This window comes from Chelon labrosus (genome assembly GCF_963514085.1).
Source record: "Chelon labrosus genome assembly, chromosome: 15".
NCBI classification, from domain to species: domain Eukaryota; kingdom Metazoa; phylum Chordata; class Actinopteri; order Mugiliformes; family Mugilidae; genus Chelon; species Chelon labrosus.
Window position 1 is genome coordinate 9,195,110 of NC_140348.1, and position 576,716 is coordinate 9,771,825.

Genomic DNA, 576,716 nt, shown 5'->3' on the forward strand with positions numbered 1-576,716 from the left:
AAAAATGAGACCAACAAAACTACAGCTTCCTCGTTTCCTCTCTCTGTTTTCTATCCCCCATCCTCCTCCCCTTCCCCCATATGTCTTATTCTTCCTGATAACTTACACTAGACTGGTTCCCAAGCTGTGGACTCCTCTTGTTGTCATATTTTTTCTCACCCACAGCAGTGGCAGCTGCTTGAAGTCTCTTTTGCTTTGTTGCCGTTAACTTGCTGCTTGATTAGCTTCTCGGCTGCACTTCAAACGCTCCTGGGTTTCAGCCAAAGCAATTTTGTAGTGAGAAATGCAGAAAACATGCCACGGGTATAATTTCACTACGCCATAAGAGGTAGGCATAGAGGGAAGGGGCTATGTGTCAGTGACCTTAAAGCTTCTGTATACACCATTTGTAATTTATTGTACACTTGACTTGACACACACACGTGTAACTACTGGAATGGATCTGGAAGCCATGAATGGCATTAGCAGCTTGAATGGACAACGGGAAATGTTATCTGTGCTGCAGAGAGAACGTATGAAAGCATACTCGAATAGTTTCACATGTAATGCATTCTTAGTGGGAGCATGCAAATGCTGTCACTCTATTGTTTTCATTCCTCTGCTCAGTCACTCTGAAAGTTGTCATGTCATTTATAAAACAGTGATCTCATGATGACCCCTTGTGGTTAAGGTGTTCTTTGCATGTCATTGTTTAGAAAAAAAAAAAATTCATATTAATGCTTCAATGAATTATTATTATTATTATTATTTTCAGTTTTAAAGCAGTAAATATCATTTCCAAAATTTAAAGGCACAGTGGTGATGAAGAGTGGTGACCCATTATGATAACTGCACAAATAACCAAGGTTGTCATGGTGATAATGGTGTTAAATTAACTTAGTTATTAGTAACGGGCAGTCTGACCCAATCCCACAGGTGCATTTAAAGGCCACTTCAGGGAATAGTGTTATCATGATGTAGATTATCATATCACTATGTGATGGCATAATATATAAGGGTTTAAATTATCACATATTGAGTCTAATATTGTTATTAGCAAAATAACAATAACAAAACTTTACAATTACAATTTACAATTTAACAGAATACATACATCTTCATAATAAAATGATGATGACTTGTTTTGTAGCAATTTAATTTTTGCAATTAATAACTTTAATAACGCCAAAAGTTGCACTTCCTACGCACCGGCCTGAATGAGAGGCTAATTCATGTTTCTGTATTTAATATAAACTTTTTTTTTTTTAAATATCATGACAATAATTTTATTGCAGTCTGATGCCGAATTCTGCAAAGAATGTGGAAATGTTTACATGCTGAATAGAAACACCAAAGCAGAATGGAAGATATCCTCAGCCAAACAATCCTTCCTTAGCCTTTCCATGTGCTGGTGTAGTTTTAGCGTGAGCACTTGCAGTGTGGACAGAGTTTGCTCTGGTGAATGGATCACTAGATGGCAGTGTAACATAATGAGACAGCTACATAGCCTCCAATGACATGGAGAGGGTCTATAGCCGCACAAGGAGTGTGTGCGGGAATATGTCCCTGTGTGTGTATTTATACACATACATATGGTTGTACTCTGCGTGCATGTGACATTTAAATGAATGTGAGGAAGTGTTATCTTAATCCCAGAACAAACACAATCTGGGGTCTCACTCATCTCTCCTCCTTGGGGCTTTATAGGCTACCAGTACGCTGCAGAGGATTACATCAGGCAAATCAAAAGAGTGCACATTTGCACATTGCCCACTGACATTGTCACACCAAGAACAGACACCACTGAGTTAAGCCAATTGACCATTTACACAGCTCTCAGCCGCTCCCTTTGCCCTCTCTCAATTCCTTCCAACAGTTCGCATTCAATTTTGATTGTGTGTGAGTGTGTGCGTGCATGTGTATGAGGAGATACTGATAAAAAAAAACAAGATATGATGAAACAAAGTATTTTTTAGCTCAGCATTCAATTATTTATGTAGTTTAAAATATTGTTTTAACTTCTCTGTCTTTGTTCAAATACTTGATATGTATAATTCTCCTGGAAAACATGTGTGATATATATAATCCTTACTTTATGTTGGCTGGTGTTCCTGTGTAATTTATTTATGTACATATAGTATAAACCCCGTCACTGAATAGCTTGGCAACATTCTTGAGCTGAACTGAAACATCTGAACTTCAGTAACATTGTGAACTTGTGAGGCTGCTTTGACCTGCAACTGGTCCTCCGTCATCCACCTCCACAGACATACATTTAGTTCTCTGAGCTCTGAATGCTCGGCTGTGTTTTAGTCCCCCTCTCTGGCTCTTATGGGAGCTATGCAGCTGCTGCTGCTTGCTGAACTGGACGAGGCTGGTGTATGCGTCAATAATGCATGGTTTTGGAGGCCACCTCGGGACAGAGGCCGTTTTTAAATAGGGTGCTATAAAGATGCTCCACGACTGACTCATGTACAGGAACCTATTAAAAATAGAAAAAGTGGTCAGACAAAACTGCCAGGTTCATTTGAGAGCCCCCGGAGCCCTGAGCCAGTTATTAACTAGCAAAGTACATGTTATATGCACCTCTTAAGTAGACGCTCTCGTAGAGAGTGGATTGTGAAGACTGAATTTGAAACAGGAATTTCATTAAAGTTTCTTTCTTTTTTCCAGATGGTTAATCTCCATCCAAGAGTAGCTGTGACAAGTAAAACCTTTCAGTTGGATAAAAGGAGCAGAATATGTGGAGGGAGGTTATAAATGGGAAATTTAAAATGAGGAACTTCTCATATAGTATTGAGGTATAATCGTTTGGTACAGAGTGCTTGTTTGTTTGCTTGTGTTTGTGTATTCTATTAATGTAGTCATCCTGAAATTAATATTATATGGACTTTTCTACGTGCATGCTTTTCAATTTTGAATTTAAACTTCTACAGATCCAAAGTGCATTTTTTACCTGCAGGCTCTATTAGCTAATGTGTCTATGAATGTTAGATGTATCTCCATCTTACTGGTTGAATTGTAAACTGACTCTGCGTACTGACCCCAGACAAAAGTTGCTTATATACTCACGTGAACATGAAATCAGGCTGAAACCGCTTCAGGACATATGAGTGAGTACAAAATGGGCAAATAAAAAAGTTATTACTTATGGCATGTAACACGCCGGCATGCCCTTCTCCTTCTGCAATGATTTAATGGTGGATTGAGGCCTAGTTGCCGTAAGCATTTTACTGTCCATTTACAGTGAAACCTTCTCTGTTGCATGTTCTCTGTCCTCTTCCTCCCCCTGCCCCTGCTCTCCACAATAAGGGAGTTAAACTCTAAAAGGCCGCGCTTCAGCGGACACCATTATCCTCCCCTCCTCACCGCCGCCGCCACCAGTCAGTTTCACTAGCTCTCAAACACACTAGTCAGTCACTTGGCTCCTGGGCGGCCTCCGTAAAACTCTGGGTATCAGTTTTGAAAAATTAAGCAGGGATCAGGGGTTCCATTACACTCTCTGGCGTCTGAATCCCTGATCTAGCACTAAATGGAGGAGCTGGTTCAGTGTTCCAACATCAATTTGACTTTCACGCAATAAAACTTTAATGAAAGCTCCTTGTGCAGTATATGTGGAGGTAGCATGACTTCACGGCCTGCAGTTGTCCCTGTAGTGCAGGCATGTCTGTGTACATCCGTGCGTACGCTGACATTAACTAGAGCACAAGGAAGATTTAACAGAGGAGCAAGAAGTCAGAACTCACACTGAAGAATTGCTTAATCTGGAGAGCACTGGTGGGACAGTTTGTCTTTCTGATGTCGATTGCAGGCAAATGATGCTGTCACTAGTGGGGTTAAACCACTCAAAATACCCTGAGAACATTGGTGGCTCCATTAGCACAGGCTCATGTTGAGCAGTCGACCATTATTCAAACAGAAACACACGAAAGAAGCAACTTGGAAAGACACTATTTGGTCATTTTGATATCACATGACTCCTCTAGATGGCAGTCAAGGAACACGTTTGGCTCCTGCCGGGCTGACCGCTGTCGTCTCACTGTGTGGACTTTCCTTAGGACTTTCTCGGGTCGGTTGGGATCCAGGCTGAACTGCCCTGCAGCTTTGTAAATGGAGGTTAAATTGATAAGAGCACCCAGGCCTCAGTCAGTCTCCGACCTTTTGTCAGTGCATGGCTTCAAACAGAGGTGTGTGTGTTAATGTCACATATTTAAGCATCACTGTGATATATGTGTGCGTGTGTGTGCGTGCGCACGCCAATGTTTATATTAGATCTGGAATAATTTGCTCACATATTATGTAATGAACATAATGATGTTTTCCTTTGGTGTTTTTTATTCAGGAACACCCAATACAGACGGGTAACGTCAATATTCTACGAATTCATGATTAAACAATTGGGGAAATAGGACAAAAGCAGCTGCCAAATTGTGAGACAGGCCGTCCATCAGAAAGAAGACCGAGTGTAGCATTTCGTCTGTGTTTCAGTGTACATAGTGTGATGCAAAGGGCCCTTGGGTGGCTTAAGGCCGATATGTGTTGCAGACCCAGACCCTCGTTTCCGGCCTAAACGCACGGATTTGTCCTGTATTGTCGTCCACTGTATCGTAGTTGGTTAAAGAAAAGGTGGGGCGTATTTGTGAGGTGTCTGGCCACAGCGGGACCGGGTGTCCGTGTCCAGGTTCATTCAGTGCTTTCAGAACCACAGCAAGGCAGGAGCTCCAGCTGACAGACAATAGCCTTCAGCATCAGACCGGGGAACAATCACCAATTCATGGAAGGAAAGGGGGGAGTGAGGAGTGTCGTGTCACCAAAATGTACCAAGTCCGAGGCGGAATCTGTTTTTATTTACAAAACGAGGGAGCACAGAGCTATTTTGAAGGCTGCCAAGAGGAGGCTATGGTGTATTTTATTTACCTTTTTTAAGAATATACAATTACCACAGAGATTTTATACTCTGAGTTAAAGTCATGGCCATTTGTAACCAAACATGACTGAACAAATGGACTGCAGTATGTTACCGCATAATGTGGCGGACCTAATCATTTAGTCTGCTGAAAAACCTCACCCTCCTCTTTTATTTGTGACACATGGTGTGTGTAATGTCTGCATGTTAGCGGCGCGCTTCTCAGTCCGTGCTGTACGGTGCCGTGCCATGCCAAGGAGGCCTGAGAACGGCGGTAGAAAACACAGGTGCTGGGGCTCTATTTAAGCTGCTCAGCCCTCTGTCCACTCGGTGTGCACAAGGCGAGAGATCACAGCCTGCACCCAGCGCCCCACACCCCAACACACACACACACACACTCCATATGTGCTGTGCGTGCAAGGCTATACGCGTGCACCCCGTGCGCGCGCGCGCGCGATGGAGAGGGGGGTGGTCATGTTCGCTTGAGTAAGCGAGATTTGGGTTGCTTTCATGTTATGCTTGTTTTAAAAAGATGAGGCTTGTGCAATGGCCGTCCACACTAATAAGCATTACACTGAGTATTTCTTGACACCCCCCACCACACACACACACACACACACACACCAACACCAACCTGACCGTGGAAGAGAGTATGATCTGCCTCTGTACCTTCATGAAAGCATATACACTGCTGATCCTTGTGTCTTGTGTGACCTCCGAATTATAATTTAATTTAAGGACATTTTCAAACGCACAGCTGTTCTTGGTGTGTATGTGATAAATGGTGCGGGGGTCTGTGTGTGTATTGTGACTGGGTCTGGGGATGATCGGTTGACGTTAAGCAGCAGGTGCATGGCACCTGGCATTGGTTGAATCGCGCTCAACTCACGCACCTAGTTAAACGACACATGTAATCGAAATTAGACATCATTCCAACTGAATTACTTCTTGTTGCATGTTACTGAAATGGTGTAACAGCTTCCTCTGAAATGTGCTCCGGGATAGTTGAGATTTAAAGGTTATGAAAGGTAAACATATGATGTGTCATTCATGGAGACTTTTGGCCTCAACTGCTGCTAATATTCCACATAATAGCCAAACTAGGCAGCTATTCATCTGAAATACAGGATGACCGGTCATATTTATAGAACTATTAAATCACTCTAAATTAGTACTCAGTCAATGTGAATGGCCCTGACTGAGCCTTACCTACTGAAGAAAGGAGAGCAGAGAGTTTAGTCCAAAGGGCCCCGATCATTCCTGCACTGACAGCCGCGCTGGTGAAGCTGTAGGGCAACGGGTGCTGCATGAATACACACCAATAGAAAAGTTGTGTTCAGTTAACCGGTGAAATCCGAGGAAAAACAGGGCAGGGCAAGTATTTCTCACCGCCAAACTGCGGCCTAATAACCCCCCTCCTTCCTCTTGTTCGCTATAGCCAGGTCGACAGCGCCTGCATTAACTCCGGCGTAGAAGATTTTGCAGTCAGGAATGAAGAGAATTGTAAACTCTGACCTCGAAGCGGATCGCGACGCAACCACACGCGAATCAGTGATATTACATTTTCAGAAGAGCATTTGCTTGCGCTTTTCTCCCCTTTAAGACACTTTAAATCACTCCAAATCTGTAAGCCATCAAAGTAGTAATCATCTTTATGTTGTTGACTTCCAGCTTGATGTTCATGATTGCAAATCTTGTTTGACAGGCGCACAGTTTTTTTGCGCAGATAAACGCAGAACAACTTGAGGGTGCGAATAGAGGAAAAAAAACATGGGAGTCTCCCTTGTTGCCTCACATTCTCGTTTACTCTCATGTAAGTATCACACACAGAGATTACTCCTCGCTAAGTTCCTTTGTCTTGTGATCCATATTTGAGTTGACAGATCACGAACAAGAGCTCCCCCACTGTTAATGACCCCAGCCAGCAACAGATAGACTCACACTTCCAGGACTTTTTACCGCTGCTCCTCTGGCCTACATATGTTTTCGGCGAGAACAATCATGTACCTGTTTACACGCGTCTCAATTACTTTGTTAAACATGCTCTAATGGAAAAATCACTATGAAATTTAATTAGTATAGACTCTTGGTGTTTCTCTGGTACCACATAGCGTCCAATTCCTGTAATATTTCTGTAACATATAATTTGCTGGTGCATTTAATGAAATCCATTATGTTTGTAAGTGCAAGAGCTACGGACCGTGAAGGGGTGTTAAAGGCGACTGCAAAGTTTGTGTCTTGAGCTGACTTTTTACAAGCAATTTAAAACTAAAACATCGCTTTTCTTTTTCTTTTTTTTCTTTTTAAAGTTTATGTGCATATTTAAACTGTGTTTTCCAGAGCCGTGAGTTTAATGAACGTAATGTTGCGCAAATGAAACCCATTCATGGCTTGTTTTGTATTCATGAGTCCCTATCTGTCCTTCCATCTCTCAGATATAGCTCTAATCCTCGTGTCCTCCTTTGCCGATAGAAAAAAAAAAATGCTCTTCAGTTTACGATTAATTTAATCTCAATCATAGCCGGGATTTGTCGCAGCCAATAAACTTGTGGAGTGCGTAAATGGAGAGGTGGGGGGCGTATGATAAGGGTCTGGTGGTGCGGCGGTGCCATGGCCCCTCGGTGCTCTTGATAGGGCCTATCGGTCTCCGGCAGGCCGATTTAAGACCCGGAATGGGTTTAAAATATGATACAGATTTACTTGATCGGCGATCGACTGGCAATGAGTGCGGCGGGAGATGGTTTGTTTCAGACAAGCGGGGAGCTGAGCTTTGCGTTTGTCTGCATTATGGCCTCGGTTAATTCAGGATCACAGGCCCATTGAGTCGTATGGCTGAAGCTTTTGACACGCTTGCCTTTGTGTTTTGATTGGTATCCGACTAGGGGAAACTTATGCATGCAGATTGCTTATGCGTATATTTCAGCCGGTGGACTGATAACATTTACGCAGGGGAAAACATAATTCACTGTCACAAGTTCACTAATTATCAACTTTTGTCAAACCGAATCTCAGATTTAGCAGAGTTTTAAAACTGCAACAACACAAATAGTTCCACTTTTTAAATGAGATATGTTGTTGTTTTTTCTAACACCCGTGTCCACAGCTTCGTTTGTAAATAACATAAATTAATTAAATTAACAAATGAAACTAGTCTGCATAGGAACGGTTTTGCAAGGGAATTCGTTTTTGATCTCTAATCTGAATGTTAAATGCCTTCCTCCAGCTTATTTTCGTGCGTATTTACGCACACACACATCGCCCGTGGTAATTCGTATGGAGGGTTTCAGAATTTGCACGAAAGTGCCAAACATCCTGGAAAATATACAAACATCTCTGACACCACAGTTGGCCTAAAGAACCTGTGTTACACTTGTTGGAAAAAGTAAAGTTTGGAAAGGCTGTCTTATTAAAAAAAACTGTTCTGGTTAAAGAACAGGAGGTTTACACTGCTGGTGTCCCCTGCGCAGCTCTTTATGCCAGTCTTCAATTTGTAAAAGTCCTGCGGTCTCGCTGAGCCAAGCTGCAGCCTCTGTCCTACTTTCTGTTGCTAAAGACATGACTGCAGCACTAACAGACTCGACGCGTATCACAGGCTTGCCTGCAGTGTATTTACACGGGGAGATCCTCAACGACTGCTTCTAGGAAACAAATCTTAGTGAAAGTGTTTCTACTAAAACTGTAGTTCACGCAACAGTGTCCTGTAGCAAATCTGCCCTAGTCTGCTGCATAATTGGTTGGGGATTTGGATGGAAAGGGACTGCAGGAGAGAAAGCCTTTTTTTTTGGAGGGGGAAATGGTTCTCGTCCGAGGAAGAAAAGCTCTTTTCAGGGGCCACAATGGGAGATTGGGACAGGGGAGGAGTCCCATCGTGATTAGCCCATTTAATGGCGCGTTTACTTAATTTCTGTATTCACTAGCAACGGTAAACAAAAGGGGAAATAGCACTCACATTTTTAAGTGCTGCATGACGTTGACGTTTGCCAGAATTTGTATACAGTCATATAGTGCGATTTTACCTACACCACATAGGTTTGAAGCAGAGGTGAAATAAGAAAATAAGAATGTATGTTTTGTTCTGGAAAATAGACTCAGCGTAACAGCCAACAGCGTAAGGTGGAGGCACAGTAAAAGACAGCAATTTAACAGCAGTTGGATAAAATAAGCCTTGAGTTCCTTAGTGGTCTGGAAATAAAACCGAAATCATTTTAAGTTAGGTCAGCCCCCTGACTGCATAACCTGCTCCGGGGAAACGCATAAGCCACGATGAGCACTAATGCTTCCACAATCCAATAATAACCCAATATGAACATGTGTTTAGCCACTTATCACTGTCCTTATCCGTAATCGGATGGAAAGACAGACATCATGCAAAGAGTTATAGCAAATTGAACAGTGCGTTTCATTTAGAGACGCATGGTACACAATAACCACGCAAGAGAAAAACATTGATAGTGCAATGTAAATAAGCGTTCTGAGCGACCCTGGGGCGGCAGAGAAGAGAGGGAAGAGAGGGGACCCGGTACTCTTGACTGAATGTTGTAATCAACTGTTTAGGTTTTCAGATCGTTTTTGGGTCCGTATGCCAATAGCAACCCACCACAAAACAGTCAAAAGCAACAAAAACGCCTGCAGCACTTCAGTTGTAAGTTTTGACAAATATTTTATGTAGGAACACCAAGTCAAGAAAAGTGAGGAAGGGATAGAAAAGAGGATGACACGGGGGGAGAGCAATAATTATGTACAAGCATATTTCTACACGTATAATACAGAAAGGGAGAATGATCGCATTATTTGAGATATACATAATTCAATATAAAATTTTGAAAATAAAAATAAAAATCTGATACAGTCATAAACGGTTCCGTTCGACAATTTTTTTTTTTTTTTTTGACCATGTACCCCACACAGGCAGTGACAGAAGTGTATTAAAAAAGGTGCTTACGACTTAAAATGATTGTCTGATGAACACAAAGTAAAAACAGGATTGCATCTTGTCTGCGTGGCGGCTGCTTCACCGTCATCATCATCATCATCATCATCACTTGGACTAAAACCGGAGATGGGGGCGAAAAGTGCGACGAAGACGCCAAGACGATCTGTTTTTATTCCCTCTGATCGATGTTCCTGATGGAAAATCTTGCACTCAGGTTATTTTTCCCTGATTACAAAATGAAAAAAGAAAAAAAAAAAAAAAAAAAAAAAAAAACATCATGCAAGTAGTCTAGTAGTGGTGGTGGTGGTGTGGGGGTATGAAGAGGAGGGGGAGGCGTGGGTCCTTTGAAAGCGCTTTTTAATAAAAAAAAAAAAGACGTGCTTTTATCTCTTTTTTATTTTAATATTTATATCAATCGGTCCTTTTTTCATCCGCGATATTTCATAAGTCTTTTTTTCTTCCTCTCAGGTCCATTTTCCCTGTAAATATTTCTCTTTTTGTTTGTTTTGTGTGTGTTTTTTTCCTCCGTATCATACATCGCACTCCGAGTCACTGGATGTGACGGACAGGATGGACGTCCCAGTATCAACTCTCTCTGTCATACTGGAAACGCTGGTGGTGGGACTGGCCGCGGTCGAAGGCGACTCTGCCGAGCTGTGAGGGGTGAGACCGGCCTCTGAGAGGGACCTCATACCGCTCGGTCCTATTGCTTGGTGCTGGAGCCTGGAGAAGAAAAGAGGCGAGGAGGGGAGGGGGGAAAAGGAAAAAAAAATTGAGAGAAATGGCAATTAGACCTGAGAATGTCCCCCTTCCCCTCCTCCTCCTGCAAAATAGGGGTTCAAACTCGCCTTTCTTTCCCCCTGCCGGCCCCAGCCATGCATGCATGCTTTTATCAAATAGCCAGCTTTCAGGGGACAAAACACAGCACTATTTAGACTACCAAATGTTGGAAGAAACGTAATGAGTTTTTTTTTTTTTTATTTAGTTTTTGTTGCAAAAGTAGACTGATGAACGCGCAAGTCAGCAATCTGGGAATTATCTGTTATGTGAGCACAGAATAGATGTGACTTGGTGCCACTGAAAAAGCAGTTTAATGACATTTTACATCTGTGATTATTTTGTATTTTTTATTCTTATTTTAGTCACTACATTTGCTCAGCTTTTAGTACTATTAGTATATTTTTAGTTCTGCACACACTCATTTATCCAAAGTCCAGAGACTGCTCCCACTAAACCAGATTATTATTGTTTTTTTAAAAATAAAATATAGCCCTCAGTACAAATGCAAATATCGTGAGGGTTTTCCACAGATGTGTTTCAGGGTGAAGTGCATGAATGAGTGACGTCGAGATCCAGGTTACTCCAATCATCCTAAATGTTTATCTCCAATCCACTCATGATAATAACTCCATCACGGCGGGATAATGTCAGTCTGGAAATATATCTATTCATTTAGCAAAAAGATTAGAATAGTGTTCATATGGCTTAGTAGTCTCCGAGGTATTTTCTAATCAATTATAGCATTTTGAACGGAATGATACCACACTTAATGTTATGAATACAGCCGATGTCTCCAAATGCCCTTTTAATACGCGTGCCCATTTTGGTCAAGTAATATCAATAATATCTCTGTTATCCTTTCAGATCATCGTTCTTTTCAACACTACTAAGCAACATTTGACGTTAAAACGATAAATGCACCATAGCACTCGACAAATGTAGCCACCATACTCTCTGTGTAACTTAAATAAGTCATTGGGAGCAAACACAAAAATATTTAAAATTATTTGCAAAACATGGCAATTCCAAATATATTTAAAGGCACAGATGAAACTATTTAACTCTTGGATAAATGTAGCATATTTGTTAGAATATATTTTATTGACTAAAAATAAATCATAAGATTGTTTACCTTATTCTAACACATATAATTTTTGTAATATAAATAAGTGAAGTCTAAATAGCTAGTGTTAATATATAATATAAACTCTTTTACTGCATTTAATACAGTACTTTCACTCTTACGGAGAACATAAACAAGAGGTTTCAGTTAAAAAACAACAGTGCGCACTGATCGCCTCTACAGTCCCCTACAGCTTAATAGCAAGTCTAGTTTGTGATTGTATTTTATTATTGTTGTGAATTATTAGGACACAAGTCTACTACATTTGTAGTGTTTCCTTTTTTTTATTTTTTATTTTTTTATCTGATAATTGCCCAATCTGTTTAAAATACAGCCAAATTATTAATCCGCTAAAACTGTTTTTAAAGTTCTTCTATTTAATAAAAATAAATATATTTTCTATATTTAAGATAGCTGGGTACATTAACAAGAGCACAGCTCATGATGTTTATCCGCGTTTCACTTCATAACAAACATGTCGCCGCAGAGTACTCCCTCCACCTGACAGACACACTTGTCTTTTTCCTAGATACTCTCTATCCGCTTGTGTAACTACGCGTTTATTGAAATTGTGTCTTTTCTTTTTAAGTGTATACATTTTAGACAAGCGTTAGTACATATTTTAGTTTTGACAGTATGCTTAAAAATCACCAACCTGTTTTTGGCCGCTGCAGCTCTGTCTCGTTGCCTCCGGTTTTTAAACCAGTTTCCGACCTGTGTAGGAGTGAGTCCTGTGGCTTGAGCCAGTTCCCTTTTCTTGCTGGGATTTGGATATGGGTCCTGAAGGTACCACTCCCTCAGCAGGCTCCGTGTCCGCTCTTTGAAACAGTGCGTCTTCTGCTCGCCGTCCCAGATGGTCCGAGGCAGCGGAAACTTCTTCCGCACCCGGTACTTATCGACAGGTCCGAGGGGACGACCGCGGAGCTTCTCGGCCTCCTGGTAGTGAGCTTCCAGCCACATAGCTTGCAGTTTGCCGTGCGAATCCTTGGTGAACTTGTGGTTCTCCAGGATGTGGTAGAGGTCTCTGAAATTCCCCGTGTGGAACGCCACCACGGCGCGGGCGCGCAGGATGGACTCGTGCTTGTTGATCGCTTCACAAGCTCCCGGAGCCACAGGCAAGGACCAGAGGAAGCGGCCCAGCCGTTCGATGTCCCCGGTCTCCTCCAGCGTCTCGCAGACGCTTGCCACCTGCTCCGGGGAGAAGTTGAGGGTCGGTAGCTGAAACATGGACAAGTCTTCTGGAGACCTGGTGGTGGGAGCGCTGTTCGCCAGGAGCAGAGGGCGATCAGCGAAGTTTGGCAGGAAGAAATGGGAGGGATAAAGCTCTAAAGGGGATCTGAAAACCATGGAAATGACCTGAGAGAGAAAGAAAATTATCGAGAAAAAGGAAAAACCGAAAAATACGGCCAGTAAAAAAGATTGAATGATTCAATGGCTATCGCCTAATGACACCAGCCTCATAATATCTCCCCCCTAAATCCGCCGTTGAGTGTAGCATTGAAACATTTTGTTTCCCTTTTCTATTGGTCTTCTTGGTGTCGTTGTAGCGTTGTCATGGCAGCCCTGCCAATCACTGTCAAGCGTGCCAATCATTAGCCAGTACGTAGCGCGAGGCTTTCACCACTCGTGCAGCACGCACAGGGGGTTATCAGAGTCTCCGATCTCCACAGCAACCCTCCCACCGCACCGCGCGCATCAGGCACAAGCCAATGCTCGCCTATCTGCTGAATGGAATGAGCAATTAGAGGGTGGAATATTATTGCGATCTTAACGAGGCTCGTTAAAGCTAAAGAAGATATGTGGACTGGAGATGCTTAGCAGAGACGGGAAGGGAGGGAGGGAGGCAGAGGGAGCTTTAAATGGGTGACAAATGGACAACCAATGACTGCAACTCGGGAATACACGTTTTGAAAAGAAGCGAGTCAATTTGTACATTATTTCCGTATAGCTTTTTTCCCCTGTAGCAGCTACTTTTTATCTTTTTATCTGCCCATTCATTTTGTGCGAGGGAACTGAAGATGTTAGTCTTTTACATTTTTCTTTCATACTATCGCTTTACATTTTCTTGTTTTCTAAAACATCAAACTATGACACATCCATGAAGTCTTCTGGCTTTGGCCCCGTCGATTATTTATTTAAGAGGCTGCATGTTGGCAAATTTTATGACTTCCTCTGAGAGTGGCTTCACTCGGGCTCGCTAGTGTGCGTGGTCACTTGGTGTAGATGGGTGCTGGTCCGGTTGTATGCTGCAGTGTGATGCCGCTCCCCTCCCGCTGTCCCCGGCCCTGCGTCTGGGACGCATGGGTGCAGTTCTGGCCCGCTGCCTCCGCTCCAAACAACAATATTTATTGTTCCAAATGAGTATCGATGCGCAGCCTTATGTTGATTAAACAAAGATCATGGCATTGTAGTTCGAAAACTAATTTGTCAGTGGCATCGCCCTTTTTAACAGTTTATCACCGTTTTTAATAGACCAGCCCTCTAATTAAATCCATTAGTACTGGAATTACAATCAAATGGCAGCATAAAAGCTTCTTGGGGACATAAAAGCACTTTTCATGTATTTGATCTAGTGGTAAGGGCATGATCAATGTCCACATCCAGTCACAGGACTCGGCTTATAGCGGTAGCCACGGCGGTGTGATTTTCATGTTTATGGCTAAAACGGCTTCATATTTAGACAGGGCTTATAGGGTGTTAAAATAGTGTGAGTTCGCTCTAACACGAACAGTGCTCACATTGTGAAAGAGCCGCGTACAAGGCGTAGCATCTAGACTCCGCTTAATCCGCCCTCAATAAAGCTGACATAATGATCCTAAGCCGCCTTTCTACAAAATCATTCAGGAATTCAAAACTTTTCCTTCCCTCTCTCCGATTTGCACATTCTCCGGGGCTGACCGGATAGACCACCGACTTCAAGCTCGGAGGGACAGTGAGTAGATCAGCTCCAGATGCATGCATAGTCAGTGCTACCTGTTTGTATTCATCATTTAACCTTCACTGACATACTAAACAACGATGGGTCCGAGCGTGTAATCAGCCTGCGCATATTTGACACTTTTACGCATGGGCGTTTTGGGGCAATAGGGTACTTTAATTCGTGCGTGCAGGTGCGTGCACGCATGTCGTGCAAGTGTCTGTGTCTGGAGGTGTATGTGTTGCAGACTAAGAGTTGTGATGATCTTGTCGCAGGGCCAGACGTTTGGTTGGTGCGCTACTTTTGTGTGATGGGGGTAGGGTAGTGTATGGGATCAAACCTGTCCACGGCGCTGCAATACGAACCTCAGGAGCACTAATTCCAAGTGGCACTTGAATTGGTCCTGTTGGAAAGCTCTGTGGACTGGAAGTAAAGGCTGGTATTTTCATGCTGGTGTTAAAACTAACCTCCTAGCCTATACCCCCCCTACTCTCTCTGTCTCTCTGTCCCACACACCCACATGCATGCGCGCACGACCCCAGCATTAAGTTGAGAGTGCAGGCTTAGCAGCACTTCTCCGAATATGTAAAACCTCCTACCTGACTGGGTTCCTGGTGCACCAATTTAGGTGATCACCATTCAAGCCAAGGCTGCAGGTATTATCCAGCATTATGTTTTGGAGGGAGCCTTGTTTGGGAGTAGCCCTCGCAGGCAATTCGGAAATCACTCCTAGAAGAGACTAGAGGTGAAATGCAAAACCTGAATGGGGATTGAGGGAGGAAAGCCAGTGGTAATTCACATTCTTTTACATGGCTTTTGTTTACGTTAAGCATGTAATTAACACCCCCCAAACAAGTTTATTCACCTGCCGTAATTGTGTGTTTATCCGAGAGCTTGTTGAATGTTCTAGCAGCGGGGGATGAGAGCTCTGAATGCACATCGAGCATTTAGCGTCTTCTCCGTTTACTTACAGCCTAAACCTCCAGACACGACAACACAAACAGCATTTTGCAGGCTAAAAAAAATGAGGTATCTTGGTCAAGCAGAGTCAGACGCATTGTCATCTGCTTTGCAGCCGCATCTCTCTTCCTGTTTGACTTTATTCCTGTTGAGTGTGAAATGCATTGTCAAACTTTTTTTTATTAATTTTTTTTTTTTTTTTTTTTTTTTTTTTTTTAGAAGTTTTGTTTAAATATGATTTCTTTAATGAAAGAAGCAGAGTACTCTTCCCTGACTCCACCAGTTGATCTGCCACACATGGTATCCATAAACATTAGTCACCGTGCTGATCAATAGCCAGTAAGCAACTTATTTTCATTATCGGTCTGTTCCAATAAGGGGAGCAAATAAACAAAGCTGATGTTACGTCATGTACGGGAGTGAGGGTGAGAGAGAAGGGGACCGGGTGGGAGAAAGAAAGAAAGAAAAAAGATGTTGACTGTAAAAGGTATGAGGGGAAAGAGAAAGAAGGCAAGAATGAAAGGGTTCTTGTTTTATTTTTTGCTCCCTCGTTGACCCCAGTTTGGCAGAGGCTGGCCAGAAAAGGCAGCACACCCCTCCCTGGCAAACACAGGAGAGGCTCATGTGCTTGCTGCTCCATCCTGGATTTATCTCACACAGGACGAGACTTAGGTGGAAAGATGGGGTACGTACCAAAAAAAAAAATATGTTTGTTATTCTTTTAAACAGAGTTGTCTGTTTTTTTGTTTGTTTGTTTTTTATTTTTGAAAGCGCGATAACCTTTAGTCATCACCGTCCTGTCAAGAGATTATTAATTTTCCATTTAGTTTAACACTGGCCAATCATAGGGATTACCTTTTCTTGTTTTTTCTCCTTTCTTTCTCCGCTCCTTGCAGAGCTGCGAACACTGTCCAGTCCTCGGACTGTCGCCATTTGAGCTTGAAACTGGAGGTGGCACCGGTCCACTGCTGTTTCACTGACCGGTTTGTCCGACATCGTGGTGGAAATTCAACCGCGGCTCCAGTAAGTTCTGTCTACCGTAACCAGTCTCGCCCCCGTTTATAATGTTGTCGTAAGGTTCGGCACACTACGACCGATTTATGCGGACATTCATTCATTCGAATATTTATAATATTAAATAAAAAAGCTCACCGAGCGTTTAATTCGAACTGGAAGACGTCTCTTTTTTTGATCGCAAAAATCCGCTTTTAATTATTATCATTACTATTATTTATTTTTTTATCCACCGAGCACCGGGGAGAGCTCTGCCTTTGCGGAGCAGATGTATGATGCTGTCGGGACGGGGCGCACAATCCCCTCCGTCCCATGCTGGCCATTCTAGGGTACGGAGACTCTACACTGTAAAAAGTGTCAAGCTAAACAAAGTTATTTAGTGTATCACAGGGTTTTGAAAATAGACTCTTCTCTATTGAAAAGGTATTTTTCTGTCATTTCAACGTTTTCATTACAACAGTGCATATTGCATGTACTAGTAGAGAAATATTAGATTAATTATGATTTGCTATAATATATTTGCTATATATTTTTCTGTAAAATAAAATAAAACATTTCCAATGCATAAAATTTATGGAACCATCGTGCTGCCACTGGAGCAATTTCACAGCACCTGGGAATAAATATGATAAAATTAAAACTGAAATATTTTTTGCAGTGCATTCTCCCTTCTAGATAAAGCCCATCTGCTGGAACTATTTTATTTTATCTTTCTCTTTCAAACCCTATCCAAACCACAATTGCGCATTTTGTCATTTTGCATATGATTTAAGCTCCTTGACCCCAAGTGCCAAAACAATTTAAATCGTTTGGAGCACCTTTACAAGTGTAAACAACTGTTAAATTAATCACAGGTGCAATGGGTCAGCCTTCTGTGCACGCTGGTAGAAGCATGCACTGAAATTAATTTTAAGAACTAGGACGACGTAGCGCCTGAATAAGTCATTTTTTTAGTGCAAGTGTTGACACGACGATTTGCAAATGTGGCGCCAACTTTAATAAGAAAGCTTGCACAGAAGTTTTAACATCTCTCTCCCTCTCTGTCTCCCTCTCTCTCTCTCTTTCCCTCTCCCTCCCTCCTTTCTTTTATTGTTTTTATTGTGTGGTCTCATTAGGGGGACTTCCTGGCAGGGCTGGGAGCTTGTATCGGAGCTGTCCAATCAGTGTATTTACACGGGTTGTTAGCGACAGTTAATGAGGGCTCCTCCCCGGGCCGGTAGAGAAAGGCGCCTCAACATTAAGATTTACCTTGTGTCAACTCGTTACTTCTAATGAACCTCCATGCAAAAACCTCCTCGTACTCAATGGAGCCGTGCGCCCGGATCTTGTGTGTGAGACCCTGGAAGAGTGGAGCTGCAAGCCGGCCTCCCTCTCCCCCATCCCCTTTTCTTCCGCTCACTCAGGGAGAGTTGCTTTTTCTCTGCAGGTCCGGCTCTATGATGCATGCATGCTGTGCGTGTGCGTGAGCATGTGTGTCGAATGAAGGTGGGTGGTGCTCATATCTTACTCGTGTCCCAAAATGTCCACGATTTTTTAAAGTAGCACATAACACATGATGCCACTGCGCTTTGGATGGACGCGTCGTAGCCTTCAGACTATAGAGTCACATGTGTTGAAATTGATAACACGTTGGGGACATTGCGTGTAATTGGTGCCTAATCACCACAAAAAGTGTGGTCAGAGACAGAAGAGCAGGATGTGTTTGCATGTTCGAATCACAAACCTGATACGTCTTCTATTGTTGGGTGAATGAGGCTTGACGTGTCAGCTTATTGCCTCCGCAGAATAAGTTCATTTATAATCACCCTCCATCCCCCACGAGAGCGCCGAACACGGTTCGGGCTCTGGCCTCTGTGTCCACCCCTCGTCTGGCCCCCAGTGTGGCTTGTTGAGCCGCATCAGCAACACATCACTGCCCCTCAATTCAGGTACAAACTGGAGGAGTTTGGCAGGTCCCTGAAGTGGACTCCCCTCTTACTCTTCTAAACCACAGAGGCACCACTTAAAAATCAATTAGGCTCGTCTAGTCTCTCCCTCCAGTCATCATTTCAAAAAGAGGTGGCTTCCATATCCTAAATTTTGGGAGGCATTTCTAAAAACACAACTTCTTTGGGGTTACCACTCTCTCTTCCTTTATGGGGTATTTTACACATTTTAATATCTTGTTATTTGGCAAAATGTGTATCACACTTCGCCTCTTCTGAAGTTGCGCTGAATAAAACACTTCCCCCTTATTATTTAATTTCATAGCTTCGAAATTGTATCCTTCATCTGGCAGAACTATTATGTGATGTGTTTGCAAACGATAATAGGATTTACCATTTCTTACACAAATCTACATCCAGCAGCAGCCAGCAGGTGACAAAGTGTCCACAACTGTATACTCATGTCTGTACTTTGTCACCTGCTGCTGATGCAGTTTGGTTTCGGTTTCCAAATATCCTTTGATCGCTGATACGGCCACTTACCTTAGATGACTCCACATCAAATACGCATTTTCACGTGTTGTCTTTTTGAACATCAGTTTAAGCGCTCCGCGCTGCAGAGACGCAGCAATGTGACACGAGCAGCAGCAGCGCTGGAGGAGGCCGAGTGTTCACTCTTCCAGGTAGATGGGCTGATTTGGAGACAGAGACTCGGAAATAAATAAATATAATGGGTGCATATGAGATGCATTGCCCCAAGCTTTACATATGATGCTCACCTTCCTTTCCATAATGACTTATTTAAAGAGCAAACCGTTTTAGAGAGCAAAACAAAACCTTTACTTTCTCACCTCAGCTCCAGCCGTAAGGCGCATGCTCAGACCTAACAGTGCACTCAGGCCAGAGCTAACAAGATGACCGGAGTCACATCAGCACAAATATTGACATAATTTATCTTTTGGGAAAAAAAATAAGACTGTTTTGGATTTGGCTGTCGAGTCTGATTAAGCACACCGGCTCTTAAAGATGGAGATAGGAGCTGTGGAGATGGCCCTTTAACCCGGTGTCACAGGAGCCGACAAGCTGTAATTACTGTGGCTGACATATCGCTCTAGAGCTTACTAATGTGAGAGATGTGGATACCACAGACAGCATGCATACACACGAGGCTACTCAACTCTTTGGCCACCGAGTCCCTTCTAACCCCCGTTCAGATGCTGCAGGGCAGGCCACAAGCTCCACACCTGACCTCTACCATTTTAATATTTCAGTGGTGGGAATAGCCTCTTATTTATGAGCTAGTGATATGATAGAGGAGATCTGTGAATGAAAAGACAACACTCTGTCACACACATAAAAAAGTAAACACCGGCAGAATGTATTGAGTACATTCACTTAGGCACTTATGTACAATCCTGGTGCATTTGTTGAAGGGCATTAGAGCAGGTAACGTGGTAGAATATAGCTGCAAACTGAAGCCTGCTTTGTTTACATGGAGGTCATAGTCAGATATTTTGAATAGGCATCTAGTCTACCATTCATTCTCTGTAGCCACTATATAGAGTTATAGAGAGATAAAGATGCTTTGAGGAGATTTTGTGAAACCAATCTTGGGGCGCCGTATGCTCTTCCACCTGGACAGGCCTTCAAGGATTTGTGCAATATTCATATTTACCTCAAAAACCAGCTCAGTCCCAGGTGACCGTGGCATCTTATTGTATCTGAGTGTTTTTAATCTGTGATGTGTCAGATTACAGTTTTACACCCAAATATATGCAATAATTTTAATAATATTATGCACAAATGTAGCTTAAGCTAAAACTGAAATGCAATTTTAAATCAAACTCCAATCAGCATTAATATTTCTATACAGATGTGGCAGATATAAACTCTCTAGTAGTACTGTGCAAATATGTCTTACTGTCTTACTTTTAAACTTCGTAGTCTCCATTACAAAATCTTGACCATTTATAGCACTGAAAATAATATTTAACAGTATAAAATATAACAAAAAACAGTACAAGGGCTACTCTGAGTACTCTAGTTTTAATCAATTTCACCTGAAAACACTACTAAATTTAGGAGTAATAGCATCTTAAGGCTTCAAAGTTCTTCCACTAAAGAGGATAAATATATTTAACACCATAAAGGCATTCAAATTCCATCAAGAATAAGACACAGAAGCATCTAAATACTCACATCAGCTGGTTGTCAGTTTTATTTTATTCCTCACAACATCCACAACGTCAGTTTCTCAATGGGTAAATGCTTTCATTAACGCTCTGTTGTGTAATGGACTAATGTGAGTGATCTATAGATCCCTATCGTGTAAGTGTGCACATGCGTGTTTGTGTGAAGGCTACAGTCACTGTGTCACCAACGATCCCATCATTGTCTCACATTTTGATTGTTGTGTTGTTTGCATGGCACGCAATCAACAAACCTGACCTCTCTCTCTTTCCCCCTCTCTCTCTCTCTCTCTGTCTGCCTGTCTCTCTCCCTCTCTCTCCTCCTTGACTGCAGCTTTTGACATTACTCCACTCGATTGCCCGTTTACCCCCAAGTCAAGATTGAGGCAGGCAAGAAGTGTAAAAGAGGTGGGCCATGTCATATCCGCTCAGTGTGCATGGGATTGTTGGCCTGCACGGCTGTGATCATTGTTCAAGAGAACAATTCCTGCACAGAGAGTCTGAGCAGGCAGGAAGGCAGAAACCGTTGCACACTGAGGCCAAACAGCATTGGCACTGTGGGTTTCAAACCTGCTGTGTTTACATGTTGGCCACAATCACATATTTTTAGTTTATCATTCATTCTCTGTAGCCACTATAGGCTCACCTGGACCAGCTTTCAGGACTTAATGCATTTAATTAATGCTCATTTGAATGAAGAACTCTTAAACAACAAAAAGTCCCATAGCACCAGTCCTAAATGTTCAAGTGTATATTTGAGTCATACTTGTCAACATTTTAGGACACAAATCCTTGACTGAGGAAATAAAAATCACCTAAAAAGTATTTCTAGAAATACTTTGAATATTTATCATGTTTTTAAGCTATATATTTGCATATCCCATGGCCAGCACTGTTATGTCCTTAGGGTGCCTACCCAAAATAGGCTATTCTTTCAGTGTTAGGTTGATGTAGTCTTTAGGATTAAACCAACCTCCTTATATGCAACCTATGACGCTGGGATGACGCTTGATCCATTCAATAATATAAAATTAAATGAAATAAACACAGGGTACCTACTTACTTTAGTACTGTTTATTGCCAGTCCTCGGTACAGTCCAGTTCAATGTCTTTTCAAAGTGCTGCTGAAGTGTGTGTCTGTGTCCAGCAGTGTTCTAAAACAAATCACTGATTAAGTATATTTCTCTAATTGTTCTGGTAAATTAGCTACTTAAAGTGGTTGCTAGGCAACATATTAGTGCCGGCGCGGTGACCTTGTGTCTCAGGTGTGTGCGTTTATCGAGCACATCGCAGCGGCTTCGACTCGGCAGCCAATCAGAGGCGAGGACCGTCCTGCGACTGGATATTATCTTACAGGATAATAACGGAGGGATGCGGCGGCAGAGGAGCCGGTTTCCTCACGGGTGAGCAGCGCCCGTCCAATCGGATTTGTGTACGTTTGGCTCTGGAGATCAATAGCTGGCGTCTGGGCGAGCTGCGGGGACAGAGGAAAGGAAATGAAGGGAAATGTGCAAATTATGCCTAGACTGCTGCTTTGTTAAATCAGTCTATTAATCAATTCTATTATTATTATTATTATTATTATTATTATTATTATTATTATTATTATTATTATTATGTACTGTCTCTCAGCATTATAGCCGGTCAATATGTGGAAATATCTAATCATTTATTATTCATTTTTTAAACCTTACAAAGTTAAACATTAAGAGCATAACTTAGTCTTTCCCATGCCTTTATATGGGGACTAATTCCACTTCATTATTTAAAAATAATAAATAAAGTAAAATGTATATATGCATGTATTATTCAGGAGATCGTGAGTGTAAGAACAAAAATTTAAATCTTCTATTATTGTCACGGTAGTAATAATAATAATAATAATAGTATTATCATTTATTTCTGTCGGTTTGTGTTACTAGACTTGAATGCTGCCATCCTGTTATCTCGTCGGGGTGTTTTAGCCTCGACGCTGTGCTGATTGGCTTGTACAGTATCAGTGGTTTGTATCAGGTCAGTACGCTCACCACGCACACCCGCTCCCTGCCACTGAAACCATAATGTTTTCATACGCGTGGGGCTCATACACGCACACTGCTGAAAAAATCACTGGAGCCACTGAGCAACCTGCAATCTCTCCATGCGCAGCATCCACACGCAAACAAATATATATGGGCTATATGTAAAACGAAAACCCAGAGCAACAAGCGACAGTCACCACAAGACCTGTAATATTCTAACACTGCGGACTTGACCTATATCCGTCTTGCAGTGTGACACATAGCGTTATTTCAGCTTTATTATTGTTGTCCATTCATTATTCAGGCTCAGATTATTAGTTCAGGATGGCAGATGTCAGAGCGCGATGGAGATGTTTATGTTTGACTGATTTAAGGAGCCATTATCCCGCCCGCTTATCAAACATTCATGTGTGGCAGCTGTAGTTGTGGATCTGCCCTCCGCCGTGTCTCCTGTGGCCGCTTCGTTTTCCCTTCTTAAGCAACCGCGACCTTTCCACCCAGTTAACCTATTATCTTTTAACATTTAAGAGAAGCTTAGAGGCCGTTGAAAAAAGAAATAATCTAAAAGCCTATATCACAGAAAAATATAGGCTGTAGGTACATGAAAAACATCAAGCCTCCGTGGCATATGGCAGCAGAAAATACTGTAGATCACCGTGAATTTAAAAAGGACCATATAATGCCACATGGCTGCAAGAACGCAGGAAGTTTAATTCACCACAAGTGAACGAATGTTAAGACAATATTGTCTAGAATAACTCATGGATAACAATGCGTGATAACGCCTAGAATGAGTGCTACAAAATGTCACCATAAGCTCTTAAAGGACACGGGTTGCTGTAATTAGACGAATATTACATTGACCTTTGCTTGAAAGTATTGATTCAGTTAGTCTTTACAGCTAATGGCACATTTTATAAAGTTCATAACAAAATGGTCTGGCAGTATAGCAATTAATTCTGGTGTGAGCCATCAAAGGAATCAGCCTTTTAATGATTTAATATGATATTAGTTGCATTTGCAGCATTTTTGTGGCTTTATTTTGATGAGACAAAAGGGAGTTTTGTTTCAGAAATACTTTAGTTAATCATTTGACACAATTCTTTGAAATATGTGAAGAAGTTTTCCACCTTTTTTGTTGTGAAATATGTGAATTCTATCATTTCTATCTCCGTTAATCCCCCATCAAAGGAGATAATAATAATAATAATAATAATAATACAAAGAAATGCAAGTTTTCCACTTTAATACCGAGCAACATGGCTGTTTTTCACAGCCTAAAAAATCTCCTTCTACATAATATTTTCTCTGCAGTTAACTGGGGCTGCACAGACCATCCAGCGTCCATGTCTTTTTGTAATTGCCCTGTGAAACACGGTGGTTTTCATTCTTTTGACCCCTCCATGAACAGCACGCCGCCGCCCTCGCTGCTCCCCTCCACCCCATCCAAACAGACCCACACAATGCTGCGTGTGCGTGTGCAGCTCTGCGGTATGCGGGCTAAATGTCGTGCAGAGGTAATGGGAAGTAGTCGGAAGGTAAGGTCGCGGGTTCACGGCGGGGTTAAAGAGACCCGTCCACGGCTCCTGTTTGCTTTTTTTTTTTTTTTTCTCCACAACTCCGCTTCCTTCCTACAGGAGGATGTGTCCAGTGTGCCACCGCGCTCACCCCGCCGCAACCCCGTCACTGCACAGACCGTGTTTGTTTTTCTGAGTTTATTAAATCTTCCCCCGACAGGAAAGAGACCAATATCACCACGTCACTGTGTGCTGCCGGTGAGTTTAGCACTTTGCATCCCTCTACGGCTCCCTGAGAAACCTTTTGTGTTTGGACTTGTGAAGTCTTCTGTCTATTTATATCCCCATATGCAGCCTGGGTGTTCAAGGCTGAACCAGATTTTATTTTTCTTTAGCTACAAAAAAAAAAAAAAAAAAAGGCTTTAAATCCAAGTGACCAAAAAAGAAAAATTCACATTAATAATTATAAACCATCATAGGCATTTGTAACCCTTTTGCACCTGTTAGGGAGTTTCCCATATTCTTTACACTTTATTTAAAATGCGTTTGATCATCAGTTATTTTTCTCATCACAAAGATGATGAATAAAACACCACTTCTGCCCCTTGGCATCATTTATTTTTCATCAGTCCAGATTTTAAACCAAGTTTAAGGCAGTATGACAGTGATGTAAGTTGATGAAAGGAAATGGTTATTTTTTTTTTCAGTGCAGAGATTATTATTATCTCATTAGGGATAACTGCCTGCAGGTCAGGTGGGTTATCCCATTTTAATTGCCACTGCATCATTGTTCAGGCCTTTAACCATCCTATAGGTTTTTTCCTTTAATGTAATGAGATTGTGTGCATTATGGAAATTGCGTCTCTATAATGTGTAGATTATTCTTTTAAGAAACCAAAATGAAAAACTAATCATTAAAGCCTGAACTTCTTATATGATTAAACACGTTTTCTTTGTTATAGTAGCCACAGTAGACTATAGTAGTCTTCTATGTTGTCCAGACAGATGTTGTTTAAGTTTACACCTCGTTTTTGCACAAATAAGTTCCTGTATGGATGAAAAGAAAAATATAAAAAAATTCAACATGAAAGATTCTTCTGCAGTTTTTTTAAAAAAATTAATAAAATAAAATAAAAACAATAATAAATCCTGTTTTGAAAGTAATCTGGTGTCATATTTATTTTTAAAATAACACATTTATGCATATTTCAAAAAACCAGGGCTGTAACTGAAAACATACATGGAAGACAGACACATGTCGTATGTGACCTAATATTACATATTTTTCTTATATGTTCTGTAATGTCAGATACCGCTTGTCCTGTGAAGGGTCGCGGGGATGCTGGAGCTTATCCCAGCTGTCATCGGGCGAGAGGCGGGGTACACCTTGGACAGGTCATGTCAGATACCGTCTATGATTTTTTGTATAACTTAAGCACCTATTAGGACACAGTCTAATGAATTATAACAAATTGTGCATTCAAAGCAGTATGCAATATATTTATGCTGGCATGCATCAAATTTAAAATAACATTTAAATGACTTTCAAAGTCTTCCCCAACGCAAATGTTGTTAATTTTGCTACACATTTTGCAGCAAATATGTTATGAAAGAAACACAAATGTATTTTCTGGAGGATGGTGATTTCTGGAGGAGTTCTGGAATAAACAACTGAAGTAACCCAGACGGGACTACCACTGCAGTCCTTTTAGTTGTGGAAGAAAGAGTGAAAGGGAGCATAACAGGATGGAAAACATAAGGTAAAGTGAGAAAAGGTGTAAAGAAAAAATACTAAGAAATAGAGAGAGAGATCAGAAAAAGAAGTCACATATCCCCAAAGCAAGTGATTGAGATTCATCTGACAGAAACAAGACAAAAGCAGAAAGAGACAGTAACAGTGGGGCTTTGGATTGGCACAGAGGCCTGTTTTGTTGTTACCCTCCTTCTGATTCTGTCTTTGTCTGTGTCTCTCATCCTCTCTCTTTCGCTTTGTGTCCGTATGGAGACATCTATACTGGAGACAGGAGAGTGAGAGAGAGGGAGATTTTGGTCGTCTGCCTATCTCCTCCTCACCATGGCGCCCCCGAGACCGAGCAAGCAAGGAGAGTACACATACACACACACACACACACACACACACTTTCCGCTGCCACAGAGGAGAACAGCTTGGCTCTGTGTTGCACCGAAAACCCCACTTTCCCTCAATCAGAAAGACAGGTAGACAGCTGGATGTTACGCTAAATCCCTTCCCCCATGTGTCCCTCCTAACAAGGGCTCCGCTCTTACTGTCACTTCTCTCTGTATGCTGCTCTCTTTATCTCATGCCTCATGCTTGAAAGCAGGAGAAGAGAGTCATCCTCGGAAAATATACAACTATGATACGATTGTAGAAGTTCATGAATAGTTTAGAGGAGATATTAGGGTTTAAAAATTGCAGGATTAGCCAACAGAAACCGGCTATTTAAGATGGCGAAAATAAAGCATAGTGTCTCCAACAGCGGCGTTATCTGTCCCTCTCTTGTCTCTCTCCACCCTGACCCCAAGTTCACTCCTTCTAAGCACCACTTCACCCCCAAGCCCACATTTTGTCCTGTGTGTGTGTGTGCTGGGAGCTTTTTGATTTCTCGTGTGTGTGTGTGTGTGTGTGTGTGTGGGTGTGTGTGTGTGTGTGTGTATGTGTGTGCGCAATAGAGAGAGATGAGAGAGGATGATGGTCAGGCTTGGCCTACTGACTCATCCACAGAGAGAACTGTGTTGATACAGGAATGAAGCCATCACACACTTACGCACACACACCCACACACGTACACACACAGAGAGAGCCTCTTCCCATCAGTCTTTTGTTGAGCTTGCCAGTGATGATGATCTCACCACATAGCAGGACTAAGCCTCAATACTCAGCCAGTCTGTCAGTTTGGCAGGCCAACAGGCAGCCGGTCAATATGCCCATCAGTCATGCAGCCAGGCAGCCAGTCAGTTAGCAGCAGCTAATTATCCAAGTAAGTTATTCAGCCAGTTAACCAAGTAGTTCGATATCAAAGATGATGCCGTCCCGGTCAGACAGTTCCTCCTTGTACTTGCGGACTGGATTCAACCGTTAACACCTCAGTCCTGTCACCTTTCCTCATCTTCTATTAGGAAGAAACCTGGATCAGACAATGGGTTTTGGTGGTTTTCACGTCTGTGCTTGAAGCTGGTCACTCAGGCCACACGTTAATACCAGGTCTTTATAGAGCCAGACACAAGAAAGAATGAAGAGGGAGAAAACTAGAAGAACCATAATATTCCTCAGAGCTCACCTCGTCTCTTTATCCTTGAAAAACCTCCTGTTTATGCTCAGATACAAATTCTAAAGTCCATGTCAGGCCGATAGCAAATTCTGCCTTACAGCATCTGAGCCTTCAAGTCCAGACAAGATTTTGAAAAAAACCTGTCCACCTTTTTACTTCCAGCAGGTTGAGCTTTGACAGTGTTTTCTCAACTCTCCCCCAAAAAGACGGCGAAGATGCTGCTGACAGGATCCTGACAAAGATGGAGAAAACTTAACACGTTGAGTTTTTTTATTTATTTTTTTTTTTTTTAAATGTTAAAGATCAAAACACACTTTTTTTGAAGCTTTTATGATATGCACCATGTTGGTTTCTAAGGCCGTTTGGTAAAAACATGCAGAAGCAGCGCTGTTATTACTGACTATGACTATAACTGATGAACACTTCCAGTTGAAAGATTTAAGCTGACTCAGCTTCAAACCCCAGATAAAAAGCAGTCTTATTTCCTACTGAATCTTAAGAAGCATGAGCTCATTCTGAACTTGCTGCTTTTTTTATTTTTTGTCATTTAATCCCATTTATCCATTTGTTTGAAATAAGTTATTTAAATGTGTTGTGATCTATTTCTGAACTACCTCGCCATTGTGTGAAAACTGCGCTACATGAATGAGCTTTCTTTGCATTGCATTGCATAGACACGCAGTTCAGAATGAGATGTGTTTTTATCAATAACCAAACCCTCTCACACGTTTCTCTAGTCTTAGTGGGACAAGCAGAGCATGTCACTTGATAGTTTAGCCTCTGACTCAGATCCGATTGTCATTTTCAACAGGTGAAATTTAGTTCCCAAAAACATAATGGTTCCTTTCTACTTTTTCTTTTTTTAATTCAAAGTTGTCACTTAAATGCGTATCACCTGTTGGGAGAGAATAAAAGAAAGGAACAGTCTCTGTTGTTGGCATCTGTAAAAGACACTCTCAACACACCACAGAAATCAGAAAAGGAGAATAATGTTGTCTAATCGATTGTTTACCAGATAATAGCCTTGTCGTTACTTATCTAACAGTACCTGTCTGATTGAGTTTCACTTCCCTCAGGCTTTCCCACAACTCTACTTTGAGCCAAAGAGAGAGCAGGCTGAAACAAAAAAAAAAAAAAGTATTAATTTATTTAGTTATTTTAAATGAGTGTCAGAGCTGATATTGCGAGTGGTGTGCCTGATGAGCGTGAACAAAACAGAGAGGTGGAGTTGGAATATTCTAAGAACAACTGTATCCGTTGTGGTGCTAATCCTAAATGAAATATGTATTCAGTAAAAGGATTAGGGCGTCCAGTGTCATAAAAGAAACCACTTACCAGCACCAAAGGTAATTTGTAACCTTAGCAACTGCTTGTGGAAATGAATGGGGGATTAGGATTGGCTGCAGCCGGCGTTGTCCTCATGCAGTCAAAACAACCTACACACACTCATGGTATTAGTTCATAGTAAATTCAAGCACACTGAGCACATATTAAAGCAATGGAAAAGTTGTGCAAAGACAATAAACGAGGTTTCATGCATAATATAAAAGTAAAAGAAGTCTAAGGAAAACAGCAGGATTAAATATTCTACAAGTGAGAGAGAAGCTGAAAACCCAACCTTCTATTTCTCAAGCAACAGGTCAAATAGTTTTTCAGCAGGTTGATGCCTTGGGATGAACCAGTTATTTTCAACCGTCACCTTAACAGTAATTAGTGTGCCTTGCCTTTATTTGTCTAACCGGTCCATTTAAGATAACTGTGTTTATGTCTTCGTTTTCATGTGTGTGTGTGTTTTTAACCCAGGCCTTGTGTGTCAGCTCTCAGGCCTCGACTGTACCTGCCGGTTCTCACATTACACTTAATGATGTCGACTCTCGCTTGAACAGACAGGGACGAGTGCGTCTGTGTGAATGCATGCGTATACATGGACAGGGGGAGGCAAACATGCATAGAGAAACATACTGTAAATACATTCATGGGTTGAAGGGCACGCAGGTGCAGAGACGCATATGCAGATGTGGTGAGAAGTTCAACAAGGTGAGCTAAAGAGAAGTAAAAGCAAAAGAGGGATTATGTTCTAAATAGCCACTTCTATCTGGTTGCACCACCTTGTTGGAGACATCTCAAATAGCTAATTGCTTAATCATGTGGAATTGACAATGGCCCAACCTTGTTCTCATCTGTTCTCTTTCTCTCCGCTTTAATCCTGCTCTCGATCTGCGCGGTGCCTTGCCGTACATGTGTGCATTAGTTTGTTCCCGTCACTTTGCCTGCCTCTCAATCCATGTGACTCATCATCTTCCTTCTCTCACCTCGTCCCTTCTTACTTTCTGTCACTCCCTCCGTAAGTCTAGGGAAGCTATTAAAACGGTGGCAAATGGCTTCTCGGGTGACATTTGCTGACATTCAAGGAAGTGCATTTATCAGTGTACTACAGTTCACCTTGGTGAATGAAATCCATTTGTGCTGCTGTGATGGCCCGGTGGCCTCTCTCTCTCTCTCTCCCTCTCTCTCTCTCTTTCTCTCTCTCTCTCTCTCTCCCTCTCTCCACCCCTGTCCCTAAATGGATGCCCAGTGTACAGGAAAATGGCAAGGTGGCGCACGGCTTCACAGCTGCTCTCAAATGTCATGCTGAAGAAAAAATCTTTAATGGGCTAAGTGTAGCCTTTCCAGCCCTAACTTGTCAGGTAATCAGAAATCTCTCTCTCTCACTCTCCCTGTCTCTCTCCTCTCACCCACCTTTTCCTCGTTCCTCAGCTCCCCAGGGCCATGACACACCACTAATTACCTGTTATACCAATCGGAGAGTGGGATGGCATGAAAGCGGAAGGCTGCTTTTAAGACGAGAGGATATCACATCCTCCTTCTCATCGTCTTCAGTCAGACAGGCTGCATATTTTTAGCTTGGTTATTTGTGTGTGAGCAAGTGTGTGTGTGTGTGTGCGTGTGTGTTTTTATGAAGTAAAGGTGTGACTCGGTGGCATTGGAGTCACCTAGAACATGACACCTCTTTTTATAAGTGGCCGGTTTTCATGTAAGTCAGGGGATTTCATTCACCTCACCAGCAGGAACCAGTGTTAACCTGTTGCCGATTGTCAGTGTTTCTCCCAGACAGGTTTACATTGTGACATAGGAAGACCCAGCTGGAGTGTAAACATATCCTCAGCTATTTTGTGTGTGTTTGAATAAAGACCAAATGCTTGAAAAACATTGTGTATAAAATGATTTAAACATAATGTTCACATTTAAAGAGGTATGGAATGGAAATTTAAAGCATGCTTAAAGCTAATTCATATTAACATTGGGTCAAATAACTTTGTTAAACTGAGATAATTGACAGCCCTACAGGAAATCCTTACTCAGCTCAGAAGACTGCTCCATTCCGAGGAGCATTTTAGCCTCCTTCAGCGTGTTTTGGTTTGGCAGGCATTCGCCCTCACTGCTCTCATCAAATGCAAAACTTGCTTGAATCATCCTATCAAATAATTATGCTGCAATAAACTACACAAAAGTTACTGGCTTCCCAGTGAACATAGAGGAACATATAGCTGATAAAGAGATTCATTTAGGAAATTCTGGAGACCAGAACACAGAGTGAATATTGCACTTATTGAACTGAACTGAATTCTTAATGTCTTCACACAAAATCAGTATCAGTACGGTGGGTGGATTATGCACAATTACTAAAAAAGAAAAAAACAAGTGTAATAATTTCACAGCATACAAAATACAAAAAATACAGTGTATAAAAAAATGCAATAAAGAAAAATACAATGTAAGGGTGCATTGTTGCAAGTGTGCAGTAGAGCTATTGTATCATGCAGTGGATGTTTTGCAAAGTTATGCAGAAGTGCAAGATAGTCATTTGTTATTGACATACATTTGAGCTCATATTTGTCCCTTAGCCAGAAAGACAACTCCCAATGAATGCTAACACTGGTCCACATCTGGCATGTCTCTCCGTCCGTATTGTCTCTCCTTCTGGGTGTCAAGTGATTGACACTTACCAGTTCGTGTGAAAACACACGACAAAGTAAAAGCAGTAGGACACAAGCAACGATAGCCGTGCAGTGCATAAATGAACGGCTCCAAATGGCTTCTTCTGAAAGAACAGGGCTTGTGTTAACTTATCTTTAATCACTCCTTCATGTCATGTAAAAGCTTTTAAATGCAGTTAGCTCAGTAAGAAGTGTTACTGCATCGTCCCAGGAAAAAAATAGTAACGATTAAGAAGGATGATCATGCTCCTTTGGACAAGTGTGGATAAGCCATTATTATGTTTAAACACCCGCGGATCAGCAGGAACTGGAGAGGTAATCAAAGTATTGTGTGAAAAATGAGGTAGACAAGCTGTAGCAGAAAGTGAATTACTCACAGGAGCGTTTATTAACTGAGAAAAAAAATACATTGTTGTTTTGTCCTGATGGACTTTCTCTGGTTTTTGTCCCCGTTGTGTTTGAGATTATTTTTTCTGGAATAAAATCACTTTTTACTGACATGTTCTTTCTGTGTTGACAGGCCACAGTGTTTACGTGTGTGTTGTGATTAAAATGCTAATTCACGGTGAGGTGCTGCTCTCCAAAGTGTTTTGTCGCCGGACAATAGCCCAGGTCAGTGTGGTGAGGCAGGCAGAGGAAGGCTGATTGTGGAAGAGGTGTGTGGACGCCAGGGGTGACCGTGAAGGTAACACACCCAATCCGCCAAACCTATACACACACAATCACATATACACAATCATATATACACACATGGGCCGGTTCACTTATGAAAGTAAAAGAACACAGCATGAATGAAAACAGGTACAGGCACACACACCCAAACCACCGCTTGCCCCGCCGGCATCTGAGCACATGCACACACACACACATATGCATGATGTTCGTTCAGTAGCATGGTGTAATGTTATTTTCCCGGAGGCAGAATGTTAAGAACAGGCAGTTGATGGAACAGATGAGACAGAAGTGACGCAAAAGGAGACATGAGGAAATAAAAGGAACCGTGAGTGACAGGAAGAGGGGTGGGCAGTGAGAGACGAGCAAGAAGGATTGATTGATGGATTTGACCTTTTTGTGGCGTTCCATCCTAAAGAATACTTCCATAATTCGTTTTTTTAGATAAATAAAATGGAAAGCTGAGCCACAGATTTCTTTTTTCTCCTTTTCAAAATACAAGGCAAGACACAAGTATGTAATCTGAGTGACATTTTGGCAATCCAATAACATCCTGTTGAAATGAAAGCTAAATAACTCAAAGTCATTCCCATTTCTACAACAATATGTGTATTTGTTTATTTATTTGGATGTAGTTTAAATTATATCTGCCTAAAAGATGATCGCATTCCTCAGAATTAGTACAATGCAATATCAAAGTGATACAACGGAGTTGGACAGACTCAGTAGTAACTTGTAGTAACAAGCTTAATGTGAACACTGGAAAACAGTGTGTCAGTGAACTGTCTACATGGGGAAAAAGGGGTAATCCTAAAGTAATCCCATGAAAGAGGCAACTCTTTTAATAGTTTTTATAATGTCGAATTCTGAATATACGGGATTTACAACTTGTATATCTTGTAGCAAACAAACTAAAGTAATCTTAAATCATTTTCTGCAGTTAAAAGTTATAAAGTGTTATTTTGGATATCTTTGTTGCACATTTGATTGACCAAACAAATGCTTGGATCATCTTTCAACTGTAACTCTGATTAAAGCAACAGACCCTGAAAACATTCATTCATTCATTCATTCATCTTCTGTAGCTGCTTGTCCTGTGGAGGGTTGCTTGGGGGGCTGGAGCCTATCTCAGCTGTCATTGGGCGAGAGGCGGGCTACACTCTGGACAGGTCACCAGTCTATCGCAGGGCGACCTGAAAACACATTTATACAAAATACATCCACATATTCATAATCATACACAACTGCATCATCTCTGTGGTCGCGCACATCTAAAATATGCCCACAAATACTCACTCCAAAGTCATGTTTTTTCTGTTTATTGTTGTCGTCAGTTCAGCCGTTGAGCCGTCTAAGTGAGGGTTTATTCTTTTATTCTGTCAGCCCCGTGTGCTGCCTTTCCAAAAGACCAGACCCTTTAAAAGTCAGCCTCGTCTTCCCCTCCACAGTCTGGCCTTTCACAGCGCTTGCCCTCTTTATTGATAAGCAGGTTTTCCATTCAGGGAAACATGGACTGCAATACAAAGACTTGAGAACAGGGAACGACCTTTGGGGTTGCACATCATTTGAGAGAAATAATTCAATTTTTCACAGCCTCGCTGTATAAAGATGCAGGTCTCACACTGTTGGCGCATTGTACCATAGCAAGATGAGGCAAAAACATAGGGACAACTTTATCTTTTTTCCCTGCTTCACTCTCACTGCTTTCTGTCTCTCTTGCCCTCCCTGTGGGTGGCAGAAATAGGGGTCTCTTACTGTGCAACACGGGTGCTGTCAGGGATTCATCCCCACATAGCAGAGTGAGACCTGTCTCTCAGGGCCTTGTATGTGTGTTTGCGTGTGTGTGTGTGTATTTGCAGGCAGAACTATTAGCGTAGCTCAGCTGCACCAAGAAAAAGGCCACAAAATATCTTGTTCGCACCTTTCCCAAGGCAGCCTGTCCATGAAGTGCTTTTCTGTGTTAGAATCTGTGACATGCGTGTGTGTGCGTGTGTTTGTGAGCATGCCCCCTGCAGACTTTGCTATTCTACCGACAGTGAGTTGACGTGAACATGACTGAGTGCGTGTCTCAGTTATGATAGGGGAGGTTTGCCTAAAACCACCTCCAAGACCACTCAGGACGAACAGTCGTACTCATTTCAGTGGACAGTTTTTATTCTTACACGGCTTCTTCCTGCACTTCTGTTTATCGGAAATGCCAAACACATACAAACACATACCCGTAGGCAGTAAAATCCCCACAGCTAAAAAAAAAAAAAAACTAAAAAACACCTGAACTTACAAATAATTTATCTTATTTTATGTACCTGTTCTGCCATAGTTCTGTGATGCTAATAATTTGCTATTCATATATTCACTTGACTCTACTAACCTGTTTAATGTCGGATCGTGTTGAAGAATGCAGTAGATTGTTCTTTTTCATCTTCTACGCACATAGATGTACACACACAAGAAAAAAAAATATCAAGTATATCCTTCTAATGAGAAAAGACATATCTGCAGTTAGATTTGGTAATTGTTAATTATTAGATGGTACTCGTCGACTCAGTTCTCAGGCAGCTGATGAGGCCATGGTGATAAGAGGCGGTGCCATACTATTAGTACCATCCACCAGAAAAACACTTCAAAGATGCTGGGAGTGGCAGCCATGACACTTTGAGGCTCGGCTGAACCGGCCGTGCTGTAATCATAATTGTTTCTAGATCAAGAAGTCCCTAATTAATTTGCCTGTCTTGAAGTTCAGCAAAGTGGAATAATGGGCACTAGTAAAGAGGAGTGATGAGTAAGTGTATATGTATGCGCGGTGTGTGTGTGTATGCGGGACAGTTAATCTTAGATAGTCTGAGTTATAATCAAAGCTGCGCAATAACAATAAGGACAAAAAAACAATGTGTGGACTGAGGTTTAGATGCTTAGCTACATGCCGTCTGTCCACAACAGAGGCCAAGGTGGTGTGTGTGTGTGCGCGTTTCTGTGTGTCTTAACGCCATCCCACGGCGACGGAATTGAAATGCCATAACAGCGACAGTTTGTCTGGCTGCTTCTCTCCACTTAATAGTTCTACTGCGGTGGTATTTAATGCAAGAGGCCCTGGCTTTTTAAAAACTATTTAAAAGAACGCACACAAATCACAGTGTGCAGAAAATGACCGTCTTAATGAAAACAGTGTTCCCTCAACACTGCCCTGCAGGAGGCCCAGGACCTGGGGGAGTACTTGGGAATGCAGGGACCACAGGGTGCAGAATAATGACCATGGAACCTGGACTGCAGAGAGCACGCTTGTTATGCAAAAAGGCAAGACTGGTAGCCTAAGGGCTGAGATGGGAGGGCAGAAACATACATACATAAACACAGGGAGGGGACAGCTGTTCCTTAATAACCTCTGGTAAATAGTGGCCGAGGTAATTAAGGTGCCCAGTAGGAACACTTTTAGCACGCTTAGGCTTTATGAAGTTGCTTTGACGAATAAGTTTGGAAATTCAGAAGAAAAACACCGTTAACAGTTGTGTCTTATATATTTGTTTTGTTAAAATGACTTGTTTACATTTTCTGGCAGAGCTGTCAACAATGACTGACATCTCTCTTCTAGGAAAAGCACAAGTAGATAGATGTTAGTGTGTAAGTTGAGACCCGTGCCACCTGGATAATGGTCACCTGTAGAGATTCTTTGCAGTAAATATTATACATGTACAAAAATATGCAAATTTATTTTGGATTTGGATTGAATCTCTTTTTGCTTGTGACGTTCTCCTCAAATGTGACCTCAACGTGAACTTGAACATGGTGCTGCAGTTTATGAATATCCAGCACAACGATCCAAAGTGTTGTGTGTGTGTGTGTGCACGCACAAATGTATTATGTTTTACAAGCTCTTTAATATACAAAGATTGCTGCCGACTACGTGCAATGATGAAGGTGATGATGATAGTGATGATGGTGACAGATTTGATGATAAGACAACAGCTGTCACTGATGATGACCATGATGACAGTGATGCCTCCTTTGTGTGTCACTGTGTGTGACTGTGTATGTGTGTGTACCTGACTTATTTTCTTCATCCTCAGAATGGATTCCAGAGCAAAGAGGTGTGTTGCTAATCTTTGCAAGAATGTCAGGTGTGTGCGCGCCCGCGTGCGTGCGTGTGAGCGTTGATTACACCCTCCTCTCCAACACCGAGAGCCGACATTTCTCAAGTGTGTGTAATTATAGTGAGCACACAGCCTCCTAAGCATCCTGTCAATCTGAATCAGAAAGTACACGCACACGTACACACACACACACAAATACAAAAAAGCTATTGTGTTTTGAGTGTGTGTAATTAGCCACTCTGTGTGTGTGTGTGTGTGTGTGTGTGTGTGTGTATATGTGCGTGCCTGTGCTCATGTGCGTGCCTGATGTGAGCCTTGCAACCCTCTGTCCTGTGTGAGAATTTGGCTCCAGAGATCGTGTGCATGTCTGCACAGAGCCCGCTCTTCACTGCTCCTATCACACAATGACAAGATTTGAGTTTCAGACACACACACTCACACCCACAGACTGACAGTCAGGTGCTAAACAGAGGGTATACCGATTACGCTTTTAGCTTATAGCTCAATTATGGTTTCAATGAGTATCTAGGCCCAAGGCCAAACCTGTCAAGATGTCCTGTTGCCTCAGAAGTTGTGGAAAGTGAGGTGTGTTCATAAACCACCTGTCAACAGCGTCATAGGAGGAGGACTCTGCAAACCCTGGATTAGTTTCAAAAACTAACTTCATCGTCAGCACTTTTTGACCGTGTAGCATTTATAGTGGGGAATAAAATACACCAAAGATTTTGTACAAAGCGTTGATATTACTGTTATACCACTTGCTCATCTAAAGTGGGTCATGTAAATTGCTGCAGCTTTATGGTTAAATATTAACATAATCACTGAACTAGTTCTGACCTGGATGTGCGTAATGCTATAGTGTTTGTGAAGTGTAGTGTAAAATGACAGCAAAATCATATGAAAATGAAACAAAAGTCATGCATTATTTATTTAAACGTGTCTTTCAGATTATATCACAGACCACAGGACATGTCACTTTTCTTCTTTTAGGGTAAAGGCACGTGTGTTGCCATGAATGCAAAAACACCAATCAGGTGTAACGTAATGGCCACCTTCCTAATATTGTGTAGGTCTCCCTTGTGCCTCCAAAACAGTTGTGACTCATCAGAGAATGGACATGGGTCTTCTGAGGGTGTACTGTAGTGTCTGGCAACAGAATGTTGTTGTTGTTACTTTGGGTCCTATGGGTTGAGGGGAGGCGCCTCTGTGGATCATCCCGCAGATACTTGATCAGTTTGCGATCTAGTGTTTTTTGTGTGTGTGTCTGTGTCATGCTGCATCCTGCTGGGGATGGCTGCTGCCATCAAGAGTGTCATTGCTATGGGGTGGGGGTGCCTGCTCTGGTCTAGGTGGGTGATACAGGTCTAAGTAACATCCACATAAATGCCAAGTCCAGAAGTTTCCCAGCGGAACATTTTTTTGTCACAAAATGGTTAATGTGATATACTTGTCCTGTCAGTGGTCATAATGTATTGCATGATCAGTTTATATTATCAAGGGAGTGCAATTCAGTACACTTGGTAAACGTTTTTTTAAAGCACGGCAAGAGTGTTCCATTCTGAATTACTGGTTAAAACTGATTTATTTGTCTCATGGAGATTTAAAATGATTTGATGCAAGACGACAAGGGCTGCTTGTTGGTCAGCGCCTGTTGTTCAATCACTACCGCTCTCTTCTACGATGTTTCACGTGTTAAACATATTCATGATGGAAACCCCGGCGGCTGCTTGAGTTTCCTCACCTCACTTTCTCCCTCTTGCAATGAATTAAACAGAGAGATAGCGAGAAGAGGGTGGCGCAGACAGATAGAGAGCGAGAGAGTTAGCGGAGGAGAGTGAGAGAGATGTGGTAAATTACATTGTCAATTCAAATCCTGCCACTAATGCATCTCATTGAGTCTGTGTCGCTGTCATCCCGGATGCTCAGTTATCTGTGTCAGTGCAGCCAGCAGAGGAAGGCTGCCATGTTAACAGCCCAGCGAAAAGCAGCGCAAACTTTAGCTGGCCAACATGCCCTGAGCCGGGAAGAGAGAGGAGAGGTAGCAGAGATGAAGTAGACGTGCAAGCCATGAAAAATTCATCTTTCCTACACGAGTGTGTGTGTGTGAGCCTGCAGAGCTGTATCAGTTTAATTACAGCAACTGCCCCGGCCTCCATTCCGACACGGCCTCTTTCCTACGCAAATTAAAACATCCCTGTAACTTCTCTCTCACACCGCACACACACATAATTGACATGCACACACTCCAAAGTGCCAGTGCTACACACATGCACACTACCCTGTTCTAGTTGTCATCCCCTGTTCGCTCACCAACCCCTCCTTCTTTCCCTCCGCCAGCCCCCATCCCCATTCCTCGTCCTCAAAACTATTTGAAAATCAATTATCTCAACAAACCAGCTGTAAGGAGTGGGTGCCAGCCACTTACTCCTGAAGTGAATAACTTATTTGAAATTCATTATTGTGTTGAGCGGTGCGACAGGGCCCTCCAAGACTCTGCATTTCCCATTCTTTTCTCTCTCCCCTTCTCTCAGTGTCTCTCTTTCTTTACATAAACTAACTACTATGCTGGACTGATCTTTTTCTTTTTTTTTTCTCTCCTTCTAACGGGCCCTCCCCCTCCTCCTGTCATGCAATTTTAACCAGCTGAGCTCCACAGACATAAGAACACACACACACACACACACACATACACACGTATATAAATATATATATAGATATATAAATACACAGAGCTCCCTTGATTGGTTCACCTCATTTATTTATCACATGCAAATCATAGGATGCCTGGAGATGTCTTGTCTCTTGCCTGCATTTTCAAGAATGATTATGGATGGATGGCGGGGGCGAAGTAAGGTTGAAAAGGCGAGGTTACATTTAATAAGAATATACTGTCTATTTAGATTTCAACATATCAACATTTACCTTAGCGAAATTAAAGACAATATGATTCTGCCAGTGTTTGCTGGAGCTGCTTTTTATGATTTAGTTGGTTTGTTCTAAATCTAAATGCACATATTTCAGACAATGTCATGCCAAGCTTGACAATAACAATGCACAAGACAAGTGCTCAAACTGAGGCCCATAATAAATTTTGAATTTGTCAAGCCGACAGTGTCCTCGTCTACATCCAACGCATGTGGATGGCTAATATTTTTGGACATCCTTTCATTGTTAAGTGAGACATGATATGGTAAACTGGTAAAAATCCATCCATCTATTGTGTACATTCACTTATCCTGTAGCACAGGATTGGACCGTAACCCAGCTGGTATTGGACAAGAGGCAGGGTGTACCAGGTCGGCAGTCCACCACAGGGCTTACACAGAAAGACAAACTAAAATTCACATGCACACCTATGATCAGTTTATAATGGCCAGTATATAAACACCATGTTAACCAAACATGCATGTCTTTGGACTGTGGGAGAAAAATATGCATGCAAAAAAAGTGCAGTCCCCACAGTCTCCAGGCCTGGAACCTTATCGCCTTATAATGATTTCAGACCTTCATTAGCAATAAAAAAAATCATGTGTTAGAATCACGTGTTAACAAAGTGGTGTTGCAAAGGCGTGCTTGTGTCTGGTAAAACAGTTGAACTTGGCAAAATTTTAGCCACACTGCAACTCACAGCACAGTTACAAACACCTGCCACCAAATATTCCTGGTACAATAGTCACAGCTCCACCAAATTGTATCATGTTTCTCACTGTTCTTCTACAGTTATGTATTATTTATTTATTTTTTTACGTACCTCAGTTTTTAGATTGATCATCAGTAGCTCTCTGGTGAATAGGAGCAAATTCCTGCAGCCATGTTCCCAGGCAAAATATCTTCTTCCCCAATATGTGCGTGCAGTTTAATGTGAAACTACAACTGCTTCTACAACTAGTTTAAATAATAAAACTATAGCCCATATTTCTTCATATTATGGCTGCTTGGGAGACACAGAGGTACTTACTGAGAGGCTTTTGAAAAGGAGATATGTGCGCAATCAGAGTAAAGTATTAGTATGAGTGTGGCTCAGAGCATTTGCTCTTTTGTTAATTAAAATTTTGTTGAATGTAAAAGATTAATTTGAGACAGATGCTCATTCTGTCACACTTTCATTCGATATGAACAAGCAGTAGAGAGCTTCCAATTATTAAATGACACTTTTTTTTTGCTTATGTGGAGGAGAACCAGACGTTCACATACACACTGACAGACTGGTGGTCTGTCAAGGACATTAGTACTGTGGCGGACTCAGAGAGTGTGGAAGCAATGAGAAAGTGAGTTAATGTGGTGCCACTGCTGCTTTTAATCTCTTTCTCTTTCGCTCTTATCCCTCTCTTCTGTCTCTTGCCCGTCCTTCTTTGGCCCACTGTGTATGACCCTCTTCCTCGCTGCATATATCTCTTGATGGAGAGGTGGAGAGTAAATGAGTGTGACAGGGCTGTCATGTATGTTCCCGCAAAGGCCAGCAAGGGCCAGGCAGAGACAGGAGGTGTCATATCCTTACATCTCTCTCTGTTTCTGCCACCAGCTGGCCTCTCCTTCTCTCTCCTTTTCTGTCACACTCTATCTCTCTCCCATCCTGTCCTCTGCGTCTCTCCTCCCTCACTGTGTTGCATTTCAACTGTCACACTTCACAGCTCTCTACCTTTATGGATCTCATTCAGTGCTCCAACTCTTTTTAAGAATACCTTCAGTCAGTCAGTCTTGTTTTTTTTTTTACCAGTCTCTGTCCACACTGAATACTTTCTTCTTCCAGTCCCTTTGGTTAGCAAACAGCAATATTTTACATCACATCCAACATCAAGTGTTTCATCTGAGTCTTAAACATGCATTGAGTCTTCTAATTTTCATAATCACATACATTCTGTTTGAATACACCAAATGCACAGTTTAGGTGCTCTTTCAAACATATTTTACATTTTTGTTTAAGACAAGCTTTGGTGATTTGATCACAACTGGTCAAAGGTTCCACAGAACATCTTCTTCATTTTTCTACCAAACAAGCGTATGACATAGTTTTCAAAAGCTCAAATTTCACTCTACACACAAAAATGAAAATTTGGCATAGCTTACACCACGTCCCTAAAGGCTCGGTGATGAAAACAGGAGCTTAAGTCCTCCATCAGTGTCTGCACTATATGTCACCATGTTTGTATTTGGTCATTCACATTTACCAACCCACAAAGCGGAACCTAAAAACATCCTTCTGATCACCATTATGCTGAAAAGTGTAGATAAGATATGAGCAGTTATAAGGTCTGTGTAGACCTGTGTAGTTGCATTAATTGGGACAGAAAGGTGTTATTCCATCAGGTGTTCAAGATGGACAGCTAACAAAGTATTTCTGTGTGTTTGCTACATCTCTGTTTTAAAAGCACTTTCACTCTGCCGCACAAAGTTTTTAACCTTTTTTAACCTCTACTAACAACAACTTACAAATGTGGATGTGCAGCCATGTGTACAGGCATGCGTCTGCTCGCAGTATTACGCACATGCACACAAGCACTTGTCCTGAACACATCAACTAACACACCTACCGTACATGTGTGTGACTGTAGCCTCCGGGCGACTCAGCAGCAGGAAATCGGTCAGCTGAGCCATCAAAGTAAAAATGGGGTCAAGTTGGCCTTTCAACTGCCCCTGATCTACCAATCATTTGTAAAACCTGCCTTCCACTACACAACGAAGCTTTACTCTGAAACACACTTCAATAAGTTCATTTCATAATCTGATGAACACACAAATATCCAACAAGACACAGGTTGGAAAGCTCGTCTGTGCGTCTATTGTATGTTGAAGTGTCAGCCAGTCCATGTTGAGTTTGCCTCTAAGCTGTCTGCGAGTGTGAGCATGTGTGATTTGTGCGATCGCTTTGACCATATTCACATTCTTGCTCTCGGCTCCTGCCGCTGAATGGGGTTTGTTTGCATTGGGAGTGAGTGAGGCAGAGCCACGATCAATGCCAAAACCATTATGGGACACACTTTAAGTAGAGCAGTCCCATTTCAGCAATTTGGCAGTAGCTGAGGCTCACATATGGAATTATTTGATCAATAGCCTTGTAGCTTGATAGAGAGGAGTAAATTATATGATCAATGCTGTGTACAATGTCGCTACCCGCTTCTGTTTGTATGTGCAATACTTTCTGTGTGTGAGCCAAGTGTTTGTGTGCAGACATACCAGTACATGTGTAGGTGTGGATATGTAATGCCTAAATGCTTTTGTCCATACATTGTTGGCGTGCAGCTGCACCATTTACTTTCCTACTTATTGGGATAAAGGGCTTGTTTCCTGAGGCTCTTTGTATATTTCTTTCATTGCTTTGTGGGCATAATACACTCTGTGTGAGAGTGGAAACAGAGAGGGATATCAAATGGCAGAGATGAAAATAGAATGAATAGGGAGTAGGGGAGACTAGCTAAATTATTGATGTGTATTATAGTGCCTGAACACACAACATACTGAGCCATCTTCTTGGCTATTCACCCCCAATAACACACTCTTATTGCTCCACCAACAAGTACGACTCTCATACCCATGTATAACATGTATAATACATTTGTGTATAATACTTGTATATTCAAAATGATACATGCGAGTGTGGCACGCATAGAAAAGACCATTGGTGTGTTTTGTTTGCAGTGAGAGTCTTTTCAAAGGGAGCTCATGAGCTGAAGTGGCTCAGGTACAGGAGGTGACATCTCATATAAATACACACAAAGACATACACACACCTCTATTCTGAGTCAATGTCTGTCTCTGCGGATGAGATCACTACCCTTCCTGTCACTCTGAAACACTGCCTGTGTGCGTCTAGGCCTGAGCATGAGCGGCGTACATCGGGGCGAAGCGATACCTCTCCTCATTGTAGGTTCATGGTCGTGTACGTGTCAGGGAACTCACAGGAAGACAGAGAGACAGCCTGATAGCCTGGCAAAGCGGCCTCGGTTTGAGCCTGATTTGTTTTTGTTTTTTTCCATCTCCCCTTCTCTTTCTCCCTCTCCTGTCACATGGTAAAAGTTGAACCGTCGGGGGGAAACGATGAGCAAACGACACGAGGAGGTTGGGGCAGGGAGAGAGAGGGGTGGATGGATGGCGGTAGGGACAGAGGAGGGGGCGACACAAAGGAGAGCCTGTCACACTCACTTAGATGCTGAAATATTAAAGTGAGCAGTCAGGTTGTAATTTTCCTGAGAAAGCCGAGGGAAGAGGGGGATAAGTGAAGCGAGAGAAGGAGGGAGGCGGGGGGCGAGTGATAGAGATGCAGAGAGAGGAAAAGGTATCACCGCTGATCTCTCTTTCCTCTCTTCTTGGAAGAGACACGGGCACACATTTAATACTGCTACTTTAATTAGCTTGGCTTTATACGGTCTGTCTCTCCCTGCTCCTCTTCTCCGCAAGATGTGAATAATTCAGCAGGAATGGTGTACCGCTGCCTTAAAAAGACAGCAAGCCCACTGATCTGCAATGTATCTGTGGGAAAAACAGGGAGAGTGAGAGAGGCCAGAAGAGCGGGTTCTCCGGAGTCACACTGCTGACTGTGCTTGCCACAAGCCTCATTACTTTTTATTCCAATCCAACAGATCACGCTTCTAAATAATTAGAGATGGTTTTGCTTTTCTAGATTGCAGTTGACCGTACATGTACATTAATGCAGTTTTTTAGCTGTGTCAAATATGTGGACAGAGAAAGCACAACACAACGTTTTTTGGTCACAATATTGTATTTAAATCTGCATTGTTTCAGATTACACTAAACTGGCAAATTAGGACATGTAAAAATGAATGGACTGCACAAATACAGTGCTGTTCTGTGGTAATTATTTAAAATTAGTCTCTCATTTTCCAGTTCACACACTGGCACAACAATGGCAGCAGGGCTTCAAAGCCAGATCTCATACTAAATGAATAGGAGCGCATCACCGGCACGTGTTTTTGAATCTGTATGCATATGAGCTGGAGACCTACAAGAAATCCTACCCCCATGAAGCTTCAGCTACTGCTGAAACTATTTTTAGGCGTCATGGATTTCTGAGGTTTTGGCTTGTATTGTATTAGACTGAAGTATTGCTGAGGCCACTCAGTGTACCTAATAAACTGGCAACTAAATTGAGTGTTATGTAGAATTTCATATAAATTATGCATTGAATAGCAACAGAAGGTTTTATCCTAATAAAGGTCTTTTTTCCTCAGCTCCATTGTAACAGCATTTCCTTTTAGAAAGTTGACAGGAGACAGCTTGTGTGACCTCATGTGAATGTTTTTACATGCATTGCGGATTTTTGTTTCCCTTCTTTGTGTAAGTTACCCCGTGTCTGTATGAGTGTGTGTAATGGAGCGTTCGTGTGTCTTGGTATATTTGAATATCTGTGCGTGAATGTCAGACTCTGCTTAGCTCGCCAGTTTGGGTCGTTGAGGATGATACGTCAGGACACTGCAGGTTGTTGGTGGGTGGGGTGAAACAGTGTAATGGGATATATTGTGATGTATTTTCTCTCACTTTTCATCATATTGATATTGTATGCTGTGTGTGAGTGCGTGTGTGTGTGCGGATTTGCCATGACAGCCTGTCAACCTGCACCTTAACTCCCAAAACCGCTCCTGTCTCAGACTCCCCAGCTACGGAGCATCACTGTCTGGTTGGGTACACTCGCTGACTGAGGGGGCCACTGTTGTGTGCTTAGAGGCCTAGACAAGGTGAGGGTTTCTGTGCCAGGCTGAGGTATGCCGTCCCTTGTGTCAGCCCTGGAGGTCTCACTGTCACTGCTGTAGGGGAGATAAGAGGGGACTGAGACACTCACACGCACATTCATAAACGCTGCAATGCCTCTAGTCATCTTTCAGCTTTTGAAGAAGTTTTAATGAGTTGACAGTAAATTTAGTTCCTCCTCCCCCCCATCTCTGTTGCTCTCTTTCCATCTTTACCCCTGTCTCCCCTTAGTGTGACTTGTCTCCATTCCAATCAGAGCTCGCTTCAGCGATTGCTGAGTCACGTCTGAAATAGAATCGACATGGCAGCCTGAGTCGGCCAGGACAGCGAGCCGAGCACAGATTAGTCATCCTGGCGAGGTGCTTTTGTCCAGGGACGATGACAGATCTATGAAATGAACGGGAGAGTGATGCGTCGAGGGTGTCTGCCTGTCTCAACCAGGCTTACAGATACTCCTGAGTGTGTGTGACCATGGCTGTGTGTGTGTTTGCTCTATAAAAAGACATGACGCTACAACTCAATCTCAAACTTAAAGGTAGAATTACTTCAGCGTGTGATTTGTTGTCTGCTTTTCAGAGCAAACTGAATGGATCGCAGTGAAAACAGTGGGACATATAGAGGTAGGTTGCTCAGACAGAGTGAGGTAAAGAGCACATATTGTCCTCTTATGCTGATTTATGTGTTTTTCTTGACGTCCACCCTGCTGACTACAAGCAGGGCAACAACTTGTCTCACAGTTGCGAGAGCTGTTTTGTCTTCCCAATCAAACATGATCCGCTGCCGCTAATCTTGTTTGCGTGTAGATCGGTCACCATAATCCTTTCCACAACAAATAGGCTTCTACAGCACACAGTGAAATCCACCCCCAACCAGGATGAGTTGGGCTCTCACAGCATCACCCATTGAAAATCTGTCAACAAGAGAGGCCTTCTTCTTTATCTGACTCCTTATAACTGTCACAAAATCAACTTTGTTATGTATCATCCACTGTTACCTTTCATTATCGGACGTTTGGGACATACTGCCTGACGTTTGCCGTCACCATATTTACATTGGGACAGGCTGCAAAAATGCATTCATCCCTCAAGGGAATGGGTAATAAGCTGTTGCTGTGAGCTTTTTGTTATTCTTTACCTCAGAATAATAAATAGTAGTACATGCTAGACTTATAAGTTTCATTTTGGACTGATGTGAAAATGGGATCTTCATTTTTCAGCATAAAGATCCCATTTTCACAAAATGTTAAATTGAAAAACCTCAAATTGCTAAAAGACTCCTGCTGTAGTTTTAAGATTTAATATTTTACATTTTTTAACTTTTAAGATTTTTTATTTATTTTATTTTAATTATTTAAAATGAATTATATTCATTTGGAGTTTTTGGTATGCTTTAAATCAGAAGTTTTTGAAGTAGTCTCTTTCTAGCGAGGTGTAAGATGTCCATATTTTCATGTTTTATGAAGAAAACAATAGTTTTAGCTACTAACGCTGCACCAGGTACACGTTTAATATCATCATCAGGACACTCATAAGATCCTTGACACAAAATAACTTAAACTAAAACCCCAAAGACTCCCCCAATAGAAAAGAAAAAGTTCTTTTGCTCATAATAATGTACAGTAGAAGTAACAACATGTTTATGTGAATGAAAAGGTTGTAAAGCTGCTTGTTGGACAGTTTCCCATGGAAACAGATGGCCTCAGCATTGCTGTTAGTGTTGACAATAGAAATGTCCTGGCTGATTTAGGGACTGAGCTGCTGTGTTTTGATGACACACTCACACAGAGGGACGCTCACACACACACACACACTCGCACAACCTTGTCCCCCTCTAACCTGGGCCGAGGTGTATGTGAGTGGACGACTGATTAAATCAACTTTCATCTCTAATTCTCCTCAGACCCCCGGGGTTATCCTCCACCATCAATGCTGAGGGGGGAGGAGAGGGAGGGAGGCGATGATAGGATGACAAGGAGAGGAAGAGATTCGACTACTTAGACTGGAAGCTGCTTTTGTAGTTTAATGGAGACAGAAATAACAAGATATACATGCAAAGTATCAGACACAAAACATGATGGGGGCTTTAGTCATAACAGAGGTTGTCCTTTATTTCCTCGATGTTTCACTCGCACTCTCCCACAGAAAGGTCGTGCTGCTCGAGTGTGTGTTCCTTTGGTTGTGGCTTCAGGCTGAGTGTGGGAGCTAAATTATAAATCTAAATATATACATAAACCTTGGCGTGTTGTCAGTTTGTGCTGCTCCGCGGTAGAGTCGGCCATCCTCTTAAAAGCCTCAACGTTCAGATCGCTTCAATCTTATGGACTCACAGGTCAGCTAAAACTATTTAAATGCCAAGACACTTTGGAGGATCCGCACTGTTTTACATTGAAGCAGAGACTGAGGTCACTAAAAGCAGACAATACTGTTTTCACAACAGGAGCCTCTGTTGAAGCTTGTTGAGTGGGATGCCAATCAAAGCTGATGTAGGTGTATGACGGGATTTGGTCCCTGAGTGCACTTAAAACAGTGCAATAGTGAGGTTCCTGCTACATTAAGGAAATACTCAGACTAAAGTTAAACTTTTAATTGTATTTGACTTACACTGGGGAAGCTGGTGCTGCTTACAAATACTTGCACCCCTCAGAATTGTTCTAGATTTCTGCATAAAAATGAAAAAATCAGCAGAATATCACACACGTCCTGAAAATAGACAAAGATCCCCCAAATAAACAAATGAAGCAGACATATTATGCTTTGGTCTTTGTTCATTCAGAAAAGTGAGCCAATATTACATATCAGCGAGATGCATAAGTAAGTGCACCTCTAGGATTACAAGTTCATTACAAGGGTAAATTAGAGTCCATCTGTTCAAAGGTGTTTCCAATCAATGTAATGAGACTCAGGTGTCATTGAGTGACCTGTTTTGTCAGGGATTTGTCTCAGTCTGATCTTCACAACACATGTTTATGGAGGTGTATGATGACACGGACAAAGGAGCTTCCTGAGGACCTCAGAAAAAGAGTTGCTGTTGCTCATCAGGCTGGAAAGAGTCAGGAAACCATCTCTACAGAGTTTGGAATCCACAAATCCACAGTCAGACAGATTGGGAACAAATGGAGGAGATTTAAGATAATTGTTACCCCCCACAGGAGTGGTCGACCAACAAATATCACTCTAAAAGCAAAATAGTCATAATAAAGAGGTCACAAAGTAACCCAGAGTAAATTATCAGTATCAGAAGTTATTTGATGCTGCAAACATGTGTATGGATCACAAAGGGTGGATCGGACTTATAAAACAGCCCATGAGGGACAAAATATATTGTTTTTCTTGTTGTTATTTATTTATTTGTTTTAGGATTAATAAACTAGAGGGATTTTGTAACGTTAAGTGCAATTCCTACTCACTAATATGCTATGAATTGAAAACTCTGAAAATTAAACTGTACTTTAATTCTGGTGTATGGTAACTTCCTCAGCTTTACTGGATTAAGACAGTAGTGAGAGCACATAGAATGTTTGCTGTAATTTCCCATTGTACGATATTTCTATACACACCATTCAGACATAACATTATGACCACTGACAGTTGAAGTAAAAAACATCTTGTGACAATCCAATGTTCTGCTGGAAGTCTTTTGGACCTGGCATTCATGTGGATGTTACTTAGACATGTACCACCCACCTAGACCAGACCAGGCACCCCCACCCTATAGCAATGACACTCCTTGATGGCAGCAGCCATAACCCAGCAGGATGCAGACTAACACAGGCACACACAAAAAAACACTTTAGGAACAACACAAAAAACATGAAGAACACCTGACCTCCAAATTCACTAGATCCCAAACTGATCAAGTATCTGTGGGATGATCCACAGAGGCCCCTCCCCTCAACCCATAGGACCCAAAGGCCCCCACTAACAACATTCTGTTTCCAGACACCACAGGACACCTTCAGAAGGACCATGTCCATTCTCTGATGAGTCACAACTGTTTTGGAGGCACAAGGGAGACCTACACAATATTAGGAAGGTGGTCATAATGTTACACCTGATCAGTGTAGGTTTGGCTAACTTGATAAAACCTGTCTGAATGCTCATGTTTCTTTCTCCATCTAATTGTTTTTTAGCTATAATGTTATGCTCCTAGATCTTAAGGCCCGGACACACAAAACTGACATCAAGGAACTACTGGCAATAAAGGTCGACTGTGTCATTACTTCACTTTGTTTGGGCCTGGACCAGACAGTTTCACTAGAACACATTTGAAAGACTGAAGCCAGCGGTCAACTGGCACATATGTTCTACACCAGCATACGGGGAAATAACTAATGCCAGCAGATGGAAGTATACTGTAATCACTGTAACACTTTAAATAAACTATTACCTAACGACACTTGGAAGAGTTAACGAGTACTTGTGAGCTTTAAAATGTTCTGAGAGCTTTTTTTTTTTTTTTTTTTCAAAATGTCGAAATCCATGTGAAGATGACATTAAAATAAATTTACCAATCATCCGCCAAGATATACTTTAAATTCTAGGTCTGAAATGCCATCTGGTAAAGTCACTGCATAAACAGGATACCAGTGGCTCAACTGCAAAAATAGCAAGAGCTCTAAGAGTGATATGTGCGTCTGAGGCAGCTTACATGAACTCACATAGGGTATGCTATGGTATTCATTTGTACGGCTGAATTAACACATAGACTTGCACAAATAGATGTGGACTAGCCAAACCGAGGCTGAATCAGGAAAAGGGGAGGTGAGATTTTATCAGTCTCACACCCCTCTCCTCCATCTATCCTGCCTTGGCCCCTTTTCTCCTTCCCCTTCCTCCCCTCTGTCCTTCTCCTCCCCTTCTCCTCCCTCCTCCTTTCATTGTGGACGGTGGTGAAATATCAGTATTGTTTACGGAGAAGATTAGAGCAGAATTGGGCAGAAGGCGGTTGTTCTGTGACGATGGAGATAAGATAGGGAATGGTGGCGTGCGCGTGTGTGGATGCAATTGGGCGTGTATGCTGCGCTACCACACCTTATCTCGGCAGCAGGCAGAGCAGCCATATGAAGTTGTTCATTGTAATTACCTGTGGCAAGAGTAGATTTCATAGGAAGATTTAGCAAAGAGTGTGACAGAATAAAAGAAAGGGAGGGAAAATTGAAAGAAAACATGATAAAGGAAGAGAAAGAGGAAAGTTTCTAGATTAAAGTCATAAAATGCCATTTTATATACACATCTCACTTCTATATGCTCTACTGTCGGCCCGTCAGTCTTACTGAGTATTTTACTGTTCTCATCTGCCATATCTTAATGCTGCCATATCTTAATGACCTTTTGTAAGTCTAACATCTTAGCCAGTGTTCTAATAATCAGCTTCTCGTGACTCATCCCCATCTTTCCTCTGTTATTCAATCAGTGATCTTTTCTCTCACTACCCGTCTATTGCTCTCCACTGTAATTATCACACTGGATGAGAATGTCAGGTGCAGTCAGCCAGATATTCATCTTCAAACAGAAAATCAAAAGTTATTTTATTTTTAAGCTTTCTGGAAACTTTACATGAACATACGCCAAGAAATATAACTGTGCGGTCGTGCAGAAACTTCATTTAAGGGTAAAAATTTTTTACTGATATGTCGATCTTTAAACATATCAGTACATAACCTGAACCCATGTAATTTGTGGATTTATATTGAATCAAATAAAAGGTCAGCATAGAACATACAATATTGTATAATGTACAGTCAGTGTGTCACAAGGCAGTTAACATTTGCATTCAGAATAAAACGCTATTTGGACTGATTCAGTTTTTATTTTTATTTATTTATTTTTTGTAGCCTTTTTACGAGAATGCGGCGTGAGCCTGGATGCGTCCTTCCTACATGTTTCACTGGGGTTTGTCAAGTTGTGCAAGAGGTGAGGTAAAACAGCAGCTGACCTCCCCGTACTACTGACACACAACCCATGTGAGAAGAAACTGCAGTTACAACCAGCTTTGAGTTAAATAATTACAAGCTACAAGAAGTAATCAAAAAATTGACTTCCTTTTTTCGTCCATGAAATCTTCCAGACTGATTCAGCTTTTTCTATGAAATGCTCTTTTCTTGTAACTTCCACGTGTTTTTCAAAGATTCGACACATCTTCTCGCTGTAATTAGTTTCCTGCATTTGTCTTTTTTATTCCTGAAGTTGAAGACAACACTGACAGTCTCGGTCTGTCTGCCTCCTGCCGTAAATGTCACACTGAAAAATAATGGCGGCTGATTGTATGCGGTGGTAAACGTCATGGGATTTTGCGAAGTTATTATGGATATTTCTTTCCAATCAACTATTGTATAATTCTGTTTCAGATGATACATATTGTCTGAATTGATGCTTTCCACATTGAGCAGGAGATGAAATGGACAGAAATGGCTATTAGATTTCTGAATTCTGGCAGTGGTCATTATGACTAAACCGTGGTTTAGTTATAGCGTATTTGAACATTTCTTTGAAGAGTCCTCAGTGCAACTTTGAAACAATTGTACAGCCTTCTTGTCAGAGAATAATAAAAGTCATGAAAATTTAAAGAAAATGACAGGTGTTCAGCTAGACATTGATTTTCACTAGATATTTGTTAGTCAAGATGAAATCACTGATTTGATTTGTCAACACAAACGACATTCCTTGACTGTCATTGTACAGAAGCATACATTTCATAGAATCTAGTTTCTCAAACACTCGGCTCATCATACTCAAACCATCATCATTTACCAACACTACAATTAAATATGACCCATGAAAGTCTCCTTTAATTACAGATACATTACCTTGAACATTATTAACTGCCGCTGTTCCTCTTCCTTTTAATATGCTTTTAAGTGAAAAATAAAAATGGTCTTGGTTAAGCTGCTCAGCCTCAGCTATATATTATTTATTGTATAACTGGACTGAAAAAAACACTCACACGTGTAACTGCAAGCACTTGACATTTTTGCTGTTTACACTAGAGTCAAGTGCCACATTTTTCATAAAGGGATTTCATAAATGCTAAAGGTGTGCCTGCATTACCTTGATTGCTGGATGGTGATATTGCATATTTAATAATGAAGAAATGTTGTTGACCTTCATTTAATCCACTTCACCGAATCTTATTGAAGGACCATATTAAGACGAATATGATGGAAATCAAGAGAGCGTAACTTTCAGCCGTTCACGGTTTTGTTCCTTTGGAAAGAGCATCATGGGCTGCAGGTCGTTTGCTCTTGACCATCAAGAGGTGCGTGGAGAAAAGGGGTTTTTAATTATGGAACTTAAATGATAAAAATTATGAAAATACTTAAACTATATAAATATGTCATAAACAAAAAAAAAAAGAAAGAAATCTCCTGCACTGGTGGAAGCAGCTGTTTATTTTGCTCCATATCTGTAACAGTTGACAAATTGGCCATTTAGCCTGCAGTTGCTAATCTGTTAGCTTGTCTTATCTGAGGCCTTATCTACACAGTGTCAACACTGTTTACCGACACACTCACTTTACAACACACTTCACCATTCAGCTCCTCATTAGCTCAGCCTAAAGAGATGCTAATGTTAAGCTAACGTAACAAAGGCATTTCTGGCCTCAGCGCTGCACTGCAGGTGTGTTTAGTTGTGTGTGTGTGTCTGAGTGTGTAGATTAAGGGATCCTTGGAGACATCCTTACCTGAGGGAGAATTTAAGCTTTTCCTCAGCTGAACGAGCAGCGCAGGAAATTTGCCGTGGGCAGCGCAGACTGTTTAGAGGTGAGTGAAGGGGAGAGCGGGAGGACATTATTTCATTGCTTGAATTCTGCTCATTCAGTGTAACATCACATGTGTTCTAGCTGCTTTCGGTGCTGTAGGTCAGTGGGGGAACGTTCCCCATTATTTTGTCAGCACTATCTCAATATCAGTGTTCCTAGCGCTCCATAAATAATTGCTATTAAGGCTCAATGTACTTTTTGGACTGCTCTGGAGAAGTAGCAAGCCTCACCCGAAGGTCAAATTCCTTTGTGAATTCATTGGCGGCAGTATAGCTTCAGTGGCTGTGTGCCAGCATACAAGGCCTGAGAAAATGCTTGCGGTGGAATTTAAAGTTTTAGCTGAAGAGAACAGAAAAGTAACAAGACACTGTAGCAGCTTAAAAGTTTGACCAAAATGCACGGCGACAGACGAAGGTGTTTTTTTTTTTTTGTTGGGTAACCATGTGGAAAGTGGAAAGCCATGATCCTTCCTCTATGCAGCAGTATTTCTTGCAAACTGAAACATTTGCCTTGTGGACGATGCACTCTCATCATACGACCTAAACATTTTTAGGATTCTTTGCAATATAGTGTACATGCCTGCAACTCAACTGCAAACAAAAGTTATTGTGCCTGACTTAAAATTAACTGAAAAACTTTTAGCAAACTAAAATAAAAATAAGACTAAAACAGAAAGAATATTAAACAATATTGTGCACTTAATGGTATGCATGGTGCATATGTTCATTGAGACTATCATCTCTGCATGACCATGGGTAAACTGCCATCAGAAAGTGCTGTCTTCGTAATGTAATGCATATTATAAATATGACCAATAATCCAATATTTTTTTCATTAAAAAAATCCTGAAACAAACAATTTAAACAGTAAAAACTAAACTGAGAAAATTTGTTCTGGAAGCTAACTTAAACTAAACCGAGTTGAAAACAGAAATTATGAATGAACCCAATCAAAAAAGTAATAACAGTAAAGCTAGAAAAACTCTGATACAAACTTTCCAAAGCCCACAATGAAAGCCTTTAATCGTGCCATTAGATAAGGTTGTTGGTATGGACACTGAAAACTTCTCCAGAAGCAATGCATCAAAGTAATTCCAGCTCCTCCAATACAGAATTAGGGGGCTTCAAAGAAGACTTTTTGTTCCTTGTATAATGATTAACGATGCATTATAACAGCTGCAGTTTTCAAGGTTGGAAAGTTACGGTCATACGACAGAATTGCAAAGAAAAGCAATGGCTGCTGAAAATCTAGTAGGGAACTATTCCTTTCATTGCATGATGTGGCATTATTACTGTAAAGTGCTGCTTCCAAAGCACTTTGATGTCACCACAGGAATGTCATCATTTCTTCACCCCGAGAGGTGCATCCGTGCCATTGTGATCGTTTAATAGAAAGAAGTGGAGGTCCACAATCTTGTTAAGAATTGATAATATTTTGCTAAGAAGTGGAAAATGAAAGTTATTGTGTACAGGCTATCAGTGAATAGGGCTTTGTGTTGTCCTCTCTCATCCTTTCACCTTGGCGCTGGAGCGCACTGTATGTGTTTTTGTGGCGGCTCGCCTAAAGCAACCTTGCCATACTAAAAAAAAGAAAAAAACCAAAAAGAAGATATTCAGTCAAAGAGTTTTGCTCATTCTCTTTCTGTGTTTCAACCACACTCACTTATACCTACTTTCAGTGTCACTATAGTGTAAATTTCTGTGAATGTTGAGTAGTGTAGTAACATAAAACGTGGCTCGGAAAGAAGGAATATGAGATGAAAGGAGATGAAGTGACAAATTGTGAGAAGACAACAACAGTGAAGGGAATGACGAAGGTATAAAAGTCGGTGAAGAACAAGAAAAGGTGTCACAAGGTCAGAAAATTAAAAAAATATATATTTAAAGAATGTAGGAGAGAGAGACAGGAACATGAAGAAAATATGACCATTATTTTTTAAATCTTCTCTGATTATTACCTGAAAGCTGAATAAATAAGTCACAGTAAGTAAATAAGTGCTTTCTTCTTCATTACGTTAAAAGTGGAGCAACAGGAAACACCATAACCTGTACCATTAGTCACTGTGTGAACACAGCTGCGTTCACTGTGTGACTAATGGTATGTATAAGATTTTCTTGGTTGGGATTTTTATTTGCATTTCTGTCTTCTGATCTGCCACTGCTAGATACGACTTTATCTAGTTTGAATTTTGGCTGATAGGGAAAAAAAATAGTCTCCCATGTTAAGGTAGTTTTTATGACCATCTTATTCACCCAGCATCCTCTTATTGCCCTTGTTTCACACAGCCGCAAGAGCTCCTCATCAAGAAGACATAACAAATGACAAATTCTCTCATTCTGCACTAACCAGGACAAAAAGAAGTCTAAAGAGAGAGAAGCAGAAATGTAAAGCGAGAACTGCCCCAGTTATGTTTGGGTCAACTGCGGGGCATGGGTTTCCAGGAGGGAGCGTCATTGTTGTTGTGCTGTTTTTTTTTTTTGCCTGCTTCCCCTCTTCTCCGCCGTTTGAGGAGGGGTTTTAATGTTGTGTTCATCTATGATTCATCAGTGCTGACTATATGATCCGGATCAGACGATCCACATTTAGCTCCACTCTTGCTCCTTCTTTCCCTCAGCCCCTCACTCCTGGCTTGTCTGTTTTACCTTTTTCTGTGTCTCTGTGTTTCTCAGTTGGGGTTATACATAACTCTGTCTGATTTTGCTCCTATTTCTGCTGTTAAAATTTTGATGATGTTTCCTCTTCTTTTTCAACAGTAAAACAGTTTTCCTTGATTGTCCTTGTCCTTTTTACTCCTCTTTCTGCCTTTCTGTCTCTCTCACATTCAAACTGTCAAACACTCATTCACCCTCAGGTCTTTTTTTCTTCCAGTGACTTTGAATAAAGAAGAGTGAACTCGATGGGCTCAAAGACTAACTATTGACACTCCACCAGGGACATTCCCAAAGGCAGTGGTTTATTTGACACTCAGCCAATCAGCTCTTTGCTTCTGCATGACTGACAGCGGCGGTGTCTAATTACACAGGAATGTTTGGAAGCACCCAGATAATCCTCTAAATGCCTGTCCAAAACTAAAACTCCCCACTTTGGATAAACAACAAGAACAAGTCATTGTGTTTCTAGTAGCGTGGGGTCGAGAACCGGAGGGGATTCCCCACTCAGCTTGGACAAATTAAGTGTATTTTCAGATGTGAAGAAGAATCGGTCTGAGAGCGCTGTGGTTGTCCAGACATGTTCTGAACAAAATCAGAGGTGTGACATTCAAAATGGGCCTCTTGTTCCCATCTTTAATGAAAGCTGACTCTGAATAGTAGAGATAAGTAATTGGAGATGTTCCCAATAGGCCATTAATGTGTGATCTTTGAGGCTTTGCATCAAAACAACACTCACACTGTACCCTTCAAACACCTCTCTTGAAAGTTGACTACAGGGCCATCCACAGCAGACATATTTTTGAGAGGTTTAAATGTCTGTCACCTTTCTGTATCAAGGAGCTGATGTGGTCCTATTTAGATAAATGTGTTAATCCGCAGCAGCTCAGGGAGACACTCGAGTGACATGCCATAAACATATCATTAAATGAGATGGTTCATCCAAAGAGCTTATTTTGAAGTTTTGAAATAATAATGAATATAATGGCATTATGATCTTACCAGTTTCACTATTACTGTAGGTTTCTTCCAATCTGAATACCAGAAGGAGTCAACTTCTAGGTATTAGTCAGCACGGCAGACTCAACAGTGACTGAAGTTGCTTTTGACAGACCGAATAAACATTTACACATCGCCAGCAGCTCGCTTACATGCAGTGTGAATTTCAGGTCAGACTGCCAAGCTGAGAAGAATTAAGGCCTGCAAATTATTTAGGTGCAAATATCAACAACAACACAATCAAGCTCCAAATGCGGCAATCTACAGAGTGGCAAATGTGGGGATGAAAACCGCAAGCACGATTATTTTTCCACTGAGCAAACACAGTGGTCAGTCTCCTTGACAACAGTGCAGTAACTGGAACCAGTGAATTATTTTAAGGCTATAGTGGCTTCTTGCTGGTAGCTGGTTTTACATGCCAGCTAATGGGTTGCTTACATCTGCTATTCATGGACCAACCGTGTATTATTGAATCCTAGATTAAATAAACAGTCCCCAGAGTGCAGGGTCTGTCATCGCTTTATGTTGTCTTGGAAATAGTCAGGCTAGAGAGAGTAAGGGAGCAGAATAGTGGGTTGTGCGGTTTTAGAGATAAAGCAGCCCAAGTGTATTGTGTAGTTGTCAAAACCAGAGTTGAGCTAGATGTGACCTGATTTGCCTATGTTAATATCACATGACATTTCAAAATTAGCAAGGTGGGCGCAAGGGACTTCAGCCACTGTTTGCTTGGCTTAATGGTACTGCGCCATTAGGCCTACTTCTGTCTGGGTGCATGTACGTGCAGTGTGTGTTTGTACTGTATGGCTAAATGTGTGTGGTTGTGTGTGTGTGCAAGAGTACACTATCTGCCATACCCATACTCGCATTTCCTTTCACGATGTAGTTTATCATATTGTGTTACACAGTGCACTTAAAACCTTCCTGCCCAGAAAGCTAGAACATGGGAGGATCAGATTGAACCTTTTTATCAACATCTGTCTGAATGACAGCAAGGAAATTCAGGAGGAACGCTAGAAGAGATGGAAGAAAAGAGGAAGGAGAAGCTTTAGAGGTGAAGAGAGGAAAAAAAGGGGAAATAGGATGTGCAAAGAAAACTAAAGTTAAAGAAAGAGGAGGAGAATGACAGCGAAATAGGACCTGTATCCTGACCTCATCGCTCCAGCTTTAATGGAAGATTCATGTTCGCAGAGTCATCGATCACCTGTGGGAGACGAGCAGGAGAGAAGGATCCAGGGCTGTTTTGGGAATGAAAAGGTGTGGAAGAGTGAGGTTAAAGAGGAAAGGACAGAGAGAAGCAGAAGAGAGAGAAGGAATTTTCAAATGTTGGAGGAGATGTGCAGTAACAAGAGTTACTGAAGTCTGTTTGGTGCAGTCTGCTCAACTATTCATTATAATTAATAAGTTGATATACAGAATGAAACTTAACTTCGATGACTTCAAAACATCTCACACTGATGTGACTGATCTCAAACACTCAAAACTGTCAATGCCATAACACACCATTGTTGAAATATTTGAGAAAACTCAAGGAAAATGGACGTTCCAGTGTGTTATATATAAAGTAAATTTGTGAGGAGATACATAACAGATCAGGCCATGCATTCAGTTCTTTGGGGGAGAAAATTGAACTATTTCTAGCTATTGTGTGGTCACAAAAAAAGAAAAAAGTTTGCGAGCATAAAGAAATCATATGTTTATTGTCACATCAAGGTCAGAGAGTGAGATTTCTGTAAGTTGTTAAAGGGACCACAAAGGTAAACTGGACACACAATAGTTTTGTTCACGCACACAACACAATTAAACTCTAACAGGCCTTTAGTGAGTAACATTTGCTCCTTGATAGTAGATGAATGACACACAGTGACAGCAGCCAGACACACACACTCCCTCCTCTTTTGCAGCCTTCCTACTGATCATCACACACTCGGTTGGGTCAGGAGAAAGCCGGTGTGTGCGCGTGCTTGAGTGTGTCCATATTATGACACGAGTGCTTATCTTAGCATGTGTGATTTAATGTATTATAGGCCCACTCTGTTGTTGGTGTGTGTGGGTGTGTGTGTGGTGTGTGTGTGTGTGTGCATGAATGTTTGTTTTACTTGCACTTGACTAGCCATCTATGTGAAATGAGTGTAAATGTGGCGCTGAGGTGTGTGTGTGTGTGTGTCTGCATGCATTCTGCCTGTATGCTCTGCCAGTCTCTGTGCTTGTGTGTGTGTGCGTGTTTCCTTGGTTGGTCGTACAAGTGCCGGGGCAGTAAGCTTGTGTACACTGGCGAAGGAGCGAGAGAAAGAGAAAGAAACAGTGAGAAAGCAAGAAAGACAGAGAGTGGGGGGTCTCTGGGGGTTAATGGTGCTACATGATTACGGTCCGTTGTAGGTCAACCTGTTGTTCTCTTCCTCTCTCTCTCTCTTTCTCTTCCTCTCTGCCTTTCCCTCCTTTCCTCCCTCTCCCTGGCTTGCACCTGCCTACTCCGCCCCGGCATTGTGCCGCTGTGAAAACGTTTAACCGATGCTGAATGAGGCAGCCAACCCCCTCCCTCCCTCCCTTGCCATTCCCTTCAGTGTTAGAGAACTAGCAGGGGTGGGAGTAGGTGGGAGGCAGGATATGGAGAGATAGAGAGAATAGGCCAGGGGGGCAACAAAGGGCACATTCTCCCCTCCCCTACATACTTTGCCCCACTTCATTCTGGCCCAGCCCTGAGCAGAGGGCTTTGTTTCCGGGACATGGCAGAAATATGGCTGATCGCTCTGCTCTTCCAAAGTGAGCATCACAAGATGGAAAGAGGGGCGGAAGGGCGGAGAGGAGAGGAGCAGATCTGGAATGCACAAATAGTGTAGGGCTGAAAGCTATGAACGTGATGTTTCCTGCTTGGCAGGTCACAAACCCCCCAAAACCTAAAACGTCTGCTATGACCCTTCACTGGTGTCTGAGAGAAGAATGGGTCCAACTCATGATGGAGCCAAGCTAGCCTCCCACTTCAGTTGAGTTTATGGTGCTTAAACATGACCTCTGCCCTGACATCATCAGGGACATGACTCTAGAGCCTCTTCAGACTCTCAAAGCAGATATAAGATTTGTATCAACTACAATATCTATATATTAATTATGCAGTCAGTGAATTTTTCTACTCTTTCTGATTTCTTAATAAGCACCTGGTGTAATCTAGATTTATAATCTGTACCCCTCAGTTAACTGTATCAGCTGTGTGTAAAAATCTCACAATCTCAACTGTTGATAAGCTTGCTATCCTCTAGTTCTTTTTCTGTGCAGGTGGTTGGAGCAATCAGTATGGGTTACTAGTGGTGACAAGGACACGGTGCCTCATTTGTTACGTTTACATGGACAATGTTTAATCAATCTCATTAAAATCATTTGGATTCCAACTTAACTGAGGTGTATTCATGAATGCTAAAACACACACAAAAAAAAACCCCTAAAAGTTCAAACTAACGTTCTGATTAGATATTCATGTTTGCATGCGCCAAAGCATCATTCAGAATATGACTTGAATTGCACAAAGTGGTTCAAAGCATCAAATATAACAGAAGAAGAAGAGGAAGAAGCTTGTTTCCCAACTTTATTAACAACATTGAATCCATTCACTAGAAGACAATAATCACCTTTTCCATGGCATTGGGTTCCCAGCTTTGTTGATCTTTTCAAACTATTGTTTGAACACCTTGTTGTTTTGTCTTGTCTGTTTCTGTCCATTGTGGAAGCTCAGCACATCCCCTGATGTTTACCTCACATGGGGCAAACATGTGCAGATAGAATCTTTTTATTCTATCCAGAAAGAAATGATTGCATCAAGAGTTTACTTGAATATCTTCCTACTAAACAAATTATCAAAGGTTTACACCACCCCTCTCAATCGGTTGTAGAATGCTTCAGCCTTCGGTACAGACTTTTCCAGCTGAGGCGCTCGGATGAGGCATTTTTATTGTCATATGGGCTGTTTTTTCTGATTATTAGTGGAACACTATGTTATAGTTTCCACCAATTTCTCATTTAAGCAACACCTTTGTAGGAATGTACAGCCTGTCACATCTACCAGGAATCAAACCTCAACTCTTTGCAGTGAGAGGCAAGAACCATTAGCTGGTATGTAAATATATATGAATATTTAGACTATAGTCATTGCTGTTAACTGCAAGGGTAACAGTCGAGCTGCAAATATCCATTTCAAGGTTATTTGCATAACTGTAAGTGTGTGTTTTGACAGGCCAAGCCAAAGTTGTCAATTATCACAGTCACATAACTGAGCTGAACTGATCCCTCGCTGTGCCCAAAATCACTCCCTCGTTCAGTCATTCGCTGCAGCTTAAACTCAATAGTTTAGTCTAAATCGGGATTCCAGACACATATGAATTATCAAAGTTTTCCAACAGGTGCAGTGTCTGTGCAAAGCTGATTTTTGCATCTGTAAAATAAAGAAATAGAGACTTGATATAATGCAATGTATCTGAAATATAGAGCGGATTTCAACAGATACATTTTATTTGTCTCAAACTGGAGACCAGTATGATCTTTTCAAAATTATTTTTAAGAAAGAAAAAGAGTTTTTCCTACCACCGAAATCCACCAATGATCACAGCTAAATAAGAATTACACATTGGTTAGATCAGGATGTCATTTTAAGTCCCAAATGTTTACATACAATATAGTACGCAGGGTATTATCCCATTAAGAAATCCCCATCCTGTTAATAAAGTCTAATATTGTACTGACTTGAAGAGCCTGTTTAGTTGTAATGAATGATTATTCCCTTGCTGAACAAACATCCCACACACACACACTCACACACACACACTCAAGCAAGAAAATTTGCAGCACTGCTCTCTTCTTAGTGGTTTGCTAAAATGCATTCTGGGAAATGTAGGAAATCCCTGACATAGACATAAGACATAGTCATAAATCAGACAAAGCATCATCAGTAAAAAAAAGAAATTACAACGACTATTTTCCTAATAAACGTCTGGATTGTACAAAAAGTGCGATTTATTTTTTTCATTATTATTATTTTTTCCAATCATTTAACCCAGATGATATTTATTAAATACATACTATACATATTTAGGCTGGGCATAATATATTCAGTACATCATGTTGCGTTTTTGTATTTTTGTGAGGAACATTTAATTTTTACAACATTTAAAAGAAGTTTGTTCTTTAAAGCAAATCATCTTATGAACACCAACTAATGGAAAAATGATAGATAGTTGGTTCTGTCCATGTATGGTGTATTGTGGCACTTGGTGTTAGTGGTGTTTATGCCTTATCGAGATTCTGTAGAATAGCTTTTTGTAGTTTTGTAAAACTGAAAAAAAAAAAAAGATATTAATAATTTGGAATCTGAGACAAACTGATGTCAAGGCTGGTTGTGTTGCCATTGTTCAGTATCAGTTCTCAACTACTGTGGGGAAGTGTATTTCATAACATAGTTTTCTCCCAGACCTTCCTAGCTTTCATGCCAATAGTTCTCTGATATAGAAGAGGAAAAAAAAAACATATTATTTCAATACAGTATTCATTTTGCGTGGCACATTCATTCAAGACATATTTTCAGGCCGTCTCTCTCACACAAATATCCACAGAGATACACACATGCGAACATATCCATAGAGCGAGGCTGAAAAAACAATTACAGTTTCTCATTAAGGCACTCCTAATCCCTTTATGCAAAACACAGTTACACAAGTACACACAATGAGGGGAAAGAGAGAATGAGGAATGGGAGAAAAGAGGAGGGAGAGTGAAGAAAAAAATGCAGCGCAAATGCGAGGAGAATAATTACATATATCATGAAGTCGTCCCTTTTATTTCGGATGTCACTTCTGATGTCACTGGCCGGCTTTGGCGCTAATTTGAATTCAGACCTTTATCAGTAGCCGGCAGCAGATTTTGAGTGACAGCGCCACCAAACGCCTCTCGCCAGCCGTCCTATTGATTTCTCTAAATCCCCAACAATAGCATTTGCATGCTTGTTTCTGTTATAATACAGATATGCCGTTTCGGAAATTAAAGAGCGGCAGGCAGACCAGAGGTAACTAATTGTGTGCCTGTGTAATGAGTGCAGTTTCAATTTGATATAACCCACAGCTTTTCCCCTCGCAGGCCCGCGCTAAGTACTTTCAAGTCTTTGTGGGGAAATAATTGATTTTTTGTGCTTTGGGCACAGGGAAAACTATTATGATCTTTTTGAATAATGGCAGCAGGAGAAAAGGCACGTTGAACGATTTAAATTGGTATTAGAGGAGAGGAAGGAAGGAAGGAGGGCTTGGTAACGGGCGGAGGACTGATAGCGTAGCGAAGTCCTGGATTTGACTGACAGTTTGCAAATGGCTACCAGTATGTTGATTACTCATTCTCTTAAGGTGGAAGTGGGGTAATGTGAGGTGTCGTTACGGCAGTAAATAAAGCCACATTGAGCCTTACTGGTTGGATTGCAGGCTTGAGGAAAAGGATGAGATGGCGGAACGGTGAGAGGAGGGTGTCCGGGGTGGTCTGGCCAGGGGCCTGTTGGCGAGCCAAAATAGTGGGTGAATGAACAGGCGCACAGGGTGGAGTTGGAATTTTGTCATATAGCTTCAGGGTCCTGTGTGTGTGTCCTTGGTTGGTCTGACAAGTGCCAGGGCAAAAAGTCAGCATGCAAAGTCATAGAAAAAGTAGCACTCTCTTGAGAATGATTGTGTGTGTGCGCGCCACATGCGAACCAGTCTGATTTATTCAAGGGAAATGTGATTATTCTGGATATCAGTGAGCCAAGCTGTCTTTCTCTCTCATGACTTAGAAATCCTTTTTTTTTTTTTTGTCCTCTGTCCCTTCTCTCCCTCTCTTCTCTCCTGAGGCTTTGTTTCTTTTGTAACAAAAGCAGGGTTTCTTAGTTAATTCCGCATGTTCTAATTTCACACCCGTAATTGTAAGCAGAGATAAACAGGTTTTTCCATTGTGGACGAAGGTGGTGGGGAGAGAGGGAGCGGGGGGGCTACCAGCTTTGCACTCGTGTCGTCGTTTTTACACGGCAGAGGGCAACAACCATGCCATGTTCTGTTATCCTTTGAAGCGCACTGGTTTCCCATTAAAATTACAGCGACCATTTTCAATGGCATTATCCAATACTCGAGGCTTCTGAGTGAAGGGAGAAGGAGAGGACGGGTTTGAGAAGACATACTGTCACAGATGAATCTTGTGAAGCAGACACACCACTGTACCACCAACATCAGACACCAGGAGAGCATGTGCACAACTCTTGACCTGTGTTAAGCATGTGTTAACCTGTGACACAACATGGACATTGTTAAGTTCCAGCTTAGTGGCAATATAGGGTGCATTGCAGAGAAATTGTCACTGATGTTTTGTACAAAAATGTAGAGATTCCTGCAATAACCATGTTGCTTGAGTTTTATAAAAACTAAAACAAGAAGCTAAATTTGCTTCTTAATGAAAACAGCCTTTAGACAATTTGTGTTATAGTTTTAGAAAGTCGTATTCTACATTTACAGTAAAATTTTTGGATCGGCCACATTTAACACTATCAGTGTGAAAAGCGTACAGGAGGTTGCATTTAGAGGAAATCTCTAATTAATACTGCAGTTAGCTCTTTGAACGCATAAACCTGCTGAGTATTGATTTTTGGATCTGTGAGGTTGTCTGCGGGCGTATGCTGTGTCTTTTTCCGGGCTGTATGAATACCAATATCATATCCGCTCATGGTTAAATGGGAGAAAAGGCAGCGGGGTGTGTGTGTGTGTGTGTGTGTGTGTGTGGGGGGGGGGGGGGGGGGGGGGGGGGGGGTTTAGAGGGACACTCCAACTACAGACAGGAGGAAGCAGGAGGAAGCAACAGTCGTGCTTTGCCCTGTCGCATCTCCTGTCAATACAGCCCAGATGTGATGGCTTAATACTGTTAGTGCAGGCTTAGCGGGGTGTGGTGTGACACTGTTAGCGTCTTTGGGGTGTATGTTTGAGTGTGAGGTCGACTAATGCAAACAGAGTGGCAGTGTGTGTGCTGAATGGCCCCCAGCCGCCACATCTATCTCTCAAGTCAACATACACATTCAGACACACCAAGGCAAGGCCCTATTGTGGCGCTCACATTGTTTCTTGTGACCCTGCGTCAAGCTATGGCAGACTGGTCTGAGGACCTACACAAACCCCAGAGCAAAGATGGATCTCTTACTTATATCAAAATGACAATTATTAGACATAAATATGCAATGCACATGTACTCATCATTCCTAAAATACTGTAGAGTCTTTTTGTTATTGCTTTAATAACTTGCCTCAAAATTTTTGTTTAAAATGTTTATTTTAGAAATGCAAGTGCCGGTGTGTGTGCTGTGTTTATTCGGTGTGTCTGTTGTTAAATTTTCTTGATATTTTCCAGCAATGTGCTCCATGCAATTAATTTGATTTTAAATGACCAAGAATATTTCTTTCTAGAAACCCCAAGGCTCATAAACCGAAGACACACTGTCAGCGTGTGTGTGTGCGTGTGACAGTTAGCAGTGTCGGAAAAATTGTGTTTATTTTCACTTGAAGGTCTTTCAGCTTCACTGACAGTGCTGAAAAGGAGACCACTTTACTCAAATGCAAAGTTATTGTGGTGATTAGATCAGTTCACTGAGACAATAGATCATCTGAGATAGTCAAGTAAAATGACACCAAGGAAATAAATGCAATAGCAGAACATGAGTTCATTCACATGTACATTTATGATGTCCATTTACTTTTGTGAATATGATAAAATAATGACATGTTTTGTCAAGGACTCTAGTTATTTCTGATTTTAGGTTTCCAGTGTGTCCGTGTCAGTGTGCTGTATCATCTCAGCGTTATATCAGCGCAAAGAGTGTGTGTACGTATGTGTAGACACACAGCTCAGAGCACTTGGCCTCTTTCTATCCCTCTCTTTTTCTCTATCACTCACTTCTCACCCTCTTTCCATCAGTCTCCCCGTTTGTCCCCCTTTTTCCAAATGAGCCTCCTTGTGCTCATCCCATCCTCCATCTTCCTCCTTCTCTCTCTGTCCTTCTCTCTCTCTCTCTCTCTCTCTCGCAGGGAAGCAGCAGTGGTTAATTTAGTTGGTCATAACTAATAGCAGCTAATCTGCAGGCGGGAGTCTGCCGAGGATATTGGACAGTGTCGAGGTTAATCGCAGCCTGCCCGGTTAGCCAAGGCAGACAAGGGGAGGAGGGTGGAAGAGGAAGAGGTGGAGGAGGAGGAGGAGGAGGAGGGCTTAATTCCACCGAAGGCAAATGGCATGCCGGTTTTTATCTGGGCCCCTGATAAGGGAGCGCTAATACACCGAGGAGAATGGATGCTCAAGGGCCGGGTTCCCCTTATCAGCAAACTTTACAACAGGAGCCCCGGACTAACGGCGCAACCCCCACGCCGTGCACAATAAGCACCTCATTTCACCTCTCAAGCAGAACTATCGCCACACCACCACCCACTACCCACCCGCCTCGCTCGTACGCCTGCATGCACGTACACACTTACACACACGTATGCCGCATCCTCGCCACTTCACTTTTCCTGGTTGCCAACCCCGCCCACCACCCCCACCTCCTGCCGCCGCCACCGCCACCATCCCATCAAGCCGCAGAACACACACATTTACGTGGACACACACAATTGCGCACGCACTTACATACGCGCTGCTTCTCTCCCCGTCTCTCCGCAGCCCAGAGCAGGCAGCCACCAGGAATGGGGGAGTATTATGAGCGCAGGCTAATTGGAAGATCACTCTAATGCATTAAGAGATAAAATAGTTTGGCTGCGGGCCTAGAGGCAGGATCAGAACAACATTGGAGGAAGCTATCTGGCCCTGTCACACATTCGCAGATTTCCATACTAACGCAGAGAGAGCAATTACCCCAAACACAGAGCTCTGTTGGCGCTACAACACACTCCCTGCCAGTACCACGGCCCCAGGAAATTAGAGGAGGTGTATGTGTGAGTGTGAGTGTGTCTGTGAATAAGCTTCGGCAAGGGAGGAAATTGGCTTAGTGTTGTTTGATTGTGTATTTGTTTTCTGGGTAAAAGAGGCAGGAATTGGCTGCAGGATGAGTTGGGGTTTTACAGGGTGGCCTTGGGTGTGTCACAGAGGGGGAGAGAAAGAGTGGGAAAGAGCGAGAGAGACACACATCCCACCAAAACAAAGATATTAAGACAGTAGGCTAATCAACATGGCTAATAGGGAAACAGGCGTCTGCTTGCTTACACCCCGTCTGTGTTGTTTTTCACATGCTAATCACTGTTTGTTATCACCGTCAGTGGGAGGTGTGCGTATTTGTGTGTGAGCGTGTGTTTGTGTGTATTTAGCTGATTTCTCTGTTTACTGCTCCTTGACAATATCATCCTCTGTATTCTTTGCTTCTTAAAATTAGGCCCATCCTGTTCAAATTGTTCTTTTGACGCTTTCTTGCGACAGTTTCATTAATATTTCAAGGATCATTCATTTTGTTAACTGCCATTAAAATGAGGAGTGCACAGAATACTGAAACTAAATTTGTAGATACTCTGCACCAAAGAATCAGTAAAGACATAACTATATGCAAATAGTTTGTTTGCACATCATTTTTCTTACTCAGGCTGAAACTATGTTAACTTGGCTAGCGCGGAGCCTCGGAACTATTCTACCAAACAGGCAAACTGTTTTGGATCACATCTCGCTGACTCTTGCAGCACTTAACACAGTTTTTCTATATCTCAGTGGCACCTGTAGACCTGATGGCACATGTAACAGGTAGGTGCTCCCTGTAGCTCAAAGTCAGACTGGCTACAGGCTCATTCGGCTTGAGTCTGTGCTGGCATCCGCCTGCGGGCAGAAACAAGGACTCCCCTGACTCTCTTCAACTAAATGGATAACAGGTCACGGGTGGAAGGAGAAGGTGCTTACGGTCAGAGCGATTTCATACCTTAACCGAGACAAGACCGCTTACACACAAAATACGCACAGAGGTCTTCGCAGATCCCCGCTGTAGGGTGGGACAGACATCAGCCCTTAGCGTCCTCAACCATTGTTGCCTATGATTTGCCGTTAAATCCAATTTATCGCTGTTATGGAAATGCATCTCTACCCTAGGGCACATAAGGCTGGGTTTATTCCACAGACCCCCTCCATTTTATCCATTCTTCATCCCCTTGCTGATTTGCTACGGTGGCACAGCTTAGATTAATGTAACAGCAGCCTGAGGATACACCACTTACACATTACTGTATACCGTATTTTGGAGTTATTGATCAGTGGTGGTATGTAGCAGTCAGATAATTACATAACTTAAATTACATGACACTAAATTTAACAGGCTAAATCTAATATTGCATTGTTGTTTCTATAAACATGCACTTATTTTTTTTTAAGTCAGTGCCATCCTATCGTATCTAGATACTGTTGCTTTTACTCAGGTATGGGTTTTGAGCTTTTGGCCTTCACTCCAGTGAAAAGGAGGTGAACGGGATTTCATATTTTTAAAAATAAAAATCAACATTTCTCAACAGAATCAGTGTCCTTTTTCGATAATCTGCACAGCCCAATGGAACGGCCTTCAACAAAAGGAATCTGAAAGGGACACTTATTCAGTTAAGAAATGCTGAATTCTTTAAATTCCATTTGCACACCACAAAGGGAATTCAGTTCACATCCATTGTACTAAGGTGGCAGCAGAAAGATGAATCTCAAAACTAGGGCAAAAAAAGAAAATAACGGAACTGTTTGCATGGAGGGATCAAGTATGATAAGTGAGAACATTTGCTCATTATAACATGGCTTAATCAACACTTTAAATACAAATGAGTTTAAGTGGGCCTGGGTTAAAAGGTCCCCGCATTCCATTTACTTCTATGTCCTTTCGCAACTAATTAAATCAAATAAAAAATAAAGGTAAAATGCACCCACAAGAGAAACACACTTACACTTTCCAGAAATCAGACACATAGGCGGTGTCATGTGGCATGGCGCACGTTTTTCCCTCCACCCCCTGTGTAGTTTGCTAATTGCTCACAGGGTGATATGCAACAACTGGAGCAACTCCCGTCGCAGTTCTCATTTCACTGGGGGTAAACAAAGGCTCACTCTGTGGATGTGGGGTGGTGCTGTGTGTGTGTGTGTGTGTGCGAGTGTGTTAATGTGCGTCTGCGTTGTTGGACGTCCACACATGCGTGGTGGGTGTGGGTTGATAGCCCAAATGTGGGTGGGTGTGTGTGTCACTGGATGCTGAGGTGTATGATGAGATGCATCGCAAGACAATAAATATTAATTATCACACGCACACAGAGGCCGCCGGCACTGTGGTTGTTTTTCCACGATGCAGGAAGGCTCCAGGTGTCAGTGAGAGGAAGCGAATGGCAGCGAGGCCAAGATATCCAAGATAGCTGTCGTCTGAGCAGAGGATTTCAAAGTGTTAGGATGCGCTGTTACACTTCTAACACTCCATACGTCTGTCTGGTAGAGACACACTTTCACATGGATACGTACACACATCCACGCACGCACATCAGATCAATATAAACTGGGACAGTGACACTGAGATGCTCAATATGAGGCCAAGAGCTTTTTTTGTCTGTCTGATTTTAGTCCACATCTCCTCTCCTCTCCTCTCCTCTCTTCTCCTCTCCTCTCCTCTCCTCTCCTCTCCTCGTATTACCTGTCTACTCCCCGGCCTCTGCAATCTTCTCTTCAAACCGTCCACCATGGAGTATTGTCTCACCTCCACTTGTCTCCTCCTCCCCCGTCCTCTCTTCCTTTGCTCTCCAGCCGTACCCTCCCTCCTCATTGTCCCAGTGAAACAATTGGCAGATGTAACATTTAATTACGGCTGTATCTCCTCAGGCGCTGTCGAGGCAGAGCGAACCTAACGCCACTCAGAGCAAAGGAGGAGTTGCATTACAATTTGCTGTGAAGTGATTTATCCGCCGAACACGGTGGGAAGGAGTGGGGGGGGGGGGACCAAATAGGAAAAGTAATTTCTCGATACTCGCTACAAAAAGGTCAAATGCTTTTTAATGACTGTGTTTTCTGATAATGCAGAATGGAGCATGGTGGTGGCTACAGTGCTGATGTGTGCGGGTGGGCGGGGGGCAGTGGGCCTGGCAATAATAAAGTTGCAGATTGATATCACATTGCGACGTTTTAATGGAGTCTTGTGGATGAGGACTTCATTTGCTACAGGGTTCGGCCCTCGCCTCGCCACGACTGTCACCGTGTGTGATTTCTCTATTCCAGGCGGCTCCCGCCGTTGTTGTTTGCCGTCGACGCGAGCCAATTTTAAAAGAGCAAATGAAGTGTGGCCTATTAAATGTTGCCGTTCACACAGTCATCGGGGGTTATTGAATGGTGATTAAAACAAGGGAGAGAGAAGATATGATTGTGTGAGCAAACTGAAAAAGCCGCATAGTTCTGATACCTGCTCTGCATGTAGGGCAGGGAGGAGGCAGAACAGGGAAGTGAATAAAAAGAAAACTGATAAGGACTGAAGGGGTGGAATTAATTAAAGAAGACGACAGCCATACAGTAGCCACAGAGACGACGTCCAGGCTGTTACAATAGTCAAACTAATTTATATTCTGAGGCGTTTAACGCGAAAGGTCAGAAAAAAAAAATTGTCTAGCCCTTTTTGTAGCTTTTTAAAGTAAGAGTGTATTCTTCTAACAGTAATATCTAATACTAGCTCATTTTTATTTGTTGGAAAACAGCTACCACCACATGCAACAACTAGCATATATGCACACAGGTAGAAAACATTATCAGATGAGTCTCAAAAAAAAATGTTGCAGCTCCTTTATATTCAGTTCACAGCTCTTTTTTATATCACACGTGGATGCTGCTATAACCTTCAAAGCTTCCACAGAAGAACATTTTGGGCCATTTTCCGATACAAAGCACTGGGGACGCAAGCGCCTCATTTATCAGGATAAAAAATATGTCGTTTCCAGAATGAGCTGTTTAGGTGCCACCATTATTCAGAGCCAGCTAGTCCTTTAACTTCCTCTAACAAGAATATAGTATGTGCCTCCATATTGTTTCTGTGATGTGATTTGACAGATTCAAATGCAGCGCAGATCACCATGAGTGCAGCCCCCATTTTAAAAGACAGCTATTTTGAAATTGACTTCAAAAGCTTAAATACAGTATGTATGCACGGACTGTATGGGCAGCTGGAGTTTCGCCAACAGCAATGCCATGCACGCACAAAACAGCCCTTTCAAAACTGATGTGCTTTTAATTATAGCTTTGCCCATATGCTGCAGCACTTGCCACGCAGCGTATTTGCACTGAATGTGGCTCCAAGTCCAGAGGAATTATCAGCGTATTGCTCAACATCCACCCCCATCATCCGCATCCAAGTCCTGTTTTGAAAATTACATAATTCTCCTTATTAATGAGCGTGAATTGTACTCGACAATTAGAGATGGGTGGAAAATGTTAAGATGGGTGTAGAGAGAAATGCTTCCAATTACACGGCGACACGGGGCCCTGTACCTTCCCAGCCTCCACCGCCGGTAATTAAATCCACAAGCTTCTTAACGAGGCAGCCATGAAATAAGAGTTGAAGGGTTAATGCGACTATCATTTCTCCCCGCAGAACGACTCCATGAGGCGCGCACACACGCATTAGCATAAATGTCTACAGCAAAAACACGGGGCACACTCACTCTTTACCTTTTGCTTTTCTTGTGAGGAGAACATGGAATAGTTAAAGGAAGAAGTCATGATTCGAGAAAATGCTTCCAAATCGCGCATTTTACGCGTAAATGCGCACCTAAAAGCAACACGTGTGTTAGTCTACAGTGCGGAGCCAGCTAAATATTTACCCCCAGCGGTATGAGGTTGTCTTTTTATTCCTTTTTTTTTTTTTTTTTTTTTTTTTCTGTTTCCTCAAAAGTGATGCGCAAGAGCTGGAGCTTTCCTGGTTTCCTCCCTTCCCGAGCGATCCTGTCATTGTTCACCAGGTTTTCCCTTCTGTCTAAGTAGCTCAGCCTAACTCTGACAATTGCTGAGCAAAATTATGCCACCGAGGAACAATACAAGCCAGGGAGTCTGTTGAGATGATTAGGGAGCTGCTGCTGCCCCTCTGTGTCTGCCGCGGAGAGAATAGACCGTCGCTGCAAGGCCACCCTTTTAATTTCGACATGTGGTTAAAAATAAACACGCTGACAAAAGGGTTGTGGACATAAATGTGAAAGGACTGAAAATTAGTTTGTAACGTGAGACCCTTTGCCCGCACTATTCACTACCTTGCCCTTGACAAACGGCAACACACATACCACTGTACCTAAAGCTGCGATATTTACAATAATGGGGAGCGCAGGTAAAGTGAAAGTCAGGGTGTAATACAGACTCGAAGGCCTTTGTTCATATTTTTTTTCTTCTTCTTGTGTTATGATTATCATATTTCGCGGCCAAATGACATGCGAGGGAGCGCGGTCTTGGCTATTTGACAATTTTGTTAACTTTTCACCTTCGCTCAATATCCTGACAGGGCGCCTGAAGGCTGTGCTTGCCTTGTGCCATTATCAGCAGCAGCCCGTGACTTATTGTAATGGTTCCCTTCAATCACGGGAGGATGTATTTGAATTCATAATAGCGGCAGAATCTGCGTTTAATCTGCAGCCCGTGCGGGGGGCGCGCACAGAGCCGCAGTGTGCGGTCACCCGCACTAATGGAGGGAGCGTCTCACTCCGAGCAGCCACTGACAACAGCACTTCACCGTGTCCGCACTGCGCTTCTGTATGTTAAACGATCAGTCTTAATGCGTAATTTATTTTTTATTATAAAGTATGCTGTTTCCTTAAATTATCTGATATGTGTAAGATTGTTTTTGGGACATTTCACTGAATGAATGAAAAAGAAATTAATTTTAATAAAGAGTCTTTTAAGAAAGTGTCAAATCCGCTGTGGGGTTAAAAAACATAAAGAAACATGAGATATTTAAGATAACTGTGCAATATATTTTGTAATATGTGCCATTGTGCGCGATGTATATTTCCTTTTAGGAACAATTGCCTATTTTTTTTTCTGACACGTTTAAAACGTACACATTTTCTGTCCTCCATATAAAATTCCACGCTGGCACCTAAAGATAGTTGCATAATCCGTTGACACAATGACTTTCCCATTATAATGTTTGGCCCCTAATCCCCAGCTTCAGAAGAGGTCATATCTGCCGAATTCTCCGGTCGCGGCCCCTCTTTTACGCTGCGCCGCCAATTATTGATACCTTATTCCAATAGGCGATGGGTTTCATTTGTATTTCATTCAACGCAGAATGACCTGAAAATGTGTCAAAGAGCTGACATTGTTGAAAACCAACGATGTGGGGAAACCTCATCACGGCGCGGGCCCCGCGGCTTCTCTCGCCCAATAATTAAAACACTGTTAAAATATCAATGTCCCGCGAGAAATGAGCGCACTTCTCCTCAAAAAATGGGCCACGGACATAAAAGATATATGAGGCTGTTCACGCCTTTATAATTCAGTGAAAGAAATCGAGTCTGTTCAAGGTAATGTAATTTAAGGTATTGGTGCTTTCTAATTTATGTGCTCCTGAATATATCCCCTGTATTCGCCCTGCATTGAAAATGACCTTCTGAGGCCAACTCTGGCACAGTCGCTGCATTTTTTATTTTAATGTTGCTGACAGTAACAGTTCATTCGCTTTAACATAATGGCATAAACAGGAAATGTTATAGTCCATAGCCTTGCTGGATACCACGGAAGGCCCAAGGTACCCCGCTACACACACTAACACCCGCACACACACACACACACACACACACGCGGTATTACACGTATGGATTCATTACCTCTGTTTGTTTTGTCGACCTGTAAACAGTGAAGGCTGATCTGGTATCTGTAGCTCGCAGCTTTGCCCGGGCCAGACACAAACACATTCCTTTTAATGAGGCTGCAGAATTGCCGGCACAGTCCTCCACTCCAGATCATTAATATTGTATTGTTCATATCATGAACTCCTAGGTTACACCGAGCATGCATTTTTCATTGCGATAATCCTTAATTATTTTTATGCACCCTTAATCTTTCATATAGTTTCAGTGTTTTGGTTAAATATTTAATGGCATGATGATGCGGCTTGTCTTTCAGGACTCGGCTTTCTCAGACGAGGAGGGAGATGGAGAAGAGGTGGTGCAGAGAGAGAGAGAGAGAGGGAGAGGGACAGAGAGAGAGAGAGAGATGAGAAAATGGATTTTAACGCCTCTCCCAATATAAGCCTCCTCGGCACTGTCTGGTTGAGTGACTAGGCCTCCAGTGGAGACGCTGTTTTAATTCACATCAACACTGACCTCATTCAAAATAATCCTCTCTCCCTTAATCGCTTTTATTCTGGAGCTGCAACTCGTTTCTTCATATTTAACATTTAACTGCCAGCACAAAAAAAAAAAAAAAGTGGCATAACTTAAAGTAACTTGACTATGTTAATTTATAATTATTATAATTACTGTTCACTTATTATTACTGTTATTATTATTATTTTAAAATATGCATCTTTGTGTATTCAGGTATCGCATTCTTATATAATTGTAAATGTATTTATTCGCTATTTGTGAATGAGGTTGCAGAGGACTGAAAAAGATACAGGACAGTCTACTCAAAATTGACTCAAACATAAATCTTTTTATAGTCTTAAATCTTTAATTTCTTTTTGGTTTAATCAGCTGCAGGAATTTTCCTTTCCTTGAGATTCAAACAAATGGAAACGTGGTGACATGACTATCAAGGAATATGATAAACAGTGACCTGTCCCTCAGTAACCAGTGAAAGGCTGCTCTTATGTAGCAGGTCAGTCACTATATGTGTCTGTAGAATCTGAGGGATGACACTAAATGTTTAAAAAAAAAGGCCATTAAACAAAACAAGAAGTGAAGTGGCAGTAGTTTTGCGCATATATAATACAAAGAAAACAGTGATAAACTGTTCCAAAGACAGCATTGTTTTAGGTCAAAGGTCAACCTGTAAAGTAGATCACTGGTTTACGGGTTTCAGGGTGCTGATACAGTTATAGTGAGTGAGCTATCATTGTCCCCTTGGCTTAAACTCCTGCAGCTGAGTGGCAGATGGGCAGAGTTGTTTCTGGTTCAAAGGTCCATACTTGGATGTGTTTATCTCCACACCTTGCACAGAGGGAGTGTAGTTTAATTCAAGCACCACGCTCTGGGATCCATTAATCCCATCTACTGATATGATAGGAACCGAGATGGGATAAATCTCCACCAACACCATTAGTGGTAATGTTACTGTAATAATACCTATAGTTCTGTGGTTGTGTGTGTGTGTGTATGTGTCGTTATCTAGGGTAGTTGTGAGTAATCTGGTTATAGATCTAGCCTATGATGATTGATCAGGAATGAAGATGGAACGGAAATGATAACGGATGGAGGGAAAGGAAAGGAGAGGTTTCCCTGAGCTTTGATTGATGATTAAAACACATCCTACACTAGAAGTATCGTCACCGAAGAGAAAACTAGTGGTTGATTTATACGTATAGCCAGAAATTCTGCATAAACACAATACAAAATGTATACATTTTCCAAATGCTGCCATATTTAGTTCAGTTTTAAGCTATCAGAAGGATTTAAAACACACTAGGAGAAATTCTGTATTTTTCTTAATGTCAACCAATTTTAAAAATACTAAATTAATACAACTTTATGTGCTGTAGATGCTCATTATTGTCCAAAAAGTATTAAAAACACATCTATGCATTTCCCACTGGTTTATTTTGAGCGCTTGTCACATACACTGTCCTGCCACTGTAAATACTCACAGCAGCTGCTTGATGGCAAGAAATAAAAATACAAAAGTTGCTAAAACAAAAACACAGAAAAAAAAAAAAAAACTGGCAGCAGGAATAAATGGTCTGAGGAGGCGAGTGACAAGCGATGAAGGAGGAATGTGTTCCTTAATTCTTGTACGTTGTTTTAGATTTTTCATGCTATTTTTGACAATGACAGAAACATTTAGCCTCAAACTAAGTCAGGCAAAACAGGCAAAACAGACAAAACGTACTGCGTTTCAAAGAGTGACATTCAGGAGGGACCAATTACATGTGACCCTGCTGTATCATTAGTTTATGTAAATAATAAAATAATAATTAAAAACCACGTTGTTACACATCTAGACGTAATAACAAAATCCAGGTGTATATAAAAGAAAAATAACCACAGCTCTGTTAAAGTAGGTTTTTAAAGTACAGTGATGGCCGTCAGTTCCCGCTGCATTTTGCCAAGTGAAATATAAGTCCATGTTTGTGGTCAGTGAATGCATCTGTCCTCTGTCCCCTCCTCCATCCCCGAAGGCCCTTCCTCTCCACACCTGTCGTATTGTACTGAGGAGACGCTCTTATCCCTTCTTCCTGATTCACTTATGCTCTGCTTTCGCTGCACTTAACTCTCATGCTGATTTTAAGACCACCCAGGTGTTCACTGTACAGGTCATACAGTGTTTTTGCCCGGAGACGCCCACTGTAAAAACAAAATCACAGTCCAACGCACAAGTTGATAGTTTTTCAAAAATTTAAATGTTTCACCATTGTTTCAGTGGAGGATTTTTATAGATTATTTTTGATTGTAAAGCATTCTGGATTAAACACTTATTGGTACACATGTGAAATAATGAGACATGCACTGTATAAACATCTTAAGCCTTTTACTGCCTTCAAAAATGTCACCTTTTGTATCTATAGAGAATTGCTCAACCCTCTTGTTAACAAAGTCTATATAAAGGCTATGGGGCTGTTTAACAAGGCGGCCACAGCATCAGGGAGGAGGACCACCATTCATCCAGGGATCCAGCACCCCTGATCTGCACATAGCATCCCCTGCCATGAAGAGCCCTTCTCAGGTCCCCCCTGAGCATCGAGGGTAGACCCCTGGAAGCGCTGCTGGTATAGTGTGTAGTGTGAAGGCAGGAGCATAAGAGGAAGCCGGGTTCATCATCTTGGAGAAAGAATGAAGGTAAATAAAACGCACTCATAGGAAGCAAGAAGAGGAGGAGCAGAACAGCACAAGGATGAGAGGAAGAAAAGGAGGAGGAGAGTGTCTTCACTGCTAATTAGCCTCCTAGCACGGGCCCTTCCTCGAAGAATACCATGATGGTGAGGACTAAGACACTCACGTACACACACGCTGAAGCACTGGGTTGCGTAGTGTGGGGGGTATAGCATCCTCTGAGTGTTAGGTAATTGGAGCGTTGTACCTCTAGAGAAAACTGCTGATTTCATAGGAAGTGCTAACAGGACCTTTGTGTGCCATGTTTCCCTTTTCCAGGGAGCCAGAGGGGCCAGACACAGAGAGAGCTATGGGTCTATAGTGGGAACAGACCCAGCCATACCTGAGTAGAGCCAGCCACAGCGGTAATGAACCTCTTCACATGGCCGTTCACCCAAAAGAAAAAGAGGTGGATAAAGAAAGGAGGAATGAGAGAGAGGAGGGGGTGCAGCCTAATTTCACAGCCGCAGAATAGCAGGTGGGACAAAAGGTCTTGCTTGAGGAGCAGAGGTGGGGGTGTGTGTGGGGGGGCTTTATTAGTGGTATTCTCCTGCCCCATTTACACCATCTCTCTCCTCGGCAATGGAGCACTTATCACAAGTGTACCCATCCAGCTCACCAATAGAAACAAGCAAACGCTATCCGTCAATGTTTACCATTAAGGATCCGTCATTTGCAGATCCACCATATGTGGCAGATTAATGGGACACAGGCCTCTCTCTGCCTCTCTCCTTCTCCCTCTCTCTCTAGTGTACACCTAACTCACCGTGTGGCCAAACTCAATGTTATTCTGGGAAACAGAGAATGAAAACAAGCGGCGGAGAATGGAAACAAGTATTAGAAACAGAAGCAAAATGACGGTGTCAGCTGGAAGGTACAGTAACACAAGCAGATTTAGGTGAGATCTACATCATTGCACACCGTTTGTTTGGCTATTTGGAAAAAATTGCAGTTCAACCAAGGTTTCAACAAACGTGATCGGTGTAATTTCAGAGTTTGCACTTGATCGAAAAGTGAAATGGACAACTAATTCTCTGCCATTACTTCGTGAAACCTTAGACATTAATATATTCTTCCAAACTTCACAGTTACTTCACAAAAGCGTAATATATGGTTTCAACACAGGCTTTGTCTGGTTTGTGTTACAATATAACTGGGGTTCACTCAAAGAAATTGTATTTACACACAGCATTATGATATATTTATGATGTGATGGTAAAAAAATGCAACAGATTTTTTAAATAAACTGTGTTTTTGTACAAATTGAAAAAAGACTGCCTTCTCTGACTTTAACCATGAGCTGCAAGCGCCTAAACAATGAAATGTTGAATTATGCTTCAGTTGCTACAAGAGGTTATTGAAACTGTACATTGTCAGCGAAGGGAAATGCGAATCAACAACGAAGAGTAGATAAAACAACCCCTCCTCTTTGATAAATGCTCATCTAATCGTATAGGTTAGCAGACGTTAAAATGAACCTACAGTCGGCTTACAAAAACACACGGATGTCTAGAAATATTAAACAGTTCGGAAAGGACTTCCCCTTAGTCAAACAGAGAAGCCAGAGTGAGAACGAGAATTTCATGAAAGACTGAATTTCTCATTGTTCATCTTGTAGCGAATTGGGAGAAAGTACAAGAAGTGAATTAACGAAACGGCACAAGAACAAACAGGTTCATTATAACTTTGTGTTCAGCATTTGTGCTTCAAGCTACAAATGCTTAAAGAGAACTTGAAGCAAAGTAAAAAAAACAACTTCACTTTAAGTTCATACAGATCACTGCTTGATCATGTTAATGCAGTTTGTGATTTCTCATTTTAGTTTATATTTTACGCTAAACAAGTAAATGCATTCAGACGTTTTAGCCCTACGTGTTCTGTCTTAACGTCACCTTCTTTAATTTTGTGTGGTCCGCACCCAAACGCACCATAACCCCATTCATCCCCTGCACACTGTACTTAGAGCAAGGCAGTCAAGCTGTCTCAGAGACACTGACTTCTTTTCTCCAAACTACACACTGGACATCTTTGTCACTGCCTTGCGCTGAATGGTGACCTACTGCCAAAGAAGAGGAAGGGGAAGACCGGGGAGACGGGAGGAGAGTGACACTCAGGTGGTCCTGACTCCCCATTTCTTTCTCTCACTCTTTCTCCTTCTCTGTTGGACAAACATCTACACGCTGTGGTCCGTCTGTCTGTGTGGCTCTCTTCACCCTCGAGGCCATTTCTGCCCATTCAACAGGGTCCTATAAGTAAGTGAGTGAACAAGGGGGGAGGTGAAGGTGGGGGACGGAAGGAGGGAAGGGCAGACAAATAACTTGTGTTCTCCCCTTTTTGTTGTGCTCTTCCTCCAAGCAACACAAGAGAACACAAAACCAACACAAAAGAGAAAGTTCTGTTCCTTTTCCTGACCCCCTTCTTCTCACTTGTAACCCCCCCAAAACACACACATGCAGACACACACACACACCATACAGGAGACTTAGCTAACCCATGTCACCCACAAAGGCCCCTTCTCATTGGCCCTGTGTGGGTCTGAGGAAATACAAGATCTTCTTTTTCTACACACGTAAGAGGCGACACCTCCCCACAAATTAGTCAACATTGAGAGGGACAAGGACAGATAGAGATAGAGTCCAAAAGATAAGATGAGGTGTCCGAAAGAGGCTGAAGTGGCAAAGGAGTAGCCAACCTACTCCAGAAGTTATCACTCATTTCCAAACAAGAGGTAGAGAGAAATGAAGAGAGAGATATTGGAAGGAGGGCAGGAGGGACCAGAGGGAGGTAATGAGTAGGAGAGGCCAGACTTCCCAGAAGTTATCCCTTATTTCCGTTGAGCTTTTGTGCCCCAATGGCCTCCCTTGGAGGGGCCCTGATGGCTATTGTTGGACTAGACTGGCTCGGCGGAGAGGAGAGGAGGAAAAACATGGTTTTACACATTAGAGAGTTTGAAAGTCTAAAAGTTTAAATGAGGCAAAACATTAACAGTGAAAACAGAAGAATAAGAAGACGACAAGGCCCAATTTACTTTTTATAAAAGTGTCTCCTTTAATTGTTCAGACTGAGGCCTAATATGTGCAATTTGACAATTTTCTGATTCAGTATATAATGAAGCCCAGTGTCTGCATACATAGTTGACTTTAAAATGGAACTAAGAAATCTATCGAGTCTATATTTCTCAATGGAAACAGTGAGAGTGGAAACTCTCAAATGCTGTCTTCATGTTAGATTGAGTACATACATCCTCTTCAGGTGCTCATATTTTCCTCATCTGACCAAATGATTTAACCGATTTGAAAATCACATTAATCTATATTTTAACACATGTCAAACCATTAATGAATTGTGGTGAATGATGACATCTAGAGTTTTTTTTTTTCTCCTCTTTGGATTTCAATTAAACTCCTTTCATATGATCTGTTGTGGTGTCTTGGCAGCCTCTCAACTTCACACAAATTCAGCTCCTCATCTCTGTCACACACCATTATGACTTCCTTCGTTGTCATTTTACATTGATACTAATTTCACAAGAAAATAAAGCCATAAAACGACCTCAAACAACGGCAGTCTTTAAAAGAAACTGAAGCATAAACAAACGCTCCAGCTGTCCTTCCATGGCCTGATGCAGTTAAATCAGTATGTCTGTATCTCATGCCATTTGCAGTCCAAAACCATTCCGTGCACTTTCAACAACAGCATTTAGCGACCTGGGAAAAGTGCACTGTTTCCAGGAACAAGAGGTAGCTATGTGCCTCTTATTGTTGCACTATATATAAGTCACATACAGTAGGGTGGTATGGAAATGGTGATATATACTGAAATGTCATGGCAATCAACGGGCAGTCAAAGGGGTAATTTGACAGCTTATTTGGTGTCTGGATTGTCAGATACATACTGTTAAGGGTAGCAATGTGGGATGTAATAGGGATATACGTTGTAAATGAGGGCTCAGTGAGAAAAAGCTCTAAAGAAGATCATGAATCACAGATCTACTGAGGACACGGTGCAACGACCAGCCAAATACAAGTGGACTGCAGTATTTCCAGTCAAGTAAATATTAAGACAGATCCAGAAAACACAAAGGAAGATACAGACTGTATTACTTATGGAGTTTCTCATAGGCCGAGAGCAAGACAGAAAAAAAAAGCCAGACAGCTGTACGTTGCAGACAGAAAGACAGGTTTGCGTCACAGGGAGCTGATGGACAGCTTTGACTGACAGGCAGACAGACAGGTCTGTGGCAGCCCAGTCAGTCCCATTATGGCGCAGGGGTGTTCCCTCTACAGTGGAAGCTGTCACTCCTCTATCGCTCAAATGACAAGCCACTCTAGCCGGGGACGCGCTGCAACGGGCTGAGAAAGCATGTCATCTTTTTCTTTTCTTCCCCCCTCTCGGCGATGTCTCGCTCGATAAAGGAGCAGCCACAAGAACAATAGGAACGACGGACTAGAAAAGGACAGAGAAAGACAGAGAGATGGGGGAGAGGGCGAGAGGGAGAGAGCGAGATGGGGCGTTTTGACATCTGAATTACATTTCTATCGCCTCAGACATGAGAGAAGAATGGAGGAAAAAAGAAAGATAGGAGGAGGGAGGGAGGCGGGACGGCAAACCATCACTTAGATGTTTATTTTAACTTCACTGTATTTGGCTGGCATCTAAAAAACTCAAACCTCTGTGCCTGTGACATGAGCTCTTTGAATAAGGCTGCAGGGAAGGAGCTAACAGAAAAGTGATATTCGTGTTATTTGACAAGTGCAACAAATGTTGGGGAATTTGGGTTGGAAGCAGTTCTTCAAGAATCACCAACTTCTAGAGTTTCTCACACATACCACACATGAGGCCTGACAAAAGGACACCACGATCTGACAAAGATGACAGCAGACACTAAAGACTGTCGCTCAGAGACAACTGAGAGGAGATAACTGACACTACCTGTACATGTGCAGCAAGATTCTTCCTTTAGCAGCGCTGCTTAGCAGGCCCCCTTCACAAAACTAGTCCTTCTTCATATCACGTACTGCGTTAATGTCAACTGTGGTTCATGTGGTGCAAGTGAACAACAAAAGCCAAGGGGGTAAAGTGTGAGCGTTCATCTATTCACTAATTTGGAAGACATTTTTACTCTTTCTTCCATCTTATTATCCCATTTCAAGCTCTGCTCTTTATACTTTTAACTTGTCATACATCTACACTTGTGTGCGGAGGATAGGGTGTGCATATGTAAATGTGTGTGCGAGCGTGCGTTCGTGTGTGTACGTGACACCCAGCCCTCTATAACCTCATTAGAATCTTTCAGGTCCCGCTGTGCATCCATCCACACACACTCACACTGCTTTGATTTCTCAAAGTCTAAAGATGTCAATCACCTGCCTCCCCAAGTCAGAGCAGGGGAATTCATACACACAGGCGCACACGAATGCCCGTGCACTCCCGTGAGCACGCATGTACACACGCATAAACTATCCATCAACGTCCTCCTCCCACTCCCCTCCATCTCTATCTTGCTCTCCCTCGTCACTCCCCCTCAGCCATTCCACTATTTGAGAGTAATTTCATGTGCCAGCGTGGTGCATAATACACTTTTAATGGACAACTAATTCTCTGCCATTACTTCGTCAACATGATTACGGGATCTGCCGCTCGCAATCCTGAGGAGTTGGGCCCAGGCTTTTTAAATATACACAAGACATTAATGTGTCTCTATTCAGCTTTACATCAGGGGATGTCAGCCATTTACATAATGCTGCCATTGAGGTCTGTGACAGCCTCTCTCTCTCTCTCTCTCTCACTGCCTCGCTCTCTCCCTCTCTCTCTCTTGCCCCAGCTCTATTTTTCGACATGATTTCTTTCCACAAAGGGCCTCAGAGCACTGCCTTTTCCCTCCTGCCCCTCTCTCTCTCCCTCTCCCTCTTCGATTCTATGAATGCTTGCACTTTCCACCAATGTCATGGAACAGAGCGTAGAGAGATGGAGAGAGAATAAAAAAAAAAGAGGGAGAGTACGGATTAGCCGAGGTTGGTTTTTCTAAAGGGGTGTGAATGGGGAAAGTTGCCTTTCCATCACCTGTACAAAGACGGGATATCAGAGGATAAAAAGGGATGAGTGTATAATTTGACCACTTAAACGGCTAGTTCATTAGGCCTGTCAGGATAGCACTTCTCTGCCTGTCAGGAGGCATGGCAGATATGCAAATCTGTTCCCTGCAGAAGACATTCTGCTTTTGGTTTCTGTTTTTTTTTTTTAAGGGGAAAAACACGACACAGGCTGCTGTGTATTAGAACCTTTGCTGTGCAGGTTTTTTTTGACGCTTTTTACAACGAAATTAATCAGATTTGAAATGAAATAATAGTCAAGGGAATATCAGCTCTGTTCAACAAAAGGTTAAAACTCAGATTCCTCTTCCCCTATAAATGAAAGCAATGTCAGTTCATCGTCTTAGCTAATGGCCTTATGAGTTAGTCAGATATTTCAAGGTGTTCCTCTTAATCACATTCCAAACGTAAGGCTGCATTTATGGAACTAACACTTACATAAAATGCCTGGAAAGCAAGCTAGAAAATACATATTGCAAACCTGAAACTAAACTGTAAGCACTTAAAAGGTTTAGGAAATGAAAAGGTGTGGTGCTAATAATACAATGCATGCACACACAAACACATTGGCCTGGAGACATAGGAAACATATTCTGTCTGCTTGCAGGAAGTTGGGCAGTGTCTGAAGTTCAACAGTGAACATAATAAAAGCCTCCATCCGGTTTTGGTTGGTTTGGGTACCTTTTGGCCTCGGTACACAGCCTTGCGTGCAGTGTTTGTACAGTGGGGTCTCCAGCAAAATCAAAGCCACCAAGGTTGTTATTGTCTGCACAGGGACATTTCCTATTGAGCTGCGTTTGATGTATGAGAGCAGACCACTATTGGCTGCTAGGGCCAAATACAGGAAGTTGTCTTTCATGTCGTTCGACGCCATTTTGTCAGGTCACGGCTGGTTTATGAGTCTCTCAGGGGCAATAGGGTTTAACAGAAACGTATTCATGTGTGGTGTTGGCAGAGGTTGATTTAAACTCGGGGCAAGTGTCGGAAACCGAGGGATCTGACGTTTTGCAAATGTTTTCCACATTTTCGAAGACAGCCAAATAATTTTTTGTGTTTGCTGTTCTTGACAGAATAGATTAATAAAAAAAATGTATAAATAATTTGTATAAAGGGCTTGCATAAATATAAGCACATCTTTTTGTTCATTTAAAAGACACAACATATATAATTACATAATATTTTAAGTGTATACGTATGTAGCTTTACATTGATTGAAAAAAAAAAAGAAGATACTAAGCTTATACTAAGCTTATATATTCCATTATTGACTGAAGTATCATGTAACTTGTTTTCCGCAGGGTACAATGCATACTTGACATGAACAAGCTAGCTCTTTGACCAAAAGTGATAAAACCCCATGAGAATGTTGGAGGTAGCACTGTAGCCTGAACAGTAATTGCCTCTAATGGAAAGACATATAATAGCAAGAGAGTAGGAAGGCCGTATATCAGCTTAAGAGTGAGAGTACTTTTCTTTGGAAAATGGAAAGAAAAGCCTCAGAAAAAGAGCCTGTGTGTGCATATGTGCATGTACTGTATGGGTGTGTGTGTGGGTGTATGTGTGTCTGCACAGCTGGGGGTGCTGTGTTGCCTACCACAAGGCGAGGAACAGGTGTGTGTCCAGATGTCCAAAGAGGTGTGTGTGCTAGTAACAGTCTGGTCTGTAATTTGCCACTACTGTCACCATTAAAGGCAGTGTGGTACTGAGCATGCGTGCATGCACTTGGATATGCACCACACACTTGTAGTGAGACAGATAAAGAGAACATAAGTAGGCAACAAAAGAGAAACAAGACTTTTGAGTCTACAGCCATGCCATCAGCTCTGCGGAGCTGTGATTAGTGGCGATTTAAGCTATATGCTTTGATAAGCCGTCATGTATTAACCAGTAAAATGACAATTCTAAAAGCGATTGAAACAACTGGTGCTTACGTAGCTACATGCCCTCCTGTCGTTCTGACTAAGTGCATGTAAATGTCTTATGAGCAGGATTATCTTGTCGAGGTGGAAGCCAAGAATGTGTTGGAGAAGCATGTTGCAGATCTTATGATCTTATGATCTTATAACATGGATTTAACATTGTGAAAGCATCTCCAAATAATGATATCATTCTAAACATAGCACAAGAGTGACTGGAAATTAAAGTAATAATCCAAAAAGGAAGCGATAAGTGAAGGAGTAATGGCCGGTGTCATTTTCTTATCCTACGTTGCACATCCACAAATTTTAACATGTCATTTGGGGAGAAAGCCCGTTAAATAATTTATGTATGAGGACATGTTGCATTTACCAAATGCCATTCACCATACTCAACCTCTTATATTTAGTTATTAGTGAGCCTGACTGCATAGTCAGTGAAAGGTGGTTCTGACTATTTTCATCTCATACCATGATGACGCCACCAATTTAAAAGTCAAGCAATCAGTAAATATCATGTAGAGAACATGGATGTTTAAACCAGATTTCATAGTAAATAATTGAATAATTATCAAACTATTTCACTCAAAACCAACAGAAATCTATGTGTAGATTCAGATTCTGATATTTTGACAGAGATTGGACAAGATGACAAAGATCCAACTGTCTGTACCTATTCTATAACGTGGTTTTAATAAATAGTCTATATGAATTAAATGGACATTTAGATCCACCTGGAAGAGTTCAGCATTCAGTCAGGCACCTGGCGGTAAAAGTAAAGCTTCTGAAAAATAAAAACTTTACTCACAAAAAGTGACAATTACAGAAAATTTCTGAGGCACCCGTGTGAAATACTAATTGATGAAATCCCCTTCTGAGAAATGAATTTCACTGTTTGACTGCTCGTATAATATTGTTTTGACTTCCAAAGCTCGGCGTTGGCATCTCAGGGTCCGAGATAGTGACAGGTAAAAACACATGCTATATATGATAACAGACATTTCAATGAATAGCTGAACAGTGCCATTAGAGAGGTGAGGGGTGTGGAGCTATGCAGATCACAGAGCAATAGAAAAATGATATTGCTATTACCAGGCGTTGACACATGAGATTGCATTTACATTTTCATCCAATGGAAACCTAAACACAGACTGTTGTTTGTGAGAGTTAGCCGCAAATCGTGAATGCCAAAACAGTAATCAATATGTAGAATAACTTTGGGAAATTGCATTGTAAAACATGAAAAATCTCCGTCCGTCTTCCCCTCCTGTCTCGTCCCTCTTTGTCTCTCTTTTCTCTTCTCCCCTAGCCCTTTTCTGCTGCCGACTCTCATCCTTCACTTCCTCCCGCTTTTCAACCCAAACCACTCTCACTCTCTGGAGCTTGAATAGGTTGTCGGCGAGAGACTTCTCTGTGTTTGTGTTTCGTGTTGTCAATGGCAATGGCGTTATCAATTAGTGCAGCAGTGGGAGCCCAATTAACAGCATCAAACAGCTAATTAATAGAGCCGTGTGAGTTAGTAGCGCACAACAGAAAGCTGCATGACTCTAAGCTAGCTCAGCCATGTTATAGCATGAGCACGCAGCGGGGGAGACGGGGCTATACAGTAGCACAGGCATGTTCACACACTTTCAGACGTACAAAAGTGCATACATGTAAACATTTACTGCGAATGCATATGTGCAAAGGTCAGTATGCACACTTACCCATAAAGGTACAGTAAACCGTAATTAACACCAATTAATCAGAGATGCAGACACCCCAAAATGACAGTGAGTAATACATTAGAGACACAACTAGACAGTGTAATTTCCATCTCTAAGCCCAACTAGACTCTTCATTAATTTATCATTAACTTCATGAAGAAATCATCAGAATTGTATCGATAACAAGGAAATTCCATTTTATGACACTCAATTGTTCCAGCAGAGTCTAATAAGTTTCTCCCAGGAACTTCTATAAAGCTTCGCTACATCGTGACCTGCGGTAGAGGTGGTTTGCTGTCTGTCCAAGCTGTCATAGCAATGATCTCCCCATCTTCTCACTGACTGTCCATTTACCAGTATGTGCAATATTTCTACCTGATTCTGTTCCACTATTTATCTTTTATAGCTACCCTTTTTGCTCTTGCTATTTTTCTATTCTGCATCTTTCTGTAAGCTGTCGCGAACTGCAATTTCCCCATTGCGGGACTAATAAAGGTTTTTCTTATTCTTATTCTTATTCTTATGTAGCTGTATGCAGACAACAGGATGATGGTGACAGAGGGAATCCTACTTGAGTTAACCATTTAAGCCCTATAGGCTATGCTCAGGGTAATCATGGTCATTATAAGGGGTGGTCAGCCCTGTGGTATCTTTTTTTTTTGTTACTGTCTCAGCTGTCCAGATCTTCCATCATTTAAACTTAAAGTTTTACATCAACAAAATGACTGCAAAGGAGGAAATGCCTTCATAAAAAAATTCATAATTGTGTAGGGAAGATTGAGATCGCTCAATTTCAGCATATGGTGGGATACTCTATAACAATTTGAATAAATATGCACTTTGACATAGGCATAGTTGTAACTACAACATAGCACTGGTGAATACTGGTGGATAATGAGCTGTGCTATCTACACAACAAAAAGACGACTGATCAATAAAGTGTTAGTTGCAGTCTTACAAATGATGTCCACTGAGAATGAGAACAGCATGGTGAGGACAAATCTTCAGTGTTCAGACCACGCATATTTGCCACATTTCGCATTAGAGGAGCTTTTGAATTTTATCAGTAGCCTATCAGGAGCTCATACACAGACCCAGCTGACTAAAGGCATAAAGTGGGCAAAAGTTGGCAATGTGTCCTATCCAGACTCGCTGGCACCGCAAAGCTGCAGGGTAATCAGGCCAGCGACTGCAACAAGTAAAGTGCTCAATTTTTGTCTCGATAGCTGGGCACTCGTTTGAATCAGCTGGCACCAAAGGGCACAAACTGCACTACAGACAAATGGCTCACTAGTCCTGAATGGCTGGGATCCAGGTGAGAATGGGATTAGCATTCAGTGAAGAGCAGCCCAGGTAATCACAGATATACTATATGTACCAGTAAATGGAGCAAATGCAATGGAAAAACCTAAAAACAAAACAAATTTAATATATGCGCACACACACACGCAGGCCAACAGTAAGCTGGCTCTTCTGAATCATGCCAATTTTTCGGGGGGTTCCAATATTTTTAGCACATACTTGAGAACATAGCTAAATCCATTGCAGCCAATAAGAGAAAAGAGAACTCGAGGCTAGTAGACTCTTGACTGATGACAGCCTGCCAGGGCCACAGGCTAGACTGAAGCTGAAGCAGAGGATTCTCCTTCTGCAGGATGAACCCAGGCCATAGCAGCTCAGTCTAAACTCATTGGCTGGAGAAGTGGATGCACTTATGGCAGGTCGGAGGCAAACACACACAAACACACTTTATTTTACAGGCAGAGACATGAGGATGTTTGTAAAGTGGGGCATTTCCCCTGGTCTCTTAACTTAAAGCTCAACATTTTATGAATACGCGTGCTCTCCCTCTCTTCCACGCACTCTCTCAATCACTCACAGGAGGTTGTGGTTATGGCTTAGGGAACACTCCAGCTCTATTCAATCAGAGTACTAGGGCTAAATCAGCTAAAGGTTAATTGCACCAATGTCCTTGTGCACATATGGATGGGAATTGTGTGTGTTTGCAAGAGCGAGTGTATCTGTTGAAACCCTTACCCTGCTGCAGTACTGAAGCAAAATGCCTTTTTGTCGCAGAAGGATTAGTGTGGACATAATCTATGTACATTTCCCCCTAAGGAGGCAGACAAGTGGCTACTGGAGTATTTACCTCCCCCAAACAGAATGGCTGGAAAATTGTTTGGAACAGGTGCATACCACCCTGTAAGCCGATGCAGAGGAAGACTGTGGGAAAGATGACTTGATTCGATAGTTTTGAAGAAAAAAATAGATTTCTGATGACAGTTGTTTAATTCAGCCTTGTGGTTATTTGTATTCTTATGCTCCACACGTGGCGTTTTTAATACAGCAAGTAAAATAAATGACAGTATAATATTTTTACAGTCAATAGTTTCCAATCTCAAAAGGGTTGCAAAATAAATGAACGTGGTCACAATTTATAGAACGGTTTGTTTGTTTTATTTATACTGTTCAAGCCTCAAATAATGATTGAAATTAAACTGTTTTAGGAAAAAACTTACATCAGTGGTCTAAATAAAGTTTATAGTAATAATCTGCCTTTTATTATAAAACAGCTGCAACTGTTTTTCCTTCAGTACAGTTAGTTCCAAACCCAAACTTGTCATACTACACTTTTCTGACCTTTTCAGACATTAACTGATTTCATCGCTGGACTGGGGCAACAGTGTAGCAGTAATTTGCTGGTACATCCAGGATATGCACTCCAACCTGGGACTCGTAACAATGGTTATATCTGCGTGGACCTTGGTTTCAAAGCTAAATTTTGCAGTGCTGGTCCGGGGAGGGGGCCTAAGAGTCAATGGCAGAGTGCCGGGCTGCGGCCTCATTGACCTTCAAAGCACAGACGAGGGCCCTCTCCATCCCGCCAGCACCACTTGTGGCAGGAAGAGAGGCTCGTTGACTGGCCCCTAATGGCCCCCTGGCCCACGGGAACATGGGTCGGCATGTTTCCCTGGCGACCACGGGCACACAGGCCGATGGGGGGGAGGGATGCGGAGTGGGGAGTAAAATGATGGAAACAACAAGGTGAGGAGGCAGAGACAGAAAGTATGACAGGCTGATGATGCCGTTCATACCGGAACAGGGCAAAAAAAAAAAGTCTGTAAATTATTACAAGGTTGAGAACAAATTAAATCGTAACATACTGTTGTACCATGGACTTAAAATCCCAAACGTAATAACTGTTAACAAAAGTTTACCTTTACAGCTGTTATTAGCACATAAATTGTAACTAAGCATATGAATATAAAATAGTTTTTTCCCTACTTTGTCTCTTTTATTCCACTGATGACATTTATTATGACATTTATTATGACTATATTCTGAATTTTGCAGGTGAGTCCTTTTAGGATTATGACTTAAAGTTAAAATTCTCCTAGAGTCAAAAATGTCAAATTTCTGATCGCATGAAATTTCATGAAGATGCAATTTAGATAGATTTCTTTAAGAACTGAAGCGAATTCTCCATGACGCTTGAAACAACCAGGTACCTTATAAAAATTTTCCCAGGGCAAAATTGTTGGTAATTTAAGAGAGACCGGGTCATTACTGTTATTATTGACTGTGCTTTGTATGAAGTCAACAGCAGGATGAATGAATCCTGTTTTGTACAGACCTACACTGAATAAACATTTTTCAGTTTGTAAGGAATAATACAGTAATGCGATTTTAAGATCTTTTTGTAAATATATTTTTTTGTGGAAAATCAAAATTGGACACAAACTCATATTTAATTATCCTATTAAATATGTCTGGAGAAGGTCGTTAATGAATCAAAGGGACACATAATTCGCTTTTACTTAGTCTTGAATACTTTAAATAAATAGGATAATTTTATATGAACACCAATTTATGTTTAATATTAATGTACAAATGCATATCTATATGAAAAGAAAATAATATCCATGCAGTACAGCTGGTTTCTTGTTTACTTCATTTACTAAGTAGTGATCTCATTAAATGCAGAGATCTGGTGGCTCACCGACGACCTAGCTGCTTCACAGACTGATTGATGGCCTCGCTGATTAACTGACTGACAAAGTCACAAGCGGACAATGGCGCAGAAAGGAGCTGCTTGTACGCAGGGAGGCAGGTGTTAATTCACCACGGTTCCTGCGCTGGCTAATGCCGGCCCTCACCCATTAAAAGTAGGGTAAACACTGCCACCAGAGACTGTCAACATTTATAGGAAGGACTCTCCACCAACACAAACCACTTGTGTCGTCCTATATGTCTTGCCGCCTGTTTTCTTCTTTCTCGTGTGTGTGCGTCTCTCGCCTCCACCCGGGCCTGACCTAATCAGTGATAAGTTGAGTGCTTTTGTCAACAGCGCAGCCCCCTCAATTAGCAGCCCGTTGCCATAAGCTCATGTGTAAGCATCACTGTACTGTGAGAAATCGCACGTGTGTATGTGTGTATATATTGTCGGCCTTCAGAGTGACCTCAGCTTCCTGCAGTCAGTCAGCTAATAAGTCAGACGGTGAACTTCGCCTCCTGCATATCCAGATGGAGAGGTTTAATGGGTATTAAAGATGGAGAGGCTGGACAGGTAAATGAGGATAACTCCGAGCAGCCTATAGAGACAGGCCGGCAACAGATGGGAGTCGCACAATTGGTGCTGTTCGCTGATGTGTGTGAAGCGCATCCACAAGCAACAAAATCTTCAAATGATACACAATAATAAACACACTAAAACCCACATGTTATGTCCTACTTTTTATACACGGTATCCTGTTCCACTCTGCTCCAGGTGACTACATTAATACCACAGAATTCCACCTCCACATATTTCTCAATTCTTTCTCCCGTACTGAAAAACATCATTGTCGTCAAGGCCAGCATCAGGTGTGTGTGTGTGTGTGTGTGAGAGAGTGTGCGCATGTGTGTGTGTATGTGGGGGGGGTAGATCCCACTCAGTCACGTCAACTCGTACTCGATGGCTTTCTAAATTAAAAAAAAAAAAAAAAAAGGAAAAATGCTCTCAGGGACTTTGCTGCATTCCACTTCATGAGCACAAACAAACGGACCAAAAAGCCATTCTGGAGGGAGGAGTGGGAGGTTGTGAGGGTGGGTGGGGGTGCAAGCAGAAAAAGCCCCTTAAAAAACAGAGAGGTAAAGAGGAGAGAGGAGAGAGGAGGGTGGGGTGGGGGTGGTGGGGGCGTAGGAAGCAGGAAGCAGACGGAGCTGAAAAACCAAAGTGACTCCACTACCGATAATGAGCGGATCATTTAAAAAGCCCTCCTTAAATTGCCTTGAGGAGGAGAAGAGAGAGGGAAGAGGCTTGAAAGGTTTTGAGAGATTTTGGACGATGGACAGAGTGGTGGTGGGGGGGGGTTACAAAATAGAGCGGGGTACGTGTAAACATGATGGGCCGTGAAACACACACATTGTGCGCTCACACGTACTGTATATGCCCGGAAACGTATGGACGGCTTTAGGTCACGTTTGCGCGCGGAAGTGTACAGGTCAGAGGTGTAGTCATCCACTTGAGCCCACCTGGTCCTGAACGTCTGAATCTAAACACAGAGTCTTGGTAGAAAAGAAATCAAACGTGTGCCTGTATGTACAGAATCTGAACATTTTCTGGTACAAGTCTAATTAACTGTAAACTAAAATGTATTAAAATTAAACAAAAAGGCTTTTTATCAGCCATTTCTATATCTTACAATCAAAATCAAAAATGTCTTTGGTTAATCTGCAGGTTGTTGCTAAACAAGGCATCCATCTATAAAATGTATTCTGCACCACTTAACATAAAAACCATAAAACAATGGAATGGAAATTGTCAGTGCTGGGAAATGAAGGTAAATTCAATAAAACACAAAGGCTGAACAAAATCAATACACCAGATTAAATTAAATGCCTCTTTGACCTTGTACTTCAAAAACAAAAATTAAGACATTTTTTGGAGAGCTGTCGAAAAACTGTGGCACCCAATAACACGCAAGCAGCAGTGAGTCCTGCGCTGATATGCGGTAGGTGTGTACGTGTGCCACGCTGCGGTGGCAACCAGCAAGGCCCCGGGGATGCCAGCTAGCTGGCAGCAGAGTATCAACAAAGCCCCGCGTGACACAACGTGGCCGGACCGCAGCTGAGACCACAGGGAGGGAGCGTGGTGAGGAACATTTGTGTGTGTATATGTATGTATGCATACGTCTGCGTGCTAGCTCTGTTTTCACACGTGTGAGAGGGGCAGGTGTACCGTATCACGTTAGATGTTGTGCTTGTGTGGATGTAGGGCGCGGACAGACGATATTATCAAGGGTGACGACTGTTTTTTGGGTGAGAGCTTCTGATTTTCAAATGATGAGTGAAAGTTTCGCTGTATTCACATGGCATCTACTACAAGACAGCTTAGGGTACTTTAAAAGTGACATGACGATTTTATTTTTTTTTTTAAATCAGCAGTGGATTAAATGTGAAATGAGTTGCTTGTAGTGACAAGTCCACAATTAACTATTACCCATCACTAAGCTCCACTGACTGAACACAGGGGAGCATAGATGAGAGTTTACCGGAGACCAAAACCAACGTAAAAGAAGAGTCCTTGGTCACAAGGCCAGAAACACAATGCTGCTCTCTTTCTCCTAGACGTGTAAATGGGCAACTTTTTTTCCCTACAAGCGCATGAAGCTTGAGATATGTCAGATTATTCTGCTGCCCCAAAGTGGCCAAAAAATGAATTTGTGAACGACCTACACAAACGGGCAAACGCATGAGCAACCGAAGAAGATGTTTCCCTCACTTTGACAGCACATGCTTTTAAAAAAAAATCCTAAAATCAAATCAAAATAAAAGCCAGCCGACTCAGGGCACACACGACACCCAGAGATGAAACACACAATAAATACAGAAAGAATCATCGTAGCGTCTGTTTCCACTGTGTGCTGAGCTCTGACTCATTCGCATGAAGGGTGCTCCATCAAATGTCCAAATACATTCAGTGTTAACAGCAGTTTTGTTGCCCTTCATCAGGCACCCCTCACTTCCTTCCAGCCCTTACTCTCTTTCCTTTACTTTCCCTGTCCCCTTCTTCCTCCTCCTCCCCCCCTCCCGCTCGCCTTTCTCCCCTCTCCTCTTCCCTTTCCCTCTCCATCTTGACACAGTGCACTGAGCCTAATCGTGGATAATTGGGTAGGAGGGGCAGTGGGCCGGCCTTGCCTTTGTGTGCAAAGGGCAAGTGGTCAAGTTAATGGGGCCCTTGTGTCGAGCTGGGAGCACTCTGTCTCTCTTTTTCTGTGTTCGATCACTCACTCGGCCAGTCAATCTCAGTCTCTCAGTCAGCTTCTCTTTTCTTTCACGGCCGAAGCTTTTCCCCGCTGTTTCGATCTAGTTTCACCTCATTTCCAGCTGTCTCATTTTGCCTTTCCTTCCAGCCATTCAGTGTGTCTTGTCCCATTTCTGCTTCCCTCCTCCTCCTCTGCCTTCTTGTCTTTTTCCAGCCTTTGTCTTCCTTTCTCTGCTTCTGTCTGTAGCGTTTTCTATCTCTTCTCTCTGCCTCTCCAGCAGAACATTGGGGAGGAGAAAACAGACCTCTTTAAAATATCAAAAGACAGATCAGGAGGCCTCACTGGTTCCCCCTTTCTACTAACTCTCCCTCCCTTCTTCTGACAGATAAACAGAAGAGTGAGCCTGCAGGATTAGCTGCTGTGTACTGCCTTCCCTCCCTCCTTTATCCCTCTCTCTTTTCTTCATGTGGAGGGGTAGACTGCCGCCTGGGCTTGATATATGTGTATGTGTGTGAGCGCATGTGTGTGTTACCTTGTCTGGAACCAGCTTAGCCTGCAGGAGACCATTGTGTTTGAAACCCGGGCCACAGACGATCTGGGCCTGAAGAAAACTTTATTACATCTGTGAGCGTTTGACACGCGATTTACAATAATGGAACACCCACAATTTTCATAGCAGCTTTGTCAACCAGATCCCAAAAAATAGCATTTATTGGGGAATCATATATCCATTACAGACATCGAATTGATTTTGTGAAATTTCAAACGAATTAAATATTTGCATTTGCACTAATAAAATCATTTTGGACAAGGTTTTGTTAATTAAATAATGGCACATTTTCAAATTGACAAAAAAAAAGTCAACACTTCCTCAAGAAAACTTTTTTTATTTTTATTCATTCCACTCCAAAAAACATCCACCCACAGACTAAAAAGTACATTCAATCCACTTTCATTACAGTAAAGCAGAGGGAATTTAACACACTGAATGCGAAATCTCACTAGACGAGGCCATGTCCACACTAAAGTGGATCATTTGAAATATTTCTCTGAAGTGCCCACAGTTTTGTGTTTCTTATGTCGTGCCGAATAGAAAAAAATGTGTTAAAGGTACTCTACGACACCATGAACAGAGTCAACAGTTCTACACTAGACTACATAAGAGTTTTATTTGTGACACAGTGAAATGCAACAGAATCAGATTCAGTTTCTGATAAATATTGCAGAATTTTCTCCTACGAAGGCCAACTGAGAACACTGAAACTGATCTAAATCAGTATGAACATGGCCTGCAAATTAATTTTTTTTAAGAATTTAGTTTGATGATCAAAACTATAACACAGTAGCAGTTGAGACATCCGTTCAACTGCGACACAGATTCTCCTCTGTGGTTTGAGGCCAACCCTGGATTTCTCCTTATTAACGACATTAGTCAACAAATCCAGATAAAGACGACTGTCTGAGTAACACTGATTGTCAGTGGCTTCATGACTGTCTTTTGTCACAGTGAGACATGGTCATATCATAATGACACTAGTGAAGGCCTCACTGTGTAAAAGTGGGACCAGGCAAAGGTGTTGCTGCTAACAGAGGCAGCGATGCTGCAGGATGCAGCAACAAAGTAGTGAACAGTGAAGCCTGATGCCAGATTACTGTTAACGTCTGTGATGCCAAACAAGACAGTGATAAAGTCAGATTTTAGAGGATATTTATGTGTTAGCCCACGCATATACAGAAAACCACACTCCAAATAAACATGGAATAAAACACTCTTCTAAATGTGTGCAGTGGCAACAACGCAATTTAAATCCTCAAAGGTAAGTCTGCTGATAAAACTGGCTTGATTTTCTTTATACTTTAGGACTTATATTGGATTTTTACTTTTTTTTTTTAACGTGAGGAATGTAAACAGCAGCCACTTTGAGATTCTGCATAGCGTCTTGGCTGTGTACAGAAATGGATCACAGTGAACTATGGAAACACCTTTAACACCTCGAGCGTGCCACGGCCGCTTTTGTAACACCACAGGGAAAAGGAAACAGGTGAATGCGCGAGAAAAGACCTGAGTAAGAGAGGATAGTTTGATAGAAAAAAAAATGCCAGAAGAAGATGCAGAAGCAGTTGGTCTGATACGTTTAAACATGTCTGCTCTTGAAGGTCTTAGGAGACTGAGGGACATTCAAGAACTATGTTGGCACTAAACGTATCCGTAAAATTATATTCTAACTTGGGATGTGCACTGGATGGGACTGCATCATATTCCTCTTTCCTATATAGTTTGGAGAGATGAGATATTTCTTATGTTTTCCATGCATACAGAAAACATGTTGGCATCTCATTTAAGATCAGTGTGGTATAAAATACTTCATGGCTGTATTTTACTAATTTTATTTGCCATTTTTGTGTCTACTTCCTCTATTTCATAAATTAGCAGGAACAAAAAATTAACACTCCTTCACACCTGAGAGAGGTGACAAACAAACGTATATACAACTAAAAGTAAGGCTAAATTAATCAATACATGAACGCAGTGTTTAATATAATCTGTCAAAGCAGCTTTAAATGTGAGCAGCAAAAATAGATCCGGCTGGCATGAACTCTGAGCACTCAGTGTGGTGGACATTCACACATTAAGCTAGAACTGCAGCAACGATCTGCACCCAGTGGACGGGAGTAAGAAACAATTAAAATATCTACTTTACAAAAAAGGACATTCCACAGTATTGGGGTCACTTATCAATAAATGCAAATAGTACTGTATGAGTCAATTGAACTTACAGTTACGATGCGCATGTATTGCCTCACTCTTTAAACGCACACACACACACTTCCTGAATGTTCAGACTAGGAGCTTTTAGCAGCGCTCGGCAGATGCCACAGGATCTGATTGTTGAAAGTCAGACTGTTCACTTTTATGCTGTCAGCGCCAATTTAGTCTGATATCCTGCACTGTCAGTACAACCTGTAGGACTCATGACAGGAGACACAGTGGATGTTAGTCACACATATCTGTTGAGGAATTTCGTCAGCTGCAGCTTTGTCACAAACTAAGATTAAAGCAGGAGTTTGAGGTTATGGAAGTGTATGATCAGAGCACATGTCTGCTGAACAGATTATAACACCAACTGAGTGATTCAGTGGGGACTACTTGTTCCCATGGCAATATCACCCTGTACTATGCAATCTGTAGCTCATGTGCAGCAACAATCGGTCCTTAGTCTGAACGCGCCTTAATATGTTAATGTACTGTTGTAAGTAATGGACAAAATAAGTTCTTAATGTTGACCTCTGACTGGGATGATTGAGTTGCATTATAAGAAATTAAAGCGGGAAACACTGAGGAAACTGCGAGCTGTTCCACAGCCTGTGACAGTTAATGAATTAAAGCTGGCCTCCACGCTGAGGCCAGAAACACAGTGGCAAAGGTTAATACTGTCTGACTGAATAACTAACACCTGTAGCAGGACTGCAGGAAAGGTCCATGTTAACTGATTAAACAATGAACTGGCCTGTTTGATTGATTGAATGAATGAATGAATGAATGAATGAATGAATGAATGGATAACTGGTCATTTAGGAGCCAAGTTAGGCCACTGAACGCCAGACAGTACTGTTTGGTTACCTGGCAGGTCTGACTGTTTGACAGTGTTGTTCCTGGATGGATGATTAACACAAAGTGATGAGTGACTGGCTGTCAACAGCTTATGTGTTTGGCCAAGGACCACAATGACAGGCCAGCTGATTAAATGGCTGCCTGGATGAGCGAGTGTTTTCAAGACTGACAGCCAATTGTTTTGTTTTTTTTGGCATAATGGCATATGGTTAAAACACTTAAAGTCAGATTGTTTCAAACTCTCCTTAAACATGTCAAAATGTAGAGTGGCATTGTGTTCAGCTGAGGGCTCACTGTTACAGAGTGAGGCTGACAGGTTGAGGTCCTTTGGTCAAGGTGAGCAGGAGAGGATAGTGGATGTTCTCGTCGTACGCTTCTTTTCCTTCTCTCAGCATCTGAAAGGCACAAATGTAACAGTGTTTTAGTTGGCGCAATATTTTTCAAAGTCAGTCAAGATCTGCAGTATCTCATCCTGATTTCCTTCAGATTCAAGATGCTGAATAAGTTATGAAAGTGTTGTTTAAAGACAACAGGGTCATGATATCTAGATTTCTAATATATTTTTAGGCACTATGGTCACCTCAAACTGAACGCTGTGTAGTTGGACTACATTAACAGTAATCTGGCATCAGGCCTCACTTTTTACTACTTTTTTGCTGGTTCTTGCAACATCACTGCCTCTGTCAGCGGCAACACCTTCGCCTGGTGCAGCTTCGGTCTGCTGTGACCATTGCATTTTTACACAGTGAGGCCTTCACTAGTGTCATTATGATACTGCCATGTCTACCTGTGACAAAAGACAGTCATGAAGCCACTGACAATCAGTGTTACTCAGACAGTCATGTGGTCTTTATCTGGATTTGTTGACTAATCTGATCATTAATCAGGGAAATCCAAGGGCTGGCCTCAAACACAGAGGAGAAAGATCTGGGTTGCAGACTACTACTGTGTTATAATTTTAGATCTTCACACAAAATTCTGATCTGATCAAAAAGGGAATCTGATTCTGTTGCCCTGTCCATGGTGTCATAAAGTACCTGTAACATTATTTTTATATATTTGGCATGACACAGGAAACACAAAACTGTAGATACTTCAGAGAAATATTTAAGCTTCCACTTTAGACTAGTCCTCTAATTGAAGAATAAATAGTAAAATAAAATCAAATTTTTATTTTGGTGTTTTATTTTGGTCTCTTTAGGTCCTTTGTTAAATCTTATCCTTCCTCATTTTCCTTTGTTTTCTGACACCACACAACTACTAAAACCAAGCAAAAAACATCATCAATTATTTTATATTTAATTATTTTTTTATCATTTCGCTCAGATGACTTTTGATTTGAAAACCCAGTCAAGTAAAACAACAAACTGACAAATTAGATAAGCGCATGTGTTAAACTGAGAGCTGATCATCACCTCCATATATTTGAAAGTAAAAACAAGAGTTCAACAGTAAATCAGAGAAACCTTAATGTTTACTTGAACTTTAGTCCGAATACGAAACATATGCAGAACTCATTAGTTGGTTACATGCTGTACTTTTGCAGAGGAACTTATCCAATCCATATCCAAACACAATGCTACTTATAATTTGCTAACTACCACAAAGAGTTTATGTGATACGCTTAATAAGCCGTATCACATTGCACTAATCTGAGCATTAGGGCTGAAACAAACTCTCAATTAATCAGTTTTTGGTTTGTAAACCTTCGGAAAATAGTGAAAAATACACTTTTTTTGTCCAACCAACCGGACAGAACTCAAAGATTTTTACTTTAATGTCATGTGAGATGAGAGAAAGCTGCAAATTCTGACATCTGTACTTTAAAAACTATTTAAATGATTAATCTATCATCGGCATCATTGTCAAATAATTATCAGTCAGTCAATTGAATAATTTTAGTTTCAGCTCTAACGGGAATATCCCTGCACACACAAAATACTCTCAGTTCCAAACACACATGAATCATTGCGGGGCGCCCATGTGGTGCCCACTCGGTGCCCCTTTAAGCAGACTTGGCAGTTTGGGCATGCACCAGCTAATCAGCTCGCTCAGCGTCTGGCCAAATGATCAGAGACTTATGAAAGTGAGTTCAGTGGGTCTGCTCATGTGAGAGTGTGATTGTCTGTCTGTGTGTGTGTGGGTGTGTGTGTGTGTGTACGGTGAGAACAGGATAGCAGAGAACTGTGTGAAAAGGACTCACAACAAACAGAAACTGAGACTGACCCCAAATTCTCTTCTGTCAGTGCCACATAAGTGCTACACATGTGACCCAAACCTACTTACAGTACACTGCAAACTGTGAAAATCACGACTTCATGGGTTGCCGATAATTAGTTTTCCAGTATCTAAAGATGAAGTTTTATAAGTGTGCCAGAGGATTATGGCAAAAGTCCACTTCATGTGTAGTGGACATTCATAAACAAAAGTGAACTTTAAGTTGTAAATGTAAAATAAAGTTAAGAGATACAATTACAACTAGTTCTCACATTCTCACAGAAAAAGTGTAATGACTGAATGGTGTATTAACACTACATGTAGCAACACATACCGTGTACATTAGTGCAGAGTGAAGTAGTTACATGTACTTGTCAGGTGTATACAGGTGTAAAATCAGAGAAAGGTGGTGTTCTTGAACATGCCTTACACCTGCAGCCCGCAATGTCCCAACCCCCAGAAAACAGGACGTTTGTGTGATTTAAATGGCGACCTGAGGTTCTGCTTCACATTGACACACCTCTCTCACGTCCCATCGCACGTCTTTCCCACACCTTGTCCTGTGAAAGTGTGAAGTCTACACTCCTCTCCACCTCTCTTCATTCTCCCCTTTTCTGTTTTCTTCTCTGCTTTTTGTTGATTTTGAACAACCTGCTCATGTTTGCCTCCCCCTGCTCCCCTTTAGTCCCTCCCTTTCTCCCTTGGTGCCCTTTATGTGCGTTATCTTCCTGTAGCCATCCCTCCAGGCACCGGCCGGTGGTTGAACCTGTGACCCCCAGAGAGGGACGGGAGATAGAGGGTGGCAGAGAGAGCAAGAGCAGACGACCCAGGGGGTGGTTGGGCGTGGAGGGGCAGCTGCCTGCCCCCGGTGCTAAGCCTGCTATGGGGACCATGGCCAGCATTCACATTCAAATTCTACCAGGCAGAAGGAGCAAGGAAGCGATAGATGAAGGGACGGAGGGATCGGGAGGGAGGGATGGAGGGATAGAGAAGGAAGGAAGGAAGGAGGGAGGGAGGGTTTTAACACGGTGAGGGCTGAGAGCTGCAGAGGTGAAAAGTTTAACAAGCAAAGCTGTTCCTCCTGATCGCAGGCTGCCTAATCAGCTTCATGGGTGGCTGGCTAAATCGGCTCTCAACCCGACCCCCCACCCCACCGCCCCCACAATCTTTTCTCTTTTTTTTTTCTTTTCCAAGGTGCAAGTCATTTATTTTATTGCCACTTTTGCACCAGCTTCTGTCTCCCTCTCTGGAAGCTCTCATTTTTTCCTCACCATTTCTCTGCCTGCTTCTTTTTTTTTTTTTTTCTTTTCGTTTATTCTCGCCCTGCTGGTGTACACCAAAAAAAGAAAGTGAACAAGGTGGAAAAAAGAGGGAGGAGGGGGGGGGGGCTCTGAGACAAGGGAGGGACGGATGAACCGGATGTCTGGGGTCTCTCTCGGCAGGATTAGGAAACAGAGAATGAGGGATTGCGTGGATGGAGAGATGAGTAGAGGAAGGGATAGAAGGACAGGCTTGAATAAATAGAGAAGTGGGTCGTGATGTAGGAAATGGGAAGATAGAGGGGAGCAGAGGGAGGGAGAGCGGAGAAGGGTGAAGGAAGATATGTCAGAGAAAAGGAGGAGGGGGAAAGGGCAGGCAGCTGAGGGGGGAGAGATGAGGAAGAGAGAAACAGGGAGACAGAAAAAAAAAGGAGGCAGGGAAAAGAGTGTGAGTGCATGGACACAGTGGGGATACTATTTATGCATGTGAGAGAGACGGGGGAAGTACACATGTGCACACACCCTTTCTTGCACGTGTGTGTGTGTGTGTGTGTGTGTGTTTGAGAGAAATTAAAATTCATGACTCTCTCTTCACAACCATTTGAGTAACAAGATTAAGATGGCGGGTTAGAAAATAGTGCTGGCATTATCAGGCTGCTTGCAGTCCCTCCAGCTGCTTGCCTCTCTATTCCACAACAGTGGGGATAAGAGGATAACGCGCTGGCCCTGTCTGCCCGTCCCAGCACACGCCTTAAACTCACACTCTAACACACACACACAAACCACTGCACACCGGGCCTGCCTTCCTGCCTCTGCCTGCCTGCCTGCTGTCGGCAGTCCCTTGAGTGTATTTGTGTCAGAGGGTGAAAGTGTGCGCATGTTTGGAAAACTGCAGAGCAGAGAGCCGGGGGTCTGCGGAAGGTTTGTAAAGACCGGCTGAAAACGCTCCCCGCTCTTCACACAAACACATGCAAAAGCAAACATTACGGCTGGCAGTATATTCCAAACAAAATCAAATCTGACGTGTGTCAGACCTGCCACAGCGAGGGAGGCCGGAATATTCACAGCTACTGGGAGTACATGTTTAACAGCATCTGTGCCAGATGGAGGAGCTTATGAGTCGCCGCGAGACGACAAGAGGAACTCCAAACACAACACCTCAGTGATACACAAGCTTAGATTTTGATTGGAGGGTGTTGCCAGCCTGATTTAGTCATTATTCAACATCATTATTCTGTGGCTTTCAGTGGTATCATATCAGCTTCATCATACAGGTTAATAAAGATCTGTTTTCCATTCTCATAATTGCAACCAGGAAGTACCAGAAAACCAACAGAATAAGTCAGTTTAGTTTTCAAATTATAAGTTTTGTTTCAGTGCTTAAATTTTATTATCTTACATGTGACTTTCACATTTCGCAGAATCTTCACTCCTTACTAAATCCTGAAACACAACATGATTACATATAATAAAACAAATAAAAGATGCAATGATTGACTTGTTTTTATTATTTTCTTTTACCTATAATATATATTACTGGCGACGATAACACATTTATGACAACATTTTAAATATTTACTCAGACATGTGCTCACTCAACTAAACATAATCTAAAGATTGAGGCAGCAAAAGTTAATTTAGCGTAACCGCAACTGAGTATTTGCTTACAAGCTGGAGATGTTTCAGCAGCTGGTTTCCTAAATATATAGATTCATATATGGTTTTTCAGCACTAGTTTCCTATCACAATGTACACACATGCTTCTGGTGGAGATGTGTTTGATTGTTTTAAGCCACGGTGACAGAAAATCCATAGTGTGTGGTCCGCTGTCGATCCAGATATGCGTTTCTCTTCTGTTCTGGTCCACTCGCTGCAAGTAAATATGGCTGAAGAAAGCTAATCTGAAGTGCAAATGAGTAGCAGCTGCTCATTTGGGTGCGTGCGTGTGTGTGTGTGCAGAGGTAGTGTATGTTTCACTGTGATATCATCATGCAGTGTGTGCGTTTGTGTGTAATGTCTAGCCAATATGCTGTCTGAGTGATGTCTGGTCTGTGCGGGATTGTGATATAGCTTGTTTCTTAGCGGCGCTCACAGCGTGTGCGTGTGTTTGTGTCGAGAATGGTCAGTCGGACATCTACACACACACAAACACACACACACAAAAAAACCACACACACACAGGGGTTGTTCAGAGTGTTCATCAGAAGATAAGCAGAGGAGACTTAATCACCTTCAGATGTGAGGGGGGCACTTCAAGTTGTCCTGATATCCACATATAGCACCTGACCCTGTGGTGTGCGTGTGTGTGTGTGTGTGTGTGTGTGCGTCACACAGAGGCAAGTGTGAATTTCAAGAGCGAGCCCAATGTTCTGACAGTCCCCTCACATTCCAAAGAAAAGAAAGCATCACTTCAGGTTGATGTTTTTGGTTGTGTTTTTAATATCACACGTCAATTTTAGTCTGAATTTCACTATTCACAGCCACACACGCTGTTGTCAAGCGACTCTCGTTACTAAAAAAGAAAAGTCTAAGTGGCAATTTCCCCAAGCAGTTGAGGTGCTGAACCATTAGAATTATTCAATGACTGTGGACCATGGCCTTGAGGCCCGATCAATTCTCTTTTTTTTTCCTAAACAAATGTGCACCTCTTTTAAATTTAAGACAATGGTGGCGTCCACTTTAATCCCACTGAAGCTAATTTTTATTTTAGTCTATCCCTTTTAACTTGCTTCTTTCTGACTCGTCTGCCTACTCCACCTCAGACCAAAAACACTGACTAGTTTTCATTTGATGCCATGCTACTTGGATGTGTCAGATAAGAAGGGAAACTGAACAGATGATTAATCTGTGTTTCGTTCTCAATCTGTCGGGTTGTTGGATCACTGGCAAAATGTTCTCCCAGTTCAGCAAAGGTGAAGATCTGCATAAAGGCAGTTGATACAAACTCGACCAAAAAAAAATTAACAAGCAGAACACTAAACGGAAAGCAAAATGTTTTTTTTTTTCTGTTCATACAAAACATAATCTGGCCTCTAAATTCACTAGATCCCAAACTGATCAAGTATCTGTGGGATGATCCACAGAGGCCCCTCCCCTCAACCAAAGGCCCCCACTAACAACATTCTGTATCCAGACACCACAGGACACCCTCAGAAGGCCCATGTCCATTCTCTGACGAGTCACAACTGTTTTGGAGACACAAGGGAGACCTACACAATATTAGGAAGGTGGTCATAATATTATGCCTGATCTGTGTATTTCTTCCAACATGTTGTTGCTAATGCTAACTGCTTGTTGTCCATTGACCAGAGGGTTAGTAGTTCGAGCCCCGGTGCATGGACCACAGGTCAAAGTGTCCTTAAGCAAAGCACAAGTTGCTCTCAGTGCTTTAGGAAGAAAGGTGGTACAATATGACTGACTGACATAATAACAAGCTTGTGACAAAAGCTAGGCCAAAACTGGAAAAGCATTCTGGTTCATGTTCAACATTCGCTTGACTTTTTCAAATAACACAAGCTTGGCCTGTCTGGAGCCGGCCCCCTCTGCAAATAAATGCCTATGTGGCTAAAAGGGCTCAATTAGAAACATAAGAGTGATTGTGCATGTTAAAGTTGGTGAGGGACCAAGAAGAAAAGAAGGGAGTGAGATTTTCCTCGCTGAGGTTCAGGCCACTTTAACAGGCACTTTAATGGCCAGTCTGTCCAATTCTCCCACCAGTGTAGGTGAACGTGTGCGCACCAATTTAGCCCACTCCTCGCTGTCCTGTTCTTCTGTAGCTGTGTGTGTAATGGAGTTAACAGCTGGACACCACTTCTTTTAACACAGCCTACTCATGTGCTTTCTGTCGCTCCTTTCTCTTTTTCAGTCGCCCTTTCTCTCCTTCCCTCTCTCATTCTGGCAGTGCCAAGTTAAGGCAGCTTGTTTTTGCTGCGGCGTGTATCGCAAAGTGTCTCTAAACATCGAACAAGCTAATCTGCTAGTCTCTATTAAGTGCATATTACACAACCTGGATTGTTTCTGGTTTCTTTGTTGAGTGGCAAAAGAGTCAGCTTTATTTATTTTTTTTAATAAATGGCATTCATTTTAATCCGTTTATTTTAATATACCAAACCAAATTCACTTTTGCACAGTGGGTGTTTTTGCACTACGATGTAGTCACTTTAGAAAGGAACAGCTTTAAAGTTGGTAAGCATGAATATGCAATGAAACTAAAGTAATAAAAAGATCGAAAAAACTTTATCTATTGAATAAAACAGTTTTCAGACGTATGTATCACAACGATCAGACATAACAGATATACTTCTATTTTAAGCAGTCCAGTGTATTCCACTCTTTCTGCAGCACTTTACTCTCTTTACTCTCAGCGTGTTTAAAAACACTTGGTAATCTTATACAATGGTACTGGATTATTATCACTGCAGTTAGAATCTTCAGGGGCTTTCAGACCAAACAGTTCTAGGGACTTCTTGGTCCCTACTTGGGGGCTGCATCATAAACTATATACCTTTAAGGGTTTTTTTCTGTTTGCAATCACGCCACCAAAGGGATTGCAGGATTGGTCTAAGCATTACTTAGTGTATAAAACTCTATACTATTATTATTCTAGCCTCCATTTCTCAGGGTTAACATTAAGAATTGTTGCTTTACTAAATTTATGGATTTTCTTTAGCATGGCGATGGCTGTGGTGCAGTCATGTGACTGACCAATCAAAAAAGACCATACAAAGTTATGAGAACTGCGATCGTTCTCAGTTCCTAAAGTGCCAACTGCACAAAAACAGTCCAAACGTCTTCCAGCCGTTCCAGAAACTTTGTGTTACGTGTGAAAAAGGTCCATATGTGCCTTTTGATAAATGTCTTTTTCATTCTTGGACATGGTTCTTACCTTCAAGTGAACATCCCAGACCTGAGCATCATACTGCTGGTGTTGAGAGACGGAGAGTCCAGCCTGCTGGGCCAGTTGACAAAACACATTAAGGGTTTCACCTCGCAGTGGAGCGAACACCAACGCCATGCCCTGCATGGGAAAGACAAGGGGAGGGCAAATTCTTTTATGGACAGTGGACATGGTACAGAGCACATTTCTAGCATACTTCACACCTCAGTTCTCAGAGCTTTTACACACACAGAGTTAGCTGCTAGTGTGTCTGCTTCTAGGAACACATTAGATGATAAGCTAAAAAACTGAAAGGTAAAGCTCCACTAATCCAATCAACCCTGGAAATGTGAACACACATGCATAGGTGTGAATGTGTCTACTTGAGTATGTGATGCTGTTTTTGTTTCTGTGTGAGAAAGACAGGGAAGGAAAGTGCGTGTGTGCGTGTGCATCACAGACATCCTGCAAATACTAAGAGGATTACCAACAGGTTCAAAGTTTCTTTGAAATCCTGCAGCTTTCAGTTTTATTTCATGTTGATCATGTTATTATTGTTTTAATTAAATGGAGCAAAGAGGGATGCTCACACAATCGCACACATACAGCTAACACACACAATGAAATGCACAATGACACAAGACAAGCTAAAAGAACAACAAAGGCAGCGAAGACAGCGAGATCTCTGCGTGCAACGGATGATTTTTCATCTGTATATCCAGTTGCTTTTTCCCCCAAAGTCCCGCTCTCCGTCTAAAAACACAGCAAAAGCAAACAAACAGACAAAATTCCTCCCAGCGCTAATCAGCTGATTAAGGGGATCCAGCCCGCTGGATGGACCACCTTTGTCAGAAACAACAAATTAGTGCCATTAGATGAGAGAATTAATTGCTCTGTTAATTGTTTAATCAGCTTAGCAAATTATTAAATATTTGGCAAAGCTTGTTGTGGCAGCGACAGTCTGATGGACGACACTCAAATCATATTAGCCCCTGAATTATCTCCTCTGGATTAAAGAGAGAGCCATGAAAAGAGACTTAACACACAGATGTACAACAACGGCCAGATGTCACATCTGATATTTGGCAGCATTCGATCACAGCAGCTTCAACCTGAAATGTCAGCTGAAGAAATGTGAGAGTCAATGCTGCTGCAATATTAATTAATTCAATAATTTAATTCTTTTTTTGTCTAGTTACTTCTGTTGTTTGCAACACAGGGAAGAAGAAACTGAATTTTAAACAGCAAACCAAAACTACATCGTTTTGTACTTAACTCTGATGGTACTCAGTCTTTGTATCTGTTGCTGAGATTTCTGCATGAACCCGAGTAAAATGGAAGTAAATGGAATCTCATTTGAGGTGTTGACAGCATTTACTGACTTATCAATGACATTTAAAAATTACAAATGGAACATCTCACTTGTGCTGGGTGAACACGCGGTGATCACTTTTCATACTGATGACTATTTCTTTTGCAAAACACAGTTCATGAAAGCAGTTCATGATGGATTATCACGAGAAATTAAGACAACGTTTCTCTTGAATTTTGTTAATTTTATTTTTTATTTTTTTCCACAAAAGCCACATCATAACTCGAATGTGTGGCATGACAGATTTTCCATCTCCATATTTCTTTATAGTTCATCATTTATTCTCCTTCCTCCTGTCCTTCCATCTTTCCCATCCACCTCATCCCTTTCTACATTCTCTCCTCCTTCTTCTTCTCCCTATCGCCTCCTTTTCTGTGCCATTGTCGCTTCTTTTTCATAAACAGATATTCTCAGGACCGGTCTGGCCTCTGTACTTAAAACACACCCCTCTTCCCTCAGATGAATAGAAATCTCAACCCTATCTCTTCCAGCCTTTCGCTTTTTTCCCCCCATTTGCTTTGGCTGTCACAGCATGGGGTCTTATCGCGAGGCCAAAAGGGAGAAGTTCCCTCGGATTTATGATTAAGGGAAGGGAAGGAAAGAGAGAGAAGAGAGAGAAGGAGATCAGAGCGATGCATTCAAGTTGCTTATAATAAGCATTAAAGCATTACATGATATTAATCCTGTCAGGCGATTAATGTGTATTGCGTTTTGGGCAAAGCCTAATTATGATTGAGAAGAGTGGGAGGTGATTTAGAGGAAGGGGATAAGCAGAGATATGTACAGTAGACACACAGAGGCAACACAAACACATGCAGACACACTTACGCCGGGTTGCAGTAATCTCCTTATAGCATCAACCAGGCTGGCTCGGTACTGGTCGAGGAACAAACTGAGAGGGAGAGGGAGAGTCAGGTTAGAATGCATTCGTACGATAGCAGCTCCAGATAAAGGCGCAGGCTATTTATTATCTTTTGTTTACGAATAAACCCACCAACAGGAAGAGGGGAAAAACAATTTGCATGAGTAAGATGCTCTCCCTTTTTGTTTACGTCTGAGTTTCCATGGGTATTCACCTCGGCCCGCTGTCGAGGCACTGAGTGGAATGCAGAAAACCCAGCGTGCACAGATACCATCACCCACGGTAAACATGCACACTTTTACTGAGGTACCCGCACTCTGAAGTTAATTAATATGAGTATATAAGACTCCTACAATTAATGGAAACAAAACCTAATTAAACTGGCAACATTGTACATGGAGAGCTGACATTTTTTATATGTGAAATAATGCATCTGTGCTCCATGTGTACAACATCACACCCAATACGATTAGCACTACATTAAAATAATCCTAGTGCCATATTTAAAGCCATTACAGTGCTAATGTATGATGGACAGTAGGTCAGACCTTACTGTGTAGGTGCATTCATGTTTGTATTTGAGCTTGTTTTAGTCACTCTGTGTGAGTGTATAGAATTAAGTGCAAACACACATACACAAAGTGACCTAAATAACTGAAAGGTGAGAGGATGATGTGAAGAGGAATGGCTCGGATTGATTTAACAAGGCCTTTTTATGGAAGGCCAATAGACATTTTGACTTGCGACAGTGGTACCAGTGTATTAATGATGTGGCATTAAGCGTGTCAGTAAGTCGTGACAGTGAACCAGCGTGCACTGAAGCCACAATGCAGCTATCTTTAATACTGTACTCTGTGCTTTCCCAGCTGTGACAAGTCAAAATGTCTGCTGTGAAAAAAAGGTCTATTAATATGAATTGGAGGACAATTTGTTAAAGGTATAATAATGCACTCTAAATCCTTGCTTGTGAAGGCTTTAAAACAGAAACTGACATCAAAGAACTACCGGCCTACTGCGTCTGGGCCACACAGTTGGACTTGAACACACTGCAAAGACTACATCCATTTGCCAGCTAGCGCCTTCGTTATGCACCTGCATGAAAGGAAATAACACTCTATAGCAGCAGGTGACAGTAATCTATAGTTGTCACTGAGAAACCTAAGGAGTCTTGGAAGCTAGGAGGAACAACAAACTGTTGCACAGAGCTGGCCTCTGTTGATCAGTTGGGCAACAGTTTATTCATTCATGTTGCTGTGAAAATATCCACGTAATGCTGAAACGTGTAGGCCACCAACGGTGGAGCATCGGCTCAGTGTGTCACAGCTCTAAGAGTATTGACTAAATTAAATTCCAGAGTAATCTATAATACATATAATCTTGCCTTCCTCAAACGGTTCAAATTTACCAATAATGTATCACTGCAAGAAAGAGATTCATACCATGTTCAGCATGAGTCCTGGAGGCTAATAAATTACATTATTAAAATGTAAAAAAACACACACCCACTCTCTCTCTCAGACACACACACACAGGCCCAAATCCTTCTAAACAAAGTAACACCTGTCTATCTACTCACAATGACAAATTTCAATCCATTATGCAAGTAAGTACACTACGAGTATGAGTGTGTGTGTACCTATTATCACAGATGAGAGAGGAGTAATTTGACTAAAACGCAACAATACAGCGCAGATTTGACATAATCCTGCACATCCGTCCAACTGGCTAGTGGAGTGGCAATCTGGTCTCCACCTTCCAATCACAGTCTCTGACCTTTCCTCGTTCAAAATCCTCTGACCGCTGTGAGGAATGAGGGGGGCATGTAACAGAATCTCCTCTGTGCATCTATACCCATGCTGATGTGTTTGTTTTCATTGTTGTGTATTTACCTGTTAAAATTAATGAATGCAGCTTGACAGCCTAATTTGTCTCTAGAGCATTTGTGGTAGAAATTTATTAGAAAAGGAAAATAGAAGCTCAGAAATTGCCTCTTCAAACTGTTACCAGAACCAGGACACGTGTACATGTGTGTAAAGTTTATTTTTCTTTCAAGGCTAGACAGACGTCTGAAGTTCATGTGACTTGAAAGGTGAGAGGTTTCTGTTTGGTTTATTTTGCCACAGATATCAGTTCACAGGAAAAGTGAGTGGCAGTGAAAACAAGGAAGTGAGCCCACTGGGTGGAGGCAGGAGCTGAGACACACGCAAACCCCCACACACACTGGGGCGAAGGGAAGGACAGAGTGCCATTAAGAGGGCAACAGTTACAAGAATAAATAAGTCATTACTTATAAAAATGTTTGCTTTATAAATGTCTACAACTACTGTTACAACATTGTGCCTTGATAAACAACACCACCTAAGTAAGCCTGTAATTAACTTGAAAAATGACTCTACTCATGTTTCTAGGAGAAATTATGAAGCCTTTAGTTTTAGATTATTTTAGCAAAAATATGAAGTCTTAGTTATAACAGAAACAGAATGAATAAAAGTTTACGGTGCACAGAAATAAACTGTAAAGAACAAAAGACCAATGCTGCTGTGATGCCTATTCACATGGGTTTTTATGTCATTAGTTAGTCTACTCAACTATAAACTGTGTTTGTCCATACCTGTCATGCGATTCCTATTTCAACTTGTGATCACAGTTCCAGTTAGTTTAAGGAGATGTGACATTCAGCCAAATGTTGTCCTTGTTATCTAGTTTAATGTTACATTAAATTATTTTGTATTTTTAGTACTTCACTTCTGTTAGTCTTGGACGAAAGCCATCATGACACCTTGTAATACCAAATAAATGCTGCTATTCATCACTTCAATTCATTTAAGCCACCTTTGCTTCTGGGTTTGTAATTATGGTTAGATTATTTAAATGATCTTCTTTTCAACAGAAAAGTTGAAGAAATTTAAAACTATTGTATTGCGAGATTGAGGTGAGCACCTCACAGTCTATTAAGCCGTTTGACTTGGATTCACCGTTTTATAGTGTCAAGCTAATATTAATGGACTCCCACAATGAGGGGTCTTCCCCTTTAAGGTCACCTCCGATGCACCCAGACTGTCAGAGGCCTATTGTCTCACACTGACCCCTCCCACCCAACATGGCCCAGCGAACTAGCTGCAGGTCAAAGGGTAATACGGGCGTGTAAGACTGTTGTTGCTATATTTGGCTATATTTGTCTGCACGTATGTGAACATATGGGATGTCGTCAAGGCTGGAAGGGCGAGACTGTGGAAACAAATGACATCATCTACGAAGTCGAATTTCCCAAGGGGGAATTTAAGGTTATGGTGCAAGGGTATATATTTATATGCATTACCACACCAGTTAACTGGGACTATCACCCTTTTGTTTGACAAGTCACTACTCTTCAGCATGATTCCTCTTTTCTCTAAATGTAAGTAATTAACATTGACCATCTTGTGACAATTCAATGTTCTGCCAAGAAACTTTTGGACCTGGCATTCATTCATGTGGATGTTACTTAGACAAGTACCATCCACCTAGACCAGACCAGGCACCCCCACCCTATAGCAATGACACTCCTTGATGGCAGCAGCCATCCCCAGCAGGATGCAGCCTGACACACACAAAAAAACAGTTTAGGAACAATTAAAATAAACATGAAGAACAGCGCAAGGTGTTGACCTGGCCTCCAAATTCACTAGATCCTAAACTGATCAAGTATCTGAGGGATGATCCACAGAGGCCCCTCCCCTCAACCCATAGGACCCAAAGGCCCCCACTAACAACATTCTGTTGCCAGACACCACAGGACACCCTCAGAAGGCCCATGTCCATTCTCTGATGAGTCATAACTATTTTCGAGGCACAAGGGAGACCTACACAATACTTGGAAGGTGGTCATTATGTTATGAATGATCGTGTATAGATCCAACTAATTAGTTTGAGATTATTCAGTTCCAGGCTTTCCAGGAAATGTCACTCTTACTGCATACTAAGCCACTTAAGATTAGACCAACACAAACTTGTAATCATGTACAAAAAGAAAACAGCATGCGCAAACACTAAAAATAGAAGACTAAAGCATAATCCAGACCATCATAGAAACTGCAACAAAGCACTGCACGGTTTTAGTCTTTCACGGTATTAAGGAGAATACAAGGATGTGTGTGCAGTTGAATGTGTCGTTCTCAGGAAGTGAAGTTAGTAAAGACACTGAGTACGCCTCTAAAGAATCATTCTGTTGAAGCAAATGGACACCTGTTGGGTTTTTGCTGAGGATGTTGTTGAGTTAGTTTGCTAAAAATACAGACTACATTTCTGAACAGTTATAAACTATGAACACTATAGTATCGTTTCTACGACCTTGATGAAACGTGAAACGTTGTGGCATGTCGATCACATTTCTACTGAAATAATTAATCTCTGATGTCAATAAATAGACCGTTATTTGGATCTTACCAACTACAACAAAGGAAAGACTTCTTTTCATTACTTCAGAACGATTTGGAGTCATATGTAACTATGCAACTATTTTAAGAGCTAAAATGGTGTTGTCGAAGAGTGTTACAATACTGGAAAAAATAAATTGACAGAGAAAAGATTCAAACAAAAGAAAAGAAAGAAAACGCTGAAAAAGCAGTCTTCTATGTGCGTGTTGGAAAGATTCAAGGTTTGTACACCAAAATAATTGCTGATTTGTCTTCATGGAGTAGCTGACTGCCACAGTATGTAATGAAGAATGTGTGAAGTAAGATAAAGCCCACAGAAGATGCAGAGGTTGTATAATAGATCAAACATGTTCTTTCTTGATCCATTACAGTCTTCAACCACCCAGCAGCACTCTACATGTTTACTATTTCAACATCATTAATAGTGCAACAGACTGCCGGTACTTATTTTTGAACTTCTGCTCAGAGTGACACTGTCAAGTCCCCACACTGAGATATTACCACACATGTGCTTGTGTGTGTTCCAGTAACAGTCAGCGCTAAAGTTAACCACTAAGGAGGTGTCTTACGCCCAAAATGTGCACATGCGAATGTGAGAATGGCGCAAATATGGTGAAAAAACAGAACCATGCATGCACGCGTACCAGCTCACACAGACATAAACAGGGCTTTATCTCACTGCCCACACATGGACAGATTTTGGAGAAAGCAGACATGCCAAGATCCGTGCCAAAGATGCTCTGCCACCCACATGCCCACTGCAGGAATCCCTCTCTCTCTCTTTCTCTGTCTGCCAGACAAACACAAAAGTGCGGTGGCACACAACCCTATTTCTGCACAAGATGTCTCAGACTTCACTGATATGTCCATTCTCACAGTATGTCCATGGACATACTTTCCACGCATCACAATGATCAACACTGGATCACAGCTGCCAAAAAAAAAAAAAAGAAGTGATTCCATGTCTGCAAGTTAAATACACTTCTGTGACCTCCGCTGTTTACTTGTTCCTTTCAACCGTACACTATCATCCTTCACAGGTCTACCGTATAGTCTACACATCCTCCTGTTTGTTTGAAATATGATCTTGAAACGCGTCTTTATTTACTTAATTTCTTTGTATTGTTCAGCAACTCTGTTTTACAGGGCGTTGGTCAATATTTGTGAAACAAATTGGTGTTTAGATATGTTAAAGAGGCAGAGCAGGAAGAACAAAATGCCGACCAGTTTATTTTAACGCCAGGCTATAAAGAGTAAATAGATAGCTATATGTACAGCTGCAAATTAAGACAAACAGACACTTTGATATGTTACTAGCCTAGAATCACCCGATCAACAGGTTTCTGCAATAGTCGGGTGAAAACCAGTTTTTTTTTTCCCATCACACCATCCCATTGGTGAACTGAGGGCTAAGCCCTCAATGATTTTTTCGAGTTTAAATAAATCAATTCAATTCAATTCAATTCAACTAAGGTAGTAATTCTGAAACCTTTTAAAGCCAATGACCCGAGTTAGGATCCTTAAAGGTAACGGAAACATCACATATATAGTGTAAAACTGTCTAACACTATGGTTATTAAGATTCATCTGTAATGACAATAATCTATTTGAACAACTGAGATGCGTCTGTTGCTGTCTGAAATATCACATGTTCATGAGTCAGTTTGATGAGTCACACAGGTGAGTTTGAGGGAAGGCAAGCATCGTGGCCAAACGAGTTCAGGAAAGTAAACCTTTTTCAGATAAGAAAAACTTTGGTCTACTTTCACAATACTGCTGCAATAGTTCAAACATCCTCTCTATAACATACCCTTGACCACTCTTCAGAGTGATAGAGCAAACATTACTTCACTGCTACTGACTTTACAAAATTTGTGGTGGTCACAAAAAAGCTGAGTCTTTGGGAAGCAGGCATTCAGTCATTACTATTATTCAGGTTGTTGTTAACATTTAATGAATGTTAACAATCACAACTCCTATTTTTTTTTTCTTTTAAATCAATCTGCTCAGATATAGAGGATAAAACCCTGATTTAAGTAACCTTCTTATAAATGACACACAACCTTCTCTGGTCTTGTCGAACTGATAATGTGATAAAACCTTTGCTGATGACTAAACTGGACTGGTCAGGGTTATTTCTATCAACATCTATTGTATCTATTGGCTGTGACTGCTCTGACTTCATAACGTCTTATTCAGGTGCAGTTTCCAAGTCTCAGATGTGATAAGTGGCGACAGATTCATACTTCACAGCACTTAAATAACATCTTTAACTGCGACATCCACTCCAACGCTGGACAAATCTACTTTCGCATAATACCCCCTCATCAAGCATATGCAGGATATCAGAGGAAGTTGGCACATAATAGGTTACTGATGGACACCAGACTCTTCTTCTTTCCGTACTCTCCTCCGCTCTTCTGCTCTCCTCTCTTCTCAGCAGTGGTTCCACTGCAGCCGGTAGGAGCTATAATTAATCGGAGTGGAAGTCGCGTTGTTGACCTTTTCGCAGGTGATCATCACAATGACGGGGCCCGTTAATCGGTCAGCCATCACTCTTCAACCACCACCACTGCAATTATCACACAATCACTCACTCGCATACACACGCAGAAAAGACGGCACCACACAGAAAAAAACATCTTGCAGCACATGCACACACGCAGACCCATGACTGCAGCTCGGATCTCTACAATGAGAAAAGAACCTGCAATATCAAAACTTCACATCCAATTTACTCTGTTCTCACACTGGCTGTGCTTCTGTCTGCCATACACACGTGTGCATATACACTTGTCTACTGTAAAATATCCTCTATTAGCTGCCTGCTCTCTTTTTCTCTCTGGATGTTGTACCTGACTATTACTTATAATGACTATGACATTAAAATAATGATAACGGCGTTTGCTAATGCTGCACTTAGCACACATGCACACACTCGTGCAGACAGATCCACACTTACTGTACACAAGCTGGTTTTGTTCCGTGTTTGTGAAGCTGGAAAGAAGTCAAGTGGTTTCACTTAAACCAACAGCATCTGCCTCTTTTTAGAGTATGTGAGTGTGCAGGTATTTTGAAAGGTAAACGCTGTTTACAGTTCCAAAAAGAAGCTGGAGCACAGTTCTTTGACCAGACTGACCAGATCTAACTTCCCAACATCTTGATTTAAACTTTCTTAGGGAGGCTGAGGCGTTTAATGTAACTGGACTCACATACCCAGGTATCCATAGTATAACTGTGGGTAACCGAACACAGACGTTCCACATACGCACACTATAAAAAATTATGATGACCTGCAAAAAGCAACACAAGCTCCTACATTTACTGTCAGCAGTTAAGTGTGTGGAACCACTTCAATGTGATGATGGTGAGGATGATTAAATGTCACACAGACGTGGATGAACAAAGTCTTCTGAACTCCTTCGAAAATTGCAAAACAATATGCTGCCTCTCCCCTCCGAGGCATCTGTTAGTTTGCACGACTCTCCATTAGACCGAAGACCATCTTCAGTGCCTCCACAACCCCCTCCCACACATGCACTTGGGGACCTCCTGGCCTCTTGGTACCAGTCTGCTGATTTGGATTTTTTCTGGGACAACCGGACCATCAAGTCCTTTATCTTCAGCTTGATGGCTGAAAACTTGGGTAGCTGCTTGTTTTACAGTTTCTACATCACTACATCCCACATGTGCGCTGAAGGCACGAGATGAACCATCATAACTCTCTAACTTATATGCAAATTTGTAATCATGAGGCTAGTTTGGCTGGCACAATACTTCTGTGTGTAATTAAAATGCTAATAATTTAAAAAATATGTATATATTTTCTGTCATAGAATATAAATTTGGATTTTTACAGTGAATGCACATAAACAAAAACCTTCTGTCAATCACTCCTGTTATATCCTACGATCGAGGGATATATAATGAATTGTTTCTGTCTAGTAGTTACTGCGTAATTCTGTACTGACTGGGCCCAGGATGAACGAGCTGCAATGAGCAAGGTTTAAATACCATTTTATTCACTGTGCCACTGTAGCTGTGTGTGTGTGAGTGTGTGTATGAAGTCAAGGTTGCACAGTCCATCCCTTTTGAAAGCACATATAACTTCAAGTCCCGCTACAAAGAAAAGGAGAAAAAGGAGTAATTTCTTTCTTTCCAGGATGTCATTGTGCATAGTATGCTAAAAAGATCCATTTTACTTCACACACTACAGTTGAGCAATACAAAAACTTGTAATTCTTGATTGGTCACAAGAGCTACATTTCAATGGCTTTCAATGGGCTAATTGTTATGTTTATGTTGCACTATCTCTCCATTTCCATCTCCATTTCTACTCCTCCCTCCATCCACCCTCAGCTCTTCCTTTATCTTACAGACTCTCCTTCCTTGTCAAGGCGCAATTATTTGCAATTTGCCTAAGTCATCCATTTGCTGGGACACCAAGCATGAAAACGAGGCAATTTGGTGTAAAATGGAGGCAGGCGAGCGTCTCAGCATATGTATGTACGTGTGTGTGAGTGCGTGGACAAGGCAGGGGAAGGTCCAGGCGCTGGTGGGGGGCCATGTAAGGACTGTCACGCAAAAGTGAAAATTAAAGTGACCAGCGCACACACAGATAAATCTGTGTGTCTGTGTGTGTGGGGTGTGGGTGTGGGTGTACCTACCAGTCTGCACACATGACGATATCAAAGTGACCCTCCAGTGCTGAAATGTCCATCTCACAGTCCCATCTCACCACCCTGTAACACAATGAAATAGTGTTACAAGATTAGCACCGGCATGGAAGACAGAAGAAGACTGCTGCTGATATAACATATGAGCACTGGTTCAGTTTGATGTTTGTTCTTTTTTTCTTTTTCTTCCATCACTGCTTCTTTTCTTTTTTTCCAATACTTTGCGCTTCTTGCTCTCTGAAACGTCTCTCTCTGACCCCCACTGTTTTTCTGCTTCAGTAGAGACTTCGAGAAAGCGTCAGGGAGGGAAGACATGTCATCTGTGAGGTAAAGAGAGGGAGCTTCTGACATGACACTTGACATTTATACCATCTGAACACACACACACACAGCGAAAGGCCACCTATGTACAAGCTGCTAGCCAACATCCACACTGTCCTCTGTCTCGCTTTCTGGATATTATAACGAATTAAAAATCGATACATATAATAGTATGAGCTATAATTTAGATTAACAGCATGAGCAGCTTTCTGTCTGATCAGAGCTGAGTCCTGTTGCCATGTCTGGTTGGGCTCTGGGTTGGCAGGTCTCAATGTGCCCACCAGTCTCAATAGTCAGTATCTGGTCAAAATGTCTGCCTCAGTGGCTGTACCTCCATGGACAATAGTATTCCACTAATGATCAGAATTAAAAATGCCTCATGTAACTGCTTCAATCAGAACAGACCGGCATGATCCGAAAGAATTTCAACCACAATGAGAAGAATGTAAACCTTAATCTGTTCCCAAGACCATGACTGGAAAGAATCTATTCTTTCTGTGCATGTTTGTCTCGTGGGGTTAACATTAGGTGCCTCCAAAACAGTTGTGACTTATCAGAGAATGAACATGGGTCTTCTGAGGGTGTCCTGTGGTGTCTGGAAACAGAATGTTGTTAGTGGGGGCCTTTGGGTCCTATGGGTTGAGGGGAGGGGCCTCTGTGCAGATACTTGAACAGTTTGGGATCTAGTGAATTTGGAGGCCAGGTCAACACCTTGTGCTGTCTTTCATGTTTTTTGAGTTGTTCCTAAACTGTTCTTGTGTGTGTGTCTGTGTCAGGCTGCATCCTGCTGGGGGTGGCTGCTGCCATCAAGAAAGTTTCCCACAAGATGGTCAATGTTATTTACTTCTCCTGTCAGTTGTTTTAATGTTGTGGGTAATCGGTGAATAAGTGTTTGTTCAGATCATCAAAGCCGTAAATGTGATGTGGGGCAGCTATATTGGAAACTTTGGTCTGTCTCAGTCCATCTTGGTTTTCATAAAGTTGCAAAAAACAATTCCTCCTCCTCTTTGTGCACGTACATTCTGACATAAACACTTATATCTTATCAGTTCATTTTATTTAGCGTATAAGTAAACAGCTAAATTGGAATCCTTTATCAGAGCTACATCGGTGGTTGAAGAGATATTATCCACGTAAACGCAGCCATTTACTGGTCAATCATGGTAATCACAAAATCTTTAACATGCACTGAAGCTTACTATACGTTTTTTAGTAAGTTATCCACGCTTGAGATTTCTTTCTTGCCACCATTTTGTTCTCGATTGTGTAAGAGCTGTGCCACTGTTAGAGGAGCTGAGCCTTCCTCTCCATCTCTTTTTCCACACCATTTTCCCTTCCTCTCTTTCACACTGTCAGGCAGATTGGGGGATTATTAATTAGGCATTATTAACACTCAGTAAACAAAACATTAGGCCCCGCTAGAAACACAATCTCAATACGCAGCAGGAGGCCGCGATACACGCACACACACACGCATGAATGTGCACACATCATCACACGACATGCCCCTCCCTATCCATCCCCTTGTACAATCGCATCGTGCCCTTCGCCCTCTCTCGCAGCGCAGAGATGACAGCAGGCATAATCTGAAAAGAAAACAATCAAAGTAATGTAGCCTAATTATACGTTTACTTTTTCACTCCATCTTCCACTCGTGTAAATACGTGCAGGAGCGAGAGACACAGACAGAGAGAGAGAGAGATGGAGACGAGAGGAGAGGTAGGGGAGCGAAACAGCCAGTCAATGGAAAACTGCTTTTTTGAGACAGGGACAACAATTAACTGCGTTTTAGTCCATCCTTGCATGTGAGGTGTGAGTGTGTGTGGTGGAAAGTCCTCTCGATGATTTCTGGATGAGAAATCCCAATCAGAGGGGGTCATTTTTCTTTAATGATCCCGTGCACATGTACCTGCTTTATACTTGAAGAATGGGTATTACCAAATGTAACAGTGTGTATTTGCCATTGAAATTAAAGACATAAAAATGTAAAAAACCATCGTGCAATATTCATTTAAGATATAAAATATGACAGACGTGTTTTGGATTGGATTTGTGCAAGTAATTCATACAATATGAGATATGAAGACATGCTGTCTATATATCATTTACACATTTATCTGACAATTTGGCATTTGATTGGAGATTACAGTAAGTTCTTAAGGGTTATGCATCACATTATATCCCTGTAATTCACCACAATCTTCCTGTCTACTGCAGTATTTCACTCTAACATTAAAGAGGTAGGCAAAATGTTCTCCAACATATTGTGCGTGAGGCAGTGTAACATCACTTTGGATAACAACGTTCTCTACTCTACACTGTTATCCCTACTTGTTGTCCTTACAGAATGATGTGGACTCCAATCAAAGGAGCACTGAAGGGAAAGAAGTTGATGGCATATATTTCTGTGAAGAGCCGAAAACAACGGTCTCACCTGGAAGATACACGTGTCGACCCGAACCTCCCAGCTTGCCTGTTTCTCTCGACGAGCCTCCGAACATCTGGCGTGCCGCGGTCAAGGACTCGACACAAAGACGCATTTTACATCTTCACCCTTCATTTATACAGGAGGTGAGACCCAAGATGTTCACAGCAGACAGGCAATGAGACCTCTAAATGGACATTAATTCAAACTAAAGCCATCATGTGAACAATGTGGTTGTTTCCATGTTTGAAATTGAATTAACTGCACTTGTGAACAATGTTTAAAACACTTTATCTAAGCAGGCAGGATTTATTGAAGCTCAGGTTTTTTTTAGTGTCAAAAGTGCAACATCAATGACACAAAATTTAAGACCGATTTTAGGTAAAAACACACACATTAGACACCCACATGGAGAAAGCATGAGCGCGCAAAGATGATCTCTAGGGAAAGAGAGCCAGTCTGCAGGAGCAGATCACAGCAGCCTCTAGCTAGATCAATGGGAAGGCTTTTAACCACACATGCAAAAACTCACACTGTCCCTCACTCGCACGCACACACGCACAGATGAATACACACAAAGGCAGGGTGATTGATGTCAAGTTGTCTATTAATACACTGGCTTGTGGAGTTGCAAAGCAATTCAATTAGGATTTCCTTGTCTTTAAAGCCCGCAAAGAGCTGAGACAAATCCAATCGACAAAGACAGAGAGCGAGAGAGAGCAAGAGAGAGCGAGAGAGCAAGAGAGAGAGACAGAGAGAGAGAGAGGGCAGGAATGGGTGATAAGTTGATAGATGGATTGATAACTGGAGAGCCAATCCAAAATCAAAGGTGCCTCCAAGACACAGATACATAATAATATGTGTATTAGCACACATTTATGTATAAGACACACACAAGCGTAAACACACACACACACACACACACACACACTGGACACCTGTGCAGGAGTGTGTTATGCATAGGGATGATGGGGCGAAGACCGGAGCAGCTTACTGTAATCTCATCACCGGCACACCACTGGGGGAGAGGTCAACGCACGAACACACAAGCACATACACACACCATTTAAACACACACACGCACACCATGTACAAACATACACACAGAAGTAAGGAGGGAAAAGAGAAGGACTGAGAGTTTTGAGTATTATTGAACATTAAAGTGGAGGAATATTTGCTGCCATCACTGGAAGTAGACAAGCAGCAGCCAATGACATGCATCAATCATTCTTAATGGAACATTTCAATTGATTTTCAACATGAGTATTCAAGGTCAGAGCAACAAAGTCTCTCCTCTTGCTCTATGGTGTGTGTCCGTGTGTGTTTCTGCACTACATTAAATGAGGTCAAGAACTTCCAAGGAAAGGGAAAAATCTATTCTCTCCTTATATCTAAATGTCATCTATTCATAACCTCTTTCTTGCATATCTTCTCATCTATTTCACTGTATAAAACTGAGCCCTATCACAGCTCACTATCTCTTTCCATTCTGGCACTAGACGCACAATAAGGCCATGAGAGATAAACAGTGGCCATTAGCACAAGGCTAAGACCAGCAGCTTCCTCGACAAGAGGAAATACCACACAGTGGCTGCTGTATGTGAATGGGCCAATTTGGCTGAGCCCAGAACAAATTATGTGTCTTTCTCAACCCTCCCTTTTCTTTCTGTGTGTGTTCGATCCATTCTCGCTATGATTTCACTTACAATTCCCTCTATGTGTTTGTTCTGCGAAACAAAGCAGCCGGTCAATGGCGTATTGTTCATGTGCCCAAGTGTGTGTGTGTGTGTTTTACAGACTCCATAATGTTATTGTTCGGTCTTATTGTGATCAGTAAAACAGTATTGTAGCCGGCCGAGACAGAGATATTGTGAGCAGAGCTAAATATGGAAATGCTGTATCGGTCAATGGGGAAGAAATGTGTATTTATATTTCCTGCTTTTGTGGAACAACTATAGCAAAGTCTTCTTTTTCTGGCCTGTGTAGCTGCGCGACGAATAAAGCGCGATCTAAGAGGATGGGAGAAAAATGACAGGAATGACGAAAGGAGATGGGAGAAAAGAGAGGGAAAACAAGAAGCTACAGGCAGGGAGAAGTGTAAAATGGGTAGAAAAGAAGAGGTTTGCGACCTTTCAAGATATATGGAGCCCCTTTTATATATCTCCAGCCCTGGAGGAGGACTAACCTTCTCTGTATATGCTTTATTTTCCTTTAGCAACAGCTGGAGTGTCGCCTTTTTATTAATTTACCATGATCCTAGTTATTGTTTATTTTATTTTTTTCTTACTTCTTTTATCTATTTATTTCCTTGTTTATCTTCATTGTTTGAGTGTATATGTTTGCCATGTGTCTGTTTGGCTCTGACCCCGGTTTGCGGCGTGGGAAGGGACAAGAGGATAATCGTTGTGTAGCTGTAAAATTGTAAGAATGTACAATTATTTTGATAACTGTTTGCTACCGTTGCTTGTCTGTATGGGGGGAAAAAAACAAAACCCTGTTCAATAAACAAAGTTGGGAAAAAAAGATGAGGTTTGCAAACTGACAGAGTTGATCAATAACCCACTCTAAGAACAAATGCTAGCCAAAAAAAATCTCACCTAAAGATTTGTCCTAAAAACTTAATTATAGGCCCAAACCTTAAGAACACACACACACACTCACAAAAAACATTTTAAACAAACCTTGATTGTTCCTGCTTCTAAAACACTCACCAAAGCCTTAACCCCAGCCTTAGCATTATATAAAGTCTCAAACAAAATCTGACAGGATGGCAATTACTGTGCTCTTAACTTGGCATTGTGGGCAGTTCGGATTGGTAGATGCCATGTTGAGCGCTAGTGCCGAGTATTTGTCACTGTGGGTGCCCCATTTGACTAAAGATAAAAGATGTGGACGGCTATTCTCCCACACTCCAATCCAGGCTCTGATTTAAGGGCTGAAATACCAAAGTTATAAGACGCTGTCTGTTTCCAGTGTGCGATAAAGCCTCAGAAAGTCACTTTATATCTATAGACAGGCCACTGGAAAAAAACAGATCACATAAGACACAAATCTGACAGCATGAAGTATATTACAATACCAGTGTGTTTTATTAGATTTAATAATAGTTTAGATTGCAGTGTCCTAATTAAGATGAGACTAGGATATTACTGTAATGAATTATTTTACTGGTGCATTTATATTGTACATTCAGTTTCCAGAGTACCAATACACACAGCTTAAAGCTATGCATTTTGATTGAATCATCTTGCAATAAATCCTACATGAATGTTTTTGTTGAAACTTCCTACGTTTACACGGACAATAGCTGTTCAACCAGACTGAAAGCATTTAGATTCAAACTTAACCACTAACACGGCTACTAAATAAAAGGATCTGATAAGATATTTGTGTTTACGTGCCCTGAAACATCAGTCGTAGAAAGGATTCTTCATAAAGTGGGTTTGACAAATCTGCCAGCAATGTAACATAAAAATAAGTTTCTTCCCCCAACTTTATTGACAAAACTGGATTCATTCAACAGAAGGAGACGATCAAGACGAGTTAAGATGGACACGGTCTTGGAAACTCGTCACATCACTTGATGTTCAGTTTGCGCAGAAGGAATGTATTTATTCCAGCTAGTGAGTAACGATAAGATCATAGTTATTAGGCGCTAATATTTTCATATTGAACCCCACTCAATCTGTTAAAAAACGTCCTTAGATCGGGCCAGTTTGTTATGATTGAGGTGCTTCCATGAAGTACTTTTATTCTAATGGATCATTATTCTGATTACCGGTGGTATAGCAGTGTCCATGTAAACGTAGCAACAGTTTCAAAGAGGTGTTGATTCAGATTTATAATTATTCTGTAGGACGTAGTGTGTGGTGAGGTTTAACATTAAGGATTTAAACAGAAAAATGTTTCTGTTATTTACTCCAGCCTATTAAAATGTTAAATTAAATGAGAATTGAAAAAAATAAAAAATAAAACTGTGATTTTGAACTTACTTTGTTTCAAGTTTGATGCTCATGCTTTAATTATTATTATTATTACTACTGTTACAAAGATCAGTTACTGTATGCTACTACTAATATTAATAAAGCAGTAAAATCAGCATCTCCACATAAAACAATTGGTATTGGCCCCCAAAAACTGTCATAACATCACAAGACATCACATGTCTTGCATAACATATGTGAAAACCCTTGAATATGAATATTTTGTAACGTGTATCAGGTGAATTTATCACATGACCTTAATGAATTCACATGTCATTTTTATCCAAAGGAACGCACAATCAAACAACAAATTATCTGCTTGAAACCCCGACAGATAAAATTATTCATAGACACGCATCCATATGAATGCTGGGAAATGAATGTGAGCTGGAGGAATGAGGCAGAGATGAAGAGATAGTCAGAAAGAGAAGGAGAGAGGACGATGAAAGGATACTCTGAATGGACTTCTCATTCCCATCTGATAGCAGAACTTCCTTCACGTCAGCACAAATGGCAACCTGAGAGACAGGGAGACAGGACAGAGGAATGAATCAACACAGAACAAAAGAACAACACCAAAAGCACTCTTAGATGAAGCAAACATCTGAGCACACACACAATAATGACATAACCATATCTACAAAGCTTCACTCTCAGCAGCCCAGCCCGCCCCACCCTCTCTCTCTCCATTGCTCCCTCTCCTCTCTGCCATTTCCCTCTCTATCTTCACCCCATTTTTATGTCTGCATTATTTTAATCATTCAATCAAATCAGTCAATACTTTTATCATTGTGGCTAGCGGTGGGGGCTGCTATCTTGCTATCACTCTGTTCAGTAATTGCATTGTGACAGGGGATGATGGCAAGCGCAGAGCCTTTTCATTTGACGCTGGGTGTTTATCAGGCCGAGCCATCACTCCGTTCGCCGCTGTCACTCTGCACTCGGCTCGCCAGGCCTGCCTGATGCCCTTCATATAACTTTGCAGCGCGGAGAGACGAAGAGAAAAGAGAGGGAGGGAAACGGGAGAATAGAAAGAAAGCTTTTGCGCAGCATGTCTCTGTGTGAGATATAGATAGAGACGTGTGTGCTTTACTATAACCTCATCTTTTCACATTCTCTTTTCTTTGCAGATGCCTTTTTATATCAGCGAGTGTGTGTCAGACTGTCAATTTCTACTAAGGAGTGTGTGTGTGCGCTTATACACAAGGATAAGTGAAAGTGCAAGTAGTTATTGTGTTGGTATGCACACAAATGCAATGTTGACTCGAATGGCATACCGAAAAAAAATAACATAATGTAGCATATCATGTGTACAAATACGCACAGAAGGCATACACAAGCATGTGTTTCCCCACGCAGACAAACACACACACACATGTTCAGACTCTGCAGGGTTTGTGAGGGGGTCACCGGGTGCTGGATGTCCCACCATCTGTTCGAACGGTGGATGGGACCTCCAGGCTGAACCAGAGCATCCAGCCGAAAGATTGAGAGCCCAACCTGGCTATCCATGCTGTCACCCGCCTCCATCGGTACCACACATACACATGCAGAGTGGGTGAAGGCATATCAAATAATTACAAGAATCATGATCTAAAAAGTAAAAAGATTATAAAAACATCATTCATTCATTCATTCATTCATTCATTCTGTGGGCCTTTGGGAAGATATATATCCAGTAATAACTCCAATTCATATACACTATATTTTAGCAATAATACAATATGTTTTTGTACTGTCAAGAACCCAAGAACTCAAAATCTCTGTTAACTGTCACTTCACGAGAAATAACAATATATTTTCACTTGGAGAATCCTCTCTTTCTGCTGTAGAAGGGTAAAGCTGCCAAGTATTTGACCATACACCCAACTGAAAGTTTGGCCCGATGACAGAACACGAGTGTCCATACCAAATTTTATAATAATTCATTAAATAGTTGCTGTTGTGTTTCAAAAAGCACAATAAAAATCTGGTGAAAATCCATCCATCACGTATCTCAATGTAGAGAATAAACTGGACATTAAAGAAAAGATGGGTACGCATGATTAAGAAAGGACAACAAGATGTGCTATCAGTACTGTCAAATTTAAACTGGCATCGCATTATGGTGTTAGCATTGTTAGCATTGTCGCCTCACAGCAAGAAGGTGGTTTTCGAACCTGCCGGCCAGTTGGGGCCTTTCGATTGGAGAGTTTGTATGTTCTCCCTGCGCCTCCGTGGGCTCTGAGTGCCCGGCTTCCTCTCACAGTCCAAAGACATGCTTGTTAGGTTAATCGGTGGCAGTAGCTGTGACTGGTTGTTTGTCGTTTTGTGTTAGCTGTGTGAGGTAACCCTGTCCAGGGTGTACGCTGGTTCTTGCTCAATCTCAGCTGATCTTCTAAGGTTTAAGTGGTAATAGATAATAGATGGATGGATGGATGGATAGTATTTAGGGTTCAAGGTACATTTAATGGCAATGTACTGTAGACAGAATTATCACGATTCTCAGGCATATTTTTCTGAATTCTATGGCAGAATTATGGTTGTTTATTTGCAAACAGCTTTACAGACGCAGTAATGATATCCTTGGATAGAATACTAAAATCTAAAAATATATGTATCCATATCCATGCCTTCAGATGTGAATAAGTTATGGCACAGAGAAGGAATACACTGTAATTTTTTATTCCATCTGGGCACTTTGGGTTTGAAAGTACCTTAACTACCACCATGAACTGTGTGTAGTTCCGACTGCTCACTGTGTGGAAAAGCCACACCTAAAACAGTGTTAAGCAACATCACATTGATATAAAACTTTTATGTGTCTCCCTATACATCCCACTTTAACTTTCCCATGTGCAGAGGCATGCATCACAGAAAACATCTGGTTGAGATCATCACTGTTAAAAATTCAAACCTAATATTATTCTAAACTGAACAGGACACTACTTGAGTATGTATAAGAGATAAAAGATTGTAAATTATATAAAATGTAAAATAAAGAATTAAGGAGTGGGACATAAAGCAAGGTGGAAGAGAATAAGGAAACCCAACAACTACACAAATATTTAATAAGCTGCTCACACGGACAGCAGAGAAAATGTGGTGAATGTGGTGTCAGTGACGGATGAAGGAGGGAGGAGGAGAAGGAGAGGTGTGAAGGAAGGATTCCATCTCAAGCCACCAATGTCAAAACATGGTGTATTGACTGCCAAGAGATAAAACCCAGCTTTCCCTCTCACACACACACATGCACACACACACACACACACACACACACACACACACACACACAGAATGGCATCTAACAGATCGATGGGACACTGACGCCTGCTATGTGGAGGGGCCCTTAAGACCCTGGCTAATAAACCCTATGGCTGACAGACTGCAGTATATCTGAGAGAGTGAGTGCATGTATGTGTGTAAGGAACACGGCAGTGCTGGGCAGCTTTTAAGCTTGTTGTAAGCTAGGTGTCGCTATTTGATTTGTTTAGCATGTGTGTGAGCTGATAAACATAATAAAAGCGAATATTATAAATATCATATTTTAATTTGCCTTACGCAAACCCCTTCTTTAGTACAATACTGAATAAAGGTTTGGAGCACATTAGCAAAGTAGTCTTTCTAAACATCAAAAGGATGGTCTGCCGGACATTGGTTGTCTGTGTCTGTGGCTCTAGTTTTGGTGGTGTATCCTGCAGTGTTGGGACTCAGATCTTGGATGTGAAATGTGGAGGTCGGATGGCAGGTGAAGGCTTAGCAAACCAGAAGGAAAACGAATTACACACAAGTGAGCAAAAAAGGTAAAAGTATATTGTGTGAGAAAAATGGATGCCATGGCAGCTTCTCAAAAGTGAAGCCAAAGCTCAGGCCAAACTAAAACACTAAAGTACGCGTCACACAAATTTTTTAATTTTTCGGAGAAGTTTTGTTTTAGTTAGTTATTTGACGCTGTAGAAACAGGATGTGAGATCATAATCATTAACAGTTGCCATTGACAACTGGTCTGTGGAGCGGTCCTGTACGACCATGAGAGACGGAGGAAGTGTTCATGTTTTTTACAGTCTATGCTGTAGACCAACTGATCAGCATGATTCAGGAGAAGACAGCTCCTCCTAGCTTCCTAGCCTCCAGCTAATAGTAGCTCTTGCACAAAACATATATGCTACTCGGCCTTTGGTTGTGGTCTTTGTGGTGCGTTCAAGTGAAACTTTTTGGTCCTGAGATGGGAGACATGAGGAAACATCACAGTCACCCATCATTGCAGATAGTTCTTCCAGGATGCTTTGGGGAATGTCGGCTGTTAAAGACTTTTCTTTGTCTTAACACATATAGCAATGCTGCTAAAGGCACTTTTTTACCAAGTCTAGAACTCTAAAGTATTTTACTTTAGTTTTGTATTTTATGAATTAACCAGAGACTTGAAATGTTCTGTGAATTTTGCATGTATTGAGAAGGTTCGCAAGTACACACACACACACGCCCAGGCACACAAGAAGCAAATGATTGAGTTGTTTGAATAGGTATGGATACTGCACGCTCATGCTGTGTGTATATTGATTGGTGAGTGTTAGTTTCATTAGAGAAGCCAAGCAATTTCTCCCGCAGAACTGTTTGTGTGTGTGTTTTTATATGTGGGTGTGTGTGTGTGTCGCTTACCATGAGTCCACCAAGACAAGTCATGCCTCCTCCTAACTCACACACTGCACCCCTGGGAGGAAGAGAGGAAGAGAGAGGCAAGTGGGAGTGAGATTCACTTTGCTGAGCCAAACATAACAGTTTAGCTCTAACTCTCTCTCTCTCACACACACACACACACACGCACACACACACTTGGGCACATACTGTACAGTAGAGGTGCACAGATGTAGATACACACACTATCATACACACACGCGGTAAACACAGCAGGGTAAGAAATATCAATTCAGCCATCAACCTGAAAGCTGAATACTGAACATTGAGAAGCACAAGCTCAATCAGCAGGAAATCTGAGGAACACACACACAGACACACCCGCGCGCACACACACAGTCCTGCAGCTTAGATGCTCATTCAACCCCTCTCTCCATCCTCTTCCTTCTTTCATCTCCCCTTCCCCTCCATCTCTACCCCTGTCCTCTTTCATCCCTCCCTGCCTCCCTCCCTCTCTTGCTGACCTTCACTACGCTGCTCTGATCAATACCCCTCTCTACCTCGCCTCCCGCCTCTTGAATGTTAAAACAGGAAATCAAAGGGTGACGTTCCACCTTGAGTGGAAATCAAAAGTGCCTGGGTGCTTTTTAAGCCCCGTGCCACAGGGCAGGCCAGCGCTCCGCCGACAAGAGCAGGGGAAAGAGCAGCACAGAACGACACAGCGTGCCATCAAAATGTACAGACTGACACGAGTGCTTAGCATTTACTGCAAGCTCCTGAGTGATTCTCTGGAAAGCTACGTGCTGACACATTTTCTTCAAACTAAATCCATAAACTTAAAATACTGTGCTGTCAGAAATGTTAATTAAATGTTAATTTCCAACAAATGACTCATTTAGGTGTAATGAATTGGTTACCAATTCCATGGATATTGCTGATTTACCTTCCTCCACCTTCTGCCTGCACGTTTTCAATTTTGTCCTTGATTTTACTAAAGAAATCATTCTCAAGTGAAATGTTTTGTAGCCTCTCTTAGCTGTGGTTTCATGATCTGCCACTGCAACAAACGTCTCAATATGCTTGCAGAAAAATAATTCTCGTTTTGTGTCATAGGGCAATTTTCTATCATGCAGTGGGTTGCTCTGCCAAAGATTTTTTCAGAAGATCTCTTTTGTTTGACAGAAAGTTCTCAGACTGTAAGTGGTAAATGTCTTATTGCAACTGAAAATGAAAAACTAAAAGCTAAACTAAAGAACATTAAAACCATCTTCGTAGCTCTTTCTTTTTTTGTAAAGGAGCCGAGTCTGATGGTGGACAGAGCAGGTTTAAAGAGAGGAACAACTCACTTGAACATGTGACGTTTCTGGAGACAGTAATGCGCCATCACCTCCTCAGAAGGCCACACACCTGAGTCAGAGAGGGATTAGGGAAGAGTCAGTCACACTGCAGCGACAGATCTTTATTCAAAACGTATGCAGCATCTCTTGTGCGCCAAAGTGACTTGATCCCAGTATCTAAACATCACTTTAACATTGACATAAAACCAGAAGAAGAACAATGCGTTCAGTGAAACACAATTTGATGCATTGTATTTTCCAGCCTGTGTCGGTTCTCTTGTGGTTTCCACCTTGCCTCTGATCCAAGGCTTCTCTGCCTCTGTCTGTCCGTCTGCCTATCCTAAATCCTTGCAACACACTCTCTCATTGAGCACAGTGTATGCAAGTGTGTGTGGGAGTGTGTGTGTGTGTGTGTGTGTGTGTGTGACAGGGGGTCCGGTGGGTGATAATCACAGCGTGCAGGCCTGTCTGGCTTATCACCTACTGTCAGCCCTTCTCCTTCTGCCGTGCATGTAACACACACTAGAACGTGCACACTTGCATGCTCTGTGCTATTTCCCTCCTCTCTCAGCACACACACACACACACACAGAGAGAAAGAGTGAGAGAGACAAACACACATCTTGGCAGTAGAAGAAGTAAACATTCATTTGAATAAAACTTCAGCTTTCTGCTCCTGGCTTTGAACAAGAAGGCTCGTCTTGGCGCTGTCTGTGTGTGTTTGTGTGCACATATGCATCTGTGCGTGTTTTTTTTTTTTTTTTTTTATGCAGGAGTTGTTAAAAAAAAAGAGAATGGGGGGATATAGAATGAGTTGGAGAAAGCAAGCGAGCGAGGGGGACAGAGATAGAAAATGAGCGAGGTAACGAGAGAAAACCAGCGTAGGGAGGGAGGGAGGGAGGGAGGGTAAGAGGAGGAGAGAGAAAAGGTGGTAGTCGATATAATAAGCGGCTTACAGGCGGTCTCTCTTCACCTCGTGGGGCAGACATCACTGCTCTCTCACTCGCCCTCTCAGCGCCGAGCTCTCTCGCTCCCTCTCTCTCTCTGCCCTCGCTCCGGTCCGCAAAGATTAGCTCAAGCAAGCAGGATTTAATAATGCCTATTGATAAAATGTCCAAATATTCCTTTTCCCCATTAGAAAAAAACACGCTTTCTACATCTTGGCAGTGTGCACACACACACACGCGTGGATACAATGACAGCCAGAGTAGCTGTGTCTAGAGAGTGTCAAGACATGTAAGCCTGAAAACACGGTGACATTTTAAATTTCATCTGTTATTCCCTTTCAGCCAGGAGCTAGTCACGCAGTATGGAAACCTTAACGCTGTTCAGTGTAGCAATGGCACAAGTGAGTTTGTTTCTTGTGCATTAAAGTGTTTTGTTGTGATATTTTCTGGATTTAAAGGTGCTATTCTATTTTATTCTGTTTTCAACAAACATGTTTAAAAGTTCATATCCAACAAACGTTAGTCTTGTTGCTCCAAGGCCTATTGGTTCTGGTTGAAGACATAAAATGCTCAAGTAACATTTTTATTTATTTATTTTTTTGAAAAACAGGAGTGAACAGTGCATTTATAAAGAACATTTTTTTTTTTCAATCAATAAACATTTTGGTGTCCTAGTCTGTATTGTTGGCTGCAGACGTTATATGGGAACAGAACTACACCACCGTACAGTGCATCAGTGCAGCTCATTGTGGTTTGATCTTTGCAAGTGATTTGGTGACAACAAGAAGGCTATAGAAAAACACCAGCTGTCTCCTTTAAATGATGAAAAAACACACTATTTGTTGGGTATTGTGTGTCTTTAGCTGCATCCCAAGTCCTCCGTGAACTTTGACCCCTCCTCTCCTGATTGTGTGTTCACATGAAATGAAGGTCGCAGTCATAATAGCATCAGGACAAACCTCTGCCCTGGGAGATGACAGTTTAGCCCCTCCCCTCTGTGTCAACAGATGACACTTGACATGAAGGGTCACCCAGAACGTCTTGGGAGGATGAACAGTAGAGGGTGGTAATGTAACATTAAACTGGGTGTGATCCGCAGCACAGGCAGAAGAAAAATGATGGCCCTCACATTCTCATCTTCCTTTGGTTTTTATTCTGCTGTTGACTTCTGATGATGTGCACAAGCCATGAGTGGCATCTAATCTCCCCACACTGACACTGAAGGGGAGGAATTTAGACAAATCCATCAGGTATCTCCACATCTACAAGGGATTTCAACATCTGTGCATGTTAAATGAAAATGCAGCCACCTTCTTCCACCTCCTGTCATGTGATTTAAAAAAAAAAAAAAACTGTTAATGCTGCACTCCAGTGTTAAGCTCGGTCACAATAATTTGAAACATTTATGTTTTCATACCTCGTGCTAAGGGCCTGTTTCTGTCCCCTAACTGGTGCCCACACTCGCAGATTAACTTTGCTTCATACAAAGCTATGTGTGCAGGAGTGCGTGTGAACACATGTATGCGTGTGAGAGAGAGCAAGACAGCACTAAGTAATAAAGCTTTGTAAAGCATATGTGAATCTGATGGTTAATCCGCAACTCCAATAACATTAATAGCCCAGGGTGGTGATAAGAACTGTGTGTGTGTGATGTGTATGGGTGTGCTTGCATGTGTGATAAGTATGTGGTACCTATTTTTGTGTGTGTGCGTGTGTGTCTCCCAGGTTGCGGTGCACTGTAGGAAATGAAGGGATCAGGAGTAGAGAGCAGATTACTCTTCCTGAGGATAATGAAATTATTTCTCACCTTCAATTACTAGATGAGGAGAGGAAGTAGTGCAGTGGTTTGTGTGTGTGTGTGTGTGTGTGTGGGTGTGCACATGTGTGTGTATCAGCGTAATATTGTTATCGGTCCCGGGAACTAAACCTTGTCAATAGTGTTATCCTGAAAACCATATGTGTGGCTCTGGGATTGTGTGTTTTCTGATCTAAAAAGGTTGTTTTTGAAAATGTAAATGTGTATCATGTGTGGAGGCTTTGGATTGTGCATGTGTTCATTTTACATATGAGGAGGTTTGCCACTTCTACTTTTGTGAACTCATTTGTCCCTGCGTAGTTTCTTATTCAGACTGCAGAGGTTCCCATATTCCCAAGAAAATATACAGTATATCAACATTCAGTGTTTTGCAGTCTCACCAATCACTCATTTATTTATTTTTTAATAATAATACTGGCTCTGAAACAACTTTGTGTCCAAAGATAGATCAATCTAATAATGAAGTAAATTAGTTTATTTTCATTATTGTTTGAAGTGCATTGTATCTACATTTGCAATGATTAAAGATTTAATTCTTAAAGTTATTTCTTTTTTTATCCACCCATCTTGCTAAGGCTTACTAAGAGGGCTTAAAGACATTCCTCAGTACCTAACCCTGTGTTTTATAAACTAAGACTTAACAGTGTTAACAGTACTGTAAATGTCAGAGGTACCACTACATAATGCCAATGTCCTAAACCCTCACCCTTCTACATCTTGGTGACCTGAGGCTGACTCCACGACTTATTGCAGCACTAATCTGGCCTCAGTAGCTGTCAGTAATCACATGCACAGGGATGGAATTATCCATCGATCCCTCTGTTTTCTTTCTGCTACTTATCCAGGTCTGGGTCGTGGGGACAGTGTGCTAAGAAAAGTAACCTGGTAACCCAGGTACACTTAGCCTCACCCACGTCCTCCGGGCCCTCCCGAGGAAATCCAAGGCTAGACCCAAAAGCACGTCTGGATTTAGCTACAGGGCTATTTCTGATCTAGGTACCATTATCCTATCTCACTAGCTAAGCCAAACTAAGCTAACAGCACTTGAGACGGGGTTGTTACTTTGTTCTCAGTACCAAGAATTAATTAAACAGAGCCCGAACACATTCATTTAAAAGATAACAAGATCTGCTGCCGTACTGATTGATGCCTTTCAGACTATTTAAATGTCGACAAAGTTCAGACACTCTTCGTCTAGTCCAAATGTTAAAGAAACGTCTGACAGCTCTGCTTTTACCGTCACAGCGGTCAGTTCACATATAACGGCAGTTGGCGACCAGATATTTTAAGATATGCTGGAGGGTTTTAAGAATGAGGAATCGGTCTACATATTTAATAAGCATACGTTTTAATAAAATGTCTGTTTTCATCCTTCGTTCGTTGACTGAGGAGAGAAAGCTGCTGTACAGGGCTGAGGATGAGTAAAAGAAGAGATAAAGGGGGAGGAGCAGGAGGAGGAGTAGAAGGGGATGATCAGAGGGGACACAAACAGCGGTGTGGAAGAACAGAAACGCTTTAATTAAGTGTAAAAGAGCGGCGAGAAGGGAAGGGGAGAAAGTGAAGCAATATGGAGGGAAGACGATCAGGTGGAGATGAAAGCACAATAAGAGATAAGGCATATCGCATTAGTTGAGGTAGCGAGAACAAAGAGGCAGAGACGAAGAAGTGGAGGAGGAGGAGCCAGGATGTGGCAGGGAGAGGAGTGACAAGGAGAACGAAGAGTAATGGAATGAGAGGAGCAATAGGAGGGAGGGAGGTGAGGACGAGATGGCAAAAAATAGAGCAAGGAAAGGAAGAGAAGTGTCAAGATGGGGTTAAGTGGGCCGTGATGCTGATTTGTGGACACACACACAAACACACACACTCAATTGCTCCTACGTGATACACACAAACACACAAGTCACTGTTCTTTCTCACACAGAAACACGCACACACACACACCTACACACACGGTGTCTTTCTGCCTTCTTCCCCCTCTGGCCCAGCGTGTCTTCAGGCTCTGTGGCTCTCTGGTGGTGATCCGTCTCCACATTAAGCGAGGCCTCAGATAATTCCTAAGCCTCCTCCATGGCCGATCCAATAAGGGATAAGGCTCTCGGCTGGCCATGATCAACTGACAATCTGTCCTCTCACACGGCTACTTTAGTGGAAGCCGGGATTACCCCAGCCAGCCCAGACAGGGTACACACGGTTCATAAGACCACGCATCTGTGTGCAGGTCTGCTGTATGTGTTAGTGTATGAAACAGGGGTGAAGGTGAAGAGTATGGGTATACCTGTGTGTACATGGCACAACAGTGAGTGCTGACTGCTACATCTGGATGTGTTAATAGTAGTAGTTGTGGGCTCCGTAAAAAACAAAAAAAATGACCATATGTACAGTGTAACACTTGAGTGTATATTTATACTGAATAATAAACTACAGCAAAATATTTGAGTAGTACTTCACATAAGAGTTAAACCATTTTTTTTTTTTTATAGTATATTATACTGGCTGTTACTGTTGTCGCCTGATCACCCGATCATTTTAATTAACTGTTAGAAAAGTTTCCATTCCATAAAAACAGATGGACAGCTATTTCCACGTTGTTTTAGTTTTCTGGTTTGATTGGTGCTCTTTTAATGACATCACGTGGTTGCGTCCCCTTCTTCTTCTATGGTTTAATGGCACCCGAGGGGAAAATAAGAGCCACCAACAGTTTATTGTGAGTCGCTTGGTTTCTAACAAAGTGGCAGTAAAATGCTAAATAAAATACGACTGAAAATCGAGTGTTTAAAGAAATGTTTGACAAAGACTATTATTAATTGCCATCATTTGTGAGAAAATTCATTGATTTAATGTCAGAAAAAATGTAATACAACAAAAATGATTAAACAAGGAGTGAAATCTTTCATGCAAAAGAAGATTGTTTGTCAGAATATGTACAGAATAGTCAGAGTAGATAGGAGTGAATGTCTATTCAATCCTCATAAGCAATATGGCGATCAGGACAAGTCTATCTGGTGAAAGGATTCCAGTTCAGTTTAAGTAGATCTAATACAATGTTTTCTGTGGAGAAATCTCAATTTATTTTAGTACAGAATGAAGAAACTGAACAGTGTAGAATATGTTAACAATGAAATATGTACAGCTCTAAGGTCAAAGATCAAATAATGAATTTCCTACTGACAAACAAAGGTATACTCAACTCAGCAGGAAACTGAATGCCACCATGACAAAACCAGGCAAAACACAAAGTATTATAGAGTTTTTTCAGCCTCATATGAGCCATCATGCAAACTATGAAGTGGTTGCCCTCGGTAGTCAAGTGTTTGTCAGGAGAAAAGCTGCTGAAGCTGAAGTCAGCAGGGATAAACAAGAAAAGGAACAAATATTACTTGTTTTATTTTCAAGCATTTCAAAATAATAATAAAAAAAAAAGATTTTTGGCCTTTAAGGACCTTCATACTCTGATCAGATTAGGTGAGGCTTTATAAAAGCTTGAACTAATAATAGATGTATGTTAATATTAATGGCAATTATGAAATGATCATTCTGCCTAGCTGGTATGGTAAATACACATGCTGTGAATAGGCAGTTTAGATAGCCTATTCACCTTTCACCAGAGGAGCGAGGCAGCGTGTGATAAGCATCGACATTCTAGCCAACAGAGTCCGCCTTGGAGACACTCCTGATCCCTTTTTCCATTGGAATAGGCTCATTTTAGCTCGCACTCACAAACACACACCCGCACATGCACAGAAACATGCACTCGCACAAACGCTTGGAGGACTGTGCAGGGCTTCGATAAGCGTGGCCCTTCTCTCTCTCTCCCTCTCTGAGTAAACATCGTTTTGGATTAGGCAGAGTATAATGAGAGCAGGGGGCTATCTGCCCACCACGCCTGCATTGTGGCCCCCCGCTCCTCTCTGAGGGGGCCGGGACCAATCTTTACTCTGCTATTTATCCCCCTCCTCTGATAGCTTACTTATCTGCTGCAAAATGCCAGGGCTGACTGCCTGTCTAACTGCCCCTATAACTGTCTGCTTGGTTCTCCTCCTGCATGTCTGTCTGTCTGTCTGTCTGTCTGTCATCTTGTCTTAAAGCAAAAGCACTAAGACAAATGCATGTCTACATCTCATTTTATCTCTCCTCTACCTGTCATCATGTCTGTCTACATGACAGAATCTCTTCCTAAATCTGATCTGGTGCTGTTACAGAGGACAGTACTGCAGTAGAAGTGATATCTTAGAGAACAACCTTCGGATAGAGTATTTCAGACAAGCAAGCCCAATTTATACTGCTGGGATGTATCAGAACCGAGGGTATTTTGTATGTTTGAAATCCTTTACATACTGGGATTTGTCATTTTAGTGCTTTTATTTTGTACAAATAAAATTACATAATAAGTGTTCGGTATGCAGAGCTTTGAGGGGATAGAAAAGACACCAAGCCAACACAATCTGTAATGTAAAGTAGTAAAGCCTAAAGGAAGAGCAAAAGAACTATATTTTTTAAATACATTACACATTTTCATCACAGTATGGATAATGGAGGAAGTGATGATGAAGACTGGTGGACATAATGTCGAACCGATTATGGAGACCTTAAGCTGTAACCCAACAGCAAATTAGCAACATGCTAAGCTTAGCACAAGCTAAGTGGCTTCCGGATCAGTCAGTCTCACTGTGGCAACTGTATATGAGTATAATCATCCTTCTTTCAGCTCACAGCGTAATCACTCAGCCACCATGTAGACATCTCAGTGAACACAACAACCAAGGGCCCAGGTCACCTTTCTCAAGTGGCAGTTCCAATATAGTTTATTCAGACAGCATGGCCGAGTCCATGGCGTCGACATAAAGAGAAAAAAATGCAGTGTTATTTGTATTATGAATGTATCATACATTAGTTATGAATATGTCCTCATGGATTTGATATGGAGTATATATGGAATTCATTCATTAATTCATCTTCTGTAACCACTTGTCCTCTGGAGGGTTGCGGGGCGGGGGGGCTGGCTCTAGATCAGTGCAGAGGGGTACACAGGTCGCGAGTCTATCACAGGGCTAACACAGAGAGACAGACAACCATTCACACTCACACCTACGGCCAATTTAGAATCACAGATTAACCTAACCAGCATGTCTTTGGACGGTGGGAGGAAGCCGGAGTACCCGGAGAGAACCCATGCTGACACAGGGAGAGCTGGCCGATGGATTCGAACTCAGAACCTTCTTGCTGTGAGGCATCAGTGCTAACCGGCTGCATCTTGGCAGCTGTGGCTCAGTAGGTAGAGTGGGTTGTCCACGAACCAGAGGGTAAGCGGTTTGATCCCCGGAATGTGCCACATACTGAAGTGTCCTTGAGCAAGACACTTTGCTCCCAGTGCGTGGCACTGGTGTGTGAATGTGTGTGAGCGAATGGGTAGATGTGTCTATTACTGTAAAGCGCTTTGAGTACCAATAGGTAGAAAAGCGCTATATAAAAGCAAGGCCATTTACCATTACCATTTAACCACCACACCACTGTATTTTATCATGTTGAAAACCCCTATTCAGCATTTAGTATGTAAATGTTTAAATAAAAATAAGCATTTATTCCAAGTCCAAGGTTTTCCAGAGGGTGTGTTCGTGGAGTATTGTTGCGTTTGGTGAGAAAATAGACGGTTCGTAGAAAAGCTGAGCTGAAGTGTGGAGTGTTTTTTCTTTTCTGATTCAATTGTTCAGTGAATGTAGCAACGCGCTATAGTTGGAGTCAAGGCGAGCTTGACAACAACGTCATGAACTAGCTTCCTCCACCGCCTATCCCGTCATGCCCTGCACTTCTCGTGGACAATGAATAGATGTAGAGAGAGCGCACTTGATGAAATTACATCTGGTGCGCAAACCATTGTCGGTACGGAGTGAGCATTCAGAGCACAGGAACACAAGGGAAGTGAGGGTTACAGGAGACTAGAATGAAGTGTGGAGAAAGAAATGGAAGGAGGAGTGAGCGGAATTAGAGAGTGGAGGAACAATCGAATGAGAGGAGAGGGAATGAGATGTTGGGAGAGACAGGAAGGGACATAAACAAAGGAGGGGTCTGACATGTGGCTAATAGACATATCAGCACTGAGGTATGGGGTTTAGCTTTGCAGAGCTTCGTTCATTGATTAGCATATGGAGAGTGGCATGGGGACACGTGACAACCCCAGATTGCACCACGCACACACACACACACACACACACACACACACAGATTGCATCTCTCTTCTTCTTTGGAGAAAGGCAAGGACGTCAAATTATAGGGTGTCACCTGCTCCCAGCTATCTAGTTTCTCGAATGTTAATGTATATAAACAATTAGGGCGAGGAAAAGAGAAAGAGAGGTGGAGATTGGAGAAAAAAAAAAGAACATGGAGTGCAATGAAAGAAAGAAAGGAAACAAGAAAGAAGAACAGAGGAGTTAGTGAAGAGGAGTGGCAAAGGTAGACATTTGAAAAATGTTTCAGGGAGGAGAGGAATAGGACAGTTGGGATTGGCATGACCTAGTCAAAAGGTTCTTGTTTCTTGGATTATGGTAAAAAGACAAAAAAAAAAAAAAACAATACAAGAATACATGTCAGCTGCACTGAGCCCCTCCCTGCCTTCACTTTGTAGTATTATCTGGTGAACCAGTGTGACACAGACTTGTCGTCCCTATTGAAATGTCCAGAAACAAGATGCTTGAACATAATGACTTGATAAATACCAGTGTTACTTTATCTCACATCCATTTAACTATCCATAACTACTAATTTCCAAAAAGAATATACAAACAGCATTAGCGTTCCCTGGGGTTCGAAGTTAGTAAGGATGTTTTTAACCAACTGGTGATTTAAATGGGTGTCGCCCCGTTTGACACCAAAAACACAAGTTGTTTCCAAAAAATTGGTGCCCTGCAGGCTTTGCTTTAAAAAGAAATGCTTTTCAAACAAGACTCATCTCCAAATAAATGCAACTGTGGAAGAGAAGTGTAAACTAGAACCTGAAGCTGTGTCAACTGGTGTGTTTTCCTAATTTGTCCGACTAAAACGAATCCTTGCACTGATTAATGTTGTAATGTGTGACAAAACAGGAAACAATGCCCGTTATACAGTGATCAGGCACAACATTATGACCACCTTCCTAATATTGTGTAGGTCTCCCTTGTGCCTCCAAAGCAGTTGTGACTCATCAGAGAATGGACATGGTCCTTCTGAGGGTGTCCTGTGGTGTCTGGCAACAGAATGTTATTAGTGGGGGCCTTTGGGTCCTATGGGTTGTGGGGAGGGGCCTCTGTGGATCATCCCACAGACACTTGATCGGTTTGGGATCTAGTGAATTTGGAGGCCAGGTCAACACCTTGTGCTGTTCTTCATGTTTTTTGAGTTGTTCCTAAAGTGTTTTTGTGTGTGTGTCTGTGTCAGGCTGCATCCTGCTGGGGATGGCTGCTGTGTCATTGCTGTGGGGTGGGGGTGTCTGGTCTGGTCCAAGTGGGTGGTGCATGTCTAAGTAACATCCACATGAATGCCAGGTCCAAATGTTTCTCAGCAGAACATTGTATCGTCACAAGATGGTCAATGTTATGTACTTCTCCTGTCAGTGGTCATAATGTTGTAGCTGATCGTTGTAACTTACCAGCCAAAGGAGACATCGTCAAATGTCATGTTTTCTCTGACCAACAAAATGCTCAGAAAGAAAGTGGAACGAAGTTTAAAAGCTCCAAAACACCTGGATAATGTGTCTATTAGACTAGTAGCAGTCAGTATAGTACTACAATTTAAAGACAGCAGACTTGGGATTTTGGTATGTGACCCTCTGATTCTGTCATCCAATATAAAAGACTGACAGGAAATTTTAGCATGAGCTTTACATGCTGGTACTGACTCATGGTAGAGTTTGGAGTGAAAACCTTTCTGCAGCTAAGTGTGTTTGTACCTCTGTGAGTTCATCAGTGTCGGGGAGAGCAGGCGATGAACGAGCTTTAAACTACTAAGTAATCAAAATTCACAGAGGGATGTGACTGACAGGGTGAGAAAGGGATATATTCAGGAGGACTGACAGAGAGGGGCTGAGGGAGTAGGCAGGCTGAAATCAAATCCACTACTAGAGCATCCAGCAGTCTGCCCAATGACTGCACTGATGCCTTAAACATGAGACCTGGATTTTCTATCTCGGTGAAGAGGTGCAGAAAGAGAAGAGGGCAGGGGGAGATGCAGGAAGAGGCACAAAAAGAGAAGGGTGAAGGAGGTAAACATGAGAGGGCAGGTCTGTTTGTGGTTGAAACACGGTGCTGCTGAGGGGCAGTTTGTCAAATTGTAGGTGGACAGTTAATGCTATGCCAAAAGGGAACTCGGACATGACTGATGAGAAATGTCTGTGATGCACACATGTCTTATTTTAAGCTGCAACTCATGCTTATTGTCATTGTAACTGTTTTTAATTATCAGTTGGTCTCCATAAAGGACTTTCAATCACCTCACTAATAACCTCCTGAATCTGGTCTCAGCCCAGCTGTAGAAATGTCTGATGCAGCGTTTGGTAAAAATGACAAGAGTCAAGAACTTAACAGCAAGCAAATAAAAATGTTCAGACACAAAAAGATGAGACTGAACTTCTGAGCTTACTCCGCTGCTGAAGGCAGGATGCAGGCAGTTCATGAGAGGTGAGAGTAGGATGGGGAGAAGGTTAATGCGGTGGATGGGGTGAGTTTGTGAGCTAAAGGTACAGATGAACTGGTGTGAGCAGCAGTGATTGGGAGGAGGAGTGGTGGTGGCATGGTGTTAATTTGGGAGGAGAAGAGGAAGGAGACCCCTGGGCTCAACTGAAATAAACAAACAACAAACAAACTTGCCATGGGAAGCGAGCGTGTGCGCAAGTAATACAGCAGAGCTATTTCCAACGGAGTTAGTGTATCTGCATCTGTGTGTATGTGTGTGTGACGGGCTGCCTGAAGGCTCCCTGTGTGCAGGCGTTTCATTGGAGAGGCAGATGAGCAGGGAAGATATCCTGAGGCGGCCTGGCAGTGGCCAGAGCTTTATCTGAGCTGAAATGATTTTAGCACTCCGTTTTGGAGCACTAACCCAGGAGCAATGTCAAGCCTCCTCCTCCTCCACTTTCTTCACTCTGTCCTCTTCCTCTTTTTTTTTTTTTCTTCTTTTTTTTCGGTCACTTTGTCATTTTCTCCTCTCTTCTCTACTTATTCTCTATTTCTACTAGATTAAGGAGAAAGGGCAAGAAAGAATAACAAGAAAATGACTTTTTCATCTGCAAAGCCAGTTATTTTGGGATGTTCTTTTAGTTTCTTCTGCCTTTCAATGTTCTATTGATACAATGTGGTTTTATGACTAATTTATTAGAGAGAGAGGGAAAGAAAGAACATTAATAAGACTGCATGGAAATTAAAACTGTGCAGTCAAGTCCAAGGTCTTCAACTAACAATTCATTTTTACTTTGTCAATTACAATCTTATGAAGTTAATGAACTACAGGATATTTAACACCAGAGAAAATAGCTAATATAGCTCAGTAATCATGTTTAATTGTCAACTAACTAATATATCATAGTTTTTTTCAATTCTACAGAAATTATCCATCTGAGTAAAACATTAAACACTTAAAGGTATTACACAGATTTTCTAGCAAAAGAAACAACGAATGGCATTTAACAATTAATAGATACTGGTACTAGTCCTGAAATAAACTCTATATAAATCTATAGGATCCTTAGTGTATCCGTGGGCGACATAATGTCACACGGCTGCCTGTCAGTAAGGTAAGGTAGGATTCTGAAGCCCACCTGAACCTGGTAGTTGGAAACACATTAAGTGGCGTTCCACTGCATTTTCCCAGCAGGACGTTGGACATTCAGACATCCCTAGATGACCGGAATGCCACGACTAATCCGAGCGGAGCCTCCCTCACCCTCAACCTCCTGCTCCGAGCCTCACGTATTTATTGCCTTCGTGAAGTGTCCCATATTTTACATGAGACACTCAGGAAGAGGCACGCTGGTCTTTTGCAATCAGAGCCATTACCATACTGGGTTGATGGCTAGGGCCCATAAAGCAGCGGTGGCGTAGATGGTACCTTTCCTACTCCTCCTCTCTCATCTCATCTCCCCACTCTCATTCTCCTGGTCTCACCCCACCGCCACTGGTCACCACTCTCTCCATCTCCTTCTCCCCCTGCATTTACCATGGCTGCCACATGGGGAATTAAGTGGTATTACGAGGAAAGGCTTCTAGCTGAGCTTAACTGCATTACGTGAACAGGTAATATACCCTGAGAGTGTGTGTGTGGGAGACAGCTAAGGGATAATGGGTGGAGGGACAAGGTGGTCTAGTGGGTGTGAGAGAAACACAGAGTGTGAGAAAGAAAGAGAGAGAGCAAGAGAGAGAGAGAATGGGGTCTTAAGTGAATTGTCAACTCAAACGCTCTAATCGCAGTGAAAGCTCTGGACAAAGAGCACCCACAGACACCAACGGCGCACACCCTGGGGGCAACGAAAGGCCACTTAGGCCTCTCTGACTCCCCCTCCAGCTCCCTCTACCTTCCTCTCTCCCTTCCTCTCACTCTATATGGAGGCAAGACTCTTCAAAATAATACCTTCCACAACACCTGAGAGAGAACGGGTGCGAGGGAGACAGGGGAATGGAAGACTGTGAGTGAAAAATAAATATATTCATTATTACAAATACATACAATATGCAGGAAGGCAGGCAGACACGAGTCAGCCTGTAAATCAATAACATGTGGAAGAGAGAGACTGGTAAAATCAGAGCTCGGCCGATATGTCAACAGGCCAATCACAGGTTATTACAGATGACTCAGTTGCAGCATGGCTGCAGTAATACTTTTATTTTACTCTCTTTGCTTGACCTTTTCTTTACTTAGGTGTAACACGAAGATTTTTGACTTTTTTGATTTTCTTTAATCTCAAAATAGTGTTTCTGTAAGTTATTGAAAACAGTTTCTTAAATATAGTTTAAAAATGGTTTGCAGTTTAAGAAGTTCATACTGTTAACTGAAAATCAGTACTTTTTAATGTATTACTACCTTTTTAACTTGTAAATAGTGGAGGAAACTGAACAAAAATAACCTAAATTAAATCAAAATGAGTGGACGTTCTTTGCCTTTAATAGATAGATAGATAGAAAACAGCAAGAATTAGGTATCCCTGAAAACTTACGTAGATTTAGACTGCCTGAATTGATAATGTTGAGGTTGTGTGACTATTTCAGGACACTATAGATGGTTCTTTCCTGATGTATGTTTTCTACCGAATGAATTTAGGACCAGAGGATCAGATGCCTCTCAGCTGGAACGGGGGGTACTATGTGCATCCCAGGTCTGAAGTCATACAGTAATGATAGGAATGGAAAGGAAAGAAGCATACCACAAAGACACCAGCTCCCGCTCCGGCTTGGAGGAGTTTCTAAGACAGCCCACACTGGCCTCCCCTCTGGCCCTCGCCAGCTCTGCAGGACCCCCACTTTCCATAAAGCCCATAGGCAGATCACTGGCTCCCCAGGGTTAGGCAGCCATGATGGCTCTATTCAGCAGTCCTACTAATGCTATGCTGATTGTCTGAACACAGCTAGCATGTTGTGTGGCTAAGCACGGGTCATTTCCTCGTTTCCCCAATGTCTCTTTTCAAAAGTCCAGGCGGGGAGGGCCTTTATGGGGGCGATGGGGAGCCACTGACGGCGGCTGAGGACGGACATTTTTGCATGCAAGAAGTCAAACTGAAAAATCACAATGGCGCGCATGTACACAATCAGAGGAGTGAGAATCAAGTAAAACACAAAACAAAGTTGTTCACACCTCATTCAGAGGGTGTCTATTGTGCAAAGCGATAATGGATGTGGCCCCTTGGTCCGCTATTGTACCACGGAAGACCTTCTCCAAGACATGTACGTACAGTGTGCGTGTGTGTGTAGACGAGTGCTCACTTGGAGCAAAATGTTCACCTTTTCACTTTAAAAGCAGCCGGATGACCCTGTTTCCACCATTCATCTTGCTTTAAAGACAGCCCATGTTCTTCTTGGCGTTTGAAGTACAAAATGTGATATACACTATACACGCCTCTATCCTTTATTGAACAAATAGGACAGACAGATCTTTAAAATATTTTCACTTTTGGGCTGTTTTGAAACAGTACTTCAGTGAGCACACACTTGTTGCTTTTAAAATTGCAGTAAATACCAGTTTCCATAAAAGATTAATCATGGTATACCTGTATATATATGGTATATGTAGTTGATTTATTAATTGCTGTTGCCTTTCAGCACCACTCAATCAAAAAGCAACCACTGAAGCCACAGAATTAGCTGTCATTTAGTTACTGACCGTATCTGTTCCTAGGGATTCCCTTCACTTGTTGAATATTTATCATACTGAACTCTCAAGGAGGTGGACAATTAAATTAGCAAAATAAAATGATAAAGATTCCCACCAAGAAAAACACAGCTGGCAATTTCTAATTTATTTGTCCAATCAGCCAACTCTAGTCTGGAGGGTGGATTAGACCCACACAAGAGATGCAGTTACCTTTAACCATCAGCTGGATTACTGAGAACTGAATGAGAGGACATGCTTTATTTTTAAAACGTTATCAGGTGTAGAGAAATATACCTTAATTTCTGTTCTAAGTACTTTTTGTTTTCTAAAAAACATGAGAGAAGTTTGAGAGTAGGCTGAGTTATTTGACGAAAGACGGTGAAGGACAAAGAAAACTTATTTGGACAAAATAACATTTATTTCTCAGAGGCATGAAGGCACACGAGACAAATTGAAAAACAAAATAGAAGGAGGGGAAGAAAGCATGAAAATGAGAGGAAGACTGACTGAGAGTGGCAGAGCAGCGCAGAGTGAAATGGAGAAATTGAGAAGGGCAAAAAGGGAGGTAGAACAAGGAGAAAAGAATACTTTAACACCAAGTGTGAGTAAGATTGCTTGTGTGCGCGTGTGTAACACGAGTCACCAAACCCATGCACCACACAGAGAGCATGGAACTGTAACAGGGCATAAAAGGTTGGGATGAATATTTCATATCAGAGATTGGAATTTATTGAAATGGCTCCCATGCGGCGTGTCTGTGCATGTGTATATATGTGTATTTATCTATTTGTGCTTGTGTTATATATTATATTGTTTAGGGCTGCAACACATGTACACATGTACATTGAATTGCGGAGAATATGTTAAGGCATCGCACTGTTTACGTTCATCTACAGTTATGCCGCCTCCTGCTGCCTGTCAGAGAAGATCCAATCCTATCACAGCGAGTTTTGTCTGATTGTTGGTTGGTTGTCATTGCCTAGGAGCCGCCACTGTGTCCTCATCTGTTGTGATAAAGACAAGAAAAACCACCCCGAGCAAATGACTAGTAAGGGAACACTCTTCCAGTGCATCTGTAAGTTGTAGGCAGGTTGTTTCTGCACATGTAGAGATATAAAACTAAACGACGTAGATTTGACATTACCGTTACGCTCTAAGTGGGTGTAAGCAGCGTACTGCACGTTAAAAATACAGCTGCATTTTGAAATTTCAATAAGCACAAGTCAGGTGAAGTGAAATCTTACTCAACACTGTCATACTAAATGACAAAATATACTAAACAACACAATTCCTAATCAGATGTTAAATATTTTGCTGAATAATATCATATGGTAACAGTACAAATTTGAGGTGTTTCTTCATTCATAGATATTATTTTAAAATATCTGAAAATGTCTGAAAACTTAATCATGTTTATTATTTAGAGCCAAGTTAACCAGAACTTAATGGAACAATGAATTATTAATGTTCCCATTAATTCAGTTCAGTTTAATTTCAGTTCAGTTTTTTTATGCGGGGTTAATAATAATCCAAATTGTTTTTAAGATGCTTTACAGGACCCAGAGCGAGAAAACAGAGCAGAGCAGAACCCAGATCATATGGGAGGACCCATAAGCTAAACTAAAGAGAAGAGAGAAGATAAATTCATACACATATCTGGATAAAGTACACATGCAGTGTATAAACATGATACAAACAAGAGTATATGAGACTAAGTGATACATGGGAGATTGATAATGGACAAAATGAATGGAAAGAGCCAACATTCAAAGCATGAAATGTGAAAATGTACTTTTACAAACTGAAGCAAAGAAGCAGAAAACGATTGGTATTACAGGTGAGTCTTCAGTCATTTTTATGCTTCCATCCAGCTCTCGTGAAAACTTTGAGAGTTCGAGGATGCTTTCCTGCACAGTAACAAAATCAGCAAGTGCGTGGCAAGGCACAGAAGTGTCAGTCACGGGGCACTGGAAACATCTGAGATTGTTAATGATCACACACACACAGTGATTTTTTTTTCCCTATCTCTTTTTTGGGTGATGATGTAGGTTTGATTTGTACTGTCTGATAAATGACATCTGTGACAGAGGCGGGCAGACAATAGCCAACTGTCAGAGCCTTGGGATGAGTAGGAGGGAACACACACGCACAGTCAGGGTCAGTAATTGAGTGGGAGGGATAAGCTCTGCTCATTCTTTCTGGCTGCCTGTCCCCCCCCCCCCCTTCTGTAACACACACACACACTCTATAACACACCAGTCACCCCTTCATCACCCAACAAGACCAGTTTGTTGCTACAAGTTTCCAGCAGGGGCTGGGACAATGCCGGCTGTCAGTCAGAGCAGGAGGGTCCTGTCATCGGTTTAGTGGTCACCGATGGTTACAGACGATGCTGCTTAGTTGGTGAGACGATTCACTCTGCACGCAGACACACACACGGGTGTATGCACTCACAAATACAGTTTAAATTTGCTGAACACAATAAAAAAAAAAAGAAAATCCACATACATCCATACACACACACACACACACACACACACACACACGACAGGCTTTGAATAAAAAAGCAATATAAGATAGAGAATAAAAATGCATTGGTGCTGCCCTGTATCAGACAAAACAGAGCGCCACTGAGATTAAGCATCAGACCGCTGAGAGAGAGAAACAGAGATGCGAATGGTGAAAGGCAAGATATCATCCATTCATTTTAAACAGGGCCGGGTGGTGATTGAGTGAGCTGTGAATGAATCTACGTGTGCGCGCGCTCGTGTGTGTGTGTGTGTGTCTCAGTGCGCGTGTTTGCATTCTGGCCCCAGGGTCGCGGCGAACACGTTGACACAAAATAAACAGCGCTCAGTCTCCCAGCCTGTGATTGCGGCTCCGGTGTCAAGATAAGTCCTGGGCCGGTGGCAGCCGAGACCGGCCGCTCGCTCGACGATAGAGGAGCAGAAAGGAAAAGAAACATCTGACTGACTTCTGACGCCCTTCTATGCACGTCAGTCTCCATTTACTAGGAGCAGAAAGTGTCTTTTTAAGGTACAGACACCGCAAACCGACATCAGGAAACTACAGGCAAAGAAGGATAACTGAGACGATACCTAACATGGCCTGTGTCTGGAGCAAAATGTTGAAATTGAACACACCACAAAGACTACAGCCAACTATCAGATGGCACATACTGTATGTTCTGCACTTGCGTGGAAGGAAATATCTCTTTATACCTGCAGGACTTAGTAGTCTGTATTAATCATTCAAAAAGAGACACCATTAGCTGAGAGGCTAGGAAGAGCCAAAAACTGTCTAGCCTCTCCTTAGGAGCTGGAGCTGAACAGCCAATCACAGAGATCTCTCTGACCGTCTCGTTCTGCTGCTGATTCAATATCAAAAAATCTGATGAAAAGCCGGTGACAGGGGTCCGACAAGCCACCAAACGAAAACTAAGCTCACACACACTAGCAAACGTCCAACCGTCAGTTTGGTGTGCCAGGGCAACGCTGCATTCAAAGACCGTCTCTCAGAGTTTGGAGAGCGTTACAGTGTAATAGTGATGGAACCAAATCAGCTGATGTGTCCCAAATATTTCTAAAACACTATTTCTCTAAGAACAGACTCAGATTACAAGAACATTCCAGATTTTAACAGGAGAAACTTCCACATGTTAGTCACAAAAAAATGATTAAAAGATTATACATATACTCGATTTATAGATGTGCCTTTGTGGGTCTTCCATGTTATTTCAAAAAGGAGCAATGCTGTTAAATTATTTGAGGCAACCCATGTCTAATAGCAGTTCAGGAGCACTGAGATTTTCTTAGTTCAGATTAGCAGATATGCCGTTGCATATATATTATTCCGTTGCACAGATATATTTGCAATCAGAGCGTAGTAGGAGATTTCTCAAAACTAAGTTGTCTAAACAAGATGTTAGAGATTTTTTAAGCAAAAGTGTGCACAAGGAACCAACAATGACCTCCCTCTAACGGGCCACCAGCACCCACACACCCACCTCCAAGAAATGAATATTTCTCATCACCATATGAATATTGCCGACGTGACAAGTGCATGTAAACACACACAGGCGGAGTGCTCAAATCCACTCACTGGGAGCTATTAAGTCGTCAGGCGGCACAGAGAGGCTGACAGAGGAGCGAGGCAGCGCGCGAGCCTGTGTGTACGGTGACAGGGAAGAGAAACGATGTGGCAGGCCACTGAACAGAGCATCCGCGGAGAGAGAGAGTGGACAGGCAGTCAGGAAAAAAACAAGGAAAAGAAAGAAAGAATTCCTGGCAGACTGCTAATTTTACTTGTCGCAGAAAAAAAAAGAACACCCAACCCGTGCTGAAACTGTCAATGCCACCTCAAAACCTAGAGAAAGGTGTGTGTGTGTTTGGTGGGGTGGGGTGGAGGGGGGTATGGGGGGTAGAGCGGGACAGGAAATGTGTATGTGAACAAGGTGCATGAGGAGAGGCAAAGACAATGTTTGCATGTTTTTGTGCAGCAGGTGTTAGAGCAGGGAGAGCCCCTTTTGAGATGCTGTAGGATCAGATGCAAGTGTGGTGTGCACATATGCAAAAGAGAACACAAACACAAAAAAAGCTTGTATGGTATTTGACAACTTCCTGATGTCACGCTCAATAAGAGCATTCACTCAGCATGGAGTGGTAGAAAGTGTGTGTGTTCGTTGTGTCTATTTAGTCTGACCAGAGAACTTCTTCTCTGTGAATGTTTCCATCTATTCATCACTTTAGTCTGCCACTCCAGATAAAGGATGTGATCTCATAGCTGGTTCCATTATTTAACTAGTTCCAAATCTGGCTAGCTCTGCAGCAAAGGAATCTGTTATTAAACCTTCTGTTCACATTCTCAGTTTAGTTGCATCTCTGCTGTATGAGACAAACTAAAAGGACTGACTCACCCACTGCTAAACCTCTCAGACCAGAAATAAAAGTTTATTGTAACAACATAAAATGTGTCATAACTAAAGAAAGCTCAACTAAACAAAACTTGAGAACTTTCTGACCTATGAACAAAGGCAGTACTATTAGAGTGAACATTGTCTGATTGTTTGCCCAAATCTACCTGGAAGTCTTTGTTGCCTGCTCATCTGTTGCATCTCCGACAAGAACTCAAAGAAAGGGCCTGTTCAGACCTTGCACTGAGATCTGATCTGGGCTATCTGATCACAAGTGACCAGCTTTAGGTACGTGTGTTCAGACCTGGCATTAACACGTGTCTCCAAATGAGTCTCCAGATCCGATCTCAGTTCCGTGCTCTGTATGCAAGTAAACACCGACATCATCTGGAGCGCAGTAGAATATTTTAACAGCTACTATCTCTAATCCACTGCTGTAGAACCGAGAACACTGTTTTATGTGTGTATTGATTTCCGCCCTGACCTGCACAAAACTCAGAATATAAATTTCCATACACATAATCTCCGGTAATAAAGGAAAATAAAGACATCGGTGATCAATCACAAACAGTTCCTCATACACCAACGTGACCGCTTCAATAATTAACACAGAATCGCACACATGTACTTATATTAAATACTTTGTTTTGTTAATTCTTAGATTTGTTTACTTTTGAACTAGTTAACAGCTACAAGGACATAATATTTTAAAAGGCTCTCATTACTAATGAACAGACATCACTCTGTGCTTTTCTCTTTTCAGGTGTAATTCATAATAGTGCAATCTCAATGCGTCCTGCGGGTGTTCACATCTGTCTTTTATGAGATCAGATCGCCCAGATCAGCTCTTAATGCAGGGTCTGAAGACTCCCTACAGTAGAGCAGATGGTAATGGCTAGTGTGGTAGCGATACTTTCCAGCACATCTAAAAGTTGTAAGTTGTTCATGAGCACATACTGCAGACCTGTAAAATGAAATAATGCAGATTTCCGTTTCCAACATTATGGTACATAAAGCTGAAAGTTGCGTGAATATAACAAGTATATTTCTGAATGTAAGCAACTAACCATTGCAATGAATCATACTCAGCACTATTTATGGTAATAAACAGCGTAATATACAAAACAAGGCATTTTCTAGTTATTCCTTGATGGCACAAATATTAACTTTTGTGCTGAATAGTACAATTTTTTTGTTGGGATTATTTTATAAGAAAATGACTGAATACAAGGTTTGAAGATTAACAGTAGAAGTAGGAAACAATATTTGGAAGGTTAATCGTTAAATTAATAATTGCCATGGTATTAACAGTGAAAACATGTGGTCTTTTCAGCATTATCCTGAAGCAAGGGAGGACTACAAAACTGTGCAAAATGAATGCCATTTCTTAACACACTAGAATGTGAAACTTCTTTTAATTTATCGACTACACAACCGCAGATCAGTTTCTGTAAACACGACACATCGCTATGGTTACAGCTCATCCAATAATCATCCATTAATCAGGGCATGGACTCAGATCTTCTGTGTATGACAGAGTCTTATTCCTTGATTTTTTTCTTTAATTAATAAGAATGGGTCAAATAAGCAGATTACAAAGATTTCTCAAAGCGAGCAGATACAGCTGTGACATCAACCAGTAAGTGGGCCAGGGGTCTATCAGTCAGCAGATCTGCTAGGCTCGTAACCTGCAGCGACAGGTCCTTAACGCGCCGCGTGGACAGAGCCGTAACAGATGCCCAGCTAAGTGCCTGATTAAACCTTAATGCGCAGAAGGAGCCCTGTGCAAGTGTATGTTTTTCTGCAAGAGAGTGTGTGTGTATTGCACAGTGTTAGGGAGAATATGAGATGGGCGCCAGCCCTCCAGCGAGAGAGAGGCCATGCCAGCTGCTTCTCTCCCGAGAGACGCAGCCCCGGAGCTGGGCAGCGAGGCAGGGTAGTCAGGGGAGGCTCCATGGGGCCATGCCACAGTCACAACACAAGTGGCATATGTGATGTGACACTCCATTTATCAAATGAGATTTCATTTTCTAATTATAATACACCTCCATAACCACACATACTCAAATCCCAGAAAATGGGTTTGCCCGTTATACAGTGATCAGGCATAACATTATGACCACCTTCCTAATATTGTGTAGGTCTCCCTTGCGCCTCCAAAACAGTTGTGACTCATCAGAGAATGGACATGGGCCTTCTGAGGGTGTCCTGTGGTGTCTGGTAACAGAATGCTGTTAGTGGGGGGCCTTTGGGTCCTATGAGTTGAGGGGAGGGGCCTCTGTGGATCATCCCACAGATACTTGAACAGTTTGGGATCTAGTGAATTTGGAGGCCAGGTCAACACCTTGTTCTTCATGTTTTTTGAGTTGTTCCTAAACTGTTTCTGTGTTTTCATCCTGCTGGGGATGCCTGCTGCATCAAGGAGTGTCATTGCTATGGGGTGGGGGTGCCAGGTCTGGTCTAGGTGGGTGGTACATGTCTAAGTAACATCCACATGAATGTCAGGTATAAAAATGTATTGTCACTGGACGGACGTTTTTGAAGGGGGACATATAATCACGTTAGGAAGCTGGTAACTATAGGAGAGATCATTTTTCTACATTTCCATTTCGTACAAAAATGCATCCAAGAATTAATTTGGCTTTCATGAATGAGAGTGATTTTGTGTGTGTGTGTGTGTGTGTGTGTGTGTGTGTGTGTACGTGTGTGTTTGTTTGTGTGTCCAGGAGGTATGAGTAGTTTTGTGGGTCAACAAGCCAGCAGCCAATAATTTACCCACTGCCAGAAAATTTCATCTGCCTATCATCCTCCACCTCCTTCCCTCCCTCTGTCTCTACCTCCATTCCTCTCTCTCACTGATTATGCCGTCAATACGGTGCGGATGAGAGGAGCTGACAATTGACCAGCCTGGATCAATATCAGCTAATAAGCATGTCAGGAGAGAGGAGAAAAGAGCAAGGAATCGACTGAGAGAGAGAGGCTGAGAGACACAGAGAGAGAGAAGATGAGTGAGAAAGTGACAGAGAGAAAAAGCCAGTTTGATCCAATTCGGCTGCTTGGCGTGTGGAGGTGTAAGTGGGATGATTGGCCTGTTATTGCTGGTTTAATGTTAGGCAATCAGAGCCATAGTGGTCTAGATATCAACAAACATCCATCAAATTGTCCCTTCTTCGTCTTGATACCACCTCCTCTGCCTGGCCCCGCCTGGACGCTGACAAACAATACGACAACAATGAGAGCCGAGCAATGGTGCCATTTAAAAAAACCCCAGGGAGGTTGAATTGATAGCCTTGCTCTCGCTGCACGAGCCAAAAGAAAACACGCTTGTTTGGGGGTTTTGTTTGTGTTGGGGAGATCTTCACTTATTTTATTTTATTTTTTCATTTTCCTTTCTTTCCAGCCTCTTGCCATCTTTCCCACTGGCAGAGGAGCATGCCGTTGTTGATGGTGATATAATAACACAGTCAGGTGTCTGTTGCCAATTCCCTGTCATTTGGACTTTTGCGTAAATCACCATGTATTTTTCTCTTCTTTTCTTTTTACTTTCTCCTTTTCACTGCTCGATTTTCCTTTTTTTCTCAAGGTGTCATTTTCTTTTGCTCAAATTACCTTTCCCGTGGCCTCCCAGACGCCACAATTGCTGGTGTTGTATGGATACTGATGGAAGCTTCTCTGTGTAAATGCAACACTGCTAGTAGCCCAGCCAGTCAACTCTACTTAGTCTAATACTGCCTATTACAGAGGAGCAGGAAGATAAATGACTGACTCTAGATTGACTGAAACGTTGTTTGACTAACTATCTGGCTGACTGAATGACTGCTAAGTGACAGAAAGACAGACTGATCCATTTTCAGTTCACACTATTGTCAGTGATTTGAACTGAATTCCTACCAAACTAAATCGCTGCAAAGACAGATTCTATGATGGATAAAATCGGCCTGATGGAAAAGTTTTGCTGCAGACCAGCTTGCCTCCTAAAAATTGCATTTACTAATTTGCGACAGAAAAGACATTTTGGAACACAGTGCTGCCCAGATCTGCTTTTTTTCTCATCATGACAAAGGAACACCTCTCTGCAAATTACAACAAATGACGCATCTGTACATAAAAAATATTGACTGACAATGTAATTGTGCGTATTTCTCTTTAACAACTGCCTGTGGCATTTAAGGCAAGATTTTTAAGGTTAATTTATGTAGAAGAGAAGAGTTAAATCAAAATTATGTGGCTGAAGAGGATGTAAAGCTTTACTGTCTTCACAACCTATGTGATGTATGAGAACATAAATATTGCAGATGTTTACTGGAAAAAACGCAGCCAGTGAACATCACGCATATGGTGAATACCATTAAGAAGAAGTACATAAAACTACTTTTTATGAGACTCAGTAAGTAAAACAAAAAAAAAAGCTGCTTAAGATTGTTCTGGTTTGTTCAAACCCAAACAGATAAGTTGTCACCTCTCTGTCTTTCAGGACATGTACTGTCCCCTGCCAGACACGTTAATCGGCATACGGAGCCCCCTGCCTTCATATGCAGCCAGCGTCCCCGCCAGGATCAACAAGAAAACGCGTCCCATTCTCCCACACGCGCTGATTGCGGCGTGGACGAAGTGGCGAGTGATGGAATGGAGGGGACGGGCGAGGAAGTGAAAAGGGAGGAGAGCGACATTCTCATTTACATGTTTATAGCTCCTCGGTAGGAAGGGACGGCACTTGCTTGCGTGTGTTCGACGGACATGTCCAATTATCAACCCTGTTGTTTCCTCGACGGCATTTTCTGAGTGCTCGACATGCAAACGCGCGCAACAAACACACACTTGCGCAAGCCAGCTGTGCTTGATGGGAGAACTGGCTGGTTAGTGTAGTGTGGTATGCTTGTGAGCATAAGGGTCATGTGTCATATGGCAAGGATGGAGTCAGCTGTGTTTTAATGACAGCTGTATGTGTGTGTGACACAGAGAGAGACGGAGAGAGAGACACACTCATCTGGGTCAATGCCCACCTGCCCACACACACACACACACAGTCAAAAACACCAGACACACACTGGATGAGACATAACATATGCCATATGGCAAACATACAAACTCAAGCATACCTAATGTGTTATTACCATGTTAATGCAATTCTCTTCATCACCACGGCAACAAGAATGATTGACAGGCAAGAAAAGGTTAGAGAGGGCGGTAAAGAAAGAGAAAATAAGTGTTTATATTAAAAAAATGATACCAAATGCATCATTTTAACCCCTCTGCCCCACAAACTCATGCACGACGATAAAAAAGAGATGCATCGATTTATTCCAGCGCGGCCCCCCAAAAATAATCAAAAGGCCCAAAACGTGAGCTGAAAGGAGGCTAACCGCACAATCACGTGCCATCTGATAGCCGGCTTCTCATCTCATCTCCTCGTTCCTCGGCCGCCCGCCCTCGCAACTCCGACAAACGCACACAAATACACACCCGGGATGGGAGGAGAGAGAATATTAAAAACAAACAAACAGAGAATTGACTTACTGAGAAGAATTACAGAGGTGCTGATTACATCTGACCCCTCACCTCTGCTGTCAAAAAGCGCTCCTCTCGTCTCCCTTGTTCTCTCCTCCATTTATATGTCAGCTCTCATCAGCCACTTTGTTAACCTCTGCGTTCCTGCTCAGAGTTTTCTCCCATCGTTTCGTTCTCGTCACCTTCACGATTCTTGGGGTGTATTTTTATTTGAGAGAAGGAGAGCTCCTGGGTAGTAGGCGCCGAGTCTTTCCTGCTTTGCTACTCATATTTTGAACAAAAATTAAGTAATGAGATCAAGATGGATATTAAAGTGGAAACAAGAATAAAATGAAAATAGATTTTCCTCTCAAAGCACCGGCTGATAGACGATAAAGGACAAGCCCAAACCTCCAATTGCTACTCTTTCTCCCCCTGACTTATTGACTGACCGACTGAACAGCTGACTAACTGACCCTCTTTCAGTTTATAACAACACCTGCATCCATTTCCCTTTGACGCAGGTATTTTCTAGAATAGTATTACGGCCCAACTGTCATTTAATTGCCCCTAATTTGTCCCAATTTTCTGCTCATGATTTCATTCCGACTGTCAGGAGCTCAGGAGAGGGTTGCACTGAATCGCTTATCTGTGCGCTGCATGTGTGCATTGTCTTTTTTGTTACACTACCCTGCCTGTTTATTATTATCCATTTGTCTGTATTTGTTCATGATATTGCTGATATTTCAGTTTAGAGCAGGAAGCTACTATATCACCAGCCCTACCTGTTAGAAGTGGCGGACATTTAAATCATACAGTCAGTTATGAAGCTAGTGTTATTCCAACTGAGTTTCTAATCTTTTCTAATATATTTGAGTGATTTTCCGTGTGTGTTCTTTGTTTTGACTAAATCACATTTTTACATATGAAGTCTGGACGATATCTGCAGAATCAGGGCCTGCCTTTTTGTAGAGTTGCCTATTCTTGTAGCAGACAACAGGAGATGGCCTGTATTCTCCCACCCTTTGGTTTAGGTTAGGGTTAGGGCCTGGGTAGAGCATACAAGAGGAGGAGTAGTCATTCATAGTGATGACAGTTTTTGCAGTGTTATTGCTGATACGCCCAAATACATGTAGTATCAGCAAGCTGAAAAGAATACGAAGCAGCTACAATCAGCGCAACATCATCAACATCATCAGCATAACGCTGACTTTTTAGTAGGGAGCTGACAGTATAAAGTCTGTTAAATATCCCAGCTGACTCATTCGATGTCAGCAAAATGTCCAGGCTACAGTGAGAAAAGGGGATCAAGTGTCACAAACCTATAGTACGGTTGAACCGAACAAGGCTAATCTGGGTCACACAGAGGTTAAGAAAGGAAGCTTCAGGAACTTCTCAAATGTTTGTACACACAGATCACCTAGTGAACCCAGAAGTAAACCAATCAACTGATGCTCTAAACCTCACAAAACACACAGGTGAACATTCATCAGTAGTCACACAAACTAACCAAAACATACATACGAATAAGGCAAAATCCGTCTTTAACTTAAATGTATGACTCGTTCAAGTGATTGTAGCTCAGCACCAACATTTTCATGATTTCAGTTGCAACAGTTCTAGTATGCTGTAAGTACAGTATAAATTGTACAGATTGTAGTTTACTTAAAAAAATAATAATAATAATAATTCAAGTGAATTTCATATTTCCTTTATCTTTTGAACATATTCATTAATTTTCACAGTGACAAGGACACTAGGGTTTCTTTCAGCATGAATGGGCGAAAAGGCTGTAATAGAGCTAATTTATTTAATGTTTAAGTATTAGTTATGAAAGCTACGGTAGCCAGCTGTAATCTACAAGTGAACTATGTCTTCCCTAAAAACACACTAATCTAAAAACTGTTTTGGTGCCCAAGGTCTGAGACCTGTCTTATGTGGGACATATAACAGAGCTGGCTGATCTGTTAAGGCACTTACTTGCGTAAAGCCACTTAAGGTCTCTGATACACAATTGTTAACATGCAAGCTACCTGGATTATGAGTTGGTTAGTCAAAGAGATCAAGAGTGGAAGTGCCCCATTAAACCTATTAAGTTGCTTGTTTAGGTTTAACCATAATTTGCTACCTCAGCAGTTAGATAAGACAGTCCAATTAACCATTTTAGTCAGCAGCTTTGGGGAGGCCGTAGCTTAGGCCCTGCGATCATAACACAAGGAAGTGTTCCCTTTACCATCTACCAGGTAGCACACCAGAAACCGAATGAAGAAATGCATAAGAACACAACTTAAAACCGCTGACAGAAGAAGTGATCATTATGTACTGCCATAACGTAAACCCTGACTAATCCAGCGCTGACTTTCTTGAACTGAATTATCTACTAGGTATATCCAAAAAGTGTAGAAAAGGCAAATGAAGTTTTTGAGAATATGTTTCATCACTCGCTCAAGTAGCTTCTTCAGCTCTAAGGCACTGGTCTGAAGTTTGAGGTATCAACAGGAAACTCTGTGGGTATAACCCATCAGAAACTTGCTTGACTTGTTTCTGATAATGACCAGGTACCGGAGCAGCTAATTTATTGAGGGGGGACTGTTTGTCCCTGTCCTCTTTCCCTATGGTGCTCTAGCGACCCATTATCAGTCAGAGGCTCCAGCCTCAATGTGTGAACTGGGCTGAAAGCTCTTGGGGACAGAAGTTAAAACTGTATTGTAAATAGATGGCAGATTATATCTCATTCCACCTCTTCTGTTTAGAGAAGGTTCTTTCAATCTGACATAGATGGCTATAAACAGTATATGATACAGAATGTAGGATAGGCACAAACCATTATACACAAATGAGGCATAACATTATGACCACCTTGCTCTTGGGCCTCCAAAACAGTTGTGACTCAGTCAGAGAATGGACATAGGCCTTCTGAGGGTGTCATGTGGTGTCTGGCAACAGATTGTTGTTAGTGGGGGCCTTTGGGTCTTATGGGTTGAGGGGAGGGGCCTCTGTGGATCATCCCACAGATACGTGATCAGTTTGGGATCTAGTGAATTTGAAGGTCAGGTCAACATCTTGTGTTGTTCTAAGTAACATCCACATGAATGACAGGTCCAAAAGTTTCCCAGCAGAACACTGAACTGTGACAAGATGGTCAATGTTATTAACTTCTTCTGTCAGTGGTTTTAATGTTGGTGTGGTCAGTGGTGGCTGATCAATGTATGTGTCCATTTTCACAGTTCAAAGAAAAGAGTCAGACAGTGCAATTGATGCAACTCCCTGATGTGTTTTTAATAGTTTTCCCACAACAACAGAGGAACTGGCTAAACACGTAACACTATGAGTATGATAACAGTTTTTTTATAGGATTTATTGGAAATTAAAAAAAACACAGATTACCACAACACTCTGTCCACTGTGTGTGTGTTTTCTTAGCTATAGTGTTGAGACAGTCCACCGTAGTGGACTTGATCAGAAACATATCACTGGTGCTCAGTCGTCTGAATCCTGTGACCCAGATTGTTGAGCCTGCTATTCCTTTCTTTCTCATCTCTCTACATCTCGTACTCTCTCTGAGTCCTTCTGTCTGTCTAACACATACACGCACACACACAGACACACACACACTCTGTTTCTAATGACAGCAGTGTGATAGTTAACTGGTGCTGGAGTGGAGTTGCAGTGGTGTGGCAGGGGCTGATTTGGCAGCAGTCACAGCTGAAAGGCTTTTATCCTGCATGGTAGAAAGCACAGAGATGGACATGCACAAGGACCCCTAAGGCACACACACACACACACACACACACACACACTCACGTACACATAAGGAGTCTACTCAAGTGTTTGTTGGGTCTGAGAAGGCAGAAAAAAATAGAAGAAAGTCGGAAAGGAAGAAAAAGAGTCTGACACAGAGGAAGAAAGACCTCAGGATGATGTTACTGTATGTTGCTAGGAGATAAACTGCTATTTTGTATTACCCAGGGGGCTTTGCAGCAGTCTATGGGTCTATCGGTCAGTGTACAGATCAATGGCTCTTCAGACCAGTGCTCTACTGTATAATACCACATCAGGTCAGACACGTGTGCAGAGGAAGACAAGAATCTTGGAGAAGAAATCAAAGAGGTTCACAGATGCTGCCGAATTTTCCAAACTCGGAGGAAAGCCAGTCAGTACTGTTTCTAGTTATTCCACAGATGACAAGAGGATGCGCCTTTGACTGATGGAGTTATATTGAACCAAATTCCTTAACAAGCCAGAGTCCAATTATGCAACTGTGTCGACACATAGATCATAGGTTAAAGAGAGGCGAAACAAGAGAGACCATAAAACAGCAAACCAGTTATCTGGCTATTATAGAGTTCATTCTCATTATAGGTTCTTAGCAGTCTGGGCTCGTCCTTTTAATCCTTGTGCAGACAGTAAACATATGATTGTGCAAATGGTGAAGGGAGATATGAATAGCCAGGCAAAGTGCACAGGCCATGACTGCACACAAGACTGGTACTGCAAAAGGGTTTTAGATTGGAGCGCTGCAGAACCATTTGTGTGCTAAGAAGAACCACACACAAATGACTGGGATTACTCAATATTGTATGATTTGGAGCAAAGCCACTGACACAGAAAGAGGACGTAAGAGGTAAGGACAGAATGCCACAGAAGTGGAAGGAGGGAAGCTTGTTCAGGTCACAACGTGTGCATCATGTTCATGAGAAGTGTGTGCAGTCTCCACTTGGACAGATGATTTTTTTATCTCCAAATGACAAGATACAGGGTTGTAACAGTTTCACTGCTCCTGTGTCATAACAATTGGCCTGCATGTTGGGAAAGTGCAAAACATGCTTAAGAAGGAACTTCCTTACAAAATGTTCCTTCTATCACACACTGCATACATACAGTGCTGCTTAAAATTATTTTAAGCAGTTTCTCTCTGAGTTTCTGACAATTCTGCATTAAAGTCCTGACAGTAGACAAAGAGAACCCAGTAAAAAATTGAAATATTATACTTTGGTATGTTGTTTATTCAGGAAAATAATATATACACAATATTGCATATTTGTGAGGTGCAAAAGTAAGGGCACCTTTAGGATTACAGGTGGTTTATACTTCTGCAATAAGTTGGCACAGAGGCTACGACGACAACACATACACCTATGCAGAGCCTTAGCAGGGCCTAGAGCCGTAGCTGACATGCACCTCCCCAGAAATGTAACCACGCACGGCGCCGACGCAAACCACAAGAGCTGTGATTGGTCCACTTGGTAGTAGCGTGTTTCCGCTTTAGTATTTCCAACTGCTTCTCCATCTCCGCAATTTTCGAACTGATTGCTTTGGATCAATAAGGAATTGATAAGGTTAACTGAGGAGGTTTGGAGACACAGACATTCGTATGACTTGGGTTAGCCGAAATGTCGCCGAAATTCTGCCAAAATTTTGCCAAAGGTTTCAGTCGCCATTGTTGAAAGTGAAGGAAGCAAGAAGTCGAAACGAGAATGGCAGCTGGCAAAAAAGACACAGTGCCAACTAGCTTTTGGGTGGCGTTGTTACAGAGCGAGACAGACTGACGAGCGCACAAGTATAAATGGCTTGCATTGTTGTTGGCTACATGCACGTACAAACCTATAAAACCAAAGTAGAATTATTTAGCTTAAATGAGAGGCTCATGTCTAGAGAATAAACAACACTGCATTCCAGCATCGGAACCTCATCCCGTCTGTGAAACATAGGGTGGTAATGTTCTTGTTTGGGTCTGTTTTGCTGCATCTATGCCAGGACGGCTTGCCATCATTGATGGACCAATGTATTCTGAATTATACCAGCGAATCCGAAAAGAAAATGTCTGTGAGCTGAATCTTAAGAAAACCTGGGTCATGCAGAAAGATAACAAGCAAAAGAATGTTTAAAGAAGAACAAAATGAATGTTTTGGAACAGCCAAGTCAAAGTCCTGACCTTAATCCAATAGAAATCTTGTTGAATGACCTGAAGCAAACAGTTCATGTGAGGAAACCCACCAACATCTCAGAACTGGAACGGTTCTGTTCTGAGGAATGGGCTAAAATTCCTCCCAGACGATGTAAGCGACTGATTGGAAGTTATCTGAGATGTTTAGCTGCTGTTATAGCTGCACAAGGGGGTCACACCAGATACTGTAAACAAGGATAAACTTACTTTTGCACCTCACAGATTTGTACAAATGCTTTCAGTTTCATTTGTTTAATTGGGTTTGTCTTTGTCTATCATCAGGACTTGGTCATTTTTATGCAGACATGTAGAAAACTCTAAGGAGTGTACATACCGTACATACAGCATACTGTACAGGTAGTTATTCAGTAACATTTAGTGAGCACAATCTGTTATATATTTTAATAATGCTTTTTAAGAAGGAAGACGTACAATTCAGTTAATTTAACAAGTAGTTTCATGTTCATGTGTCACCATTAAGATAAAATTACTATTAAATGACTGATATTGTGGAAGAAAGATTTCTGAACATTTAAAATAGATTTCTGCTTCATACCCTACCAACACAAACACGCACTGAGCCACTGCAGGGCGTATGGACTGCAGCTACAGGGCCTATCTAGTACAGTGTTTCTCCCTCGCTGGTTTGACTATGGCACTTATCTGCCTACTGCAGAGAGAAGAGAGCAGATAGCACACAGATGAGCTCCGCTGCCAGTGTGTGTCTGCGCATGAGTGTGTGTGTTCATACTGTATGTGAGTTCTTCCGCCTTTCTTTTTTTCCCCATATACGAATATGTACTTTGCGCGCGTGTGTGTGCATTTGCCATTCAGCGTACTGCACCGGAGTGTGTTTGTCTTCCTTTACCTTTTCCACTTATCTTGACATGCAAACCCCTCTGTGTGAAGGTGTGAGATGTGAGTAGTGGCGTCTGACTGTGAGGAGATTTGAGCTGCGGTAATATTCAGGTTTGGGATCCCTCTCTCTCTCTGTGGGATTAACCTCAGATGGAAGAGATCTGCCCTGCAGTCTGTTGACAAAGCCACAGTTATGTATGATACAAAAGCTCAGTAAACGTATGCCACGTTGAGGCCAGACCTTTCATAGGTAGATCACAGATGCAGAACATTTTTTTCACTTCGTGAATCTGTATCCAGTATAAATGCTATGAGAATATATATATTTTTTTGTGCATAAGCATTACATTAACAACATGCATATGCATACGTTATGTTGTCTTATATCTCTTTTACAGTTAACTGCGAAGTTATTTCATCTATTAGTCAATCTATATAAAAATTAGCTACTAATTTGGTGAAAGTGATTTTACAGGCAAACATGCAAAACATTCCCTGATCCAGATTTCAAATAGTAAGCAGTTATTGCTTTTTGGATGTACATTTTGTACAGTTTTGAGCTGTTCAATTCAAGAACAAAAAGAAATCCAAGAATATAAAGCTGGGCTGAAGGGAACTGTAAAAACATGGCTTCATTGTTTGGCCATTTATGTGTGTCTTTCTGTAGATTCTTTTTGGAGTATTGACTTTACTTTAGGGGCAGCACAGTGGTGTGGTGGTTAGCACTGATGCCTTACAGCAAGAAGGTTCATCTGGGGCCTTTCTGTGTGGAGTTTGCATGTTCTCCCTGTGTCTGCGTGGGTTCTCTCCGGGTACTCCGGCTTCCTCCCACTGTCCAAAGACGGTGTTAGCCCTGTGATAGACTGGAGACCTGTCCAGGGTGTACCCCGCCTCTTGCTCAATGACAGCTGGGATAAGCTCCAGCCCCCCCATGACCCTTCACAGGGCAAGCGGTTGTAGAAGATGAAGATGAAGAAGACTTTACTTTATGAACTTTATAAATATACTGAAACCTAATGAGAACCATTGTCAAATTCATTCAATCACATAAAGTCGATTCAGACCTGAATCACAAATAAATTCTGATTGGAGTTTTTATTGAAAACCAGGAAACACAAATGGAGATTGTTCTTACCTCAACACAACCTTGGCATAATTCAAAGGGAAATGAAAATGCTTATCTTTCATAGTTAAAAAGAAACTGGAATAATTGACCCTGTACATGTTTTTACTGAAATGCTCAAAGTTGGTTTAATTTTAATAGCTTATCATGCTTAATTCACAAAACAGTGTTCATGTGTGTGAGTGTGTGTGTGTGAGAGAGAGGGAGAGAGAGAGAAGAGGAAATTGAGGTAGAGTTATAAAAAGTAGGAGAAAAGACTGTATTCTGAACACATATTTGTGTTCTCGAAGCCCCGTGGGCATATCTCTATTGTGTGTGTCTGTGAGTGCATGTGTGTATGTGAGGGAGAGAAAACGAAGAGAGAGAGACCACCATGGGTCATCCGTCCATCTGTCCAGCCAACGGTCAATTTGGAGGCAGAGAATAGAGGCATTGAGTCAGGTAAATGGGTGGCGAACACAAAGTGTGTGCCTATGTGTGCACGCGAGTTAGTGTGTGCGTGTGTGTTCGCCCGCATTGAAAGGCAACGGTGAGTCGGACCAACTCTATCACTCTGGATGAATAGGGACACCCAGGGATGAACGGATGGAAAGAGACGGAAGAATGGGACAGGAGAGGCGGACGATGAGGAGTGACAGGTGGAGGTTATCTGGCCACAGAGAGGGAGGACGGGAGGCACCCATCGGAGAGAGGGAGCTATTGTACATTATTAGCTGGCATACAGTAAAAATACCTTGTATAAGCACAAACACACACTGGGCTTCAGTGAACAGATAGTTCCATCATGAATCGTAATGTACTTTCAGTAGATGCGTGCTACATGCGTAAGTATTCTCAAGCAATTTAATGGAACAATATTGTTGCATTGTTGTTTTACCCTTTTAAATAAGTGTGACGTGATGGTTCACTACTGATTTATGATATTCTTTACAATCCTACAACATTACCCAGTCACCCTTTTCATGTGCTTATGAAAGTTTTGCTTTACTGTTTTCCCCAGCAATAATCCTCAGATCCCCAAACTCAAAGAAGTATTTTATATTTACACTATACTATGTTAGGTTGGATTCAACAGAGAGAAGGCGTGACAGTTAGCTTGGGCCCATTGTCACTAGAAGGACTGAGAAAAAAAGTGGTTACTTTCGACATGAAGGGATGGACTTTCAGACTAAAAATCAGAACTGAACTTTGCATTTTTAAATCATTACTTGTGTGTATTCAGATATCTGCAGGCTATAAATCATGACGCATTCATCTGCTCGTCATCATGACACAAGGCATGGCTTCTATGAGAGAAAGCCTCAACTTAAAGTGAGGGACTTTTAAATATTTATATACCGTTGGAAAAATGAGTTCACATACTCACCCATTAAGCTAATGGGTATGATCTATACCAGTATACCAGTATCTTCAGTTGGTTTTCTGTGGCAACATTCTTGCGTTGGTGCACCGGTAGCAATGCATTGTATTACAACCTGCAGTGATTGTTTGCCAGAGCTGAAGAGTGGGGCAACCGTTGCAATGAACACTTCATAGGCTACATCAACTTGCCGTATGGTGCAACCAACGGTGGAGACACAAGAATTACAAATGTAAACATGGTTCTATGATGTAATGAGTTCATTGTCCTTGTGAGTGAGGAAGAATAAAATAAAACACGATATTAAAAAAGAAGAATTACAGTTTACAAAGTGATTGATGGCAGGGACAAATACAGGTTACAGCTGGTATTGCTTTTCCTAAGTGGAGAGCACTGAAAGAAGGTAAGGGACTGTAGACTGTAGACTCTGTAGACTCTGTTGTTTGAGGAAATCACATCCTCTACATCCACAGACTTCTTGTTGCTTCTATTGTTTTTCCAATTGAGAAAATGGCCACCAATGAGCCCAACACCACTTCCATTTATATACACAACTGGCGTAGTGGCAATGGGGGAAATCTAGGCGACTGTTCAACTCTAAAACCATTTCTTTCTCCTGTTTACAGCACACACACATCAAGGGAACTCAACCCAATACCCAGGCCTGCACAAACAGACTTAGACGTATATATTTACACAAACACCCCAAGGTCAGCAAAAGACTCCTCATTTCAATTAACAATTAATATGCTTCAGAGACAGCTGCTAAATATAAACTAGTTTGCCATCTCTCTTTTTCTCTCTTCAGTATGTCCGCCGTTTGTTTCTCGGCATTCATGGCCCTCACTCGGATCTTCCCTCATTTCCTTCTCCTCCTGCGGGGTAGTAACTGTTCATCTCTGTCATCTCTCTCTTTTCACTTCTCTTTTTCTTCTCTCTCTCTCTCTCTCTCTCCCCCCCACCTCAGGGCCACTCCAGTCTAAATGGAGTGATTAGTCTAAAGTGGGTGCTGTCAGTGAGATCATCCTAAGATAGAGTCCTATCTGGAATGACCTGAGCCGACAGCAGACCAGCTCCAGAGAGACAGAGAGAAAGAGAGACACTATTAAATGTTCTATTTGTGACAGCTGGCTCCAGGCTGTGCCACCGCCATGCCTCCTCTCCTCAGAGCTCCATCTAGATCCAGCAACAGCTCTTGCTCTGAGCTGTGTCACCCAGTCTCTCTCCATAGAGTTAATGCAGAGGAGAGGAGAGGAGAGGAGAGGGTTAAAACAGAATAAGAGGAGTAAGGTAATAAGGAAAGAAGGTAGGAGAAGGATGAGGAAGAACTTATGTTGTTAGAGAGAAATTGGGGAGAATAGAAAGAATAATCCAAATACTGCATGTATTGTGCAATTTAGACTGGCAGCAATCAGATATTCAACCTTAAAGAGGGACAAAGAAGTAAGGACAGACAGAAAAAAAGAGAAAAGGTAAGGACACACTAAACTGACATCACAGAACTACTGGAAATGAAGGTTGACGGTGACGTCTCATATGCGTCAAAAAGTTTCGCTTGAGCACACCACAAAGACTACCGCCAACGGCCCACTGATACATACTTTCTGCACCTGCATAAAAGACGTTTATTCTCCTGGGAAACTGGAAGAGCTATTAGCTGGGAGGTTAAGAAGCTAGGAAGAACTATAAATCGTTGTACAGATATGGCTTCTCCTACGTCATGATGGTCAGTTTATCCATTCTAGATGGATACTTGATGAAGATGACAATTGAGAGTGTATGACCTTTGCCCTTTGTCACCTTTGTCACTTCCATTTCTCTTTTTGTGCACTGCATCTCTCTCTCCATGCCCGGAAAGCTGACAACAGAGGTCCAACTATTACTAACTGTGCAAGACACCGCGGAAAAAAAAAAAGTTCAACTCAAGGTGATTAAAAAAAAAAAATTGAGGAGAACAAGAGGACAAAGAGCAGAGAATATAGTGAACGCTGCAAATACTGCAAGTATAGTGCAAAGTTTAGACTCTCTTGGGATGAATCAATCATACATCTCCATTAGGGGAGAGGAGAGGGTTTAAGAGAGGTGAGGATTAAATCAGACCAACACCCAACACATTAACGAAATAAATCGAGACATATGATCATAAATACATACGGTGGCTTAAAGATTAAAAGGCTTTGGCCTCCACCTGTCTCTCTCCCTCTCGTCCACACATGCAAAAAAAGGACAAGGACAGAGCGTAACAATAGGCTGCAGAGGGCACAGGCTGACAAAAGCCATTTCATCACGGGTTAACCTCATTCACACATTAATCTGCCACAATAGCTTCCTAATCACATAATCCACAGAAATTATACAGACAACACCTTAAATTATGATTGCACAGCTGGAGGGAGGGAGGATTAACACACAGGAAAGTGAGGTGACTGTGCATGTGTAACCTCATAAAACTGATGTATACTGGTCAGACATAACATTATGACCACCTTCCTAAAATTGTGTAGGTCTCCCTTGTGCCTCCAAAACAGTTGTGACTCATCAGAGAATGGACATGGAGGGTGTCCTGTGGTGTCTGGAAACAGAACGTTGTTAGTGGGGGCCTTTGGGTCCTATGGGTTGAGGGGAGGGGCATCTGTGGATCATCCCACAGATACTTGATCAGTTTGGGATCTAGTGAATTTGGAGGCCAGGGCTTTTTTTTTGCATGTTTTATGAGTTGTACCTAAACTGTTATTGTGTGTGTGCCTGTGTCAGGCTGCATCCTGCTGCCATCAAGAAGTGTCATTGCTATGGGGTGGGGGTGCCTGGTCTGGTCTAGGTGGGTGGTACATGTCTAAGTAACATCCACACAAGGGCCAGGGGCAGGAGCAGAGCATTGCATTGTCACAAGACGGTCAATGTCATTTACTTCTCCTGTCAGTGGTTTTAATATTGTGGCTGATCGGTGTAAAACTGAGATGTGAGCTCGTTACACACACTCTCATGCTGGTGTTAAGGTTTGGCTGTATTATTTGTCAAGTGAGCATAACACTCTACCTCTCAAAAAACTCTCTGTGGGATGCATTGTTGTGCTGTGTGTGTGTGTGTGTGTGCGTTGGTGCATATCTCTGTGTGTGTAAACATCATTATGTTCGCGGCTGTTTAGAAATGGAAGCCATTCGTCCCACTTGACAACACAGAACTACACTAATCATGGCAGTGTTAAAACACTCAACATAATGTATGATCCTGCGTTCACACACCTACACACTGACACTAACAGACACGCACAGGCGCCGCGCTATTGAGCAGATGTATGGGCGAACTGGGTGATCAACAACTCAAGTGTTTTGTTATACCCGAAAAGTACTTCTCATTAAGGTAATGTTACAAACAGCAGTTGACCTGTGGATGTATGTGAATGGCTGTGTGTGCCTGTATGTGCGCACTGTGTCTGTAATGCCAGAGTATAAATGAGTAGGTGCTCACAAACTGTTTGAGTGTGTATCGAGTATAGTGCCACGGAGAGATAAGTTTCTCCCCCTATGCAGTCATCCAAATCATGTGTAGCCTGTGCGTGTGTGTTTGTGTCTAAAACCAGGCTCTTGAGTTAGACAAGGTAGGATTAAGGAGAAGGGATAGACTTTCAGAGGCAGCGAGAGAGAGATGCTGCACAGAGCCCATCTCGTATGCATTGAAAATTTCTTCTTCACTGCAATTATTCAAGAGCTGCTGTTTGCCGGAGAGGGATGAGCAACAGGAAGAGAGGCAGTGAGAAGAGTCAGATGGTGGATTAACATGAGGTTAGATGGCGTGGGTAGGTATAACAGTTTACCAGAGCGCTGAATTCAGAATGCCAGGGCGAGAATGTGTGCGAGTGCGTGTGAGTAGGTGGATAAAGTGAGTAAAAGATAAAGAAATCTAATCTATGTACAGTACATAAGTGGGACTCGGCTGCTCCGGCTGATAAAAAGTGTCAGAAGGTAATGAAACACTGGTGAACTGTATTATGGCCTGGAGTGGAGGAGAGGACAGGCTTTAGATGGGTGCAGGTAGAGAGGAAAGAAGTAAGGGAAGAGACAAAGAAGTTCCAACTTAAGTGGTAAATGAAAGAAAAACAAGCGACCAAAGAGCTAAAAATATACTGTACACTGCATGGACATTAATATATGAATTTGGCTGATCCAATCACAAGCAAACATGTCAGTCAGTTCTGTTTGCAAAGACCAATTGTGTTACTGTTTGGCAGGAGATTAAAGGAAGAAGAAGTCAATCAGTTCAGATAAACAGGCCAACTGGAAACAAGAAAAAAAGAGGTACAAAAGAAGAGCTGAGGCTTTTGTGTCCGCTGTGATAGTTGCCCGTTACTTGCTGTCGCACTTTCATTTGACTCTGCTGAAGACGGTGGAGTGAGTAGGCAGTCCTTCAAGACATAAACGCGTATTTTCCACGACATATTCGTGTTCATACTGCTGAAAGAATGAGGCCACACACGGTCCAGACATCCATGAATGTTTTCCGATTGATTGGATCTCAATGTGTTCGTTAATGTGTCGTGGGTGTGTCCACAGCTTTACTTAGAGTTGCTCATGATCTTCCAAACAGCACATGTTGAGCTGTTTCGTGTCTTGAGATGCATTAGTCTTCAAGCTTTCCAAATACAGAAATGCAGCGATTTTGCACACTTTTTAATGTGTCAATTGTAATACTACATTGTCCTTTACAGCACAATATTTCTGAGAGCTATTTCTGTTATTCTGTGGGTTATTGTTGAAGGAGGAATTGTGCTACGGCAGGAGGGAAGATAGATTGTGTCCATGCTTTTGAGTCTGTATGCAGGTGTGCAGCACAAAGCCCGTGGAAAAACCTCGGCTCACACTTTCACAAACACTATAACATCTTAACTTCTTTTTGAATCTGTACCACAGGTCACAGATGAATATGAAAAAGCAAAATTGAAATAGGAAAATGAAGACGCGTCTGCGACTCCGAAGATATAAATGCAGCTGCCATTCTCAGCATTTCATTCATTCATTCATTCATTTTCTATACCCGGTTATTCCTGTTAAGGGTCGCGGGGGTCTGCTGGAGCCTATCCCAGCTGTCATCGGGCGAGAGGCAGGGTACACCCTGGACAGGTCGCCAGTCCATCGCAGGGCTAACACAGAGACAGACAACCATTCACACTCACACCTACGGCCAATTTAGAATCACCAATTAACCTAATGAGCATGTCTTTGGATGGTGGGAGGAAGCCGGAGTACCCGGAGAGTACCAGTGACCTTCTTGCTGTGAGGCATCAGTGCTAACCACCTCGCCACTGTGCCGCCCTCTCAGCATTTCATTCAACACCTAATTTCTGCATCATTACTCACTTTTCAACCCTTTCAGATTAGTTGAAGAGGAAGAAGATTATTTCATGCACACATAACACTTCAAGAAAAAGCTGCAACATCCAACGCTATTCCAAGCAGTGAAAGCTCTCGGTTGCCAGCTAATCAGATTGTTCTTGCTGCAGGCTTGCCTCTAAACATATAGAGCCTACACCCGGCTGATGCTAAAAGCCTGACTTAGTCCTTTTAAATATTGCATGGCACTAATGTTTCACAGCCTGGCACAGATTGGCAACACATAGTCTCATGGGTGAAGTGTGGGTGTAGGGGTGACAGCGTAAAGAAATGTGGAAAGACACAGTAGTTCACAGTTTGTCATTAAACTGTTGAAATCTAAACATAAATTCCAGTGTTAAAGCTAAGTTATAGAAAGATTAAACCCCCACAGAGTTGTCATGATTGGTGAAATGTGCTTTAGAGACCAAAACCAGTTTTCAACGCGGAATAGCATTAGTTTATCATAACAAAATATTGGTGAAATGAACAAGTTTCACGGCAGATAATGCGTTATTTAAAGGCTGGGTGCCCTGTCACTCCCGCTATATGGATATACGCTGATCTAATTATCTCCTGAATGACTGCAAATGACACAAAAGTTATATGGGTGAGTAAACAATGGTATTTTATGCCAGAAATAAGGTCCAGGTTGTAAAAAACAGTAGTTCCCCTTTAAGTCACTTTTGGAGCCAGCCTCAAGTGGCCATTTAAGGAACTGCAGCTTTTGTCACATGTCTATATTGGCTTCAGTTTTCATTGCCAAATGTTGCTGCTTGATTTCACCAAAAAACTAAAATACACTTTACAGTTTTTTACAATGACCGCAACTTTCTTGAGTTGCATCAATATTATATATATCATATAAATCTATGATTGATAAAAATGTGTAATTCAAGGCACAGTTCAAATGGGACCTCGCCACTGCTTTCTGAAATGAGGTCCTACGGTTTCAAGACTTAGGCTCTCTGCAGCTGTTTGAAATAACTGACAAGATATGCAAAGTATGATGGATTTAGACACCGCTCATTTGACCCACCTTTAAAGCAGGCTTTGGTTTAGTTGCTTTAAAGATGCAGCAGCTTCTCATTAAATACTTCATTCTCTGAGCCCACTCTTGCTCAGTAACATCTCCATCACCACTCTCAGCGTAATCTTTCACACATACATTTTCCATGCTGTTTCTGTCACTTTCACTCCCTGCATAAATCTCACTACCAGGTCTACTTTCCCTTTTTATCTTCCTCTCTCTCTCTCTCTCTCTCTCCTTCCCTTTCTTTTTGTGTGACATGTCCTGTTAGCATTAGTGAGGCGGCTAACTGGAAAACCATCTGTTTGGTGTACCTCTTTAGCCCATTACGTGGTTGTCTGAGTAGAGCACTCACAAGGTGTGTACAAGAAAGAGGGAAATTCACAAACGTAAAGCAGGGAATAAGGCGGGAAGGTATACAAATACGTCCTGGCTGCTTGACAAGACATCTCTATAGTGTTGTGTGTTGTGAGAGCATGTGCGTGTTTGTGTCTGTACGAGTGTGTCTGTGTATCTGACAAAAAGGTTTGTCTCTGTATAATGGGACAGCGGGATCTTGACAATGTTGATTTGGAAACCCCGAAGGGTGCCTGCATCAAACACCCACACCTACTCACACACACGCACACACACACACACTGGGGGGGAGGCCCTCATCAGAGGAAGGTGCGTTGTTTTACCAACACAAATCACATCAAGTGATTAGACACAGCACAGTCACCGTGGAGACAGGTGGGAATGGCAACAGATGATGAAACAGGGCTTCTATCAAGAAATCACACAACACACACACACGCACACAAATCCCATATGCAAGAATGCAACCACACAGGCACTCAATCAAACGCACATGACCCACCCACGCACGCACACACAGAGGGACGCCATCAGGAAATCAGCAGCCAATCAGAATAATTTGACTGGGATGATGACAGGTCTGTCCAATCTGCAGCCGCTGTCACCACAAGAGAGCATCGTTATCGCCACACACACACACACACACACACACACACGTTCTTAGCGTCTGTAGGTGTGACTTTAAATCTGTGTGTATTCAAAAGCACGACAACTGCTCAGTTTAAACACGTGTGTGTGTGTGTGTGACTGTCCATCCAGGCTGCTTGCATATATGTCTAGTAGGTTAAGGAGCATGTGGCTGACCGCCGTATTCATTCATGCATCTGTGTATGTAATTTTACATGCGTACTGTAGGTGCTCAGCTGTTCTTCGCACTGAATACAAATCCAGCGGAGTGTCAGTCAAACTAGCAGCGTTTGTCTCCCTGGCAATTTCCATGAGATTCGATTTAGAGGGCTAATGTATAATAGGCCCTCGAAGGGAGGTGGGAGAGTATTAATTGAGATGGACTGAGCGAAAAGAGAGAGGGAGGAAGAGAGACAGAGGAACAGGGACAGACACAGGGAGAGAGACGAAAAGTGATGTTACTCTAAGCCGAGAGTGGACTCTAGTGGATACGGTCACTCTCTCAGATTTGCACACGCAACCTCTTCAAACTGCAACAGAAAGGAAGAATATTTAACCAAACAAGTTAAATGTTGCTGCATTTACACGTGCTTCACATGTAGGGAAAACACAAGAAACGTCTTTGCGGCAGGAATCCTGAGCATGTCTTTTAAAAATCCATTTTTGAAATTTTTAACTCTTGACATCTAACTGAAAAGATTTTACGCTGCAGTGTATGTGATTCTGTCCAAACTGCTTGCAAATATGTTACGTAACAAGCATTGGAGTTTTAGTGAAAGTTTAAACACCAGTTAAAAAAATAATCAGCTTTAGCATATGTTTTCTGTCTACCAAGACTGAAAGGAATAGTTGATAATTCGAGTTAATCTGCAGCTATTTTAAAATTAACTATGTCATTTTTTAGAGCAAAACCTTCTCAGATCTCAGCTTCTCCAATATGAAGATTTGGTGTTTGTTTTATTGCACAGTCATGGAAATATCTGCGTCGACGTGAGCTTTAGGGAACTATGATGAGATTTTTTTTCACTATCCTCTGACATTTTACGAAGCGCAAAGATCAACCGAGACAGTAATCTTCAGATTAATCAATAGTTAAATAATCGTTGGATGCAGCCTCCAGACCTTCCCCTCTAACACAGGGAGGTGAGAGGTCAGGGTCACAGATCATCACACCTGGCAGGGAATTAAGACAATGCTCCACAACAAAGCAGCACAGTCAACATGACGACATGATGACAAAGAAAATGACAACATTTTTTACATTTTTTAAATAATATCTTCATCGAATGTGCATATTAAGTGGTGTGTTTGCTACTATATTAGTTTAAGTCAGCCATTTTTCAATCTTGTCTTTGTTATGCCATGAAACATAACAGAATATGTATTTAAATACAGCTGTTCTTTTGATAGTATGCACAAACACAACATAGTCAGGAGTACAATGAAGGGATCACTATGCTAGCAACTAATTCTATTCAAACTTGAAAATGTCATATTTATTATAGTTTATTAATCTTTATACATGACCTCTTGGTTCATCCCCCTCTTTCTGTTGCACATTCGTTGCTATTTTCACAGGAATCCTACTCATGGTTTACAGTGTGCATGTGTGTGTGTGTGTGTGCCTCTGCTGGGCCGAGTCTCCCTACGACCACTTTAATGCACTAAGATGTTGTCAAGCAGGAATGTTATTGATGTTTCTACGGCAACCTAAGGGCTTGAGCGGAGGATTATGTTGGGAGAGAGGAACAAGAAGACGGGCAGAGAGAGAGAGAGAGAGAGAGAGAGTGGGGGGGGGGAGTAAAACACTAAATGTACTGCAGTCAGAAGAAGGCAAAAGAAAGGAAAAGAGTTTTTATACTTTAGTATTTTCTAAGGACCACTTAAAATATCAGAAAGATATGAGAGATGCTGATGAGGACACTCTGCTTCTGCTTAGGAGTCAGAAAATAAATGATATGAGACATGAATATTCTGAACACTAATCTGCATGGCAAGATACTACAAGAAGATAATAAAAGAAGATACTACAAGAAGTATTTATAGAAGTATTTTTTTTTTTAAATTTGGAATTCAAGTGAAATAACCCTTTAAGAAAGCTGCCAGTCCAAGTGTCTGTTAGAAGCTGTCCATTAATCCAATACAAGCCCATTTGCCAATGAAATCAGTAATACTAGTAATATGTTTCACCTTGACTCAAACTGCATACTTTCAGAATGTCTTGTAGATTATAAAAAGATGTAAAGCGTGCTAATGCCGCGGCACTAAAAGGAGTAAGTGTGAAGCTTTTGAAATGATGCGAGTCAAACGCGCACAAAGACCCGCACCTTCAAAAATGCAATGAAAGAAATGATATAAAATAAGGGAAAAAGGAAAGTGTGGCTGGTCAAATGAACAATGACAACACGAAGAGAGAGCCAGAGAGAGAGAGAGAAGTCCCTGTCTGAGCATCGTTTAGAGTCCAGCTGGCACAAAATAATGTTCTTCACCATACGTACCCTTTTAATTTTCCATCTCTGTCACTCTGCCTCCCTCTCTCTCTCTCTTGTTCTTCCTCTGCCTGTCCCACATCAATCAAATCTACTCCCAAAATGATCATCTGTTTAAGGCAGATTATCTTAGGGAAAGCCATCTATCGAATTACAATAGCACTACTTTATCCACCTAGCCAGACATCATCCCTGGAGTGTGTGTGTTTTCACGTGTGTGTCAGTGCATGTGTGGCCACAGAACAATGTCCAGTGCATTTCTTTTCGCATGCCAGCGTGCCAGCGTGCATGTGCGCGCGTACACACCTCTCACGCTCCTGAAGCGCCGAATCGTTCGCGTGCAGTTTGTTTTTAAGTGTGCATTTGCATAATTGTATGGTATCACTGGACTCTGGTTCAGGTTCATTCCCTTTTCAATTCAACAAATATGTATTCCTGTGAAAGAGACGCGCAGATGTATTGCTTTAAGTTTGGTGTATGAGGAGAGGGATTCCCATGGGTCCTGTGCAAAGAACTAATGTGGCTTAAATTTAATGACAAGAAATGATTTTTCCTAAACTTTATTACAAGATTCCTCCGAGAGGCTCCATCCGTCTGCAGACAGATCATTTTCAGACACTACTTGGCTGATTTTTCCCATTAAATCATTCTTGACAGCCGCCAAACTAAAAATTTCTTTAGTGGAGTACAGCCCTGTTACAGCTCATCCTTAGCTAAGAATACAAGTGCCTAAAATCCATTTCTTCTCCAAGTGACCTTCCGCAAAACAGCCTTCTTATAGTGAGGCCTAAAGCTAGTCTAACCCCCAAAAAACAAGACGTGTAAACCCGGATTAGCGGTAGTGAGACATTAAGACACGCAGGAGGATTTTTTTCTGAGATTGGTGTTAACAAATAGCTCGCTTCATTCCAGAGACGGGAAGTTATTCTGACTAGTAATTACAAGAATTTTCATTGCTCTTGCCAACACCACTTAATAAAAAAGCAGAGGAGAACGAGCGACTGGAACAGGGCTGTATTTGTGTGTGCCTGTGTGTGCGCTCCTCCGCCGAGGGGCCTTGTGCTGCGGGCACTCTCAGTGAACAATCAAAACAGCTCAATTTAGGCTTTATCTGCAGCTCAAGCATGCAAACACACACACACACATACACCGACAAACACACACACAGACACACAACAGGGTTGAGACAAAAGGACAGTGAAGTGAGGAAGGCTTGAAGAAAAGCAGAGAGGAAGGGGACATCAGCGGTGTACTACGGTGATGATGCCAGCAGTCTGGAAGGTCACGTAAACTTGGAATTCGATGCACACAGCACCTGATCGATATCTTCCTTCACTTTCTCGCTCTCCCTTCCTTTTCCTCCTTCCCCTCTCACCCAGGAATACCTGGCAGTATTGACTGCTGCCGACCACAAGGCGATTTATAACAATGGGTCAATCAATTAAGAGCACAAATCCGTACAGAGTGACAATGTGTAATCAACTGTTTACAGTACCCTTTTCTCTACAGTCCACTCATGAGAAAACAGAATAGAATAGATTATGGTAAAAGAGAATAAAAGAACATAAACAGCACTCCATTAAATCCATTAAATCTCACATCAACTACAGATGAGTAAAGCGACACTCATGCATTGATACTAAAAGCACACAATTAATAACTCGACTGCTTGGATAAGATTTGCAGTTTCTACCCATTGTGTGTTTTCTTTGCACTCGAACTAGAAAAGTAGACATTTGTGCAGGAGCTGCTACAGTGCGTGTGTGCTGTAGGTGCTCCTCTACTACAGGAGAGCGATCAAACTGCAGCCACTACTCCCACCTTCAGGCCAGAAGAGGTACTGCTCCAAGTATGAAAAAGTAAAAAAACTTTACATTAATGTATGTAGTAGAAAAACAAATGAACTCCTATCAGCTCTACTTTTATGGATTCATATTGTCTTTTGATATCATCGTGACCATTTACGCAAAAAATTCAAAGAGTGAGACTGTTTGAATCTAAAAGCAATGTAAAGAAATCCATGTTATTCGCTCTCAGCAAACCTAAACGTATCTTAAGGTGATTTAATAGAGGTTAAAGCCTATAAACAACAGGTAAAGATAACCTGTCATACTACCATTTTTATAAAGGACCTGACGAGGAAAAAGTAAGAGAGAGTACGTGACAACTCCTCATCTGTGTGATGAGATCAGATGACACTATTGTTTTTGCACATTTGCGTTTGGTTATTGGTTGTAAATTCATTTCATTTCATTGCAATTTATTATTATTTTTTTAATGTTCACTTATTTTAATATTCACAATTCTTCTAAATATTGTGTATATAGATTGTTTTTTATGGTTTATTTTAGTTTTTTTGTTATATATTATATATGGTGTCAAGTGCCTGTACATTGCTGCTGCAACTGTGAAATTTCCCAGTTTGGGATTAATAAAGCATCATTCAATCTATGACTCTTAGACTCCCAGACTAAACACACATGTTACTTTCAGTCTCGTGTTTTAAATGTATTTCAAATATTTCAGATGTCAAACAAGTCTTCACCTCAGCTCAGGTAGTTTTAAACTGAAGTCCATTACATTAGTGAGTAATCTGTGTAAAAACTGCAAACACCTTCCGCTGCCGGACAAAGCTGAAGAAATACGAGAAATCTGACCAAATTCTACGTGTTTCCAACCCAAGAGAAATGTACAACAATGAAACTGACTAAATAAGAGGCAGATCGAAAAGCATAAAGGAAGCGAGATCGGGGAAAAGACAGCCAAGCAGACAGAAACATACAATGCTTCCAAATTGTGTCAATAAACAGAGCTTATTCACAGTTTGCAGCTAACAATAGTGTCAATTTGTGTATATGCGTGCGTTTGTGTGGTTGCGGTCAGGGTTGTTATGGCAATGACAGCACTTCTGGAGGCTCCTGGCCTGTTCCTGCGTGATTGTCCTAAGAAGGAAGTGATGTCACGTGTTTGTCTTCGTCCCCTCCTGACACAGGAAACGGACCAGAGAGGGATACTGCTGGACTGCCTGGCTGGCTGCCTGAGTGTCTGTCTGACCTGATCCATTTCTGATTCTCTACATCTGCACGGTGAAGCAAACCAGTTGTTTAAATCCTTATGAGCATCATACAGTCATCATAGAGGAAAATGGAAACATACAAACTTCCATCAGCAGTCCAAGAACATCAGGGGTGTTCAGGATACAGCCATATGTTAGTGTTGCTCTAAGAAGCACCTGTATTAAGTCTGGAATATGGTTCGAAAGGCTTTCTATACGTGTCGAAGCCCATAGTTAAAAACTGATCAAAATCTCTTTATGAATTTTGAGCTGTGTTTATTTTCCCCAGATGCTTTTGCGTTAGCTTTCTTTTTCGAATACACTATGACCTGGATGAGTTTGGAGCTTCATAGACCCATTGTTAGATAAACCAGTCTGGCTGAGATTTAAGCACGGTTGGTATCAGTTCCTCTGCAGTTATTAAAACCAACCTTCCTCTTTATATGTCTGTATTAATTAAGGACACACTCATGTGTATCTTTACAGGAGCATAATTCAGGGGTAAAACATTCCTGACATTCAATAAAAAGTGTTTTTTATCAGAAAGGTTTAGAACTTTGTCTCGTTAAATAGTAACAAGAATTTCTCCTTTCACTCTTCTCAAGCCTATCCCAGCTGGGATGCATCCTGAACAGGTCCCCAGTCAATCATAGGGCTAACACAGAGAGACAAACAACCATTCATACTCACATGCACGCTTACAGCCATTTTAGAATCACCAATTAACCTAACATGCATGTCTCTAAAAATGTAGGAGGAGGCCAGGGCACCCACACAGGCACTCATGCAAACTTCACACCAAAAATATCCAGCCCAGTCAGATGCAGGGAACCTTCTTGCTGTGAGGCGACAGTGCTTCCCCCATACATAACTTATACAAACAAAATATTAAAAAACTAATTTATAACTTTACAAGACCAAAGAAGACCCACACAGTCTACTGATGGTATTTTCTCTTCACTCGAGTAGAAAATTCACTTGCAGTCGATTTCCCCTCACCTCTTAAACTGTATTCGCAGAGATATTATTCTCCAAAAACTGTGGCGAATTTTCTCCTTTGCTCTTTCAACGCGGCACGACTCGTAATTTCATCAGCACGGCTTGTGCCTTTTTTAACAGTAATACAAGAGAACGTTAATAAAACATCGAGCACCATATACGGTGTAAAAATCATTTTTCACTTCTGCAGAGCCCACTCTGTGCCGCTGCCCTCTTGTATCTCTGTTTGTGTGTGTTTGTGTGTGCGTATGTCCGTGCCCGACGCTCACCTCCTCCTCCTCTCCACAAATGACAGCGCCGCGGCTAACAAGCACTTCTGCACATTTTGACTGGGCAACAAGGGCTTAATGATAAGTCACATAACAATGGAGAGGAGAGGGGAGTACAGTAGAGCGCTACAGCCAAACTATCAGTCTGTTAAACAATGGCTTGTCAGCCCTGATCTTCTCCTCTCACTCTCAATGTGGCACAGACAAACGAATCCAACGCACACACAATCACCTGTGCACGTACTGTACAATCACAGCAAATTTTTCGTAGTCATTAACACACGAAGGCATGCTGAGGTGTGTGCATTAGCACGTATGGAGATGAGGAAGTGCCACAAAGTGCAAACTCTCTGTCTCCCACACACCCATGCACACACACAGGCAGGATAACTGGCTGTACAAGCAGGGTTTGATGACAGCCCCCTAACAATAGGGAGCAGAGCAGCCTAGCTATCTGCCTGTCACACAATGAAGGGGGTACTGCTGAAGAGCTTGTCACCACCAATACATGTAAACACACGCACAGACACACTGAAAAAATAAAAAATCATCACAAAAATAAAAACATGAGCCGTAGAGTGTGTGTGCATGCCAGTGGGCACAGACACACACACACACACACACACCCATACAAACATGAACGGGGTAATTCAGAGCGCTGCCATTTATGTGAAGAGCGCTCAGTTTTTCAGACCGTGAGTGGAAGTGAATTCGCTTTTTCTGTCGAGTGCAAGTCAGGTTGGATTAAACAACACTTGGCCAGTGCTGATGGGTTATCACTGTGCATCTGTGTGTACACTTGTGTGTGTGTGTGTGTGTGTGTGTGTGTGTTGTGATGATGCCCACAGGCGCCTGGATTTGATGCAGGCAAATTTACAGACAGTCCCCTTCTCCTGTCAGGACCCATCTCTCTTGTTTCTTTCTCTCAAGGTGTCCTTTCACTGTTTTCTCGCTCATCATCTTCCACTCACTTTTCATCCGCGTTGCTCACTCCTCTCCTCCCCACCCATGCCTCTTCTGCAACTCCGCTCCTGCTTGTTGTTGTCTACACTTTATTTTATTGCTTTTTATCAATAAACAGAGAAACATAAAGAAGAAAGTGTGGCTTTTTGCACTAAGAGTGTACACACACCCTGTTCCAAAGAAGTCCCTCTTGTGCCATAAATTTCTATCAACTAATTATTATTATCTAACATGGATATACTCCAAACAACATCAAGAGCTTTACTGTGTTACTTGTTAGGCTTTCCTTTTTTCCCCTTGTTATTACATTATGTGCTTTGTCTGAGCTCTAGGGATGTCTTTTTATTGAGCTGAGCCAATAAAACAAAGACTCTGTTGCAGTGTTGAGTAGTAATTAGCTGGTCTAATGAGCAAGTCACAGAGTACAGATATCTATATCGGAACAAAAACACTCATTTTTGTTGTAACTGACAGCCATGGATACAAAAGACTCAACTAAATCGCAATTATTATACGATTCTCTGATTCTTCTACATAAAAGCAGCCTCAGTCAAAGAAAATGTAACTATTTAAATATCTGTGGAAGAGCATACATTAAATGAGCAAAGGGGCTTCTGGTACATTTCCTGTTATCACTTTTGTTGAATGTGTAAAGGTTTCCATACGCACAGAATACCTACTTTAAAGGATAATACTGTATTCGTTTGTCTGAGACAAAGCTAAACAGGTTGTTCAGATTAACCTGGGTGGTATCTTCTTTTCATGACTAATGTTTTTCTAAAGAAACTGCAGACACATGGTGTGAATGGGGGCGAAGCTTTTTGGGGACTGTGTTGTAAGTGGCTGATAAGTGATGTCTCAGTCCACCTCCCCTGTTCAGAGAGAGGTTTTCCAATTGACGGCTTCCTGTATTCCTCTTCAGGAGCATCTGTTTTCGCGGTTTAAAATATGGACTGCCGAGTCTCAGTAGTGGGAGTTTCAGGACGGCATCATAGATGTACCTAATAAAATCTAACCTCCCCACCAGACATTTAGAACTAAAGAAACCGCTTGGATGTAACATCTTCAAGAAAACTCAAACAAGTATAATTAAGATTTGTTTTTCAGTATATTATATCCTGGATGAGAATCTTTCTCCAGATGATTTATTATCAACCTGAAAAACTGCATGTATCCACCACTGTGTGAAATATAGTAATACTGTAGTATATAATTAAAATAGATATATTCCATTGGGTGGCATACACTGATAATGGATGCTGTTGTCTGAAACATCTCCGGAGTTGAGCTGAGAGGAATAAGCTAAGCCATTCAGTTAATAGCAACACATATTTTTGTAGTTTTAAAACTACAAAAAGACCAATAGAGTTCTGTGGCATAGAGGCATAAGCAACATCAGGTCATTGCCACACAGATAACACCTATTTTTTGGATAATTATATAAATGTTTACGTACTGTAGCCATTAGATAGAAAGCTGATGTGTCCTCTCACTAATAAATAATATTTGTTTAGCTGTATATGGAGTTGGTTATGGCCAAATATATCCTATGAAGGCGTGTTTGTTAACTTTGTTAAGCTTTTTGGATATTGATTATGATATGGCTTAACAGGTAATCGATTTATTCCCAGAGACTTCAGACACATGGACCAACCACACTTTATCCACTCTAAGGTCTCTGAGGCACCTGCTCTCTCATCTTCTTCTCTTTCACACACTTCAGCACATTTGTTGTTCAGCTAATTCACCTAAAAAGGTGCTGAGCTTGACACTCAGTGAGTATTACGGATCTGTGAGAGCGTGTTCAATTGGATGGATTCGAGGGAGCTGCAAAAGTGAGGGCTCTGGGAAAGAGAATGAAGAAAAGGACCAAAGAGCCGCGGTAAAGTAGAGAAGAGTAGCACTAATGGTGTCTGGATTGCAGTTCGATGGATGGCAAGGCAAAGGATCAGAACATAGCACTTGATCCTGCAGCACTCCGGCGATTTTAGCCACGTGAACGCTGGTGGCCGGATGAACCCTGGCTTCGGACAGGAAAGCAGAGGACTGTGTGGCAAAAAATGACGAGCACCGCCACGGATCAGAAAACCTCCTTGGCAGAATATGGTTAACCTTTTCAGAAAACATTACACCCTCTTTCCTTCTTGATCTGATTGTGAAAACAGGAAAGAACACAGGAAATTAAAAGAACTGTCATTTTATAAGCTATTTAAATTAAGTGTACTTCTAATTTGCAGGTGTTTTTTATGCGATACATATTTGACATGAGGTAATAAAGATGTTTTAACAACTTTCTTTACTACTAAGGTGGTATCTTGAAAGAAGGATCTTTTTTTGTGTGACCATCATTTGCCATACGATTGTCATTTATTTTATTGTTCATTACCTCATATTCCCTCATTATACAGAGCTGATACAACATGGGCACTGCTGCACATGCTGCTGTCTATGCTGAGGACTGAACACAAGTACACATGCATGTATGTACTGTACATGTGCATGTGCATGTGTGTAGAGCCTGAAAGTGGTATGTAGTGTGAGTAAATGAAAGTGCTAGGTTTGTTTGTGTGTTCCATGTTAGTGTACCGACGTGTGTTTGTGTATGTGTGTGTGTCTGTCTGTGTCCCAGTGAGTCTAATGGTCCCTGGAGGCAGGCCAGCGTCCATCAGCAGACAGCAGGCATTAGTGCTCTGCCCGAGTATCGATGGACCACCGGTGCTTGACAGCAGGCCCCTCCCTACGGTCACAGGACAAGATGGGTATATGTATGGCTGTGTGTGTATGTGTGTGTGCGTAATAGACACACAAAGTGTTTTTGATACATCCGTATATACACACACAGAAATAGAGAGAGAGGTGAATGTGTGCGTTTGAGAGATGTTTGCGTATGACCCCTGACCTCAGGCTATGTGTCACAGCTCTCTGTGTGTCTGTGTGTGTGTGTCAGAATGAGGGGCCGCCCGGCTGTCATCGATCTCACACACACCAGGCCAGCACTTAACACTTGGACTGTAGCGACTAATACACTCACACCCTCTATTACTGCCCGACTGGAGGCACAGCGTGTGCGTATGTGTGTGTGTGTGCGCATGGCCTACTGCCAAACCCATGCTGCTGCTGTTCAATGGCAGCACAATAGATTACACATATAAGAGTGTAATGATATATCTCTATTAGACATTCTCCTCTTGTCTCTCTCCTCTTCTCTCCCATCCCAGTCATGCTTTACTTTGCCATGCGTACATGGACCACAAAATCCACACAATTACCAGCTATTATGTGTTTATTTATTTTATCATTTTTATTAAAATGAGTCCAGAACTCCAAAGAACCTATTTGGTTATTTCTGATCTCATGTGCACACGTGCAATAAGGTCCTTATCTAATAGTATCCTCTATGAGACTTTGAAAAAAAAAACTGCAACAAGGCACCGCTCATTCAGACAGTTTAAAGCAATGGATACGAGGCTGTGTATCTAACCACCTGACCTCTGTAATGACATCCAATTTTCAATAGTGCTTTCCACCAATGCGTGCTTTTGACTAAAATTACTTTTAAAATTACTTTTCCGCCGTTGTAAACAACTATAGAGCATTTTACAGATTCCCTGAGAGTGCAAGACAAACACAGCAACTTTAATATTTCTTTCAAAAAGCAGTAACAAAGCGCGTGGATGCGACCAGCTGTTAAAGGACCCTGGATCACACCAGACCTAAGAAAAACATTAAGTGGAACATTCATAAGTGCATAATAGCTGTTTTGATCCTGAGTGGTCAGGAGTTGCTGCGGCCCATCGGCGTTATAGTAGATATCATGGAAATGCATGATCTGGCATCAAAAGAGCCAAAGGAGCAGAGGTTACTGCAATTTCAGTAACACAACTGAGCCTTGCTTCACACTGATACAGACAATATTACGTACTTACACTCACTTTCCAAAACACTGGGTACACTAGTGAAATCAAATGCATTCTAATATAACAGTCCTGCACTAAATCTCTCTACATGACTCTTGTAATGTTCAGTTTATGCTGAAACAGACTCAGACAGGTGGTGATCCAGCCGTATGATCATTGTAGAGGATGCAGTTTGGTTGATGCTGTTTACCTGTAGTTAATTAAAGAGTGTTTCTATTATTTTGCCTAGTTGACTGACTGAAATGTGTCGGTACAACACAAGATGAATCAACAGTACTACAAACTACAGCATCCCTGATATATAATCAACAATAAGTTAGAACAGTTCAACAACATGAAATCCTTTGAACCACATGATTCATGTCTTTGCACAATGAGGCGACATCAGTCAGTCACACTTAAGGTGACTTTTCTCTCTTCGTTTTCACTTTGCTACAAGTTGGGAACAAGAAAACAACCCACATGGTTGTCTTGACTGAGCCCTCAGTATCAATATGTGTCTCACATTTTTAGCATATAAATTGACTAAATCTGTTTCAAAAAATTGTTGGACACATGCCTGCAACAGAACTTAAATATCTGGCTCTTTAACAAAGGAAAAAAAAACAGAATGAACAGGATCCAAAACACTACTACAGCTCCTCTGCCTGGGAACATATTCAAAGGTTTCACTATCAGCCTCCTCAGTGACACTGGGGTTAAGAGACCTTTCACTAAACAGCCTACTCAAGTGAACAAGGTTCATATGCGGCACAAAGAGCTGACTCTGTGGTAATGTTGTCCATCGCTGTGCATGCATGCATGGAAGTGGTGCACTAGGCATGCTATCAAGACAAACATGCATTAGAATGTATCTGTGTATGCGTGTGTGTTGGACGCACCAGTGATGTGGAAGTAAAGCAATGCCTCTGCCACTGGGTCCAAGAGGCAGTTACCCACCTGTCTCACAAACACACACAGAAAGACATGTATACTCATGCACACATACACACCCATGAGCCGTGCATTACCCCGCTCCTCATTCTTTCCAGTAATAGCCTGTCAAAGCAGCCGGCTAACTGAAGCTAAATAATGCCTCATACACAATTGGGCATTATCCACTAGGCTAGCTAGCCTCTCACCGCGGCTGCCCAGAGGCTAATGTCCAAATGAGATGGTTCATTTCAGCTCCCTCTGTCTCTCTCTCTCCTCCACTTTCACTTTTCTATGTTTATCTTCATGACCTTGTCCTTTTTCGCCCATGGAGGTAAAGGACGGGAGTGGTAGAGAGGAGAAGCGGCAGAGTGAGGATAGAGAAGATAAGGGGTGATGGTCATTGCTGCTGGGGTTTTTGTGTGTGCTGGAGAGGGGCATTAAAGGATCGAGAGAAAGAAAGAAAGAGAGAGAGAGAGAGAGAAAGACATACAAGGAGAGACAGGAAGCTCTAGGCCATAGACCATAGACCAAGTAGCCTCTTAAGTGATCTGATTGCCTTGCTAGAGAACTGCGGTGACCACACTCAGAATGGTTACTAATAATATATCTCCATTTAGAATGACCCTGCAAACACACATGAATACACACACAGGGATACACACAGGCAAACAGAAGAGCAAACACATATGCTTTCGCTAACAAAAGAGATCACTCTCTTGTCTTATAATGCCCAACAATGAAAGATAAATACGGAAGGACACAAAGAACCCTCCTGGCTCCATCCATGTCCTTTAGCAGGCAAGCAAAAGTGAATGACACTTATTTTCAATTGATCAGCAAAGCGCTGTGGTGTGTATGCATGTGTGTGTTTTGGCAGGACGAGAATGGGCTTAAATGACGACCATTGATTAGCTTTAGGCCTATGGCCCACTTAGGGCACACCATGTGTTTTCACTCACACAGAGGTACACACACACAGACACACGATCATCATAAGTGGATGGCGAGCTAAGATTGAAAAAGAGCTGGACGGACCAAAAGTAGAGAGGGAAAGTCGAAGGGAGGGACAAATTGACAAAGATGAGCCCGGATGATTGAGAAAGAGGTGACTCTGTGAAAGGAATTATCTTAAAACTTTTTATTTAAAGTAATACGCTACGTTTGTTTCTGTCTTCTGTTTAAATGTTTAGTAGTAGATATGTTGCTCTTAAATCTCCCATGGGTTGAAATCCACTGACCCCTGGTGCCTTATAGAAGCATCTGCATTAAATATGTTTACCCATCCATTTATGAAACTTTTTCCTCCAACCCTTTTTCTCACAAAATCAAAAAAACTTACGAAAGAAGTCTAAAAAGTGCAACAGTGACTGTGGTATGGAAGCAAAGATGCTAAAACTGACTGACACAAACGTAAGTACCTATAACAGAGTCATACAAAGACTTAGAGCACCCCCCACTGGGGAACAACACTGACGAAAAGAAACAGAGACAAGCACTGTATGGATGCACATACAGTAAATGGAGAGTGTGCACATACAGCGGCATATTACAAGGTGGGCTATTTATGTATCATCTCTCTATTTGCTTCTCTCCAGCTCTGTACTTAAGCACTTTACACCCCTTATTTGTGTGCTATGTAGCTTATAGTGTTTGTGTAGTGTAGCTATAGCTGAGCAAATGTTTTCCCACACACAGTCCAAACAAAGGCCAGGTGACACACACACACAAACACGCACCGTGAAAGAGGTGCAATTAGAGCATCCTACTCCAATTAACCAGCCCTCTAAACAAATCCACATTAGGCCCTCCATTGTGGCTGTGCTCGAAAAACAGCCACTTGGGCGAGCAGCATAAAAGCTCCAACTGTATTTCTCCTCGAGGACACATGTGCCCGTGTGTGCGCGAGTGTCGACTGGCGGTGGCTACACACTGGCAATGAATCTGGGCTGTTATGATTGTGGTGGTGATGGGAAGATTGTGCAATCACTGGTGGGTGGAGAGAGTGAGAGGAAGGCAGAGAGGGAGGCAAGAAGCACAGCAGAGAGGGTAGAAAGCAATGAATCAGTGAGGGAAGATGTTACCAACAGTACGAGAAAATTAGAACCTGTAGCACTGGCATGGTAAGGTGGAACTTTTTTACTTTGCCATGCGTACATGGACCACAAAATCCACACCTTTTTTTTTTTCTTTTTACCAGCCATTGACAATTTCTTGCTTTAGAAAAAGTTGAACCTTGTATTTGGATATTGTTTTAAAGTTATTTACCACTGCTGAGCAAATTTAAACACAATTTATTAATCACATATTATTTTATATAATATTTCACTTAATACTCAAAAATGCCAAACAATTGAATCCAACATGACCTCTACAAAGTTGTCTGTTGTCCTAAAAACAAAAATTAAAATTAAATAATTTTATGCAGCTGTTTCACAATAAAAATTACTGATTTGTAAGTCAATCTCAAAAAAATCCAAAGTAATGCAAATTTTGGCACACTGAAATTTGCTTAGTTTACCTCAATTGAAAAAAAAAATGATTTCTTGATTTTATATGTATGCTGTTCCAAATAACTATGCTCAGAGTAATCTTCAAGACATTTTAACTGCATCATTTAAAACCACAATGAAAGAAAGAAGAGAAGAGGGGGAGGAGACAGGGTAGTAAATAATTATATCTCACTGTCTAGTTCCAGCCCTGAACACACACACTCACACACACACACACACACACACACACACACACACACTCACAATAAAAGGCCCAGTGGGGCAGCACTGCTAGTTTGGAGGGAATCCATGCAGCAAAGTAGTTGCAAACCAATCTTCCTGTAATCCCTTCTGTTCCTACTGAGACACACACAGATCTATACGTGTACATGTGCATATAAGCCACATCTAATGGTATATCAGGTCTGTGACTGTGTCTGTAGACATGGGGGAAAAGAAGCTTAAAAAAAAAAACAAGGTCATGATTAAAATGAAGTTTCAGTGTTTAAATGTAATGTTTGTGCTTTGTCTGTTTCATACTCTACATTTCTAGTAAATCCAGGCTGAAACCTTTCATTGCTAAGTACCAAACACTTTGATTCTAGGTCCCAGTCATGAGGATCTGATATGTTCTTTAAATCAGTTTTGGGAAACCGGCCAAAAATAGTCGGTTTTTGTTTTGTAAAAAAAAAAAAAAAAAAAATCATCATCACATATTTTTAATTATGAAATTACACCAGTTAAGTTCAAGCTTTAATCATTTTCAAATCATTTTGCACCCATCCGCTGATTGATACCATTCAACGGTAGTACCCGTTCAGGACTTGTGTTTGAAACTACACTAAATTACATTACATCTTGCAAAAAAAATAATGCCATATGATATTTGTTTAACATAGATTATGACTCATATAGGCCAATTTAAACTCACTGCCAGGGCAGGAGAGTTCATTTATATTAACCTTACAGTACAAATATCATTTGCAAGGTATCATGATCTACAAGGAACTGCTAGACAATCCGGGGTCTCACAATTATGACGAGACTTCTCCATTTCCACAGCTCAGCCACTGCATTCATCTAATGTCTCTCATTCTCCTCCCTCTTTTCACTGCGTATGTGAACAGCAAGGAAAGAGAGAGAGTCAGAGAGAGTATATTTCAGCCTCAGTGGGCACACACAAAGGTCCGTGGCGCCATGGCCTGCTGTGGACAGATAGGGAGAGGGTAAGAGAAAAGTAAGTGTTTGTGTGTGTGTGAATATGTGTGCGTACATGCATGTGTTAGCATGCGATACAGAAAGAACAAGAGAGAAAATATGTTTTGAAAGCCATTTATTTGTTCAGTATGAATTCATTAAAGAATGTAAATATCTAAAAAATCTATTTTCAGGGCTTAATAATAATAATACTAAAACCACCAAGATATATTTTGTTGTCACTGTCTTACTTGTTTACTCTGTCTAACTTTAATGTCATTGCAGACAACCTCCGTCTCATTCTCCTGTAAAAGAAAGAGTAAAGCCACGGCACAATATGTCAACTGGCAGTTAGCATAGTCACAAACGCTTCCGTCTCTTCAGCTTGGAACCCCAGAGAGATGCTACCGCTAGTTAGTGATTAGGGCAGTCTCTCAGGGGAGCACTTGAAAATCAGTTAACTTTCCCCTCAGAGCCCTACACTAGCTCACATTAGCATGGAGCACACCCATTAGCGTCAACACCTACTTTAGCGCTAGCACAGCCAACTGACAGTTAAAGGCCCCTGTGGGGCTATTTAGGGAGTCTCCAGACAGGGAGAGACTGACAGAATGAACAACTGACTTTAGCAGTCTGTGCATTAAAGCTGTATAGTGAGTCACAAAGCAAGTTAATGGCTCTTTAGCTAAGTAGCATACACGTTAACAGTTTCAGAAAAGACATGTTGACAGGCTGAAGGCTGACAAGCAGCTGCTCCAACTCTCTGTTAGCGCTTTTTCACAGAATAGTTTCAAGCGCTAATAACTCCCATGTGACAGTTATCAGTAACTCTCCATACGTCCAGTGACCTTTAAAATATATTTTACATATGCATTTACCATTATACAGTATATGACCAAGAGAAGAACTTGGGTATTTACTCAAGAGAGCATACACAGGAGCCATAGCCTAACAACCAAATGCTACGTCAAGTTCCTGAAGATAAAACAAAGACAAAGCTGTTGCTCTTAATAAGGTTATTCTGTTGTATTCTGATAAAAACAACCTTTATTGGCCTATCTTTTAAAAAAATAAGCATAAAACATTTTGTGGGGAAACTTTTTCACAAACAACATATTCTTCTGTGTAGGAACAACTACAAAAAAGCTGTCTTTCTAGTATTTCATCAGGTGAAAGTCGTGGAACCAATGAAAAGCAAGGGAACCCTGTAAAACAACAACACAAACAGAGAGTTTGGAGCGGAGCCAAAGCTTATTCCCATATGGCCATGTAGCCATTTACCATGGCTGCTCCGCTCCCCAACCAACACACTAATCACATTAATCATCTGTTTGTTTTAAAACATCATTAGGGACGCTCACACACAGACTTGCACATGCATAAACAAACACACTCACACTCATGCACTCGTGCCTTTGCGAGTACACAGTGGTGCACTTGATAGTCACAAGAGGGAGGAGAGCCAAATTAAATACCATACACTAATCACTTAGCTCTCTAATGGAAGGATGCTCGGCACATTTATGTTTGTGCCCCATACATTTATGGTACACACACGATACAGCAGTCGGCACAAGAATATACGACAATATCTTGCATTGCTGTAAGTACATGCGTCACTTCAGGAAGCCACATTTTAAACCATGCGTATGCAGCATTGAGTAAATTTGCCCCGCTCTCATGTACTATTGTACAGTTATACTCAAGGGGGTATTCATCATTGTGACTACAGGTGATAATATCAAAGGCTGATGTAAAAATCCCATTCTAGAAGCAGCCTGGAAGTCTGCAATCAAAAATAAATACTATAAGTAGCTATAATAAGAGCAAAGAATACATTTGGAGGTTTATAGCTTTCAATAAATCACTATGATTAACTATTGACTGAAATGTTTTACTCAAGGTAGAATAAATTATTTTTGGGGTGAAAAGGTGAAAAAAATCTTTTGATCATGATTACCCCAAGAGCTGGCAACTAGTAAAGCATAAGTATCTTTTATATAACAACACAACTTAATCATTTCTTTGTTCAGGGAGGTTCTACACAAGATTTTTTAACAGATACAAATTGTGGTACATGAATAACAGTTAATAAACAAGAATTTATTATGGTGACATGGTCATCTATATGATGTGATGTTCCAACTGTTAATCAACTCAGTGATATTATTTAAACTTGCTTCTCACACACACTTTCTTTATATGTGTGTGTGTGTTATGTGGTTGGTGGGGCCGGTGTACGTAAGCTTACGCACCATAGGGGACATTGCCAGGAGGGGCATATAGGGGTTGGGTGACTTAAATGGAGAAAAATCCAATAATTGTATCCGTCCAGAGGGAGGGTGAGCTTTTAGGGAGGGGAGCGACCTGTTATTACTCTTTCTTTTTTTCTTTCTTTCATTTCATCCCCTAATTCTAGGGTGAGGGGGTAGCCTTAGAAAAGGAGGGAATGAAGTGGAGAGACATGAGGGTTACGAGCTGAGCTTGCTGTTAAAGTATGTCCTTGTAATTAGCTGAGTATTAGCAGTGGTGACAATGCAAGAGCACTGGGCAGGGAAGCACCCTTTAACGCTCTACTCATTTCCTGAACTTAATCCCCCACCGCTTACTGGTAATAGTGCACAAGTGCACACGCATCTGGACACACACACATACATACATACATACATACACACACACACACACACTCTTGGTCACGCACAAATTCACATAATCAACTGCTGGCTATAATGGGAAAGGACTCCAAGGCTACACCCAACAGCTCACCTTCAATCCCTATTGTGCTCAAAGTCATAATGATGGTCTACTGCAGGGAACTTCCGCGTGCGTGTACATTTGAATCCATGCGTATGCATGTACATAAACATTCATGTCTGCATCTGCACATTAGCATCAAGTTGTGCTTAGATATAGTGTGGCGACTGTTTATTTCTCGAGTGTCAAGAAGCTCCTAACACCCAGCAGTACTTCGGGCAAGTCCCGGTTTCTTGTTTCCTCCAGTGAACGGATGGAGGAGACAAGGCAGCAGAAGCAAAAATCAATTACTTTCAATTAAGTCAACCGGCAACTCTTTCAATGTGCCCTCAAGCCACTCAAGTCTTGCTTACAATACCTCCAACCCCCACTCCTACACCACACAGTGACACACACACGAGCATACACACTTTAAAAGCCACATCCACTTACTGTGTGACTGTCTTTTTGTGTTTAGTGGTTAAATTATAGACCTAGAAACAATTACTGTGGCAATGGCTAAAAATGCCCTGAACAACAGTTGGCACATTTCAGTCTGTCATTTTTCTCCAACTGTACCAAACATACAAAAGTAGCAAACATCATACTAGACGGTATTTAATTGTATTAAATAAAACGGACCACAGCCAACAAAGTCCTTGACGGAAACTGTGTGAATGGTGGCATGGCTTCCACATGTTTAGATCACTTCGTAGAACATTTAGTGTAGCCATACATGTATGTATTTAAACACATTGTAGCCTATTGCCCGTTAAAATATAAATAGCAAAAAAGTAGCTAAGATCGAGGTACTTATTATTTCTAACAATGTATGTGATCTGTACAGTTTCCCCTGAAGCATGTTAATGAAGCAGGTGTTGTATATTTAAAACACCTAGTTGGGGTTATCTGTTTTTTATTTGAATTAACATATATGGTAGATTTACATTACGGGGAACTTGAAAACACTTCTTGAAGTAAAGATTTAATTTGCCTGGATAGTTTAACAATTAATGTGTGAATTTTAGTGCCAAATATATGCCCTTCAAAATACCGCAACCACACACCATATTGAACCATATTGGTAAATAAGATATAATAAAGAGTATGTCAAATAATAAGTGTAACAAAAAATGTGTTTTGGGAAATGAGAAATATTAATATATTTATTATATATATTCATCTTAAAGCTTGTGACCTGGCCTGACTCATGAACACATCATGCGGTACCATGAAAGTAAACTTAGATTAGTAATTAAAGTCACGGCGTACGATAATAACATAAATGGAGCTTAGAAAAACAGAATAAACTGCGAGCAAAGGAGCAATTAACAACATGTCTGAGGAACAGGAGTGAATGAGAATAGGGGCACGGACCAACTGTATGACATTCAGAGGAAGCTTGTGTAGTGTTCTTGTTGCACATTGATTTTTGTTCCATTAGCGTAAATCAAAATCCTAAGAGACACCTGAGCTCTGTCCAGAGCGCACCAGTCGAGAACAATTTCTATAGAGAGCATGTTATAAACAGCGCAGAGGGGGACCGCAAACCTTGTCATTGACACAACAGTCTGAGTGTGCGTGTGTGTGTGTGTGTGTGTATGCTCCTGCCAGCTCCCAGTCTAGCGCTATTGTCTAACAAGGTCTAATTAGCACTATGGCACAATGAATTAGCATAATTATGCAAACAGGGCTCCGCTAAAGGCCTGGCACAAGGGGAGGCTACGGGGGGCACCTATTACAACGCACGCACACACACATGTTCAAATGCGCGCACACACAGTCGCTAAGAACACTCAGACACTAGTACAGCACATTAAACACGACATACGTGGCTGTGATAGACCTTTGGATACGGAAAACACACACACACGTACACCTGTCCAACACTTCAGCAGAAAGTGACAAGAACGTGAGGCTGTGAGATACAGTGATGGGCGGCTTATTTGATGGGGTGTTTATGTGTCTAGTATGCTATGTATCTGATACCCCTCTTATCTTTACGAATACATCCTCCTGTCACAAAATACCACCACAAACATCAGATGCACGCACACAGACATGAGCGCCTCCCCACTGCCCTCCCTCTCAACACTCAAACATTCATGGCTTATAGTATTTACCAGCGGGGGTGATAGGTGAAATCTGTGGGAGATAATAGGGATGACTGAGAGGCTGAAAGGCTAGTAGCCATTCAGACACTGACAGCTGTAGTGGAGAAGGCTCTATTAGGGTTCATTAAGATGCTTGGCTCTTGATTACACACAGGCACACAAACACACTGTCACGTTTACATCGCTTCAGAGGACATTACATTGAATTACTTTCATTGCTTGCACATGTATTTTAACACTAAACATAACCATAGCCACTAACAGACTAATCCTTACCCTAACCTACACCTAACATTACACTGGCTGACAAAGTTTTCACTCTAAAAGTCAATTATTCCCACTATGATGTCTTGGTTTTAACCCCTAAAACAGAGGTGAGTCACCACAATGTGACTGTGTAAACAGATTTATATAAAAGTACATACACACATATGCAATGGCAAGGAAAAGGTGTGCGTGTGTGCACGGGCATATGTGCACACTAGACTGTCGCTGTGACCTTTGCCTGAAACGTGAACCCAGCAAGAAACCAGACAGCCCAACAAGCCCTCTTACCAAAACCCGCAACGTCAACAAGCTCTGCCTAAACCCTCTCAATCACACATCTACACATCCTGTGATGCATTCTTAGTTACCCGGCCCCAAGGGGCCTGTATTGTGTCCAGAAATCCTGATCCCTAGCAGGAAACAAGCACTCCCAAAACCCCAAACGATCCCTATACAGAGCTTTCTTACAATTGTAAACCCCCACTGGCAGCTAAAGAACCAGGAAGGTCGCAGGTTCAGAGTTCAAATAGTTCAAAGTGACCAAATCCGACCTAAAATAGGCTGAAATGTTCAATGAAAACACATAACGAGTTACAAATGTAACTGCAGCTTCATGACCTCTAGATGACCACAAGAGGGGGTGCTTTATACCTTATTAAGAAACACAGGTCACCTGTCGCCTGGCCAATGTGTCGCTTCTATAAGATACCTGGCCACCTCCAAGAAGATGTCTCCAGAGGCCCAAACGATGAGCCCAGTCCAAAAGTGACTCGTGGAAAAACAACTCAAACCCCATGTGCATGAATTGATTTATAAAAACCTGGCACAGTCAGATTTGATTCCAGTCTCCATTTAAAAGTACATAATTTCTTTATAGGTTACTGATTTCTTAATGTCTTGGGCGATGGCTCAGTTCCTAAGAAAAGTCATTGAAGGCTTCATTTGGTTTTCGGTTCATTTAGTCTTCTCAATATGATGTCATGTCTAACATACCCTCTCCATTTCCTTCAGTCTGCATTGAGGTGCTTTGCCACCTACTCTGGTCTTGAAATGAAACCATTGACTCTGGCTTATCTTCACCTTAAGAAACAACATATTGTTCATGTACGTGCACAGTTGTGGGACAAACACAATAGCCAGGAAAGAGGGTCATGCTGAGAGGGGGTAGCAATTTTAAGCTGAGTCCACACATTTTGGAAGCAGTGGGCTAATCCAGCCAGGCTTTTTAGCCCACTATTCAGGAAGACAAGGACCCCTAGGATTTGGGCTTGTCCACACCTCAGGGGTGGGGGATTATCAAGACAGCAGGAAAGGTGGACAGGGTGTGATGGTGGGTGACGTGATTATGTGTTTATTAGCAGAGTAGCAGTAGATTTTTGCAAGTATTGGCTGTATTTCTTTGTCAGAGGCACACATCAGTAAGAATGTGTGTGTGTGTTTGTGTATTTAGAGGGGTTTTCTCTATGACTCCCACCCTGAAAAATATACCCCAGAGCTCTGACAGGGTCACCTCTGGGCCTTTCAGAGCCTCCTCTCAACCAGTCCTAATTGATCTCACGCATTACTAGTCCCAAACATGGGATGAAGAACAGGAGGGAGATGGCTGGCCCATTGTTTGAGGAATGAGGTGCCCTTGCTAGTGGCTCTCCACTCCTTACACACACACACACACGTTCCACCTCTGGCATTCCCACCCACCATCTCCCCCTTTTCCTCCTCACCCCTCCTCAATGCTCTCATCTCCGGCTGTGCTAATCCACTGACCAAGTCAGGAACTCAGTTACCCATCTGGCCAAGCATGACTCCAGCTGGGAGAACAGAGGGATGGAGGGGTGGAAGGAGGAAGGAGGAAGAAGGAAGGAGGAGTGATGGTGATAGGGATTAAGGGAGAAGGTGGAATGGTAAAAGTAGATGTAGATGTCTTATTTAGAGGAGAAAGCATCCACACATGGTACTTCTGTATATATAGTATGCTAAAGGAAATTAAATTCAGTGTGCAAACCACAAAACAATGTGAGGCCCACCAGTGTGACGAGCTCAACCTCTTCTTTTTCACTCTCCAAAAAAAAAAAAAAGTATTAAAGCGTTGATCCTCTGGTCTCCTTGTAGAGGAAAGGGATTAGCCGTTCTAGCATTTTGGAATGAGAGTTGCCACAGAGCTCTGTCATGGCTTATATAGTCTGATACCACTGTGCAGTGAAGTAGCCCCTAGCTATGACGTTCACCTTTAACCCTGACTTCTTTGGAACCATCTGGCTGGCTAATGCTAACCCATGACCTTTCACTAACCCCTCACATGCCTGTGAAGATGGACCTTAACGGAAAGCGGTACATGACTTGAAAGGGAAGTATACTGTGGGGGAAGCAGGGCTGTGAAGCTAAAATAGATATTTATATTTCCCATCTTGTATCATATATTTCCAATAAACCTTTAAGTTGCAATATTTTGTAATGCAGAGGAGGAGTCGAAGACAAATTCCCAAAGTGCATAAGTGTCACTAATTATGAAAAAAATATATTGACAATTAAAGAAGCGCACATGCAATAACATTAACCTTGCAAGCTATAAATTAATAATAATTATCTAAAAAACTAATTTTGAAACCTGGAGTGTTGAATTGCTTGAACAAAACAAACCGCATTTGAGGCCGACTCTGAGCAGCAGCCATGAACATCAAGCTGAAATAGCTCTCTGACTGAATTTATATGGCTGAAATACAGAAGTATTAACACAGAATAGTGGTTAGAAAGTAAGTAAGTAAACTCAGTCAAGTGTAACGCTTCAAAACTACTTCACAGAGTGAAGGTCAGAATCAAGGCTGTTGTGTTTCAAGTGAAGCTACTCCACTCCATATTATAGAGCATGTGCAAATCCCTGTTTGAGTCATGTTCTTTCCTTTCTCCCAAACCACTCATCAGTGTCGACTGAAGCAATAAGAAGACCGCAACCCACTTTCCTGCTAAAGGACGTCTGAAGGTAGTTGGGATGAATGAATACATGATAAACTGCTGTAGAAGGCACACAAGAGACACACTCGCATTCAAAGAGATGGAATCAAACCACCTACATCAAACCGTCAATCAAACACTAACAGCACACAGCGTGAGGTTAACCCAAACTTGTAGTGTGTGTCAAGGATAAAAGCCAGAGAGCGATATGGGTAAATCGAACTCCCCTGTGAACACATTCGCATGCAGGCTTGCATAAACACACAAAAACCGTACAAATCCAATGACTAAGTAGAAAGATAAAATATGTACTTACAGACATTTCCAGTGTTGTCAAAACTTTTGAGCACTTCATTAACTCTAAGAGGGCCCAGGTTATCCCTGAGATATACAAAGAAATAGACAATTAGGCAACCGTTTTGTGTGTGTGTGTGTTGGGGGGGGGGGGGGGGGGGGGGAATAACATTTTTCATGATGATTTTTTTTTTTCAGCCTTCAAAATGTCCTGAATTTTACATATCTTTGTCTTGGTAAAAAGTTGCTAAATCTCATTAGTTTTATAGCACATTGTCTGCACACATAATGCGCAATGTTGTTAGTTATATATTGAAATCCAGGCAATCTAGACATTTTTTGGTAATGTTATCATTTACTCTGCATCAGTGGCTTCACCTTTAAAGACAAACGTACCAGTGCACTGTAAAAACCTGGAACTTGTTCAGCACCAGTTTTAACTAGCCTGACGTTCTGCGGTATTACAAAATGGCCCTGTGGTGTACTGTCACTGTGCTTTATCTGTGCCAGCATGAAACTGGAGCCTCGTGCGCAGCCATTCAAGTGTGTGTACCTGAGTAAGGCACTGTACTCTGGAAAGTAGACACTTCTGTACTCCACCCACTGGTCATCTGAGGTATCACTGTGGTCAGGTGCCACGAGTCTTTTCCTGCTGAAAAGGTCAAACGAGGCAAACCTGCGAACAGACACTTGTTTGACCTCTGGACTGTCCACCTGCTTCTGACGCAACACCTGTGAGACAAATAAAAAGACAATATTGAATGTCAAGCTCTACAAAAGACCTCATCCCTTAATTAGCTCCGAATTTTCAGCATTTTCAGAATAAATCAGTCATGTTTGCTGTTTTCGCCATTACCATTTTTTATATTTCCAATAACAAGAAGTCTTTCAAAAGTACTATTTAATAGTGCTGAAATTCAAATTTTACATTTGCACTGAATTAAAACATATATTCATTATATATAGAGCATTTGTTATTGTAAACAGAATAAAATCCCTACATATTTATATAGGTACAGAATGAGTTATCTTTTTAACCTTAAGTGTTAAAATAGTGTTCATTAAACTGTACATATTTCTTTAAAGCACGCAGATAGCACCTTAATTAGTAATAGATATTATTAGAAAGTCATAGTTATTAGTATTTTATAATCAATATATGTTTCTATCCTGCTGAAGTCCACACACATTTATTACGGTGTCAGGGGAAGAAGTGAAAATGTACAATAGAGGATGGGCCTTTTTTCAAGGAGCTTTTCTTGTCAGCACAGTGCAAGGTCTGTATTATGCCCATCTAAGGGAAAAAAGCATAGTGCTATTTTTACAGTCCGTGCATAGCCCATCAAGTTCTACAGACGATAAATGTTGCTGCAAATCTGGAAGTACTTAGAAGTATTATAGGTAATTGTTATAAAGTGAAGTCCACCAATTTCGGTTACATTATATGTCAAAGTAGATTAGATGAATCTTAAAGAATAAAGATGGTGCTGTCATACTGGAACAGACTGACATATGTAGTCTACAGAGAAAACAAGCCCATAGCTTGGGCTATACTTGGTCTATGAATGTACTGTGTAAAGTAATTATAACAATATTTGAAAATGAAGTAAACAAAAACCAAAATTAGGGAGGAAACGTGACAGGGAGAAAGACTGGCTCTATTGTGTCCCTATCATTGTTATTTTTCCGCAATCATGCGGGACAACGATTTTAACAGAGAGGCAGCATCCCGAGATGTTTAACAATAACTGATATGGTGAAGATTCAACACGCTGAAAATGCGTTCGAGAAAATAGCATAAAACCACGAGAGCTTGAGACTGGGGGCATGCTTACGAGACTATACCTGTCTTAGGAGAGTCCACCTGGCCCGGGCGACATCTGTGTTACCACAAGTCCCTACCGGGGAGCTGGGGGAATTAGCTACGCAGGTGTCTTCATTCATATTTCCCAGTAAAGACGAAGCCGGCTGGGTCTTTTCTGCATTGTCGGTGGATTCCCTTTCCATTTTATCTTCGAAGTTTGGGGCTAAGATAAATCTGTAAACAAATTTCCTGGATGTAGAGCTGTCACAGTTATCGGTAGCAATGTGGGAATACAAAAATAAGGTTTCTTCTAAAAACTGCACCAACGCAGAAATAATCCCAGATATGGCTTTACTGTTATCACCTGTTACACCCACAATGGATGCATGCTACTTCCGTACACTTTTGTCATTCCAGACTTCCCAGTAGATTGCCGAAACAATCGTTCTCGATTTTGAGTTATGACTGTCTGCTGCGCATGCCCGAATTTGATTCTTTTAGTCTGGCATTACAAGCTACGTCACCAAGCAGGCTTTGTTTAGGAAATCATGCACGTGCATGTAACTTGCTGATTGCAGTCAACGTTTTGTCCTTAACCGATAGAAATGGTCAATTTACAAAGAAACGAAAAATATTAGAGGTTTAAATAGGGCGGTTATTCGTCATATGAACTGTGTTTACTGTCATGAATATGGCAAACACTAGCTGGTAGTGATAGTTAGCTACTTACAGCCACGTAAACATAGCTAGTATGTGTCAATTTGGCTAATTAACCGTTAATTCCTCATAATGGCGGCTGTTTTGCCTTTGCTGTGTTCGTCTGCTCGTCTCTTTACACCGTGTCGGTTACAGTTGTGGGAGCTTGCAGTTTGCAAGCGGATAACATGGCTCTCCATATCCGCCCAACGTTGTTACACGTCGGTAAGGGTGTTAAGTTAACGTTAAAGATGCTGTTTTTACTCACCTTAGGCTGGGTGTAAGGTTGCTGACTGCTAAAGTATCTAACGCCAAGTCATCTATTATTCAACTCGGTGTCTGTGACAGAATTAGTCCTGGACAGGGAATAGGTTTGAATAACTGCACCTCTACATTACCATTAAGGCTTTATTATTTGTTGAGTCTTTGTTGTATGCTTCTGTTATAAATTAGTGCATAAAATATTCCAATAAATGTACCCAAAGACAATATTTGTAATTTTCTAATTATAAAAAAGTCATGTTCTCTGACACCTTATTCACATCACTATGTTGCCAAGATTTGTAATGTCTCCGGGGAATCACTTATTACACTTGTGGTAATTATTAAAAGCATTGTTGGGCAATTTAAAAAATGACTTCATACATATTACAATACACTTTGCTTACCCTAAAAGAGCACGACTCATTGAATGCGGGGGGGGGGGGGGGGGGTGCATAAGTGTATGCTACAGTGACTTGCCAAGATGATGGGTACAATAGTGAAATCCCCCTTCATGACTGTTATAATGTTCAGTTTATGTTGAAACACCATAAGAAAGGTGGTAATTAAACTGATCAATTTGGACGATGTAGTTTGTGCTGCTGTTAAATGATATTGACCTAAACACAAAAGTGTTTCTGTTACAGTTTTGCCTAGCCCACTCACCAAAATGGGGTTGTCAAAATAATAGAAGCATGTGTCGGCACAATACAGTTCAGTTCAAAATGTAACGGCTGAATCAGCAGCTCTTTCAGTTATTTTAACATTATGTTAAAATTCAATGATTTTCACTAGTGTGCCTAATAAACTGGCAGGTGAGTGTACATTTTGAGAGATGAGCAGGGTCACGTAATATTCCAATGTAAACACATCCTTAATTGTAGCTCGGGGTTACAGTCCTGTAAAGGCATTCCATAATCTGAAAATTTGTTTCATTTCAGGACATCTCATCAGTTGATCATCTCAGCTCTGGACTTGAGAGGTACAAGGACTTACAGAAGTATTTCAGCAGGAGACTGAAGAAAGTGTACAGCAGGTTCTCCAATATACCTGATCATTCAGTGGTGAGCCATGCCTTCTGTTTTGGATTTGAAACATTTCATTGTGATTTTTAAATTGTATCCCAAAGGGGCTGTTTAGTTAAACATCTGAATTACAATTACTACACCTTTACTACTTACTACTGTTTACAGTGGATGAGATGGTTTAGGCACTTACTAACTTATACTCAGTTTCTCAGTTCACTGTGATTTCTCTTGTCCAAGGTCTGTGGACATCATCATGTGTATTTCACTGAAGCTGATGGCATCTACAGAATGCACAAGAGACAGAGTAAGCAAACAATATAAATGTATGAGTCTTTTTTAAGACGGTCAAATCAAAAACAATATTAAAAATAACAGTAAACCCCTTTTTCGTATTATGTTCGCAAGTCTGTAACTTTTTATATATTCTGTCATGAGGAATAATGGCTTTCCAACTTGTTCAAATGACTTAGTTCCCTCCTCCTGTTTATAGGTGAGCTGAAGCCAGAGCAGGTGTTAAATCTAGGACAAGTCCTGGGAGGGGAGGAGAAGACAGGGCTTGAGAATGAAGCAAGGAAGCAGAGGTTTCAGTGGACAGTCCAGAGAATACGTCTGTCCCCAAAGGAAAAGCATCTTGCTGCCACGCTAAAATGTAGTCACAGAGAAGAGCTGAGGTAAACGGAACTGAATTAAACAACTGTAGCTGTTACTTGCAGCATTGTTGCTTTTTTCTGAATGAATAAGTGGAGGATTATTCTGTGCTCGACCAGGTGTGTGATTGTGAGGCTTGAAAATAGAAATTTCCTTCCTCTGGACCCCCAACACATCATACTCACGCTGGAGAAAGTCTTCAGCTTTGGTGAATAGTTTGCACTTGTAAAACAAGCATTTTATGCATTTATAATAAAGATGACAGACCACAGGCTAAAGTAAAATGATATTGTTTTGTATGCTTTTGTGTATTGCTGAAGAGTGGGCAACAGATGAAGTCCTGTTTTACACAACTCTGGAGGGTCTCCGTTCCAGCTCAGTGTTTCGTCTTGACCTGACCTCCAGTGGAAGCAGGATAACCTCTGTGTATGAGGAAACTCAGCCTGAGTAAGTTTAGATAATGTGGCTTATAAGCTTCCTCTGCTTCCACAGCATTTCTAATTCAAACACCAACATCTTTCCAGTGTGTTTGTGGAGGTTGCCATGTCCAGAGACCGACAGATTCTGACCATCAACTGCAACAGTAGGACAAATTCAGAGGTGCTGCTAAGTGACCTAACGACGTCCCATTTCGAGCCTTTTGTGGTTCAGCCTCGTCAACTGGACCTCCTTTACCATGTGGAGCACTGGAGAAGGCAGCTTATTATACTGGCCAATACAGGGCCTGGCCAAGAATACCAGGTAGAGCTTGTGCAAGTATTGCATATACTGTATAAATACTGTGCATATGTTTCTTAACATTTTGTCAGACTTTATCCTTCATGTGTGCTTACTAGGTGGTGCAGGCCCCTCTCTCGGATCCATCAATGGTCTCCTGGGTGTCTTTGTTCTCCCCTGGTATCGGTACTGCAGTCAGAGACATGGATGTGATAGGAGACCATTGTGTGTTGGTTGCAAGAATGCCAGTTAGTGAACTTGTCTTGATTGTGTTCTCACTGATCAATCCCAAGGAAGCATACATTGTACAGGTTTGACAGAAAATTCCAATCTATTTGTTTTGCTTATTTAGCTTGCTATTAGTCATTTCACATGCTTCTTGTCTCTTTGTTTTTTCTCTTAGTCTTGATTTTCTGTTCTTACATTGCATTATTTTCTGTCTTATTATTTTTTACACTCACACCAAAGCTCCCTTCCTGGGCTTGTGCCATCGAAACCAAGAAACCGGGCTTGGCAGACCAACAAAATGTGTTAGAACTCCTGATCTCATCTCCAGTCCACCCACCGGTGCCATACTGTTTGTGCCTCGAGAAAAGACAGCTTTTATCAGCCACTGGAGATGAGTCATCCCAAGAGAACCAAGCCAATTTAATCACCACGCGCTTGGAGGCCCGCAGCCAAGTGAGAATACTTGACATATAAGAAACATGCACACACACCAAAGCAGTATCAGCAGGGAGGCAAGACTCTGGTATTAAGATTCAAGTGTCCACTGATAAAGCTATTTTTACATTTGGCCACCACAGTCAGAAGGGTTTTTATACATCTACACCTAACAAAGAGGAGGGCACAGTGAATTGATGTTGTCCTAGATGTGTTTCAAGATAATTAAACACTTAAAGTTGCCTCATCCAGTCGACAAACTACTTTCTCTTCCTCTCCTTTGTAGGATGGTGCCTTAGTGCCAGTGACACTGTTTCATGCAGTACCAGTGGAGGGTCTGAGACAGGCGCCACTGCTGGTCCATGTCTATGGCGCTTATGGCAGAGATCTCAACATGGAGTTCTGCCCAGAGAAAATACTGCTGTTGGAGCAGGGCTGGGCTCTGGCCTACTGCCATATCAGGTAATGTGTCAGCTCTCCAGCAACTTAAAAACTAACCTGATAGGTTCAGGGCAATATTTGCTGATGGGTATTTTAAATCAGTTCTTATACTGTTCTGCATTAATTATGTTAACCCTACACTCTCTAGAGGTGGAGGAGAGCGTGGCCTTTCTTGGCAAAGACAAGGCCGTGTGGAAGGGAAGCAGACAGGAGTGAAGGACCTCCAAGCCTGTCTCCATCACCTTTTCTCTTTAGGTGTCTCCTGTCCTTCACTCACTGCCCTTACAGCATGCAGTGCTGGAGCTGTGCCAGTAGGAGCACTGTGTAACAGACAGCCACAGCTGATGCGGGCTATCACATTACAGGTCAGTGGCTTTTATTATTACTCTACGTCCAAGCAACAATAGATTGTAATAATACGGAGAAATGGAGAAGGTTTTACTAGTATGTAAGGGTTTAATATGAACGCAGTCTCCCTATTAATTACTTCACAGTTCTTTATTGTGAAAGAACTTAAAACATGCACACACTCAAGCCGTCTCTTTCTGTGTGCAGGCTCCTTTCCTGGATGTGTTGGGAACTATGGAGGACCCTAGCCTACCTCTAACTTTGGAGGATAGAGATGAATGGGGAGACCCAGTAAGAAACCCAAAGCACAGACATATCATCTCCTCCTACTGTCCCCTTCACAACATTACTCCTCAGGTATGGAGAGGGAAAACAGACATTTTCATTTGTATTACCATTTTACCTTTTTTCCACTTATGTGCGCATCTTAATTTTTTGTCCGAGATTCAGTCTGACTTTTTGGTTGTGGTTCCACTTTAATAAAGTTCCCTCTGCAGTGTAAACTGGCTGGTAGTGCAAGGTAACAGTTAATTCAGACCAAGATGAAAAGCCATTTTAAACAACCATGGCTCTCACTTGTCCCGAGACACTATTTCAATAGCACTGGGTCAGTAAGTGGTTGTCTGTCTCTCTTTAAAACTACTGATTTGACCTTTATCTAATATAAGCTGCTATACTTTGGTCCCATGTCATGCTCTTATATTATACATGATGTATTTGTGTGAGACAGCACTACCCATCAATGCTGCTGACAGCCTACAGTGGTGATGCCAAGGTTCCTCTGCCAGGTGTCCTCAAATACACCGAACAGCTCAAGAAAGCCATTCACACACACTTTAGTATGAAGCCAGGTAAATGCACAAACAACCCCTCAATCATTTGCTGACCATGTCGATGTGTGCAACCATGCATGTTATTGTACGAATGTATGTTTGTGTGTGCATTACAGCATAGATTTTCCCACTTCCTTTTAGGTGTAGTTTCTGCACCATCAGAGGCTTTAATAGCTCAGGGTCATCTCCCAATAGTAGTGTCAGTGTGCATGTCAGGAGAGGCAGCAGTAACGGATGTATGGCTGTCTGTCTGGGGAAGTGCTAACCGCATGTGAAGTTCATGACCAAAGTATAGCATAAGTCACCTTGTAGTAAAGCCCGTCTGTGTGTGTGTGTATGTGTGTGTGTGTGTGTGTGTGTGTGTCAGGTAATTGCTGGCATTTCCCCCAGACAGGCTCTTTCTCCCTCTCACTTATAATCTTCCTTCACCACGTTGGTGGTACTCCTTATTTACACCCCTCTCTCCCTTACTGCCTCCTCTCTTCCTGTTTCAAATGCTCACATTATCTCTCGCTTTCACCCTCTCTCACTTTTCTGTTGTTCATACACACATACACCAGGCAGCTTAAGTGTCTGTGTATGTGTGTATACGGCTCCCTAATCTGTCTCTCTGTGTTCTCCGGAGTCTTTGATAAAGTGCTGATGGCATAGACACATCCAGGCGGGTGGGCAGGCCCATTAGCATGGTAAAGAGATAGTGTATCAGAGCAAGAGATTAGACGCCTCAGACTGGGAGCTGTCAAGGTCAAGACCGCACTTGTGAAACAGTTCGTACCACAGAGACAGGGAGGGGGGATAATATGGAGGAGGCTGAGAAGGGGGTGGCAATATCAGATAGGAGGTTGGATGAATGAAAGGAAAAAGAGTAGAGCAAGAAAGAATATTTGTGGCTGTAAAGAAAGAGCAGAGAAACTGGATATACAATAAGATCAGAGAAGTGTTTTATAGATAGTTTTGTCTTCTTCTCCCCTCTTTTTGCCTCTAACATCTTCTTCCTCTTTTTTTTTTTTTTAGAACATGAAGCACCACCAAACATAGTCCTAAATATCCAACCTGGAGCAAATCACCTTGGACCAGAAGACTTTGAGCTAATGCTGGAGGTGGTGAGGAATTCTGATGAAACTCTAAGGGTCTTAAAGAGATTACCAAAAAAATGCATCAAGTTCATAGTGGCAGGCATTTTAAATTTGTTTCCAAATATACCTACAAATACCGCCAGTTTGCCGGCTGAGAAGTATTTTCCTGAATGAAATTAAGAAAGCATTCAAATGCTCCATATTTTTGTACTGTTAATTAAATTTAGTTTGTTTTATAATTATTATGGGGGTGCTATTTGTCAGGGTCAGTATTTAGGAAGTTCAGTATAGATATCAAAACACAACACTTTGAATGCAGTTGTCTCACATAGACATCTCAGTCTTTGTAAAGATTTTGTTTTGTGTTGCCAATTTCCTGTAAATTTGTTTAGATTTCAATTCAATGCACTTTACATGTTTGTTTCTAACTAAAATGTTTGTTTTCACAAATAGCTTAAGTTCTTAGTTTAAGTTAAACTGTAATAACTTTGATAATGTAAAGTCAGTTTGTTTTACAGCCCCAATATGAACATTTAGTTACTACACAGTCTTGCACATTTGAAATTGAGGTGTTCTTCTCCCTACTGGTTGCATAAGAAAAAAAATTGATCATGACTTCATCATGACAATTTGAGACACTTAAGTTCCATGGCAGCAGATTGAATTTCTACTATAATTACCAAGAAGACCTATACAGTTATACTTTTAGTATTTGTGATTCCTTAAGAGGTAGCATCTTAATATAAATTTAGTAAATTTATCCTAACAAAAATGTGTCTTCTGTGTTTTCACTCTGACAGGAAGCCCTCAAGCTAGCCTTTCTGTACACAGAGCTGGGCCTGGACCCTCCTCAGCCTCCACACAAGAGGAGGAGGAAGAGAGGGCAAAGCTGACAGCAAGCAGTCAGGACAAAATGGGACACAAGTACTTAATGATACCAGTGAAAAAGAAGAAAATATCCACAGAGAATGTATCTATGATTGCATCTTTATTATATGACATTTTATAGAGGGGACTCCAGAGAAGAATATTAATGACTTCAGCATTTATAAAGTATGTCTATGGACTCCAAATAGCAGGCCATTTCAGAGACATAGCACTCTTCGGGATGGTTTGAATGAAACCGAGTGTAGGTGTTGTACTGAAGCACCAGACCCTCTCCTACTTCTGTCTGAATACGAGACTTCTGAAACACCTTGCCATTGTTGTCTGGGTTAGTGCTCATCAGCACCTCCAGCTCATCTGGTAGCTCATGAATAGAGGAGAGATCTGTGGTGGTAGATTGTTTACCAAAGTTAAGCACCATGAGGTACGCTTTCTGAAGCCCATCAAGCTCTCTGAGGTAAGAGAAGACACTGGAGTCAGCATGGACGTAGCAGAACCATCCACGGTGAAAGGGGAGCTCAGACTGACGAAGACTGTTCAGGAAACGGTACTGAGACAGTACAGAGTTCTCATCATTCTTCTGGACCTAAAATTAAAACCAGGAAGGGGATACATGAAGTAAACTGTGATAATTATGAGGAAACTCTGGTCAGGTCTTTCTTTATGGTTGCACTTTACTAAATAGTCATGTACCTCCACATTGACGCTTTTGTAATCGGGGTGCACAGGTAGCCACGTCATGTTAGTTTTATTGTTGAAGCCTGCGTTCATGTCAGCACTCCACTGCATTGGAGACCGCTCAGGATCCCGACTGTTACTCTGCAGTGAAAGCACAGGAATCATTTTAGAAATTCAGTTCATGTACACTCATTTGCCATTTAATTAGGTACAACAAGACATACCTATAGCAGTCTAAACTAAGACAAACAATAAAGAATAAATCTAAATTTAACCTTGTGTTTAACAGCAGTAAAATTATGTTTTTTTTATTGTTATACAGAGGCAATGTTCTTTTTTTCTGGACTGTATTTTGTATTGGAGACATCTCATTATGTGTTTTTCTTGTTATGAAATGCTATCCATTAAACTCTTTTTATGCACTTACTGCCATTGACTGATTACAATGACGATTTACAATTTAAATGTTTTTTCAGTGTAGCATAGTACTGACCACATTGTATTTGCCAAAAGGGTCCTGTATCTGACTGGCTGTGACATTAATGTTCTCCATGCCGATCTCCTCGCCATAGTAGGTGGTGGGTGTGCCTGGAAGGGTCAGCAGCAGCATGTTGATGGCACGAACATAGAGCCGGCCGGCACTGGTGGAAATGCGGGACCTGTCATGGTTCCCAACCTGATAACAGTGAAGGTAAGAGAAATACAAGAGAAGGTGCAGAGGTGAATGGGATAAGCTGGGAAGGAGACAGGCAGAAATTAAGCCCAAGCGGCATGGTTCTAAATGACGGACAGCAATCGTAGAGCATTGTACAAGATCTGGTTCATAAGCTTTTTGTGCTGGTGTCTTTTGAGAGGGTCAGCAAACTTTTGTTTTCTCTGTTATTGCTTTGTTGATGGACTCTGGCGTTGTATACTACATGAATGTGTTAATGCTTCAATCAAATCAAAACCAGTTACCGATCAAATGTGTGCTTCAGGGACTTTTTTAAATTAATAATAGGCGACCTTAAGAGAGGAGTATAGCACAGTGTGCATCCTGTTAATCAATAGTAATACTTAAAGCAAATACAAAAAATCATGGAAAGGGAAGACTACCAGGCAATTTACTGAGTAGTCATAAATAATGATAGACAGAGTGGAGTGTCTCGGTATGCACATCACACACAACATGTAGCTCTTCTCCAATCCTGAGAGAACAGGTCTTTGTTTTTACCATTATCATGGAGAACAAAGAATCACTCTTTGGTATAAATGTCTTTGAAGGAAAGTTCATTTTTAAAACAGCCAAGAAACTAGTATGTAAATGTGACTGAGGTGACTCACCACCCAGTTGGGCCATTTTCCTCGGGGCATGTTGCCCATCCAGAGGTGGACCAGATGTTTAACCCACACACCGCTGGCGTTGTGCGGTAAGTCCAGCAGATAGAAGTTGAAGGGGAAGTCACTTTCTTTAATCAGCGAGGTGCCATAGTACATCATGGTCTTGTCCACCTCGTGGTAATCATATGACTCTGTCACCATGAACCTGCAGCACATCAGGAACTTATGTTTTATACAATAGCATACAAACCGATACTCGGCTTAGTTTGGCAACTCATCAGTGTAAGCTCTTATTGTCATATCATGTTAGACTAAGCATTTTGCTGTTAACATATATTAAACCTACACTATAACCTTTATATGTAATCTTTTTATATGTTTATTTATTACATTTACAGACCTCAAATACTTATACTGTATGTGTAATGGAATACAGAAGGGAACACTGTTACATTTGTCCTGGACAAAAACTGGATATTTGCAATATTAGATTTAAGTGTGGTTCGGTACAAATCTGTTTAAAATAAATAAGGCATGATGAAGAAGTTGCCAAGATTCTCAGAGTTTAACACAAAATGTTATGCACTGAATGGCTCCAATACCTGTATCTGCCAGGCTCACGACTGTAGATGTCCAGCTGTGCCCTATATTCCCTCAGCAGGTCATGCAGTCCCAGCTGACTGGTGGTGTAGTCATGGTAGAGGTCCCACTCTGTAGTTACTTCCTCCTGGAGTGAAATTTGTGGCAGGTAAAGTTCCGTAACTATCATTAAAATCTCAGTCCTGTTAAACTTCTTTTGTGGTAGCCTTAGTGGGCAAGGAAGTAGTGCTTCATTCAGTGTATGCTTTCCTTTGATGTAGAGGACTATGAGAGCAGTATTTTCCTCTTCCCACAGGGAGTTTGGAGCACTTGGCTCTAGATTTGTCGGGCCAAGGCCCAGAGTCCAGTCACGGGACAGACAGGTGGAAAGTAAGTAGAAACCAGATACACAGGGGACTGACTTTGGGTTCATTTAACAATAGGAACTGTTATGTGTAAGGAGTGTTAAAATGATTTCTACTAACTTTACTGTTGTATTACTTTTTTGTAATCTTGTAATTATAACCAAAGGGAAATCTGAGTCACTGTGCAAAGTTTTACAGTCTCTATTCTGAGACAGTGATGTAATACTCCTAAAAACATACATAAGGATTTTTGCATGGAAGAAACTTAAACCACTAAGCTGGGTTGGTGCCTGACGAGTGAGCCATTCAACCAACAGCTGATGAGGCACATAGTTGGCCTGACTTATATTTAAGGCTGTGGTAAAATCTCAGTATCCCAATAAACACACACGTGACTCTTTATTACAATGTTTTTGTAAATATATGACAGTATCTGTTGTGTCAAACAATGACTCTTGTTTTGTTTACTTCAATATTGTTTTTAGAGCAGTGAGTACACATTTTATTCAACACTATGCAGACAAGTCAGTCCCAGTGTTATAGTATTACTCTGTGGTGGTAAGTAAATCCCAATGACTTGCTAATCCGCCAAAATATGCTTCTTTTCCGCTAATCTTTCCTGTGTGAGAAATCTATTCAGCCCCCGTGAAACAAAAACTCTTTCTTACTGAGTTCAACTCAGCATGTATCATGAACCCTTTGAATTCCAAGAACATTATAGTCTCCAAAAGGGCACAAGATGAAGCTGGCTTTTTAGCCAGAAATAAATGATTGGTGATAACATGTTGTACATCATGCACTCTCCCACTCAGCTGTTGATTATGTTTGTTCTAACAGAGGCACTGGAAGGTACTGCTCCCGCTCCCATGGCTGCTTTTATGTATCAGACCATTAAAATCTGGACTCTGACATGTCACACATTATATAAGTCAATAAAATCATTTATCATTCAAAACAAAAAGTCAATAAAATCAAATCATAATTATAGAACTGAATGTTACAGCGGAGATTATTGACTGTAAGTGGTAGAAAAAGGTAACCGCCTGAGTAGTTTGCCCCCAATTAAAATTAAACATTACAAGGCAGATCGTACAACCAGTAACCACCTCAACAAAGCAGATGGAGGCTTTTGGCACAGTAGTTCACAACCAGAGGGCTCCAACCCTTTCCACAGACTTCCTTTGTTACTGTGGCTGGGTTACACAAAAATGATAGCAATGTGAGTGTCCTCTCCTAAAGAAAACATTGAAAACCTGCAGTACAGTCTAGAAGTTACGTGGAGGTGAGACAGCTAACCTTAGAACTTGTGTCGACGATGGCAAACATTGGAAGACTGGAAGTCTTTTCACCAGTTTTATGTATGATTATCTCCTGTTGTACCCACACTGGACGACTGTACATTCTTAATGTTTTTAAGGAATCATACAACTTACAACTTCTACAAGTTCTACAGAACCAAGCAAGAGCAGTTGTTATGAGGTGCAAAGAAGGAACACTCACGGGTGGTTTGTTTGGATCCACCTGGGGTTCGTCCCTCAAGTGTGCGGCTTCCAGGATGTGCTTCACTGCATCCATACGAAACCCATCCACACCTTTCTCCAACCAGAAACGAGTAATATCCTGTAATAAAACAGATACAATAACACTTAGTCTTTAGTAGCAGTTGTATACAACATGTATTAGAAGTGTAAAGTTAGTTAGTGCGGTGTTGATTGATTATTGTCAAGATATTGTGTTTGACAGGCTTGAAGGTTAATGTGTAAACAGTTCATATATTACAGATTACACAAGATATCAGATACCTCAACAATGAGAGCACAGTGGAGAAGACAGTTACTGAAGTTTAGTAGACAGTTTAGTATGTGAATCAATGAAAAACTAATGTTTTATCAGAGATAATCTGTGTGCTCAAGTAGTCTTACAAGCATCTCCTGGCGGACTTGTGAGTTTCTGAAGTTCAGGTCTGGTTGCTCCTTGAGGAACTGGTGCAGGTAGCATTGCCCTCTAACTTCATCATAAGTCCATGACGAGTTTCCAAATATACTCACCTAAGGAGCAATGTATTAGTGAAGATCAAGTAGAACTGCACCCACACACGACAAACATACACTATGTAGAGAAACAGGACAAGTACCAACCCAGTTATTAGGCTTTGGTCCAGTTGCATTGCAGTCAACCCAGATGTAGAAATCCTCATACTTGGGATCTCTAGTCCGGCTCAAGTTGAACCAGCGGTGTTTGTCACTGGTGTGATTAGGAATGAAATCCATGATCAGCTTCAAACCTGGTGAAAACAGTCTCATTATGTCAATCCTGCCCCAAAACAAGATGCTTTCACCACCCAGCTCCACGTTTTTACTTGAACATGAGATGAAAGTACGCACCTTTGTTGTGCATCTCAGCCAAGAGGTCTTCAAAGTCCTGCATGGTCCCAAAGAGCGGGTCAATGTCGCGGAAATCTTGCACGTCGTAGCCAAAGTCCTTCATGGGAGAGCGGTAGAAAGGACTAATCCACACCGACTTGATGTTCAGGTACTCGATGTGATCCAGCTTCTCCCGAATTCCTGTCAGACCAGAGACACCCCACAGATAAATACTAGATACTGAAAAACAACGTACCAAGTTAACATGTATCTACGGTGCCATAAATCGCAATGGAAAAATGGAAACTCACAAAGGGGTATCAATACAAAGGTTCCCCCTTTATTATTCCAATAACACACTTGTGCCTTTAAAAGTCTACTGCTAACCACCAACAATTCAAGTTTCACTTTAACTGATGAGTTCATTTTATAGTTTTGTGCATATTGGTAAAAGCACAGCAATGTGACTAAAACCAGGAAAGTCTAATTCATGTATTTACAATGTTTTTGAAACCAATGCCTTGTTAAACATTGGTACCAAGTTGTACCTGATGTTTCTATCCATAGTTAAATAAATTAATCATTTACTCGTGTTTCACTGAACGGTTGTAAACCACTGATAAGAGGAACTCTCCAATGTAAGGTTCAGAGATATCCATCTGATCACTGCATAGATTGTGTTTGGTCATAAAGATATGGAAAAGTAATTTTTGAAAATATGAAATATACTTATCCTAAATAAAAGGCCTCATTTTGGATAATGGTAAAGTGTCATTGTGGTAGTAGATTAAAAAAAATAATAATAATAAATAAAAAATATGGAAATACTACTGGCAATAATGTTTAGTGTCAACATATCTGATGAAAAATCTCACTGATCTCTTCCCAGACTGCAGCAGTGTCGTAGGCATCTTACCCCTGAGGTCTCCGACCCCGTCCCCGTTGGAGTCTTTGAAGGACCGGGGGTAGATCTGGTACACCGGGGAGGCCTGCCACCAGCTCAGGCACCGCGGAGAAAGCGCTATCACCGTGATGGTGATCGCCACCAGCGCCAAGGTGCAGCACACCGTCAGCCAGAACAGGATCTCTCGGGGCACACGGTACCGAGCCCGGGAGGAGTACAGCAGCAGCACCTCCTTGGGCATCCCGGCGTACGGCTTGATCTGCGTATACTTGTCCGACGAGTCCCACTTCTCCTCCGGGTCCAGCTTCACGGAGGTGCAGTCGTGCTTGTCCGTACTGTGGTTGCTGACCGTGTCCGCCGCTGAGGTAGCGCCGTCCACATCTTCAAACCCCGCGTTTGTGCTGCCCAGCTCGATTCCGCTCACGCTCCCGCCGCAACTCCCGCCGCAACTCATGTTTACTCGGGGACAAGTGCTGGTTGCAGTTTCCTCTGAGAGACTGAGCGACTCAGGGAGACAACAAGTCATTTAACTATCCTGAGCGGGTCATAGTACAACAGTACAGAGACTCCTCACACACCACTGCCACCTGTGGAATGTGAGTTAATGGGATAAATGACAGATGGTTTGCAGAGTGAGCTGAAACGGACTTGGATCAATTCCATAGTGTGAAAATACTTCATTCAAAGCCTAAAAGTACAAATTGTACACGTTTTACATTGTAGTATAAAGGATCCAGGTCATAGTATTAGTTCTAGTTTAAACAGTCCTGCACTAAATCCTTCTTCATGTTGTAATGTTCAGTTTATGTTGAAACAACTCGAGAAGGGAGGTAATACAACAGTGTGATCATTATAGAGGATGTAGTCTGTGGAACTGGACTGATACAAACTCATTTGTGTTATTTAGCCTAGAACACTGACTAAACTGGGGTTGTCAAAATAATAGATACACGTCTCTGTCCTATAAACCACAGCCTACAGTAAAACAGTGGAATCAACAGCTCTCTTCTTCAAGTTGAGATTTAGTGCAGGACTGCAATATTAGAATGTTTTTGATTTCACTGGTGTACCTAATAAACTGGCAAGTGCGTGTTTAAACAAGCTAAAACAAATGCAACTGGACTTGCTTGACATCACTCATGACCCATTTATGATTTATTTGTATCATCTGTGGGTAGTGAATGGGGGAGGATTATCTCTGCTAAGATTATCTTTAAATAGACAGCTTCCTTTGCTCTATTATTATACTTGAGTCTGGAGTTTCTGATCATTAATGAGTCATTGGTGAAAAAACAGGACCTCATCCTGGTTAATTATTCCTGTAATTGTAGATGAGCATGTGGTCGTTACAGACTCCAGTCATGAGTTTCACATGGACACCACACTCAGATGTTGCTAATGAAAACCTGAACTCTCTATCAGTCATTTACCACTGAACAAGCCTACTGGATGATGGTGAATCATCTTCAAGAAACCTCAAACAAGTCCAGTTGCTTTGTTTTTAGAAACACACGTGTTGTTAGGGTCCTCTGCCTGTGACCATGCATCAGATTCTAAAGCTCATTAGATGTTGTATTCAACCAATCCACACTACTTTAGCTGTCAAATTAAAGAATAGCAGGTTATTTATAGTTTTTGCAATACTCAAGATCTTCAATATCTGCATAAACAGCCCCAATATCGCAAACTTAAAAACTAACAATCTCTTATCTCTTATGGTCTTTCTTTTTTGAGCTACATGGTGACTCATACGAGGTCTTTTTGGAACTGAATAATGTGTAATGTGGTTTGCGACGTGTTTGCACGGCACACACGTCGCAAACCATCTTAACCGAAGTTAAAAAAAAGAAAAAAAAAAGAAGTAACTTTTCCATTGTGTTGCACTGTGCAGTGAGTGCTTACACAAAGACAAGTTGCCACTGAAAACAAGCATAGCGGTTTAAACTTAAATCCATCCTTTATTGACGTTTATGTTCACTGTATGGTCTGTAAACATCACAATAGCACACTGGGATATTAGGACAAGAAGAAGGGATGGCGAATACTCCTGCTTTAGCTCAAAGTCTACCTCATGCTATTCTCAAATACAGCAATTTTAATAAGCCTGGAACAAGTAAAAACATGTGGAATTGCCATTGTACATACATCAGCCATAACATTCTGACCAGCTGCCTAATACTGTATAGGTTCCCCTTTTGCTGCCAAAACAGCTCTGACCCATAGAGCCACAGTCTCCTATGGACCTCTGAGAGTCTGTTGTGGTATGTGGAACTAAGATGTTTGTAGCAGATCCTTAAAGTCCTGCAAGTTGCAAGGTGGGGTCTCCATGGATTGGACTTGTTTATCCAGGACGTCCCACAGATGCTGGATTGGATTGAAATATAGGGAATTTGGAGGCCAAGTCAGCACCTTGAACCCACTGATGTGGTCCTCAAACTGTTCCTGAACCATTTTAGCTTTGTGGCTGGGCACATTATCCAGCTAAAAGAGGCCATTTACATGATAGGGTGTACATGCAACAGTGCTTGCAACTGTGATGCACTGTTCACACATTTCTATTAGAACCAGACTTAACTTTTTCAGCAATCTGAGCTACAATAGCTGCTGGATGAGACCTAACGGACCATCTTTTGCTCCCCACGTGCATCAGTGAGCCTTTACCACCCATGACCATGACACCATGGCGCTGCTTATCCTTCCTTGGACCACTTTTGATAGGTACTGACCACTGCAGACCAGGAAAACCCAACAACACCTTTAGTTTCGGAGACGCTCTGACCCATTAGTCTAATTATTATAATTTAGCCCTTGTCAAAGTCGCTACAATCCTTCCACTTGTCTGTTTTTCCCTGCCTCAAACATCAACTTTGAGGACCACATGTTCACTTGCTACCTATGTCCTACCAACTGTTAAGATTATTTATGATTTACTTCATGCGTCAGTGGTCATAATGTTGTGGCTATTCGATGTAGATCTGTTAACTTTGCGTCTAAAGACTGACCAGACACACCACAAGGAGGTGGCAAAGAGTACTAAGGTTCATTAGGATCCATCCTAAAAAAAGCACACGAGGAATGTAATGTCTGCCGTTTCCAAACACTGACCCAGCCTTCCCAGAATAACTGACAGGTTCAGGAGACAATATGCTTTGTAAAATTGTCTTTACTTAACAGATCTGCAAATCAAAGCAACAAGTCAAATTAAACAGGCATCACCAAACCTCCAAAGTCTCCTCTGTGTGTGAGGCGAAGTCTTCCCATGTGAGTCCTGATACTATATTCCACAATCAGAGTAATGATCAAGTATATACTTTTTTTTTCTTTTCTAGAAACAAAGGAAGCAAAGAGAGCTCGTCTTATCATCACATAACGGATGAGGAGAGGATGTGGCGCTGCAGTGTTGGTTGTATTCAGTCCATGCAGTGGAATCAGTGTGAGTAATGAAGAATTACATTCAGAAAAATAAATCTTTCTCCCTCCTTCCCTCCTTTATTTCCTCTCCTAGCCCAGTGTCTGATATAGCTTAAACATAAACCTAAGCTGACGACTGTTCAGTGTGGTAAAACCCTGTACAATGTTAAAAAGTCAGGAGTCAGGACATATATACTGGAGTCTGTAGTGGGAATGCTTCAGGAATGATATGAAATCTGTTAAAAACATGCAGTTTGGAGATTTAAAACTTAAGTCTTATAGATGGCAGTTAAAGTTTCTTTAACATTGTTTTCCACCACACTGAACGCGCCCACATTATGCCCACCCGCCCAGTGCACCTCACAAAAAGAAACACCACCACTCCTCACCCAATCACAAAACATGCACCACTATAAACCCCAGCCCTCCCACTCCCTCCAACACAAACAAAGAAAAAAAATGAATCATTGCATTAAAACAACTGCAAAAGAACTACACATTCAAGTACCTATTTGTCACATGGCACCAAGAGCAAGTGTACCACAAGAACGTTAACCAGCCAGCAAACTCTTGTTAGGCCTATTTTCTCTCGCTCTTTCTCTCCCTCTCAATACTTCAGAAAGCACAATTTGTCAGTGAATGATTCTAGAAAAAAAAGTGTATATTACAACTTTATAGCGTATTTTAAAATTCATCTAAAGAAAAGAATACACACCAAGTATGTGTATCTACTTTGTTTATGCGCACGTTTCAAAAACATCTGAACTTTTTTTTTTTTTTTTTTTATCTGACAGATTTGTTTCAATCGTATGTTTAGTGCTTGAGTTGACAGAAATTAAACAAGAGTCAAAGCAGGGCTTCCTCAGCAACTGTCCTGCACCTTTTATGCAAAAGGTAATTAAGGTAGCTGTGGGAGAATTCAGTGACAGTGAACACAACTCTGCGTTTAGAGCTTATTCTCCTCCGTCCTTCCTTTACTTCATACAGTGAAACCTACGTCTCTCTCCCAATATGCTGTACAAGGTATGTTTCATGCTCCTCCTTGTTTTTTTTTGTTTTTTTTTTAATCCATTTGTAACAGGACCACAACGATCAGGAAAAAAAACATACCAAAAAACATTAAAAAAAAAAAAAAACATTAAAAAAAGACTGATTTTTTTTTTCAATCAAAACAAAGAAGGCATACTTTTTACTTTTTTTTTTTTTTTTTTTTTTTTTAAACACAGGATATTTAAAGAGATAGAAAAGGCAAGTTGTAGCATGAGCGGGACTGTGTGTGTGTGTGTGCATGTGCAGAGGGGGGAAGAAGAAGGTGAGGGTGGAATTCCACTACCCCGAACCCTGTCTTTGGAACGCTGCTGTGTGGGAACGCTGTATTCGCCTCCACACACTTACATGTACGCACACAAACGCACCACACGCACCATTAGGCCACAATGAATACCATGGCTGGGAATTTAGATGAAACAAATCAAAATATATATCTATGTATGTATATATAAGAATTTAATATATAATTTCTATCTTTCTATGTTTCAAACAACAGCAGGCTAGAAAGCTTATGATTCTGGCAATGTCCGCCGATGAAGAGGAGTCTCTTCAGTCCGTATGAAAGGACAGAGAAAGCGAAGAGAAAGAGAGACAAGAAGGGAAGAGTGGCAAATCAGCTGTGTGATAATGAGAGGAGAAAGTGAGCGTGCAAGAGCTTAATCTATCAGCAGCCAGGCGCACCAGCACAGTTTTAGTTGGATTTAATACGGGGGAGTCAGATTGCAGTTTGTAGTCAGACTTGACTCATATGTTCTTTTGTTTTCAGGTGTAGAGCCTCAGGTGATCGGCGTCCCGGCCCTGAATTGGAGGCTTCGGATACTGATGAGTTTTAAATCCAGGAGTTTCTCTAGCGAGCCAGGTGCACAGGTAAGTGAAGCGTTGGGCCCTGTTTGCGTACCAGTGACAACCGGAAGTGGAGAGCGTAGCTTAAGGTGCATGGGAGTCGCAGGCTTGTGTGGTCGGTTAGCTCCCAGTTAGATGCAAGGAAATTTCACAAAACAAATAATGCCACAAACCACTTTTAGTCTTTTCAGTGTCTTACAAACATCTGTGAGTGGCTGGTTTTTGGTGACAACTGACTGGCTGGCTGGCTGGCTGACTGTTGAGTTGTGAGGTTCTCCCTTCTCTCTCGTGTCTGAGCAAGGCACCATAGAGCCCCAAATCATCCAGAGCAGAGAGCTGCTCCTGTGTCTCCGTCAACCCTCGACAAAAAACAACCACCACAAGGAAAGAAAGAAAACAAAGGGGCAAGAGAAAATGTGCTTGTCTGCCTCCCCTCTGGTCTTTATACTGTGTACGTAGTCCTGCTTTCAGAACATGAATGCAGTTCTTTTCCCCATTTTTGTTCCATTAAAAGAACCAGCAAAATCTTTTTTTTGTGCAATCCTCCACGTTGGGTGTGATTTATTTATTTAAAAAAAAAAAAAAAAAAAAAAGGAGGAGGATTTCTGCTCTGAATAAATCTCAGTGTTGGGAGGAGGAAAAATTAAAAATTAAAAATCCCAGAGGAAACCAAGAGGTGAGTATGGATGTGATCTCATGTGGAATAGTGGTCCTGTTTTCATTTTGGGATCAGGCAGTTGTGCTGGACAGCTACCAGTGGTACTCCAAATCCTCTCCATTCTGCAACAGGAAAGTCAAGAGAGGAGGAAAAGTACGGCAGAAAAAAATGACAGACAGAGAAGAGAAGGAAAACAGGACGAAGGAGGTTGACGGAAAAAAAAAAAAAAAAAGAGGGCACAACGTTAAGAAATGTAGAAACTCAACTTTAAAATTACATTCAATGATTTTTTTCCCCCAACCTGGACGTCAAGGCCAGGTCCCCTATGACCAACACAACAAAAAATAAGTTACAAAGCAGTTACAACAGCAATGTAAGCCACACTTTCAACCTCAGCTCTTTTCTGCAGGTTTCTCTGCGACACTACGCCAACATAACAAATCCAAGGCCTTTCGTCCTATTGCAGGGAGTGACACAGAAACGGTGACTGTTATATACGTGCGTGCAGTCGTTGAGAGACTGCGTGAGACAGCGATGCATGCGTGTAGGGCCGATGCATGCGTGTTGGTGTGTTCAGCGACACAAGAGAGGGGGGGGGAGGGGGGGGGGGGGGACAGGACCAGAAACACCTTCTCACTCATCCTCATCAGACTTGTCTGCACACACACACACGCAAACACACACACACACCTTAAACTCTAAATGGAGCTCCACATGCTAGAGAGTAGACCAGAGCAGGGAGTAGACCAATGAAGGTGTGACAAGGGGTAGTATGCGGAGCAGGTCACCACTTACATGCCTGTAAGAATGTGTGTGGCTGTGTGCATGTGTGTAGATGAGAGGTTGGAAGAAGGGGGGGGTGGGGGTGTAACAGTTATATATGTGATCACTTACCAAATGAAACAGGAGGGCTGCGTTAATCAGAGGGTGAACACACAGTTAGACAGATCGGTACATCCCTTATCAACGTACGAGTGAGTGAGTGTAGCTGTGTACACACCACCTGCAACATGTGCGGATTCCGAACTCCATACGGGCACATAGGATATTTCTCCCTTATCCAAACGAGTTTAGCCACTCAGACTCACACTTGCCTGTGTTAAACTAGGATAAACACTCGCTGCATTTACATGGACAATATCTCTTCAAGATTTCTTCTAACTTCATGGTTTCCATGGACGATAAACAGTTATAATACGATAGATCTGTTTACATACCACAAAACATCAATCATATTTGAACTTTTTTTGACAAACGCAAAGTGGTTCCGCCTGTTCTGGCGCGTCAAATCTGATGGAAACATACTCACTTGCCAAAACAGTAGGTACACCGGTGAAAATAAATGCATTCTAGCGTAACACTTCCTGTACTTAATCCCCCTTCATGACCGTTATAAAGTTCAGTTTATGTTGAAGCAGTGTAAGAAAGGTAGTAATTCAACTGTACGATCATTTTGGAGGATGGATTGAATTAAAGTGTGTCTGTTATTTAGCCTAGCACACTGACTAGATGGAGGGAATTTCCACAGCAGTCTTCGTCACCACAACATACGGCGTAGACTACGAAGTAGGGTGTGGGGCTAAGCCGTTACTGCGGCATAGAAGTGACCCACAACTCTAAAAATGTGTTGGCACAACACAACACCATAATCACAGTCGTAACCTTTAAGGTAAGAGATGGGGCAGGACTATTACATTTGATTTTTTTTTTCACTTGTGTACCAAAAGAACTGGCCAGTGTGTGTATATAACAGAATAGGGTTTTTTTTCTGCCATCATTGTCAACAGGGCTGTTGTTTGATTCAAGCTTTGTTCATCTGTTCACTTGTTTTAGTAGCTCGTTATTTTGCAGCCTCAGAATTTCTGTCTGTCCAGGAAACTCGTCACATCACTTGACGGTCACCCCACATGGGGCAATCATGGACAGAAAGAATGTGTTTTTCCTTCCTGGGAGAACTGTTTGGATCGAGTGTTATTAAGCCCTACCATTTTTCTACTCTTCTTCTGAATGACGACGTTACACGAGGCATTTTCATTTTGATCACTATGGTTATTGTTATGGTGATTCTTAGCAGAACACTAGTGTCCATGTAAATGCAGCAGTTGCTCACATGCAGCCTTTTTATCTCTTAAGTAAATGAAATATTACCCAGAAGATGGTAATATTCAAACCGTGCCCTTAGAATAATCTGATACAGATAAAAAATCTTAAGAATAGCTAATACCCTTATTATGTCTGAATGTGTGCACGGAGCAAAAGAATCAAAGTAACTCTACGTCCTTAGAGACAAACCAAGACAACACTATGACGCACACATCACGTCCTGCACAAGCTACCAAACGCACACACACAGACTTTCTAGGACTCAGGCATCAACAATTTTGACGTGTCCATCACCATCAGACACAAACACACACACACACACCAGACAGAAAAGATGTGCAGACCTTTATAATAACACCGCAATGCTAATGGTTTTAAAGGCTGTCAAAGTGGAATCTCAGTGTGACATTTGCTCAGAGACAAATTTGATCCTTCATTTAATAACACATACACACACACTCTAATATGCCTTGTAACCACCCATCCACAGCAACAACAGAAAGCACATATGTTTGACTCTTCTCGAGCCATTATGTCAGTCATTCTCTGATCTGCAGGTATGTTTAATGCTTGCAGATCTCTGCAGAACCCAAGGGCGCATTTCAACAGACTGTATCCTTCGACACAGCTTGATGTTGTATGGTGCTGACGTTTCAGAAATTCTGAAACAATGATCCCAGGCTTTTTTCATCCAAAATAAATAGAGGCTAAAAAAAAATAATAAAAAACATACCATAGTTATTTGTGTTTTCTATTTTATGGGTACACTTATTTGTTGTTCCCACGCAAAAAAAAGTAGATAAGGGTCGCCGGGATAGCTCAGTGGGTAGAGCTGGCGACCCATGAGCCGAGGCTGAGTCCTTGCTGCAGCAGCCCAGGTTCGAGTCCGACCTGTGGCTCTTTGCTGCGTGTCATCCCCTCTCTCTCTCTGCCCCCCTTTCCTGTCTACCTTCAGCTATCCCTATCATAAAGGCAACAAAAGCCCCAAAAACATATTTATAAAAAAAAAAAAAAAAAAAAAGGTAGATAAAACTGAAGAGGGTGGTTTGAAAAGTATGTCTGGACATTTTAGTATGTTGCTTGGAAGCGCGTTTTCATTGGCTTTATTTAATGTTGTTTATTTCTGTCCATCTACTGCTGCTTGATGTATTGCTCTGCTTGTATATGTCCCTGGGTATCTGTGAGATTTTGTTCTAACCCGCCTGCAAAGTTCACCGAAAGGCAGTAGAACGGTGGAAGATGTACAGCCTCAACAAGCATGTTTGTATAAACCACAGCATCCTCCTCAGACATAATAACGCTCTTCTCATACCAGTGTCGAAAATTTTTAGTGACATTTTTTGGGGGTGTTAGGGTTGAAGAAACAAAGAAGGAGAGGTGACCAGATGAACTGATCAAACTGGCACTCCACTTACTTGAGTTACTTCAGCTAAAATTAGATGAGAATACTTACATCTGCAAGTTCTCAGTTCCACTAGAAAGACTTTTGACAAAGCTGTGTTGTCATGCATGCATAACTCATTATGGGGGCGGGCAGGAAGGTGTGCACCAAGCACAGGGGGGAAAGAAAACTCTTTGAGGTCAATAGTTTAATACTTTATCTGCCAAGGGTTTGAGTGTGCAGATAAATACAACATACACAAATCAGAGGCTTGGTCCAACACATGGGATGGGTGAGCATTAAGAGTGCAGGGCTTTCTGAGTCCATAAGATAACAAATAAGAGGGTTAAAATCTCAAATGTGGGAAGTAGCCTCAAGTGTAACATTTATGTGTGTGTGTGTTGTGCAAATGGGCAAAGGACAAAGCTCATATTTATCACATATGCTGACACTTACTCCATCTTCCTCCCTGTATGGGTTCAGACTGTTGTATAATGCTTCGATAACACTGCGTCTGAAGGAGGGAAACACACAGAAATGTGATTAGGTTCGGCCCAGTTCAAAATATGTAACAGATAGAAAAACATGGACGGAAAGGCTATTAGTTAAAAAAATATATAATGACAGAAAACTTGGAAAAGTAAAGTAAATAGTAAGTGTCCCCTTGAAGATGGTATGGTCCTTACTTGCTGGCAAGACCACCCCCTGGTGGCAAAGCGGGCATGCCGCTGTCAGTGGACAGCTTCCTCATCACCGTTACCAGGTCAGGAAACCCCTCCTCCCCTGGCCGAGACAGCATCTCTAAAAACAACACCAGACAAGTTACACAAGTACTAACACAACAGATGATAGCCAGGAACATCTGTGGAAGCAGAGCGGTGGGAGAGTAGAACAGATGGGAGAGACCAAAAATGTGACAAATGGGGAGAAAGGAAGTGAAGATGGAAACCATACAAGAAATCTGTGGAAATGAGTGTGTGTCTGAGACAAAGAGATGGATGGTGAGAGAAACAGGCAACTGAGCTGAGAGTGGAATGGTGCCAGGCCAATGTTCAGCCAGAGCATTCCTCTCTCTCCATCTCCATCTCCTCTTTTTCTATTCCCTCTCTTTTCTGTCTTCCAATATCAGGCAGTATCCTAAGCCAAGCATCTACTCTGGCTTGCCTGGAGAAAACTTGTGAACCATTATTAAACGTGAAGAGACTTTAGCCCACTTTGACCGAGTTTCAACCAACATAAATTTACAATATTACTCTCATTGATTATTTCTGCATTTCAAAGTAATGATGGACATTACAATTTGGGAATAAAGTCAAAACTGTCACCAGATATTCAAGGACAGAGATTAATCTAACCTATAAAACATTTCCTGTATAGACAATGTCTTAAAGAGATGAACAGTCCTGGTTTTACGAACAGCCCCCAGGGTAAAATGCTGTTCTGTGTTCATCAGAGGATCTCATGTGGTGATAAAAAAAAAAAGTGGGATAAAATTTTGAAAAAGAAATACAAGAAGGACGCAAAGAATCCTTCCAAACAAGACAGCAAATGTTTGAGCGAAGGACGATCTAGGGAGTGAAAGGGAGGAGAGGAGCGAAGAGGGAATAAAGAGGGAGATGCTTGCTGAAATGGAAAAGCAGGTCATGATGGGGTCATTCCTCCGCTGTGAGCCGGAGCTAACTTGGCTGGAGGTTAGACAACAGAGTGGCAGGGTCAGTTAGTCAAGAAAATACACATTCAGATACGATACTCAGAAATAAGATCCCATGTCTCAAAGAAAAACACGAGCTCATGACCTGGTTTTCCCAACAACATGGATGTGTAATAAAAGAGAAAGATTACAAAAATAAGCGACTAGAAGTTTGCGATACTCCAACATTCCTCTTATGTTTGCACATACTCTAAACATTAGCTCATTTTATCCACCCATTCATTCTCACCTTCCATTCGAGTCTCCAGGTATTTATTGAGCTCAGCTTCTTTCCTCACGGCTTCCTCTGACACTTTTGGAGCGTTGGGCAAACACACCAACACTATACTCATGTTATCCCGACTCCCCTAAGATGGTTAGGAGGAATGAGAAAAGGAAAGAGAGAGCAGGTAAGAGGCATTCTTATGTAGTAGTGAATGAAAATGTATTTTATTTATTCCCAAGGAACAAGTGATTTAAAAAGTCTGCACTACAGCTCTCAGCTAAATATTCCAGGAGGATGTGTTGGTACAGATCACCAGGTCTGAAGTAAGTATGACATTTTGTGTAATTTTTTCATCTTGTTATTTCAATCTATTGTAATATTCTTCATAGTCTCCATGATATTATATGATATTTTTGCTAAGAAAATTGTTTTATAAAGTGGGTTCTTACAAGATTTCATTCCCAGGTTGAGTAGAAAACAAAGCAAAAACACACTAAAGTCACGCTCCAAAACAGACGTGTGCGTACCTTGTGCAGGCAGGTGTCCACCACTTCATTGCAGACTCTCTCCAGGTCATCGTACACCTCGAGCCTGGACTTCACAAACTCACACAACTCCTCATTGGACATGACATCCCAGATGCCGTCACACGCCAGAATCACAAACTGGTCTTGTTCCGGTGCCCGAACCATCACACACACTTCTGGTTCGGGGCTAACCAGCTGCTCTGTGGGGCCCTTGCCATCCACGCACTTGTAATCGTAGTCCCCCAAGGCCCTGGATACAGCCAGTGACCCATTAACCCTCTGAATCATCACCGAGCCGCCGGCATTCTGGATGCGCTCTCGCTCACGTGGGTTGCAAGGCTTGTGGTCAAGTGTAGAGAAGCACACCTGTGAATTGCGGTACAGAACGGCTCTGGAATCCCCACAGTTAATAAAGAAGAAATGATCGGGTGACAGAAGAATTCCCACTGCTGTGGAGCCACTACGGTCCATGCCATTGCGCAGGTCAGAGAAGCTGCGCATGTGCTCATCGATCCTCAGGAAGCCTGTCCGGATCCCGGCTTTCACTGACTCCACTGCAGGAGGAACCGGAGCTGGAGGATCACTGGTGGAGCCGTCTGATCCGGCCTGGGAGCCTTGCGGACCTCCAGCCCCCATGCTGGCAGTGATTATGTGTTCCAGAAGATGCTTAGAGCAGTAGTTGGCAACCCTAGAGCCAGCATGACCATCGTACACAGCAAAAAACGACCAGTCATTCATACCGGGGGCTGGGAGCCCCAACACAGCTGTGTGAGCATCCTCCATCTCCACCCGCCAGCCCTGCATGGAGCTCAGCCCATAGCGCAGGCCGTTACCATCACCGTGTGAGTTGTGCTTCTCCGTTTTGGGCTTGTCCAGGAACGCACCCATGGCTCTGCCCTAGAGAGACCCACTGCTTCCTGTGGGGAGGAAAAAAAAGACACAAACAGACAAAACAGGAAACAAAAAAAGTAAATTAGGCCTGTCGGTATGTTGCCACAACACAATACAGAGTTGAAAATATACTTCCTCAAGAGTGTCTCCTCGTTAGATTTTATGTGCGTTTTCATGAAAACACAACTGCCATTTGAGGTAAAGGGGAAACAAACCCACCACAATTTGTCCCCTATAGTGCGTCTGCTGGCTTTCCAACGAGTGCGTTTTTCTGAAGGAGGCAGCATTTCTCACCAAGAGCCAATCGTACCAACCATTAAAGCTAGACTCAACGCTGTACGTCACTAACACAACAGCTGTGATTGGTCCAAAACTCGTTCACGTGTCTCAGCGACCGGACAAACATAAAAATTCACCCTTCTTTAAGTTAATGGGCTAGACTAAATAACAGATACATGTTTGTGTCTAATTCAATACAGTTTAAGAGCACTTCAAAGTGCATCCTCCAAAATGATCATACAATTGAATTACCACCGTTCTTAAACTGTTTCAACATAAACTGACCATTAACAGTCATGAAGGAAGATTTGGTGCATGTAGTAATGCCACACTGATGACCAGCCATAGGTTGTGTCTAGACCCATTGCTGGAGTATAAACCTAGTTTAACTGATGGGAGCAGCAAATTACATATAATCAAAATATATATTTTTTTATACAGATTATGGATATTAAAGCAATTACTACCTTTCTGGCATGCTGCACAGCACTTAGTAAAAAATTGAACATGAACAACTCCGCATTCCTCCAATGTCCAACCCGCTTCCCCATGCCTGGCCAGTGACACTCCCCTCCTCCCCTGACGCATGCGGTGGGAAAGTGAAGGTAGAGGCGGAGGAGCAGCACGTGTGAAAAGGGTCAATGGAGTCAGATGCAGAGGCACAGGTAAGTGTAAAACAGTAATTACATAAAACTAAATTCTGTGTGGTATAAAATGTGGTATCTTTGCCAGAGAGGCGCGCGACTCACAAGCGGTGACAGCAGTAGTCAACTAGAAGGGACGCGGCGACGGACGGCAGCCAGGAAGCTCGGCAAATCATTTTATTCGCACAGAATAACATTATTGGTCAGACTTTTATCAGAAAAATATGAGAACTGAATATTTAACATTACAAAAGAAAAGTGTAAACATGCCAGAAAGGTAAGAACTGCTTTAAGGTCATATGAATCATCAAGACAAAACATTCAACTTGGTCAAACTATCTGCTGCAGACATAGTGTAATTAAAAAAAGGCATCAACACAGACTTTGAGGGGGTTCATACTTTCAAACTCTTTTCAGTTCTGTTTATGTCTAGCCATCATAGCCAGTTTTCAGCTATAGTGTGTGTTTATGTAGGTGTATGTGGATTAAAAAAAACATAAAAACGGAGTACACTTCCAGAGAGCTGCAAAAGTTATTTAACAAAAAATAAAAAAATCACTTCTCCTGATCAGGATTCATTTTCTTCCCAGAATCAGATTGCGAACATAAATTCCACTCAGAACCGGGTTTATGTCTTTTCAGCCAACAAAAACAGATTACAGATATCAAATGAATCTCTGAAGGTCTGAAAATATGAACTCTGAATATATCCCACAGATTTTGAGATTGTTAGAAACTTTTAATTGTGTGTGTGGGTGTGTGTGTATGTCTTCTCCTGTTTACATTATCGGTCTAAGGGAATAATTCAGCCAAACAGTGATCATTGCTCATCATATCCAGAAATAGCACACTCACTTTGGTTTATGCTTAAAAAGACTGAGGAGCAAGCTTAAAAGCTTCTTTGGCCAGCCAGAACTGACTACTAGAGCATTAACAAACTCCACAGAGTGGTCGAGAGGATGTGTTATCTATCAATAACTCCAGCTGCATTAGCTAAATGAACGGCAGCATCAGACTGCTTAACAGAAGAAAGAGATTCTGAACCCAGCCTCTGTTAATTGGTTGCATCATATGAGAACATCAACATATACAGACTTATCAGTCACGGAAACTGCACTCTCAACCTGTACCTTATTTATGAAAATATACATAAATGCTGCCGACAAATACGTTGCAGGCATACTGAAGAATCCCGTCTCTTAATGGACACAAGGGTGGATCTTAAAGGTAACATCTTTATGCTTAGTCTCTTACTATCTCAAACAGCATTTATATTATCCATCAGATTTGATCAACAAAAACAAAGAATGCAACCTAGTGACAAATGAAGGGGAGGTGATGAGTGAGTCACCTTGGCTACTGCATTCTGTAGTCATCTGTCTCACACCTATCTGACTGAACTTTAATCTTAACGTATACCACTGTCTACACTGCCTACATGACAAATTGCCCTTTACGTACATGTCATCACCATAACAGAGATCAGAAATGTCCTGCAACTTTTGCAGGTGAGTACATTATCCTGTACCGGGAGCACTGTGAATTATGACTGAAAAATCTGTAAGTGGGACATGACTTAGATTTGAAAATGCCTTTAGAATATGCATTTAAATTCCACAATTGGTTTCACAAGTGAAAAGCTTTCTAGCGCCAGTAATGTTTGAGGTTGACACAAAGGATGCCTACGGCGCAAGACAAGCCAACAAAGACTCAAAAGATAAACAGGTATTCAAGGTTTGTAGGTCATTAGGGACAAAAGAAATACAATAAATTTACTATAGTTTAACTTTATTATATCAAAAGTTAAAAACACACAATGTTTTACTACCGAGCAGCCGTAACATCAAAACCATTGACAGGTGAAGTGAAAAACATTGCATTGTCACATCTTGTGTTTCGGAAAGAAACTTTTGGACCCGTCATTCATATGGTTGTTACTTTGACATGTACCACCCACCTAGACCAGACCAGGCACCCCCACCAAATAGCAATGACACTCCTCGATGGCAGCAGCCATCCACAGAAGGCTGACACAGGCACACACACAAAAACGGTTTAGGAACAACTCAAAAAACATGGAAAAACACCACAAGGTATTGACCTGGCCTCCAAATTCACTAGATCCCAAATTGGTCAAATGTCTGTGGGATGCACTGGAACAAGCCTGATCCACAGAGGACCCTCCTCTCAACCCATAGGACCCAAAGGCCCCCACTAACAACATTCTGTTGCCTGACCGTTGTCCATTCTTCGATGAGTCACAACTGGTGTATATTGCAACTCCAACTTATTTGTAATAATTATACTTAACCAAACTGACTCAGTAGGGCATGTTAAGGACAAAGAAACCATAACATTATGACTGGTAATCAGTCATACTGGTAATCAAGTGACTAACAACGTTTATCTCCTTTCAGTGAATGGAATATATCAGGCAGCAAGTGAACATTTCGTCCTCAAGGAAGGATTTGAGCAACTTTGACAAGTGCCAAATTGTGATGTCGAGACAAGTGGGTTAGAGCGTCTTCAAAACTGCAGCTCTTGTTGGGTGTTCCCGGTCTGCAGTGGTCAGCACAAGTGGTTCAAGGAAGGAAAAGAGGTGAACTGGTGACAGGGTCATAGGAGGTCAAGGCTCACTGATGCATGTGGGGAGCTGATTCAAAAGACAAGCTACTGTGGCTCAAAATGCTGAAAAAATTAAAAGCTAGTTCTGGACTCGCGGTGCAGAACAGTTTGTATTCTATGGGGCTGTGTAACTGCAGACCGGACAGCTCAGAGTGTCCATGCTGACTACCATTACTTGCTTAAAGGTCCTACAATGGACATGTGAGCATAATAACTAGACCACAGAGGAATGGAAGACCATGGCCTAGATCTGGGAAATATATGGCACTTGGATGCAAGGAACATCCCCTTGCAGTTGCCATGGGGGTCTGGTTGGCCTGTAGCAATGTTCAGGACCTAGTTTTCCCAGAAGAACATTACTTCCTAACAAGGTCAAGATTCAGTGTTTTGGCTGATTGGTCAAGTCAATGGTAGAGACTCATAACACCAGTTTAGTATTTTTGTTTACATATAGAAGGGACTTGATATTGGTCAAGTGACTTCCACAGTTTAGATGAGATGTAACAGGTGTGTGTGTGTGTGTGTGGACCAACAAACAGGCACACAAGCAAACTGGCACACTTTGTCACTGATGACATATCAAAGGGTTGAGAGGCATTGCTAGTCCAAAGCACTTGAATTATTACCTTGACAACAAATGCATTCGCACACAGCATTCAGCGGCTTATTGAGCAGATATCAAAGCCATTTTCACAATCACCAAAACAAATCATTTGCTCTTTCACCTGCACAGCCATTGCATACACACTGTACCAAGGCGAGGGGCCTGTTATTTTAAGGCTCATAAAAATACACACAAGCAGAGTATGTCCCATATTCTTATTTGGTTTTACATACAAAAATAAATGAACTTTTTTTTTTTTGTACGCACTAAAAACTCAGAACTGATGTCACCCAGAGTCTGATGTCTCCATGGTTACACAGCTTGGAGTGGCAGCTGAGTGGTTTCCACAGCAACAGAAGCAGTAGATGCTAGTTGTTGCAGCATGTGACAAGGGTACTGCTCAGCCATGCCACTGTTTGTGTGTTTGTTTGTCGGCGGACAATAATGTGGCCGTTTACGAAGCACACATGCATTTCAAGGTCTCAACAAAAAAAATAAAAAAAGGGAAAAAAAACTCAGCTTGGCCTGATTCAGCCATGTGCTAGAGTCAGAGTTGAAAGCTGGCTTTAAAAGACAGGCCCAGAAAAAACACCACACTTCAGACGAGCAGAGTAGCAGAGTAGCTTTAACAAGCTAACTCAATTTAACAGTCAGCTGCTGATGGGATCCTCACAGGGCCAGATTAGCCTGTCAAAGACAGACCACAGGCTGCAGAAAGAAGTCAGCTACCACTAATGCAACAACCCTCTCTCTTGCTTGGTTGACATGAAATATACAGTAGGTGACATGAGGGCTCATGCAATGGCTTGTTTACCTTTCAGATGTCATCACCTTACACTTGGCTTTTGTGGGAAAACGACAAGTGACGTAAACGAACAATGGACTGTGTTTGCAGCCGAATGAGCAATACATTAACACAATAGAGACACAATACAGCGAGTCAACATGATAACTTATGAGCAGGCTGATGGGAAAGGTAGCATGGTGGTGGTGTAACTTGTTCTTGTAGTACCACAGCCGTAGCTGAGTGAAGTTTTAGGTAACCAGCGTATTAATGATTTGCACGTGGAAGCCAAAAATAATATTCAGAGGACAGAATGGGATATTGGTGCCAGATGACAACTGTTTTGCTTCATCCTCTAAGTTTAGTTTGATACCAGCTGATTCATTCAGGAGTACACGCAATTATTTCACACTTATTCTGCAATAAAATACAATAAGTAGAGAGAACTGTTTTTCTAAGATGACACCCTACACAGCTCAACACAAAGACATCCCTATGTGGTTATCATCAGTGAGTTAACACACACAGTTTTTGACAAAGCCCAGGTAGACGTGTACAGTTCGCCCGTAATCCTATGAGTAATTCTCACATTTACATGAAACCTGGACACTTGGACAGGTTTACTATAAAAGAAAAGCCACTGAAGGATTTAACAATAGTAAGGACACCTAAAGTAAAATATAAACTACATCAGATTGTTTGTCATTCTGTCCGTCAGTAAGAAAAGATTCACGAGATGCTGCCTTCAAATGGAACTCAGTGATTTAAGGTTACAACATGGGAAGTTGCGTAAACAAAGTGCTTGATGTTCAAATGGTAACATCAGTTGTAAGTTGGGAGAACACTGCTAGTAGGCACCTGTCGGCCTCTAGAAGTCAAAGAGGCTAACAGTTTAGCAAGCTAACAACTGTGTAGCTTAATATAGGCCATGCAAACGCATAGTGAAAAGCTAAACCATTGGAAGGTGGCATGTAAACTTGCCCTATTAGTAAAAACAAAAAAAAGAACGTTATCCTTTAAGTCCACATTTGAATTTTGAAAGTAAATGTTAAAATAATCATTTGTTACTAATGCCCTGACATTGCCTTTTAGGCATGGGGTCAACTTCTGCTGATTAAGCACCCATTAGCTGCATCCACATTTGACGAAGTAAAACACATAAAGAAAGTATTCACAACAGCTGGCGTAATGCACTGTCCTCAGTTCTGATGAAGATTAACTTAAATTGAATTTAAGTTAATTTAAGAATTTTACCCCACAATGACACTCTAAGACTTTTTACAAATTGGAGAGGTGGAACAAATAGATGCCCCCTTTTGATGACTCACTTTGAAGACATATCAGAAGCTGTCAATTTACTGGAACAAATGCTCTTTGAACAGACAGCTTCAGTTATCTTCAGTGCAGCGGCGTCGGGGATTATGGGGCAGTTACTTGACCAGACTGGAGTCTATCAGCCTATGTTTAAAGGGGAGGAAATTGAATATGTCATGTTATACTAGACTGTGAGTGGTTTCCCGACAACAAAAAAGTGCACATGTAATTGTATGCGCATGCTCCGTCTAGCCAGAAACGTGCCTGCATTCAATTTGACTTGCAGACCTCAAAAACTGAGAAACAGTGAGATGAAGTTACCATGAACTGAATGGTGTAAAAGCAATCTCCATTCAGGTGAAACCATATGTAGTGTGTTTGCATAATACCACTATCTTAAAATTGTAAACACTGCATGTTATGGGAAAACTAAACTCTACAATTCTCTCTAGAAGCTTCTGCTCACACACATACATACTTTGATGCATCTCGCCTTTCAGTTATTCTAAGCCTCCCAGTTAAAGCTGTATCCAAGCGTACATCTGCGTGTGAAGCGAGCCGGCGACAGACACAAGCAAAAGGGTGTAGATAAATGCTTCTGGACGTGCCCATAGACTCACGGCAGTCATATGCTATAACGGCATCGCCAGTACAGGATTTCACATCAAGGTGCCAACACAAACATGCCACCGATGATGCTGCCATTTCTGGAACACACTGTCACATAGACACACTGCCAAAATGAACAGCCACACACACCACCGACCCAATAAAACTAGCCACAACACGGCAATAAAACAAGTTAATTCCTGTGCTTGTATTTCATAGGCACAGGATCCAAAGCACAAGTGTACCTCAGTTTATAATGCGATATGTATACTGATAGTAAACAATGGAATTTGTAAACTGTAATCACCCCAGAGGGGTATAGGCTATTAAAATAGAGCTTTACTGCTCCTTTACATAAAAAATTTAAAGTCTACAATGCAGTCAAGTGAAAATAAGGTTAAACCAGCTGTACATTTAAGTTGCACCTATTGCAAAGAAGTCATAAGACACAATCTTGATGACATTATTAGCGATAAATCTAAACCATTCTTGAAATGAAAACAGGGATGCATTCAAGTACAATGTAAGGGGTGGAAATATCCTGCCTGCAGACCAACAATATCACATGGGCAGGCAATTATTTACCAAATATTGTAGATATAAAATAGTTGGTATGCTATTTAAAGCCTTTAATTTAATCAATTATAATGGATTAACTCTTACATAATAGTTAAAAATGCAAAGTAAACTACAGTCAACAACAACAAATCACCAAAAGGGGGTTCCGGGCGTGTTAGTAATTAGTGTCACTCATGATATCACAATAAATTTACCGATTACCAATAAATGCAAACAACTCTCTGGTCAAAAATGTACGTTAGGCAAGAGTCAGTTGTCCCTCTCTGAGATCACTTACACTGCTAGCTAACCAGCTAGCGAAGTTCACAGTTGTCAAGAGTGTTGACTAACGTTACAAGTTAGCGTTAGCCAGCGTAGAAACGTTGCTTATTCCAAGTCACTTACTTCGTACGAAAGGAACTATATCAATCAATCCTTCCTCCTGTGCTCACGGCAGCTATGTTAACGTACCCGGGCTTCTTGTGATAGGCTTAGCCCTCGTTAATGCTAGCCACCTTCGCTTCTCGGCCCCAGTTCGTCAGCTAGCTTTGATTAAGCTAGCCAGCATTTCACACGATCAGTTCTCCTTTCAGCATGTCTCTGCATCGGAATGAAGCTTTTAAATACATGTTTGGCACCGAAATCCTGCGGAGCACCAAATAAATAACTCTTACTCAGGCTGTCGGTTGAAAAGAAAAACACTCGATTCGGCGAAGTATATCTATGATCTGACCACCTAGCTAATTTTGGCTAAAGCTAAATGTATGAGGCAGATGACGTTCTTTTTCAGCATCCAGCGTTGGGGGCGGGGCAGTCATATCGGTGCCTTCTATGATTGGATAAAAGCTGATTCAAAGCTCAAACATGATTGGTCGAGTGATGTGTCAGTCAATCCCCTTCTCTGGCATACTGTAAAGGGTAAACATGTAGTAGTTTGCTCTTATGCGCTGCTACTGAGTGTGTGTACATTTGTAGGACTTTTTAATTCTCCATTTAACACACAATGGATATATCTTATTAGAAAAAAGCTCATGTTTTTCCGAGTCATAATTGCTGTTAATTTATGTCCCACATCTGCAAACCTGTGAAGAAATGGCCATTCTCCACCTTCTCTGGTAACAACACTGAACCTTACAGTCAAACATTTTCTCTTCTCATTCAATCCCTTGTTTATACTACTTACTTTTATTTTATTTATATTTTTGCAATTTTATTTAACTTCTGCTCTCTAGCCAGGTGCAGTATTTCTATTGCCATTACCTGTTTAAATGAATGTTCTTGCATACATACAGTGTTAGGAGTTAGTCATGTTTTTATGGCCTGTTGCGATACAATTACTTTGTTTTCATTTCTTGTGGACCTAAATGCATCATTCATTTCGAAGTAAAAATGCCAAACCACTCATTTTAATGTCCTTCCATTGTATATGGTATGAATAAAGTGACATCATGTCGGTGCCTGTGTGTCTAACTGTGTGTCTGTAAATTGTTGGAAACACTTAAAGTATACCATCAATAATGTATGTAATCATTTAGATGGTATACGTCACCAGCACCAAAAGTTCATCCTGCAAGTAAGATTTTATTTTGGAGCACTGTAAGTTAAAAATGTAGGCTCGAGGAAGGCTTGTTGTTCTTGAAAGCTCTCTGCCCATTTCTGTATATACTATGTGACCATAATACATTCATTCAGTCATTCATCTTCTGTAGCCGCTTGTCCTGTGAAGGGTCGCAGGATGGCTGGAGCCTATCCCAGCTGTCATCGGGCGAGAGGCGGGGTATACCCTGTGCAGGTCACCAGTCTATCGCAGGGCTAACACAGAGAGACAGACAGACTATAATACATAATATACCATATAAATCCCTCTCAACAAATACGATGTTCAACACAATAATTCCAAATAATAAGTGAATTAATCAAATAATCAAATATGAAAATGGGTTTCTTAAACATTGCCTTAACATTGACAGTAGGGTTGAGAGTTTGTAGTAATTTAATTCACCACCATCACAATGTTGGAACAGGAATTTGTATCCTCTGTTTATGTTACTAGTGTGTCATTATCGAAACTATGAAGCCTTTATAGGGGATAGAAATGGAGTACATATGTTACTGGATCAGAGTAAATAAAGAAGGATCACAGCATAAATGTAAGCTTTCATGTCTGCCTAACAAAATTGTTATTTTTCACAGTGAATATCCTTTTGGGGTGATGTAGACAACCATAGCACAACATCTTACCATTACCTGGAACATGATCAAAGCAAATTAAGTGAAGCTTCGTCTAAATGTTATGGGCTTCTTCACGTCATGTGGGTTGCTACATGGTTAGCATGCCTTTGCACAGTGTTTGATGAGCAGCAGCCCTCTCTGAAGGGTGCAAGGGCGGTAGTGTCCTCACATGTTCTTGTTTGAACGGAACAGATTCTTTTAAACAAATCTCCACCAGGTATCGCTTCTTTTCTATTGCCAAGGATGACATTCAAATACATAGAAATAGTGGCCATTTTGCTAATGTGAGCAACATTATATTGCATGCATCCAACAAGATGTGCTTTGACTGCAGACTTTCAGCTTTAATTTGAGGGTATTTACATCCAAATCAGGTGAACGGTGTAGGAATTACAACAGTTTGTATATGTGCCTCCCACTTTTTAAGGGACCAAAAGTAATGGGACAATTGGCTGCTCAGCTGTTCCATGGCCAGGTGCGTGTTATTCCCTCATTATCCCATTTACAAGGAGCAGATAAAAGGTCTAGAGTTCATTTCAAGTGTGCTATTTGCATTTGGAATCTGTTGCTGTCAACTCTCAATAAAAGATCCAAAGAGCTGTCACTATCAGTGAAGCAAGCCATCATTAGGCTGAAAATCAAAACAAACCCATCAGAGAGATAGCAAAAACATTAGGTGGGGCCAAATCAACTGTTTGGAACATTCTTAAAAAGAAAGAACGCACCGGTGAGCTCAGCAACACCAAAAGACCCGGAAGACCACGGAAAACAACTGTGGTAGATGACCGAAGAATTCGTACCCTGGTGAAGAAAACACCCTTCACAACAGTTGGCCAGATCAAGAACACTCTCCAGGAGGTAGGTGTATGTGTGTCAAAGTCAACAATCAAGAGAAGACTTCACCAGAGTGAATACACAAGTTCTCAGGTTCACCAGAAGATGTAAACCATTGACAGTAAACCAAAAACAGGAAGGCCAGATTAGAGTTTGCCAAACAACATCTAAAAAAGCCTTCGCAGTTCTGGAACAACATCCTATGGACAGATGAGACAAAGATCAACTTGTACCAGAGTGATGGGAAGAGAAGAATATGGAGAAGGAAAGAAACTGGTCATGATCCAAAGCATACCACCTCATCAGTGAAGCATGGTGGTGGTAGTGTCATGGCGTGGGCATGTATGGCTGCCAATGGAACTGGTTCCCTTGTATTTATTGATGATGTGACTGCTGACAAAGCAGCAGGATTAATTCTGAAGTGTTTCGGGCGATATTATCTGCTCATATTCAGCCAAATGCTTCAGAACCCATCGGACAGCACTTCACAGTGCAGATACTGTGAAAGCAACCAAAGAGTTTTTTAAGGCAAAGAAGTGGAATGTTATGCAATGGCCAAGTCAATCACCTGACCTGAATCCGATTGAGCATGCATTTCACTTGCTGAAGACAAAACTGAAGGGAAAATGCCCCAAGAACAAGCAGGAACTGAAGACAGTTGCAGTAGAGGCCTGGCAGAGCATCACCAGGGATAAAAACCCAGCGTCTGGTGATGTCTATGCGTTCCAGACTTCAGGCTGTAATTGAATGCAAAGGATTTGTAACCAAGTATTAAAAAGTGAAAGTTTGATTTATGATTGTTAATTTGTCCCATTACTTTTGGTCCCTTAAAAAGTGGGAGGTACATATACAAACTGTTGTAATTCCTACACCGTTCACCTGATTTGGATGTAAATACCCTCAAATTAAAGCATGTTCGTTTCATTTCAAATCCATTGTGGTAGTGTATAGAGCCAAAAAGATTAGAACTGTGTCGATGTCCCAATATTTATGGACCTGACCGTATTGTTAATTTACTGAGGGGGTAATAGTTCCTGCTCCAGGCACAAGTATTATTCTGTAGATATTATATGAATGAGGTGAAACCTGCACAGGCTTTAGACTGAAGGAGGCCACAAGCTTCAGCGTTTCCTTTTTGAATTTTGATCAAGTGTTTCAAGTGCTTAAGTAAGACAATCATTATATTTATACATATGCATCTTTATATTTTTTCTCTATACAGATCACCATAAGTTGGTTGAGTAAACACTGAGTTAAGTGCTGCTTATTTGTATATTATGCTGTATGTGAAGGGAAAGAAAAAAAAACTGGCCTTGGCCTTCGCTGCTTCCTCTCTCCTTGTATGAAATCACCACATGTCTGATCCTCTCTGCAGAGTGCAGCAATCACGCCTTGCCTTGCTCTCGCCTCTTCAAACACAAGAGCCCTTGAAAAGCTGATTTCCTGCTCCTCAGTGGGAGCAGGTTTCTTTTGTCAACTGAGGAGCCAGGTCAAAACAATAATTGTTGGCAAATTGTGCCTGAAAATATACAATGCTCATTTGATTTACATGTCATCTTCACGAGGCTGCTCTCCAACCCTCACTCGCGGCTCACAGCGTTACATTAAGGCTTTATCAAATGTTTATGAAGACAAATCAATTTCATTTCCTGGGTGCACTGTATGGAGTGTTTGTGTGTGCATGAGAGAGAAAATATACACCCCAGCCACACACTTGTACGTACATATTAATGTATGTTATGTGAGGGGGGCAAGCTGCTCCCTCTGCTTAATGGGATTAGAAACATTAACCAACTGTTTACTAAAAGGGAGAAGACCTTTCTCTCCCTTTGTCTCTCACTCGTTCTCTTCCTCACTCGCCACCATTTCACTCTCTTTCTCTCTCCGTCTCTGATCCCTAATCAGCGCGGCGGCCTAGAAGTGCCTTGGGGCTGAATACGAATGAGCGCAGCTGCCCAGTGCGGATTACCACTGCCACACACAGGCTCGCACTCGATGCATAAATTCGCACACGCAGAGACAACAGTGCATGTAAACATACTAGGCGTTTGCTCAGACATATGTCATTCACATGCATGCCCAACACTTGCTGACACATGTATTTTCCAAGCATATGTTGCACTATGAATATATCTCACACATGCACGCACACACACACACACACACACACGGAAAGCTACACGCAAACTGTTCCCATCAGCAGACATATGCTGGGACACACCCACTACTTTTAGTGTGTCACAGGAACATGTGCGTACGCGGCCTGTGTATTATAGTGTCACGGTGCGTGTGCTGCACCCATATGTCTCCACTCATCAGAAAGTGACATTGTGGAACCAGCTCAACTGTAACAACAACAACAACAACAGGACAGATCATGGCAGAAATTGGTGACCAGTACTTGACATTTATTCATTCTCTATTTATCTGAACTCTTATCTTGATGTTAACACTTCATTTAAAGCTGAAGATGAGGATTATAATTTGTGACCTGGAAGGTGTCTCATATGTTGACCCTGAGCAGCTGTACCACAACTGATGCTGTGCTCAACAGCACCTCAAAAGTTGGTGAGGAAGGAATCTCAAGACGCAGATTCATCACATTTATCCTGCCAGTTCAGTGTGCCATTGAACCGAGAGCCTTCCACTCCAAAGTAAACTGTAAACTCCGTGCGAACGCCTCCATGATTTAAGTGTAATTCCAGTGCACTGCTACAGAGAGGTTGGCCTGTGTTTGTAAATTAGAGCCCTGGCTGAGCACAGACACTGAGAAGGGTCAGAGATAAATGGCTGTTGTGGCAGTATCACACCTCCATCTAGTGGGAGAGAGGGGTACCGCTACCTCAGGTGTACGAGAGACAGGAGTTTGGGGGTTGATAGAAGATTTTAGAGAAATGTCTTGTTGGCTTTCTCCACAGAATGGACATTTCACAGGGTATGGACAGAGGTTCAGATCCTTCAAATTTTGTCTTCACACCCTCTCAAAGTAAAAAGTTGTTTGCGACAGTATTAAGACATTTTCTTCCCTGACTTGTGTGTGATATTTATGTATATTACATATTTCAGATTTGTATTTGAGTTCCTCAGCCCTGGACTGATGCCCGCCCTATTCATTTTTACATTACAGCCATGAAACATTCACATCTAGCAAAACATGAAGAATACTCTGTGGGTTTCCAACTGCAACTTGGCCGGTGCACAGCGCCTAGTGACAAGAACAACCTGAATGGCTACTGAAATGGCAATAAACGGATTGATTCACTGAGTGAGCTGTACGCCAAGGTGACCCGGGGAACTCTGGATATACATGCAATCGCCGTTTTCTCTCGACGATCTCTTTTGATTGATATTGGGAGAAGAGTTCAGCTGGAAGAAATCATTTAACAAAGCAAGGACGATCTTCTCCCTGAGCAGGCAGAGGGAAGGCCACCACCTCTGTCTGCGTCTGTCTCGTCCTCGTCATCGTCCCCCACCTCTTCCTCGGTCTGCTTTTCTGAGCTTGTGGTGTCACGTCGAGCTCACCCAGGAGAAAACACCAAGGTGGATTTGTTTATGGAAAGATGCTCTTGAGATGGAGGGTTCAAGGAGGAGCGCTGTGCCGTAGGAAAAGAAGGATGCCTAGAGTAGATGAGCAAATGTACTGACGTCAGACTGGGGATAGAGCTCAGAGAGGAAAACATCCTATTTGTCAGTGGCAATGACCTGTGTCATCTCTATGCTTCATGTCAAGGGGAAGCAGCCCGCTGAAGAGTCCTTGTGCAAAGATACCAGATTTGTGCCATCTCCAAGTCCTTACCAGAGGTTTATTTCACTGACAAAGAAGCTTTCAGGTGATATCAGCAAGCTTCTGCTAACTTTCTGCTTTCTGACTGGCAAAGTGCTAAACTAATGTATGAGAACCTTAAAGGGAAAGGAGTGGCTTGACTAACAGGTAAAGCTTCACTGACTTCGTTTGACCTTGTGGACGCATGTCATTCCTGTTGAAGTGTGCTAGTAGAGAGCAGACAGACACTGCGCAGAGCTCTATGCCAATCACACAGAAGGCGGCTCACTAGCAAATAGCTCACTAATGGGCTCGCTAACAAACCAGCCAAAGCAGAGATCGTTAATTAAAGATTCAGGATCAACCAACCGGTCTGACCCACATATTGTGAGTGAGTGCGTGCCTGAATGTGTGTGTGTGTGTGTGTGTGTGTGTGTGTGTGTGTGTGTGTGTGGCAGTACACTATCCTTGCTTGCCCTTCTACAGAATGGCTACATGTCCATTATTGATGATGTCATTAAAATATGCACAAGGACAAAATAGGCAATGCAGTGGAGGGTTTCAACAGATAATGCCAAAAGTTTAAGCGGGCATCAGACGCAAAAGTTGCAGAGAACGTTTTGAAACTTTAATTGCAAAAAGTTTGTCTCCAGCTGCCAGCACTACGTATTCATATTTCAGATTAAGATTTTAAAAAAAAAACAACCTCATCAGCAGCAGATCAGTGTTCCTGCGGCCTTAATTGAATATGCATATGAATGTATGTTTCGTTACTGAATCTTAATCACAGTATAGCTTTGCATTTAAGTGTGTGTATGTTTGTGCGTCTGTGTGTTTTGTGGTGTCAGCCAAGTGCAGTGTGATCTAACAGCAGCTGACAGGCAGGTTTGAGGCCTCTCTCTGGGGTCCTCAGTGTGTGTTTGTGTATGTGCGTCTGTGTGTATGTGTCCGGCTCTAGTGGTGTGTGCTAATTGGAAGCTCAGCGGGACAGGCAGCAGGTCCTCCGCAGTGCACATGTGGAATCGCACACAGTCTCTCCGTCTCACACACAAACGCACACGCGGCTCAACAGCAGTCTGGTCCGTTAGCCTTTCTACATTTAACATGAGTCCAGTCTGCAGCCTCTTCACTTATTCATCCCTCTTCACCTCCTCCTCAGCCACTTCCCGCCTGCGCTAACCCGAAACGACAGCTGCACTGTGGCCGACGGAGACCTGCCCGCCTCCCTTGTCTCACTGGACATCAGAAAGAAACACACACTTCACCAAGAAGCTGTGCATAAGAGAAGAGAAGAGAAGAGAAGAGAAGAGAAGAGAAGAGGATCAATGATGTACAAGAGAAGAGGGAAGAGGTGTGTGTGTAGAGGGAGAGGTCGATGGTGTGCCCAGTAGTGTGTGAATGTGTTATCTACCTGGACAGGTTAGGGACCAAAGAGATGAGACATTCACCTTCTCCTGAGAAATCCAACAACAACACACACACACTACCTGCAGTCACGAACCCACATGCATTAATGCACACATTCGTATACATACATAAACTTTAAAGAAAGTAAGTGATCACTGGCTCAAGTCGCCAAACAGTTCAACCCACAAACATGTTTATGAACAGTGTTTAAGAACAAGCTTTGTTTGACTGGTAATGAATAATGAATAAAAATAATACAACACTTAACTGATCCTTGGGGGAACATCTTCTCTTCACTTGACCTCTGTCAACAGACGTTAGAGAGCAGGAGTCAGCATCCCTAACGCTGTCTAGGTCAGTGGATGTAAATTAAAATAATGCTCAGTTGTTTGACAGATGTGTTAAAAGTGTTGAATTGAATTGTGAAATTAGAATTAATGCCCAATGTATTGTGTATGTGTGACAATCAAGGCCCCGGTGCTGTATACTCCCATGACTCTTTGTGTTGTATGTATTCTGTGGGTTGGATGTCAGTTACTTTACGGCATGTCTGACAGCCAGCATATGATCCTGAGACACCGTGACAGCTGCCTTCACGCCCCTCTCCCCATAACACACGCACACAGACGCCCACATACATATGAACAGTGAATGACAGATTGGCCACCCTGTGACAGACCTGCTACATCCACCTACAGCCAAAAGGCCCAAGGATGGAGAGGTGGAAGGGCTGAGGATAAGAGGAGGACGGGATTAGTGTGACTTGAGGCTAGACGAGAGACAGATACAAGGATGGACAAGACACCAAAGGGCCGGTGGATGGATGGATGGAGGGACTGATGGAAGGATGGAAGGATAGATGTCAAAGGTCAGTAAAGCAAGTAGAGGGAGAAATAGGGGCAGAAGTGTGCAGCTGAAACACAGAGAAGAAAGATAGAAAATGTACAAGTTAATGAACCAAAGCCTGAAGACAGCAGCAAGACATGTGGGGAAGACAAACAATAAGCTGCCATGGAGATGATACCACATCATTATCACGGACTTCTAAACAAAACCACTTCCTTTCACGGCCTTCATCAGTTCTTGAAAGTAGCTTTTCCTGAATCACCCCAGGCCAGTTTTTCACAAGCAGTCCAACCCCTGACCCTCACCCCCTGGAGGAACACAGAGCCTCTAACTGATAAGTGCCAAGGTCTTGGGATTGCAATACCCATTGTTGAGGTGCCTTCACTGGAGCGCGATGGTTCAGCAGCTGCCTCCTCACCGCTCCCTAATGCGACTAGACATGCCTGACATTCCACACCACATACAAGAGACAAAGACAGATCTGGACTTCATACATATGTGCTCGCACAAGCGAATGTGAAACACACGCACATACAGGCCAACAAGACAACAGGACAGGAATAAATGAGAGAGGTGAAGCAGATTGCAGATGTTTTTTCTCATTAGTTTGCTCTGTATCATTCTGTTGATCTTTCCTTCTTTTGCTGCATACCAATTCTGCGTCACGGTTGAAAGAGCCTGTGTCTCCTGTGACGATGACGAGGCGGCTTGTTGACATCAGCGTCGCCTTATTCATCTGCATCTTGTTTGTTTGCGTCTCGCTGCTCTCTCCCATCCGCTCAATCCTCCAGAGTTGTCACGATGACAATTTGTGGAATATAAGACTTGATAGGATTTGATTTCTCGACAGCCGTGAGAAAGAGAAATCAACAACAGGAAAATAAAGCAATATGTGCTGATTGTGCTGCAAATCTGTGGTGGAAAATGTTGAAAGATGAGATAAGAGCAAGAATATGAGCTTCCAGAAGATTTTTGCAAATATTAAAGCTGCAGTCTTGGAAAATATTCTCACCCGACAGGAGAATCGACACCTGGAACACAGAACTTGACAAACGGGAAAAGCATGATTTCTTTATCCTCAGACACAGAGAAAGCTTTTAATTCGGACACATAAAAATACAAAGAGCTATACATGTATCTGTTATGTGGTGCTTTTACTTTAACAAAGTGCACTAAAACAACACACGGGCACCCCGTGCTGTGCTCGAAGGCAGGCTCACCGTAGGCCTTTTCCCAAAGCAGAGGTGATGTGTCCTGGTCCACTAATGTCAACATCACAGCCAGGGTTGGAGCTCTGTCAAACACACTAACACACAACCTTTTCCGACTAACATTAACACTAACACAGTAAGAGTGTGTGATTATGTGCATTCCCAAAATGCCAAGTGTTCCCCCTGTCCCTTCTCAGTATTTCCTACATCGTGTTGCCTCACCTTGCCTCAAGTAATCATGCAAGTATCTCAAGTTCACTGTGTTTGTGTGGCAATTATTCCACCTTGTTTCCCATAATGCATTTTATTCACACAAAACTGTGATATTTTACTTGTCTTTCTAAATATAGTTTACAGTATAAGCAACATTTAACTCATGTTGCAAGATATGGTTGCAACAGAGAGAATTCTTACTGTAGTTTCCTGGTTCACTATTTCAGTGGGTCCATTTTTGTATTTCTGATTGATTTGTTGCTCACAAAGAGACTCATATTCTCACAAAAATGTAAATATTAAACTTGTAAATCAAATAGCATAGAAAAAGCTAAAGGCAGCATGTTGTTAGAAAGAAGCTTGGAAGCGGAATAGAATGCAGTAACTTACTTTTAATTTACATTTAATTGCAAAGTGTGGTAAAACGAAATACAGATAAAATGCTGAAAATAAAGCTGAAAGCAAGACTAATAGCAAAGGTGTTGGGAATGTGTCAGAAATGATCTACTGGCCATGAAATTGGAGCTGGATGATACATCTCTGCCGCTAAATACTGTTGTATTTCTTCTCATTCTTATTCTAATTGACTTTTGCCTACTTGCTTAAACAGTGTCCAGCCTCAATATACAGACTGACTTATTTGTCTGCTCAGGTAAAGAAACATGTACTTCCAGTCCAGCATTGTGATGCACACCAATCTGGCATAACATTATTATCCTAATATTGTGTTGGTCTCCTTTGTTGCCTCCAAAACAGTTGTGACTCATCAGAGAATGGGCCTTCTGAGGGTGTCCTGTGGTGTGGTGGAAACAGAACCTGTGTTAGTGGGGGCCTTTGGGTCCTACAGGTTGAGAGGAGGGGCCTCTGTGGATCATCCCACAGATACTTGATCAGTTTTGGGGTCTAGTGAATTTGGAGGCCAGGTCAACACTTTGTGCTGTTCTTCATGTTTTTTGAGTTGTTCTTAAATCTTTTTTGTGTGTGTGTCTGTGTCAAGGAGTGTCATTGCTATGGGGTGGGGGTGTCTGGTCTGGTCTAGGTGGGTGGTACATGTCTAAGTAACATCCACATGAATGCCACGTCCAAAAGTTTCCCGGCAGAACATTGAATTGTCAAGATGGTCAGTGTTATTCACTTCTCCTGTCAGCAGTCATGATGTTATGCCTGATCGGTGTATACTGTGCATTTATAGAACAGATGATAGAGATTTTGATAAACATTATGCCGCGTATATGTCCGGAGCGCGATCTGTCAGGCTAACAGAGCAGGGACACACACTGGAGATGCATGCAGCGGAGGCATGTAGGTGTTGAAGCATGAAGGGCTTTCCCTGGTAATACGACTATAATGATGTGACTATGACTATACTATTGTCGGCGTGTGAGTGTGTGCGCGATGCCTGATCCTAGGAGCAGATGTGTTGTTGATCTGCTAGACAATTCTCTGTGACTCACACCTCATGAAAGAGAGAGTTAAAGATAGACAGAGGTAACTAGAGAAAGGCAGAGGTTGATAAACAAGAGCAGACAAAGACTACGTGCTGTTTAGACGGTGCTGACAGGAAAGCGAAGCCGACAGTGACTTGGCCTACATTCGTGCAGCTTAATGCGAGGGGAAACCGAGAGACAGCCCCGTGCCTATCTAATTATTCATAAACAGATTCAGAGGGTGTGTTATGTTATTAGTTGTGTTTGTTTATGCTGTGGATACTGATGCATGATCTAGAATCTAGATCATGGAATCACAACTAGAGGCAGTTACACCCCAAAATGTATTTCAGACCGTTACTAAGAGGTCCATGGAAAATTTAAAATGACAGAGGTAATTATTATTATTTCAATCACAGGTTAAAGTAATGGGTAAATTGAACAAACATAGTGAAAAGTCACAGAAATGGTTAAAATAAAAGTAAGAGATCCCTGAAAGAAAAAAAAAGCTAAACGTATTGCATAAATAGTTAAAACATATTGATTAATTGGGCTGAATTTGTAGATAAGATGAAATAAAATGTTTTATTTTATTTTATTTATTGACAAGTGCTTAAAAACACAGTGATTAATACATTACATTGCGCTAAATTCATAGATGAAATGAAATTAATAAATTGATCAATTAAAGTCAAAGGTCACGGACAAATGATTGAAAATATATTGATTACTGGATTCAATTTAGCTGAATTCAAAGATGGGATGAAAAAAAAGTGAATAAACTGATAAAATAAAGTCAAACTTCATGGATAAATGGTTAAAATAAAAGTAAACTCAAGACATATGGCTGAAAATTCCAAGACCTGAAACTCCTAGTGACAGAACAAATGCCATGAGCCAAACCGACCACATTTGTTCCCTGTGCAAACAAACTATTAAATAAGAGGAACCTTTTAGAGCTTTATTCGATTTCTCTAAGTTTTGATTGTGTATTTTATCATGCGTTGTTGTCACTGTTTCTTAGATGTTAGGGAACATGTCTGGCTGTGGTGCTGCAACGAAATAGCTAATATAGGTTTTTAATTAGGCTGAACTGATCTAAAGTTTGGTTCACTTCTACAATAACATTGTTCTGTTTTATTCTTGGTGTTAAATATCAAATTAACACACCGTGAACATGAGGGGTCCTGTCAGCGAAGGGGAACTCGAGTTCAACAAGGCTGTGCGTTTGTGTGGGTGTGTGTGCGCGCATGTGTGTGTGTCAGGGTCTAGATGAAACAGTGTCTCACTTTTTTTTTTTTCCAAGGTGACATACTTGATAACATTTTCACTTTCAGTCTCTAAAAGTGGTATTAATCTCCATCAAATGTCCCAAAAGACATTCACACAGAGACAAACACACACCGTGACACACACACACACACACACACACACACCACATATCACTGCAGAGTTGTCTCTGGCATTTCAGTGATTTAGAGCGTCATCCCTGGTTGCCACTAGCGTGAAGCTGTGATCTTCACATATATGACACCTCAGCTCAACAAGGTCCAAACACACACACACACACACACTCAGAAAGGATGTCTCTGCTCTGTCTCGCCTGCCGTCACATTCTCACTTCCTGATTTAGACAGACAGAGACCAATCCTTTGGGACACAGACACACTTCTCTCTTTCGCTCCCTCGCTCCTTCCTCGACTCTTTCCCCTTTTCTTGATCCGCTGCTCCCTCTCGTGGGGACGGAGGGAGGCGGGGCTGGAGGTTAGACTGATGGAGGCGGGTGATACACCGATACACCCTCAGTCTCAGGTTGGCTCCTGCGGGAGTGGTGTGATGGAGAAGGAGAGAGAGGGAGAAGAGGGACAAACATGGAAGTCTCACTGAGGCTTTCTCTCGGCTCATGAGGAGACAGGGAAAAAAAGGTTCATCTTATGATATACATGAAGAAAAAGAGCCTCATTTATGTCTCTGTTCAAATCTACACAAAGCCTCCAAAAGCAAATATTCTAAATAGCTTGGAAATCATTGTCACTGTATTTTGGTTTACATATTTCCCCCAAATTCACAGGGATACTATTGCTATCTTTGGGAATCCACTTTTTCAACCAATAAAATAAAATGGCAGCGCAGCATGAGCTTGTAATAACAAGCCGCTGCTTGTTAAGGGGTTTGAATGTCCTCCTGTTTTTTGTCGTGTGTGTCACTCTGCTGAGGAGGACATGTTGCAAGCACCATTCCCAAAGGCTTTTTACTTGTTACACAACCTGCTATTGTGAACTCTGCCAGGCCAGACGAAAGAACAACACCCTCTCTGTTACAACTAAATTCAGCACACTGGCACTCGCTGTCAAATATAGCGTGGAGACTCAAAAGCACATCTAGTGTTCTCAGTTATTTTCACAAGAAAATACTTTAAACTTTCTTTTTTTTTCAGTTTTGCATGTATTATCTGTTTTATTGTGTTTGTTAAATGCAGCTAATAATTTAACATTTAATAAGTTAACACAAAAAATAAGTACAGAAAATATTTAAGTGTAATCAAGTTTTTTTTTTAAAATAAATATCTCTATTCTACTATACTTAATTATACATTTTTAACTGTCTATGCAGCCAATATTTCTTAAATCTGTGAAATCCGTGTCTTGATTTACAAATTACATTCAAGAGAGGAGAATATTCCTAGTCCTGATTAATTAGTCAGGAATTTTAAAGAAAAGTCACAGGTTTATCCAAAAACACTAAAGAATGGCAACTGGGCTTGTGGAGTTTCTTGAAGACGTTTCATCCAAACAGCTTCTTCAATTCTCAAGGACTGGTGAGGGGGTTTGGGTTTAAATAGCCATCTTCTTTAAAATGCGGGAATTATGGAACAGTTTTTCCCATTTAGCAACAAACTGTTCCTCCTTAAAATATTCTGAAATATTATTTTAACTGCTTTTCCTTGTGTACTTGTCCATACATCCATGTTTTACTTGTTTCATTTATGGTCATGTGTTTTATTACTTTGGCGCAGGAGACAAAACAGGTGTATAAACTGCACTCTACACTTGGCCTGCTATAAGTTTCATGTAGATATATTGTTGTTTATGTTACTTTTGTGACAATTTTAGGTTAACGGTGGAGGCTTCAAAAAGGCCCACTATGGATTTTCTGCCTCTCCCTGTACTCCATATTGCACTGTTATCTTTGCCTTTTGTCATCTTTGAATTGTGCAAAATATAATAAATAATTAAAATATATTCTTGATGAGCAAAGAGTAGATGACAGGCACACAACAAAAACAGATCATAAAAAAATGGACACAAAACACAAATTCTGAACAGATTCCATCTTTAAAAATTACACCTTAAAACAACAACAACAAAAAAAGATTTAAATATATATATTATTTTCTATATCTATATTTTCTAAATATATTTAAAATCTTTTAAATATATAAAAATATTTTGTGTTGAATTCACAGAAAGATCAAGGTTTGCAATTTTATATCTTATCTAACTGGTGCGTTCAAGCTTTATAGACAACACTTTTTATAGACAAAAGCACAACTAGAGGAAGAGGAGGCAGGGGGTGAGGAAAAAGAAAATGGAGATAACCAGTGACTGAGTGAAAACGTCTAAACTCAAAATAACAGTGCTTGCTGGTGTAAAAACAAACTATAGCACATGAAATGACTGGTGTCGCTGTGATACACTGGACCCTCTATTTCCAACACAGGTCGGCAGAGAGAAAGCTGACTTCTGGAGTGGTGTGAGGTTTCCTTTTCCTTCTCCCTGCTTGTTTCCTCTGTCACTGCTGTCAACAGCCGCTTTAGGTCACTGAGAGGCTACCTGTGTTTTAGCACATCACACGCCGCTCTGCACTCAGTACACACACTCAGAGGGAGCGGCCGAGGCAGATCGAGGACCGGTACAGGAAACAGGGATTTGTTTATATGGATTGGGTGACCTGGCAAAGGTGGTCAATTAAAGGAAGGAAGACAGGAAGAAGGAGAGATGAAGGGACTGGGGAGGAGGAACAGTGATGCCTTATTGTGAAGAAGTCAAGGTGATGGGTAAATAATAGATCCTGGATATGAATTATTGAAGGAGTACATTGATGCATTCATGTTAGTTGAGCTGAGCTCACATTCTGGTGTTCATTCATGAAAATAGAGGCAGGAAAGATGAACGAGGGATGAGAGGATGGGGGTAGGATGGTGTTGCTATGTCAGGTTTCACGTTCACTCTTCATTTTTTATGTATGTGTTCCCCATTTCCAAACAAAGCGGTGAATATACACCAATCAGCCATAACATTTTGACCACGTGCCTAATATTGTGTAGGGCTCCCATTGAGGCATGCATTTGCCAAGACCTCTGGAGGTGTGCTGTGCTATCTGACACCAAGACGCTGGCAGCAGGTCCTTTAAGTCCTAAAAGTTGCGAGGTGGGCCTCCATGCTTGTGGCTTGAGACCTCTGGAATTTGGAGGCCACTGCCATCAGTGAATACCATACTTCTATACTTCCACTTCACAATTTTTCCTAGTCCTAACACAACAGTTTTTTACTTGCTGCCTAATATATTCCACCTGCTGACAGGTCCCATGATAATGAGATGATTACTTGATCTGTAAGTGGTCATAATGTTATGGCATATCAATGCATATTATTTCCAAAATGCTGTTGTTAAAGAATATCTTATCAGTTAAGTGCACTTTACCGTTCTGCTTAGATACACACTCACTTGACCTCTTTTCATCTTTCCCTTACACTGTAGGTGATTGTCTAGTCATTTTGTATTTTCATATCTTCACAGAGTCATCTTTAATCTTTTATGTTGTTATGCATGCTGGGGCACCTTAAAGTCACGTTACAAGAAAGAAAAGTTTGAATTCATCTTCAAAAGTCCTTCAGTCAAAGTGAAACACTTGCTTCTGGCTGCTCACATGGAAACTGGGCCTTGGACACAGGCCGGGCCCTCCGCCCCCACCACACAGACACACACACATGCAAACAAAGAGCCTCCCTTTTGGGTGTCCTACGATGCCAGATCCTTTTGAGCTGACAGGTGACAGAACAGTCCACATCAACATAGGTCTACTCCCTTTAACTGCACAAACACACGCACACATACCCTGCTGCTGTACAGTAGACAGCTCCAGACATGCCAGAGCTGGACATGCCCAAAAGGCAGAGCCTGTTCCCTGTCACCTATCAGCTGGTGGCAGACAGCAGGACGCATGTGTGTGTGTATGTGTGTGAGCTGGTACATCTAGCTTTGTGAGGACAGTTTTTGAGTTTTGAGATCATGGGAGCAGATGAATCTCAGCTTGTCATTTGGCTGTCATTTAATAGGCTGCTAGATGGTACTTTTTCCACACTCCTCATAGGTTTGTAAGGTATCCAACTAATATCTATAAATCTGTCATATTGTTTGTTACCTAATGTTTGAAGGTGTAGGAGTTTCCACATGTGTGATGGATAATGGAGGAAATATGGCCTTTTTAAAATTAATTATTGAAGTCTGAGAGATAATATTCTACATTGTAAATGTATATTTTTATACCAAAACAATACTCATTGGAGCGTCCTGGCGTCCTGCTGGTAACAGCACACACCATGTCCAGTGTCTGCCAATTGTTACAGGCTCTCTCTCTATGTTTTCTGCCTATATTATGTTGCTAAAGGCAAAAATGCCAAATATATTTTTATTTTATTTTCATATTTTTAAAAACAGTCCTGCAATGAAAGCCTTCCTAACGGATGAGATTCTGTGCTACTGCATATCATCAGTGTAACAGTCAGTAAGTAAGCTCACAGACCTTGTGTTGGGATACTAAGATGTCACAGGACATACCACGGAAGAAGACGGGAGATGAGAGAAGGCAGCTGCCTGCCCAGGACTGCTGGTACGGCAGCCAGGGGCGGGGCCAAGACAGCATGGCACACGTCGTCCTCAGACACCCCTTCTCCTGCGTATTTCCCCACAGGCTCAGACAGGCGGCACGAGAGCCCCTTGGCCCAGTGAGGGGTGGACGGCCATCTGACAACTCCCCACCTGCATGACCTTTACTGTGCTTGACCCCCTGCAGGAGGCAATCACCTCATAGCAAACAGCCCTACAGGAGATGTAGACACAAGGCAGAGTCAGGAAGACACACAAGTGTAAAGACATGCAGAGAGCACACACAGATTGGCATACAGTTAGATGGAGGGACTCTTTGTGACAAGCATACATGCTTGTGATAAATCAGGTTTTAATTTGAACAGTTTGTTCAGTCATTTACAGAGTAGCGTCTGAATAGGCTGAGCCTTGGAATCAACCATCCTAATTTAGACTAAACAGATATCTGACTGTATGAGCACTGATGGGCCTCATTGTACAAATATTATAGTTGGTCAGTACGTCACATAGAGAACTTCTCTGTGTAAACCAGAGGTGAGGTGTGGTCAGTGAACATTAAACCAGAGTCAGTTTTTATAAACAGTGGAATAAATGCTTGGTGGATGTGGAGATACATTCACTGTCCAGTACATTAGAAAAATAGAAACAAAGAGTCCTGCTCTAAATCTTAGCTTCAACTGTTTTCATTTTGGAGATTATGTTTTGTAGTACTATTGAATTGTATTATATTGTACTAACACATGTTTCTATTTTCCTGTCAGTGGGCTCGGCTAATAACTGATATACTTTTGAATTTAATTCAATACAGTTTAACAGCACCACAAACTACATCATCCAAAATAACCACACAGTTGAATTACCACCTTTCACACACTGTTACAGTGTAAACTAAACATTATAACAGTTATTCATTTTCAGTATTATACCTAATGAACTGGCAAGTGAGTGCAAATATAGTATATAAAGATCAATTATCCATTATACCAAACTAAAGAGAGCTACTGATTAGACTGCTCTCAGTTCTAGACAGTAGACAGTAGTTAACTTTAATTTAACTTTAATTTAATTTAAATTTAACATATAACTTTTAATATGTTAAAAGACTGTACTTCTAATGATATGTTAAAGATATCTGTGGAAATTGTTGCTTTTAAAAAATGTCAGCAAAATCAATCTTGAAATTACTTATCAAATAAAATACTGAATTTTGAAACCAAAAGTTCACGTTTAAAATGTCTGCATTATATGATAATATGACAACGATCTACTTGATATCTACTTGATATTTAATAAATAAAGTCCTTTTGGCAATTAGAAGTTCATTCTGCTGTTGTCATGGTGGTAGAGGTCGGAGGAGGATGAGCGCTCACGGCTCACACTGCGCCTGTGCAGCAATGAAACGTCATCAACAAGCGACATGGCAAGTTGAACGGGACAACATATGTGAAACGTTGGTGTTTAAATCTTTTACAGTAAGTATAACTTGCTTTTGTAAGGCACTAACACAAAAGAACATTAACCGTAATGGCACGCTAAACATATAATATGTTTGTGACTAAGGTTAGCAGTGCTAACTGTCAAATCCTCTGTATGATATAAGGAAGTAATGGATAACTTACCTCCGGCTCACATGTGTTATTGTTCATTTTTTAGGTTACAGCCTTTGGACCACGCAGCTCTCTCCTGCTTTGCTACAACATCGTGTATCGATTCGCTAATGAATCCATTAATTAGACGGAGACTTCCTCCGTCAGTGAGGAGTCTTCTGACAGACATCGGTCCAAAGGAGGAGTGGACTGACGCGGAGCCCGAGACAGTAACCAGGGATGGTGTTCTGCTCCCGTCGAGAGGAGCTACGTCTGGACAAGAGGAGTTTCTCACGCCAGCCAAGACCCAAGAGGACGAGGCTGCAGAGGATGGAACTAATACCAGGAGCACTTCAGTCTGCATGTTGTGTAAATGTAAACCCTCTTGTTACACCTGTCCCCGCTGTAACCTCCATTACTGTGGATTGGCTTGCTACCAGAGCCCAGATCACGCTGCATGCTCTGAGGAGTTTTACAAAGAGTCTGTTCTACAGGAGCTGAAGGACATGGGGAAAACAGAAGCTGAGGGTAGAAAGAAAATGCAGGAGATTCTTGTGGGACTCAGACAAAGGGCGGAAAGGACACATGGGGGGATGGAAAGTTTGCTAAAAGAAGCGGGTGTTGTGGAAGATGACACAGACGAAGGGGATGAAGAGGCGACAAAGAAAGTGCAGGCTGTGGAGCTCCTGTCCAGGTTAGCAGAACTTCAACAGTCTGGAGAAGAGAATACAACAGAGATTGAGGCTATTTTAAGAAAACTTGAAGAGATAGGAGGAACGGCGCAGCTGCCTGGAGTCACAGATGAAGAAGCTGAAAGTGTAAAAGGGGAGCTGGACCTGGCTGATCGGCTCTCAGGGCTGGACATTGACAAACTTTCAGAAGAGGACCTGTGGGAACTCCTTAACAGCAAAGAGAAAGAGGTGTTTATGGGTATGATGAAGGGTGGAGCTCTTGGCGGGCTAGTACCCTTGTGGAAGCCGTGGTGGGAGGAGCATGAGGATGGAGGGAGAGCACTGGTGGAAGTGCTTGAGGACGAAGTAAGCAAACTGGAGAAAGAGACGTCAGCTACTGTGAATGAGCAGGAGATTGACAGTAGAGTCAAGTCATCACAGGAAGTGGTTCAGAAACAGGGCAAAACAGCTAAAAAGTTGAAAAACCTTAAAGGAAAAACAGACAAAGTAAGCTCGGGAGTCCAAAACATTCCCAAGATTTCTGCAAAAATTCCAAAGATGAGTTCCTTATGTGCAAATCCCTCTCCTCTGGTTTGCAATGGTTTAGTCAATGCACTTTTTGGCTATGCATTTACCCTGAGCCTGTTTAACGGGGACACTGAGTCACTGATGTTTGAGTTCTGTGACATGATACTTGCTCTTTCTGAGGCACTAAACTCGAGCAGGGTCTTCAGTTCTGTACCAGATGCCTTAGACTGTGGTGAATCTCTCATTTTAAGTGGAGGTTACCTCGACAAAGACGATCCTCTCGCCCCAGCCAGGGCGGTGGAGGCTGTGGCTCACATTATGACGGGGAGAGACCGAAAGGATGCCACGGGATACTGCCTGGCAGCCTTGAGTCAGCTTCGGTCTGTGCTGTCACAGGCCAGAGCAGTCCTGTCCAAAGAGGGAGAAGAAGGGACAAAAAGACAGAAGTACTTCCTAGCAAGCAAGAAGTGTGAATTCTTCCAAGCCTGGGTGTTGGACAATGAACCACACGCTCGTAGACTGGCTATTGAGTTGTGGAGTGAACACAGCAAAAGAGAGAGTGTAAGGAACAGCATGGAGAAAGAAAGAACTGTAGTTGAGGAACATTTGAAGAAAGAGAAGAGGAAAGGGAAAAGTAAATTGATTGAAGAACTGAGCTAATAAGGTCTTTCTTGAACATGTGGAATTAAAAAAAAACAACAATAATGATGTAATAAAATATCTGAAAACTAAAGTCTCTTACTGTGAAATTCTTGATATACACTTTATATCCAGGTGATTTATGAATAAACTTTTTGGCAGATCAATTACTGGATGTAAAATGTCCACTGGTCGTTTTTTTTTGGAGTTTTTAACCACATCCCATAGGCATCCTGAGTGGCTGCAAATATGATGAAAGCTATGAACAACGTTTGTAAGTGGATATTTTTGTGAAGCTGCTGTTTCCAAGGTCAAGTATAAACTTTAATCCTTAAAATGGAAGAACACATACATAATATCAGAAATACAAATCTGATATGAGGTTGCGTTTTTATCTTGACATATTTAAATACAAATACAAACACTTAAATAAATTAGCTTACGCTATTACAATCATTGCAGAACAACTATATACAGTCAGTCAATGTGCAGAACTTGAGTCAGATGTGTGAAGAAAAAAAAAAACTGTAGCTACTCTCGCGATACTTTCTTTATGCAAGGGGTCACGTGGTGCGGATGTTCTCCCATGCTGCGACAGAAAACATGGCTGCGCTCTTGAGATCAGCCCGGTTACTTAAGTTTTCGCCTTCGGGTTTGCTCCACATCTCGAGCACTAAAAGAACCGGACCGCCACTCGGACGGCTGTACAGCGGATCTATCGGCGGGGGAAGGAGCGGAGTATGTTTACGACAGATCAGCCCTGTTTCCGATAATGCGTCCAGGTATGACAGAGCCCGCTAGTCCGTGTAGCTGTTATCCACGCGTGAGCGTGAAGCAGAGATGTCATTGAATGTCAATGACAGCCAAAGGCACACGTGTTTAATAAATCCTGCACTGTTGAATGTGGTGTGATGATATATGTGTCCTTATGTTAGATTAATCTGGTTGGAGTAGAAGTAGTTAGCTGCTTGGTTATGAAATATGGCCCCCGGTTTACACAAGATGATGGTGATTAGACCTTGTGTAACCACGTTCAATGTCAATTTGATGCTCATGATTAAACCAATTACAGTGACCTTTAGCACTATTTAGCACTAATAGTATTACTGTTATTCTGTCTTTGTTCATAATTATGTTATTGGCTTCACTACATGCTAGCTTTTAGCAATAGGCCCTTCATTATGAACCAAGCTACACTGTCATGCTGTAGCCAAGGAGATGCAGCTAAGTTACTGTGAAAATAGACTTTTATAATTCTATAACTATGTACTGAAGAAACATTGGCTTCCCTTGATGTCAGAATGATAGCTTGCAGCCATAGATTACTTTGGTGTGACTGTTTTTTCCTTCAAGGTCATACAGTTCTTGCCTAAACTACAAACAGCCTTTTAGTAGGCAGTACATCCAGGTGTTACTGTCGGTGAAACTGCTTTTCACAGCACTGAACACATGTGCTAGTTGAAGAGGACACCATGTGCCCTCTAATTAATTTGCCTGTGTGTTTGTTGTCCCTGTTTCGTCTCCTCCTTCCATCTTTCTCTTTCTAAACATCTCCACTGTCTTCTGTGTTCCTCCACAGTCGTGTGTGGCCGTATGCCGTGGGGTGTGTGCGTAGCTATGCTGTGGCTACAGAGCACAAGGATGACATTAGCGTTGCCGTGCGGTCCAAGCAGACGCAGCAGTTTGACTGGGCCCTGAACAGGCTGGACAAATCAGTGAGGAAGACCGGTCGTGTCACCAAGACCCTGCTTTCCCGCATCTTCCATGATGTCTGCAGGACAGGTAGGCAGACGGGACAACAACCAGGGAGACAGATTTAATGAGAGATTTCTGCTGAAGAGATGATTTCCCAGTCCCAGTTTTTGCTTGAGTCCGGTGGACCACCTAGAGAACTAGAGAACTGGCGGAAGTTCACACACACAAGTGTCATCATCTGTTGGCAGCAAATTATGATTGTTAAAGTTTTGCTTAACTGCAAAACAGATTATGACTTATTTGGTTTGTTTTCCTTTTCCTATCCCTGTTTACGTTCATCCTCATGTCTCCTCCTGTCTTCTTGCAGGATATCCCAGCGCTAACCAGGCCTTGTTGCTGCTGCGCAGCTGTGGCTCTCTGCTACCTGAGGTGCCTCTGAAGGAACGGACTGAGCTGGCACATCGTGTGTGGGAGAAGCTGCAGGAGCTTGGTAAGAGGCTGCAACATTTGTGTTTTTCCTCAAAGCATCTCGGGTGGATCTTAGATGTAGGAGTTGAGGAAAAAACAAGGGTGGATAAACAGTACTGCAGTACTGCCAAAACATTAGGTACATTAGTGAATGTTCAGTTTATGTTAATTTAGCAGATTTAATGCTTTCGTTGTTTACCATAGCCCACTGACTAAAACCGGATGGTCAGAATAAATCCACTTTAATCCTTGTTGTTAAATGTGATGTTGCTGCGAATGGTTCACACTTATTTGATCTTGTGTATTAAACATAATGTTTTAAGAGGAGTCACTGTATGTTGCAGCTGTCACAGTTACATTGACGGCACATTGTCCTCCACAGGTGCACAGTATGATGTTAGTCACTACAACGCCATGCTGAAGGTTTACCTGCAGAATGAGTTCAAGTTCTCCCCCACCGACTTCCTGGCTAAGATGGAAGCCGCTAATGTCCCGCCCAACAGAGTAAGTATTACACTGCAGGGTACAGATATGCCAAGAAATGCATGATTAGATTTTCCTATGAAGTTGTTCCTTTGCATGCACATCAGATTGTAAATAATTATGCACATTCATTTTTCAAAGTCCTCATAAAATATCAGCACAATACCTTCATGATTTTTCTTGCAGCACTTCTTGCAGGTGATTTCCAGCTCACTTTGATTTTGTTTTATTGTTGTGCACAGGTTACCTACCAACGACTCATAGCAGCCTACTGTCAAAATGGAGACATTGAAGGTGCCAGGTAAACAATCCTCCTGTTCTCACCAGTAACCACTCAGTAAGAGATTTAATGCTCTGAGGATATTGTGCTGGGAAACTGCTACATAAGTGAACTTGTTAATATCATTATTATTGCGTGTTTTTAGATTTTAACTTCTTTGTTTTCTCAGCACCATCCTGGGTTTCATGAAGAGCAAAGATTTACCCATCACTGAGGCTGTGTTCAGCTCCCTGGTGACAGGCCACGCTCGTGCAGGGTGAGTATCACTGACTTCTTTTTGTTCTTTTAATGTATTTCATGGCACATAATAAGTGTTGGTGTTGGAGCAATTTGATTTTGAACAAGCTGGCATCTTTATCGCCCTGCAGTGACATAGAAAGTGCGAAGAACATCCTGCCTGTGATGCGGGGAGCAGGGATTGAACCGAATCCTGACACTTATGTATCACTGTTGAATGCGTATGCTGAGAAAGGAGACTTGGACGGCATGAAAGAGGTATGTGTATTAAGTTAGTTGCCGTTTCACATCTGTGTATGTTTATATCTACTGAGAGGTAGCCCCATTTTTCTAATCCAAGATTTTTTCTTTTTAATTTCTATTATTTCTCTTCCATTTAATTTTCTTACCATACTTTCTCATTGTACTTAAGACTCTGGAGGCAGTGGAGGCCGCAGACTGCAGTCTGATGGACAGGGACATCATGCAAGTTATCTTCACTCTGGCTAAGTCTGGACACGAGAAGTACCTCCCAGATATGGTTGAGCGTTTGAGGCATGAGAGGGGTTACATTCCAGGTACACCTGCACATCATTTACAATGCTTTCAGACTGAACCACTCGAGGGACACGTATCTTCAAGTTTCTTTCCGTTTGCATTTGCATTATCAATACGAATGTGGGATTGGAAGATAAGTGTTGGTATACCAACCTCAATTAATTCTGAACAAATTATAAGTGCAGGGTCTTGTTATTTTTTGAAATCTTTTTTAAACACTACTAGTTAGAGCTGTTATGAACACAGCTAATGTTTATTTTTCTAACGTTTACACTGTTTTCCAGCACTCTGAAAATGTGTACTACAGAATAAATAGCATGTGTTTATAGTGTACAGTATGCATTAGTGTATACACGCATGATTGAGTCCTGCAGTTTCCTAACACATTGGGCAACTTTTTTTTTTTTTTTTTTTTATTGTCCGTACCAAAGGAAAGACCGAATGCCAATGTATTAACCAACTATATTTTTAAACAGCTTTACAGTGATATAAGGCTGAATTAATTGATCTTCTTCTTCTTGTAGATGCCATGAACTTGTGCCTGAACCTCATCACCCACGGACGGGAGGACGCCTCTTTTCAGGTCCTCAAGACTTTCCCCTCGCTGCAGTCTGATGGCTCCAGTGACTCGCCCGACCTTGGCAACTTCTTCCTCAGACACTGCATCACCATGGACTCGGTACTTGGGAAAAGAATTCAGTCGGAACCTCACAATTTCATTTTCATTTTGTAGCTTGTCAGTATTTGCCAGTTAGTCAGAGGTATGCGTTTTTGATTCCTGTATGTTCCCTACAGTCAGTGGAGAAGATTGTCCGGTACTGCAAAGAGCTCCAGGAGTCAAATTTGCACAGTGCACCGCTCACCTTCGCTCTGTCTTGCGCCCTGGAATCCAAGAAGACTGGTAATGCACATGCTTTCATTTACTTGTTCGCACACTCATCTATCTACATTTGGTGAATATAACAATAACTGCTTGACAGTTGTTAAATTATAATGAAATTGTATTGTTCCTGTTTTGTAGGTACAGCTTTAGGGCTGATGAAGGTATTTAGGGAGCAGGGGCTACCCGTAAGACCTCACTACTTCTGGCCCATCATGACTCCGCTCGTGAGAGAAAAGAACACAGCTGGTACAAACACACACACACACACACACACACAAATACAAATACACATACCGCACAAACCTAGCCACACAGGGACACACACTTGCAGTTTCTTTTTTGTGATTCTAGTGATAATGTAGCCTGCCGGGCCTGTCAGGTCGTTTGGGCGGGCTCAGTGTGGTATTGGGTGCAACTGCGTGCAGAAGCATTTATTTTTCTCTGTAAGCGGCTGATAATTGGTGTCTCAGTCCACCTCCATTGCTCAGAGAGAGGTTGTCCAATTTTACATAGATGTCTGCTTTAGTTTTTGGATATACCCTGACCTGGATGGCTGATAATCTTCATAGACGTATTTCTTTTTGCAGATTATTAAATCAATGTAAACCAAACCAAGCCAGATGCTATTATTTTACTATTGATTCTTACATATTTGCGCTCTGGCCTCTTTAAATTTTAACTCAAGGCAGTAGCTGGAAAGAATATGGTAGATCCTGAAACTAGACAAGATGATTTGTCGTGAGAAGCCTGTTGTTGGACCTTGGAGCCACTTCAGCCACATGTGAACAATCTTATGCGTATGTGAGAACCTAATGGGTGCTACGGAGGCCGAAGAGAGAGGAAAAACGTGCCCTCTATTTGTACTATTTGATACAGAGCTGTTTTTTTGTGCACATGATATTAGCAGTTTTTGAGCATATGTGTTTTTGTGGTGTAGAGGGGATTATGACTTCCCCTGTACCAGGAAGAGCTCTTAAAGGAGAGTTCCCCTCAAATATTAATGACCCACAGAGTGGTCCAACTGGGACAGATTTCATTTGGGCTGGGGCAGTGAAGGGCAAAGAGGTCTGATCCCTGCGTGAGAGAGCCGGAGCGAGAGGAGATGAAACAAACACACACACACACACGCCTCTCTGGAGAGCTCTTGGAATAGATTGCAAAATTTAGAAGATGTTCCCAACTTCCCATGTGGACCTGAAAGACTCTTTGACTTTCAGAAAGTGCGCTCCGACATGAATATCATATTTTCCATTCCTCTTCCCAATGGCTAACCTCTTTCCACTTTTAGCTGCGTGGATGCATGTCTGCAAATCGGTTGTGATGTTATTATATAAAGTAGAGATGTCCAGATCAGTATCAGGGCCGAGCCAGGCTTTTTTAAAATGGTTGGATTGAGCAGGGAGCCGGAGCCGGAGCCGGATGTTTTGTGTTTTGTTTCACGGCTTCCGCAAACTTCAGTCAAACATTAAATACGTCTGCTGTCTGGAAATACATGTCAGAACCGTTGTATATTTATATAATGCTGGTGGAAGCAGAATTGTGATTTAATATAATCCCCTGTTTATGAAGATATGCAGGTTTTGTTAAAAGCTTTGGATGGATTTTACAGATGATTCTGATTATTTATGATGATTCTGAAGAAAAAAAATGGTTTTGTAGCATTTCCTGCAGATATCTCTGAAAGAAGAATATGGTGCAGTGTGCTAGATGGTTGATCTGGTAACCTTTGCCCCTTGGCTGGGGCACCTAAGCTTCCTTATTAAGGGCACTGGGGGGGGCTCAATAGCCTTGAGCATCTCCCTTGCACATTCATACATACACATACATGGATGCACATACAGGCTTGTGGCAGACGGGGTCAGAGGTCATTGTGCTTCAATTGCTTTCTTCAAATCTTTTGTCAAGTTGAACTTGTTTCTCAGTCCTGACCCATCTCTCGTGCTTCAGTCTGGTTCTCCTTTAACTCCTAAAGGGCAGAGTTAAACCCACGATTCTCTTATTTCTAGCCAGTGAGGTACACGATTAATGCGCGGGCAGTTCTGTTTTTTTTCTGAGGCGGTAAAAAGTATTAAATTTATAGAAACTCAACCACTGTAGCAAGATGTTGAATTTAGTTATTCTTCTCGCAATACAATACAAATAATAGGGAACAGGCTGACAATACTGTGTGAACCTCATATGTGATGCATCTGCACACATTTATGGGACATTTCAGAAATCGACAATGCCAAGGTGAACAGATTTTCTTCAAGAATGTGACGGCTGCTAGAATAATTCCTACAGCGACTTCTAATCAAAGTAGTTTGTGTCAGAAGAGGATTGACAAATCAGTTTTAAGTTTGGTGTCATTTAAACTGCATTTTACGCTCAACAGCTGCGACCATCGACGGGTGCACTTCCTGTGTTGAGTCTGCATTTACGGAGGCCTTTTTCACCGGACTCTAAATTTTTACTGCTGCTTGACTGAGACTGTGTGGAAGACCGGTACTGATGTTTGACTTCGTCCTTCTCCATTTGCCTTTTAAAGACAGTTTTGTGGCTCAGCAGATGCAGCCCATGGGGATATTTAGGCCTCAAATCCTGATGAAGGAAATGGTTATTTTCTTTCTCTTGTTTTTTTCTTTTAGTGTGGAGGAAAATGGTCTCAGTGACAGATAGCCGCCGTTTGAAGACTTGTCAGAATTCACAACTCATTAGCGGATGAGCTCTGTCAAATGCCTTCAGCAGCGGTTTGGTTTTTAAGTGCTTTATTTATGCTGAGCTCTGGTTCTCTCTTTGGGGTTTTTTAGAGCGATTAATAAATGATGTATTTTTCTCCTGTCAGCCAATTGACAACATTTGAGCTGGCAGGGAGGAGAAAACGGTTAGACCTGTGTGGGGACAGATTCTCGGGTTTGGCTGGTGAGATGTCTCATTGCCTGACTTGGCAGAATGAAGATGAGGACTAGACATCGGTTTAAACATGCACGGGCACACATGTGTAGACTTAAATTTTCCAACCGCTCAGTCTCAAAGCCACAGAAACTCATAAGACAGCTTCTATTTAAGTATCACAGTGCGGAAAGAAGGAAGGACCGAAGAGAGGAAAGTGAAGAAACTTCTCTCTCACTCACACACTGACTTGTTTCCGATGGTGTTAGCCTTAACCCTCATGAATGATGCAGCCTCTCTGTTTTTTTTTTTTTCCCTCCCCTCTCTCCCTGCTGGACTCACACTCATTGGCTGTAGGAGGTGTGTGTTCGGGGGGGCTTTCGGGGGCCAGTGCAGGTGATGTGACTGATGCAGAGTGACTTGATTTCATGTAAATGCAAGCGCTCTGAGGGAATTCACTTTGGATTACGCGCCCCACTGTACACGGCCCATGAAGTATTAAGCGCTGTGTCACTTTTTGTCCACAGGTGTCACTAGCGGGCAGAGAGGCCGGAGCTGCGGAATTGGAGGGGGGCAACGGGGGAGGGTTGGGAAGAAATGAGGAGAAGAGGGGGGAAAAAACCCTTTACATTTTGATGAGGTGTGGATTTGGCGGGTTTAGCAAAAGCATATGCTTGGCCGTACTTGCCACCTGCCGCCAGCTAGTCAACGCTTGTCAGTCCAGCACGACGCAACGCGCTCTTATCACTTCTGACAAGAAAAAGAAGGAGGCAGAGGGAGGGGGAACTGCAGAGGCAGGGAGTGTTTCTGGTGTGTTTTGGGGGATGAGAGAGATGGAAAGGCTCTCTTGTCTGTTTTCTTTCCAGACTTGACCCTCTTACCCGACTTCCTTCACGTACGCTCATCTCCAGCCTTTTCTTTAATGCAGCCCTTAGACAGAAGCCACTGCTATCTGTAATTTAATCTCCTGAACTTTTGAGTTCATTTGTTGGATTAATCAGAAATAAAATGTATGTTTCTTAGCTGCCATCACTTTGCAGCAAGTCCACCTTTAGAAAGTCACAGACACAGAGAAGGATGGATAGAAGGTGTAGGAGGACAAAGAAAAGAGGATGTGACAGGTACTCATGTCCGAGGACGAGAGGAGATGACAGCTACCGGTTCCCTCCACTCCTCTTTTCCTCTTTTCTCCATCCACACTTCTCGTCTGTGACAGTTAACCTGAAGACATGAATCTGATGATGATATCTTGTGACCACTGCCATGCTTAACTCACTACTCTGATACTTCTTGCCTGGATGGTATGTCAGACTTGGCTTTGCTGACCAACCTGGAGAGGTCTCTACTCTTCTCACTTCTCCCTGGTGCCAAATCCTTATTTAAATTGTTCGGACAGGAGAGAAGGCGAAGAAAGGAGGGTTTTTCACATATTCGGCTTACGGAGTGAAAAGATGAAAGTCCTAGAGGGAGTGCAGTATGAATGACACCTAATAATATCATGTGCTGATTTGTGTTGTATCTTCGCTGTTATTCACATTTATTCCCACCTTTTTTTGTATTAAGACACAGTTTGAGTTGCATGCAGCATATGCAGCATCTATGACTGCTTTATGAAAGTAAGCTTTTAAGGTTTAAGGTTGTGACATGGCAAGCCAGTGGTCTAGTTTTTGCAGTGTGTCTACACTATTGACACACATGTTGGACCCTTGTTGCATCTTTTCACCCAATTCAGCATGTTGAATCGGCAGTGGAATGAGTTGGTGAGAGACACCACTCTGGTTGGTTGTCCAGTTTAGTGAGTGAGTGCACAAGAAGAGAAACGGAAGTGACAAAACTAAAGTTCAAAGTTCAGCGTTGAGAGTCCTTCTCATCTGAACATTCGAATACACAAATATTTTAATGATGTGATGACCTTGAATTTTACAAACCATTGAGCAACTGATTGCCGTAATTCAAGATACAGCACCTCTGCACAATGATTTGTAGCCCTTCTTAGCCTCCCCAGCTAATAGTAGCTCTTCTACAGCTGCTGGTATGAAGAGCTTTTTTCCTTTCATTCAGACACTGAGCATGTGTGCATTGAGTGCATGTTCAACTTAAGTCCAGGCCGAGGCGACGTGAAGCAATGCCACAGTTGCCCCTCGTTCTATGATGTTGGTATGTGTGTCCGGGCCTTTAGAGGGATCAGATTTAAGACATACTACAAAACCTCATCTTCATCTCTTTCTCTTTATGAACTTCACAGACTCTTGTCTTTTCAATAGGTTTGCCAGATTTGCAAATCTATTTAACTTACTACTGACAGATCCAGACCACTCACTTCCAATCCGACTGCCAGCAATAACTTCATATTGTGTAAAAGCTTTCATATAAGCTATGAGGCAAAAGCAGTTGTATTTGTAGCTTGACTTGTTACTGCCCAGCTAAGACGTGGAGTTACTTCGCTGTCAGTAATGGGAGTGGAAACTGAGCAAATGCACCCTGGACTTTAGAGGGTTGAAAGCCCTTGGTCACAAACTTGACCAACTACAAAAAAATACACGGCTAAAAAATGCTGACGATCATGAAAGCTTATGTGCGGAAGCCGGAAAGCACGTGAGCGAAGGCCAGCTCATGCATTTATACCTCCAGCTCTCCATTCACTTGTTTTCTGTCTGTCTGCCTCACCGTGAAATTGATTATGGATTATTCAGGAGGAAACCAGGTGCTCCCTGTCTCCTTTCATAAAAAAAAAAGCTGGCATGAAAGCGATTAGGGGGTAAGAATGGACGGCAGAGCGGATGGATCCTCCATTGAGAAGAAAGAAGAAGATCGGCTGTTTGCTTTTTCTTGAAAGCCGGGTAGATGGATAGTGAGAGGGGAGATGAATGAGTGGAAGGATGGATGGATGGAGTGGTTCAGGTAGCTCTACCTGGGATAATGCAGCCCAGCCGCAGGTTTTAATGGTGTGTAAAAGCCAAGGACTCATGTTTTATTCAGCTAAAGAGAAAGTCTGCCAGGTGAACTCTACATCTCAAGAGGATGCAGGAACACAGATATATATATATTTGTGTGTGTGTGCGTGTTTTGTGAACCTGAGTGGAGTGTGAATACACACAGCATCTTGAGGTGTGTCAACTCAAGGAAGCACTTTAGGTGTAGCTCGCTGAAGTCCGCATGGGAACAAGGCAGATCGGTACACTGCATGTGTTCATATATAGCATATACTGCAGATATGTAGATATTTCTGTTCTAAAAGCAGCACACACTCACGGGGACATGTGTATGTGCTCATTTAGGCTCCCGTCCTTTGTGGGCACGCTCCCAGACATATGCAAAGTGCTGAGGTGCCGCCTCCACATGTGCACAGATCCAGTAAGGCACAGACACTTGCAGGCATGTCCAGGGTGTGTGAGTGGCTGCTCCATATGCATGTGGCTGTTTTGGCCTCCTTCCCTCGGGCAGGACCCCGGGGTTCTGCCGGAGAACAGGGTGATGGTTCACAAGTCCACTTCGGGCGGCGTGTGTGTTTGTTAATATGTTTCCATCAGTCTGAGGTAGAGGGGAACGCAGCCATTAGTGAGAGGAAAGTGTATCTGTCTGCAAAGTGTAGCTGAATAAAGGTTAGTTTCCCCTAATAGTGGTTTTACTGAATGTTTGAGTTGTGGATACAGGAAGTTAATCTCAAACTGACACGTATTTATCATGACTATTGATCTAAGTAACTTGGATCCATATGAATAAATAGAAGTCTGTTAAAAGAAAATAGAGCTCCAGTTTGGATAATTGCCTAAGTGAATTCATTTTTCTTTTGTGTAAGACTTTGTCATCACCTCAGATTTGAAATATTTTTAGCATTTTTAAGACTAATAACCTGAAAATTTAAAAAGAACCATTAATTGCAGCGCTGATCTTTTTGTTTTGTCTTAATTTGCTGTAGTTTTTGAAGCAGGTCTGTCACTACAAAGTAAAAGGTATCCAATGTTTAATTTCAGGGACACAAAGTTCAGGTTCTTCTTCTTGTGTGTGTTGTAGGTGTGCTGGACGTGTTGAAGGGCATGCAGGAGGTTGGCGTTTCCGCCGACATCGAGACTTTATCCAAGTACATCATCCCGGCCTTCCCCAGCGTCGAGGCCGCTCGGCAGGCCCTCCAGGTAACCCACAAGCCGGCGCGTGTTTACCCGTGGTCGCTTGAAAAGAGAGAATTTTCGCTCATGAAAGTTTTTCCCTTCAGGATGCAGGCGTCTCCATGGATTCGGGGACCATTATGAGCTCAGAGGTTCGCTCGTTGGCTGTGAACGACCTGGCCAAACTGTACACCACACGTAAGCACCTCAACGCCGACACTCTCCACAGCATCTTGAGCACCCATCATCATAAAAATCGCTGCTTCGCCTGTGGGCTAATTGGCCCTGCGTTAACACACACACACACAGACACACACACACACATACATTTGTCCACTTACCCCTCTGTACTCATCAGGCCTTTTAAGAGATTAGTCTGTGTGAATATGTAAAAGGAGAGAGGTGCCTCAACTGGCAAAAGGGATGGGATAGAGGAGGCTGGTAAATAATGGATGATTCTTCCTGTTTTCTGTCTTTCATCTCCTTTTAGTCTCAAACACTCATTTTCACATCCATGGCTCTGTTTCCTCTATGTATTTCAGAGTGTGTCCCTGATGATGAAGTTTTTTGTGTTTCTTCGAATATTTCTCTCATTGCTCATCTACTAAATAATAAATAATTTTACCTTAACAGGTCAAATTTCTTCAGCACGATATTTCACATACAACCACATCTTAAATGGAGACGGTTTTTTCGCATTAATCCCTTTCCGTCCATCTCCTTTCTTTTTCCAGTGTCGGATCCCTCTTTCCCCACGTTGGACCTCGTTGTTTTCCGCAGCAGCCTCATCACAGGCTTCAGAAAGTGAGTCAATTAGCCCGTTGTGTGTTTGTGTCTTTCCTCCGTCATTTTATATTCCATATTTCTCCATAATTTGCCCCAAAAACCCCTGACTGGCGTTTTAGGAAAGGCCTGTAGCACTGTGGAGGTCACTGCGGCATATGCTATGAATATGACATGTGCAGCCTATCACACCATCGACAGGGTTCGTGCATGTGGCCAGCTGCGGGGAAAAACACCGCAGTCGTGCACACACACGTACACAGATGTACACGGGCGCCTCATGCATATGGAGGCCGTCATCCCTCAGCCCTCGCCCCCAAAGCACCGTGGGAGATATGTAAATTAGAAGATGCCCATCCATGCCCTTCATAGTAAAGACCCTTGTTCTGGGCTCAGACACACACACACACACACCCACACACGCACACACACTCAGTTGGCCTCAGGACCAGGGTGTGACCCACGGGCTTTTGTTGAAGGGGTGTTTATGAATATTTACAGTTTAGCACTACACACAAAAACACTCCGGCCCCTGAGTGAGGCTGGAGGTGAGTCAAAGAGAAAAGTGCTGACCTGTCTGCGGGGACCAAAGTTATTTCTTCAACAGAACTAAAACAGTTGTGCTTAACTTTGAGCTTTTAATTTGGCCTCTTTGTTGTAGCTCACATGTTAATCAGCTCAGTGGATGCTGATCATTTAAGATAATGGATGAAATAAAGATTATGTGGATCGTTCTCTGGAAGGTGGTGTGTCCTTATAAATAAATCCTTATCTTTTTGTTATTTCGAAGGGATAAAACATTCTGTTCTTAGCAGCGTACATTTATACTTTTTAGTTCAAGTACATGTAAGAAATAATATAAGTAGAGTAAAAGACCCATGACAAACAGTGAGAGACATATATTAATTAAAGAAATGCAGATTAGCAGAGTTTTGTGCTAGATTCGGCAGGTTTTTGACTCGACACTTTGACTCGTAGTATCCACTAATGGTTCCTTGTGTCTGAATCCGCTTCCTCCTCCATTTGCTTTGCTCTCGTCGTATTAGCGCACACACACCTACACACACACTCTTGTGACGGTTAGGTTGCCTGACAGGGTCATAATTGGGCTTGTCACTTGGGGAGTGTGTATGTGTGTGTTTGCGAGCGCCGTGTCATTGCAATGCGGGACCTGCCCCTGTCAAAGACAAGGTCAGGGGATAATTTAATCATTAAAGACCTCTTCTTCTCTCCTCTCATCTCCCCCTCTCTCTTCCTCTCCACCGACTAGCTGACAACGCCAGAAATGTCACACATTGTCATCATTTAGCCCGTGTGTGTGTGTGTGTGTGTGTGACTTTGTGTTTGTGTCTTTTGTGGTTTCCCAGGCTTTTGTACTGCCATCTCTCTTCTCTTGTACTGTGGGATTGAGAGTGTCAAAGTGGAAAATCTCTGTCGGTGTATTGTACTACACTGTCAATTCAGTAGCTATGGCAACATGACACTGTCTGCATTAGGATCGCTTGAATTCAAACATCCTGTAAGGAAAAAAAAAATGTATTGACCTAATACGTGATGTATTGATGAATTCATCTAAACTAATTTATGTCAAACTTATTTTCATATTTGAAAAATATAAATTTGTAAATGCGAACTGACTGCATTTATTTAAAATGTCTAGAAATACATGCAAGATTAAATTTAAATCTAGTTTATGAACACTCAAATTTATTTAATTAAGGTGATCATTTTATCATGTCAAAAATTAAGAAGAAATGGGGAGCAGGTAGAGCTTCAGTTTTCACAAGAAGTGAGCACTGGAGATACGTGTAGGTGACCCTTTTATGTTTTGTAACCTGAAAGCAAAATGCGTTGTCGCTTATGAACAACTCTGACAAGTTGGAGTGTTGTTGACCTGCCAGCAATGCATGTGGCTCATGTCTTGTCCTCTACTGCCCCCTGCAGGTCATCGGATGTGGAGAGCATGGTGAAGGTAAGTCCACACACCGTCTGACATATAGGATTTCTAATTTTGAAAATAGCTGAAAATAAAAGAAAAAAAACTAAATGTGAAAAAGGAGAACACTCTCTGTTTTTGTTAAACATTTCAAGCATCGAGCAGAACATTAGCTGCTGGTGTGTGATGGCTTTTTCTTGAGAAGCTAATCTCCTATGATTAAGAATGTATTTACCATCTGCTGCATGACAAGTAACACTGAAGAAAACTCTGGAATATGACAAATCCCATCCGATCCAAATCTCTTTATGCCACTCTGAGCGTATAAATGTATGGGTGATTTTTAGCTCAGACAATTCTAGGCAATATGTAAATACAGGATTCATTCGCGTGCATTCAAATTTAAACTTCTAAAAACTAAACTACAAAATTTAAAAAGAAAATTTAAAAGACCCATTTAAAAGGACTGGAGTGTCTGTAGGGCAGTTAAACCTCTAGCCTCATCCTAATATCTTATTATTAAATTATTATTATTATTCTTTCTTGTACATATTGTGGAGGATCTTCTGTCAGGTATTAAAGTTAAATGCTGACCTTACATGTTTGTGTTTTAATTTGTTTTCCAGATTACTGAGCTCTTGTTCAAAGATGAGCGCTTCTGCAAAGAAAAGACCTCGTCTTCTGGTAAGGAAACTATCGGTGTTCTCAGTGACATATCGGGCCATTCGTAAGTTTCACACAAGGACACATGTGGAATGCATACATGTCCTTGTATGCATTCAAGATGTGTGTGTCTTTGGTGAGAATGTGTAGCCGGTCTCTACATACTCTGGCGTTATACTAACTATAATTCAGATGACAAAAACTGCAGAGTATTCAGTCTCTGTATCACATCATCACGATGCTTGTGTGTGTGTGTGTGTTTATGTCCAGGTGTTTGTGTTGGTCTGTAAGTGAAAGACTTGCGGAAATGGAGCCTGGCTGCTGACACAGCGCTGAGTAGTTAAAGTGTGTGTGTGTCACTATTTGGCAGTGTATTTGCTCTGGCTGTGTGTGTGTGTGTGGGGCGCTAATGTCGTTCCATGTCAGTGTGTGTGTCACTAAGTCCCAAGTGCTGAAACTGGTGTGTGTGTGCTGGTGGGAGCGATGGAGACTGTTATCCATGTCACATCCCGTTAGACGACATCGGCGGACGTGTTTGTGTGTGAGCGCTGAAGTAAGAGGAAGCTGTCACAGCCAGCCGTCGCACATTCAGTCAAACTCCAGCCCAAAAGCAGCCTCTGTCAGCAGAAAGAGGAAAAAAAGCACGCACTCTGCAGAGGTTACGAGAAAAAATAGGATAAATGCACAAATGAATGCAGTGACTGACACGGTGGCAAATGAAATCTATTCCAAAGAAAAACGCTCACTGTGTGTGTGTTTGTGTGTGTGTCCAGACATTGCATCCTATTTCCTCTACAATCTGATAGACAGCATGTCAGAAGGGGAAGTTAGCGCCCAGGAAGACAAACTGCGGAAATTCTTCAATCAGCTTCAGGCTCAGGTATGCACACACTCACCAGGTTACAGAAAAACACACGCCACACATTCATACATTAATATACTGCATGTCCAGTTCATTCATAACCTACCGCTTTAAAGGAGCTTACACTCTCGGACCGGAGATGATTTGCAGTGTGTAATCGGACTCGGATTATTCCCAGCATACACAAACTCCCTACAGAATAAACTTACATGACCTCCAATCCTGAGCTCCATCTCCGAAGAGAGAAGGTTTGAGTTGGGACGTCTAGACATGCTGCGGAAGATTAAATCATGTTTTACATTTTATGGCCAAGAGTCGCGTCTTAACAGGCTGTTTGAGATTCAGCAAAACTGTTTTCTGGTCCAAGTCCCAGAGTAGTCTTTCAATCATCTACAAATACAGTACGGCCACATTTGATCACAGTGAGCTCAGTAGCAGCAGCTTGTGTGGCAGAAAGGACGAATGATGAATTATTTAAAAAACTCATTTTGGAGTAATTAATTGTGTCCAAACGAGTTTATATATAGTTCACCTGTAAATTACTACCTGAAACCTTCCACTTTTTCCTGAATGAAACTTACATCTTTGGTGGTAGTTTCTATGTCCCTCAGTTCAAAATTCAGCATTTCCAACGATGACCATTTATATAACTCCCCATGTTGAACCTATTTGCTTGGTCTTTTGTTGATGTTTATTTTCCTTCTCTTATTTTCCTGTAGAATGTTATGATTTCGCTGAACATCTACAGAGGCATCAGGAACATCCTGGAGTCTCACCAGGTTCCTCAACTCATCAAGGTACAGACGCCAACCTTCAGGCTTTTACAGTTGGATTTTCAGACTTGTCCGACTAGAGGGTCACTTTAGAAAAGCCTCAGTAAAGATAACCTCGACAGCTGAAAGCATGATATGACTAAACTGAGGGTGTTCTATTCTTTTTGCACCATTATTTGCTCTCCTTGCTCTCTCTAGTGTTGTTATAGTAGCTCTAACTAGTTCGCTCACCTCACAATTTTAACTGTCTGTGTCAGGACGTGATCGCCCTGGTGGATCCCAAAGACAGAGTGCTCAGCAGCTCGGAGCCAGCTACTCCTCGTGCCACTGTGAGTCGGACAGTTTTAAAATGCATCACAGTTTTCCTGATAACTTCTCTGGAGATGAGCGTGCACAACATGTCTTTTGTTTCTGTTGGTACAAGCCCCATGTACACTTGATGTTGTGTGTTTAACACCTCTCTGTCTCCATCAGGGTACTGAGGCTAAGTTGGTGACACTTGAGAATAAATTGACTGAGCTGAAAGCAGAGAACAAACCACTGGGATCTGTTCTCAAACAAGCTTTGCAGGTTCTGAGTGTTGAGGAGGTAGGACTTGTTTGGATACGTCTCATAAGACCTCCCTTTACTTGAATTTAGTAGCTCTGTCTTGTGTGTTGTTGTTTTTGTTTTTTCCTGAGAGTTCTGTTGTCTTATCAGAATCTGCAGCGCGCCCTTGAGCTGAAGCAGCAGTACGAAGATGAGATGACGGCCGGCGGCTACGCCACCCTCATCACCCTGTGCTGTCGCCACAACAATGTGGAGGAGGCGCTCAACCTGAAGAGGGAGATGTGAGTGGAGCAGGAAGCACACAAGGCTGCGCTGCGGCCAGTAGCAGGCCATTAAAGTTTAACTTGAGTGGTATTAGGGGAGACATTAATGCAGGGTCCAGCCGCTCTGTTGACTGGCAAAAACACAGGAAACTCTCCCCTGTTTCCTCCTCTTCACTCACCACCTGGATCCAGCACCAGACTGAACACAGAGCTCGTACTGTAGATGAGTTGCATTACTGTAAGTGGAATACATTAATGAAGTCTGTCTCTCCACATCTCTGTCTGTGCTTTTAGGACTCGTAAGGACTCCTCAGTAGCGCTGGATCCCAATAAATATATCGCACTCATCAAGGCCCTCTCCTTAAATGACAAACTGGAGGGTAAGTTCCACTACACCTGCAACGAATTGAACCTAAAACAAGATTTAGTGTTCTCATTCAGATCTATGCCGTGGGTAGGCACAGCGTTGGGTATAGCTATGGCGTCGGTGGCCTACACTGTAGCCTGCCATGCATACACACTGTGGCGGAGCACACCACAACTATTATTGGGCCAAAATACATTTCCTCTTTCACGTCTCTCAGTGGCAGGACAAGCACTTCCATAAATTCTCCATCTTTCTGCCGCCGGCCACCGTCTACTCAAAGGTCTTCCCTTTTTATGCATTGTAGCGGTTTCAGTGAAAGTGGTTTTCTAAATACTTCTAAAGGTTTAGCTCCCTTGCCGTACTATAAACGAAGCCTTAGCCCTTAGACGTTTTCTTGGAGTTCTTGGTTTTACCTCAGTAATAAATCAGTCATCAGAATAGTTGATTATTGATTAATTGACTTATTTCCTACTTCCTTACTACTTTATCTCTGACCGTAGATCAGACTTCAACTTCAAAACTGATGTGTGTGTGTGTGGCTGAGCTGGTGTGTGTCACAAGCTCTGTCACAATCTGTCTTCTCCTTCTCTCAAACCACATTAGCCAGGCCATTTCCAGAATGCTACGGTGGGTTTCCTTCAGCCCATTGAAGACCCAATTACCATCAGTTTTGCCGCTCTGCTTTTTGCACTCAATGACAGGAAAAATGTTTCCCTTGTCTGTCCTCGCTTTTCCTCTCCTCCCCTTCGCGCTCCCTCGCGGTCTCCATCTCCGTCTCCATCTCCGTCTCTCTATCTGACCCTCTCTCCCCCGCTCTGTCGCGAAGCGTGTCATTCTCTTATCCCCCCCCCGCGCACATTCACACATCCACGTCAGTGAGAAATGAGAGAGGGGGAAAATTACAGGACTGTGTGTATTTTTCCAGAATTATTGAAATCCGCCTTGATGCTAATGGCAGATCATGTCCACCGAAGTGCTTGAGTATTTCTCACACACACACACACACGTAGTAACACACAAATTTGCATGTGAATTCAAGCAAAAGGCATTTGGTGGCCTGCTGGTCGGTGTGTGTGTTGGTGTGTGTATAGGCAGTGCTAACGCATTTGCCATTAGCCGGAGTGTGCATATGGAGGGGACGCTTGTCAGCCACATTAGCACACATGGCTAACCTTGATGTTAGCCTGTCCCCACCCCAACCCGCCTGGCTCCCAGCACACACCAGGCCCAGATGAAGATCATGTCTCCTGGCATCTTCTTTTATTTCTCACCCTCTCTAATGGCTTTGTTGTTTTTGCCCTTGGTTCAAAGCCTCTCTTCCCTCTTCACCACGCAACTTTGTTTTTACAGTACTTTATTCCTATGAGTTTATTCTTGTCACCCTCCTTCTAACACCTCTCTGGAGCAATTCCTCATAATTAGTTCCTCCTTTTCTACCCAATTAATTTTTTAAACCATCTATTATTTCTGTCATGCCGTCAGTGAGCGTCTAATTTTAGTGGTCTGCCTGGCTCTCTTGACACTAACTGGACCTTTGTCGGTGACAGATTACGTTGACAAGACTACAGAACAACCAAAAAGGTACAAAACGATGCATCATAAAGAGATGATCTGTCACCACAAAATCAAAAGTTGCTAAATGCTAAACTTGTTACAGCATCATAGTGTGAACAAACCCAGGCGAACCCGTATAAATCTTACATTTGTGTGATATTTCTTTCCCCCATACTGCAGCCATCCACATTACACTTTATGTTCATCTTTGTAGAGATCCAGTAATTGTTTTTCTCTGCCAACACTGGCAGGTAGAAAAGTGCTGAACTTTAACTTGCTGGATATTATTCTTTTTTTACTGTACACAGTTAATGTCAGTGGAAAACAAATTCATGAGAATCCACTGTTCAACCATGTAAAAGGAAAGATTAACACACAAATAAAGAGCAGCTCCAGAACATATAAAATGCTTGACCTTGCTTTGGTTTAAATCTTGATATAAATACCTCATTATTAATTCACCTTTTATATAAGTTCAACCTTTAATCTGTCGAGCATGTGACCCCTCGTACCTGCCATACACATCAACTTGGCCTTCAGGAAACCGAAACACCCCCATTACTTCCTTCTTCTTCTCTTCTGTCCTTCCACTGTTTTAAATATATCTCCTTTATCACCACTTTGACCTGCCCTTGCCCCTCTTCCTCCATCTGTCCATCCTCCGACTTGAGTAAACAAAACTTGTTCTGGCTTCAGGTGGTCCTGGCATTGAATTTGGTGAGGTGAATGTGTGTGTTTTGGGAAAGAGACATCACTAGCAGTCAAGTCATGGAACATTAGATGAACCATTGGGCTGTGTGATGTTTGTTTACCTGGCTTGTCTGCCTCCCCATCTCTTGATGTGTGTGTGTGTGCGTGCTTTGGCTCGCTGTGCTGGCCATGATGCTCGGCTGAGCTGATGGATATGCATACTGGCTAAACGGACGGATAAAGGGGGAGATGGAGGGAGAATGTCGTAGGGGTGGTTTGGATGCTGGATGGAAGGATGTTAGCCAGTGTAGCTCCATTTGGGCAGATCAGCTCCAAGCCATTGGTCTCGGTGATTAGCGGGTCTGTCAGATAGTGATGGAGAAGAGGTACAGATAGACAGAAGGAGGGAGACATGGAGAGAGACGGAGTCAGAGAGCGAGAATATGTTACATCTGAACTGATAGAGTGCAGACCCGCAAACAAGTCAGGTCATTACTGAAAAATTGTGAATATTGACACCACTGCCTGTGATCAACTTGTTTTACTGGAAAACCTTAGATGTTGGTGTTTTTCTTTCAGTGATTCTTTGCTCTGTGCTTCCCAGCATTTCTCAGAAATACCATCACTATATATTGCAGGATTTTCTAACAATTTATTTCCACAGTTTCTCTTTATTGTATTGGCATGTACACATGAAAGTAGATCACAATTGTAAGGCAACCCACCCCTCCTTTACTGAAACATGTCTTTCTAGTAGCTTTACTACAATATGGAGTCAGTCTGTTAGTCTGACCAAACTAGTTAGTTCAGACTAAACTATCCCAACAACTTCTAGGTTTAGATCTAGGTTTGACATAAGATTTTGGTGGTTCTGAGATGATGAACCCTAGTTTTGTATCCTGACCTTTGTTCTTGTACCAACATGAGGTCAACATTTGCTCACAATTCATGGACTTCAAATAAACTTTAATTGGTTTTGTTGTCTACTGACTTTTCATCTTGCACGATTGTCCAGTCACAATTTCTCCTTGACTCATTGTTCACTCAGTCTCATTCTAACAAACTAAACTTAGAAGGTGGCCATAATCAATGACTATGTTTACATGGACAAGATTTTTTCAACCAGATTGAAATTATTCTGATTAGAGATTCCAAATTAACTGTTTCCATGTGTGTCTGCCTACCATAAAGCATCAATGTAATGTCTCCAAGTGTCATTGTCCACATCGATTCTGGTTTTGTACATCTTCTCAAACACTTGTTTGAACAACTTGTTTTGCTTTCTCCATGTTTCTGTCTCTCTTGAAAATTCACCAATTGTCCGACTGCCCTACATGGGGCAGAATTGTGCAGTAATGCATGAGTGTATTTTTGCCAGTCAGAAAGAAACCATGAGATGAAGTGTTTATGTGGTTGGACTATCAAAGGTTTACACCACGTGGGTCAATCGGATTGAAAATTCCTTCTCATCTGGACAGTTTGATCTGATTGAGGTGGTTACATGAGGGTTTTTTTTTTCATTCTGGTTATTGGCAGAATACTTGAGTCCATACATGGCCACGATCATACATGACAGAGAAAAAAGAAAACAGGAGGTGTCACCTTGGATCCTTTTACAGTGACATTTATGACCATGATGTTAAAGTGTAATACATGAACACACAAGTGGAAGAAAACACATTAACTTCAGAGTTTACCCTTTTCCATTCTTCATCGCTCATGTCAAGCCCTTACACAGCTAACTAAACTTATCCCCCTGACAAGCCTCATCCCCCTCTTATTGTCCTGCCTTTAACTCCCCCGTTTAGCAGTGTCTCCTCCATTGCCAGTCACCCCTACTCCACCCTTCCTTCCTCTATTTTCTCCTGTCCCATTAAATCTGTGACAGCCTTCGTTCCCCATCGCCATAACAACTGGCACGGGAAGGTGGAGAGATGGAGCGACAGACTGAAATTAGGATGCCAAAGCACTCACCAGTGGCCCCGTTCCTCAGCCCACAAGTGTGCGTTCCCAGTGTGGAGTGACACTCCTGTGTGAAGGGTTTTGTTGTATTAACAGCTGTGTAGGTTTAGGTATCATTACACCCACATTGGTTTACTTTAATTTTATTTGTTTTTTTTTCTGCTTTTCTGTTTTAAATTTCCACCAATAAAAAGAGCAAAGGGTTTGGAGTGAATGTTAAACAAGGCGCCAGTATTACCCTGCAACTGGAGATTTAATGCAGATTATTCAAATATATTCTGTTTCTGCATCTCCTCCCTTCTTCTTGGTCATGCTGTATAGATTAGTATCTGTGGTGGAGAGCGGCTGTATCGCTGTCAGCCCATTAGCAGCTGTCTAAATAGACGGTAAATGCATCTTAATTACTTTACCCTGATACACCACATATATACACACATAACACACTCCCTTTTCACCATTTAGCCCCGAGTGTTGGCCAGATGGGCGCGTGGCCCAGTAAAAAGCCCTCCATTACCGGCTGGACTTGACCAAACCGATCCACCCCTCAGCCCGCTTACCGAGGTCTCACTGGGGCCACGGCGGGCCCTTGTCGCCACATACCTATAATTTAGCCCCCCAAGTGCTTTCCACATGGCCACGGCAAAAAGCTGGCCTCCATTGTAGGGGTCCGGTAATTGTAGTCTCGTTTAGAAAACCGCAAGTAGCAATTAGCACAGAGTTGGCATTATACGGGGTTGGATTTGCATCCCCGCTGGGTGCAAAATGCTGTTTTAATATGGGTTTGTTTTCCCCACATGGAATTAGCTAAAGGGGCCTTTTATCATATTCACACACCCTACTCTTCTCCCAGCCAAGCTCTGCCCACCTCTCGCTTTCTGTCTCCTCATGTCTCTGCATCATCTCTCTTTCTCCATCTCTTTTGTCCTTTTCAATTGTGCTCTTCTCTTTAACTTTAAATCATTCTCGCATCATTTCTTTTGGTGGTGTGTTTCTCACACGTGTAGAGCTGTAGGGACAAGTGTCACAGATATTTCTTGTCATAATTTCTCTTTTTTTTCCCCTCCTCCATCACAGAGGCAGTGGACATCCTGAAAGAGATGAAAGAGAAGAAGGTTGTGTTCAACGACACACACGTTAGCACACTCTTTCACATGCTCAACGCCGTAGCTTCCCAGAGAGGCGCCTCCGTCGTCCAACGGCTGCAGGACACCCTCTTTGCTCTCGGCCTGATCAAGCCCACCGCCAACCTCTGCTCACCTGTAGTTACAGCTTACTTGGAAAGGTAAACACTGGTTAAACTGTTTTACAAATCAAAAAAAAGCCCTGATCGTAAAATCATGCAAACTGGCTCACTGGCCAGATTTGATGTTAAAACATTTATGTGTGTTGGGGTATGTTTCCCTTTCATGGCTGAAGTTGTCCACGAACCAGCCAACAAGCTCACTTTTGTTTTCCAATTCGTCTTCATCAGCCAAAGCCTGTTGCCAGGTGTGTGTATGTATGTGTGTCTCAATGAGTCACTCATCCCTCCCTATGATCATAGCTGGGGTTATATTCTGGGTCAGCGATTCAGACAGAGAGAGGATGTGGAAATTGCTCATTTATGTGTGTGTGTGTATGTGTGTGTTAGAGCCAGGTTTTGTTTGTTTGAGGATGCGCCAGCTGCAACCTCTCCCATGAGCCCCCACCCCTGATCTCCTCAAACACCCACTGCTATCCTCCGAGGTTTAAACGTGTGTGTGTGTGGTGAGAGATGGCCATCGATGCTTCCTCCAATAATGCAAGTATGCAAATGAGCGTTGGCAAACATTGGCTGTGGGGTCACTGGTATTGGCCCACCCCTCAACTCTATTCAGTACGTGTGTTATTCAGTGTATGTGTGTGTGTATTCTATTTTTCAGAACAGCTTTTAAGTAGATCAACTCATTAGCATGTTAATTATGTACAAAGCACTAATTGCTGGATTTACCATACCGCGTGGTGCACCGTTAGGGGCCCGTCAACACACACACACACACACCCCTTGCACATGCTTTCATACAGTGTACTTCTAGTGTACATGCTGGCGTAGAGGTAGACCTTTTTATACACACACACACACACACACACACACACACAGCGGAGCTCCCCTGCTGCTGTTTGTGTTGCCGAACGTCTGGTCGTTGGCACAAACAAGAGTTTCTAGGTTCACTCGTTAATCACTGCCTCTGTGAGATTAGCAGGCTAATTTACTCCTGGGTCATCAGCAGCAGCCAAAACACAAACGCACACAGCAGCTTACCGCGCAAATCAAGTGCCAGTTGTACTTCCTCCAAATGATAGTGTGGCGTGCACACGCTAATGAACACAAGAGAACAAGATCGCTGCTTGTAGTCTGCCATCATCCGTCATGTGTTTGTTAGTGGCGCATTTGTGAGCGTTTAGCTGGTTTCACCTACAAACCTAATGTGCTGATAGATTTAGGTAGTTGCCCATTTTACCAGACGTAGTTCAGATTTTTCAAACAAACATCAGCAACATACAGAAGCTCCAGCAAGTCATTTTTCTTCTCTTAAACTTGTCATCTCTAATATAAAAAGAAAAATTAGTGTCAACTCTGATTATCCTTGAAATAGTTAAATTAATTGCAGGTTAATAGATAAAACAAGTCTATGGTGTATACCTTATTTCATTAGCTTTTAATTGTTTTTAGTGACAAGAGACATGTAAGGCTGCAGAACTCATAGTTTTTTAATTAAGCTCTATTTGAAAATAGATTATTTTTTTTTTAAAGGCTGCATCAAAAGTGTGACATCTTTAGTAACGTAAAGAGTATTGCTCCAGCAGTGGTTCATCTAAGCTTCAGGGCAGCTTCGAGCACCACACAAGACCCAACGTTTGCACTCCGGTTGAATCCGTCTCCTTGCGCTCTTCTCTTTTTATCTTTTATCTTCATCTGTTCATCTCCACCTCTTCATTCCGTCAGTCAGCGGACAAACAGACAGTCGGGAGGAGGAGGGATGGAGGGAGGCGATAAAGAGAGGACAAAGCAGGCATCACTCCCGCCTGCACCCGTCTCATCGCTGCGTCAGCGCTAATGACTTAATGAACACTTCTCCGCCAGATTAGCCCCTGACAGCCCATCACATGCGCCGCCCCGTTAGCCTTCATGGCCGTCCGCTCAGCATTGTGTGCGCTAACCTGCTTCCACGCTAGCTGGCAGCTAGCTCACATTGCCACATCCTCGTGGAGGTGATTAGCGACAGGGAATGCTAATGAGTCCAACAAAATGAAGAGCTGGCGGGACATGTATGATAAGACGGGCAACTGTAAAGAGGAGGAGGAGGAGGAGGGTAGAGAGCAGAAATGAGATGAGTGGCTCGGAGGAAAAATGCCTTGTTCACTCCCACTTACAAGGCCTAAAAGAAAAACTGGTAGTAGATTAATAAAGTACATGAAATGAGCCAAAGATATTTTAAACCATTAAGTATTTTGATCCTAAAACTACACTTGTGCTGTGAAGAATCAGTATTTTACACATAAATTTTGACTTTATAGAGTTGTAAATGCTACAAACCCACCAAGAAATATCACCCGGCATCTCTTTCCCGTTTATGAATGCTAGCATTTGCTGAGTGTGTATCTGACTGTAGAGCACCTGCACAGCTAACACGTTCCCCACATCAACTTTATGAGCGGTTTTCCTCCGGATGGCTCCGATAATGATCCGAATCAATGTACCTTAAAAGACCTTAACTCACGCACATTCACCTGTGTGGTGCGTGAACATTACTAGTAATAAGTAAGTGTCATTCTTGAACACGTGTAACAGCGGGCTAGTGGTGTCATGATCACAGTCTCATTTGCTCTTCGAGACACAGACACCTCGTTCTCCCACGCGACGGGGACAGTGGCTTGATAACAGGCCTGCCCATCTCCTCCGAACAAAAGAGGGGGACGGAGATGGAGGAAGGGAGGAGGAGGTGGGGGTGAGAGTGAGATGAGGCAAAATGAGCTTCCTTGTCTAATCCTTCAGGTTTCCACCGAGCAGAGCGCTCGTTATTTTTTCAGGGCTTAATTGGCTGGAAAGTGGCTGACATGCAAAGTTGGGGACATTAACAGGGCTGTGCGCCGCAGTAAATGGCAACGCAAAGTGACAGTTAAATTGTACCTAAGGGAAATTATCCATCTTTCGACATCTTTAGCTCTTTTTTTTTTTGGGGTGGATCGGCGGGCGGAGAGAGGGGGGAGAGGGGATGAAGGCAGAGGGGGTGTAATTGCAAAGCCAGGCCCTTCTTTTGCCAAGAGTGATGTTTCTTTTTTTTCCCCTTTTCCTCTTTTTTTAAATATGTCTCATTAGAAAGGAAGGATTAGAAGTAGTTGAGCTCGATGGAGGGATGAGAGAGGTGGACGCATGGCACGATGATGAAACAAATGTGGAACTTTGAAATGTTAAATGGCTCCAGTGTAAAAATCCCCGTGAGCCACAACATTTAAATTAATTGTGTATATCAGATACGTTAATTACAAACTACATCTTATGTTTTATCTTTATCCCGTTTTGAGTGGATTGCAAACCCGCCCTCTCTCGTTCGATCTCCACGCTCTTTCTCTCGTTTTCAAAAATCTCTCTGCCTCTCTTCTGCCGTGTTCAATCAGGCTGTTGTGCGGTTTAACAGCCTCTTGACTGGCGCTGCTGAATAATGTTGTCCCTCTTCATTTCAATTAGCGGACCTCTCTGCTTTCCAACCCTAATCAGTCCTCCTCCCTCCATCACACTCTTCCTCTCCTTTTAAACTCAAGGTCATATCATTTGCTGTATTTTTTCCCCTCCAAGTTGTTGGTGTGTTTTTATGGCGTATCACACATATCCGCTTGTCTAATTGATTAGAGGAGAAAACACTTTAGAAATTATACCTGTTCACTCTCAATCTGTCTCTTTCTCACTCACTCACCCTGCCCCCTGTCTCCCCCCACGGGTGCCCTATCTGCTTTGACCTCTGTGTGATTGACATGGTAATAACCCAATCAACAGATTGATGGCAGCGCTGTCACAATAGAGGGGATTGAAGTGGTCTCTCTCTCTCACACTCCCCCTTTTCTTGGCTTCTTGCTTCCTTTCCCCATCTCTATCTCTACTTCTCTAGTTATCTCTCCATCAGGCGCACTCATCCTCCCTTCCGCTCGCTCTTTTGTTTGTTGCGAAGAAAGGGAACAGGAGGATAGGCTGAGCGCGAGATGACATGAGACGAAGGGTGCGCGTGGGGCTTTAATGTTGTTGCCATGTTTCTGCAAAATTGCTCAGCTGGGGGGCGAGGTCAGCGGAGGGGTGCGAGCGCTGACAGCGTGGAATCAAAAAGAAGGTTGTGAGGAGGAGAAGGTAGGAAGCCTGGGAGAAAAGGGAAATGAGAGAAGAGGAAATGAGCGGAGGTTAAAGCGGGTTTAGAGAGGACAAAAGAGAGACGGCGAAGTCGGAAGGCGCAAGGGGAGCGGAGCAGAGAGGGTAAAGATCAGTCGAGCCTTTTTATCTGTTGCATTGCTTCACCTCTAAAAGCCTGTCCAGAGAGACATTAGCCCCTCACAGACAGGTGTGGGAGAGTGTGCCTGATTGTGTGAGAATGATGTATTGAGGCCAAAAGGCTTCATCACCCACAGTTGTCCTGTCATGAATTCAAAGGGCTGTATTGTTGAGGCGGGTCACGGTGCTTGAATAGGAGGTCACGGGGTTAACACCCCACGATACGGTCTCTTTTCTCTGCCGACAAAATCCTGTACATGACTGATTGGACAGACCTGGCTCTAACTCGCTCTGTGTGTGTTTGTGTGTGTGTTTCTGTGTGTTTGCAGCAAGGACTTGCCCGGAGCTCTCGAAGCAACGCTGGAGTGTCAGCGGCGCTACAACCACCTGCCTCGCATCCACGACATCATCGTTGGTCTGGTGGAGAAAGGAGACACGGACCTACTTCAGAAAGGTTACATGTTTGTCTAAGTAGATGTCACGCTCAGTCATCTTTGCCTCTGACCCATCAACAGAGCATTTACTTTACAAGTTTACCACACAAAAACTATTATAATAATTGAAAATTATTGGCGTTACACCCCTGAAACAAACATCAGTACAAGACACATCGCTGCTTGTCATCACTACATGCTAATTTTTCCCAACTTCAACCCAACTTGATCCAGCTTTGCAACTTTACTTGAATGTCTGTAGCCTTTTGTTATTCATTTGTGTGTGCGTGTACCCAAAGTACCCGTTCAGTGCTTGCATTAAACGCATATGTAACAAGTGCCAACCATTCCAAGAGGAGCAGGGAGCGAGAAATGTGAAGACCAGGGTCGCGGGTTAAGCACGTCAGCCAATCGCATTTAGAACGGTCTTCTCTGTATGTGGACAGCTGTGCGGTGAAAGGGTCAGGTTCAATGTGGCGCAGTGCAAGTGGCTCTAGAGTGCGTAAAGGTTGAAACCATGCAGTGGAGCACCTCTTGACCCCTCTCCCTCCTCTCCTCCTGAACCCTCAGCGTCAGTCACCGAAACCCTCAAAAACAAAAGTAACTTTTACAAGTTTGACAGAGGCCAGCATGTAAACCAGAGCCAACCGGCCAATCTTAAAATAAATAAATGATTCTGTCCCCTACTCCATCATATAAAGCCAGGAGAGTGGGATGACTCATGACATAAACCTTGAGTCACACTCAACATGACGGCATTGTGAGTATATGTTGAGTGCCGTAGCCGGCTGCACCCTGGCTTGCTCCTGTGGGCACATCCTGCCGTAGAGCATGGATAGTCTAAAAATTCACCTTAAACCACAGCTTCTGAAATAAAACCACAAATGCACTGACACCACAAACTTCCAGCAGATTGGCCTTCAAATGGTCCAAAGCACACTAAAAGCATAACACAGCTTGTCAAAAGATCTTCACTCACATTTCTGACCTCGGTTTGAGTTCAGGCATCAACAGAAGAAATAAAGTGTTAGCGGGCAACCATAGCAACCGCTGAGCGATTTTCAAATAAGAAGACGACCTAAGACATGCTTTTAACCTGCAAATGTCAGGAACATGAGACTTAATTGGTGCTGTAATGAGCCCACATGCTTCAGTCTTCAACTACAAGTAAAGAAGTGAATATTTGCCCAAAAAATACTCCAGCTGGTCAGAAACTTGTCTGATTAAAGTCCAAAAAAAGCACACCTCATCCTTTCTTCTGACTTCAAATGACAGCAAGTAAAGGGAGAAGGATTATTCCTTCGTCCACTGCTTTGCTGAATATGCAAGTCCATTTAGATAACTGGAAGTTTGCACTTATTGTGTGTGTGGTACCTGTCCAGAGGCTGCCGGACAGAGATAGTACGTAACGCTGAGCAGAGCGCTTTAGCAAGTTTACCAGCGGAGCTTAGGCTTTCATTCGGGACTCGAGTGTTTGTTTGAGAGCAGACTTGATACGACTGCTTCGTGCCTGGGACATTGTGCCAAATAATGGAATCAGAAGGAAATGATGAAGTGTGTGGGGGGTTTGTTTACCGTGCAGGCATCTTATTCATGACCTTTCTCTGCTCTGTTTCCCCGCCTGTCTGTCTTTCTCTTCAGCCATGGACTTTGTGAGTCAGGAGCGAGGGGAGATGACGATGCTGTATGATCTGTTCTTTGGATTCCTGCAGACAGGCCGTTACCGTGAGGCTCGGAAGATTATTGAGGTGAGCGCACACACATACGCAGACAAAGGAACTATTATAGCAACCAGGTACTTCTTCTACTTGGAACTAAATGTGTCCTTCTTTTCAGAAAGTCCCCCGAATGAAGGATTTCCTAAATTAGACAATACAACGAATGGGTCTAGAAAGAGATATATAATATTATATAATACTGAGCATTGAGCACAGTTATTAATTGTGAAATAACAGCTTTATTTAGGTTTATTGGATCTCAATAGAGACCTCAATAGAAAACTTAGTTTCTCAGTCTTAGAGAATCTGCCTGATGAAAAACTGTTCTGCCATCTGCACGGCTGCCATGACCCACAGAGAACATGCAGGATCGAATTGCCAGCCTCTTTTTTTGTTATTGCACATCATCTGACCTGGATATTTCATGAATATTTATATCTTTGTCATCTTAAGTCCTGCTGTAAGCCCGGCAGATTAGTGTGAGGAAAGGAGAGAGGCAAAGCGGGCGGATAAGAAGCGATTTTCACATGGATGAAACGAACGAGCAGTTTGGGACCGGACAGCAGGAGAAAGAGATTGATGAACAGAGGGATGAGTCTGGCATCAGAGGAAGAGAAACAAGGCCTTTATGTTGTCTAATCAGGAAGAGAACAAAACAGAGGCAAAAAAAAAAATACCTTAACTCCCTCCCTCTGACATCACTCTATCCCCCGTGTCCTCATGTGCACTGAAAGGGGGATTTGTCCCTCTTGAGGATTTCCAACCCTCTTAAATATTATCGACATGTTGTTATTGTGGCATTCCTCTCCGGCTAGATTGTATGGCTGTTATCCGACTTATGATAGTCGGCTACATGCCAGGGATGTGTGAGATTGTTGATGCCTTGTAAATAGATTAGATGCACGGTAGGCCTAGTCAAGGAGACGGAAACTCAGATTTGAAGCCCGTTGAAATCAGGAGGTCATGCGAGAAAGCCTGTGAATTCTGAAGCTGAGGGAGTTAGCAAGCTAGCAGACAATGGAGAATACTCAAGAATCACTACAGCCGAAACTGTTGTTGTTAGGGTTACATCGAACAATAGCTGAAAAGAGCTTCAAAGTCGGGTTTTAATTCTCAATGCATCCGTCAATAGGAGCTAAACTTCTCAAGTTACCCAAAGGTGTTTAATCCATTTTTCATAACGCAGCTTTGAAGCATAATCAGTGGCGACAGAAGTTTCACGGCGTGGTTAAGTTTAGGGTTTTGGCCTCTTTTGGAGAATACTCAAGGAAAAACGAGACAAAAAGCTGCCACCCACTTCATAAACGTTTAAAGGAAAACACAGTCTCTGAGCGGAAAGTTCCCAATTGTCTCATTGTCGTATGCAGCACTCAGGTGATGTAACTGCAATAGAATCATATCTAGCTCTTAAATATGCACACTCAAACGCACCAATACTTTTTTAGCTCTGTGAGAGCGTCAAGTGGCGATCCAGAGTGGTGTCTCTCTTTAGGCTGTGTTTGGTATAATTGGCAGCTGATTAATCACAGCTAATTAAATGTAATGATAGAGAAAGGTGGCCAATTTTGTGCTAAATGGTCATGGTTAGGTAGGGGATTGTCAGGTGGCCAGTTCTATTATTGCGGCACGCGTACGTGTGTGCGTGTTATGGTCAAGGTTAGGTAGTATTGCTAAAGAGTGGTGAGCCATTACGTGTTTTTGTGTTAGGGAGAGGGCTTTGGCCCTGTGTGTGTGTGTGTTTGTGTGTGCGTGTGGGCTAAGTGGCCAGGTGATTAGTGGAATTAGAACATTAGGAATTGAGATGGAGAGGGTTTGTTAAGTGGAGGTGAGGCGAGGTTGGCTATAGCTTTTTCTTTTTGTGTACATGTACGTAAGGATGAGAGTGAAACCTGTAATAGTGTTTCAGTGACTAAAAGCCAAAGAAGACTCTTAAAGAGGCTGCAAGATGGACTCTAACACACTGTGCCCTGTGTGTGTGTTTTCGAGGATTGTCCTGATAATCCGACCTGCTTGACATTTTTCCATTATCTCTTTCTGAAAGGGAGAGTGTTTGCGCTGTTTTTGTTTGCTTCAACTTTGAATTCTTTTCATTTACCCTTGTTGGGTGCATGTGTGTAAATTATGTGCCTTCTTATTTCTGAGGATTTTGTTTTCGGCCCAGATTAGGGAGATTTGTCCTGACGGATTCAAAATCCCAAACATATTTGTGTGTGTGTGTGTGTTTGCGTTGAGCCCTCAAGACTTTACCAAGTAAAAGGAATCGGAGGCAAAAAAAAAAAAAAGATGGAGCACTTGCACTGGGCCTTAGTCTCTAAGAAGATTAGACAGGCCGAGAGAGAGGGAGTGAGTGAGTGCAACACATTTTAATTTGTCCCTTTGGCTGGCTGGGTAAGAACATAATGCCTTTGCTTGGGACAGCCAGAGGGATGGAGAGGCAGGGGAAAAGGCCGAGGAGGAGCGGGGGAGAGATTTGGAGGAGGGAGGGAGGGATTGAGAGAAGTGGGGATTGAAAGAGGAAAGGATGACAGTGAGGGACGGTCAGAGGAAGGGATGAAGCCCGTCTTTTCTTTTCTTTCCCCTCCCTCTCACGGTATGATGGGCTCCCATCAAAGAGGCCAGCGGGGTTTGAGCGCCGTTGATCCTCGTTCAGATTAACTTCCTGCCAGATCGCTCTATGTCCCTCTCTTTTTTTTTTTTTTTTCTTTGCCAGATTACCAGGAAGAGAGTGAGATTTCTCAATCCTAGTCTTATTCAGATTGTATCAAAGCCCCGGCAGACAGATGAAATCCTGATCACTGTTATTCCATGATAATAATCATCTAGTAACCCCACGTATCAGGCTAAATCGTTGCTACATGAGCCTGCAGATCAATCTATGTCAGCCCGTATTGACAGCCCACACGCTCTGTTTATCTGCTATCACTGGTGTCCTCAAAGCAAAGCTCCTAGAAAATTGAAGACTCCAGCTCATGTTGTGTTTTGAAATGTTATGCTATAATCTGTTTTCCACTCCGTCTACTTCTGTTAGCTGTAGCTTTTCACAATTAAATAAATTATCTCAGTGTTATACTCAGTGTATAACATGAGCTCTGGGTTGATCTTCAGCTGGGAGGAAAAATGAATGTGCTTAGGTAAACTCTTACAAGTTGCAGTAAAGCACTGTACGTTCAGGCAAAAACTGAATTTTTGAATGCTCTAATTTCACGTGATACTGCATGCACCGCTCAGCCATAACATTATGACCTATTGCCTAATGTTGTGTAGGTTCCCCTTTAGTCCACTAAACTTCTGAGGGTGTGCTGTGGTATCTGCCACCAACACATTGGCAGCAGATACTTAAAGTCCTGCAAGTTGCGAGCTGGTTGGGCCTGTGTGGATCGGACTAGTTTGTCCAGCTCATCCCTCAGCTGCTTGATTGGATTGATATCTGGGGAATTTGAAGTCCAAATCAACACCAGTAACTCCTGTTCCTGTGCGTTCTGAGACCTTTCTGTCAGAACCAACATGAACTTTTTCATCAGTTTGAGCTACAGCAGCTCGTCTGTTGGATCGGACCACACGGGACAGCCTTCACTCCCCGTGTGAATCGGTGAGCCTTGACCGTCCACAACCATGTCCCCGGTTCAGCACTTTTTCTTAATGACCACTGCAGACCGGGAACACCCTGACAGTCAATCTCTCAAATCCTTCCTATTGCCAATTTATCCTGCTCGTAACACATTAACTTTGAGGACAAAATGTTCCTTTGCAGCCTAACATGTCCCACCCACTGACAAGTACCATGGAAATGAGATACCCAGTGTTATTCTCCATGTCTGTCCGTGGTCATGATGATATGACCGGTCAGTGTATACTCACATTGCAGACTTAAGTAAAGAGCTTAGAGACCGCACAAGTCATTCTTGTGAAATATTAATGATGAAATTTATTAGTTCTTCCACCCTACACTGGGGGGTTTTGAGTTGTTGGTTGAGCAGAGCAAACATTTTGAAGACGTCAACTTGGAATAAATGATCTAGAAACTTTTGACAGACATTTTTAATAACATTCTATAAACTCGGTAATTAATTCTCCACAAAGTTCAGGCTAATTGCGTATGAAAATAACACCCTGCCATCAGACTCCCTAACGCGCTACTGTATACCAGCTGTGTTGTCTGTGCATTGACGCACTGCCTCGTAGCTTTTACTGCCAGTCCACTCAAGGCCAAACATTATCTTCACATTTCTCATATTGGTTTACAGTCAAAGCTGCTGAAAATACATCAGTGTGATGTTAAAGTGAATCTGCTGCACTCACGTAAAACTACAAGAGCTCCTTTTTTGCAAACACATTTCATTTTTTAAAAATGGTGATAAGGCTGTCTGTATTGATTGTTGCATTAGGCATACATCAGGTAATAGCTATATTTAAAATGCTCCTCAGTCTAGATGGGTTTGTGTGGATCAATAGACATTTGCCTTATAGATAATGGTGTTCAGGTGTATTTCACTAATAAAACTTAGCCTGATACGTGGGGTTATTCTGCATGTGCTCAGTGATTTAGGCCTGATGTCATAAAATAGTCAGAGTAGGGCTTAAGTTATATTTAAACAACTGGATACTGTAGACAGCAGAATGGATCTAAATCGACATAATGCACAACAGAGTGCATGCCGAGTTCAGCTACAGTTTATCGATGCCGTCATTTGCCTACTCTTGACTCTTTCCTTATACTTTCTCCTCTCTTTTCCACATCTAGACTCCTGGGGTGAGGGCTAAGCCCGGACGCCTGCAGTGGTATGCAGAGAAATGTATTTTCAATCACCAGGTAACACTCACACGCACATAACTGAACGACAGTAGTCAAAGCCACAAAAGACAAAGACTGAAAATATAAACATTCCAACTTGAAGTATATATTGTGGTTGTGTGTGTATAGATGGAGGCCTTGGAGCAGATGGTGGAAATGACGGCTAAGCTGTTTGAGTGTGACAGAGATGAGATGTACAGTTACATGCTCCGACTCTGCAGTAAGTCTCTTTTCTTTTCTTTTCTGTGTGTGTGTGTTTGACCTTCCTCTTACCACAAGTTCCCCTCTGCTGTTGTGACCTCCCACCTCTGGGCGTGCGTCTGGATGCACAGCGGCGTTGAGTGTGTGACAGAGTGGGATTGGTCAGCAGTAAGCAGAAGACATGGTGTGATTGCTGCAGTGGAGAGCAGAGCAGATAACAGTTGTGATTGGAGTGTTAAAGCTGATTGTCAACCCATTACATCTACTTCCCTACACACACACACACACACCACACACACCCACACCCACACACACACACCCACACCCACACACACACACACACACACACACCACTAGTTAGTGTGTTTGATAAATTACAGCATAGTTGAGGGTCGGTCAGTTGATCAGATTAGTGCTTTGATTGCCTTCTCTCAGCATGGAGTGCTTTGTCAGAAATTGCTCTCTGCTGCTGGCTGGGTGATGAGCTGACTATACCGACACATAGTTCTGAGTGTCACGGCTTCCATGACCTTTGTTCATTTCCACCGCTTTGTTTCCGGTTGTTTTTCAGAGGACACAAACGACTGGCAGAAAGCAGAAGCCATCTGGACGAAGATGCAGGAGGAGAACGTCATCCCTAGAGAGAGGACTCTGCGTTTACTGGCAGACATCCTGAAGAATAATAACCAGGAGGTGCCCTTTGATGTGCCTGAGGTAAATCCCAGTAATGGTCATTATGCACGGATGTGTTGTTCAGAAGAATAACTGCCAGGAGCTTCCTGAAGGGAAGAGAAGCAGAGCAGGTAAATCTGAATGCAAAGAGATTCCCATGAGATCTGGAGGGGGTTAAAGGTGCCTGAGGTCAAACATGACACACAAGCAAGCAGTACTCTTAATGTTCGTACTTTTCTGTCCCTACATTTTGAATTAAACTGGCGGGAGGTACCCTTAATTATGAAGTCAGTGCCATTTATCAGTTCATCAGTGAGTAATATTTAGTTTTTCTTTAGTCGTCCAAAATGAAATTTGTGGGTGTCATCTTTGTCTCCACGAATAAAACTCAGATGTGCTAGCGACTCGAAGGAAATGTTACTACAGAGAACCTGGTGGCATATTGAAGAACACAAAGGGAGAAAACCTTGATAATAGAGGTGGCATTGATTAAGGAATAGTACACAATACACAACTACACACACTGTACTGTAGGAATAAAAACATAAAAATATAACTGAAATCTTCTCTAGAAAGTGAAATAAAACTAAAAAGTAGTTTAGTGTAAATACACACAGTGATGGTAATTTTTATTTTTTATTTTTATTTAACCTTTATTTTACCAGGAAGGTCCCATTGAGACACAGTGTCTCTTCTACCAGGGAGTCCTGGTCAAGATGGCAGCAAATAGGCCGGTCTAGCAGCTCCACCGGTGAGCTCTTTCCTCGTCAGAAGTCGACCCCCAGACTGAACCGTCCGGTCATTACTGCACATTGCCAGAGACTTCAAAGCAAAGCTTCCTCTTTGTAATAGTAATAATAGTAATATTGTATACATGGATAGCGTAGGTCTAATTGATTGATGTGGTCAGTGTTTCAGTGCTGCAGAGTATGGAGTATACCCAAACATGTAGAGCGGTCTCTTTGACTGTGATGACACTACAATTTCTTTTTCTTTTTTTTTCAGAATAAAAACTGTTGCTAACTGAATAGATTAACCAAAGAGCGAGAAATGACCGTGGCCTCTGATCTTAGAGTCTAACCCCCCTCCCACCAAAAAAAACCCCTCTGAAAACTCTTATCAGCTGCTCTCCATACGCCCCCCCCCCCCCCCCCCCGCCCCACTCCGCTCCACTTTAAGCCTCTGTTCATTACATGCAGAGGAAACAGGATTGAAGCTCTGATCTGAAGTGTAGTCAATCAGACAGGCTGGCTGGTGAAAGGAATTACAGCCTGATCTGTCTTTAAATCTGTAATGCCAGACTAATTTAGCCAGCAGCTAAATGCCACCATATGGTTGGCCGTTTGATGCTTAGCTGCATATGCACACAGTACATGTACGGGCTCCTTCTTTATGAATAAAGAGCAGTTTTGCTCTAAATCTTCTGTTGCTCCGTTCCTCCTCGCTGCATTTTTCCTCCACTTTGGTTTGTGTGCTCCAACAGCCTGAAGCATGATGAGACAGGAAGTGATTGCTGTTGCCTGAAGCGATGAACTTGGCAACCCTTGGGGCTCTTGAGTTGACACCCCCCGCTCCAGCACGCGTACACTTTCTAACACTCACACTTTTCTTTTGCCCCTGGGGTGCCAGACCTAATTTGCCCCTAGCCAATACAGCTTAACCCCCTCCCCCGATTGCTACATGGGTGACCGAGCATTACGGGACCCTGCCCCTGTCTGCCTGCCGTTATTACACTGTCATGTATGCTCACCAACTCATTGCCAGCTCACGGCTGAACGTGTTTTCAGGCTTTTAATGCTGGATGTAGGTGTATTTTGATCGAGACATCACACCGAGTTTTAGCGCCGCTTTTCTTTGTGTGTCATTTACAGTCCTGGTATGAACAAGCTGCCACCACACAGGAGAGCAAGCCAGCGCCCGCCGCAGTCGAAAGTGGGTCTGACTACCAGGTCCGTCTGTTGTCGCTCTGTAAGAGGGGCAAGGTCAGAGGTAAGCAGCAGGAGGGCCCATTATTGTTGTCCTACATGACATGGAGCTGAACTAAACACACAGGAAGCTGGTCTGAAATACTTAAACCATCGGAGGTGTGTAAAGTCTCCATTTTCACTCCTGAAACTTGAATTTGAAGCTACAGTAAAAAAAAATAATAATTACTCTTAGAGTCTAAGAGTTGGTTACCGACTGGAAAAAAAACTAAATTAATAAATAAATAGCCATTGTCCTGGTCATCGTATATCCAACCACAGCTAAAAACAAGGCTATCATCCAAGGAGCTCCTTTAGTTCTTAAAGGCTGGTGGGGAGTTTAAATAGGAGCATTTGTTGCTCATCAAAAACTCGTAAGACTAGTGTCTGTTAACGACCAGATACCCACCTGTAGTGGAGGAAATGGTGTGATTCTTTCTTCTTCCTCCAGTGAATGATAATAACAATTATCAACCAAGAAGTCCAGTTGCCCTTACTTTTTGGGTTTATTGTTAATCCAAATGGTCCCACTAGAAGGTGTGATGAAGTGCATGCTGTCAGTGAGACTGGAGAGATGTGAAAAGTGTCCAGGTATTGAGATAATGAAACACATTTGCATCTTGAAATGGTGCCAAATTTGTCGAATTGTGGAAATTGTCGGGAGGGTGATTCGAAAAATGTTTGACCCTCCAACAAACACCTCATCTGACGAATATTGCCCCATTATATTCAGCATCAATATAAATATTATTTTATTGAAAATATATCATCTTTTCTTGATGTTGCTTCAAAAGCACGGATTGTCCCACCAATTGTGTGGAGGAGAAATGAAAATATTAACATTGTATCCCACCACTGTCGCTGTCTGTGTGAAGGCAGATTACACCAATAATCCAATAACATGAGGATAATCTCAAATTCTGCTTTTCTTTATCCTGTTCAATCTCTGACCCGTGTTTTTTTCTTTTCTCTCCTTCCCCTGCTCTCTTTCTGCAGAAGCATATGGGATGCTGATGGAATTCGATAAAAAGGGGATGCTGTTGGGGCCCACCTCTTATGATCACGTGATCCGCTCCCTGTTGTCCGAGGGATCCATTGAGGATGCCATGGCAGTCAAAGACATGTAGGTGTCTTTGCATCTCATTCTGAAACTGTACAAAACGGGGGTGAAAAAGTTACGATACCAGGTGTCAACGATACATGCAAGTTGGAATAATTTTTGCCGGTTAAGATTGTGATTTGGGGCAGCTAATACAAGTAAAATGTTCCCCCTTAGGGCAGACAAACAGCACAGCAGCGTATCTTTGGATATAAAAGAATTCAACATGTAGTGTGGTTAAAGCTCTGCTGCATTCCCTGTCGGAGGCAACAGATCACCTCAGGCTAAAACTACAGCTCCTCAGCAGACGTGGGGATTATAAAGTGATTGTGTGTTAACACACTCAGCCCTGCTGGATTGGAACAATGGTTCTTACTAAGCCCCAAGAAACACACTCACATGTACAGATTAATTTTCTGGGAAGCAGGTGAGTTTGTGCAGAAACATCAATCTTCTTCCAATTAGTAATGTATCATGTGTTGTTGTGTTACTGGGGCCATATCGGGGCTTGCCTGGAGACAAATGGATAGACAGACAGGGGTATTAGAGATCTGAGCTTGGCACACAGCTGATTTTCTCTCCTGTTTGTCTTTTTAGGTAATCTCCCCTCTAGCTTTTCCCTTTCTCTCCTTTTGTCCCTTTTTTATATCGCTTTCTTTCCGCAGAGGAATACACAGAGTTAAGATAATAACATAATGACATACACTGAAAGAAGTCAGTAATTTGTACAGAAAGAAAAAAAAAAAAAAACATGTAAAAACATCTATTACACTATCAGTCTTTGCCTTGTTTTCAGCTCTCTACATGGGTTCGCTCTCTTATATTATGAGAAATAATCATATCAATTTGAGGCCGGTGTTTCAACAAGCACAAGGCAGCACGAGTGATAACCCATCTCCAGTCTGTGTTTGAATTGGTTTATGGCTTCCCTGCCTGGATAAAAGCTTAGTTTATCTGCACTCTTAATGAAAAGTGAAATGAGCTGAGCGGAGACTCGGGGAAAGATGGAAATGGGAAGGAAGGGATGGAGATAAAAAGAGCTAAATGGGAAAAGAAGAGTGAACGAGGGGAGGAGGGCTAGATTTAATCACGTACAGGGATAATGAAGACGCTATAGGCATTAATTCTCGGTGCGTGTTGGTGTGTGTTTGTTTTTGGGTAATCTGTACAGAATTGAGCAGCGGGGTGCTTATGGTGAGATTAAGGGATTGGGGAGAGGAGGATGATGATGATGTGAGAGAGGAAGAGGTGGATTCATTGGCTGAAGTGCTACACCCCTAGAAGGAGAAGGTGAGAGTGTGTGTGTGATGGGGAACAAGGCAAGTGAGAGGCAGCTTCTAGAGATTTTCTCCCACCTGATAAGAATAATTCTGACCCCACACCCCCACTGCTCGGTCTCCACGGCAATCCGTCGGCGACCCTGTTACTGCTCCAATCTTCACAGTGACCCTGTCACAGCGGCTGCCGGATGCTGCTTGGCCTGGTGTCGCCGCGGCGATAAGGATTGCCAGCCTGATGCTCAATTGAGCGGGCGGATTAATCTGGTTGCAGGGCTATAATAATAAATAAATAATAAAAAAAAAAAGGCAGGAGGCAAGCTTGATTGAGGTTTTAGTGGCAAAGAAATGAAAAGGAGGAGGGCTGAAAAGGACAGCAGATAGACAGACGGAGCGAGCGAAGGAGGAAGTGATGAAGAGCGGGAGCAGCTCCCAGAGGCCTCAATACTGCGGCGTTGAGCCCGTTCCATCCTCACCCTCCCACATAATACCACACATGGATATACAGAACCCACGCGTGGGGAACTCAGCAGGAAGGAACACCACATATATACGGCGACATCAATCAACTGCTTGATGTCTGTATTATTTTCAGGTCACAGCAGGCGCTTTACTAGAGGCTCAGACTTGCCGTCAATCAGATTTGTTCCCATTGTCTGGTCTGTCTTATATCTTTCAGCTCATGTGTTTATCCCCACTGTCTCTGCTGAGTTTAATGCTTTTCTAAATGTGATGCCTCATAATGGGTTAGTATTCAAGAATTCAAAGCCTAAGACGCCACACATACGGTTACGCAGTCATCACAGATTACCAAGAGTTGGCTTTTAGTGGTGCGCCATAAGCTTTAAAGTTAGAAATAATGCCCTGTCTTATGTCGTCTCTCGGATATGGATAAAATCTTTTATGATGTCTATAGGAACAGCCCATCCCACGTGGGATTATGTGGCACACAACACCTCTTATAAATAAAGACTTCCTCTAGTTGACAGGCTGCATGTGCAAAAACAGAATTCTTATTGTCCATCAGTTGAGTAGATTATCTGACAGTTTCATGGTAGAACAGCCCAGTAAAAAAAAAAAAACCATCCAGATGAAAATTACTACATGGGAATGTCTGTTTTTGACCTAATTTAATGAATTAAATACCTAAAAAAAAAAAAGCAAATCCTATAAATTTAATAAAACATTTCTGTACTTTTATTCGTGGTCCTGCACATAATGACAAACTTCCGTATCTTTTTCAGTGCTGAGTCCCGTGTGCCAGGCTTCATGCTCAGTGACATTGCCACCAGTTTGCTCATCATCACGTACAGCAAGAAAGGCCAGGCCAGAGGTGAGGACCGGACATGCACACTTAAAAACGCACACGCTTATACACGCGCTCACCCGCTTCCTGTACGCCTCCTCAGATGCTCTGGAGAAACTGAAGTCAATGATTCAGTTGGACCAAGTGCCCTCGCATCTCTCCGTCACCAGACTCATCCAGGGCTTGGGTAACCAAGGCGATGTGTCGGGGATCCAGGAAGTGGAGACGATAGTGAAGAACCTGGGCACCAGCCTTAATCTGTCCAGCATGGTGTTTGCCAACAACATAGCACTGGCACACATCAAAAAGTGAGTCTATACGTGGACATTTACCAGTGAGCTTGTGAGAACTGTTTTTAGTTTTAGGTCTTTTAAGATTTCTGTAATATTTGGGCATATCTGATGTTTTGAGAAGGTTGTCTGTTGTCATCTTTACGGAGCACCAATCACTAAAGATCAGCAGGACTACAGGCTGCATGAGCAAAATATTATTTCAACACCAGTGTGAATGTTTCATGCCATCGTGTAAACACTGTTAAACAGACATAAGCAGTTTAATGCAGCACCAGCAGCAGTGTGAGACAAGAGCCAGGCTGACACGCTCTTAAAGTAAAAGCTTACAGAGCGAGCGGAGCGCCAAGTACAAATAGGCAACACAGGCGTACTCGGATTATTCATGGATTCCTTTTAATGTCATGAAAACACCCATCCTCCACCGCTGCTTTGTCGCCTCTCAAACAAGAGAGATCAAAATAAAAAAACACACTGTGCATCAAAGTTTCATTGTGCCGCTTGCCGCATTAGCGCCGTCCCCCGGCTCGAACACCAGCGTCCCCGTGCCAACTCGGAGGGACAGCAGGAAGTGAAGAATCTCACGCCCGATTGGCCATCGCAGCGCAGGCCTGTCAGCTTGAACCCTGACCTCCGGTAGCGCCGCTCTGAGCCTCTCTGACACGTGCTTCCGCGGCGTATCTGAGTCAAGCTGACTGGTTAAGAGCTGCTGCGGGAAAGCAAGCAGGCCCCGAAAGCAGAGCAGCACATTTAGAGGGGCCCATCGCTGAATTATTCAGACGGTCCCAGTCGCAACAATCGGCGTAGATATGTTCCCCCACCTCTGGATGCTCACACATATACATACACAGTGATGCACACACACCGTGTGAGTTAAATATTCATTACGACTGGTGACGGTGGGGAGGGAGCAGGGAGCGTGAAGTGTTAGTGGAGAGGCCGGGTTGCCAGATTGAGTTTTTTTAGATTTGTAGTGCTTTTGGTGTGCAGGCTTTGTTTGGTTGTGGCAACCTCAGCAGAAAAAAAAATAACATTTCACAGTATTAGCGGAAGAATGAGTTAGTCTGCACGCAGCAGGAGGGTGTGAAGGACACAAATGGAACGAATATCATCTTTATATTCAATTCTGAACATTTTCCAAACCTAAAAACTATGTGTGGGAGACACTTTATTCCTTTAATTCCTTAATTCCTTTAATCCTGAAATGTCTTTGTCTAAGCCTAGCATGAAACACGCATCACCTTTGGTTCAGAAAAACTTCTCACTGAATGTAATACAACTGTCTGAAGAATACACATGTACAGGTTATTGGTTGTAGTTTTTTTTTTTTTTCCAACAATAGTTTATTGATTTTTAAGCATATTAAACACATACAAACACACAATAACACTGACAAAGACAGTGTACATATTAAACAAAACTAAAATGACAACAAACAAATAAAATAATGAAACAAGAAAATAATGGTATAACAAAGACACCACAAAGCACTCAGCTCCTCACAACAATATCAAAGTTGTGCACGTTTATTACTAAGAAACTCCAGTAACGGTCTCCACACCTTTTCAAATTCTTCTGCCTTTCCTCTAGTTATATAAGTCAACCTCTCCAGTACAACACAAGATGCCATCTCTTTCACCCACACATTTATCAAAGGTATATCCATTTTTTTCCAAGATAAAGCAATAAGTCTTCTGGCCTGCAGAAGACCAAAGTCAATCAGAATTGATTGTCTTGAGTTAACAATAAGGTTGTCTGGATATATGCCTAGTATACACAACTTTGCTTGGTGGGGGACCTTCACTCCAACAACCTCAGATATCTTCTCAACAACAGTTTTCCAGTATTTATTTAACTTTGGACACTCCCACATGCAATGGTATAGTGTGCCCTTCCCTTCTAAACATTTAATACAAGTGTCCGGAATGTCAGGGCACCAACGATTCAATTTGACTGGTGTAATGTAGGTTCTCATTAACCATTTGTGCTGTAATAATTTCATTCTTGTATTGATTGATTGTTTTTGAGCTTTTAAGCATGCAATTTCCCAATCAGCTGTACATATATCTTCTTGAAGATCTCGTCTCCATGCCGCTAGTTTGTCCAAAGTGAACTCCTTATCAAATGACATTAAAGTCATATAGAATAGGGAAATCTGTCTCCGCCCATTTAAATTTGAAAGAATAAGATTTTCAAAATGTGAGAGTGGTGGTGGTTCAAATATTTGCTTATAGTTTGACTGTATGAAATGTTTTAATTGTAAATATTTAAAAAAATGTTTTCTTGGAATGTTATAGATCTGACATAGCTGATCAAATGTGAGAAGGTTGCCATTCATGTAAAGGTCCTCTATTTTACATACACCTTTATCAGACCAGATTTTAAAACCACCATCCGCTCTTCCTGCCTTGAAATATGTATTACCCCATATGGGGGAGAAGCGGGATATAGGAGGTGTGTCTTTAATATACTGATGTGCTTTATACCAGACGTCAATAGTGTTTTTAAGAAAAGGGTTTTCTGTTGTTTTTTTCAACTGTTTTGGGTCTGCAGAATATAAATATAGTTTAAGTGAAAGATTTAGTATTGATGCTTGCTCAATATTCACCCAGGATGGAGAAGTCTCTGTTGAAAAGTAAAACATTGCAGAGCGTAATTGAGCAGACCAATAATATAGTTTTAGATTTGCAAGTCTTAGCCCTCCCCTGTCATAAGGCAGGTATAGCAGCCCAAGTCTTAGTCTGGGTTTTTTATCATTCCAAATGAATCTACTAAAAATACTATTGAGCTTTTCAAAGAATCCTTTTGGAAGCGGGAGAGGAAGTGATTGAAAAAGGTATAAAAATTTAGGTAAAATGGTCATTTTAATCATGTTTATACGGCCAATCATTGATATGGGTAGTGTCATCCATCGATCCAATGTCTCCTTTACCTCATCTATTAATGGGTCATAGTTTGTTGGGACAATTTTATGAATTTCAGGGGTAATTTTTATACCAAGGTAAGTGAATCCTTTCTTTGCATTTATAAAGGTGGTATTTATGACTGGTTTCAGTCTTTCTTCCTTATTCAAAAATAATATTGAGGATTTTGAGTTGTTAATAATGTAACCAGAAAATCGCCCAAATCTTTCAATCTGTTGCATTAAGTTTGGGATACTAACAGATAGATTTGTTAAAAAAATTATTACATCATCAGCGTATAAAGAAATTCGATGTTCCTGCTCCCCAATCTGGATGCCCGACAGACCTGTCTGTGTTCTTATTGCCATAGCCAGAGGCTCTATGGCCAGTATGAACAACATCGGCGACAGAGGACATCCCTGGCGAGTGGATCTCTCCAAGGTTACTGGTTTAGAAACTGTACCATTTGTTAATACACTAGCTGTTGGATTTGTATACAGAATTCGAATCCATTTCAGAAAGTTATTTCCAAATCCGAATCTAGACAGGACATTTAATAAGTATGGCCATTCTATTCGATCAAAGGCCTGCCGAGCATCCAGTGACAGCACCGCCGTATCCTCAGTATCAAATTTTTCATGAAGTATGTTGAGAACTCTACGTATATTGTGAAATCCTTGGCGTTGCTGTACAAAACCGTTTTGATCATTATGAATTAATTGTGGAATATGAGGGTCCAGTCTCATCGCTAGGGCTTTGCAAAGGATTTTTGTATCCGCTCCAAGTAGGCTTATTGGTCTATATGAGGAGCACTCCGTAGATGATTTACCTGGTTTCAAGATCAGAGTTATAATTGCTAGTCTCAAAGAGGATGGGAGAGTTTCATTTTGATATGACTCATTGTACATATTTAAGAGTGGGATAAGTAATTTTTGCTGAAATGTTTTATAAAATTCTATTGGTAGGCCGTCCGAACCTGGTACTTTACCGCTATTAATGTTCTGGATAGCCTGTGATAGCTCTTCAACTGTTAGACCACTATCTAACTCATCTTTTACATCCTCTGCAAGTTTTGGAAATTGTAACTGACAAAGGAACTGGTCTCGTTCTTCTGAAGCTTGAGTGCATTCTGATCTATATAAATGTTCAAAAAATTCTCGAAAACAGTTATTTATTTCCTGTGGATCTACTGTTAGGTCTCCCGAGGAATTATTTACACCGTTAATTGATCTATCGGACTGCATTTTTTTAATTCTCCATGCCAGGAGTTTCCCAGCCTTTTCCCCCTGATCGTAATAAGATTGTTTCAGCCACAATAAGCTGTTAGCGGCTTTATCGGCAGATAATTTATTATATTGAGTTCTCAAGAGTAATAGTTCCCTTTGTTTTGTTGAGTCATCTCTTTCATTTAGATCCGTCTCTAGAGACTTTATTTGTTTCTCCAAGTTTTCCATTTCTATTCTTTGTCGTTTGGCTTGAAAGGTTGTGTAGCTAATGATTTCCCCCCTAATGTAGGCTTTAAATGCCTCCCACCTCATGCTAGCACTGGTTTGATCTGTGTTAATTTCAAAATAACAATCTATTTTAGTTCCTACATATTTAACAAAGTCGGGATTCTGTAGCCATCTAACCTGTAATCTCCAATTAGGGGGACTATGGATGAATTTTTCTATATGAATACTAAGTGAAATAGCAGCATGATCACTAATTACAATGCTATCGTACCAACAGCTTTTAATCTTAGATAAGAGCCCTCTTGAGACAAGAAAATAGTCAATACGAGAGCGGGATTTGCAAATACTGGAGTGACAAGAGTATTCTATTTTGTCGGGATTCTGTTCCCTCCATACTTCAACCAAATTTAAATCCATGATGTACTGTTTTAATGATTTTCTAGCTTGTGTCTTAGAGGTATCACAACCTGTAGATCGGTCCTTTGCTGGATTTAGAACACAATTGAAGTCACCCCCAATTATATAAGAGCCTCGTAAAGTGGACATGGTCAGGAAAAGATCCTCAAAAAACTTGGGGTTATCCTCATTTGGGCCATACACACTAACTAGGTTTAATGTGAGGGATAGAATACGACCATGCGTAATAACGTACCTTCCGGCTGGGTCTTTGATTATTTTTACGGTCTGAAATGGTATCATTCTATGAATAAGAATAAGTACACCTCTAGCATAATTATTGTATGACGCATATATAACCTGACCAGGCCATCTACGCTCTACCAATTTAATATCTGAGTCCGTCAAATGAGATTCTTGAATAAAGATTATTTTAGACTTAAGCTGTTTAATCCTGGCCATGACCTGTTTCAGTTTTGTCAATTTTCTCACCCCCCTAACATTCCAGCTTGTTATTTTTATATCAAAAGTTTGTTCCATATGTAGTGGTTGTAGTTTTGAGCTCCAGTAGCTGAACTAATCTCAGTTCTTGCCACCCTCTGTCTTCAGTGGTGATGTGGACTCAGCCATCGAGTTGATGGAGGGAATTTACACCAGTCCAGAAAACACAAACCCCAGTATGTCCTTCATCTTCAGAAGGGTCATGGAAGACGGCAATGACCAAGCCTTAGACAAGTGTAAGACACACACACACACAAAATGCATAATGTGTACATAAATGCAGAATATGAAACCACGTGCAAAATGACCATTTACTAATGTGTGCATGTTGCAGTGAGTGCTATGGCAGAGCGACTAGCCAACCACTTCGCCTGCTACAGACCGGCTTCAGACCTCTTCCTCCAGCTGCTGGAGATGGACAAAGTGGAGGACGCCAAATTCATGCTGGCTGTGAGTATACGAGCGTGTGGATGATCTAGAGCTGTAAGCGTGAGAGCCACTTTATGTGTGAAAATCAGCTGATATACAGCGATCAACCACAACATTATGACCACTGACAGGAGAAGTAAATAACATTGACCGTCTTATGACAATACAGTGTTCTGCTGGGAAACTTTTGGACCTGGCATTCATTCATGTGGATATTACTTAGACATGTGGCATCCACCTAGACCAGACCAGGCACCCCCACCCCATAGCAATGACGCACCTTGATGGCAGTAGCCATCCCCAGCAGGATGCAGCCTGACACAGACACACACACAAAAACACTTTAGAAACAACTCAGAAAACATGAAAAACAGGACAAGGTGTTGACCTGGCCTCCAAATTCACTAGATCCCAAACTGATCAAGTATCTGTGGGATGATCCACAGAGGCCCCTCCTCTCAACCCATAGGACCCAAAGGCCCCCACTAACAACATTCTGTTACCAGACACCACAGGACACCCTCAGAAGGCCCATGTCCATTCTCTGATGAGTCACGACTGTTTTGGAGGCACAAGGGAGACCTACACAATATTAGGAAGGTGGTCAAAATGTTATGGCTGATCGATGTACACTCACTTGTCAAAACATTAGATACACTAGTGAAGACCGGTTCATTCTAATAGAACAGTCCAGCACCAAATCTTAGCTTCATGACTGTTCTAATGGCCAGTTCATGTTAAAACTGCGTAAGCAAGGTGGTGATTCAGTGTAAGATCATTTTGCATGATGTAATTTATTTTGCTGTTAAACTGTAATAAATCAAACACAAAAGTGTTTCTGTTATTTAGCCTAGTCCACTGACTAAAATGAGGTTGTCAAAATAATAGAAACATGTGTCGGTACAACACAATACTGTTCAATAGTACTACAAACCACAGGCTCAAACTTGAAAACACAGATGAATCGACCGCTCTGATACTGAATACCATAACCTTCATGAAGATAAGTTTTAGTGCTTTTTTTCACTAGTGTACCTAATGAACTGGTAAGTGAGTGTGTTTTTAGCTGATATCTTTTGAGATTCAGATTTAGTATTATATATTCTTCTGTTTGGGTTGTGTGTTCCACAGCATGTGGGATTAGAGCTATCAGATAAGATTGGTTGCAGTCTACAAAGGCTCCGATGAAATACAAGTCATTAATATTAGATTGACATTGACTAGCATTCATGAAAATGGATATAGATACACTACTCACACTCTTCTATCGCTCATTTTACCAACAAGTGATGGAAGCCATGATTTTCAGGTCAGACCTTGTTTCACACCTAGATGCATCTCCATGTTTTTAATGGACTGAACGTTATCGCTGCGTAAAACCAAAAGCTAAAATAAAGCAAAAGTACAAACAGAACAATCTATACTGATTTTTCAGTTTCAAACTGTACTAATCATGACCTGCTGCGTTTTTAATTGTTAATCTCGAAAGTGAAGTAAAATCTGCTCACCGTGAAGACAGTTCCGTGAATTACATATTTACAAAAAAAAACTTTTTGTAACCACTTTAAATAAATTTTAAATCATCTGAAGCATTTTGCTCCCTACACACACTTCCCATTTCACTGCTTCGCACTCTTCTACCTTTTAAATTATAATACCAAAGTAATTCAAATCTGCCAAAAAGGAAAAAGAAACAACTAACAAGGGACCTGCTGATGTATTTAGTCCATTACAACTCCCAGTAGCCCTCGTCCAGTTGTCACACCCCGGTGATGCTGGAGACGTTCTGCCGCCGCATTCTTTGATTTATTTATCCTGCCCAACATTTACGTCGGGAAATTTCTTGCCCACATTTCACCGCTGAGTATGCTGGTCTGAAGCTGGCCTCCTACTACTTCACTTATTTAACACAGTTCATATATTACAGCTCAATGGCTTTGTGTTGAGCCCAGGGACATGAATATGTAGCAGCTAGATGACTGGAGGAAGGATGGAGAGGGCCAAGAAGCATAGGAGATCAAAAATTCTCAGAAAGGGGGATTTAGATGAAGACGTTGCTCCCATCCACTTTCCATCCTCCTCTCTAACAATCAGGACGTTTACATGCACACCTCTGTTCCACCGTCATTCCATATACGGTATGTTGATATTATAATAATCGGCTTTTCTCTTGAATGGGGCACATGTGATTAAAAGGCGTATGGGACATAGGTTGAGGTGCATGCTTGAAAGACAACCCCTTGTTTCTGGTCGTAAGGAGAAACACACCTACTTTTACACATTATTAAATACTTGGATATGAACAAGTTGGGAATATCACAATGTCCACCTTTTACTGTAGAAAGTGACAGGAGGGTTTGTGTTCAGAGAGTCAAACTAGTCCAGTAAGAGCAAACTGAATATGATGTGCATGTCAGTCTGTCATTCGAATGATCAAAATTTCTTAAACGTCAAGTGAAGGAATTTGTGCTTTTTCAAGTCAGTGCAGGTTCATCATCACATCTCAGCTGCTCCTTCCTTCATCCACAGCTACATTTGTGGCTTTGCCCGTATCAGATTAGACATTATGCTACTTACAACTTTTGGTGGGACAGCCTGAAAATGAGCCGGCTTGGCCTAATTTACCAAGTGGGTCAGTTACAGCAGCTCTTTTTTCATATACGTAACTAGTCTCCACAGACAGACTGATGTATATGTATATGAACCACTGCAGACTGAAAAGTGACATGTGTCTGGCCTTCATCTCTCCCTGACATGCTGAGTGATTATCCCTCTGAATCTTTAAACAGGGATGTCTGACTAACATGCATGTTAATGAACAGATACGTTACTTGCTTCTCCCGTCTTTATTACTATTTAAACGTGAACTACGGTTACACCATTTTGAAGCTATAATATACGTCTTTGCTTTTATTCTGCCCCCTATCGCTGTTACATTTATGTGTATTATCGGGTTTTAATTTTATAAAGATGAAGCAAAAAGTGGATATTTCACCTCTAAAGAAATAGAAAACAAGCTTATTACTGTTCACAGTTTAACGCCTAATAATCAAATAAAAGCAATGATCAACATTTGAAGGCAACGTTATTACGTAGCCAAAACGCTGGACGGAGCTTTGTCAGCTACATGTGTTGAGTTTTTCTGTGTGCGGCAACAGGAACCGAGCAGCTCATGTTGGAGTTGGAGTTAATAAATGTTAAAAAAAATGATTCTTTCCTCAAATTACTGCAACGTGAAGATGTGTGAGATGTTTTGGAGAAGACCGAGGAAAGGTGCACTGAGAGATGTGGACAAGGAAATGGATTTCAACCAGTCACATTTCTGGGGAGGTGCATGTAAGGCCATGTCGTAGATCCCGTGCAGAACCCTAAATCTGGCGTAGGTCTGATGTGACCTGGGCAAAACTGCACCATGGGCTGTTTTTGCCCTCCTAACTCCCCCCTCCAAGCCGTTTATTGGGGGTCACTGTAGGGCATCAGCCCAACTCCTCCGTCCCATCATCTTCACCGAGTGAAGCAGGTCCAAAACTCTGAAAAGCTTTTAAGTAGGCAAGCAGAGTACAATGATGACAAGGCTATCAGGATGAAGGTAGTCATTAAGAAGGAAGCGGTGAGGCCGGGCGCTTCACAGACTCGTCTACAGCTACAAATGTGTTTATGACATTGAGGAGAAGCAAGAAGCATCATTCCCTGGGTATCCAGAGCTTTTAGGCAGCGTGAGGGAGGAACAGTGGAGACGGTAGGCACGGTTGGGAATGGTCGATGTGGCAAGGGAGGAAAAAATACAGAGGAATGAGTGAGAGCATGGAGCAAAGTTGCTCCAAAGAGTGAAGTGGAATAGTGTGAGTCTAATTGCCTGATTGTACTAAAGCCATTCTGCCACTTAGTGACAAAAGACGGCAGCATGGTCCCTGTGTGTAGTGTGTGTGTTAAAAGCCTTACAGGCCACTCGCCTTTAATTCTGTACGAGGCGGAGAAGGAGTGAAACGCGTTAGTTTACGACTGGCTAGTAATCGGACCTTATTGCTGCTCAGCCAAGGGAATATACTCACTCAGAGCACAGCGATGTTAATGCATCTCCTGCACACACACTATACCGTATCTATGTTTTTATTATAAGCAGTCGTGCGCAGGTTAACTGGCTGCCAATGGTTTTCTGTAAGTTTCTAGATTTTCTTCATAAAACATTTCTAAATTTCTGTCACTGCGCTGAATTTCTTTTTGCCAACTCGGAAAAAGCAGCAGTTTCAGTCCAATCAGAAATGGCTCAGTGCTGCTGGGAATAAACGCAGAGGGATTATTCTGCATCTCAAACTCCATATTATGTTCCCCTGCTGATATCAGTTTATATATCACTGAAAACCAAGAAACGGCTGCAGAGAATTGATAAAACTAGCTCGATGTAGAGAAACCGCCAGAAAGAACCGAGAAGAACAATTACAGTTGACGCAATCACTTCTAACTACTGGGTGGGGAGACGAAGAAACTATGGAGGCAATAATTACACCCCCTCGTCAAGTTTCTTCCTCTCTGGCCTTTTTATGATCTGTCTCTTTTGCTTCCTGTCATCCACTAATTGATTTAAGTCTTAAAGCTGAATGGGAGACCATCATACAGCGAGCAGCTCGGGCTCAGGCTGTACTTACATTTCCATTGAGTTAGTAGATATGGCCTTTAGTGTGGCTAAGTGACGATAATTATGATTTCTGATGTGAACAGTGCTGTATATTTAAATTCATAAAGAAACGAGTAGTTATTAAATCCATAATTATCCCTTAACCCGAGCATAGCCCTCGGGTGTGCTAGGATGTGTTGGAGTGCATGTGTGTTTATATACTGTACCTATGTGAAGAGCACAGGTTGGAGAGTCTTGATGTCAAAGAAAGAAGTGAAGAGGGTCAAACTTGTCTCTTTTTGTCTTCCTGCTGCAGCGTGTTAATGCTCTGGCTGAACAGAAGCAAGTGCTGACGTCCTTTTTGTCTCAGAAGGCTCAGCTTCCTGGACAGGTGAGATCACACAGCAGCATTTCTCCTCTTTAGAAACTGCATTTTTAAACTATAACTGGGTTGAGTAATGACATTGGCATTTGGGAGTTTATTTGTGATTGAAAATAAAACGGCGCCAAAGCTGTACGACGGCCCGTAGCTCTTCCTAGCTTAAAGAAACTGAGACAGGGGCGGAAAAAAAAGTAAAGTGTAATAAAGTCAACATTTGATTGGTTTTTATGCTCAAGCAGTAGTACCAATCACACAACAGTACCAACAGAGCCAGTCTGAACCTTCAGGGCCACTGGAGAATCAGGAGATGCTTGGAACAGTGCTTTGAAACTCTGAAAAAAGTTTACCTTAACTGAGAAATAAAATTCAAGGTGTTATTTCCAGTAGCATCCTCCCTCTAACTGTTGTTATTTATACCATTTTTAGGTCTGTTTCAGTTTGGCTGTAAAGACCACTCCAATTTAGGGCGTTGAAACCAAACTTTAGATTGTAAAATGGTGATAAATCCTCACTTTTACTTATAAATAAATACAGTTCCGGTCTGTAAATGAGTATTTGTGCGTACAGGTGGGGAAGATCAAGAACCTGCTGAGCCTGATTCCAGACTTCGCTGAGAAGGAGGTGTTGTACCCGTACCTGATGAAGTGTCACGGTAAGACGAGGCATAAACGCGCACTCTTACACGAGGCCTGAATGGCTCTTGTGGAGGCTCACTGGTCTGTGGATAAGTCAACATTAACAGACGCATTAACAATGCATCAGGTTAAGGGGTGCGTGCGCGCGCACGTAGGCAGCCGTTCAGGGGTTAGAAGAACACATGTCCTCTAATGAGTTAGCTGTCCTGGCTAGCCTAGCGTGCTAATCTCGACATGTTCCACCACTCAGCTTTTTTTCCCTCCCTCCCTCTCTCTCCATCGCTTCTCGTCCTCTCCACCTTTTTACTCTTGTCTACATTTTCTTGTCCTCGTTTTTTTTTTCGTCCTCCCCTCCTTGCTTTCATTTCACCTCCTCACCCTCCCGTCCTCCTCCTTTCGTACCTTGTCACACCAGAGATGAGAAGACATGACTATTTAATTAGCATTAGCTAGTTGGTTGGTCAAGGCAGCCATAGGGGAAGCAATTAGCGATGCTCTGCTCGCCTCTGTGCTTTGCCTTGTCTGTGTACTTTTTCTTTTCTTGTCTTTTCTTTTTTAAGTAGTGACCTTCCCAATTTTATCGCTTTAACCACATCACCACACACATCCATGTTATTCCAGATTTACAGATAATTTCACTCATCATTTCTGGGTTGTTTCCCTGAAGAAGGAAAAAGTTACTGATTGGAGTTATTTTACCTGTTCAGGTGTATTATCTAAAATAGATTATCCTTATTCTTTGAATAAATTATCTTGTTCCTCCACAGCTGGAGAACAAAGTCAGCCACACAGGAGCTGTGCTTTTCTACCTGCTTGTTAAACATGCGAGCCCACAGCATGTCAGATAAAAAAAAAAACATTCTGGCAAAAGAGTGGGTAAATACAAAGATTGGCCTGCGTGCTGTTGCTTTGCTTTTAAAATGGAATTCCTTGGCATTAACAAATTGATCACAGACCACAGTGGAAAATAACATCATTATCCCACCTCCACATGTCTCCTGATTACAGCCAGTTTTTTCTCCGTAGATCAACCTTCGACTACATATTTTACTTGTTTGTCTCTGTTGTTGACTTACCCCTCTCTCCCTCTCTCATCTGGCAGTCAAGGATAAGGACTTACCGGCAGCCAAGGCTTTACACGAACAGATGAAGAGCGAGGGGATAGTTGTGGACGAGCTGTCGCTCAAGCGGCTGGCTGGGCTTTACCGCAAAGCAGGAGAGACCGTACCCTTCCCCGAGCCCCCTGTAAGTCACTCGCACAAAAAGGCAGAACATCTACACAACCAAAGATATGGAAAGATACACAAACAAGTTGTGATGGCATCGTTGTCAGTTTGAGTCCTTACATTTGCCGGAAGAAGTTTGTTCTCATAGCTCTAAAAAACACTTGTGGTGTGCCCTTGTACTCTCAAGGGCAAAGAAAATTATAGATGGAGTGTAAATTATCTTAATTTATGCTTTCGGCTACCAACTCAAAGCTGCAGCACTGCAAAAAAAAAAAAAAGCTTCAACTGAATTATTTTTCATTACAGAAAAAGTTGTCTCTCAGAGTACCCTAAAGCCCAGACTATCAAATTACTAATTGCTGTTCAACCTAAATATATATTTAAAAAAAAAAAAGCAAACTTTAACAGATTTTTTTTCTTAGTTAGTACTCTAAGTCAGGGGTCTTCAACGTTTTCCAGGCCAAGGACCCCCAATCTGATGGAGAGATGGAGCGGGGACCCCCTACTTATATATATATATTGTATAAAATTGTGTTTTATATTAAACCGGTCCTATAGTGCCTTGTAGAAATGTACCTTGTTGTTCTGCATTCAATACTAAGATATTAAAATAACAAACAGGTTAATATATTCATGTTTTTATTTTGAACATGCAAGGTACAGTGGTATGGGTGGCCGTGCCACTGCCATTTATAAACATACCTCAAACTGAGGTGAATATAAAAAAATGTCTAATCAATCAAAACATTTTCGCGACCCCCCTGCAGTACCTCCGCGGACCCCCTAGGGGTCGCGGACCCCCTGTTGAAGACCTCTGCTCTAAGTACAAAAAAAAGAAAATGAAATATAATATAAGTCATACGTATGTGTGTACAATAGATCAATTTGACATATTGCACATCAGAGAACAAAGGATAAGTAAAATTTATTGCACAAGATCTTTAAACTACAGCTAACTTGCAATGAGGAATTCAACAGAAGTCAGGATTCATTTTTTCCGATATGATTTTCATCAGAATATACTGGCACGCACTGAATTACACACATCCCTGTATATACACACATGTCTACACTGATACAACCATGCACACATGAGCAACATATTCTGAACAGGACTACGTGTAAACGCACACACACCACAACTCCTAACCAGGGCTGGCACTTGTCCAGCTGGCGTCCTAATGCGTGTGTGTGCTGTGGTCTGTGTGCGCCATAGTAATGTGAAGAAGCAGTCAGCCTGCTGAGGCCTGCAGCGAACCTCATGTTGGTTCTTACTTTGTGTGCCTGTTGGAAATGACACGCCACGGTCTGAGAGTTCATATATTGTGTAAGCGAGACGGTGTCACTGCAGTAGCCGCTCCAGTTATGGCCGCGTTTCAGCAACATTTTGCAAGATGATGTAGGACCTATTTTTGGGAGAGGACCACCCCCACCCGCCACGCACACACCCACACAATCACAATCACGGCCCTCTCAGCCTCAGCACTTTGATGTGCTGTCCCCTCGAGGCAGGTGTACACTGAAGCTCAACTCTTACCTTCCCATCACTCACCTGCAGGACAAAGATAGAAGGAGAAAGAGGATGAAGGTAGAGAAGCTCCTGCATTATTCACTGAATGTCAGGGTAGTTAAGTGATTGCTGGGTTTTATAAACAGAGACGAAGAGTTGCAAGGAGAGGGAAAGGTGAAGAGCCATGTATTCAGAAGTTTCTACAGACTGATCTCGGGTAGAAACGCACCTCTCCTCGTTGTTGTTTAACGTCTCCATCTGCAAAGAGGTCGCGGCTCTGTTGAAATCGCAACCGTGTGGCACAGTTTCTGCAAAGAAATTTTGCGATTTAATTTCTTTTTTTGTTTCTATTTGCTTCTTTGTTTTTGTAATCGACTGACTCTTTGAAACAGTTGGAACCCCATGCCAGGATCTACCTCTCGTTCTGTCGGCATTAATTTCTACATTAATACGCAAACACAAATTGTAAGGAGCTGGAGTAATCTGCAGAAAAGCTCTCACCTTCTTCCCCCTAAAAAAAAAAAAAACACCCACCACAACACTTTCCATGGATCAAAACACTGATTAATTAGCCAGGAACAGAGGCAGAGGACGGAAGTGTGCGTTTGGGGAATGGGCTACAAATCCCTTATTTGTGTATTAATGGGGATTTAAAGATGAAACGAGACAACCTGGTTGGAGACTGGAGACTATTTAGACAGACCCAGGAGGGCCCCAGCGCTGCTTAATTTTTGGAAAGATGCAAGATAGAAACACGCGCACACACCTCACAGGCTCACTATACAACAGGTGAGCATATTTTGTTGGGAATAGGTTTGTTGCTGAATCTCTTTTCCTTTTCTTCCAGGAGTCCTTTAAGTTTTACGCAGACAAGCTGAGAGAGAAAGCTGCCAAAGCCAAGGTGACGGCAGAGGACTAAAGATTCATCATCCCCTCCTTGTACGTCCATGCAAACCCCACTATTTCCTTCCTTTGTCCTTTTTTTTTTTTATATATATATAGAAGTTGTTCGAGCCCAATTCTGTGTTGTTACTGTTGGATGTTAAGACTCTGTCCACTGAGATGATGTTGAAGATGCTGAAAATGTACAAAAGTATTTATGCTAATAAATGATGGTAGGATTTCAAATTGTGTGTTTGAAGTGTGTAAAAGGTTTCTATGATCTCTTTCTTTAAGAACATTTAAAAAGAAAATCCAATACTGTGAGCAGCTCAGTCTGCAGAATAAAATTCTTTTATCTCAAATGCTATATTTTTTAATTTGCACTTCATCCAACTGCCGTAGTTGCTTTGTAAGTTCAATACAATCTGATGCACTGTTCACAAAGTCACCAAAATTATATAAACTCATTTGCCAGTTCATTAGATACACTAGTGTAAACAAATGCATTCTAATAATTGTCTTTTCTAACACATGTAAACATTTCTCACTTCTAAGGCACAAGTGTGTTACACAATGGAAATATAATCAAATCCTGAATATCCTACATTGTTATGTATCTGCACGGCTACAAGCTGATTCATCATGCAACCGAGTAACAAGTCCAAAGGATGAGCGTGAAGATGCAAATAAACACACTCAAGTGGAGAAATTTGATTTAATACTTTATTAATTTGGACTCAGACCGTGTTGGTGAAATATTTAACAGGCTTTTGCACCAGCGCAAAAACACACCACTTACATAATCTTCAATCTGTGAGGATATAAGAAGTACAAAGTATTTTTATTGTGTGTGTTGTGTGACATACTAAATATAGTAGCCTTTTTTTCCTCGGTGCTTACTGTAACGCCTCACATTGTTACAATAAGTTTAATAACCTTACATATACAAAAAAGATAAATCTGGGGGAAAAGGGGAGATTAAAAAACGCACAAGCAAAAGCTGCAAATGGATATCTGCCAAAGTAGCGCTCTAATCATTTGCCATGACAGAGAAGAGAGGAAAAACAATATTCTTTAAATGTTGATGTTACGGCAGTACTCTGCTGCCACCCAGCAGCAGACAGCGGTACTGCAACAAGTGCCACATATTCTATACAAACTTTCTCTTACTCGATCTAATTATTCTCATATTTTAAAATATTAGCGATGAGTATGCATTGATATTAGTTGGAAATATAACAAAACTGTTTGTATATTTCTTGATTATCTTTAAGTCTTGCTGAAGTCCCAATGGGGCTATTTCATGTGATTCAACTATAAAAAAAAGCACCGGAGTTGTTGATGTTATAAAATGTCCTAAAGAAAAAATACAATAATGCATTTTTAATTCTGTGAATTAAGCACATTTTTACATTTTAGTAAGTACAGTAAAATGAAGTATGGAGAGCTTGGTGTCGAACCAGTCGAGAGAGAACCCAAAATACTTCCTTCTACGTCTGCAACTTGTAGAGTAAAACCCTGCCCTGAAAGATGTGGTTTCAAGTAGTGTTCAGCCCTGTTTTGTTCACCAGTCTTGACTAGACTTCTGTTTGATGAACTTTAGGCACAGGAAATAGAGCAACATGAAACCCAGACAGACTGCCAGCAGCACCAGGTAGCATGAGTACAGAGGGTACTGGTTCAGTTTCATGGCATCCACCACCTGAAAGACACAGAGAGGATTAGAAGATGAGAAAGATGTTGAACATCTTGGTTTATCCATTTACAGTTCTATATCATTTCATATTTGTACCTATATTCAACATACAGTATATTCAGTGTATTTTTAACTCACATGTATGGCGTCAACGTTGATGGTGATGTTTCCAATAGAGATAGGGTACTTGTTGCCACTGAACTGCACCTGCAGCATGCCCTCGAAACCCCAACGCATGAATGAAGCGTAAGAAAGCCACGAGGCCACTGGTGGAGTCAAAAACATGCACAAACATTACATACGGACCAGCAGCACCTTTACTCCTGCAGCTGTTCTCTGTCATCACTGTCGTTAACTAAGGGCAAGTAGTCTCCTCACCAAGCCACATATTCTCCAGACTGATGACAAAACCTCCCGTCAAATAGAAGACGGTGAACAATGAGTTGCCCATGAATGCCGAGGTCTGCAGGGTGGGCAGTGCAGCTGCTACAAACAGAGCCATGGATCGGCTGCAGTAAACCATCAGCCACACCAGCAAGAAGTTGAGCAGGAAACGGTCGGGAGCCTCGTTCAGCCCTGCCAGCCAGTAGATGGGCAGACCGTAGACCAAAGTGAACACACAGTGTTCTGGTAACTCCCCCAAAACCTGAATGCGAGAAAGAACTAATTCAAATACACAACAAATAGTCATGCAGAAACTATGAATATATTCAGTGTTGATTCTGGCTGGTTTATTTGCATGCACTCACAAACAGTACCTCATATTTCAAAGTACAGTACTATTTGCACTGGGAGGTAAGTTAGACTGGAGGCTGAATACAACATGGAGCAAGACTGACCCCTACTGGAGCTCCTCTTTAAAACTGAAGTTTACCTTGGCGAAGAAATACGAGGTGACAGAGTACATGCCGTCCTCCAGCTCATGGTAGAGCATGGCTCTCTCTGTGTGACCTGCACAGAACATACAGTCAGACGCCCTGACGACACTCAGCTTATGATATAGACGGCAGGTACAGTACTGTAAACTCCTTCTTCCAGTTATATGACGATAAAGTCTCTTAATAACTTATTCAAATATGAATTGTATTGCACATTATATCTTTCAGAATAGCAGGGCCAGTTGAAAAAGGAGATTAATTTGATATGAATAGTTTTGTTCAAGAGTCATAATGAATTATGTTCACATGTGTATCATGTGATCCACTGGTGATTAGCAGGTCGTGGTTGCATGAAGAGTTTTGAGATCACACAGTACTTTTAATGATCAAAAATTGTAATGATTTTGCTAATACATATTATTTCTAACATAAATCTGTTTCATTTATATGTTTATATATATGTTTATTTATATATGTTATATGTTTAGCTGTGGACTGAGTCGTGGACTGACTTTGACTCTCATCCTCCTGATTCTCATTACTCACATTTCGCTATGACGTCCAGCACCACAGCAAATGGGGTGAGAGCTCCGATCATGTAGAGGAGGGCCACCGTGTCCTGGATGGTCAGACGGTTTTCTCCTGCCCCGTAGTACAGACAACCGACCAGCAGTGACATGAGGAGGGCCTCGAAGCCGTGGACCAGTATGGTGACCAGGTCTCTGAAGTCATTATACATGTGACGCCTGAGGGTGAAGAAGGGAGACGTCAGTGTCCATATGCATCACTCTTTGGTGCTGCAGCCCCAGCTGTGTGTGTGTTCTCACCTGATGAGGATATTAAACTGGTGTAGTTTGCCAGGCAGTTGGTTTCTTTCCTTGGAAATAGTGATTACTTCTTCCCCTCCCATCCTGTTTGGCTGCTGAGGGCTGATGTGGATGGCGACAAAAAGAAATTCATTATTTAATCCACAGCTAAAACCTATCCATGAGGAAGCCTTCATTACTGGCCTCTTAGTCGTATTTAGTCGTTTTCTGGTCTTAAAACATCAGAAAATAGTGAATGATTTTAGGTTAGAAATACACAGAGCTCAAAGCAAAACAGTCAAATTGATCAAACATTTCCCCAGTTTGCCAACATGTGTGACAAAAAAAGCAGCCAATCCGTATGAGTAGCTGTAACCAGAGATGTTTTGCTGAATAGCAATGAAAGAATGTTTTCCTGTAGATTATTCTTCTGGCAACTAATTAATCAATTGACCTATTGTTTAAGTTTTAATATGCAAAGAAGAAAAAGGAGAATAAAAGAAACAAACACAGTATAAAACACACACCCACCTGTCAGCTTGTGTCAGGGCTGCGTTGCTCCCAGCTAGTTTCCACATGTAGTCATCAGTGTCTCGGACCTTTTCCATGAACTGCTCAGACAGAAGTCTGGCCCGCTCCAAACACTCAGCCTCTCGCTCTGGACTGCGGCGATCTATACTGATCAGATCAACTGGAAACACACACAAAAATGTAAACCTCCTTAGAACGGGTAACTAGCAAGACAGATGAGATGAAGGTTGCAGTACCAATAATATTGTCACCATTTTAAACTAACCATAGAAGTCAGAGGGGTTGCAGTATCGTGGGCATGGGTATCCCAGGGCGGTGAAGTAAGGCACCATGTCACGAGCTGCACCACAGTAGACGGCCGAGCCCGAAGACAGCAGGACGACGAGGTCGAAGAGCTGGAAGATGTCTGATCGAGGCTGGTGGACTGACAGCAGAACCAGGCGGTTTCCCCGGGCCAGACGGGACAGCGTGATGACCAGGTTGTGGGCTGTGAAACTGTCCAAGCCAGAAGTGGGCTCATCCAGGATCAAAATACCTGAAAGGTGAAAAAAAAAAAAAAAAAAAGACCAGTTCAACAACTGATAATGGATCACCAGAGTGATCCACTGGTGATTAATAGGTCGTGGTGAGGCAGGTTGGATCCAGGCAAGGTTTAAAAAAGGACACAGGGTTTAATTAGGCCTGGAAAATATTTAAACGCTAAGTGGATAGACAAGCACTCCAAAAAACAAAAAAGCCAGGGTGGGTTCATAATACTCTGATTAAAAAAAAACTGTAGTGTGTATAAGATGCTAATATTCATAAAAACAATGAGGTCATGGAAAATACGTACTAAACCCCCTCCCCCCAAAAATATGACAGAGTCTTCATTGGGTCTAAGCGGCAAAGACTCTCAGATATCTCTTGTTGGGCTTGGAAGTTTCTCCTGGTCTCCTGCTGCCCACCCAGTGAAGGTGGGCAGCAAGGGTTTTGTAGCCAGCTCCACCACAAGGCAGCTAAAGGGAGCAGGGATCAGAGGCCAGACCCAGCGGAGGGCAATTAAGGAACTTATCAGTCTTGCAGAGAGAAGCAGTCACTCACTGCGACGAGCCAGACTCAGCTAAAGGTGTCTTGTGATAAAAGGCTGAAAAACCAAATAAGGCCGGGGTACACCACTGATGATGCATCGTAGCGGTGGAAACGCTCGGCCTCTGCGTGTCTCCTGTAATGGATTTATCCCTCTATCATTCTTCTCTCCCTGGTCCCATCAAGCAATGTCAATGTTGTTTAAGTTTGGAAGTGATATTGACAAAGAGTAGACATCACATTCAGCCAGGCCTCGATCAGACATCTTCCAGCTCTCAGAGAGTCTGACTGATAAATATAACCTTCAGAATTTCAGAGCAATGGGTTATCTGTTTCTTTATATTTTTCTCACCAGGGTTCCAGAGAAGCTGGACACCTATACTGACTCTCCTCCTTTCTCCTCCAGAAACACCCCTCACGTAGTCGTTTCCCACCCTGGTGTGAGCGCACTGTCGCAGCCGCAGCTCTGCAATGACATCGTCCACCTGCAACAGAGACAGTTGTCACATCATCTCAACACACACACAGCAGCAGCTACTTACAGTTTACCATGACTAGTTTGTTTTAAGAGGAATAAGTTACACTTTGTGGCCCTGCTTGAGATTATTTTGAGGAAACTTAATCGTACTCTTTGGTCTCTCTGGGCCTGTGTGAAGTTAGTGGGGAGCCTCAGTTTGGCGACAAAGCTGAGAGTCTCGCGGACAGTGAGGTGAGGAAGAAGGCGGTCATCTTGACGGACGTGAGCGATGCTTTTCTTCACCAGCTGGGGCGTGTTGGGCTTCCCATTAATCAGAATCTGACCAGATGTCATTTTGCCACCTTCTTCCCGGCAAGTGATTATGTCGAGCAGAGACGTTTTTCCACAGCCTGGGAGAAGAAAGTAAGCAGAATTCACATAAACACTCAAAATATGGACATAAGAAATGCAAAGCAGTGAGCCATCTCAGGAGGCACGCATCACATTTTTCGATAAATGTGAAGATTTATTAGTCATCAAAAATCACAGATGGAACAGAGGGTGTCATCCAAGAAAGGATTATGTTTATTGTAGTTTGATTAAAGAAAACAAAATGTAAAATTATGAATCATGACTTTGTGTTTCACCTGAACTGCCAATGACAGCCAGCATTTGTCCGCTGTGAACCCTGAGGCTGAGATTGTTGATGGCCGTCTGTTTGTTTCCTTTTATCTCCCACGGCAATTTGAACTCCGACAACCTCTCATACCAGGGGATCTGAGCTGCTGTATCCACCTACAGGGACACACACATTTACACTCACAGTATAAGAGATAAAAGCAGTTTGAGTCTAAAGATAAGATGCAAGGATATCAGACGTTTGTCCCATAGTTACCTCGTAGTGCAGGTTGTTGACCTCCAGCTGATTGCAGCCTCCGCTGTAGGTGAAGTAGAGACTGCTGTCTTCTTCGGACGAGAACAACTCTGTGTCTTGATGCTGTTAAAGAGACGTAAATGGCTCAGTGAGTTTCCAACAGGCAAGGACACACGTGTGACTTTTTAAATTTGTATTCATATCAGTAAATATGCTGCAATAAAAACCATGAAAGTTAATCCTGCTGCAACAAAATAAACAACAGAGACTGTAAACTTGTGGTGACATTCACATTAGATGAGTTTATGGAAGTTTGAATTAATAAAAATCTGAACTAGATGGATTTATGAAATGTTTAGGCTTGTTTGTATTGGCTTGTGTGCGCTTCTTTGTTTGCATTTCCCTGAGACCTTTTGTGGGTCCAGAGTCCATTTGACAAAAACCCTAATATTCATAATGTGTAATGTGCCAATGTCCAGGTGAAAATGAAGAACATCTACTGTACTGCACGCTATAGTCTAAGTTATATAGCAGAAATGGATTATTAAGTGCACCAACCTCCAGAATATCTCTAATCTCTCATTTATGTGCTTCAGACTTGATGCAGCTGTTCTAAACACTTGTTTCCAGATGTGGTAACCTCAATATAACCCTGAACAATATGAATATGAACAGAACCCGAAGAAATAATATGACTCCAATGCTCCAACTTGAAATAATTACCATGCTGATCTGTTTAAATTTATGACCCACGGCTTTCCTAGAGACACTTTGAAGGGTCACCAAGTTTATTTAGAGACAGAAATTGAATAAGATCCAAATATTCATAAACATGGGTTCATATAATGTTATGAAGCATTTATGTTTTTAAAAGGAACTATACTAAAGCAATGCCAGTACATTGTAGATATAAATGGAAATCTGATTTACCTAAAAAAAAAAAAAATAATAATAATAATTATGTAACTTCTATTCCTTTGAATCGAGTTTCTGAATAAGGTAAAGGTCTTTTGACCACAGTCTGATTTATGTTACAAAGTTCCGTTAATAAAATCAGAGGTTGTACAGCAGCCAGTGAGAGCAGCTCTATGGTTGGTGTGGATGAAACAAATAAATAGAAAGTTTAGTAATCTGGAAATATATCTGTATACTAGTAGAGAGAACTTAGTTATAGCTAAAAATGGTATTTTAGTCCTGACTGACCTGTGAATAGACAGTTGCATGATTAAGGCCAGTGTCTGTGTCCATGATGATGCAAGCTGCTGGCTGATGTTTGTTGGGTCAAGAGGTCAACAGCCCCGTTTTTTCCTCTTCTGTTAGGATCCTCTCTTCTTCTCTCTTTGGGTATCTGCTGTTTCCGTCGTCCCGATGTTCCCGTTTTGTCTCTCTATGTTGTAGTTCGACTTCAGTCCGGCTGAAGTCTCCTCTTGTATAGCTCACAAGCTTTCTTTGTCAAAGCATACAAGTTCATGTCAGTTGGTCCCCTGCATTGTGCTGTCAGTCATAGCTTGTCTGGATGCAGCGCACTGTATGAGGTCTGAGGTGAGACTGACAGCATGTGAATCCACTCAGCATGTGTGTTTTTTGCCTTCTTTATACAACTCCTGATCAAAGTTCTCTGAGATAACCAAACATTCGCAGTATGTGTTTATGGTTACCGAGAGACAACACTCGTGCAGTGCTGCTCTGTACAGGGGACAGAGACAAAGTCTGGGACTGGAAGAAAATTAACTGATGTGAAACGGACTTGACACAGTTGTCATTTGGAGCTGAAGGCTGGACAGGCAGGAGACATGAACAGAATGTACTCAATGGAGCCGGTGGAGCCAGAGACGAAAGCGGGGGAGTCGTTCAATTTTGTGTCGGAGGTGAAGAGGGATGTGTGGAGGGACAGCGGAGAGCACCGATCAGAGCCCTCCTGTTGTCTCAGCGTCAGTAAGATCTCCTACACAGTCAGGTAAACGCTGCAGACAGACAGTATACAAGAATACAAAAACAGGCACAATTTTTATGTACTGTCAATAACACATAAAGAAAAAAGCGGATTCTTTTCTGAGGATTCATAATAAAAATATTTACTGTTGTCCGTGTGTGTTTCAGTGAACGTGTGGGTCCGTGGTGGGACTTACCCTCCTATAGGAAACGATGGACTCGTCAAATCCTCAATGATGTCTCCTTCCATGTGGACAGTGGGCAGATCATGGGCATACTGGGCAATTCAGGTAGAAATGTTTAAAATTAACTGATAATTAATTAATATTAAGACATTTATTTACATGTATTAAATAGTTGTTAAACTGTACAGTTTTTTAATGGGTATTGTTGAAATGTTTAGAAACCCTCAAATCCAGAATACAGAGAGTGTGCTATCAGTACGAAATCAAACTTTGCAAATAATGAATCAACACTCTTTCTACAAGAATAATTGACAAAATGAAAGTCCTCCTAGGGGAAAGAAGGAAGTTAGATAAACATAAAGTGATCAGCCATAACATTCCTAACAATCACTGGTCAAGTTAACAACACTGCTTACGGTGGCATCATGGGAGGGTATATTAGGCAGCAAGTGAACATTTTAGCCTCAAAGGTCCAAATGTTGATGGACGAATGGACGAATGGGTCAGAGCATCCCCAAACTGCAGCTCCTGTGGGGTGTTTCTGGTCTGCTGTGGTCAGTATCTATCAAAAGTGGTCCAAGAAAGGAAAAAAAGTGAAACAAGGTTGCTAATACTCACTGATGCACGTGGGGATCGAAGGATGGCCCATGCATCACAGTTTGTTTCGTATGAGGCTGCATAGTTTCAGGCCAGTCAGGGTGTCCATGCTGACCCCAGTACACTGCTGAAAGCTCCTACAATGGACATGTGAACACCAGAACTGGACCAAGAAGTAATGGAAGAAGGTAGTCTATTACATGACATGGATAGTTGGGGACGTGTGCGTCACTTAGCTGGGAAACATATGGCACCATATTGCATATGGCATGCAAGGAACATCTCCTTGCTGTCTGCAGCAATGTTCAGGACTCAGGTTTCCCAGAACAACATTACATCATAATGAGAGCATCAGTGTTGTTCACTTCACTGGCTGGAGGTCTTAATGCTGAGGTTGAGTGGTCTAAATGTGATGTTTTTTTATTGTACGATCTGTATGAATTTGTGTGTTTGTCTGTTTGCACTTCGTATTATAAAGGCTCTGGGAAGACTACATTGTTGGATGCCATCTCAGGGAGGATTGGCAACCGTGGTGCACTGCTTGGTGAGGTCTTTATAAATGGCAGGAAACTGAAGAGAAACGAGTATCAAGACTGCTTCTCCTATGTGCTACAGGTAACACACAGATACACCCAAACCTAGGACATTTAAGACAAAAATATTCAATAATGTCTCTGGGAAAGGTTACCAGACTTATTTGTTATTCCTTGTCTTCTGTAGCAATGGTTACACAAAACAGGCTCTACCTATTAATAAAAAGACTGAACAGTAGTTTGAAAACTGTTTGAAACTAATGACGTGACACTAGTTTTCAAGAGACACTGACAACAGGTTAAACGTTGCCCTACAATTTCACATGTATGGACAGTATATATTTAAGTTGCTTGGTTTAAACTAACCACCACAAGAGCTAAATCAAAAACTCAACAAACACACCGTTTAGCAAAAGCTCCAGAAAGGCTGCCCTGCCCTCTGTATGAAATTAACTTAAGACCCTTGATAGCCTCCTCATATACTTAATCTCTCAATGAGAGGTGCTCAAGTGTATCCAAAGCCTGAATTAAAAACACAGGTTTAAAACCGGCCTCGCTTCCTTTCAAATCATCTCTGCCTTCTCTCTGATAGCATTCCCTTCTTCTCTCTAAGCCTCGTCATTAACTTCCCCTGCTAAGCTGCAGATGAGGAGGTGATATGAGCTCCTGATATTAAAGTCATTCAGATGAGAGAATAAGGAGAAGTGGGATTGGGAGGCGCCAAGTGTTAATTGAGGCAGGCAGCGGGTTCAGCTGGTTCAAGCAATGTATGCGTTTGTACGCTTGCAGCAAAGATAGATCACAGATGAGTTTTACAAGCATATACAGTATGAACACACAGAGACACGACAGAAAGGTAGCCAGAAAACTAAAATACAAGAGGAAAATAGAAGTTTATCCCTCATGGAGAAGAATATTTTTTTCTCAATTCAAACCCACAGTCTAACGATACATGTTTGCTTCACTACATTTCTCTTGTTCCATTGCATTTCTTTGCTCTATTTTATTGCTCTTTCTTTCTCTCTTTCTTTAATAGAGTGATAACTTGCTGAGTTACCTGACAGTGGAGGAGACTCTGACCTACACCGCCCAGCTGGCCCTGCGGAAACACTCGGCCGAAGCCATCAAGAAAAAGGTGATTTTTGAGGGTCTTCCCACAACATTAATTCATGTTTATTTTTTATTTTTCTTATTCATACTCAGCATTTCTCCTTGCTATAGAACATACAAAACAAACAAATGGAGAATTGTATCTAGAAAAATTTCAGCAACTGGACTTGTTGGGTTTTGTTGAAGATGCTTCACCACTTGTCCAAGGGGCTTCTTCCGTTCCTGGATGAGTGGTCCAGTTACCTTTGTTTTTTATTTCACAGTTTTCACTGACGCCAGCACATTAAGATATTTAACAGTGTTTGGGGATGATCAACCTAAATTTACGCCGATTAAGTGTATTATACGTAAGACACTTTCTGAAGAGCATTGCCATATTCTGATGTATATTTAAACCAAACATTGTGAAGTTACTTCAAAAAGGATTGTGTGCAACATGAAGATAAATGAGAATAAGAGATTTAGAAATAGCTTCAAAGCTGAAACGGAGGATGTTTTGTTATGTTCTGCACCAAGTTGTTTTATACGACGGGTGGTCATTTATTCCAGGTCTGCTTACTGACAAAAGCTAAACTTAAAAAGCTAAAAAAAAAAAATGTTGAAGCCTCCCCTCTTCTTATGTTCACAACTCACGTTACATTATCTAAAGAAGACCCTTGTCCTCTAGCTTGGTATTAGTAGTTATCCTTTACCTGAATGTTGCAGACAGCTAACAATAAAGACATTTTATTAGGACTTTAGAGAATAATTAGTTGCTTCACTTAACTGATGGTTGGTCAATAAAAATTCATTCAACCTGATGTTTATTAAAGACCTGTCCATGTAGCTTCAGAACCAAATTGCATGGGGAGGCTTGGCCTTGGCGGGAATGGCTTAAGGACCCCTTTATAATTGCTTGCAATTCTAGTTGGTACTAGTTATTACCTTGTTCCCTGATCCCTTGATCTATGTCTCCTGTGCAGGTGTCTGCCGCCATGGCCGAACTGAGCCTGACTCATGTGGCCCACAGTGTTATCGGAGGTCGTGTTTTTCCAGGGATCTCTGGGGGTGAGAGGAGGAGGGTCTCCATTGCCAGCCAATTACTTCAGGACCCAAGTGAGTGCATCTGACAACACAGTTTTACCTGTGTATCACTGACATCAGACTTCCAAAGTGTGAGCACTACTGTATATTTAAATCATGATGATTGAGATGAATTGAGATAAAAAAGCCCTTATCCACAAAATTCTTAAGTCAGAAAAGATACAGAATTGATAAGGAGGTGATTTTTGTAAGCTTTGAAACAGATGGGACGAGGATTGTACAAAATGAGATGTGACACAGTATCAGCAAGATGACCTTAACTTTTCAAGTCTGACATGAAACAATAGTCAGGTACACAGAGGAATACGAAAACAGTTCCTGCTTGCTGTAATAAAGTTTATCTGCTGCTAGAACAAGGTTACAATAGTTTAACGTAATCAAATCAAATGGGTGTGTTCACATAGACAGTAGGGGTAACAGCAACTATCGACTGCAAAGCAACGGGATGTTGATTTGTTGATTTTACATTGGCAGCACATTAAGAAGGATTATCTAATTTTGAATGCGAAGTAAAGGTCAGGATGCACCAAACTGACATCGAGGAACTGCTGGCAACTGTAACGTCACCTTATGTCAGCTGCATCTGAACTAAAAAGTTGCATTTGAACACAACACAAAGACTACAGCCAACGGTCAACTGGCACATACGTTTTGCATCTGCGTGAAAGGAAAAAAACTCCCCATACAAGCAGGTGGCAGCAGTCTGTATTTGTCATTTAAAAGGCAAAACAGGAAGAGCTATTATTAGCTACAAACCGTTGTACAGCGCTTTCCTCCCCTGAATTATGCTGATCAATTGGTCTGAAGTTTATTCTTTCTAGATGATCATTTTGTTGGGAATATATTTGTGTACTTGAATGTTCAAATGAGATGAAGATGAGATGATTAGCTGTCTCAGGCAAATGGTCAACTATCGGCTTAGTGTCTCACAACCTTTACTAGAGGAAGCAAAACTAGGCTAAATTCTCACATCGGCTTTATATTTATACTATAGCCACTATAGGAAGCAAGAGGGACAGAAACATGACCTTCCTATGAGACAGGAGAAAGTTCAGCACATGTCACCTGTCACTCCCTAAGAGTTTTAAAGTCCACACTGGAAAAAAAACCCCAAAAGGATCTAAGTAGGAGGGGAATGAGGAAAGGACAGGAAAGGACAGGAAAGGGACGGAGAAAGAGATGGAGAAGAGTAATAAAGGACTAGGTTATCTCACCACGAAGGGAATGAGCAGTGTGTGTGTGTGTTCATCCCAGGTGTAGTTTATCAGGTCCACAGTCCTCCAGGGATGATGGAGGGTCTCAGTCCTCATTCAGGATTAAAATGGCCATGAACACACACACAGTAATAAGGAGTTCCCATTCGCTGCCTCTCCAATCAACCAGGAAATGAATTAATCTCACAATTAAAGCATCTGCTAATTCCACTCTTCTTTCATAATGCAAAGAGGCAATCTTTTAATTGTCCTAATTAGAGTAATTAACTAAGAAAAAAAAGCTCACTTATCTACAGTCAAGTTAAGTTGGTCCCGCTGAGAGTCCTGCATGTGCCACTTCATAAAAAGTACATTTAAAAGTTTCTTAGAAGAGAAAAAGTTCCTGTCCTGCCTTTCCCTTGTTCTCACTGTATGACAAACCTGCAATGATGGCCATGATGTCATAGGGATGGTGTCGTTGCAGGGGTGATCCTATTGGACGAGCCGACCACCGGCCTAGACAGCATGACCGCCAATCAGATCGTGGTACTGCTGGCAGAGCTGGCCAGGAGGAACCGTATCGTCATAGTAACCATCCACCAACCACGCTCCGAGCTGTTCAATGTGGGTTTCTGAGATGAATGAGAGAAGACAGAAACTTTGATGTGAAACTTTTTTTCCCCTCAAACATTAAGTAATCCATAACTATTTTTGGTTGCTACAACTTTTTGGCAACTCAGTATTATACATTATGTATCTCTTCTATTAGAATTAAATCCTAACTCCAACCCTAACCTTAGGAAAAAATCTCTTCCTCATCATCATAGACTGTTAGTGTACAACTGTAAAAAGTAAAAAGTGAAAACTATCCAACAAAGGTTAAAAAAAGTTGCTTGTTATGCTTGTTATGCTAATAACCAGAAACTGGTGCAGCCCCTCAACAACAGGTAAGTACCCAGTCGTTAATGGAAATTAGCTGCACCAGTTTCTGGTTATTAGCATAACAAGCAAGTTTTTTCAGGAGGAGTTCCTATTTAAACCTCAGACTTCCCATCAGTCCCCTAGAACTGAAGAAGCTACTCGGATGAGTGGTGAAACGTCTTCTCAAAAAAACTCTACAAGTCCAGTTGCCTTTTTTTAACCTTTGTTGGATATACCATGACCTGGATGACTGAGAACCTTCACAGACATAAAAAGTGAAAAGTTCACCAGTTCATGAAAAACATTTATTGTAGTTTTGTTGGTAGATGTAATTGTTGCCGTGTGCATTTGTCTCCTAGGTGTTCAGCAGGATTGCTATAATGAGTAAAGGTGAGCTAGTGTTCTGCGGGCAGCCAGGTGAGATGGTGGACTTCTTCAGTCAGTGTGGATATGAGTGTCCAGACTACTGCAACCCCTTTGATATATATGGTACAGTGTACGGTAGCTATGTTCAAACACAGACAAATAAAGAAGACATATACTGTGAGAATACATAGAAGTCTGTCTGCTTAACATAAACATTAAAATACTAAAATTACAGTTGACTTCACCTCGGTGGACACACGCAGTAGCGAGAGGGAGGCTGCCACGTTCAGTCGCATGCACGAGATCACGTCATCCTATCAGAGGTCGAACATCTACCAGAACATGCTGGAACAAGTGGAGCAGAGTCTACAGCGCTCAGACAAACCTGCCATCCCCTTTAAGAGCAAAGAGTCGCCCAGCGGTGCTGCCAAGCTTGAAGTTCTACTCAGGTCAGTGCTGAAGTTCTGTCCCTCAATGTGTCTTTATGCAGCCAACTGATAAAACTAGTAGTTTATAGTTGATAACCATCCTCCATGTATTGTATGAAATGCTTGTAAACTTCTTGCCTTGCTCTGGGCCACTCCACCACCTCCACCTTCACTCCACCTTTGCACATTTTTTCCTATCATCCTTGGGATTCGAGCCGTTGATCCTCCAGTTCCAGACTTCTGAAACCAGCAGATATCTGTTATACTTGTACATCATGGAGACTATTTGCAGGATATTAGGCTTCTGTGTATTTATCACATATGTGTTGTGTGTGCAGGCGCACTGTAAGAAACCTGTCCAGAGACCGGATGGGTGTTCTGATGCGTCTATCCCAGAACCTGATCTACGGTCTGTTTGTGGCCTTTTTCGTCATGCGTCTAGACAACGACGTCACCAAGGGTGCAGTGCAGGACCGCATTGGCATCATCTATCAGATGATTGGCGCTTCGCCCTATACTGGGATGCTGAATGCTGTCGCTCTCTGTGAGTCCAACCACAAACATCTGCACACAAGGAGGGAAAATATCTTAACTTAAGTTTTTTGGGCACATTCATTGTAATGCACAGCGAGACTTAATCCTTTATAGGGTGAGGAACCATATTTGGTAACTTCCACACACACAAACTGCATCCCTGTGCCTCTCAGTGAGGTTTAGAAGCATATGGTTTTCTCCCAGCCAATCAGTGAATCTCAAGGCAACCTTCTCAGGTCAAATCAGGGTCTAATGTGGTCTGCAAGGTCCACCTCTGCATGAACGCTGAGCATAACTGCTTTATTGGGTACCACGAATAAGTGTCCTGATGTTGTCTAACGTGATTATGTGTATGTTTGACTCAGCACTTATGTCCTAATGGTCTAAATACATGTTTACATTTATTTACCACTTTTATTTACCACAGGAACCATATACGATAAATTAATTGACCTTGATTTACTCTCAACTCTAGAGTTGAAATATATCATTTATCATTCAAGTATTTTAATGAGTGCCCTATAAAGGGTCAAGGGAACACATAACAAAAACAAGTATTTGGAGCGGAAAAGTAGCAACTACGAAACTGGACAGAGACAGTAATTTGAAAACTCAAGGTTATTGTGAAATTAGGTTCAGGTCTGATAAGCAGCTCTGTGCTGTCCTTGAATAACATCAATGAGCATTGGTTCTCAGTTTTGCAATTAAATAGTTTATATGCTGGGAAAAAATATTTAAAACATAAGTGTTAATGTATGAAGTTACCATCTTTCAGAACTTACACAATATCTAGGTGCACTATAGTACATCGAACTGCATGTCTGATAACATCATCCAATAAATATCCACATGGCAGATATGATGATTGCAGGGAAGCCCTGGAGTGCGAGCTCCACCTGAGCAAAAGAGATGTATTATCTTGTTAAGCACTGCGCTTGAAAAGTCTTTATCTCAGCAGTGTAAGCCTGCTTATCTCCTGTTCACTAGGTGAAAGGTGTCTGCAGTATTATTGTTCCCTTCAGCAAAAAAAGTCAAGATTTTGTGAGTTGAAAGTGATGAAGAGAGTTCAGTGTTCAGTGTCCCTCTTAGGTAAAGGAACACCTTTCATTAACTTTCATTCAAGGGCAAATGACTTGTACTGTATTTATCTACTGAAGAGAACCAGAGTGTCTTTTTAACCTACGAGCCAAGTATCTATACTAGCTTCATACTATCTGCATCTCTCCTGTACACGTATAAAGTGCTTACACAAGAGGAACAGCCCAACAAAGCTGAATCTTAAGCTTGGTTTATACTTCCACAACAGGTCTTTGCCACAGCCTATGAGAGTTGGAAACAGTGTGGGTATCTGCTGTTGTTCTGTAATTATGCAGCTTGTGTTGAATTTCTCTGTGTATTTCAACTGCGATTAGAAACGAGAGTCTCATGTTGGAGATGAAGTTAATAACGTTAAACAAAAGTTACCTCTACCAGAAATCACAGCAACAGATGTCTGAGGACACGCGTCACATGGGGCAGAAGGAAGGTGACTCCTCTGAGCTTATCCAACTACTGAGAAACGTGGATGAGAGAATGCACTTTGGAACAATTGTTCTGTCTGTATCAATGCGATATATAATTACATTTCTGGGGTGGTGCGCGTCAGTCTACTTTGTGATTCTTCCTGTTGGTTTTTCAAATAATTAAACATACATACAGAATCTATTCTAACATTGATTTACCTGAACCATGTTTAACATTTAAATGGATAGTGATATTTGCTGAATAAGGTAATTATCTCCTTACCACCTTTCTCAGTTATCAGCTTTAGGGCTCTGGACCTTACAAATAAAAATAATTTAGATAAGATAGGTGATGAAACACAGGCATAAGCAGCACTCCGTGAGCACCCAGACTGCCAAGAGGTAGTTTGATAGAGGTAGACTGATATCATTCTGACCTTGAATCTCATGGATAACAACTGATAGGACCCAATAATTAAATGCATTTCTTCCAAATAAGATCACTGAGTTGCCTGAATAAAATCCAAGAACATCTGCACCTGGATCATAAACAGATGGCAGAATACCAGACAGAGCTTTACAAAATTCTCGGAAAAAGGTCTCGGATGCCTTTGGTGTATGTGGGAGTAATTTCAGTTATGGCATAAGTTAACTTCAAATATCAATTTAATTGCACCCATTTCAAAACACCTGAATGGGATGATGAAAATCAACTTATTTGATTAGTACAAAGATAAAATACCTTCAGCACGTTAGGGTGACTTTATTACGATTTCTAAGCAGCGTCTTGGGTTTAGGTATATTCAACCCACCTCTATCAGTGATGTCTTTATATCCACAGTCCCAGCGTTGCGTGCCATCGGTGATCAAGAGAGTCAGGACGGCCTGTACAGTAAATGGCAAATGTTCTTGGCCTACGTCTTCCACATCCTGCCCTTCAGCATCCTGGGCGTCTTCATCTTCACCTCCTTCCTTTACTGGTGGGTACAAGTGTGTGTGGTTTTTGTTTGGGGGATGGAAGTTGCATTTTCATCCTGCCTTGAAGATGTTTACTTGGCGTCTCACGCACTTCTTTTTTTCTCAGGACAGTGGGGCTGCAACCTGAAACTTTGCGTTTCCTGTGTTTCACTGCTGTAGTTCTGGTGCCGCATATTATAGGTGAGCTGTTGAGACAGTGCTAGTTTTGCTAGTGACCAGTCTTTTCATCTCTATGACTCAACTATTTTAACTTTTGTCTTTGTTGCTACGTACATGTCAAGGGACAGCAAGGTACCGCAGCTTAATAAAACAGACAAAACACAAGCAAAGGAAACGTCTTCATCAGTTTAACAATACGTGATGCAAACACTCACAACACAACCAACACTTCCATTGTTGTTTGGGCTTCATTTATCTTACTTGCTGGTGTTCTGAGCATTTACAGTGGTGTCAAATTGCTATGGACGTTTTCGTAATTTGCTTGTGTTTTGTTTATTTACATATGTTTTATTAGGGTGCAGCACGTTGAGCTCTCTCTGCAACCTTAAATTTCAGAAAAATAAGTAAACACACACAAATGTGTTTCATTCATAAATCATAATTGTGTGTATTCATGTTGTTTTTCCAAAGGTGAGTTGTTGACTGTGGTGCTATTAGGAGTGGTGCACGACCCTAACATGGTCAACACTGGAGTGGCTCTACTCAACATTGCAGGGATCTTAGTGGGATCTGGATTTCTAAGGTAACACATCAAATAGGATTTTATTTGGATTGGTAAATTTATACCTACGGCTTTGTAATTTCAACCTGTGTTAGTTTCTCTATGTTTTTATTAAAAGTGAAGGTATAAGAGTTGCTACAGCTAACTTTCCTCTACTCTTCCTCACAACAGAAGCACCCAGCAGATGCCATTAGTCTTCCAGTGGCTCAGTTACCTGACTTTCCAGAAGTACAGCTGTGAGCTGCTCATAGTCACTGAGTTCCACGGTCTCGACTTCACATGCAGTAAGTTGTTTTTATGTCTATCAACAGAAAGGTACCGATCATTATAACAGAAAAAGGAGCATTTCATATTGTCTTTAAACATTTCTCCCATCTCTTACTTTGCTAGTAAAAGATTATTAGTAATTCTCATTTATCAGTTTTACATTTTATCATTACAGTGTAGCTTTAAAATCTGATTTATATAATTTGGGTTCAGTGTTCAAGGACAGACAGTTGTAAAACCAGAAATCTCTTCCTCATGTTGTTTCAGATGTTACCAGACCCTTGCCAGGAGCCTGTCTGGTCACTCACGGCAGTCAGATCATTGATGAGGGCTATCCTGGTGCTCTGTCCCGATACACACTAGACTTTATTCTCCTCTATGCCTTCCTTCCTGCACTACTGGTGCTGGGCATTATCAGCTTCAAGATCAGGGACAGGCTTGTGCGTCACTAAAACCACAAACACAAATGTGAGGGAGAACCAGAAAGCCAAACTTTGGTCAACGTGATCCAGTAATGATTTGCAGTATGATGTTCTCTATTCACTGAAGTATCGGGGCTCCTATTGCTCTACTTAACCTAAGACATATGTTATCTACGTACAGTTAAAGTGTAAAGTTTGTAATACAAGATATAGAGTACAGCAGGGTTAATCATGCAACCATGGGCACAAACAAGACAACATTCAGTTTTAATCCAGCAATCAAACTCAAAATGAATTCTTAACATGGTCTCTTAAAACTCTCTCTGTCTGATCATCACACCTTCTTTAATTAGCCATGTTTAAAAAAGCATCTGCCATTTCCGGTGCACTTGCCTCTGGATTTCAGTTGCGTTTGGCTAGCACCTAAAACATTTCAGTGAAAGGTAAATTATCTGTTCTCATCTCTGAAAACCAAAACCCTCAAATTGACTATAACACCAAGGACCAGTAGACTGACTAAACTTGTGGAAAATGAAAATCCAATTTAGACCAAAAATAAATTGCTAAAGTCAATTAGCTTCAACATGGCTAATAGATATAGTTTATCTATAAGTGTCAGTTATTCAGAAGACAGAATTTTAATCTTTAAATATTCATTTTACTTTTACTTTTCTTTTATATCAATGTATGAAATTCTCTTATAATTCATTTAACTTGCAGTCTGCAGCAATGTTGATTTTTAAGGCCTGAATTACTTTCCAACAACTACAGACCTCTGTAAACTATATGTAGCCTTCAGCATGAATTAAATAGCGCCTGTATCACCTTTTTGTTATTGTGACTGTAAATTATCACTAAGAAGTGATGTCTACTGTAATAATGTTTCTTTTTTTAGAAGACATGTTATGACAAAAAATAGTTTTGTTCTGTTTTCAAAGTTAATTGTTAATTGTTAAGCATGCAACTTATTTAACAGTTAAATAAGTTGCATGCATTATCTAAAAAGTAGTAAAAAATGAGCAAAAAAGTAAATAAATAATGCAAACTGTATACTGTATATATGTTATTATGTTTGTAATAAAGCAGATTATGTCTCATGTCTCCAGCTCAAGTCCTTTCCATGACTTAGCTGCATTCCTCTTGTACTGCTCCAGTTCCTGAAAAACAGATGTAGACAGAGACGAGAAAAATTAAGCAATATGAAGAGAAACTGCTGTAACCAGAAGCACACCCTATAGCACAGACACACATGCAGACTCATCAAATGATAAACAAGGTTTTGTTGTCTTTCACAGACACAAATGCAGACACAGGATACAGATAAAATCTTTATAACCCCAGCAACATGTGATTTATCAAGAATTTGTGCGTGATCATCTGGAAAAGTAACCTTTCAGACTAGTACCAAGTACTGGAGAAGTCTGACTCTACATAAATGTTGAAAGTCCATTTCATTTTTCTAGATTTCCTGATGTGTTTTCACTTGTGATTTACTAGTGGTTTAATGGTCTAAGGATATGAGACACTGTGTTGTCTTTGTCAAAACGCATTGAGTACACTGGTCTCAGTTTGTCTGGTCATAATCATTGATTCAAGTGAATAACACTAATTATCTTGTTACCACGGCACATGTCAGTGAGTGGGATATATTAGGCGGCAGTATAACATCTTGTCCCACAAGCTGATGTGTTAGAAGCAAGAAAATGGACAAGTAGAAGGATATGAGCAACTCTGACAAAGACCAAATTGTGATGTCAAGACCACTGGGTCATAGGCAGCCAAGGCTCACTGATACGCGTGGAGAGCAAACGTGTAATCTGATCTAACGGATGAACTACTGTAGCTCAAATTGCAAAAAGCTCATTCTGATAAAAAAGGTGTCAGAATACACACTACATCACAGTTTGTCTTTTTAGATAGATAGATAGACAGACAGACAGACAGACAGACAGACAGACAGACAGACAGACAGACAGACAGACAGATAGATAGATAGATAGATAGATAGATAGATAGATAGATAGATAGATAGATAGATAGATAGATAGATAGATAGATACTTAATTGATCCCGAAGGAAATTCAAGCATCCAGTAGCAGTAACATACATTGAACATACAATACAAAAACTATATAAAAAATATAAAGTAACTAGAAATAAAAAATGTTTTATACAACTATAAACTATGTTAAAAATATAAAGTGACCAGTAGAGGTAGAAGTGTTTTTTACAAATATGAGAACTACAAATGGGGAGGACTGTGTGCAATTAAATTAGGCTGTAAACAGATGAATGAAATGAATAAATGAATGAAAGTCACAGTCACCACATGTAGCAGAGGTAGACAGACATTTTTATGGGATTGTGTGGCCGCAGACCAGTCAGGGTGTCCATGCTGACTCCTGTCCACAATGGACATCTGAGAAACTGGACCACAGGGCAATGGATGAAGATGTCCTGGCTGTGTGCCTATGTGTTACTTATATGGGGAACACATGGCACCAGGATGCAAGGGACACCCCTTGCTGTTGCGATGGACGTGTGTTTGGTCTGTACTAATGTTAAAGTAGTGGTACATATTAAAGAAACATCCACAGAAATTCCAGGACTGACAATCCAGATCGGCAGACACCGTCTTGGCACAAATGTCTTTTTCTAAAAATGCACTATTTTTAGTTGAATAACCTTCTGGATTTCTCCGTATGGTAGGAGGGATTTATCTTTCAGAAAACACTTGATCAGCTCTATGATACAAATACAAAAAAAGGCCTAGGGTTCACAAGCTCAAACAGCGGCTGGAATAAACCTTTAGCACAATTTTCTCATTGGTTACTCAGAAAAATTGCAGTATCTACCGTCCAATGGTAGAGCAAGATCCCTAGCATCAGGTGAGAGTCAGAGATAACAGCTTGTGAAATGAGACTGCAGCAGGTTACTGCAGTTCAAGTGACAGAGTGGCACCGTGGCAGGTCAGCAAGAAGACAACTAATCTCTGAATTTATGGCCACCACAGGAAAAACGATAGCCTGTTAATGAGATCAGGTCATAAACACTACTACATACAAGCTACTGACGACTGGAGGGTTACTCTGGAACATTAGCCTTGTTCAAAGAAAAATTTCCGACATTTACACACTGCACTGTATGTTCCTTCCTCACGATGTTGTACTGTATGTCTCACTCTGAGTACCTTGAACTCATATAAAAGGATTTCTCCAGCTACACATTCTTCACAGTGTATACACTAGTGTGTTTAATAAAATGTCCTTTATTGGCTACATTGTGTGTTTTCTGAGGGCAGTTGTAAGAGATATAATTGCCTGTTTATACAGTTGTCTAGATTGTCTCTTTCCTTTATTGCTGATTTTGTCATACACCTGTATAGAGCAAGGAATTAATACCTGTGGATATTAATTAACTTAATAATATAATTAATATAGATTACTAATATAATTAATATCCACCTTTTTTATTTTGATGACTTTACTAAACCAAAGTAAACTTTCATATGATCTATAAACTGAAATGTTCTAAAGGGAAGCACACAGCTAGAAGCCGTTCTGTATGTCATGATTCTTTAAGTGAAGTAGCAGAGACAAAACATAAAATATACAGTGATCAGTCATAACATTATGGCTGACTGAAGAAGATAACACTGATTATCTTGTTACTATGTCACCTGTAAGTCAGTAGGCCATAACGCAGCAAATGAACATTTTTTCCTCAAAGCTGATGTATTAGAAGAAGTGGCAGGATTTGAGAGACTTTGCCAAATTTTATAGAGTAGACAACTAGGTCAGAGCATTCAGAGCAGCTCTTGTTGAGTATTCCTCGGTCGACAATGGTCAGCCCTTATTAAAAGTGCTCCAAGGAAGGAAAAGTGGTGAACTGGTGACAGGGTCATGGGCAGCTAAGCTTAGTCTTAGTAACTGACTGCAAAACAACACAAGCATGTAGCTGGTAAAGATGTGCTACCTGGTCTTTCTGGGCTCTCATGGCATCAATCTGAGGCTCATTATACTGCTGGTCTTTGGCTGGATCCTTCAGTTCCCTCTGCTCACTGGTGCTCTACAGTCAGCCAGATAGAGAGAAACAAAGACAGTTCACAGGGGTTCTTATGTATTAATAATAAGGAATGCTGAATTCCTCTGTATCCAACACTGGAGACTAAATCAGTCAGATTTTGCAATATTGATAAAGACAAAGGTGCCACTGGAGGCCCAACAACCTCCTGGGGGAAGACGCTCTCGTACACTTTCTTCCAGAGGTCCTTTGGGTTTTTAGCATGCCGAGAAATGGTGTCCACATCAGTTGTAGGAGGGGAGCCTGTATTAAGATATGTTTTAAACACAATATTACACAATCATGTCACCAAATGTCAAAACAGACTCTAAATCTGATGTATGTCTTACAACACAGTACATTAGTATTATTTTTAAATGATTCAACTGCACAGCTGCTTTTGGCCACTTGACGGTGCTGTACTGACCTATGTGGCTGAATGAGTCAGAGCCTGCTGGAATGATGAGAGGCTTGGTGGAGTCACAGGACACAGTTTTCCTGATCACAAGACAAAAACAAGAAAAATTAAAACCAAATAATTAAACAAACAGTATATAATGAGCACTTCATTTGCTATAATTGTGTCCACAATTTTTCATGCTTACTATCATCAATGATAACAGACATCCTAGACAGGCATTAGGCTACATTACAAAATTACCTCCCTGTATAATGAAACACCACTTTAAAGTAATAAATGTAAATAATCCTTTTGGACCTGTCTTTTGAAAAGCATGTAACTGAAAGCAAGTAACAACCCTTGTCCACTACTACCAGTAGTACTACTCTGTGTACAGCGCTGAGTTATCCTCCTCACCCTCTGTCCACACCAAAAGCCAGGTGAGAGAAGAAGCTCTTAGTTTTTGACATGAGGCTCTCCGATTTGATGCCTGTAAACTAATAAAAAGATCAGACACAAAAACAAAATGAATGACTGATTAAATAAACTGTGTGTGAAAGCAAATAGACAATGAAACTGTAAAAAAAAAAGTACACTACAGTAAGTTTTAATCAAAACAAATGAAAAATGAAAAATCTTCCATGAACTTACAATCAGAGAGGCTGCGTAGTAGTGGGCAATAAAACGCAGTGTTTTACTAACCACTTTCCTCTTGTCAGAGTCAAATTCCTGCAGCACAGATGAAAAACTGTCACTCTCAAATCTGTTACTGAGATGACACCAACTTCTACACTTAAAAAATATTTAAGTTGCAAAAATAACAAGAAGTGTTTCACCTGAAAGATGTCATATTTGCTGCCAATGATGAGCAGAGGAACAGGGAAAGGACTGACCAGCTCTCTGTCCTGTAGACAGACTCAAGAGTTAATTCAGGGTACATCTACCAGCTTCAATCAGACAAACAAAAATCAACTTTCATCTATATATTAGATTGGGGGTGCCCAATACAAAGGTAGTGTGGGTGGATTGCAGACCATTGAAAAAATGTTTTAGATGTTAGTCTGTCATTTATTTATTGCAACATGCCTTCAGTTCAGCAGCACACATCCACAGCCATGCACAACATCAACAACCACTCAAGATAAATTGGTGAATGAAATAAGCTGAGGTCTTACAGGGTAGTCCTTAGGTAAGACACGTGTTGTTGAGTGGACAGGCGACTGGTGTTTGGCTCCAGGTTTGGCCTTCTCTGCTTGCTGCGCCTGGATAAAGACTTTCTCCAGTTGAGCTTGTGCTGCCTGCAGCAGCTTCTCCATGGTTCCCCAGAGAGCATTAGGTTTGGACAGGTCCAGAATGAGGATGACAGACAATGACCTGGGAAAAAACAGGAAGGACTCTGCGTTGAGGCAGAATACATAGAAAACACTGTTCCTTTACCTGCATGACGCTGTTGTTAAAGCGATACAGATTTTAAAGATATATCTGGCCTGAATAGAAGTTTCTCATTCTCAAACTGAACAGTAAATGAGACTTCACCTCATAAGAAATGTGTCTAAAAAGGGACCTACCTGATGCTGACAGGAGTGATGGGGATCTGGACCAGGTCTGACAAAGAGGTCCCTCCTCCCAGCTCCCAGAGATGTGCTATGTCTTTGGGCTGAAAAAAGAATCCTTATTTTTATCATGCAAGTTAATCACTATAAAAAATAGTTGACTGAAATAGCAAACAAATATGTTCAGTTAAATAACGTATTGTAAGTGCTGTAATACTAAATTAAGCATATTTTAACTGCTTACAGGGGGTAACTTTTAACACAACTCATTCTCTTTTTACTATTGCACTTCCTCAGTTCATAACTTTCACTGTTCAGTCTTAAAGTGTCTAAAACATTAACAGTGCTTCCTTACTGTGTTGTGTCCTCTGGCCCGTCTCCCAAAGGTGTACTCCAGCGCCAGAGTTGGTTTAGGTGGTTCATCTCTGGTGGATATAAAAACAAAAAACATGTTTCTTATTGTGTAAAACCACAACTAGCTCTCCGTGCTAGTTTCTGGTATGGTTCCTAATGGTCAGAGTTGAACTTCCACGCTGAAAGCAGTACGTACATACTGTGTTACAAGTATGTGAGTACATTGATACTCACCTGTCCAGGCATCTGAGTAGGATTGAAGTTTTACCCTAAAACAGAAGCAGGTGTGAGGTTACTAGCGATAACTTAAACCAATGTGCTGTACTGCCTGTGGTCTGGCACTAGTAAACACACCCCAGACTTGCTCCCCATCAGAAACACGGTCCTCTCGCTAACCGTCTCTCCTCCGTCCTCCTCTCGTCCACCGCTCTCCCGACACCGGACCTCCTCCGCCGCCAGCTCCCATAGTGTGTCTGAGCTGTCAAATACGAGACAACAGCGATGCGTCGTTCGAAAGAAACACGAAATAAAACTTGCAATAATGTTAAAAGATTATTAAAATTATATACATAGTGATTCTCACCTTATTCTTGACATATGGTTTGATATTTCACTGAGAAGCTGACAAGCTAGCTAAATGGCTAACGGTGAAGCAAACCATTACGGCGGTTGCCAGAGTAACGGCGCAATCTTATGATGCAATCATTTTGCCTTTTCGTGAGCATTGTGGGAAATGTAGTGATATCATTGAGCTTTTCTCATTGGCTTTTCTACAGTTTATGCCGGCAGCGCAACAAAATGGTAAGTTAACTTATTGTTCCAATGTGGGATAAATTAAAGGATTACAAAAAATGTAATTAAGTATTATCTTAATTCAAAATAAATTACATAATATCCATGCCCCAATAGTATTTATGTTCACAAAGTGGATATCAGTTGAAACCTTTAGTAACTTCACCAACTATACCGTCATTTATATTTTAGTCTAAATATAGAAGAAGCATAAGCAACATTTACAGGAAAAGTACAATTCAGAAAAAAAAACATTTTCATGTAACTGCCTTGTATCCACAAAGTGTTATATGACAAATGTCTTATTAAAAACAAATCTCACAATTTTAACCTGTGAAAAGTCACAACTTTATTGTTGATACATTTTACACTCACGGGCAAATGCAACCAATCAATCTATTAAAATGTGATCAGTGCACTTGACAGCAGATTCAGCATGGGGCTTTCTAGGAATAATCTTTGTTAATCAGAAATATTTATATCATAAGCGAAATATTGTGTTACTTAGTTAGGCAGAATCATACATGTCTCAAAATGAAGGCAGAAAATGTTGAAATTACATTAATTATCACACAATCATGTCAAAAATACTGTACATGAAATTACAGCATGTAGTTTACAGCTCAGATTTCTTGAAGCTTCTTTTTTTGCATCTGAAGCAGGCATTTCTCATTTCTTGATCTTTAAAAAATTTTTCCTCATGAGATCCTGAAAAACTCAAAAGGGTGTTTTAATGAATGCTTAAAATTGCAGTATGATGGTTGATCAAATCATATGTATGAGTTTTCCTGATGAACAAGATAGAATGAGATGGCTTGTCATGACTTTTTCCTGGGTTGGTCACAATAGGGTACATTTTCTAGTAGAACACTCTCTCTGGGTCGAAGCACTGTGAGAAGCAGAGAGCGTAAGAGAAAACAAAAGTCAGATGGGTAGATAGGTCAGGCGTATTTTCTGATTATGATTTGCAGTATTCTTTACATGTACAAGTTGTTTCTAGTAGGTACTAAATATTAAGAAATAGTGAAGAGAGAAAAGTCATATCATACAGAGCCTATTTTCTCCTATGTGTTCCATTTGTAGCACACCCTGCCGAAGAACAATTTCTACATCTGAGCCCATTTTGATCATCTGCAAAAAGACAGACAACGGAAACACCCACAGATTACATTAGGCCATTCTTAAAAAAAATAATGCATAAAGTCATATAACACATATAACACTGCATTTTGCAGCAGAGATCCTGTACACGGTTTATGCTGAAGGCATTTTAGCACACGTGGCATGCACCCTAACCAATCAGCCATCAGCTCATCTAACATTTTACACTGTAACCATATATCTAAAGTGTTGCTGTTGATAAAAGATGTCTACACTTCAGTATAAGGTCACAATTAATGTTGTCTTGACAAGTTGTCTGCATTCAATTAATTGTTTTGCAGTGACTATTAAACACCATCTTGCACAAGTTGTGAATTGTACTGTGTGCTTATTGTCACTCTTACTGTGCAGCAGTACGTATGTACAAAAGGAGACAATGGATTAGGTGCTAAAGATTTTGATCATTTCCACAAGTGTCTTAAATGGAAACATCTACACTTACTCAGGTCCCCATGTTTCTGCACAGTAGGTCTGTTCAGAAACCCCCACGACTCCAATTAATGACAGCATACCAAGGCTTATACACATACTTATTGCAATGCAAACTGTCAGCCAAAATCAGTACACAACACAACATCGATGACGCATGCATTCATTTGAAATGCCATTGCAATAACGCTGGATATGAAATTAAAATGGTACCTTCTGAATGTTTTCTTCTGACGTTTCATTTTTGTTTTTTCGGAACTCATCGTTGATCTTTAATCTTGCAGCTTTGTGGAAGAAAGCAGTTTTAATTATCTACCTAATATATATATATATATAACATCATTCATCAATGCAAGATACAGTTTCAGATATTATTCTGCTTGGAATCAGACCTATCAGAGATAAGTAACTCACCTGTCAGTGCTCTGTTATCATCTTTGAATACTGCCATCCTTGTTCTGTGCAGCGTTTTAAACACGCTTAGAACCTGCATTTATACAAATAGCTTTTAGCAACTTCAGAAACCTGATAGCTACCCGGGGCGAAGCAGCTCTGTATGTATGTATATTAGCAGTTTCGTACAACTTTAGCTCTTCACTTCATGTATCATGCAAATTAGCTGAATGTGCGTAAAGAAAACATATTATAATTATATTTGTAATAAAAAAACATGCTCATATCCCACCATCACCTTCAAACGAGTCCCCATGTTGACTTCTTGTGCTAACTTCCGGCGTTTAGTATGACGTAACCACGAGAACCAATCAGCATTCAGCTTCGTTTGACACAACCGAAAGCGGCGCCGCAGAGGATCCGCTGTTTATCTGTGCCAACATGGCTGATGAAACAGCGAAAGCGCAAGTTGCCCAACCGGGTGGGGATACGATATTTGGAAAAATAGTGCGCAAAGAGATTCCTGTCAACTTTATCTATGAGGATGATCAGGTATGCATTCGGTATTTCCACTTACGGCCACGTTTAAGTTCCAGGGGGAGCTCCGCGAAGCTGCAGGAAAATGTTTGCTAATGTTAGCTCCGCGCTAGTTTGCTAGAAACAGTGGATATTTTTGGAAATGCTAGTAAAACTGTTTTACGTGGAGGTGGTCTATTAGAATAAATCAGTTTAATGCAACGTGTGGGGCACTGCGACAAAACAGTTTTTATGCAAACTATACAAATGATTAAATAAATCAGCAAGAAGTGAAACGAAATATTTTTGACAGGGTTATGTGCACATTTGCTGCCACTTGGCGTCTGACGTTACAGTGTCTGCCTGCTGCTGTCAGATCAGTTTAAAAGGCAGATGCTGACTAAATAATAAAATCTGAATGTGTGAAATGTAGCTTTTAAGTGAAGCGCAAAGTGTGAAGCTGCATTGCATTGCTGCGAGTGTGCCAGACACAAGATACAGAAAGGCAACTCCCATCAATTCACAGGGCTGTATGTCAGACTGGATTTGCTGCATTGTGGTAACGCATTGGCACGAATCTCTTGTCTTCTTAATTATTTGCGCAGAACAAGCGCAACACAATGCACCACCATTCCTCTTAAGATCTTTTGATTTGACGTCAAAAGCAAAACTGTCATTTGTTTACAGGCAAATGAAATGGTTTCAGCTGCAACAGGGAAGCAGGTTTTCCTGTGCTCTTCACGCTGCAGCTGTTATCTCTATACCTGAGCAGTAAATAGACAACATATTGAGCCAACAAACAGCTGAATGGGAAGTCACCATACATATTATTTTATACAGATGCTGCTGCACAGTCTAAGTCTTGTTCTCATTTTGTATTTCAGTGTGTGGCCTTCCCTGACGTTTCTCCGCAAGCTCCCACTCACATCCTAGTCGTCCCTAAAAAGCCAATTACTCAGCTGTCACAGGCCGAGGAAAGTGATGCTGCAGTAAGTATAGCTGAAGGATATGTTTGTTTATTTTCCAACAACTTTTTGTGTGTGACCACTAGAGGGAACCATTTGCAGACACTTCCTGGGCTCGCTTATTTTCACCTCGCCATTAATTCATTCTCTCTGCCTCTTAGTTGTTGGGCCACATGATGCTCGTCGCAAAAAAGTGCGCTCAAGATGCAGGCCTGTCCAAAGGATACAGACTCATCGTCAACGATGGACCAGATGGAGGCCAGTCCGTCTACCACATCCACATCCACGTCCTTGGTGGACGCTGTATGGGCTGGCCCCCCGGCTAACCTCTGTCTCCCAGCACAGTCTGTCCTACTATACGTGTTCACGTCTGCAATCTAACATCCTGTACCGTTAAATCTGGACTAAATGAGTTTGTCACGTGAAACAAGAGTCAAACAAAACCTGGAAATTCATCTGTGGTAATAAAGTTCACAACGATAAAGACTCGTTTGTTGTTATTCCTTAAACGCATGTTTTGGAATACAGAAAATTTGCAAGCATTTGATCGAGAGACAAAAGGATTATCTCAGTACAGCTGGAAATGTGAATTCATTGGCTTGTCTGCAGAAACTGCTACGGTCATCAATACGTTTTCGTGTGGGCCCTCACCTTATATAAATCACATTAGATAGTTGATGTAGTTCATTCATTCATTTTCTATACCCGTTTAGTCCTGTTAAGGGTCACGGGGGTCTGCTGGAGCCTATCCCAGCTGTCATCGGGCGAGAGGCAGGGGTACACCCTGGACAGGTCGCCAGTCCATCGCAGGGCTAACACAGAGACAGACAACCATTCACACTCACACTCACACCTACGGCCACGCACACCTACGGCCAATTTAGAGTCACCAATTAACCTAATGAGCATGTCTTTGGATGGGAGGAAGCCAGAGTACCCACGCAGACACAGGGAGAACATGCACACTCCACACAGAAAACAAAATGGATTCGAACCGGTGACCTTCTTGCTGTGAGGCATCAGTGCTAACCACCTCACCACTGTGCCGCCCCTAAACACAAGTTAAACAAGTTATTTACATTTTCTGTTGCTTGATGACATTCATAGCCTTGAGAATAGACAGGTCTATCAACTAGTAACGACAGAAATTCAACTCTGAATACAGAATGAGATCACTGTGTACCTGGTTTGATTATAAAGTATTCATAAAATGTTGGAATGAATGGCTACAAGATCTGTCAATAGTATTAAAATTATAATCTGAGATTAATATGGGAGAACAGGTCAGGGCTGTTTAGGAAGCAAAATTGGGGCCGACACAACATTAGGCAGATCAGCAAAAACATTAAAACCACTGACAGGAGAAGTGAATAACATTGACCATCTTGAGACAATTCAATGTTCTGCTGGAAACTTTTGGACCTGTCATTCATGTGGATGTTACTTAGACATGTACCACCCACCGAGACAAGACCAGGCACCCCCACCCCATAGCAATGACACATGAAGAACAGCACAAGGTGTTGACCTGACCTCCAAATTCACTAGATCCCAAACTGATCAAGTATCTGTGGGATGATCTACAGAGGCCCCTCCCCTCAACCCATAGGACCCAAAGGCCCCCACTAACAATTCTGTTACCAGACACCACAGGACGCCCTCAGAAGACCCATGTCCATTCTCTGTCGAGTCACAACTGTTTTGGAGGCACAAGGGAGACCTACACAATATTAGGAAGGTGGTCATAATGTTATGCCTGATCGGTGTAGATTCTATTTGGCATATTGTGTTATATAGAGAATGTTTTATTCAAGTACGTGAAAATGGAGAGAAACGTGAATGGCTCTGTTTTATTAACAGTAGGAATCAATGCAAATAGTTGAACAAATATAAAATGAAACATCCACATAATATTAAAATAACAAAAAATAAAATAAATAAAACTGGTTTTCTTTACAAAAATAACAAGAAAAAAAATACAAAGAACACAGATCATATGACACATGTAGAATTTAAAAAATAAACATGTACCTAGCATTCACAGTCCCCTAACTTCACTTTTCTTTTTTTTTTTCTGATAAAAATGGGGAGGGAGAAAAATAAAAACACGATTAGAGGCTTTGTACAGACAGAATAGATCCAGAGATGCAAGGCAGTCGATTCTGATATCAAACTAGGTGATATCACTCATTTAATGCGGCCTTGGACTCTTTCTGCATTTTTAAAAACATCACAATGCAATGTGCAAAATAAGAGAAATCTTTTTTTAGCCAACTACACATTTTTTTCTTTTTCTTTTTTTAAATCTATGCCCTTCTATCGTCAAAATGGGCACTTGGAGGCATTGAAAACCATTGTACAGTACAGTAAAGAGAGAAGGAAATGAACATGTATCCTGGTACCTAAATTCACTAGAGTATCTAAGTACTAATACACTGCCTTTATCTTACTCTAACACACAGATGAGAAGCAGATTCAGATAATGGTTAGTCCCCATAAAGTAACTACAAAAGCAGTAATGATGAAGTTAATTATACTGTCTGCAGTGCTACAGTATCAGTATGCTGCATTCCTTCTATACATACGCCGATATGAAGCATTAAAAGCAAAGTAGAATGGAAGGGGAGCTTATTTCAACACACCGATTCTTCATTTTAAATCACAAAAGGCCTTCTAGGGAGTCGCTTATGTTCTTTTTAGCACATTAATACAAACCATTTCCAGCAGCTTGATCATGCTTATGTTCTGTGTGTAATCACATTGGTTTGTGACAAAGAAAACAGAGAGGACAAAGCATTAAAAAGTACAATACTAGTATCTAAATATAAAATATTTAGTTAAAACACTTTGACACATTGTAAAAAGACGTCACATCACCTGTGACTGGAAAAAGTAGAAAAGAAGCCAATTGGAAATCATAGGACACTTGAGTGGACGTACTGTAGCAAAAAATAAGGGCACAGATTCTCGTAGGCTTTTTCATTTGGGCCAAAAAAAAAAAGAAAAAGTAATGAGTAAAATAGTGTTTCGTTAAAATAAATAAGCTTCTTGAGTCTTTGATTTGTTGACATTCAGAGAAATAGGTGAACTGCAGAGGAGGATGAACTGCTTTTGCACAACAAGATGAATTTCAAGATGGCTCTACTGTTTGAAAATGACTATATCAAGAAGCACGTTAACTTTGGTAAGTGATTATTATCATTGGTCTCCCAAAGGCTGCCATTCGTTATTAGTAAGATCAACACAGACATCAACTTGCAGCTCTGTCCCGAACATGCTACTGCGGTGACGACTACGTGTTTCCAGCTACTGGGAGAGTAAGGAGGGGAAGGTAAGGATGAAACAGATGGGGAGGCTCTACAAATAAGTTGAGAGATGGTTCAATGGACGGTTACAATTCTGAAGTGTATAAAACATCTGTAACTCTGCTTGATTTGTGAAATAACTGTAACAGTTCCCATAAAGCATGTCTATTTAGTTTCATCAGAGTGGTTAATTAAGGCTGCTGAAATATTCTTGCTAATAAAGCAGATAAATTATTGCAGTGTGTTTAATGTAAGTAGATTTTTTTTTTACATTGCATTCTGTTTGTCTGAAATGACTGTGTTAAAGTCTTAGAAGTTGTCTTGGATATTTATCTGAGGGGAAACGGGGGGTTAAGCTGCTACTATCAAGGGTGTGTTTTAAGGCATGTCCTTAGAGTAGAAAGGGTCCAGACACATGGAGAAGGCAAGAGGACTGGAAGAGACTGTACAACCACAGAGATGTGTCCACTGAGAGAGCAGCCTGGTAGCCTCAGACCACCAGTTTGCATGAACAGTTTAAAGTTGAAATGTTATTGTCAGTCCAGTTCAGATCTTTCATAGGTCAGTTTCTGTCCATGATGCATCAGTTGGGGAATCGTGAGTGGAGTATATAGGTCAGCTGGAGCGATTTCCAAAGAGACATCTTTTTCTAAATGGTGTTGGTGTGAATCCTAGAGTGGTTTACTAAGCAGAATGGCCACTGTTCAGTCAAAACACTGTTTACTGTCATCAACACTGATCATTACCTACTTGCACTCCAATCCAGACTTTTATTCACATAAACCTCTTTCTCACTTCTGTGCAATGGCCTCCTCTCCGCTGGGCCGCATGCGGCTGAAGGGCAGTCCCACTCCTGTTAACCCCATTCCTGTACTGGTGTCTCTTGCATGTTCCTCTGTGCTGACAGAGGAAGTCTGAACCCTGGCAGAGACGGATGAGCATCCAGGACCAGGAAGGATCTCAGGCAGAGATTCTTTGGCAGGAGGAGCTGACGCGGGACTGGTAGCAGAGGGGGAAGTTGTTTTGGCGGTTTGGGGCTTGGTAGGGGTGGTAGGGCTGGTCAGACCGAGGCTGGCCAGGGCGTCTAGAGTCCCATCTGGGTCGACCATCACGTTGATCACTGAGACAGAAACAAGAGAATCAATGCATGAAGGCTTTGTGTGAAAGCAAATTCATTTGCATTAAAGGTCACCCGAACACAACACGGATGAAGCAGATGAATTAAAGTTTACAGTGTTAAAGTCATACTCCCAAGTCCTAAGTAATACCCCTGACTGTTCCTTGTTCTATATGTTCTATAGAGAAATATTTTAGATTTGATACCAAGTCAGTCACAACTCACTAACTAGTCACCGTCAGTCACGTATTGTGGATTAGAGGTTACGCAATATTACTATAATATTCACGTGCACCATTGAATGTACACAACCAAAACGAAAATGCCTGAAAATGCTTATAATTGCATTTGTAGGAGGTCAAGTTCTCATTTCTAATGAGGTCAGAGGTCTATCTTCAACTTTACCTTGAAGCTGCTTCTCAACCCTCTTCAGTTCAAGGAGAATTGAGGAGAATTCCTGCAGAAAGGAAGAGAAATAAAAGCAAAACAGTTACCTCCAAATATATGGAAATATTCTCTAGTCATTACATATTATTGAGACAGATGGGTTTCCATACCTTGTTGGAGGTTTTAAGGAGTGGTATGTCACTCTCTGATCGCAGCTTATTCTCAATTTCATCCCAGTTCCTGTCCTTATCCTTAAACAAAATCCTGGAGAGTAACATACAACAGGACACATTAGTATTCATAGTTTTCTACACAAAGCCACGCAATAGAACCATGAGGGAAGAATAAGACTATAACGTCATAAAGTACAATCACCTGATTTTTCCTGCAGTCTTGTCCACAGAGTGTCTGATCTTGCTAGACAGCTGAGAAACAGAATTGAGCAGCAGGCTGTCCAACACAGCCTAAATACAAACAGGACAAGAAATTAACCCTGACGCATGACGACATGAAGTTTATTTCAGATGTTGTTTGAAACACTCCACCCTCATATGCCTTTGACGTTATGTGCTCTGGTTTGCCTCTCACCTCTTCTCGGTTCCAGGTACGTCTCCTCAAAGCTCGGGGTTCCAGGCTGTCTGGAGCGCGGGGGCGGAGCTCCACTGGCTTACCATTGATCTCAGGTGCCTTATTGGCTGAAATCACAGGTGGGATCTTCCTGAAGTTGAGGCTCTCGTCAAACACCCGATCTACCAGCTGGGACAACACAGGGTGAGAGAAAATTAAAATTCCAGAAAGTGTCCACAGTGTTATTTCAACTGAGTATTTGTGGGAAATGAAGGAATAAGCAGCTCCTCCAGAGGGAGCTAATGCTGCGTTCCAGAAAACTGGGAGGTTTGATATTTCAGACCTCCTACTAGGAAAAGTGCTCTGGAATGCAACTTGAAGCCAGAGGTTCTACTAGCAAAGTCGGAAACAAATCGACCGACCTCGACTTCACTGAGATTCAGCAGCCTGACGTCACAGAACAATGCCGGCATCCGTGGAGATGCACACAGTGAAAGTTACAACATAGTTTACTAGACTACAAAATACATTTATCTGTTTTTTTGGTTATACTAGATATCATCATATTACACAACATGATATGTCGCTATAATCTTTCTGCATAAAGTTATTAGATGAAGTGTAGTCTGACAAAAAGAGAGGAGGTTTGTTTACCATCTAACGGTAGCTTTCAGCACAGAGAGAAGTATATTACCTATTGCTAGTGGAAAAACTGTGGGAGATCTCAATTTCAATCATTGTCAGTAAATTCAGAAACAAAACAAATATTATCTTTTTGCGGTCAGCCTTGTTTATTGTTTCTGTTCAACTCCGTTCTCCTGGAACGCTTTGAGGTCGCATCTAGTACACTCCAAAAGAGGATAAATCCAAAATCCCAGCTTTCTGGAATGCAGCATATGCATGTATGCAGCTTAATTGTTCAAACAAAGAAAGTCAGATTTCAATCTCAAAGTGCTAAAGTCAGTAAATCCTCTCATGGCAAATGTTGAGCAATAAAGGAACGAAAGTGCAGCAGATGGGAGAGACATAAAGGAATACCTCTCAAAAAGATGAAAGATACAAAGCAGCAGAGAGGCAGCCGTTTTTATCGAAGCAACACAGGAGGAATGGCAATGGAAGCAAACGCAGAAAGGCAATAATAGAAGAAGAAAAACGGGCACCTTTTTCATGCTGTCCTGTATGTCCGGCTGCGTGGGTCGTGCAGAGCCTACCTCTTCCCGGGTGTCGATGGCTGATCCCGGGGTGGTTGCAGCGGTGCTAACCGTGGTGCTGGGTGCAGTGCCGGATGAGCTGACGGAATCGATCTCGCCAGCCACATCGTGGATCTCGCGCGCCAAGATGGCCAAGTCCTTAGCCAGGTCCTGGCTGATCCTGCGCACACAGGGGAATAACCTGTTAACCATCAGACAGGTTGCTTTAGGACTCAGGAAAGACATGGACACATGCAACATGCATACACCATAACCTTTAACTGCATATACATCAAGGTAAAAGTTAAGCTATTAAGGAACAGTATTATTAAAGACTGCATCAAACACATTAAAACATTCAATAGATCAATTAAAGATTATATTTTAATATCAATAAGTGGATCAGTCTTGGTGTAGATCAATACCTGGCTATCTCCTCGCTGTGTGCTGTCCAGTCTCTGATGTACTCCTCCTGCTCCTTCATGCGGTGTTTGATTCCCGCTCCACCTGGACCCGTCGCTACACCAGGGCCTGGGCTTGCGGTGGTGCTGAGTCTTGAGTTGCGGTGAGGGACAAGGTGATGGGGCCGCACATGAGAGCGTCCTCCATGTTTTGGAGAATTACGGTTGGAGCCAAACTCTTCCTCTGAGGTGGAGCCGTACTCCGGTGGCAGACGTCTCCATCTGCTGCTGCTGGACACTGTGATGATAGAGGAAGAGGAACAACATCGTTCAGTCAGTATTATTGTTATTCTAGTACATATGTTATTCATGAAGTTAATGAGCTTGTTAATGAAAAGCTTTGTTACTGAGGCATCCCCCAGCTTTGTCGTGCAAAGACAGGTAGTAAATCTGACAAGACAAAAATAGGGATTATTTTGTCTTATGACAAATATAGATTTATTGTACAAAGTTAAGGAAGAGGAATATCAGTTTTGAAACCTGACCTAAAATAAAACAAATACAAAGTCTTGTTCAGCATAGGATTTGATTGTCTTAGATACTATTTATGAATAGCTGCAGGACTAATAACATAGTAAAAACATTAATAGGGACATCACAAAAAGTAATTTCTATATGAGTTCCTTAAAGCTCCCGACCCAGACAGCCAACAAAAGCATCCAACAAGCTACATAAAACTTGACGGAGCCATGAAACTGCATGTTAATCTGCTTTAAAATGGAAACACACCAGCTGCAATAACGTAGCTGCACCATGATGAGACAACACTGTGCTCTGTCAGTCTCTTCACGGTACAATGGGGACGCAGTGGAGACAATTTGTATCTCCACAAGGTGGAGCACAACTCCATTCCAAACATTTTCTCCTGGGGTTTGAGCTCCAGTGTGAAATGTTTTGGCAGCATTAAGAGTTTAAGTCGAGCATCTGGGTCATCATTACAGCATTACTCAATGGACTTAAGGGAGGGGACGCAGAGTTAATGCAACATATGCTAGAGCTGGGTCATTAAAATTCAGCTAAAACTAGAATTTTTCATTTATATCTTGCATGTATTCCAAAGTAAAGTGGAAACTCACTGCAAATGATTCAATTCAAATTGACAGAAACATATTTATTTTCTATTTATACCTAAAAGTATGCATTACTGTTTGAAACAACTGATGAAGAGGCTTTAAATTTGATGAGCTCGGCTGCAGCTTCTATTTCTATGACCCAGGTCTGACACATACACACACGCCTTCACATACACGACACACAAGCAGTCTAGTTAGGCTCTGTGGTTCTGGTACAGTACCCATCAGCTCTTCTTCTGCATCATCACCTGCAGGTTCAGGCTGAGAGCCCTCTGGACGATGAAAACCAACGCACAAGTACATCACAACACAGAGGAAATGTTTACACACTGACACATGAGATATGCAACGATGTAGAATCTTTTGATTTGATTCTATGTAAAGAAACTGACTCATAATAAAGTCAAAATAATAAAAATTAAAAACCTTAACTGAGAATACTGGTTTTCCTCTTTTTCATGTGTCTGAAATCAATCTGCATCAACTCAAAATAAGACTTAAAGTTGCTGTGCTCACCTGTGGGAGAACAATATCCAGACGTTGTGGTCTTAGTCTTGGTCTCATTCAGTTTGGACACGCTGTTGGCTCTCATCCTGGGTGTCATCCTGTTCTCTGTGGGAGTTGATGAGCGGAGGCCCAGACGTAGAGCAGTCTCTGCTGACAGACGGGATGAAGAGTTGGAGCTTCGGGTCACCGTACATTCGGAGTCACTGCGCGCCGAGATGGAGCCCAGGCGAGTCCTTCGGGGCTGAGCCAGCAAGTCCAGTCGTGACATTCCCTTCCGACCGGTTGGCGGCTTAGAGGTGGAGCTGGTGGTGGACACCTCAGAAGCCACAGAAACCCTGTCTGCGTCAGCTAGATCTGTATCAGATGTGTCTCCTAGTCGCGCACGACGGAGAAGGGAGGCCCTTGTGGGTCGTGGCTGAGGCAGTGAGGCCTGCTTGCTAAGGGAGGAGGCTGTGGCTGCCTGGAGAGTGCGGCTGTTTTTTGAGGAACTATTGTTGGAAGTTTTAGTGGACCTGCTATCTAGTTTGGAAAGGAGGACATCATCTGAGCCACGTCCACGTGCAGAGTGCCCCAAGGGTCCAGAGTAGGTTTCCTGGTCTGAGGAGAGAATATCAGAAATGGGAAAGGAAGAAGTCTGGTCATCATCAGTGAGATCCAGAGAAGGCTGCCGTGCTCTAGAGGAGGCAGAGGAAGGCTGAACGGAACGACGCGCATCAGTCCGGGACGTTGATTCCGTTGTTCTGCTTTTAGTCTTCCTCTCCAAGCGTTCGCGAGCGCTGGCGTTTGTGATGCTGGTCTTGGAAGCTGTGCTCATATTGCTCTTCTCCCGGTGCATACTGCTGAGAGAACGCCGTTTTTGTACGTCCCTAGCTGATGTTTTCCTCTCCGCCTCTCCAGTCACATGACTAGCTGTGCTGGCTGTGTCCACATCTGACTCAGGAGAGATGGAGTCAGTCCGAGGGTGGAGGCCAGAACCTTGATTCGTGATGCCAGTTTTACTACTTTTCTGGTCTAGTTTGTTTTCATCTCTGAGCTTGGCCTCTAGGAATGCCATGACAGCTTCAGTGTCCTTCAGGAGTGTAGCAGTGTCCATGCTGCCCACAGAGTCACTACGTTCGCGTCCATTGCTTCCTTTGTTGATGCGAGGGATGAGCTCTGCAGGGACATTAGCGCTGGGCTTCTCAATAGTGAAGCTGCCCTGACGGACTAGAGGTTTCCCAGACTTCTCTCCTCCTTCTGCTGCTCCTCCTCCTCCTCCTTTCTTCTCCTCTGACCTCTTTCTCCGCTCCGGAGTGCTACCGGAGGTCCGAAGAGGAGCCTTGGATGGAGAGGATGTAGAACTTTGTTTCCGTTTGCTGGTCATAATGCTGTCTTCCATGGAAGTAGGGGACTCCCCGTCTCCCTTGTTCTCTTTCTCCTGGGGTTCAGTGTCCTGTTTCTCCCCTATTTCAGACCTCAGAGCTTTGGTACTGGATTTAGCTCGGGGGTCATCAACAGGGAGCTGGGGGAGGGTCCTGCGCTTACGGTCGGTCAGACTGGAGGGCGATTCACCTCTAGATGCACCAGACTCAAAGGCATCAGCTCCTAGAGCAGAAAACTCACTTACTCACATTCATATTCAAAAGCTTTTAATTATTGCTGCCTTAGACTGCATATTCTTTTTTAATCAGTTTAAAGCATATTTAAAAACTTACTTCAGCTCAGATTTTTATTAAGGAATATGTTTTTCTGAGATTAAAGTGACTATACGTACCTCTCTCTTTGAGCAGGAATGCAGCAGTCTCTGCTCCCGAACCCTCTGGATCTGTCCTGGTGTGATTGGCAGCTTGACTGGCCCACTGAGATACCCAGCTCGAGTCACCGGGAAGAGCCTGAGGCGACACATGAGTGGGAAGCAACAACAGGGAAGGAAAAAGGGTTGAGAACTCTGTGGCACAAAGCATACAGAGCAGGTCATGAGAATGTTGTTTATCTAAAACCCAAAAGTGATGACATGGCAATGACAGGAGCGGAGGTGTTAGTAATTCTGTGTATTTATATTTTGCTTGACAGTCAAAATAAATATGAAGCTGCTTGTATCCTGCTCTGTTTTACACCCACATCGGAGACAGCCACCACTTTAAAATATTTAAGAATAGCAATTGCTCCTCATTTCACTTGGAAAAGATATACAGTATCTGAATCGCACGAAGGAAATGACAGAAAGGCTGTCAATGCTAATACACACAGTTTCCTCCCTCTTGTTAAATTGCCTGGAGGGCCGAGCATGCTTCTCCTCATCTTAGTATGATCTAGGTCATCTCTGGGAGGACTCGCCTACTCCCATGAACAGGAGAGTAAAGTGGTCAAGCCACGGGAGTGACTGTGACTCACATTACAACGTGAGCCACGAATACTAGATTGGAAGATCTAATGAAAGACGGGATTTTCCAAATCAGAACTCGTTCACCAAATGATTAGTCACTGTCTGTAACATTACAAGTGCAGCAACGGACAACTGGTGTATAGGTGAAGATATAGGGAAATGCAAACAGAGAAAGAATACAATACAACAAAGGACAGACAAAAGTAAACTAAGGTAAGTAAAGAAGTAAAAACAAAACAGGAAAGACAAGTTCAGTTTTCTACCTCTTTCCCAGTCTCTCCCGTCTCCTTTCCTTTTCCTTCTCCTTGCAGGTCTGACAGAATAGAGGTGTCTGTGTTCTGCTGCACACCAAACACCTACAAATAAGATGGACATTTTGCTCAAGTTTAATATTTTTAAATAATAGCATTATGTGTGTATTGTATCCTATCTTATTTGTCTTCATATGTCACATAAACATATAAGGACCATTGCAGTCTCTGTATTGAAGTGAACTGGACAAACAGAAGAAGACGCTACTGAATTAAAGAACAGAGCTAGTGGAGTACCATGGCAACAAACATACATCACACACATACACACACTATTTACAAAAGGCAAGGAGGGCGAGAGCGGATAGACTGTGAGCAGTGTGCCAATTAGTGTGTCAGCTAAATACAGGAATTAGCATAACAACACTTCCAGTTTTGAGTGTAACACACTCAGATGAACGCAGACTAGAAATACACCCTGCTAATTATATCACTGCTGCTACTAAGATAACACCTGCATACAGCACTTGAAGGGCCATGTGTCAGTGTAAGATGTCATTAAGTGAAGTTTAAATTATGTCTGGGTAATAAACCAATTGCAACAACCTAACCACCTAAAAATAAATTTAAATGATAACTTTTAAAATCTGGTAGTTGACGATTAAAAAGCCCAGTGAACTTCTGTCTAATCAGACAGCATAAAGGGAGGCCTTTTTAATACTTACTCTACTGGCCAAAAGAAATGTTACCTTTTCTATATGTTTAGTCTCCGCCAGTAAATTTCCCCATAAATCCAACAATGAACTACCCCTCTCTAAATGTGTTGCTTAGTGCCTTTCAGATATGTTTTCTGTGACCATGAAAGAGCACTACGCCACAAGACAGGGGCAGCAGAAGGAAATTGATGGTGGTTTTTCAGCCTCCCTGGAGCATTGTTTTAATAAAACAGGACAGCACTTGATGGAGCAAGTCTCTCCAGGCTATTACAGAAGCATTACGTTTACCAATGGGACAGAGAGGATGAGCAGTGGTCAGGCAAGGCAGTGGAAGAGTGATAGCTTTGTTTTAGTGGGAACAACCCTGAGAGGTCTCAAAGGACTAACTAACCCTAAAAGTGCCAACAAAGCAGGTAATAAACAGACTATTAACCTTGTTCTGTTCTGTTTGTGTTTGGTCAGATTCTTCTCTTTTAGATTTACTGGTGAGTAAATATAAAATATGCTTGTGACATTCTGTCTTCTACTTTGATGAAGAAAGCACTTTGTTTTTATGTGGCTTCTGAGGTGATTAGAGCGATGAGAATATTACAAACAGAGTAAAAAAGCAACAATAGACCTTTTAATAATCCCCTTTTAAACTTGCAAGCTACTGTAATGTAGCCTAATGTATTCCAAAGAATGTCCATCCACTGAGGCTTTTAAGTTTTAGTCATCAAGGTCATGGCATACCCAAAAAAGAAAGCTAAAACAAAGGCAACTGGACTTTTCAGCTTTTAACATGATGGGGAGGGAACACTGGTTCTTAGACCCATATCATAACAAGTACAATAGTAATATACAAACAAACCAGCAGTAAAATGTATGTGTAGATTCAGCTGAATCTGCTTTTTTAATTTTAAAGGAATTATTGGGGCTGTTTATACATACATTTATAATCGAGTGTCTTATCTGTGGCACAACATAAAAAGTGATGAACTCTCTGTTTCCTAGCTGTTGTTTACTGTCTGAACTGCAAAAACTGCATTGAAACTGAAGCAGAAAGGTAGGTGGGAAAGATGAGGGAACTGTAAACATCTCTGGTCATTCCTACCTTGTCTATCATGCGCCTGGCCTCCTCTTCCTCAGGGTTCCTGTTCTCCAGTTCAATAGTGTAGGTCCCTTTATCACTGTGGTCGTCCTCCGCCTCCCCTCCAGCTGTCCCTGCCCCTCTGCCCACAACCGAGGCGTCCTCACTGGGGCTCGTGGGGCTTCCCGTCGCCAGCCCGGTACTGGCCGAGCTCCGACCGATACTCGGATCCTCTGACCTCTGCTTCAGGAGCACACGGGCAGCTGTCGGGGCACCTGCAGTCACTGTAGCTGGTATTGGAGCTGGGACCTTACCTAGAAGTAACATACAGAGTGAAGAAATATAGCTGTTAAGAAAGCATAGGTACGTAATATGTTTTCACACAGGAAGTTTCTATGTGAATGGTGTCTCTGAGGTGTACTTCTAATTAAATTACTCATAAATCACTCAAATCACTTTATTTAAAGGACCTAGCTTTTGACTTGACATTTACTTTAGGAAGCACAAAGATTCTCATAGACACGGTGTATATAGACATAGACATTAAATACCTGAGTCTGAGGCCGTGGTGGCAGAAGTGGAAATGCTAAACACCTTGGGATGAGAAGGAGGCTGAGGACACAGACCCTCCCCACCAGCTCCTCCCCCCAGCAGGGGTGTAGTCTGGGAAAACGAATATGACCGACGCTTGCGAGGGTTTTCCTCGTCGTAGAACTCGATCATGAAGGCGGTGCGGGTGCCAGTTGTTTTGGTCCCGCTCACGGTTACATTACCCCCTCCTGCTCCTCCCGCTCCTCCTCCTCCTGCGTGGCCGTGCGCTGCTTTTAGGCGCTCCTCGAGAGCATGGCGGCGGTTGGCAAAACGCAGGCCTACTCCATTCTCTGAGTCACTCTGGGTGCCATCCTCATGTTTGCTGCCTACTGGGACACAGAAATTTGTTTAGTTAGTAAAAGAGAAACCTTTCTATGACATCATATAGAGCCATCTAATATTGACAATTTACAATCAAACTGATCCAGTAAACAAAATCCACTGATAACCTCTAGGATGACAGATAAGTCAACATTATTAAATTCCTATCATAACATGTACATAGCAACAGACAATTACTTTTTTATTTCATTATGGATACTGACCTATACAGCTGTACTGTGCAAAACAACAGCATGTGTGCCTGCTTAGATGTGCACTTCAATTAAGAAACCACACAGAGAACCACATCCACCTGAAAGCACATTCATTGTGGATACCGCAAAGAAACAAATGTTTTCTAACCATTACAGCTAAAAGCCACCCATAAACTTTCAGCTGTGGCTTCAATGTCATCATCCAAAGCAGACCATAACTTAACAAAGGCCAATTTACCTACCACATCACTGGATTTCCTACATTTTGATCAGTCTGGGTTGAATCAGCATGTCCTCTCAGCGCTGTGCGATGACAGACAGTGTGCCACGCTAATCCAGACATGCCACCCACACAACCTACTAGCCCTGCCTACTTCACTGGCAGCAATAGAGTCGAGGGGGAGGGGAGGAGGAAAACGTGGAGGGGGAGGCAGACCACTGGGTGTTTGTGTGTGGGGAAAGGTTGTATAGGATGGAGAAGGAGGGGGGGTGGAAGGAGAAAGGGGAAAGAAAAGGGGAGGCTAAACGGGGATGGGGGAAGTTGGAGAAGAGGAGGAGGGCAAAGAAAAGCAAAGGAACTGGATTAAGAAGGAATAAAGAAAAAAAACAGAGGCTGAAGAAGGCTCAGGATATAGTATATTGTCATTAGAGTTGACAGCCATTCTCTCAGTTAACCAGTCAGGCTCAACCAGGCAGTTAACAGTCAGCAAATCAGGGGAGGAAACACTGCTGCTGTAGATGACCATCAGAAAATGCTTCATGCATCACTTGCATGAACTACTGTAATATATTTATTTCCTATACTTTCTCCAAAATAATACATGCTCTTAAAGAAATTACAGTATGAACTTGGATATAACACTGCTCCGGGATCTACAGTGTACATCTCTTGATTGCTTTGCAACAAAGTCTGAGTCAGGTAATTACAAAATATAATGTCTGTATGTTGACATGTTCTTATTGACCGTGTGGTCATGTTTCAGTCTGGGTTTCACTCCAGCCACAGAGTACAAAAAAGATTACTAGTTGACCCAAAACCCTCCGTGAGAAAAGAGCACACCCGTGGCTGAGTAGACACCAAAAACTATCCAGACACTGTGACTTTGAGTCGGTCTGAAGCCTGGATATCACTTCACTGCAGTCTTTCTAGATTTATCTTTACTGTAATCTGGACTGAAAGCTCAGTTATCGAGCAACTGTGCAACGTAAATCCAGTTTAGATAGAGGTGATGCATCGGTAGATTGCGTTGATTAATATCCATGTAGGTAAAGAATCTGCTTTTTTATATAAACTCTACACAGACTTAACACATATGTGTGTGGTGAGTAGAATTCAGAATGCAAAATGTATAATGTCATCTGTGGCCCACGAAAAGCTTGATTAGTGCTAATATAGTATAATAATATAGTATAAGTTTGGGGTTCAGTTCCAAAGCTGCTTCTCTAAGCACCACAGCTCCCTATCAATGTAATTTGGCCTGTACAGGGGATGAACACACAACCTTGGTGTTGTTAGTACCATGCTGTAAACAACTGAGCTAACTGGCCAGGACAGGATAACAGAATGTACCCATTTTCATTAGTGTACTTAATGTATTGGCAAGTTAGTGTATCTCAGCCTATGATATCCAAGCCCTCCACCTTTATTGAAAATGCAATGTTAAATTGATGGAGTAGCCCATTAACAACAGATTCTACAAGACAGAGTTTGCAGCTCCTTTCCTCCTCCGCTTTCTTTGCAGCTCCTTTCTTAAATTCCACCACCCACCTCCTTCAACTTTTATCACTGTTTGCCAGTTAAAAATGCACACATTTCATTAAAAAGACATCATAAAGGGAATGAGAAAAAAAAGTAGCAGCATTACAGTAGCCTGAGCAGATCAGCAGATAAGCACACACAAAGAGAGGCAGGTCTTTCATGCTGTGTGTCCCAGACAAAGAAGCCCTTGGCAAAGTCAGAGGAGAACAGAGGTGTCTGTGAGAGTTCAGTGCTCTGTCCCGCTCTCCCCACCATGACTCACAATCGGCCTCTGCCTCTGGATGTACACACAGTGCCACTCACAATGGAGCACTCGACACAAGCATGCACTTACTTGATGCATGACCAATATGCGCAATATAGTACATCACACAGACGACTGAATTGTCAATTCTTGATTATCTGCTAACCTTAACTCATTTTACCTGAAGCACTCATCATTAAGTAAAAATCACAAAAACAATCCCAGTAAAATTTCACAACACATTTATATTCCTATGCTGATAAGAATAACATTTTGTTGGAAATGCAAAAATTTTAAGATGTGATAGCGATGAACACATGGCAGTTCATTTTCTACATATCTAACAGTATGAAGCTGCATCCTGCACATGGTTCCTTACTGCAAGAAGAGAAAAGACTCACCTTGACAATTAGAAATCAAAAGCTTTGCCTCAGCTGCCTCTGCCGCTTTCTCTGTCGAGCACCTCTACGACACACCCTAAGCACATCTCACACATGCTGCACTGCTTGTCTGCAGATCAGTGCTGAGCATGTTTCAAACACGCACATGCAGCAAACACAGACGCGGTGAATTTCAGCCACACAGATCTACATGCGAGCGGCGCATGCTTCGCACACAGCCAGCAATGAAGAGCGTTTCTCAGACACGCTCCCTCGCACGCACAAACAGATGTTCACTGCTAGTTTTTGCTCTTTGTAAATTGAATTTTCTCTTTCCCTCCCATCATTTGCATCACTGTTACTATAACAACTATCTACCAAAAACTGCTCTTCCTTCGCCACCTCCCTTTCTGCTTCTACTGCAGTCAAGACAACAAGCCTCTCTCTCTCTTTCTCTCTCTTCTTTTTGCTGCTATTGCTGCAAATACCGCTCAGTGCTACAGTGAAGTTTTTCCAGTTTCTTCACCCTCTTATCCATCTCCCCAACGTACCAGCTTTTCACACATTGCATGGCCACAGCTAATATCAACACAGCTTTTCCTTGCTCTTTCCATCCTTTCACCTTCTCCTTCTTTTCTCTATTTTTTTTTAATATACTTCGTTTAATTTTACCGATGTTTCTGCTCAGTCCTTCTTTCATCTTTAGCTAGAAAGACTGCAGTGTTCACAAACTGTCAATCAGTCAGTCAGCAAGATGCTCATTCATTAGGTGAGGTATTCTCTCAGCCAGTTGACATGCATATTGTGCTAACTCCATCTAATAAATTGGCTTCCCTGCCATCCGCTTCTGCCTACAGAGTTTCATTTTCATCAGCTCTTACGGTTAACCTACTCCCCAAACACACTCACAGCATCATAAATTGGCCCCCATTTAATTCACTCATGACCAGCATGTAGTCCGCAATTGCCTAGCCTCCCATCAGACCCAGACTCTTTTTACTGGAGAGCGAGCAAAGCCTCGCCTTGACTGCCAGCAGGAGCCTACTCAGCAGTTGGCTTCTTGTAGGCAACGGGAACAAAGAAACTCAGAGGTGCATGAAATTTACAGTCATAGCATTCTCAAGCCTATGAGAAGCCCCAATGATATATAGCAACAAGCCCATACAGATAAATAGAGAGAATTTCCCATAGATCCCACGCTGACCACTCAGGAAAAACCAAAAACAACTTCTAATGCTCCTGTAGCCAAACATTAAGCGCAATGAAATAGCATTTATGTAGACTGTGTGCTCCTCAGTGGTTAATATTTCTGTAAATGGTGAAAAAGTGAAAATTGAAGGGGGTAGTACTACGCTACTCATACTAAACCTTGTCATTTGCTGTCAGAACAGCAGACTAGGGTTTAAATGTTTCTGTCTGCTATTTGCTAATCCCCCTGCTTGGTTACCACTGCCAACAATCTCTGGCAAAGACTCAACATAATCCTCTTGTAGCATAGGAAGAGACAAATATTAAGTTGAAAAATCTCACAAATTATTATTTTGGCAGCCACTGCACTGTGACAGAAAAATAAATGACCAGAATGAAGTGCAACAAAATCACAAGCTACAGACACAAACGTGAAGAGAAAGCTGCCTCCACCTTTCAGTCTTTTTAGATGGACTGGCACGTCACTCTTGATGCTCTTGCTGTCGTCCTCCGTTGACTCGCTCCGCACCAGTGTGGGGTCATTTTGTGCCAGCCAGTCGGCCACCTTGCTCTCAGATGCCATCATAGCAGCTTGCAGTGTGCTCAGGTCCCTTCCTCCTCCACCTCCACTTCCTGCTCCAGTCTTCTTGGAGCGTGATCTGTGGTGGTCGGGTGTGAACTTTGACACATGGTCTTTAATAGTGACTTTCCCAGGAGAAGTGTTGTCAAACTCTATGGTGAAGGAGGCGTGACCTTGAGCTGTGGAGCAAACAGTGCAGTTTTATTGTTGTGTCAGACCTTACTAAATATAAGGTTGCTAACTGAAGCACTTTTAACACACTGGACTGGACTAAGCACTGGACACATGACATTTCCTGCTATAACCAAATTATACAGTTATGGATATAAAGTACATACACTAGCTTGTCAAAACATAAGCTACACTGTTGAAAAGGACCACATTCTAATATACACATCATGTACTAAATCTTAGCTTCATGGCTGTTCTAATGTTCAGTTTATGTTGAAACAGCTTCAGAAAGGTGGTAATTCAACTGTATGTTAATGTTGGAGGATGTAGTTTATGGTTCTGTTAAACTGGACTTAATTAAACATAAATGTGTTAAATCTGTTATTTCGCCTAACCCACTGACTAAAACAGACTTGTCAAAATAATAGAAACATGTATCAGAACAACAATACACAGTTCAATAGTACTACAAATCAAATGCTGAACACCATAACCTTCATGAAGGTAACATTTAGTGTAGGACTGTTATATAAAACAAACAGTTTTCTCTTCTTGTTTTGTTTCTTTGTGCCATAAAGGATTTTTCATTAAGGCCAGCTTGGTGACACCTACTTTAAAGACAGGCCTTTAAAGATATTATTTTATTCACAAGAAATCAGAATAAATAAAATGCATTATTTATTTCACCTGTAGTGATGTGACTGTCAGTGGCAGCACCCTCTGTGTCCTTGGTGGGAATCTCATGAATGCCGTTACTGGCCATGTGACCCTCCTTGGTAGGGACCTCAAAGTAACTGGAATCATGGGCAGCGGACGCATGAAGGCCGTCCTCTTTAGCTCGCTCCGCTCGACGTGCCTCTTTACTGTCTGAGTTTGGAAAGCAAAGTCAAAAAACAAATAATGCTAAGATTAATGATTTTTATGTGAATGTTTCTGAGATTTAAAAAAAAAAAGGTTAAATCTTTCTAATTTCAGGTTATATAACAGATCTGTATGACAATATGATTTCCATTACTAATTTAACTTACATGGTGCTATCTCTATTATTAAGTACACAGGAAAGACTTTTATTAGTGGAAGTTGCTTTCAAAAATAATGAAAGTCAAGTTAGACCTCATATGGGTCAATTCACTCTGGATTAGTTCATCAGTAATGTTCAGGGAGGATGCTCATTTATGTTCTGTTTCCGTTTTTCTTTCTCTATCACTCCCTACAAGAAGTGCTGGTACAGCCCTGTAAAACCTGCTCTGGGGCATAGACAATATGGAGCACTTATTTTCTCATCTGTTCTTATTAACAAACAGATCCTCTGTACAATCTGAATATGACAAATGATACTCTGAGAAATTAGAGAGGCCATCTGCTTCATGTTGGGGAGCAAATGCAGGAACATATGGCAATCGTCAAAAAGAATCAAGAAACAGAAACTGCCTTTACAGAATAATATCACAACGTATATTTTGAAAATACGATTGCGCTGCCTGACTGCTCAAAAGTGCAAAAAGGCATCCAAAACATAATATCTGAATTTAAAAAGTCAAAACAAAGGATCCAACTTTAGGAGTGTTTCTACATTGTTCACATTTATATCCGTACCCTCTATCAATTCAGATATCTACTTCATGGAAATTATGAATTTTGAAACTGACAAAACTTCCTCTATCTCACATACGTAAGTGTGAATACGTGTTAATATGTCAACATCAGTCACATGGCTCATCTGGAAATCACCTGCTGTAATCGTTTCTAAGAAGTAAAGAGTTTCATATTATATCCTTTATATAAAGACCATACAGTTAAAACTAATGCTGAATGTGCTCAGGTAATTCTTGTTTGCTTGTCATAAACTTGAAAACTTGGGTTTTATAGAATCACGTCTAGTGTTTTGTTTTTTATTATGCTAAATACAAAGATTAAAACGGAAATTAAACTACAGATTAATGATATCATTCCACACACTTTAAAAAGTATTTGCTGTAATGTGTAACTGACTTATAACAGTGGAAAAGCTTAACACAACAATCAACGTTTAACCTGCAGAGAGATTTGTTTTAGTTCTAACATAGTTAAGAGATAAAGAGAGTTAGCTGACCAAATCATTGTTTGAAAGAGCAAAACTTAAGTGCAAGTGCAAGTTAAGTGGATGTCAGACTAATACAAAACTGACTTAAATTAAAAGCCCTTTAGCTCCATTAGCCAAAGTATATGGATTTGAGAGCAATGCTTACCAGAGAATTAGCTGCTGCAGTGTAGAGAGTGGTGTATTTGTATGAATGTGTGTGGGTGTTTGTTGGGAGGAAAGGGGGAGCTGGTGCTATGGCGTAACCCAATCAGGTTGAGTGACAATACATAAGGAGGGGGGGCGGGGGGCTCAGACAACATAGCCTATTCACTGAGAAAAATAAAAGGACACACACTAAACTTAACTGACATACACAAACAAACAGAATCGCTTCCTGGCCTAAACCTTACTCTCTCTCTTTCACTTCCTCTGCGCTGCTATATGTTATGTGAACGGTTTATTAGAAAAACACTACTTTAAAAATATGTACACTGATAAGATACTCTTTTGATGCCGAGGTCCACATTACCTACATAAACACTCTGCAATAGCACGGGAGAATGGTGCTTCACAAAACAAATCCACGACATCCATTCAGCATTGAGTCTTTTAAATTCCAATGATAAGGGAGGGAAAAATGTCTTCCACTCACCCACTTCCATGACTGAAGTAGACAGTCCCATTTTCTTGTTGTCTTTGGAAAGCTTTTAGGGTTTCACCCTTCCACTCTTGCACAGATTTACCCAACACTGACAGTTTTTTCTAATCTCATTTCAACAGAAAAATAGTTTGCAAAAATCCACAGAGCGATGATGCATGTTTCAGAACAGAAAGCATTTCTAACTGATTGTTAAAAGAACTTAAAAATACAGTCTCCCTTTTTTCAGCTAGTGAAGATGCTGCCAGGCTGTCTACCCAGATGTGGTGAGAGATTTGAGGATGCTTCAGTCTGCTCCAGCGTTTTTTACGGTTAACCTCCCCCCACTACAACACCAACAACACTGGTCCTCGCTAAACCAGCCTGGCACAGACTGATTTTCTATCACTGAGCTGTAGCCTCTAATCCTGTTACTCTGACTATCCGCCACCAGTTAATGGGATCCACCAAGTCCAACCGTCACTATACAAACACAGTATAACAAACAGTCATGCCTACGAGTTCTGAAAAAAGCCTTTGTGTGCAGTTGGATGTTGCAAACTCAAACACACAGTCGAGCTTGGCATCACCACTTCAACATAGCTAAAGCAAACGTGAAGGGCACGTGAAATAGGAGACATTATAGTCCCCCATTATAGTATATATACCCCTAAAATATGCTCCACTGTATGATTCAACTTAATAATTCATCTGTTTGTTTACAGAACTATTGTATGCTTAAAAATGTACACTCACTTGCCACTTTACTAGCTAAACGACTAAAAACAAATGCATTCTAATAAAACACTTTTGCATTAAATGTTTCCTTCATGAATGCATTAATGTTTAGTTTTAAAAAGCGTAAGTGTAAGATTTAGTGCAGGACGTCATGTAGGGTTTTAGAATGTGTTTGTTTTCATTGTTGTATCTAATAAATGAGCAAGTGAATGTGTACCCAAATTCAACACTATTAAATTAGTGAAATTTGGAGCAATCCACTCTCAAACAACAGCAAATATGGTCAAAATATCAAATGTGCCATTTTCATTGCCATAACTAATCAATACAAAAATGCAATAGCACCATCTGAAACTGTCTGACTGCCTTCCAATCTTACACCATCTGTGTGCTATCTTGTCCTTGTACTCTGTACTCTGATATATCTATCACTTTCTGTACTGTATTATTTAGATTTTAATAACAGAAAGGAGATGATATGTGTGTGCTGGTAGATAAAATCACTGGAAATTTCACAGTTTCCTACCTGAAACAGAGCTGTCATGCTTTTTTGTGGATGACTTAGTTTCTTGTTTGAAGGAATTCTCATCATCTGCGTCCCCATCCCCCCACCAAGACGGCTGGCCGTACAGGGGGGTCCCGCGAGGCAGCGCTGCAACATCGCCTGGGGAGGACGCACCAACCGACACATTTCAACAAAGCCTTGAAAAAAGTCGCTGTGGTCTGTCAAGTTAAGTGTTTATTATGGACTTTACATACTCGGGCACTGTCTAGATAAACAGCTCATTGAATCATGGAGCCACAAAGTGAACCCAGCTGCTCTTTGTGTGTGTGATTGTGCATTAATTCCACTCTGGCCGGGTCTTGCACCACTGACCTATTTTCGGAGTCTTAGCCAGCAGGACACACACACACACACACATGTAAACCCTCTCTGTATCATGCTCTCTCTTTTTTAGACACAGGCAGTGTAAATGAGAGGGACTTTCCGTTTGCTTCTCCTCACCAGAATGAAAGCTCACATTGGACAAGTATCCTGTGACAACATATTATCTAAACTGGTTAAAGGAGGGAGAGGAAACATGACCTGCAGAAAAAGTGTTGTAACTTTATGTCAAAGGATTTTTTACTACTGTTTCCATCTCTTCTTTTAAGCGCCCCTTTTCTGGAGCTGTCTAAGTTTATTCACAGTATATTCAGATAATTATAGATGCTCTGTGCCAAATTGCATGCAGGAAGTGGACCTTTTCTATATAAAAGCTTCTGAATATATGTTTACTATGAGGTATAATATGTGGGTGAGGCCAGCTATTACAGCACTAATACTCCAGGATTACAGGAGAACCACAAAGAGAATGTCATTAAAAAAACAAACAAGTGGCATATAGGGTCTAATGAAGCCCTACATGTGCATAGTTACTTGTTAAGTTAAATGTGCAAATATATGTGCATGCCTGTGCGCATTTATTTGTGACTCTTACTATAAAAATAGTGCTATAGGTTTGTATCATGCATACACTCTGTTACTGCTTAATCTAAAATCACAAGCCTTGTGTGGCCTTGTTTTAACATCTGGAGATTAACCAGGACCCCCGCTAGGACCCCAGCCTGACAATTGATGTTATTAGGGACATCTTCAGAACTAAACTGCCTTCATGATAAAACAGTGGGTGCATGCAAGTGTGGCGGTTGAAGTCCTTTACTTGGTGACCATGTTCACCCCCTACTGGTCTGAGATAAAACCCCACCCATTTATTTTCACAATATTCTGTCTGGAAAAAAGTCAGTAGAGAAATCCACCCACAATGATTAAACACAGATAAAGAGTACGTGTTATGTGAATGAACTTGCAATGTCTCCAAATAGTATAGTGATGGTAGATAGTCAGTTGTTCTGAGGATACATGAAATGTGTTTCCATGTTAATATATATATATATATATATATATATATATATATATAACAAATATATAATTCTTTTTTTTTTGGTTGCGTCCCCTACCCTATAATCATACTTTTTTGGCAATATTTTAATTTCAATATGTGTCTGGAAGGTATTGCTTGTACATCTTTCAATGAAATGAAAACTTTTTCTTGTATTTATTTCTCTGTCCTGTCTCTCACCTCCCATCCTCTCCTCTGCTTTGTATGTGTCCACAGGTTTGGCTGATGGCTCTTTGGATGAACTGAGCCCATCTGTTACCCTGCTCTCCCCCAGTTTCGTGGTGCCGCCACCAGGGGACTTTGGCGTCTTTGTTGGAGTCTTAGTGGGAGTCTTAGTGGGAGACCTGGTTGTGGTGGTAGTGGTTTCACCACTGGATGGCTTCTTGCTGAGCTGGAGGCCACTGGTGAACTTCTCGTGCTGAGGGAAAAGAAGAAATCGAAAAAATAGATTGAGTAGAGATATCAGTAGTATAACACGACCATTATGGTGAATGTTGATACTTGACAGGAGACAGGTGATGTGTACTCACCTTCAGAGCCTCCTCAGGTACAGTGAGCTCTCCTCTCACCACAGTGAACAGGTTGGTATGTGAAACAGGTTAAGGAAATACTGACTACAATTACACAATTACGAGTAAAGTACACACATACAGTATGTAATTCTATTAGTTTTTTAAGTTCTGTCTTTTTTAAATGATGAAACTGGTGGATGTATGGGGGTAAAAACATTAAAAGATCAGGCAGTAAAAGGATATCATATCCAAACCTCAACTTGTCCTCAAGCTTCAGAGTGATGTACATCTGCTCCTGAATGCGGACATCATTCACAAAGGTCTGCCAAGGGATGGTAGAGGTAACATATAAACCAAGATTTTAATTTAAATAAACTGTGACAATAGGCAATAACATTAATGTAAAATGAGCACAAACTCTACTATAGTTTGTATGCGAATGTGAACAGTACAGGAAAGTACAGGAAAATAACGCCACCAAACAGCATCTGATTAAGTTGGTCTACATCTGAGTCATATGTGACAGTGTCTGTGGCAATAAAAGCTGGAACTAATGATCATTTTCATTATTGATTAATCTGCAAATTATTTGGTCAGTCGATCTAGTAATTAAAAATAAATTGGACATGTAGTAAATGGAACAATTGTATTTGACCAACGCATTTCAGCTCATGACCAACAAGAGCTTATTTTGTTTGACGAACAGTACAAAATAAACAATCCAGAAGTCGAGAAGAAAAGGTTCAGAATAACTGTTAAGAAAAATAACTGCCGATAAACTTTTTTGTGTTGGTCTTAATGACCATTCATTCATTTTGTGTTTCTTTGGTTATTTACAGTGCGTTAACGCCATCTACTGGCCACTTGTGGTAACGGCAGGTGTGGTATATGATTTCTACTTCCCGTTGTATTCTCGTGCGGAACGAGATTTGTGTTCAGTCAGTTCAAGGCTTTTATAGAGCAAGCTGGGCTTCGTGTCTGCTTTCAAGTTTCGTTCAAACTCCGCACAGTCGTGTTTCCCACGGGGGCAATGCCGGTGAGTGACGCTGTGTGTAATATGTTTTATATTAGACGTTTTCTTAAGAGTATCGGGATGTGTAAGAAGGAAATGAATGTGTTGCATTTGGAAATTATTGAAAAAGACGATATGAGCTAAAAGCTATTTTTGTTTGTGTTTACAGTTTTACAGCTTGTTTTTTGCACTGCTGTGTGTAAAATAAAGGAGAGGAGAAAAAGACCTCGGGATGAAGCAGTATCCGTTTTTCTTTGTTCACCTCACCTGGCTGTTTATACGCGCTGGATAGCTAAATACGCATACGTTTAGTGAGGCCAGTACAGTAAAACGGCAAACTCTCGCCTGTCAAGAAGAAGGCAGAACTTCAACTGCTAGCAAGAAAAAACAACGTTGCTCGTCAGGACGACGCCATTAACCTGCGCTCACCAAGCCTGCACGTAACTTGCAAAGACTTGTCCCCTGCTCCATAAGACATGGATTCTCCGACCGAAATGCGACTTCCCTCTGGTGTGACTGAAGCTGAAGCCGGTGAATGGGAGGTGAGATCAGAGCTATTTGCACCAGGCTCTGTTCGAGTGCTGTCTCAACACGGATCATCATGCAGCTCTCGAAGGAGCACCGTGCTAGCGACTGCTAAAGCCAAAGCTCAAGCAGCAAGAACCAAAGCAGCCTTTTCTGAAAGGGAAATGGCACTGAAACTTCAGAAAGCTGAATCAGAACTACGAACTGCCAAAGCAGAAGCTGAATTGGAGGCATTGCAGTGTAGAAAAGAAATGGAGGCTGCAATAGCTGAAGCAGCAGTTCTTCAAGCAGAATTAGATGACGACAACAGCCTCGGGGAACCAGGGTCAGAACTGAACCAAAGGTATTTCACTGCATGCAACGTGCCACAGCAGAGAGACATAAAGCAAGAAAGCTATAACACTTCGCCCAACCTGCACAGCCACCTGCTTCCACCAGCATGTCCTCCAACGCAGCCAGCCATAAGTCCTCCAGCACAGCATCCAGTGATATCACCTGCGCAGCTACCGATACACCCACCGGCAGAGTCCCTGAGACCGACACCAGCTCCAAGACGGCTGCTAACCCCGTCACAGGTAGCACTACAGCCACAGCAGCCATCCATGTCACCTACAAGTCCGTCCTACATACCACTCCAAGCCAGCAACCAAGCATGGCAGGGAAGAAAAGACTATGGGCTACCCAGTCCTGCCCCACATCCTACCTTGCCTCGTCACACACCTGCCCAAGATGGACACAGCTCCCCGACAGCTGACCTGGCGAAGTTCATCGCTAGAAACCAGATCGTCTCTACAGGGCTGATGAAGTTCGACGATAAGGCAGAGAATTACTGGGCGTGGAAAGCCTCATTCTGCAATGCCATAGACAATATAGGCTTGTCAGTAGCAGAAGAGACTGACCTTCTGATTAAATGGCTCGGCAAAGAGTCGTCCGAGCAAGCACGCAGGCTCAGAGCAGCCTTCATCAGAGACCCCCAGGGTGGCCTCCAAGCCATCTGGCAGCGCATTGAAGAGTGCTATGGCACCCCCGAAGCCATCGAAGGGGCGCTGTTTGCCAGACTGGAAAGCTTCCCGAAAATCTCCAACAAAGAGCCAGCCAAGCTACGTGACTTAGCCGACCTGCTACAGGAACTGTACGCAGCAAAGCAGGATGGATTCCTTCCAGGACTAACTTACCTGGACACTGCTAGGGGAGTAGCCCCAATCGTAGAAAAGCTCCCGTATAATCTACAGGAGAAGTGGATGTACTACGGCTCTCAGATAAAGCAACAGCAACAGATTCCCTTTCCCCCATTCAGCGTGTTCGTGAATTTCATTCAGAACCAAGCCAAAGCAAGAAACGATCCCTGTTTCAGAGTCACCATACCACCTCCGCCTGCCACAAACAGAGACAAACTCAAAAGCATCCAGAGTAAAGTCAACCAGCCCGTTGCAGTCCACAAGACTCAAGTCTCCGAGTCCAGTCAGAAAGGTGAGCCTGAAGCTGACTCTCTAGATCTCACCAAGCAATGCCCAATCCACAAAAAGCCTCATTCATTAGGAGCATGCAGGAGCTTTAGAGACAAACTGCTAGCTGACCGTAAGCAATATCTCAAAGACAATTACATCTGCTACCGCTGTTGTGCTTCAACCACACACATTGCAAGGAACTGTGATAAAACCATAACATGTGCAGAATGTCAGAGCATCAAGCACGTCGAAGCCCTCCACCCAGGTCCATCACCATGGAAAGCAAAGCCACCCCCACCTACGTCAGAGAACGGCAGGGAGGGCAGTGAGAACCAGCAGCCTCCAGAGACGGTCTTCTCCAAGTGCACTGAGGTATGCGGTGAGGGGATGAGTGCTAGAGCTTGCTCCAAAATATGCTTAGTTAGTGTCTACCCACAAGGCCAGAGAGAAGCAGCAACCAGAGCATATGCTATCATTGACGAGCAAAGTAATAAGTCCCTTGCACGTTCAGAATTCTTTGAGATATTCAGCGACAATAGCACTCCATCTTTGTACACGCTCAAGACGTGTGCGGGCAGCATAGAGACTTTGGGAAGGAGAGCCTGTGGCTACATGCTGGAGTCACTGGACGAGAAGACCTGCGTCCCTCTCCCCGTTCTCATTGAATGCAATGAACTCCCAGACAACAGGTCTGAAATCCCAACACCCAGTGCAGCTTTGCATCACCCTCATCTGAGATGCATAGCCAGTGAGATTCCCCCCTTAGATTCCAGTGCCCAGATACTGCTTTTGCTAGGGAGAGACATTTTGAGTATACACAAGATCAGAAAACAGATCAACGGCCCCGACAATGCCCCATTCGCTCAAAAGCTAGACCTAGGCTGGGTGGTGATCGGCGATGTGTGCCTCGGCACAGCGCACCGCCCCTCCTCAGTCACTTCCCTCAAAACATGTGTCTTGGGAGATGGCCGCCCCAGCTACCTCACACCCTGCTCCAGCCACCTGCGTGTGAAAGACCCTCCACACAGCCACTCAGTCCTTCATGATCCACCATCTCAGCAAGCCGCTGTCCACACTGCTCCTTTGCTGCACGGGGACGACCTGGAGTCCTCCGTCTTCCTCTGCACTGACAAAGATCACCAACCTGCTCCGTCCATCGATGACCTCAACTTCCTGAAGATCATGGATACTGAGGTATGTCAAGATAGCACTCAAAGCTGGGTCGCACCCCTACCTTTTCGGACTCCGAGAGAACGTCTGCCAAACAACAGAGACTATGCCATGAAAAGACTCAAGTCAGTCTGCCACACACTAGAGAAGAAACCTGCCATGAAAGAACATTACATGCAATTCATGCAAAAGATGATTGACAGTCAGCATGCAGAGATTGCCCCAGTCCTCCAAGAAGGACAAGAAAGCTGGTATTTGCCATCCTTTGGCATCTACCATCCCAAGAAACCCGAACAGATTCGAATAGTGTTCGATTCAAGTGCACAGTATGAAGGGATTTCACTGAACAATGTCCTGCTCAAAGGCCCAGATCTGAACAATGACCTGTTAGGCGTCCTCATCAGGTTCAGAAAAGAGAAATTTGCTGTGACTGCAGATATTCAACACATGTTTTACTGCTTTGTAGTCAAGGAGGAGCACAGAGACTACCTGAGGTTTCTGTGGTTCCGCGACAACAACTGGGACAGTGACATTGTGGACTACAGAATGCGTGTGCATGTGTTTGGCAACACACCTTCTCCAGCTGTAGCAATCTACTGCCTCAGGAGAGCAGCGAAAGAAGCAGAATCTGAATTCGGCTCTGATGTCAGAGCATTCATTGAAAGAGACTTTTACGTTGACGATGCTCTTAAGTCGTTTGTAACAGAGTCTGAGGCCATCTGCGTGGTGAAGCGGGCACAGGAGATGCTCTCCCACAACAGCCTCCGGTTGCACAAGATCACGTCAAACAGTGCAGCTGTCATGGCTGAGTTCCCCCCTGAAGATCGTGCAAGCAGCATCAAAGACCTGGACTTCGCCACTGATAACGTCCCCATGCAGCGTAGCCTGGGTATCAGCTGGAACATAGTCACAGACACATTCACCTTTCAAGTACAGCGAGACGAGAAGCCTTTCACACGCAGAGGCGTGCTCTCAACCATAAACAGCATCTTCGACCCACTCGGCTTTCTCTCACCTGTCACCATACAGGGGAGATCGCTGCTGAGAGAGCTGACCATGGAAAACGGGGAGTGGGACTCGCCGTTACCTGGACACCTCCAAGCAGAGTGGGTGAGATGGAAGTCCTCTCTACAATGCCTTCAAGACATACAGATCCCCCGCTGCTACACATCTCTCTCCACCTCTGCAGCAAGCGTGAGAGAGTTGTGTGTGTTTGCGGATGCTTCAACCAAAGCAATTGCAGCGGTTGCCTACCTGAAGGTGACCGATGAAGATGGACGCTCCAAAGTCGGATTCGTGCTTGGCAAAGCAAAGCTGGCACCGGTGAAAGAGACCACAATCCCCAGACTCGAACTCTGTGCAGCAGTCCTTGCTGTTGAGATAGCTGAGACTGTTGTGAGTAGCATGGACTTGCACATGAACTTTGTCACTTTCTATTCTGACAGCAAAGTTGTGTTAGGTTATATTAACAATGAGCAGAGAAGATTTTATGTTTATGTAAGCAATAGGGTCCAACGCATCAGACAAGCAACGTCACCCCAACAGTGGAAGTATGTCCCCTCAGAGCTCAACCCGGCCGACCATGGCTCCAGATCCGTTGCTGCTGCATCATTGAGAGACACCAACTGGCTGACTGGACCTGCCTTCCTGTCTGGTAAGCCTCCAGCTGATCATCAGTCACCGTTTGATCTAGTTGACCCAGAGTTAGACTCTGAAATCAGACCTCAGGTCGCAGCACTAGTCACTGAAACCACACAGCCCAGCTTAGGAACTGAGCGCTTCGAGCGCTTCTCAAAGTGGACATCTGTGTTAAGAGCACTTGCGGTCTTGATTCACATAGCACAGTGTTTCAGGCAAACAGACAAAGACAACATATGCAGAGGGTGGCATACCTGTAAGAAAGCAATCACACCAGAGAACCTGGAAAAAGCAAAGAAACTACTGATCAAGAACATGCAACAGGAAAGATATCCTAGTGAATTCAGCAACATTCAGAGAAAGTCAGCCATTCCAAAACAGAGCAACATTGCAAAGCTGCGCCCAGTGGTTGACAGCTCCGGACTTCTCAGAGTGGGTGGACGCATCACACAGTCTGGCCTTGAGATAAACCGCACCAATCCCCTCATCATCCCAGCTCAGCACCACCTAACGACTCTCCTTGTGCGCCACCACCATGAGCAGGTAAAACACCAGGGCAGACACTTCACAGAGGGGGCCATCAGGGACGCCGGACTGTGGCTGGTGGGCGGAAAGAGGTGCATCAGAGGCACCCTGTCCCGGTGTGTCACCTGCAGGAGACTGCGTGGCAAGCAAGAGCATCAGCTGATGGCAGATCTGCCTGCAGACCGGCTACAGGCTGCCCCACCGTTCACGTACGTCGGCCTGGACGTGTTTGGCCCATGGGAGGTCATCAGCCGTCGGACGAGAGGTGGACAAGCAAACAGCAAAAGGTGGGCAGTAATGTTCACCTGTCTGTGTGTGCGTGCTGTACACATTGAAGTGATAGAGACACTGAGTGCATCTAGTTTCATAAATGCTCTACGGAGATTCTTTTCCATCAGAGGCCCTGCTACACAGATTAGGTCTGACAGAGGCACTAACTTTACTGGTGCTTCAAAAGAACTGAATCTGGAAGACGACACAGACATGCAATGTTACCTACGAGACCAGCAATGCACCTGGATTTTCAACCCCCCGCACGCCTCCCATATGGGAGGGGCCTGGGAGCGACTCATCGGGGTGGCCCGTCGCATTCTGGACTCCATGTTCCTGCAGCAACGCTTCTCTTCATTGACGCACGAGGTCCTCATCACACTCATGGCAGAGGTTTGTGCAATTATGAATGCGAGACCCCTGCTGCCTGTGTCAACTGACCCCGAGAACCCTCTCATACTCACCCCCTCCATGCTTCTGACACAAAAGACAGGAGCCCCGTCATCGCCTCCGCCTGACTTTGGCAAGGCAGAGATCATCCGTCACCAGTGGAAGCTGGTACAACATCTCGCAGAGACATTTTGGCACAAATGGCAACGTGAATACCTGAGCACCCTGCAAAGTCGGGCCAAGTGGCAGGACAAAAGGCCTAACTTGCAGGAAGGAGACATCATCTTGATGAAAGACAATGCAGTGCCAAGGAACCACTGGCCAATGGCAGTGGTCATCAAAACTTTTCCCAGCTGTAGCAGGCAAGTGATTGCTGCTGCACTGTGTAGAGAGAGAGAGAGGGGGTGTGGTGTAGCAGAGAGGTGAGTTAATTGTAGACACCTGTGAGCTGTGAGAGGACAATGGAAATCAGCAGGGAGTGTGACAGAGAGTGGAAGGAGGGTGACAAAGAGTAGAAGGAGTGCAAAAATATCCAAAAAAGCATTTGTTTCAAAGAAGATACATATCTGCCAAGGAAAAACAGAAGTTCATAGGAAACCAGAGTGGGTGCAGTAATTGATTGACCTTGGAAATCTGGAAACTTACGTGGAGCTCGAAAATCCAAAGGCAATAACAAAGAAGTCTTCTACATGCGGGGCACTGAACTCTTCTGCCAAGACTACCCAGGATAAGGATTATTAACCTCCTGTCCCTGACAATATCCCTCTCCAAAACCGCAAGTCTTCCATTATCCTCTTTCTCTTCATCCTACACTTTTCTTTATCAAAACCCCTTACCTTCTTTTGATATATAATATTACATATCCCTATTGAGCTTTGGGTTGGTTAATTTTGTTTGGACTTGGGAATATTTTATTTGGTTTTGCAAGAACTTTGGAAAAGGGACATTTGATTGAAGGACTGGTTGCATTTTGGAATTTTTGAAGAACTCTTAATTTTGATTTTGCTTGAACAATTGGGGGGGGAGGACTATGGTCTCGGGATATTGAAATTGAAATTGTTTTGTTTATACTGTTGGGCATTTAGTTTTTCTTATTGACTAATCATATGAAGAAATTTTGAGAAGAGTTTTTTTTGTTGTTGTTTTTGTTGTTACCCTGACACTTAGTTAACGAAAATACAAAAAGTGATCCCTAACTGATTTTGGCCTTCATTCATTTTTGTAGCGAGATTGTTATTTCCTTTAGGCCTTAAAGCTATTTTTCTCTGCCCTGAGATTTTAAATGACAGACTTGGTTGTCTGTCTGGCGCCCAATTAAATTTATATCCGTACATATTTTTGGCCTTTAGTTACGCTACAGAAATGGCGCCCAACGTGGGGCTCGAAAGTTGTTAATGGTTACTGTGTTGTTGATGAATGAAGGTATTACTTTGTGCATATGATATATTTGTTGTTGCCCATTATGGTAATGTTCTGCTTCAGCTTATAAGTACATCGTATTATACTTAAACTGTTTTGGGGTTTGATGGAGTGTTTTTCAATGAAATGTGTTCTTGCTGCTACAGTCTGAGCTACATATTGAATGAATAATGGCTGATTCTACTCACATAGAGATACCTGATGCACCTGATGTAAGCACTCCAACACAAATTCACACTCCCATAACTTTACCATCCTCAGCCCAAACCTACTTCCACACTCCAGCACAGGCACGATTACCTATTAGGAAGCCTGTTCAGAACGTTCAGTTTTCACCTTTTCCTCAGACTGAGCAACTCAATGCTTCAACTCAAACATTGATTTGGGAGCATGAAATCCTGTTTCCTCAAAATGCACCATATTGGACTTCTCCACCACAGGCTAACAGAGGAACCATCATCTCATCTTCAACCTCCAGTTCAGTGTCTCAGTGCGAATTACCAGGAGAACTGGCAACTCCAGCAAAAGGATTAAGTCAAATTGCAACAAAAACCTACGACACCTGGGAAAAAATGATGAAAAAAATGGAAAATCACGATAAAGAAATGAAAGTGCTGATCAAACATGTTCATGAAAATCAAGCTTCTTCTAAAGACCAAATTCAAGCTCTACGGGACCAAAATGAATTCTACTATACTTACCTCAAATCAGCCATATCATCCACTTCTGAACAAATGAATACACAACTTGATCAAATGATTAAAGGAATTAAAACTGTGACTACCGAAGTAGTAAAACTTTCAGAAACCTCTATGTTATCTGAGATTCAGTTCCGGACTGAACAACTTCAAGTTGAGCTGCAAAAAGAAGTGAGTGCCTTGCATAAAAATGTCCAAGACAGTAATAGTAACTTAGCACAAGGGGTTGATAACTGTGTTACACAAATAAACAACCTTGTTAAAAAGGTGGAAAGGTTGGAAAGTAATTTGAAAGAACAAGAAAGCGATGAGAAAAGACTAACTGATTCAGAAAAAAAACTAGAGTCTGAACCTTGTGTACTGCCTTTAAGTTCTGCGAAACAGCAAAGTGAATTATCAATTGTTGTTGCTACTTCCTCCATTTCCTCCGCTATTGTAAGGGGTGACCATATCAAATTAATGTTTCCAACCTTTGGAAAGCCTCATGATGATTCGGATCCACTTAACTATCTGTCTAAATGTAGAGATTTTCTAGCCATACAACCTTTATCTGACCCTGACCTATTGGCAACCTTCAGAACCGTACTTTACGGTACAGCCCGTGACTGGTGGGAGATAGCTAAGTCTAGGGTTAACACATGGAATGAGTTTGAGTCGGCTTTTCTGTCTGCATTTCTTGCTGATGATTATGAGGATGAGTTGGCAGAGCGAGTGAGAAACAGAAAACAGGGGGAGGAAGAAAACATTAGAGACTTTGCTTACTCCTATCGAGCACTATGTAGCCGGTGGAACCCCTCTCTCCCTGAGTCTTCAGTGGTAAAGATGATTTTAAAAAACATTAAACCACACCTAGCCAGTCAGCTCCGAGGTAGAGTACATGATGTTGACAGTCTTGTGCGCCTTGGGCATCAGCTTGAAAAAGATTTCGAACAACAGCAGGAATATGAACAAAGAACCCATGTCCGAAATGTATCCAGAATTCCAAAAACTGTCCCGAATAAGCCAGCACACAACCCTGTGTTGTGTTGGAGATGTAATGGTCAACACCCACCTGGTCAATGTCCACATTTCAGGTTGACAGCCCCTAACCCGTCAAAAAATGTATCAAGTGGCCAACAGAGCAAAAACTACAATCGTCCAACTAACACCCCTAGCAACAGTTCTGTATCCACCATGACATGTAAGGAACCCAAACGGAATCGTGCTCAAGCATCAAGAGACAAAAACATTGCTCCTGCCAATAGCCAAGACAAATGTTTTGGCCAACTTGTTAAACCTGAACAACTGGTGGTACCCATCACAATCGGAAAATGGCAGGGAAAAGCTATTGTGGATACTGGAGCGAGCTATACACTTATTCATGAATACCTCTGGACAGATCTTGCAGATTCCACAGCCCCTCTGAAAACCTGGCTAAAAGGCCCATTATACATGGCTAATGGGGAGGAAGCCACACCACTTGGATGGAGCGAAATGCAGATCGAGGTTCAAGGTCACACTGTTAGCCTACCAATAGCAGTGTTGACCCCCAAAGCACTTGCTTATGGGGTTGTTCTGGGACTTGACTATCTGTTCCTCAGTGGAATGCAAATTAACGTAATAGATATGGCATACAGTTTCAAGTCTGCTCCCTCCATTGTCTATCCTTTCCAACCTGGTGGGGCCCGCATACCAGAAATGATCCACCTTAGACAAAAACAAAAGCAAGAAGTACAGGATAAAAAACAAAAGTGTATGAAAACAGTAGCTTTGATCAGTTCCCTTCCTCCTCCTGAACTCTCTCTGGAACCTTCTCGCTTGGATGTGGCTGACTACATCCAACTTGCTGTTACCAGAGCAGATTTGATCAACTCAGACAAAAAACAATTACAACATTTACTTGAATCCAACCCAGAAGTCTGTACCCACAAACCAGGAAGAACTGAGGTTTTGAAGCATGAGATATACACTACTAGTAACCTACCAATTAAACAGAAGCCTTATCGTATGTCTCCAGTCAAACAAGCTATAGTAAAAGAACAGCTGCAGGAGATGTTGACAGCTGGTGTAGTAGAGCCTTCCCATTCTGGATGGGCTTCTCCAGTTGTTTTACCACCAAAGAAAGATGGTGGTCATAGATTTTGTGTGGACTTTAGGAAAGTCAATGCTATAACAGAGACTGACGCATATCCTCTGCCAAACATTAGTGAAATTCTTGAGTCCCTATCTGGTGCTGTGATTTTTTCCACAATAGATTTAAACAGTGGGTATTGGCAAGTACCCATGGATCAGAGTAGCAAAGATAAGACAGCTTTCATCACACCTTTTGGTTTGTATCACTTTAATGTGATGCCATTTGGCCTAAAGAATGCTCCCGCTACCTTTCAGAGGTTAATGGAGACTGTCTTGGGAGAATTGAGAGGAAGCATTTGTCTTGTCTACTTAGACGACATTATTATCTATTCTTCCTCAGTGCCTCAGCATCTTGAGGACCTTCAGAGAGTGTTTGAAAAACTTAATACAGCCAAACTGACTATCAATCTAAAAAAATCAAGATTCTGTTTACAGGAACTTAAGTTCCTGGGTCACACTGTCAGTGGTCAGGGAATTTCAGCGGACCCAGAAAAAATCAAAGCGGTCCAGAACTACCCTGTGCCTAGAAATCTCAAAGAAGTCCAGAGATTTCTTGGGCTCACTGGTTGGTACCACAGATTTGTACCTGACTTTTCAAAGACAGCTGAACCAATCAATGCTCTCAAGAAGAAAGGAAAGAAATTCCTTTGGACTCAGCAATGTCAAAATGCTTTTGACCAGTTGAAGGCTAGTCTACTGGCCCCTCCTATTTTAGGTCACCCTGACCTTGAACTGCCCTTTGTTGTCTATACAGATGCGAGTGAGACCGGACTTGGAGCAGTTCTAACTCAGAAAAAAGATGGAAATAAAGAGGAAGTACTCGCATATGCCAGTAGAACATTAAATGAAGCGGAACGGAATTATTCAGCCACCGAAAAAGAATGCCTTGCAGTAGTTTGGGCTTTAGAAAAATGGCAACATTACCTTGAACCCAAAATATTTACTGTTGTAACTGATCATTCAGCTCTACAGTGGGTCTTGAGTTCCACTAAAACTACCAGCCGTCTTATTCGATGGGCTCTGCGATTGCAGAAATTTGACTTTGTGGTGGAATACCGAAAAGGTAAATTAAATGTTGTACCTGATGCCCTCTCAAGGATGCCTGATGGTGGTGTCTGTAACCTGTTATCAAGTAAAAAAAATGTGGATACCCTTCCGATGACACTTGCCATGATCTGGGAAGAACAGCACAAAGACCCTGAAATTGAGAAAATCTTCCAAGAGCTTGCAGAAAATGTGGACCTTACATCAAACTATATTATTTTGGAGGACAAAGTGTATCTCAAGAAAAAACTGACAGACAATCAATATCACTATCGCATTTATATTCCAAAAACCTTAATTCCCATCATGCTCAATGCTTACCATGATAGCCCTCTTAGTGGCCACTTGGGAATCTTCAAAACTTACAAAAGACTGCAAGAAACTGCTTTTTGGCCTGGAATGTGGAGAGATGTTAAACACTTTGTAAGATGTTGTATACAGTGCCAACGGCTAAAAGCAGACAATCAAAAACCTGCTGGAAAACTCCAACAAACTGTAGTAACAAGACCAAACTCCATGATAGGTGTTGACATAATGGGTCCACTACCTCGCAGCCCTGAAAGGAACGAGTATCTCTTGGTCTTTGTGGATTATTTCACTCGATGGATCGAGCTCTTCCCTCTCCGAGCTGCCAGAGCTCAGAACATAGCACAAATCCTGCGAAAGGAAATCTTTACAAGATGGGGTGTTCCAGATTTTATCCTGTCTGATAGAGGATCCCAGTTTGTTTCTTCTGTTTTCAAGGAGATCTGTGAACAATGGACCTTCATCCCAAAGCTGACCACCGCTTATCATCCGCAGACTAACATGTCAGAACGAGTGAACCGCACCCTGAAAAGCATGATTGCTTCCTATGTGCAAGACAATCATAAGAACTGGGACAAATATATCCCAGAATTCCGGTTTGCTGTGAACTCTGCAGTTCAAGAGACAACAGGTGTTTCACCTGCAGAGCTACAACTTGGGAGGAAACTAAAAAGCCCAATGGATAAACTATTACAAAAAGGTGTCCCAACTCCTGATTCCTCTACTTATGACCTTATCCATCAGTTACAACAGCTCTATGACAGTGCAAAAGAAAGTGGAGACAAAGCCCGCAAACGACAGTTAAGAAACTATAACAAAAAAAGGAGAGATGCTACTTTTAAACCTAAAGATCGAGTATGGATCAGACACTTTCCACAGTCCAGTGCTAAAGATAAATTCATGGCAAAGTTGGCACCAAAATGGAAAGGACCATATAGAGTGGTGGCCAAGCTTGGACCTGTAAATTACCAAGTAGTGATGGAAGAGACTGGTGACGACATCCGTACAATAAATATCTGTAACCTTAAACCATTTTATCCCACTGCTGACGAACTAGAACGTCATGAGAGGAAAAAGATTATCGATATCTTTCAAGACTCCTCCTCTGACGAGGAGTTTCTTGGATTCCCAGAAGAGTGAAATGTGAACACGAAGTCAACCAATACCTCTAACAAGACAACCAGCAAACAAATAATAATAATAAAAAAAAATAATAATAATAAAAAAAAACAACAACAAAGTTGTTGTTTTTTTTTCGTAAGGGGGGGAAGAGTGTAGCAGGCAAGTGATTGCTGCTGCACTGTGTAGAGAGAGAGAGAGGGGGTGTGGTGTAGCAGAGAGGTGAGTTAATTGTAGACACCTGTGAGCTGTGAGAGGACAATGGAAATCAGCAGGGAGTGTGACAGAGAGTGGAAGGAGGGTGACAAAGAGTAGAAGGAGTGCAAAAATATCCAAAAAAGCATTTGTTTCAAAGAAGATACATATCTGCCAAGGAAAAACAGAAGTTCATAGGAAACCAGAGTGGGTGCAGTAATTGATTGACCTTGGAAGTCTGGAAACTTACGTGGAGCTCGAAAATCCAAAGGCAATAACAAAGAAGTCTTCTACATGCGGGGCACTGAACTCTTCTGCCAAGACTACCCAGGATAAGGATTATTAACCTCCTGTCCCTGACAATATCCCTCTCCAAAACCGCAAGTCTTCCATTATCCTCTTTCTCTTCATCCTACACTTTTCTTTATCAAAACCCCTTACCTTCTTTTGATATATAATATTACATATCCCTATTGAGCTTTGGGTTGGTTAATTTTGTTTGGACTTGGGAATATTTTATTTGGTTTTGCAAGAACTTTGGAAAAGGGACATTTGATTGAAGGACTGGTTGCATTTTGGAATTTTTGAAGAACTCTTAATTTTGATTTTGCTTGAACAATTGGGGGGGGAGGACTATGGTCTCGGGATATTGAAATTGAAATTGTTTTGTTTATACTGTTGGGCATTTAGTTTTTCTTATTGACTAATCATATGAAGAAATTTTGAGAAGAGTTTTTTTTGTTGTTGTTTTTGTTGTTACCCTGACACTTAGTTAACGAAAATACAAAAAGTGATCCCTAACTGATTTTGGCCTTCATTCATTTTTGTAGCGAGATTGTTATTTCCTTTAGGCCTTAAAGCTATTTTTCTCTGCCCTGAGATTTTAAATGACAGACTTGGTTGTCTGTCTGGCGCCCAATTAAATTTATATCCGTACATATTTTTGGCCTTTAGTTACGCTACACAGCAAAGACAATATTGTCAGGACTGTAGATATCAGAGTGATTCGCCAAGGCACTCCTAGAGTGTATAAAAGACCAGTAACTGAACTTGTCTTACTTTTCTCTCCTAAACAGGATGTTACTTGTGTTTAAGTTAAGTGTGTGCATCTAAAAAGTAATATTTGTGGTATCCTTAAGATACCAGGCAGGGAGTGTGTTGGTCTTAATGACCATTCATTCATTTTGTGTTTCTTTGGTTATTTACAGTGCGTTAACGCCATCTACTGGCCACTTGTGGTAACGGCAGGTGTGGTATATGATTTCTACTTCCCGTTGTATTCTCGTGCGGAACGAGATTTGTGTTCAGTCAGTTCAAGGCTTTTATAGAGCAAGCTGGGCTTCGTGTCTGCTTTCAAGTTTCGTTCAAACTCCGCACAGTCGTGTTTCCCACGGGGGCAATGCCGGTGAGTGACGCTGTGTGTAATATGTTTTATATTAGACGTTTTCTTAAGAGTATCGGGATGTGTAAGAAGGAAATGAATGTGTTGCATTTGGAAATTATTGAAAAAGACGATATGAGCTAAAAGCTATTTTTGTTTGTGTTTACAGTTTTACAGCTTGTTTTTTGCACTGCTGTGTGTAAAATAAAGGAGAGGAGAAAAAGACCTCGGGATGAAGCAGTATCCGTTTTTCTTTGTTCACCTCACCTGGCTGTTTATACGCGCTGGATAGCTAAATACGCATACGTTTAGTGAGGCCAGTACATTTTTAGTGATCAAATAATCAATTTAAGATTTCAGTTGAAGTATAAAACTCTTTCCAGGTGACTATACACTTGTAGGTTTCTGGAGTTAGGAACAACTAACTTACCAGATTGCAAACACTAATATTAAACAAAGACCAGATATACAGGAAACAGTAAGTCAGGACTAGAGGCCTAAGCACAATAAAGCATGTATTTCTCTTTCTCTCTCCCACTCCTATTCCTCCCATCTTTTTACTATGCAGCTCCGATTTAGATCAGGTTTCACTGAACTGCAAATGAAATACTATCACGTTTGCTCTGCTGTTGTAATAAAACATTCCTGTCTTCTCTCTGGTGAGATGAAATCACAACGGCTTAACAATACATCAATGAAGGCCTTTCTTTAAGAGAGCAAATGATGATACCGTTTAAACACAGCTTTTCATCTACTGCAGAGGCAAACCATCTACATATCCACTGACTCAGCAGGAGAAAACTTCCTCTGAATCCAGCCAAAGAAGTGGGCTAGTTAATGACACAGCAGGAAGTGGCTCTGACTCTGGCTTCCCGTCTGTGAGCTGGAGAGGATGTGAGGGGCATTGCGCATATGTGTCTAATCTGCTTGACTGTGGCTGAGTAGAAATCACTACACATGACTAACGCCATGTGGCAACTGCAGCAAGGTTTTACTGAGCGACAACGTTAAAAAGAGAGAAGTTAAGGGTAAAAAATGTAGTCCTCAAGGTTATATTATATAAGAATATATTCATGTAAAATGATTTATTTTGTATTGAAGTACAAGTTTTGGTATCTGCTATCTAAACCAACCTAATCTCATCAGTATAAGTTTAATATATTTCCCCAAAAGCCTTTTTAATATCCAACATAGATTATACAATAAATGTATCCACACATTTCTCATGTCTGTTAAAAATTTCATTATCTTTAGCAGCCATATTTAAAACATATTAGCTCATAAGCATCCAACTTTTCGCTCTTTCCTTGCTCTGCTTTATCTACAGTGTCTTACCTCCTGCCTGTCTCCAATGTCACAATATGTACTCATGTAAACAGCCCTTACAAAGAATCAAAAAACAGGTCAAATCTATTAATCCTTTATAGGGCACTCATTGAAATACTTGGAAATTCTAAATTTCAACACTAGAGTGTTATTGTAGGTCATAAAAAGAGTTTTTTACTTCTGCGAAATTTTTGAAAAATTTTTAATTTTCATAAAGAAAATCAAGTTTAATGAATTTATCATATATGCTTCGTTGCCCGTAAGTGGTAAACAAATGTAAACATGTATTTAGACCATTAGAACATCATAGACATTATCACATTAGACAACATTAGGCCATTTCTTCGTGGTACCTAATAAAGCAGTTATGCTCAGCGTTCATACAGAGGAGGACCTTGCAGACCACATTTGACCCTGATTTGACCTGAGGATGTTGCCTTGATCTTCGCTGATTGGCTGGGTGGAGACCACATGTTTCTCAATCTCACTGAGAGGCACTGGGATGCAATTGAAAATGTGTGTGGAAGTTACCATATATGGTTCCTTGGTTAAGAAATGGTGATACTTCCTAAACCTATATGATCAGATTTATTGGCATAGTGACCCATTGCCTCAGAGTTTGCCCTTAAGTGGTGATTTGCATAATTAGGTTTAGATTCAAATTGACCTGAGCCTTGATGTAAATCTTAATTGACAGAGATATTGATTAGCAGCAGAAAAACAGAACCGACTCCTTAAAATAACTTCGTTTAACCTTCAGAACCTCATCTCCCTACTCTTACCTTGAATGTTTTGTTCCTGTTTGTCCTGATTTCTCTCTATATGTGCAGTTTCTGTCCACCTCTCTCCACTAATTCACCTACACTCCCCATCCATCATCCATCACATTTCCCCTTTCTTTGCGCTATATTCTTCTGTCCTCTCTCGTCCTTTTATCTTTGACCTCTGTTTTGTATATACTGCTCTGTGTACTCACCCCATTCAAGCTGCCCAGGTCCTTGACCTTGTGTTCATCAGTTCCAGCCTCGTAGTTGATGACTGCATGCTGCTTATCCACACTGCGGGACTTCAGACAAAAATATACATAGAACATTAACCCAGTGGTTACAGTCCTCCATTTACTTACATACATATACTCATCAAGTTCAGATATCCTTTGTGGCTGTCTCAATAGAATTCATTCATGTGTGCTGTTCTACTTTTCTTCACTTTGCTTATATATACTGTACATATGCTATATTAAACTTAACGAGCATGACCAGTAAGTGTTTCTTGCACAAACCGTTAGAGAGCTGTATGTGAACAGAGCAATTCTTGCTATGCCAAGGCTTTGAGGAGGTATTAATGTTCAATGTCAAGAATGTAATGTCTGAAGGTAAGTCTCAATATCACTACGCATAATATCTACTGTCACATCAATGTGAGATTGGGGGTATATCAGCAGGCATTTCAATGTCTGCGCACCTCACACTGATACGCTATATATACACACACACACACTCACACAAACAAGCAGACAAAGGAGAACAGTGGAACAATGAAAGACAGGAGGTGAAAAGTATTGATTTTCTGTGAGCTGTGAGCACATCAGCTGTTCTGAGGATAAACAGTTTCAGGCAGAAACATTGCAAGCTTCTGTATGGTGAAAATAAAAGCAAGAGACATATTGTAGGATTTGTCTAATCTCTCTGATGTGTATCAATGCCACATACTTTTTAAACACATCTAGAGGAATGCAATGACACCGACTGATGGACAAATGTGCTGCAGTCTCCAAAAGTCTGCAAGACTGTCCTTCAGACACATCAGTATCATACAACAATGTGTCTTGGACATATTTGGTGTAATATTACCATTCATTTCATTTAAAAATCTACTGTTTATCAGTTTATAGCAGCTTTTGGTAAAATAAGGTGAAAATATGATAACTGCCCTGAGGTCATAACATGCTAATTCTGGTATTTGGATCTTTTTCTTTATAACCATATCACACCTTGTTTAAACTAGAAGCACGCTCATAGTATAGTGAAGATGTCAAGGTAGGAGTAAGGTAAAGCCAAGGGAAGCAACTCCAGAGAGCCAACTGTGGAACAGATTACTTTAGTAGGATTAGGCTAGATCAAACAGGATAGAAAGCTTCTGAGCTCTCTGTCGTACCACACGCTGGAGGAGAGATGACTCATGCTGTTACTCTCAGATATAATGCTGACTAACGGTATGTGTGCAGAGGGAAGATAGAATACAGACATAACTAAAACGCCTCAGCAAACTACATAAACGTTGAAGTGAAAACTAACTTTTCAAAATGAGCATATACCAAACATTTCCCAAAAGTTTGTTCACAATGCAGATTAGCTAAGCAATGAGACAGAAGCACTAGCCCTGCTATTTTTTATTTTTTTAAATTAGTATCTTACGACACATCCCTAATACAATTGATGGGAAAAACAAGCTGCTGGAGAATTCCTGAAGATGTCATCAAAGCATTTATAAAACACTGTCATGCATTCATTTGAAAGCTGATAATCTGTGAGTGTGCGTTTGTGTTTTATTTGGTGCATGACACAAGCAGCTTTTAACGTCCAGCCATGTGATGAAGCCTTGGCTCGTTAAAGCAGTCACATGGAGGGCAACTGTAAGCGGCTTCACAAACACACACGTGTTAAAAAAACACACACAAATACACAAAGCCAAAAAAAGTTTGGAAGATTTTCTTTATCTTTATCTCACTCCGAAGATATCACAAGGATGGGAAAACAAGAAAACACAGAGGAGAAAAGAACGTGTCTTCAACAACTCTAAGTGCTTCAGTAAATGACCCTTATTAGTTCCTGTCTGAAGTCTTCTTGTCAGACTAATGAAACTAATGAAATCTAACAACTCAGTAGACTAAAAGGGTAACATGGTCAAATTCTGAAACAGTGCTGCTATATATAATTGTTTTCAATTGTCCTCACAAATTCAATCTTGCCTTTACAAGAAGAAGAAACAATGCCACAAGGAGAACATGAGGAGTCAGGTGCTTAGGAACGTGAACATTTAAACATCTACAAATTCATAACAGCGAGGAGGAAAAAATCAGTTCAGGAAGATAGTGTGATATGATTGATACCTCCAAAATAAGACTTGTGCATTCAGATTGCCTGAGCAGCCTCATTAATAAACCTTCTGTGAAGAGCCATGTGTAGTATTTGATAAAAAAAACGCAACTTTAACATAACAAAACACGTGTAATACGTGTGGAACCAGTGTGATTATAAAGCTACATTATGGTACACAGACCCTCTTAAAACTCTCCCATAAAACTTTCTTTTTCATCTGAACAGCTTAAAGTTAGGGTTTAGGATATTGGCTACGAATCATATTTTCTTCCCAAGTGAATATGGAAGTTTAAATAAAAAACATACCACCTTTTATCACGAACAGAATGTAACTGCTGTTTTATGCTTCAACCTATTAAACCCATAAAATTGTTATATTTTACAGACCTCTAAATTTTGGATTCAATATAAATATGGACACCACTGGGCAACCTTTTCATTTAGCTTATAATACTTTTACATCCCCAGTGTCCTGAATGTGGTTTTGATGATCAGACTTTCATACAGGCACTTCTCAGCGATAAAAACTCTCTCTAGATATAATGTCATGACAGATAGAGCTGCAGCTATGTATGCACTGTCTATCCACAAAAAGAAACTCAGTCAGATACAATCTAACTCAAGAGGTATCTGCCCCACTTTCTATTAATAGTGCGGTGACCAGAGGTAAACATGAGCATACGCGTGTTTTTTTCTGGATGTATGCACAGCTGCACAGACACACTTTCAGTACAGACGTATACACACACAAACACCAACATGTACACATAGTAACACGTTCAGCTACTGCATGAGCAACAGTATGAGAGTCGTTTTGCTGTGTAATTAGTACAGTTAACTTATGAAAAAGATCAGCGGGAACTCACCAGCTCTTTTATGAGGCTGAGAGGAACTCCTCACTAAGTGTTCACCAGTTATCATAAAATCTTAACAGTTATGTTTAACTAACACTAAAAACGACACTGCTGATATCAAGTTGACATGTTTTCTTCAACCAAAGAAGAATGGAGTAAGCTCACAAATGAGATCAAGATAAAATTCACTGAGCCTGCTCCTCACCTGTAGCATGAGCTCACAGTCATCCCGTCCTACAAAGATCATTTCACGGGGGAGTCGGTGGCGAGTTCCCCCGCTGCTCACCAGGAACCAGGAGGTCACACTCATCGCTGCGCCCTGCTGCTGCCTCTTGGAGACACCTCTTGAACAAAAGGAATAAGCATCAGTAAATGACCCTGTGTTTGCCTTCTGATTGGTCTGCTGACCACCAACCAGAGGGCTCCTTCCTTTTGTCATGTCCTGCCTAGTCCTAGTTAACACTGTAACTCTAATTCTTCAAAAACATGCCTCAATTTATATTACAGGTTACAAAAGTTGATTAACAACTACACATTTTTAAACTACGTGTGAACATCACTTTACAAGTTCAAAGTAAATCAATTAATATTTATGAAAAATAAATAAATCTTGACATGAGTTAAAACAGAATAGCTGGGAAATGTTTCAGACATAATTAACAGAATCCACTATTTTGGTGAGTAGTGTTACACACCTCTGGTCCAGTTAGCTCAATGCTGATAGACCACTGGCAGCACAACACAGCTAGGCCATCCTGAAAAAGATGAAGATGTTTTTAGCATTTTATCCTTTGTTTTTTGTTTTTTATTCCCACAGCAAGCAAACATATACGGTATGATTCAAAGCATCATAAAATAATAAGCACTGAGGCATGAAAAAAAAATATGAAGAAGACACAGGCCTAGTGCAGAGACACAGTGAATCAATACACTTGTTCTTTCTTCCTTTTGTTTTGCTGGTGGGGGGAAGGAGGTTGAGTGGGAGGTCTTGCAATGTGATGCCTCTGTCTGCGCCTGAAAATGAATGCTAAGGCAGCCACTAAGAGACATCCTCTCTTTTTCTCTGCCTGCTCTGATCATTGCCAGATGTTGAAGGAGGAAGTGACGTAGGAATGTTGGCTGGCCTCCGCATCAGGACATTTATTTTCCCTCCTGCGTCCCTCCCCGTCTCCTTCAGACGAGCTGGAAAGGAGGTCAAAGCCAGCAACTGTAACTTTCTAACTGCCCGGGCGTGGAAGAACCCCATTAAGCAGATCTAACCGATGGCAAACGGCTTTTATTTAAGTCTAACAATGCTGTATGTTTGATTTAATAACTGGTTAAAAACCTGGGTGTAAAATGGAGCAGCCAAAACTACATTTTTGTAGTTGAATTTTTTAAATTGTCACATTCTGATGAAATTCTCAGCAAAATGAAATGGAGGATATGTTGTCTGTGTTATAAAAAATCTATTTAAAGGATCATTCATAAAGGGTTTTGAAAGTTTGTGTCACAATAATTTTTTTCAAAATAAAAACTTAGAAGCCAAGCTTTTCATAGTAATTCCAAGTGGCACTAGAATAACATCAGCACTCTGTCGTGTGTAGAAAGTGCCAAGAAAAGCCCATCAGAGTGGGAATTAAAGATTATTGAGCTAAGCTCTTGCTCACTTGACCTCATAAGTACTTAGTATACCAACTCAATAATCCCTTGGGTAAAATTTTAATCAACTGCACACCTCCGTTCCATGCATGATGCTTTTGGGAACGTGACTCTATCAGCAGCTGTCTCTGATGTAAAACGGATCAGACGTTCATCCCACAAACCGCTCAGAATATCTGACAATTTTATTGCAGTGTGAAAGATTTAAGGAAATTTTAGGAGGCGTTAAGGTACTCTGATAAAAGTAACATGCTGCAACATGCTGCAATTGATAAGCATTTTTCAGCAGATTTTGTTATATTTGCCATTACGATGTTAATGAAGAATGACAGAAAATATGTGACGATAGATGTCCAAACTGATAATATGATTCCCATACACTCTTTCTTTGATAAGAAATTATCCACAGAACAGGATATAAATTAGAGTGCTCTTAACAATAGTAACAATAGTTAACAATCAAATTTAATCATCTTAACTGCATTAGGTTTTCCAAATATTAAACAGAATTATTCTGTCTTGTTTACCAACATAACTGTTAAAATAACAAAACTACATTTGGGGAGGGGGACACACAATAAATTGGAGAACAATGCACTTTATAATAATAATAACAACAATAACAATATAAAACCACTTCCTTAAATCGAATTAAACTGACAATGACAGGGTTACCACCCTGATGTCAGGTTTACGTGATACACATCCTCTTCTTAGTGAGGCGATACCATTTGTGTTTACAAACCAGGAAACACAGCTACATGACAATGTTTTAGATATTACAGATATAAAACTGACATTGCGCTTGAATGCCACACTGGAACAATGAACTATGCACAGCAACAGCATTGGCATCACACTATAATTATGTGTGGTTTCCCTCGGGAGTGTAACTAAAGCATCAAGCGCTTTCTCTCTCTCTCTATAACCACCGTACACTCACTGCTGAATGCAAGGTTAATGAGAATGTGGTCGAGGAGCCTGGGCACGATGCATACCAGGCTTTATGATGCCATTAAAAAACTCACTATCACACATGAAAGACGGGGCACAGATGGAGGAATGCAGTGGTGGGTCTGATGAAGGAGACGCAGCTGAGGAGGACATACTGTCTGTTTCATACGTGCTCATGGTAGTCACATTATTAACGAGTCAGTTATTACAAATTATAAGTAACACATGCACAATCAGTAAAACTAACAGCTTTAATTCTTTTAAAAAATTAAGTAAAAAAATAGAACATCTTAATGTTTTTGGGAATGATGAAATATAATTGATGTGGTAAAATTATTATTTTTTTTTGTAATATTGTAACACCACTGCCTTCAAATTGAACTTGTGAGCTTGTGGTTACGACATGAGAAATTGTATACCCAAATTATTTGGCATTTAAATGGTGGCATCAGTTGTAAGTCATGTGAACACTGGTTGAAAGTAACAGTTGGCACCTAGAAACCACTGAGGCTAACACTTTCTTTATTTTTGAACAAACATGTCACAGTTTGTAAACTCTGAGCTCATTGAAAGATTTCAGTTACGAAGCTGTGAATACCAAAGAGGGGTTTCCTCGTGAACATGACAAACACAACACCATTTGGAGAAAGCAAGTCTGAGACAACTTTATACTTTCATTTTGCCCATGTATTTTCCTAGTTGTTAGCTTGCTAAAATAAAAGCCTCACTGGCTTCTAGACGCCAACAGTTGCCTAGCAGCAGCCTTCTCACGGCTTACAGCTGATGCTACCATTTGAACGCCAAGACTTTTGTGTACAACACTTCTCAGTTTGTAACCATACGTTCACTAGTTCCATTTGAAGGCAGCAAGCTGTTCATCAAGCTAATGCTACTTCTTACAACTTCCAATAACAGTCCTACAGGAACAAACAGTACATGTGATCATCTGAAATGAAAACAGGAAGAGGCACAAAAATGTTTGCTTCTAGATAATGGCATAAGACATTTTTTAGTGTTTGGGGCCTTTGCAGAAACACACTAGTAACACTCTTGGTTCTCATCTCTATTACACTCTTTCAGCAACATTCTCGCTTGGGCTAATAAGGAGGAACAGTGACCTCATGGTTTTGGCAGGAATTCCCCAACCCCCAGCCACGCACTTATACTATCTCCCACACACACACATATACACACACACAAGCAGAATTGAGGAGTGAAAGAGCAGGATTATTCTAAGATGACTGTGAATTCTTTGTGCAGAGGAGATGGCAGTGGAGAGACAGGAAGTATGAGCAGAATTTCTTACTGTGGACACTCATCTCTGAATCCACAGCAAGTTTGTAGATTTTCTCAATAAAAAAAAATATAGGTCATCTACAATGAAGCTGCCGAATCTCAGACAAAACAACTGAATAACAAGACAAGACAAGTAAGATTAGATGTTAATCAGATATATAATAAATAATAATAAGCATGTTAAGAGTTATCTGCTGTGACTAGATTTCCATTATCCAGGAAAAAAACAAAACAAAAAACACTTAAAGCAGCCTGTGGTTTTTCCAAGAATTCAAATCTCTCCCCTCTGAACTAGCCAATCACAAACACTGGCTGAATACAGGAAGTGATGTCAGTCAGTCTGTGCCAATTGTTCTATTCATCATCTAATATGTTTTTCCAGCTACTCTAAATGTGGCATCTGGCTGGAGGATGACGCAACAGCTGGGTAACCATCAGAGGCCCTCATCTGCTTTTTCTCTCTAACTCTCCGAGATGTCACGTCACCACCGCGACCCTGGCAGCTGATTCACCCCACATCACACACCTTGACAGCAGCCAGACACATACATGCTAAGCACACCAAAGAGACAGAGACAGTTGCAGTGAGAGAGAGAGCGCGAGACCCAGAGAGAAAGAGACGAACAGATAAACAGGGAGACAACTCATTTTCTCGTCACAGTCATTTCCACATGGTCTTATGACGAGAGCCAAACTTAGCCCTAGTAAGGGTGTGGTTGTCTGTCTACGTTGTACAATCTTAGTGGAGCTACATTAAAACTTACGAGCGGCTTCGGTAGATGCTAGATTTTACTAGCTTCTACTCTCGGCTAGAGAAATCTAAATAGTGATTAAACTGGAAAGCTTTTAGGCGTTTGTTACACTGAACTTCCATGTCTAGTCGGTCTTTCCCAGGAGAAATCCTCTGGCAGGCAGGAGGCGAAGAGCTTAATGTTTACAACAGTAGGAAAAGCTGATTGTTACACTGTAAATGGCATTCAGTAGCTTCAGCACTGATAGCTCTCTTGGCTAAAAACAGACGAAGAAAACACGGTTAACTGCTTAAATCCTTTTAAATGAAATCTCGGTTAAAAAAATATGAGACGCATATAATTATGCTTGACAAGTATAGTGCTCTGATCCATTTGTTTAGAATATATGCCATTTCCTGTATCCTCTTGTTAGAATGCTGAGTTTGCAAGACCAGTCCAAAAAATGACTGAAGCCACAACTCTGAGAGCACCGTCAGGCCTGAACGCTAACGTGTGTTGACATCTGGATTTAAAAAGTACGACGACAGAGAGGAGCTGGGCAAAAGCAGAGCCGTACGAAAGATGAGCCAACTAGAGCTAAAACATGGAGGAAATACCACTAATTTCTGAAACCAATGACAACAATAGTCTTGTGAAAATTTCTCACAATAACTAAGCAATCTTGATTTAAAACTGAAATAACACTACATCCCTCAATTCAAGAAATCAGAAGCGATACCCAGTCCTAGTTGGCATCTGGTGCAAGAGAGCAGGCTGTTCCCCAAATAATGCTGACGTGGTCAGTGAACACTTCAAATCAAAGTCAGTAAATAATAGGCAAGGAACCCTGAATTAGTCCTGAAAGCTTAGAGATGCTTTGGGTGCAGGGAAGCCCAGAGACCCTGAGGGGTGTAAAGAACAAACAAGAGAACAGATTCAAGACAGACAAAGGCTTTCTAGACTCCAAAGCCTGAGTCTACAATAGACTTGAATAACAGAGGTACGCAGTCTATTGTTCTCCTATTACAAGGCAAGAGCAGACAGTTTTTTCAATAATGCATATAATAATGTAGAGACTACACAAAATGTTGCTCTTCCACTGAACACACTCTTACGGAGCATGTAACTACAGCTAACCTAATGTCTTATCCATAATTGAATTGATGAGGCATGTACGTGCATCACAGCAATGTCACACATGCATAAAACCTAAATGCATGTGTGAAGAAGGAGCAAATCTGTGTCAAAATGAAAACAATAAATTCCAGTATTTTACATCACAGTAAGTGCACAGAGGAGCAGGTCACAGCCACTCCAGGGATATCAGCCTGTCACAGTTTGATTTCGTTTGACTTTTGAGCTAAGATGACCTACTTTAACTTCTCCTGACAAATAGTTGTCAAAGAGCAAAACACTGACTTAGTCATAAGAATAATATCAGCTAAACCTCTTCATTTATCCTGGTGTATTTTGGCATCCATGATAAGCATGTCTACATTTTCACTTAGTCATCATAAAGACGGATGGTAGCCAAAGATGCCCTTCCAGCTGCCAAACACTGCTTAGAGTAGCAATAGTGAAATAGGGATTGGTTTAAATAAGGATTCATTTTGACACACACATACATGGAAAATAATAAACTGCATCATTTTTGCTATTTGTTCTTAAACTCTATCACATATATGACAACGACAACAACAATACAGTACCTATCAAATTTAGGCAATTTCACTGCAGGGATCAATATAGTTTTTCTGACTGTAATGATTTTTTGAGGTGTCATGCTTCAAACTTCAAACGTGTAAATTTAAAGAGAGAAAAGCCTTTATGCTATCAGACTGAACATTTTAAATAGATTACATGTAGCTAGAGGAAGACTATATACCAACATTAATCTGTTTCAATAGGTTCGTGGCACCATGGAGGGAGGTAATAAATCATCATGGTGTCAGTAGAATACTCCAAGTCTGCAGAAACTTGGGTGTGTGTGTGTGTCTATAGCTTTATGTGTGTTAATGCAGCATGTCGGTGAAAAGAAAAAAAAATGTCCCGTGCAGCACAAAAGACCATACGGTGTAGAAAAGCCACCACATGCATCACATGAGCAGCTGACGAGAGGAACAAACAAGCAAACACCTCCATGCAGCCAGCATCCACCCTGCCTGCTTTATTGTTGTCACAAAACACCGGCCTCAAGACTCAAACCCAACATGTGAGGGTGACCCCCATGTCCAGAATGACCTACAGACCTAGATATGGAAATTTACACTTCATGGATGTCGACAACTCTGCGGGATAGTTAAAAGACAGCTTGACCTTCAGCCCTGTTGATGAGGGTAAAGTTATTATTCTTGTTGCATCTAAGGGGAAGATCCAGCACTATGAACAATGTCTTATACTGATAAGGAGATGATAAAAACATTGATTATGAATGATCATAAAATAATGATCATAATGAAGCACATGCCTCCAAGCATAATCTTTTTCAGTTCATGTCATGCATCCATTTTCAGAAAAAAATATATTTTCTGTAGTCAGCTGTCTTAATGGGGCATTGGACGGGAAGAATAGCTGTAGTGAACGATAATAATTAATTAATTAGACATTTAGATATTTTAGCATATATGAAATCTTGATTGTTTCATTAGGCGTACACATTTGCTCTGGTGAGTGCTCTTTTGGCCCCGCATGGCCCCTGCTGAGCAGATAACGAGTGACCAGCGGCCCTTTAACAACAACATCAGTATCTGGGCAACCCTGCCACGTTTATTATGGCACCAACATTTATGCTGCCCACTGCAATAGCCTCAGCAGCGAACAAAAATAGTGAACTCCCTCACATTGAAATCCACACTGGCACTTAGAGGAGGAAAAAAAAAACAAAGCATAACAGGACACTCAGGGCAGGTCTGGCAGAGGGAGAGGTGGGAATAGAAACTGCCTAAATACAAGATCAATATCTGCACTGGAAAGAAGCACAAAATAAAGGAAATAAACTCAGAGGGGAGCACGTTACACCCCAAAACAGATGTGCAGCTCGTCATTTTATTTTTGATTTTGAGAGTTAAACAGGGGGGAAAAAAAACATGCCCTTGCTGTTCCATAACAAGGGAGAGGCTGATGATTATGGATATAAATTGCTCCGAGCTTCTTTTTGTATTCTACTCTGCTGTCTCTCCCAATTTTTAACCACAGACTTTTCCTATTCACTTCCCTTGTTTCGCTCAAACTCTGCACACAAGCAGGAGCGTCACCAGGCAAAGCTATCTGACTCTGCTAACCTGTTTCTGCTGTGGCAGATTACAGAAGTGAGATTCACTGCTATTTTTAGCGATACAGACTCCCTGTTGGAACAGCACTTTTAAAAACAACTTCAATAAAATGGAATAGACTGAGATATGAAGCTCCGGACTAGGTTGTTTTCAGTCACAAATAACACTCCCTAACCACTGAAGTAAAATGAACTCACTTCCTAAACTTCCTACTATACACAATGGCCGTGGGCTGGCCGAGCAACAGTCCTCACAAAAGTCTCAGATCCCAACTATAGACTAGAACAGTAAACATTACTGAAGGATATCCCTACTATACATGCATACACTGCTCTTTGACTGGAAGAGTGAAACAGGAATTAGGATGCTGAATAAGAAAGGGACTGGGTTCAGATGAGATAGGAAGCTGCATAGGATGTAAAAGCAGGGCTTCACCAGCTCTGCTCAATGTTAAGCCATGACAGTGAACATAACACAGCTTGGTGACTGCGAGAATTTATAATATGCACTTTTCTGAAGAAAAACTAAACACAGTTATAACATTGTGAAACCAGAAAGCTCTATGTCTGTTTATTTGGGAATCCCTTATCCCTAAATGTCATGCATAATTTTCCGACCTGCATATGGTATCTCATATATTCATACATTATTCCAGCCTAAGCACCAGAAATATAACAATTACCGTCAGTAACACAGTTTCATGTCCCTGAGCTCTCAAATATTCTTATAACTGTCTGAACTGTGTATACACAGAGATTTTCCACAGTCAATATTTTGAATGTTGCCTCAATCCATCCTTTTTGTCCATGATCAATCTCCCATATACTCTTGTTTTGATCGTGTTTATGATACAAAACATGTGTGCCTTATCCAGATTTATGAATGCTTCTGCTTCCTTCTGTTTGCTGTTCTCCTCTCCTCATCCGCTGCTCCTTCTTTTCCTGTCTCTCTATCCAGCTGGCCTCAAGCACACATGAGCTGGGTTGAGCTGGGTTCTGCTCAAGGTTTCTTCCTGTTAAAAGGGAGTTTTTCCCTGTCGCCCTCGCTCCAGCGCTTAGCAGTGCTCTGGGGGTTTCAGGCTCTGGGTTCTGTAAAGTGTCCCGAGACAGTCAGGATTGTTATATAAATAAAAATTTGAATTGGCAAGGCTGCCTATGTTATCATCTGCAGTGGCAGTCAGGCTACTAACTTTTTCTTATTCAGCAGTGGACACTGTAGTCCAGCTAGGAACACTCTGCTTCCTCTCCGAGAATGCAGCAACCGCCCTGTGACACTGACACAGTTTTTAAAAATGCAACCGCCTGTAGAGCCATCCAGCCTGCCTGCAGCCACATATGCAGAGAGGACAGGAAGGAGGCAGGGAAAGGCAGAGTGAAGGAGAAAGGGGAGAGCAAAGAAGGCAGGCCGGACTGGCTGGTATTATCTTGCACATTCTGTGGCTCAAACCCAAAAAAAATTTGAATTCTTACAGATGAGGGAGGAGACTACGAAGACTCTCGAAGAACACATCAGTCCCGTATGTGAAAAGATAACTGTCTACCAAACTCTGAAGCAGGAAGGCAAACAAGCACCTCTGAACCAATTAGATGCAATTAAAGGAAATAGTAAATACAATCTAATAAATACAACCAAACTGCTGCTGCTTCTACTGCTTTGAATAGAAGTGTCTGTACAAATGTTTTGATCAGTTGTGTAACTTTGGTATTTATTATGTATCTGCCTCTAGCATTTATATTGGTTTAATAACCCTGACACGTGATAAATAAACAATAATTACACAATTCTGCATAAATTAGCATTGGCCTAGCTTGATTAGATCAATAGAAGCTTATAAGACAATCTTTTAGTTTAAGTTATCTTTGCATGTTTATGATAGATCTTTTGCTATCTTTGCTAAGTTTTACATCTAATGCGATGATGACAAAAAAAAAACAAACACAAAGAGAGCGGATGCGTCCGGGCCAGCTACATCTGCCCCACGAAAACAAAGCCCCCACACAGAAGCAGAGGAGGGGGTCCGACATCGGGAAACACTCTGCTGCAGTATATATATATAAATCTATTTAAAATACCCACTCATGAAATCAAACCCTCTGACAATCGACTCACGGAGCTGCTAGCGTGTTTCCAATAAGATAAACAAAAGGGTTCAATGTGACCGACCGTCATTGATGTGCATCTTGTCTCGAAAGCATCCGTGCGGCTGCTACACAAGGATGCAAGCGGGGGGAAGAGGAAAAAAAAAAATTAAAAAAAAAAAGCAGGTCAACAGTATAGGTTTGACCTGAATGGAATCAGCCGCAGAGGCAGTGAAGTGGCTAGCCTGTGTCGCTTTACAAAGGTGGAGCAGGACAGGCTTGTCATGCTGCTGCTGACAATAGTAGCCATCTAGTTAGCCGACCGGGAGTCACACCAGCCCGGATACTTAAAACACTGATTTTTATTTATTTATTTTACACACCAATTTAAATCTAGGTTTTATTGCTTTATAGTTGTTCGTGTCACCATAGGGACATTTTTCGTATCAACACCAAATCATCAATAGATGTGCAACCTGAAAAACTGACTCTTTCCTTTTTTTCTATGTCGCAAACTTCACGTGAGTAACGGTCGACTAGCTAGCTAAAAACAAACGGTAAGCTACGTTATAGCACTGTTAGCTAAATAAAACCGAAGTCTGCTTCTCACTTACCCTTTTCCTTTATGCTGTGTGCTGCTGTTGAAGGTGTGCGTGTGTGCGTGGAGCCCAGCCCTGCCGTCGCCTCAGTTCAGTCTGCCTCTGAGCGGTGGCCTTCTCTCCCTCCGTTGCTCAGCAATAAGCTACTCCCTGCAAAAAAAAATAGCGGCGAGCGGACCGACAGTCAGAGCGGAGGAGACACGAGTCACCACTTCCGGTGCAAACTGTCAGAATAAAATCATGTATCCGGGCAACGAAACGAGAGGGGCACGGTAATCACCCGATAACACAGCACATTGTGTTTTTATTCATATTCACTTGCCAGTTCATTAGGAACGCCAGCGAAAAAGAATGCATTCTGCAATGTCCTGCACTGAATCTTAGCTTCATGAAGGTTGCGGTGACTGAAAATGATTTAAAATAACTGAGAGAGAGCTGTTGATTCAGCTATGTTTTCATTTTGCAGGCTATGTTTAGTACTGTTGAAAAACAATGTATTTCCTTTGCAACATCACCTGTCCTGGAGTGTTGATGTTTTGTACATGAGTGTAACCTCACTGAAAAAGATGGGAAAGTTGTCACTACAGTAACTCATCTCATTTTATGAAATTTCTTGTATAGGCCTGTTTATATAGTAACTATTTTTCCCTTAGTCTCCAGACAACTAAAAGATTAAATATATTAAAAACATCTCATACTATACAATCAATAAATGATTTACTTTAATTCAAAAAACTTTTTCCTGATGTAATAATTACTCTTCTCTGCTATGGATTTCTAATTCTTGCATCTAATTAGGAAATGAAAATACATTTTAGGCTTTGTAATGTGGCAGTGTTTACATAGTTTCCACACCACTGGGTAGATTTTTAAAAATGTTTCTATTTATTATTTTATTATTATTACCATGTCATGTCTGAAGCTAAGATTTTCAGCTAATGTTGATTGGACTACCATAGTTGAGTTGCAATGGTAGAATTCTTCCTCATTTAAACTGCACAGGATTAAATAAAACCTGCATAAATACATGGATTACGAAAGGTCTTGTATTTGCAACTCCCCTAACAGATGGTAAAGCAGCTGACAGCATTGATTCAGAGGATTAGACAGTATATGAATCACATTAAAATAAAAAAACAAAACAAAAAAAAACACCGTTTAGTTTTGAAAGAGGGTATCGCAATTTCCGGTGTTTGGATGTAGACTCTGGTTAGCTTGACACACGTTTCAACCTCAGCAGCGCCTGCGTCTACACTTCCAACCATGGATGCTTCCAACCCTTCCAACTCGACCAGAGGAGATGTCAGCCAGAACCGGGTGGGCGGGTTTCCTGGACTCACTGTTCACGTTCCGGGGTCTTTTGTTGCTGTGCCACCACCTGGGCTGCGCAACTGACTGTGGGCTGAAAGTGAAGACAGTACCTGCTGCATGACACGTAGTTCAAAGGAATAAGGAAGCAAAAGGGATCAGACTAAATAGTGATGTTGCACAACAACAATGGCTTACTTTATTATTTATGTTCAATTGTATATGTCTATGACTTTAATCGTCTTAACAAAACCTATTCAAATCTGCAACAAGACGACATAAGTGCAGTTTTTATTATTGATATGCAATATGATTTTTATTATTTTATTTTGTTATACATGAGGTGAGCCTTCAAGAACGTGCCACTAACATGCCACACATGGGAGAATAATATACTTATGCAGTATATATATAATTTTTGCAAATATTTAAATGTAGATTTTAAGTTAAAATAGATAAAAATGTGCATTTCTAGTCAAATACTGTTATAAATATTTACACCATATAAATTCAAAATCAAACGGGACGGTGGTGTTTTGTCTGGCACTATGACGCCATGACGTTCCTTCCCTGTTGGCGTGAGAGCACTCGGTTTAAATATGAGGGTGTGCCGTCGGGAAAGACGGAGCGTTTTCGCCATGTTTATTTAACGGTAAACTATATCTCTGTTCATTTAGAATATTTTATGTACTTAATCTAAAGTATATGCCCTTCTCTCCTGTTGATTATAAGGCGGTGTTTACTTCTATGTTCGTCTCAAATCTTTAAACGCCTATGAGATATTATTCAAGTTTAAACTTCACCTTTTAGGTAAGTTAAATAATTTTACTCTTATTTCGAATTACATTTTTTTTTTTAAATCTACCAAAAATAATCACCGTTTGAACTGCTGAATAGTCTTACATTACGGTTTACGTGATAATATTTTTATTCCGGCAGATAAGTTAACACAAATCGAGCCACCCCCGTCCGTTGGAGGGGCGTTGGAAGTTGGAGCAGGAATGCATTCGAGCGAATGGATGGACAACATGGAGGATCCGCGGGACGTTCAAACTACCAAGCGAAACGGGAGCTTCAGGTCGTTATTATCGGCCGGTTCCGCCGTGGCTATGGAGGTTAAACGGAAGAAGATACGAGAGAGTTCGTTGTTCCTCCAAACAGAGGTATGACAACGAGATATAAAGCTTCCTTTTTTATGGTTAACCGTCAACACTGAACCATAACTTCAGTTGGAGCTGGAGGGTACAAAGTGCAACGATACTAACGCAAATGAGCTAATATTCATTTTTTAGCTTACGCAGCTCTCTTATTCAGTGTATTATGCTCAGATAACTTACATAACTCAAATAATGGCTTTGCTTAATGGCTAACGTCTTTTTCAAGCATTCAAATACAAGCTGGCTGTCAGTTCCCCTCGGACAAAGCTCGTTGAGCCAGTTACTCGAGAGAGGAGTCGCCCCCTTTTATGCAGTGAAACCAGATCTTTGTGCTCCCTGCATTGTTGGACGTTGCTAAGCATGTTGTCTTCTCTCTAACGCCGCTTAAACTAATGTCCTTTCAGGCGAAAAGCATGAAACGTTGCCCGAGTCTGCTGAATGACACCCAGCAGATAGTAGAGGATATGAATTTGTTGTACACACGACAGATTTCTAAGAAGCTGCAGGTGCATACTTTAGCTTGTAGCACGGAGAATGATGATGCTTGTGTCCCTGAAACAACTGTGTGTGTGTCCACCTAAGACCATCGTTTCTTCTCAAAATGAACTGGTGGTATTTTGATTGACTTGAGCAGGATTATACCAGGCATCATCATACTCAAATTCGGCCACTAACATGTTAGCTTGAATTAACCATGCATCCTTGTCATCAAAATAACTACATTAGATCCACCCAGCATGCAGACTAATTAGCACCAACATTAAAACTAACAAACATCCGAGAAACCTGTGTCCTGGCAGTTATGTGGATGTTACTTTGAAATGTACCAGCATCTGAACATTGCTGCAGACTAAGCACACGGCAGTGACACTGACAAAAGGGTGGTGTGTGCATCTTGGTGGCATGTGTTCCCCATTTAAGTGTCACTCAGGCTGGTTATGTGACACAAAAGAAAATGTGATTTATCAGACCAAGCTGCCTTCTTCCATTGCTCTATGGTCGAGTTCTGATGCTCACGTGCCCATTGTAGGTGTCCTCATTAGTGGACAACCTGTTTGTGGCTACACAGTCCCATACAAATCAAACTTTGATGCACTGTATGTTCTGATACCTTTCTATCAGAACCAGCATTACACCTTTCTATCACGACCAGCATTACACCTTTTTAGCAATTTCAGCTCCCCATGTGTCTAAAAGAGCTTTGGCCACAACCTCTCCACTTTTCCTTCCTTGGACCATTTTTTGATTGTGACCACTGCAGATCAGGTACACAACACAAGAGCTCCAGTTTTGGAGATGCCCACACCCACTCGTCTAGCCATCACAATTTGGCTCTCAAATCCTGCTTCTAACATCAACTTTGAGGATAAAATGTTCACTTGCTGCCTCATATATCCTGCCCCCTGACAAGTGTCATGATGGCAAGATTATGATGTTATTCACTTGGCCAGTTGCAATATTATGGCTGATTGTTGTATTTTGGTCATTGTTGAACCATCTCTGACTCTTTTGCATGAATCATTTCACCACAAAAAGTTGCTCTTGAGTGAGTGAAGAAGTTGGCTTCACTGCCACAGTGCTCCCAGGTTAATTATGGTGGAGCTTTCTTGTAGTAGTAGTCAGAGAACAACATTTCCTGACAACCCTGTAATATAATGCTGTTTTATGGTTGTCATTTGCAATAAACTCTGAAAGCTTTGGTTCTGTTTGTGCCAGAAAAAAACGCTGACAGTTTGTTTTGCCAGTCTTTCTTCTCTGCCAAAAAAACAATACAGGTGCACAAGGTAAAGTGTATTACAAGGCTGAAAAGAGATGCTTGTCATCTTACACATATATATATATATATATATATATATTTTTTTTTTTTATATGTATATAGAGAGAGATTATCTGCATGACTTGTTTCCACCTTTAAAATTCCCGGGCAATTTCATTCTAACTTTTCATTTCCAAATCGCCCCATTTTTTCATAGCATATTTTTTTGCCTTACTAACACAATATCATAACAAGCTGCCAGTCTATATTTTGAAACTGATTCATTTGAAAATTGTGAAATTTCTTCGCTGTGTATTCTGTCCCTGAAGAGCACTAACATACAAGAGAAGCTAGACTTCGAGATGCGAATGCGAGAGGGCGCCTACAAGCTGCTGCTCGCTTGCAGCAAGAGAGAGCAGGTTTTAAACACTTCCAAGAACCTCCTGACCTGCAACGCCAGGATCAAGGCTTATCTCACTCAGCTGCGGAGGAAAAAAGAAGAGCAGGACGTGATGGGAGCTGCCAGAATGTGAGGAGATGGGTGCTTAATGTTTTCTTGAAGTGTCACATAGTTATGGATCAAAGTGTAACATATTACAAAATTCAACTCCGAAGACAAAAATAAGTTTTGGGAAAAGGGTGAAATTTCTTTTTTTATCCTAGAACTTATGACAGACTATAGTGGATTTTAGAAATACTGTTTTACATTTGAAGTACTGTTTTTCTGCAGATTAAACTGTAATGGTAAATCATTCAAAATGTTATCATTTTATTACAGACTTTCCGATCCAGTTTCGGATGACCGTGTGACCTGTAATGCAGCGATTGCGCTGTCAGGTGAGGTTGCTTCCACTTTTCTCCAGATTCAGCACTAAATGCAAAGTAAAATCAAACTTTAAATGTTTTCAAGTGAAAAATGAAAGTATATCTTTAAAAGTTAACATGTAAGAGTGTAGTTTTGTAAATTAACTTTTCTTATCTCTGCTGACGTAGGCCTGCGGTTGCCCTTGATGTGGAGGGATTCAGACCACTTTAATAACAGAGGGAGTACGTTTGCAATGTTTTGGTCACGTTCATGCCTTTTGCTTATCTTTGCTTTATGTGTTATATTTGCTGTATTAACACATACCGTAAATCCCTTATATATGTTCTAGGCTCTCGTCGAGTGGCGGTGTTCTGTCTGATGCAGATTGGCTCAGAGGTGTATGACACTGAGATGGTGGTGGTGGACAGATCTGTCACTGACATCTGCTTTGAGGGAGTCACCATCTTGTAAGTACTTACATGTATTGTTAGAAATGTGCTGTGCAGTAATGTGCAATAAAATGCATTATTTCTAGGTCTTCAGTGTTATTCTCTTGGTTGTTTGCTAACTTCAAGCTGAAATACTTGCCTTGTCTCATAGCAAAGAAGCAGTTCCTCAGTTTGAGCTGAGGGTGGAGCTGTGGAGCTGTGCCCTGGAGGAAGAGCTCACGTTGGTGAACACGCCAAAGAAACTGGCCAAGAAGCTCCGCAGCTCTTTTGGAAAGACAGCTGGAAAGAAACTCTGCTCCCTGCTGGACGCTCCAGATCCTGACACTTTCCTGCAGTACAACCCAATTCCCTCGTATGTATTATGTTATCCCATAAAACCCTTTATAGGCCCCTGAATACTTATTTAAGATTTGTGCAGTTGGGAACTAACTCGATTATGACTTGTTACTGGAACAAGGGATGCAGCTGCAGGCTTTGTAAGAGTTTCTATAAACAAATATACTTATTGTGTATACAAATGAAGGTTAAACCAATGTTTGTGGTTATGAATACTGATATGTTTAGCCTTCAGACATTCATTGCTGTTTTTGTGCCAGTAAATACAACTGTTGTATTGAACATAAGTCATTGCTTTTAATGTTTCCACCAGTAGTTTATTTCCATCTGAAAATCTGTTAGTCTCTCAGCTCAACATCTGCAAGTGATACGCACCACCTGTTCAGTTGTATGAGAAACACTGGGATCATTAGATCTTTTAAAGGAAGAGATAATTTCTACAGAGTCTATCATATATTTACTATTGTAAAACCAGGAAATGCTAAATTCTGCGTATGTGTTTCTACCTGTTGCAGTGGAGCCAAATATAGCCTTCTGGCCTACACGACTCTGAGTCTGCCCGAGGCTGAAGGCAGCTTTCAGTCTCACTCCCTCATTGTCCTCCAAGGCGGTAAGAAGCAAAGCCACAGAAATGTAATGTCTGGGGATGTAAAGGAACTGGTCACTTTAGCTCACGATATGATTCAGTACTGTGGTAATGATCCAATAATTTACACCATTAAAACTGAGACCTAAAATGAAACAAAATAACGTATGATTATGCCTTTGCCTGAGTGATTAAATTAATAAGAAAGTTGGTGCTCCGGCAGGTTTTTGTTATCAGGCTTTAATTTCAGAAGCAAACTTTTTGTATGAGTTTGCACTACTAGTGTTCAGGTACTCGCTGTGTATTATGAGTTTTTAAATGACTGTTATAACAATTAACCATATTACAAGAACGGACGTGTAATATAATACCCGATCAAATTAATATGTTTAATTTGTTCTCTTTTTCAAGCGCCATCATTTTCAAATAAATCTGTTGCGCTTCATCCTTACAGCTGAGTTGTCATCTTGGCTTCCACTTTATGGCAACCTCTGCTGCCGTTTGGTGGCCCAGCCCAATTATATGACACAGACCATGATGACCGGCTACTTGAGCCAGAAGGTGTGTTGACTGCTGATATCATTAGCGTTGGCTCCTTAGCTAGCTATAGTCCAGGTTCTCTAATTTTGTTGTTATTCTCATGATTTTCAGCAAAGTGTGGAGGGCATGAACCGCTGCTGCAGTCTTTACTGTGTGTTGAGTGCTGGCTTTTTGTCCTGTTACTTCACCCCGGAGGAAATTGATGCTAAAGTGCAGCCGACCCTCAGTGTACCCATCAATAAGGTAAGAGGAAAACACAAAAAACTAATCAGGTATTTTGTTGAACTTGCGAATGAAAAGTAATACAAACTATTCTGCTTTATTTAGTTATTTAACATTGTGGTAGCAGAATCTACTCAAGCATTAAATTGAAAGAGACATTAGATTTGTATTGATTCAAATCACAGTTTAGCCTTTTCCCAAACATTTGCAGACTAACCAAAATACAAAATGCCACATTACTGACTGAGATCCTGCTTCTGTCTCTGGAATTTTGCTGCTTATGTTTTTACCGCACCATCAGGCGATGTGCTTTTTCGTGCAGTATCTCACAAAGAGCTCTGATTTGTATGGTGTCAAACTCATTTTCAACTTCTGATAAGTTATTTGTTCCATTTCTGCAGGATACCCGAATCCGTGTGATGGAGAAGGAGACGGCAGGCCATAAATCCAGGAGCATGTCCATCATCAACCCCACATCAGAGGGATCTCAGACCATTGTCTTTACCACAGACACCAGGGAAGAGCTGGAGGACTGGCTGGATGCCCTCCACCAGCACCTCTATGATCAGAGTGAGTGTACTATTTGTGTGAACAAGATATACTGTAGATTACTTGGATGTTTCTATAAAAGCCTTTATGTGTGTTTTGCAGTCGTATAAAGAGAAGGTGGAGTGCATATATCAGTCTGGACAAGTGGCCATGCATATATTTAGCTAAACTCCTCTTAGCAAGAGTGGATATTCTAACCTTTATCAGCGTCTCTCATGCCTGTCCTTGTTTACGATCAGGCCAGTGGCTGCACTGCTGCAACCAGCTAATGAAGATCGAGGTCGCGTCACCACGGAAACCATCACTCTTCCTCGCCAAGCAGGCTGACTCTGTTTACAACGACCTCAGTGAGTAGAGTAATTGGAATGAGTAGCTGAAGTGAGTTAGATGGAGGTTTCTTGTTGAGGGTTTTATAGGATTTGTATTTGCATGGATTCATCAAAAGTAGATAAGATACATGTGCATACAACAAATGAGAAATCTCTCAGAAGTCAAATATTATATATTCAGTTAAGCGTGCATAATAGTTTTCATTTCAGTAGTAATGCATGTAAATAAAATTCCTTGTACATGCAAATAAGAATACAAGAATGTGCACCTATGTCTGTTTGACTTCATTTAAATGTTGATTTTATTTGACTTGCAGGTATAAATTCACCTGGTAAGTTTGAAAGCATCACAGATATTATCCACAATAAAATTGAGGAGACAGATGGCCACTTCCTGATTGGCCATGAAGAGGAAAAGGAGACACCTAACTGGTCGACACTATTTGATGGGTCACATTCAGTGGCTGTACAGAAGAGTATTCTGTCCCAGAGCAAAACCTCCACCCCTTGTTCAAGCCCTAACCCCAACGCCAGCTCTTCTGCCATCAGCAATAAAAAGCGACGTGCTCCACCCCCTCCTTCTGACAGAGAGCCTTATACGCCTCCCACTCGTCCAGCCAGACCTCCTCTCCCTCCTCCTCTTCAACATCGCCCTCCTCCTCCCTCATACCAGGAGAAGGAGAACTCCAGCTCATCACGTCCAGCCACGAGGTCCAAAACAGGCAGACCGTCTCTGGATGCCAAGTTTTGTGCTATCATCCAGCAGCTCCAGCGGAACAATGCTGGTGGAGCCGCAACCCGAAAAAATGCTCCACTGGGTATCATTGATGTGCACCCACAGGGTCAGTCTCAGCCACCTCTCCAGCAGCTGGACTACCAGAATGACCACATTCAGACCCCAGAGGCCACAGCTGACCACGGTTTTGTTAGAGCCAGTAATGGTCCTGGTCCTGTTCCTGCACCGCGGAGCAAATTGAGGAAGTCTTTAAGGGAGAGGATGAACCTTTAAGCGTTGTAATCTCGATCTTAGACCATACCTATGTATATAGATACCTAACCACTAATCCAAATAACTATAACATAACTATTTAACTGAGATCGATAACATTGATAAAATCATATCACAATATATTTGATGACAACCCCTCGTCATCTGTGATGATTTTTGGGCTTGACTGTTGGTGTAGTCTAAGAACATTTGAAGGAATAGTTTATCATTTTAAAAAACCTGACCTCTTTCTTGTGGAGAAAAATCAAGTTATTCATTATCATTGGCCACGTCATCAATACCACTGACAGGAGAAGTAAATAACATTGACAGTGACAATTCAATATTCTGCTAATCTTTTGGACCTGGCATTCATGTGGATGTTACTTAGACATGTACCACCCACCTAGACCAGACCAGGCACCCCCACCCCATAGCTATGACACTCCTTGATGGCAGCAGCCACCCCCAGCAGGATGCAGCCTGACAGACACACACACAAAAACGGTTTAGGAACAACTAATAATGTGAAAAACAGCACGAGGTATTGACCTGGCCTCCAAATTCACTAGAGCCCAAACTGATCAAGTATCTGTGGGATGCACTGGAACAAGCCTGGTCCACAGAGGCCCCTCCCCTCAACCCATAGGACCCAAAGGCCCCCACTAAAAACATTCTGTTGCCAGACACCACAGGACACCCTCAGAAGACCCATGTCCATTCTCTGATGAGTCAGAATAGTTTTGGAGGCACAAGGGAGACCTACACAATATTAGGCAAGTGGTCATAATGTTATACATGATCGGTGAATATATGTATAATCTAAATATCAATGTGGAGCCATAACCCAGGCGGATTAGGTTAAAATTTGGAAAGAGGGAAAATAGGCAGTCTAATTCTTTCCAAAAATAACAAACTACACCTACCTCACCATCTAAAAGTCTTTAATTAACATGTTATAGTTTAACATTTTGAATACAAAAACTAAAGTGCAAAAAATTGTCAATGCACCAGAACAAAACTGAAACTAGATGTTTTTAAACTTGCACTTTTTTTGTAGTTATAACGTATTAATTAGTGAACTTTACAGGTGCTGATAGTGCTGGCAGGTTTTCTTATGTTTTGACAGACCTAGGCTAACTATTTCCCCCTGCGTTCAGTCTTGATATGATAAGCTAAGGGAAACATCTCCAGCTTCATACCGAGCATACACATTCTGACAACCACATTTCCCAACATGTCCACATACTGTTTAGACCTAAAGGATGGTCTTAACAACAGATCCTTATGAAGTTCATCATGACAAGCTGACATCTCACATCGCAGTATCAATACTATAGTGATACGCCTCACTTTCCATTTATAAAACTTTTCATGTGCAGCCAACCCACAGATGAAATGGAAAGCTGTATACTGGCTTGAGCAGCACCGTCATCAATCCCACTAAAATGAAAAGGCTTCTTTCTCTGCCACTGGAACATGGAATGAAGAAAGAGCCTTTGCTAAAGCACTCAAATTGGAATTGATCCATCGGCCAACTGCACACAAGTCATTCCTTTTGGAACTATTGACTTACTCTTCTTACTGTGACGACTTTATGACCACTATAGCTGATTTTAAAGACAGGATTTTTGGAGCAATTGCAAGCACTAATGTGACTTCTCCATTCCCCAGAGGTCTTAATAATGGAGTGACCTTGGTTTTCAGTGGCTACACACTATGTCTGACATAATTTAACACTGCAGCCAATAAATGCTACAAATATAATTGAATGAATGGGCCTTTTGAGTGGCTAAAATAATGAATGCCCTTGTGTATGTGTTTTGGACATATCCAATACTGCCAACCACTAAATATTTCAGCCACTTAACGATATTGTGTTGAGGAACGGCCTTCGTAATTACACGCAGTGTACAAAATATTAGGTTTAGCTACTTTCTCTGAAATTGCCTTCCCGGATAAAGCAGTAAGGCGAAAGCTACAGTCACCAATTTTTCTCCTTACGCCCTAAATCGTGTTTAATTTAGAGAGGGAGATGTAGATTTGCGGGGAGGTAGATTACAGGAGGATTTAGTTTAAGCTCTGAAAGAAAAAGGGAGAGAATGGATTGTACAAAAAGGGGATGCAGCTCAATATTAGCGGTGTGTCTTATGCTTGGTGTGCATTACTGATGCATTAGGCACTTTGATCACATACTGTATATACCTGGAAATACAAAGGAAGGCTCTAAAACCTCATGGCATTAGTTTTTATTGATGATGATGATTATGATGTGGTTAGATTTTAAGCTATATGACACAATGATTATAATGGACTTCCTGCATCTTTTGCCATTTTCAGGGAAGACTAGGCAGACTATAAATAACAGATACTGTGAAAGCTTACATTTGTGTATTAATTTTGTCAGATAACTGTGTTGCCCTGGTGATATAAATTTCAATACAAGGATACAGAAAATACATGTAGCCTCCGAGCACTGTGGCGAGTATCTCATTATCACAGCACCAAATATATATATTCAAGTGTTTTAAAAAATATTTAATTTCTCAGTTACACAACAGCAATAACAGGAGCAGCAGTACGTATTGTTTTTAATTAAAATGTTATGTAACTCTTTCCCTGCCGTATCATCTCAATGTTACTTAAGGCATATTAATTATTTAGGCTTTAAGTGGCACTGTTTTGTATGTACTAGTGAGTAGAAATCCATTAATCCTGCCCTAGTGAAGTATAATGTATGTGTATAATGCAATGTAAAAAATATCATAGTTAATTTTTGTTTCTCAAAGTGCAATTTTCTCCTCACTCTCTGTTGTCTTGAAAGTTAACTGTGTTTTTTATTATTGCTGATCTGCAATAAAACGGCCTACATTCTACCCCGGAGAGGCTGCTTTATGTTTTTTGCTGAGCTTGGAAGTATTACTGAATATTTTTCATGTTAAAGGTTTACCAGGGGGTGGCAATAAAAGTCAAAGCATGGCTTTTATTGCGGCCCAGCACACATCCCATAGAGATGCATGCACTGGCACATTTCTCTGCTGCAGCAAACACTGGAGAGGCTCCTCTGGCTTTCAGCCCAGAAGTAGCCTGTTGTGAAGATTAAGGCAGATGGAATCTCATAGCCAGATAATGGCATTACAATAATAAAAACCCATTCACGCCGCATTTCGAAAAAAAAAAAAGGAAACATTACATTGACATTTGCACGCTGGTTAAATATTCGTTTACATTTATCTGCAGTCCAGAACACAAGTGAAGAAACACGTATAGATAGTAAAATATTTTAATTAAATATACAGGAGGTCATATCATACAAAATGTCTTTTATTTTTTGTCTTGCTCGCCAACTGGGTGATTGGTAAACAGATGGCTACTGTATCAAAAACACTTTCAGGATGCACATTAATGGAAATGACATGGAGGAGGAAAAAAAAAAAGTGAAACGACAACAAATAAAGAGATTATCCTAATTCTTAAGCTGTAGTGTTTGAAACTAACGTGATCATGGTGACCTTGAAACAGAGCAAACAATGACACGGCTAGATTGTGTAACCAACTTTTATACTGTTTTTTTCTTATACTATTTACAGGTTATAACAGTTTATATGATAACAGCCACACAGTACTATCTACAGTGCTATTTACACAGAAAATAAGACGAGAGAGAGAGAGAGAGAGAGAGAGAGAGAGAGGTTGCCATGAATTGATCCCGTATGAATGTTCTGTACAGGAGCCAGCACAAATGCCAGTTTTACCTACACACAGCAATGTACAGTACTTAATCAGAAATGAATGTCTTTATCTAAGTATTCAGTTAAACTTTACAGCTTTTTTCTTCTTCTTCTTCTTTTGAAACACCAGACGTGTTCACTGTGTATTTCGACTATCCTGGATTGCAATTATAGTGGTTGTAAAAGCCAGCACAGGTGTCGTCTTTGCACCTCAGGCTAAGGAGCATGGTAGGCATATTTTATGGAGTCTGGTACCTTTTCATCACTGCTAGAAAACACATACAGCACACATGCCCTGCAGGTGACAGACTCAAGTTTTGTGTCAATTAACAGTAAATCTTGCAGGTTTCTGTATTATCAAAGTGTCTGACGTGGTTAAGCTAGGTGAATAGATGCATTTAAGCACAAACACTAACCATAAGCTGTGAAGCAGAACTGTTTAAATTCTAAAAACACTGATTTTTGTGCCTTACCCATTAAGCCTGGTGTTTGATAGCCAAGTGTGCCGTATCGTTTTTGTATGAGTGACAGTAATATTGACATTCCTACCCCGCTACAGAAGATAAACCTTAACAACTGTAGTGCTAACTCTAATCCAAGACTGCGAAAAGGCACAGATATTTGCAAAGCAGTAATAACCTAAGTGACAACATTCCTATCAAATCATACAGTGAGTCTTTTCAGCGTGTTGAATAAAAGAGTCTGTTCAAAAAAAAAAAAAAAAAAGAGCTTTTCAAGTCACGAACAAAAAGATGAAATGCTGATTTTTTTTGTGTGTGTGCGTGTGGTGAGCATTCCACAGCAGACGGCTGCTTCATTATGCTGGTCCTACAGACAAAAACAAGCCGCTACAGTCTACTCATCACAAAGGGTTCTTGGGTCAAATTGCTTTCTGCTTAGAGAGTAAAAATTTAAACGGCTTTTCATTAACGCTTAACAAAAAAAAAAGTGATTTGTCAACAGATCTTGAATATGAGCTGAAATACATAATGAATAAAAACCTGAACTGAGTTAAAAGTAAGTCTACAGTACATCTGTCATACACAGCACCTCTGAATGTTATGTTATGATGAAACTATTCATGTTATGCAGCACCGCAGTGAGTGTTAATGTTCCGAGGAGTCCAGGTGGATTTACTGTGGCAAAAACAGGCAACAGAGTTCAGCGTGGAGACATGTAAACAGACACAACACCACTGGCTGCCTAAAGAGTAATAATGCGCTGCTAAAAAGCTGTTGAACATTGTTTGCAATTGTGAACGCACCTCTAGTTATATAAAGAATTTCATTTACATTGTCATGTTACTTGTAGTGTTTTTAAGCAACAAAGTTTAGCCCTCAGATGCAGTAAACAAATGGCTTTTCTCTGTTGCCCTCCACTTTTCACACATCCAGAGCAACAACCTGACTCATGGTTACTGAGAGCGGCAAACTGATTTGTGAGTACATACACACGAGCATTGTGCAAATAAGGATACGACGACGACAACAAAAAAGATACAGTAAGTGGTGATACAAATAAAGAACAGTGCAAAGTATATAAACAAAGGCATACACAAATAAAAAAAGGAAATGGAATTTTCAGTCTGCCTGACTGATGCATAATCAGTCTATTAACATCCAAAGTTACATAATCAGTGTTTTGTTTCGACTGAGCCGCAATCCCCGAGCAAGAGAGACAGAAAGACAAAGAGAAGCTGAAACAGTTTCTGAGGATGAAGGAGAGAGAAAAACTGTCTTCCCTCCCTCACAGTCTAGTGCTGGGGTGTACCGAGGACAGCTGAGGTGGTGCGAGGGTCGAGAGAGGGTACAAATGGTGCAACAGGTCCCCGTACAGTGCTGCTCCACCTGGGTGCCTGTAAAAGTGGTGCGGGCTGGGGCTGGAGGCCAGCAGCTGCCTGTGGAGCATCATGGAGTGGAAGGCTAATGGGGGCACAAGAGGAGACACTGCTGACTGGCTTTTAAGGTACTGCAGACCTGGATGCTGCTGGAGCCCGTCCTGGGTTCCTGGTGAGACCAGGCTGCCAGGTGGGTATATGCCAGCGTAGAGATGTGCAGCATGGGGTAGAGAGTAGGTAGTTGCAGGGTGGCTCTCGGGGAGATGGTTGTGAACAGCATGGGCCGGCTCAGCTGGTTTCAACTCTTCTGGGTCGCTGCGTCTCATAGTGCTGGCAGGGTGGATTGGCGTCACCACACGCACTTTCCTCTCTGGGACTTCTTCATTCTCTGGTTCCACTAGGCTTCGCTTACTGGGTCGAATGGGGCTGGTAAGGGACGACTCACCCGAAGCTTTGGGGCTGGGAAATTGCTGCGATGACTCTGCTGAGCTCTGTTTGGGGGGAGAGATTGTCATGGGAGGAACTCTGCAGGCTTTAGGATGAGAATCCAAACCCTGATGCATGATGGAATAGGGGAGACTGCAGAAAGCAGGCTTTGAGAAGGAGGAAACCCTCTGAGAGAGAGGTTTAGAAATTGTAAAGTCTCTGGGCTCATCTTCGGTTTCTCTGCTCTCTCTGTGTGTTTGAGTCCTATCACTGTAGTGAGATCTATAGGCCAAGCCCTCTTGCTCCAGGCTGCTCCAGACCTGGCTGCTTTCACGGTCCCTTGTGTAGTGCTCTCTGCGCTCTCCACTGGCAAAGCCAGCCATCTTCTCTTGGCTCAGGCAGTTCTCAGTTTGCCTGTACAGACTGTGGAGGTGAGGGGAGGAGTAGCAGTCACCTGCGTAGTTCCGGGACTGAGCAGCTGGGCCCTGGAGTAGCTTCTCCCCAGTGTTTTCCACACCATCCTGGGCATGGGTTCGGGGGAGATAGGGCTGCCATGGTGCACTGACTTGAGGCTGAAGGTGGCTTGTCCGGCAGCTGTAAGTCTCAGAAAGCTCCCCAGCAGTGCTCCTCTCTAACAGGCCACCGGCAGCTTGTTGATGAGGCTTGCTGCTCTGGGCATGCTGGATGACTGACGGCCTAAAGATGGGCGCTACCTCTGGGATGCTGTCTGATTCACACCCATGCCTCTGTCCTACCACGTCCTCCTCGCTCTTTCTCTTCTCTTTCTCCCTTTCAGCAGCTGATATGACAGGGAGGACAGAGGATGCAGCTGTGGGAGGGGGAGGTTGAAGAGAAAGAGAAGTATAGGAAAAAGGATTGGACTCGCACACTTGGGAGAGTAGCTTCTTTTTGGCCAAAGGAGACATTACCGCCTTGGTGGCCTTGCAGTAGGCAGTCGTTTGTCCGGGGCCCTGGATAGACTCCTTCTTAACAACGCCATAGTCTTCTTTCTCTGGGAAGGAATCTGTGCTCAAGTCTATACACTGTCTGTCTGCCTGCTTACACATCGGTAACACCTTCCCCACTCTACCACCATGAATTTCTAAGGAGTCTTTGACCCTGGAGAAGGGCTCAGGCAGGGCAATATGTCCAGCAGGTTTATTCTGATCCCAACGATGAGGCAGATAAGGATTTTTAGGAATGAAATGACCATCTGTTTGCTGTTCACAGGTGAGTTTTGCTTGGAGGGCCTCAGTGATTTGTCTCCATTCATTCTGGGGAACAGGCCCTGTGTGGATTGATAGGCCAGCGTGTGGCGCTCTGCAGTCTGGCTCTTTGGGGCAGAGTGAAGGTGGCTTCTCCACTGCCAACGACTCCTCTTTCTTCAGGGTAAGATGTAACTCTTCCTCCTCTATTACAATTGGTTCATCTTGCAGAGATATGTCCTGTTTTACAGCTGTGGACAGCTCGTGATTCTCTTCTTTCTCCTTGGAGTCCTGCAAAACACATTTAAAAGACAACATCAATTCAAGAGCGCATGAAGCATCGATGTGAAAGTACATAAAAATGAAACTGAATTTAGAAAGAGAAGGGATCTTGATGAGGCAGCAGTTTTGAGACTGACCTGTGATTGTTCTTGGCCTTTTACCGTCTCATCTCTGTCCTTTTTACTCCCTGGCTTGGGATTGTTGGGGACTTTCAATTTCTTGGCCCCTAGTCCTTTGGCTTTGGCCCCTGAGACCTTGTCCTGGCAACTCTCCTGCTTCTTGGGTTTGGTCAAGGGGAGGGGTTTGTCCTGCTCGCCTTTAATGTGCCTCTCGTAGGGTAGGAGGAGTCTGAGGAAGAATGCAGGTACGATCACGTTAAATAGGGTCAGATTTTCAAAACAAAGTCAACTAAATCCTTTTGTTCTGAATCATCACACACACACAAATCTTTCCTTTAACCAAACCAAAATTTAGATTTACGAAAAATCCCACAGAATTATACATTTAAATAGCTTAACATGGGGTAAGAAAAACATTTTTTAAACAAACCACCTTTCTTTTCCAGCATAAAACACAATAAACCACTGAAGTATTTTGTTTGGTAATACCAAAACCAGAATGAGCAGCAGCTCCGCAGCAAGCACACTGAGTATCAAATTCCTTGCATTAAAACCTCCTTGTTTTAATACCTGGCAAGCATTAACAATCCCATTGTAATTAAACTAGGTTAGGGGAAATCCAGACTCCGACGGGTGCCAGAAAGTATTTGTGTGTGAGAATGTGAATAACCAGTTATCTCCTGCTGAGACAGGTCACATTTGGTTTTACTTTAACCTTGACAGAAAGTATCTGTGTGTGGGTGTGGGAAGTTAATAGAAGAAAATATCTGGAGGAACAGAAATCAGATTGTTGAAAGGAACTTCTCAGCATATAATATCAAACTTAATATAGTAATATGATTAATGACGGGAGCCGTTAAAGTGGTCACAACAATAAAATATTCCAGCTGGTAACAGTATGCTCCAGTTTTTAACACATGTGATTAAATGCAGGGTGGCTGCAAATGCTCCAATGTAATCAAATCCATACAATCCAAGTGACAAGGAACATTCAGTAGAATAAACATTAAACTATTTTTGACTCCTGTTATTTCTCTTCTGAATAAATCCCAAGTCAATTTTCCATATCTGATGTCATAACTAATGGGAACATTAAGATCTGGATAACATAACAATACCCATGTGTAAAATAATGACATGAAGAAACCAGCGAGGGAAACTTTTAGACTTTTATTGCTCAGAAAAGAAAATGGAAATTGGCAGCAGACCAGAAATAAGAAACGCAGTGGAAGAGGAAACCAAGACAACTGAAAAACTACAACACTCCAAACTTCAATAAGCTCCTCTGAAAATCTCTCCAGCTCCTCTGTCAGTTTTTTTTTACGATAACAATCCATGAAAGCCAGACAGAAACATGACTTTCTCAGTCATGAGAAAAAAATAAGGTCTCCTCGTGTAACGACAAGAGACGGTTGCACTATTCCTTTTAAGGGACATGGCGGTAAAACAAACAATGAATCAAGAGCTGTTTTGCCTCCTCTTCAAAAGGAAGAAAAAAGCCTCAGAGAGTTCAAGAGGCTCTGTGGGATTTTTTGTTATTTTTCCTCTGAACAAAAGTGCTGGCAGGGAAAGCGGTGAAACTACATTTCATACAGCTGGTCTGGCACCAGGCCCCAGGCCAAGAAAGGAAATGTACTATTAAATGTGACTTATTGGAGGGACGGAGAGCAAAGAGGTTGTGAAAGAGAAAAAAGGAGGGAAAGAACGCAAAAGGAATAAGAAACAGAGGAAGAGAGGGAGTGAAAGAAGGGATAATGACATGTTAATGAAGAGCAAAAGGAATGAATGAATAATCCTAGAAAACGGATAAAAACACAGAGGCATTTAGTAGAAATAAGGAAGTGCTTTTCAGATTTCTTATAATTAGCCATTAGAAAAATGCAATACATACTGCAATATAATAAAATGATAATTTCTTCAGGCTTGTATATGGGTATTGAACATGTGTACATGTCCAGTTTATAATTAGTGATCAAAGGGCTAGAAAAGTGGCATATACAAAGCTATAAGAGGGCGCTCTGTTGACTATCAGCATGATCTGTGGGAAAGAAATGGCTGCCTTGGCCTGGGTCAACTTTATGGAATGTCAATAAGGGGTAGGAGGGGGGGTTGGGTGTCGCTGGTCCGGATAATGTAAGAGCTGAGCCCGGGAAATTACTGGAGCCTTAAATAGTTTCAAATGGAAAGAAGTTGTGTTGGCAAGCAAAGCAAAAATCTGTCTCAGAAAGTGCCCTTCATTGTCAGAATTATTTGCCTCATTACGCTCAACAAAAATAAAGATGTCTTACTAAAAATTGTATCGCACTAAATGATATGATTAATTCTAGCCATCTGTCTTTTAGAGATTTGTTGCTTATCAAGCCACAAATGGTCAAATCTCATTCTTTTTTCTATTTTGATTCTATAAAAGTAAAGTAAAATCAATCAATCATGTGTGAAAAATTGGTGTAATTCCAAGCAGCGGACATATAACTTACTCATGATGATATAATAAGCACTCTTAATACAATACCACTGTACTGTAAGTAGCAATTTCCTGCAAGGCAGGGGAAGGGTTGAGCTTGGCAGCCACTGCATTAGTTGAGAGGAAGCCAGGTGCAGTCAAGGATATGAGCCACTTGGGGGCGTACGCTGCACTGGCAGATCCCAGGAAAGAATTTCATCAAGGCAGAAGAAGCAACATTTTTATGAGGTCAATAAATACTTAACTTCCTCTCATGTCAATTCATCACCTGGCTTTTGTTTAAGCAGCCAATTTCCATGTTAATAACAACTAAAATAATATACACTTCTGAGATTCAACATTGAATATTCACAGATAGAAGCTCTTTTGTATAATAAAGTAAAGAATATACATATACATACATTCCTTTGTATTCATAATGCTCTGTATCCGAGCGATCTTGGAATCCGGAAGATCAATAACTGTGTAATTCATCAAAGCACAACGGTCAGCTAAGCGGATCTGCCTTAGAAATAATGGATTACCCACAAAGCACTTCCCCCCTAAAGAAAAGACAACTTGGCAAAAACAAGGTGACTTTACCAGCAATGTGCTGCTCTCATCTGAGTTTTGTGTTACAGGAACAGGCAGCATGCTCAAATCCAAGAAATGCCTAAGTCACCAAATAAGTGGAAAAAGCCCGCAGGCTGTTCCATTTCAACAATTTCCCTCCCATCCGTGCTGAAATTAATTTTAGCTGGTGTTGTGTTAAGATCACAAGAGCTGCTTCATGCGTAAAAAAAGAGAGAAACTATTTAAAGTGTTGGTGGACAAGCCCCCGGGGATGTAGAAAGATTTGGAGGGAGAAAAAAAAATGACTTACTTTTACAAGCTTGCTAGGAAAAGAGACTAAACTAAAAAAAAAAAAAAGATAAAAATCACATCTATGTTTAATGATTATTGCAGAAATGAGAAAACAATAACTGCTGTAGAGGAAAGACGAAGACAAGATGTGAGCAGAGGGATAAACATTGTAGTGTGTCCCTCTGCTTTGGATTCAAGCCTCAAAGCCCCTCTTTTGTCTCGAAGCCAAACCACTTGAGGTGACCCTCATTCATGCAGTTAAAACAGGAGGGCAGTGCAGGAATGTATGAAAAACTTAAGTCCTTTGTCAAGTCTGAAAATACCAGATTTAAAATGACCTCTACTGTTCCCCCGGGGTTTGCTCTCATTAGCCGCTGCAGCTTTGCAGTAAATGTTCGCCATAGCAGGTGTGAGCCAAGAGTGCCAACTGTTTAATATAAATGTGTATCATTCCACATTAAGGATCACTCAAGTCTTTAAGTCACTCAACTATTAATACCCCATAATATACAGAATATGCTCCCTTTTTCTGCCCTGGACTGAAATCTTCAGCACGAATGTCATTAATTTAATTTGCTACACTGAACTAGTTATTAATCTCAGCGGACTTGAATAGATTCTCATACAGTCGATTGCCTGTCACACATCAGTGCCATAATTTGTGATTTCTCTTTGCCACCAGGGGAAAGGAACCTCGGACCTTTTGATTAAATTCCACACATAAAGAAATCAGCCTATATCGTGATTTGTTACTGCAAATAAAGAGGGGGGTTTTTATCACTGAATGCTCACTGATGCATTCGTCTTCGAGCTCTCAGAGGTTAAAATAGCTGCCTGCTATTTCAGTGTAAAGAACATGCAGCGCTTTGGCTGCTTTCCCACTGCTGAAGTCCAGATTCAGTGGAAGAGTCATGAGTATACAAAGAATTTGGCCAGGCTTTTGATATGGACAACGTGTTGAGACACTGTTTATAGTGTTAAGGAATGCTGACAGACAATACAATGTTCTTGTATTGCGACTCCCCCCCCCCCCCCCCCCCCTCCCCCTCCCCCTCCGGCCTTTCTCTGCTCCTTTATTTCTTAATATTGACTCATTTTAGCTTGTTTATTAAAATCTGTTGCTGTCTCTTTGTCTCTCTTCACTCCCTCTCTCTGCTTCTCTCGTGGATGTGAATAAAAAGCAGAGGCAACACGAAGGTGATACTCCCTCCACAGCACCTTTTACTGCAATCAACTGATATCTCTGGTTGAGAACAAGAGACCAGAACAAGTGAAATCTATGCATTACAAAAGGCACGCTAAAGTAAAATATGTCACATTTGATTTATCTGCAACGCAGCAAGGACAATGCAGAGATGCCACTGAGCATGTAAGAGAATAAAACTATCCCTTGCCCTTTTTTCTCTTCCCCAAATTTGAACACTATCTATTCAAACTCTCAGTGTAAAGACTCAAGGTTTCCTAATAATGCATTTTTATATCTGGAGAGTAGCTTCAGTGAATGCAGAGGAACATCAATACCAGGAGGACTGAATAAAGGCTGAATCAATAAAACATCTAGTCGACTAAAATTGGAACAGGCGTGCGTCTGTCTTAAAAGAAACACATATCTGCATCATCTGAGCCAGAGAATATTTCACAGGCCTCGGACTCCGTGGACAGTACATCTGGCAAACATCTAACACTTTTAAGATGAAATGATTTAATCCAAAGCCACTCATCTGCGCTCTCCGCTGTTGCCCAAAACCTCAGAGTTTTTAAATAGCAAATTATTCTAAATTGCTTCTCTGTTGCCATGGATACCCCCCTCCAAAACCCCCCTCCCGTCCCAATACCAACCCCGTTGTGCAATTACATTAGAGTGCCAAGGCATGGTGAGGTATTAAAAATCTGTAACAGGCAGAAATGAACAGAGATAGTGGAATGTGATGTTTCTGTAACAAGAGATCACGTAGGAAACCAGGAAGATTAAATATGTAGGAGCTGTTAAAAGGCGCTGACCTGTATAATGAAAGAAACAGCATGAAGTGCAAGGCAGGGAGTGAGAGAGAGAGGGGAGAGCACAGAGAAAATGGCACAGCACAGAAGCAAAAGGCAGTCTATTTCAAGGTTATTGATGCCATCTTTTTCATGACCTCATTTTTAATTCAGAGCGCTGGGCCCTGACAGCTAATCTCGGGAAACGGTTTAAATAAATATCATTAAAGCTTCCCCGTAGCTGCAGCGGCAGACCTTGGCTTGGACATTTCTACATTGATTTTTTCCCCTGCGCACTAATGAACGGCACTCTGCGACTAAACAACAGTAACTTTGAAAATGACAATTAGCTGAGGTTATCTCCTGTTCAATTCCAGCTATGTAACTCCATTTCTACCAGTGATTACTGCCTGCTCCTGGACAGCATAAATATAGTGATTATGCCCCTGGCTCCATCTTTCACAATAACATCTCCTAGGAAACCATTTCATATGATTTTACCATTAGGGCTGTAAAGGGATAATGTGTATAATTTAAAATGAGAGCTGAATGCTTGTGGATATTCACAGTCTTTAACCCAAATAACACCAAGACAGCCAAGAATATCCACTTAATTGAAAGCAATTATGTCCTGAAATTTTTTTTATTTATTTTTTTCCAGCTAGCTGAAGACTTTTTATTTCCTGCTCTAATCCACTTCGGCCCGCAGAGATAAATCGGAAGTGATCGTTCTGAGAGAGGAGGAAAACAAAGGTGTTGTTTCAGTTTGTACACTGTACATTCTTCCCTGTGAATTATATTTCTGTAGCACATTGACTAATGATTAAAGGTGGAAACAAAGACGCCTCTGGGGAACAAACACACACTTCAGCGAGCCCACAAACAGCCTCATTCATCATGCAGAGAGAATGGCCGTGTTTGCTGAGTTAATACAATGAAGCTAATTGCCCTCTGAGCAGCCCAAACACCAAGGCTCAGCTAAAATGATTCCCCTGAATGGAAAGTTGCTCAGCTTCAGCTGATCTCTCTCTCTCTCTCTCTCTCTCTCTCTTTCTCGCTCGCTCTCACACATACCCCATCACCCTCACCCCTCCCTCCCTCTCACACCTTCTCTCTGTCAGCCAGATATTCACTGCAGTGTGTGGATATTATTGCTTTGTATTGATTCAGCATTATTTTCTCTCAGCTGCTTCTCGGTGGCTGGAGAGGGAAAGGCCAGCGCAGCAGCAGTCACACCTCAGCGCTTCCTGCATGAATTCGTCCTATTCCTCCCGCTTTCCTGCGACCCTATTTACTACTTACAGACTAATGAACAATACAGCTTTTCACATCTGGCTTTAAAGTCATTTCCAGACTCTCCACAACAACACAAGGATGAAAGACATATTCTGACTCTTGTAATATAATAACTTTTTTTCCAGCGTGGCCCATGAAGTCAGTTATTGACATTCATGTCGACTATTAGTATAAATAAGGAACTCCACCGTGCAGTAGCTCCTCCTTTAACACATATCCCTGTTTGAGGCAGTGATAAACAACTGGGACTGCAGCATAAATGCTAAATGCACTCACAGCCGAACATTTGTCAGGTTGTCTACAAACACAAAACACTGAACAATATACTCTCACACCTATGGTTTCACAAATTTCCTGGAAAAGAGGCTCGGGCCGTCACTGGCTGCGCTCGCGAATTCGCTTACAGCGTGCAATCTTGACACAATATGAAGCTTATGAAGCCGCCTGGCTCCCTCATACGGTACTCCTGGCATACGGCTGCATTACTGACAGGTGTGTTTGTGTGCCCGAGCTGTGCTGATGCATGAGACTGCAGCAGCCGGAGGGAAGTGGAAGAAGGGTCGCCGGCCTGGAGGAATGACCTGCTTCATGAGCGGCTGGTTATCTCTTGCTGGGAAGATCGTATTTGGCATTTGTTTAACCTTGGGAAAGTGGGCGTGTGTGTCTTTGTGTGTGTGTGTGTGTGTTTGTGTGCGCGAATGTGCGCAAGCAGCCCTGCATAATATCCTCACAGCTCCCTCAGGATCACATCCATATGCTTGCTTTGGTTTGCTAATACCATCTGAGTGATTATAATGTGGAGGTTCAAAATGCTGCAGTATCTGACTGAATGATTAGATGAATACATTAAAGTGGTGTTTTCATTTCATCTTGCAGATTTGTGTGCTTGTAGTGCTCATACAGCGGAAAGCACAGTTAATGTATATACATGTAGTCATGTAGGTCAGTTAATAATTCAGAACGTTGCTGTTATTTGGAGCTTTTTAATCCTCTTTGGTTTGCTTGTAGCGCAGAATGGGTGGAGATTACAACATAATTGCTTCCATAGTGCCACAAGACTAATCAATTAATCCTTGGAAAATAACTGAATCTCATCTTGAATCAATTTAGATCCATGACGAATCTATTTTTTAATGTATTCATTTATATATTTAATAAACAATGCCATAACAGTGAGAGACAGTGAGGAATGATTTGCAGACTATCCCCGTGTTGCAAGCACTGCTCTTCATGTATGTGTAAGCGCACCTCTTGAATAAGATCAATATTTGTCTTGTAGTGTCCTGATGTTATGAATAAAGCATTGTGAAATCATATTGGATGCAGCTGCGAAGGGCTTTACTCACTTCAGGCGACGCAAACTGTTCCATGTGTGCGTGCATAACAATAATGTGTCATATAGAACCGCCAAACATGATAACTCACCTCTCGTAGTGTCTCCGTGTACACGTGGCGGCGCTTGTGCTGCTGGGGTTGCCGCCCAATTCATCATAAACGTGCTTCCACTGTCTGCGGACTGTGATCTGGAGAGATGAGAAGGCAGAGGGATAAGACAAAAAGAAGGACATAAAGAAAGAAGGCTAGAGGCGCTAAAGCAAATGAAGAAAAAAGGACAACTGAAGAAAGGTGAGAAAAAAACACAAGCGGTTGACATCATTTCAAGGTCTCGGGGAGTTACTGAGTCATGATGTTCCAGTTATTGAATGCTCAACACTCAGTTCTCTAACATAATAAGCTCTCTTAACATCATGCAGTCAGTTGTTCCTGCTACAACCCCTTATCCCATAACAGATGGGAATAACGGACGGGCTACAACACAAAACACAAAACCCCCCGGCTGCCACAAAGCTAACAAAGCCTCAACATGAAACGTGAGATAATCAGCCGCAGATATAAGGGTTTTAAAGGGATATGAGCACCAAATTATATGAGCTGTATCCTGTTTACGGTCTGGTCTGGCTGTCTGTTTGGACGGCATTATAAAGCCGGATAATGAAGAAACAAGCATGAGCAATGCACTTGATGACTTAACATCAGACATTGACTTCACTTTGGAAAGACTTCGCAAATGAATAGCGAGTGAATAAACGGCAGGTGAGGCTGCCAAGTTAAATGGCTCATACACCCTTAATTCTGACTCACATTGTGCACGGTACTGTACATGTGCACACTCGTGGCTATGTATGTGCATTTGTCTCCAACATGGGAAAAAATGAGCGATTTATCCAATTTCCTTCTGACCAGCGCAGAACAGAGGAACATGTGTTTTCCACTCCAAAGGGGGTTTTTAAACAACGGCATCATTTCTGCTAAAAGTAGCTCTGAGCACGACTTTCTTCTTGGGAAAATAGTGGCTGACCTCAAGGGGCAAAGGGAGGGCAAAAGAGAGAGAAAGAGAGACGGGAGGAGAGAGGGGAGACAGGTGGGAAGACATTGTTGGAGGGAGAGATAAAACAGGACAGGCCAGACATGACAAGGAGGGAAAGAAGGCGATGAAATAAGGGAGGGACCTTGAGGAAAGAATATGCTGCCACATGTGTGAATACTTACCAGCTCATATCCTCCAAGTTTCTGAGCAGCTTGAAACATAGTCCAAAGGTTGACTGTGGGAGACAGAGGACAAACAAGGCAGTTAGGAACTCTGGGAAAGGACCTGAACCGAAACACATGACGTCATATTCAGTCATTACACCAGAGAGACTTGAATATTTAGATCCGCCTTAGCCAAGAAAAAGCAGTCACACCGCAATGTGAAAATTCATCATCGCATATAAAGTCACTTAAGTAATACATATACTTTCATTTCAAAAGTAAAAGGAGTTAGTATGCAGAATAGCACCTTTCATAGAACTTCATTATTATATATAACATTACTGGATTATTGGTAATAAGGGGATATGAGTATTTAAAAGATGTAGCTGTAACTCATGATGGAGTTAGTTTTACTAAACACTGTATCACATAATATTTATGATGTTTTGTTTGTGTAATCTAAATGTATGATAATTTTATTATCACTATACACTGTATGCATTAGTACAAAGAAATGCAGTTTAGCATCAAACCAAACAGCGCATATATAAATGATTTAATGTACACGAAAAAACAAACCAGAGAAACAGACAGAAGACAGCAATTACATATCCTCAGACTGGTAAAATGTAAACTGAATTTTATCATTTTCATCCAAAACAATGCTGCACTTCAACAGAAAGTATGCAAATAAATGCGTATGGGTATTTGTAAAATACAGCGTATGCCTCATCCCGACAAAGACATTTGCTAACCTTCAGCTGCTGCCTGCAGGTATGAATGAAAACCATTATAAGCATCAAACGCTTGGCAATATGCTCAAACTTCTGTTTGAACTAATGCAAATTCATTTGCATTGATTTCCCCATGCAAATACCCCATGACAGGCCACATAAAAATACAAGTCTTGTGTAACATTTTCCTAAAAATAGCCATGTAAGCTTTCAGAAAGGCTTCAAATGGCTGTCTGTCTTTGAAAGAAAATATTTCCCACAAACAAAGAAGCACGAGTTCATTGGGGGACTTTTGTGCCAATGACATTTGTATTTGCTTTCTGTAACATCATTGTTTAACATTTTTTATATGAAGGCCTATAAATAAGAAAAGGAGGCCTCGCCTGGGGAGAAATCCATCAAAATTCAATCTGTGCGTACACAAAGCCTTGCATTTGTCAAAATGACATTTTCCTATCTCCGCATTTGACAGCATTGATTTTTTCCTTCCCTCCTCTCTGCGACCGTTGTCAATGCACGGGTGGAATAACAAAGGGAGCTGGGTAGGTTTTTCTGTTTGAACTAAGCACGCTGGCGTATTGTGCTTTCTGACTATAGAAACAGAAAGATGGTCTATTTAACTAGCCTGTTATGCATCGACTGTAATTACCACAATAGCACACGGGACTGGGAGGGAACAGAACACATAAAGGAAATGAGAGAACATGTCTTTTCTTAGATGTCTTGTCATTAGCAATTTCTTTTCTTAATTCCCCTCTATTTGGCAGGGGCAATTATCACTGAGATAAGGATGACAAAACAGGAACACAATGCAGCCTCAATGACACACCGATGGCATGGCAATTAGACAACAAGGCTGAAAGAAGGAGACAAATTGGAACTGATGTTCACAATCACATGCTGATGCCCGAGCGCTGAAGCACACATTTGCGTGCACACACACACACTCACCAGTTAATCTCGCACATCAAGGACATTCAGAATATACAATGTACCCACTATTACTCCATTTTATTTCTCCTCAAACCACAGTTACAAGTTCTAATGTCTTTCAATGCCAATACTGTGCACATACAACTTAAATGGCAGCAGCTGTAGAGATAGTCAATAATACGTAATAAAAATAGAAGGACAGCGATGAATAAACTGCACCCACAGCTATTATCATTTTCTGTGGTTCTAGTGCCAGTGTGCATTCAGCCTTTTAAATAGTCGAGGACAGCTAAATGGAGCCATCTCCTATAACAGATGTTTAAAAAAGGAGGAATTGAAACAATAAGTCGGTAGATGAAAAAAAAACATCTGTTTATGAGTTACTGTTTCAGTCATTTTTATAGTAGTAAAAGTGAAAATTGAGTTATTTATTTTTTTAAGGTACATCCAGGCTGTATGCAGATAGATTTTTAGAAGGTCTGGACACATTTGGAATTTCCATAGAACAGCTTCAGAAGGAAAGCACTGACCACTCAACTAAGAATTCATAATGCCTTCTGCATGACTCCAAATGTGACACACAACAATGACGTCAAATCCACAGAGATAAAACTAAGGAGAATGCTACAAATAGCAGTGCTATGGGGGAATTCTCTCCTTGCTCTTTTGTGGGAAGCTGCTCTGCAGGAAAAGCTGTAAGGAACCAAGACCAGTACATTTAAAGCCACGTCACAAGCAAAGGATGTGACCACAGCAGCCCTTAGAAGATTAATATGGACCCATCTGATCACTGGAAAACAGAAGTCTATAGTAAATATCTTTATATATCTCTATACATAGCTTTTTTTGTGCATGTAAAATGTCAGCGCCAAAGGGAGTCTCCCTCAACACATTGACCCTGACCTGCCCAAAATGGATTGTTTGCAGTCCAACCTTTTATTCTGTTACTTATCTGTGTATGTCACAGGGTAACACATTAGGATTAAACCTAGAGGTTAGATTTGCATGACACACACTTGACCAAAAGCAACAAGCCCAGAGAAAAGATCTGAGCTGAGCTTTTAGGAAAAGAGACAGGAGCCATAACGGGGCTTTTCAGACTGAAACTGAAACAAGAAGCTGTTATCATCATCCGGGGTCTGTACTGACTAACTTCTGACCTGGACGATGTCATCTCTGAGCGCCGCGCGCACCCGCGACGGTCGGCTTGTTTACCTGTAATTTGCTACTGCTAGTTTTTTGCAACATGGCTGAATATTTTTCCGATTCTGAGGTTGTGGACGACAACTTTGTTTATGATGGACGTCCTGAGGGGCTCACTGAAAGGAGGATGCGGAGGCAGAGAGAGGAACAGCTGGCCAAAGAACAACAAACCGCTGCACGTCTGCGAATAGATAACAGGTAACTCTGGACTCAACAGGGAATAGCACTAGAGTATCATAATAAAATATTGGTGAAATGAACAAGTTTTGCGGCAGATAATGCGTTATATAGAGGCTGCGTTTCGGTGCCCCAGTCACTCCCACTATATGCATATACGCGGTGCTCCGCTGGATCTAAATATCTTCTGAACGACTCCAAATGACACTAAAGTTATATGGGTGAGTAAACGATCGTATTTTATGCCAGAAATAAGGTCCAGGTTGTAAAAAACGGTAATTCCCCTTTAAAGCATATAACCTACTTTAGTGGATCCCCAAAATGAAATTATGAAACTGCAAATGAGCAGAACATGGCTTCTTTAATGTCTTTAAAGTAAATAATCATTAGTTGCAGCTTCAAATGCTGGCAATAATAGTTTGTTTTAATTCTAAAGCAAAAATATAAATTCTCCAGCCTCTCAAACGTAAAGATTTTTATGTTTGTCATGCTAGTAAGTTGAATATCAAGACAGCTATTCTACTATACAAAACCTGGAGTGAAATATAAATACACTGTGGGCATGTGGGCACTGTGTTAAACCAGCCATATTAATATTACTGGGTTTCAAATATGTCATGAGCTGTTCGAGTCAAAGGCAGATTGACTAAATTTTGGAGGTTAATTTCTCTCTGCTGGGCTGTAAAGAGAGACCGCACAGCTCTGAGATGAGGTGGAATACACCGAAACGGTCCATGTCCAGACTCAGACTTTTCTTGTAGCGGAACCAAATGGATATTTTAGCGGATCAGCCAACGAAGCCTGGGTAAATCTGCTAAATCATTCAACCATCTGTTGCTTTGTTAAACTCCAGAGAACTTCATAAAAAGATTATTCCTCCAATGCAACTTAAACAACACAATTTTGATTTCCATTACAGGAAAGCGAGCTCTTTGATCTTTTAATACATTTGTAGAAAGTTTAAAGGGAAGAATATGAGAACAGCGCCTGATTACATCTAAGGGTTTGTTGTATTAATTATGATGTGTTTTCCTTTTTTTTCCTCCCTCCTCTTTACATGTGCTGATGTGTGCTCGCTGCCAAGGACGAAGTTTAAACAGCATGATTTCACCATTTAATGAGGGCCTTGCTTATGATGTGCCTGGTTTTGAGATTCAAAGCGCGTACTGTATGTAAAACAGTTTGGCGTGCGGACCTCGACTTTATTCTGAGCTCAAACCGAGAAATGCCAACTAAAAGTAAAGCGTGTTGGGTATGTAATTCTCCCTCCTGTCTGTCTCTCTCTCTCTCTCTCTCTCTCTCTCTCTCTCTCTATCTATCTCCCGCAACCACAATGACCTATTTAAGCAACAACATGTCGGCAGTCAAGATGACAGGACTGTCAAAATACCGCAGTGAGGTTGGCAGAGTCGAGGCGACCACAGCTTACCTTCATGTAATAGTTTAGGGTAATGAGTTTTACTATGCTATAAACTGTCACCGTTACATTCAATAGACATCTCTCTCTCCCTCTCCTGCTTCTCGTTAATTTGCTGGAGTCGTCGTATACGTTCTCGTCTGAGTGGCTAAATCCTTCTTGGTACCTTTGACATGAATGCAAATGTGATTGCCTCGCCTGAGAAAGAAGTAAATTTGAAAACCACAGTTTGAGATGAGAGCACGTGTTCTCCTGTGCCTTTAGATCAAACACATAAAGCAAACATACCTTTTCAGCTTCAAGAGACCAGAATGTGCCATTTATGAGGCTTACGTGCGTGTCTTCTCACTGTCTCGTGCGCACTGAGTGCAAGCTAAGCATCCGACCTATATTAGAAATCTTTCATCTGGGGCAGACGTGTTTCCCATACATGTGATGTTCTTTTAGCACTGTTAGAGGACGTTCTTGGCCTTCACAGGAAACTCCTTTGACAAGTGTGAGAAGATATTCTTTCCTCATATAAAAGCCATCCAAAATGTGCTCTGACAGGAAGCCTCCTGAGTCTTTTACTAACTGCTAGATGTGATTCTTCTCAACACAGACAATTATTTCTTCAGTTTACTATCACCAATGACGGATGGTGTTTTTTCACATTTTAACAGCAGTAATTGGCAGCCACTTCATAACATAAAGCAGTCATGCTTTTGACAGTTAGGACAAAGTCTGCCCTTCACTGGATGGAAAAACAGCTTCCTGTTTCTCATTTGATCACAGTATAGATAAGTGTGGCCACAGATGCTGATTAAAAAAATAAACGTGGGCTTTCCCCTTTCAGTCTTACCAGTGTGTATGACTTACAAAGAGCAGTTTCACTCTGATGGCTAAACCGTAATTTGAAAGATATGCTTTCTGACAGAGCAAAATATCTTAGGGTTCAAACCAAGTTTTTTTTCCCCCGTTTTCGCAGGGAAATTCAGAATAAGTTTTGGTACTTTTATGCTCGTTTCCACAGGTGTCTTTTACTCAACTTGCTAACCTTCCCCGACGGCAATGTTACAACCTAAATATTCAAAATAAAATGTCTCCAAACAAAGTTTACAACCGAGTCTAAAGTACTTCCTTGTTTAAACACCGGCGGAGAGGGAGTAAGAGAGTTAGTTGTCCTACTCACTCTGTTTGAAGCCGAGGAAGGGGATCCTCTCTATGGGCGTGTCTCTGTCTTTCATGTACTTGTAGAGCGATACTAAGAAAGACTGCTCCTCCGCTCGGCTCTCCTCTGATGTTTCCTCCTCTTTCGTCTCTTCCTTCTCGCTCCTCTCCTCCCTTTCCCTCTCCCTTCCTCTCTCCTTCTCTTCAGCTGAGGATTTCTTACTGAGGGCAATGGCCCTTTGTTTGGATGGCGTGGTTATTTTTCCGTTGTGTACCGTTTTACAGTTGGGTTTGACCTGTGAAGAGAGAGCATTCGCGGTCAGCTTAACAGAGTTTCATTCAGATGATGCGAGACAGTTGGTATGAGATGTGTTCGGGCTTAAGCGCAAACAAATATTCTTACTGGCCACAGAGGAAGCTTCTCATTGATTATCATTGAAGAAGCTCTTATTGTCATCACAGATTAGGAGAAGATAAGTTTGACTTTTGCTTTGAGAGTGAATTGCTGATATTGATTTAACTGTCCAAGGTCATAGGAGTAACGGCTGTGGAGGGGCTTTTAGGGTAGAGCGTTGCTTCACCTTAAATATTACAACCAGTGTGAGACAAGGGTTCAAACAAAAGGAGTCATGCAAAATACAGAGATGCACAATCAAGAAATCTTTGCTTTTTTACAATAAGCACTGTACCAGCGCGGCGATGTAGTGATACTTGTTTCTAATATGAAATATGGTATTTCCAGCTTGATTTCAAAAGCAACTGAGGGATTCTTTTGTATTTACAGTGCTGATTCTTGTTGAAAAGAAAAAAAAAACCCATCTTGTTTCACTGTGGGATCATGTTGTACTAGTTTAAAAGACTATTATGTCTTCGGAGGGAGAGAAAAGACACACAGACAAAGAGAGTGCTGCTCAATAACAGATGCTATTATGAATAATCTATCGAGTCCCACAAAAACACATCATATCTTCTCCGAGGTTTTTAGTCGATCAGAGGAAAAAAAGCGACCAGCAAATATTGTTATCGATGATTTTAAAAGTAAAAACGCTTAACAGTTACAGCTTGTAATGGACTACTGCAACTACATCTACAGCATGTTGTATTATGTCGTGCCTTTGTGCAACATCACATTCGCACTGAATGTAAAACCGGACTAATGCGCCACACCGCTGTGCTGTGTCTGTCACGGTGAATTGTTTGGGAAGCTAAAATGCTGTGGCCTTGTTCCGAAGATACAAGGACGACCTGGATAGCAGCTGACTGGAAACACAAGCTGTTCCATTAATGCAAAGCTAATGCATGAAAGGGAGCTTTAAGGTAACCTTTACTGTATACAGGAGACATAATTCACATATTTTTTCTTTGACAAACATTCATATTTGTGTTACCTTTTGTACTGTCCTAGAAACATAAGCATAATGCTGTTATATACTGGTCAAGCGAAAACAACAATTATTGTTATCACGGCAGAATCTATTAGGCAGCAAATGAAAATACTCAAAGCTGATGCTAGAAGCAGGAAAAAGGACAAGTGGAAGGATTTGAGCAACTCTGAAAAGGGATGGATGCATGTTTTCTTTTACTTTTACTAACAGGATGCAAGGAACACCCCTTGCCTTTACTATCAGGGTGAACATGGTCTGCAACAGTGTTCAGGTTCACACACGCCAGGACTCAGATTTCCCAGAAAAACATTACATCTTAATGAGATCATCGATGTTATTCGATTCACAGGTTGGTGATTTTAACGTCGTGGGTGACTGATGTATCTTTAGCCTATTTGTTGTTTTACTCATTGTGTTTTCGTTTTTCTGTCACTCCTGTGAGACATAAAGTCTTTCCTTATAATATGCTATCTTACCTTGGCTGTAGTTTTGCTCTCTGGACTGCAGGGGTCCTGTGCTGTTGAACCCTGGGTTGACCCTGATGACCCGTGAGCCTGACTCTGGGAGTCCCTCCTCTGAGAGATGGACAACTTTTTCTTTCGAGGTCGCCCCTTCAAGTTTGGGGCTGAGGGAGAAGGAAAAAGAAAAACAGCATTTAAACCTCTTTGTATGTAACATCTACCGTTTTTATCTTAATGTACTTTATTTTAAAAGAGACATGAAAAAAACATTTTGAGTCAGAAATGCTTATCCTGTCAGGCAACATTGACTTTCAGCTGAAGAGGACGGAGGCTATGAAGGGAACATTTACAATCAGGGAAAGGAATTTCACAAGCCTGCTAGCCTGTAGCTAATTATTTTTAAACTGGATTAGTGCAACATTGTGCTGAATGGGGTAGCTGGCTGCCAAATTGCTCCAGTGTGCTGGTAAACATGATTCTCAAGTTCCCTCTCAACATAAAAGAGAAACTAAATTCAGACAGATGTATTTTTAAGATTACAGATGAGGGCGTCGTAACAGTCAGCAGTTAGTATAGTAATAGAAATGACTGATGCGGGTTAACCGACAAACCCACAAAAGGGAAGACATTTTCTGCTAAGGGACATATTTGATACAAACGCTACAAAAACTTCTCACCAGAAAATCTATAACACAACAATTCTTTGTCTTGTTTTCTACTTGTCATCTCATCATAAAGAATTACATTGAGCTATAACAACCCAGATGTACTGATCACCGTGGCTCTATTTTCGGTTCCCCTCCGGTTAGTGTGCTCATGTCTTAAAGCTCAACGCTGTTAATTAAAAACACATGAACTTGCCTGATAGGAGCTCTTTGTTTGAAAGGGTGGCAGATATAATTGCTCAGTTCACATTACACACACAATAAAGTATTTAAGCCCTCCAAGTCCTTTGTACACCCACGGTTATGTCAACCCGCGATTGTAATGTAACTTCTTGGCAGAGTGCCCTGCTTCCACGCAGCAACACAAACAGAGATAAGCTCAAAGGAGAGCAAAAAAATAGAGAGAAACTTCAAATAATCTAACTTCAGTCACGTATTTCTCAGTGTCAACGCTCTTTCTTTCCTTCTGCAATGACAATTAAATCACATCCAAGGTTGTTTTCTGCCAAAAGGACTGTGATTATTTTTGTCGGTTCAAATTCCCATCAAGAAAATGTTACAATAACACCAGAGCCGAATAAAACCAAGAGGCAGTCATTAAAAGGGTAAAACGATCACGACTCAGCAACCTATCACTTCATGTTGTTATTTTCACAACCGCTACGCTGTGGAGAAACAGCGCAGGGAAAATTCCAAGGACATTTGTTGTGCATTTGTCATCTCTTCAGCACTAAAAAAAAAAAAAAATAGTTTTCAACACTGTCGTCCTAACTTGGAGAAAGAACACTGGGTGTGTTCCTCCCTCCACTGTTTTCTCATTTTTCTGCTCACTCTGCCTCTTTTATTCTCCCAATTACTTGGTAACGCTGAGAAGTCACGTAAATCCTATTTATTCATTTACTTTTGTTTGTTTCTGAAGGGACAAATACATAAGCACTAAATATTTACTGACTTGAATGATGTCGCAACACATGACAGTATTTATAGCCTGAGCCAAAATTGCAATGCTTGGGCTTCTGTGAAAAATGCATCTGTAATTAAACACAAACCATAAATAGAGAGTAAAAATGAGAGCTCTGAAGAACATACAGATGACTACATGCCAGACATATATATATATATATATATATGTATGTAGAAAACATATGCGGTCATTCCAAACACAAACATTAAATGGCAGATGATTTAATTTTCAAAATGTGACACTGGTTTAAACAAACAGGTCTGAGCTGAGTGAGGTCACACTCTCCATGCGGTTCTGTTTTTAGTCCAATCACGAACCCCCCTGACACCGTACACCGGGTTACATAACCTGCCTGTCTGTTTACATTTTTCATCAGGTCAAATACTGCTGCGTAAGAAAATGCCGCAATTACAGCAAAACCCTGCAGCATAACACACAGCGACAGGACAGTGAGTGAGTTTAAAGTCATTGAATTATTGACAGAGGACAGCCAGAACACATTGTAACGACACAGGTAATCCTGTGAACCCGGGTTAAATGGCGCATCTGTGTATTTTGTATACATGCACAAACAGGCACACCAAGGTCAAGTCGAGGCAATCTTCTCTGCTGCAAAAGAAGACAAAGTGCTGATCTGCTCTCTCCATGGCAGCGTTGCATAAGGGAGGAGTCATCAGCTTTAGAATAACACATAGAGAAAATCAAACATGCACAGACTCTGTGCAGATTGATTTTCACGAAGTGAAACACAGGCATTTCTAGTCTGCAGAAAAAACTAAGCTAACATCACAAGACAATGATTTTACAGCACCCTGGGTGATGTGGTATTTTTATCACTCTGTGGGCATTAAGTGTTTCTGTCAATGTACTAGAAAGGGAAGAAACCATTTAAGTACACACGATACGTACTTCCCTCTACAAGCCCAAAATGGGCCCTATATTCATCCACCAAAAATAGATGCAGACCAAGCTACCAAGTTCCTTTGTTCGCCTCTCACCGAGTTAGTTATTTCCCGGTCTGCGGCTGCTTATTTGGGACACCGTCTACATATACATGGCCACCAGAACCAACACTTGATCAGATTATTGCTCTCTGTGGTTTGCCCCACATGGTGTAAACATTAGGTGACGCATTTCCAGTTTCAAAAGACATACAGCACGGAAAATGTAGGTTGGTCTTCTTCTAGTGCATGTATATACAGTGTTATCAGCTAAGTTCTGAATCCTTCTTCTTCTAACTTCTTCTTCTTCAGTACTATTTGCAGGCAGAACCACTTTCCGCTTGTTAAAAAGGTCTGTTCTTATTGATGTTTAAGAGCATGTAAATCTCTTTTTTTTTTTAAGCATCCAGGTAAACAGTTAAGTTGGAATCTGACTTGCCAGAGGTCAGAGGCATAATGCTCTCACATGCAGATATACACCAACACCGATAAAATACACACAGCGCTACGGTGCAGAAACACAGAGAACAGCATGCTGGATTGCAGCTCGCTGGAGAGAGGTGAGGCCAAAGGCGCACCCACACACACACACACACACACACACACACAGTTACAGGTGAGGGGTATTCCCAAGGGTGTGAATCCATCATCATGTCCTGTCTCAAAACACGACCCCGTGAGCCATGGAAGTCACGACGGCACACAGCATGACAACTTGATCTCAGGATGCATCCAAACGCTCTGGGCTCTCGGCGGCTCTAAAACACCAACTCTGTCTAATAATTTCTCCCTCCTCAGATTCGATTAAATACAGCCCCAACACCTCTGTTTCATTGCCATTCAGCTGATGTCAATGATAATGAAAAACTCATTAGAGAGAGCTCAGGAAGGGTTCTGACGGTTCTTTGCATCAACAGAGGAGAGCCACAGGGAACCACAACAAAATGGACTGATTGATTGAGAGGCTGCTGGGAACAGAGAGACGTATCAAGCCGACTGGAGAATTCAACTGATGGATGTCTCAGTTGATAACGCTCACAGAACTGACTGGCAAAAAAAAAAAAAAAAAAAAAAAAAAGCTCAATATGTACACGTTCACTAAATGAACAGTGGAGTGTTTTCCAAAATCCCCCTGAAAGTAGATGCACAAACCACTGATGGTGTTTTTGTATTTGTTTGGCAAAATTGAATGAAAGCCTTAGGGATCTAAAATCACTTTTGATGTACTTTATCAGATTAGCAGACGACTTATCCTGTCGTTTAGCACTTTTGGATAACACTTATGACTGGGATGATCACTACAGATGTGCGCAGTGGTTTCCTATTTTTAGCAATATGGCTTGAGGGACGGCAAATTCAGCCGGTAAGATCCATTTGCCACTACTCAAAACGTCTCAACATCTACTGGAAGAACTCATAAGAACCCGTGCAGACATTCACGGTCTACAGATGATGTATCCTAATAACTTCAGTTAGCATAACTCTGGCTGCCTTTATTTCTAGCTCCACCATGAGGTTTATGGTTTTGATTGAAAAGCCTTGAGTGACTGAGGTATTGTACACTCATCCGTTCTTTAACAGTAATTTGAAGAGGCTGATTTTTCCTGCACTGCCATTGTGATGTAAAAATTTTTATTTATTAATTGAGTTCTGACTACAATAAGACTTGTGAAGGAACACTACCTCCTATCAGTGTAAGCCGTAAATTGCTTTTAATTAAACTGGTAAAAGGGAGTTTACCTCGCTTGCTCTCAGGGTTTCAGACTCTGGGTTCTGTAAATCATCTGGTGACAGTTTTGATTGTTACTGACGCTCTATAAATACAATGGAATTGAACACTACTTATCAGTTGTTAGCGAGCCAGCACACTAAAACTAAAATAATTAACATGGTAAACATTATATTATACGAGAAATCACCAGGTTTGAATGCTGATGTTACCTCAAAGCACCACATTGAACAAGCGCTGCCTCACAGAGCGGCTGTAGACTCGTAGTTCTGTTAATTTACAATCTTCTTTGTAATCATATTATGCAAATGCACCACGAGGCTGTTATGAATGTTGATAATTCATTTACAAAGGTCAGGCTCAAATAAATCACTTATGAAAGTTGTTGAGATACACTACTATGTCAAAGTTACTAATGACAAACAAGCCTGATCAGTGTGGATCCAGCCGGCTGAATGCAAATTAAAATTTTAGATATGATGACTGTTCTCACTCCTCAGATGTGAACATCAAAAGGTTTTTAACCTCCAGACAAACTGATAAACTGACTAAGGAAGAATGTTGTCCCTTCTGCACCTTTGTGAAACTCAACTCCTACTCGTGTCTGAGCACCTATTGCAGTCGCAGTTGAATGTCCTCTCACTCTAATGAGGTCCAAGTTCAAACAAAGAGGTGAAGGTGCAGGAGCCAGGCTTGACTAGAACAAGCAGAAAAAACAACCAAAAAAAACATGTTTTGACGTATTTTGTTGTTGGTTGCAAATTCACTAAAGGCCTGACACCCACTCTGCAATTATCAGCATAGCTCACAGCCAAAGGTAACATTTGTGTTGCAATACAGGGCCTTGTCTGTACAATTTGTCCCCCAGGACAGAAAAGAATACAATGATATATAGCACTGTTTGGAAATCATGATTCACCTCCTATATAAACAAAAAATGTCTCCCTGAGATTGAAAGCCTTTTATGCAATGGGCAGTGAACAAAAACTAAATGAAATGATGTTAACATGCTGTTAATAATTCTCGAGACATTAAGCAAACCTTAGTCAAACCACTCGAGTAAGTTAAGCTGCACAGAGATATTGACAAGTGGAGTTACTTTCCAGCTGTTACAATCAATGCGAATTCTCCAAGTCAATTTGTAGTCAATCCCTAATGAGTTCCACAGTAAAGAGAAAAGAAGGATTTTTAGGCAAACGCTGTGTAACGTCATCTGTAAAACATCCTGCAATGACTACAGCTTCAGAAAAGATGCATATGTTCCTCCCCAGGTGAGGAGGAATCCTCCCCCGGGAAGGATTTGTAAATGAAACTGTATCTGTGAATACGCCCACACGCAGACAAAGAAGGTCACTCAGGTCTGACATACAGAGTTTCACAGTGGTGTGTTGGAAATTTACAGCGAGTCATAAAACGGCGCGGCAGATGATATTTAAAACCGATAAGCACTGTGCAGACACATTTTCATGAAAGTCTTCATCACCAAAATGAAGAAATAATGTGACTGAAAAAAGGGGAACTTTTTCAGCGGAAAGCAGAAGTTTTGTCGCCAGAATTAAACAGAATAAAATAAAATTTAAGAGATAATAATGGCACCTGTCGGAATGCAAACAAAATAACTATAAATGAATAATACATGACACATCACGATACAAAACACCCTCTGATACATCTCTGAAGACACAGACTTTAATCTGCAGAGCAGCGGAGCATTAAATGTGTGATCACTGAAGTGATATTACACTTTGGTGGAACATTTTAACTCCACTGGAGGCACAAGGAAGTGACAAGGGAGGCTCCAAAGCAGCAAGGCAACAGTACCAGGGAGAATATAGAAAAAGGCAGCAATGACTGATTCCTCAGCCGGCAGTGACAGGCGACGGCGCGTCTTCACTATACATCAAAGATCTCAGAGGTTGGAGGGATTTCAAGTGTTTCTGCTCGAGTGCTGCATGTTTCTGACCACAGTTTCAGGAGGCAATGCTTTTGAGAAACATGTCTGAGCTGATGTTACTCTCTCAAGCTTCTCTTAGCGGGATGGATTTATGACACGTGTTGTTTTCAGATCAAAAGGTTCTCATGCACATAAACAAGTCTACATCAAACCCGCCACAACAAAGCGAGCTGCAGAATGTAATGCTTTACACCTGAGAACATGCCTGCTACATATCTAATACAATTACTACTGCTCACTAGAATAAAAGAGGAGTTATTTTCCTTTAAGACGGGCAGTAAATCCAGATATGACAGATATAATTTAAAACAAGGAAAACATTTTCTACTGGGGATTCAAAAACACACTTACCACCCACATTAACATTTTAAATATGAAAGATTCACTTAAATCTGTCTCAGCGGTGGCCTCTTACTGTCCAGTTATCAAAATCCTAATAAAAGAAGAGAGGAGTTCATTTAAAAGTTCATTCATTAATTCATAAAAGATGGCTCTAATTATTACCACACACTCCTTCCAAATTCAAAGCAAATTCTGACATTTTTTTTCCCCATAATTTCAGTTTATGACTTTGCTATTACAGCCTCCGGAGATTCAGTTCTCTGGAAAAGGCAATACGCTGGTGGTGCAATCTGCAGCCCTGCCAATGGGCTCACACTATTCCAATAATCTAGAGGTGGCAGTAATGGGTCGACTATGCAGCCATGAGTCACTAGTACGAGCTAGTAAACATGGATGTAAATAATGCAAGATTAAAGTACTGCTTTACAAATGTTTTATGAAGCAAACGTGCTTGTCCAACTCAAGGAAACACGCAATGAATTTAGGTAGGTTTAACAGAACACTGCACCGTGAACCTTTAAAATAAATAAACAGAAACAAGCCACGCACAGACTTCAAAGTGTCGGCCCCCCAATGGCCAAAACCACATTCTTAATATTCTGAATGGAAAGCGGCATTAGGGCGCTCCCTCCTCTCTTTCATTATGTCGCTGACTGTAGCCACAGTCACATTCCACATACCAATATCAGCCGTTTTTGACACGCTCGTAATTCTCACTCTGTCACATCTGACAGCGGAGTTTATTCCCCTGTTCCTGCGCTGGAGCCACGTCTCAGCTAAGAGTCATCCGAGACACAAGGGCAGCACAAGAAAAAAAGAAATTAATGAACGGTAATACTTCAAGCATCTCTATCAGCGCAATCACCAAAAATTACACAATGCGCCCACAGAGTGAGTGTGTGGGCGGACACACAGGTTTTTTATTTTTTTTATTTTATTTTTTATTAATCATCAGAATCTACGTAGGTTGGTAGATGACACAAGTGCTAATTAATTTCTCATAAATATACAGCGCAAGATTATCATTGATAAACTGCTAAACATTTTTTACATTTTGCATCTCCCATTAGGTCAGCCTCGAGGGGATTTCACATCAATAACCCTGAAATGTTTTCATCAGTGGTATCGCCTGTTTTTATTTTTTGCCCATGAATGCCACTGCAACAGATATTTTTACACTGCTGTGCCCGAGAGCGATTCTGAATTTAATGAGGAGGAATGCATTTGGCTGCTTCCTAGGTCTGACAATGGATACTAGTTACTGTTATTACACAGACATATTCCAGGTTTTGCCAGGCCCTCAGCAACAACACCCAGAGAGGGAGTGAGTGAGCGGTGGTGCGTTTGCTGACAGTACCTGTGTCCGGAACTTGAGTGCTGACTACTGCCACATAGAAAATCACTGTAATACAAGGCTATTAGAGCATGCGCCTGAGTAAAAGGCAGGGATTAGTCCAGCTTGTTACTAAAAGAGGTGCAACAACAGCCCCCAGAGGTGCAGCCGACTCATCCGCAAGTCCTCAACAGCTTCTTGTAAGCATGCCAGTCTTTCTTAACACACAGCGCCTTGATAGACTCCACGTTTTATTATAAAGAGCACTCGACCTTTGGCCTATTATTGGTATTTTTGTTTGTTTTCACTTCTCTCTCTTTTTTAATAGTCACAAAGCACAAGTTTGCTTATGAGTATGTCCAGAGTGAAATGACATGTAACATTTTTTTCTTTGAGAGGCAGTGGAACAAGTTGACAACACAACAATGACATATTATGACCTTAGAAAATTGTTAAATCGCAGCTGCCCATGCTCACTTCCAACAGACATGAGGCAACCTTAGCGTTCATTTAGTGTTTATTCATTGTAGTTTACGTCAAACATTCAGCTTCCAAAGAGTGTTTTTTTTTTCTTTTTTTCTGTAAAGACACAAAAACAACCCGTAGAACAGGAAATGGTTCACCACTAAAAGTGTTTCCTTTCATATTTCAAACAGATGTTTAAAAATGAGTTTTCATCGGAGCTACGTGTATTTTCTGCCAAAGAATTTATCCCAACATTTGTCTGTGGAGTATCCAGAGTAATCATTTCTGGAAAAGTTCAAATTCCAGCAACCTCGATCATTATGGGGTGGAGACAGACCTCACCCGAATGAATTAAACCAAAACTATTTGCATGGTTTCATCAGTGAGGGAAAAAACAAACAAACTTCTTGTTTTATCTTTTACTCAAACATATCTGTCTAATGGCCGACCCATGCATGTGTTCAGTATGAATTTATAAATACATTGACACTGCAAAGATCCGTGTGAGATTTTCGGGGGAGATTTTCACCAGATCTCCTCTCCTTGTTGCAACAACTCTGACATCCCGTTCCAGTCTATTTCCCAAACCTATCATTTCCTATACAAATACCGCATTATATTGGCAACAGTCTGTTTTTATTTTCCTCAAAGATGATTCCCCTTAGCTGGCTGACTGACAGCTGTGTGTATAGGCATCATTATCTCCTTCACAGAGCTTGTCTGTTGCCATAGCCCGTGGCAGACTCAATCACACAGTATTAGAAATGACTTTGCTTTCTGCGGAGCACCGCACTTTTGCCTGCTGCAGGTGTGCCACACATTATACAAGCCAACGGGATGTAGGTGATATGCTGGCTCTGTCCGTGTGGAACTACAGACATGTAAAATCAGATAAGCAGAGCTAATAAGTTAATTTGATTTAGCCTGAGGAAGCTAAGACATAATGACTGAGAGAGTGTTGCTGATAATGTTCCTGCAAGCAAAGGTCACTGAGGCCAATAAACCTTTTGAATGAATGAAAATGAAAATGAAAAAAATGAATTCAAATGCACTTTAAAGCACTCTGGGAAGCAGCCCAAGTTTGCTAGTTCTCACAATTCGGGAAAACAGGATCCATTAGCACCTTTTTGTCACATAAACGCATCTTAACAGTTCCGATAATGTTTCCTTTGCAGGTGCAGTTTAGAAAACAGAAATATTGACTCCTTGCAATGTCTAATTAGAGCGTAGCGGAGGTTTAAAATGCAGGTCAGGTCTGAAGTCTTAGTCTTCACCATACAGTCAGGTAATAAGATTCACAATAGAGGGTGTATGCTAATGCCTCGGTAGAAAGTGCACAGTAGATAAATCATGTTTATAGATTGATGCCCTCTTCTATGGCCTCTGTGAATTTAACACGATTGCTTCCAATTGCATCTAAATATAAGCTTTATGCATGCAAACACACTGCATAATAAAATACTGTGCGTATGGAAATGGAATAAAGAGTCTCGCTTGCCATTTTAATCTACAGCCAGGATATTATCTGGTGTTTATACACTAAAATGTGACCATGCAGTGAAAAAAAAAAAAACTTATTTTTTTTAAAAAATTCTTTTTTTTTTTGTGGTAATCCTTACAATTTGTCAAATTTGAATCCAGCAGCACGCCGAAGAACACATCAATTCAAAGTGAAATCAATTCTGTCCCCCTCTCCCTCTACCATCCACCCTCCTCCGCCTGTTTTTGACTTTCTCCCACTCTCCTGCTTCTCCTATCTATTCTTCTTTCCTTTCTGCAATAACTATGTGAGCGGCGGCAAATGTAATTACAAAGAGGTGGGGTGTTGGGAGGGGTGTGTGCCTGTGTGTGTGAGTGTACATAGTGGAGGGAGGGGGGGCGGCAGCGGGGGGAGGCTGATGATTGCTATGCATGCACAACAAAACGCAACATTAAAAAGCTATTATCAGAAAAGGGAACATTTTGGCAGATATATGGCGGAGGGCAGCTCCCGCCATATGTTTGTGGAGACGGGGACAACAAGTCAGGTAGTAATTATCAATCATCATCAGGAGAAACTGTCAAAACGCTAGGCCGGGCACGCTCTGACTAGTGTTGCCATGGAGACAAGCCCACATCCCAGCAAGTGAGTGTGTGTGTGTGTTTACCAGGACATTAAAAATACTCGCCCATATTTTTATCTTGCTCTTATAAAATCACGTAAATCATTCTTTTAGCTACTGTGAAGCATGAGCGCACACACACACACACACACACACACACACACTCTCTCTCTCTCTCTCTCTCTCTCTCTCTCCCTCTCTCTCTCTCTCTCTCTCTGTGTGTGTTAAGGATTTCCTGCCAAGCCATACTAGGGAAAGAGATTTTTCAGGGATAGAGCTAAAGATAATTTCAGTTGAGGTTATGGTTTTCGGTTTTACACCGATTTCCTTGCCTTCAGGTCTTGGCATGTTAGGATTTACAATTAGCAGATGGATATGTAAATGAAATATTCTCACTATAGTAATATAAGATAAATATATATATGTGTGTATATGTGTGTGTGTGCACATACATAATGCATTTGCCAGTAATGAGCTCATTTCTGTGACCATACTGTTGCTGTACACAGACTCTCCATTCAGCCTGTCACTGTTAATATTCCTCAGCCAAGGAAGGAGGACATTCTCCTAAACCATCATGACTTTGTCCGTTTCAATTTTACATATTTCTTTCTCCTTCTTTGCATAGCCTGCTCCAGTTTGCCCGTTTACACATGCCGCGTGCCTTTAAACCAAATGTCACTACTTGCCGCACAAGTTATTCATTTCCAGAACAGTGTACAGTAACTGTGACTTTTCACAGAATCACACGTGAGGAATGTTTCAGGAACGTTTCCAAAAGCTGCCGACGACAATAGCCCTCGCTTCAGGGGAGACAATCAGTTCCCGCGTGACCTCAATCCACTGCCCTTCCAGGAATCGGGATTATTTTCACTTAAAACTAGTTTCTGAAAATTAAACACATAAGCAAGTAAACATGAAAGCGATTTAGGGGAAACTGGTGTAAGCGCAATGTGAATTTCCTGCTTTATTACGGCAGTCATTTTGGAAAAAAAAAAAAAAAAAAAAAAAAAGGGTAGTGTTCTTAATTCATTATTTGTGCGCCGTTGTGCATGCTCCCCCTGGGGAGAAGCAACATTACTCTTTCATCAGATCAAATGAAGCGAAGCCGTGCCGTTCCAGGAAGAGCCAATTAAACAGTTCAAAGAAGTTTATTATTGCCATGGATTATGAAATCATTCTCATCGGATTCATTGGGGTGTATGTGTGTTTCAGCCAGGGTGTGAATGTGTGTACTTTAGCACTGCGCAAACGCATAAAGGCTGTCGGCTCAAGCTTTCCATTTGCAAAGTAAATAGGAAATGATGTTACAATGCTGCATGTTTTATGAGGGAAATTTCACCAACTTAATTTATAGTCAAAATAAGCTGTAATTACAGGGAGAAAATTGGCCGTTCAACTTTCATTCCTTCCTCTTTTCTTCGTCTTTCTTTCGTTCTATCCATCTCATGTGATCGCCTCATGATGGTAGCGTCGTCTGCTAAGTACTTATTAACACACATCACATTCGAGACATTGGAGGGTTTAATCTTAACCCAGATCCACTGACTGACACACACACTGAGGAATGCAACGACCTCTGACCCCCGGTGAAGTGAATAATATCACCCAGTATTTATCCCAGCACACGCACGTGCATGCACGGTGTAATTACATGAGAAAAAAACACGCTGGTGTTTGGCTGAACTCCAACGAGGAACAATGTCTTTCTCTGTGTATTTAAAACCGTAGTAAGTCGCAATGCTGCTTCTCCCTGTCAGGACAAAAATAAAATGACTACAACACAATAAAAGGCTGCAAAATATCCGACAAGTGAACATGTCACTTCAGCTTTTTCCTGTGCCCGAGTGTTGGCAAGTAGCTCTTAATGGCCATTGTTCCAGGAGAGGAAATTAAAAAATAAATCCCGTTTTGCAAAGAACCGTTGCGAGCACGCACGGGGACTGTCCCAAATTTACACACGAGCTCTGTTGTTCCAACAGTTCCAAATGTAAAACACAGTCAAAGTTACATAATGTGGAGGATTTGCTAAAAACGGGATAACCTTCAAATGCTTCCACATCATTGATACTGACAGACTGCAGCAACAACTCAGTAGGAACGCGGCTTTAAAAAAATACAGTATTTCAATTTGGCTTTTGGAAGGAGAGGGAGAGAGAGAGAGAGAGAGAGAGAGAGGGATAGACAGAGGGAGGGAGAGATGAAAGGGAGCAGTGGATAAGCTTCAAGGCTTATCCTATTCATTACTGGAAGAAAAAAAAAATCTCAGCATCGACCTATAAATAAATGAATGCCAGGATAAACACGGAGCCCATACATCAATAAAACATATGTATTCTAATAGATCACGCTCTAGTTACGTTTGATGGGATTGAGCCGGCCAATGAGCCCAATCATGTGGACTTTATCAATCTAGAAAGACACACAGCATTAAGCCACGGTGATTAGAAATAATCATCATTCCTGTAACAAAATAGGCTGATGGATATTTTTATGTTTTTGCCCGTCTTTTTCTTGCTTATGTGCTAATGTATCGCATTTTAAGGATTTAAGAAGTTTATTCCAAACATATGATTATGGCATAATTAAAAAACAAGTAGATGTTCAATAAAATAAACTGAGATGAATATTAAAATAGAAAATGTCCCTGTTTAAGTAAGCATTCTCCTTTCCAATAAACGTCAAAAAAACATCAATCACAAACAGTGTAATCCCCACATTGTAGCAGAGGCAGCAGCGGCAGCAGTGTGACAATGACTTCCCGACGTCACTCAAGTTACACAAGCTCTTTTCAGGAACAACAACTGGCAGCAAGCCTCTACCTGCAGAAAGATACTCAACACTTAACCCAGCAACCCGAGTAAAAAGGCTGCATTCATGAGGTGTTTCTACACCAGACTCACTGGCAGACTTTGTAAACAGCGTTTACTGTTACAGAGATGAGTCAAACGCGTTCACTCCAGGTTGCAACACGCTGTACGGTAACTTTTATTAGGGACATTCAGAAGTTGTATCACCGCTTACGTCTGGGGTTTTGTGAAATCTCTCATAGTTCAGTTTATCGCACTGTTTTGCCATCTAAATATAATCTTGTTTGATTTAAAACCGTGCTCAACCAACAGCAGTTCTTCAACAGCCGACAAGTGTATTAATGGAATAATCATCTAAGCCATTATGAATGAGGTCAAGGCGGCCTCCTCAGCTGAAGTGTAAAGTAATTAATAACAAGCGCTGCAGTTTATCAGTTTTAAATTACACAAAACTGCTTTGAAGGAAAAAAAAACTTTCACATTTTATTCCATCTTTTTTTTTATCTCTAAGTCTGATAATGACCTTTCAAAGTATTTGTAACAGTCATACCAAAGCGGTTAATCCCCTACTTTCTAAGTTCAGGACATGCATTTACACGTGGCCGTTCCATAGCTTGTGTCTTTATTAAATATTTGCCGGATTTGTTTTCTTTATACTTCCAGGGAGCCAGCAGATATTTGAACATACATGTTACAACAAATGAGTGATCATTTCCACTGAATATTTCCCCACCTTTATTATTTTTTGTCAGCGTTAACATCTTGTGGTACTGCAAGTAGTAGCCAGTCTGAACTCATTCTTCTGTGGTGCATTCAAAGACACTCCAACATCCAGCGTTCGGAAAGTCTGCCCCACAGAAAGCTACATTTACAAATAATGTGTTGAGCAAAATAATCATGACCCCGAGGAATACAAACAGACAGACTAACTGCGTTTGATTTAAACTGTTTCTTGTTTGCTAGCTAAGCTCTGATATCTTGGGTGTCGGAGTTTCCATGAACGCAGCAGCGGGGAGAGATTGCTCACAGCTGCAATAACATGTGACGACAGCAAGACAATAAAATGGTGACTAAATGATTCACTGTGTTGGATCACCTGTGTAAAGTACATTTTATGCTTCTGTAAAGTGATTTTCATGCCGTAGTAAAATCCAAACAACAATAGCTGAATTAAAAGATAAGAGGAAAAGTCTGTGAATGCCACTTCTATAATTTAACACTGGTCTAATAAAATTAAAACGTAAAAAGATGTGGTAAAGTGCTGCCTCCTTATTAACACACTATCTCTGATTAAAATGTAGTTTTTGTTGATCTCCTACTTTATGACTGATAAACATTTTATGTGTCTCTTCAGTGTAAAGAGCACCTTTACTGCCTTATGTAATTGCAGTATTTTTCAGCGGGAGTAGTGACTGTGACCTATCAGAGAGTCAAGAAAAAAATGTAAGTAGCCTGAGAGAAAAAAAAAAAAAAAGCCAGGGCACAAAAACTGGGTTTGTCCTCATTCCCAGGGGAAACTATGCCCTTAAAACTACACGTGATTCATTACACTGTACAAATATGAACTGGTAGTCAATTAAAAGCTCAGTCACAGATAATAATTTTGGCTCTGACTGACAAAAACAAAAAAAAGGCGGGGATAAAAACGAGGGTGGATAAACTCCTCATATCATGTGCAGTCAGCTTACAATAATCTTCTTCTTCCACGTTGTTTTATCCGAATACTTCCAATACATGTACCTGGTATGCTTGAAACTGACTCAGCGATGGCGTTTGGTTCATTCATTCTGATCCACTTTGTTTGACCTTTGAGCTGATTCGTCGCATATGTTATACTTACTTACAACTATTTCACAATAAAAAAAAAAATCCCTGTTAAGAAATGAAGAGACTCTATCAACTGAAATACAAACAGGCTTTAAAGTTCAAATGGTTACAGGAAGTGTGCAAGTACCTTTAAAAGGGCAAATAGGAGCTTTGTGCTAAAATATTAGATAAAGACCAAATAAAGACCAGTTATTTATACAAGTCTGATCAGATGTAAGGTAAATAAAGACAACAGACACTATTATAGGAAATACAGTATGGCCATGTCTGAGTGTCCTCTCTTTCTCCAACAGTAAATTATTCTCAACAAGCTTCTTCTCTGAGAAACCTTTGCACTGCACCAGCAGGTCTACATCTCTAAAAAACTCCTTGCCGGTAGCCAGATGCTTTTTCTTCTGCCTGTGCTGCTTGCTAAAAATATATAAGCAGCAACGCAAAGCAGTATGTGTAGAGCCGGTGTGCTGCTGCTGATGACATAATAGGGATAATCAGAAAGATTGTGCCTCATTCACGCTAATGCCGTTGATGCTTGTAGAATAAAGTGCTTTTAGTTAAAATAGAACTGCAGCAGTCATCCTGCCTGTGCATACCAGGTACATTAGAGCATCTAAACGCAGCCACAAGTGTATTTTTATGACTATATTTGGTTATATGCTGTCTTTCACTCCTTAAATAAGCACATAACAATGTGTGTTGTCAGGTGTAAGCGGCCTTTCACCAGCTGCTCATTCAGTTTTATATACAGTCCTTGTCCTGATTATGAAATCTGACTATATAGCCACAGCCTGTGCTCTTTTTCTCCTCTAAAATCCTCCTCTACGGCTTCTGTATACTGTGACATATGGACAATGAAAAATTCATGGGCTGGTGGTTAACACAAATCTGCAGTGGAGATGGGAAAACATGAGCTTAGCAAGCGATTTGCCTATTACGTTAACAGACGGGGCTGTCGTGGGACGATATTGGCATATGCATATTTCATCTAATCAGGTTCATGTTTAAAGAGCGGCGAGAAAAAGTGGTTTAAGTCGTGGAAACAATGACCTCATGCTGTACGTTCATCTGGTGACCGAGCCCAATCAAGCAAGCGGGACAGAATGTTTTTAAAGATATTATCTCAGAGTTCAGGTTTAATGCTTTTTCTTTTCTCCTTTTTCTGCACTACAGTATATTTCAGTATCAGTTTCAGTCAGAGGACAAGCTACCAAATCTTTTTTTCTTTTCTTTTCCTGTCAAACACACATGCCAAACACCCTCATAAATGCACACAAAGCAGGACACAGCTCAGCCACAGATGTACAAAACCAGCATGCATGTAAGCACAGTACAAAAATAGACTGTAAAAATTCTGGCCATGATCGGTGCATCTGGACGACGCTAATATATTAAAGCAATAAATAGTTTTTTATACTCCTCCCACCCCAGAGGATTACAAAAAAAGGATTCCAAAGGATTGCACTGAAAATGTTTCTTTTTAATAAAAATCAAACCGGCACAGAGTGAGAGATGTTTCAAACAAAACACACCGAGCTGAGCATGAAATATAGAGTTTCTGTGCCAGGGAAAGAGACCTGGGGAATATAGAACAAATGAGAGAGCTAGAGCAAGAGGAGGAGGAGGGGGAGGAGGGGGAGGAGGAGGGTAGTTCTTCTCAACTGCTTTGCCTCAAACATGATTGCCTCACTAACTTTCAAAATACTGTTGATTTAAGCAGTGTGCACATAAGGAGTTAGGTTTCCGAAGGGGCGGGAGGAGAGAAGGGGAGAAGGAGGTCAGCAGTTTGGGAGCAACCTTCCAAATCAGAGAAAAATGGGAAAAATGCTGCTCATAATATTTTCCTTAACAGACGGCCATCTTGTTCAAATATATCATATGTGGCCCCTCTAGGTGCTGTAATGTTTATGTTATTGCTTTGCAGCACTTACAGTTTCCCTGCCAAATGAATGCAACACTCAGCAGAACCATAACAGCTAATAACAAAAACCTGAACCTTGTCATCTGTCAGTCAGCACAGCAAAGGTCTGGCACACTCAAACTATTTCAGGCTTTTTCTCACAGCAGAGGAGCCTCACTAATGCCAATATTATTACAGTACAGTATGTCACACCTTCATTATTCTTATTTATGTAAGAGATTGTTTTTCATTCAATATGCGACACAGTAAGTAAAAAAATATTTGTACCGGCGAGCTCTATACTTCTGAGATTGTGCAGTGGTAATATTACATTCCTCCTGGCAAGGAATTAAATTGGGGACACAAAGTAGCATGGGTATAATCAATCCACGCTGGCAGAGAATGCACGATAATTATAAACAAAAACTGTGTCATTCCCCGTGAGGAAAGCAGCTGCAGGGGTGACAGGCGATGCTGAACATGAATATGGATCACAGGACTAAAGATCTGGGAACTGACGCAACCGCAGTTTTGCTCAAGCTGGTTCAAAAGCAGGGACACTGGCGGTGACGTGGAAGGGAAAAACATGAATATAGATGGAGCTGGATGAAGCGCCGTCTCCGACAACTGTCATTATATTACCAGGAACGGCTTTATGTTTTCGTGAAAAATCGGAGAGAAGAAATCAAAGTTGGAGGACAGCAGTCAGAGCTGATGTTTCATTACTACTAAAACGCCGATAAATAGCGCACAGTGGATGCTGAAATATAACAACATACGCAGCTTATTACACAATAAATCTTCAAATGATTATGTTGTACGTGCACCTAGTGTAGTGCCGTTTTGAATCGATAAACAGGCATCGAAGAATAGACCGGATTTCACCAGAAGGCTTTCATCTGATGGTTCCATTTCACACAATACCTTACCAATTGTCTTGCTAAAACTCTGCAATAACACTTTTTCATTTTATTTTTATTTTTTTTTTTTTTTGCCTGGGCCCTCTCGTCTTCTCTGCCCCCTGAGGTATCTTGACACACTTTCATGAATTAGCTTAGACAAGACGGACGGCTATTACAGCTGCCACAGCAGATTTGGCTAAATCCAAAAGGTCAGAATTTGCATTGAGGGATGCATACAGGAGAAATCCTAAAATTGTTCTCCAGATACATTTTTTTACTTTTTAATATTTCACAGCTGCACAGTATTGCCTCCTTCGCGTCCACAGTGCTGGTATTTATCCTAATAAAGGTGGATTTAATGTGGCGTTTATGACCGCTTTTTTTCATATGGCAGGAGAACTTCACTCAGCAGCTGTGTATGCCTCTAAGTGCATGTGCGCAAACATTCGTGTGCATGTTTGCGCCTATAAGTAAGACACCCTCGAGGCCTTATTCACCTGCCAGAGTGAAGGAAATTACTTAGCTCTGCTGTTATGAAACAAATCACAATCAAGTCTCCTAGCAGCAATTCAAGCAGAAATAAAACTCTGCTCCGAACCTAGTAAACCTTCATGTGAATAACATTAGAAATCTGGTTGCCTCTGTAAGGGGAAAAAAAAAGTAGAATTCCTTTAGGCTATGAAAACAAACCTTTAGCTTAAATGTGGCTCACAGAGGAATGGCATTATTGAGCCAAGTGAATGAGCAACAGCAGCCACAGGATGTTAGCGTTACTATTCATAACTTATTTTCCTATGCCTAAAACCCATTTTTCCTTCTGGTCTCACCTCTGCTGCTCTCTTAAAATGCAATTACCTACAGGCAAATTTACAGGAAAAGAAAAACAATGACTTCTGACCAGCGGAGCCGTTACACTGAATGTCAAATTGACGCTGCGCTAGAGCCCGCTGAGCTACCAAGCGGAGGAAATATATAAAGAGAGATGAGTCACATTATTCCTTTTGTTTTAGACCAGCTTGGGGTTAATAAAATGTGTGGATTCATGAGCGGCAGGGAAAGCACAGTGAGTGACAGTCAGACATGTTGAAGCACTCCAAAACTCCCCACTGGAACCGCAGAAATGCTTTTCATAGGTGTGACTGATGAGGATGTTTGAATGGCAGTTGTGAGCAGAAAAACAGCTCAGAGTACAAACTGAATGAAATAAACATATTGTAAGTATAGAGAAAAAATAAAAATGAATACTGGATTCCTCTTTTTATCCTGATTGCCGAAACTAAATGTGCGCTAAATACAGATTACAGCTCATATGTAGAACGGACTTCTTCATGGTGAGTAATAAGCAGCAAAGTAACCTTTAAATTATAATAAATCCAGGTAGTGAAACAAACAAAAGATCACTCCACTGATTTAACTTCCTTATAGCGCAGTGAGACTCCCTGTTGTCAAAGAACAATATTGAATTCAATGCTGCAGAACCACAGATATTGTCCTTTTTATCCCGTAATTTGCCTTCCTTGATAAAAATCTGCCAACATTACCCACAACTCCACCGTTTGCAGACTCAGCCGTGTCATGCTAACAGCAGCTAATGTAGCCTCGAGCAGCTAAACTCAAGCAGAGGCACCATACGACTACAGAGGTTTCACTTCTTTCCAGCCCTACAGCTCCAGATGTGTTTTCAGACTTGCAGCCTTCAGCCTCAGTCAACAAGTGACTCAAGTGATATCTCTCTGATGTGTAAACCCAGTGCACTTCCCTTTAAAGATCCACTGGATTGCCTGTAAAACGCTCTGTCAGAGCGCCATAAACAGGGCTGTTTTTCTCAGCTCATTAAATGCTATTGTTTTGGAGATTACGGGTATTATATTTTGAAGCTCAAATGTTGCAGTAGCTCTGTTTTCTTTGCCCTTTGATTGTCTTCACTTTCATAGGCTGCCTTTGCGTGAGTTACATTTTTAAATGGACTCAAGAACATTTTCTTCAGTTTCACACAATGGAACTAAATGACTTAACACCAATTTTCCTCTAAAAGCAGACGTGAACAAATGGCCCGGCTAACCAAAATGACATAATTGGAAGTGCGAGATGAACCGTACAGTGAGAAGGGTGTTTTAAGAGCTTCTGCTCAGAGATCAGGACACGAGGAGTTTGATGTGCACCACTCCAGATCCCATAAACAGCTACTATAATAGCTGTTGCCATTTCAGATGAGCTAATACATCTAAAGGCCACAATCAAACCTCAAGCTGCCACACTCACCGAACTCGTCACAGATGCTCTCGTTCTGCAGCAGGGCAGGGTGCTCGAAAGTGTCGCGGCAGTACAGGATCCTCGTGCTCCCACCCAAGGCAGCGATGCCGCCCAGCGCCAGCACCGTGTGGTCTATGAGCAGAGAGGACGGCTGCTCTCTGAGCCGCGCCAAAACCGAGCGGTAGCGGCAATACTGGGGGTAACTGAGAACCAAAACTTTCCGGCCGTCCTCCTCTTGGCCTGAAAAACACACAAACACATGTAAACATATAGTTATACAAGCTCCACAAAGATTACAGCATATTGAATTTGACATTGAACAGGGAAGCATTGAAGTAAAAAAAGAGACATTTTGTTTTTCAAGTGCTGCAGTAAGTTGTAGAGAATAGCAGCATTTAATTTTAGAGGACACATTCACACTCTTCCATTCCTCTTTCACCATTTTATTCTACCTCATAGATTATTATATAGCTACCGTCACATTCTGGCACATCTACTGCCAAGTGCCGCAAAAACTTTTTAAGGCAAGGCTTCCTGTAAGGCTTGAGATCTTAAAAGTTTGTCCTGCTGAAGTTTACAGCACATATAGATAAATCACAAAAGGTAAATAAATTAAACATCGCAGAAAGTTTAACAAAATACCAAAACTTGAAGATTCCTCAATCACTGAAGGAAAAACTTTACATCTTTAATGCCTCACTAGCTTGATTTGTGTCTCCCATCAAACATAAATTCAACTCTCTCGCCCGCAGATACTTCATCACAGTATATCATATCTCTGTGAGCATCAGGAAATGCATCACCTTAAGGAAGCAAGATGCTCTAGTGCTGCCGTTTCATTGTGACTTTAAATAGCTTTCATGAAAGTTTCACATCCTTTCCTTGTAGTAATAATACAATTCGCAGAGCTGACAGGACGCCTTATCACGCATGCTGTACAAATACGCAAGGTTGTTGGGCCGCATGTTTGAAATACATGACATGCATAGCTGTTGATGTGACAAGAGGAACGTCAAAACAGCTCTAGGTGCTTGCTACCATGACTGGCCGGCGTTTTCTTTTAGTACTCTGAGCAATTCAGACAAGGCAGGTGTGAATGGATGTTTGCTGACTGGTTAACTGGGACGCCTGAACTGGTTGCTCATCTGAATGTATGACGAAAAAAAAAACATTGCAGCCTTTTATCGTGCTTTAAAATCTACACTTACTGCTTCACTGAGGTAATACTGAAACCTCCCACTAAAGCCAAGACTTTTACCACCACACTGTGTGCACTGTTTCTGGGCGTGTCATTAAAATCCCACTGGCTATGCGTACGTTTGACTAATTCATTATCATCTGTGACAGCTAACTGGCAAAGAAATCTCTTCCGTTATTTGGAGAACCTCAGGACAGGAAGTACAGTTTGAGCTGACACAGTAAACTGCCATAAAAGCCGGGGAGATATGCTGATAGACTATCAAACTGTTAATATTACACCGACACCATGTAAGAACAAAGCCTGCAGACACATTCACAACATGCTGATGCTCAGTAGGAATTTTGTTTCACATGTTCATGAAAATTAGTATATCTTGTTAACAAAAAAAAAATTGCTGATGGAGTGCTTTTAGTTTTTCAAGGTATTTGGTCATAAAGGACAGATACAAATGTTGACTTCTGCTGACGTTGCTGGATGAATGTTAAGGGAAGTTTTCACAATTCACCCTGAGGGGGGTATGACTGCGTGTGTGTATGAAATTTCATAGCAATCCATCAAATAGTTGTTTAGGTATTTAAGTCTGAGCCAAAGTGGAGGTTGGACTGCCATCCTAGGCTCATAAAAACACCATAAAGTCACAGTCTGAGAAGTTACAACTGAAAGTATACTGTGTTATTATAGGCTAAAATAAAAAAAGTGAGATAAAGTCACGCTGAGTGTTGGAGACATTACACAAGTCACGATGGGGAAATAAAGTCACTAGCAGATACAGTGTGTACACAGGAATGGCTTTTGAATTTTATCAGCAATACGTGCTCACAAGATCTTCCCCTCCGTAATCCTTGCCTCAGCCGTCTATGTGTTGTTGTTGTCGTTATGCAACTAACAAGAAGTTGGCTGCAGGTTACTGCTGGTGATAGAAAATACAGGTTGTTATGCTTAATTACAAGAGAGCACATCTCCTGCCACCCACACGGCAGAGATATAATAATCTCAAACTAATTACATGCTCGTCTATTATTTTTTATGCAGCAGGAGATGGTTAAGAAAGTAACTTTAGGCTAGAAATACTGTGACTGAGAGGTTTCCCTGTTTTTAAAGACAATAAAGGTCCCAGTGTTTCCCTTCAGATTACTTTGTAGGGGGCTCTGTGCTCGACTAAATCTGATTAGTTTTACGTGCCAATAAAAGCTACGGCTATAAAACAGGCCTTGAGCTTACGCACCAAAACACTGAGTGGAAATCGTCTGAATATATGCAGAATTGCTGAAATTACAGTACGACTTTGTGCGATATATATATATGTAACGTCAGATAATATGATTTAAAGATGAAAATTAGAATTATTTTCAGTATTTACTAATTATTCTGTCAATTATTTTCTCGAATGACGGATCAAACATTTAGTGGGAACAATGTGGGAGCTTAAAACACCTGCATGACTCATCTCATCTCAAAATAAGACATTATATAAAAAAGAGATATAAGACGTTTTATTTGACAAAATTAAATAAAAAAATGGTGCCCCTTATCAAAACATGACAAAGGTACCAAATAATCTGATCATAATGCCTTTCTAATCTTGTATTATGGTGATTATATGATAACAGAACAACACAAAACCTCAGCAGAGTTAACACAAAGGACAATGCTGCATAACAAATTGGCCAATCACAATGCGCACACAAATTATGCATGTGCATTGTTTCTCAAAGCCGTCGTCGCTGTTGTCACATTCTACACACTCACCCCCTCCTACAGACGGCCGTTTGAGGCAAAGCGCTAATATTTTTCGAGCTTACAAAGCTGACTACACAGTTCAACAGTTGATGAAGCAGAGTCAGGCAGTTTGAAACAAAATTTTTACATGAATTATTCACCGTCCTGTCTGCCTTTACAAAGCCCTTGGACATGACATTCATGGGAATTTCTGCTGGCAAGTTAATATTTCAGGGGTGGCTAACTATCCAGACTTTCACATTGCCTTCCTGAAGACAGGCAGCCTTAACAGATTTAAAAAAAAAAAAAAAAAAGTGTTTTTCTTTTTTTTTGTGGGAGTTGTTTTATGAAACTAGAGGCCGATAAAAAATCACTGTAATGTTCAGCAGAAACAGGACATGAAGGACTGCATTCATAACATTTTTACAGCAGCTGCATGCCCAACAAGCAGCGTAATTAGTTCCACTGTACTCCAATGACGACCACTTCAAAAGAAATTATTAAAACCTTTCAACCACTGCGCAAACACATTCACGCATGCAGATGCTGCACGCCACAAAGGTGCCACAAAGCCGCCACGTAGCCCGCAGATGTATAAATACTCTTGCATACGTGCGCATGCACATCGCGCGTCCAAAACGCACGTTTATCCAAGATTGCGGCATTTGTCGCACGCAATTACAGCTCAAAGGTAGAGCAGGCTTTGTTTCCAAATGTCAGGGATTTTATTGTAAGCGGTCACCGTCAGACCTGCTCTTTCTCCCGAGGACCCTCACAGCATTTCACTTGATTAGATTCAATTTGGAGAGAGAGCCGCGGGGCATTAATAACTGTACAAAGGCGTTGTAAAGTATGCATGTCAGTGTGTGTGTTGGTGCGTGTAATTTGGAATGAGAGTATGTACACTTAAAAAAAAATCCCCTTTTGTTCTCACAGCCCGACCTTTCAAAATAAAGGACGTCCTTATCTTACTGTAAGCTCTCTAATTGGCTGGGGTGGTGTCGTCGGAGAGCTGGAAGACACTGTGAGAACAATTTGTTTCTCTCTCTCAGGACCTCTTTCCTGTTTTCTCTTCCTGGTCTGTCCATTTCTAGTGGTAGCATAGTGTGGTGATCAAACAGCTGTGGTGCGGCAGATTATTTTCAGAACACGCTGTAAAGCTCCTGACCTCATAAACTACAATAGTGTCAGGGTCATAACTGCTCTACAGGACAGCTGACGTTACAACCACTCAGTCACTGCAGCACTCAATAAATTCAGATACTCTATAACACTGTATTATACATGTGTTGCTCTGTACAAGTGTATTAAAGTTACAACTTGCTTAACCCAGCTACATAGGCTGGTGTGTCATGTTTATCACGGCTCTGGATAAGCTTTCATCAGGTGTCAAGTTATCTCAGCTTCAAATTTGTAACAGAAAACCCAAAGAGGAGAGCACTGAGTAGGGGGTTTACAAGCCAAGAGGGCCCTAATGAGAAACACTATCAAGTTGCATTGTAGGACTTGTCGCTTGACTTACACTGAGGATTAAAAGCCAGAATCTTTTCCCATTTCCTGCCCGAATTTTGATTTGTTGCTTTCGATATGCGGTCGCCGTTAATCGACTCCACTGCTTAATTTTAAAAGACCTGTCTCGGCTCTCTTTTTCGTCCGCCAATCTTCACAAGTGGACAGCGCACAACTGCCAAAAAAACCTGCATCTCCACTCTCCATATGTCCGCTGCGACTGCTCGATTCCAGACGCTTCCACACATGCCAGGCCTTTTTCTACTAGTTGGACAGTAAATACCTACATACACATGCAATGCTTAAAATCATTTCTTATTATGCAATTTTTTTCATGCACAATCACAAGGGGTATTATTATCTGAATGCTACATTGTCTGACAGAACACAGGCTTCTGACAGTCGCTGCGCCGCCATGTACTCTTAATTTATGCTGCACACTAGTCTCATACTCCTTAACCAGCATATATTTCTACAGATTTTGGCTTTGAGAGCCTAGGTATACTTGTAAGTTTTTCAAGGAACTGTACTTGGCAGTGTGTATTTTCCCCAAGCGTCTCAGAAACCCTGCCATTTCTTCTGTGGATTTAGTCTTCCTCAGTGTCTCCTCACTCTTCATATAATCCCAGACTGACTCCATAACGTTGAGATCCTGTTCTTCTCAACACAGAAGATGGTTCTTTAAGTCTCTCTCTGGCTGTACATTGTGTTCGGGGTTGCAGCAGAATAAGACGCCGCTTTGATGGTACTGCTGTGTGATGGATAAGGCTCTCAGCAGTGTTTTAAATCTAGAAATTGCGTTTCTGACATTATATTGTATAGTGAACTGGTGCTTAGCTTGGGAGCTACACATAGAAAAGCTTGTTCTCCTTTTGATTTGAGATTAGTCAGACAGACAGCTTAAAGGCTTTGATCAGTTTTGTTAAGGCTTCCTTCTGCTTAGAACAGTATTAGCTTTATTATTAGCTAGTTAAAAACCCCTGCAAGAAAAATTCTTTAGCTTAGATATGCAAGACTTATAGAGAGAAATGACTGATTTATGTCATTTTAAAATCAATCCTACAATGTACTCGTGCAAAAGAAGGGGAGACATTAGATATGTCTATAGTCTTATTAGCAGTGTGGCAGCAGAACTTTGTTCAAACACTTCAAGGATGGCTGATTTTGTCAAGTAAAGAGTGCATTACAATAATGTAAGCAGGATGTGACACAGGCATGGATGAGTTTCACTGTGTCTGGAGATGACAGGATGAAGCTGATCTTGCTAACATTTCCGAGATTAAAGAACCATGACTGAACCGGTTTGGTAATATGCAAACAGGAATCAGATTTTTACATTTTCCGACACAGGCACTGCATGACGACAGCGAGAGTCTAGAAATTATTGAGCCGCTTGTGCAACAGGGGTAGGACCAGTGATTAAAATGTATGTTTCATCTAGAGGTTTGAGCCATTGAACCTCCGACAGTTATATAAAATGGTCAGTCTGCTAGAGTCATTCGTGCCCCGGAATACTTTAAAAATGACGTCAGTCAGGAAGCACGACATTAGTTTCTCCCTTTATTCTTTTAGTGGAAGAAGCACATTAGAATTGCAGGTATTGTTCTCAGCGTTAAGAAACACTGTGGTGTGGTGTGTTACTGGTGTCATGACACGTAATGATAAAACAGATGTTGTGCAAATTAAAGGGAAATGAGACGTGGATCAAAGCACAAAGAGTGAACAAAATGAGTAGGTTCAGTGCAGAGCTTTTGTTTTGCTGCTTTGAACCTATGAAATAAAACAACTGTACGCCAGATGCCGACTTTCCTTCTTAAAGGGACATACCGCTATTATACTAACTTCCTGTCTCCCTGGCAGCCATTGTTCTCTATTCACCACAATATGAAAATCGACTTTGCAGAGACTTTAAAGTTGCTAATAATATGTTTGGAAATCCATCATAGAGAACAAATAAAATGTTTTTCTTTGATGGTGCATTTAAGGAAATTAGGGAGTCATCTGTCACACAGCAACTTTTTAATGCGAAACATGATGAAATTCATATCATCCTCTTTGCAACATCTGTCTCTGTCTCCTGAGAGTCTTCCAAAATTTGATTTCCTCTCAAAATTACTCATCAATGAGATGCTTTTTGGCACTCTTCTTTCTAAGACATCTTGCATGCTGAACTGCAGTGCATTTTAAAATGTACAAATCACTCTCAATTGCATAACAATAATGTAAAAGTCTGTAAAAGCAGCTTTTCTTTCAACGCCCACAGAAATTGAATTGTTAAGTTTGATATTTATAGTGCCGTTTATGAGGATCTGTTCTCTAATTTGAGGATAAATATCTTGGATAAAAGAACAATTTGTCAAAATGTTTACATATTTAATGGAACAATTCTCTGGTTCATCACAGAAATGACAATTGTGGAATAATTTATGATGAAATAATTCACAGAACTTCAAGTAACCACCTGAAAAGAGTAAAATACGTGTAAAAACTTTTACTGCACGTTAAGGAAAATGCAAAGCTAACCATACAGACACATTAAATGCATCACATTGTAAGCGACTCTACTGCAGACCGCAGCAGGCTGGTAAAGTCATTAGCTACAGTGGCTGTCATGAGACACTCTGTACACTAAAAATAAGGATCTTAATCTACTCCAGCGTCGTAAAAGAAACACGCTGCATAACATGTGCACAACTCTGCACCATAAATATGACAACATGGATGATGATATTTGTGGAGGGAAATATTCCAGTGTGCCAGCTCTTCCTTTGATGAAATACATTTAGCAAAAAGGGAAGAGAGGACACTGTAGTGTGCAGTCACACTGTAGACAGCATGACAGAAACAGGAAAGGAAATAAGCATGATGGGAACAAGCCCTGACACTACATTATATCAGGAAGAATATTTTCTGTGATTAACCCAACTGAAGAATTTCTGTTTCTCTTTAATAACAAGCTTGATAAATTACTCATCATAATCAAAATCTCAGAAATGCTGCATAGGACATGAAACTCATTAGCTGAGGCTAAAGCAGCTGCTCCACTGGATGAATAGCTATTGCAATGTTAGATGAAACATCGCTGATATCATTGAATTTCCAAAAAGAAAAAATAAATAGGTGATCTACTGCTGCATTTCTTTTTTTAATTGAAGAATTTCTGTAGCGGCTTTGAGAGTTGGTAATAAAACTAGTTTTAATATGAGGGCTGCTGACAGTTAAAAGGAGCTCTGCGCTGGCTAATTAAAAACCAAATGTGACTCATGTAAACTGTGTCATTTACATTCAAGCGAGCTTAAAAATATTTCAGCTGCCCACAAGCTCTGACAAGATCTTTCGGGCGAGCGTGCTCATTTCTCTTGTCACAGAAAGCTGAAAACCATTACTCTCATGCTCTCTGTCACCCGCTGTAGTCCTTAAATCACTCACTCGGCTCAAATTTGCTGTTGTCAACATTTCCACATTATCTGCTCGGCCAAGGAATTTACTGGATTCCCCCGCTGCTTTTGTGGGGTTGGCGAAAAATGGCAAGGCATGTAACCCAGAGCCAATAATGTCAACCTTCATATTTTTTATAGTCTAATGTTTACACCAAACCAAGTCAGAAAGCTTCAAAAATAGCTAAAGATTAGCACATTGGTGAAGAAAAGAGGGATAAAGAAAGTGGGTAAAGGAGAGAGGACTATGTTCTTATTTGGTATTCTCACTCTATCCTGTAGGCTTTCTTATCTCTGCTCTGTATTGATCTCCGAGGCTGCCCTGTTTCCATTTAGCCTCTTCTCATAATATAGAACACATCTCTGATTCATCCACCTCCTCTCTCTTACTTTTCAATGAGGCGACATGACACTGAGAGGGGGCCATATAAGCAGCAGCAGGCGCCCGATCTGGCTATTGGTTTCATGTTATTGAAACCTGACCAAATAAAGAGGGAGCATCATCTGTCAATGACACCAAATGGAAATGATGTGTGCGGGTGTCACATTTGCACTAGAGGCAACCTTGTGTTTTCTACGAAGAGAGTATTACATAAAACAATGAAATAAATTCATCAAATCTGCATGATTCATCGCCCATCCAATCTGTGAATGACTGCACTATCTTGGATAAAACAAAATGTGCTAGAACAATTCGCTAATTGCAACCTAGTCTTTGCTGTAAACAAAATCGCATTAATCACGCAGGGGATGCAGCACCGATAAATCACTACACAGGCGTAAAACAAAGCAAAGTGATCGCTCAGGCACCAGCACTCTGTTTATTTTCTTCAAAGGGAGAAAAATTGGAATAATATTACAGATTTGTTCAATGGATCTGCGCAGAATAACATACTGTGTTTGCAAATGACTCAGTGGCCGTCCGTCATCAACAGCACATCAGTCACACACACTGACTCGCCTCTCCCCTGCTCATTATATCAGCTGCAAGCTGTGCTCTCACACACAAACACACACAATGTACACAACACACATACTGCCTTTTAGACGGCTGACACTCCATCAGAATATTATTAAGGTTTTGACAGAATTTCAATGAATGCCAGTATAAAACAAAAAATGAAGATAAAGACAAATGTGCAATGAATATTATTTATATCATATTAAAAATAGATTCAATCCCAAAACGTGATAAGAACTAGAACTCAAACTATCACCACCTTTTAGTGTCTTTCAGGTCAAAGTTTTGGCTTTACGACTCATTTGTTTTCATCTGGTTGCGGGTCAACAAGAGCAACTGAACAAAACCGAAAGGAGGCAGACAAGCTTAGCAACCAGCTTGTGGACATAATAAACCTTTAATCAGCTATAGTGTAAGATACTGCCTTCATGAGTTGGTGGAGACCAAAACATAGCTAAAACAAGAGTGAGTATGGGAATGACCTGCTTATATTCCTCTCGTATGCAGCCCTACACAACTAGCTGGTTGTTAAGAGTAAGTTTAAGAGTAAGATATTTCCTTAAGAAGTTGGTTGAGACCAAAACAGAGTAAAATAAGAGCGGATATTGGTATTAGATTCACCATGTTGCCAAAAAGTGACTGTAAATTAATGCTACTACTTCAACATGCTGTGTAAAATATTAGTGACATATTTGCATATGTACCTCAGCAGCTGGTAGAGACTAAAACTGAGCTAAAATAAGAGTCAGTGCTGAAATTAGATTCAGCAGGTGGCCAACAAGCGATGCCAAACGAATACTACTGCTTCACCATATGATATATTTGTTGCATTTATGACCTGCTTGTTGCCATTTCAGGCTCTGAAAACCAACAGAATGCCACCTTAAACCCAAATAGACACAGTCAGCCACAAGCTGCTCGTTAAGATTAAGATATTTCTTTCACAAGTGGGTGGAGACCAAAACAGAGTATAATAAGAGTATTCACCAGGTGGCTAAAAAGTAACTCTGATGTAAGTATCAATAGAGTAGATGTGTTCACAGATTGTTCAGAGCCAACAAAGGTAAACTAATATCACCTAAACACCTTTTCGATTGTAATTTTCTCGCTTTGCTGCATTTGTTAAAGCATATTTTAATTTTTAACACATCCTGTTCAGCATGCAGTCCAGTGTGTTTTGAAAAAGGAAGTGTTTAAAAGTGCCGAGGAGAATGTAAACCACAGCAGAATTTTAAAAGAAAACAACCTCGAGGCAGGTTTGGAAAAAGATGGGAACTGGAATAGCAATAGTGGCCATACTTTGTTTTAAATAAGTCGTCTGGAATACAGTGAGCTCACAGAGGGATGTGCTGCAGGACACGTTTGAGAAGGTGAAATCGCCGCATCAGAAGCTGATCGCATTTGCCGCTCTGCACGAACTCTGCGATGTTAGGAAAAGATTCGGAGCACAAACATGGGTGGAGTACGACTTTAAGAGCTATCTGGCTTTTACATTCACACGTCTAATTCTTCTAAGAGACTCATATTCTCACAAAAGGGCATCAACACCCAGAGGAAATGTTCCATTGAAACTGTACGGAGGGGAAAAGCGAGGGAGAGAAACACAGGCCGAGAGAGTAATACATAGAAAGAGAGAGAAAGAGAGCCCTCCATGCATGCTGGCTCCTGTTCTTAATTATAGTAAAGCACTAAAGTGCCTCATTCATTTCAGCAGGGTGGGGCAGTGGCCTGTGACAAAGAAAAAAAAACAAAAAAAAAACGTTTATATAATTTTCGCCTCAATTTATTCAAGTGTGAGGCACAAGGATTGAGGACACACAGCTATGCGTGCAAAAGCAAGAGTGCACACTGGTAATCACACTCATAAGAGCTGTACACACACACTCACATAAACACAGAGAAAATTCAACTTCCCTCAGCTTAATTCCATCCCAGATGTTCTTGCGGTTGACAGAGGAGGGGGGAAATGGTCGCACCGCATTCTCAAAAACACACACCCATATTAAATGTTTTCAGTTAAACAGAGGAGAGGAGAGGATACGAGAGGAGAGGAGGGAGGGAGGGAGGGAGGGAGGGAGGGAGGGAGGAAGAGAAGAGAAGAGAAGAGAAGAGAAGAGAAGAGAAGAGAAGAGACAAAACAACACAAGCACTTTCCTCCAGTTGATTTATGTGATTCTATTACATTAAACATTCTTTCCCCTGAGCAGGCTCAGCTCCCTAGCAACCATCGCTCGCAGCCCTAATGTGTCTGGCACGGGGCCAGGGAAAGCTGCCTGCCTTATTGATTGCCAGATTGAAAAGTTTGCATTTAATAGGTCCTGTAATACATGAAGGAATTATTCAGAGGGGCTCCTTGTCAAAAACCCAAATTGGTTCTTTTGACTATCAAAAAACAACGGGGGCCTCGTAACTAATGAGCTTTCAGAAAGCTCCAAATGGTCCACTTTGTCCCCGTGATGAAATTATACGTGTCTTTGGCCCCTCAGAATCATCACTGTCACGAGGAGGCAAACTTGAAACAGCGACTACTACAAGGTTCGGGGCCGGTTAAGATGAGGAGGTTTGTGCCATGTTGATCCCCTTTTGTGAAGTGATGGATTGGCTCTAAACAGTGTTCGCTGTCTGGTCCCCGGCTGCATCCTGACTAATGAAAGACTACTGCTGGGTTTTGGGGGTCAATCCACTTATGGCGCAGTCAATTCTGAGAGCAAAAAAAGCTGCTCCGCGAGAACCTGAAATGTGCAAATACCACAGGGAGTAAATTTAATCAACTATCTTTGGTTGCAGAACTACAGCTGCTTTTCGCCTACACAAACAAGTGAAACCCCTCTCGGTGTCTCTTTCCCCCTCCTTGAACGAGCCTAAAAGCTGTTATACCCAGGTGATGATACTCTATCTGCTATGACGGCCACTCTCATTTGTCACGCAGCCCTGTCCGACACAAACTCAATTGAGCAGCTGTGATCAGAGATCTCAGAGGTTGTCAGCGGCGGAGAGAAAGAGGAATATATAGAGAGTTTCTTCAGCTTTGCTCGTAGTAGACAGCGTTTTCAACATCACATAGCCCTCTCCTGCAGAATGAAATGGATGACATGTTTGGCTTTAAATGTATCTTTAATGGGACAGCAAGTTCCCATTTGAGTCAGTTCTGCTGGAAGGTTAGAGCAAAGCAGGGAGAGAAAAAACATCTTATCAGGAGATTGGGAATTGGGTCAGGCAAGGAATTACATGCCATTCTAGATCAAAGTTGCCGTGTGTATTTCTTCAAAGATGGGCCCCTCATTATCAACTCAGACTTATTTCTCAGGGCGTATATTGTTTAAAAGGAAACATGATTTAATATGTTTTCAGGAAAAGAAGGACAAAAGAATAACACTGGAGGCTATTTGGGACAGGCATGTTTCCCAATGGTAAAACTGTAATGAGAAAGAGGAGGGGGGGTGTTGGGTGGAGATGTTGGGAGGGGGGGCTGCTGTTGTCATTCAACATAGCTCCATTGTGAATTCCTGTCATTATATAAGAACTTCTCTTTCTCCCTCTCTCTCTCTCTCTCTCTCTCTCTCTCACTCTCTCTCTATCATCAGATCTGTACGGAGGAGGAGGGCTTTAAATAAACAGCCCGTACAGTTAAGCCAACTGGAACCCTTTTCAATAATTACATCCAGCTCAATACTCAATTTACATTGCATTTATTTAGCTGGAGGACTTGACAGTGTGGCAAAGAAAAGAGTGACATTAGCAGCGGATGATAACAACTAGAGCGGTGCGCTCCCCAAGGGGAGACGTTTTAGTCTGTGGCTTAGAGGGAGACTTTACAGATAGCAATATGTCATTAAAAACCAGCGCCATCTGTTCAGATTTCTTGTTTATGTGCTGTCATGGATATAAAGCGTATTGAAGATACAAAAGCAAATCCCAGAAATGCAATCTGCAAGATTTTCTCTTGCATACTTTGCTGTGCAATTAGTTGTGATTACACATTCTAACAGCACCGCGAAAAAGAAAACAACAACCACTAACAATTGTTTTCCCTCCACGGTCTCTAATGATCTCCGTTTGAAGTTCCCAAGCTCGGTCCTACGCAAACTGTTTTCACAAGACCGCTGCCTGATTCAAGTGACATACGGAGAATCTGGATAAACAGGCAGGTAATGTCTGATGTACTGCAGCCAGCTTGGCTTTAAACTCATTCATTCCAGATTACAGAACATGACCTCTGATGTGGCAAACCTCCATCCTCCGCTTTACTAACAGAGCTGTAATCACTGTAATGCAGCACATTCAGTGTTTGTAGCTGCTTGTCTCACATTGCACAGGAGTGATAAGGACTTCAGTGGAGAATATCTACCAACTGCGATAACAAGTTTATGTGCACAGGTCACTCATGCACAAATGCTTCTGATTCCTCAGTAATACTGCGGTTTTTATTCCAACTCACAATGAAACTAATCCAATATGACAGTGAGAGGTATTATGGTTTATGTGGCGTTTTTATTTATTCATTCTGGGGTTCTTTTTTTCCGTTTTATGATGTTGGGATTGTCCTTTGCGTGGACTGTAATGACAGAGTGACATGAAATGAAAACAACATGAATCAGAGAAATTATCTGGCAAAGGCCTTTGTTGCCACAGAACGTGCCAGTCTTTGTGACGACTGAAAACAAGGGCGTGCCATAAGACAGAATTTGCCCGTCACTAAAGTCACAGCTGCCTTTTCTCATACCGAATAAAAATCTTTGAAAATATAATTCAAACTGCACCTACACTATGAATCTGTGACTGGGCTATTGTTAACTTTGAATGTTACGCCCTGACAAAATGAATGAAACAACAGCTTTGCTTGAGTTATGGCTGATGGGAAATTCAGAGGGGGAAAAAAACAAGACTGGCTGAATGCCTCTCATTTTGCCAAGTGCTCCTCGGGCCACCACATAACAAGGAAATGGACTGACAGGTTGAGAAAGAGGACACAGAGGCATCAATGATCTATTGTTTGCAGCGGGGGCGCAGCGTCCCAACTCCCCTGGCAGTCAGTATATCAAAGAAACCAAAATATATGACACCATCTGCACTAAGATAGTTTACAAATACAAATGACGTCATTTGTCGCTCTTTGGCTTAATAAAAGCATTAGGAGCAGTTATGTACTCAAGCAAGTATGTGTGACTATGCAGCACACACACACTCTGCTTCCAGTAAAGGTCTGGAATCTATCAAAGCCCACATTTGCAATTACCTTTTCAATGCGAGAAAAATGCATTACCTCTGCGCTGTGAAATGAACAGTGTTATTCCTACAAGGCTAAGAGTCTATATCTTCTATACGACATACTACAGAATATATCCTGCAGCCTGGCTTTGTGCCTGCGCTCACTTCTGCCTTACAGATTATGAAAGACATTAAGTGGATGTCGAGAAGCTGATCTGCAATCAGCGACAAAAGCTATTTTTACCTTGGCACAGGTCTGACTGAAAGTGTTTTTCCAACACTGTAATGCTACGGTAGAATTAAATGGGTATTTAATGTTCACACGCTCTCACATAGCGTGGAAGTTATTATTATCGACGTGCACAGTTCAGTCTTGTTAAATCATGTAACTACAAAGCTTGAAAATAGTGAGCCAAGATCCAAGCCTCTCATCTCGCTAAGAGACAGAACCGGATCTTTAACACTCACTACTAATTGGAAGCTCACATTAAAACGAATAAAACGTGCGTTTAAGTTTGTGAACTGTAATGACACCGAGAAAAAAAAAAAAAAAGAGACAACACCCTATGAGCAGTCACTGAAGAAATCTTTTGTTTATTGTTGAAAGTATCAAATTAAACGCGTCTCCTCCTGGATTGACTTGTCCAAGATAATGCAATAATCTGAATCATGTTCATGTGAATTTATCAGAAAAGGTTGAGCCTGCGCTGCCAATATTGAGAAATAACGAAGTCATGGTATGAATAAGGCATAAAATAATTCACTGTGGCTGAAAATGTAACTAAAATAAAAGATAAGAAGATTTACTGAGAACAATAAAGCATTATATCTTTAGATTACGACTATGAATAGATAAATAAGGGGCATATCTGATATTAATCTTTAAACCAATCAGGTGCTTTTGCATGTCAAATCTTAATCTGTAAAGAAACAACTAATTTAATGTCTCGTGAACGCCGTGAAATAAAAAGTACAGCATTTCACTGGGCAGAATAAAAAAGGGAAACGCTTGCAAGTGAAAGCACAGACACCTCAAATCTGTACCCGGGAACAGAACTTGAGCAAATCACTAACACTGTCCCTTGTTGTTGATTTGACTTTCAAGTCCTTTTAATAGGCACAACAGGGTGTCCAGAGGAGGACAGTTTTACATGCATTCATAAAGCAGATGGACTGGCATGCTCATAAAATATGCAGCGTTATTAATTGTACAATCTGTGAAGTCTAGAAAGCCCACCGAGCATCCATATCTATCTATCTGAAGGCAGAATGTGAAGCTGTCACGCAGAAGGACACATGTCTGGGAGAGATGTACAAAAGCTCTCCGCTGAAATATTAATGTTGCTGTGATGCTTTCAAATGAGCCTCATTTCTGACAAAGACTAATATAGAAATCTCTCCAGAAAGCATGCCGGTTGGGTAACACTTAGGTATGAGTCAGAGTAACTGGAACAGGCAGGCAATTTGTTAAAGAAAGTGAATGTTCCTCCATCAACACACAATCTCAGATAAAAATCTCATGATTCTTGTGAATTACAAGCTTTTTATAGCACGATAATCACTACAAAATATTAATATAAAACAAATCTGGTAAGGAAATTCGTCCTAGAGGCAGACCAGCCTCTAAGGTGTATATAATGAGAGCACCTCAATCCTGTTTGTGTCTATTTAAGATGCTGGCAGAGGTCACATCAATAGCATCTCTGTTGTTCCAGACCTGACTAATGGAGAGAAGAGAGACACAACTGTTGTTTCAGACCTCCCTAATGGAGAGACGGAGCTCTTCATTTCCTCTGAGGCCATTCTCATTGTTTAACCATCCACCAGCCTTCTACCCCCCACCCTCGCACAAGCTGAAAAACACATTATGTGACATTCCAGAAATAAAATAACACAAATTATTGATGAATATAGCTATCCAAAGGAGCTGAATTTGATTACAGTGTGAGCCATAACAGGATATGGCTCGGGTGTTGGTGGTCTCTCTCTCTCTCTCTCTCTCTCTCTCACATTCTCTCGCAGTGTGTCTTTCTCTCTCTTTCTCCCATTCAAATTCGAGGCATGCTCAAACATCTAATAGATTTTTCCACCCCGGCACACAATTTACTGCTTACAGATTTAGAATTCTCTGGCTTCCGGCCAGGCCACAGTCAGAAGGGAATTAATGATATGAGCACATCAGTGAGGAAAAACAGCTTGTGATTCTCTCTCCTACAGGTCTGAGCATAATGAAGAAGATACTGCCATAAACCCCTGAAACGGAGAAGAAAAAAACATACCAGAGGAGGAGAGAAAAAAGGGAGGGGGTGAGAGAGGCACATAATCAATACAAACACTCCATTAAATTACTTCAAAAGGGATTTTGGACAGTTTCTAGAATTAGTTCTGCGAAAAAAAAAAAAAAAAGCAGAAGGGGAAGCAAATATGTTTGAGGGGCGGAAAGCAAACAAGTGCAAACGATACAATCTGCCACATACTCTGAACGGAGGAGTACAGTGGCAGTGTGTCTTACAAAAGCATGGCATTCCTTCTCAGTCAGAGTCACAACATACCATTACTCTTTGTAACACCACAACCCTGTTGTCATTATCTTTTCTAAGAAACCGCTTATTCCTTCCCACGGTGCAGTCGAAACATAAAACAGCTTCATCTGTGATAGGGACTCCAAATATTGTTCTGTATTGTCACCAAGACAAATCACCCATGACAAGACAGCATCTGTCTGTTTCCTTATCACAAGTTCCTACCCGCATAAACATTCGGTGATGGTCTAACAGTCTCTGAAAAGGGACAGAATCTACCCTCTACATCAAATTGAAATGTTCCGACTGAAATATTGTCAGGATATCAACTTGGGTATATGTGCCAAGGCTGGCATACTGATCAGATATTGCATCGGAGGGAAATACAGTGATTCTATCCCCAAGAGAGTGCGAGGAAGAATCTTGAAATGCAGATTCGTGTACAGCCATACTATTGCGTCTAAATAGGCTAAATCAACATAAGTTACAAAGAAAGCAATTAAATACGTTTAGACCCAAAATCTGTCGATGTGCACTAGAGCTCCACAATGCAAAGGCCTTCCAAAGTCTGAAAAACAACTCTGGTAAACTGCAGGTAAACTTAAAAATAAAAAAAGAAATAAAAACGAGAACCTACCCTTTAATATGAACTGTCATTCTGAAATTGCATTTCAATCAAGTCTCATTTCCTGTTTGCATAAAGTGATCTTCCTTAAGTCCAAAATGAATGTAGGGCAAACATTTAGAGCAGAAAACTCTGTATAGACACTACTTATGAAGCAGTTGGGGTATGCAGGTTTGCCATCTATTTTATAATTTCATCACTGGCCTCTCATTCACATGTTAATGTGCCCTTGAGCAATAAACTGCACTCTAAATTGATGTTGTGTCCATTTATGCAAGTCCCTTTCAGACAATAGCACCCTCTAAATGAATTTAATGTACTTACATACTTACATACATAGTAATGGAGGTCAGTTTTTATGGATTATTGGGAAAGAAAATCCATAAATTCATTAATTTTATAACATACAACTCATAACAAAGTGCACTTAGATTTAAATCTATTATGTGAAATTCGACTCTGGACATTGATGGAGATATTGGATGGGGAAATGTCAAAGGACACCATTTGCAGCTTTTCAGCCCGCAAAGAGTGGCTGAATGACATCTATTCCCTTGAATAATAATAACGTTAATAATAATAATGACCTTCATGACCTTCGCACCACTACTAACTGAATATTCCTGGAAACTAACAAATTACAACACATACAAATACACCAATTTTTTATGGTTGTATGGTTTCATTTACTTAAATGTTCATGCAATGCACCACAGAAATAGTATAAAAAGTCAAGGAGATGGGTGACTATTTTTTTTCCCTCAGTGTGGTTACTTTTTCCTGTCTCTGTGTTTTCTCAGAGATCCCTGATCCATGCAGTGCTGAGGGATGAACGAGCCACAGATGATAATATAGGTGAGGCCAGGAGTCATGAGCACCATCTATGTTCTTTGAATGCAGGAGTCACAACCTTGTATAATCCGCCGCATCATCTCAGCTCAACAATCTGCACGCTGGCTTCCTTGCTGAAGGCTTGAATTTGAAGAAAGACAAGACAGAAAACCTATTGAGCTATTTTGTGAGCAAGAGCTTTCCTTTGTGTTTTATTTTTAAGTATTTTCCTTCAACAGCTCTCTGTTTCTCCCGGCACAAGCTAACAAACTGTATCAGCAGATACAGCTCTCCAAAGCTCGGCCTCGTAGTATACAACCAGAAACCAATTTCGGCAGGCAGCAATGAAAAAAAAAAAAGAATGAGGACAGTCCTCTGGGGAGATATAGAGGGGCAGAATGTAAACTTCCCTGGCAAGCTATCCCTAGCGGATTGAACTGTAAAAAGAAGCCCTAATGCTCACTCCAATACAAGATAAACTGAGCAGACAGTTTGCATTACCTGATTAAGTGAATTACATTACAGATTACGTAAGGCCTGCAAAACGCCATACATCAGCCTCCATGCACTCATACGGCCATGTTATTTTTGTATTCTGGCTTAGGAATTTGTGGGAAAGTTTGTGGTATTTATGGACCACAACAGCGCTAACGAAATTTTAAGTACCATGGATCAATGGATAAACAAACTGCATATTAAGCATAGTTTGCCATTTTGTCAAGTATGCTTGTTTGCTTTTTTGGACAGAGCCACGCTAGATCGGTTTCCAAGCTTTGTGCTAAGCTAACTAGCTACAGAAGTATCATATTTAGCATTAAACTATTAGAATAGTATTTTCTCAAGTTGTTAGAAAGTTAACAAGGATACACTCCTAAATACTAAAATCTAGCGTCAGACAAAACCAAGAAGTATCGATTATCAGTCCTTATGCTAAGCTAACTAACTATGGTAGCATCATATTTAGCATAAACATGTTACAATAGTATTGTTTTTTTCTATAATGGATAAGCATAGGCTACTGTATGTTTCCAAATGCTAAATGCCATCTTTATTGAGAGACAGGCACGATAGATTTCCAGTCTTTATGCTAAGCTAACTAGCTACTCTATCGCCACATTTAGCATAAAATATTAAAAAAATAGCACATGCCGAAATACTTTCTTTGGCAAAGCAGAGCTGGATCAGTTTTCACATGCTAAGCTAGCTAGAGTAGCATCACATTTAGTATAAAAATATTAGCATTAGTGCAGACTTTCTCAGCTAATACACGTCTCTAAATACTATCTTTGGACAGAGCCTGGCTAGATCAATTTCTATTAACTTAACCTATGCTACCTATGTACAGTAGCATCACATTTAACATAAATCAGCTCAGCTAATAAATATATGTCCCTAAATACTTTTAAAGGATTAAAAAAAGACCAATTCAAGACACTCTTGTAAAACACTTTTCTCACAAAGCCTCACTTTAGCTGGAATTTGAATTATGATACCAATCATCTCTGTGCCTCAAAGGCTTCAGAGAGCTGTCAATGAACTGCAGCGAAGGTCACCTGTTTTTAATTAATTACTGCACTTTATGCGGCCGTCTTTGGTCCCAGTTTTTCTACATTTCAGAGGACAAGTAAAGCTTTGTTAAAAGGCAAAAACACAATGTCCCATGTATTACAGATCAAAGTAACACAATTGCCATCCTGCCATTTGAGACACATTTGCATTGTATTTTTCATATGTTGCCTGTGAGACACAAATGCACTACGGCGAGCTTCATTCACATTGGCAGCATGCCAGGAAAAGTCAGGATACGCACTTGGAAAAAAAAACGTTTCCCTCCATAACAATGGCACACTTTATTGCTCTTTAGCTCACAATGGTTTTCAGTGCAGCTTGTGGTATTGCTGCAGTATCCTGTTATGGGGGAACAATCCAATTCTTCTGCCATAGTTACACATCAGCCCGAGAATAACAATTAGCCAATGCATCATTCAAGTCATACACACCGTAGCCACTGTGGGCTAAAACAATCAAAGAAAAGTATCACAAAAATGTAAGTTTAGTCCATGAGCCAACATATTACACAGCATTACAGACAGTCAGCTACAGGACCCTTTAAGGCTAGTTTTATATCTGATCTGCTGCTGCTGTGCTATGAATATTTCATCTGGGTAGTCAGCAGCATTGCAGTGGCATATTTCATATTTCTATGCAAGCACTTGCTCAGAGTAGCGTTCATTTGCCTTGATGAATAAGAGATCTCTCTCACTACTCTCTGCCCCTCTCATATTGTTAGACTGTCAACAACTGACACACGCCAAAGATGTAGCGAGCAAACAAACAAATGGATAAGTGAGTGCACACCACTGATTGTCGGTGTGTAGCATGTGTGCATCTATGTGTGTCAAAGTGTGTGCGTGTCTCTGGTGCCCTGCCAGAGTCTGAGCCCGTTCTGCTGAGTGGGCAGATTCTCTGGCGGAGTGTCCCATCGGAGTGACAAGTGCATTTAGAAACAGCCTGATGGAGTCATTAACGGCAGCGCTGCTCATTAGCAACACGCACACACACACACACACACACACACACACACATCCACACAGCCTCTCGGTAACAATAGCGTTATTACACCGACAACAGTTAAATCTATAAAATCTAGACGATACAGCACATTTATAAAAAGCCAAGTTATGGAACATAATACCATTTAAGAAGCAGGCTGACACATCTGTTCATGAAAGCAAGCAATCACACAGACACACACCCACAAGCTCATTCACGCTGTATTGATTACTGGAATAACAACAAAGCATTCATTATTGATCACCGTGTCCTTTTTTTGCGTATGAGATTCATGCAGTGTCGAGTGATGAAGGACATTACAGCATCACACAGAAACACACAACGGCTTCTGTTCCCGGAAGATTCTGAGCAGAAAACACTACAAGAGTCATCAATAAACCACCATTTTCTACATAAAAAAGTCACGTATTCTCAAGCCTGAAGCGGTTTCACTTCCACGTAGGCTTTAGGAATATTAAAAATGTATTAATAGCAGCTCATGAAGCTAAAATTCTGGTTTATATCACAAAGATACATACTTATGACTTGAACAAGAGGTGCTGTAACAGTGGTATTTTTAGCATGGCTGCTGTGCTTTATTATACCATTATAATCGCCATTAGGCTTTACATCAGCCATGTAAGAGAAAGAGACAAATAAGTGGAAAACAGCTTCAAAAAGAACATAATGTCCTTTGTGATTATTAGGCTCAAATGCCAGAGTTTCCTATTTGCACTGGATGAGTCATCTGCAGAGAGATCCAGCTTTATGTTGGGTCTGATTCATATGTAATGCTGTAGCGGGAACCCGAGAGATGCCGGTTGAAGAATCAAGCATTCACTTACGCTTAATGGCACGGCGCACACAATGAATACACCAGACAACCATTCAATGATCCTTAAAGCTGCTGAGCTACACAGCCAATTATGATCTGAACTGATGGATAAGACGATATCAGAGGTGCTTCAGGCTGCAAGTTTGATGTGACTCAATTATTTAAAGACACTGCCAGCTGAATTCTTTCTCTTTGTTGTTGTCACACTCGGAAAACAGAGCTGTTACACTGTAAGATGGTAATATGTTGGCAAACACGCTGCCATTAACTGTAGCCTGCCTCTATTAGCGGGATTCTCAGCTCATTATATCGGGAGTAATTCCAAGTACACACTGATGAATTACTCCAGTCAAGACAACACTTGTTAAACCAACCAAAGGACAATAAACACAAGATGATTTATGGTGAACACATAACACAAATACATAAATATGCAACACAGCACGGCTCAGAGAGAACTGAAACACTGCAGTAACCTTTTGGAACAAAAAAAAAAAGTAATTGAGGTTTCTGCTGCCGCTCACCTAGCTGTGCCCTCTCCCTCTGGACATCCTTGAAGTTGAGTCCGCTGGTCAGCGTGCTCTCCCTGTAGCGGTGGAGGGCCTCCCGCCTCCCATTGGTCCCGAGCTCCCGGAGCACGGAGGGTTTGAGAGGCTCGGCCTTCAGACCGTCGGCCCATCCTGAGAAGTCTGGTACCGTCCACTTCACCAGGTCATCCAGCCGCACAATCACCTTCTCAGACACAGCGATTACCTCGTGCTGAAAGGAGGCAGAAGGACATTAATGCAGCTGAGCCGAGGTAACGGATCATTTACTTCCGCTGCAGTTTTACTGGTTGATACTGTTTTAGTTGAACAGACACAAACATTTCAAAACAGCACAAATATGCAGATTACACAACCAATTTAACAGATCACAAAAAGCACCAAACAATTACCCCTAACACAACAATATAACTAATGAGGAAGCAGATTTTGTCCAACACAACAACAGTTCAACTGTTTAATCTGTGACAACATTTGATATGAAAAGTAACAGACTATATTAGTGTTTGTGGTAAAGTTAGACAAAGGACAGTCTACAGATATTGACAAACAAGAGTAAATGCTGAGCTCACAATATTAAAGTATATCATTACCAATACATGGATTATACAGTAGACATGTGGTTCTAATAACACAACAGCATACAGCATATAGGGGTATTTTAATGTATGTCAATGTGGAGACAGTTTTAGATATTATATATACACGCTAGGGGGTAGATGAATAGTATTTACATCTCATCACATTAGCACTTATTTACAGTCCACTGTACACAGTCAGGGTCAAAGGTTGACTTAAAACAGGCTTAAAATCAGGACATAGATCAGAATAAAAATCAGAGCCAGCCGAAGAAAACAGGACAAACAACAGAACGTCCTTATTTATCATCCAAATTGGTATGTGCGTCAAGTAGCATTACGGCTTTGGATGCACATTAATGTAAGTAAATTACTGCACCATGAATATGGATGATGTGGATGATTGCTGAATTGAATTTATGCCAGCAGTTAAATCAATGTCAACGAGGACGGAGGTGTTTCAGACTTTTTGATTAGCATTTAGGAAGTAAGGCTCCTGGTAGTCGCTGTGAATGTCGAGAGTTTATGCTTTCAAACATCAAGTGGTTGTGAATACACCTTCAAAGTGTGGAGGAGCAGATGAAATGTAATTTGTAATGAATTAAGAGGAACAAGCTGCGAGCCAGGGGCCTCTCTGTCACGCAAAAAGCAAACTGTAAATGGAAATCTGTAGCAGTGAAGATACGTTTTTTGTGTACATACTTCTGTCTGTTCAGTTGGATTACTCAATATGATTTGCTCTCCCTTCTGTATGTACTCCAACCTTTTTTTTCCCTCAAGGTTGATTCAGACCCTTTTAATAACTCATACTTGAAGAACTACAACTCCAGTAGAGAGGGAAGGAAGCCGAGATGCTTAAATGTGTTTCCATTTGAAGGGCTAATGGCTGAAGTGCTTGTTACAAACAGAATGGAGTGGTGTGGTGTAAGATGGCTATTGCAGAAACAGGGGCAATCTGGAGGACAGATGTGTACAGGCAGAAACACAGACACACAGACTAGGTCTCTGATGTTTACCTTGGTTATCTTCAATTTACCAGGCATCTGTCAGCCTGCGCGTTTCCCTCTCAAAGAGCTTGTATCATTAAAATAACACTTATTTATGTCACATCTATGTGTGTAACCTGAGGGTGTGGACGTAATAAAGGTAAGCTAAGCCGAAGTCTGAAGCAAATCCTTCCTTAGTAAAGCTAAAAATGTAAAATTAGCCTTTCTTGGCATTTTAAGCTGCATTTCACATGTTTTATAGGATTATTTCATTCAGTTATTTTGTCACCACGTTCTAAAAACAAACACTTTTCAGAGTTTCAGATTCACTCTGAGTGCTCTGTCTATACAATTACCCGTATTCTGTTCTCAAATCATCTGCAACTACAGCCATATCAAATCCCAACCAGTTGGAGACAGTATTTCCTTATAAAGGAAAAGCCTGCAAGGGATAGCTTGATATAGCTGTGCCTCCCCTCACTAAGTAGAAACATCAAACATGGGTTTTCGGTCTTCTTATAATGAGCTGTCTTCAGCTGTCAAGTGGTGGCGGGTGGTTGTAACCGGCTTTCCATGCAATGAAAAACTGACTGCTGTTTCTGCCTTCAGAAAAGCAGGCCATTTGAATAATGTAGAGCAACAGTAAATAGAATTCAGCCTGCGGCCAAAAAAACCACATTGCGCTGCATCGCTACAGAATTATTTACTGTACTTTGATGCAATCTGTTGACAGAGAAACAATACCATAAAATATTTTAGCCCATTGAAGTCAAAAATAATGCACTGGATGTTCTTTTGTGGATGTGCGCGGTGAGTCAAACAGGCAATCCTTCAAGTGTTTTCAATAGCGCACCAGAGCGTTAACACAGCAACATCAAGCCTTAAAAACACACAGCCATTCCCTCTGTATTAATCAGCTGAATGACACGGTGCCTTGTGTGAGTGTCAACAGATCCTGTTTGGGGACTTGTTCGGCTTGAGAGCAAAACACAACAGGTGAGAGCAATTCAGCAGCTGTCAACACAGTCCAGAATATAATCAGTCTATGAACGGAGCCACAGCTCTGGAAACAGCTTTCATCCATTAACTCTGCCATTTACAGTTTTTTTTTTCTTTTGTTTTTTTCTTTTTTAACATTACCAGACAACTTTGTACTAACTTAACTGAGCGAGCAGAAACAGGAAGATGAATATTCGCTTGTGGTTTGCATAAGTCATGATATGTGATTGAGAAACACTAAAATACTGTAGAATTAAGAAATGTTTGTGTGTAAAGGGTTTCTGAGAACCCAGTCGGTTATTGAGAAATGATCACAACAGCAGCAGCAGCATTGCACCAACCCAGTGTTCCACTCCAGTGAGAAAACTACTCAAAGACTACTTTCATTATCATAACATGATCTCTCAGTGTAGAGTCAATGTAACCAAAGGGGTCACCAGGAACCCAAGAAGATATCAAGTAAAAGAGTCGAAATCATAAATATGGGAGATTAATGAATGATTATATTACATTCAAAAATGGTAACAACTTCAATTAAAAAAAAAAAATGTTGCCTGTAAATGTTAGTTGGACAAAACAAGAAATTTAAAGGACTCATCTCGGAAGCTGTTCAGACTAATTAATTAGTTGAGAATAATATAACAAACAATAATTGAAAGAATCGTTAGTTGTTAACAGTTTAAATGATTGACCTATTACCAAAATTGATGTTGACTAATGTTCAGTCAAACCCATTAATTGATTAATTGTTCCAGCTCTAGTTATGCTGTAACTCTACTAAGATGAACGATTCCAGCAGCTTTGCAGGGGTCCCTCGGCTCACTACTCTGGGTTTGGGCTTCAAAGATGTGCTTTGGAAACTCAGGGCCACGCTCCTCTGTAAATGCCGCCCATCCACACTGTGCTGTCATTTCGAGTTAGGCAGTTGATAGCTTAGCAAAGCGGCAGACACAGCCAGCGGGCCACTTGATAATATAGGTCAGAGGACTGCAAGCCCACAGCCAATAGGTGACACTCCACATCAGCAACACACCAAACAGCCGGGTGTCATTTCAGTGACACTTCCTACACAGATGCATTAGAAGCATTTATACACTCTGAATCCTAAATATCTTAAAGTGTCTCCTGGATAAACACACACAAACTGCTCCTGTTGTGGTTGAGTTCAAATGTAAGGTAACGCATTAAGAGCTAAATGCTACATTCTGTCTCCATCTCCATCCTTCCATCAATAATTCATGTTATTACTGCAGCAGCATGATATCGCCAAAAACATTACTGAGTGAATTTATCGCTATGGCTGCACATAATGGACTGAAAGTGGGAGAGGAAAAAAAAAAAAAAAAAAAAAACTTCTGCTGTGAAACTGTAGATAACTCTGTTCCAGCAACACATGACTCCGGCAATCTCATTCAAATGAAACTCTGTAAAATCCATATCATTCAATTTATATGGACGCGTTGGCGTAGTAGTGGCGAAACAGCACATAGGGGATGTTTCCAGTTCTATATTCGGTGATCCAATTAGAAACAATGCACCCTGAAATATTCCATATCGCTCCAAACAATTCCCTGAGACAAATCCACGCCACTGTCCACGAACATTAAGGCGGGCATTCCTGACTGTCAGCGTTCTGCGGCCGAGCGTCTCATCGCTCAGACAGGACTTTCAGCTTGGGAGTCAAGGGGTGCACGCTCCCAGTGGGTGGGTGTCTTTCTATACTGAGGGCACACACACTCACGCACACACACACACACAGAGTCCTCCTGTTATGTTGGGAAGGTTTCAGCCTGCTGCCTCAGAGAGGTCAGCACTGGAATTCCTAAGGCCAAAGGAGATTAGTAATTGAGTAATGGACATGGTGACATGGACAATGAGGAGACAGAGGGAGGGAGAGAGAGAGAGAGAGAGAGGAGAAGTAAAGGGACAGAAGGAAAGAGAGAGAACGAGGGTATGAAACACAATATGAGTTCATTATCTATCTCCCCTCCCCATGACTGACCTTGGCTTCAGTGTCCCAAAACAAACTTATCTGGGAATTAAAAAGGAGCTCTGGGGAGTAAGCCAGGGACAATTGAATTAGAATAAGTTTTTTGAGACCGCTTCAAGACTACAAAGAGTTCACGGTACAGCATTTAAAAGGTGAGAATTATGGTACATAATGTTCTGCCGCCTAATTCATGCAGTTTATTCATATGCATGAAAGTTGCTATAATATCGGCGGGGTGCTGAACTCATCTTTTATTCACTGATTCCATTAAGAGATTGCGCTTTCACGGGCTGCAGTTATATATGAACTTTGCATTCTTCTGCACTTATAACGACTGAGAAAAATAGCGAGATAACAGGAGTTTTCAAAGCCTTTCTGAAAATGGGTGAGGCATCCATCATGTAAGGTGACACCACGAAAAAGCTGCGTCAGCTCCCTTGAATCACTGCAGCTTTGTATCTTGTATTTTAGCAAATGCACACGCAGACAAAAAAAAAAAAAAAGACTAAATGCACAATCCCACAAGCTCCATCTTAAGAAGTTAAGAATTAAGAATACTGTCTAGAGTGTTGAGCAAGAGCTTCTCATCTGTGGCTGCATTCCCCTCAAAGGTTATAATAACGATCCACTGTAGCTGGGGGCACTGGAGTCATGCATCAAGGCAAATGTTTGCCTGTTCAAGTGGTTAGTCAATGACAAAGTGGAAAAAACCGAGCTAAAGGGAACCAAAAGCCTCCTGTGTGTTGACAAACAGGCGCTGCTGTAACATATCATTACTTAGGCTGCAAAGACGCAAAACAGTTGGGTGAAAAGAATCTGAATCTGAATGTTTGTGGGGATTTTTTATGGCCTTTGAAGTCCAGGGTATTACATTTTAAAGGTTTTAAATTACACTATCCTAAAAAGCTGGTAATAATTTACATGCTATTTCAGCAATGGTGAGGAATTCACTGGAGGGCAGTGTTCAGAGTTAATGACTTGTTCTGCGGCAGGAGGAGGCGTACACGCGCGCACGCCACACATGCACGCCAAAAACACCACCGCCCCCTCCCCACCTCTAAATTCCTGCCATTGTTGTGTGAATGGGGAGATTTGGGATAATGCACAGAGTGGCCAAGACAAGAGAGCAGTATGGACGTAGTAAAAAGATCACTGTAAAAATGTGCCATATCACATTTACACTCGAGTCATTCAGCAGAACGACCTTATCCATCAAAATGCTGGTCGCATATCTAAGCCACTTACACTTAACTCAACTAGCATCCCAGATGCCTGAATTACCCATTCAGGGTTTTTCCCTTAGGAAAAATCAAAGAAGCAGCAAATGAATACAATCTAATTTCCCTACAAGCTGCCTTTCCAAGCACTGAAACACATGCATGGACTACTGCCATGTACTGAAGAAATGGCTCTGGATGCATGCCAAAGTGTTTTCCACAGCAATCAATACTGGCCTACTGCTGCAGTCCCCAGCCTGTCAGAGGGTGTGTGTGTGTCTGTGTGTGTGTGTCAAAGCCTTGTCAGCTAGAGGGACAGAATAGAGGAGAAGAGAGGTCAGATGAAATCAGAGGTGATGATAATAGCACATTAATATAACATGATCCAGAAATATTCTCAGCAGTTGTGAGTTCCCATTAAGTGCGTCTTGCTGTATTTGCACTAAAGTGGGATATCTAGTGTAAGATAAGCATAAGCAATTAAAGGCCTGAAGCAAGAGTATACAATAAGTGGGTGTTTTGAGCCGTTATCTACAGGAGCGCTCTCCTGAAATAGGGAGTCCAAAAACAGAAAGCATTGCAGCCGGTGAGCAGCACCAGCGAGAGAGTCAGGCCATTTGGAGTGAGAAGAAATAATGTGTCACTCGGTGAGTTTTAAAACACATGTGACTGTTTAGTCGGTGGCAGTTCGCAGGCAGACAAATAGAGCAGAGGCCCCAATAGAGGGTTTGTCATAATGGGTGAGCAACCCGACACAAAGCCTGTTTAAAGAGCAAGCTGAGCTCAACTGGTGGGGGTAAACACTGCTTGTCAGCCAGATATACAATGAAAAATAGAGCTTCCTCCACATATGGACTTAATAATTAACTCAGTATAAATAGATTAATAAATTTTCTCAGGATCTGTTTATCAACTACTCAGCAAACACAGGCGCAGAGGGCTGCGTTTATTCAATGAATCATTATTTTTAGTTTGAGCCAAAGCTGGCTGCATTTAAAAGGAATTGACCTCCAACCCTGCGACAGAAGAAAAACAAGCACAGTAGGTCATGGGTTGGTTCCTCTTGTCACTGCACAGCACAGCAAAAACACGGCAAACACAGCGCAGGAGAGGCTGAGAGCAAACAAATACCTGAGAAATAACCAGGAAATTACATCATACCTCAGCGCTGAGAACACAAGTGAATCAGTAATCCAATTCTGGTGAGCTAGCTCAATATAAGGCTGTTCTGATGTCTTAGAGGAAAAAAAAAAAAAAAAAAGTGGTGTCTTTTGGTATTTGTAGGATATTGGCTGCAGGCTTAAGATAATAGCTATCTACAAGATAGGAGCCCTGATCTCTCAGGGAGAATGAGCAACCCAGCACCAGCTGTTCACATGTCATAAGTCAGACACTGTTTTATGTTGTGTAAAAATATTCAAGAGTAAATCTAGCTCCATCTAAGAATAAATGTTACAAGCCACAATGTTTCCAAGTTGTGGCTTTTACCTCATGACGCCGTCTGAGCTCATTTAGCACTAAAACCTTGTGAAAACAACACACTTCCTGAGAGCTGTAAGTTATCAGGTTCATATCTGTATGAGTCACTGGACTAATTTGAACTCTTGATTTTCAGCCAGTCAATTACAAATTTACAGTTCAGCATGGCTCCATGGCCGTTAATCTGTCTTTATACACTACCGGTGTATAAAGAATAAAATGACTAATGTGAGGTTTATAAATTCCACTTCTCAGCGTGGCTAAAAGTCAACCCTTTGCTAATGTTTATCATTTCACACATACATGACTCAGACGCTGACCTATAGTGTCATAGCTTTACTCGGGGGGGGGGGGGGGGGGGGTTACCCTTCCTGTTTGTTTGTTTGTTTGTTTTTTGGATTATGTTTTGCATCTGTAAACGCTCCTGGCCCACTCGTGCGGTGCAGATTAGCGTTGTGGGGCAAAGTCAGCGAGAATCTGAATGGGCTCAGTGAAGGTCATAAACTGACTTGAAGTTGTCAGGGCAATTTCCACTGTGTAATATACAGTAAGTAGTCCGATTTGCTGAGAGCAGAACGTTTGACAAGCCCTTTAATTGAGGTCAGCCTGCAGGCACATACATTGCACTTAAACATATCATCCTCAAATTATATTATTCCAGTGTCTGGCGTATTCTGTAATCTGTGCAACTTCAAACGCAACGCAGCCTTGCACGATTGTTTGCTGCAATGCATAATTTATGCAGGAAATTGCTGTTATACCTCTTGTGTTTTTATTAACAGACACACTGCAGATGGTTTCCCCCTTGTTTCTTCCCCCATGCAAGGAGCATGTGAGATTTCATTTGCATTGGCAGCGCAGGCTCTCTGGGAGTAAAATATAATTTTTTTCAGATATACCCAAATGGACTGGAATGTAAGCACTTTGCAATGCAAATAAGTCTTTGGGAAAGGGGGCGGAGCTGACATCCCCTTGCGCAAGTGTGGCCTCAGAATCGGCAATCCATGCACTCCAAGTAATTACTAAATAATTGCAGCGTGTTAAAGACTAAAGCGAGAGGGCTTCAGGAGATGATACCCGTTCATAAAAGAATTCTGGCACAAGGATGATAGCTTGTCTAAGCGGCAGGCCATAAATAGCCACCTTTCTCATGAAAGAGAAATGTGATAGCCACTCTATTACTCAAGAGGAAAGAATGTAAGTAAACCATCAGCGGAAGAGTCAAGTACAAACACGGCTTTGTCCTTCCACATAAACAATATAACAGCAGCAGAGAATTTCCACGCAACCGCAAGTGATCAAAAGCAGAGAGGAGTAATTAAAGTGCTGCTGTCATATTAAGAGAGAAACCAACATTTGTTTCATAGCCGGTGAGAGAAACTCTCAATAATCAGAGCTATGCCACTCAGTGCAACAATGTAACCGGATCACAAGCGCCACATATGGCCACAGTCAATCATAACTATTGCTTTTTCTGTGCCAACAACGGCGTAATGTAACACAGGGGCGTTTTAAGTGCTGGCTCAAATGTGAGCCGACAATATCACATTGTCGAAGATGGAAATGCTCACATGGAAAATTATGCAAAGCGTGGAGAGTAGTTAAAACGTGTCAGCACTGGCTTTGCTCTGCCACGCTTTATGACTCGCTCTGCCTCTTTCAACATCAGGCTGCATTACAAAATATCTAATAACTATCGTAGAGACCGATCTGAGCCAGTTTGATCCCGTGCATTCATTACCGTTTCGCAATTTCCGCCCATATGTCAGTATTTGACACGCTTTACCCAGAAATGAAATGACAGAGCACAGGCGCAGGATTCTTGCGGATTTTCCCCTTTATAACACAATTAACCCCACAGAGCGCAGCGGCAGCCTTATTGAGCGCAGCTGGACAAGTGCACATTCAGCATTTGACACCACAATAGACAAATAGGCTCAAGTAAAACTAGGGAACAAATGCCGCTGTAGGTCAGTCCCTTTACTGCCCGGATACGTCAATGTCAGTATCAATGCATTTGTTTATGAAAGCCTCTGTCACCGGAGACATCCGCTGCCAGCTCTTAATGCAGTAAAGATGCAGTTAAACAAATTCCTCGAACACGGGGAATAAACACACCCACAAAAATAAATAAATCCCCAGCGATTCATGATTATTCATCAGGCGATTGATATTCCTACCTCTCCATGAGTGACTGTCCGTCCCTGGGGAGTATCCTCTGGTAGAAAATAAAGTTTGGAGCTTGATAAAAGTTGCTTGCTTGTTCTTTCTTCCCAGAGCAGCTGAAGCTCCGCTATGCAAATAGGATCCTCCGGTTTACATCTGACGAAGAAAAAGTCTCCGAGAGATAGGATTCTCGGTTTGCCGTCCCGGTTAAATTTAAAGGCTTTATAGAATATATATGGTCCATGTAAACCGCAAGACGAGCCCACCCACTGTGGAGAGAACAAGAAAAGAGAAATTAGTGAACTGCTTATCAACACATTTGGTAAACAAATCGTAACCAAGCGGACACAAACATTTCAAACGCCAAAGGCTTCATTACACACGGCTGGCCAACAAACACATGAAGGGATATCTCAATTCTCTGCACACAATTAGTATCATGGAACTATTTTTAGATGTTCAACATATGACACAGATGCAGTCATACTAGATGCAGTGTGTCAAAGTTTTTGCGGGTCGGGCACGCGGGTGCAGTTTACAGAGGTGGCGATTAGCGCAAAATAAAAAACAAATCGACGGCTGATAACAAACGTTACCTTCAGTGAGTTCGGCTCCATCTCGACGTTATGAATTGATTAAACTCAACACGCTCTCCAAACTTGCTGGCTTGAATGGATTGCCGAAGGTCCTGCAAGGGACATATCCCCGTGGAGTTAAAAACATCGCGTTTTAGTCAAAAAAGAGACGCAGAAAAAAAAATTTTTTTCAATCACATGCACTGAAAGAAACATTATAAGATTATATCTTATTTTTTTTAGGTTATTATATGAAATCTACAATTTTTGGCGCATTTCTATTACGCATAGTACTGCAGTTAGCCGAAATATTAAACTACAACTATAAACATATAAATTATTTTCAATAATCAATGAAAGATGGGTGTGTATAAATACATCAAGCACAATGTGAGTGAAATAATCTGTCGATAAAAGGTTCATTTGTGCTTAAATTCCGCGTTATGGTCTTTTCTAAGACTATGTATCTTCCAGGACTGCAAAAGACGTTCAGTATGAAAGCACATTTCTCACAGTAATGACACTGAGGCGCTTGCTGTGGATGCCTTCAAGAAACAATGTTACATGAAAGTTAATAGGTCTATCAAATGATTCCTCAAAAGGCAATGTGGGACCCGGGAGGTTGGTTTGCTCTGAGCGGAACTCGGTGCGTGCGTTATGGCTCAGATGCGCGCAGGTTTGCTTTAATGTTCCAACATAATGGCCTTTATATATTTTGAGGCGAGCATGAAAAGACAAAAAAAAAAAAAAAAAAAAAAAAAAAAAAAATTGGCCGAGTTAAAGAAAGAAAGAAAGCGGGGCGTCACGAGACAGTATTCACGAGGCTCTCCATTATCCGGACATAAATCATATTAAAAACTGACCTTGTGGAGACAGCGGGGTATATATATTTGACACGTGTTAACACATTTGCTCGATCAAAGCCTCTTATGTAATTATGTTGAGGAATATTTATTAATTTAAACAGCCGGTCATTACTGCTGCATTACAAGGACGCCAGCATGAATTATTAATTGAAGCAATGTTATTCAAACCAAGTTACACAAACTTCACGGTTCATATTTTCATCTGCGGATTCATTGTCCTTTGAGTCTCCGCTGGCTGTATGTGTCAGCTGTATTTTATCTGCTGTCTGGAATTATTCATGTGTTGAAAAGTACCGAGTCAGTCCACAGCGCTGTGCTGTTTCTCCACCGTCATCCCACCCTTTGCCCTGCATTTATCCACCACTCTGATCAGAGCGTGCAAGAGCCACATAGGCCTACTTCTGACGCCAGCTATTTCAAGTACAGTATTACGCAATGCACCTTTTTTTTTCTCTCCTCCTGAAATGGCAGGCAGAGAATAGAGGCGCATTGATTCACGTCCAGCAAATTGTGTTCCTGTCTAGCAAACTGACATGTTTTCTCCTTCTAGTTAAATGGCTGGCCTAGTATTAGACATACAGAGACTGATGATGAAGAATTAATGTCATCATGCATCTTAGATAAAGTAATTTCCTCCTATTATATCTATGAAGCAGAAGGCTGTTATGTATTAATGCAAAAATAGCCGAGATGTTCTGTTACATCAAGATATTTTAGTTTAGAGAATCAGTGCAGAGTAAAATAGGTGGATTACACAGAGGCTCATTGTCTTACAAGCGGCTGCAGCAGCGTTGGGATTCCTGCAGTGAATCCAATATAAACCACAGCTCTTAGTGTTATCTTTCCTGATTTCTCTCACAGCCATTTCGGTGGCTGAATCAATGTGGGGTGCATTGTTAATGGCAGCCACCATAATGAAGTCCCTGGTTAATCAATGGCACCACTCGAGCTCTTATCTGGCAATTGCCAAGTGTTTGCTTGTCAACAGCCAGAACCCAGACACATTATGATGCGGATATTGATGCGAACTGGTAAGAGCGGGGCTTCATGTTGCGAAATCTTTAGCGAAAATGAGTAAAAAGAGTGTGGTGAAAGAGAGAGAGAGTTTTTTTTTTATAATATAATATGATGTTAAAATATGCTGGATGTCCAAGTTTAAAATTCTGCCTCTCTTTATCTTGGCCTAATAAATGGTTAAACAATTTCACCTCATGAGAAAACTGGAAACATGAAAACAAAGATGAATGAATGGAAAGAATTAAGAGTCCCAAGCATTTTCCTTAGACAAATAAGTAGCTTAAGGGACATGCTGGATGTTATTTTGAACACTGGATATTTGTTTAGTTTTCAATACTCAGACAAAAAAAAAACAAAAGCTAAATTTGTACCTTATGTATTGACCACATGTGCGTAAAAAAGCCTGAATAAATCTTCACAAGTGAACTCCCTGAAAGGCCTTACTGTGGGAAATAAAGGGAACACATGGATAAATACAGTATGTTCCAGAGAGACGCTGCCTACTTGTTGCCTACAGCAGAAATGTGCGAGATACCTGGTGTAGTGGTAAAAGCTTACTTTTTTCTCAGCACAGGTGTTCCACATTCAACATAATGAGACGGCCTCAGCGGGGAGCCGCAAATGTGGTTGCAAAGCCACCTCGGAATGGAGAGCTGAGGTTACACTTTCAGCCGCACCAAAGCAATACAAAAGTCATTAAAATAGCACAAATAACTCAGACCACATGTTGACAAGCCTTAATGATGAATATGAATGTGTGCTAGGAGGACTTAAAGATAATATTCTGTGGTGGAGAGATTAAATCAGTGCTTTGATGACAAAAAAAGCAGATGGAAAACAGCAGAAAAAAAGATTTATTTGCATTACTTAGTTCCTTTGAGCACTACAAAAGCTAACAACTAGTTATTGTTGTCTAGTCTGTTTTGTTTTTTAAAGAACTTTAATTAAATTTAACTGTTCACTCTGAATATCCTTTGTATAGATACTGCGCACAGCTAGTGACAAGAGTCCAGTGGTTAACGAGCTAACTGCTTTGGTTTTCCCTCACAGCTTTACCGCTCTGGTTCACTGTTTCATTTTGTATTGGTCAGCTATTTTATGTGAAAAAACTCACTGTACTCTTCCTGCCAAGAATCAAGAGGCACACTGATAACATACAAATTGTTAAATAATAAAGCTAACTGGAGAACATAGTGGACCGTTTAGCAACTAAATGGTGGAGACCAAAGATAGAGTCAAAAGTGGAAGAAATATTGTACGTACATTCAGCAGGTAGCCATCAACACCACTTCATATGTATGCCAATATTTCTTTGTATCTACTGGATGTGAAACTATCAAAAAGGTTAAGAATAATAATGTGTAAAGTCCTTTATCAGGTGGTTGTTTTTGTCGCCCCCAACTGGCCAGAAAGGCTCAACGTTGGTCATTGTTGAATATTTGTTATTGCCATTAACAGTCAATAAATACCTCTGTATATATTTTAATATATATTTTAATAATACAACACAAATGTCTAAAAAATAATTATTCCAGTAATTTACTTGGCAATTATTTTTGTATTTACACAATTATGTTTGTTTAAAATTGGAAATCTATATTTTCAATGAGAATATTCCATTTTGTTAGAAACAAAAATGACTATTATCAATTTTATTGATATTTATACTAAACAATTAAAAAAAATGATTGCTTGGAGGTCGTGGGCCATTAATTGATATTTTACAAGTAAAAAAGGATTTCTCTTGTATGAAAGACACGGATCTGCATTCTTTTCTGCTGACATAGTGATTAAAATTAGCCACAGCAACTTACGTGAGCCCTATATGAGCGATGGTTCGGTCTTTTTGACTTGTGAATTTTACCAAAAATGACAGATAAATTACCCAGATCCTTTTAGAAAAGCACAAATACAAAATATAATAAAGTTCTGCAGTAAGAATGGCCCCACTGGTACAAAAGTTAATATATACCCACAATGCATGTTATTGATTTCAGCCAGCTGCTTGCTCTGTATCGTTCCTGATAAGTTTAGCATATATTTGCATGTAAAATGAGTGGAGTTGAAAGTAGATTAAAATGTAAATACTTGCGTGAGGAACAAGTATATGGAGTATATGCATATTATATGCTCCACCAAAGAAGAGAAGACACCTAAATCCTCCTCATTTCCTAAATTAGTCATCTAATAGAGTGTGGAATTATCCTGAAAGTGGAACTAATCAGACATATCCAGATGCATTGGGCACGTATACAGTGCATACATGGCCAAGCATCACTTTCACTGGCGGTAAAAGCTCTCAGTCTGATGTCACGATCCACATATCTAATCGAGCTGCCAGGCATTTTGAAAATCTACTGATGACTAAAGCAAGAAAGCTTCTGAGAAATTAGGGCAACACACTCTATCTCCTACTCATTCCACATGCACAATTGCATTACCCGGTGGATATCAATCTATCATCAGTGGAAAGCCCTGGGACATTAAAAATCCATCAAGTAAATTTGTCCAGGGGAACACGTTTCAATAGTAACTTTACACCTGCGTCTTTGTGCTGCTGTAATCACATGACAATAGCACCCGTCTGCAGCATGACTTCAGGAAAGGTAACAGGAGATGTGGGAGATGTTGCTCGGCTAATTTTAGCCTCTTAGACTCATTATGACGTGGTGTTACATTTCTGCCCGTTCAATCACACGTGAGTCCACCTATCAGTGGAAGGCACACGAAACCCAATTAGCTTATTGAAAGGATCACTTTTAATCAGGAGTGCGATGTGTTCACGTGGAGGCTATTTGAGATGATTTCTGTGTATATTAGCTGGTGTCAGCCAGAGTACTGTAGGCTGAATATTAACTGAGTTAGCTCATAAATATCTGGGGTGCAGTAATATCTTCAGAACATCAAAGAAGCTGCTGCATGCAGAGAGCTTTGTGGATTATTACTGTTCAGCAAAATAGATAGCCTCTTGAGAAAAAAAAGCTACACTTATCTCTTTTTGTTCTTATCTAATTCCGCACTTGTTTATCTTAGGCACCCACCTCATCATGATTTGTGCATAATTTATGGCTTGTGCAATCCATCTTTTCAGCTTCACTATTCAGCACTGAGATCCCTCATTTCCAGCGAAGCAATTATTGTATCTATTCACGGCTGCGACACTGATCACACCTAATGCTATATATTTATATGTGAGCCGCAGTAATTCATAAGGCAAACACTGGTCTGAATGACTGCCATGACAATGAACTAATTGCCTGCAAAACACAATTTCACATTCACGGGCGACTATTACAGCCGAATTGTTTGATAATGTCAAGTGAATCATTTTATTAAGCGCCACACAAATGTAATCATGCGGCAGGGCAACGTGAATTCGAGTGTATACAAGTGTTAACATCAGTATAGGTTTTAGGTTATTACTGCCACGGCAAATGTAAATTTGCCTCATTGATGGAGAGTGCTCAGCTGAATCAGAAATGTGCAAGCCACAAACAAAATAGGCCGCTTCATTCCCCTGCCATCTGCACACACATCAGGACACACATACACACACAGAGTCGCATTTTACATCTCCCCATCTGAAACCAGGATTAGAACCATGAATAATGTATTTATGTAAATGTCTGATGGGTATAACTATAAAAGATGAGAGTGATTGAAAAGGCATTTTGTTAGATTGAGTTACAGCTGCCTCTGAGTTATGGATGTTTTCAGCGCACGGAGCCTGGCGAACACCACTGAATCTAAAAAAAAAGAGAAAAAAAAAATCATGTATTTTTGAAGCAAAGGAGGTCACAGAGTCACCTTCACATCTGAGGAATACATTAATACAGAACCCGATCTCAGCATTTTAAGGTTTGCTTTGTGGGTTTCAGACATCAGTCGGGTTATTGCACCCAGCGGTCAAACCATCGTTGGCTATAAAATGGCTGAGGACAGTGACCCCGGCGTTTAGCATCTGTGTAATGCATCACCGCTGCCTTTTCTGTCAAACACTGAATTGTTATAAAATGGGCACAAATGTCAGCAAACATCTATGATCAGATTATTCGCTGATATGTGTCATCCTCCCATCTGGGCCCAGAGGACTGTGTCACGTATATGTCAAATAAATGTGAGTGTAAAGGCGATACACTGTAATGCAGCCATTTTACTCAGGTTGTTTTCGAGATTTGTCCTTAAACTATTCCACTGTAGTATGTGTGCGATTCTGGTGTAATCTGTGTAATCTGAAATATGACTGACAACTGCTAAATTGTTCCATTACAGCGACGCATGAAAGGTAATACAGCATTGTGTGCAGAGCTCAGAGCATGAGCACACATATTAAGGGAAAAAAAACCTCTCAGCATTAATAATTTATCTCATTTTATAAGGCAATTTAGCAGTCACTTGAAGTTGCTATGGTGACAGGGGGATATTTTGAGACAACTAATGACCTATGCAAAACCCACTCACTGTAAACTTCACTCAAGCTAAATGAGTGTTGCTGTCTGTGCTGTGTGTGATACATGGCTGAGAACTTAATCCCAACGCTATGCCTGGCCTTTTTCTGCACAGGACAAATTAAGGTTGTTAATATCAATGTAAAACATCTGTGGGCTGTTTACTGTACTGCGGAATATGAGCCAGCGAGCAATCGGGGGCCCAGCGCTGCACTGCATAATAGTCTTTTGTTTTGATTGCTAATGCAGAATTCATAACAGTTGTCAGGTTAAGGCCAGAAAAGAAAAAAAAAAAATCGAGCGGCTGAAAGGAAAATGAATACTCATGATATGGTAACTCAATATGTTTCACTCTAAATCCGCTTGAATATCTCTTTATTTTTGGGCTTACGTCAAAGATTCCACATTGGAAAAGCTTTGAAGACTCGCTCTGTTCTGAGGCGAATCATATTTGTCCAATAACTGCTTGGCCTGTTGCAGCTGTCGGGGCTGAGATGGAATGAGTCATGTGTTACCCATTTAAGTCCAATTTCTCCCATGCAAATGCCTGACATGTGTGACTCCGCAGGGCCCTGAGTTGAAGTAGTATTTTTGAAACGAGGGGAGAGAATCAAGGCCAGAGCTGTATGACCATTTAACCACCTGCTTCACCCATGACCTGGACTGTTTAAAGAAAGTTTATATTTGGGAAACAATCTGCTTGCGTTGTTTCTGACATGGTTTTAAAGCAGGCGCAGCTGCCATGAAATTAAATGAATAAACAAAGGGGGAATGGATTCAGAGTTTCCATAAAAGGAGCTCTCTGTTGGAAAATATGACTTATATCCAAAGAGCTGTGGTAACTGCGTGATGTCGAAATATGACATTTTTCATCTCCAAAAAATAAATTGGGAGCAGGAGTTTTAATCACACCACTTCAGCCGCTCCTCCCTCGTTTTACAGCGTGCTGATCCTTTTGCCCATTAGCATGAATGTCAGATTGACTAATAAAGGTGACATTTCCACAGAGCTCTTTTGCTCTGCCTCTCCTGGAAGCTGTGGTGTTGAGTGCCACCTGTTGGGATACAACAGCAATGACATGGAGACGGCGACAGCTGGATTACAGGAGAATCATTTCCATTGTAACATAATAGTCCACTCTGCTAATGCAGAGAAAGCTGAAGCTGTTGGTCACAAACAACCAGTAAAAGCTACACCGTGGCCACCGCCTTCTGCAATAAAAATACACAGTTCCAGATTGCAGGTTTGAAAACAACCTGGAAAACATAATTAATATATAAAGGCAATCTCTGCCTGCTGATATATTCAGCTACTCCTAGTGTGCTTTTAATATTAACTTTTATAATACCAAAAAGAACTGCAGGAATGCACAGTTTCTGTTTGAATTTTCTTTTCATCTGAGTGAAAAAGCCCTTTTCAAAAGCCGCCCTGGCACGTAGCACTTAAACTGTCAGCTGAAGCCTAAACAAATGAAAATCTCTGAGGGTTAGTAGATTTGTAAGGTCGTACAACTCAACACATCTATTGATAGGAGAAACTCAAGGTTCTGCGGGCCTTCTATCCTCAAAGCTGCAGTCGCTTATAAAAATACACTGTGGTCTATAAAGAGACAGATTAATAATGCAGGGAGGTGAAAATAAACACAATGTCTGACGATGTCATATAAAATATCAATGCACTATTGTATATAGCAATTGTATATCCTCCCATTGTGTGTACCTTGTGTGCATCCTATCAACTCCAGTTTCCTTTTGGAGTAGACTGAGTATGATAGCTGAGGAGCAGATATACTCAGACACAACCACTGCTCTTGTGCACAAAATAATCCTTTATCCTTAATCCTTATATCAAGGTTTTAATACTGTCCCCTCTGGACTAAGCCATAACCTTAATTAATAATGCAACAATTTAGTATTAATCCAATTAGCATCACAATAATACCCCCCAAAAAACAGTTTGCATGCAGCAAAGTTGAGCGTTTAAGGGTGAAGAGCTCGGGTTGTGACCAAATCACTGTGTCCAAGTAAAAGACAAATCTTTACAATGAATATCCTTTCAATTCCTTCATTCATTTGCCATTTAAATTCACCATTTGCTAGAAGGAGTGATGGTGTGCAAATAAAATTAACACCACTGTGCCATGCTTTAACCTCCAAAGAGTGGATCTTGACTATTCCAGACGTCAGCTCCAATAACTCCAAACTCTGCCCTAATTGGGCCAATATAGCCAATAATGTTTAGTTAAATAAAAGCTAATGCACTGAAAAACAGTTGTGCAATGTGTGTTTTTGAATGTTCAGATTCTTTGGTTATCCAAAACAAAGGCAAATGGACTTGTTTGAGCTTTCTTGAAGATGTTTAACCACTTATCCGAGTAGCTTCTTCAGCTCTGAATGTGGTGCCCACCCTAAACTCGCACAGCCAGGGTTTGTTTACAACCAGGGTTTGTTTACAACCAAATTGTATATACAACCTCATTATCTCACGTCTTTCTAGCGCAGTACTTGGTGCAACCCCTATTGGAGTTTGTTTTTATTCATGATGTTCATGGATGTCAATATATTTAACCTCCTTTCCACCTCAACCCTCAATTTACACTAGTTGGTTATTTCAACTTCTGGTTAGCTACTTAAAACCTGATGCAATACGTAAATATTTTTTGTACCATAACATATTTACTTTTATATAGTTTCTTTTGTCTGCCTTATTCTATTTTTTGTATCTTTTTTGTATCTTGCCCTGTTGTTCCCTGCCACTGTAACACCCTAATTTTTCCGCGGGGATGAATAAAGTCCTATCTCATCTCATCTCATCTCATCTCATCTCATCTCATCTCATCTCATCTCATCTCATCTCATCTCATCTTATCTTATCTTATCTTATCTTATCTTATCTTACCTTGTCTTATCTTATCTTATCTTATCTTATCTTATCTTATCTTATCTAAATACAAACCTCGAGGATGCAGTTCTTATTGAACCGGGGGATTGTTTTCAGTCAATAGCGGTTTTATAACAACCCATTAATGAACCTGAAATCAGGATCAGTCACAGGTCAGTCTTTTAGAACTGAAGAACACACCTGCTTGAGTGGTAAAATATCTTACAGAAAAGTCAAACAAGTCCAGATGCCTTTGTTTTAGCTCTGTTTTAGATAGGCCATGCCCTGTGAATCTTCCCAGACATCTGAACTAACCTTAGCACTGGAAAACACAAAGTTCGTCATCCTTTGGTTAGAGAGGGAGGGGAATCATGCATGATCCTTTTTGAGTGTAAACTAAACCAGCGCTGGATGCCATTATTTAAATTAGGTTCAGTTCTATTTTCTTTCTAATTCTCACCATTCTTTGTGGCTATTTTGACCAGTGATATTTCAAACACTGATCCAATGTGTTATCCATTTTGTTCTTTGTGCTGAGAGAGCAAACAACCTCACTACTACACAAGCCTAGAAGCTGCACCCATTGAAGCAGCTTTATAGAGGGAATCACTGTTCTGTGATCACTGACCAGAGCCCTTTGGCCATCTCTGTCATTACCATGTCCACGCAGCCAAGAGCTGAGTCTTGAGCCGCACACTCGCACAGAATCACTGAGTAACACCAGGCCTGGGGTGAGATGCTGGCTGGCCTTTCTGTCTCAGTCAACAGAGGAGATGTTTGTTCCCTTTGTGACTGACTGTCTGACAGAATAAACTACAAAAGGAACACTCTTGATTAAAACTGGTTTTATGTTTATTTCAGTGCTGCTTTTTTTGTTTATGGTTTATCCTAGATTTCCCTTGCTTGGAAAGCAGGAAACTGGATAATCACCAGGGAAATGTTTCTCAAATACACCAGCATTTTCTTAAAAACTCAACCCACAGTGTTTTTTAATGCAGGATGTAACAAAATTATTTTCTTCCTGCATGCAGCTGGTTACGCTCTTCCCTACTTTTTCTACTATCTGAAATACTCATTGTGATTTTATGTGATGCAAGCTGAGGTAGGATGATAGATGATTTGGAACAAAGACAGGATGAGTCCGTCTCCTTTCCAAGGTCACAGGCCTTTCTACCGTTTCCTTTCTGCTACACGGACTGGCCAGACAGATTTGAATAGAAATCAACTCAGCATGCAGCCAAGTAGGACAAAATGATGTGTGTGCTGTAGATTTAGAAAGCCTCCGCAGACTTCTCACATGTTGTTTCCTGCATGGTGATATAATGAGATGTGTGATTAGACTACGTAATCACATTTTTATGTTGGACCAGTTTAAATGACGGATGAAATAAAGCTGTTGTTTGGTTTCGAACTTTAGGAAAATAAACAAAAAATATTGAATAGTTGTAAAGATTAAAATGACCTAATCGCTTTGTTTTGAGTGTTTTTTTCTCGATATATGCTGCTTCTATAGCTTCCGTGCAGTTTATTTTGCATGCCACATGTGAATAGGGCATTTGTTGTGCGGTACTAAGCCCACAGAGCCTGATCTCAACATCTTGAAGTGAGTCCATGGAAACACAAGAATTAAGTGCCAAGATCTCCAAAATATTAGAAACGATTTGATACTGTTTTATTTGTCTTTTCTGCATTGAGCAATTGGGCGGCACAGTGGCGAGGTGGTTAGCACTGATGCGTCACAGCGAGAAGGTCTGTGAAGCATGTTCTCCCTGTGTCTGTGTGGGTTCTCTCCGGGTACTCCGGCTTCCTCCCACCGCCCAAAGACATGCTCATTAGGTTAACTGGTGATTCTAAATTGGATGTAGGTGTGAATGTGAGTGTGAATGGTTGTCTGTCTCTGTGTTAGCCCTGCGATGGACTGGCGACCTGTCCAGGGTGTACCCTGCCTCTTGCCCGATGACAGCTGGGATAGGCTCCAGCAGACCCCGCGACAGAAGATGAATGAATATCTTTGAATGTTTGCATAGGTTTAGAATGTTGTGTGTGTGCATATAGACATAGTTATGGCCACTTTTACACATCTTTTACACACAATAGTGAATCAAAGGAAAAGGAAAGCGTCGTAATTTAAAAAGAAATACACCATTAGTTCCAATCCTCAGGCCCATTTAAATGACCTTTGAAATCCTTCACCACTGATTACACTGGATTTCACTGGAAAAGCACTCATGTGGGCAAGAGGTTAAACCAGCTGTTCCGCTTCTGTCCAGACTTCCTCAAGGAAGAGTGATGCTGCCCTCTCCTGTACACTTCCAGACGTTGTGAGGAAGTCAGGATGTCTCTAACGAATCATTAAAAAAAATAATAAATCTCAGTGAGCTCTCAGTGACGGCATTAAATTGCAGCAGTCTAACATTTACCCCGCAGCAACATAACTCTCCACTATCTGATCGCCTGTCAGGGAAACAGGATGGGACACTCTCTCTGGGCGGGACTTAAAGTTTGGTGACTTTTTGTTCGAAAATCCAGCAGTGGTAATTTTTTATTTGCTCCCCGTGTGAGTTACAGTCACCGGCTCGCAACATCCAGTGACCAACCAGCGCGATGGTCCTCGTTAAGTTTTTATGTGCGATCATCACCAGGGGGCTATTCATCCTGGTGTCCCTGATCGGAGTATGGAGGGTGACGTGGGTGAAGAAGGATCCCACTTACTGGCTCCTGACTTTGCTGTTTTTGCCGCTTGTTGTTGAAATGATAATAACACTGAGGCAACGAAAGGGACAGGATTACAAATGGTAAGATGTGGCATGCATAAATGTTTCTAAATGTGCTGTAATATTGTAATTGTAATACAATTGAGCATGCATTTATCTGCCTCACTCTCTGAGCTAGTCATTTATTTATTTTTTTGTGCAAAACTACTGTGCTCAGATTTTCTTTGCTTCATAGTTGTACAGTAATACACAATTAAATTAAACTTTTGTCATCTTCCCCCATAGACTTTATCCCTTCCCCCACCCCCTGTGCATCCTGCATTCTGAACGTCCCTCTGCTAGCATTGTTAAAATATCCTGGGACAGTGAGGATGGGGTGGTACCCCTAACTCCAGGAACACAGCCTCCCCAAACAGCCTTCCTCTGTGGATTAAATTAATCTCCTAACAATAGCCCGTATATTTTATTTTCTCGAGTGCTGAACCTTCCCTTTCATTCATTCAGTTTAGTTCAGTTAGTGAAGAGAAACAACCACCCTTTCATTTCTGGCACTGTGCTCAGATGTATGCAGAACAAATATTTGTGTTTAATTATGAAGCCGCAGAAGAAGGATCAGTTTCTGTGGGAGTATTATCTAGAGGAGAGATCTGAAAAACAACGTGATACATACTTACATAAAAAATGGTCAAAAATATTCTTTAGTATAGGAAAAACGAAGAAAAAAAGTAGGAAATGTCTATGTTTGAAAAACTGAAACCCCAGATTTTTCTTGAAAACAGGCCTGAACAATTGAAAAATTATAAAAACTTACATAATTGTTATTATTTGCTTAAAATAATATATGACACAAGACATCATTATAAATTACTATAACTATGTTGATTCCCTGCACAATGAATCCTTATTTCCAAACGTAAGGTAACATGCTTATTTGGTACATACGTCGGCAAAAAAGTCACATATGTCAGAATAATTACCATATGAGTATGCTCTACATGTGGTAATATTCATGTGTTGATAAAATGTTGCTGGTTGTCTTGCAGGTTTTCTCCACCTATCTTTGTGTTTCTCGTAAGTATCATTCCCACCATCTGGATCCTGGAACTCCACCACCAGGAGAACAAATCCAGCGACCCTCAGGTACTCCTTGCCAAAACCACTAAAACATTCTCGGCTGCTTGAAAGAGCATTTCTCGTTGCTTGCCAAACATGCAATCTATGGACAGATGTTGATGGGTGTGGAAGGTTGCGTAACTAAAAAATAAAAGCACTTTGTGTAACTCATTTTGCTGAAGCGTCTTTTCAACTGTTTTCAGTGCAAAAAGCTCAACTCCTGGGAGAATTTGCGCCGAGTGATCAATCTGAACGAGTCCGTGCAAAATGCCACCCTCAACTACCTGCAGGTAAAAGTGACTGAGTTTTGTTTTGTCACAGTGTATTAATTGTAAACTATAAACCTTGCAGTAGGAGCTGAAACAGCAACATAAAGGCAAATTCACAAAAAAAGTACAAAAAAAACTCTCTAGGAGTTGGTTACGCACATATCTGCTATGTGTCATTTACTGGTATTCGAACAGCTCTGTCTTGTCGCTCTGAGGCTCCAGGGTCATGGATCTTGGATCAAATATGTTTTTGGTCCCAGGAATCTAACAGCCTCACAAACCCCCAGAAAAAAAATATATATATTTTGCTGTGTCTACTTATCTGGACTAGCAAGTGTTAATCTGTCTGAATTTGGAATAGCTACTTCATACTGAAGTACTTACATACTTTTTTTTCTGTGTTAGTTTTGTTTTACTGTCTCCAGCTTTCAGTGAGTATTGAGTAGGAGTTAAAATGATTACAAGCTGTGTTTCATGAAAACTTCTTGCACTGCAGGATGGATGAATGACAATATGTATCACTATGAAACTTCAGCATTTACGCCATGACTAATCCAGTTATCAGACACTCCAGACTCACATTTCAAACGCAAAAATAATCTGTCCACATGCTGCATTTTGAGATTTTCCATATATTTAGTGTTTTTTGTTTTACATTCAAAGTTTTTTATTCAAATGTCAACTTTGGCCCAAAAGATTTCTGCCAAGCTCTGCAGTTGCAAAGAGTCCAAGTCTCTGATTTAAGGTTCTGATAATCTCTTTGTGTAAATCACTTGAAACAAAGTAGTTATCTGAACCCTAAACCGGATTTTTAGCATAGTCATTTGAAATCTCTGAGGAGACTTATGTGGAATTTGAGGAAAAGATTTTTATACAGACTGTCTGGTTTCCAGAAAAAACATAATCATCAGAGGATCGGAAGTCCAGATGCAGCCCCAGTGTTTAAACAATTCAGAAAGAACTGACCAGTGGAGACAGATAAAGGGTCTTTCCATAAATACAGGTCATTATCTCCCCATTATCTGTGGATTTTGTTTTGGACAACTTCTGTAGAACTCTTCAGTTAATTGCACTAATAACAGTCTGAAGAATTGTTGGTGTTTGCTTCAAGGAAAGTGAATAAAAAGGAATTCGTGCTCATCTTTTGCTTAAATTAGCGAGAAGAAACCTGCAAGACATCTTAGTGTCATCAGATTTGAAAAGTTGCCTCTTGGATTTGATTCTGTGCAGAGGGTGTAAGGTCACTGGACTGAAAACTCAGCTGCAGACTGCTGAAAACTCAGCAGTCTGTTGAACGCTGTGGTCAGTGACAAAGAAAATCATTTCCGTCTCATCATGATTTTGATTAAGAAAGTTATAAGTCATCAAGGCAATGAATTAGCAAGACTTGAGAGGTCACAGGCTTCACGAATATATTACCAGCACGGGAAGGTTAAAAGATACATCAACTCAGAGTGGGAACAGAAGGAGGATTTAAAGATCGCAGACTTGACCGCACCCCTGAGGAACATCACTAATCAGAGAAGCTGAATGAAGCAAGCTGTCAGCAAAACAAACAAAAACCTTGCACTTTTATAAACAGGAGGAAAATCACTTACTCTACCAGATAGCCAAGTCCGTTTTCTTAGAAAAACTATTAAAATAAAATGATTATCACCATCAATAGCAGCACTTTAACCTTGAGGAAGCTGTATATGTGCTTTGCTTCAGATGACGCGAAACAGATGTAGGAATAAACTCAGTTATAACTTTAAAATAATTTCATCGCTAAAATGAATGTCTAAAGTACTGTATTGCAAACAGCAACATACTTATAATACATGAACATATAACACAGTACAATGTTCAGTTCATTCATTTAAACCCACGGTAGCTATTAAATCAGAGAATGCGGTGAAACGTTGACCATGGATAAACAACGCTGAGGCAAACAGACTTTCTGCTGTTGACTGTAAATTCACATGGCCTGAAGCCAGGGTGACCTGCTACAATAAGAGGTTTTGTACTGAATAATACAAACAACAGCTTGACCCTCACCACGTCCAGATAAAAACTTAACGGACGCACTAAATGGTTTCACTTCTGAAGAACAATGTCCAAGCTGTGTTACGTAATGAAGTCATTGAAGGATAAGTGTGGCTATATTTGACTGCATTATTCTTATCGTCAACAAGCCCAATTAAAACTTGAAATGACTGACGTGAATAACAATATATGCGTTGTCAGAGTCTAATAAGCTTATTTATCGGAGCCATAGTCCTTCACTGTAATCTCAAATATATATATAAATTAGTCACAGTGTCACTCTGGCTGACATGGCCTTTCATTATGAGGAATGTGGGTATTGTTGTTTATTCTGAGTCCGTTCCACTCTGACCTTCCTGCTGCTGTGAACACTCATTAGTGGACCGAATTCACCACTGATAATAGTCCCGAACAACCGTAAATGTGTGTTTTAGTTTCGTTTTACTGTGACCAGCTTTCAGTGAATTGTTAAGAGTTAGGTTTTTAAAAAGAGGAACAACGGTGTGGGCATCGGTTTATTCATTTTCATTTTCATTTTTTGTTGTTATTTGTCCTTTGTGTATCTATAGTCCTCTTTTCAGATGTCAGATTGGCTGTGTTCATTGTCTGGGACTTCTAGTTTTCTAAATTTGTTACTAGTTTCGATTTTTTTGCATCTTTTGCTTTGAGTTGCTGCACATAATCCCCCATAAAAGAAACACAACTTGGCGTATTTGCTTCTCTGGATTAGGAAGTGTTCAGCAGTCTGATCTTGGGTGTACAAAACACACAAGGTTTGCCATTTCCACTAGTTTTCAGGCAAGGCTTTCTTCATAAAGGGCTCTATTCAAGAAAGCCCAAAAGCACAGACCCAAAAATGTAGAGCGTGTCCCTTGACATAGAAATATATCCTGTCTCTTTCTAAAGAATTGATCATGAGTTCATGCTGTGGTTTTGGAAAACCACTTGCGTTGCAGGACAGTTTTATCACAATTCTTAGGAGTAGTAAAAAATCAGTATGTATAGCATGTGATGACTAACCATGTCATTTTACACATTATCTGCACAGCTGGAATTGAAGACTCTTGGTTGAAAAATTGTACATCTGTCCATCCATTTGAAATGAATCTAACTGGTGACTGGTTTTAGCTGTTCACCTCAGCATCCTGTGCCTCCATGTTTATACGTTTCCCTGTGTACTACATTTAGATCATATAAAAGTGGGAATGTAATGCGTTCTTTGTTGCGTCTTTCTGTTGGATTTGTTGACAGTAAGGAAAAATTTAATTCCAGCCTTTATACAGTGACTTACTGGATAAGGGCTCAACATTCAGAGAGTTTTAGAAAACAACTGTGACTAGGTCAGATTACTGTTTTCTCCAATGATAGCATTAAAAATTAGCTGCATATTAAGTGATGATGAAACTGTTTGTTGATCTCTTTTTCTTTTCCAGGGTATAAACCAGGTGTTTTCAGCCGTCTGTTCCAATGACTGGATCCTGGCTCTTCACCAGATCCTGCTCATCCTCCTCATTGTGGGGAAGTGGCTTCTCCCGCTGGGAGGTGGAGTCACAAGAGACGAGCTGTCTCAGCTTCTTCTGATTTTTGTTGGCACCGCGGCAGACATCCTCGAATTTACCAGTGAGACGCTGTCAGATGTCAAGTGGGTGGATAATTTTGTCACTTCTTAGTTATAAAAATACTTCATAGTTTTCTGAAAAGGTTTCTGATCAGTGTTGTGGAACCTGTTCCGTATTGAGGCCCATATCAGTTTTATAACGTCATTAAAGAGCCATACTAAATTATTGAACACAGCAGACTATATCACACTAATATCTCTAATGCAATGGCTCCAAATGCTTCTCTTCGGTGTGGTATCTAATACCAGGTCATAGTTATTATGATGCAGTTGGTTTTAAAGATTTTGGATCCGTTTTAAGCAGAACTTCTTTTTAGAAGTTTTGGTCTCCTATTACGTGCTCCAATTAAGAGACGAGCAGCCGCGTTCTGGACCAACTGGAGACGTGCGTGGGAGGACTGGCTGACCCCAAAATAAAGTGCGTTACAGTAATCCAGCCGAGATGTGATAAAGGCATGGATTACTGTCTCAAAGTGCTGATGTGTAAGAAAGGGCTTAACGTTTACCAGCCGCCTGAGGTGAAAAAAGCTGGACTTAACCACTGCACCAATTTGCCGATCCAATTTAAAATCATTGTCCATCTGGAAGCCCAAGCGTGAGACTGCTGGTTTTACATAAGAATACAAGGGGCCCAAATCAACAGGGAGGGGTTCACAAAAGTCACTGGGACCAAACACCATTGATTCTGTTTTATTTTGGGCTTCAAAATTTAAAATGTTCAAGGCCATTCAGGTTTTAATGTCTTCAAGATACAGCAGGAGTGGTTTGAGCGAGAAGGCATCCTTCTTCTTTACCATGCTTTCTCAAGTGATGCGGCTTGTTTGATATGCAGACGTTCGAGGGAGGAAGTGCGTTACAATAATAGTTCCTCAAAATAGTCAAAATAACTTGATGGTTTTCTGATTAAACAGGAATAGAAAAACAGGAAACATCTCATCCTTCTGTTTTTCTTTATCTTGTGCCATATCTTGTGAAATGTCTGGTTTTGAGGACAAAGTTGTTGTTTTTTTTCTCAGTTTTTTTTTTCTTCTTTCTCTGGTGCTAACAGCTAAAGAGCAACAACAAAGACACTCCTTCACAAATTCCCCTTGCGAATCAGGTTTTGACTTGTTAGCTCATTCACCACTAAACAGGCCGCTGTGTTATGAAAAATTCTTCCTCCAATTTAGCCAGTTTTCAGCTGTGATGGTGCTTGACATTGGCCATTTTCATCACTATCAGCTGGCTCGCCTTTTACTTGACCCAGAAATAATCATTTGGAAAGCGTGACATTCCTGTTTACTTTTGACAGCTGACATGTGTCATGTGTGATGCATATTAGGGATGACTCGTGCCTGTGCATGTGTATGTCGTGGTCACCATGGCTGTGACTATATTATTTTCTTGTATTGCAGTATAGAGATTTTAAAATCTTTTTATTTATTCCTAAATTGCCTCATGGGCTGCATCAAACTGTATTGAAGGCTGCATCCAGCCTATATGCTTTAATCATTCCCCACCCCTGGTCTAGACTGAGCCCTATACAAACACATTGTACATTTAACATACACAAAGTTGAAGGAACTAACTGAAATAAGCCTGGCAACTCTTGTATTTCTCTGCAGAGAGAAGAGTCCTCAGGTGGTCTACATCATCCTAGCTGTATGGACCTGGAGCATGCTGCAGTTTCCCCTACATCTATCTGGTCAGTATGTGTGCTTGTTTATGAAAATAATGTACAGTATGTGGAGGTAATTGAGCAGTGACAGTGCAAGGTCACTGCGAGAATCCAAACAACATGTTTAGACATCAGTAAAGTCCAAGCATCCAGGCCAGTGCTGTAAGTAAACAGTGAAATGTAGACTTGCTCTTTTATCTCCAGGACTGTCAAATAATTAACCCAAGAGTCTGTTTCATTTCCCAATCCTCGAATAAACCAATGAGGACTTTATCACAGACACGGGGAAATGTGTCTACTTTCAGACATGTGGCTCTTAAAACACACTGGCCCAGAAAGAAATCAGTCCTCTTCTTTGTTTGTATCAGTGTCTTTTTGAAGGGAATCCATGGTGGGAAATCCAAGTTGAACTGACAAAGTCTCAAGTTCTTAACTTGGCTGATGATAGGACACTGTTATCAGGCAAGACCCAACAAGCAGATGTTTTTTTTATTATATAGTACAGAAAAGAATGTAAGCCAACTGGCTGAAATCTGAGAGGACAAAAGATAGGGATTCAAAAAGAAGAGAAAGACCTGCACAAGGAAAAGAAACCTTCCAAATGATCTCAATTATTCATAATCATTCCTAAATGGACTTTAATAATGATGCTATTATGTGTATCTTTACCATCACAATGCGTTATGCAATACAACAGAGCACTTAGACTGAATGGACTCTGCTTGTTTGTGTTTGGGTGCTCGTTTGGGTGGGTCTTGTTTTATGAGTGCGATGTACAGTGCTTTTGAACGCCTCGTTAACACAACATGTTCATGAGATCCAGATTCAAGGGAACGATCTCATCAGCTTAGCAGCTGTTCTGGAGATTTTGATCATGTTAAAATCATCTAGTTATTACCAAATTGTGTTCAAACTGTTTTTCTTTTCAGTTTTGCAAATATTGGCTTAAAAGTTATTTATCTTACAAATAATTGCAATTTATTTTAATTTGTTTGTCTTTTTCCAAACATTTGCAGCACCTGCTTGTTTTTTGATCGTATTAAACGGTTTTAATTCAGTAAGGTTATTTATTGAAGTAAGACTCAGATGATCAGATGAATGTACAGTAGAAGATAGGGACAGGGACCACCTGGAGGCACACAGATAGGCTGCTGGTGCAGCAGCCTATCTGTGTGTGGCTGGATGCATTGCATGCTTGGACGGATGGGCGCACACATACATGCAAACACAGATAGGCTGCTGCACCAGGCCAAGAATATGGAGGTTGAAGTTGACAGGGTGGGAAAGCAGAAGTGTTCAAAAGAACAAAGCAGCAGGAATAACAAGATTGTGAAAGAACAGAGACAGAATATGTGAACACATCCATCTTATTGGGGCGCCCCATAAACTGAGGCTACAGTCTGCAGTGGCACAGGTTTGCTGCTTGTCATCTCCTCTCTCCCACCCCTTTAGTTCCTGTCTCTCTAGATAGATATAGATATAGATCCCTATGAGAATAAGAACAGAAGAGCCTTATTGATTTTTTGCCTAAGCTTCATTTGAATAGCAATATATTGTGACAATAGTAGAAGTTAAGGGCCTTGATGTAAATAATTGGAGGCACATAATAGCAGAAAATGATGATGTCACCGATGACATCATTAAGAGAACACCCCCAACTGTGAAAACAGTAAAAATAAAATATGACATTTCTGTTCAGCTGTTCTTATGCAGATGAATCGAAATGATACTGCAAAATTCTCCAAATCACAGATAATCGCAATCAGGCAGTCACGAAATAGCGGTGACAGGCCTAGTTGACTCTTCGCCTTGAAATCAGCATTTTCTGTCCGAAACAGCGGTGTTAGTTTTCAGACGGCTGCCAGTATGAAGCAACTGTTTGAGGCTCCATGTCTACACTGTGGTATATTTAACAATGACAGCCTTTAAAGGGGAACTACTGTTTTTTACAACCTGGACCTTATTTCTGGCATAAAATATGGTTGTTTACTCACCTATATAACTTTTGTGTAATTTGTATTCCTTCGGGAGATATTTAGATCTGTGTATGTCCATGTATTGGGAGTGACTGGGGCACTGAAACACAGCTTCTAAATAACGCATTATCTGCTGCGAAACTCGTTCATTTCGCCAATATTTTGTTATCGTACACTAGTGCTATTCCCTGTTGAGTCCGGAGTCTGTAGATTGACCTACAGAACCCGGATGATGTCTTCTGACGAGTTTCACGGCAGACAATGCGTTATTTAGAGGCTGCGTTTCGGTGCCCCAGTCACTCCCACTACATGGATATATGCAGATCTAATTACCTCCCGAAGGAATACAAATTACACAAAAGTTATATGGGTGAGTAAACAACCGTATTTTATGCCAGAAATAAGGTCCAGGTTGTAAGAAACAGTAGTTCCCCTTTAACCCCCTTTAACCTGGGAAGGGTATAGGGGCATAGCACATGTATTCCTGGGGGTTGCCACTGACCACGATATTATGGAGCTTTGCTGAAATGAATTCCTGATATGTGAAAATTGAAACTAAATGTAGGCTGATGACAATCATGTGGAGTCTCACGACCACATTCATGCCATCACTAGTTGTCCTGGAGTCCCAATTAAAAACATCAGGTGCCTAAGAGACTACCCCCAGCTACCACAGTGCTAGTTTTATTCTACTATTGTTTTTTTTTCTCCTACTTTTGAACAGTTGTGAACTCCAGGCAAGATGAGGAAGGTGATCCGGGAATCCAGGACGGCTCCCTCTTGTCTAATCACAGCACTGACATTTGGAGCATCGTGGAGGCCTTGTTTATCCAGGACGGCCCTTTCCTGGTGGTCAGGCTCACCGTCATGTTGCACTTCGACGTCTTCCACCAAATGCTCTGCTTCTTTGCCATCAAGAACTTCCTTGTGGTCATACTGAATTTGTACCGGTTGATTGTTATATTCCAGGACTTCAGAACGTCCAGACAAAGTGGTGGCAGCAACCCCGTCCTATAAGTCAATTACAGTGTAGATGGGACTCTGGGAGACGGAGGGACCCAACATTTTAAAGGAAAAAAGGGAAATGCTTGCTTCCTGTTTTCTTCTCACAATTTATTATTTGGAATCAAGATATCAAGATGTCAATGATTATCACTGTTGGTAGCAGAAAACTTAGAGCAAACATTTCCCTGCACTTACAAGGAGATGAAGTTTCCAAGTTCACAATCAGCACTTGACTCCCTAGAATCAAATTCATTTTCAAAGCTCGTACTTCCAGTCATTGATGTTTGTCAACTAACACAGCATTATCTTTTATTAATTACTCACTGTGCATGCGTTTGGACACACAGGGCACACGGCCAAAATAAAGGAAGCAGAGCAGAACAGGAAAAAGGCGTTGGATTCCAAGTAAAAAATGTCTCGATAAAATATTTTCTAAACAATTAATGCACATTACTAAGTCTGTCAGCACAATGCAATACGAAGCATTAACATTGTTAAAAAAGTGCAACATACTCAGCCAGTAGCAGAAATCAGTAAACTAATGTGACAAGAATTTGGCAGATTTCTATCAGCGTGACGTCTAGCCTCTGACTGAGAGGATATGAGGGTAGTGGGTACAGGAAGAGAAGAAGAAAGAGAGATATAATGGATTACCAAGAGGCTGTGAATAGAGGAGGAGGAAATTCCCCGTCTGAACCCAGGCAGGAAGTTAAAACTGATATTGAAAAGTATCCATAAGTGTCCATATATGGCTGTTTGAGAGAACCAAGATTGGATGATCTTCCTAAACATTGTTTTAAGGTATTTAGCATCTCTTGGATAATTGCTCTTTGAAATGCTTTTCACAAAATAAAAAAAAAAGATTGTATTGGTTCATATCTTGAGGTCATTCTATCCTTACGTTTACTTTGATGGTTGTAACTCTGTAACTTGTTAGAATATGCAATGTTTTTTTAAAAAATAAAGAGACTGAAAACAAATAAAACTGCACTCAGGCAATGATCTTTGTTGGAGCTGTGTGTGTGTGTGTTTGCGTGAGTGGCGCCTTTCAAATGAATTGGCATAAAGAAATTTAGGACCTCAGCTCAATATGTTCATTCTGACATAACAAAACAATATTACTGTTATCATTAGCTTTTAAGTTATATACCACAAAGAATATCATTATATCCTGTGTGTTGTTTAAACCCTATAATATTGTGGTTATATGTTAAAGTGGCTTTTTTTTTTGTCCTAATCTCTTCTGATGTCCACAAACACAAATTCAGACTTATCCTATGTCCCTATTTCATTTATTCTATTCTTTCTCCTGTTTTTCTCGCTCAAAAAATGCAAAATGTGACACATGCTCCCTTCATAATATCAGCTCCCTTTAACACAAACTTCATCCGAACACCAAATCTGAATCAGGTTGTACAGTAAATGTAATAAAGACAGCCTATTGTCTCCCCTCTGTGGACATCAGTGTATTAGCACTTTCATGATGGTGTGCCGGGACAGCTTACTTTTTGTTTGAGCTTTTGCATCAGAATCTGTTTTATTTGAGGGCAGACGAGTTTTCATCTCACAGTATGTCATCTTGACAGCTGTCACAAAAATGTCATGAGAGTTATTACTCTCCGTCTACGGCACCGTCAAAGAGTGACTGACAAACTTTAAAATGGAGTATTTGAATCACATCCACAGAGTTTGACAGGGGTATCGATAAAAGCAGTAACACAAGAATATAGATAGATAGATAGATAGATAGATAGATAGATAGATAGATAGATAGATTGATTGATTGATAGATGGATAGATAGATGGCTGTTGGAATTCGCTGGGCTGCCACCTTGTGGTAATTTATTACACTGCATCATGTTGTTATTTTATAGGGCGGACTCTCATTTTCTCTTTAATCCCTCCACTCACTTTCTCACAGCCCAGTCACCTGTAATGACTAACATTAACGCTGAAACTTTTAAATTTCGAATGAATTGCGTGGGTCGGGACCCAGGTGGTTCACGCATACGCCCGAACAGTCACAGTTTGTGTTTATCCGATGTGTAATACGAGCCAGTCAATGGGGCTGGGCCTGGATTAGCTTCTGTTGCTCACGCAAGCCCAGCCCTTCAGGTCCAAAACCTGGTAGACGGGTGCATAACACTCTTGGGTGGGGCTGAGGCTTTTTATCTCCTATCCACACCTCACCCACTAGCACTCGCTCTCTCTCTGCGCAAAGACGAACAAGACGCCAGCCTGTACATCCGGACGGACTACAACTCCCGCTGACTGCACTTCTCTCTGTCCCGCTCCACGCACTCTTATCGTCGGTCATGTTTCGCTGTGGGATCGCCTACCCTCGATGCAGGTGGATCTTGCCCCTGCTGCTGCTCTTCGCCATTATTTTTGACATTATCGCCATCGCCGCCCAGTCGGGATGGGTCGAAGACGAAGACGCCAAGTCTCACTACGCCAATATGTGGGAGCACTGCCGAGGGAGGAATGACGAGTGGCATTGCAAGACGCTCATGGAGTACTGTAAGTGTCAATTTACACCTCACAGAAAACACAACAGCTTACTGACACATAATAACACCAGTGGGTAAATAATGGATAAATAATGAATACATTTAATACCACGAACCCAGTGTGTGTCTCTTTGTGCACATGTTGTAACTTGAAGGGAATCGACCTCTAAAACACTCCAGGCTGAAGGGAGAAGGGAGGCCTTCAGTCTGTCGGTCAGGCAGAATGAACTTTGGTCTGTCATTAACTCTTCTTTTATCATATTCAGCCTGGACAAATATAGCAAAGAGAAGGAGAGGCTTTATGGAAGTGACGCATAACCTCCTCCACATATTAACTTTAAACATGTTATACAAGAGAAATTCTTGAAATATTTTCTGTCTTTCCTCCTCCCAATAAGGCAAAACAAACAAAGTAATTTAAAAAGTGGAAGAAGACAGTTAAAAAAAAAAACAGGAAAAAAACAAGATTTTATCAATGCACGCTTATTTAAGCCTTGAAAGAGAACAGATCTATAGATGGGACGGTTAATAGTAATAGTGAAATGGATCCAAAATAGTTTGTCGAAACCGATCCAGTTAAAAAGTCCTGTATAAAACGATTCATACAAATGTCCGCAGCTTGGTAACCTTCTAAAGCTTTCAAATAAATAGTGATTGAATATTGTGTCAAATCAGATTGATTCCCATTCACACATACACATTTACAGTATATCTCCAATCATACGTCCATTCCTTTCTTTGTCACCTTTATTTAATTTTTTTCTCCAGCAAATCAAGTAGAACAGACATGCTCCTACGACAGTTACTTAGGCACAGCTAACACCCGTGCTACACATTTACAGAACGGCTTTAACAACTGCTTCTAATACTTCTCACCGATGAGGGCTTGGTGGATTCTTGTGAGACAGTCACACATCTGGCACATTTGGAATATTCCAGATAGATTTTTTCCCCCCCCAGTAGAAGCAGATTTTAAGATGACTGTTTTTAACACAGATACGACTATTTGTAGATATGGTATGGTACGGTATGTGTAGATCCAACTGAAGACACACAACTCACAACACACACACACAGAAGTGCTGAACAATGCCTGAAGACAGAGCCGCATTCTGTTCTCTCGCTCTCTTTCCTGCTCAGGTTGTATATTCTACGCCCTCTACCCCAACAAAGACAGCATTGTTGCTCTTATCAGAGTCTGTGGACATTGCCTAGCTAAGCTAAAGACATGGAGCTGGATGTCATTACCTAACACAACCTGAGAACTAACCACAGATCTGAACTTGTATATGTTTTTATATAGCACTTTTTTACCTATTGGTACTCAAATCACTTTACAGTCACAGTGACCCATTGGCTCAGCACAAACACATTCACACACTAGCGCCAAGCACTGGTGCTCAAGGACACTCCGGTTCGTGGACAACCCGTTCTACCTACCGAGCCACAACCCCAGCAGATTACGCAGCAGGTCAATTATGTTCTGATCAAATCCTCATCATAGTTAAGTGAGCCATCTTTTCTAGATGAGAACTTTCCTTTGCTGGGGTTTTGACTGTTAGACAAAACTTTGCATTTAAACACATCACCTCAAGGTCTACGGCTGAAAATGTTTCAGTATATTTGCTTTTAAATCTACTAATTAGTTAATCCAAAAAAAAAAAAAGCGCGAGGAATAAAATGAAAACAATCGTTAGCTGCAGTGTTAATTGAGATAATTTTCCGATAATATGAACTCACTTGGCTCTGTGACAGCTGCTTAGAGAGTCCAAACAGAAACAATTATCGGCGAAATCAACACTGATTAAACACAAATGTTTTTGTTCAGTTCTCATAATTATAACTGGCATTAAGCCATCACCATAGATCCAGCTTGTGAGGACTGACAACACAAGTGTTTTTCAGGCATTTGAGTCTCATTTGAAGTTTCAGACCAGGCGGGTTTCTTTTGTCTGAATTGTGCCTTGCTACTGTTTTGGCCGAGTCTTCCCAATTCTCAGCAGGACTCAAGTAGTTAAACAAAAGACGAACGCAGCTGCCAGAAGACTGCTGGCTGACTGTAGGATGCATTTTTGCCCTGCGGTTCCTATGGCCTGAATACTTGTGGGAATGTGCTGAAAACCAGGGAAACAAACATGAGCGGTTCAGACTGAGTGTGCGGATGCAGGATGGTGTGAATGTTGGAACTGGGCCAAACGAACCCCCCATCAGGGTTTTTGGACACTCCCTATATTGATGGGAAGACTGTATTCCCGGGAACTGCAGCTTTCGTGCAAACAACAAGACTAAACGTGTTCCCGTGACGGTGTGGAGGTGGGGTGACAAAACATATGAAAATAAGATAATTACAGGTTTAATCTGAGTCATGGCACAAGCTGGCACGAGTTGCCGAGGGCATTTGATCCTTGCATTCACTTTCAATGAGATTTAACCCCAATTTTATGAAAACGTCTTTTCACTAAGATACAAAAAAACAGTGTCTCTGTATTTCTAGCACCAGAGCTGCTGGTCGGGCAGGTTTCCCATTAAGATCCTTTCATAGAAAGCGAGGGTGTCGAGCTGATTCCCCTCTGTCTGTATGAAAGCCTTCTTCTAAGAGGTTTGATGAATATTATCCTTGACCGTCAGACTGGATCTGAAGGTTTGGAAAAAAATAAAATCTCCAAACACATTTGTGAGGGCCAGAGTCTTTGGGCGAAGCTGCAGTAAAGGACAGATTTCTGGGTGCGTGAGATGATCTTAAAGTGTACAGAGCAACCTTAAGTCTTTAGGCTTAATCAGAGGGGGGTAAACAGACGTTGAACAGCTGGATGACTTTAAGGATGAGTGACTGGCACAATCAGTCTGGGTGCAGACCCATCACACCCATGTACACACCCAGATATGTTCTTATTGTTTATTGAATACAAAACATGTAATGAAGCAAAGCAAAGTGTTTCATCACAGAACAAACACGGCCATTACAGTATTAGAAGAAAATATGAACCAACTTGAAGAACTTAAATGTAAATGCAACAAGTGGGATCTTTGTTTTTCCCAGAAATATGCACATTTTAATTTGAGAAATTACTCAGAGTTAGGGCTCATCAGCTGTTCATTTATTAACTAGTTTACTAGTATATATACTCAAACACTGCTTAAAGCAAAATTTTATCGATTGTGCAGAGGAAACGCAATCTTTAGTGGATCTTTTTGAAGTAAAATACTTATCACGGGGGTGACCCTGTGATAAGATAATCGTGTTTAGCTGATGCTTCATGTCTTATTTGGCTGCCATTATGTGGTGTGTTTCTGCCTGCATAACCTTATCCACATAGGCTATAAAGCAATTTGCTCATTGCTTTTTCATGTTCATCAGTCACTTCCATTGGTCATCACTTCAAAAAATTTAGATTCAGTTCACGCTGCCAGAGGCTTTTGTACCAACCTTCGCTACAACTTTGCTGAATTTCCCTCGTCTTTTGTCGCCACATTGCCGCTAATTTCGCTCTGTGCTTAAGCCGCTTTATGTTGGACGAGGGTTAATTAGAACAAACACTGACGGAGTATTTCAAATCACTGTGTTTATTTTCGGGTGTGGCTTCTTCGCTCAGGTCTAATTATTTTAATTTGTGTCCTCACACACACACACACAAACACGCGCTCACACAACGACAGTATACGAGCGTCTTCATTAACGTTAACAGAAAAACATTTTCAAGCAGTGTTTCTTCTTGACCTGTGGATAAACCTCTTTCTGCCCCGTGGGAATATTAGATAAGTTTGTCACGTTGTAGTCTGAATTCATTCATGTAATCTTGACATGATAGTTTAAGGCTTCTGAGTAGCGTGAAGAGCGACAGTGTGTAGTTGAATAACTTAACATTAACAAGTTAAAGTGGGGAGAGCGTTCAACCAGTCAGACGAGTCTGATGTGTGGATAATAACAGCAGTGCCTCTGGCTGAGGCAGGTTGAACTTACCTGTACAAACACACACACACAGAGCTGTGAATAATTCAGAGTGTGGATGGATCCAGTATCGGCTAACTGGATGTAGCAGTGGGTAAAAAGTCCATACTCTACTATCCTTGTCTGTACTCTTGAACTATAGAAAGTCCACCTGTATGGTCGCAACAAGCTTAGTGTTTAGTAAGTCTTTAGTCTTAAATGCTTGTTAAACCTTTTCAGAACACGGTGTGTTTTTAGAGACGTGAGATTCCCAACAGAGTTTCTGATGCATAGTTATCTTAGCTCAGTATTTGTCATCCAGTTTACGTTCCGATGACTGAAAAGCACACAGAGTGGGAGGTGTTTTACAGTTCCTTTTTAATTACAGAAATCATGTCTGCGCAACTGGCAGAGAACTGAGTTGTTTTTAAGGGTGTGGCGGGTGCGTGCATGAAAAGGACACAATTTGTCACCCTCTCTCCCGACGCTAGATTGATCCTCACGAACTGTGCTGACTGTACTGTTGTGAGTTCAAGCGTTCTTTGGTACAGCGATAATGACACACGTGGACAACACCGCACAATAAGTGACTCATTTATTTCCTGAAACAAACTTGATGAGGTTTGCGTACAGTTTACCAGCAGGCAACACACTGATCAGCCGCAAATAAATATTTTTGAACAAAGTCATGCATAAACATACATAAAATGCATTTAGCACATGTTGGGGAAATTTGTTCTCGCACCTGTTTTCAGAAGTGGACAATTATGTAAGAATGTAAGATAATTATGTAAGATAGTAATAAAACAAAGCAATAAAAGCAATAAAAAGAAATAAAAAGAAATAAAACAAGCATCTTCCATCTGCACTGAGATGTTTGGATGGTGTGAGACGTCTGCAAGCAAATCGACTTAAAATTATAGAAGTGAAAATGGACAAAGAGGGGTGTTAAAAGTTGAAAGGGGTCATGTTCCAATGTTTCCTCCAAAATGTTACTTTAAGGTTGAATCATGAATTTGTTATGGAAAAGGACACCATCAAGAGAAAAATAAAATGCCTACCCCTAAGTTGTGACTTAACATTTTTGTTCCACTTGACGCTAACTTTACTCTAATTTGATTTCAGCTTGGGCCCAGGCAGTGGCTGCTCTCATGATCATTGGCCTCATCATCCTCTTCTTTGCCTTCATCATCTCTATTGTGGGCATGTGTAATTACAACATGAATCTTCTGGTCACCGCTGCAGCACTGTTGATCCTTGTTGGTAAGTTGTACGCGCACACATACTCACACACTCACTCACACACACACACACACAGTAACATGACTACAAACGATTACTCACACATCTGTAAATTAATTAGCTCAGTCGGGTGGAGCAGTACCTGAGAAGAAAGCTAAAATAATAAAGATAAAAAAAACGGACTAACGCAGATTAGGCAAGTCTTTCAGTTTTATTAGACAGTAGAATTATCTCTTGTTACTCACACTCATCCATAAATAAGAATAATTTAAAGAGAGAACAAGTGTACTTTACGTGTAACTACAATTTCAGGGAGAAACGTGTCTGTGTTTAAAGGGTCAATTCACCTTTCATTTTAGTTTTTTATTTTTTTCTTGAACCCTAGCTAAAGATCCCTGATTATACTGATTTGATTATGCAAACTAAGAAGGCACATTGGTCTTGAGTTTTTTTTTTTTACATGTCATTTTTTAAATGCTGTAAGTCTACAGAACCATTGATTTATTAAGCAAAAGAAGCCAAATGTACCAAATATAAATACAAGAAGTTTCCCTCCGTAAAACTGTCGTATACAGCATCTATGCTATGTCAATAATGTCATATTAGTACTGTAAACATTTGTACTGCCATATGCAATCTGTACAGTTCATTCACTATTTAAAACACTTTTTTAAATATGTTATTTGTATATTTTGTATATTTTATATTCATTATGGACCGACAGCTTCCAGTACTTCACAGGTTTTGCTACACTGTGCTCAGAACACATTTTCTTTTGATTTGGCTTTATAGGGATAGGATTGTCATGTGTTAGCTGAAAACTATGCAGATAAAGCTGACAAATGGAGGCTCAAAAACTTACTGAGGCCTCCTTAGGCGGAGGAGTGTAAACAGGCTGACAGGGAGTAACACATTAAGGTCAGGGAGAGGGAAAAAGGTTACCACTATGTGTAAGAGCAGATAGGAAATGCTAAAAAATGTGGCGGCGGTTATTGTGACTGGATGTAAGAATTCCACAGAAAAGGGAGTGAACGTGACGACTTGTGCCTGTTTGACGTTAAAAGGAGGACAAACTAAAAAAGGGAGTGGGGGAAAAGAAAGTGACTTGGATGTTTTCTACTCTAGTCTGACGTTGCTGTGGCGACTGCTGGTTTTGGTCCTTTTGTGCGACTGAGTCACCACACAGTCGGTTTGAGAACATGGGCACGGAGCCACGCTTACAATCGTACAGCTTTTCACTGCCAAACTGACAGGTGATTCACAGGCATCATGAAGTCTACTCTAAATGTGCCAGAGGGAGTTTTGCTTAGTTTGAACTTCCTTCGCACTGTTTCAGCTGCTGAGACAGCGTCAGAAACGATTTCTCCTGACTTGAAAAGACATGCATTTTTCCAGACGTCAGCCAGGTATCAAATAGTTTTGGATCTCCACTAGAATTTAAGATAAGCTAAGAAAGTGAAAGGCATTTCACATGTTCATAAAATATTGTGAACACTGTTTTTCTAGAAAGCTCTAAAAGTCTATGTGGTCGAACTCAAGGAAAGCATGGGCATTTTGTTTAAATCCTGACAGACTGTGTTGGTGTAATCATGTGAAATATCTGGGCTAAAACAATGTTACTGTGATCCTTTAACTCCTGTGGCGTCAGTTGTGACATACTCGTGGGAGAAAGAGCTGACGAAGCAACTTCTCACAAAGTGTCAGCAGCTGTATTTCTGACTAACTCAAACCTGTCTGTTTTTAAGATGAAGTCAATAGATCGAGTTATTCATTGATCGCCCCGCCTTTATGTTTTAAATAAAAGAAAGGGAATATGGGCGTCACACCTTTCTCAAGAATAACTGTCTGGAAAATCTGACAATAAGTGCCAGGAGTTATCACCGCCCACACACAGTCATGACTGTCTCACAGATGTTGATGTGTTGATGCAACTCTTACATGCTGTTGTGAAGGTATTTTTCACGCCCTGCTGTTAGCGTCAGCGCTGTTTGTTTGCCCGACTGCATGGCTGAGCAAGTATCTCGTTAATCAGTTTCCTTGTTTCGTGTAATGGTTTTTTAAATTGTCCCACATATACAGTGTGTATATATAATATATAATTTAGACTTTTATTAGAGTGGTGTTACATTTTTCCATTTTTTTTTCTCATGTGTGTTAAATAGTTATCTGATCAGTCTGATTCATTACCTGCTCCTCTGTCTTCTCTCATTGATCGACTTTCAATCACTTATCCATACAGTTAGGTGTGAAATACACTGATCAGGCATAACATTGTGACCACTGACAGGTATAGTCAACAGGTAAATAACACAAATTCTCCTGTTATCATGGCACCTGTCAGTGGGTGGGATATATTAGGCAGCAAGCGAACAAAGTTGATGTTACGGAAGCAGGAAAGGCTAGATGATTGGGTCAGAGCATCTCCGAAACTGCAGCAGTGTTTCACAGTGCAAAATTGGCCAGAGGAAGGAAAAGCAGTCAACTGGTGACAGGGTCAAGGGAGTCAATTTCTGCTCATGGGAAGTAAAGGATGGTTCCTATAGTCTGATCCAACAGATGAGCTTCAGTCAAAGTCTTGCAAGAGTTTTCTGTCTGTATTGTTTTATCTCTGCTGTTTTATCTGTAGCATTAATAATAATTTAACTAGTAATATTTACAATATAGGTTGTTTATGTTGCCACATCACTGTCAAACTGATTTTTTTCCCCATCCGTCTCTCTCTCTCTGCAGTGATTCTCCAGGTGATCGCACTGATCATTTACCCCATCAAATTCAACGAATTGATCTACGAGGGCAACTATTTCTACACGTGGGCCTACGGGTTCGGCTGGGGTGCCACCATCCTCTGCCTCGGCTGCGCCATCATCTTCTGCTGCCTGCCCAATTATGAGGACGAGCTGCGTGGCGACGCAAAGGTCAAATACATCTATACCTCTTCCTAAAGACAAAACCTGCGCACCGTTAGAGCCCTTAACACTTCTCACTCGGAGCCGGATCTGTACTGGCCGTTGAACTTTTTTTTACACTGTACCATTTCACCAAAGATGAAGATGAGTCTCAGTTCAGTTAAATTTGGTTTGCCAACAGAACTCCCCCCCAACCTCTGACACAAATGTGCAATGTTTACTGAATATGGACTACAATTGGATGTTGTATCTACTTAATGTACAGACCTATATTTTTAGTCAGCATCTTCCAAAATATATTTTGCAATTTTGTTTTCACATGAAACATATTCCTATTTATCTATACCTTTTAACTGTAAATGCAAGATCACCCAAGTGCACTTAACTTAAAGGTGGTAGTTTGATTTGAGCTCCTAAAACTTTACAGATGCATAATCCAGAAACAAAATTTTGCAAAGTCTGCAAAATGTAATCATGTCAGCAATGTCATCGTTTGGTTTCGTCCTGTGTGTTACGATTAGTGTGTGTCTTTTATAAAGTAAGAAGAAAAACTTGGACTTAGAAGCTGAATGTAGTCTACTCATATAGAAATGTACATACAGCGTAACAGTCTCTTTTCTTATCTGCTGTTTGTCTACGGGATTTTGTATTCACTTGTTACCAAAGGGGTATGACTGTGGGAGTTTGCTGTGCTATGTTTGGACATGTTGTGAACACTATTAATAATACACTTCACGGGTAGAGAGCGGTGTGATGGTTGATGTGAAACAGAGGAAGAAGAGGTGTGTGTGGATTTTTTTTTTTTTTTGTCATTCTGAACTGTCACTCTTTCCTGAAAGCACATTTAGATCCATTTCCTTTTAGCCTGATAATTAATCTGAGATAATCTTTCTCAGAAATTTGCTTAAGTACTGTTCGTTCAGTTTTCTCCAGTGTTTTGTTTGTATTATTTTTCCTTCCTGAAAATCGTCATTGTGGACCCTGTAAATGTAAAAAAAAAACAACAACTATGTACATTTTTTTGGTAGGGTTCAAACTTGTATGAGCTGCCTTGTTTCATAATGATGTCAACATTTTGGTTTAAAGGGAACAATATAAACTCAGTAGCTTATTCTGAGTTTTTCCACTGTGTGTATATATAAAAGATGGACGTAGCTACTAGATCTGACCGATGAATCAAATGTGGGAGTTAGTTAAAGCTGGTGTTCTTGTGAAATTCAGTAGTCACTATGTCATTAGCGAAATTCCCTTCTTCTGATCAGCATGCTGCTGGTCATTTTGAAAATTATCCTATAATTAAGTAAGTTTTTTAATTTGCTTTTTTCTTGATTGACATGTCTGGTCAATAATAATTGACTTTCTCAGATCCACCCCTCAGTCCTCCCGACTCCTCCTTGTTGTGTGGCCACTTCTGGTTCCAAATAACCAAGATGGTGACAACCACAAATGCCAAACTTTAGGCTTCAAAATAGGATGTCTGTGGCCATGTCCGTCTTTTATATAGATTCTATAGATTTTCATGTAGTTTGCCTCAGAGCAGGTCCATTTAAATAGACATCATTTTTTACTTGAGTTATAAGATATTTTTTTCAGTCATAGACAAATGATGAAACAAGTATTTTGTAATGTTCTCCATAATGTCTGACTTTGGCTGACCATTTTAATGATATGCTGAGACCATGCTGTAAAATCTTCAGACTTAACTGTGTGTAAAACTTGTGCCTTAGCTTCTTCGGTGTCGTGTTGTTCAGTCCTTGAATGTTCTGTCCAACTGGTCGGTCTGGTTTTACCGACTCAAGCTGACTGTGTTCATGTCGAGACCAAATTCATGCCCAAATAAGACCAGTTGGTTTTATTAAAATACATTAAACGATTCAGAAGAAAAATCCTTTGTATACGTCGTGTGGGGGGGAAGAGAGATATGACGATTGATTGTAGGCTATTCAACTTATGCTTTTATTTTGTAACCTCTTTTAGGTTGTTTACACAGAAAATTGTGAGATAAAATACTCTTATGATTTTTTTAATCTGGTAGACATTAGAATTGATAATGGGCATCAATCTCTGTTTTCAACACCAGCTTTCTAAACCATTGTTAGTCACTGTGTGGGTATATACTGTACTATAGGGAATCTCTCACCCAGCTGTTTTCCTGCTGTAGTATGAATTGTGTATTTTTATGCAATAAAGAGTCTCCTTTTTTGAACCAGTTACGTTTTCTGATAATTTTTTTTTTGCAAGGCAGTGACCATGTTTATATTTGAATATTAAGAAAGGAGGACAAGCTTGTTTGCATATATTGCACAATTTACCAAAGGTTTCATCATCCATCTCCACTTTGCATTAGGAAACAAAGAAACACACATAATGAACCACAGATTTCAAAATAAGTACCATATAGACACATAAAATTTATTTATTTTAACATTATTATTATTGAAGTCTATATGAAACTTTGGGTGTTTGTTTAAAATGTCACTGTAGCCAGGTTAAACTTTTTCTACAGCCGATATGCAAATGGTGTTCCCATCACCGTGTTTACTCAGTCACCACTCGCACAAATGAAGGCTCACACAGGAACATAGTACATAAACACAACAGAGATCCACAGATGTGAGTCATAAATTATGAGGTGCACACACCCAGTGAGAACTCCACCCTGGGACAAGCCTGAGTGAAAATTAGACTTTGCTCAGCATGTCCTGACAGCTCTGGTTTCTCTGTGAAATGGGTGGGGAGAGAAAGTATGTGCAGGAGACTAACAGTGGAAAGAAAGGAAAGAAGAAAATGACATGAGGGTGAGACATATAGAGGCGGAAGGAGGAGGACGGACAGAAAGGGAAAGTAAATGAGAGACACTAAAGCAGACAGAGTGGACTTTTACAGTTAGTAATAGAAGGGTTGTCCTTTATTACATTTTTTTACATTACAAAGGTCAGAAACCTGCAGCTGCCAGGTGATCTATTAAACTGACATGTTCATGTAGCACCTCAGTACAATATTTCTCTTTTCCAGACAGAAAAAAATACACATATATAGTGCAAAATCACAAATCAGCATTAGTGTACCAGAAAAGATAGAACATAAGACTTAGTCAAATCACTAAAACCAAAACTATAACCAAAAAAACAAAATAGTTTCAGTCAACTGACTTGCGTCACACTTTACTATTCTTCTTGTTGCTGCGGTATTTGGCTCCATCATCTTGCTGCTGCTGCGTATGTGTGTACTGTGCTGACATCTTCAGTTCACATAAGGAACTTTTTTCATTTGCAATTTTTATATCAAAAACAAAAGTAATGAAAAACATATATTTAGTGGTGATTTAAATATATTCAGATAATGCATTCACCTCATTAATCCTGGCATAGTATTCTCCTTTATATGATTAGCTGCTATTAACAAGAAAAACTATCTCTATCAGAGAGAAGCCAGAATTTTGTGGCATCACCAAGAAAATGGGAACCCCAAGAATAAAAAACATTAAACATTAGCAGCATGAAAAACTAAGAGAGGTAGGCCTGCAGGAGAGCAATAAAGAGGCCTCAAGGCTCAAGAGCTAATTGACTCCTTGCTAATAACATAGCTAATAGCGTAACAGCAGTGGTGTTAGCTAGCAGGCAAGTGGACAGTTTAATATACTACCTTAAATGCCACCTTGTTACAAAGGTTGAATATATTGCTTGCACGTTGAGTGGTCTGTGTGTTCACTGTGTAATGTAAACATCCTCTACTAAAGTTAAGACACTTTACATTATTAGATTCTTGTCCATACCTTCATTCCTCTCTGTAAACACAACTTTCTCTGCCTCCTGGAAGATATCGGTTAACTCAGACTGAATGTTTAGTTTAATGGCATCTTATGAGTTAAACTCAATCAAATTAAAAGTTTGATAAACTTAAGATATTGTGTTGAATGTTTAAACACACACACACACTTCATACAGACTTGCTTTCCTTTTACGTTTTCTCAGTTTAAAGAGTCTCACAACTTCAGCTGTTGGTTTTTCAAACACCAGCTGGGGGTGATCAGCCCCCGCTGTGTGTCCTACAAGTCCTTGATCCATAACCACCTTGGTGCTTTTTTCAGGAAACTTCAGCCTGTGTCCATTTCTTCTGCATTCCCCTGTGAGCTCAAAATATTTCACCCTTTTTTCACGGACCACCTCCGTCTTGTCTTCCCATGGAACATTGAGTTTCATTATGTCCACTTCCTGAGAAGAGCCTATTGCCAAGTCTGGCCTGAGTGACATCCTTGCAGTGTGTTGTGGTAACTTCAGCTGCTTCTTTAACTCAACCTCCAGCTGCCAGTTGAAGACATTTTGCAACAAACTCTGTGACTTTGTTAAAGTAAAGGGTATGTGAAAGGGATACTGTCCTTCAACATGGTTGCCATTGCTTCCATTAAAAAAAACCCCAACAACCATGACTTAAGTTAACAGTTTCCATCATCTGATGTCTTCAAACTAAACATAGAAGAGTGTGTGGATAGATTTAACTCTAACAGTAGATGCCAAAAAAATGTCTGCTTATATGAGTAAATTCACATTTATAAGTCCTGAGTAAAAGAAATTTTAATTTGAATCATTTTCATTCATTCATTCATCTTCTATACCCGCTTATTCCTGTTAAGGGTCGCGGGGGTCTGCTGGAGAGTATCCCAGCTGTCATCGGACGAGTCGCCGGTCTATTGCAGGGCTAACACAGAGACAGACAACCATTCACATCACATGCACACCTACGGCCAATTTAGAATCACCAATTAAGCTAATGAGCATGTCTTTGGATGGTGGGAGGAAGCCGGAGTACCTGGAGAGACCCCACGCAGACACAGGGAGAACATGCAAACTCCACACAGAAAAACCCAGGACCTTCTCGCTGTGAGGCATCAGTGCTAACCACCTCGCCACTGTGGTGCCCTGAATCATTTTCCAGTTGATAAAACTAACTGTATATACATAATGTCTTTTGAAAATATGATCTGATTCTAAGTTGTATCACAATAGTCAGATACAGCTACAACTATGACTCCAACTACTTCTAATCAGTACCCAAAGCCCCTAAAACAAAGTCAAAACATAAATAAAATGTAGAAATACATCATAGCACAGAATGCAAATGTAAATACTACTGCAACTACCATACTGCAGTATTTAAATAAGTAAATACTTTATCTTAAGGTGGTCATTATTGGTTTGACTCCTAACAGTTCACCACCAGCATGTGTATCATGGAGTGTCTAATTGTTGACTGGCAAAGATAAGAAATTCAACTCATAATGTGTGATTCCCTATGACGACCCAAAATAGACACCTCTAGAGTGTGTTAAGAAATGCACAATGAGATTTTGTCATCCAGTTTCAGATTAGCTAACTACACTTTTGGAGACGTGATGGTAGTTCACTTCCCGTGCAAAGTGGAAAAGACTCATACATGCTGCATCACCACACCTCCGGCTGGATGGGTTTATCAGAAAACACATCAGCTCCTTCAGGGTAGTTCCTGCTGAACTTTTAACCACATCGATGAAAAGCCAGACTGATTCATATCTTTCAAAAACTCGTATTGGGAAGATCTTTAGTGTTGTAACATTAGCGTCGAGGCTTGATGATGAGTTCAGACGTTTTATATAAAAATAGGAATATTGCAGTGCCAGACTTTAAAAAAAAAGGTTTTGCATTCAATATATTTAAGTAACTTTTCATCCTCTTATCTCATTGTGACTGCATAACCTGGGAAACATCTTATGTGTTAATAGATTACTTTATTAATCTGAATGCAAAGTGATTTATGTTGTCAGTTAAATAGAAATATTGTACTTAATGACTCTCCATCATTTGAGACGCTCATAGCTTTATTAGGTCTGTGTTTGCTTGTGTTTTTTCATAATTGCCACTAGATGTCAGGCTTGATCAGTCTATTGTCATCCATGACTCTCTTTCACCTATTCACCTCACTTTTCTACCTTAGCCCCTGTCTGAACTTTTACAGGTGTCTTACAGTAAAGGCCCAGAAAAAGAAAAGTGTGACAATTAAACAACGTAAAGTTTTTGTCAGCTTTTACCCCTAATCTGTGTGTCAAGTGCATTTCAGTAGGAGTTGGTTTCGATCCTCCTCCGAGGTGCTTTCCGCTGAGAAGAAGAGCCAGAAGAACATTGACATGTTCCTCTTCACAAATCTTCTCTAGGGTTCTCCCCGCTGTTCTGCCACCTCATACCAGGACGGGGCGCCGAGGCTTTTGGGGCTCTGATGGAAGGATCTGGGTTCAGAAGTCACTATGAGGGACTGGCCACACTGTCAGAACACAAGAGACATATGACTCTGGAGGACATATAAAGGTATGTATAATGGCTTTTACAATGATGAAAAATACCCGGATTACCGGGAGACAGCCATGTTAATGACAAACATGCCTATGATTGTCACAAACCCTTAATTACGGCTGTAATGTACCCTCTTAAATAGATAAGGAAGCAGTCTTGTGCTGGTACGTACAACCCACCACATGATTTATGAGGTAGACTATAGAAACGTCTGTAAAGCTTTGACATAGTTTGGTTTTATTTTTGTGAAACAGTAAAAGAGGATACAATAAGACATGTGACATAGAGGTTTCTGAATTCTGTTCTTTTTAAAAAAGCACATACGCAGCATGTGCAAATGAAGTAACATCACCGCTAACCAGGAAGAAAAGCTGACATCACCTCTTTTATTTTATTTTTTCAAGGTGACGGTTATTATCGGTCAAAGTGAGTCAGAATCCCATGTTTGCATAAACTTTTAGCAATAGATGACTAGAGAGTGAGTAAAGTTAAACGACATCAACAAAACCCCCTAAAAGTAGATGTTTTATTAGCCAGCTGAGGCAGATGATGCATAAGAAATTTTTATTTTATTGCTGTGTAGTCTTATTTTAATTGAAGACAGGACCCTGTCAGCAAAAGCCCAATCTGCATGATTGTGCTTTTTTGTGTGTGAACACAAGTCATTACATCCTTTTTAGTTTGGGAGTGTTTGTGCTTGACAATAGAGAAGTTGTCAAAATTGTGATATACAGCAATCAGGCATAACATTATGACCACCTTCCTAATATTGTGTAGGTCTCCCTTGTGCCTCCAAAACAGTTGTGACTCATCAGAGAATGGACATGGTCCTTCTGAGGGTGTCCTGTGGATCATCCCACAGATACTTGATCAGTTTGGGATCTAGTGAATTTGGAGGCCAGGTCAACACCTTGTGCTGTTTTTCATGTTTTTTAGTTGTTCCTAAACCGTTTTTTGTGTGTGTGTCTGTGTCAGGCTGCATCCTGCTGTGGATGGCTGCTGCCATCAAGGAGTGTCATTGCTATGGGGTGGGGGTGCCTGGTTTGGTCTAGGTGGGTGGTACATGTCTAAATAACATCCACAAGAATGCCACATCCAAAAGTTTTCCAGCAGAACATTGTATTGTCACATGATGGTTAATGTTATTTACTTCTGTCAGTGGTCATAATGTTGTGACTGATAAGTGTATGTCAGTAACAGTGTTGTCGATATGGAGGAAGTACTCAGATCTTTGACGTCCGTAAAAATATCAAGAAGTGACAGTCCTGCTTTAAAAACATCGCTAGATTATATTATATTGTTAAATTATATTATAAGTATTTTACCTGAAATGTGTACTTAAATATGTCTGTGAGTGTCATGTCTTTATTTATGAATACATTACTACTGCTGATGTAATGACGTGTAATAAGTGTTGGTGGCTGGTTGAGGTGAAGCTAACTACAGTGTATGCATTGGAGCTTTTGCATCATATCTTATAAGCTTATTGTATGTTTTCTGAGTGAAATCTGTTAATGGAATGAAAAGCACTATATTTCCCAATGAACTGCAGTGAAGAAGATATATGAAGTGGAATAAAAAAGAAATTACTTAAAATACAGGCTCCTTAGATTTGTCCATATGAACAGTCATTAGTGTACTTGGGTACATTCCACTATAGCACAAAATTAGAGTTAAAACCATCCAAGAAAACCACCAAGAATCTACATTTGTGCCGCTGTAACTGTATCGTAGTGGCACGTTTAGAGTAATGGTGTTTTAATATGTGAAAGCAAAGGTTTTATTTTAAAAATTTGATGGAAGTGCCAAGCTCAACCTAATTTGAATATAAGTACTAAAACATCAGCAGGACTGCAGTCTGTTGATCCTATACAGCAGATTTAATGTCGGATGAGTTTCTTAAAAGATCCCCTCACACTCAGAAACACTGAATGTTTTTGTTAAACTCTTCTCAACACATGTAACCGCAGCATTGTACTGTTATGGAAGGTTTGGACAGCCGGGAACTAATAGGATTGCTCATACTTGAACCACCTGGTGATTTGGAGCAGCGGAGTGGGTCAATTGTCTCTTCTGGGGTTTTCCATGTGCTGATGACTGTGCCCCTTTACTTTCATTGCTTCCACAAGCAGCAGCTAGTATTAATGATTCTGGCCTGTGACTCACACAGCATGTGATCCAACAAAGTACCTTTAAAAAATTTTATAAAGTTAAATCATTTGCATTGTTTATGATAGCCACATCAATAGGGTTTGGCCTTAGTCATCAAATACTTCAGTCATAGATTTGGGAGGCTTCATACTTATTCACTTTGACATACAGTGTGTGCTTAACATCAATTGTGGGGCAAGAGCATGAGCCTTTTAAAGGTAAGGCTGCTTTAGTGAGCTCATCCCTCATGAATGCATGCTGTCAGGTGATTTTTGGAGTTTCTGTTCCCCGCATTAATAGGTAGGTAGGAAACTGAACCATGGTTTACAGTGTTTGGGTGGCATAACACAGCCGTAGGAGTCTTTCCACAGGGAAGAGAAAGGGAAATAGAAAGCGGGGACTGTCACAAGATAATAACAGGTAGATAAGATAAAATACAGTAAATACAAAGTGAAAATACAATATGCGGTTTAGTTAATCTTTAACTAAACTTTAACTAAACATTAACATTAGACTTTTTATGATGAAGGAAGTTACTCAAGTCTTTTAGTTTTTTCTTCTTTTTTATTATTTATTAAAAATGAATCAACATATTAATTGAATGTAGAATTTAACTAATTCATCATACAAAACACCAACTATACTCACTGATTCCAGATTCTCAGATGAAATATTATATTTGTCACCTTTCTCTATTTTATATCATGTAAATTGAATATACTTTTGGTTTCAGACAGTTTGAGACAAAACAAACAATCTGAAGACGTCAGCGTCGGACACTGCTAGATTCTAGACATGAACTTTTGTGTAATTGTGCAGATTATTGAATTATGGAAGTGCATTGCTACTGAAGCGCATTGCTGCCATGCCACAAAACAAACGGATCAGTTTGACAAGAAGCAAGTTTCAAGTTATAATGTGAAACTTGCTACTTTTTATAACATGATAAGTTTCATGTTATATCATGATATCTTGCCATCACATTTTAGTTTTGTCAAGTTGTAAGGATGCAATGGTTCCAGACTGAGAGATTGAAACCACTGAGGGATTAGTCTGCTATGAAATGAGTTTGTCTGAACCAAGCAACAGATGAATGACTATAATGGGCACACTAAAGAATAGGATATGGCAATGAGACAAGTTTGCCATGATACTGTATTTCAATGTGCGTGTGTGCAAGTGTGTGTTGGTGTAGTTTTCATTTGCCAATACCCAAATCATTCTATTTCTTTAACAACAGGGCTTTCATCCCCATACTTATCACGTTATAACGTGATACTGATCTGTTTTTGTTTTTTGTTTTTTTCTGGCATGGCAGCAATGCACTTCCGTAGTCTCACTCGCCCATCACACAAATGCAATTAGTCCATTCATGCCATCTAGATGCATCAGGCCTTTCTGCCTCATCTGTCATTCTCACACATGCAACAGCAACAAGTCAAACCTGCTAGTTGGAAGAAAAACAGAGTTGTGGCTAGGTGTTTGGGTGCATCGTTTACGTTTGGTAAACCGCATTAAAAGAGTTGGTGTGCATTGCCACACACTGGTTTGTCTGAGTTGCTGATAATATAACTAGTTAACCACCATAACCCAGAGGTGCACGAATGTTTGAGTGACATGACACATGTAGTGATCTCTGATAGCCACAGGGGGGTTGGGTGCTGCATATCTGTTATGAAAACCTATTTTGTAAAGCAACAGTTGAAGGCAGACTTCAAGTAACTGATTTCTATTTTATAGAGTTGTGCTTTAGGAAAGTAGGTATAAGGGTTAACTTGGGAGCAATATATGTTTGTTGTTGAGAGAATCTAAATAATCCTGAATAAACATTATTCATTTTTAAGGAAGATTTTAAGGAAGATGTTTTCTTTTTGTGGCACATTTTATTTGTAGCGTTTGGTACAGGAGGTACATTGTAGTTCTTGTCTTGTTTGAAATGCAATGTTATAGGAAAGACGTTATGTTCCTGGGAAATGTTTCACTTCTGCTTTACTTTTTGTTGTCTGTGAGGGCTGGGCATACACATGTGCGTGACAAAAGAAATAATAAAATTAAAATAATACAAAGGAAAGAAAGAAAGAAATCATTGGCCTTGCATGACAGCCCACATCTGCAGATCAGTATCATCAGCGCAACTGCAACATAAGTAAACACATACATGCAGTAGTCAGCCAGTGTACTTCTCATCAAGTGATGAGTTTTTCTTTCGTTTTATGAATCATTTTATCAAGGCTGCTCTCATAGCAGCTTAATGATTTATTTCTGAGGCTGTCTCATGAAATAGAGTATGACGCGACCTGTCTGTCTCCGTCAGTGACGCTCCTTTGTGCTCAGTAGGTGGGATATGCTTTTCAGTATTGACTCAGACAGATACAGCGCCCCTAGCGGCAGTGTACCTGTAACTGCACAGGTTGTGACTGAGTGAGGGAGGAAAATGGGTGGACGGAAAGTCCCCGTGTGGAAATCCCCTTCACTTTTTCCTTTTTTTTGAAAGACTATCGTCTGCGAACGTGTGTAGTCTGTTGAAAGCCTGCTGCAAGCTGCGGGGGCTCCAAAATAGGACTGATACTGAAGGAAAGAGAAGGTTGAATGGCGCCGAGGACCGCTGCGGTGAGGCTGAGTGAAGTGGCTGAGAGAGGACTAGCCTGAGCATCCGGAAGGCTTTGTTATTACCCCGACATATTACACAGGTAAGACACCAGTCCTCCCCTCCTTGCGCCTCCACATGTGGACAACATTTCTCCCCGGTGGGGTGAGACTTGGCGTCCACGTCGCGTTCGGGCCTCGAGTAAAACGTATGATCGTGTTTCTGGGGACATGGAGGAAGCTTGAAGCCTGCTCACGACAGTGGCTTTGACAGCCATTGTTTACAAAGACGTCACCCTCAAGCGGATAACGGGGCATTTAAACAGACGAATGTAACATCTGCGCGGTCACACCGTGTCGATACCTGCGCCGTGAGACGCGATTCAGCGCAACATTGTTTCAAAGGTAGTTGTCATTGGAATTACGTAAGCCTTTAACGTCAGCAAAGTCCTGTTATTGTGTATTTTTCGTGTGTGTAGCCAGCCATCCTAAACCCAGCGTCCACCTCTGGGTCTGCTGCCTGAACTCTGCTCTGTGTTGCTCAACACCACCAGTGATCGGTGGCAACACTGGCGTCCAGGTGTCTGTTGTCTGGACCCTCAGTGACTGACTAGCCCCCCTTTAGCATGGCCTAGTCTGTTGTTGCACCTGCTGCTGTTTGGGTAGTAAACGCACAGAGGCCACTAGAAGCTCAGTGTTCAGGTGTATCAACTCACTGACTAGCAGCTCTCTACCATATGGAGAGGAAGTTTAAAAGTCAGCACAACTTCAGGCCTACTTGCTGACCATCACTTTTCTACTTCCTGTAAACTCATAATGCGCAGACACACTGTTCGCTTTTGGGTGTTCCTTTAAAACCTTGAGTTGCACAACCTTCAAATGTAAAGTAGAATTAAAGTTGGTGTCCTCCAGATCAGGAAATGTTCCAAACTTCAGGTTGTATTTTTATTCAGAAGACACTTTTGTGCAGCTGCTTATGTAAAGATAACTTAAAGCAATGATTTGAAACTTTCCAGAGAAATCCAGAGTCTGTGGAGATTCTCGGTCATCCAAAACTGAAACAAAGGGCTGAACTGAAGAAGCCACTGGGATTAGTGGAAAACGTCTTCAGGAAAACTCCAACAAAATGTCTGCACATGAGTTGTACTTTTTCCAAAGATTCCTCGCCTTTAAACAAAGACTGCCGACAGTTTTGGTGAGGGGGCAGACCTTGCGACCTTCCCAGCAGCCTGGGAAGCCCTGGGTGGCCTTCACTTAAAAGTCTGGAAAACACCACTGGGACACTGTGTTGGGGGAAACTCTCAAAAGCCATCAAGACAAAAAGGAGAATTAAAAGAACAAACAGGACTACAGAGGGGTCTTTGTGTACTTTATTCAGTTTGGCCTGGCAGAATCTCAGCAAACAGCCTTTGTGATGGGTGGTTTCCCAAACAAAACTGTAAATTAAGTTGTGTCTTGAGTCTCAATTAATAAGGACGGGGAATCTCCACTGAAAAATTCCCATCAGTTTGTTTCTACTGTACTTTGCTTTGAAATAACACTGTCCTCTTGTCTCCATCCAGATTCCACGTTGTTCGGTCATCAGCGGTTGGTGCCTCCTCCTCCTCCTTCTCCTCCTCCTCCTCCTCGCTCCTCTTCCTCCCCTTCTTCCATCCACCGGTCCACCAGTCCGCCATGTCGCAGGGTCAGAATTTCCTCCCAAAGTTCCTCTTTGTCTCTAACCTGCTGAAGGCAGTGAAGATCCGTCAGCGAGTGCCCAACGACGTGGTGAAGCCATCAGCCGGTGGCGGCCTCATGCACCACCTGCGGGGGATGCACCGTTACACGCTGGAGATGATCGCAATGAACCACTTCCCCCAGGCTTTCAGGGAGGTAGTGCAGGCCGCCATCCTGGACCGAACCATGCAGGCCTCATTGGAGCAGGAGAAGAAGCTCAACTGGTGTCGGGAGTTGAAGAAGATGGTGCCTTTACGCACCAATGGTAAGAAAGATTTGGTTTAGGAGCTGTACTTGATGGAGTTTTCAGTAGACCAGATTTCTTGTGTGAACCTCTCTGAAGTTGGGACTGTGTTGTTGAGTTTATTTTGTGTGTTCTAGCTTTAATTTCTTTGCCTTGATTGGTGTGAATGTTGACATTTAAGACAAAATGGAACAAATTCAGCCGACTTTTCACTGAACTGAATTTTTTTCCCCCTTGATTTTAGGAAATGTAGCGATCTTCATTGCTCTCGACAGAGGTTGTGATTTGCTTTTGTTTCATTTTCTGTGACAGAGAAGGTTCACAATTATGAGTCAGGGCTATTTGATATGTAAATTCTGAGATGTCATTACTCACAAGTAGGGTTACTGTAAATGACATCAGTTTAGGGACGTGGGTTCCGCTTTCACATAGACTCATTTAGCAGCCCCCTTTGGTTTTTACTGTGTTGATCATTTGAGTTCAGAAAGCCCATTGCTAAGTCATGTTTTCTGTTACGTGGATTTTGTAACACAGGAACATCCCAGAGCAGGCAAACATTCAGACCAGGGCCTGATTACTTCTGATCACAGCTCTGTACTGGGAAATTCTCTGGTGTCACAAACAGGACTGTTGTTTACTGCTGATGATGTTCCAGACCCGAATATTTCCACAGCTTCTGAATTGATAGCATTAGGGGCAAGTCTCCTGTTTTTCTGTGTAGGCGTGTGTGTGTTTAAGAAGGGTTAATGTCAGTGGGTCTAAAAAGAAATGTCACATGTCAATACCTTAAGTTTCTGGTCTGCCTAACAAAGGTCAACTCATTAGACCTTGTTCTAGTTCTGTGCCTCTGCCGGACTTTTATTTAAATCTATATTGAAGTAACTTACACACATCTGGTGTCTGCATCAGATCTATTTTAGGGTGAAGGGAAAAAACAATCTCTAAAGGGAATCATCAGCTGTAGCGTTCACAAACAAAGGAGGAAGCGGAAACTAATCCGCAATGCAAGTTTTTCTTAAACAAGTGAGTTTCCAGAGGAAGCCATTTGGTTATTTCTCATATGAGCAATTCCTGCATTGATCTTATCTCAGAATTTACTTTGAACAGTTACCGGATTAATGAGGAACTTACTGGATGTTTTTTTTTTTTCTTTTTCGTAAACTCTGAAACTGTTCACCAGTGTCCCTGCCAAATACTGAAGTTAGTAATGACTAAGTTACTGTAGCACTCATCAGTACATCCTTCCTCTTCTGAAAGACCCCTGAATTGGTGACAAACTCTGACTTCTTCTGACTTTTGCTGCCAGTAACTTGGATGGAATTTCCTGGCTTGTGAAGATGATGTCATAACGATGAGACAGAATTTAGAGCCGGAGCGTCTAACTCTGAAGGACCCAGACGTGACTTTGAGCAGAGGACGGACAACACAGATCTCACACACACACACATACACACAGAGGACTGACTGACTGCTGCTGAGTCACTGAAGCTCAGCAGACACACACAGAAAACGTGAGCGAGAAGAAGTCCGTCAGAGATCCATCTTCACGTCGTCGCACAGCTAAATTTACTCATTAACCCCAAAGTCTTCCTCTCAGATCCTCGTCTGTGTCGAAAGAACCATTCAGTTCATTTTAGCTTTCCCGAAACCAGACTTCATTACAAGGCACGACGAAGAAACAGATCTAATAAAAACCAAACAGACTTATAAAACTCCTCAGCAATTAAAATAACAGGGCAATATCCGTTTTCCTGTTCCTAAAGACTTTGTCAGACTTCAGTGTGTCTTCTGTCTTGGACGTCTACGACGCATTCCGAGGGTTTTTCCCAAACAGCATCCCATGTCTGTCATGTGTCCCCATCAGCCAGGATTTGTTCAGCAACAGTACACTGACTCCACATACTGTAGTAGCAGAAATGACACATACAGTACAGTTTTCCAGTGTTCTACCTTACACGTTGAGATTACAGGTTTCACCTTTGGTAGCCGCATTATTTGGTATGAAATTTTCCAATTCTTTTTAGTGCAGACGCAAACATTGTTTTGTCCAGGGTTCAAAAAAGAGAACTCGTAGACATAAAGTGGAGGATGATGTTGGACACAAACCTGAAACCTCAACGAGAAACAGAACATTTTAAACTTTTATAGTCACCTGGATGGAAACCAAATAAGGTTAGGTCTGGTCCTACGCGTGTGTGATTTCAGGAAGTGCCCCAGCTTGCCACAGAGGAAGTGTTTATATTTAGACTGATGGGACCTGCCGACCGTCTTTCATCTTTAGTCGCCCGGTTCCTCAGTTCAGGGCCAGAAGTCTGTGTGTTTTTGTGCACAAGAGGAAGTGCATTACGCGTGTGGACGCTTGTGCCTTTTCGCGTATACCTGAGTGTGTATGTATCTCTATTGAGGATGGCTTTTCTTGCAAGAGAGCTGTGCATTTTATGTTTTTATTGAGTGATGCAAGAGCACAGAAACGCAACAACAGCTTGGTTGTCTGAAATAGGATGTTTTTTTTCCTCAAAGTACAGAGAGATATTTTTTGAATGAAAACAACAGTAATCTCACACCTTACATAATGTCAATTTCAGAAATCTGATCACAGCAAGGCAAAGCACATTTAAAATGATTAGTTGTGAGGGTTAACATTTTCTTAGCTTTTCACTTGTTTAAATTTAAGTTCATTCTTGTGACTTGAACCACACTCCTGAAGGTCTTAAAGTTTCGGTTTGATACAGTGATATAATACAGAGAAAGGTGTGTATGCTTTAGTGAGCAACGGCCAGGTGAACATATCGAAATACAATAGAAGAGATAGACAAACATTCACATTACAGCGCATTTGTTTTTGCCGGTGCACATGAGAGCACATGCTATCGTAGTGCTCATTAATCACAGGTTTCATCGAGTGTTGATAGCAGTAGTCAAAGCGATAACATTCCTTCTTGTCCAAGTCACGCCCCTGTGGAAAGTACAGGGACAGCTGAGTAGCATTGATGATTGTGGATCATAGGAGAGGAACACACACACACACACACACACACACACACACACATGCACAAAAGACAGAAGTTAGTTCAGGGAAATTCCTGTGTTTAGTGTGGCAACAGGGTTTTTCAGAGCTGCGCACACACACACACATGAGACAAATATGGGCTCTCCTGTTTCACAATGAGAAAAAGACCCAGCACTGCCAAAGGACACTAAATAAAATCCCAGAGTTTTTAGGCGTTTGTGCTCTCTCACACGCATACAGCGTCTTTTGACCAGTTCTTTATCTTAGAGCAATAAGTAGAATATAGAAGAAGCCATTTTCTGTGACATAAAACCACACAACAAATTTTTGGTGATTCTCTTCAGTGATTTAATTAGTAAAAGATTTTTCAGGGCTGTGTTTCAGGTGAATTGCAGGCCGTTTCTCTTAGGTCACCTGGGTAAAGACTGAGCTTTATGTGTAGCTTGTGCGTGCCGTTGAGACATATAAGGGTCATATAATAGTCTAAACCAGATAGTGTGACAACCGGCCTGGCGGCCTGGAAATCCCCATACTTTTGTTACACTTGTGTGTGTGTGTGTACACAGAACAATTGTCTGTTGTGGATACTGCGTGCACACGCCCATGCACAGTTTTATGTAACTCATGTACAAAATAATATACTAATAATGTATGTGTTTGTTTGCCTCCTCTATGTCTGTCTATAGGAGATGGGAACTGTTTGCTTCATGCAGCCTCTCAGTACATGCTCGGTGTTCAGGACACAGACCTGGTGCTTCGGAAAGCTCTGCATGGTGTTTTGAAAGAGACGGACACTGGTGTCTTTAAAGCTCGGTTCCAGGCAGAGCTGCTCCAGTCCCAGGAGTTCACCCAGACCGGCCTCCGATACACCACCATGGTAAGAAGACTAGACTAGGTCCATGATGAAAGTCTTCTCCATTTATTGCCAGATAATTTCTAGACGGCAGGAGCCTGAGAGTCTGAGTTTAGAACAAAAATATGTGCTGCTTGTTATACAGTAAAATTTGTTTTTTGTGCAAATAAATTCAAATACATGTTTGAGGCTCAGTACAAACCAGTTTGCATACGTTTCCTCATTTTCCTACTTACAAAATATTTAATGGGGAGCTTTTACTCAAACTTAATCCAAGTGTACATAAGTTAATATCCCAACTCTTTGTGCGTGTGTTGTCCCAGAACTGGGAAGAGGAGTGGGAAAAGATTGTGAAGATGGCGTCTCCAGTCTCTAGTAGCAACGGCCTCCAGTTTGACTCTCTGGAGGACATTCACATCTTCGTCCTCTCCAACATTCTCCGCAGACCCATCATCGTCATTGCAGGTACTCACTGCTTTATCATCTCAAAGAAGGTTTATTTCCCCTTGTCAGCCATCAAAGACTCAGCGTTCTTGTATCGACACGTCTGTCAGTGATCGAGAACGTTCCTCCACATTTTGCTCTTGGATGTTTTGAGGTCTTTGTGGTGTTGGATTTCACTGTACCTGTATAATCTGATAAGCAATAAAGAGAGGAAGTTGTGATTTCTAAACTAAATAGAGAATACAAATGTTTTTTAAAGTACAGTAATAATAATTATCCAGTATTGCAATATCCATCTTGAAAACCAGACAAATGTGGATTTGATTTTACCCTGTAACGAGCCAACAATAAAATGTGAAGTAAGATAACAGTGAAGTTATAATTATTTTTTTTAATCCTTCAACAGACCAGGTGGTCAGGAGCATGAAGTCTGGCTCCTCCATCTCTCCTCTAAATGTGGGTGGGATTTATCTGCCTCTACACTGGCCGCCTACAGAGTGCTACAAATACCCAATAGTGCTCGGCTACGACTCCCAGCACTTTGCGCCCCTTATCACCATCAAAGACAGTGGTCCAGGTAGGAAACAAAGGAAACCTGTGTTGTGCAGCTGACAGGGTAAAGAGAGAAGTAAAGAACCCTCGTAATGATTTTGCTTACATGTCTTGATCTGAATTTTCAGAGATCCGAGCGGTACCGCTAATCAACCCAAGAAGGGTGGGCTTTGAGGAGCTGAAGGTTCACTTTCTGATGGAGAGGGAACAGCAGCAGAAAGAGAGGCTGCTCAAAGACTACCTGGACCTGTTAGAGATCCCTGTCATAGGCTTGGGCCACGACACTACACGGATCATGAAAGCTGCACGGTACTTATAAATTATAAGATCTGTCCCCTGAAATAGAATAGAAAAAGTAAAAGATTGAAATTGCAGTCGTAACTCTTGGCCACGGTGTTAAATCCGGTTTTGCGCACTGCATCTCGGGATTGCAAAACTTTTTGGTTGATGATCAGTTCATTGTAGTTCAGTTAGCTTAACTTCCCAAAACACTGGCAGCACACTGTCAGTAGCTGTATTAACTTTGAATTTAACTACTCTATATGTCTCTGTCTTAAGGCTGGATGAGGGAAACCTTCCTGAAGATATGAACCTGATGGAGGACTACCTGCAGCTTGTCAACCATGAGTACCAGCGCTGGCAGGAGGACAAGGAGCAAGCATGGGCCGCCCAGCCGCAGCGCCCACCTCCCTTCTCTGTCTCTCAGCTGTCCCTCATTGAGATCCGCTGTGCCACACCACGATGCACCTTCTATGTCTCTGTGGACACGCAGCCTCATTGCCACGAATGCTTTGAGAAGCGACAGGCCACGACAGGTGGAGGAGCAAGGATAGAAGGGGTAGTTCAAGCCAAGGGAGGAGGTGTACAAGGTGGAGTAGGAGTGATAGGGGGATCAGAGACTGAAGTGAGCTCCAGAGGAGCCCGAAGCAGCAGCCCCCCATGCTCTTCGTCTGGGAGAGGGGTAGTGTTATCCAGTCCCCGCTCGGCCCCACCCACCGCTCCCAGCCTCAGCCTATACAGTGAAACTCATGCCATGAAGTGTAAGACACCCGGCTGCCTGTTCACCCTCAGTGTGGAGCATGATGGACTTTGTGAGCGCTGCTTTAACGCCAGACAAAACCATGGACCCCCTGGTGCTGGAACGGCTGCTACAGGACTCCCAGGCCCCATTGCGGGGCCTGTCGCACCCCACCCGGCCCAGGGCTCCGGCTGGACCCAGTGGGGGGGCTGCGAGACAGAGACAGAGCGATGCAGCATGTGCAGACAGGAGGCATTCAGGATATTCAATGGCCTGTGTCCACCCTGCATGCAGAGACAGCAGGCTCCAGAGAAGGGAGAGCCACAGCAGAGCAACCCCAGGACTGAAGCCTCGTCTTCGGCATGGAGCCAGGCCAGGGACACTGAGCGGCCGTGCCTCACCCTAACCCTAGGGCACGCCTCAGCCTGGCAGACCCCTCTGGCCCGGCCATGTAAAAGATCTGGCTGCCAATTCTTTGGGACGCCAGAGAAGTTGGGTTTCTGCACTATTTGCTATGTAGACTATCAGACCAACCACCGTAAGTCCTGAAACTAAACTGGAATACTTCTATCATTTTACAGGGTTTTCGCATATGTTTTAAATCTATCAAATTATTGTATTAATCTGTGTCGTCTGAGATGTCAGATCAAATGGGATATTGAGTATGTTGCCCTTTGTCTATTCCAGACCTGACTCCACCTCCTCCTCCGGTTCAGAGCCGGCACGGTTTGGAGACAGGCTTTCAAAATGCCTCACGGTGTCGTGGGCCTGGATGTGGTGCAGTTGGCAAAGTAATGCTGGAGGGCTACTGCGATAAGTGTTATGTCAAAGAGCAAAGTGCACGGCTTAACCAAGTGGCACATCGCACACCACACTCCCCACCTCCGGTCATGGTAGGTTTCTGCCACACCGTCTTAACTCCTGCTTTTGTTTGTCTCATTCTACTTTTGTCCTCTTACTTCTTATCTGACCATCTTCAAAAAGACTTCCGACCCTCAGTTGCTAATTAACCTTTCTCTTTTTTGTCCTCTTTGTTCCTCATCTGTACAAAAAGCGGGACAGAGCAGCAAAACCCAGATCTTCGCAACAATCCCAGACGCAGACCCAGACTCAGTGCAGGCGGAGTGGCTGCAGTAATGTCTCCCCGGGCTGCACAGACCTCTGCCCAGAGTGCCACACGCGTGGCCAAGGCAGAGAAGCAGGCAGGAGGGCGCAGGCGCCCAAAGAGAAGTCTAAGCAGCGGTGCAGGACGCAAGGCTGCGACCACTACGCTAACCAAGAGAAACAGGGCTACTGTAACGAGTGCGACCACTTCAAACAGATTTATCGCGGCTGATCCCATACTCACCCAGACACACGATGAAGACACATCGCTAGCACGCTAGAGCCGCCGCCCTGCTGTGGGCCCCCCATGCCAGTCAATGCACCTCTGATACTAACTAACCAACTAACTAACTAGCTAGTGACTAACTAGTAACCTTATGGCCTGAAAATCAAACCCCCCATGTAGAATGTGAAGAGAGAGTGTGTGTACGTGGGGGGGGGTTGAGTGTGTGTGTGTGTGTGTGTTCGCAGTAGACATGGCCTCCACAATACCTCTTTGTGCAATTATTATCATCTGACGTGCCCCGTGCACTTACACGGTGAGAGGTTTGGCTAACATGTCAGAGCAACTGACTTAACTCTTGTGTACAATATGTATTTAGAGGTACGTAGTGAATCGTGCCGGACAAAATGATTGTATGTTGACATAACAAGAAGCATCTGACATTGCTTTCTAGACCACAGCCAAGGATTTATACCCCCCGTCTGTCTGTCTGTCTTAACCTATCTGTGTATCTGTCTGCCTGTCTGTCTAGCATTTGCTCTGCAGAGTGAGGGATGCAGTAGTTGGGCAAGCCCAGCAACAAATCTGCGGGAGCAGAAAGCGAACGTTCTCCAAAATCATTTATGTCCTCCCAAAATAGACAAAGATTTGCCAAAAGAGGCTCTTGCAATCAATATTGTAAAATGATCAAAAATTGATTTCTTCCATTAGTCAGTTAATAGAAGTGTTTACTCATCTGTTTTATGAAGTCAACAATGTAAATTGATGCAGAACGTAAAAACAAACCATGCGTCTAAATGGTGCAAGACAGACAGGGCAGGCCCCTGCTAGTTCTGGTGCTACATGTACAGAAATACAAGCCTCTCCATTGTAGCCAACATACTGGTGGTGTTCGGACAGAAGGCAGAGAACACAGAAGAGACAGGACTCATTCTCTTTCTATTCCTCCTTTTCCTTCCTCTTATTTCCCCCTTTCTCCAAAACAAATCTGTTGCCTTGGACGTTGTTTTCCTGTTTACTTACCACTTAAGCACCTAGAAACGCATAGACATGCGCACACATACCTACACACGCACGCACAAATGTAGTTTTGCCGGTTCTGTCAAAATGGGATTGCCATCTGTAGAGAGAACAGAAAATGAAGAAGAGGGTGAGGTCTGGAGAATCATCCACCTGACCACAACATATGCACGCACATGCACACACAGCTCTGTGAGATTGTAAGACCCACCCCTGCCTGAGGTGACGCGTAGGTAAACAAACACATTGACAAACGCATTCCTCTCCGCTCCACCCCACTGGATGTGCCAAGGCGACAATTTCAAAACTTCAGAGAGCAATCCCATTGCCTGCTTTGGCTAATCTTGTTTATCTGAATGTGTTTTGTGCTGCCTTTACAGCAGCACACTATTGGGGCTGATCCTCGATAAGTTTTTGCCTTTAAGTAGTGATTGAAATTTTATGGACCAGAGGGGCCTGATCAGTGATTATGGATCAGTGCTCCCACCTATAAAATACTGAATATGGATCTCAGTCCATATTGTAGGACCTTCCAACCCGATGCCTCATCTCCAACACACACACACACACACACACACAAAAACGCATGCAAGTGTGCGTCTGGAATACACAAAAAAACTGACATTCCTATTTTGCTTTTTGTTTTGTTTTTTGTTTTGGAATTTTTTATTGTATTTTGATATATTTGGTTTTGTTTCTGCCAAAAAAAAAAAAAAAAATGTGCCATCAATTGCCAAACAGTTGTTGTTACCTCCTTACAAATGGCCAGCCTGGACCATTCTAAACTAACTAGGCTGCCACAGATAGACATCTCCAATTCTGTGAAACCACATACAAGACATTATCAAAATCTTAAAAATCCCCGAACGGACACCATCTTTCCATGAGTGTCGTTTTTTTATGCAAATTCGAAGAAATATTTATCTATAGAGCTAATGTGAATTATAAAATGTGTCTGAGATGCGATATCAACTGCGAGTTAATTCCCCCATACTTCTGCTGAATCCCTTCTCTGCTGTAGGCAGATGTCAATCTGTGGCTCTAGTTAGAAAAGCATAGACAAACAGGCTCTCGGTCTGCCTTTTCATTCAACTGTATCTGAAGCTGTCAGGCTAGCCCACATGTTGACGGCCTGTACGTAGATCTCTGTGTGCTTTAATCACCTCTAGAGAAACCTTAATCAATTAAAGGCCAATTAGTGGTCAGCTCATCAGGATTCTTCAGTGAGGTGTCCTGACTGAGTTTGACTGGGGGGAGATCATAGAAGTTGCACATGACTTGTCTAAGCTGCTGAGGCATTTAGGAATGGTCTCCGACTTGCATAGGGACATTCCAACAGTAGGACGAGCATTGGCTTAAGAGCAGAAGGTGTAACAAAACATGCAAACGGTGTGGAAGTTTCTTTGTGTGACTTTTTCGACAATAGGGTATTGTATGAAAAAAAAAGCCTGATTTTATTTGTTAAGTATTTATTCATATCAAGATATCTGTATTGTGTGATTCAATAATTATTTATATGTTGTCCTGAAATGAATTATTTTTATTAAGAAATCTGAAATCTGACTCGTGTGATTCTTCTTGTGTTATCAGTTAGTTAGTGTGTGTCTGTGTGTGTGTGTGTATATGTGAGCGCGCTGAATGAGTAGGTGAGAGAGATTATTCATTTTTCATTTTAATTTCAATTTTAAAATACAAAAAAAATTATCACAACAACATGATAATGAAGACTGAATACACTGTAGAACAATGGATTAATGTGATTCAGGGGAAGCCACCCCTGTATAACAATTTAGTGGATCTTAGCTTAGCTTAGCTTAGCTTAGCATAGATTCCAGGCCTCTCAGCAAATCAGATTCTACTTTTGAATGACGAATACAGACTGTCACCTGCTGGTATGGAAAGTTATTTCCTCTTACACAGGTGCAGAATGTACAACGATCAGCCACAGCATTATGACCACCTTGCTCACATCCCAGCAGAACGTTGCACCGTCACAGGATGGTCAATGTTATTCACTTTAACTGGTGTATATGCTAGTAGGCTGTTAGCTGTAGTCTTTGTGGTACGTTCAGACCATCGTTTCGGTCCAGACACAGGCGACATGAGAAGATATCACAAGCTGGCCTTCACCTCCTGTATTTCACTCATGACAGTTTTATGTGTCTGTCATTTTGTGATGGTTAAAGGGTAACGGAGTAGGGAAGAAACCGGAAGATAGAACAAACATGTACATGTAAACCTAATAACCTGACTTCACGGTTTTAGTTAGCTTTAAGGGTTTGGGTAAGGCACCTTGTTGTGATGGTTAACTGAATGCATTATGTCAGTGAATGTCCTCTAACAGACAACCATGCAAATGTGTATGAGTGTGAACTTGTGTGACATTGGTAGCAAAAACATTTTGGCAGATCCTCACCCTCTCACAGAACCTCAAAGGGTAGTTAGAAAGTAGAAATAGCTTTGTGCTTGCATAAAGCTTGGGGTCAGGTGTATAGAAATGCTGGGTTAGGTTAGGGTAAGGGGCTGGAGAATAACTTCATCATCTTCTGTACGCGCTTATTCCTGTTCTGGAGAATAACTTGCTTTAGTTAATGTCCCACAAAAAGATAGCCGTACAGATGTGTTTGTGAGAGAGTAGTGTACATGTGCTATCACAGAATATTCAATATGTAACACAACGTTGTGTGTTACCCTGCAAGCACTTGAACATGCAGCGTGTTTGTGTGTTCTCTGAGACATTGCACTCTTCTTACAGCATTGCCTAAGCGGAGTGTTGCTTAATGCTGTTTCTGCCGAAATGCGCTCGCTCACTGTTAGTAACGAATCCATCTCCAGTGTAGGAAGTACGGTGGGTGCTGCAAGAAGCATCTGATAACTGATTACCGAGGCCTGGTTTAGATGTGGCAGAGTGCTCTATTTTCCCATATGCTCAACTGGGTTAGCTATTTTTTTCTTCTTCTTCTCTCCGCCTCTGTTATTCTTTTTGCTTTTGTCATGTCAAAGATTTCCATGCGACAAAAAAAAAAAAAAGTTTAAATGTTGAGGTTTTTCTACGGTGCTTTTTTTTTTGACACTTTTCAGTTGTTTCCAGACTGTCGCTGGGGCGTCATGCGTTAGAAAAAAAATAAGGGAGCCCCCACCCTCACATAAAAATACACAGCTGACTCGGGAGGAGTGGATCATGCGGTGGGAGGGGGGAGTTTGGAGTGAGGGGAGCTATGGCAGTTACAGGTGGGGAATTGGTGATGATTATATATGGCAGGGCAGAGGTGACATTTAACAAGTGTGGGACAGCAGGTTTATGCGTGGGCAAGAGATTTGTAGGCTGATGTGGTTTCCTGGAAATACCCGAGCATGCAAACGCTCTTGTACAACAATTCTTCTGCAGGCAAGCACTGTTTCACTTAAGGTATGAGTGTCTTCACTGGTTTGATGCAGTAAACCTTTCTGTGCATATTTACATAATTCTTTGAAATCTGTGAAGCTGACAGGTTAGACTTTACAAGAGGCCTAATTTTATTACCAAACCCTGTTTGAGAGACGCTTGCAAGTTCACTTGATTTCTAACTTGAAATTCCAATGTTTGTAGCATAAAGAGCAACGTTACTGGTTCAAACCTGTTTTTGGGCCCATCTTGACGCAGTTTATCAAAATAAATGAAACTGAAATGTGGTACTTTAAAATAGTTCTGAAACTTTAGCTGTAGAAATCCCCCCCCCCCCCCCCCCAAAAAAAAAAAAAAAAAATTGCAATGAAAGTGGAGCTTTGTGGCATCTGTGGTCCCTCCAGTTGATAAAAGCAGCCTTGATACAGGGGACTTTAAGTTTTTAAATATCTAACCACAATCACACCTTGAACAAGAAGGTGTTCACCTTGATGTTCTGCAGCTTCACTGTGCCAAAGTGCAGCAGCAAGAGAACCAGCTGATTTGAAATCCCAAACTATGTGTTTAAGCTGTCAACAATAAACTGTGAATGAAAATGTCAAACCCAGATTACAGCACAATGTCTGTTTCATGAATGGATCTGCTGAACTCTGACTCACTGCCTGTTCTGTTGAAATTTGGAATGTCGCAAAAATCAAAAGTACAGCCGAGGCTCATTCAACAGGAAGTTATCTGTTATTGTGCAATAGGAAGAGGGTGTATCCATGGTTACCTTTGTCCGACCCTTTTTTGTTAGCAGCAAACATGCCGTATACTTTTCCATTGAACCTCCCCTGGGTCTATATCATTTTTTTGCCTGGAACTTGACACAGCTTCCACATTTGGGTCATGGACAGCTCAAAATATAAAATACACACTGTGCTTCATGTGGCTTTTTGGGAGTCTTTGTCTGATTATGAGCCTCACTCTCAGTTCTTGGGCTGTTAGATAATTTAAAATTCATGTACCCATCTTTGAACATTTCAAACTGACTATAATGACATTTGTTCATGTATTTATCAACCAAAATCGGTCTTAAATAGATAATTCACACAGTATTCCTTAGCTTAAATTTAACAACATACAATTATATTACACCCTTCACAGGACAAGCGGTTACAGAAGATGAATGAATGATTGAATGAATAATTATATTACACTCATAGGCAAATCCTTGTAGTGTGCTACAATTTGTTTAAAACTATTTAGAACTGGGTATTATACTCCCAACTTGGGAAAACATGATGAGCTTAAAGGCTGATTCTTGACCTGCTGAATAGCAGTAAATCTGTTTTATATATTTTTTTAAAAACAATAACATAAACAGATAATTACATACATGATATGAACACAACTACACTTAAATAGGCCCTTATGGCAGTTTTTCTTTATAAAGCATGTGTTGATCTGTTTAGAAATGTTAAACAGGGTATGTTTAAATTATGTGTTATTCACATTATGTGAATTCATGTGAAACATCCACAGTTTCACAACTAAATGACCTGTTTATGATGTAAAAGCTATTCCAAGTAATCCGGCAAGCAATCACCTGTAGTTCTTCATCTCGCATCAGCAATCATATCACAGTGTGCAAGCATGTGTGTACATGAAGGAGTGCATGACGATGACTCACCGGTCTATCAAGGCAAGGTGATAAGAGAAGAGTGAAAGGGATCACATCAGTGACAAGCGCACTGAGCCAGGGCAGCAGGTGATCATTAACTCGGTAGCTTCTGGACTCTTCACTTGGTTTCCTAATGTTTTTATTATTTAGTAAGTAGTTGTGTTGCATTAAACTATTCAGTTGTTATATCATATTAGTGTCTGCATCATACTCTCTTCTGCAGCTGCAACTCCTTGTTTTATCTTGTAAAAATGTAAAACTGTTAAAAAGTTGAAACTTTTTTTTTTTTTTTGAAGCTGCACTAATGATTGTGACCAATAGGGAGCAGATAAACTCCAAAATACATGTGAACATAACATTTTGTACATTTTTAAAAAATATATCATTAAAAAAAGAAACCTCTTCAGTCCATCATTGCTTAAAACTGTCTTTACAAAGGAACCACCACATCTGAACTTCACAGCCTAGCATACGCAGTCTGCAATTAGCAAAATTATAATTTATCTAATTACGAAACATGTAAATTTGAACGAGCACTGTGCAACAACCTTTCATGCTTCACACATTTATTCTAATATATTCACTGACATTTTAACTCTGGCTTGGACCACTAAATTGGTGATTTACATTATTCCATGATAAAAAAAATCAAAAAAAAAAAAAAAAAAAAATCAATATAATATAGAAGTTGTCCAGATTGTGTAATTACCTCATTTCAAAAGTTTGCTTTGCAATAATACAAATACAGTGATAAAGCGGAAACTTGAGTGGTAACATTTAACTTTACATCCATTATTTAGTAATTATTTACAGATACAAAATTTAACAACTTGGTTTTAGCATGTTATAATGCAGTTGTGAGGAGACATATGAATGAATGAATTTGTAAACAACGAGCCAATAACTGTTCCGCTGGACATTCATGAGTGATGGCCACTGTCTCAAACATTAAAAATATATGTGAAGCTTTATGATCATAAATACATATTTACTTTAAATATCAAGTCATCTGTTTAAACAGCAAATGCAAATGTCTCACAAGAGTTGTAGTTGACAAAAACTATAAACCAAAATTATTGTGTTATAAACAATTTATTATTTATTTACTGTTTATAAATAAATGAAGCCTAAGCTGTTTATATAGTGTTCATTTTTGTTGTGATTAAAACATAGTTGTAATCATATAAAATATTTAGACGACATCGTTTTTGTTCATAAATATTGTATGGTTACTAAAACCTAAAATAAGGATGTTATAGTGTGTTTTAAATAATTAATGTGTACATAGCACTTAAAATATGAAAGTTGGGGACTGACATCAAAATTCCCAGATTTGCATGTTTGGATAAATAGTTTATCTTGTGTTTTCATTTTAAGGATAAGTCGGTATATTTTTATATTGCTCATTCGACCTTAGTGTGTTATTTAAATTTGACTTCAACTCCCAGCATCCTCCTGAGTTTACGGAAGTGTCAGCCGTCGGCAGAGCGTTGGCTCGCTTTGGTGTTCACAGTCCACATACTGGTTTCCAGCGAAGGGCGGTGTTATTGTTGACAGTACATTATGAGAGACGAGAGCACCGCCACCGGGAGACGCTGGGTTTTTAAAGCAAACGCAGCACGTTAGCGACTCGGTGAACGTTACGACGTAACGAATATGATGGCTGATGTTGTGGTTGTTGTGTTTAGCCTAGCATATTTAATCAACAACGTAGTGTAATTTAACGACGCCTATACACCCATGAAGCCGTTAGACTCAGATGAAGAGGAGTCAGAGCAGCTGGACGCGAAGCAAAAGGAGCTGAGACGTACGTTAACGTTTTATAAAACGATATTTGCCAACTTGATTCAATGAACAGCTAAAGGGAGTGTGTGTGTGTGTGTGTGAGAGAGAGAGAGAGAGAGAGGCGTTAAATAGTTAATTACCGTCCGGTTTCTGTAAGCTAGCTTAGTTGAAGCTTTGTGTATTAAAAGGCTGTGTTCACAAAACCCTAAAGAACCCTTGCTTCAGAGATACTGGCTTTGTGGTTGTTAAGGCAACCGGGCAGTAAATGCACATCACTGCCACCTGTTGCTGTTTGGTTACCAGCGACGAAAAAAGTAGAAGTTTTACCTTTCCAAGAAAACAGATTTAATTTATCACTATCCATGTTCAGATAGCTAACATTACCTCAAAAATATTGACAGACTTTCTGTCCTTCTTAAAAGTACCTTTGCATTATCCCTGGTACTCTGACCTGAACGTAACAACAAAATCTAAAATAACAAGGAAATATTTGCTCTTCAGTGTTGGCACATAAGATACAGAGACTTTAAGACCTAAATCGACTAGCCATCATTAATTAATGCAATTAACAACCCTGTGATTTCCCGATTGTGACATGTCAAAATTTCTGCTATGAAAAGGCCTGAGATAACTTCTTGATATAGGAGTAGTGAGTTTGTTTACGACTGTTAAATATTTTTGTTTCAGTGGTTTAGGACTGATACTATCACCCTACAATCATCCCACGTATTATTTCCTGCGTTAATTTATCTGATGTCTATAAAACGACAAAGGTGAAAAAAAGAACAACCATGAAAAATTCCAAAGACCTCTTTGAGAGTCAAACGTCTGAGCCTTACAGATGTCCCATGACATCTTTAAGGCTCAGACGTTTGTATCGATAATGTCAGAGATATATATGTTCCACAAAATATACACAGTTTCTTAAAGAAGAAATACCAAAGTACTCTGGTTCCAGTTCCTCAAACGACTCAGAACGACTCTCAACTATCCAAATAGTTACTATAAGATTCATTTTGTTGTGAAAACTTGCTTCTTCATTCATCGTCTATGAAAAAATGTTATTTCATCCCTCTGATTTCAGTAATTCATTTGGGTGTTTTATCGCTGCACCTTGTGCGTCCTTTTAATTTAAAATGAGGTGTGCACAGACATCATCTGAATTGTTGGGTGTGGTAATAATACACTGCATGACAATGATGTTGATTTTGATTTTAGAGCGGGCCAGAGCGAGGAATATCCGGCAGCTGAGTAACGCTTTGGAGCACCTGCACCAGGATGGAGAGGAGATGGATGAGGTCAGAGGCAGTGATGGCAACCTCTTCACGCCTGCGGCTGAAGAGGCTGCATGGAGCCCGAAGACGCAGAGTGAAGCAGGTGACATTAGTCGTGGCTGTCTGAAAGAGACACCACCTGGAGGTTTCGCTCATAATGTTGTTGACAGACAATTCATAGAGTTATAATAAAATGCATTGTGTTGGTCTGAGTGTGCTTGTTTGTGTGTCTTTTGGCATTATAGTTAATCAGCTGAAGAGCCTTCTGCTGAAGCAGGGCAGAGAGATCCCGACTCCTCTCTCTCCTTCAGAGAGACCGTCTTCATCCAAGGTAAAACATGCAACTAAACATTTAAATAAGGTTGACCTGTTACAGAAATCTATCAGGCTAGGATACATTCTCATATTGCGTATTTTTTAATTAAAACTGACTCTTCTGTTCTTTGTTAGAGAGGGCAGCAGGAGGGCAGGTCCACTCTGCCTGCCTTTCAGGATTTGGTCCCAATGATTCACAACCAGTCAGAGTACATCCAGCACCTGGAAGCGGAGGTCAAATTCTGCAAGGTCAGTGCACAAACATACAAGCGTGTGAGTGTCATTTCTGATTTGGGTAATCTGTGTTTGAGTTTCTTTGTTGGTGTGACTTCAGGAAGAGCTGGAGGGAATGAAACAGCGGATCAGAGTGGTGGTGGTGGAAAATGAGAAGCTGCATTCAGTGCTCAAATCAAAAGCTGGGGAAGAGTCTCTGAAAGATTACACTATCCTAAACTCCACAGTAAGATGTTTGTGTGAGAATTGCTGGTGTGATTTATGAAAATAAATATATGTAATCTATGTGCATGCTTGATTTATACTGTACACTAGTGAGGGTCCAATATGTCAAATCAGTCTACGTAAATAACATTAATAGGCTTAAGCAGCAGATGATACTGGCATTTTTCTAAATAATGACCATTGTGGGAAAAGAGTGGCTCGTGATCTGTTGTGATGTTTCTTTAGGTTAATGAGAGTATGGCCAACAGCTACAAAGCCTCCAGTACAGACCATAATATGCTGCAGAGAGCAGAACACAACACGTGGAAAAATGAGCTGGTAGGGATAACAGATCTGTTCTCTCTTCTCTTTCACCGTTTGTTTCTCCTTCATCTTCATCCCACATTGTTCTCATCATTTATCACATTTTTGTTTGTGGGAAGATTGAAAATGCAAAGCAAGCTCACAAATGTGTGACTTTAAAAGAAAATCTGGGGTTTAAGTTTGTGTTCTGTACGTTCTTATATGATTTTAATACAGTTCTTATAGAAAATTGTGGCAAACTCCATTCTACCCACTGATCAGTTGTGTTTCAAAGATACATTCAAACATTTGTTATCTTCAGGAACAATTGAAAGGGATCTATAAGGCCCAGATTGAAAGCTTGGAGGCTCAGGTCATCTCTCTCAGGTTGGTGCGATTCTCTATCTGTATTAAGCTTGTGTAGCCAGTGACTATTATATTAAAATATGTATCTCTGCTGTTCTGCCTCATAACCTTTCCATCATTAGGAAGGATCTCTCAGTCAGTCAGAAGGAGTGCGAGGAGTTGAAGGTTCGTCTGAGACACAGAGAGAAGCAGGCCGCAGATGCACTGAGGGCTGATGGAGCTCCCCGTGTGTCGGGATTGTGTTTGAAGTGTGCACAACATGAAGCTGTGTTGGCCGGGACGCACACAAATCTCCACATCCAGGCTATTGACAGGCTCACAAAGTCAGTAGTAGCATATTTTGTGAATCACACACAAAATATTCATACTGTAGCCTGTAGTGTGGTTGCATAGAAAAAACATCCTTGCTTATATGTGTTTTTTTGCATTGACCAGGCATTTTCTTGTTTGTTGCTCTTTCAGAGAGCGTGATGAGTTATTGGTGGCTCTGCGTTCTCTGCGGGCTAGTCAACAAGAGGCGCAGCAGAGAGAGTGGTCAGCTTGTCTTCAGGTCAAACAGGCAGTGGAGATGGCAGAAGAAGCAAATCTGCAGAAAGCAAGGGTCAGTATATGTATTTCTTGTTTTGTAGTAGTCTTTGGACATTGCCCGGTTGCATCTCATCAGCATTGTTAACTCTTTTGTGTGTATGTTTGCATGCAGGTGGAGGTTCAGTGCGAGCAGTTATCCAGGGAGCTGGCTCGACAGAGGGAACACTTAGACCGAGAAGCACACGCTTTGCACCAGAGACTGACTGAGGCCAGAGAAGAGGGCCGGGCCGAGGCCCACAAACAGAAAGAGGAGCTAGCACATACAGTAAATTTTGTTGTTTACTTTCTTGTGTATATAAAGAAAACTCATCTCTAAGGTTTCCAAATGTTGCTTCAATCCCCAGTTTGTTTACTAAACCTTGCTCACGTAAATGGAAGTGCTATTTATTTGTGTAATGCTTATATCAGAATATTACATTGTGGCATTTACCGTTACAGGCTTCGTAGATTTTAATCAATATCTTTAAAGTAAACATGCCTAGAGCAAACACTGGTATTTATTGATGTGTGTTTGTCAGGTGTCTAGCCTCTCTCAGCTTGTAGCTGAGTTGGAAGGACAGTTGGACAGAGTTCACAGAGACAAGAGTTCATTGACAAATCAGCTGGAGGACACTCTCCGCAAACTTACCAGTCAGGAACAAGACAATACCCAGGTAAGCTGTGTACTTTGTGCAAGAAAAAGCACATGTATTCACTTATCGTTGATGTTTATATTGTCCAAACTTACCATAGAGTAGAATGCTAAGTTTGTAGGATCAACGTTTTAGCTTTGGGAGGATACAGCTACAGTTTTGCAACCAAAGATTAAAATACACTTTCTTTTAAGACAAGTGTCTAAAAATGTAGCTTTAAGGAACAGAAGTAAAGTGCAATACTGGTACTCAGATGGAGTCAGTGCTCTCTGCTTGTAATTATTTGTGAATCCACTGGAGGGCAGCAAATGATTGCCTATTCCTATATTCATTTTCAGTATTTGAAATAAGGCATTCTGCATGATTACATGTATAAGGTTAAGGTAAGGTACATAACTATTTAAAGATGCTTATTTCAGGTTTTAATGTTTTTTGTTGTTAAATTAGTTGGTGCTTTCACGAGAGGACTGAAACTTGCAAAACCAATGTGTTAAAACATAATGTAATGCTTCAGTTGAGGGATTTTCAAAGAAGGAATGTAAGATAATAAAAGGAAAATCTGAAAATCTGAAAATGATGAAGCAATAAATGTGGGGTAATATTTGTTATCGATGGTCTGGCAGTTTTTAATCAACCCTTGTAATCCCTAGGCATGTGTGGATCTGCGATATCAGTTCAGCCAGGCCAAACTGAAGAAAGAGGAAGCAGAGAGAGAACTCAGAGATCTGAACGCGAAGACCAGCCGACAGATGGAGAAGGCTGCACAGGTATGTCTGCATTCGAACCATTCATTAGTTTAGATTTACTAGATTTACTCAATTTCTTTTCATACAACCGAGCAGGCTACTTGATAATATAGCGAGCAGTCAACATTGTATGAGGAGGCATTGCAAAAACAACAACTATTTATTTCCAAAGTTAATTAAATTATTTTTTACCAGCATCTGTTATCCAGATAGTGTAAGTAATTATTGAATATCCTGAAAACATATTACATATTCTTGTGAACAATAAGATCCTGGAAACTTGCCTGGATGAATACATTATTGTCCCAGGTGAATCCATTATCTGGAAGATAATGTCTTTATGTCTTTTGAACAACTAAAGAGGTACTACAATCTGCCCAACAGAACTTTATTTTGTCTTCAGTGAAGATCGTTTCTTTGATGTAACCTGGATATCACAATAGTCTTACCAACACCCACAGAGGTGGAGAAATTGTTACAGGAAGGAAGTGCACATACATTTATTTCAAGATACTCCATATTACTGAAAGAGTGTCCGAAACTAAGTTTGCACTTCAGACATCCAGACACAGAGGGAATCAGATTTAAATAAACAGTTGGAAGAACAATTATCATTGGATTCTTGTCAAGACAGTCAATCCAATACTATTAATGCATGGTACAGGCTTGTTCCTTTTTCTTTTTTCACCATCTATCGTTAACCCTAGAGAACGTCCCAACCTGAACTGTTCGAAATTTATTTGAATATTGAATATCCTGTTCAAGAAAAGTCCTTTTAAGTAAACTTTTAAGTAGATTACTTACCTTTTATGTTTTAAAATACATTCTGACGAACTGGTGTCAAATTATCTTGAATTTTAGATCTAAGTCATGTTATTAGTTAAGCTTTAATGTTGTGTTTCTCTGAGGGCATAAGGTGGGTTGTTGTGAAATATTTCCTCACCTCCTCTACCCTCTACCCTTCCATCTCTGCGGGACAGGAAGTGGAAAGGCTGAGCTCAGAACTGGTTGGCTGTCGGCAGCATCTGGAGGCGGTCCAAAAGGATGGGAGCCAATGGCAGGCCGAAGCCCTGAGCCTAGCGGAACAGCTGGCAAATGCCCAGCGCCAACTGCACCTCACCAGGTAGTACCTAATCCTATTATACATGCCACCACACTCACACACATACACACAGCGCTCCCCTCTGCCCAGCTCCTGCCCAGCTCAGCCCAGTCCAGTCCAGTTCAGACCAGCACACCAACTGTACCGCACCAGGTAACAGTTAATCCTATTATACAAACCACACACACATAAACACACATGCACGCCGCTGTGCCATGGTCCCGGTACCAACTGGACCTCACTAGGTCACCTCTAATCCTGTTAAGCATGCCACAACATAATGCAACACACACACACACACACACACACAAACACACACTGCCCGCTCTGTGCCACCAGGCCAGTGCCCAGCCCAGCAACAGCTCCAGCAGAGCCAAAATGGCGCCTGAGCCTTTCTTCTGTCACTGGCGCACACACACATAGACACACATACACAACAGCACGACTGATGGTCACTGGACAGCCTGGCCTCAGTGCCACCTACCAGTGCCCTGCACCCGCTCTCACGACGGGCGCTACCGGCTCCCCTCCACCTCCTATCTTCTGTCTTATTATCTATTTCTGCATCATTCCTGCCTCCCTCTTTCACTTCCTCTATTTTTCTTTTATCCGTTCATTCCATCCATCTATCCATACATTCATCTGTCTTTTCTACCACAAGCTCTTTTGTCCTTGTGTCCTTACATGTCCTTCCTTACATTCTCTATACTTTAAACTTAACACTTTAATCTTCACTTTCCCAGTATCCCTTTTTTCCCCCCAACCTTTCTTCCTACATTCCTCCCTTCTTCTTTTCTACACTCTGTCCCTCCTGTCATCCGCTGGCTGTTGCTCCCTTCAACACCATCCGCTGCCAAGGCCAAGCCAGCCCATGCCAGCCGCTCATGGCACTCTCTCACCCCCGCTGCCCACAGCCGAGGTGTCAGAGATGGGCACAGATGTGGCGACGATGCCCTGTGGTGCTGGAGGCTGCGGGATGTAAGTTTGTGTAATCTATGTGTGTGTGTATCCACTGCTGCTTCTGGCTCTGATCTGTGTTTAAGTGTGTTTGTCTGTCAGCTGGCCAGTGCTTACACACTGGCTGCATTGCGCGCTGTTGTGCTATATGTGTGTGTGTGCGTGTGTGTGTGTTTTGCAGCCAGCTGTGGAGAATGACATGCATATTAATGTGGCAACATGATGACTTTGACCTGTACTAGAGGAGCTGCTGGACTAACCGTTTTACTACCGTGTGTGTGGCAGTATGTGCATGAGAGAGTTTATAGTTTTATCTGTCCTCAGATGCATACTAGATGTTTGACAGCTGTTGACTTGGCTGAGCAAGGCGACGTTCAAATTCAATTTTGGTCATTAGCAGTGAATGCCACTTCTGAAACTAATTTAATGAGGATATTTCTTTTCCTTCAGCATTAAATGACAAGAAGGCCTCCATAGTTGGATGAAGTATTACAAAATCACATTTGCAATGCAGTATTGTTGCAAAGTAATTAACAGAAAATGGTATAACCAATGTAAAAATGATAAATCTGTAGTAATGATCAATTGAAAAACAGCATAGAAGCAAAATATAAAGACTTGCATATGTGTGTTTGTGTGAGAGATCACATGTTAAAGATAACAAACATAATCTACAAACTTCTATTTCTTTAAAAAAACTAATTTAGTTTGGGTTTTATTGGATTAAAGGGAAAAATTAAAGGTTATGTATTTGTGTTAAGGCTTAGTAACAAAGTGACATGATTAATCTTAATCAGACATTGTTTGAAACTTTCTTCCTAAATGATGAAACATTGCTGGTGAAACAAAACATTAAGCTTTACAAAACAACACAAATTCACCAATCCAACTCTAGATGAACACGTACAAGAATTTTTTTTGCACTATTCACCGGAATTTCAACATTTGACCAGTGTTAATAGTAATGTTACGTTGCATTAATTTTGTGTTTTGTTATACGTAACATTCAAACCTTGAGTGTTACAAACAAAAGAAGCTACTAATAATAGGGAAGTGTCGTGGAATTCACTACAGAGTTCGCATCACACACTGTAGGCTATCCTCTTGGGAAACTATTCTTTGCATTTCTTTCATCTAAAGAAAAAGGACGTGTGTACCTGCTCAGGCTACCAGCAAACATGTCAGACCATAGAACACATTTGAAGGCAAAACTGTTAACAGCTGTTCCGAATAAAGTTCGCGAAGGCCTGCCGTGATCTCAAACACATTCATATTTGTGACAGTGAGGTTAAGGGAGAAGTTCAGACCTTGCTTATTTTCTCTCAGCCCGTCTCGACAGCTGCTGCATAGAAAAGGTCTGATAGAAAGCAGTTGTTGAATGCAGCTTTCCAGTCCAGATGTACAGACCTCATTCTGACAAACACTTTAGAGCAGCCACTAGTCATAACTATGCTGTATTATGCTCATCCTTACTTTTGTCACTTGGCATTTTGAATTCCTAAACACCATGCACATGCACATAACCATTGCTTTTAATTTGTTGAGAACATTTATTGACATAACTTCCCTAGCCCCTTATCTTAACCATTATCAGCACATTCCCGGTGTTCTTCTTCTATGCTAATCTGAGCCTAATCGTGCTCCCAGGATGCCTTGCATTTCTCCCCACTGCTTTTAGTGTCCACACTTGAATAGGTTAAAAGCAGAGAGCCTATTCCTTATGTGTGTATACATACTATATAAACATGGCAAATAAAAGCTGATTTGATTTGAATAGTAACATTAACCTTAAACCAAATCTGAACCCTTAAACAGACAAAAGATGTGAGGCCAGAACAAAATGTCCTCACAATGCAGAAAAGTCCTCACTACTATGACAAAAATGTGTTCATACAGGGATATAAAGACACACACCACATGTACATCTGTTGAATTTTGTTAACAGCCTCTGTCCCTACTCAGGTCGGCAGTGTGTTTTTTCCTCTTTTTTTATTTCTGTAATGGTTTCAGTGATTTTTTTCTCTTGCTGTTCCAAATCTAAATAAATAAACCCAAAGCCATCATCACCTTTTCATCTCTTCCTCTACCTCTGTCTCTTTCGTTCTCTTTCTGTCCATCTGTAGGCCTTCAGGGGTTATCCAGAGCTGCATGTAGTTCATTCGTAGTCTGTCCAATACAGAGCCATGCTTGAGTCTTTGTAGCTGCAGTGATCTGGTTTGTGTCGCTGTGTGTGTTGTTGGAGAGTACTGTTGAGGAGAAGTTGAGACTGGAGGGCATTTGTATAACCGGCCTTCAAAGGTAGCTCTTTGATTCTCTCTTTGCAACTTTTTGTTCTCCCTTCTTTCATTCTGTCCTCCTCTCACGGCCTAAATGATCACAGCTCGTCTGTGGACCTGAAGCACAGACTGCTTCTGTTTGTTTTCTGATAGCCTTACCTTCCTTCCTGATAAACATATACGTATGCATACTATATGCACACACACATAGTTGTTTATACAACTGCATCTTTGCAAATGCTTGCACTGATATGCACATCAGTCGAGCCCACATGCCTGTACACACAGACACAAACACACACACACACAGATGCAGGCACGCATCCGGGGGTCCCATGGCGGCTGGTGCGCTGCGCTGTGCTCCAGGATTGGATCATCAGCCAGCTGTGAGTTGGACAGCCCAGGATCTGTCCTAATCCCCGCCACTCTGTTCACATCGCCTCACACACACACACACACACATGTACACACACGCACACACTCCAGTCCCGGCCCCAGCCCAGCAGAGGGCTTTACTAAGTTTGTTTTGTTTGTTTGCTCCTGTCTTTCTTCACTTTCTTTCCTTTCTTCTTCCCTTGTCTCCATCCGGTCTCATCTCTCCCCCTGTTGTGATCGCACATCCCAAAGGCCATAGTGAAAACTGTCCAGCATAACTTCTGTTTCAGCACATGCCAGAAATGAATGAGTGGATGGATGTGTGTTTGCATGCGTTAGTGTATCCATGGTTAGTTGAGACTTTTGTGTTTGGGACGAGTCTGTGAGGCCCCAAATCTTCCACCAGTTTTGTTATCCCCATGAAATCAAGCATCCATGTTGATGAGGGTGATTGCTTAGAGACGGTGACGGACCTGGAGCTGAAATTACTTCAGTGAATTAGTTTACTCACTGTCGCTTTGTCACCTAGAACTTCTGATTATGATTTTCCAGGCCAGAAAGTGTCTGAACATGTCTGTTCATATAATCTGATCTGTGGCTGGGAAGCTGGTGGATGGACCCACTAGGACAAAACTTACACTAAAGGTCACGTTTGATTCCTGGGATCTGCAAAGATCTATCTGCAAAATTTGCATTTAGGAAAAAACAGTGCTCATATAACTTCCAGTGGAGGTATTCAGGGCACATTTAACAGGGAAGAAGAGACACCATGGCAGATCTAACATGTATCTTTGCTGCCACCTAGATAAGCGCTTGACATAACGACCTCCTTGAGCTTAAACATTACAGTATACTGTATTTTCATAATTTACAGCTAAGTGAAAATTCAGATTACACTACAAAACTAGAAAAAAAAGTGCCATATGGGAATAGTGTTTCCTTAACCCTTGACCTTTGAGACTTTTGCCCCCGTACCACAACCCTCTTCACCGGTTTGACCCCCAGCTGCCTGCGCTCACTTGATTCTTTAAAAAAGGATGAGGGAAGTATAATTAGGCATATGGTTAAATCGTAAATAAAAGTTCATTTTGAGTAAAAGTGAAGACAACAATAATAAAAAGACATAATTTCAACACTTATCTTGAAAGAGTAAGTCCATTTCTGAGATGCCTTACAGTTTTGTTTGCAAATTACATTTACACTGAAATATCCATATGTTTCTGATGTATATTTTAAGTCACACATTAAAAAAATAAAAATATATCCAGTGATATGTCCAGTGTATTAGCTGGTATTGCAGAGAATGATTTTATGTTGTGATAAACAAGTTTTGTAGATGTAAAAGCATCAAAGAAATGACTTGAACGGCATCATCATACTGCTCTACAAATATATTCACAGATTCCTCAGTCTGGACACGTCATCAGTGATGTTTTGCGTTGCTTTACCGAGTGTTTCAGGGGTTGATCAGGCACCAGTGTATGTCCACACAGTAAGCTACTTTATATCCATGGCTCTCCTCTCTTGAGCTACAGCCACCTTGAGGTGCTCTCTCCTGCTTCGGTGGTGCTGAGGACGGCTCTCCTCCTCCTCTCTCCTATGCCGAATTACCGAAGGTTCTGACCAGAGAATGGACGGCAAATCCCCTGCACCGAGATACCTGGTTCTCCATCCAACCTGGTAACAGTTCCTGAGCAGCTCCATGTACTTGGAGAGCTTCCTTTCAAAGGCTTCTTCCAAGCGATCTTCCCTTGGGACTGTTGGCTCCAGTAGCATGACATGTTTCATGGATTCTGATACAAGGACAATATCTGATGGCAGGCTGATTGTTTTGATGTAACTGGTGAACTGAAGCTGTTGTCCAAGGTCGACCAACATTTGCAAATCTCTTGCCTGCAGATGATATTGTTTTCCAGCTCTGACGAAGACGCTGATGAAGATGATGGTGAAAGAGAGATAATTTCATGTTTGTGTATAAAAGGAAGTTAGTTCAACCTAGTTACAGGATAGTGACTTGACATCAAAACAGGATGCGTTCATGTGAGACAAACATGTTTGTCACGATAAAAAGAATGCAAACATGTCACCCATTAAATATCATACTCAGAACATCTCATGGGTACAGGTTGATCTTGGTGTCATGTCTTTATGGTGGACCATGATAATAATGGTGAGAACTCTTCACTTGGCTGGATTTTGTTAAGGGGTCTCTCTTTAGTGTGAAAATGACTATGTGGCCATCCACTACCCCATTGTGTACCAAACTGATGGATTTGTTCTTCTTCTCAGTAAGAATCGCCTGTTTCACTTGCATTAAAAGCTCCTTTGTACGCCTGTAATTGCCAAAAGCAAATGCTGTACTTAAACTCCAGACCTTTAACATGTTTAATATAAGTAGAAATAATGAAGAAATATCCCACATCTGTTCATGAAGCCGCTTCTCTTAAAATTATCCAATTACTTTGGTTCCTTTAAAAAAAAGACCTATCTAGGGATCTTTTTATTAACAGGTAGTAATTCCTTAATTTATTCTCTAATTTGGATGAGAATACTCTTAAATTAAAAACAAGGGTCTGCACTCTACAGTTCCATAATGAATACAAGCTTAAACATATTATAATTCATTAATATAAAATTGTGTCATTGTCTAAATATACAATGGTTTAACAGTACATCATCTAGAAGGGATTGTTTAGCGAGGGATGTAAAGGAGAGAGATTTTAGGGCTATATTGTCCTTTATGTGACCCTGAGTCTGTAGATGGATGCTGATAGGAAGAGAGAGAACTCAAAGCTCCAGACCAACCGCTGTGAATCTTATATACAAAGTTCCCCAAACTCTATTAAACGTGTCACGCTGCTGCTCTCTCTCTGTACCGCTACCTAGTTCTTGTTTTTTCCTCTCCCCTCAGTTGTTCGTCGTGATATCAAGGTCTGGAAAGGCGGCGAACAGAACTGTGTGTGTGTGCGAGGGCGGAGAAGTGTAAATGAGGAAGGTGAGGCAGCAGATGCCGCGTCCCGCCAGAGGCTCGCTTTGAGCAGCGAGTGAAATCTGGGCGCGACAAAACTGCTGCAAACCAACTCGGCGGGAGGCCCTTGTCCAATCACGGCCCGGAATAAAAGGGCCTGGGCGCCACGCGGGCAACAGTCGCTCAGGAGAGGCGGGGGCAATAATGAACCTTCAAGTGCTGCCAGCGAGTGCACACACACTTGAGCACAGCATCCTTCTTTCTACCTGGCATTAACAGTGTCTAACCACTGTCTGCAAACACACACACACACAAACAGACACACAGCCTCTACAGCAACTGTGTGCATGACTTTTTGTGTGTGCGAGCGTAAACGCTTGAAGTATCCATGTATCGTGATGTGTGTTGTTTGTGAGCATGCAATTAGATGTGTGCGTGTCTTTGTGCGAATGTTATGTGTTGATACCTTTGGGCTACACCTGTGTCTGTGAAGTTTGATGTGTGTGTCTCTGTGTGACAGCAGCGGGGCAGTGCCAGGTATGAGGCTTGCTGTGTGTTTTTGTGTGCTCCTGTGCCTGTGTGTGTGTGTGTGTGCTTGTCTGGTCGGCGGCCATGTTGTTGGGTAGCAGATGGCACCATGGTTGGCAGGGGAGGGGCTGCTTAGCACAACTAATCAGACAGTTACGGATAGGGCAGCTGGGAGGGCCGTCGGCCAGCCGTGTGTGCGTGTGTGCATGTGTGTGTAAATGTGTGTGTAAATGTGTGTGCACCGCAGAGTGCCATGATGTTGACAGTGGTGGGCCCGTTGGCCCGGTGACGAGACCTTGCCGCGTTCTTCTCTCCTCGCTGTCGGAGTGCCCTCTCTGCCATCCTGCCTCCTCACCTCTCGCTCTCTTGCACTCTTGCTGTCTCTCTTGCTCAATCTGTTGAGACCTACTTTTTTTCCTTTAGTCTTTCTTTCAGTTTCTTTGACTCATGCCTTTCTCTCACACTGTCTTACTGTCTGCTGCATCTTTCTTTCTTTGGTCATTAACTAATTGCTGTTAATTCTGGAAAGTATTTTAATACAGTTTTAGTGAAATCCTCACTAAACCTTTTAATAATGTGACCTTGTGACATTTCTCTTGGTTTGACTTGGCCTGTCACAACGTCATTTCTACTGTTTGAGGTTTGACTTGTTCCTCTTAATGACTTCCCATGTTGTAGCCACAAGTTCCTGAGTTCAATTTAAATTCACTTTTATTCATATGAAATCAAAATTGTTTCAAAACACTTTACAAAACCCAGAGCTTAAACTCCTTAGAGGGAGACGGTGGCAACAAGAAGAAACCATGAGCAGAACCCAGCTCATATGTAGGGAACCATCTGCTTGAAGGCAACAGTAGTTTACCATGAGACACCTAACCTCTAATATGGTGACGGTATATAGCCACAGAAATGCAACCGCCCAGGACACTTGAAAAACAAGTGTTTATAATGTTTAATGTTGCAACAGATGTTTCTATTTCAATTAACTTTACAATTAAAGTAAAAACCTTATGATCATGACAGCTATAGTCCACAGGACACCATCTGCAGGCACTTGCAGGACATCTAAATTAAGCCACTGACAACCTTTCATCTGAATAACTGTACCTTGTCACTGTTAAGGTGTTTCCATCTTTCTGTTTGTGAGTTTCTCTCTTTCACCCTACTGATGTAGACACCTGACAAATCATTTTATGACTAGTGGAGCCCTTACAACTATATCGCTTCTCCACTTGATCCTTTGATTCTTTACCAAGATAGTACCAACATTTTTTGTTTTTCAGTTCGTGTGAAACTGATTTATGAAATATGTTTTGTATAAAGGCTTAAATTCCTTTACAAACAAGTGTAAGGATGCACAGTTTTATCTGTAAAAGTAGTTTAAGTACGGCAAATACACCCAACAGGCATTTACTGTTCAATCATGCAATCCAAGACACATGTAGGTTTGCCTTTCTCCCTGAAACTCAGAAATTGCATGAACTTTTTTTTTTTTTTAAAACAACTGTTCAAATTCACATGCTATGAACTGAGCAGAGGACAGTCGCTCTGTACGTACAAAGATTATTAAGCAGAGCTGTAATGTATCCATCCTGCGGGGCTGGAAATGGATAGAATAGACAGATCGCTGACTGTGAGACCTCGGGCAAGATGGAGGCAAATCTGTCGGCTACAACTGTTGTCACCTCGGCCAAGTGTGCCCTGGGACACTGGCCTACATACACACACTACTGCTGGAGGACAGCATCCACCATTCACCTCATACACTCATCTCTCTCCTCTTATATAGGACATACAAGACATCTTCAAACTGTGTGCACAAATCGTTTTGTTTTTACTAAATGGGTCTGGCGAGGAGTTTCTACAATTTAGAGTTTAACTGTGGTCTACTGTGCAGTGGATTCAGTGTGCAAGGAGCTTAAAATAAATACATTTGTGTAGATGTGTACGTGTGTGTATGTGTCATCTGGTCAACTTTGTGCCTTCACACACCCCTGCTGTGAGGGTGGCAGCATCAGTGGCTCTACACAGTACCCGCTGCCTAGTAGGCACAGCTTTCATCCAACATGACAGACCCGCTCCCTGCTCTTCCCTTCCCCTCATTTATCTCTTTACCTCTGTCACGTTTTTTCTTTCACCTGATAGATCTACACTTTTATCTTTTTACTCTTCATATAGCTGCTCTTTGTTCCGTTTTTTTTTTTTTTTGCCTTCAATCATCACTTTCACTCTGATGCCCTTTGTGTGCACAGCAGTGCCAGGCAATGGCTCATAGGTAGTAGGCCAGTGCCCCCAACAGCAGATTGTATTGGGAGATGATCAGAAAGCGGAGCAAGAGACAGAAGGGAGAGGCATAAGATCGGAGCAAGGTAGCAGATGAGTGGAGATAATCTGCAAGACTGAAAGGGAGGAGAGTGGCAAAGATTTGAGATGGGTTAAGATAAAATGGGCAGCCCTGGCTGTGAGACACTACCATCAGTTACTAGAATAAATCTTTATTAGAAATCTATCAGATTTATCAGATCTATTGATAGGTTTTGGGATCTCTTATGTTATCTGAGTGAAACCCAAAACTGTTGTGACTGTCATATACACCAAAATGCATTGAATTAACAAGAAATTAATGAAATCCTTATTGGCAGCTTATAATATTAAAAAAAAAATGTTTTGCAAATGAGTGAACTTGTTTCATCACAGCTACTGCTTATATATTAACTTGCCAAAACATTAGGTACACTAGTGAAAACGAATGCAGTCGTGTGTTAAGACCACAGTTCTGCGTCTAATCTTAGCTTCATGAAGGTTATTCAGCTTTTGTTAAAGTACTGCTTGTAATACTGTCAGCTTATGTTGTGTTGTATCAACATACATTTCTATGTTATTTCTATTTTCACAACCCCAATTTAGTCAGTGGGCTTGGCTAAATAAACAAAACACTTTTTCTGTTTAATTCAATGTCAACATAAACTGAACATTAGAACAGTTAGTTATTTTCACAGGTGTACCTAATTGACTGGCTAGGAGTGTAGCTTTTATTCGTGTAGAGAAAATAATATATATAGAAGGATTGTGTTGAACTGCCACTCGTTGCATACAGAGTGTTGTGTTAACCCTGGCGAGTGATGCTGTCTCGTGGAGTCTGTTTTAAAGCAGATATAGATGATTACGCTGATGACGAATGAATGTAGAGGAGTGTGTGAGACAAATGAGGTGAAAAAGCAAGACGATAACAGAGGAGTTTGTTGAAGATTACTTGGATTAGAAGTATGTATTTTTCTTCCTGCCAGTTTGCCCCCAGGCTTGTGACCGGGTGGGAGGGGTGAGGGGCGTTTGAAACGACATCAGGTATGTCTCAGGTGTGAAGTGAATTCCAGCACTGTTAACTGTGCTCACACCGGGAGAGAAAACACCCCATGTGGTTCAAACTTTCAGTACGAACACCTTTCTCCCTCAAAGCTAAGTCTGAAACTTTACTTTGTCGTCTCTCCTTTTTTGTCTATATCAATTATTGTACGCTCATTTTTTAAAAATATTTAGTTTATTTTTTATTTCTTAATCTTCTTATTGTATTTTAACTATAACAGTAATGTAGCAGGTATCATGCCAGCACTTTATGAAATATCTAATGCGAAGTAACCTGAGTGAAAAAATTTGTTTTAGGCAATCATTTACCTTCTCAGCTGAAATAGATTCGACCTCCAGCACTACCACATATGCTACCCACAACTATTTCTGTAGGCCACAGATTTGACACCGACGTCGAGTCCTGGGTTTCTGGATTGGGTCAGTGCGAGAGCATATTGTACGTATGCTGTGTGTTTATTTTTAAAAATCACAGATGCCTGCGCTGCCAGTCCGCTCTTCTTGTGTTAAGACCATCAGTCATCTGTGCCAATTAAGATTTTTTAAACTTCTCCCGTTCTGTTTTGTGAGCAGATAGAGGATGACAGAGGCCAATCAGCGGCTAATTACTTCAGTCCTGGAGCTGTTTTTTTTTTTCCTCTAAGGGAATGTGTGCTGCAACAGCAAATGTTTGTTTCTGTGAGGGTCGTGTCTATTTGTAGAAGTCTGCGTGTATATGCGTACATTTATTTATATGCAGGAGGGATTAAAGACAGATTTTAATATGGACAAAACTGCTAGTAATTGTCCATACTTTTGCGTGTGTGGGGAGGGTATATTTATTTATTTTTTTGCTACTTTTAACAGTTTTTCGGACACGATTTGCTAACCGCTGACCTTGGTGGCGGCGGGGGGGCTTTAGTGCTCCTTGAAGAAGAAAAGAGGCTTGGGCCGCCCGCTGTAAACAAAGTTGACTTGCCGACAGATGGATTGAATGACAGAGAGGCTAACTGAGCCAGGAACGGGCCTGGCAGCATCGCACTGAGCTGAGAGAGAGAGAGAGAGAGCGAGAGAGCGAGGGAGAGAGGGAGAGAGAGGGAGGAAGAGAGAGAGAGATAAAGGGGGGAGAGAGGGGAGAAGAGAGAAGAGGTGGCCAACAGGAGAGGAGGTGTGAACAGGTGCAGGGCCGCTGAAGGAAGAACCAGCAGATGGAGAGAGACACAGCCAGTTTAGTTACAGGAAAAAAAGGGTGGGAGGGAAAAGAGAGAGGGAGGAGGGAGAGATGGCAGAAAAAAAGGATCGTGGCAGAGATGAGATGGATAGATGGAAAGATATATGGACAGAGGAAACACGCGGTGAGGCTGCATCAGGCCGCCTCTGTTTTCATAAAGTGTAGAGCGGCGAAAGAACGGAGGGAGAAAGAATGTGGGAGCACAGTGATTGACTTACATCACCCCGAGGTTTAATAAAAATGTGCTAAAACACATTGAGGTGCGTGCGACAAGAAGAAGATAAAAAAAAATCGTGTGACACTGTTCACGGTCTGCTACACAAAACAATTCAGATGTTTATCGTGCAGCACAGCAACCGTTCAATATGTCACTTTATTTTCTCATCCATTGTTGGCAGTGTCGTTAGCTAGGCCTCTGTCTCACCGTCTCTCAGTCACACTCTCACATAAGCAGAAATCATCTTTGTAGTCCCGCGTAACAAACTGTTGAATATTAATGCCGTCTGATTGATGCGGTCTATCATAAATAGCCGTGGATGCACTGGAATTCCTCCACAGGAGTGAATCATCATGAGTGTCACCATTTTGAGCAGTTGAAGAGCAAATAGTTAACAGTTGTAATTTTATAGTACGCTATCGGTTCATTTTAGATTTGGCTGCATAACTAATTTGAATGGAAATCTTATCTTGTTGATAATGTAATAAGATCGTAGTTACAAGCAGCAAAGGACGAAACATGTAATGCATAAATATGTACTTGATTTAAATGTTCATTTATTTGACATTTTTAAGATTTAAAAAGTGTGTAAAACTATGGAGTAGTGGTCTCAGACTGTGGTCTTTTCGTACAGATGGCTCTCTGTGACAGAGATATGTCTCCTCCTCTTCACCTCTTTGCAGGGATCATCAATACCTGCAACAGTCGTTCTCTTGGTTGTGAACAGAGCCCGTGTTTTGCATGTTTGTGCTATATGCAGTTCAGTCTGTTCACCTGTATGTTAATTTCACACCTGTTCTTTTCCAACACGGGAACACCGCAGAGTGCTTGTATGAATATGCATTGAGTTAAGGACTTTCTTTTTTATTTCTTCCATTTGTAAAATTACACAAATTATTTTGTCGAACATGTAAACTTCCCATGACTTTCATTTGTGTGTATGTGTCTCTGAGTGATATTGTGTTTACTGGAGAGTGAAGTCTGTTTTTACTTTAGTCTAAACAGCGGTCAGTGGTGTCTGGCGTTGGCGAATGTCTCCAATTCCTCCAAGTCCACCGTCTGACTCCAATTTGTGCTCGTTCTCTGATAAACCGCGGCATTTGGTGGTTCTGGCGTGGGATGCCGGCTGCACCATGGGGTGCTGCAAACTCCGCGCTTGGTCAGGCCCTGGCACCCCACATCTAATGGGCAACAGCTTGAATAGTGCCCACTTAAGCAGGCAGTGTGGACTGGGCTCCCTCTTCTTCCTCACCGCTCCAGCCAGCTAGCCAGCCAGCCAGCCACCGCCTCTGCCACCTCCCACTTACCCAGCAGCCACTGTACCTGGCCGCAGCCCCAGAGCCATTCCAGCCTACCTTAGGCCCCTGGCCCATGCAGCTCTCGCCATACTTATCAAGCTGTCCTACAGTGCGTCAGGCCAGGCATAGACAAACAGGCCCAGCTATCTGCTAACTGAACATTCAGTCTATTGCCTCCTAGGCCCAAACAAGAGTTCCTGCCACAGGCAGCATCCCAGAGCCCATTCACCAATTAACTGGAAGGCAGCTTATTGCCCAAGGAGAATTATACATCTCCAGCCCCGCATATTCAGCCTCTGCTCTACTCGTCACCCCTAACGCTAGCTCCAGGGCTTGGCTCTCCGCTGACTCTGGATCTCTCCTTTCTGTTTTTCATGCTTTAATTTGATAGTGCTCATCATCAGCCATTTTGTGACAGCATTTTGTAAGTAAACATGTTGCACTTAATTGGGGATACAAAATGGCGCAGAGGAAATAAGAAGATGACTTTAATTTGCCGGCTTTGGTTTGATCTTCAACAAGACTCTCAGGTCGTTGTTACGGAGATAGAAACACTCAGACCCAACTTATTGAGCCCAAACTTTAAGTCGGCGCTCCTCCTCAGGATCTCCCCACCCCTACCTGAGAAAAAGGCCTCGAGTTTGTTCTTTTCTTTTTACTTTATTAGATTATTCTTGTAAATGTTGCTTCAGTAGATGAGCAAGACCAAACAGATGTCATATGTGTATCTCTCTGTCTTTTTGCTTTTCTATCCTCAGTTTTTATCACCCTCCTCTTCCTCACCACCGCCACCACCACCTCTATTGCTGACTGCTGGAACTTTCTGGCGGTCTGTCTGATGCTAATTGGTGGGTAAACAGGTCTGGTGTGAGCCCCCCACCACCACCACCACCCTCCACCCCAATCGCACACAAACGCACACACATAGACATACACAAATCCACACGGCCCCCTGGAACCTCTTGCAGGACCAAATGGCTGGCAACGCCTGCCCGCCATCTCCCGCTGAGCCCTGGTGTGCGCTTTGGTGGCTCAGGCTGCTGTTCAAGCCCAGCGGGGGTTCATTCACTCGCACACACACTCATACGCGTACAGACACACACAGTCTCCTTGTGTCCCCTGCACACCCGCCACCCGCTTTCACACCCCAGACAGCAGGACAGCAGGAGAACACACACACACACGAAGGAACAGACAGACGCGGTCACTTTAGAGATGCAGGCCAAGCGCTGTAGGGGAGAAAAGTTTTCACTTAAACTGGAGAATTCTCTCTTCATTAGCGCCTTTGGACTTCAGGAAGAGTTCTGTTTATTTGTTCGTTTTTTTACTCTCTTTGTAGTTTTTTTTTTTTCTTTTGTCTGTTTCTCTGTTGTTTGAGCACGTTTTGGACTTAGTTGAGTTAGAAAGTTTGTTTCAAACGGGAAAGAAATGCAGCGTCGTTCAAAGCCAACAGCACCTGAGTCTGCGTTTTACCTGCTCACTTCTGATGCTGACACAAACTCAAGTTTACCAAACACACCGGCCTGAAGTCAGATGTATTCTGTGTATACATATTTACACATATGTGGACCCTCTTCTGTGGATTTTTCACAGATTTAATCCTGCGTCACCGTGGTGTTATGTGTGTTTTTAGCATCAGTGTTGCATATGCAAAGCTGAATTATATTGCTACAAGTTATGCAAGGCACAGATGACGAGCAGCTCAAGCTAAATAAAATCACGGCGTCTTTAATGTTTATTGCGACGCGGCACATTTCTGGGTCACAACCTCCTCCTTGACTTCCAGCCAATCAGTGGATGAAGCTATTATTCTCTGCTGCTGTTATTGAGTGCAAGTGTGTTGTAGACAGCTGCAGTATCACTCAGGGGGTCTTCAGGCTGACAGTGGCCTGACACGTTTACCCTTCAACCCCCCGAGTCTTTACCGTCATTGTCCTCTCTGTCCTTTTCTTCCATTCTCTTGTTGTACAGTGCGTGCTGCTCTCCTCCTGCTTCATCTCTCACCTTTTCACTATCTTGACACAGTTGGTCAGTATGTTCAGGAATGCATTAGGAATACACGGCCGCAGATTCTCACGGATATATCCTGCCCAGGTGGCTAATTTGTTTTTATACTCCCGTGATTTAATATGATCTCACACTCCACATAACTCTTAGTTTGCACGTCTCATTTTAGGAGCAATTAATAATAAATAAATAAATAAATAAATGAATAAAGATCTGTTCGCATTTAATACATTTTAATTAGGATAAGTCTGCAAAGTCAGAAGGTACTTTGATGCATTAGAGACTAATTGATACGTCTTCTAATGCAGCAGTATAGTGAAGGAGTAAAACACAATTTACATCAGATGTCCATGGTCCTGATTGTGCTTTTAATGCACAACATAGAAATGATTGTCATGCTCTACCGTTAGCAGAAGATGAGTAAGAAGTTGTTAATCACAGACTAATACTGTGCTATATGTGGTTCAAGGTCTGGTTGTTGTTGAGGCAGCTGATCCTCAACAGGAAAGTGATTAGAAACTGTGCAATAAACATCACAAGCAGAGTACATTTTTACATGATATGCCAATAATAATAACAGAATATGGGCCCACAATTTAGATTTTATTGAGTGGATATGTCATTGATCCGTTGGTCGATGACATATCAATGTTCATGTTTGTTTAGTTCATCACTGCTTCTGTTTGAAACAAGGCTTTAATGTACCTATAACGTCTCTGTTCCTTCTTTTCAGACAGGACAGAGAGACTGCAGAACGGAGTCATGAAGAGGAAATGGCATCCGTGACCAATTTGTCGCGAGAACGGGAGAGAGAGCTGACTGCGATGCTGCAGAAGACAGAGTCTCAACACCTGAAAAGAGGTCAGTGACGGGCAATAGGTTTGTCTTCAGCAGTGGTCTTGCACAAAAATACATTCGACCTGTGATGCAACTTATTGTTTCGTTTCTCCAAATACATTATTAATGATCAGCTCAGATATGATGTTTTTCTTTCCGCTTGCTGAACCTTGTCCTCACCACTGGACCAGCTTTGGTTTGAAGCGGTGAAAGCTCATAAATTTTAGGTTGCACCACATCTCAGACCCACAGTTCAAATGTTATGATGTTTTGTCTATACTCAATAGTTTATGACAGTACTTGTTTAGTTATTGTACATAGCATGTCATCATCTTTATTATTCTTAAATAATGCATCCTAGCAAAGAAAACGACCTTTAGATGAGAACAACAAGCAGACTGAACCAGTAACTAATGAAAGGCATGATAAAACACTGAATTTACATCAACTGAAAATACACTCACTTGCCAGTTCATTAGGTACACTAGTGAAAACAAATGCATTCGTATATAACAGTCCTGCATTAAATTATGGTATGGTATTAAGAATTTATGTAAAATATCTGAGAGAGATGTTGATTGATGTGTGTTTTTATTTTGGAGGCTGTTGTTTGTAATACTATTGAACTGACATATGTTTCTATTATTTTGACAACAGCATTTTAGTCAGTGGACTAGAAGCACTTTAGTGTTTAATTCCATCCATCCATTTAACAGCATCACAAACTACATCCTCCAAAATGATCATACAGTTGAATTACCTCCTTTCTGTTTCATCATAAACTGAACATTTTAACAGTCAAGAAGCAAAGATTAAGTGCAGGGCAGATATATATATACATGGGTGCATTTGTTTTCACTAGTGTACCTAATGAACTGGCAAGTGAGTGTGAATAGCAGCTTTCACAGATCAAATGGGTGGGTTTTGTCATCCCAAATGCCTGCATTAACACGTTGTCAGTGCAGAGCGACAGACCCTTTAACACCTCTACGTGAGGTTTACTGTAGTTCCAGGCATGTTAGAGGTTAGGTTGATGTGAGCAAGTTCGAAACAAACAGCAGAGCTGGTGGAGCAATTAATATCCAAAACGAGTTGACCAGGGTCAGCTACACATTAACCGCCATTGAGCTAGGAGGGGTTCAGTCTCTTCCTCAAGGATAATTCAGCAGGGCGGATCTTTGAATATGGACAGGGACAAGGGGTTGAACTTGCAGTCTTCGAGCTAAAGGACGTAGTTTTTCTTCTCCTGTCTCCTCCCACCACCCATCACAACATGGACAGGAACACAACTCATCTGAGCTGACCTCAAAAGAGCAGAACAGAAGCCTTAAGAGGAGAATAGAGACTCTCAGGGCACAGCAGAGAGACCCGGCTCAGAGCTCCATGTCTGTCTGCGCAGCAGAGCTGCTGCTGCTAGCACATCTGTTGCACCATCTGGATCTCCCCCCTCACATCCACCACCCACCCTCTTCCACACTCCCTCCCTCCTACCATCTTTTTATTTACCTGTGGTTCCCTTCAACAACCAGGGAGCCTGCTGGTACGCAGAACAAAGATGGAAGGTACGGAGGGAGGAAAGGATGGAGGGAGGGAGGAAGGAGGGGGGTAAACAAAGGGTTTGTTTCTGGCGCGTGTCGGCAGCACACATGTTGTCTAAAGAGAGCTGACATCAGAGCACAGCAGGATACTGTGGATGGGGAGGGGATAGAGGGGTGGACGTCCTTTAGTTGCTCGCATCACTTCCTCTCCCCGTGCAACCCAACAGACGAGCTGGATAATTAGCTTTCTTGCTCTCCAAATCCCGCCTCTCTGTCCATCCGTTTGTCCTTCCTTCCATCCATCCGTCCCCCCTCTCCTTTCTTCTTCACTCCCTCCCACCTTTTATCAGACTTTTTTTCCCCCCTCATGTTGCTTTTTTGAGTAAATGTGTACAGAGCAGCCTCTAGATGATATCAGATATTTGTTTCTCTCCGTCCCTCCCTCCCTGCCTGGCTTCCTCCCTCCCTCCCTCCATCCCTCCCTCCCTCCCTCATTTTTTCCTCTGTTTGTTTCCAGTGCCAGTTCTGCTGTGTTTCTGTGTCCCAGGGTTCTTTTTGGCCTACGCACGGCCAGACGCATTCAAAGCCTGTTCAGCTAATTAGCATTCTTCATGCAACTTTTCCAGCACTGACCAAACTTTGTTGAGAGCATGTGTGTGTGTGTTTGCACGGCCGTGTGTAGTTGAAGTTTAATAGTTAAATGCTCTGTGGCATCCAATTTCTGCTCTCCATGCAGCGATTTAAGGACAGAGACTGTACAGTAGAATAAAACCTCACGTTAGAAACACGGTCAGAGCATGAGGTGCTCATGATCCTAGACACCTTCTCCTATATATCCTATATATTAGCAGGTCTATTACAGAGGGGAGAAGATCTAAATGTCTAAACTCTCATTTGCACATCAGTGCTGTGTTATTTAGTGCAGAGATGTACCATCACGTCTCTTCCTCTGCGTTTTAAACTATCTCCTCTTTTCTCCACAATATGCAAAAAAAAACAAAAGTCCAAGCTACTTTTCAAAGACTGCGAGTCCTTGGTGTTTTTGGTTCTTGGTTGGCGGTAACAGAATGCTGGAGCAGGTGGATCATTGCCTCGATCCAAACGGCAGCCATTGTTATTTTAAAAGAGCAGACATATGTTGGAGCGCGGGACGTGGACCATTTCAAAGGAATGATGAAAGCCCAGTGTTGGATTGTACAGAAAGAGGCCCCCATGAGCGGATGAGGACGTGGCAGAGAAGGATGGAGGGGAGAAAGAGTGCTCTTCCAAACAACAAAACACTCTCTTACTGCACCTCACAGACTTTACGTTTCCACTCTCTGTGGTCGTTTTTTCTCTGAGCATCAGTTTAATGTAAATGTTGACGAAAGCATTTTTGGGAAAACATTCAAAGAGACATATGTGTTTTACAGTAGGTTTCATTGTTCTCCTCCGTAAGGTAGATATGTGAGGCCATTTGGTGTCTAACGTGTTAACAGAAGTAGCCGTTATGCTCTCTCTCCTTTTTTTTTTTAAGTTTTATTTCTTCCCACTAATACAGTATGTCAGGCAGTCTGTTGAAAATGAAAACGTGTTTTTTTTCCCTCCTAAATAGTTTCAACAATAAAATGAAAATACAATGAAATCCTGTCAGCAGTAAATCCCATAGCTTAAAATTTATCTGGTAGATCGTAAATTATTTTATTTAAACACATTATTATTTCATTATTGTACATTATTATATATGTATAATTAGAAAATTAGTGCATATAACAACTCGGTTCAATTAATTAATCTGAAAATATTGTAGGTTTCAAGTCAGATCAGATTGTGACATATTCACTAGAGTGATGACGCTTCAGTTTGACATCTAACATGTGTTACAACACAATTTTTGGAGGTGACAGTCTGAGCTATGGAGGAGATGACTTTAAGCTATTAAAAAGAAATTTAAGATTTCCACCTAATGAAACTGAACATGTTTTAGATTGAATATGTATTTAGGGTTATGCAGTGGCTGCTTCAAAACCTGTAGAAAACGACAGCACATCTCATTATTACCTAAACTAAGACTGAGTGAAGCATCAGATTAATGTTAAGGGCTTTTAACTGAGCTTCTTCACTTTAAGTGTCTGTGCTGCATGTGTAGGTTTCTACACTGTTAGCCCCTAAACTGTGTTTGTTGTCATATGGGCATTGGTCGCCTCTTAAGCCATCTCTAGGGTTCTTCAAGTTACAGACTCCCCACACATTTAATGTTCACGTTTAGGCTCTTTTGGTAATTGTCTGCATTCATGAGACGTAGACGTAAACACTGAAATGAGCCGACGTATTCCACACAAACACAACATGTTATCTGTAACTCAAACTGACGATGATGTTGAAGACAGTAAATGTTTGCTCAGAATCACAATGTTCAAAGAAATTCAGCATTTATAGTAAACAAGTCCTAATTAATCATTTTAATAATTGAGTCCTTGAGTCCTCAAGGCAGTTGGCAGTGTCTAAACGTACACGTTGACTAGAATGATAGATCTGAGGTGAGATATTGCTTCAGCCCAGCATCAGCTAGTGAAAGTGAATCGTGTCATATGTGCTGTTTCACTCTAGAGTAACCGTCAGTTTTCCCATGAATGATTGCAGTTGGAGAGTTGGATGGCCTCCTTAGTTCCCAGAATTCCCTGATCAGGAAGCTGAAGGAGGAGTGCTGCAAACTGGGGGCAAAACTGGAAGAGTCGACGGAAAACAGCAGGTCAGTGTTTTCTCATTCACTCATTCTTTATATCTTCACTTTTTACTTTGTCATTTTTTTTTTTTTTTTTCATGAAGGCAGTTGTTTGTTTTCTCACTCGGTTGTTTACCTCTTCTAACTGCTGAACATCCTTGTCATCATTTCACGAACCGTCATCTATTCAGACTGTTCGGACGGACCACATCGACACGCTACAACACTGATTTCCAGTCTGACCTGTTTTCTTGTTAACCTGATGCTACAGTAGTCACAGCAGGCCTGCCCAGCTCTCCATCTGGGCTGCCCGGGTGTGTGTGTGTGTATATGTTTGTGTTTGTCAGTGTGTATGAGAGTGACCCTGGGCCCAGTGTCCTGTCAGCTGTTGGAGCTGTGCTGCACATTAGTCACATGACAGCCCCCAATCTGGCCCTGCCAGACCGCACTGGCCTCACCAGCCACAGGACATGTGCACACAACACACACACACACACACTGAGTGTAGTTTCCTATGGAAGGACATAAAAAAATAGACACGTACCGTATCCACGCAGTAGTTTTTATGGGTAGGAGTTCACTGATACACATGGCTGCTGTATATGTGTGTGACATGGAGTTTAGCAGCAGCGTGGTGTTGGTGTGTTTTGTGCCTCGGGCTGTTTGAGCTCCTGGAGTCCAAGCCCAGTGTAGCGGTTAAAGTCCTGCTGGACAGCCTCAGTCGGGCTAAGTGAGGTTACACTGAGACAGTTGCAGCAAGATGAATAAGAAAAGTGATGAATTGTTTTCAGCAGTTAGTCACGCTGACTATGTGTGTCTTATACTGCGGACTTCTGCTGATGGGGCTGTGTAGTGCTGTGAAATAGACACGGGGTTCAGGACATCCGATGTAGTAGAAAACAAAGTCTGGATGAAGGATGTTAGTTTCATGTTACCTCCTTCTCTAATACTGCTGTCTAGTAAAGGTAAAATACTGGTCAGAATATTAATGAGTGGAAGATTACATCACTTGTCAACTGAGAGACACAGTTTAAACTTTCTACTTTGTGCAAATACATTTTCTTAATCAGTTTACATCTTAAAGAATCAGTGTGTAGGATTTAGTGGTGAGTTTACAGATTGAACTGTAAAAGGTGCTTCTCTAGAGCTAACAAAAACACAAACATATTTATTTAGCCTACAGGTGATTATGAAAAGTTAACTATACAACATGCAACTACTGCTACTGTATCTGCCTAAATCCTGCACACTGGACCATTAATATTCTGATCTCTATAATTACTAGAGATCAGATTATACTGGTTTCCTGAATAGATTTGAGTCTGATTCACAGGGTCCCAATTCCATTGATTTAGATATTTCAGTTTTCAAACAAATGTTTTTTGCAGATTTGTGGTATTTTCGCTTTTGCTCTTCTCTGCCGTCATCCTTTCCAGTCGGTGCTCTCTGAGTTGTAACTTCTGTCATGTTTTGGATGTCCCTTAAATGTGGACCAATCTCTTCGTGCAGTCTTGTGAGACTTGTCATGCTAAACAATTCTCACAAGACTGCAACAAATGCAGAAAATGGCATTTTTAAAAAAAAATGTATCCAAGGATCTTTCAAATGGAGATTAGTTTGAATCAGATAGTCACTTTTTTTTTTTTAACTTTGCCCCAAGTCAGGTGTACAGCAAAGCATAATCTTTAATAAAGCATTCGTACAGTTTGAACGTTTTACGGTGCATGGTTTAATGGTACAGTGATTTTTCAGCTGTAGTGTCTCTGTGTATGTGCAGAAGTGAGATGGAACAGCTGGCCCTGGAGAAGCAACACTTGGAGGAGACGGTGAAGAGTCTGAGATCTCGCTGCTCGAACATGGAGGAACAGTGTGTCCAGCACGGCCGCATGCACCAGCGCATGAAGGACAGGTATGCAAACACATCGTACACAGACACACATACTTGACACATTTTCAGACTTTATCTTTATCTTTATCAAGCATTCTGGTTCTTGATAGGACATGATAAAAATTTTAACATACAGACCAAGAACAACACAAATCATAAAACATGCATCACATAAAAAAAAGTGAAACAGGAAGTCTGACTTAAGACTGAGCCTCTCATCTGGTGGAAGAAATCTATAAAAGACTGTCAGATAAAATGAACGTCTTGTTAGGACATGTTTGTGTTATTTACTATTAAATAAACACACAATTAGTACAACTAGGGCTGGTTATTTCCCCTAGCAAGAAGGTTCAAGATATTTTTTGACCTTTTCATTTGAATTAACACCTGCCACATATGCAGCAGTACCCTACGTAGGAATCAATATTAAGATCAAACTTGTTTTAATTATTAGAACAACAGCAGCCTTGATGCAGTGTGAGCTCTTTAGAGTTTATTCCTTTCCTTTTGTGGAACGTTGGCAGCAGGCCTCGTAAAAAAAAAAAATAAATAAAGTACAGACTGTCCCCAACCAGTCAATCTCCTGCACATCTGATGTTTGTTTTATTGTTTTAATTGTTGTTGACTTGGAGGTTTTTGAGTCAGCAGTTTATTCTCCTGCTGTCTGCGTAGAGGCGAGATTTTTTAACTCGTCGTGCTGAAAAACACAAAATGTTCCTGAGTGGTTAAACGGTTGAAGTGAATCAGCTGAAGATATTTAATAGGCGCTCTGCGAAATGAAGAAAAAAGGCTTAAAATAAGGATGTGAAGTGCTCGTTTATCAGATGAATCATTAATAGCTGTTGATTTACACATCGGTGGCTCAAATGAAGGATGCAGTTAACAAGTAGGTACTTTGTGAGAAGTCGTGTAATTCAGTGCTGACTAAATAATGGATCCCACAAACTGATCACTACTAAGTGTTTCTCTTTTCCCCAGAGGAAAACAGACTTGATAAATTATCTGTCCCACAACACTGCCTCGTTCACCATTCACTGGTTTTGCACCAAACAGTTATTTTAAGCGGTTGTCAGTTAAAAGAAAATTAATCTGCAGCTATTTTGATACTTAAATATTCATTTTCAAGATAAAATATCCAAACGTCTCTGGGACGAGCTTCTTGAATATTTGTTGGTTTTTCTAACGTATTCAAGCTGCAACTAAAACTGCTTCTTATGCGGGGGTCTCTTCCTCCTTGAGTGTGGAGCCCAGTTGGTGTGTGTCTCCACAGGGGGCCTGGCATACAGCCTGGCTCTGCCAATGTGGGCGAGGGTGTGTGGGTGTTGTTGCCCCACTCTGCAGGATCTCTACCCCAGTGCACCCCCCACCCAACTCCTCTTACACACAGCCTAGCGCATACACCCTTCTCTCCTGCTCCGCCGATGACACTACATATTGTCTACCACCCACCGGTGTTAACCTGTCGACAGTTAGACGCTGCCAAATACAAAGTTTACCAAGTCACAGCTGTCTCCCGCTTGTGTGTGTGCGCGACTGTTTCCGTGCGCTTCATGCAAAGAAAGAGCGGTATAAGTTGTCAAAGAGTGCGAAGTATGAATATTCTGTATGTTTCCACGCATATGTTATGCTGGTATTTTAATGTGTGTGTGCATGGGTTGCTATTGCATGTTCTCAGGAGGTTTAGCAGAGCAGGAATGTGGCTGCCAAAAGTGGATTGGCTGGGAAGTTGGCACCTAACTTCTCTCTTCTCCCAACTGAACCACGATAATCACTCTTGGCATTTGCAGGAGTTTTATTTTCTGCTTTGACACTTAGTTTGTCGATGAATCCTCCTGATATTTAAAAATCTCTGGAGTTCAGCTTTATACCAGGTCACTTTAAGAGGGACGGTCGAGCCGCTGGACCACATACTTTAGGGTTTCATTTTGCTCTTGGTTGAAGGTGTGTGCATTTATTCGGTTTGAGCAGGAAATGTGTGTGTGGTATTTATCATTATTTATTTTTTAGGCGATTTCTTATCAGGAGGTACAATACAGAGATGATGGAGCGAAGCATGACTCACGCTGATGATACACATTGCAGCTGGTACTTGTTTTTCCTCTCTATGTGTTTTTTTGGTACTGATAGTACTCTGAGGGCAAACGAGAAAACCTGCCAGAAGTATCTTTTATGCAGCTTTAGAAGAGATTTCTGTGTTTGTGATGTTTAGAGGCTGAACTTTGAGATCTCTATTCTGAGCGTAGTTTGTTTGCGTGTATATTTGTCGATACGTCAGATGTACTTTTCTTGTACCGAATAGCGGGTATATATGTTCTCGTAATCCTCAGCAAACGTTTCCATACATCGGGTGTATGTTGGTCGGTCCCTGCGGGCCCCTGAGCGCTCGGCGGGCGCCTTGCTGCGCTGCTCGGGGGTTAAGGTGTACGTGTTAACAAGCTGGTGCAAGTGGGTTCAATATCCAGCGCCCCGCCCCTCCCCACAGCCTCTCCATCGGCCTGCAATCTGTGCTGCGAAGAGCGGCAACAGCGCACCACGCACAAAACATTTGGAAAATCAGCTTGATTTATTTTTACATGGGCAAGCCGACTGCCAAACTACACAGGGGTTTTAGCACACAATGTTTTTGCTGCACCACTTAATTATTTATTTCACTATTTATGTGTTGTTGCTTCTTGTTTTTTTTAAGCGATAGAACGGATGGTGGAGCGGTGGAGTGGAGCAGCAGCTAGTTAGAGAATAATTATGCAAAATAATTAATTTAAAGATTTTAAATGTTGATTCAAGAAACACTTTACATTTATATATATTTTTTTTTAGGTTAAATGTATAATTTATATGCAGATTTTTCTTTAACTTTTCAATAGATCTTGAACTTCATTTTTGTGTGACATTTTGTTATAACAATAATTAATCTTTATTGCCTCGGCATCGGTTAAAAGTGCATATAGATTGTTTCTCAGTGAGGTCAGATGACGTTTGTGAGAAAGCTCAGAGTGTAAACCAAACACAAGATATCTAATTACAGATGCAGGAAGAAAAATATGCAAAAAAGAAGTCGTTTTTTTTATATTTTCAGAGGAAGTTTGGCAAAATTAAAAATCTAAATACAAGTCAGTTTAGAGAGAAACGTGAGATCATAGTGAGACACCACGGCTCTTAACATACACTCACTTGCCAGTTCATTAGGTACACGATTGAAAACAAAAGTATTCACCTATAACCGTTCTGCACTAAATCTTAATGAAGGTTGTGGTATTTAGGATTTGTTTAAAATAACTAGTTTAAAATAAAAAGTGTTTAATTCAACCCATTTTAACTGCACCACAAACTACATCCTCTAGAATGATCTTACAATTGAATCACCACCTTTCTGACACTGTTTTTTGTAACAATCATGAAGCTAAGATTTTTTAAGAATTTTTTTCACTAGTGTATCAGATGAACTGGAAACACGTGTCTTTCATGTGCACTTCTCTCTTAAATCTCTTAAATGTACCACTGTTAATTGATTCTTTTAATTGTAAATTAGAACTTTTTCCACTGATTGGACCTGGACTATGAAATGTTTTTTTTTTTTAAGCATGATTGTTTTCTGACCGTTCGCTGTCAGTTGGTGACAAATACGAAAAATACAGAAAGAGAAAAGTTCACTGTGACCGCTGTTTTCTCTTCATGCCTAAGATTTGTTTCGCTCCAACTTTACTCCCCTCTCCTCCTCCTCCCCTCTGCTTTCTGTACGAAACACCACGGAACCTTTTCTCACCTCACAGCTGTTCGCAGGCTGTTTCACCAATTATCACTACGCATGTACACACTTAGGTCACATACACAGACTCACACGCACGTACGACATAGCACTTGCTTAACCACACATAGTGACAGCAGAGTGTGTTTGTCAGGCCCGTGAGTCTGTGCATGGACTGTATAGGTGTGTAAATCTCACTGTGCAGCCCTTTAAGGGGAGTAGCAACATATACGCAGATGTGTCTGTAGATCCACAGGCTTCACTGAGCCATATGGCCTCCACGAAGAAAGATGGTGCGTGCGTCTGGAGGAGCGCAGACGAGGGAGGGGAGGGATGGAGCGGCGGATGGAGGGTGGAGGAGCGATGGAGGGCCATGTGTGGCATGAGCTGTGCAAGCAGTTGTTGAAGTATGTATGCCTGTGGATGTGTGTGTGTGTTTGCACCAGAGGCTCCAGGAGATTGGTTAATGGAACAAATGGTCGCGGCGGGCCGGGGAAGAAGGAACAGGCTTGCTGCTACCGCGGGCGGACAGCGAGCCTCGGGCGAGGGCTGCTTCATCTGGGCTCCTGCCACACACACACAGACACACACACTCTCTCAACCCCCCCCACCCCACCCCAAACACACAGTGTGCTGCCATGCCCCAGAAGCAAAAGGACGCTCCTCGCAAAACTTTTCATTTGCAAATTAAGTTGGCAGAGGCTGAGCAGAAGAAAACAGGACAGCTTTCATTGCTCTCATCTGTGCGTGTGATGAGTTGCTACTGTGTGTGCGATCTTGGAGGTACAGGGGGATAATAAAGGAGTGAAGTGTGGGGATAAAGACAAAAAAGGCCCAGTTTGAACTGTTATGCTTCATATTCCATTTCTACAGACTGCTAATACAGACCGTTTCCCCTTTATCATGTGTTCCTCATAGAGTTAAGAGTTGAGCATGTTAAAGCAGGTTCATGATTTTAAGTGATTAAAAGCCTTCTGTAGAAGATTAGAAGCAGAACACAGCAGCTTTCCGAAGGTGTCACATACATTTTCTGAGCTTTCTGTCCAAATAAATAATCTTAAACTGGTTACCCATACAGGAAATGTAAAGTCTAATTATATTTAGTGTGTTTAAAAATATTCACTATAGCTTGACTTGATATTCAGATGTGAACGGAAGCTAAATGTGAGGAAATCTCGATCCCTTTTTCGTTTGCTCTTGTTCTCACCTCTGGATGGCGCTGATCAGTCGTCCTTCCTCCTCCTTCATCATCTTCTCCGTTTCTCATCGGTTCTGTCTCTGCATTGCCCAGCTGGCTTCTGTAGCCGGGAGCGACCGCAGCGCGGCCTGCTGAAAGAGCATTGTCAAACGGTGGCTTTACAGCTCAGTCGCGCACACACACAAACACACAGGCGCACAGATTTGCAGCTCAGATGTCGGGCTGTAGCCAGAGGCTTGCAAGCTGGAGCGTTAACTGTGCAAAGCGTCACATCTCAAGCCCCAGTCAGTGACACTAACACTACTTCATAAAACTACAAGTAGAAAAGTGGCGCGGGAACACCTGCCCCTTCTTTAGAACAATGCTAAAATTAACATCAGCAGAAACACTTTAATGCCGGGAAAGCAAATGCTCAAACAAGAGCAACTTAAAAAGGAGTCGTCAGGCCTCCAGGCAGCAAATACTTTGACATCGAATAGATGATATAGCAGCCTGCAGCAGCACCGACACCTCTGTTAATACAAATGAAAGCAGAGATCCAGAGCTGTTTACAGAGCTGTCAGATCATGAATATATTTCAGACTTTCTCTGCATTAATAGTTTGTTTTATTGTAGCATTTATTTATTTATTATATAATAATATAAAAGAAAATACTTTGAAATCCAGTTGCTAGAAGCTTTATCAGACCAAAGTCTGGGTGTATAATTGAAAAAGATGAATTGATTTCCACATTCATTGCCATTTATTTATTCATTTCTCTGTTCATGGAATTAATATTATTTATTTGGAAAGGAAAAAGACAGACAGGTATGTAGTCTGATGGCTCTGGATGCTGAACACAGAGGAAGAAGTAATATCAGAAATATTATTTGGTACATATTCAATGAGTCCTGTAACACAATTGTACAATAATGTTTTAGATTTATGAATCAGCTGCTTTCAAATCAGATTTTATTTACTTTTTTCTCGTACAACTCCACTCCCATTCAGCAATAATGTCACTCTGACAACAGAAGAAGACATTATGTTTGCTGTCTTTTTGTGTTTCTATTTACCTGACTGTAGAGTAATTTAACTTAATTTTTCATAGCCTAATTGGAATTTTTTTAGTAAAAAATGTAAAGCACAGCAACGTGCAATCGAAAATGTAGCATGGAGTAAATTAATTAAAACGTTATAAAAAGGATCTAACCCACCAATATAAAAACTGTCATTAAAACTGTTAAAACACATGAATCAGATGCACGTTTCAGACATGAAAACAAGATGCTAAACACAATTTTGAAAGCATTTAGCATGAAATATCAGCCTGCTGTGATAATAACAAAGAACAAATAAATTCAACAAATAAAAACATAATTCAAGAAAAGTGAGGAAATAGAAGTCAAGCTTAATTAGTTTTTGAAAAACAAACTGTTAATTGATGTATTCCCAATGGGAAAACTAAATATCAGTTGTTCAAACATGGCAGGAGTTGCAGGCGACTAACATCTGGCACACAAAACAGAACATGTAAAACCACTGGAGAGCAGCTAACTAGTTTGAAAGTCATGTCAAACTAATGTAAAAAGAGCGCTCTCACTTCCTGCAAAGGTTCTTCACAGATGAATTTGGAAAGGATTTATCTTTTGGGCCATTAGATGACACTTTAAACTTTATACACATATTGCGTCTGTTTTTAGAAAACACTGATGCCAGCTTAGTTAAAAATATTAAAGTTACTTGACCTTTATCCTTTAAGAGAAAACCTAAGTGGAAAAGCAAATTTAACAATAAGCAAAATTAAACTGGACATATTTGCGCATTTGAAATTAGAGCAGGCAGAATTATATACTTATTTAAAATATATGTGATATGTGTTACTGTGTATTCAGGGTGCTGGCGCCGTGTGACTTGGATCGGGGACATAAAACTTTTTTTCACACACGATGCAGGCTTGTGATATTGCTCGTCCGTTTACAGAGTAATTAACATCTAAACAACATATCTGGATATGAAAGGTGGCATCAAATGAAAACGAAAGAAATCAAACAACGCTGAGGGAATGCATGTTGGTCTCATCCTAATCAAAAACCCACAGCGTCACCGATGGTGTTCCCATGTCAAATGCGCGCGTTAGCGGGAGCAACAACTGGCATGACAGGTTGGTGGAGAGGACGAGAGGCGAGGCCTGCAGGCGCACGCATATTCTTGAGTGCAGTTGTGCGCCAGCCAAGCTTTAGCTAGAGCGCTGGGGTGTGAGGGTGGTGATGGTGGGCCTGGGGTTGGGTGAAATATGGTTTTGTGTGTGCGTGTGTGTGTGTGTGTGTGTGTGTGTGTGTGTGGCAGCTGCAGCCTTCGCGCCCCTGGCAGTGTTGTTGTAACCAGGCAAGCCGAGGCCGTCTGCCTGCGTTCTTCAGCCTCTAGGCATGCTGCGCGATACACACACATAGGTTCACTCAGTCAAATGTTTGCGTGTTCAAGACTGAGGTTTTCATTAGGTTTGACTGAAACACACCAGTTTCATAATCCCTTTTTCTTCTGTGTGAAAGTGTTGTCTCTATTGTTGCAGATCTCGTTACAGGAGTTGAAATTTGCTCTTTAATTACAGCCAGTGTTAATCTTCAGTCTCAGAATCAAATCCTAAAAACTGAGGAAAATCCAAACTAAATCTTACTGTTTGTATTAATGCGTGCTGGTTATTTTTAGAGCTACATGACAGATTATACAGTTACAGCATTAGTCTAGTATGTGGCTTTTTTTTTCAACTTGATAATCTATGCACTGTGCAATAAATATTTTCTTAAAGCGACACGCTCCACCGGCTGATCTGTTCGGTAATAAGGCTGCACGCACTCATACGGGGCTGATGAATGACAGACCTGAACGCTGCTTCCAGATCTTCTGTGTCTGTTATCATGTCTCTCTGCTTCTCTGACGTGACGTTAGCACTTTCCCTTTGGACCATGCCTTTAGGACATATGCTCCCACCTGTAAATAAATATGCAAACACAGACAAACACAACAGAGTTTAGACACTAGCTGTGGGCTACGACTGATGTATACCGCAGAGAGGTAACTGTGTGTGTTGTAATTAATCTCCTTAGTAGCAGCAGTCAATAGAGAGCGCGCCGGTTCGAGGTGCAGACTGTGAGCAGAGTTTGATTATTGGGCCGTCAGGGGAAATTACTGCAAACTGCCTCCCAGCAAAACTTGCTTTTATCATGTCTGCTACAGAGCAAAATACACACTTACTACCAGGACCGCTCTGGAGGCCGTTTCAGGTGTTTTTCTAGGAATCATTTCAGTGTGGGTGTATTTGAGAGAGTAAACCCTCGGATCCAGCAGGTGGTGTCCTTTCACCAGGTCAGTGGGGAAGCTCTGTAACCCGGACCGCTCAGCAGTCAGCCAGGCCAGCAGCAGGCGGCAGGGAGGTGATGGCTGGAGACTTCTTTGTTTCCATCATCCCTCACCTGACGCTGCAAACTGTCAGCCGTCGTTTTTCTCCCCCTGCAGATCCTCTTCACCCAAACATCCGTTTAATCTGTCTCGCCATCAGATCCATCCAAGCTTCCTGCCTTCCTCACCAGTTCCAGGCAGCGGGCAGAGGCGAGCCAGCCTGCAGTGTGTGTGTGTGGTTTAGTGCAGGGCAGTGCCTGAGCATTAAGCCGTATTAAGCCCTAATTAATGAGTGTGCCAGTCGATAGAGGCCAGTTATTGGATTTGCTGCTTTAGCTGCTGGAAGGAGCGCTACTTTAATCACACTCAGAAACACACGCATGCAC

The 576,716-nt window shown here is 41.5% G+C and overlaps 19 protein-coding genes across 26 annotated transcripts in view; 10 read left to right on the forward strand and 9 right to left on the reverse strand.

Annotated features, from left to right (window-relative positions):
• Positions 1-10,348: 10,348 nt before the first annotated feature.
• six3a (SIX homeobox 3a) lies at positions 10,349-13,305 on the reverse strand (the record flags this gene model as incomplete). Its single annotated transcript, XM_084562501.1, has 2 exons — positions 12,377-13,305; positions 10,349-10,541 (listed from the first exon to the last, which is right to left on the reverse strand). Exons 1-2 carry the CDS (start codon positions 13,066-13,068, stop codon positions 10,349-10,351), a joined length of 885 nt encoding a protein of 294 aa, XP_084418627.1. The 5' UTR covers positions 13,069-13,305.
• Positions 13,306-94,264: 80,959 nt separating this feature from the next.
• camkmt (calmodulin-lysine N-methyltransferase) lies at positions 94,265-198,322 on the reverse strand. The gene is made up of 11 exons (XM_084561114.1): positions 198,006-198,322; positions 196,714-196,892; positions 196,183-196,247; positions 129,369-129,429; positions 128,047-128,098; positions 123,863-123,926; positions 119,435-119,501; positions 116,671-116,745; positions 107,555-107,618; positions 105,364-105,495; positions 94,265-97,397 (listed from the first exon to the last, which is right to left on the reverse strand). The coding sequence occupies exons 1-11, from the start codon at positions 198,165-198,167 to the stop codon at positions 97,299-97,301; spliced, it is 1,020 nt and encodes a 339-aa protein (XP_084417240.1). The 5' UTR covers positions 198,168-198,322; the 3' UTR covers positions 94,265-97,298.
• Positions 198,323-198,501: 179 nt separating this feature from the next.
• Positions 198,502-205,614, forward strand: prepl (prolyl endopeptidase like). Of its 2 annotated transcripts, none has more exons than XM_084561111.1 (15): positions 198,502-198,885; positions 199,863-199,985; positions 200,187-200,253; positions 200,440-200,620; positions 200,717-200,805; positions 200,918-201,044; positions 201,122-201,338; positions 201,434-201,562; positions 201,783-201,995; positions 202,264-202,439; positions 202,567-202,783; positions 202,974-203,123; positions 203,497-203,617; positions 204,614-204,702; positions 205,476-205,614. In XM_084561111.1, exons 1-15 carry the CDS (start codon positions 198,754-198,756, stop codon positions 205,566-205,568), a joined length of 2,124 nt encoding a protein of 707 aa, XP_084417237.1. In that variant the 5' UTR covers positions 198,502-198,753; the 3' UTR covers positions 205,569-205,614. The 2 variants fall into 2 exon arrangements, with proteins under 2 accessions (XP_084417237.1, XP_084417236.1); XM_084561110.1 differs by having other exon boundaries at positions 198,504-198,885; positions 201,434-201,625.
• Positions 205,615-205,714: 100 nt separating this feature from the next.
• slc3a1 (solute carrier family 3 member 1) lies at positions 205,715-212,031 on the reverse strand (the record flags this gene model as incomplete). The annotated part of the gene is made up of 10 exons (XM_084561113.1): positions 211,782-212,031; positions 210,887-211,066; positions 210,641-210,786; positions 210,425-210,550; positions 210,003-210,122; positions 208,161-208,285; positions 207,562-207,763; positions 206,732-206,914; positions 206,254-206,379; positions 205,715-206,146 (listed from the first exon to the last, which is right to left on the reverse strand). Exons 1-10 carry the CDS (start codon positions 212,008-212,010, stop codon positions 205,715-205,717), a joined length of 1,869 nt encoding a protein of 622 aa, XP_084417239.1. The 5' UTR covers positions 212,011-212,031.
• A 1,696-nt stretch (positions 212,032-213,727) lies between these two features.
• On the reverse strand, positions 213,728-233,062 carry ppm1ba (protein phosphatase, Mg2+/Mn2+ dependent, 1Ba). Of its 2 annotated transcripts, none has more exons than XM_084561630.1 (6): positions 232,438-233,062; positions 223,659-224,575; positions 223,156-223,273; positions 221,902-222,016; positions 221,672-221,729; positions 213,728-217,853 (listed from the first exon to the last, which is right to left on the reverse strand). In XM_084561630.1, the coding sequence occupies exons 2-6, from the start codon at positions 224,544-224,546 to the stop codon at positions 217,824-217,826; spliced, it is 1,209 nt and encodes a 402-aa protein (XP_084417756.1). In that variant the 5' UTR covers positions 224,547-224,575; positions 232,438-233,062; the 3' UTR covers positions 213,728-217,823. The 2 variants fall into 2 exon arrangements, with proteins under 2 accessions (XP_084417756.1, XP_084417755.1); XM_084561629.1 differs by having other exon boundaries at positions 213,729-217,853; positions 232,372-233,062.
• An 18,103-nt stretch (positions 233,063-251,165) lies between these two features.
• Positions 251,166-253,617, forward strand: znhit2 (zinc finger, HIT-type containing 2). The gene is made up of 2 exons (XM_084561112.1): positions 251,166-251,260; positions 251,442-253,617. The coding sequence occupies exon 2, from the start codon at positions 251,506-251,508 to the stop codon at positions 253,231-253,233; it is 1,728 nt and encodes a 575-aa protein (XP_084417238.1). The 5' UTR covers positions 251,166-251,260; positions 251,442-251,505; the 3' UTR covers positions 253,234-253,617.
• Positions 253,618-253,760: 143 nt separating this feature from the next.
• Positions 253,761-310,533, forward strand: lrpprc (leucine-rich pentatricopeptide repeat containing). Its single transcript, XM_084561109.1, has 38 exons — positions 253,761-253,994; positions 254,792-254,994; positions 255,275-255,397; positions 255,758-255,879; positions 256,101-256,159; positions 256,308-256,394; positions 256,507-256,633; positions 256,788-256,932; positions 257,437-257,591; positions 257,708-257,813; positions 257,934-258,041; positions 264,681-264,799; positions 264,880-264,970; positions 265,507-265,576; positions 267,500-267,527; positions 268,118-268,175; positions 268,928-269,034; positions 269,736-269,813; positions 270,047-270,118; positions 270,264-270,377; positions 270,489-270,619; positions 270,896-270,981; positions 276,249-276,456; positions 281,001-281,125; positions 282,747-282,853; positions 287,565-287,633; positions 287,745-287,835; positions 288,388-288,530; positions 290,360-290,477; positions 291,449-291,575; positions 294,073-294,161; positions 294,238-294,442; positions 299,787-299,914; positions 300,013-300,128; positions 305,039-305,113; positions 305,672-305,756; positions 306,842-306,984; positions 309,323-310,533. The coding sequence occupies exons 1-38, from the start codon at positions 253,789-253,791 to the stop codon at positions 309,392-309,394; spliced, it is 4,296 nt and encodes a 1,431-aa protein (XP_084417235.1). The 5' UTR covers positions 253,761-253,788; the 3' UTR covers positions 309,395-310,533.
• A 114-nt stretch (positions 310,534-310,647) lies between these two features.
• Positions 310,648-316,912, reverse strand: abcg8 (ATP-binding cassette, sub-family G (WHITE), member 8; the record flags this gene model as incomplete). The annotated part of the gene is made up of 13 exons (XM_084561546.1): positions 310,648-311,059; positions 311,192-311,319; positions 311,432-311,699; positions 311,928-312,004; positions 312,478-312,677; positions 312,759-312,860; positions 313,269-313,428; positions 313,534-313,803; positions 314,686-314,818; positions 314,962-315,200; positions 315,438-315,585; positions 315,686-315,787; positions 316,868-316,912. 13 exons carry the CDS (start codon positions 316,910-316,912, stop codon positions 310,922-310,924), a joined length of 2,010 nt encoding a protein of 669 aa, XP_084417672.1. The 3' UTR covers positions 310,648-310,921.
• Positions 316,913-317,457: 545 nt separating this feature from the next.
• Positions 317,458-328,653, forward strand: abcg5 (ATP-binding cassette, sub-family G (WHITE), member 5; the record flags this gene model as incomplete). Its single annotated transcript, XM_084561547.1, has 14 exons — positions 317,458-317,621; positions 317,765-317,886; positions 318,857-318,993; positions 319,948-320,046; positions 320,984-321,116; positions 322,782-322,921; positions 323,578-323,707; positions 323,820-324,033; positions 324,351-324,556; positions 326,890-327,028; positions 327,133-327,206; positions 327,657-327,768; positions 327,919-328,031; positions 328,282-328,653. 14 exons carry the CDS (start codon positions 317,458-317,460, stop codon positions 328,464-328,466), a joined length of 1,968 nt encoding a protein of 655 aa, XP_084417673.1. The 3' UTR covers positions 328,467-328,653.
• Positions 328,650-335,501, reverse strand: dync2li1 (dynein, cytoplasmic 2, light intermediate chain 1). The gene is made up of 13 exons (XM_084561548.1): positions 335,389-335,501; positions 335,160-335,283; positions 335,040-335,074; positions 334,807-334,876; positions 334,467-334,555; positions 334,074-334,272; positions 333,735-333,803; positions 333,550-333,627; positions 333,316-333,395; positions 332,926-332,996; positions 332,665-332,762; positions 332,412-332,504; positions 328,650-329,593 (listed from the first exon to the last, which is right to left on the reverse strand). Exons 1-13 carry the CDS (start codon positions 335,400-335,402, stop codon positions 329,531-329,533), a joined length of 1,083 nt encoding a protein of 360 aa, XP_084417674.1. The 5' UTR covers positions 335,403-335,501; the 3' UTR covers positions 328,650-329,530.
• A 394-nt stretch (positions 335,502-335,895) lies between these two features.
• lyrm7 (LYR motif containing 7) lies at positions 335,896-338,002 on the reverse strand. Of its 2 annotated transcripts, none has more exons than XM_084562504.1 (5): positions 337,873-338,002; positions 337,602-337,674; positions 337,401-337,471; positions 336,647-336,728; positions 335,896-336,486 (listed from the first exon to the last, which is right to left on the reverse strand). In XM_084562504.1, the coding sequence occupies exons 1-5, from the start codon at positions 337,894-337,896 to the stop codon at positions 336,416-336,418; spliced, it is 321 nt and encodes a 106-aa protein (XP_084418630.1). In that variant the 5' UTR covers positions 337,897-338,002; the 3' UTR covers positions 335,896-336,415. The 2 variants fall into 2 exon arrangements, with proteins under 2 accessions (XP_084418630.1, XP_084418631.1); XM_084562505.1 differs by having other exon boundaries at positions 337,879-338,001.
• Positions 337,979-339,552, forward strand: hint1 (histidine triad nucleotide binding protein 1). Its single transcript, XM_084562503.1, has 3 exons — positions 337,979-338,132; positions 338,981-339,085; positions 339,223-339,552. Exons 1-3 carry the CDS (start codon positions 338,022-338,024, stop codon positions 339,385-339,387), a joined length of 381 nt encoding a protein of 126 aa, XP_084418629.1. The 5' UTR covers positions 337,979-338,021; the 3' UTR covers positions 339,388-339,552.
• Positions 339,553-340,891: 1,339 nt separating this feature from the next.
• Positions 340,892-394,602, reverse strand: cep170aa (centrosomal protein 170Aa). 4 transcript variants are annotated; one of them, XM_084561118.1, is made up of 22 exons: positions 394,530-394,602; positions 384,639-384,698; positions 384,149-384,287; positions 380,965-381,054; positions 363,651-363,732; positions 363,429-363,484; positions 363,079-363,316; positions 361,482-361,619; positions 358,206-358,385; positions 357,221-357,526; positions 352,621-352,989; positions 352,094-352,383; positions 350,297-350,389; positions 349,422-349,539; positions 347,678-349,252; positions 346,053-346,326; positions 345,649-345,808; positions 344,459-344,626; positions 344,246-344,334; positions 344,041-344,134; positions 343,889-343,940; positions 340,892-343,486 (listed from the first exon to the last, which is right to left on the reverse strand). In XM_084561118.1, exons 3-22 carry the CDS (start codon positions 384,251-384,253, stop codon positions 343,158-343,160), a joined length of 4,806 nt encoding a protein of 1,601 aa, XP_084417244.1. In that variant the 5' UTR covers positions 384,254-384,287; positions 384,639-384,698; positions 394,530-394,602; the 3' UTR covers positions 340,892-343,157. The 4 variants fall into 4 exon arrangements, with proteins under 4 accessions (XP_084417244.1, XP_084417242.1, XP_084417243.1 ...); XM_084561116.1 differs by having other exon boundaries at positions 345,598-345,808; XM_084561117.1 differs by having other exon boundaries at positions 345,649-345,829.
• Positions 394,603-396,850: 2,248 nt separating this feature from the next.
• rtkn2 (rhotekin 2) lies at positions 396,851-403,985 on the forward strand (the record flags this gene model as incomplete). The annotated part of the gene is made up of 13 exons (XM_084561062.1): positions 396,851-396,985; positions 397,384-397,485; positions 399,065-399,264; positions 399,514-399,572; positions 399,729-399,782; positions 399,890-400,007; positions 400,141-400,341; positions 400,841-400,935; positions 401,366-401,472; positions 401,563-401,694; positions 402,075-402,243; positions 402,462-402,569; positions 402,869-403,985. 13 exons carry the CDS (start codon positions 396,851-396,853, stop codon positions 403,558-403,560), a joined length of 2,172 nt encoding a protein of 723 aa, XP_084417188.1. The 3' UTR covers positions 403,561-403,985.
• Positions 403,986-406,808: 2,823 nt separating this feature from the next.
• Positions 406,809-479,869, reverse strand: arid5b (AT-rich interaction domain 5B; the record flags this gene model as incomplete). The annotated part of the gene is made up of 10 exons (XM_084562312.1): positions 406,809-411,029; positions 411,158-411,368; positions 419,145-419,242; positions 420,270-420,322; positions 425,887-426,160; positions 427,726-427,874; positions 447,901-448,131; positions 469,817-470,051; positions 479,267-479,521; positions 479,849-479,869. The coding sequence occupies 10 exons, from the start codon at positions 479,867-479,869 to the stop codon at positions 409,017-409,019; spliced, it is 3,540 nt and encodes a 1,179-aa protein (XP_084418438.1). The 3' UTR covers positions 406,809-409,016.
• An 11,361-nt stretch (positions 479,870-491,230) lies between these two features.
• Positions 491,231-502,501, forward strand: LOC311500450 (transmembrane protein 26-like). Its single transcript, XM_084561863.1, has 6 exons — positions 491,231-491,833; positions 492,796-492,892; positions 493,069-493,155; positions 496,593-496,801; positions 498,382-498,461; positions 501,135-502,501. The coding sequence occupies exons 1-6, from the start codon at positions 491,643-491,645 to the stop codon at positions 501,425-501,427; spliced, it is 957 nt and encodes a 318-aa protein (XP_084417989.1). The 5' UTR covers positions 491,231-491,642; the 3' UTR covers positions 501,428-502,501.
• A 1,094-nt stretch (positions 502,502-503,595) lies between these two features.
• On the forward strand, positions 503,596-514,210 carry perp (p53 apoptosis effector related to pmp22). The gene is made up of 3 exons (XM_084561946.1): positions 503,596-503,935; positions 508,979-509,116; positions 511,826-514,210. Exons 1-3 carry the CDS (start codon positions 503,731-503,733, stop codon positions 512,035-512,037), a joined length of 555 nt encoding a protein of 184 aa, XP_084418072.1. The 5' UTR covers positions 503,596-503,730; the 3' UTR covers positions 512,038-514,210.
• An 8,696-nt stretch (positions 514,211-522,906) lies between these two features.
• tnfaip3 (tumor necrosis factor, alpha-induced protein 3) lies at positions 522,907-534,838 on the forward strand. Its single transcript, XM_084561549.1, has 9 exons — positions 522,907-523,165; positions 524,624-525,042; positions 528,718-528,908; positions 529,208-529,349; positions 529,735-529,905; positions 530,009-530,189; positions 530,439-531,436; positions 531,586-531,791; positions 531,953-534,838. The coding sequence occupies exons 2-9, from the start codon at positions 524,736-524,738 to the stop codon at positions 532,232-532,234; spliced, it is 2,478 nt and encodes an 825-aa protein (XP_084417675.1). The 5' UTR covers positions 522,907-523,165; positions 524,624-524,735; the 3' UTR covers positions 532,235-534,838.
• A 4,731-nt stretch (positions 534,839-539,569) lies between these two features.
• The window catches only part of sdccag8 (SHH signaling and ciliogenesis regulator sdccag8), a 43,295-nt gene continuing 6,148 nt past the window's right edge, over positions 539,570-576,716 (forward strand). The window contains exons 1-16 of one of the 2 annotated variants that reach the window (XM_084562316.1): positions 539,570-540,100; positions 541,297-541,455; positions 541,598-541,683; positions 541,803-541,916; positions 542,002-542,127; positions 542,352-542,444; positions 542,731-542,795; positions 542,897-543,097; positions 543,237-543,375; positions 543,475-543,627; positions 543,881-544,015; positions 544,645-544,761; positions 545,721-545,863; positions 561,775-561,902; positions 566,039-566,147; positions 567,898-568,029. In XM_084562316.1, coding sequence (XP_084418442.1) covers positions 540,034-540,100; positions 541,297-541,455; positions 541,598-541,683; positions 541,803-541,916; positions 542,002-542,127; positions 542,352-542,444; positions 542,731-542,795; positions 542,897-543,097; positions 543,237-543,375; positions 543,475-543,627; positions 543,881-544,015; positions 544,645-544,761; positions 545,721-545,863; positions 561,775-561,902; positions 566,039-566,147; positions 567,898-568,029 — 1,967 coding nt within the window. In that variant the 5' untranslated portion in view covers positions 539,570-540,033. Of the gene's footprint in view, positions 540,101-540,205; positions 541,456-541,597; positions 541,684-541,802; positions 541,917-542,001; positions 542,128-542,351; positions 542,445-542,730; positions 542,796-542,896; positions 543,098-543,236; positions 543,376-543,474; positions 543,628-543,880; positions 544,016-544,644; positions 544,762-545,720; positions 545,864-561,774; positions 561,903-566,038; positions 566,148-567,897; positions 568,030-576,716 lie in introns of those variants that run through there. The other variant, XM_084562315.1, reaches the window with a different exon arrangement.

Excerpts from the sequence above, each read along its gene's own strand:
- camkmt (XM_084561114.1), bottom strand. The coding sequence starts at position 198,167 with ATGGAAAGGGAATCCACCGACAATGCAGAAAAGACCCAGCCGGCTTCG. Across the intron at positions 107,619-116,670 it reads ATCGTCATGTGTGCAGACTG|TTTGTTCCTCGACCAGTACC; the intron begins GTAGGTACACCC and ends TCTCCCTCTCAG. Across the intron at positions 97,398-105,363 it reads TCTGGGATGTTCACTTGAAG|ATGCTGAGAGAAGGAAAAGA; the intron begins GTAAGAACCATG and ends TGTGCCTTTCAG.
- prepl (XM_084561110.1), top strand. The coding sequence starts at position 198,754 with ATGGCGGCTGTTTTGCCTTTGCTGTGTTCGTCTGCTCGTCTCTTTACA. Across the intron at positions 203,124-203,496 it reads TTCACAACATTACTCCTCAG|CACTACCCATCAATGCTGCT; the intron begins GTATGGAGAGGG and ends TGTGTGAGACAG. Across the intron at positions 203,618-204,613 it reads ACACTTTAGTATGAAGCCAG|AACATGAAGCACCACCAAAC; the intron begins GTAAATGCACAA and ends TTTTTTTTTTAG.
- ppm1ba (XM_084561630.1), bottom strand. The coding sequence starts at position 224,546 with ATGGGTGCGTTCCTGGACAAGCCCAAAACGGAGAAGCACAACTCACAC. Across the intron at positions 222,017-223,155 it reads CCTGGAGACTCGAATGGAAG|AGATGCTGTCTCGGCCAGGG; the intron begins GTGAGAATGAAT and ends TGTTGTTTTTAG. Across the intron at positions 217,854-221,671 it reads CATACAGGGAGGAAGATGGA|AATGGAGAGGATTTGGAGTA; the intron begins GTAAGTGTCAGC and ends TTCCTGTTGCAG.
- znhit2 (XM_084561112.1), top strand. The coding sequence starts at position 251,506 with ATGAATCCATTAATTAGACGGAGACTTCCTCCGTCAGTGAGGAGTCTT.
- lrpprc (XM_084561109.1), top strand. The coding sequence starts at position 253,789 with ATGTTCTCCCATGCTGCGACAGAAAACATGGCTGCGCTCTTGAGATCA. Across the intron at positions 267,528-268,117 it reads ATGTGGAGAGCATGGTGAAG|ATTACTGAGCTCTTGTTCAA; the intron begins GTAAGTCCACAC and ends TTTGTTTTCCAG. Across the intron at positions 270,119-270,263 it reads CAGCTACTCCTCGTGCCACT|GGTACTGAGGCTAAGTTGGT; the intron begins GTGAGTCGGACA and ends TGTCTCCATCAG.
- dync2li1 (XM_084561548.1), bottom strand. Across the intron at positions 333,628-333,734 it reads GCAAATATGACATCTTTCAG|GAATTTGACTCTGACAAGAG; the intron begins GTGAAACACTTC and ends TCTGTGCTGCAG. Across the intron at positions 332,505-332,664 it reads AGAGCGTCTTCCCCCAGGAG|AGCACCAGTGAGCAGAGGGA; the intron begins GTTGTTGGGCCT and ends GGCTGACTGTAG.
- lyrm7 (XM_084562504.1), bottom strand. The coding sequence starts at position 337,896 with ATGGGGACTCGTTTGAAGGTGATG. Across the intron at positions 337,675-337,872 it reads GGACTCGTTTGAAGGTGATG|GTTCTAAGCGTGTTTAAAAC; the intron begins GTGGGATATGAG and ends GTATAAATGCAG. Across the intron at positions 336,487-336,646 it reads CATAGGAGAAAATAGGCTCT|TGCTTCGACCCAGAGAGAGT; the intron begins GTATGATATGAC and ends TGCTTCTCACAG.
- hint1 (XM_084562503.1), top strand. The coding sequence starts at position 338,022 with ATGGCTGATGAAACAGCGAAAGCGCAAGTTGCCCAACCGGGTGGGGAT. Across the intron at positions 338,133-338,980 it reads TTATCTATGAGGATGATCAG|TGTGTGGCCTTCCCTGACGT; the intron begins GTATGCATTCGG and ends TTTGTATTTCAG. Across the intron at positions 339,086-339,222 it reads CCGAGGAAAGTGATGCTGCA|TTGTTGGGCCACATGATGCT; the intron begins GTAAGTATAGCT and ends TCTGCCTCTTAG.
- cep170aa (XM_084561115.1), bottom strand. The coding sequence starts at position 384,253 with ATGAGTGTGACCTCCTGGTTCCTGGTGAGCAGCGGGGGAACTCGCCAC. Across the intron at positions 350,390-352,093 it reads CCAGGCGCATGATAGACAAG|GTGTTTGGTGTGCAGCAGAA; the intron begins GTAGGAATGACC and ends TCTTATTTGTAG. Across the intron at positions 343,487-343,888 it reads GGTTGAGAAGCAGCTTCAAG|TGATCAACGTGATGGTCGAC; the intron begins GTAAAGTTGAAG and ends TTTCTGTCTCAG.
- LOC311500450 (XM_084561863.1), top strand. The coding sequence starts at position 491,643 with ATGGTCCTCGTTAAGTTTTTATGTGCGATCATCACCAGGGGGCTATTC. Across the intron at positions 491,834-492,795 it reads AAGGGACAGGATTACAAATG|GTTTTCTCCACCTATCTTTG; the intron begins GTAAGATGTGGC and ends GTTGTCTTGCAG. Across the intron at positions 493,156-496,592 it reads CCACCCTCAACTACCTGCAG|GGTATAAACCAGGTGTTTTC; the intron begins GTAAAAGTGACT and ends TTTCTTTTCCAG.
- perp (XM_084561946.1), top strand. The coding sequence starts at position 503,731 with ATGTTTCGCTGTGGGATCGCCTACCCTCGATGCAGGTGGATCTTGCCC. Across the intron at positions 503,936-508,978 it reads CAAGACGCTCATGGAGTACT|CTTGGGCCCAGGCAGTGGCT; the intron begins GTAAGTGTCAAT and ends ATTTGATTTCAG. Across the intron at positions 509,117-511,825 it reads AGCACTGTTGATCCTTGTTG|TGATTCTCCAGGTGATCGCA; the intron begins GTAAGTTGTACG and ends CTCTCTCTGCAG.
- tnfaip3 (XM_084561549.1), top strand. The coding sequence starts at position 524,736 with ATGTCGCAGGGTCAGAATTTCCTCCCAAAGTTCCTCTTTGTCTCTAAC. Across the intron at positions 529,350-529,734 it reads ACCCATCATCGTCATTGCAG|ACCAGGTGGTCAGGAGCATG; the intron begins GTACTCACTGCT and ends ATCCTTCAACAG. Across the intron at positions 530,190-530,438 it reads CGGATCATGAAAGCTGCACG|GCTGGATGAGGGAAACCTTC; the intron begins GTACTTATAAAT and ends CTCTGTCTTAAG.